This window comes from Pteronotus mesoamericanus, unplaced genomic scaffold (genome assembly GCF_021234165.1).
Source record: "Pteronotus mesoamericanus isolate MK-2021 breed Mesoamerican mustached bat unplaced genomic scaffold, CSHL_Meso_final contig_50, whole genome shotgun sequence".
Classification (NCBI taxonomy): Eukaryota; Metazoa; Chordata; class Mammalia; order Chiroptera; family Mormoopidae; genus Pteronotus; species Pteronotus mesoamericanus.
The window spans coordinates 28,307,771-28,836,180 of NW_026555186.1; the positions used below are offsets into that span (position 1 = coordinate 28,307,771).

At 41.3% G+C, this 528,410-nt stretch overlaps 4 protein-coding genes, 1 long non-coding RNA gene, 1 other non-coding gene and 1 pseudogene across 8 annotated transcripts; 6 read left to right on the plus strand and 1 right to left on the minus strand.

Moving 5' to 3' along the window:
- Positions 1-13,591: 13,591 nt before the first annotated feature.
- SV2C (synaptic vesicle glycoprotein 2C) lies at positions 13,592-151,411 on the plus strand. 2 transcript variants are annotated; one of them, XM_054578260.1, is made up of 12 exons: positions 13,592-14,171; positions 57,003-57,183; positions 70,260-70,411; positions 127,913-128,046; positions 128,535-128,624; positions 131,765-131,875; positions 132,300-132,388; positions 134,818-134,982; positions 137,928-138,061; positions 139,420-139,623; positions 140,097-140,256; positions 151,228-151,411. In XM_054578260.1, the coding sequence occupies exons 1-12, from the start codon at positions 13,592-13,594 to the stop codon at positions 151,409-151,411; spliced, it is 2,184 nt and encodes a 727-aa protein (XP_054434235.1). The 2 variants fall into 2 exon arrangements, with proteins under 2 accessions (XP_054434235.1, XP_054434237.1); XM_054578262.1 differs by lacking the exon at positions 139,420-139,623.
- Positions 17,613-23,413, plus strand: LOC129074704 (WW domain-binding protein 11-like; annotated as a pseudogene).
- Positions 151,412-190,693: 39,282 nt separating the features above from the next.
- Positions 190,694-196,224, plus strand: LOC129074449 (uncharacterized). Of its 2 annotated transcripts, none has more exons than XR_008529538.1 (3): positions 190,694-190,780; positions 192,889-193,016; positions 194,838-196,224. It is a non-coding gene; the product is annotated as an uncharacterized LOC129074449 (long non-coding RNA). The 2 variants fall into 2 exon arrangements; XR_008529537.1 differs by lacking the exon at positions 190,694-190,780 and adding an exon at positions 191,313-191,467.
- Positions 196,225-203,734: 7,510 nt separating this feature from the next.
- Positions 203,735-469,549, plus strand: IQGAP2 (IQ motif containing GTPase activating protein 2). The gene is made up of 36 exons (XM_054578505.1): positions 203,735-203,907; positions 246,291-246,390; positions 337,630-337,786; positions 345,305-345,382; positions 349,542-349,618; positions 361,695-361,762; positions 362,292-362,405; positions 363,277-363,455; positions 365,348-365,435; positions 368,907-369,070; positions 371,772-371,932; positions 378,640-378,764; positions 390,388-390,551; positions 407,160-407,250; positions 412,372-412,539; positions 416,602-416,744; positions 418,639-418,809; positions 421,293-421,376; positions 422,560-422,631; positions 423,299-423,368; positions 426,854-427,062; positions 432,237-432,386; positions 435,487-435,650; positions 437,547-437,771; positions 439,274-439,414; positions 439,767-439,851; positions 440,232-440,464; positions 442,707-442,839; positions 449,504-449,606; positions 450,138-450,279; positions 457,363-457,450; positions 459,279-459,491; positions 461,166-461,326; positions 462,884-463,021; positions 464,316-464,424; positions 468,612-469,549. Exons 1-36 carry the CDS (start codon positions 203,862-203,864, stop codon positions 468,723-468,725), a joined length of 4,728 nt encoding a protein of 1,575 aa, XP_054434480.1. The 5' UTR covers positions 203,735-203,861; the 3' UTR covers positions 468,726-469,549.
- Positions 379,006-379,134, plus strand: LOC129074792 (small nucleolar RNA SNORA11). Its single transcript, XR_008529595.1, has one exon. It is a non-coding gene; the product is annotated as a small nucleolar RNA SNORA11 (small nucleolar RNA).
- F2RL2 (coagulation factor II thrombin receptor like 2) lies at positions 398,846-399,915 on the minus strand. The gene is given in 2 exon segments (XM_054578637.1): positions 398,846-399,369; positions 399,372-399,915. Coding segments are annotated over 2 exon segments (1,068 nt in total).
- Positions 469,550-478,925: 9,376 nt separating the features above from the next.
- Positions 478,926-495,113, plus strand: F2R (coagulation factor II thrombin receptor). The gene is made up of 2 exons (XM_054578506.1): positions 478,926-479,069; positions 492,135-495,113. The coding sequence occupies exons 1-2, from the start codon at positions 478,982-478,984 to the stop codon at positions 493,325-493,327; spliced, it is 1,281 nt and encodes a 426-aa protein (XP_054434481.1). The 5' UTR covers positions 478,926-478,981; the 3' UTR covers positions 493,328-495,113.
- The last annotated feature ends 33,297 nt before the right edge of the window (positions 495,114-528,410 follow it).

Genomic DNA, 528,410 nt, shown 5'->3' on the forward strand with positions numbered 1-528,410 from the left:
CTCAATTTATTTCTTCAGACTAAAAAAAGAATTAAAAGGAAAAAAACCTCAGGGAAGGGGAGACTACTTTCAGAGCTCCATTTATTTATATGTTGTGTGTGAATTAGTTGAGCAGCTCTTTTTCCAATGACAGTAAAGGAGAAGGTTTTGTTGGAAAAGAGACAAAGGGGCGATGAAGGCACCCATTCCCCAGTGGCTACCTTGATCATGCAGAAGTGTCTGGTTCCCAGAGAACCCTGGGCAGAACAGGGGACACAGAGTAAATGAACACTCCAGTTCTCTTGCTTTGTGGGTCATGCTCTGGGGACTTGTACATCACTTGCACCACAAAAACACTGTGGTCTCCAAGCCGCACCCTCATTTAGCCACAGAATGTTGGTGGAGGCCTTAAGGAAGTTTCTGGTACCTCCCTCCCAGAGGCCGTAAACAGTGGGAAGATTGAGCCAGAGCATCCCGTGGGGATCGTGTTCCCGGGATTTCATCCGGAGCTTGGAGTTGCTGAAGTAAACAAAGGAAGCAGATTTGAAGCCATGGCCCTTTGCATAGGAACTTTGCAATGTGAAATATTTACTAAGGAAAACGTGGACAAAGCAGAAAGAAAAAATGTAATTTTCAGACATTAAAGAAAGTACAGTACAAGCCTGGGGGTGGGGTCTCTTCCCTCACCCAAAGGAGTTAGTTAACTGATGTCCAGGAATAAGTGTTTTGCTATTATCAATGTCATATGAGTGAGGCAGACAATAAATCTAGCTCTGCCTGTAATTACATTAAAACTCTGCAAGTATGCTAATCACACTGCCTGACTTGCTCAGAAAAGGCAAGCAGACAAATAGGCATGCTTCTTGGTGTTTTTTCTAACAGCTAAACCTCGGGATGTGTATCTCAGCAACAGCTGGATGAGTCTTTTCTGAAAGAGAGACTGTTGCTTTGTGATTCCCTGGCCTGTGCTCCTGGTTCAACAAGAGCACAGATGACCTATGTTTAACATTCATTGTTCCTTTCATAAAGGGAAATGGCCGGCATTAGCACTGCTGGACGATGAGTTATATTTGTAAGGGATGTTCTTCTAGTCTTTAATTCAAGTCAACTAGCACCTCCTGAGTTAGGTACCAGTTACCAAGCTTTGCCTTTGGATGTTATTTTATTTAATCCTCCCAAGAGCACTTTTAGTTCCCATTTTACAGACAATAAAATTGAGTACTGAAGACCATAAATAACTTGCCTGGTGCCACGAAACTAGTAAGTGGCAAAAGCAGTATGGGAACCTCGGTGGGTATTTGTCTCACTAATAACATTGCTGTTTATGTCTAGTCACTTAGATCATTTTAATATGGTGAGGACACCTGTTTGGTCAAGGGATGTCATGGTGTACCTGTATAAATTTAGAAACAATCATGTCTTTATTTCCCTGACATGGGCTATGGATTACATGACTCAACATTCCTCCATCTTTGGGTCTAAGTAATTGCTGGACACCAGTATTTCGCTGGCGTCGTAACCAACTTTTAAATGCACAAGATATAACTATCTTATTTATAAATTGCCTGGGTCCAGTTCTTTTTCCTCTATTTCCAGTGATGAGCAAGCAGAGAAACTGAAACTAGTCTCCTTTTGAAATAGCTCTGATGAAAGAATGAATAGGAGATGGGTAAATGATCACAGACCTTATTAAGCACCTATGAGGTGCAAATGAGAGTTGCTTGCATTTTTCTCTTGATCACTTGGTCTGTGCTGAGAAACTCTTTTTCCAGCTCCTCCATTTTTGAACCTGTCTTTAAAGACATTTTATAAATGCTGCCTGTATTATCATATTATCAGACGATTGTAGTCAGAATAAAGATTATAACAGATATGAAGGAGCAGGGCTAATGTTCGAGCAAATAGGGGTTTATTAAGCTACATTCTTCTAGATCCCTTACCATAACATCCTCCCACCTAGAGTATAACATCCTCGAAGCCTTTTATGATCTGTTCCCAGCCACTTCCGTTGTCATCCCTCCCTAACACTGCTCAGCCACCTGGTCTCTTTACCATTCTCTACCTGAGGACTTTGTTCATGCTGTCCTGTGTGTCTGCAAAGCTCTGAGTCCCTGGGAAACAGCATGGCTTATGCCCTGGCCTTCATCAGTCTTCTACACAAAGGCTCCTGCTTTGACCAATTCTCTTAGAATAACAATACCTCCTGCCTGCTCTAACTCTGTGCTGTCCAACATGGTAGCTACTAGCCAGGTATGGTTATTGAAATGTAAGTCTTTGTCCTACTTTTATTGGACAGAATAGATTTAGAACACCTCCAAAAGTCCTATGGGACCACGCTGCTCAAAGCTCTTACCCCACTTTATTTTTTATTTGCAGCACTCACCCCTGCGTGAAACCATGTATTTATTTGTTTTGTTATCTGTCTTGTCACTAGGAAAAAAGCTCCCTACAGTCAGGGATTTTGTGTGTTTTGTTCAGTCTCTTATTTTTAGCTCCTTGAAGAGTGTCTGGCACATAATAGGTGCTTATATAAATACACAATGAGTGAATAACTGGATCTTTTGGGGGCTCTTTTGTCATTGCAGGGGAGATAAGGAGAGTTATTGAGGGAAGTCACTCTTCTCCTACTTTTCCTGGCTCTGCAGAGCCTTTGTGTTACCCATGTGCTTCCAGGGAGGAATTCAGTTCCCAACTTTGTTTCTCTTTGAGGTTCTCTCATGTGATTCATTAAGTCCCAGTGAAAGAAGAACCCATCACACGCACCCTGAGTGGTTATTACCATATTCAGAGATGGCCAGCCGCTCTGTAATACCAGGGAAATCATCTGCCAGAATGTCTTTGGTAGTTTCATGGATGGCAATATCTTGCTGTTACTCAAGAGTGGGAATTGTGAATGGCAGTTTGGTTACTGATTATGCTTAACAATGCAGATCGCTTTGGTGCTCCTCAGGCATCTGGTTTCCCAAGAGGGTGGCATGATCCTGGCAGCTACTTCGGGACTGGAATCTAGGAGCACTGCGCTCTTTCTGGGCTCACTGAAGACACCCCCATCTTCTGCCAGTTCTCCTGCAAAGGTGCTTCTTAGCACCTTACTAGACAAGGGCCCAGGTCTACAGAAGGGCCTTGAGAGGAAAACTGAGCTAGGACTGTCAGCATGGTTCAGAGCTTTCCTTTCCTGAGTTCTCCTCAACAAGTTAACACAACACTTGCAGCTCCTCTGATCTAATCCCGATTGAAATTTGGCACCTTTGTTCCCCTTTGAGGAAGATATTTTGTGCGGACAAGGAGTGTACTTCCCAGCCCACCATATCGATCTGACAGAAACTAAAGTTTGTGGCCAAAATATATACATGGTTTTGAGACATCAATAAACAAATATACAAAAAGATAAAAATTTTAAAAAATATATATGTATAAATATTTTTATATATGCATAGTTTATATATGTATATGTAATTTATGTATGTATATACGCATCTTGTCTATTAAATAACAGGCATAATAAGAAGAAAATGTCTACATGAAGTTACATAAAAGAAATAAACATAAAGATATATTTTTGGATGCAATGACTATTTTAAGACTTTTAGTTCCCTTAAAATTAATTTGCAAACAGTCCTAGTACATATAGGAGTTTTGTCTCTCATAAAAGGCATTTTAATATGTGTTTTGAAGATATTCAATTATTCATTTTTTAAAATTCCTTTTTCACCCAATATAACTGAATAAATTCCAGAACTAAACATTAAACAATGAAACTAAAATGAATTAGAACAAATAGAGATGAATATCTCAGAAGTCCACAAGGGCCTTAATAAACAGCTAAGGCAGAAAACAAGAAAGAAGACCCTTTTAATAGATTCTATAAAAATAGTTTAATAGCTTTACATGAGAAAAACACCATAGACAAGGCCATCTGAGAAAAGTATTTACAACATATATCACAAAAGAGTTTAGGTGTTTACTATATAAAGAGCTCTTAAAATTCCGTAAAGACAAGACCTTGTATTAGTTTCCTGTGCTAGCTTAACAAATTGCCACACTGGGTGGCTTCAAGCAGAAACTTTTCTCTCACAGTTCAGTGTGCGACGGGGCTATACTCACTCTGAGGAGGAAGACCCTTCCTGCCTCTCCCAGTCTTTGGTGGCTCCAGATACTCCTTGGCTTGTGACTATATAACTCTAATATCCTTGCCTCCGTCTTCCTGTGGCCTTCCCCTCTGTGCCTGTGGCAACTCTTTCTCTCTTCTGTCCTTTATAAGATCACTTGCCAATGGATTTAGTGTCCACCCAGACAATCCCGGATGATCTCATCTTGAGATTTTCAACTTAATTACATCTTTTTCCAAATAAGGTCATATTCATGGATTCTGTAGGTTAGTATCTTCCTGGGGACTACCAACTAAACCCGCTGTAAACCTCAATACAAAAATGGGCAAAAGATAAAAGACTCTACAAGGAAAGAGATGTTTGATTTCACTAGTGATCAAATGGAATTTAAAATGATAAAACACTATTTTCCTCTAATTTGCCAGAAATTTCAACTACCAATTTCCACTATATGGGAACACAAAGAAAGGGGGGCTGTCTTACATGCTTCTGGAAGCTATAAGTGACTACAGCCTTTCTGAAGGACAATGGGATATTCTATATAAAAATACCTTTTGCAGCAGGAATTTTCAGCACACACAGGGTGTGCATCACCACATCATTAATAATACTAACATAGTGTAAACAACCTAAATGCACAATAATAGGAACCATGTTAAATGAATTATAGTATATCATAAATAAAAGTGGTAGAAGAATATTGAAAAGCATGAGAAATTTTTAATATAAAATATGTGATTAAAGCAGATTATAATAGTGTCAACTGCTGGCTCAAGATGGTGGATTGAGCCTTTGCTAAACCCTATTCCACAGACATGGGTACTGCATCAGAGTATTAGTTAAATAAGAGCTTACTGCAAAAGAAAGAAAAGGAGATCCTCCAGTGCCAGAAATAGCGATGTGTAGGAGCTGACGCTGTGCCTTCCACGTAATGACCAGGACTTGGTCAGCAGCACGCTTGGATCCAGGGACACACTGCCCATTCTCACCTGGAGCAAAGGACAGTCTGCAACTGTTCACGGTAGACAGAGCTGGGAAAATATCACCCATCTGTGATGGAAATCCTGAGCTTATCAGTGGCTTTGAAAAGGTTAAAGTCCAGAGCTGAGCTATAGACAGGAAAACTAGTTCGGACCCTTGTGAAACCTGAGGCTCGAGCAGGGGCAAACTCAATACCCTATAGGAAACAAACAAACAAACTCCAATGGGAGGGGTCTCAACTCCAGATCCAAGCAACAGGATTCCCATAAAACTGCCCTTCTGAATTTTTGGTCTGGCTTTAGGACCCATTTTTCACTCTTAAAAATTATTAAGGACAAAAGAACTTTCATTTTTGTAGGTTATAGCTCGTGATATTTATCATATTAGAAACTAAAGCTGAGAAACTTTTAAAACACATGGAACTGCAAATGCACATTCCATTAACCATCAGAGCAATGATGTCATGCACAGCATGTAACCTCTGGAAAATGCCACTATACATGCATAAAAAATAAGTGAAAAAGTCAAATGACATTTTCTGTTGCTGTGAAAATTATTTTGACCTTACAGATTCCTTGAATGGTCTTGAGGATTTCTGAGAATCCCCAGACCATACCTTGAAAACTTCTGCCTTGGAAAATATGCCCACAGCCAAGCATTACTAAACATGTAATGAAATTCTGTACTATTTGAGATAGTCTACTAAGCCAATGAATGGGGAAATTCACAACGAAGAATTAGAGATAATAGAGCAATCTGAGAAGGGCTTCAAGTGCAAATGTACAGTATGATCTAAATTAATCACATATTCGCATTCCTGCATTGCCTGAGGACTAGAAATATAATAGCTAATTGCTAAGAGTGGGGATCTCTTGGTGGCAGAAATACATACTTTTAAAAAATTTCTTGTGACTTTCTGACTATTTCAGTTATTTCTTAAGCCTGGTTTAGTTTTGTAACCCCAAAAAAGATTGCGGCGCTAAACTGAATTCAGATACTTCTTCAGGAAAATGTTGATCACTTTGACTCACTTGAGTATATTCCTTCTATAAAGAGTCTGAGACCTTCAGAGACATTCATGTGTGTGAATAAGCTTGTTATGTGGGTAAGGCCTTTAGATTTCGCTGATGTGGAATTTGTAGAGATTTAAGACAACTCCTATTCTTCCTAGAGCAAATTAACTGTGTCAAAATTGCATACAAAGTATGTTCGTATAATCAAAATTAAAATGTTCGGGCTCTTGGAATGACTTATTACTTGAAAAGATATGCTAAATACTCTATTTTTGTAGCAAGTCTGTTTTAAAATCCTAAGATTACATTTTGGAAACATATCAGTGTTTAATAGACTCAAAAGAAATACTGTATTTCATTTTAGAAATATTATTTTAATGTAGATTTTCTGCCTTTCATCCTGCTTCCCTTAATTAATTCTAATTAGTGAGTTTTGTGGTATTTTATAATAGAGACATTAGAATTTTAAAGGACTTTGGTGTTTATCTCAATACAGTTTTTCCCATAGTGTATAATGAGGAGCGCTCAGCGGTGTCATGTGGAGGGTGGGGATATTCTATTTTAGGAAAGTTTGGGAAATGGTTGGGTAACACAGCAGTCCCCAACCTTTTCGGCACCCGAGACCGGACTGGTTTCGTGGAAGACAGAGCAGGGGAGCTCAGGCGAGCTTCACCTCTGGCCTGGTTCCTAGCAGACTGTGGACTGGTGCCAGGGCTTGGGACCCCTGCAGTAATGCATTTGAACAGATTCTTTACAACAAACAAGATTTGCATTGTGACACTCCTAGAGGGTGTATGAAGTATAAGACAGAAACATCCCCAATTTATTCGACCACAGAACTTTTTTCTCTCAGAGCACTTTGCAGCACCACAGGTTGCAGGTTGCACTCCGAGGAACTGCTGAGTTGGACGACTTCCTCTTGAAGAAGGGGGGATCTAGGAGTTGGCCCTTTATAGTGCCGATGGTACTTTATTGTGTTTTATTTTGCCAGGTTCCTGTTTTCAGGGAGCTTGTGTGCTAACAGGGAAGACTATCACATTCATGGGCGTGCCGTTAAGAGGCACATATGAGATGGTGGCCACTTAATTTGCAGGTTCAGATTCACACACAATGAAAACCCCAAGTCAGATATGGATAACTAAGCACTTTATTAAGTGAGAGCAGAGCAAAAGCAAGAATCAAGAGCATACATAACCCAGGTGGGAATTCACCAACACCCGAACATAGATGCTGGGGAATCCCGGAGGCAGCATTTGGAGTCTGACTGGGAAAGTTCCAAATGAAGCGTCCTCTTCTCGGGTGGGATTCCAAAGTCTCACTGTGGGGGCTATGCTTCAATATGTCTTAGAACAAAGTGGCTATACGCCAAGGACCCAGCGTGATTTAGCTAACCAACAGGTCCCTCTGGGAGAAGGGCCAGTTCTCCCTGAAGGAACAGTTAAATATTAAAAGTACTGTTCTCCCGGGGAGAAGGACCAGTTCTCAGTGGGAGAGAGCATGTCCATATTTCATTCTTACAATAAAGGTCATGGCTCGGGCATAAACAGGGAGGATTCTCAATGTCCCTTTGACCCGCCAATGGGTAAATCATAAAAGAGACATGCGTGAATGCCAGGATGAAACCAACTATGCTTAACTGGAAGGCATGATTAGGTTAAGCAGTAATCAAAGGAAGTCAGTTCATGAAAAGAGTGGCTTTTGAACTGCATCTAAAAAAAAGGGGAATGTAAGCATAATTGCCCTCAGTTTAAAGGTTTGGAGGACAAGAGAAAGAGGGGGACTTCAATGATAAAAGTGTGATGTCAAAGATTTGGACAGGCTGGGATGAGGGGTCAGTAGCAATTCCTTCCTCTCAAAATGTGCTCTTCTCCCTTCCAAAAGCTTCTCTTCAGGATACTGTCTGGCTGAAGATATTGGGTTCTGTATTTTAACTCTGCTCATCTTCAAATATCCTCACTATTAGACTATGTACAGTAGCAAGGTAGGTGACTTTACAAGGTACTTAGGGCTCCTCCAAGGCCCTGTCTACCTTCTCATCTTCCTGCTCTCTCCAGACCACCAAAGTCCATATGCTGGTCTTTTTTGTGGACAGTTAATACAAGGTCCAGGGGTTTCAAGTCTATGCTGAATAAGCATTTCAGTAAGTGTTCCCTGCAAGAAAAGTGTATTCATAATCTAGATGGTGTATTGCATCAAATCTCATGGTCTATGTTCTTCTAATAGTCACCAGATTATCTACTGAACGTAAACTATACCTCAATGAAATTGATCTTAAGCTTTTTTAAAAGAAAATCACCATTTTTCTCAGCCATGTGTGAAACAGCCGTGAGGTATCTAGTTGTTTACAATAAGCCTTACTTGCAATGTGGGTGGGTAATATTATATTTTGCCTTTCTTTCTGGTATTAATCATAAATAAAAATATATATTAGTTTGGAGTAATGCATTATAGTGTCCCTCAAAGTATTTCTGGACTTACTGCCAATTTTAGATCTTCACTTCCTTGTCTTTTTATTTCAATAAAGCCCTACTTTATGACATCATCATAATGTCATCATATATAAGTAGTCTTGTTATATCTCATCCGAGAAGGGATGGGATGTGGCTTTCATTGGGATGGGTGGTATGCTCTGCTACAGTCTTCGCAAAAATTACACAGCACCAAGCTGAGGTGAAACGTCATTCCCACTTCTCGGGCTTCCACTCGGGAATTCCACAGGAATTCCCACTGCTCCCCAGGAGGGACAGCGGTGGGAAATGCATGTGCAGCTTCCCCCGGAGCCACCCATACGCACCCCCTCAGGAGAGGAGCGGCATCTCTGGTGAAACTGAGGAAATACCTGGGCCTGCTGGAGCTTACTCAGGTCCGCTGCTTGCAGCATGGACGGTTTGCTGGGTGCCTCCCCTGCATTTGGTGATGGGGATTATGAGGGGTAAAGCTGAAGGAAGGCCCGGAGGTCTGGGCTCAGTGTAGGGAAACAGAGAAAAACAGCTGTGCGTGTGTCTGTGTGGGTTGTACATGACGGGAACATATGTAGGATGGTTTTGAAATAGCATTACTGTTAAGGATACATGATGATTGGCATGAATCATTAAAAAAGAAAAAAAACTAAAACTCTGTTTTGTCAGAATCACTCTCATTTATGTGTATAACTTACTATTTGTGCAAAGTGATTGACATGCATGATGGTCATGCAGATCGTTAAGTATAGCAGATAAACTTTGCTATAAATATTATTGGGTTTTAACAGCTACTTCTATAAATTGTTTTTAATGAGCTATGGGTCCTGCCATTCAGTGTGATTTGCAGGGCATCCAAACATTTTTACTGAATGCTTATCGTGGGAGATGCTGTGCACGTTCTGCGCAGATCCTCTGGGGTCCCTTTCGTTTGTGGTTGCTTCGAACTCCCCTCCGCGGGCTTCGGTGTGCCTTTGCGTCCGCCAGCCAGCACCTGGCCGTCTCTGGAGGATTGCCCTCGGGTCCCTGGGGCTGCTCAGTGCAGAGCCGAGGTACCTTTAGTCCATCCTCACCCCTGGGTGGCCCTTGGTCAAGAGTGAACAGTGTGGGAGAACCAAAGCTGGGCACCTCTGCCTTGGGTAAGAAGAGCTCTAAGGTGTAACTAAGCTCTTGAGTTATTCAGGATGACAGGCAGGATCAGGCTGAAGCTCACAGCATGGACTCTGCCTAAAACTGCAGCCCTGCTTCTACTGTCCCCCTCCCTTACTGGCTTCCTCCACGCCCTCCCACGTTTTCTTTAATAAATGATTCCTGCCCGATTCCTTGTCCCAGTGTCTGCTTCTGGGGAACTTGAATGGCATGCATTTAATTTTGGCCAAATTCTGTCCGGAACACGGTGTAAACACCACCTGGCTTAAGCCTCACCGTGCTCTGGGGTAGTTATCATTATCTTTATTTCATGGAGAAGTGCACCAGCTTGACTAGGGAGAAGGGGCCGTATGTACTTCACGGAGGTTGTTAGGGGTTTGTCACTTTGCCTTTTTTCCTGCCCTCTTGTCCCACTGACATCATACGTAATGTGACTGTATTATCTTTTGAAGTATAGCCATCATCTTGGGGTAGTTTAGCTGTGCACACAAGACCGTATTTTGGAATTAGTATTCGCAGAAAGCCCATCACTGATAAAACATATCACAATAATTCTCCTTGTTTCAGAACCTTCCAGACAATTTAGTGAATAGGCTATAAGACCATTTCTGTATGGGAAAAACAAGCTACCAGAATGACTAGGAAGGATGCTATACACTTAGTAAGACCTCAGCCAAAGCACTCTGTGGGGCAGATGGGAATAAGGAATCAGCATTTGGGGTCAGATGCATTTGAGTGTGAGTCCCAGCATCTCTCTGACAAGCTTTGTAACCTGGGGTGAGTCATTTAATCTCATTAAGCTTTAATTTTCTCATCCATAAAATGGAGACTATACTATCCATTCTATAGTATTGAAGTAAGGATTAAATAAAGGAATAAAAGAATATATATGTAGTTCTTAGCACAATGCCTGACATCGAGTAAGCACAAAATCAAACCATTTTTCATTAAAATGGTTCCTGGAGCACGTTACGTGGTATAACTCAGTGAGTCACCCAAAACAGAGGTGTACCATTTGCAGACACTGGTGATACAGTCAGCAGCCCCTCCTGGACGTCCTCGGAGGCCACCCCTGCTGCGCAGGCCACACCTTGAGCTGCTGTTGTCCTGCAGCCATGACCTTCCAACTCAGACCCCAGTCTGCCGCGTTCCTGGTGACCTCTGGAATGAGCCAAGCTTTTTTCATTTTTCTATTTACCAGAGAGAGGAATAGCCATGGAATACAACTCTGCCCCTGAACTGTCTGCCCACAAGCAAAGCAGCCTGCCCATTTTCCAAGATTGCTTAGTAAAGCTGGTACAGGCTTGTTTTCTTGTTTAGCATTCACTTGGGTATCACTGTAGATTCTCATGCGGTGGTAAGAAATAATATGCAGAGATCTCCGTACGCTTCACCCAGTTTTCTCCAATGGCAGCACCGACAAACATCTAATTTTTATACAGAATTTTAAAATAAGTATTCATACCTGCCCTTGTTTATACAAACATAAAGGAAACTCTTCTTTGCTTTAGTCACACTACAAACTACAAGACCCTGTCTATTCTGATCTTAAAATCAGCCAGAGTGTGGGTGTGGGGCGTGAGGAACCTTGAATCAAAAAGAGAACGTATACTCCCATTCCTCGTTTTATGCCACATTAAGACTTAAACGAGAAGTGTTCTTCAAAACTGAAATGTTTATGTAAAAACCTTTTATATTTTTTCATTGCTCACATGGTTAGATTAGTTAGGGAGTTAAAATTAACTACTTTTCTGACATAACTATGGCATTCAAGATTGTGCCTGCTTTCTGTCTAGAGGCGGCTCCCCCACAGGGACCTTTTCAGGGATGAGAGCCCCTGAAAGCGTGTGATAATAACATTTGTGGCTGAGCCAAGTGCAGTGGGTTTATTTACTATTTTTCAGGATAAACTATTGCAGAAGCTTCCCATCAGCAGCAGGCACTGCCGTTCCCAGGGCGGCGCCTGGCGGTTGCCCGCTGCGCTCTCACACTCACTGGTCTAGGGATCTCACTCCAAGGTGTTGATGGTGCTGCTGAGCCCAGGAAGCAGCGGGTGTGCAGTGTCTGACGGGATCATCCCTTTATAAGTAGTAGAGCATTTGGCTTCATTTGTTGTGTGGAATGTTTTAATTTTGCTTTCAATTTTTAAAGCAGGAAATGTCCCTCCTTCTCCAACATTGTTTATCACCGTACTCTCCTCTCCCTTATTTTTTTTTCTTGCCTCCTTCTTGAGTTTCTGTGCACTTCATCCTCACCCTCTTTTCTCACCGCCTTCCCATTTTTTCCTGACTCTCTTCATGGATCCCCTCATCTCTCCCCCCACCGCCCCCTCAGCTCTCCAAAAAGAAAGAAAAGTCCTTTATTAAGACATTGGACAAAAAGCCTTGTAATCACATGTTTATTTTCATTTCATTCTGTCGCCTCCCAAAGCAGGCGTGCACAGAGCCATGCTGCTGAGGCACCTGTAGGCATTCAGCGGCAATGACGCACTGTCCATTCGTAAACACAGCTCTTTGTTGTTGGGTTTGTTTGTGATGCCTCAATGAGCAGTTTAAATGTATGTTTGTAATAGCCACACCAAGGTTTTTATACTCGGTACAAAAGGAAAAAGTAGAAATGACCATTATATAAATCAATGTTTGGAATGTTGCCATTCCAGACAGTGGGTTTGGGGTTTTTGGATGGGGGAGAATGACTCTTTTCACCTTTACATTATCTATGTACAAGGGTGAGCCTGACGCTGGCTCACTTGGACCACCAAAGGAGATAGCTCAGGGGACAAGTGAAAGATCGGTTATCCTGAGGTCAGCCCGTATGTACTGAGCCAAGACCGAGCAGGCTGTCAGGGAGAACGGAAACCTAGTGAGGGCAGGGCTGACAGCTGAATGCTGACTCTGGCCTCCCAGAGCACCGCAGGGCAAAGTGGGGGGTGGCGTGTTGGGGAGGGGGCTTGCCGGCGGGTGAGTGTGCTGGTGAGGGGGTGGGCAGTTTCGAGAGATGGAAAAGGTAGACACAAAGCCTTGAGTGCTTACAAGGCAGGGTTGCGAAGGGGCAGCACATGTCACTTACCTGCCCCTGCGGTCTTGGGGATGGTGTCTGAAAGGGCAGACCCCCCGCCCCGCCACCCCAATAAACAAGCCCACTATTCTAATTAATTGACTATCATTGACATCTGTGAAAGCATTCGATGAACTCTGCCAATTTCTTACACATCAGCTATACTAGGGGGGAAATACTCTGTGTCAGTTTTGGGTGCCACGTGAGCCTCTTATCATTTATAGAAGGAAATACAATGAAAGTAGAGGGAAACATACTTTAGAAATATATGTATATAGGGCTGCCTGCCTCTTTTTTTTTCCCCCAATGTAAGCATTATTCTCATACTCTGGTTTTGCCTTTGTAGCTTGTATCTATGTGTGTGAGCACCCTATGTTATTTTTCTCAATCAGGATGCAGCTATGTAGCACTTTCATAATGTGTTGGATATACTTTTCAACCTGACAATGTCCTATTTCATTTTCAGCAGAATGCATGTGCATCTATGCAAAGTTACACAGGGGTCAGAATTCCTTAAAAACAAAACAATAGTAACAGTAAAGACCCTAAACATTTGAAGTGCTGATCACACTCGAGCAGAGAACCAGCATCCGTTGGGCATGTTTACAGGGCTATCAAAGACAGGAAATGCTAACAATGTGTCCCAGTCTGGAGGTGGGCCATGAAAAGACACCAAGAAATCGATGGTGAAACTGACATAGAAAGGAATAATAAACATCTCCTGCGGTTTTTCTTTTTTGCAGTTCTGCGTTGAACCCGAAGTGGATGACGCTGTCAGGGCTGCACTACTGACCGAAGTCTGTGAAAAATCCCCATCTCCTTGTTGGCCATCCGTGGAGAGAAGATGGAGGACTCTTACAAGGATAGGACTTCACTGGTGAAAGGCGCCAAGGACATTGCCAAAGAGGTGAAGAAACAAACAGTAAAGAAGGTGAATCAAGCAGTGGACCGGGCTCAGGATGAATACACCCAGAGGTCCTACAGTCGGTTCCAGGACGAAGAAGAGGACGATGACTATTACCCACCCGGAGAAACCTATAATGGGGAGGCCAATGACGATGAAGGCTCCAGTGAGGCTACTGAGGGTCACGATGAAGATGATGAAATCTATGAAGGGGAATATCAGGGCATCCCCAGTATGAACCAAGGGAAAGACAGCATCGTGTCGATGGGACAGCCCAAGGGCGATGAGTACAAGGACCGCCAGCAGCTGGAGTCAGAGAGGAAAGCTGATGAGGAAGAACTAGCTCAGCAGTATGAGCTGATAATCCAGGAGTGCGGTCATGGCCGCTTTCAGTGGGCCCTTTTCTTTGTCCTGGGGATGGCCCTCATGGCAGACGGCGTGGAGGTGTTTGTGGTTGGCTTCGTGCTGCCCAGTGCGGAGACTGACTTGTGCGTTCCAAACTCAGGGTCTGGGTGGCTAGGTGAGTGCATCGCGTCCGACACAAATTCTGAAGCTGGTTCATTTGTTGAGCACAGTTAACAAGTAGAATAAATACATTTTGTCTAGAGTGCTGTGTTTTCCCCAACACTTTATTCTGAAAAATTTTAAACATACAAAAGAATCAAAAAAATATTGTCAAATGATGTCTGTATATATCCACTACTTAGATTCGATAGTTAACATTTACTATATTTTCTTTATCATCTGTCTATCCACCCATTAATCCAACTTATATTTTCATGTATTTCAAAGTAAGTTAGAGCCATATATTTTAATTTACAGTATTATAAATGTTACATTGATTTATCTTTTATTAACTTCCAAAGATATGCCCTTGGAAGTTAATAATGCTGTTACATGAAATTTACTTGGCATGTTTCTAAATACAGAGGTTAATTCTATGAAATTCTGACAAATACGATTTTAAATTCCAAATTTTAAGCTTTATGTATAATAATATGGTTTAAATACTCTGGGACCTTGCTAACTTTCACTGTTCCAGTAATCTATGTGTGTTTTCTTGTTAATTTTTTTCAATTTGATTTATAGATTATTCTCTACATGACTTTTTCAAAGTTCCTATCTTTGTGCCTAAACTGGAAAAATTTAACTTTCACATAGGATTTAAAAATCTATTTCAAGTCATTAATAGTTCCATGATGTGTATTAGAAATAATATGACCTCCCTATAAAATATCTAGATAACAGATTTGAATTTTGTTATAAAGTTGCCTTGTACTCAAGTATCACATTGTTACAAGGCTATAAAAATACTGCCACTTATTTGCCTTGTGCAGTGAATATAAGAAGGCAGAGAAACTTGCACACAGTGAATATCCACAACAACTTAGGAGTCTATTTCAAACTTTCAACACATTTTGCTAAGCATACCTCAGAGAACATGTTTATGTGCATATTAAATCTTTACGTGTTTCAGAGTCTGTGAAAGAGAGTAAGAATTCCTTTTATCTCTATTTCCAAGGAACTTTTTTAAACTAAAGCTTGAAAAACAAAAATATACTGCTCTTTTTGTGGAAGCCTTACCACTTTATTAAGTAATGTTGTAATCATGGATGCTGAGAGATTTTCTCTGTGAAAAACAATTGAAGATCATTTCCTAATCTGCTCTATGACAACACAAGAGAGAGAGTCATGAATGAGAAAAGGATTTATATCCTATTCCTTTAACACTTGTCCCTTTGATGTGACCCATTTCCAGCATGTGTTTCTTTCAGAGAGCAGGGTCGTGAGAACAGGCTGTGTAGGGGACCGGGTGAGAGTAGGGGTGCATATTTTGCCTGGTTTTTGCTGGTAGACACATTTGGGTGTTCAACCATCAAAATGCAGAACATGGTTCCGAGGAGGGTCCTTAGTCATTTGTCCAACTGATGTTTCAGCATGTCTGTTTTATATCTATCATGACTGTTTTCCTTTGGTGAGCAAGCATACCCACGGTAAGCCTGGGCATCAAAATTTATTATCAAGGCTTTTTTAAAGGAATATGTCAGCAGAATGTTTTAAGAAGATAGATCCTTAGAAAAACATCTACACAAATATTTTAATAATTGCAGGCCTAAATAGAGAATACATAATCTTTTTATATTATGATCTTACCTTTTATATTGGGTACATTTCAGAAAAATCTAAGCTGAGCTCGTCTTTGTGCCTTTATCTTCTCTGTGCTGAATGGGAGCACAATAAGGCACATGGTTCTTATTTGACTCTCCCATAATTCTATCAACTCTGATGAGGTTACATACTCCCAGGTGGTATTCAGGGATGTAGATAATGCTGTGAAACTATTGGAGCACAGATATTTCATTTCTCCATAAATGTTGCCAACTTTAATGAATTAAAAACATGTCCCAGGAGTGTACAGTTTCACTCAATGTTATGAGTCCACAACAGAAGCATCTTAATGGTTTCCTAAGTGTGCCTTCCAGACTTGCATTTCAATTATTTTGCCATTGTAATTTCACTTATAATTGCATACTAACTGAGTCCTTTTTAGACAAGCATTTAAATTGTTTTGTCATTTTCATTTCATCAAATAATAGCTTTGTAATATGATTACCACACTAAGTCACAGCAATGGGATCAAAATGCAGGCAGGAAAGATGCATGACCCATATTTGGTGGCATTTTGAGGATATGGGTTGGCAAAACTAATTTCTCATTTGTTACTACACATTGTGTCATTTTCTTCAAGGCAGGCCAGGAACAAAAAATAAGAGCCAATTTATGCTTTCATTATTTGGGAGATAGATCTCTTTGTATTTGCTACAGGGTTATCTTAAACGTAGCTAAGGGCATATTGTGTGTGCATGTGTCTGTGTGTATGGCCTGTCTGCATCTACAACATTGTTAACTGGACTGGGAAAAGAGTAAATATTTAATTGTCTAATGAGCTGCTCTTTGGGGGAATAAGTGCAGTCACTTTAGGATAATCCATTGTCTAGTCCTAAAGTCTATTTATTGAGCACTTATTATGTGCACAGCACAGTGTTACCACAGAGGGTAATAGGACAAAAAAAAAAAAAGACTAGGTTTCTGTATCCAAGAAAGTTATGGTCAAATATGAAGAAATCACAAATATCTGAGGATTACTAGTACAAGGAGGCAAGTACCCATAGCTGTAAAAAAAAAAAAAAAAAAAAAAAAGGGCATTGATAAGAAGACTTGAGGCAGGGAGACCAAGGAAGGGAGAGGACTGGCTGAGGCAGTGGAGAAGGCAGGGGTGGCAGAGCTGTTCCAGGGGTACGGTCAACAAGGATTAGGCCATCGAGGAGCCTGGCAAGGGGAGGGAGAGGAAGTTAATGAAAGGAAGGCAATTCATCACTTAGTTCATGCAGAGCAGAAGCTTTAGTATGAGGAAGAAAGATGGAAGGTTTAGTTTGAGACTTCCACTTTGAGATTTCTGGGCATATCTGAAGGGGAATGCCCACTCAGTGGGCTACTTCCCATTTGGGCTGAAGCACCCAGCGGTTGGGAGCCATCTCATTTAAGATGATCCTGCCAATGACCCTAACCAGGAGAGGGTGGTTTCCTGCTGAACACTGTTTAGGGGGCTGGTGATGAAGAAGATCTCGTTAAGGAGGCTGAGAAGGAGAAGCCAGAGAAGGGGGAGCATCCGGGAGAGTGGGGAGTTCTGGGAGTCGCTGGAAGAAGAGAGGGATGTGTAATTCTTAGATGTTGCAGAGTCTTGTAGTAAAGGCTGCAATGGGTCTTTCAGGTTCAGCATTGAAGAAGCCATCAGCTGCTGCAAATGGCTCTTCAGAGGAACACAAGGTTCAAGGCTAGGAAGTTTTTAAAGGGAGGAGTCTGGGCCTTGAGCAAAGTGACCGTGTGCTCTCTGATTCCCGGCCCCCATCACATGGCAGGGTTTTCCCAGGCTTCGGGGGTTCTCCTGACCGCTGCGACCATGCTGCGCTGTGCCTCACCGCGGACGCCGTGTGCACAAGCCCTCTCAGGCCACAGCTCAGCTCCTGTCCACGAGCTGCTGGGCTCGAGTGGGGAGCATGGAGCTCTGAGCAGGAAGGATGCCGTGACAGTTTTAGCCTCAAGCTGTGACCAGGCTCAGTCCCACTCCAGCTCTCGCCCATCAGAGCAGAACAAGCACCTCCCTGGCTATTCTTCCCCTGTGTTCTCCCTTCAGTGGGGCTGGCTTCTCACTCAGTGGCCTGTTTCCTCCGAAGCCGCACCTAGTGAAGCAGGAAGCCAATCATCATTGGTTCAAAGGCTTTCTCGCTCTGGGGTTACAAAGCTTTAGTACAATTTAGAACCTAAAACATTATCACGGCCAGGTGTTGACTAGTGCAAAAGAGATGGGAAACAATATATTTTAAATCAAAATGTACTTGATAACTAAACCCAAGCTAAATAATAACTAAATATCCTTTATGAGTTTCTGTCATCCTTTTCAAGGCAAATATCAGCTGCAACACCAAATTTCCACATGTTGTGGTAGTTTTCAGTACAGGAGTTTTATTTTTTTAGTTTTTTTTATTTTTTAAAATTTATTTATTTAAAAAAAATTTTCAAATGCATTTGTCTCCATTTACCCTCCACCACTTTCCCCTGCCCCCCCACCTCCCCCCTCAATCCTTCCCCACCTTGGCTTCATCCATGCAGCACAGGAGTTTTAGTAACACAGCCGGGGCAAAGCTAGATTACCATAGGGCAAAAGGGAGTGACGTTAAGGTAAGTGGCATTCCATAAGCGTTACTTGAGCACCAACTATAAACCAAATACCTGGCAAGGTGCCGTAGGAGATATTCCGATGAACATGTCATGATCTTTGTCACCCAGGAACTTTTTTATCAGTGAGATGAGTACATGTGTTCTTTCCTATGATAGAGATACTGAACTCAGTGCTCTATTCACAGGAAAAAGACCTACTAGATTTGCCTTTGGGAATTGGCAAACATTTGTCCAGGAAGCGGCATTTAAACAGGGTTTTGAAGGATTAATAAGAATCCCCCAGGCAGATAAGAGGAAGAATGCCAGTCCAGGAAGGTGTTAAAGGTCTCAAAAGACCTGAACTTTGTAAGGAATAATGGGAAGTTCACCGTGGCTGGCGATAGTTGTGACTAGCAGTGGTTTTCATTTTACTCAATACTCTGCCGTCAAACATATCTAGTCAGACTCTGGCATTCCTGTATTTCCCATTGACAACTATAATGTTCATTCAACAAAAATTTATTGAACACCTACTATGTGACAAGCACTGTTTTAGACTCTAAAGAAATAATAGCAAATAAAACAGGGAAAAAATCTGTGGTAGGCCTTACACATGCCTTTTAACCTCTTTTTTGATAGTTTTTATCTGGACAGTGTAACTTTTTGTAACAAGCAGAATTCACTCACTTCTCAAACCCTCCCGCCCCTGCAATTCTCCATTTGCTACTTATAGAGAGGCCAGTGTTCTTGAAGGCGAAGCTGGATGGATATGACCTAAATTATTATACCTAATTTCTCTTTCTCCATCCCCCATGAGCTCCTTTACTCTTTTACGTATTAACAAGAGGAGACCCCTGGCTGGTGTGGCTCAGTGGATTGAGCACCAGCCTGCAAACCAGAGGGTCACCTGTTTGATTCCCAGTCAGGGCACGTGCCTGGATTGCAGACCAGATCCCCAGTCGGGGGTGTGTGAGGGGCAACCACACTGATGTTTCTCTCCCTCTCTTTCTCCTTCCTTTCTCCTCTATCTAAAAAGAAGTAAATAAAACCTTTAAAAAAACAAGAGGAGAAATATTCTGTGGCATTTGTAACTGCTTTACCTCTAACTGTCTGTATTTTTTTAAGAATAGCTTTGAGTTTCTGAGATCCCCTTATTTTAGTCTCATTGACTCTCCTTTGCCACTAGACTGGAGGCTGAGTGCGGTGACTTGTCCACCATGCACAGGACCAGCCTTTTAGCCTTTTCAGGGTGTGTATCACCCCTGCCCAGTGCCGCCAGGTAGACCAACATTCCCAGCTAATAACAAAAAGTGAGGCAAACTTTGTCCTTTTTGAGCTTTTAGTCCAAGATTTTGATCATCTGGCATCCGAGCGTTCTCTCAGTGTCAAGCCCCTGAAGTGCATGCCGCAGGTTTGGGGTCCGCAGCTCTGCAGGCTGCCCAACTCCTTCGTCCTGGACGGCTCGCCTCATGATATAAGGGGGGCTTGCTCTCCATTGCGGGGGTGCCTCTGGCTCGGTTAAGCCTGTCAGATGTCACAGTGACCCTAATTGGAATTAGAAAGTCATTGGCTTCTAGGAAACATCCTGTCCACCAACACTAGCAAAATCTTATTTGGACTCATTATTGCCAAATTGGAGAAGACTCAGTAATTCATCGCCACTGTACTCGTATTCCTGGGTCTTGCTTCCTCCAGTCTTCCACATTCTCCTGAGAGAAGAGAGGCGTCTGACATCAAAATGGAGTTCAGCCAAGTAGCCCAAAGAGAGGTCCCCATCTAAAAAGTCTGTGATCAATTTTCACAGGACAGGAGTAAACAGAACTCCCAGCCACATTCCTGAAACTTGTAAGCAGTGCTCTGTGTAAAAATAAAATAAAATAAAATGTAATAGTAAATACCTTTCTGCCACCAGAAGGTCACTGGGAGATTTCCCACAGTGCAGCTTTGAATGTGAAGGCTGGTTCTTGCCTGCTGAGTCTCTGTACCCCTTTGGGTTGGCAGATCCTGGGTGAGGATTCTGGTCCTCTGGCAGCACTGGCCTTACGTGTCCTATCAGTCTGGGACTGTCCCTGAAGTCTGAGAATTGGGTGATGTGTTGTCGGTTTGGAGAATCTGCTAATTGTGGACTTCAGTTTAAATAAGGCAATCTGAATTGTTAATCGTCTGGTAACTAGATCAAGCCACATACAAATAATGCAAGCTTGTATATTTGAATCTCACACATCAAGGTGCACTTTGATGCTTTGGGGGAAATCATACCTCTCAACATTCTCATCTAACAGGAGCTTTTATAGGAACAGTTCCTGCAGACTGTTTCAGAGAATAGGAAATTGGTTACATTCAGTTTGAGGGAATAGTCTGATAAATTACTAAAGTAAGTATTTCTAAGCCACACATTTGTAAGCTAACATTCTTACCTTAAACTTAAAAATGTCTTATTGGCCTTTAAGATTGTGAGAGGAAAGTAAAAGAGGTCCTTTGGTATAGTTCTTACCTTCAATTTAATTTTAATTAATTTCAAGGGTACAATTAATTGGCTTTACTTACATTCACAATGTTATACAACCACCACCTCCATTTCTTTCCAAATTTTTCATCACTGCAAACGGAAACTTTAAGTATTAAGCAGTAGCTCCCTCTTTCCTCTCTCCACAGCCCCTGGTAATTCTGATCTGCTTTCTGTCACTATGAATTTGCCTATTCTAGATAATTCATATAAGCGGAATCAGGTAATCTTTGTCCTTTTGTATCTGGCTTCTTTCACTCAGCAAGTTTCATTCATTTTGTAGCCTGTATCAAATTTTATGTTATATAAATATTAACATAATACAAAAAGAAAAGAAAGAAGCAATTAGAAAGAAGTCCTTCTGGAGGTGAATGGGTGCTCCTAGCTGCCTTCAGAGATGGATGATGGATGGAGTTCACCTTCTCCTATGTTTGAGGAGATGCTGGAACTGGTGGCGAGTCCTGTGCAGTTAAAAATGTAATAACAAGGAGGGATGTGAGGTTTCAAGACAAGGTTGCTGGATAGCTGACTGGGAGCAGAGGCAAAGGCCCCTACGAAGTAAAAGAGTCTGAGAATCATCCCCTTCCAACCTCCTGCAGTTCCAGAGCCCAACAGAAGTGTTTGGACATTCTTATGTTGATACTTTTTTTTTTTTTTAATGAACAACTAAACCATACAGATTGTCAACACAGGATGGAGATCTACATTATCCATCAAGAGTGGAAAATTTATGAACCTTACAGACCAAGCCCAAAAAGAAGTCAAGAAGAGAGTTAGAGAAGAACAAAAAAAGTGCATGATGGTATGAGCTATGGTTTTGAAGATGAAGGATCCCAGACAGATTATCTGGGGCATGAAGAAATTGGGGAAATGGAGTTTAACCCAGTGCAACAGCCACAGTTAAATTAGAAGGTGCTGAGAAACAAGTGTAAAAAACTGCGTGAACCTTTTGCACATGTTCTACACTCTACAAAAAAGAGAATCCAGGTATTGACAAAGAACTGAGAAAGCTAGAATTAGAAAGTAAATAGAAGAGGGCTCAACTTAGGCAATATTTTGATGTTGTCAAGAATGCTCAGCATGTGAAAGTGGAGAGTTTCCTTTGCCTAATGTGCTGCCTGCTCCACCCAACACCTGGATCCAGGACATTTCACTTCCCGGTGCCCAGCCACCATCCATCGCTAAGAAGACCTCAGCCCGTGGACATCCAACTCAGGCAGTTCCTATTCTTTCTCTTCTTGGACATCATGCTCCACATTTGCCCCCTGGAGAAAACCTCCAGATTCTCCCATGCCCCTGGATTACCTCCTCCTCAAGTTTATGGCCTTGCAAATTTATGGCTGGAAAGTGGGCCTTGCCCTAGATCTTCCCCTCATCAGCAAGACGAAGACATGTTATGTGTCTTGAACTTGCTCAGCAGGGTCATGACGATGATGTTTCCGGCACTAGTGAAGATGATGGGTGTCCTGAGGGACATGGATCAGGAGAGGCACAACGACAGGACTGATGACAGTGACATTGACGGATCAGGTGGGGAAAGTGAAGGGGATGAACCCATGCACTGTGATGATAGTGAAAGAGACAACAGTGAAGAAAACAATCAGGCCTGAGAGTATGATTTGCAGCTGAGTGCAGTGACGTGTCCACCTATGCCCAGGAAATTAAGGAAGAAGAACATTAAGGAGCTGACTCCTCTTCAAGCCATGATGCTTCGAACGGCAGGTCAGGAAATCCCTGAAGAAGGACAGGAAGTTGAGGAATTCTCAGAGGACAATGATGAAGGTGATTCTGACGAATCTGAAACAGAAAAACAATCACAAAAATAGCAGGAAGAGGAATCTCTTTCTGATGGCACAGCTGCTGCTTCACAGCAGCAGCCGCCGCACAGTCCGTTCCCCCTTCTTAGATGGAAGCACCTTGCAGGCCAGTGCCACCTCCTCTGGGACCACTCCTGCTCCGCCTTCACAGCCACCTGGACCGCCTGCAGGCTGTCCTCCTGGACCACCCCCAGGAGCTCCCCAACTTCTGAGACCACCTCCAATGCCAGGTCTCCGAGGGCCTTTACCCTGACTTTTATCTCCAGGCCAACCCCCTGGACCTCCCCGTCGGGGCCCCCACCCAGACGACCTCCTCCTGCACCTCCAGGTATCCCTCCACCTCATCTTGGCATGATGTGCTCACTTATGCTGCTTCCAGTTGGACCTGCCCCACCTGGGCTTTTCCTACCGGCTCCCTGGACAAAGCCAAACGTTTTAAGTGCTCCTGCTGCTTTGCCTCAGCGGCCCAAGATGGAGTCAGCAGCCACCATCAGTGGCCAGCCGCAAGTCACTTGATTCATGCCCAATGCACTGAGGGCCCATGGGGAGAATAAAGGGGCTACTGCTGCTCCCCAAAGAAAGTCAGAAAGAGGCACAGATGATTCTGCTGTGCGTCTTGCCAAAACAGCCCCCAAATCTGGTCCATCTGTTCCCGTCTCAGTACAAACTAAGGATGACATGTGTGCAGCCTTTATGAAGGAGATAGAAGGGCTGCTGTGACAACTTTGATGCCCAAACACACTTCTGTCTCACATCATTGGTTCACAGAGAAAGAGGCTCTTAGGAAACAGGCAAAAGAGCTACTTTCACTGTCTGGGTATTTTCTAATTTCCTTTGAAGGAATACCTTAAAGCTTAGACTTGTTCAGAATTCACTGCAAATAAGGGAGGATATTTCACCCCGAGTCAGAGGGTTACTGAAGCAGTTCTGCTACCACTCATCGCCTTTCGTACCACTTCAGTCCCCTGCCCTCCGCTCTCCGGTTCTTCCCTTACCTCCCCTGATTCTCTTGTGTGCTGCGGGCACAGGAGTAAGAGACTGGGGCGAGGGTGGGGGTGGGGAGCTGTTTCTTTCACTGCATCTTTCCTTCTGTGTTTATTCTTAATATCTTCTTGTAAATATTTTGTAATAGTGTAGTAAAATGGATGACAACGTCACTTCCTAATACGAAGTGAGGTGTGTGGGAAGAAAATGTACAATTCTTTGATTACAACTACTTCCCACTGACCTTAACTTTGAGTGTTTCATGGGATAAATAAATATATCAGGCCCTCCCCATGCCAAATGTAATAACAGATCCACCTTTTCTGCCCTATTTCTTGCAGTTTCACAGGAATTGGGGCCAGTCCTTTGCTGGTAGCAGCTGCTCCTGTAGTCTTTTCCCAGAGCAGTGGCCTTTCACATAGGCCTGTTGTGGACCACGCAGTTCCTATCAAGCTTCCCGGGGAGTATTTGAGGGTAGAGGGGGAGATTTGGGTGTGGACGGATGATGCTACTTAAAAATCAAAGGGGAACAAACATATAACTTAAAGCATGCCGTGGGCAATTTTTAGTTCACTTGGAGGCAGAGAATCATTACATTAAAAAGTATGACTTCATTTATGTGATGTTTAAATGCTTCCTGATGATTCAGGGCATCCATTTGAAATCTATATATACTACTTTGTTTTTTCTTTACCCTTTTCTATCATCTGGTCACTGCTGCCATCTAAACTGCTTCTAACCCATCCCCTGATTTTCCTGTGCTGTGGTTTAAGAAATTAGAGACCTAGCATTCCTAAGAATGGTGTTCAGTAAGAGCAAATAGATGATGAGAAGCAACTGAGAGCTGCTTGACTTTACAACTTGGGCTTTGTACCAGACATCTGGGATGTCCAGGATCCAAGTTCAAGGTTCTGGCAGAGCAGGCATTGGAAGGCCATTGGAAGTTTGGCTTTTGGTGTGTTACTACATATCATTTTTTTTCCAGTTACAAATAACTCTATAAATAAGGCAAGGGCCGTGTGCCAGTTATTGCTTAAAAAAGAAAAGCCAAGTAGCCAACTTAAATGATTTTATGAGTTAGAGGATGGTATAAATAAGTGGCTTAAGAGTTTAGAATTCATACAAAACAACCTGAAGGTTTGGAAACTTTCACTGGCCATGACTATGACCCTCTAGGCTCTCTTCTTAAAGGGTCTTTGGGATGGAGACTCTTGCCCCTGCAGCCTACCTGCCGTTGATTGCCCTTCTGACCATTCCTGGGGGAAAGGGGAAGGGGGTCCAGGTCACATCATGTTCCTGCTCAAAACATTTACTAGTTAATATAGAGATTGTTTTAAACTTCTTACAATGGTATTCAAAGCTCACCACAATCTAGGAAATATCTATTTTTCCAATCTTATCTGCCATCTACTCCTCTCCCCCGGATATTCCAAAATAGGGTAGTTAGAGTTGCCAAGTAAAACACAGGATGCCCAGTTAAACTTGAATTTGAGATAAATAATGAATGAATATTTTAATATACATATATCTTGTAATATTTGGGATATACATATATTAAAATATTCATCTGAAATTCAAATTTAGCTGGGCATCGGGTGTTTTTATTTGCTGACTCTGGCTATCCTGCTGATAGCAGTGATGAGAGCAGGAGGCGCGTTTCTTTACCTTTTGTGTGTCAGGCATCATTGCAATCATATTAATTTCATTATCTCATATAATCAAAATCACATCCAATTCAGAATTTCTGAATCAATGCTAGTGGATGGGCCTGAGAAATGACATATATATTTTATAAGAATCCCAAGTGATTCTTTCTTTTTTTTAAAGAGGTGGCACTTTAAAAAAAATTCTTGCCTAAGGATACATTTATTGATTTTAGAGAGGGAGGGGCAGAGAAACATTGATCAGTTGCCTCCTGCACGCACCCTGACTGGGAACCAAACCTGCAACCTAGGTACATGCCCTGAATGGGAATTGATTGAACCTGTTACATTCTGGTGCACTGGACAATGCGCAAACCAACCGAGCCACATTGGTCAGGGTCCAGGTGATTCTTATTCAAAGGGAAATTTCAGAAAGGCCATGGTCTCCCAGTGCTTCTCAGATACAAATGTGCCAACGAGTCACCTGAAGATGCAGGCTTTGATACAGCAGACTTGGAGTGGCCTGAGAGCCTTCATCTAACAAGCTCCCAGGGGATCTGATGCTGGTGGTTATGAACCCCCACTGAGTAGCACTGTCTTAGGCCCCATCAGCCAAGAAGCAGCAGCATCCCCGACAATTGTGATAGGGAAGGTTATAAACGGTATTCTGATTTTTAAACAATGGGAGGGTTATAATGTAAGTGGGAGTGTTTTCCTTATCACCAATATACAGTAACATACATTACAAGGGAGGTTTTTGTTCCATTTTGAGGAAAGGTTTTCTTTCCAGAAATGCAGATCTCTTAGCAGCAGCTGAGGGATGCACATTTGTTTTTTCTCCGCTGAAATGGGTATTGACTTATTTATGCTGGTCTTTCTCCTACACAGTGGTGGTGGGGTGGGGGCGGGATCAGAGTTCCTGAGCACTTACAGCTCCACCTCCCAGAATGGACCCCAGATGTGCAAGGCACAGTGTGACTCTGCTTTGTTGGGAATAGTTTCTCAGTGCCATTGTTGTGGTGATACAATTATAATTTGACTCCTTTGGGTTTTTTTTTCTTCCTATCTACATGAAATTAAATGGCTTTTCTGAGAGTAGCTTAGTTTTCTCAGCAGAATCTAGTTAAGTCAGAAATATTAAAGTACAGCTGTGTCAAAAGAACTGATTGAAAACTGAAAGAGTGAACCAAACTGCTCACAGGAAGAAAGGCCTGCTGTGGAAATCAATTCAGCTGTAAACATATCCACCCAAATGGAGGCAGATTGTATATATGAGAGATGGTTGGCTTCTTGGTGCCCTCTGTTTATTTAATTATCCATTTTTCCCCTAATTAACAGATTATAGATGTCTTTGTGGAATGCCACCTTTTAAATTTAGCAGTTCTCACACAGAAAGAACACCAGCAGAGACTCAGCCACCCATGCATCCATCAAGTTCTTACTGAGCTGGTGCAGGACTCTGCCCTCTGTTTTGTGACAAATAAAAAGATCATCCAGATAAAAACCTGTGCAACAAAGCCTTGTCATCCAAACAGTATGGGAACCAGAGGATTTAGATTAATTTTGTCTGAGGAAGGTGTGGATTTAAAAAGCCTTCAGATGCTGTGGCTGGGCAGCTTGGTTGGTTGGGGTGTTGTCTCATACACCAGAAGCTTGTGGGTTCGATTCCTGCTCAGGGCACATACCTGAGTTACGGCTTCAACCCCCTGTCAGGGTTGCATGTAGGAGGTGGCCAATAGGTGTCTCTCTCTCTCTCTCTCTCTCTCTCTCCCTCTCCCCCCCCCACCCCTCTCCCCACCCCACTCGGCCCCTTCCTCTCTAAAATCAATTTAAAAAATTTTTAAAGCCCTCAGAAGACTGTGGTATTTGAGCCAGGCTTTGAACCTGGGTAAAATATGGACTTGCCAAGATGGGGGTGGAGAAAGGGTGTTTCTGGGAGAGAGAACAGACAGAGCCAAGGCACAAAGACATGAAAACCTTGGATTGAGCTTTGTGAGTAGATTATGGTTCAGTTCTGTCCAAGTGAAACAGACATGGAGGGGAGCAATTGGAAAGGTGGATGTGGACCGACCTGTTCCTGCAGAGTTTTAAATGAGCTTATTCTGGAGCAGGCGATGAGTGGTTAATGTGTGAGCAGAGAAGTGCTGTAGTGAAAACACTCCTTTGGGAGCCTGCTGTGTTTGGAATGGATTGGAGAGGAGAAAGTGGGCCAGCAGTTAAGATTCATTTGCACCTGAATGGTCCAGCCTTTAGGTGGTGAGAGCTGGACTGAGGCTGACGGCGGAGGGACTGGCAAGGAGAGGAGAGAATTTTGGGCCTTCACAATGGATTAGCCATGGGAGCAGGGAAGAGGAAGATATGTCACTGAGATTTCATGGCCAGTTGTTCTATTGGGTAGCAGTGCCTTACATAAAAAATTGCAGTTCTGGGATCGGTCAGGAGATGGGGAGAGTCAGTGCATAGGAAGGGAGATGAATTTAGTTACATCTGCGAGCACAAGGACTGAGCGTCTAATTCACAGCTTACCTGTAGTACATAGCACAGGGCCTGGGTGATAAGTGGTGCACAATGAATTTTTGTTGCGTTCGAGGTGCCAGGCAGGATGCGCAGAAGAGATGACGCAGGAGGGCATTTGGGAGTGGGTTGTGGGGCTTGATGGGAAGACTTGCCCTGGAGAGATCTTTTAATAGAGATGCAGAGCCCACAGGAGAGGATGGTGTGTTGAAGGGGGAAACACAGGAAAGGAGTGGGGCTAATGCAGATCTTTAGTGACTGCTTTAAGGGGAGAAAGCAGAAAAGTAAAAAAATAAATGATTGGAAAAGTAGAAGTCTCTGCCACCTGGAGGCCAAGACCAGAGAGGATTTCAGGACAGAGGAGGTAGAGGACATTGGCCATGGCAACGGGAAACACGTTTCAGAGAGTAAAAGGACAGATGTTGGATTAACTGCCAAATTGAGTTTTAAGGTATATTTTTAAAGGGAAGGAAATAAATCAGTGTTTAAGAGTTGGTTATAAGGTAGTGTGCTATATTTTTGGGGGATAATGCATCCAATAACATAATTATACCATAGACTGGAGCAGCTGAAAAAAAATTAATCTTCTGCAAGGGGAAAATTGCAGATTTGTAGCTCTTATCTAGTATTTCTGCATCATTATGTGCCAATAACCACATCCGGAGTATATATGGAAATAAATTGGCAAACCAGAAGAAGACAGGGATAGCTGCTGCTATCTCATTTTATTTATTTTTCCAAATTGAAAACGGTGTCTTTTACTGGTACCTCTGGATGTAACAGTAAAGTAAACTTTGTTGAAATGTTCACATTTAAGCATTCAAATGACAATGATAAATCGTACAGAACTGCCCAGGACAGGTGTGTGGAGGGGGAACGTAGCTACAAGAGAGCCACTCCCTGGGGGTGAGCTGACTCAATCTGAGGGACCTCTATGACCACACACCACAATTTTGTCCCCTAGGTTTCTGCTGGATCAGTAAAGAAGGCTCCCATATCCCGCCCCGCTCCCCACACTGGGCACACTAAGTTTGTAAGGTAGGGACCCAGCCACGTGTTGGGGTTCCTGCAGACTCCAGATCTGCCTCTCAGGTCCTGTATTCTCAGAGTGACAATGCAATGCATCGTCTGTATAGACCACATTTTAAAAATCCATTCGTGTGTCTGTGGACATTTAGGTTGTTTCCATGTCTCCGACAGTGTGAATAATACTGCAGTGACTGTGGGAGCACACCTGTCTTTTCAAGGTCTAATTTCAGTTTTGGGGGGTACATACCCAGAAGTGGGATTGCTGTATTATATGGTAGTTCTATTTTTCATTTTTTAAGGAACTTCCTTACAAGGTGAGATATAGAATTCTAAGTCCATAAATAAACATATATCTAAGGTAAACTGATTTCAACGAGGGTGCCAAGACCATTCAAGGTGGAAAGAATAGTCTTTCCAGCAAGTGGTGCAGGGGCAACCAGATAGCTGCAGGCAAGAGAATGAAGCTGGACCCTTTCCCCACACCGTATACAAAGAGTAACTCAAAATGGATCAAAGAGGTAAAACTATAGAACTCTTTGAAGAAGACATAAACTTTATGACCTTTGATTTGAGAAAGGATTCTTAGATATGACACCAAAACACAGGAAACAAAAGAAAAATATAAATTAGACTTTATCAAAATTTAAAATATTCGTGCTTCAAAGCTCACCATCACAAGAGTGAAAAGACAACCCATAGAATTGGAGAAAATATTTTCAAATCATACATCTGATAAGGGACTTGTATTCAGCATATATAAAGAACTCTAAAAACCTAATTTAAAAATGGGCAAAGGGCTTAAATAGACATTTCTCCTAAGAAGATTTCCAAATGGCCAATAAACACATGAAAAGATTTTCAACATTATGTGCCATAAGGAAATGCAAATCAAAACCAGATGAGACATTGTTTCCCACCCATTGGATGGCTAGAATCAAAAAATGAGATAATAATAACTGTTGGCAAGTATTTGGAGAAATCAGAAGCCTGATCCCTCGCTAGTGGGAATATAAAATGGTATGATCACTTTGGGAAAAAGTCCGACCATTCCTTGCATGGTTAAGCATAGACTTATCATATGACCCAGCAATTCTCTTCCTAGGTGTATAACCAAGAGAAATGAAAACCAAAGTCCATACAAAAGCTTATACATGAATGTTTATAGCAACATGATTGATAATAGTAAAAGGTGGCAAGAATCCAAATGTCTATAAATTGATGAATGAATAAATAAAATTTGCTGTATGCATAGAATATAATGTTACTTGGCCATAGAAAGGAATGAAAGCCCAGAACTATGAGTTAATTATTGAAGGAAATGACATTGAACTTCTATCAAGTTTAGCTGCTTTGATTCAGCAAAGCCACAGCAGTTAAAAACAAGGATATCAGGAAAATTTTGGATGGTACCTATGTTTCTAAAAAGGAACAATTTAGTAGGCTGATGAATAAGATCGAAGTCACCCAGCTATAGTAAGAGCAAGATGTTAGATGATTCCTCATACTTATCTGTGATATTTTAAACATGTAATAAAAGCAGTGTATTTTTTTAAAAAAGGAATGAAGCACATGCTACTACCTGGATGAATTATGAAAATATTATGCTAAATGAAATAAGCCAGTCACAAAAGATCACATATCATACCACCTATACATACACACACACACGCACATGCACACACACACACACACACACACAAGATGTCTAGAAAAGGCAAATCTATATAGACAGAAAGTATATTATTTGTTGTTTAGGACTGATGAGGGGTAAATAAAGGATATGGGGTTTCTTTTGAGGTGATGAAATGTTCTAAAATGAGTGTTGAGACAGTTGCAGATATCTGTGAATATACTAAAAATCATTGATTTTTATTCTTTAAAAGGGAGAATTGGATGACATGAGAATTACATCTCAATAAAGCTGTTTTTAGAAAAGAATAGATATGGAAGGTTGCTTGGGAGATTGATTGGCTTGCTTTGTAAAATTAGGCCAAGTCTATTTGTATATATTCCTTGTGTGTAGTGCCTTTGTACTGACTATATGCAATCCAGGACAGAAACAAGAAAGTGGTGGGATCTTATTAACTGGTTCTTCGATTTTAAATTAAAGCTGTTATTCCGTTCTGTTAGCTGTAGCCTGCATTTCTTGTCACTGATCATTTTAGTTGGGCTAATTATAGCCTTTAGAATGATGCGCTTGAATACATTTGGTTTAGAAGAAAAGAAAGAAAGAAGCTGTTTTCAAAGTAATAAGCTCTGTAAGCCATTAGGTTAATAAGATTATAGCAACACTGAAAATACATTTTAAAAATCTCATTGGCATGGTGATGGGAGGAGGTGTTCTCAGACAGTGATATATATCCTTGAAGTCAGGCTAATGCTTTACTTGTTATACCTTTATTTTTTCCCCCTGAAATATCCCGTGAATGCTTCTAAGGAAATGACTGTATATTTTAATATTGCTCTTATTTTTATAGTGTGATGTTGGAAATATTATAATTGACTAACAATTTAGTCATTGTCATTTAGCATCCATAGTAAACTAGATGCTCTATAGGGCACATAACAGACAGGTACTTACTGGAGAGCCTTTGGGATGGAAATCTGAGCCCAGCGTTTCTTCGGGGTCACTGATGAGCTTTGTCCAGGTTCATCTATAGAATAAAAAGACAGTACCAGAAGTTTCCCAATAATCTTATCAGTTCCAGCCCTTCATGATGCTGAGTTTCTATAGAGGATGAATTATCTCTATGTGTTTTAAACAGAAGAAAGTTGGTAAAAAAATAAAAAATAAAAAACAAAATACTGTATGCATATCACATGGCATCCTGTCAGATAATTATATTACAGTGACATTTCTGGAGAGGCAGCCGGCTTACATGGATTGAGGCCTGGATTGTCATGTGACATGAAGTACGGCTTATGTGGCCCCGTCTTTTCACTATGGACGCCTGCGTTCCCTGCTCCTCTTCACCAGCCTGCGGTCCTGAGAGCAGTATTGCTCAAGCTGGTCCTGTGAGGTATTAAAGTCTTTACTGTAGGACTTTCAGAGCCTATACTATGCTAAACTAAGACAACCAATACAATATTTCCAAAGTGATTTGACTGTGAAACCCTTTTTTTCACAGAGCACATATTGACTAAGCAGGTATTAATGCTTTACCGAGCTAGGCATCCAGTTTAGAGGCCCCTGCCTTCGACACCTCTGAACTGGTGTCAAAATTCATGACTCCAGGAGACGTTCTGTCACTGTTCTGTGTATATTCATCCTTGGGTCACCAGTGGCTGGAGCATAGTCATTACTCAAGAAACATTTGTGGAATTAATGATTGAATGAATGAATGAATGTATACATGGTGGACCATATCCAGCTATTATCTCTTTTAATCAATATTGATGCATTAAGCTAGCATAACATAAATGAGCTCTGCTTCTTAATGATTTCCACATGTGTTTCAGGTTTGAAGTCTAAAGGGCTCTGTCACCCCAGCTAGTTTATAACCCTCTTTAACGGGACCATGTGCTTTATTAGAGCTGTTGGCCTGCCCCTGCCCCAAGTCTGTCTCGGCTCTTCATTAGCCCTGCAGTCTGATCTCACAAGCACATCTTCTTCTTCTCTTCAAGTTCTTTCTCTCACACAGATCCAACGCTAAGAGTTTTCATAATAACAACCTAATTAGACCTGTGATCATCATCATCATAAATGGTTCACTTTAGGGCCAGCACCTTCTTTGGACTATTGATCCTCTTGCCTTCTTCCCTGTTGAAGAAGAAGGAATGAACTGTTCTGTATTCATTTTGATTTTCTATGTCTCCGAAGCCTTGAGTTGGGTACAGTAAGGCAGACACTGAGGTTGGAAAGCTCCCCGACTGGCATGGGCCCCTCCTATAGCCTTCACATTCAGTACATGTGCCTCCAGGACCTCTTCTGAGAACTGGGAAGATGTGTTCACCCATAGTCACCTTTTCCTCGGGCTACAGAAATGGGATTGTCTACCCCTTAACTCAGTTGCTAGATCAAAATAAAAACCCAGCCACCTTCTTTCTTAAAGTGAGAACAATTAATTTTTTTAAGATGCAGTGATTTTTGTTTAAATAATCTTACTTAGAAGTATTGAGTTATTTTACTGGTGCTTAATACTTTTCAGGGACTCATGAATTGTTAGAGAATTACCCTGTTCCCTTTCTAGATATTCTCAAGACCCTTTTCCATACAATAGTGATGTACGTGAGGAACTGTTGTTCGTAACAGGAAGAAATTTATAATCTGCACATAGAATAAGAACTGTATGGCAGGAAACAATTGCCAAAGGAAAAGGCATCCAGATTTGACTGTCATCTCTCGGTTATGTGCCTACTATTCGAGTAATGTCGGCTGAAGACATATCATAGATTAGGTTGTGTGACTTATTCAGTATTTTTTTTTAATACCAACTCATTTTCAGCTTAACACTAAATTCCATATATTTTCATTGAGAATGCCATGCAAATGAGTTGTTGTTTTGGCATTCTGCTTACGATTTTTTGTTCTTCCTTAGGATGTGCTGCTTCTGGGGATGGAACTTAGCCTTATTATTGAGGATATATATAATTTAAGACTTGCAAGAAGTTGCAAAAATAGTACAAAGAGTTCTGTTTACTTTTCACCTAGATTCTCCCAATGGTAGTATCTTTCAAACCTCAGTATATTGTCAAACCAGGAAATTGACATTGGTCTAATACTGTTAATTCAAATACAGAACCTTATTTAAATTTCATCAGGTTTTTATTTTACATTCACTCTTTTAGAGCACGGGTGTAGTTCTAAGAAATTTTATCACATACAGATTTGTGTCATCTCACCACAATCATGGGCAGAATCCCCGCTCAGCACCACGAAGAAAATCCCCCGCCTTTCCTCTTTATGGTCACACCATCTCCAGCCTTAACCCCTGGCAACCGCTAGTCTGTTCTCCATCTGCATAATTTTTCCATTTTGAGAATGCTATAGAAATGGAGTCGTAGCCTTTTATGAATGGCTTTTTTTCCCCATTTGGACTAATTCCTTTGACATCCATCAGTGATTGTATGTATTAATCATTTGCTTCTATTTATTGCTGAATAGTAGGAGCAGTATCTATGGAGCTTGGGTTTTTTGTCTGTTTTTTGTTAGGATAAGATCCAAGTCAAAAAGATCAAGCCAGGAGCTGAGTAGATTTAGGAAGTGAGAGCAAATGAGGTGAGGCCAGGGAGAGGGAGGGAGAGAGGCAGAGGGACGGACTGGGTAGAAAGCAGGGACAGAGTCAAGGTCCAGAGTGAGAGACAAAGGGCCGCGCTGCCAGGCCCAGCCCTGGAGAGTGGGAGCCTCAGCAGAGCCCTGTCAGGATCAAATGCGCATCCAGAAGTGGGTGTGGCCAGGAAGGAAGGTTAGTGTGTGTGTGTTGGGGGTGGGAGGAGTTGGGGGGCATAAATACCTGATGTCTCCTCCACCTGTCCCTGACTAACCCCAGGGCCTCAGCCCGCTATTTCCCCTGAGACTCCTGATACCGTTTCTGCTCTGCAGTGTCTTGTATTAATATCATGCCCAGAACAGAAATGAAGATAAGGGGTAAGGGTTCGGTTTTAGGCATTTTTTCAAAGTGAGGGAAATTCCTATCAGTTGATCCATTATGTATCCATAATGACACAGCAGCATTCTACATCCTACGGTGTGGAATCTGAGGTGATTTGGCTCCAATTCCAAAGCCTTGTAAAGCCAGGGGAGAGGGAAGAAGTAGAAACTGGGCTTCTTAATCCCAAGTTTATATTTAGAATCAACAAACCCCTACCTGAGCAATTAAATATCTCTGCTTAGCCCAGATTCCACCTTAAAGTGATAGAAGGAATGAGACCTGCAACAAATTAAAATAAAAAGTACCTTTGTAGAAGTCATAATTTGATACAGCAGTAAATAAATCCTACAAATATCTATGAGCTGGGGTCGAGCCAATAGACAGCTGCACCCACAAATGCTATCTCAGCAACCGCCTTATTGAGTTATTTTCCCCACACCTTCAAGTCTGGGAATGTAGTGGTGTGTGGACCCTCACATATGGTCCTTCCACAAAATGATAGAAATTATTTGGATGATGTTGACTAACAACATAGCTCTTGTTTAGGCTCTTCAACACCACAAACTTTAGTCTCTTCGACACCACAGCCCCAAGCTTTCTATAGCAGAGCTCATTTCCCATTTCAGTAGAATTCAGTGTTCAAGGTCAAGTTCCCAATGTAAAGAGTTATTCTAGAGGAGACGTTTGGACATGGCGTTCCATGACACAGAAGGTCTCCTTTCTACTTGATATACCTCATGCAGAATTAGAACATTGAATGGGAACACTTTGTAAAGTATATGATTATCTAACCGCTATGCTGTACACCTGAAACTAATACAAAATAACATTGAACGCAAACTATAATTGAAATTAAAATTTTAAAAAAGAATATTGAGAGGAAGTCAAGCCATGTCAATTTTATGTGAATGAGTTGTGCATCATGGTTGTGCCCTGCCCTTAGTGTAAGGAGCATACATAATTATATAATGAGCCTCTTCTGCAGAGCTTAAGACATTTTCACATTTGGTCATGCTACTGAAAAGGAAAGCAGATTCGGCTGACATTAAACAATGGTGATACTAACCTGATATTAGTATGTGAACCTATACCTTCAGGCACTGGAAAATCCACGTTATTGAATTCTACTCCTGGTGTGTTGCTGTGTTGCAGCCTCTCTAGGCTGGACAGGTCTGCTCAGGGCTCAGGTAGACGGAAGAAGATGCATGGAGCCTTTGAGGATGCTTGACATACGTTTATTCGGGAAAGTCACACTGCACACAGGCCACAAGCCCGTGTGGAGGGAGTCACACAGGCCACAGGCCCGTGTCCAAGTCGGCGCCCCAACTCCCCGCCCTGTCCAAAGTTCCTATCCCTTTTATACTAGCCCCAAATAAAGCAGGCAATCAGGCCAGAAGGCGAAGTAACTATCATGAGCTGTGCATGCGATCCTACTCAAGGCTACAGGGCAGTTTATCGCACCCGGGGCTCAAGGCCATGAGACCTAGGCGAAAGCCTGTGGGAACACTGCTTTATCAGACTCCTCCAAGGTTGTGAGGAGCTGCTTCCTCCGATTACCCGCACATCTAGGTGAGGGAGCCAGACCGCCTCCACGTACCCTACAGTTGCCAACTCAACTCTAGGAACATCGCACGTTTTAGCTTTAAGTTTTTCATCCATAAAATGAGCAATTTGACTCCATATCTCATGTCCCTTCTAGCTCTACATCCTCTTAGGCTTTGTGTCTTGCTGGCGTTGAATGTGACTGATTATTTTGAGGGGAAAAGCCTCGAGTTGCCGTAACTCTCAGAGTTGAATAAATGTATTCACATTATTTTTGTGAGCTAGGGGAAGAGAGCATTAGCTTGTCTTTACAAATGGGGGAACCCAGGATGGTAATAGTGGCAAAAACTTACACAGGTTTTACTATCTGCCAGAAGCAGTGTGGGCACTTTATGAGATTTAACTTGTTTTATCTTCATAATAACCCTGTGGGGAAGGTATTATTACTATCCCTGTTTTACAAACGATGAAACTGATTCCCAGATAGGTTAATGAGTTTTGTACAAGGTCACATGGCTAACAAGTGTCAGAGTCTGCATAGAAGCCACGCAGTTCTGCCCCACTGAGTAGTGAGTAGTGAAGGCATCAGATCTAGGAGCTGGAATCAGAATCTTTATTGATTGAATTATTTCTAGGCCCTTTTTAAAAAATCCCAATCTAAAGGATGCATTTTACACTACTTTTTGGTCCTCAGGTGTTATAGACAAGAGAGCTCAGTGTGTGGGACAGAGAAAACTGCTTCTCCTGTTGAGGCAGAATTCAGTGTATCCAGACCCATGATCGGTGTATGCCTATTATAGCCTCTAATTGCTTTCTCTTTGCAATGGAAGGCAATTGTTTGTGAGCCCTGGCTAGGACATATTGGTGAAAGGGTCCTGAGTTTTCTGCATGAACATCCTGCACATAAACCATGGAGCTCTGCTAGGTAGGATAAAAACCCATGGGCCCAGAGTCACCTGCTCCCAGTCCTGACTGGCCTTTACCGGAGGATTCCTGCCAGCGCAGCCCTTACTGGTGCCCCTGACCTCCAGGTCGCTGCCTCCCCTGTCCCGATCTGCTGCTCCTGCTTCAGTGGACTCCTTCCCTTGCTTGCCAAACTATGGGAGCTGCCAGACCCCTCCTGCCCACCTGAACGGCTCACCCTGGGTCCCCTCCTTACCTTGATCTGGGTCAGACAATCACAGGTCAAACTCCTGTACCACCTTTGATCACATGGGCCTAAAACAAAAGCGGGCAAGCAAAAAAGCACCATGTATAAGACGATTCTATAAAATTTTAGAAATGTTCCTATGTGGCAGATTCATAAAAAGCCATTAAGTGAAAAAGTATTCAGTGACTTCCTAATCTTCTCTTGGAGATGTTGCTATGAAGGGTAATGGTGCCCTCTGACCCGGTGCCTGTCAGCAGGTCTGTCTTGCGGGGTGGCGGCTCTCTCTGCACTGCCCTTGTTCCACCCCCCACCTCTCACACCACTGTGCTTTCACGATGCCCCCGGGTGAATATATCTTCCCTTTCCTGCCCGCCCTCATCTTGCTCACTTCAATTACATTCTAATAAGTGTGCATCGTAAGGTTTAGAGAACAAAGGTTCTCACCAGATTTTCTCATAAGTTATAAAACAATCTCTCCTTTCTAAAAATATGCAGCATGTGGGAGTTTTAGTTGCTCTTCAGTGATGTTCTGGGGATGCTCCAGTAATGAATTTAACCCCGAAAGGAAGCCCCCTGCCCTGTTCCCTTGTTGCTGTCTAAGCTGCCCTGTAGACACCAGTGCTTAATTAACTCTTCTGGCGTGACCTTAATCTTGAGGAACTAATTTGGTGCCAGTGTAGTTCTGGTAAGTACTTCAGCAAGCCTGCCTCTACTTTTCACCATGAATTAATGAACTGTTATTTAAAATATTGCTGACTTAACTAGGTTCCTGTGTCAGGCATTTCTCCCAACTGGGCATGAAAGAAAAACATAACAAAATAAGAGCATTAAATACAATTGTCCCATCAAACCCTTTAGGGAAGAATTCTGAATGTATGTTAAAAACGAATTAATCCAGGAACATTGGATGGTTAGTATTTGGTGAGATTTGGCTAGTAATCCCATTTAGAAGCAAGATGGTCCCGAGAATCACTGGAACAACATGCTGACTGTCATTCCAATTACTGGTGTTGTCAAGATTAGCTCCGATCTCTGTGACTAGTGCACTGTACTTAGCATCTACACTTGACATAATATTCAGAGGAACTTTCTTAGTTGTAGCTGAAAACTGTGGCAGGGTGGTAAAAAATTAGGAATTGGAGGTGCTACAAAGGCTTATGTAGGAGTATTTTATCTCATGCTTGTCAGTCAGAATTTTGTTTCTGAAGCTGAGAGAACTACTGGATCAGAGAAAATAGAATGAAATTGGTAAAGTCCCTCAGTAGCACTAGGAGAATCCATCAAGTGCATCAAACCATGACCCGATTAGCAAAGGTTTGGGTAAATCCTGTGTCGACTGCAGGTTGGTGATAATAATTAATGTTCTAAATTTGTTCCTTTCTGTGGGACCAATGAACGAAGCTACCAGGCTGCTTTGAAACCAGTTGTAGCAACAATAGCACATGGAATTTGAGAGGCTTTAGAAAGGCGGCGCTCACTGAGTCAGCTTGCTAGGTAGTGAGATAATTTGGCTGGCTACAAAAGCCATGCTGGTAGAAGAGTGGTGTTGATTTGTGGAGAAATACTGTGGTTGGTAGGAAAGAAGTGGTTTCTGAAAAGGTCAGAGTTGTCTTCTGGAGGCCTGCGTGGCAGCTGTTGGAAATCTCACAGTTCTTGAGAGAAACTGGAGGGAGGGAAGCAGGAAGGGAGGGAGGGAGAGAGAGAGAGAGTTGGGAATTAAAGGGGTGTGAGGGCAGGAAATGATACATGAGAACACACTACACGGAAGAGAAATGATCCAAATGAAGAGATCATTTTCTGCCCCAACTACACTGACTTCATTTTAAGTCTGCAGTGTCCATTTTGTTCTTTCCAGATTCAGAGCCCTTCTTCCTTGCAGGGTGAAATGGGGGGAGTCTTTGGCTCCCCCTAGAGGCTAGAGCTTGCCAATGACAACCAATGAACCCGAAACAGTCATTTGTTATCACTCTGTTATAAAGCAAAGGGAAATCTGACCATGATTAAATTGTACTCACATTTCTCATGGATGAGGTATAATTCAATTAAAAAGAGAAATTACGCTTTAAACTAGAAAAATACATTTATATATAAAACCATGTATATGTATGGTTTTAATTAAGAAGAAAAATTGACACAATAGAATTGTGAATGTTTATTCGTTAGTGATGATTACAGTTGTTGAAGTGTAGAAAGCAAATTAGATTTAAGAAGGGTTAAATAATACTAAGTTTTTCCCATATTCCAGACAACTTTGTATGTGAGATTTAATTTGCTGATGGGAACCTCTTAACCCTAATCCTGACTGTGCTTAACTTTAGAAAAATTACCTATAATTGTATTTTAAGTTGCTAAACAATTAAGACATAAGATCTATAAACCTAAGTACAATTTATTCCCAAAAGCTGAAATTAAAACTTTTGAAGTGAAAACTAACCTTATACCCTGGAAGTTTAATGAGTCGGATTCTCTTTGGGGAAGTCAGCCGCTGGGCCCCTGAGAGAGAGAGGGTTGAGATCGGTAATCAAGGCAGGGTGGCTCTGTCAGATCTGCCCCACAGCAGCCCCGCGCCTCTGTCAGCCTCACTCCACTGGGACTGCAAGTGGCAGGTGGGCGGTGGGCGGTGGGCGGGTGGTGGTGTGGTATCACCAAAAGCCCTCTGCTCTCTACTTGTGACATTGCTCGGCTGATCTGCACACCCAGCTGTCAGGCTCCAGCCTGGCCCCCAGGAGCAGTTTGTTATTTTTGACAATCCTGTGTGCATCCTGTTTTCTTCCCCTGTCCCTGCTCCAGCCAACAGTGAGTCAGACTGTAATACATTTAGTCTAATCTGTGCTGTGAGAGTTAAAAGATCACTGTTGTTAACCCATTATGGAGACCCAAGGTGGGGAAAACGGGAAGGTCCTGGAGGATCTCAGCTTGAAGGAGGGCAGATGTGCAGAGAAAACCGTGATGGTGAATCTGCTACCCAGTTATCGAGAAGAGCTGCGGTCCCGTTTCATCTGCTTCCAAGCTTTGCTCCTCAGCCACATTGTGGTTGGCAGGCTCCAGAGCACCCGGAATTTGTTCTCATGCTCTCTCTCCTAGGAGCTAATCAGTACACTGTGTTGGGGAGAAAGTGCTCTCTCTACATATTTCTTCTTGCAGTCATGATCAAGTCTCCCATCTTAGAACTGATCACCCAGTGCCCTCTCCGCCCATAAAACAACCCCGCTTCGGTCCTGGTGCCATTTACTTCATCCCTCTCCTTCCCCTATGTTTAAAGCCCACCCATTAAAGCAAAGCAAAACAAAACCCATGAAACCTTTCCTCCAATTTTCTGGGAAAAGGCTTGACAGCCAGAGGAACAGATTTCTATCTTCATTTCTGGTCCCCAACTCACTGTTCAGTTTATGACTGAAATTAAAGGTAGAGGGTGCCTTAGGGAGTTTGCTTATAATGTCTTTCTTTTGAAATGATATCCAGTCCTGAAAGCAATATTCACAATTAAACCATGTTGATCTTCCTTAAGACTGAAAGTGAAGAAATATATATGATTCTTAATACTGTATTCCTTATAGTCTGTGTATCCCAGTGAATGAAATGTTTTTTAAAAGTGTTTTAAGGAATATGTTTTTCCAGATATGTGTTATTGTGTAACAAACTACTCAAGAATTTAGTGGCCTTAAACAATACTCATTTTATAACTCTCTCATGTTGTGGGGGTTAGAAATTTGGACAGGGCTTGGCTGGGTGATCCTTTATGGTGCCAATCGAGGTCACTCCGTGGAGTCTAGCTGGTAGAGGGACTGTTCTGGAGGGTTGGAGATGACTGTCACTTTGGCAGGGATTGCTGAAAGGCGGGGCTCAGCTGGGAATGTTGAGGACAGAACCTACCCGTGACCCCTCTAGCATGTCAGTCTCAGGATAGTCACGCTCCTCAGTTGGTGGTTCAAGGATCCAAGAGCAAGTGTTCTAGCGAGCAACGTGAAGCTGCATGGCCTTTTATGTCCCAGCCTTGGAAGTCACATAGCATCACTGCTGTCATGCTCTGTTGGTCAAGCAGCAGCTACCCAGAGTCAAGGAAATGAAACGTAGACTCCACCTCTTGATGGGAGGAGTGTCGTGTTGTGTAATCATCATTCATGCACGGAGGAGATATCTCTATTCTCTTACTCATTTTATGAGCCATGGTTTAGGAGATTTATTTCCTTGGCCCTTTTTCAGAATGCAGTATTTCCAGAGATTGTTTCCACCATTTGATATTTTATACTAGTGGCTCCCAGTCTTCTAGATTAAATTTTAAAATCCTTTTTTTAAAAAAAAAAAAAATGAGAAGAATTGACAGGGAAGCCAACTTTTTATTTTACTGAGGAACTTTAATTTAAAAATAACAATGGCTCTGGCTGGTGTGGCTCAGTGCTGGCCTGGGAACTGCAAGGTCGCTGGTTTGATTCCTGGTCAGGGCACATGCCTGGGTTGCAGACCAGGTCCCCAGTTTGGGGCATTTGAGAGGCAACTAATTGATGTATCTTTTGCACTTGATGTTTCTCTCCCTCTCTTTCTCCCTCCCTTCTCTCTAAAAGTAAATTAAAATAAAAAAAATAATGATTCAAACTATATACACTACTCTTTAGGTCACTATCATTTCATAAAATAAAGACATGTTCACATCAAGAAATAGGAAGGACATATCCTTAGAACAGAGGGCCTTCTTCAAATTGAATTGTTTATTTTTATGAAAAAGGATTATTATTTTCCTTGTTTTCTTCATTTCACTCTAGACTGGTGAATATTTTCTTATGAAGCCTATTCTGTAGATATGTCTTCTAGACAAAGGTCTCAAGGATGCCACTTATCAGACTTTCTCAGAATACTCAAAATTTTATGGTTAGTATTTCAGATTTACATTAGTTACATCAATTGCATAGCTGTATATGAGAAGCACTAGGGTTTGAGTTGAACCTAACTATATTAAATTCAAAGTAAATTAGCTAGGTTTTACTGATTATGTAAAATGTATGTATTATTCTATTATATAGAATAATGTAGTCTCATGCAGTTTCAGGGTAAGATATCATAAGACATAGTGCTCACGAGAGGTCAAATTGCAAACTGGTTGTGGAGAAAAGACTGACAAACAATACAAGCCAGAATATGGGTGAGAATATATAGAAGTTACCCATGAAAACTAGAGTAGTCTAGGGTGTTGTCACAAAGAATGTGAAGGTGAAATTCAAGGTTCAGGATTTCGGTGAAGGGCTAGAGAAAGATGCTTCAGGAAAGGTTAACTGGATTAGAGTTCAAAGATTAGAATAACTATAGTGTGTTTAAAGAATATCAAGAGATTTTTGGGTGAGTTTTGTTGGAGAAAACAAAATGGATTCAACATTCGGTTTTGATTGTTTGTTTGTTTGTTTGTTTTGTACTTGAGCCATAGTATAGTAATTGATTAAAATTCCTACTTTTTTCTTATTCTCAAAGTGATCACTTTTCCTTCTTAATCTGAGAAGCAGATGGATAACTGCTCATGCTAGACACAAATCATGTATAATCATAATAAAAATATCAGCCACTAAATAACAGCTTCAGTACTGAAGGTCAACACCTGAGCATTGGGTGACCTCTTAAATACCTAAGTGTACTCTAACAGTTTAGGATTGAGGGGCCTTGTGAAATGTTTCATCTCTAATGACAAAATAAATCTCAAGTGTCAAGAAGTGCTGCCCTGAATTCACCTCAGTTTGATCAGCAATAATGGATTAGGACCAACATACATTATTAGTTCAAGGCCAGTCTCCGTTATTTACTTACTTAGAGCTCTGGGCTGGCAGCTTAGGTATCTGCCTATTTAGAGAGACAGAAATTCATATTGGAGCATCGGAAATGGACTACTGGATTTTCCCTTTAAACATAGACAGGAATCTATTATAATTTAATCTGTTTTTTTTTTGTTGGGTTTTTTTGGGGGGGTATTTGCCACCTAAGCTTAAAAAAAACCAAACCAGCAGCAACAAAAAAAACCTTACATAATCTTTTCTAAGAAAGGGGTTGTAAAAGACTTGTGTGATCATCTTCTAATGACTATCGATCAAGCACAATGTGATCTCTGATCTTCCTGAGGCACAGTCACTCCACAGCGTCTGGCTGTGGCCTGAGGTAAGCGGTAGGAGTCCTTCCCCTCCAGGCCGGTCTGTTGATTAACACATCAAAAGACATAATATGGACATCGTTCAAAGATTATTTTCTTATTCTATTCCTCTCAAATACCAGTCCCTTTTAGATTTTTATGCTTTATTTGTTCACTGTGCCGATATAAAAAAATCCTTTCCTTGCTTGCAGGTGTGCTTAAACTTAAGGTGATTAATAAATTTCTCATAAGCCTGTTTTTCATTATTTTCTGGAAACAAGACACATGATAGCACTGGTCTTCCAAAGTAGCTCGCCGTTTTGGCACTCTATTACAGCTGGCACTCGCCATTTGCTGCACTCTATTATATCTGTGGCTGCGGTTTAGCGCAGTCATGTTCATGTTAATACGCTTGATGTTTTCTTTCTGTTTTCCTTGCTTTCCTGTTTGTTCCAGTGTTTCTTCCTGCCCAGCAACACCGTGTCCCTTTGTGCCTGTGAACTGCAGTTGTACGTAGCTACGGGCCCTGCCTCCATTTCCTCACGCCCCCTCTGCTCTCCTCTCCTGTTCTCTGCTTGTCGTGACTGCTGGGCTGAGACTGCTCCTTCAGTTACCATTGGTGACCTCGGCCAAGGCCCGCCCAAAGGTCTTTTCTGAGTTCTGATGCTCTGGGCCTTGTTCTCCTTTCCTTCTGAAGCATTCTGTTCTCTATCTGGACTTCTTATCTCCTCCCCATACTTTGTTTTCTCTGACTTTTTTTCCCTCTCTAAAGGTGGCTTCCTCAAGGGTTTAACCCTGGGTCCCTGCCCTCCCTTTCATCCGTCCTTGCAGAGAAATCCCATATTTCACAGGGCTCTAAGCTCTCCCGCTATGCAGCCCCTCCCAAGCACTCCAGCCTCAGAGTTCACTTAATATTGCCTCTCAGATGCTCCCACTCTCCTGCTCAGTCCTCACTCACCAGGCCTCCGCACAGCTAGCGGCAAACCATTCCTAAAGCAGGGGTCTGCAGACTCCAGCCTACAGGCCAAATCTGGCCCTCTGCCTGATTTGTTAATAGTTCTATTGGAGCACATCCATGCTATTAGCTTTCTTGTGGTCTGCAGCTGCTTTCTTGCCCCGGAACTGGGGAGGAGTGGGGGACGGGTAGTGACACCAGAGCTCGCATAGCCTGAGGAGCCTAAAACATTTACAGTCAGGCCCTTTACAGAAAAAGTTCATCCATCTTGATCTACAGTGTCCACATCTTCTCACACAAGGGCTTTGATTACATTAATGCCCCACTCATTAATCCATCAGTGGCTCCCTATTGTCTTATTAGGTAATGAATTTTAATTTTTTAGCTTGTTATTTTAGGATTTTCTCTTATCCAACTTAATAATACTTTTCCATGTGCCCAACCCAGGTTCCTGCTCCCCTGTGTTCTTTCCCAGCCTAGACTGTCCCTGGACTGTTGTACTGTCTGTGAGGAAGTAAAGAGTACTATTCTGCCCATCCTCTTCTTTATATTCCCCCAACCCCACTTTTTTTTTTTAAGGCCCAACTCAAGCCCTGCTTCCCTCATGAAGTGTTTCCTGGTGATCAGCTATATTGATTTGCATGTATCATCTGTACTGCCCTATCCTGCCCTGTTTTCATGTAGTAAAAGGAGGGTTACTAATGTGAACATCATCTTTCCTTGTTTAAGACATGGGCCCTGTGAGGCCTGCCCTCCTCTGGTTTTTTCTATTTTATTTCAGCCTGTCCCAAGCCAAAATCCTCAGCACCAGCTTCCACCCTTCCTTGCCTTGTCTCTCAGTTTATAAGGACTATGGGCTCTGACTACAGAAACAACACCTCCAGTCTTGTCCCTCTTCCAAGCCTACTGCCCCTGCCTTAGATCAGGCCCTCAGCAGTTCTTCCCTGGGCTCCTGGGGTTTGGTGTTATTCCTCAACTGGTCTTCTTTCCAGGGCCAGGACAAGGGTGAGGAGAGCGAGGTACCTCAAGCGCAAAATTTAAGGAAGCACTCACAGAGTCTTGCAAGTACAGAGTTGATACCAGAGAGCGAGTTCTTCCTTAAATTTTGTGCTCCTGGCACCTCAGGCCTCAGCTGCCTAACCTTGGTCCAAGCCTTGCTCCAAAGTCCCTCCCCGCAACTGCTCCCTGCTGTTTATCCTCCACGTGGTCGCTGAGTCGATCTTTTCAGATATTAATGATGTCCGGTCTGATTATTAGTTTCCCAAAGGAAAAAGACCAACTCCTTGGGTTGGCTTCTGCTTGTCTTCTAGCCTCATCTCTTGTTACTCTCATTGCCCCTATCGAAGTCTCTACATTCCACTCACCTTGAATGACATGGAGTCCCTTTGGGGTGCTGTGTACCTGACATACCCCCAAACCTTTAAACTTGATCATCTTCCCTCCCTTGGAACTTTCCCCTTTTTTGAGGAGAATTCTTATTCATTATTCAACACTCAGCATGATCCCCTGTTTCTGTCTACAGAAGGCTTTTCAGAATTCTCTGGAACTAATTAAGTCACTCCTTCCTTTTTCCCCCTTAAGCATAATGTACTCACCTTAATTATAGCATGTGTTTCATTTACTGATAATTATTATTTTTTGCATATTTTTGATCTTCCAGGAAATCAAAGACTTAAAGCCCCAGGTTTATATTAAAATCATTTGGAAGTTTTTTGACAGTACTGTGGCTAAGTCCTACCCCAGAACCAAAATATCAAGGTGTGGTCAAGCATTTTTGTTCTTTTTCTTAAAGCTTTCCGGTGATTCAAAGTGAAGCCATTGACTAAAACCACAGCACTAGGCTGCAAGCTGCTGGAGAGTGAGGGACCCTGACATGTCTGTGGGCCTCTCTTCACTGCCCCGTGTTCCCCCTCCTCCCCGCCTTTCCTCATGCCTTGCAAGATGCCTGGCTTACAGCAGGAAGTCCACTAAGAGCTGTGGGATTGACGACCACTCACTTATTCATTGGCTCAGCAATAGGGGGGGGTGAAAAAGGGGTTCAGTCAGTTACCACCTCTCTTCCTCAGCACAGGCCTTGGAGTGGGGGAAGTTTGCAGAGACAGGGGTCCTGCTGGTGTGGAACTTATATGTAATGTCCATGGTGTACCACAGAGTGACTTTCTGTAATGCTCTTGATCCTAAGACTTATTCCTTTATTGCTTTGAACACCAAGTGAGCTGTAATTGCCCTATTTTGGGGAGGAGGGGTTCTGCAGAACCATACATACAAAAAACATTTTAATATCTCTTCCCCTGTCCAGGGGACATGCTGCATGCTAGCCATTTGGTGGAAGATTAGAGAATACGTTGGACTTCCTTATTAGGACTTTCCTTCTGCATTTGACTCACTGGATTCAGTGAAAGTGTCTTTGGCCCTTCACAGGCTGTTAGGTGCCCAGGTGGGCTTAGGTAATAAGAAGTAATATTACTCAATTTGGCATTACCTGCCTGTATAAGCAGCTACATAAGTCTTGGCCTAGACCAACGAACTTAAATGTCAGACTTTCCAAATGTAGCAGTCTGAGATGTGCTGTAGACTGGATCTGATATTTGCAGTTCTTTCCAGCAAAGGTGAGCTGACTTTCGTTGCAAATGTTCTCCATTGCAAATGAGAAAGACCTTTATTTTCTTTCACTTGTACATATGCCTTTGGTATTATTACTTCTCTTTACTTTTATTTGATTTCTGTGAAGGTCCACGGATGGATTTCAACACATGATGGCCCTTACCTGGGACAACTAAAAATAAAAATTGGAACAAACGAGGGCTTGGTTTTAGGAGAAGCCTATTAATTACTTATTTAAATAGTTTCAAGTTGCAAAGAAAACGAAGTCTTTGAGATTTAAAAAATTAGATTACTATTCCAGTGCTGTTTCAGGCGGCATCTTTTCAGAAGTTGAGCTGAGAGAGGCCAAAAGCTGTAATTTCACTTTCGACACCATTCCAGAACTCACCCCCTTTCTTCCTGTTGTCTCTTTTTATCACCATTTGTTTTTTCCTTTTCTCTTTCCTTCACATCAATAGTTATATTAGTATATGTTTTTAATTGTTCAACACCTATGTTTGACAGTGCTAAATGCTTTATCCCATTTAACCCCTCAAAAACCCTGTGAGGTAGATACTATTATTAATCCCATTATACAGAAAACAGGCACAAAGAAATTAAGCAACTTAACCAGGCTTAAACAGCTAGTAAATGGTAGAGGGAGCAAGGATTCAGATCAAGAGTGTGCATTTCAAGAGCCTAGACTCTTACCTATTTGCTGCCTGGCCCCAAAGTTGAGAGTGGTCAGTAGGAGTGGAATGAAGAGGAAGGATGTTGCATTTGGTTAAAAAAACAAAAGCAACAACAACACAATCTCCTTCCCCTACCTCTACCCTCATTGATTTAGTAAGAGGTCCACTTCTCAGTACATTCAGTGAAAGAATCCAATAGAAAATAAAAATTCAAGCACAGAATGGAAGCTAGTAATGACGAGAAATAGCAAGTTGTAGGTAAAGAGGGAGACGCTATGTCTTTCTTTGTAATGGGTGGGTGCAGGGGTATCTGGAGAGAGACAGTGGTCCCCAGAATCTGCTTTTTACAGACTGCAGTGGGGTCTTGCCAAAGGATGGCCACACTCATAGCCAACCATTCTGGAGGTATGAGAGCAGCGACCACAAGGCAACAGCTGCGAAAGCTTCTACATCAGTGGATAGGCAGGTGGGGAGGAGCCATAAGAGACCAGCAAGGGAGGGAGGTTCCCCACCTCACCCTACACCTTGTCCTGCCAGACAGAAGAGAAAACCTGGGCCAGCTTTGCAGGGCTGACCAACACTGTTATCTAGAAACCCCATCTAAGTAAACCTGGACTGGTGATTGGTCAGTTAATGGGAAAAATGGCAAAAGAAAGAAAATATGCAAAATATGTATATGTACTTAAACATACAAACACATTCATTTTACCATCTTTGGATGCAGGAGCAAAGACTTTCCTTAGAGTAGGATCTTCAAACTAATAAAGTACCCTATCGTCTTTCTTGCATCACCAGTCATTGTGTGATTTTGATGTTCAGTTTTAATTTCTTTCAAGTGGAGTGAGGGCTCAGTCTGAGCACATGATCTCCCGTCCACAATTTTTCTCCACCTTTTGGAGTTGCATTGGTCACGTTTATTTAATAGCAGCAATTTTCTTTTGCAACGGGTTTTCCCCAAATCTTTCTTAAGTTAGTTTTCATAGAAGTAGCTCCAATTCCTTTCACACTCCCATTTCATTTTTCACATGATTGATGTTTAATTAAATAAAAACTTAATGTTAGGCAGAACTGACAAAAACAGGCTGCGTGGAACCACAGTAAGCCTACAGTGTTGCTGCTGGAAGCAGATGGAAGATAGGTGAGTTCAAGGAAGAAGTTCAAAGAAATAGTTATCAGTGTGTTTGTGGGTGGATTGGTTAATTCATTCAGTTGGTTAAGTAAAATTGGCTAGGTGGGGGAAAACCCTACCTTTGGGAAGATAAATGCACCTGCCTCTAGTGAAAGGAATAATATCTAAAAAATAATGAACACGACTTAGGCAATACAGCCTAAATAGGATAGACCATATTCTATTCCTGGTTTCAACAACCACTTCCAGAACTGTTGTTTGTTCTTAAAGATTTACTTTTTTTAACTTTGACTTCAAATTTTGTTTTAAACTAAGGAAAATCCCCTCAAAATAGGCAGGTGAGATTATCACCTCATGGAGATTATCTATCACTGAACTCAGAATACCACCACAGCATGTTTTTCATTGAAAGTCAATCTGTAAATAAATGATGGAATAAGTTATAGACTAATACGTTATCCCTGGGTAACCGAAGTACTTAAGATAAGTTTTAAAAAACTTAGTGGCTAAAAATTACAATGAGAAAAAACACTGTAGATCATATCTTAAAATTGTTCTGTTTAGTTTAAATGCAGTTTAAAATGATGCTGGGGGAAAACACGTGGCCCCTGAGGGATTGTCAGAAAGAATCCAGAGCAGCTTGAGCCAAGAGGCAGATATGGAAATGTGATATTTGTCAGGGGAAATGAGGCTATATGATTAGAAAAATGGAATAGGCTCCATGTTAGAAAATACCTTAATGGGAAACCATGCCTGAGGCCTCTTTTGTGCTCCCAAAGACCGCACTGCGGGACTGGCCAAGAATGGCCCGTAGCCCAGCTGGGGTGGGAGAAGAAGAATGAGCATCAGGCCTTGTTTCTCAGACCAGGTGCTGCCTCCGGAAAGCCCGGCTGAATTAAAATTTTCAGTTCCTGAAAAGATCCAGGAACCACTGCCTGGCCTCTCTGCATGCAGGAGGTCTGCCTCTGGTCCCGAGGAAGACAGGTCCTAGGAGGGGCCCGAAGTTTTTGCTCGTCCTTTAGAAATTTTCAGCCTGTGTAGGGAGATCTTGCTTGTTCTGTGTCTTTGGATTTCCAATATTGCATAGCCTGCATCTTCTCCTCTCAAATATGTGTTAGGAAAATACATACTTTAAGAAAAAAAAATGTATTGGAGAAGTTATGTGTTTTACTGGAAAGCATGACAGCCTCAAAGTGCTTTGAAACTCTCTAGTGCAGTCAGATCATGTCGGGTCTTGTTTTAACGCAAATTCTGAATCTGTGGGTCCAGGGTGGAGCCTTACAGTCTGCATTTCTAGCAAGTTCCCCAGGGTGCTGGTGCTGTTGGTCCAGTCCTATACCCTGAGGGCCAAGGATCTACAAGACCTCATTTCAAGTACTGACTTCTCACAGGCTGTTTCCTACCTGTCCAATAAGGCACTTGAAACTAAAGTACCTTTCAATTCTGACCAGCAGCAGCAGCAGCAGCAGCAGCAGCAGCAGCAGCAGCACCATGAGTAGAGAACTGAGAAGGCTGGTCTATGTCAAGAGCACATCTCTGCTCTGAGTTTTCAAGGGCTCCCCATTACAATACCATGAAAGCAAAGTAGAAATAGGAAAACAAACAAGGCAGGAAATACAGTTTCTGTTCTTACCATCCCAGAGTTTCCAATTTTATTCACATTGTGCCTTTGCTAACATTGAAAAGCCTGGCTTTAAAAAGTTAAAAAAAGAAAAAAAGAAAAGAACAATGGCTTTACTTAGGTCACGGGATCAACAAATAAAACTTCTAATTGTGCTGTTTGTCCTAATTAAGATACTAGGTAGGCTTAATTCTCTCTATTGCATGCCCAATGGAACAGTCTAATTACCGGTAATAATCCAATGAAGACACACAAGATTATTGCCTTAAGATCTGAAACATATTTTTAACCAGAGTAGAAGTAGAAGCAAAGCTACAGCTTAATACTACCTTTTTTGGGTTTGTTAAACCTGTCAGTTGTGGAGGAATTTAACACCGCCTTGAAATCTTTCTTATCCTTCAGAGCCCTCTCAGATGTTCCCTCCTCAGTGAAGCTTTCCCAGAGGCCACAGTCAGAATTAGCAGCCACCTCCTGCCCCTCCAGTCCCAGTTTCACCTCATCAGGCCTCACACTTCACAAGGGGGCTCATTTGGTTATGTGCCTGTTGCCTCCCTCACTGCAGTACACTCTTGAAGCCATCTCGGTGGAGTAGAAAGAGAGTTTAGGGACTTGGAGCCCAGGTACCAAGTGGACACTTCAGGACTGTTCTGTCCTGGTCATACGTCTCCAGGCGGCCTTGGAAAGTTCTAGCCTGGCTGCCCCTTTCTGTAGAAGCCATGATCAAAAGGGGTTGTTGGGAGGGTTACACCAAATAATAGTTGTGAAACTGCCTCCCTCCTCTCCTGACTTAGAGTAGGCGCTGGGTGAATATTTGCTATGTTTTAACTTCACTATTAAGGTCAGGGATCATGACTTGTAAGTCCTTACATTCTAGCACTTCAGGAAAAGTCGTACAAAGCTGGTACTTAACAAATTCTTTAAAATTGAATTTAATATCCTCTCTTTTAAGGAGATTGGGCATATTTATTTTAGACATGGCAATAAAACAAGATGGAAGAAAGAACTGGTTTGGTTTTCCCCAAATAGCTGATAGTGAATGCATTTCTGAAGTATATGAAATGTATTTTGAAGTGGTTATTAAAATTCTGGCAGAGATTTATTTCTGGCTCGCTTAGTTTAGGAATCCTAAACACAAGTGGAGAAAAGATAAACACTACACAAGAAAAAAAAAAACAAATGTATTTAACAGGCAATTCCTATAGGATGAGCCTTTTTATATATTTATATGTATAAATTTCTGGAAGAGTTAGAAAAAATTGATAATAGTTATGTTTGGGAAGAAGGTCAAGGGTAGAGAAGAAGGAAAGATTTGTTTTCACTTTATACATGTCTATATGGTTTAAATTTTTAGCCATGTAAGCATATTTGTTTGTTTAAATATATATCAATAAGGATATTGATATATATCCTGGGGGGTAAGCTGGGGGAATTGAAGGATGGGCCATTTTACTTTACTCTTTTATATATTAAAGTCCCTAATACATGTTATTTTTGAGTTTTATTTTCAAATGGCTTAAGTACAAGTTGCTAATGAGAAATGAGGGTTTCCTGTCCCTTGCCAAGTCCCTAATCGCCTCCATCACAGAAGCCAGGGCAAGCCCAGCCTGCTCAGCCATAGCTACCGCTGAGCTTTCTTGAGCTCCTGGGGTAGGGCTGTGTCTTCACACTACTGTTGGGTGGTGGAGACCTAGCATACAGTGTGAGCCCATAAAGTACTGGAATGATCACTTCACAAAGCCATGCTCTGGCTCAGCGAAGATGAGGCTCCTGGTAACTGCCCTAAAGGAGGGGAATGACAGGATATGGAGACCAGCTCAGCAGGGGCATCCTCCCCACACTGCACCAGAAAAGCAAAGGAGTTGCCCTCCTTCCACCATAGTGTAGGAGCCTGTTCTTTTTAGCAAGAGATTAGATTTTCCTTTTTTCTCTGGCACCACTGAGTTGTTTTCAGCAGTAACCCCTTTACCTCCTACCATGGCTGGGAATGTGTCCCTTTGGAATGTCTTTACCCCTTGTTCTATGCTAGGGCAGAATGAAGCGGCATTTTCTCCTAGCACCTGTCTATCATTTTCTATTACCCTCAACTTAACTAATTTTATGAAGGTGGTGTCCAAGGAGAACACACTGCAGGGACATTTGAGGTACTGCTTTCAATTCTAGGTGGTACCACCCTCCACACAGCGGCCTGGACAAAATGCGATGTTTTCACAGGAGGGTAATCAGGATCGATAAAGGACGCATAACCACACTATACAATAAACTGCTGGTGGACTGGAATGCAGTCACCGCTCACTTTTCTTTGGTCAAATCATTAACTTCTCTGTGCCTCAGGTTCTTCACCAATGAACTGGACTTCCATAGTATTAACCTCCAAGGGTTGTCATGAGGATTAAATGACTTAATTCACACAAGCACTTAGAACTGCTAAGGGTTCAGCAAGTGCAAGTGACCATTTTTTGTTTCAGGGGCTGGAGCTCCTGCAAAGACTCCCCAGTGTTCAGATTGCAGCAGCCACAGGCCACTCCTGCTCTATAAAATATAAAAGCTCACTTTCTGATCTGTAGGCATTTTTAAAGACACAGATATTATTATGAACAAACTTAGCTACTGATAATTCCTGTGAGAGACATGAGTAGCAAACCTGAACCTCCTCTGCTATAAAGAAGAGATATGCTGCATATGTATTTCCCTGAGTGAATCTGCCTGCCTTTTGCCTTATGCTGATACATTCTTTACATTGTCTTCTGGACATGCATTGGGCCTCATGATACATGTAATCTCCTTATTGAGGATGATCTGACTCTTCTGGTCAAGATGGTGGCATAGGCAGACATGGCTTGCCTCTTCACACATCAAATTACACACATCAAAATTACAACTAAAATATAGAACAACAATCACTCAGAACCATCAGAAATTGAATTGAATGGAAGTGTGGCATTAAAGACAACACATCCATCCAGAGTGAAGTCAGAGGAACAGGCTGTTCCCACACCCATATGTGGTAGATAAAAATTCAGGAGGGACATCTCAGAAGTGAGGTGTCCCAGCCCCACACCAGGCCCCGCAGCCCAGGAATCCAGTGCCAGGAAGATAAGTCCCTACAACATCTGGCTGTAAACGCCAGCAGAAATTGAGTCAGTAGAAGAAACTTCTAGAGCCCCAAGCACTTAAAGGACCCATACAGAGACTCATCTACTCAGACTCTCGTCCCCTGAGCTTCATTACTGGGGTAGCAGCTTGAAAGGCACCAGTGGAATTCAGGGAGGAACTGAAATATCTGGCATTAAGGTGAACAGATGTCATTGTCCCTTTTCTAAACCCTCCCCATACAGAGCTGGCAAGTTGGTGCCATATCTGAGACTCCATCAACCTGGATAACACTGTTTGACCTGCCTTGGAGATCCCCAGAGACTGCACCCCACTCAACTTATAGGTCTACCCAAGCACATTTTCCATATGAATGGCTGGTCTTGGCTCATGCTTCAAAACTTCCTAAGTCCTCTCAAACAAGCAACAGTTGGCCTCAGTGAGCCCCAGGCTTGGCACTAGCAGCAGCCAGTCTAGATTCACAGCTTGGCTTTACCTGTGAATCTCCAAGTGCAGCACAAGTAGCAGCTATTTCAGATTGCTTTGTAGCTTTGTGGCCCCAGGCAAAACACAGGCGGGGGCTGACCTTCACCTGCACCATCCAGGAAACCCCAGGGCCAGTGCACCCAGTGGACAGCTATAGACCACATCGGAGCTCCACAACCCTGCACCTGCACAGCTGATCCTCCACAGAGGGCAGGGGTTGGTGGCAAATGATCACAGCCAATCCTTGCAGCTAACTGGCCTGGGTAAATCTCTCCCATTGATCTTCCAATAGCAACCAAGGCTCAACTACAAGGATCAAGTACAGGAAATTGTTCTCAGCCCACACAAAGGGTGCACCTTGAGTACCCAGCTTGGGTGATAGGGGAGGCTGTGCCACTGGACCCTACAGGACACCTACTACATTAGGCCACACTACCAAGACACAGAGTCAAAGCAGCTCTACCTAATACAGAGAAACAAACACAAGAAGGCTGCCAAAAGGAGGAGACATAGATACATGGCCCAAATGAAGAACAGGTCAAAACTCTGGAGAAAGAGCTAAATGAAATGTAGATAAGCAATCTATCAGATGCAAAATTCAGAACACATGTTATATGGATGCTCAAGGAACTTAGAGAGGACCTTAACAACATAAAAAAAAGATCCAGCCGGAAACAAAGGATACAATAATTGAAATAAAGAACAATTTACAGAGAAACAGCAGTAGAGTGGATGAAGATGAAAATCAAATCAATGATTTAGAACATAAGGAAAAACAACCAAGCAGAATAAAAAGAAAAAAGAATTAAAAAAAACAAGGATAGTGTAAGCTGTCTCTGGGATGACTTAAAGCATTCCAACATTCACATCATAGGGGTACCAGAAGGAGAAGAGAAAGAGCAAGAAATTGTTAATCTATTTCAAAAAATAATGAAAGAAAACTTCCCTAATTTGGTGAAGGAAATAGACATGCAAGTCCAGGAAACACAGAGAATCCCTATTATGATGGATGCAAAGAGGCTCACTCCAAGACACATCAGAGTTAAAATGGCAAAGGTTAAAGATAAAAAGAGGGTCTTAAAAGCAGCAAGAGAAAAGCAGTTACCTACAGGGGAGTTCCCGTAAGACTGATTTCTCAAAAGAAACATTGCAAGCTAGAAGAGATTGGCAAGAAATATTCAAAGTCATGAAAAGCAGGGACCTACAGCCAATATTAGAATGGAAGGGCAGATAAAGAGCTCCCCAGAGAAGAAAAAGCTAAAGGAGTTCATCATCACTAAGCCCTTATTATATGAAATGTTAAAGGGACTTATTTAAGGAAAAGAAGATCAAAACTATGAACAATAAAATGGCAAATATACACATCTATCAACAGGTGAATCTAAAAAACAAACTAAGCAAACAGGAAGAACAGAGACAAAATCATGGATACAGAGTGTTTTGATGGTTGCCAGATAGGAGGGGATATGGGGGAATGGATGAAGAACTGAGGGGATTAAGAAGTACAAATAGGTAGTTACAGAACAGCCATGGAGTTGTAAAGTACAGCATAGGAAATGGAGTAGCCAAAGAACTTCTGCACATGACACATGGACATGAACAATGGGGGGTGTATTGCCTGAGGGAGTGGGGGGTGCTGGGTGGAGGGGAACAAAAGGGGAAAAATCAGGACAACTGTAATAGCACAATTTTTATAAAATATAATTTTTTTAAAAGGAAGGATGATTTGTATGTTGTCAACCCTGTAGTGCAGAGAAAAATATGCCATCCCTATCCAGGCAAGGTTGACCAGCTACCTCTTTGCAATACCCAATCTAAATAAAAAAAGCTTTTGTTGTTTGTTTTTTTTTTTTTCCCTGCAATTGTTCCAACACTGGCCATTCACTGTAGCTGTCCGTACTTGAGCATCTGCAAAGCAGCACGTGCAGGTCATTGATGTGAGGGTCACCAGACTTTGCCAACTGTTCTCTTTCTGGGTCTCTTATTGACCCATTAATTGTGTGTTAAGCAAACAAATTCAGGGTAAATGTTTGAATAGGCGATTTCCCAAACAAATCTAAAGCAATAAATCAGCCAGTGTTTTTTTATTTTTATTTTTTTACCTTATTACTTAGATGCTGCTGAGTATCTTGAATGTGTTTTTGAAAAGGGGCTGTTCAAATGGTACTTTGGTGAAGCAAGGGAAAAAGCAGAAATAAATGAAAGCTGTAGTAGCAGCTTTTTTAACACCACATTCAAACATAATGAACTTCCATGATTAATTATGCCATTTTTCCTGGACATTGGACACCCTTTTGGAAAGCTCTGAAGTAACACTTGCCACACCTGATGTTATTTGATCCTAAGAAAAAATCTGACAAGGCCCATGGGAACCTGGTTTTTTTAGAAGCAGCAAGTGAATTAGAAATTCTAGTGTGTACTCATAGTGACACAAGAGGAATATTTATCTAGCTTTTCATTTTCCATTTGTTTCCTATGGAAGTGAAGCCAACAATGATGAATTTCATAATTCCCAAACTACTAACAGCTATTTCTCTTCTTCTTATGCCCCTTAAACTCCTTACTCCAAGAAAGAGTGTTCTCTTATGAATAGAATTTGGGAGTATTTTCAGATTAACTGTTATAACCTCTGCACTGACCTTCCCTAGCTTGCTTGCTTTCCCAAAGAAAGGCCAGGGCTTTCAGAAGGGACTAGAGAGAAAACGCATAGAATCCTCTAAAGGGTTCCTAGGGGCCTGACCTTGGCCCAGGTCATGTGCTACAGGCAGAGACTGGAAGCAGGCTGGGGAATCCACTTTGACCTTGGAACCCTTGACCTTAAAGCCCCCCATCTTGGCCTTGTCGTGGTGATAAGTCAGACGTTCAGAACAAAGGTGATGTGACTACGAGTCAAACTCCAGAATTGTTCTGTGTGGCAGCTCCTCGTGTCTGCCCACTCTATACCCATCCCCCCATGAGGCTGGGAAGAGCGTGACTGTTTTGTCTTTTGCCCTTGCCATTGGTCATGGCAGCCAAAGGTAGTCCACAGAGCTTACTTTCCAACTTGGAAGCTGAATTGTGTGTCCTAAAGGATATATTTAAAGGAAACTTTCCCATGCAAAATGCTGGAATGAATCGTGTCCCTTGTTTCTTTGCTGATACATGTATCATGTACTCCTGATATCTGACGTGTTTCTTTGTTTTGTGTGTTACAGGCAGCATAGTCTACCTCGGGATGATGGTGGGGGCCTTCTTCTGGGGAGGACTGGCTGACAAAGTGGGAAGGAAACAGTCTCTTCTGATCTGCATGTCTGTCAACGGATTCTTTGCCTTCCTTTCTTCATTTGTCCAAGGTTATGGCTTCTTCCTCTTCTGTCGCTTACTTTCTGGATTTGGGTAAGGTTTTCTCCTTCATGTTTTATAATAATGTATTTATTCTCCATGATTGTGCATGTTCTCCACTCTGCAGGACCTCATTACCAAGAAATTATCCCTTAACGCAGCTCCTGCCCTGCCTTTGTGTCAGTCTTCAGGGCCATGATTCCATTTCTTAGAAATATAATTATCAGCCTTTAAATCCAGAAGAGAAGGGAACACATGTCTATGTTCTTGTGGCTGATTCTTTTAGTGTTTTACTTCTGGGAAATGGATATTGTTTTAAATGGAAAGCTCTTTCTATGGCAGGGCACATTCATAAATGTATTTTTCTTCTGAAAATTTAATTTAGGCAAGAAATAGCTCTGGTCCTACATTATGAACTAATTAAAGGTTTGGACCATTCAGACATTCTCTTAAATCCAGCATGAGAGTATCTCCAGTAAACGGGATTTTATTGATTTACATAACTGCATTTTTTAACTGGGTAGGAAGCCTGTTTTTGACTTCTGTTGAATTAACAGAAATTGTGCTGTTAGCCAAGTACAATGGCGCAGTATAGCAAATGGTGTAGTCATTTTCTTTAAAGAGCTTGAAGTACTCATTACTACTAAGTCAACTCACAGCTTAGGAAAGCCCAGTAGCTCAATTAGAAGAGTCCAAGAAACTCTGATAAGGAAAAAAAAATAGTAAAAATATAAAATTCCTGATTTGTTCTTGAGAACTTTATTTTCATTAGAGACATTCTTTCTCTGGGGCATTTGACATAAGATGAATCTATAAGAATCATATAAAAATAAATACATGGAGAAAGAAAAGGAGACAGTGCTGGGTTATGAACTTGAGAAGCACATCAGTTGTGGTTGTTGATGGTAGAGGTACCCACACAGCAAAACACAGATTTGCCAAAAGAGAAGGTCAGAGAACTACAACTTGTCTTTTTAAAATTACCTACTGAAGTACCTTAAAATCAGAGCTGAGATTAGTGGGAATATAAAGCATCAGAGAGAGAGAGACTGTGTGGGTGACTTCAAGAGTACGAAGTGCAGACTGATGACCATGAGTGATGATGATGTACTTTTATAATTCATTCAAAATAATGTAAAATGTTTATATCATTGTTTTGTCACAAGATTTGTGTACATATTCAGATTGGTGCACTATCCACAAATTTTTCTGATGTTCTTTTTAAATCTTCTTATACCTGTTCATATGCTACATTCTGTATACAATGGGCAAATATGAGACTAAATAGCACAAACTTCAGGACATTTTCTCAGAGTACATACATTTCAGTAAACCTAGAGGGTTGGAAAGTGTAAAAATATTTTTTCCTTGGAAAAAAATGATCTGAATCAATAATTTGCTTTATAGTGATGGAGGAGGAGGGCTTTTCCTTAGTAGAGGGGACTTTGATGCTCAGAATTCTCTGTGAGATTGGCTTACATACACTGCTGACTTGAGGAGGTAACTTGCCTCATGGATTCAAGGGCAAAAGCATTCCTAAATCTGAGTGAACTGGGATACCTGAGGAAGAGCAGGTGTTATTTGGGGCTATTTGTTAAAGGCCCTTTTCTAGGTCCATAGGATGAGACATTCTTTTTCACCAGGAAAAACCAAGATTTCCTTCTGCTTTCTATTACCTGCATAACACCATTAACCTGCCAGGAGAAGGCTAATGGCCTAAGTTCTGAAGTTTCCAGGCCTTTATATTTGCCATCTTTTCCAGAAAATTTCAACCATATCCACAGCCTCAAAACACCTGACTATGGTCAAATTATTATGGTGATTTTAAGTACCAGTCTGCATTGTGATATGGTCAACCCAGTTGACTGCAGAGAAGAGGGCTGTTTTGGTGGCTGCAAAGCACTCAAAACTAATGGACTGTCCCAAAGCTAATTCAAGGGCAGTATAGAAGTAGAGACTGCTTGGGTATATTCATGACATCATCTTCCCTGTTGCAGACAAATCATTCTTCAGCTAGCCACTCAGGCCTGCTGACCTCTTTAATAACATAATTTACCTGGCAAAGCACAGACTGTGTATTGCTAACTCAGCTAGGCTCTCTAAATTGTAATACTAGAGGCAAACTCACTGTACCTTTGCAAGGCTGGCAAAGGACTGGAAGTCCAGAAATCTAAGTCCATTTACCCCTGCCCTTTACTGTAGGACCTTGGAAAACTCTCTCAGCTTCTCCATTCTGGTTTGTCTTTTGAAAAGAGAGATAATAGTACTTTTCATTCCTACCTTGGAGTGTGAGAATCGAGTGATATAATGCATTAAAAGTACATGGTAGAGGGGGAGATATAGGATAGTGTTTAGGAACACTCCCCCATGGTTTGGCCCTTGCTTTTCTCTTTGTTCTTTATCCCATTCCTTCAGCTAAGCTGCCTGTACTCATTGCCTCAGGGTGACAGCAGAGGGAGAGGGAAAAAGAGGCCTCTTTCTGGCTTTGAAATTTCAAGTCTTACCTGTGAGGGAAAAAGAGAGGATGAACCATAGGCAAGATTTGGGAGAGACGAGAGTGAGTAAAATGGAGCCTCCCTGCTCCCCAGAATAGGTGGCGATTCCCTAGGCTGGTTGCAGGGCTGAGAGGAGCCACGTGAGCTTACTCGCCTGGGCCCAGGTGACAAAACACCCAGAGTTTTGTGAGATCCAGCAGCTGAGGGGACCTGAGAAATGATGTTAAAGAAAATGAAGAAAGTTACTGTTCCTCGGCTGAGTTTATGGGTCATATTTACCTATGTGTAACATGTAGAGTGACACCTCAATGACAAAGGATTTTTTATAAGTTTTTTCTTATTAAAGTATAGTCGGCATACAATATTCTGTTGGTTATAGTGTGCAGTAGTTTCAGGTATGCAATACAGTGATTTTGACATTTTTATATCTTACATTGCGATCACCCCACTAATTCTAAGTAATCACCTGTCGCTGTACAAATCTATCGTAATATTATCGGCTATAATCTCCTTCCTCTTTTCACCCATCACCCCAACTTCTCCCTTCTGGTAATCAACCCTTTGGTCTCTATTTCTATGAATCTGTTTTGTTTTGTTTTTTTTGTCTGTCATTTTTGTTTAGATCTACATATAAGTGAAACCACACAGTATTTGTCTTCCTCTGCCTTATTTATTTCACTTGGCATAATATCCTCTAGATTAGGGGTGTCCAACCTTTTTGTGTCTCTGGGCCACATTGGAAGAAGAAGAGTTGTCTTGGGCCATACATTAAATACATTGTGAAACATAATCACACAAAAAAATCTCATAATGTTTTAAGTAAATTTATGATTTTGTGTTGGGCCACAGTCATAGCCATCATGGGCCGCAGGTTGAACACCCTTGTTCGTCCATCCATATTGTCACAAACGGCAAGCTTTATTCTTTTCTATTGCTGCACAATATTCCATTGCATGTGTGTGTGTATACACACACCCCACATCTTTATACATTCACCTATTGAGGGACACCTAGATTTTTCTCCTCAGCTCTGGAGTTCATCTGCACACCCTGTCTCTGAATTGCTGGGTGGTCTCAGCCAAGTTTCTTCTCCAATTCCTCTTCAGTCCACCTCAGAAAAACACTCTGGCACTTGCTGTAGCCCTGAAACAATGCTGGAACTTTCACAGATATAAATGAGCCCTGGCCCTAAGACGCCTTCCATCTGGTCATAGAAGGAAGACACACTAACAGATCTCTCCGTCTCCACAGTGTCTTTCATCACAGAAATGTACTGGGGGTTCTGTTTTTCCTTCTTGGTAGCATTTATTGACAATACAAATAGTATACTTTTTATGCGCTTACTTCCCTCTTCCACCAGCTTGTGGATTCCAAAAGGGTAGGGATTGAGAAGACAAGTGTCTTCTCTTTACTGCTTAATTGCCCAAGGCGGGCGTGGTTACTGTAAAGCACAGAGTCAAAGCAGCAGCTGAGGAGTCTGACTGCACAGGCCTGTGTGGGTAGTGCTCCTAGAAGGGAAACAGATAGATTTTACTTGATCTGTATAAGCAGAAGAGTTTATACAGATCAAGTGAACAAAAGTTTAACTTGAATCATAAAAACAGAGAGTCATGGTGCCTCCATCAGTTCCCAGGCTTGAGCCAGTGACAGAGGAATGGGAGACTGGGTCTCCTGAGGAAGGATGCTGGCGCACTACTGAAAATTTATACAGTTTATCTTTCTCCCAGCCTTCCCCAAGCGGCCTGCAGCCTTTGTATGAGGGAAGTATGAGGGAAAAGAAAATAATCAGACTTTTCAGGACTTATTTACTAGGCACTAGGTCTGAGCTGACACTAATTCCAGGAGACCTAAAATGTCACTGTGGTCCACCATCAGGGTAGGCATTTATGGAGATCAGATGATCAATAGAGTTTTAGCTCAGGTTCATCTCCAAGTGCATTCAGGGGGCTCCTGATCCATTCCTGTGGTTATTCCCCAGGTCCCATTCTATCGCAACTGTGTGAATCTCCACATTGGCACAGCGCCTGTCCACCTGTTCCACACACTGGAAATCTCAGGGGACAATGAGAATTTCTGGGTCACAGTCCAAACCATTCAGTAATGGAATCAGGAGTAACACGGCTAGGACTTAAGTTGCCGTTAAGTCTTTTGAACTAGCAACTCTGTGAACAAGTAAACTGTGCTTTCTAAATCCAAGGTTAAAATGCCTTCGTACTGATTTTACTGAAAATGCTATAGGTTGCTCTATCTTATTTCATTGTTGAAGCATTATTAGCAGCACTAGGTTAAATTCTTGTTTCTACCTATAAAGGAGACAGGAAGGAGCACTTGTTTTAGCCTGAGGACTCTCTGAGCTTATGATTTCATTACCTCTAAATGTGCTTTCCACTTAATTCACCACACCAAGTCATGAGTATATTTTATTCGTAACATAAATATGTCCAGCTGCCATATTCTCTGTGACTTTAAATATTTATTCAGTGTCAAGAATAATTTTCCTGCCAGGGACAACAGTGTTTTGTGGGAATGAGGCAAAGGGCATCTCCAATTATTCAGCTGTCTCTCATTTTCCTAAGTGAATCTCACTCCAGAGAACAGACACTTTCCTCTCCTCTTTTGTTACAGAAAACTAGAAAGATGGGAAATGGAATTGACACCATTGACTCATTTTCATTTGCCCAGAATTAAATTATTTGCTTCTAGTCACTGTTAATTATGAGAATGATAATGCTTTGGATGCTGGGTAATGTCAGGGTTGGGAGTTGCTCAATGAGGGCCTGGCGCTGCTAAGCATGAAGGTCAGGAGAAAAATATAACAGCAACAGAAATTAAGATGAAATTTCAAAATGTCTGCCTATCATAAGTAAATGGATAGTCGCTTTTCCCTCTGCGTATGGAGCCTCACAAATTTGTGCTTCATAGATCTTTGCAATATCCATCCGTTAACTAGCTATATTAAGTTATATTTAACCAGAGTGTCTTTGTTTTGTAGAAATGATCACCATTCACTGGAATTCTTCAAAGTGTTCTATATGCAGCATCTCCTTTCTTTCCACAACATTTTGATCATGTGACACAAGGTTCAATACATGAGAGGCACCTAAATACACATGTTGAACAGATCAGGAATATTTCTGATTTAGAGGATCAAAATGGAAAGACCTCTACCAATGTGGAAGATGAGGCAACAGACAAAATTAGCTTTAATTAAAAAATAATTGTAAACCCAAATTGTAAACAGGGGCTCAGTGCTTTCTTAGGCCCATATTGTCCAACAGGCTACATGTTAGTGCCAAGCACTTGAAATGCGGCCAAATTAAGGTGTGCTGTAAGTGGAAAATGTATGGCACTAAACTTCAAAAACTTAACACATATAAAAGAATGCAAAATATTTCCTTAATTAATAATTTTTATATTGATCATATGTCAAACTGATAATATTTGGATATATTGGGTTAAATGAATATACGTTAAAATTAACTTCACCTGATTTTTTTGCTGTGTTTTAATATCTTTTCTAGAAAATTAAAACAATATTTGTGGTTCACATGGTATTTCTATTGGAAAGCACTGTCTTAGTGCTTTTTGTGAGAATTTTCAACATAAGGTTGACCTTTTGGACACGTTTATTTCCCAGTATACCCTTTTGCAAAGGTTCTGTTAATCTCAAGAGATAAGCGACAGAGCAAAAGATATTCTAGACAGACTCACAGTGTATAATTGTGAAAAAATAGCCATATGCACTCTTTAGAACTGAATCTGTAAGCTCTTGGAGGGCAGGAACTTGTGGGCTTCATGGCTGTACCTCCAGCAACCGGTGATGTGCCTGGCCCAGAGTTTGGCCGGGTCAGAGGGTGGATGGGGAGATGATAGACAGATGGGTAAATGGCAGGTGGGTAGAGGAATGGATGAACAGATGTGCACAGCCTGGAAATGTCTGCGTATTTTTATCATCATTTCTTACAGTTCATCATAATGATCACCTTATTCATGACACCAATTAGGTGCTACGGGAATGAATGTATTCTTCCAGCTCTTTCAACGACTACCTTCATTTTTTCCCCGGAAGCATTAGACCCCTGATCTTTGACTACCCCCTTTTTCCCAGTGCCACCAGGTCTGTTGCCACAGACACATATACTTTAAGTTTGGCAATCTGATGGCAAACAAGGACTAAGGGTTGGATTGAAGCTACGTTTTCTTAGAAAAACAATTTTACCCAAATTATTTCTTTACATCTCAATATTTTTAAAGTAGTTGTTTTCTACCAATTATTCTTTTTATAGCTTATATAATATTGAAAAAATAGCAAAACCACCCATATCAAAAAATATTATTCTTTAAACTGTGGCTTCAGAGACTGGAGGACTAAAGCTATCCAACTGCAGATCAGTTTAGCACGGCCACTGGGCACGGGAGAGTCCCAGTCTTGACTTGACAGGTGTTTCGGTTACCAGGAAGTGTTCTCCTATTTCTGTCTTGATTCCTTGCAATAAACACGTGCCTTCTAATCAATATAGCAATCCCATTTTCTGTGCAAACCCAGCTCATTCAGAGACCGTTAGATTTGTGTTCTTTCATCTAAGCCTCTGAACAAGCTCCTCAGTGATAGTCTATTAACTTCCATAAAGAGAAAGTTGCTGAAAAGTTCGTCTTTGGGGCTGCTGCTTTTAACTATTTGTTTCTGTGTCCCATTGAAAACATAATTAATTGGTTCTGAATTTCTATGCAATGTCTTCTTTTCTGTTGATTGTGAGTAAGGACTAAAAAAATATTTCTAAAAATTATTTGTAACTGTGATCCCCTGCATAAGCTATACCACTCACTGTTCTTATAAACTCATGATACTTGTCTTAATAAAAGCTGCTAGAGTCAGCTCGTGGTGGACTTTGCCCTTTGTGTACAATCTCTATGAACATATGACTTTACAGCAGTTATTCAAGTTCCTCCTTAATTATGTTCTCCCATGAAGCCCCACTTTCCAATGGAAATGTGCAGTGAAGATCAAGGTATGGACTGTTTGACAATCACATGGTGGAATAAGTTAGAATGAAATTATTCCTTGTTACATGCTCACTGGAGAGTGAAAGTAGAATCCCTCCTCGGGACAAGAAATCATCCGACATTCCATAATTTCATCCCTAAATTGTCACCCGTGAAGTCACTTTGAGTGCGATTACTCTTTTTATCTACAACCCCCTCTTGCACAGCAGAAACCCGAAGCCCTCCCCACCTCAATAGCCAGCATAAACCAGTGTGACGAGCTGCAGGGCAAATGTAATCCGCCAGTGAGTTGCCTTCTGAACTGGAGTAACATGACATGTGGCTGTGAAGTCTGCAGGCTTAGGACAGGCAGACTCCCCAGGTTCTTACTGAGGTGCGTGCACAGTTACATTTGGCATTTTCCTTCACCGTGCGACGATACACTGATTTAATGAATGTGTCTCATTCTCCCAACAGAGGAGAAATTCTGTCTGGAAAGCTGATGCATCCTTTGCCTTACACAATATCCCACTCGTGACTTTGTCTTAAATCACTGAGGAAAATAAATGTCTCATGTTATTCACCAGATACCTAGTATTGAGTCAAATACAGACCTTTTGAAGTACTGCATGTTTCTGTGTGCATGCATGTGTGCAGAATGCAGTGGGGGAAGGCTCCCAACTTATTCTAGGAATGTGTTTTAATACAGTTTTTTTTAAGTTTCCTTATATTCTATAATTAAAATTTACAAACATAAACTTAATATCATTAGGGAATAATTCCAACTCTGAAATTTCAAATATCAATGTTCTATCTCATTTATGTCAATGTATTTATTTTGAATCCACCTATATAGAGTGTGGATTTTAATTATTATTTCCTCTGTGCCTGCTATTACCTAAGGTAATTAAGATTGGACCCCTTTGATAGCTAATAAAACAGACTTAACATCCAATCCTGAGAAAAATTCCTTGTTAGCCACTCTGATATGACTGCTTCATCTATGTAAACATAAATGATATCAATGATGTATAAGCATTCTGATGGGATATGAAATGCAAGTAATACTTAACATTACAACACATTGCAATTTTTTTTTTCTTGCTTAAAAGACATTGCAGTAGGATAAGGAAAAATGTTTTCCCTGAAATAGATGATCAGCCCACAATGAGAAATGTGAATGCTTGGATTGTTTTATCCGTCTCTGAATCTGAAGAACTTTGCAAAGGTTTAAAATGGTCTCCCTCCCTCATTCTTCAGATTCATTTATCTGTCTTACAAACATTGAGAGATATCCATGCAAAAATAACCACCTTAAAAAAGAGGCATTGAATCGAAACCAGCTGGATTGCTTCTATGCCCTTAAAAGCTGGTATTCTCTTTCATGCAACAATGACTTGTTTAAAACTAACAGGCAAGTCTACAGTCTTCCACTTGCCATTTTAGTTGCCCTGGAGTACATTTATCTCAGTTCAGAGTAGCCTGGCCTATCTTGACATGCAATTGTGCCTTCACGAAGTATAAGGTATCGCTCTTACCTATGAAATGTTCAGAATCCTGATGAAATATTAATTAGGATGTGAAAAATCCATAAAAACTGGGATGCTTTTTATGCACTGAGAAGTGAGGCCACAGATTAGGGACCTGGGACTTTATGATGCAGAGAAACGGATGTTTCACAGCAAGTGAAAAAAAAAGAAGCATTAAATGATTTATGGCACAGAGATTTTACTTCTCATTAAAATTGTGTGTTGTCAAGAAAATATTTTAAATCTTTTCAAAATTTTGTTGAGTTTTTAAATTCAACTTGCTGTCCATAGTTTGAGGTCCTCAAGAAGCCAGACAGAGAGCTGTGTGTGCCTGAGGTGGTGTGGTACAGGGCCGGCTCTGACAGCGCCATGTGCCTCTGTTTCTCATTTGGGGGTCTTGTTGATGAACTAGGACCTGGCTGGCTACCCCTGGTGTCATAGCATTAAATTGTGTTGCATCTGAAGTCACGTGGATTCATACATCTAGAAATTTTAGATACAACTGCCACAATCATAGCTCAAGGGAACAGATATGATGCTTTAAGATAGTGATTTAAAAAAAATTTTTTAAGTATATGTTATTGATTATGCTATTACAGTGGTCCCAATTTTTCCTACTTTGCCCCCTCCACCCTGCACCCCCTTACCTCCAGCAATCCTCCCCTTAGTTCATGTTCATGGGTCGTGAATATAAGTTCTTTGGCTTCTCCATTTCCTATACTATTCTTAACCTCCCCCTGTCTATTTTGTACTTACCAATTATGTTTCTTAATCCTTGTATCTTTTCCCTCATATTCCCTCTCCCCCCGCCCCGCTGATCACCCTTCAAATGATCTCCATTTCTATGATTCTGTTCCCGTTCTGGTTGTTTGCTTAGTTTGTTTTTGTTTTTGTTTTTTAGGTTCAGTAGTTGATAGTTGTAAGTTTGTTGTCAGTGTAATGTTCATAGTTTTGACCCTCTTTTTTTTTTTTAAGTCTGTTTAACATTTCATAAATAAGAGCTTGATGATGATGAATTCCTTTAGCTTTACCTTTTCTGGGAAGCACTTTATCTGCCCTTTAATTCTAAATGATAGCTTTGCTGGATATAGTAATCTTGGATGTAAGTCCTTGCTTTTCATGACTTTAAATACTTCTTGCCAATCCCTTCTTGCCTGCAAAGACTCTTTTGAGAAATCAGCTGATGGTCTTATGGGAACTCCTTTGTAGATAACGCTCTCCTTTTCTCTTGCTGCTTTTAAGATTCTCTCTTTGTCTTTAACCTTTGGCATTTTAATTATGATGTGTCTTGGTGTGATCCTCTTTGGGTCCAATTTATTTGGGGCTCTGTGCTTCCTGGACTTATGTGTCTATTTTCTTCACCAAATTAAGGAAGTTTTCTTTCATTATTTCTTCAAACAAGTTTTCAATTTCTTGCTTGTCCTCTTCTCCTTCTGGCATCCCTATAATTCAGACTTTGGCATGTTTGGAGATGTCCCAGAGTCTTATCCTCTCCTCATTTTTTTGAATTCTTATTTCTTCATTCTGTTCTCATTGACTGTTTATTTCTTCCTTATGTTTCAATTTGTTGATTTGAACCCCAGCTTCTTTCCCTTCATTGTTGGTTCTCTGGATTTTTCTTTATTTCACCTAATGTCGCCTTCATTTCTTCCCTTATGCTTTTGCCATGCTCAGTGAGATCTCTAAGCATCCTTATCACCAGTGTTTTAAACTCTGCATCTGATAGTTTGGCTATCTCCATTTCACTTAGTTCTAATACTGGGGCTTTGTTCTCTTCTTTCATTTGGAACATATTTCATTGTCTCCTCAATTTGGCAGCCTCCCTGTGTTTGTTTCTGTGTATTAGGTAGAGCTGCTTTGACTCCCTGTTTTGGTGAACCTGTTAATGATCTATGGGGCAGGACCTTAGGTAATTGCCAGGGCAGGGCAGCCTGCTTTAGCACTTTGTGGCTCTACATGTGGAGGAGGGGTCAGAGAAGAAACGATGCCATTCCCTGATTGCTGGGGGACACTTGCCCTGCTTCCAGTCACTTATGCAACTGGCGCCTCTCTAGCTGTTGCCCTGGTGGTGATTCCCACCCTGGTGGGTGGGTTTAAATATCTTCCACATGCCTGAGGGCCCTTCATCTGGACTCTCCTGAGAGACCCACAGTTTCTTCCACTGCCCCAGCCCCCAGTGGTTTTTACAGCCAGAAGTTATGAGGCTTCATTTCCTGGTGCTGGAACCCTGGGCTGCACAGTCTGCTCTGGGGCTGGGATCACTCGCTCCCCAGGTATTCCTCCTGATTTTTATCTACCGCAGGTGAATGTGGGACTACTCATTCCACTGGCAGCCACTGCGGCTGCCTCACCACCTCTGTCTCACTGCTGCCACACTGTGTCCTCTCTGCCCCAGCTCCCTGTTTCCACCCCTCCTGCTTGTGTGAATGAGTGTAGCTTCTTTAAATCTTTGGTTGTCAGACTTCCATGCAGTTCCATTTTCTGGCAGTTCTGGGTGTTTTTTGTTCTGAGGTTAGTTGTGACCCTCTTATGGTTGTGCAAGGAGGTGAAGCATATCTACCTATACCTCCATCTTGACAGGAAATCTAAGTGAGTGATTTTTAAACTCTTGGAACAGCTGCTCTTGTTTAGAAACACACTGGGACTCATTATATATTTTCATATATATGTATATACATATACAAATGTACATGTAACATAAATATGTTTATAGTGGAAACAAAAGTTTTATGAAGTGATACTTATCTGTATTACTTGAGTGGTACTCAAATATCTTTATCTCTATTTAAATTTTAAAGTGCTGCTTATAGCTACTTAATTAATTTCAATCAATATTTTTCAAATTAATTGAAAACTAATGGCCTAAGTAGTCTGCCCCATCCAGCAGTGCATGACTTTAAGTGGGGCACACCCATAAAAAGGGGATGTATTTTGACCTACAAGTTGAGGCAGAGTGGCATTATGAATCCTGCGGTTCATTTGGTACATACAGCCTCCTGCAGATATGGCCTTTCTCCAAATTGCATTTGCTAAGGTCACTGCCCATACTTCCTTACCATAGCAAGGGCTCTAAAGAAATGGATAAACACATATTTTATTCCTTGACATCAACTTTACATGAAATGTCAGTATCAATTCACTGTACAAAAATTTGTACAGGTTTTTATAACTGTGTCACTAAGTGTGGTCTCTACAATTTTCTTGCATTGTTCACATCTTTAAAAAAAAATATAAGATTTCATATATTGTTTGGAATGATAGAAAGTAATGTTTTCTCATACTTCTTTACTTTCTGAGGCAATGGTTATTAAAATTTGGGGATCGAGACCTATTTGAAATTTTGATGAGGTCTATGGCTCACCTCCTTGGAAAGAACAAAATTTTTATTTAATAGACCCACATTAGAGAACCCTTAATCTGAGAACCCTTAATTTAATTTAACCCTAAAGTGATCAATTATGTCTCCCCTCCAGAACTCAGTCAGCATTCCCATAATTACCCTGACTGGAAAGGAGCATTGGATCTCATTCTGTTGACGTCTAAACCAGTAGCTCCTTATTTGGTTCTATGAGGGCCCCTTGCACATGTACTCATTCAGCAATGAATCTACTGGATTGGGACCAGAGTCATTCTGTCCCAACAACCCTGTCTGTCAACACATCAGCCTGATAGGGAGCAGCTGCTATAGTGTAGCAGTGAGTGAGTATAGTTGGAGACAGCCTCCCGCAAGTGTTTGAAGCTCTTTCCAAAGTCACCTCATCATGGGTGGGACATATCAGACTAAATATTGTAATTTTTGACAAATACATAGACCATTCTACCCCGAGCTGGAAAACCCATCAGAGTCCTAGGCTAAGATCTGTAAACCGTGAGTAGGACACTACTCACTACGACACTTTAGTAAACTAGCTTAGTTGCAGGTTCAAGGTATTAGAGGGATAAAAAGCCTATATTACACATAAAGATTATAATATTCAAGTTATAAAATAATAGAAAATTTACTCTCTTCGATGTGCTGGGATAAAGATAGAGCATGTGTTTAGAGCTAGCTTTGACTCTGCCCTTTGTATCTGACATGACTGCACAGGCCCTGGTTTCATGTCTTCTCTGTACCTCTTGGCAGGATCGGAGGTGCCATTCCCGTCGTGTTCTCCTACTTTGCTGAGGTGCTGGCCCGAGAGAAGCGGGGCGAGCATCTGAGCTGGCTCTGCATGTTCTGGATGATCGGCGGCATCTACGCCTCTGCCATGGCCTGGGCCATCATCCCACACTACGGTAGGAGCGGTCACCATGTTCTAAATTGGCCTCCATTCCCATCCCTTTTCTCTCTTGTTGTATATGCTGGTTTGAGAACAATACTGTCATCGTTGTTTTGCCCTTTTGTAATGTCTAGGATTTCCCCCTCATACAGAGATCTGCACAAGGTAAGAGAGTGCCAATTGTTGTTTAGGTTGCTTAGGAATGCTGTTGCATTTGGCTGTTTTTAGAGACATCACTTTCATTTGTTTCTTATGTGCTATCAACTCTGGGGTCCCCACCCAAGTGGATGTGAGAGGATACAGAATATAATCAGTATATGAGGCAACATGACTTACAGTTATTTGGGGGACTGTCATACATACGCATCAGACACTCAAGAGCCTTTATTGTTCCCCGCTGGCCCAGTCCAAGGCTTAGCCCATGTCAGCCTACCTTGCTGACAGCCCAGAGCTGGGGTGGCAGCAGGAAGAGCACTGTCTTGTCGTGGACCATCCATTTGCAGAACTCAAGAGGTGACTCTACTATCCTTGCTCTGCAGATCCCCTCCTCAGTTCCTCCTATGTACAATACTTACTGCTCCGGCCGCCTCAGAATACTTGGAGGCTTCATGTTTCAAGCAGTACTCTCCCACTCAGAAGTGGCAGGCTCCCAGTTGCTTCACCCACAAACAGTGAAATTCAGGGAGAAGTTAACTGAATCCAGGAGTCGAATTTAATGTATAAGGAAAGGGAAGGGGAAGTGTTCTGGTTATATTTGTGTGTGTATGCAGACAGGCTGAAGTTAGCCAAATATGAATACTGTATAAACTGAAACCGCATGTGACTCAAAAACTCACTTGCTGTTCTGTCTAAAATCTAATCAATTTGAACTTAAACTTCAAAAATCCACTCAGTGCTTATTTTCTATTTTTCTGCCCCCTCTTTTTTTAAGAACAGGGTAATTTTTCATGATAAAGCATAGTTCTGTTAGGGAACAACCCTAAGTGAATTCAACTCCTTGCTAAAATCAAAAATAAGACAGAATTTAGTATTCAGATACAGTGTCATTTGTTTTACCTCAGTGAGTTACAAAATTCATGTCACACTCTTTCTTTTAATATACCCAGAATGTTATATGCAAACCAAAATTGTATTTGTCAACAACAAAAACAACACATAAGGAATTTGTTACTTGGCCTGAAAAGAACTTGTTTTTGCCACATTTTGGAGTCGGGGTGCCAGGCTCAAGTGATAGGCCAGACTCTGTTAGACTTACCACTTCTGGGCCAGAGATGCCCTCATCCAGGCAGTTACCCACGTTCGTCATGAGGCTCGTCTTCCGCCACCACCTGAGGAATTCGGGGAGACCTGAGGGCCTGAGCCAGCTGCAGAACCTTCTGCTGCAGGGCTGCGTCTAACTCCAGTCCCACTCAGCGGGCTGTTGCAAATGGAAAAGCCACTTCACTATCACGTAAGGAATTGCTTCGTAGGAACTGTGAACCAGGAGCCAAAAAGGAGATGCAGAGCCTGGGCAGAGTGCAGCTGTACCCAGCATTGCTCCAGAGCCACTGCTAGTCCACAGGCAGACTTTGTGCAAATTAAAATAAGGTGCGTCACTCAGGTGGACACCGTTGCAGCCCCACTGGCCATCTCTGCCAGGTGCTCGCACAGGGCGTAACCTGGGAGGGGGACTCCTTCGGAGGCCAGCCTCGTTCTGTGCCTCAGCCTGATGACAGCACCGCTCCCTGACTGGCCACACTCATTCTCTGGAGCAACTTGGCCCCTGGGTTTATTGCTGCTGCCTCCCTTGTCCTCCCTTCCCCTCATATCTCAGAGTTTCTCCTTCCGGCCTTCCTAAACTCATAACCCAGATTGGTTTCTGCAGTCTACATATTTCCACCAGGCCTGGGCATGGTTGCGCTTGTTTTCGTTTTTCTTTTCCCCTCACTAGGGCTTGTTCCTCGGGCTCCTGCCTTTTACGCATCTCTGTCCCTGAACTGTGAGGGGCTCTAGAGTTTGTCTCTGCCTTGTCAACTCTCAAATAAAAGTGGCCAACCCCTTTTTTTGGAGCAGGCTGACCAGCATGGCCACAAAAATATGGCATGATCTCCATCTTTATTTTTCTTAAACCCATATAAGGTAGCCTTGCATAGAGCAAAAAGGTCTGCCTAAGTCATACAAGGGGGGACCCAAAAAGGCCTGGAATTATCTTCCTGAGGGCGGGCCCCTTGTAGTACAGGCTTCCCCCGCTAGATGAGTGTTCTAGGAACCCATCTGTATCAGCGTAACAACTGGCGTTGTTGTGAGAGGCTGCGTTCGGCTTCAGCGAATTTTTTTGGAAGACTCTTTCAATGTGTTTGCTCATTTCATGATGGGTGATTTACGAGTGCAACTGCCCACACTGTGCTGAGTGATCTGCAGGTTTTGACCAAAAATGTCCTGACCCCCTCACTCTACCCTCCCTATTTAGCTGATCTTGCCGCCCTCCCCACTGCCACCCCCTGCAACTGTTCTTTGTTTCCCTGATGAAGAAAGGCCTCCAAGGGAAACATTTCGCTGATGTGGAAGAAGTGAAAAAAAAACTGGCAGACACACTAAAAGGCATCAAAATTGACAAGTTCAAAAACTGTTTTGAGCAGTAGAAAAAAAAATTTCAATAGGTGTATTGCATCAAATGGAGAGTACTTTGAAGGTGACTGACGTTTAAAGATGTAGGAATAAATACACTATTTTTTATAAATAAATTCCTTTTCGGGGGGCCCCCCTCACTTATCACTGGAAAGAGGGGAGAGCATGTGGATAATAATGCATGAAAGTTACAAAAACACTCACAATACAACAAAATTAAATGTGTCTGAGGCTGCCATTAATTTCTATATTGAAGGGGCCTTGAGAAACAATGACCTGGATAAGAAATCATTAACAGAATGTTAAAACCTTATGCCCACTCTTTATTGAAGGCTGTCTATGGCCACAAGCGTGGCAAAAACAACAAATTATTGCAATCAATCCTGTATGTATATTAGAACCAACAACGGAGATTTTAAAAATACTCATGATGATTTCATTAACACTCTTGCAACTTGAAGAGTTTTAATTTTTTTTTATAGAAATGAGTTTAATTTTAAAAATCCAGTGCTGAGGCTTCTGGGGGATGATGATGATCTGTAACTTCATGGGGGAGGGCGGTTTAGAGGTATTCTTTTATAAAACTCATTAAGGTGGGTGCTTAAGACTTGTCCACATTACCATATGGATTAATATATAATCTGTTTTTTAGTGATGGAACTAAGATTTTTTTTCTGAATATGTTTTTATTTTTTATTAAAAATTTTTTAATTACAATTGACATTCAATGTTGTATTAGTTTCAGACTTACAGCATAGTAGTTAGACATTTATGTAACTTACAAAGCGATCCCCCGACAAGTCTAGTACCACCTGACACCATACGTAGTTATTACAGTATTACTGACTATATTCTCTATGCTGTTCTTTACATCCCTGAGACTGTTCTGTAACCACCAATCTGTATTTCTTAATCCCTTTACCTTTTCTACCCAGCCCTCTCCTCCCCCCACCATCATACAACCATCAATTTGTTCTATCTATGAGTTTGTTTCTGTGCTTTCATAAACACTTTTTCATAAATGTTTATCACTTCTGCCGTCCCCTGAGAATACCCATCTTACGACACCAGGTTAATTGAATCAGATTCTCTGGGCTGGGGATAGTTTCTGAGGCCCCCAGGTGGTTCTCCCATGCAGCCTGCCTGCCTCTCCCTGCCTCTCCCAGGGGGTGATCTCGGGGGCCCCTGGGTCTTCATCATGTTCACACAGGCAGGGCTGGGAATGAAGCAAAGAGAAGCGCAGTCTGACCGGCAGGGTCAACGTGCTCAGTGTGGGGGTTCCAGTATTGCTGCTTTCATCCAGACTAAAGGGCTTTTATGCTCATCAGGTTTAGAATCATACTTTAAAAGTCATTTGAACACTAGAATCTCTTCTTTTCCACGACACATCTTTTTACTCTATGTAAAATAGACAAGGGGTTAAAAGTCCATCCATTTGCCCTGTAGTTTCTAAAGAAATAAAAAGCTTTCAATTTCCCTTTGAAATTCTGCAGCGTGTAAATGATGCCACACCATAGAAACACGCACAGACAGGTCCTGCCCCTCTGTCCTCTCCGGCTCAGGGGACCTCAGAGTGCAATCACCTGTCCAGTGCACTGTGCTTTCACCCAGCAGGGAAGGAATTCAGCGCATAATAAAACAACAGAGGGTCAGGTCCTGGTCCTTCTCACATGGAGGATAGGATTTGCTCTGGAGGAAAGGAGTCAATAATTGGCATTCACATGGCAAGTACTTCAAATGACAAATGACGCCCGTGGTCATGAGGGAAGAATGTGCTCTTCTGTGTCTCCGGGCGTCGACTTTCTGCATTTGTGGCAGAGCGGTCAGGGCCATGAGACTGGAATTCTGGCTCCCGACGAGCTTCTGATGCAAAGTGGACCTTTAGCCGATCACTGAGAGGTTGGAAGGAAAGGTTCCTCTGAAGTCAGACACAACCCCAGAAAGGGCTGGTGAGTTAAGACGGGCTGTGCCGGAGTTGCTGACGCACGGCGGGATCCCTCTGGCCTGCGGAGGCCGAGTTTCTGTACCAGCCTCAGATAATGACAGGGCTTTACCTTCATGTCACCACTCTTGGGGCTGAAATTTCCCTGGAGACAGACAGCTGCCAACATCTGAAGGTCCCCAACATAAAACTCCTTTGCCTGGTCTGACAAGACATTAGGAGGTAGAGCGCTTGGATGTCATCATGCCACGTCCCTTGTGACCAGTTCCATCCATGCAGAGCTCCCGGGCTCTTTATCACCCTGTGGCAAAGAACAGTCCCCAAAAAGCAAGGGAGGGTGGGAGAACAGCCAACCCAGAAGGAAATGCCCTTGCCTCAAAAATCATTCGCCTGCCACAGCAGAGACCCAGTGTTTAGAATGTGGCTCTTCTTGACCCCATAGTATTCTCAGGCTCATGATGTCTGATCCAAGGTGAGGATCATCAGTGGTTCACAAGAGAGCAAGCACTATATGTGAGAACAGAAAGCTGGATGTAAAGATTGTCTTTCAGCCTTGCCCCCTCCCCCATGACCCTAGTAATCAGGACACCTTAGCATTTACTGGAAGCCCCAGTGACTTAAAGGGAAAATAGGACAGAGCGCTAAATCACAGGCACTTCCCCTCCTTGGCTGAGAGCTTGCTTGCATTCAGGCCCAGGCGATGGCATTGCTGCTGATGGCAGTCTGCCGCTCCATTAAACACTCTGTCGTCATTTTCTCTTTTAAATTAGTGTGTGAATCAGATGAGGTGCTGTCCCCTGCTGGGATGCATGACAGTGTGCAACAAGGACATTCCATTAGCTAAGTGGGAAGGTTCTGGGTTTGGCAGGAAATGTCTCAGCTCTTAAAGCCCACAGCACCCCCCACCCCCAGGGGCAGCGCTGGGCCCTGGAGCAGCCCCAGGGCTGCCACCCGGCCCGCCCTTCACTGCAGACCTCGCAGGGGTACCCACAGAGCCAGCCCTCCTTCCAGCCGCGATGAGATGCCTGGGCTTAAAAAATACACATATTCCCAAGGTTGTCCGATGACCAAAATGTGTTTGCTTCCTTTAGTTACAAGATACATGAAGCTAATACATTTCTTCTCCCTAATGGTGAAACGGGGTTGGGAGGAGGAGGGAGTCAAATAGCTGTCTGGCTAAAGACAGAAGCTAGGAAGGAAGGCACTGTGGCCTAGGGAAAGTCCGGGCACTGAGAGCTGGTTTTGAGTCTCAGTCCCTTTGCTTCTGGGTGTGTGGGTTTTGTCAAGGTTTTCAATCTCCTTCAGCCCCATTTCCTAGTCAGCACCGGGGTGGGGATTAATGATCACGTTAGAATACCCAGTGCATTATTAGTGCTCAAAAATGGTAGCTATCATTGGCATCAGATTCACATCCTACATAGGATGCCTGGGCTCTGTTAGCACAGCCCAAAGTGAGCTTAGAGCTCCAGGAAAGAGGGCATATGAGTTGAAATGTGTAAAATGTGTAAACCTCACTAGAGAGTGAGAAGATTGGAGTCAGAGGAAAGACAAAATAGGATAAAAGTTAAGATAAGGAGAGAGAATCAAGGGCCATGTAATACTGCAAGACCTTGATTATGTGGAACCCAATGAATCAGAATCTGTCGTTCATTTGTTGTATGAATTGATATTCAAAGGGCACGTACTATATAAAAACCCATCTTAAAGGCCATAGTGCCATTCTCCCCAGGTAAAAAGAATAAGAGCCTGAACCTGTCACCTGCTGGCATATATCACCAGCAAAACCTGCAGGCTACAGGGACAGAACCAGACAGAGCTAATCTTTGTCTTAGCAACAAGACGTTATAAATCCTGGACACAGGCAGTCAGCAGAGTAGTTTATGGCATGGGCTTAGATGGAAGTCAGGCTTGGGTTCCAAGCCAGGTCTGCCATTCTCTAGCTTTGTCATTTTTAGGACAGTTACTTGGGCTTTCTGGTCCTCAGTTTTCTCATCTATAAAATGTGTATAATAAAGGGTTGCTGTGTTAAAGGACCACATACAAAAAGTAGTAACTTAGCACAATACTGGACACAAATGTTCAGTCCGTGTAGTCTTTTCTTTCTACAAGTGAAGCTAAAATTGAGGTGAGGGGAAGCAATAGGAGGTGGCATCTTAAAAAGACTGTACTCATGTTTTCCTAACCATGTTCTCTCAACTGTTCGCTTATCATTTGAAGATTGTAGAGATGGATAAAAAGGGAAAGGTACAAGAACAGAACTTGTAAAGCATGCCAAAGTAGTCTGCACCCACTGCAGGGTGACAGAGGAAGCCTAAAATGAGAGGTTGGGTCTCACTTGCCGGCCCAGTTGGGACAGGCAGGTGCCATGTGGCCTTGAGCCCTACTGCCCAGCTCTGCTATATTTTACTGAATGTCACAACCCTGAAGATATTTGTGCTCAAGTGCCTCAATCAGACATTGCATGGGGAGTCAATTAGTACATCAATGGACATCAGTGTGATTTCTCAACTTGTTCATTTTAGGATCAATCCGATCCTAAATTTCAGCAAAATGGCCCTTGGGCTCAGATTTCCTTTACTCTATGATTCAGTGTTCCACATGCAATAATAAGAAATGTCAGCCACAAACAATAATGATAAGGTCTTTAAGGGCTTAGGAAATGGATATGAGGTCAAAAAAGCATTACTGTGGTATAAATATATGGCCATTTCTTTCCGTGATTATGTTGCATTGTTTATGGTACCGAGAAGTGAGTGCTTTGGAAGCCTCTTATTCTTAAACACAGCCACAAGCCAGCTCTCCCACCCCAGCTTTCCTGTCTCACTCCTCACCCTAAGTGCATCACCTGCGGAAAGTGTTTATCAACTAGGGTGCAGATAGCTTCCCCTTCTTCACAGTTCTGGGAAGTGCTTTTCAACATTCTCACTTTAACCTTTGAAGTTGGAACAGTGAACTCAGAGGAGCTGCCTCCTCTATTGTGCGTTAAGCCAGTTGCCATAGGGTTTACATTTTAACTCCTCCAGTCAAGCTTCCCAGAAAAGGAAGGGGTGTTGGTCTTTGTTGAGAGCCTTCTATGTCCCAGACAATGTGCCAGACACATTCCCTTAGGCACATGATCTTAAAATGGAGAAACAGGCTCTAAAAATATGGCAGTTTTCCTGCTCCTGTCCTGATACAAAGGAGCTGTAGGCTCCTATGCTGCTAACACTGCCAGGCAACACTGCAGAGCTGAGGTTTGTGATCCATCACCCTCGGGTAATCAGGTGAAGCCTGCAGACCTCCTTTTAGAGTAATGTTTTTAAATGCAGAAAATGTAATAAATAGGATTATAAATTAAATGAATTGTTTCAAAATATAGTTATCAAAATGTATTAGCATATTAAGTCACAACATCCAGTGACAACAACATCTATGGCAGTCTAGGAGCTACCATAATTTTGAAGAAGATCTGAGAGTAGAGGTGAGAAATTAACTAATACTTTTTTTAAATCCTAGGACTCTAGGATTAAACCACTAGATTCGGTTCTTCCCAAAATCCCACATTCCATTTCTTTACCATCTATATGACTTGATATAAAATAAAAAAAAAAACAAGTTAACAAGCATAAATAAGATAGCAATTTGTTTATATCACATAAAGGAAGCTTGGATGGAGGCAGTCCAGGACTGGAACGATAGCTCCACAGTCATCATCAAAGTCCGCAGTTTCTTTTATCTCACAGTTCCATGATTCTTAGCACATTCTATTCAGTAGGTTCACATTCTAGGCAGCATAAAGCCAGAAAGAAGTTTGAGGGTATGTCTGTGCCCCCATGAAGAATGTTCCTGAAAGTACCACACAAGTCCACCTAAGTTTCATTGGCCAGAACTTCAACATATGACCATACCTAGCTGCAAGGGAATCTTGGAAAGATACAGTAGTCTTCTGTTCCAAGCAGGAAAGAGAATCAAGTCAGGATAGAGTGGATATTGGGAGACAACTAGCCACATCTGCTGCACCATTCCATTTTTACTCTGGAAAAATCTTTAAGGAATATTTATATAGTTTATAATCTAAAGTTTAAATAAGGCCCTTCTGTCTTAGTTTAGGGATACAAATAACAGAAAGCAACCCTGGCAGACCTGATCAGAGCAGAAACTTATTTGAAGGCCATTGAGTAACTCATAGAATGGTCAGGAAGGCTGGAGAACAAGGCTCAGACAATGGCAGGAGCCAAGACAATCATTCCCTAGATGGTTGTCTTGGCCCATAAGCAAACTCAAAATTTCAGTCCTGTCACTTAAAGAAAACAGTCTAAGAGAGATTGGCTCAAATTACACAGCTTCAGTTTCCAGTCCACCAAGGAGCTTTGATATTTACTTGATTATTCTTCAAGGTTTTACAAAGTGTTCTTTTTTTCTGCAAGCTGCAATCCTTAGGACACTACCTGCTGTTAGTAAATAATAATTACCAGTGCATGACTTAGATAAGGTACTTAGCTCAGTGTCTCATTTAGAAAAGGTGCTTAGGCACATATGAGTGTCCATATTAATGTGGGGATAGTTCGGCCTCTTGTGGTCGTTCCATGTCAATTTCAGAAAATGTAGGTATAAGGCTCTAGAAAGCCCTAGCTGCTGTGAATTCTCTGCAGCATTGTAGTTGACCAGACTTCCCAGCTCTCAGTTCTCAGATCACAGTTGACTAGGCCTCTGGGTCCTCCCTAAAGCAGTGTGAATCCCAACCTTACTAGCAGACTAGGTACTCCACGAATCCTGGAGAACTTGATCTCTTGAGGGTATATGTCTATGCCCCCAAGAAGAATGTTCCTGAAAGTCCCACACAAGTCCGCTTAAGTTCCATTGGCCAGAACTTCAACACATGACCATACCTAGCTGACCACACTAGGCCAAACTATATCCATTTTTGTATGGATTCCGATTCTTCTCCCTGACACTCATTAATGTACCTAAGCACCTTTTCTGAATGAGAGCACTGAGATAGATACCTTGTCTAAATCATGCACTGGTAATTATTATTATTTACTAACAGCAAGTAGTGTCCTAAGGGTTGCAGCTTGCAGAAAAAGAGAGAGTAGGCCCTCATATCTACAATAAATAAAAACAGAAACTTGGTTTTTTTTGTTTGTTTTTGTTTTTGTTTTGCTATGGCTATAGGTGCCTACTCCAAGAGCTATGACATTAGGGCTTGCCTTGAAGACAGTTAGTGAATACACCTTATAGTGTAAAAATTGGTTTAAAAAATTAATGGCAATACCAAATGCTAGTGAGGATGCAGAGAAATTAAATGTCTCATGCATTGCTGGTGGAAACACAAAATAGTGTAGCCACTCTGGAAAAGAGCTTGACAGTTTCTTTTAAAAAGCTAAGCACACCTGACATATGACCCACAGTTGCACTCTTGGGCCTTTATCTCAGAGAAATGAAAATTTTTTTCCTTACAAAGATGTGTTTATGATTGTTAATGACACTTTTATTTGTAATATCCCCAAACTAGAAGCAACCGAAATGTCCTACAATACCATGGAATGCTACTCAGAAATAGAAGGCAGTGAACAACTGATACAACAGCTAGTATAGATCTTAAGGGCATTTTGCTGAGTGAACAAGCCACTCTCAGAAGATATACTTATAGTAACATTCTGGAAATGACAGATATCAGAATGAGGAACAAGTTAATGGTTGGCAGAGGTTACGGGCAGCGATGAGAAGGGGAGCAGGTATGACTGTAGAAGGGGAGGCCCCGGAAGGAAGAATAGTTTCTTGGCTGCAGAGCTGGTTACAAAAATCCACAAATGTGATAAAATGGTGTAGAACTATATGCACAAACTGTACAAACCTCAGTTTCCTGCTTTTGACATTGTACTATAGTTATGTAAGATCTAACCATTTCTAACCATTAAGGGAAACTGGGTAAAGGGTACATGGATCTCTCTGTACTATCTTTGAAACTTTCTGTAAATGTAGAATTATTTCAAAATTAGAAGTAGGAAATAATACCTTTTTTGAGGGGTATTATTACATATATCATCTTATTTATTCTAATAATCTTGAGAGCAAAAGCAGCAAGCAGTAAGTGGTATTCCCATTTTTTCAAATGGAGAACCTATTGCATGGAAAGTTTGTCATATCCCAAACTGACACAGAAAATGGAAGATTAGAAATTAGAGCCGGTCTTCTCATCCTCATTTCTTCAAAATGTTCTCCAGACATGACAAAGCTAAGCATGTTCTCAAAGAGCAACACAGAAGGTGTGTGTGTGTGGTCATGTGACAACCACCCATCCGCTCATCTGTCTGTCACAGCCCCTTGCCAAACATTCTAACACCTAAGCCTCCATCACCTGTGATAAGAAAAACCAGCTGCACTCAGTCATTTTAAAAATTATTTTACTGAAAATGATATAAGGGACAAGAGATTTTTGCATCACATGCCTTATATCCCACAACTTCATAAATCTTCATTTGACATTTGTATTTCCTTCAAAGGCTACATTAGGTCTTTCCTGTCCCCTTCCCCACACAGCATTTGACTTCACTGGCACCTCCTCCCTCCAGGAATCTAACTGTGCTGCCCCTCCCACTCTCCTGCATAAGAATGCAGAGAAATTCAGTTCTGCCTAGGTCCTAGCTCCAGACTTACATGACCCACTTGTATTTGTCTGCTTGACATGCCATACCAAAGTACCATCAACTGGATGGCTTAAACGACAGAATTAATTTTCTCATATCTCAAGGCTGGGAAGTCCAGTTGATTTGGTTGTGTTGTCAGTTGATTTGGTTTCTGTATAAGGGCTTTCTTCCCGGCCATCTTCTTGCTGTGTCTTCACATGACAGAGAGAGGAAGAGAGAGACACAGAGTGGGTAGAGGAGGGACTGCTTCCTGTTCTTACATCTGATTCAGCTCCACCCTTATGTCCTAATTTAACCTTAATTACCTCCTAAAGACCCTGTCTTTAGATACAGTGACATTTGGGGTTATGGCTTCAATGTATGGATTTTGGGAAGATACAATTTACATGGCACGCCCACTGCGGTCTTAGCAGACAGAGGGCCCTTCGGTCATCAGAAGCACATCCACCTACCCACCCCACCCTTTGAAGGCATTGAACGTTGTTAATTTTTTTCTGTTTTTCTTGTTAGATATTTACTGCAAAGCTAACTCTGAAACACTGATCTTTTTTTTCTCCTAAATAAGGTCTGACAATATCCTTAGGGTTCCATACGAGCTGGCCATCTCATTGCTCTGAACATTTCTGTGTTCTGAACTAGACAAAATGCATGTCTTCGTGTGTTTATTTGAGAAGAACTATTCTGAAAATACCCTTGCTGGGCTGAATTCATCATTAGCCTAATTAGGTCCTTTATCCAACAGTTACAATTAGCACCATTACCAAGTCTTGATAACTAACTGCTGAGATTCTAAATTAACTTTTGCTTGAAGGAACATACAAATTGTCATCCTCTAAAATGTTCCTCATTTGAGTATATAATCATTCACCAGATTTCCATCAATAATGCCGAACTGGCTTTGAGGGCAAGAGACATTGACAGTTGTGTGAAAGGGTGGGTAGAGAAGGCTTTCCTGGCATCTTAGGCACATGCTACGGTACCTAGATACCATTCTTCTTCCATATGCTTGGTAGGGTCTCCAAAAGTAACACTTTCTCCACTTATCTCAATTGTTAAAGTAAAAGGTTGTAGATCTGTCCATCTGTTTTTAAGTGCAATATTCTTATATTTGTAAGGAGTAAGCCAAACTTTAATTTCTACATAAACTACCAGCAGAGGCATTAGTGCTGAATGACCTAGAAGTTCCTATTCTTTATGGCCTGATTTAGTGATTATGTTTTTTTGCAGTTGTCTCTGTCAAAAATTGAGCTTAGATTTACTCTGTTGCTTCTAGAGCGTCTCAAGGCAATCCAAGTTAAAGACCTAGGGTGTCACATCTTAGCAAATGTGGCCATTCAGCACAACTGGACCACCCTGAGGATGTCTCTGTAACCACTTCCCTAAGATGCACAATTAACCTAGAATAGAGCCTTAGAAGAATAGATTGTTAAAGGGACCATGTAGCAGTTGAAAACATGCTGAGGGAAATCTAAATATGCAACTGAGTAATTCCTAAAGGGATTCTTCACAAGTTTGGAAGGTGCTTTTTCCTTAGAAAGTTCCTGATCTTCTTCATAAAGTAGAAATATGTTTCCACTTGAAAACACATTGAATTGCATTGTCCACTTATTCCTCAGTCTTGTGCTTAACCCCCAGCGATCTCTTCAGCCTGGCTGCCCATCACACTGTGGAACGTACAAGATAAAAGGCATTCATGAGGGCAGGACACTGACAAGAGACTGGAAACAGTGGGGCTGAGAACTCCATGGTAGTGCGATGGCAATGGTCAGGCTCTAAATCTGGCACAATTAAAGGAGGTGAAATATGGAAAAGAAAACAATGTGGGCTACAGCAGGATGGGATGGTTACTGTAGATATTAATCCAATGAACTCACCTTCTAACAAAAATAAATGCTCTTGTTGATTGTTTAATCCAGTAGTAGTAGAGAGAGATAGGCTCTCTGCCATTTGCATATTTCCTTGCCTGATCTTCTCAGCAATTCAAAGTGTATCTTAATGAGATAACAGGCAAGGGTTAGGAAATAGGTTGAGGGTCATGAAATCAATATATATTTTTTTCTATGTAACTCTATCCTACAAAGAAATGGATCTAGGACTTTGCTCCCATTACTGCTAAACAAACTGAGACTGAGCCTTCATTTAAATGACTTGATCAAGTGTAAAACTGCACTTTAAATGTGGTACACAATTTTGAGGGCATCTACTCTTTCTGGCCCCATGTCAGAAGCCAGAGATGCTCCCAGGCTAAGGTGGGAGGATAGAAACATCCTCTCTTGGGTAACAATGAGGAGCCCTGAATCTAGCCTTTGCTTCTCATCTTCCTTGTTTGAGTTCAAAGTGCCCCTTTCTCAAATACCATGATGGATTTGGGAGTTCAACCTTCCCAGGCTACTTGGAACTCCACTGTGTTCTTTAACATAGAAATAGTGTTATATGTTAGAATACATCAACCCTAACATGGGTTAGGTGGAGAGTTCAGGAGGAGTGGAGCAGAAAGGGAAGATGAGTTGTGAAGAGTCAGAAGAGTCTTATTTTCATTTGACTTGACAGTTTAAGACTGAAATGGCCAATTTAAATATCTTAGTGTCTAAGCAGGTGATGTAAATTAGTGAAATTGGCAAGAAAGGGAACTGAAGCAGATGAGTCCATGCCCTCTCTAGTAGGTGCTGACTACTAAGCTGCAGATTTAGCCATGCAGCTACGGAAGCCCAGTGTTGCCAGATCTGATTTTCCAAGAGAAGGCAGAATTCTGGATATTCATAGAAAGACTAATTTTTAATCTAACCATTTTAAAGTTTATTTTTACAAAGATATTGTTTACATATGTGGTAGGCAGAATAATGAGCTCCCCATAGATGTCCACATTCTAACCCCCAAAACCTTTGAGTATATCAGATTACATGCAAGGAAATTAAGGTTGCAGATGGAATTAAAGTTCCTAATCTCCCTTAAAATAAGATTATCCTGGATTGTCCGGTGGGACCTATGTAATCACAAGGGTCTTAAGAAGTGGAAGATGAAGCAAGAAGAGAATACCATAGAATTGTCAGTATGGGCAAGATCTGTCTTGATGTTGCTGGCTATAAAGATGGAGGAAGAGGCCATGAGTCAAGGACCATGGGGCAGCTCCGTGAAGCTGGGCAAGGTCAGGAAACAGAGTCTCCTCTAGTATCTCCATGAGGAACACAGCCCTGCTGACACCTTGCTCATAGTGCAGCGAGATCCCTTTTGGACTTCTGACCTCCAGAATTGTAATATAATAAATATGTGTGGATTTGAAGCCCCTAACTGTGCATTAATTTGTCACAGAGCAATAGGAAATGAATACAACATGCAATAAAATTTGTCAATTTTAAGCGATGAGATTTGACCAATGTATACAATTGTATAACTACCACCTCAGTGAAGATACAGAACAGTTCTATCACTAGGAAGTTCCCTTGTGCCCCTTTGCAGTCCGTTCCTAATACCATCCTGGCCCATGGCAAGCAATGATATGCTTTTTACCTTTTTTACAATTTCATATAAATCACACAGTATGCAGCGTTTGTGTCTGGACCCTGATTTGACATAATGCCTGTGAGATTCATCTGTGTTGTTGGGCACTTCAGTGGTTCATTCCTTTTGGTTGCTGAGCAGTTTTCCTCTGTGTAGATGGACCAGTTTGTTGATCCATTCACCAGCTGATGACCTTTATGGTTGTTTACAGTGAGTGCTATTATGAGTGATATTGCTACGTATGGTTGCATACAAGTCATTGGGCGAATGAAGTTTTCATTTCTCTTGGGTAAATACCTAGGAGGGGGATGGCTGGGGTGTTTGGTATCAGTGTATGTTTATGTTGATGAGAAACTGCTAAACTGTTTTCCTAAGTGACTCTATCGCAATCCCAATTTTTTCCAAAACATCCAAAACTATGTGGACCAGACAGAACACACTTACAGGCCGGGTGCCAAGCTTGGCCCAGGAGCTACTGGATTTAAGATAGAGAGAGCTGAGCCGAACTGGAGGGGAGAGGGGGAGTCATCAGCCTGTGTTGATGGAGAGGTGGTGCCTCTCTGGGAGCCTGAATAGGAGGGAGATTTCACAATTAGGAGAAAAGTAGGTGGGGCTCCTGATCATCAGGCACCTGTGGGACAACTGTGCCCTCAAACCAAAGGGAATGGAGCTGGGGCCCCAGGAGAGGAGTCCTAGTGACCAGAGAGAGCAAGAGCTTAGTTTTGTCACAGGATGTAAGTGAGCAAGGGAGCCTAGAAGGGCAGGGACTGAGCGTGGCCCGCCGAGAAAGGAAAGGACGGACCACCCCGGAGCCTGTGGAGGCCATGGTGGGATGCGAAATGTGTTACTGGCAGTTGCCATCATTTCACATAAGGATCACCCTTGGAGGCTTCTGAAGGTTTTCAGAAGCATCATCTCATGACAGAGATGAAAGTCAAATTACATGACAACCTGTTGTGCACAAGGGCTGGCCAGGCACAGGGGCTGCACTGAGTAAACGAGCAGCGGGGCCGGCTCCTCTCGCAACCGTCTAACCTCTGTGGTGTGTGGTTGGCGCTCAAGGATGCCTGGGGCCAGTGATGCCATTTCCTCCTTGCAGCGGACAGAGGGCGGAGTACCATCAGGGAGAGGAGGAAAAGGAAGGCTGTGGAAGGGGGCATTTCCCCTTTCTGAGCCAAATGTGGTACTAATGGAACTGAATAGGAGGAACCGTTAGCCCAGAGCTTTGCTGAGATGTCCTTTCACGCCCTTCTTGTGTCTAATGCACACCTCTGCCTTATTTGGGGACCAGAGTTTTTAGAATTTTCTCTATAACCTCAGTGAAAAATAAGCTTTAAGCAATTTCTGAACTCTTTGAAGCCAGAAATTGAGTCTTAGTCATCTTCATGACCTCCATGGTGCCAAATACAATGCTTGACCCAGACGAGCCCACAACGAGAGTTTTGTTGAATTCAGTCACAGGGCCGTGTGATAAATGACCTGTCTGGAGATGGTAGACCCCTCCACACACCTGATCCCAGTTCTAATTAGTTTTATCAAAAAGCTGTGCTGTGAGGTTATTTTTTCCTTTGTGAATCAGCATTTTCAGGAATGAGTTTCTATCCTGACAATGGTGTGGCTGATGGAGTTTGGAGGGGAGGAACTTTTGTCTGGTCACATTTCACTTGGCCCAAACCTCTAGAGGAGCTGTTACTTAGAATAGCAGAGTTATAAGTAGCTCTTCCATTGCCCAAGATTTTGCCATTGCTAAACTACTGCTCGATAATTATAAATAAAAGTGGTTCTCAAGCTTCTGAGTTGTTTTTCTTTCTTTCTTTTTTTCTCTTTCCTTTTATTCCCCCTGACTTGGCACTCACATTTCAGTTCTCAAGTATGGTATCAAGTGGCCTTCGCCGGCTGCCGGAGGGAGCCAGGCCGTTGCATTTATTTATAAAGCGTCACACATTCATCAGGCACTGCACCATCAGGGAGACATTCCCCACTATTAAGAATCAGCCCCAGCCAAATCAGACCCACCTGGGTGTTTCTTATAGAAAAGCCTGTCAATGTGGTAATGTGTTGAAGAGCACCAACACCTGATTGAAGAGTGACGGGGTGGGAGCTGGGCTGCGGCGACCTGAGAGTTGGTGGCCCACAGCAGAGGAACCCCAGAGCGGAGAGGCTTCGGGAGATGAGAAGCCTGACAGTCATGCTGAGGGCGGTTATCTCGTACTGCACTCGAGGAGGACTCAGCAGCCATGCAGGAAGGGCAGCAAACTCCAGAACTGAGCAGCTACAAAGTTAAGGCACAGATATTATAAGTTTGCCCTCCAGACGTGTGTGGTTCTATGTCTGAGGTGGAGGTCTCTCTCCCAAGGGGAATGGGGGACACTGAGAGGTGGGAGCAGGGGGGAGACAAACCGCCCAACCCCCACTCACCTATGGCGAAAAAGATTTGCTGTCATTCTCTTTACTAACATTTAATGAGCATGTACTACGTATCATACACTGTTCTGAGAAGTAAACATATGTTAATTCTTTAGTCTAGTAGTGGACACACATGGAGTATCATGAATGAGAGAAAGGAAAGACTGTGGAAGGGGACATTTTCCACTTTCTGAGCCCAAGGTAGTACCAATGGGACTGCGTAGGAGGAACCTGTCCCCTGAAGAGGTACTATTATCTACATTTTATAGGTGAGGACACTGAGACCAGAGAAGTCAAGTGACTTGCCCAAGGCCACCCAGCTAGTAAAGTGGAGGAGCTGGAACTCAGATCCATGCAGCATGCCCCCAGACACCACACTCAGTGGTTCACTATAGTGTTTCCCATTCTACTGCTATGACACCCCAGAAGCCACTTGTACCTATTCTGGCTCATGCCCAGCTTTCCATCAAAGACTCCAAATTCAGGGGCAATGCTTTTCCTCCTCCTCCTCCTCCTTGTCCTGCCCCCTTTTTCTCCTCCTCTTCTTCCAGGAGGACTGTCCAAATAGCCTAGCCAGGGAAGCAGAAAAATTTACAGAACCGACATCTGTGTGAACTGTGGCTGACAATGGAAACTCCATTGTTACCTGCTCTTCCCACCCCCATCCCCTACGTCTACCAGGCTGAGGACCCCCATCCTGGTGAGAGAAGGTAGTTCATCTGTTCAGAGCTCTCCCTACCCCAGCTGACTTTGCAGTGCCATGTGTCGCTTCAGAGCCTGAGGATCTCCTCTGGACAGACAGGGTTCGCTTCCAGCTCTCAAGTTCCTGCCTTCTTTCCTTCCCTCCCGCCCTTCCCCCACCCCTTCGTTCCAGCTGGACAAGTAGAAATGGGTAGAAAGGTGGTGAAATGAACAAAGACCAACTGCTCCTTCCAGGCTGCCAGCTCAGGCTCTTGACCTCTTATTTCCATTTGGACTTGGAATGCAAGTCCTCCAAGAGGGTCAGTTACTAGGAGCCAAGTCAGCTGACCCCCACTCCTTTAATACCTTCTACCACCTTCACACTCACCGGCATACAAATCCCTTCTTTTCCAGTTCTGAGCCTCCAAGTTCCAGGCTAATGCATACTTTACCTTACTCTGTTTAGAGAGGACAAGATGGTGCCCAGCAGAGGAGAGAGGATTGTATCAAATAGTGGTGGATGTGGACATGGCCCATTCCCGTGGGAGTCAACTGGCCAGAGACAAGGCCCTCGCTCCTCTTCAAAGCCGTGTTAAGGCTGGGGACCTTGATGACTAAAAACATAAAGTGAGCGAGAGGACATGGTTTGGGGTGAGGGGAGGGTGGGTTGAATTGGCATTCTTCTAAAGTGTATAGGGGAGTCATTCTGGAGCAAAGCAGATGAAGCTTGTCAAAATGCGTAAATATGTACAGTCTGGCCTGGCAAACTCCATACCTAGTATATACATAGAGAAATTCACATGTTGACTCCTAGGAGTCATATCTGAGATGTTCTCAGCAGTGTTGTCTGTGAAAAGAGATGGTTGGAGCAGTTTGCCTGTCCCTCACTAGGGGAATGGGTATGTAAAAGGTGGTGGAATATTTTGCATCTATTAGAAACAATAATGGTAACACAATAGACTGTAACAACAGTGCTATAGTGAAAAGAGTAAGAAAAGCTAGGACTCTAACATGTTTTCATTATGAAATTAAAATGACACACTACTTATAAGAATTTTATTCAAGTTCAAATCTACAGTCAAAACACGTGGTTGGGGGTGGAAGGAAATGTTGACAAAAGGAGAAAATAAAGGTATACATTGTTTGCATGGTGCTGTGGATAGTGGGGTTGTGGGAGGAAAATTAATTCAGTCTTCTGCATGTACAGTTGAAAAAGAAAAGAAATGTTAAGAGTTTCATTGTAGTTCATTTTAATTATCCATTTACTAAATATTTTATGAGCATGAGATATATGAGGAGCAGAGAAAGTAGCACAAAGAGTCTTGGGCTAACACTCGGAGGCCATCTTACTTACACCCCCGCGCCCTTGGGTTGTCCACATCTCCCAGTCCCTGACACACATGCACTAGAAAATGATACTACCCCCTAATTCCAACCTAACATTCTTCTGTCCTATGGCAAGTACCTTGTAAAGGCTGAGGAATGGACTAGGAGCTCTCTGAATGACGTTTCTGTCCAGTGCGGGGAACTGCGGGGTTAATTAGCACCCGTGAACATAGTACAGTCAGTCAGGGCCAAGGTTCCCAAACATCTGCCTTCAGTTCAGGTTGCTTCTTCTGGTCTTCAAACACGCAGGTGTTACTGTATTGGCACTGCTGCAGCTCAGAGCTGATGGGTTTGTTTGGTTTTTGGGGTTTTTGGGGGGGTTTGTTTTTTTGTCTTTTAGTCTTGGGAAGTTTGTTATTGAAATAGGTTTTTTTTGTCAAAACAGGGAAACTGCATTTATTCACAACATGGAGGGACAAGCTCTATTATGAAGGCTTCTGTATATATAATTATTTTAAACAAATGCTGTTTTATTTCTTTAAAATGGTGTTCATTGTTATAAGACAGGATGTGAATGAGTGTATTAGTTTGATTTGTATGACTGTGACATGCTTTTCAATAAATATTTAAATTTAATGGAGCCAGTAATTTAGAAACACCTAGTATATGTTTCTAGACTGGCCTAATCATAGTAATTTAGTATTTGCCCTTTTGCCTCCCCCAAAATTGTGTGTGTATCAAAAATTCACACTGAGTAATACAGTTTGTATTATATCAATCTATGCATGTTTCTGAAGAAAATTATGGTTCACATTCTAAAGCACAATTCCAAATAACATACCCATTTTTCTTACACTCAGTACAGCATATTCAGGGTTTGTCTTCAATGGCCTTATCTGAAAGGTACCACAAATTTTTAAAGAAAAGTTTTTTTTTGGGGGGGGGGGTTAATCAAAAAGAATCAAATGCTTTGTGTCTGGGGTACTATGATTTCCAAATTGGAGGGATACAAAGAAATGAAGATATATGCTGACATATTGTCCTGCTTCCTCAATAAAGCAGAGGTTTGAGCAGCAAATAACCTGATTCCGGGCTTCAGTTTTCATTGGTTGCCCGCAGCATCACTGCCTGCATCCTAGAAAACGAACATCCCGGCACGCAGGGAGAGCATTATAAATCAAAGTTTCATTTTAGGGAAAGGTTATTGATTTGCTGACTTTTTCTCTTCTCCCTCTGATGCAGACTTTAGTGGGAAATTGAAGCTTCCCTGATGCAGTTTATTATAGCCAATCAGAAAGGTGGCCTGTGCTTACCTGATTTATAATGAAAGGTGATCCGGGTGAGTGGTTTCATGCTGCTTGTCCTGCAGTGACTGTAATCAAGAGATAAGAGCTAGAGCAGCTACACATGCTGGCCAGGCGTCATCAGCATTACTTAGCACATTTCTTAAGACTGGGACGTTTCAGCAGTTTAGATGGAAGAACTAATGCAGGTAAATGACAATGCATTCATGTTTCATTTTGCTCTTAAAGCCAGCTAACATTCAATTTTCCTGTGGTTATTAACTTGGCCTTTCAGGATCAAAGCTCCCAAGTGTGATTTGATTTAAGTGGTATTTTTCCATTTAAAGGTTCAGAAACAAAAGACAAAACAAAGAGATTTATCCATAGAGAACTGGGCAAAAGAAAAAGAAGTAAATAAAATGGTGATGAGGTATTTTATGATGTCTTAAAAGACACAGTCAAGGAATAAATACTTTAGTAAAATGCAGAGATGCCATGATATGTCTTGGTAAGGTAAACCAGACTTTGTCAGACTTTCTTCCTGTTAAGTTACGGAATTTTCTAAGACATGATAAACATTGTTGGTAAAGGGAAACACAGCCACGCTTTCTGTGTCACAGTGCTGAGAGGAAACATTTCTAACTCGGGACAATTGTAATATGATGCTAAATATATTTATGGAGGGAAAGTTGGAAATTACAAAAAAAAATAATAAAAATCCATTTGATATAAAAATTTCAATACAAACAGTACTACAATGTGACTGTGATGTGACATGGCAGAAAACCATGGCACAAAATCTTCTCGTGCATTGTCTTGTGAATGCTTATATTAAACATCTCAGGCTGTCGATTTCACATGGCACTTGCTTAGTGCAAAAGATGAATTACATTAAAAAATATATAAACATAATATAACGTCTTTTGGCCCATTGTCAGATCCAGAAAAAAAATCATGATTTTACAAATCCACATTTGTTTCTTTTCTATTTAGTTCACAGATACATTGTGTATATTTCATTAGTTTCCTACAGATGAGCATGGCTCCTCTTGTATCTAAATTTATTAAAGTGGAGAAGAAATAGTTTGTAATGTGAGCTATCTTCTCACCCCATTCTATATGAAATTAAAGGATTTGTATATTTTAGAAGCCAAAATGATTTTAAGGTAGAAACCACATGCCGCAGAGTTCATGGGTGAGACCTATGTTTTCTTGCAGAGAAATAAATCCCTCATCTGCACCATTCATTCTCTTCCTGGGATGAAATTATATCACTCTTATTTTTTTATGGCAAATGCTCCACTCACTACATCAGCAGCAGGCAAAAGACTTTTAATATGGCTCCTTAATTATCAAACAAAATGAGCTCAGTGGTACAATGGATGGCACACAAAAGTTACTTCTGAGCTTCAGAATACATTTTATCTTTTCCCATTAATTTTTAAAAATCAAAGTCTTATTTCTCTACAGTTCTAAAAATCAAATACCTCTAAGAGATTGTAACAATAACTAGCAGTTCTCTGTCCTGCCCTTCCCCATCTTCCATTTCTTCTCAGGGACACCACTTTCAACTCCCAGAGTTGTTTCCTCTGTATTTGCCTTTTTTCCTAAATTATGTAGATATACTGCTTTCCCATTGGTGTGTCAATGTTACACATTATTTGTTGAGTAGCATGAAATTGAGAATTAGTATTCTTGTACCTCCACCTCACCCCAAAATTCCCCTTCTCCTGCGCTCTCAATACAGTCAACTCATAATGTTTGGTTAAAACATCTACCAGACTTGACATCTTTCTGGTTCCTGCTAAGCCAAGAAGTGTTTTGTGAGTATGATTTCTTTCTTAATGTTTGCTTTTCCTAGAGTTAATAATTATATTGTATTTCCTTTTTTATATATTTATTTTATTGATTTTGCTATGACAGTTATCCCATTTTTTTCCTCCCCTTTATTCCCCTCCACCCCATACCACCCCACCCCCCGGCATTCCCCCCGACCTTAGTTCATGTCCATGTGTTGGTTGTATATATAAGTTTTTTGCCTTCTCCGTTTCCTATACTATTCTTAACCTCCCCCTGCCTATTTTGTACCTACTATTTATACTGCCTATTTCCTGTATCTTTTCCCCCATTCTTCCCCCTCCCCCTCCCTTCTGTTTTACTGTTCATAGTTTTTGATCTTCTTTTTCTTAGATAAGTCCCTTTAACATTTCATATAATAAGGGCTTGGTGATGATGAACTCCTTTAACTTGACCTTATCTGGGAAACACTTTATCTGCCCTTCCCTTCTAAACGATAGCTTTGCTGGATAGAGTAACCTTGGATGTAGGTCCTTGCTTTTCATGACTTTGAAAAGTTCTTGCCAGCCCCTTCTTGCCTGCCAGGTTTCTTTGGATAGATTATCTGAGAGTCTTATGGGAACTCCTTTGTAGGTAACTGTCTCCTTTTCTCTTGCTGCTTTTAAGATTTTCTCCTTATCTTTAATCTTGGGTAATATAATTATGATGTGCTTTGGTGTGTGCTTCCTTGGGTCCAGCTTCTTTGGGACTCTCTGAGCTTCCGGCATCTCCTAGAAGTCTATTTCCTTGGCCAGATTGGGGAAGTTCTCCTTCATTATTTGTTCAAATAAGTTTTCAGTTTCTTGCTTTTCCTCGTCTCCTTCTGGCACCCCTATGATTCGGATGTTGGAACATTTAAAGTTGTCCCATAGGTTCTTAAGTCTCTCCTCATTTTTTTGAATTCTTATTTCTTGACTCTGTTCTGGTTGAATGTTTATCTCTTCCTTCTGCTCCAAATCGTTGATATGAGTCCTGGTTTCCTTCCCTTTACTGTTGGTTCCCTGTATATTTTTCTTTATTTCACTTTGCATAGCCTTCACTTTTTCCTCTGTTTTGTGACCATTCTCAACCAATTCAGTGAGCATCCAGATTACCAGTGTTTTGAACTGTGCATCTGATAGGTTTGGCTATCTGTTCATCACTTAGTTCTAATTTTGGAGTTTTGATCTGTTCTTTCATTTGGGCCATACTTTTTTGTCTCAGCACAACTTGGAAATCATTGGAAGGGGCGGAGCCTTAGCTATTTGCCAGGGCGGGGCAACCCAGGTCACTGAGTTGTGACACTGTGTGTAGGGAAGGGATCCGAGAGGGAACAATGCCACTTGCTTGGCTCTTGGCCGGCTTTCAGTCACTTCCTCAACTACCCACAAGCAAACTGGGCCCTTCTGGTGCTGATTCCAGGTTGGGTGGGTTTGTGTACATTCTAGGACCGTTTGGTTTCTCCAAGAGACTCTCCTGTGAGGTTGGGAGTTTCTCCTGCTGCCACAACACCCACAGGTTTTTACCCCCAGAGGTTTAGAGACTTTCTTTTCCCTCACTGGAACCCTGGATAGCACGGTCTGACTTGCTTCCCAGCTGTTCCTCTGGTTTATCCACATACAAATGTGGGACTGCCCAGTCCTCCAGCCGCCAGCTTGCCACATGTCCTCTCCACCCCGGCTGCCCATCTCTGCGCCTCCTACCAGTCTGTATGAATATTTCTTCTTTAGCTCCTTGGTTGTTGGATTCCCACACAGTTTGATTTTCTGGCAGTTATGGTTACTTTTTGTTTTTAAATTTGTTGTTGTCCTTCTTTTGGTTGTGTGAGGAGACAAAGTGTACTACCTATGTCTCTTTCTTGGCCAGAAGTCCAAATTATATTTTATTTTCATTTGCCTGGTTTCTATATGTTTTACATCTACAGCCTTTTGCTATAGTTTTCAACATAATGAAATATATTAAATAACCTCTCATTTCAAGTACTTTTTACCAAAGACATTCCTGCTAGAGTCTTTGGTCTTTGTATATTTCATAAGCCTGCTGCATATTTGGACTTTCTTTCACTGCTCTTCTGAATGAATTCCCTGTTTCTGGGACCCCTAGACCTTTTGACTTATACCCTCCTTTTTCTGCACTTATTAGACCATCTATTAGTTTGATAGTAAAGCTGGGGATAGAATTCCAGATTGAAAATCATTTTGCCTCAGAATGTATGAAGTTTCTGCTCCATAGTCATCTAGTATCCAGTGTTGTTGATAAATCTGATGCCTTTCTGATTCCCTTTGCTCTACATACCACCTGTGTTTTCTGTGAGCTTGTATCCTCTCTTTAATCATGGTGTCATGATCACAATATGCCTTCAAGTGGCCAACTTCAAGAAACACTGGCTATATGGTTTCAAGTTGGACAAACTTAGTTTTGTTGATGAAGAAACAAAATGCTTTGAGGTCATGCAGATAGGAGGTGCAGAGCTGGAATTTAAACCCAGGTATGATTGTGTTGAAGCCACACTCTGCAAAGACCATCTGCATTACCTTGGGACATTTTGTTCCTTCATCAGGAAAATGGAGATGATGTAATCTACTCAATGGGTCTAGAATTAAATAAGATGACTCATGTAAAGTGCTTGGTGTAGAGTGAGGCACTCTAGCAAGTGCTCAACAAATGGTAGCAATGTCATTGTTTTGGTATAATATGTTTGCACTTTAGAAATGCACTGAATTAAGAAAATGCATGTTTTCTAGAATTATAATTATTCTGTCAGCCACCTGAAAACCTCCAGTGAAGGTTTCCACAAGGGCTCTCTCCAGTCAGTTCTGCAGCCAACAAATACTTACTGAAGGGATTTTGTTACTGGTGTAGCTGAAAGATTTCCCCCTAAGACTTCCTCTGCTGACTCTAAGACAAGGACCAAGAGCAAAGAGGCAGTCCTGCATGAACGCGTTGTGGACTCACTATAACCTTTTTGACTCTGAAGAGTGAGTTTTTAAAAGATGACTTTTTTAAATTTTTATGAAATTTATTGCGATAACATTAGTTAATGAGATTATACAAGTTTCAAGTGCACAGTTTTATAATACATCATCTGTGTATTGTGTTATATGTTCTCCACCCAGAGTCAGGTCTCCTTTCCTCACCATATATTTGACCCCTTTACCCTCTTCCACCTCCCCCCACCCCACTTCCCTCTTCCCCTCTGGAAACCACCATACTGTTGTCTGTGTGTATAAGTTTGCTTGTTTGTTTTGTTTGTTTGTTGCTTTCTGTTTTATATGAGTGAAATCACATGGTTCTTGATGAAAAGATGACTTTTAAATTTGCAGTAAGAAGCATAGCAGGTTTCCACATTTATTCATCCTTATTTCCTTCTGCACATATTCTGTGATGTTCAATGAGTTGCTGTTGATTAGAGCCAACACCTCGCACCTGGTCTCTCTGATTCCCCTCTGTGCCCTCCAGTCTGTTCTCAGTGAGGCAACCAGACTGATCCCAAAAGTATATGTACATCCTGCCATTTCCCTCTATTGGCCTGCAGTCCTCCCATCACACCAGCAAATACAGTCCAAGATCTTGCCTGGTCTCACTGGCCCTACCTGATTGGGTCCCTGGTTTCCTCACATCCTACTGCTCTCTCTTACTCAAGGTGCCCCAGAGCATATTTGGTGTGGTCTGCTGTGTGCATACCAAGCACATTTCCCTCTCAGTGTGTTTGCACATCACTCCCCCTCTTCTGGAATGTTCTTCCTTCAGTAGTCAGATGGGGACTGACTACTCACTGCATTCAGACCTCCCTCACCAAATGATCTAAAGTAGCAAATCCATTCCTAGCTCATGAACTCTGTCCCCTTACACTGATATATAATATACATTAATCACGAAACCTCCAGTTAAATGAAATTCCATGAGGTCAGGAGCTCTGTTCATGCTGCCATGTCCCTCTGGGCCTAGAACAGATTGGCATGGGAGGCTCTCCTAAAGTATTTGTGGAATGAATGTTGCATGGAGTATTTGTAGATAGAGGACTTACCTACATGCAGAATATCTTATGCATTTGACAAATATTTATGCACAAAACATAGTGCCAAAGTGAAAGATAAGTGGGACCTACTCCCTGCTTTCAAAGAGTCAAGATCCAGCACAGCATTGTCCAATAGAAATATTATGTGAGCCACATATGTAATCTTAAATTTACCAACAGCCACATTAAAAAGTCAAAAAACAAAAAACCACCATACAATTAATTTTAATAACATTTATTTAGTCTAATAAATATCCAAAAATGTTATTTCAACTTGTAATTGATAATAAAAAAATGAGATATTTTACATTCTTTTTTTGTACAAAGTCTTCAACTCTGGTATGTAGTTTACATTTACTGAACATCTGAATTGGATGCAAGTTTTCATTGGAAATGCTTGCTTTTGCATTTAGATTTCGTAAAGTTTACAGCTGAAAAAGTAGATTCATACCCAAGTTTTTCCAAACATACATAACAGTTTGCCAATAACTGAATCAAGCATCAGCTTATACTTAAATTTGTTAAAAATAAACGTAATTCAGTTCCTCATTCACACTAGCAACATTTCAAGGGCTCAGTGGCCACATGTGGCTGCCAGCACAGGCCCCGCGGGGTAGGTAAGGCATGTGAATGCAGGAAGTGAACACACTCATGAAAAATTCACATAAAGAAGAGACCCAAGGTCTGAACACTGCCTTTGCACACATTCTTATTCTGACAAGAGTTTGTCTTTTTTTAGGACTAAACCTAAATGTCAGCTTTGCCAGGAAGCCTTCCCTCGTCCCCTCAAATTGGATTAGATCCCTTCAACTGTTAGCTCTCAGAGCTGGCTGTACATCTTCTATCTTCAGTTTGTTGTGCTATGCTCTACTTGTTATTAATCTAATTCTATTTGTATTTCCAACTAGTTTGTAAGTTCCCTGTGGCCAGTAAGCTGTCATTGTTGATTCCCCAGTGCCCAGCCCTCAGTATGTGTTTGTGAAATAAATAAATAAATTATGATTGACCTAATCAAATGGCCAAAACTTGAAAGAAAAAAAAGGACTAACCCTGTTAGAACAGAGAAGCCAGAGTCTGAAAGGGGATCCTGGGTAGTGTGGTGATGGGGGCAGAGATGGCAGTTCAGTTTGTGCCAGAGGCTGAGCCACTGTGTCACGTGCTTCTGGAGAGCCAGAGAGGATGAGAATTAAGAAATGCTGTTAGATTTGGTAGCCAGGAGACCATGTGTATGGGAGTCCACAGAGACAGTCAGACAAACCTGAGCTCAACACTTTTCCTAAATTCACTGACATCCCTGATTTAAGAGTGGTAGCTATTATAAATGTTGTGAGTAGATTGGGTCCTAGGGCCATATCCAAGTCTTAAACGTTTGGTCAGCTGTGATCCTTCCAGTTACTGCAGTCCTCACTAATGACAGTTGTTAAATCTGTATGCTAATTGAAATTGTGAGGGATTCTTAGCTGGCTTGGGGCACTGTGTGATTTATGGGCTTCTGATCGAAAGATACTTAAAGTATAGAATTATTGGAGCCAGGAAGAGAGATGTGATTAATCAAAGAAGACAATGTACTAAATGGCACACTAAAACACTGCAGTAAAAACTGAAAAAAAAAGGACTCTAGTTCCATCCATGAGACAAGGGTGTGTGTGTGTGTGTGTGTGTGTGTGTGTGTGTGTGTGTGTGTGTGTTTAAGATAAAGTGTACACGTAGGATATAACATGATGTTTTTCCAGCATACAAAGATTGTGGTTGGGGATTTCAAGGGCATATATTTATCTTTAAATTTTGTTTACACTGTGACTATCACCATCAGCAAATATCAAGTTTCTAACTCCAAGTCTGCATCACGAGATCTCTTGAATGTTGAGGGGGAATGGTTTTAAAAAAAGCAATTCCTTTTACTTGTATTTAAGGCCTCAGTGTGAATCTGAACCTTTCTATTTCCCTGAATGTTCCTTTATTTTTGTCACACTGTAAGGGCTGTGGTTTCCTTTGCCAAAATTACTGGCATTAAGAAGACAGAAGGCAAGTCAAAAATTTCAAGTATTTATCTAAATAGAAAGATGACAATAACATATAAGTAATTGTCCTGAATAATCACTGATATGTGCCATTAGAGTTAAGAGAATCTTGCATTCCTCCTACCAGTGGGCTGGCCTATTGATTGTTGAATACCTTAGTCTAATAGTCACCTAGACATATTTTTGCAGTTGTTACCAGTTGTCAAAACAACTGGTCAAGTTCAGTATTTTCAGGAGAAAAATCTGACAGGCTTATTGTTTGAGACTATAAAAGGCATCTTCTGGGTGCATGCTCACAAATGCTAAACAGCAAAAGACACACATACACACACACCCCCTTCCTTCTGTACCCTACATGCAACTGGGGCAGTGTGGAAAGAGTTTCAGACTGCAGAAAGGCCTTGATAATCAGGCTAGAAGAGGAGGGAGCAAACGAGTGCTTTGAAGTGCTTTGTGTGGACCCAAATTATGCCCAACTACCAATTAAACAGGACATAGTGGTGCTGCTCCCATATCCCTATAGACACCAAGATTCAGTGTCTTCACCATTGTCACATTTCCCCACCCCAAAATACACATGCGCACACGCGTGCGCACATGAACACACACACGTATTTTTTACCCTGACATCACCTACCTGTGCCACCAAAAGGGTTTTAAAAATTGGATCCTGAGTTAGTGAAACACCCGCAGAGCGAGGACCCATAAATGGATGGTAAAGGTGGAGGCTACAAAAAGAATGAAGTGGTATCCTTTTGTTCCTTTCAAACTACCTAGCTAGGCAATGATTAGAGATGATTTAGATGCTGAGAGGTGTGCCGATGACCTTTTCAGAATGAAAATTGAAGAACAAGACCTTAAAAAAATGAAAAAAATCTTCTAAGAACCAGTGTCCCAATTTCCTTGTTGGTAAGACAGGGGCCGGGGATGTTGACAAAACACCTTGGACAAGGACTCACTAGTAAGCAGAGTGCCGACTGAGCTGTGGAAAAGCTAAAAATGAGAGGAAATAACCAGGGAGGATGACAATTGTGTCTCGGACCTGCTGTGTGCAACAGATGTGACCCTAAAATTTTGCAGGTGGCATCGTTATGAAGTAATATTTTCCCATGGCATGTGCTACAATTACTTGTCGGTTCCTTATCCATTCACCATGCTTACTTCTTATCAACCTGTAATTGTCACTCACTTAAAACCAACTGTCCTTTCCACAACTTGGGATGCAAGTGGATGCTGTGAACTGTGGAAGAGAAATAGAAAAAAATTACTTTTATCAAGTGCAGCTCATTTCCTCCTTTGAGGTGATTATTTATTATCTGTGAGCTCATTTCAGATTATGAGTTATTACTGCTATAAATGCCTGATCCTTCTTCTAGTTGCTGCACACTGGTACACAGAAGCTGACATAAAAAATTGCTGCATACCAAGGGGAGGGCAGTAACAACACCTGGGAACTAGGTCAATTCTAAAAATTTGTTGAGTAGTCGATCTGTACACTTGAATTTTGAATTTCATTTGAAATTTTTTAAAATTGTGGAACTTAAGTAGATCTTTTCTCTTAAAACTGAAAACAGTTAAACCACCCAAAGTCCCCACCATGCCATTATCATTAGCTTCTAAGATTAAGTTTGAAAATCAAAGACTACATGTATGTTGGTACTTTATAAATGAGTAGACGAGAGAGCAAGAATTTCAAGGTCTCAGCCAGTCCCTCTCCACCCAGCAAGGCAGTTGATGGTAGGGATAGTTAAACGGCCAGAAGAAAGAAGCAAGGCTGTACTGAAGGGAGAAAATTAATTTCCCAGAGCCTGGAGAGTTCTTGATTTAGAGCTACCGATGGCAAAACAAAGTTATATTCCTGACCCATTTGCTTTCAAAATGCTGCAGAACCAGTAATATTCCTATTTTATTCTAAGGGAAGAACACATTACTGTGGACTTCGGCTTCTGCACTCATATGTTATCAGATGATCATCTGCAATCATTCAAATGCATAGCATTCATGTATATAAGGCAGTTGTATTTGTTTTCTAGGGCTGTCAAAGCAGCACAGACTGGGTGGCTTAAAAACAGAAATTTATTTTCTCACAGTTCTGGAGGCTAGAAGTCTGAGGCCAAGGTTTTGTCTGGTTAATTTCTTCTAAGGCCTCTCTCCTTGGCTTGTATGTGGCCACCTTCCTTGTGTCCTAAGATGGTCATCTGTGTTGCCTGTGTCTGAATGTGCTTTTTTTCCCCGAAGGACACCAGTTATATTGGACTAGGGCCTATGCTAATGACCCCACTTTACCTTACTTACCTCTTTAAAGGATCCATCTCCAAACACAGTCATACTCTGGGGTACTAGAAGTTAGTGCTTCCAACTTTGAATATTGGGGAGACACAATTCAGCCTATAACCTCAGCCATTTTTCCAGCCCAGTGCCCTGCACATAGTAGGTGTTTGGTAAATAATTGTCAAATGACTGAATGAAGAAGTATTAACCAGAAGTTCTATGCTGAGAGGAAAGAGAAGGTATTAGGACCAAAAGTATGATGCTGTGGCTGCAGCGTGAGTCACTCATAGAAAATAGCAATCTGATTTTCAAAAACAATTATATCACTATTAAACCTGGATAAAAATAAAGTTTTAGATCAGCCATAAAGAGACAAGGATAAAGGACTTGTATAGTCTCTCTTTGAGGGACACAGCTGATAGATTGCTTGCATGATATGTTATAATTCAAAGCTGATGGAGCAATTAGAAAATGTTAGGTTGGAATCTCCTGTAGTAGATTTTGTTTACTCTGGAGTTCATTGTTATTTTTAACACACTCTCACAAACAGGAAATATCTTATGCCAGATGTAAAACATTTATCAATTTTTCATTCTCCTCATAGTCACAAAGTTAAAAAAAAAAACCCATGTGAAATAAATTGAAAAAGGTGCATGATGCGGTCCCACTATTTATTAAATATTCAATATTGGCCTTGAAAAATACTGTAACATTGTAATTTAAAGCCAGTTTGGGTAGCGTTTTAACAGAATCTGAGACTTTTGAATAGTCATGTTGAAGAAATAGTCCTTAGTGAAGGAATGCCAACAGACGCCCAACCTTTGCCTCACTCTCCTCTCTGTTATTTTGGCTGTTTGTTTGTTTCAGCTCCTGCTTTTCTTGAAGTATGATTAAGAAAAGTCCAAACCTAACTAGTTTAAAAATAAAATGCCTACCACACTTTTATTTAACTTGATTTTTGTTTCTTACCTATGTTGTTAACAAAAACCTCTTTACATTTTAAAAACACTATATTAAAGCCAACCTACGAGAGATGCTCTGACTGAAAGGTTGCTTCTCTTGTTGAGCACACTGTGGTGTAGAATTGTTGCACCATTTTATTGTATTTGGCTTCCTTTGTACAACATCCAAACCCCATTAATATCCAGCATTTCTGAGCCATTCCTTTGCCCTTGTTTTCTAAAGCCATTGAATAGATTGTACTGGAATAAAGGAGTATTATGCGTCCACTTGGACAGATAGCTACACTCCTCCAATATGAGCCATGATGGATTGGGGCGCATCCTAGCCCCACTGGAGGCAGCCTGTCCTGTATACACCAAGGTTGTCTGAGAGTGGGCTTGCTGGGTCAGCACTGGGAGCCAGGAGACAGATTAAGGAGGGCCAGACCACCCTGGCAGAGCACTGAAACAGAAAACCGTGTTGTCCAGAGCAAAGCCCAGCTCTTGGTAGCCAGATGGACACAACTAAACCTCCCTTAGAATCTCATGGATGTTTTTTTTCTTTCTGATCCTGTTTCTCTTTATAAAGGGAAAACCAAAAGCACTTTTTGTTCTTGCCCACAAAAGAAGGAGCCATTAGCCTGATTCATAAAAGCTCTTAAGTTATACCCTGAAAGCTGCTGGATAGACCCCAAGCCGTCTTTCTTGGGGTCCTGTTGTTTACCCTGACCAGTTGCAGACTAACAGCAGCATCTATTAATACATCGCCTGTAAAATGAAAGAGCACTTCCAACTTCAGGGAAATTCAGTGGAATCTTGATACAGAACCAATTTACTTTAAATGCTTCCTCCTGTGTTCTTATGCCTCCCACTCTTCTGGGAAATCCAGCAAGGTCCCTACACTTAAAACATCCTGAAACAGCACTGTTCGAAGACTTTGGCATGTAACAGAGGCACCTGGAGGCTTGTTAAAATACAAGGTGCTGGGTCCCACACGGAGAGCTTCTGATCCCCTAGGTCAGGGTGGAACCAGAGAATGTGCATCTTTGACAGGTTCCCAGGTGACACTCATGCTGTGGGCCGGAGACTGCACTTTGAGAACCAGTGCCATCCAGTGTTAGAACCAGTCATTATTTTATCATTAGAGGTTCAGGAGACCAGTGCTCTGAACTTATTAACAGGGTTTCCTTATTCCAGGGACTGGTATCACTGGGCAAAGGACCCTTGGTCTTACTGTTACACTTAGATTATTGCTATCAAAAATAGCAATGAAAACCACAGTACCTAGCATTGTTATAGGATTTTATAGTTTACAAAACATTTTTACAGTCATAACCTCCTTCAAGCCTTCAGACCACCCCAAGGCTTATTATCATCTTTACTGTTACAGAATATTATTATTAGAGAAGTTCAGAAACTGTCAGTGCCTTGTTTAATGGCAGCAAGACAGTAGAATTAGGACTGTTACCAGGCTAACTCCAGAGCCTTTTGTTCTTCAGCCTTGGATACACAAACTCATTGTCCAAGGAGGACACAGGCAATAGCAGTTTTTAAGAGAGCCAGTTTTAAGAAACTCCACTTCCACATGCAATCTTTTCTTAAACTGATCTGCTTGAAAACGTACCCTTCTCCTCTGCAAGAGAAGTGTAATGTTCACTAGGGCCCTCGGCTAGTAACCTCTAGATTCTGAAAAGTCTAGTTTCAAAACTCTAATGAGCAAGTAATAAATCCTTTTGCCTTCATGTGGTTTCAAATTCTTTGCTTTTTACAAAATTGAAGAAGGATCTAATCAAGTAAGCTGATATATGATTACCAATGTTTGATAGGTAACTAAGAGAACTTAGAGTTCATAGAATTGAATGATGGAGCTATAAGTAAACCTCCCTCTATTCATGTTTACTTATTTATGTGAATAGGAATGAATGATAAACTGTGTCTCACTTCAGCAATAAGTAATATTCACTCATGGATAAAAAAATCAATTGGGGGGAAAAACACCCTCCCTGTTATGTTATTAAAAGATATACTTCCAATAAAATTTTATTTTTTAGTTTAAAAATTGTCACAAACTTACAAACTACATAATACATTTTAATATTGATCAATTATGTAATAATTATAATAATAGCTTAATAAATATAATGTTTTTACCACTGAGGAAGCTAAAGGTCATAGGATATTGTTTTACATTTTAAATTTAAAATGTGTTTCGTTGCAGAGAAGTATAACAGATTGATCAATAAAATCACAAACATATGATTTACACATTAAAATACACTTACATTAAATAAGAATTCTGTGGGGAGAATGCAATGGAAATTCAATTTCAAGGACAAAGGGGATCACGTAAATTTTCCTTTTAATCAAGAGCTTGTCCCCGTGGTTATTAAGTCACTGATGGCCTGTTCCAAGTTGCTGTGGTATTTAGAGCACATTGGCTGCATTTTAAAGAGTGACGTCATGGTTTTATTTAAGGTTGCCTTTATTTATAATACGCCAGAACGTTTACCCTTAGCAATGTATATATATCCAGAGCTAAGATTAAAATGTCAATGTCAATTTTGGAAATCTGAGAGGGGAATGACTTCTCAATATTCTTTCAGCTTAGGTGAGCATTAAGTTGGATTCCACATTCACCTCCGATTCCTTGACACAGAATGAGCTGCAGACATCCCCAGGCAGTTGAATATCTCTGTTCTCTTCCTTTCCCAACAATTTCCTTCCATCCCCGACCCTCCCAAAAAGAATCTTACTCATCTAACCATGATAATTTCATCTTTGTGAAATGAATGTTTTAGTTATTTATTATCACTGCGATATTGTAATGTATAATAAATACACACCATTGAGTGAGCTTATAACTTAATAAAAACTAACATAAAAACAAAATGCATTAATGCAGAAATGAAATCAAAAGTCTTTTGTAAGTCTATTTCCAAACCTGTATTTGAAAATGTTTCAGAATATCCTAATTCATTAGCTCTATAAACTTTGAGGACTTGTGACATAGGCATAGTGAGTAAATTATAGAAGGATCTCCCATCTGGGCACTAGTAACCATCTAGGCTGGATCATTCTCTGGGGGTGGAGGAGCCGTCCTGTACATTGTAAGACACTTAGCTTACAATGTATAGCTGGCCTCTGCCCACTAGATGCCAGTAGTAACCTTCCACCCTTAAGCTCATGACAATCTGTCTCCAGACATTGCCAAATGTCTCCTGGGATATGCTTACCAGATTTAGCAAATAAAAACACAGGGTGCCTAATGAAAAGTGAATTTCAGATAAACAACAAATAATGTTTTAGTATACAAGGTCTGTTTGAAAAAAGCCCAGCCATTGTTAATATAACAAGAACAGTTTGCATGACATCAATGTAACCTGGCAACCAAAAGGAGTGGAATGTGCATGCGTGAACAATGATGACTTCACTGTACTAGTCAGTGGGGTGGTAGACATGTTCAGTGAGCAGGTGTACTGTGTGGCCATCACATTCAAAATGACTGCACGAGTAGAGTAACAAATCTGCATCAAATTTTGCATTAAGCTGGAATATTCCTTCACAGAAACTACTTGGATGATTCAGAAGGCTGCAGCTATGGGCACCTGGTGTTTGGCAGCTTCGTCAAGACAACGCATCTGTTCATGCATCACATCTCATGCAGTTTTTTTGAGACACATCAAATCACCCAAGTGACTCAGCCCCCTGCTACAGCCCAGATATGCTGCCCTGCAACTTCTGGCTTTTCCCAAAACTAAAATCACCTTTGAAAGGGAAGAGATTTCAGACCATTGATGAAATTCAGGAAAACATGACCAGGCAGCTGATGGTGATTGGGAGAATGGTGTGAGGTCCGAAGGTGCCTACTTTGAAGGGGACTGAGGCATCGTTGTCTTATGTACAATGTCTCTTATATCTTGTATCTTCTTCAATACATGTCTCCAGTCATACTACATGGCTGGATACCTTCTGGACAGACCTCGTATATATTTGGTGTTCAGTCCCATTCCTGACAGGGTTCCTAAAACCCTTGAAGTTTCCTAAGTGATGTATGATAAAGGTGTCTTCATTTTATTAATGGAATGAATTGGAAACCCCCTAAGGATAGGGGCTGGTCACCAGTGGAGCCAACCTTGTGACTGGAACTTTCAGTCCCACTCCCCCAGCCTCTGGGAAAGGGGCTAGAAATTGAGTTTAATCACTAGAGGCCAGTCATTTAATGAATCATGCCTATGTAATGAAGCCTTTATAAAGGCCTAAAGCATGGGTTTGGAAAGCTTCTAGGTTGGCAAATGTGGAGATTTGGAGAGAGGGGTGCTCCAGGAGAGAGCATGGAAGTTCCAAGCCCTTTCCCCATATCTTGGCTGTTCCTGAGTTATATCCTGGGTTATAATAAACAGGCAACTTAGTAAGTAAAATATTTCTCTGAGTTCTGGCAACCACTCTAGCAAATTATTCAAACCCAATGTGGGAGAGTCATTGGAACCTCTGACCTACTGCCACTCTGTCAGAAGTGCATGGTGGAGATGGGTGGGGGGTGCCTTGTGTGACTAAACCCTTTACGTCCAGAATCGGAGGCCATCTCTGAGTAGTTATTGTCAGAATAGAGTTGAATAGACACCCAGCTGGTGTCTAGAATAACCTAGATGTTTGGGGAAACACCCCTCCCCCCATCGTAACGGGTATCAGAACCCTTAACCACCAAGCTGGAATCTTTAAGCTTTACTTACAAGTATAATTTAATTTAGAAACAAGTATTTCCAGTTATTATCAGAAGAAAAAAGAACTTTCTTCCTCTCTTAAGATGAAAAACTACTGCAGAATATTCCCACTGATTTAAATATCTGAACTGCTTTTCTTGGCAGCTTTGGCAGGAGGTCAACATGTAATGCATCAACAAGTGCAGCCAGCTGTGTGGCGGAATAACAGCAATAGCACTTTGTTTCCCTTAATTTCATGCCCTGAGAGTATTGGTGGAAGCAGGTTTGAGAAGCCCAACTGGGGCGAGACATGAGACAAGCATTACTCCAGTCTCTGTGTTCAGCTTTGTGAGGTGTCTCTCTCTCCCTTTCCCTCTCTCTCTCCTCTCTCCCTCTCTCTCTCCTCTCATCTCTTGATCTCACTCTTTCAGCCCTTATGAACTGCCTGCTATCCACAGACATTTCCAGGTACACAAGGCAATGTCTGATGCAGATATGCCCTAATATTCAATGTGAAATACACAGATTGCACAAGTATTGTGAACCAACAATCACATAGAAAATATTAGTGAATGAAGCTCCTACTTTCCCCATGACTCTCACTAAATTCTCTCATGGCTTAATTAAATACTAATAATTGTACTAAAACCAGGATGATAATTATGTTTATCTCTGGGTGATAAAACTTGGGTGATTTGCTTCCTTTTAAATTATATTCTATGTTGATCGAATTTGCTACATGTACATGTATTGCTTTTATATAACTGGGAAATAACAACAATAACAAAATTGCTATTTGAGGGTAAAAGAAAATGATCAGAAAAATCCTAGGCAGGTAGTGAATCAAGTTTCTCTCTTCTCCAGGTCACACCCTGTACTTATCCCCTAGGTGGACACGTTGGTAGGTTGAGTTGAAAAGCACAGCAGCTGACTTAGAATGTGAGAGAATGAGAACTCTGGGGGACGGGCACTGGGCGGAATTGCTCCAGGCTCCCCCTCAGACGTGCAAATAGAAGTCACCAGGGAAGAAGCTTTTTAAAGTGCCTCATCTTAGTGTATCTTATGGGCCTATGATGCCCCCCAGTGTCAGTTAGGGTTAATCACAGTTCACCATTTATTGGAACACTGTAAAACAGATGCATTTTAGCTTTGTGATTCGTGTCAGACACGATTCTCTGTCAGAAGCTTCCCCAACCTTTGTCACCTTTGGAAATTGAGTCTATGGGAGGGCTCACGAGGTATTTTTTAAAAATCACTTCTGTTTGCCTTTGTGCAAATTGGGTTCTGAAGGAGAACAGTTTCCACGGAAATTCGTTTCCTGGCCAGAATCCTGCCCACTCCCAAATCTTTTTTAAATCTACCTCCTATTTAAAATGTCATTATATTTATCTTTTCAAGACTGGCCAGTTTATATCTTCACTTTGTTCTCAAAAGGCGCAGGCACTTATGAAAACAGACATGACCAACAAGTTTCTCCTGTCATTGGACTTGGAAGTCTCTAAAGTTACACCTCAACTTCTACCTGTCTCCTGCCAAATGAAAGTGGCTTCTTGACTTCTGAAAACCTTTCTTTTGTAAATTTTCTTAATCTAGCTTTGTATCGAAGCACCCCTTTATTTTGTTTATCCAGTTGTCAGACAGAGCTCAAGTGTTCTGTAAGCACCAAGCTTTGAAAGCCACTGAGTTAAAGAAATCTGTTTCCATTACTTATGTATCAATCTTATTCATTAACATACAATGCTATTTATTAATCTTGCCTCTGGAGTTAAATATTATTGCTAGCCCAAATGTGTGTGTGTAAGGAGTTTGGTTGTAAGGGATATGGTGGGAGGGAAAGTACTCATTGAGATCACAAAAGTCGTAACTACCTGTTTTGTGGCTTACACCCTTAAATTGTAACTCGACAGCCAACCATTTTGTGGACTGTGTGGTGGTTAAGCAGGATGCAGCTTGTATTTGATTCACACAGATGACTGCAGAAGACAATTCTAGGCAGCATGGCATGGTCAGAAAGAAGATCAATGGCTTCCTTAGTTCCCTGGGGTTGGGAATGCTCTCTTCAGGAGTTACCTTAGTCCAGGAGAGCCTGGTCACGAGGGTGGAAGGAGCTTCAGTTTGGAACCCGAGCCTGGCCTCTCATCTCTGCTGTGAAGAGCAAAAGGAATGTTGTTTGTTCAGATGCAATCAGTTGAAATAGTGCAAAGCCTAAAGCAATACAATTTGAATACTTCCAAATCAGGCTACTTTATGAGGTATCTTCATCCTATGCTTGGAGCTTTGCTATATTACTGGTAGTGTAAGCTCACTGCTGCTGTCGCCATCAGACCAATCTTTTTAAAACTGAGATTATAATTTACCTAGAAAAAGATGCAAGAATCATAAATGGGTAGTTCAATGGATTTTAACAATCGTATATGTGTGTAACTACTACCCAAATCAAGAAAGCAGAACATTTCCTTCTCCCCAAAAAGCTTCCTCTCACCCATTTTTACTCTCTCTATCCCCGCCCCCCAGAGGCAACCATTGTTTTGATTTCTATTACTAAATATTAGTTCTGTCCATTCTTGAACTTCATAGAAGGCATGGACCCTTCTGGCTTCTTTCAGTCAGTATGTTTTATAAATTCATCCATGTTGTTGCATGTATCAGTAGTTCATTCCTTTTTATTGTAAAATACTATCAGTTTATAGATACACCAAAATGTGTTCTTCCAGTCTCTTGTTGATGGCCATGTGGGTTGCTTCCGTGTGTGTGTGTGTGTGTGTGTGTGTGTGTGTGTGTGTGTGTGTGTGTAGGGAGGATCTGAAGGGGCAGAGAGATTAATTTTAATTTTTTTCAAGGCTGCTTTCTAACCAGCCTTATAAAGTCTTTTGAACAGCCTCCGCTCTGCTTATGTTTTTATTTCTCTTGGATAATACCCAGAAGTAGGATGGAGGATTTCTGGATTCTAGGGCAGATGTATATTTAACTTTATAAGAAACTGCCAGTTCTCTAAAGCCGTACCATTTTACACTCCCACCAGTAGTGCGTGAGAGTCCCAGTTGCCCACCCGCCCATCCCTGCCAACACTGGGTGGGTGTGGAACGGCATCTTGTTGTGGTTTTCATTTGCATTCCTGTGAAGACTAATGACGCTGAACAATGGTAATTCAATATTAGGGCTGATTTTTAAAATATCCGCTATTTAAATCTACAAAATGGCTTTGAGCAGTGGCCCCACGGAGCCTGAGCTGAGTGTATTATCTAAGTGTATCTGAAAGGCTGGTCAGTGTGTGCCCATGAGGACTCCGGCTGCAGTGAGCAGCAGGAGCCACCTGGGGTAGGACGCTGAGGAGAAAGAGAGCCAGAGAGGAAAGCCTGGTCCAGGGGGCCCGTCAGAGAGAAGAGGGACCATTGCAGATAGTGCAGTTTCTGTTACCTCAGATTTAGCGCATCCTTTTTGAGTATGAACACTGGTGAGAGGGAACTGCAAGTGAACTAAGAAACTTGTCCTTCAAGGAGTCACTTGGCCTTAATGGAGTTCAGGATAGAAGGGGAATCTTTTTATTTTTTAATTAATTAATTTATTTTTTCAAATGCATTTGTCTCTGCCTTCCCCCACCACTTTCCCCTGCCCCCTCCCCCTCTTCAATCCTTCTCCACTTTGGCTTTGTCCCTGAGTCCTTGCTATATGTTTCTTGACTTGCCCCTTCCCTTCCTTTTCCCCATCCACCCCACCCTCCTTTCCTCTTGTCTCTGTTGGTTTCTTTTTTCTTTCAGTGTTGCTGGTCTTATTTTCCTTGCATCTTTGTGTTGTTGGTTAGGTTCCGCTTATAAGTGAGATCATATGGTATTTGTCTTTCACCTCTGGCTTATTTTGCTCAGCATAATGCTCTCTAGTTCCATCCATGCTGTTGCAAAGTGTAGTAGTTCTTTTTTTCTTTCTTCTGCATAGTATTCCATTGTGTAAATGTACCATAATTTTTTATCCAATCATCTACTGATGGGCATTTAGGTTGCTTCCAACACTTGGCTATTGTAAATTGTGCTGCTATGAGCATTGGGGTGCATAGGTTCTTTTGAATTGGCGTTTTGGAATTCTTAGGGTAGAGTCCCAGCAGGGCAATCACTGGACCAAAAGGCAGTTCTGTTTTCAGCTTTTTGAGGAAATTCCACACTGCTTTCCACAATGGCTGCACCTGTCTGCATTCCCACCAACAGTGCACTAGGGTTCTGTTTTCTCCACGACCTTGCCAGCACCTGTTGTTTGTGGATCTGTTTATGATGGCCATTTTGACCGGTGTGAGGTTGTATCTCATTGTAGTTTTGATAGGAGAAGGGGAATCTTCATAGCAGTCAAAGGTGCCTTGGATCCAGGCCTGCCAGTAGTCACATCGGCAAGACCAGTGTCTGGCACAGCAGAAGCAACCTCAGCACCGCATGGTGTTGGTTATAATCCTTTCACATTGATCCTTACAGCGGCCCCATTGTACAGACAAGGAAACTGAGTCAAAATGGTTAAGTCGGTAATGGTGGTTCCTCCAAAAATTAACAGTAGTCAAAAGGTGCTCATTGGCAGATAAAAGAATAAATAAGTGCGGTATATAAACACAATGAAGTATTATTTAGCCTTAAAAAGGAACGAAATTCTGACATATAGTATAACATCGATGAACCTCGGGGACATTAAGTGAAATAAGCCAGATATGGAAGGACAAATACTGTATGATTCCACTTAGATGAGGTACTAAGAGTAGTCAAGATCAGACACAGAAAGAATAGTGGTTAGCAGGCGCTGGGCGTGGGGAGAGGAAATGGGCAGTAATCATTTAATGGGCACAGAGTTACAGTTTGGCAAGGTGGAGAGTGTTGGGATGAATGGTGGTGATGGTTGCACAACAATGCAAATGTACTTAATGGCACTAAAGTGTACTTTAAAAATGGTTAAAATCGTAGAGTTTGTGTTGTGCATATTTTGCCACAATGAAAAACCCACTGAAAAATAGCTTGCCCAAAGTCTCACAGCTAGTAACCAGCAGAATGAGGATTTATATTCAGGTGGTCCAATTCAGCGTCTGAACTGCCCACCTGTCCATTGATGCTTCAATGTCCGGAGGTAATACCAGTGAGCAGGGCATCTTAAGGCTTTATTGAATATTGAACGCCTATGGACCTAATAGTAGATTTCCAAAAGAGAGAAACAAAAGGTGCCACAGGATTCCATACACATGATTGGAAGGGCGCATTCATGTGTATGTAGGAGCTGTGTGTGTGTGTGTGTGTGTGTGTGTGTGTGTGTGTGTGTATGAAATCCAAGGGCAATGTGACTATCTTTTTAAATTACTTGGTGCTCTGTACCATGAATACCTTTTTGGCTGTGGAGATTATACCAAAATTTAAAGTACCCTTTTATTTATTCCATTCTACTTAAGATTATTCAACAGACTAAATTTTCAGCCTCTGGAATTCAGCAGAGTGCACATTATAAACAAGTAGGCAGAATGTGTGATAAATGCTGGAAGAGGGGGTGACATATGAATCACTGCAGAAATACCAAAGACAGCCATTGATTCTGGGTAGGTCTTCTGCAGGAAAGGGAAGCTCTAAAGAAGTCACATTTCAAGTGTTGATAGGAATTTTCCAAGTAGACAATAGGGAGAAAGAGAGAAGAGCCTGAGCTGAGGCACAGAGGGTTGTGCAGGCAAGAGGAAGAAATAGGGAGAGGCCGGAAGCTGTGTTTCTTACTGGAATACCTGCATGAGAACCACCTGGATGTTTGTTTGAGATGCAGATTCCTGGGCCCCACCCCAACCCTCCTAAATGGGACATTTCTAGTCACAGAGCCTGGGAACGTGCATTATCAATACTGTCCCCTGTGATTCCATTGCACGCAAAAGTGCAGTGGAGAGCATCCCTGAACTATAAGGGGGAGCACGTGGTTGGAGAGGATGTAGAGAAGCAGTCTGGGGCCAAGGTGCAAAGGGCCTTGTACTCCAGGCAGCCGTATTCAGCAAGCAGACAGAACGGCAATAACTAATGGACAAATTCTGGGAAATGTGAAAAGAGGAAGGAACAAGGAGGCTGCAGTAAAACATCCAGGGGACTGGGTAATTAACGAGGGTTTCCAAGGAGTGACCATGCAGGAGGGAAAAAAGAAGTGAGTTGTTCTGAAAGGTGGGTCTGAGTGCTGAGAGAAGGCAATGCACTTTGGAGATTGTGATATCACGGAGCACAATGACGGATGAAAACAGACAGATGGACTCCAGGAGGTAAGAGCTGAGGTGGAACCGAAGAGAATACATGCTTCCCAGAGTTCTGAATGCTGGTCTCATGGCACCCATGTGGCCCCTCCCACTGAATGGCCACAGCCTTATTGGAGTAACTTCGCAGGGACATGTGCTTGAGGCACGTACTTTTACTAAGAATACTGGTTCCCCATTCCTGAAGATTAGCAGGGAATTTTAAGAGCAAACTTTCCCCACCCTTATAAAATAAGAATGCAAATGCTTTAGGAATATATGGTTATTACCTTTTTTTATAAGCCGCGGGTGTTGTCAGAAAGCATTTGATGGAGAATGCTAATTCTGTCAAAACCCCAGGGGAAGAAACATTTCTTTGTTCTTCTTATGTTGTGTCTACTTTACTTGTTTTTCAAGGTTCATTTAAAAGTATATAATGATAAAAATGACAACGCTGATAGATCAATTTTATAGCAAAAAAAATCAAAAGAGTTTACAACTTAATAAAAGTGAACGAAAACACTATGTCTTCATGCAGAAATCAAATCTAAAGTCTTCTAGAAGTCTGTTTCTAAACCTCTATTTGAAAACAAGCTTCAAAGTATCCTAATTTATTAGCTCTATAAATTTTGAGGACTGTGACATAGGCATAGTGAGTAATTTATAGCAGGATCTCTCATTCTGGGCACCACTGACAATCTGGGCTAGATCATTCTCTGAGGGTGGAGGAGCTGTCCTGTACATTGTATAACATTGAGCTGCATCCCTGGCCTCTCCCCACTAGATGCCAGTGGTAACCCTCCTCCCCTAAGTTCATAACAATCAAAAATGTCTCTAGACATTGCCAAATGTCTCCCAGGGTGTGCTCACCAGATTTAGCAAATAAAAATTCAGGGTGACTAGTTAAATGTGAATTTCAGATTAAATACAAATAATTTTTTTGGTATATGAGGTCTGTCTGGAAAAAGTCCAGCCATTATTGATATAACAAGAATGATTTGCATGACATTGATGTAACCTGGCAACCAAAAAGAGGGGACTGGAATGCACATGCATGAACAATGACGACTTCACTGTACTAGTCAGTGGGGGTGGGAGACGCATTGAGTGAGTACGTGTACCATGTGCCTGGGGCATTCAAAATGACTGAGCAAGTAGAGCAACGAATCTGCATCAGATTTTGCATTAAGATTGAACATTCCTCCGTGGAAACTATTGGGATGATTCAGGAGACTGCAGCTATGGGCAACTGGTGATTGGCAGCTTCATCATGACAACATGCCCCCTCATGCATCATGGCTGGTGCAGAGGTTTTTGGTGAAACATCAAATTACCCAGGTGATTCAGCCCCCCAACAGCCTAGATTTGGCATCCAGTGACTTCTGCCTTTTCTCGAAACTAGTATCACCTTTGAAAGAGAAGAGATTTCAGACTATCAGTAAGATTCAGGAAAATACAATGGGGCAGCTGGTGGTGACTGGGAGAACTATGTGAGGTCCCAAGGTGCCTATTTTGAAGGAGACTTAGGCATCATTGTCCTACCTACAATGTTTCTTGTATCTTGTATTTTCATCAATAAAAGTCTCTATGTTTCATATTACATGGCTGGGTACCTTCTGGACAGACCTCGTACGTATGTCCCGAATATTGCCTGAAACATACACTAATTTTTAAAAAAATCAAATTTAATTGGTGGCCTGTATTTTATGCAGCCACCCTGGGTAAGGGGGTGGGTGTTGGGTTACAGGATTGTTGATGTACTAAGTGAAGTAATGTGTGTGAGGTGCCATGATGGGTGAGCTGTACCTATTCTGCAAATCTACTGCAGACCTTGAGTCTGCTCCATGTTTGTACATCCTGGAGGCTGCCATTAGTACTCAGAGCTTCCTATCCTTTCCAAAACTGTATTCAGAGTGGGCACGCTGTCATGGCAAGAAAGGGGGCCCACATGCGAATCTGTAAGTGCTGGGAACTAGCATTCTGGTCAAAGATGGCTTTGCAGCTGCCTCTGCTGGACTGCAGTCTGCTGGCACCCTAGCGCTTTGTCACTGGCCTCGCTGAGTTACTAGAGCATTTCTCCTGCAGAGCAGTCAGAGAGGGTGATGTGGAATGACAAACGGCTGCATCCATCCAGACCCAGTCACTCTGGGTCTGATTTTTCTGGCGCCGTTACCCTGGAAAACCACTCCCTGGGATGCACCAGGGCCAATCATCTCCGCAGTCGGTAGCAGTGAGGGACCCCTTTCTGGGCCAAGATTAATGACCCAAGCAGTCAGCTTTTCCAGGGAGCAAAGGTGAAATTTAACTCTGGGTAGATGCCTGACATTTTGAAACAAAGGGGGAAGGGGGTGGGCAAGGAGAAATAGCATTTGTATGTCTCCTGCAGGGTCATAAATCAGGGGTGGGCAAAATTGAATTAGGTTTTTGCCAACAATTGAACTGATTTGGGCTCTTATAATTTATCTTCAGAAAACCTGAAATGAAAATGCTTTAAAGATGTTAGAAGTGTCCCTATAGGTTACATACGAGCTTATAAATGCTTGAGTTTTATTTTTTCCAAAAGGAAGTCCAATTTGTGTGGGTGAAGTATTAAGTTTGTTGATGAGAAAATACATTCATTGCTCTAGGGGAAGCCCCCTTTCCTATCTGGTTGTCTGTGAGGTATGACATTAGAAGCTGGGGGAAATGGGAAGATGTAGGTCAAAAAGTCCAAACTTTCTGTTGTAAGATGACTTAAGTTAAAGGCATCTAATGTGACTATAGTTCTATACATGTCATTGTGAATATAATTGATAATTCTGTATTGTAGACTTGAATTTACTAAGAGAATAGACCTTAAGTGTTCCCTCCACACCATTAAAAAAGATGTGAAGGATATATGTGTGAATCAACTTGATTGTGGTAATCCTTTCATGTGGGTATACATGTATCATCATCACATTGTACACCTTAAATAAACACAATTTTTATTGGTCAATCATACATCAATAAAAGCAGAAAAAACAAAAATGGGCCGCACGCTGTGCTGTACAGCAAGTTTCCATGTATTCCAAACAAGTACCAAGCATGTGCTCTTTCCACAAGGAAATTAAGCAAAAAGTCAGTCGCAGAAAAAAACCCCTCCATATTTTTAGAAATTAGGAAATATAATAGGTGTGTTTCCAAAGATATAGAACTTTAGAATGTATTAGGCAAACTCTCTGATTTTTGAAGGAATCCAAGAGTGGGTTATTTACTGATTAATTGGATAAGCATCTGCTGAGCCACTACTCTTTACCACTGTTTTTTCCTAAAGATGAACAAGACATGGCCCCTGCCCCGAAGGCATGGACTGGCAGGTAATCAGTCTCTGATGTGTCTCTCTCCATGTCAGGCCCTGTGCCAAGGGCTGTGGGAATCCACAGGATACAGAGAAGTTACAGGGGATGTCCCTCTGTTCCTGGTTGATAGAAAACTGAATTTAGGAGTTGACAAGGGTGGGGAACGGTAAAAACGCAAAGCTGTTACACACCAGGTAGCAGAGGGTCGAAGGAAGGATGTGGGAGCAGTGAGTCTGGAGAGAGAGGCAAGAGCCCGGTCTTGCAGAACCTTGTGGCCACACTAGAGAATCTGGATTCTATCTTCAAGGGTCCATGGAGAGCCACTGAAAGGTTTCAAGACAATGAGTGATGTGATGTGATTTTTTTATTACACAAAGATCTCTTGAAGGTATGTGGAACATAGGCTAGATAGGCAGATTGGAAGCTGGGTGCTCTATTAAAGAGAGGTGGTATTAAAATTATTTAATAACAGGGCATTAGCTAGTCAGAAGAGAGGAAAGCCAACGTTGGGCCAAGTGCCACCCCTTTCATTGCTGGATGGTAGACAGACCCAAGGCTTGAGGGCCCAGGTCAGTAACCAGGACCTGCCTACCTCAGTGTTCAGCAGTGGGCACGCCCTGCAGATTCATGCCAGGTGCAGATCAACCCCATTTGGGTGACCCCCGTGAAAGATGACAAGGGCCTCGACTAAAGCAGGGATGGAGAGACAGGAATAGGTTTGAGAGAAATACAAAAAATGCAGTTGCATTTCTCAGTGATCCCCTGGCCATAGGGAGGGAGAGGAGAAGCTGACTCTCACCTTCCTGGTCTGGAGGGCTGTGAGGAAGGCTGAGGGTCTCCAGGGAAACATCTGATGACAGTAAACCTCAGGAACTTGAGATGATCTGAAGGCCGTTCTCTTGGTGGGTTAAACTGCACACAAGGGAGCAATATCTGGCTGTGGGGCTAATATAGCAGAGCTCTCCAGGGTTGCATTTTCATCCCCTGCTTGAATGAGGGTGTGATGTCCCTTCCTTGAGGCACAGGGCCTGGAAGTCAGAGCTCCCAGGACACTGTGGTTGCATGCATGTCCCAGCCCATTAGAATGGCATTTCTTTGACATAAATGACAAAACTCTAAGGGTTATTTTGGACCTGAGTAAGCAGCTGTTTCACTTGTCAAGTGTTAAATGATTTGTTCTGGATCAGAGGCCACAAGCCAAAAAAAAAAAAAAGGCTAGGAAAAAAGGAGCCGGTAGAGAGGTCAACAGTTAGCAGAGACACATGAGCATGACCTTTGGCGTCAGCAACAAAGAGCACTTGGGCTGACCTCTGTTGTCATAACACTGGAGATATTACAGCCCCCTCACCCCAGGAAAAACTCTTTCACCTAAGAATGAGTTCGATTAGCATTTTTGTGTTGTGTCATTACAAATCTGGGAATAGGCAGAGCTTTTGTTGATCATGAGCAAGATCTTGCTGAGGCCCTGTGCAAAGAACAGAATGAAATCTTGATCTGCATTAGAAGAGGGCTTGACGTGGTACAGAGCAGTGTTTAAGGGGGGGAAGTGTTTTCAGGACAGCTTCTTTGAAAACAGACTGACTGAGTTGTTAATAGAGAGAATAAGTATCATTATTTTGCTATAAGTCCTCTACCAACCTTTAGGCACTTGTATCAGAACTAACTGCAGTTTACAAGTTTATTTTGTTAAATTTTGAAAGTGTTTCATTTCTTACTCAAGGGAGATTTTCTTGTGGCCTCATCTGCTCCAAGTGCAAGAACTTAGAATTGGAGAGAACCTTAACTCCGGAATGCCCTTTAGAGGCTATTAGTCTAACTTTCCACCTAATGTAAGCAGTCTTGATATTTACTTTTGTTTGTTCTTCAGTTTCCTTAGACTACATCTGTCACAAAATGAACTTAGCTGATTTATTGTTTTCATCTAATGTTAATAAAATCTGCAAGCATATATAGTTCACCTCAAATTATTATTTTTGTTAGTAAAATAGCCAAGGAAAGTTAATGTGTGCCCTTATATGCTATAAGATAATAAATGTGAATATATACTATGTGTATATATAGAGTAATGAGCTGTCTTTACATTTATGATATAAGCTTCAAAATTCGACTATCGTATATGCTCTTGTAAGATATATTTCTATAAAAACCTTTGATAAAATTTTGATTGACCTAGATTATCATAATGTTACTACTATAAAATGGTCTATTTACAAAGAAAATTCCAAAAGACCATTGTTTAAAGCGCGCGCGCGCGCACACACGCACATTTTATGACATCAGCTTTTTTCAAACACTCCGACATGTCATTTTCCTCAGCGGAGTTTGAGAAGCGCCATGCTTGAACGCATTTTACATGCTTCCACAAGGAATTCTTTCTGGAACGGTCCCCTCATTTGCTCTTTTCATTTTCAGAGCACTCACAGGCTATATTCCAGAAAAAAAAAATAACCCTGAAAAAAGAAGCCTATGAATTTCTTGAATTTCAGAAGCCACCAGGAAATTTGAAAGCATGGTTAAGGCCACAAGCCCAAATCAGGAACCAGGAATATATTGTGACGTCCTTCTGCTGTTGACCCCTCACTCTGTGCATTTCAACTGGTAGGGCCGGGGCCTGGACACAGAAATAGAGAAACTAGCAGGAGACATCAGCTTGTTGCTTGGGCTTGTTCCCACAGACAGATGACTGCTGCAGTTAGCTGGGATTTAACCCTTAGGCTTTCTCCCTAGGATGTGTGATTCCTGTTGAATTGGCTCTCGCTTCTTGAGGGCATGATTGTGTGCTGCAGCAGGTCCCTGCCAATTTTTGTTGTTGTTGTTGTTGTTGTTGTTGTGATTGCTGTGTGTATCAATGTTGACAATGGTGCTTACACAATTTTGGCTCAAGATGCAACTGGCCTTTGCTCCAAGAATCCAAAATTAGAATGTGACTGGAGTTACAGGTTTAAAAATTAAAGGTTTGTGAAAATTATCTTTCCCACCCAGAGACAGGGTGGCCTCTGCCACTTTCCCATTGCTATCTCTAAGTGAGCACTGTAGTGACGATGTTTAGATTCATCACATAATTACCAACATTAGTTTAGTTCCGAAAATTGCATGGATGTAAAGAGTGTCACAATTATTATTCCAGTTTCCTTTTCCTCTCCCTTTCCCCATCAGACCTTGTATTTCAGAAAAATCAAAAACTTTGAAAAGTTTTTTTCCCCTTTTTTGAGTAAAAAATAATACAAGGTGACACAAAACTCAAAAATTAAAGAAATAATTCCAGAAGTGAAAACCCTGTTTGCTCCCACTCCCTACCCTGAGTAACCATTTCAAATAGTTTGGCTTGTTTTCCCCTACTTGTTTTCTAGGTATAATGATGTGTTTGATGTGTATATAAAATGCAATCACTACTATTTACACTGTTTTGAAAGGAGCTTTTTTTCACTGAGCACTGCAACTTGGAGAGTTTCCATATCAGTTCAGAAAGATCTACCTCATTCATTGCCAGTAGCTGTGTGGTATTCTATGGCATGGCTGGACCATAGGTTATATAACTATAGTATTTCCCTCACCCACACTTTTTTTCCCTTTTTTAACAAATGAGAAGGGGGTGAAAGTTTCTACTGGTATCAGTCACGGGGACTGTCCAGCTGCACCTGGTTAAGTCTTTTGGAGTCACAGATGATACTAGATGCGTGACAACCTGAGTTTCCTGTCAAGGTTAGTGATAGTATTTATATTTTAAATCAGTGACATGTTAAGGGCATAACTTTTTATTTCTGTGGGAATAAAATCAGAGATTCATCTAATCATGGTTCCCTTCCTAAGCTTGTTGGCCACTTAGGAAAATGGATTTTGAGCTACTTTTCCAAAGAGCATTTTAGTTAGCTATATGCTTTGTGAGTGAAGACCACCAACAAATAGATTACTTACTTCTTAACTATTGAAAACCAATGTCACATATAATATCTATTTTATTAATATTAATTAACAATATATCCATATTTTACAACATTGTATCTGTGTCTTGCACCTAAACTCTGTCCCCTAGCCAAAGACCATCATTGATGATATCACATAATTGGCAACCAAATATATACAGATCAGCAAAGTGGGTGCTAACTCACCAGCGCATCAGGGACAGAGCCCTGAAGGCCAGCACTCTCTCTTCTGTGCATCGCACACTTCTGTCCAGGCACCTGAAAGAGTGCAGACAGGCAACCCCGGAGGCAGCTGGTTTCTGCAGTCTCAGTGCACAGCATGTTGAGGTTGTAAATGGCCCTGATCGTTATGCAAGACACATAACACTCCTATTAGCACCACACGGAGTAGCGCTCTACAGTAACGGCTTTCCAGAACACCCTAATTGAGGTCCTTTTTTTGCATGGAGTTTACATTATATTTAGATAAATCCGTCCGTATGACATTTTAATGGGCATTTGTAACAAAGTCCAAGGACAATTAGAACCACCATTCATGCAAAAAAAAATTTTTTTAAGACAAAAAAGGCATGGTGTTAACATAAAAGACTCATTTAAGAGAATCCATGTTACTCAGTGCAGATGAGTGTCATAAAGCCACAGCCAGCTTTCCCAGTTACAAGCTGCTTGGTTTCACATTCTGGTTCTTCCCTCAGTGTTCATGGTTTAGGGTTTGTACCACTTTCAAAATCAGATTTAAGCCATCTTGAAATGGAGCTGGGGAGGGTCCCATGAATTCACAGGGGCAGTGGTCAGTGTTTCACCCCTTCATTCTTTTATTCAGTTTTAATTCAGGTGATGGTATTTTCATCTTACAAAGCATAGGCTAGGTCATTTCTCAAAACCCTCACTGTGTCTATCCTTTATCCAGGCCAGAGGGTATCATTCATCAGTTTCTGACACACAAATACACACCCTGGGGCACAGCCTAAAAGGGGAGTGGGGCTGGGCTCCCTCTGACATCCCTGGGGCCCCCTCCATCTCCCCAAATCAGAGCTGGGGGTCTGGCATGGCGCAGTCAGTCCTGGCTGGGCTCACCTGCTTCTTAAGTACTGATTTGAATTGGATCTCTAACTTGGATGCTAGAAATTTTGAAAGGATTAAGCAAAAACAAAAAAACAAACAAAAACAAAAAGAAACAACTCAGACACAGTCAACAGTATGGTGATTACCAGAGGGAAAGAGAGGGGGGAGAGGGAGCAGGAGGTATGGGGGTTAAATGGTGACGGAAGGAGACTTGACTTTGGGTGGAGGACACACAGTGTAACATACAGATGATGTATTATAGAATTGTACACTTGAAACCTGTAACATTTCATTAACCAATGTGACCCTAATAAATTCAGTAAAACATTTTTTTTAAATGAGGAATTGCTCTCTTGGTTTGTGGATCCAAATCAGAAGAGAAATTTGTCTAGGGCTCTTGAGAGAGATGCTGCCACCTGTTCTGCACTCCCAGTGCACCTCCCTCATAACCTGGTCTGGCACAGGTGGTACTTTTTGTCATGGCTATTAACAAATATGCCTCTTCCACTGGACTCTAACTCTCAGAGGGCAGAGGTAAGTCTTATTAACCTCCACATCACAACATTATGACTGGCGTACATAGGCACTCAATAAAAGTTTGAATGAATGAATGAACAAAAAGTAAATCAAGATACCAATAGGCATTAGGGAAGTGCAAATTAAAACTGTGCTGTGATACCACTAATCATCTATTAGAATGGCCAGTTTTTAAAAATAAAACTGACAAAAAATAGTGGTGGAAAGGATATGAAGCAGCTGGAACTCTCATACACTACTGGTGGAAATGGATGAGTGTTTGGCAGTTTCTTTTAAAGCAAAACTTATACTTATCATATGACTCAACCCACTCCTAGCTATTTAAGAAACAGGAGAACTTTGGGACACACAAACACCTGTCTGAAATGAGTATAACAGCTTTATTTATACTCAACCTGAAACTGAAAACAACCCATATGTCCTTCAACTGGTGAGAAGGTAAGCAAACTGTGATACATCCACACAATGGAATACTAGTCAAGAGTGGAGAGGAACAATCTATCGACTCGGGCCACCATCTGCATGAGTGCATTATGCTAATGAGCCAGGGAGTATGATTCTACTCACATGACATTCTGGAAAGGGCAAAACTATAGGGACGGAGAGCAGAGCAGTGGGTGCCAGGGCTTAGGAATGGAGGGCAGATTGACTTCAAAGGGGCAGCTGGAAGGACTATTTTGTGGGGACAGAAATGGTCTGTGCCCCAATTATGATGGTGGTATCATGACCCGTTCCTTTATCAAACTCATAACCAACTATATAACTAAGAAGTAATACATTTTCCTGTATATAAGTTACTAATGTAATGTGAAAGTAAATCAAGGTCGTTTTGCTGTTTAGTGTGAATTCAGGAAAAAACAGAGTCAAAAGGAAACCTGAGTACCTACTGCCTTAGTCTGCAATGATTTTGCACATGTTCACGTACACACAGGCACACAGTGAGTGTGTACTGGTGAGTAGCAAAGGCTGAGTTCCCGCTCTCCTGGCAGGGAGAGGGACAGACAGTGAACGCGTAAATAATTCCATGACTATGACAGCTTTAGAGAGCGGTAAGCGCCTGGGAGACCATAACACAGGCCTTGATGATAGAGAATGGAACTGAGTGTTTGGGCCTCTCTGAGGAGATAAACTGAGACCTGAAGGTGTGAAGGAGGCATCCATGTGTGCGAACATTCAGGCGGAGCGGTCCAGGCAGGGAAAGCATGAAACGCAGAGACCGTGAGGGGACTGCAGAGAGGAGGTGATACACTGAAAAACCCTCCCACTTCAAAAATCACAGAAAGGTGGGGTAAAACTCAGCACACATCCTTCAAATGTGTGGCTAGGCTCCCAAAGAGCTATGGCAAAGCCCCTAAGCTGGACTTAAGCTTTGTATGTTTAAAGAGCTGACAGCGGGTCGATGGAACCGGCCCAAGCTGAGGGGACCAGTACGAGACAAGCTCAGATGCATAAGTAGGGGTCAGCTTCTGCCACCCCCAGAGGCCACGATAAGACACTTGGATTGATTCCAGACCTATTAGGAGCTGTTGGAGGCTCTCAAACAGCAGAGCAAAGTGCTCTTGTTGACATTTTAAAAGTGTTCAAGTTGGCTGCTGTTAGGAGAGTAGACTGTGGAGGACTGGGAGGGGCAAGAAATGGAGAGAAAGGCCCTTGCTGAAGGTCAGAGGGAGAGAGCCACCAGCCTTAAGCTCTGCTGTGTCGCGGGAATTGGGAGAAGGGGACGACTTTCGGATATATCTCGGATCTGGAACTTGCTGAGAGAACGGATTGGAGGGTAGTGAGGGGGAAAAGAGGAATCGAGCATGGAGTCTTGGTTTGGGGCATGCATGTCTGGGTGGCTGGCAGCATGTCATTTGCTGAAATAGGGAAGATTGAGGGAGAAACCAGAATTTTCTTTGATAGTGGGGCAAGAAGTCCAAAGTTCCATTTTGGACACAGTAACTGAGATGTCCATCAGGCACCTTTGAAAAGATATAAATCGGATGCTGGAGCTCTGGGGAAGAAACAGGCTGTATTTCAGAGACAGTGGCCTATAGATGCGACTTCAAGTCCTGGAAATACATGAAGTCACCTAGAGAGAACCTGCAGGTAGAGAAGAGGACTGATGACCAAGACTTTGGGTTACCGACTTTTTGGGGCCAGTAGGAGGAAGAGCCAGCTAAGAAAACTCAAGAAAGCCAGTGAGGTGGGGAAAAAACTAGCACATGGAGTGATGAGATGGCAAAGGGGAAAAAGTTGTTCAAAGAGAAGGGCATGGTCAACTCTATGGAATGATTTAGAGAGTTAAGGTAAAATGAGGACAGGCAAATGACCATTAAATTTGGCCAGGTGACCTTGATGAGCACAGTTCCTGTGGAATTATGGGACAGAAGCCTGTTTGTCACGAGAACTTTGGGTGAGAAAGTGGAGACAGTTGCTGTAGACCATTCTTTTGAGAAGTTGTACTGATGGAGTGACCGACCCAGTAAGGTGAGAGACCGTGATGATGGCAGCTGGACAGGAGGGATAATCACAGGCATTCTCTCTTTGAGAGAACGAGATGGCTGGGCTCCAGAGGCCATGTGGACACGTCGTTCTTGAATAGGAGCATGGACAGTTCATCCGTTATAACCAAAGGGAAGGTAGAGGGATACGGACAGGCCCAGCTAGGTGGGAAGATTCAGGAGTGAGAAGAGGAGATGTATGTAGTTCCCTCTGTATTTACTCCGCAAAGGTACTAGTGAGATCAAGTGCAAGGATTGGGGTGGGCTGCTAGAGATTTGAAGAGAGACTGGAAAAGAGTACAATACTTTTGGATACTCAGGGAAAATCACATTGCAAATAAATGGAGAGGAAAATGGGTGGATGATACACCCTTGATATAGAGCGAGACCACCACACTTCATGCCTGTGAACATATTTGTGCCCACTCACAGCCCCCAAGCAGGAGACTAGAAGACAGACTTCGCAGGTAAGAAAGTAGAGAAGTATCTGAACAGCAGCGAACGGGCCGAACTTCAGCTGGTGGACAGAAGACTCTCCACCTGAAGAAATTGCACTCTAAACTGAGGGGAGTTGGACTCTGGACCAGCTAGTTCTCTTCTAGGTTTAGATTCTATTTGTAGTCAGTTTCCTTTGTAGACTGAAAACTTCTAAACTGGTATGACATGGCCATCGGTCTCTCTACCTACTGATGTGACATTTGGGAGCAGTAGGAGCAAAGGGCAATATTTCTAAGACTGTTAAGAAGGAGCCTGAAGTCCTTGGTGAGGCCTCTAGAGAAGTCAAAGCAAAAGCAAAGGGCCTTAGGTTTTATAGAGAAAATAAAATTCTCCAACTTAGTTTATTGGGCTGGCCAAAAAGTCTGTTTCATTTTGATTTCATAAAATAAAAGATACTTTTTAAAAAATTTTCACAAATAAGTTTATTGATTTGGATATTTTGAGTATATTGGCTATCTCCCGTGTGGCAGACCATTGATTGTTCTCAATTAATGTCTCAATTTGATGGCTATCAACATCAACTGGTCTACCCAATCTTGGAGCATCATCCAGCAAGAAATCTCCAGCACCAAACTTCACAAACCACTTTTGACACATTCGACCTGTTACAGCCCCTTCTCTATACACCGCACAATATTTTTTTTCTTTTTGCTTTTCAATTGTATTTTTACCTTCCTTGAAATAATAAAGCATAAAATGCCAAAAATGTTGCATATTTTCTTCCATCTTCAATATTAAAATAACTACACAAAAATTCACCAATTTTGATAAGTCTTTTTTAATGCACATTGATATGACAGCTGTGATGATACACTATAACAAAATTGTTTCAAATGAAGTTAAAGACAACTAAACGCTACTAGAGCCATCTTACAGAAAAAAGCGAACAAACTTTTTGGCCAAGCCAATACATCAATCTCGTTAGTAATAGATCTATATCTACAAGAAGAAGTGTGTTGCTTTCTTACTGCTGTTGTATCAAATCACCACAAACTTGATTGGTTTTAAACATCACAAATTACCTTCAGTTCTGGAGGTCAGAAGTCTAAATGGGTTGACAGACCTTCTGGGGACTTCAAGGGGAGAATACGTGTCCCTGGCTTTTCTAGCTTCTACGAGCCACCTGCATTGCTTGGTTTGTGGCCCCTTCCTCCATCTTCAAAGCTAGTGCTGTAGCATCCTCAAATTTCTCCCGAATCTGACCTCAGCTTCCTTCATTACATCTCCTGCTCTCACTCTGACTATCCTGCCTTTCTCTTTCCCTCCTACGGACCCTTGTACTTACGTTAGGCTCAGCCATATAATATGGGATAATCACTTTATCTCAAGATCCTAAACTTAATCACACCTGCAAAGTCCCTTTGCCATTAGGCTAACCTAGTCTCAGGTTTAAAACATCAGGGTAGGGACATCTTTGGCTGGGAGCGGGGTCGGGGGAGCATTATTCTGTCTACAACAAGGAGTTTCCTGCTCTGTCCACCAGTGGGACTTTCTCCTTAGTTAAATAACTTCATTTATTTAAAAAAAAAAAAAAAAAAAAAGCCCTCCTGTTTTTGTTTATAAAACTGCATCTTCAGAACTAATTTATTTTCTCAGAGGCACCAGAGACCTTTCCCTCTCCTGTCTTTGCTCTTTCCCGCATGTACTGGGCAATAGCCTGAAATTAAAACCTTGCATATGCATATATCAGCCTTCTAAAGCTTTTATTTTTCACCTAACATGTAAAATAATAGGACCTAGAGCTTTTTGCAAAAAAATTCTTTATATGAAGTTCTCAGATCAAATGTGAACAAGGTATATTTTCTCTGTTTCAGCATAGAATTTCTGCATTTTAGGTGAGACTTGAACTTCTGCATAAAACATCGAGAGTAGACATCCCTTCCAAAAGTTCATGATGTAGTTCATTTAGCAATTCACATCATCCCTGTGTATTACATTCCCAGAAAAGGTTGATTCATCTCTAACTGATAGAGCACATTTACACCACTTGTCAACAAATTCTGTGTTTAAGAATGAGTGTGCACAGCCACGAGGCCATGTGTGCTGTAAGTTTCTGCCTCAGATCCTGGTGGGGAAGATTCTGGTATGTAACTTCAGTTTGTGGACTTGAGGAAGTTATGTCACCTCCAGAATCTGACTTGGCTCCTGTGTAAACAGCGACGAATTATACTGCCTCTCTGCAGATGGGGTGTAGACTACCTGACTTTTGTTCACAAAAAAGCCTTATAATCAATACCAAGCATTGCTAGAAATTATAATTTTGTCTCATGTAATTCATCTATGCTCTATAAATTTCCTTTCTGTTTTTAATTAGATTTGATGTGCCCCATTATTTCTCCTTTAGAATCATGTTTGAATTTTGCTTTCAACTATTTTATATTCATTTAAATGTAACACTGATTTTCTTTAGTTCATGAAGAGATTTGCGTTTGTATCCCATTATGCTTGTTCTTATTATAATAAAAAGTGCTATTTATAAATTTAAAATTTTTTTGCTCTGTAGGTTGATGTGTGCATGCGGAGAAATACCACAGCTGCCAATTCTTACTAGCTGTACTGGCCGGGTGCTGGCAGGCAAAGCGATGATGCTCTCAGATGGGCTTTAAAAAGATTACATGGGAAGGGTTAAGAGAAACCAAGGAGTAATAAGGGACCTGAGAGCTGGTAGCAGAAGGGCATTCTATACCCACCTACACCTCAAAGAGCAAGGGGAAGAAGGGGTTGCCAGAACCTGGCACGAGGTGTGGCTATAGAAGATTCCAGTGGACGAGCACACCCAGGGTCAAACCTCCACCCAGCCAGGGAGAAGTGAGAAGGAAAGCAAGAGAAATAAATATGCAGAACCCTTTTCCTGCTCTGTTCTCCTGCCAGTGCTCCAGGTGGGAGCCAGTGGGCACAGGAGCCGGCTGATGCAGGCCACAAAGGTCTGCTTCCTGGCACACGGCACTGGGGGAGGTGGAGAGCGGAGAGTGATCTGCAGGAGCAAACAGAAGACTCAGAGCAGGGTGATCTATAGGGAAAACTATTATCCCAAATTAATTTATCTCAGCCTTCAAAATTTGGTTGTATGTAAACATACGTGCACCACCATACTTAGGCCCTGACCCCTTAGGTTCCAAGCATCTTTCTTCTCAGCACTGCTACTGGTGGTCTTGTTGCTGTTGGCAGTGACGTCAGTGATATTGAGCTGGTCAGCCCAGATCAGTGCATCCTTCTGTGGATGGAAAGAGTTGGCTAATAAGTTCGAGGTGTAGACACCATAGTGGCTGTGGAGTCCCCGCTTTCCCAGCAAGTGGTCTGAGAGGCGCTCTCCCTCACTCCTCCCTCCTTTTCCAGGATGGAGCTTCAGCATGGGGTCAGCCTACCAATTCCACAGCTGGCGTGTGTTCGTGATTGTCTGCGCCCTCCCCTGTGTCTGCTCGGTGGTGGCACTCACATTCATGCCTGAAAGCCCACGGTTCTTGTTGGAGGTAACATTTATTATTACCAATATTCACGGAAGCTACGTACGTTGGAAGGAGTTACTTGTTAATTCTAGAAAAGTCTGTTGGCCTCTTTGGGAGGTATATTTCTCCTTCCCATTGGGGAACTATGGAGGGTTTAGTGTCATGGAGACTTGCTTTCAACAATCAGCATGTGAACAAGCTGCCTTGTGCCCAGAAAGCACTCATATTTCTCCTCAAACAGTAAGTTTTTGCTCAACAAAGAGAATGTGGCTTACTGTTTTGTAAATGAAATTTCACCACCCATAAGTGCTCTTTCTAGCCATAGGCACATCCACTGAATGGCTAAGGTGCTCAAGGATATCCAAGTAGTCTGTATATTCCACTGAGACATACCTAAATGCATTTGCACAGTTACACCCAATTGGCTCTGGCAATTCAGGATGGCTACTGGGAAATCAGAGAGTGTAAGTGTTTCACCTCCCATCACTTTACTGTCTACTCACATGTGTTAGGTTGGAAAACACGATGAAGCCTGGATGATTCTGAAGTTAATTCATGACACCAACATGAGAGCGCGGGGTCAGCCTGAGAAGGTCTTCACGGTGAGTGCTGCTCCTCAGTGAGTCATCTGTGCCGGGGGCGGGACTTTTTCTGAAAAGGCCAGATTGTAAGTTCCTCTCTCTGTACCAGCTACACTTGTCCTTCCATTCCTCACACCTGCCATTTTGTTAAACCTAAGCTGGCCACATTGCTGTTGTATGTGCCACCCCCTCTGCATGGGCGTTCTTTGATTCTCTTATTATAAAGTTTATTTTCAGTGGGAAAACCAGTCTAGATTAATGGAAATTGGGTGCATCGAACTTTTGGAAGGAACGCAGTTTTAAAATCTTTTGATATATGCAGCATATAGTTAGGTGAAAAATGTTTTGTCTAAAATGGGTTTAAGGGGACATACAGTAAAACATAGCGGGACAAAAGTAAGATCTTCAATGTCTTATAAAGAATACCAATTATAGTTCTTAAAATGTGAAATAGTTCCTGATTAAATAGCCCCTGACATCTAATTTATTTATTTTATTTTTATCTAGGAAATATATTTTTCATAATGTGAAGATAGACTTCAGTCTGGCCTCTATCCAAATTATCACTGATTCTTAACTAGCAGAGACTTTATGCAGTGCAACAGAGAAATTAAGATCAGTAATGGAGGCCCTGGAAGCCTCTGCGTAGGCTGTCCTTTTGAGTAGAGGCACTTTAGAGAACGACTATCTTTAAGTTAAAGGGTCATGGGGCTGGAGGAATCTTGAGACACTAGATGCTCAATATCACTTACCCCTTGTCAGCCAGATGAGGGTAAACCCTTTACCAAAGACTTCTGAGAAGGTGTCTCTGTAGGGCTTTATGGCCCTGCTTGCCTGCCTTTCTTTCAGGAGGTTAGAGTTACCAAGTACCCTCATGCTCATCCATGTGAATGTTATTCTATGAGGCGGGAATAAGGTAGGGATGATCCAAAAGAATGGATAATCTCCAAATCATTTATATGTGGCTTCCAAAGTCATTATGTGATTATACCATGACAAATTTGTCTTTTTACTTGTTATATCTACAATACAGAGAATTTGCATGCATTCCTTCAAGGTCTCCTTTTTAAGCCCTTTTGCCTATGCCCCTGTCTTAAATATTGTTCTTCAGGGCTTTACTTTCAGTTAATTTTTTTTTTTTTTTACTCTACAGGCTTTCCTTAGCTGATCTCATCTGCTTTTGCATCTCTATAACCTAATGGACAAATCTCCTGAGCTTCTGACATGCATGTTGAAGGGCTTTGTGGCCACTATTCTATGTACTGTGGGCCCTTTAAATTCTGAATTCCTAAATCTGAACTTACTACCTTAATAGTTTCCAAGCTTCTTCCTTTTCATAAATGCTATTATCAAGTGCCACTGGTACCACCCAAACTGGAGCCCTGAAAACTATCCTATCTCCTTCTTTCCTTTATCTCTACTATATTGAAAAAATATCACTCTGTCCTATTATTCCTCATCCTAAATATCATTGTTCCTTACTTCCTACCCTTACTGCCACTGATTTGGTTCCTCCCTCATTATTCACTGCCCTTTGTCCTTGGACTATTCTTCAGGAATACCAAACTCTTTGTGGTTGCCTAATACACTGTTTTTTCTCACACCTGTACATATGATACTCCTCCCACTTGGAACAGCCTCCACAGAGTTTGCACAAATGGTAAATGATATACTTCTCTACAAACTCCAGCTCAAATTCTGCAGCCTGGGAAGCCCTCCCTTTTCTCCTTTACTGCCAGGTCAACGTGGGCATTTCATGCAATATGCCTCTGCCATCTGATACAGACGTCCATCAGAGCACTTTTCACTCTGTACGGTAATTGCTCAGAGGGTATGCTGTCTGATGTTCGCAAAGCCAAGGGCCGTGGTCAGGCCTGGCACCCCCATGGATGCCAATAAATTAATGAACAAACTGACACTGCTGAGTGGAGAAGCCTCCCAAAAGTAATATATTGAATGATAAGAACACCCCTGTGATAAAAAAAAAATCTGGAGTATCACAAAATAATATCTATTAATACATGGATTATTTTGAGCTGACTCTATTTAGAATCTTGTGTTTAACTCAGACACTATTTTTGTTAAATACAGACAGCTTTGTTTACATGGTCAGGAAGAGACTATTTCCCACCTGGTATATTTTCAAAGATACACAGGGTCCCCAGATCACCTCCATCAAAAGCCAACCTTGATACCTATTCTTACAATGGAAGTGCTGCTTTGGATATTGGCAGAATGTCCTGAAAAAAATCTGTTCAAAAGTTATCCCTGGCAGGGGTAACATGTGTACACACATTACTGTGCCTCTCAGATTTATCAAAAGCAGGTAAATGTTGACTAACAGAATAAAAAGGGACAAATCCAACAAAGGAACAATTCTTCCTTCTCTCTCTCTCTCTTTCTCTCTCTCTCTCTCTCTCTCTCTCTCTCTCCAGGCTTCATTCTTGGCTTTGGAAACATTGCTTCTTCTGACTCTTGGTTCTTTTCCTTTGTGAAAGATGGCTGACTTAAATAATAGATACAGCTTTTCATGCCAAACCTCCATCATTCATTCCCCTTCTATGGCTGAAGAACCCGTGTTGATGCTTGCCATTGAAGCTCACCCAGTTGACCTTGCACCATGGTCACCTCTAGGTATTTGCTGACCAATCACTGTGGGTTAGTTAGGCTGCGGGAGAAGGACGAGAGGATCATAGTGATGCTCCGAGAATGAAAGTGTGATGGGAAAGCATTAAGAACTATGGCTAGGGGCCAAATTAATCAAATATATAGATTCCAAAGAAAAGTATATACAATCACTTTAGTCAAAGCAAAATAATTCTTAATCCAGAAGCTAACCTATCCAGATATTTTATATGCTCAAGTGTGCCTTTGTAGTATTGATTGAGAGAAGGGCATTTTGGTTTCATGCTATTCCATTATCACTTACTCTTCTCCCATATCCCTATGGTATTCCCTCCCATTCCTTCTTTATTTCATTCTTTTAGGTGCCATTTGTTCTCTTTACTTACACTAGCAGTTTCATATATGTATGGAGTGATTATCAAATACCTGCTTTTTTGTTGGAGTCAGCTTTTGCTCCTCTAAAAACAAATGGTAAGCCTAAACTGTGCACCTTCACTGAAGAGTACTCAGCACTTTGCACCTGTTACTCTTTACAGGTAAACAGAATCAAAATCCCAAAACAAATAGATGAGCTGATTGAAATTGAGAGTGACACAGGAACGTGGTACAGGAGGTGTTTCGTTCGGATCCACACAGAACTGTATGGAGTAAGTAACAAGCCTGCCCTGAATTGTTGGCCAACTTGTTGCATTCGAGGTTGGTCAGAAGCAGGGTTAACTAGACCAGTTCCTTCTGCCCAGGACACCTGGCTCCTAGAGTAGGACTAGGTAACTGGATCCCTTTGGGATCACTGGGAGGTAACTAAGACATTTGCCTTTGGGAAGGGAAGGTGTTTGGCAGGGAGTCTTGGCAGTGACACGTACACTGAAGCCTTGAGTTACTTTGCCCATTGGCCTCCGGGAAGCTGATAAATGAGCATTCCAGTATTTGGTTGCCTACAGCCTTTAGCGTTTACATTTTAAGTTCAGATGAATCCAGTGCAAAGAAAACTCAACTTTTTAATAGTTTGTTGAAGGGACTGGGGTAGACTAGATAACTGTGTAAGTAAACTAACTCTTTAATATTTCACAGATTTGGTTGACTTTTATGAGATGTTTCAACTACCCCGTCAGGGAAAATACAATAAAACTGACAATTGTTTGGTTCACCCTGTCCTTTGGGTAAGTGATATTTAAATTCTTGGTGAGTGAAATCTTTAAATTCCCACACTGTAACTCCCAGGCATCCTGCTTTCTTACACTGTTTGATGTTAACTTTTAGAAAAGAATTTTTTCCAGCTTAGATTTGCTAACAATTATGGTTTTATAACCCAATAATTTTACTTATCTTGTCATAAAGCCGAGGTGGCAAAACCAATAGTATTTGGAAAGTCCGATAAGACCGTGAGTGATCTGTCCCCTATGAGTTCTCCACCCTCCTTTCCTCATGTGCTTGGCCCCAGCCACATCCGCCTCTTCACTCTTCCACATGCAAGAATAATATACTCCACTTCCAGGTCAATAGGATCTTTGTGACTGGCGGAGCCTCACATTTATGCTGCAAGTTCCATGCCTTAACATCCCTAAATTAAAACAGGCAATAATCAGATATGACTGATCTTTCCTAGTGCTGCGAATTGTGATCAAGGGAAAAACAAGGAAAATGGTGGTCAGGAGACCTAGTATCTTGCTCTGCATGTGACTTGGGGGCATTTCTGAGCTTTAGTCCCTCATTTCTAAGTTGAGAGGGTTGATTTAGAATGTATAAAGTAACTTCCACCCAAGTTCTAGAAAACCTATTAATCTATGAAGGAAGAGAAGGGTGAAATTAAGTGCCTACTACGTGCTAAACACTAGGCTAAGTATTAAGCAAAACTAACATTCGACTGTCAAGATATGAAGAGTCACATGATAATAATGATTTGTTTTGTTTATTTTGTTTAATAACTTATTATTGCCTACATTTTAAACCTATGATTTCCTCACTAATATCCCCAAAACCTCAATAATGTGTAGGATTTAGTGGATATTCAGTGAATGTTTGTTGCAAACTAAGCTGAAACTCCTCCATGTCATTGGCTGTGGACACTCCAGGGTAGAGTGCTTACTCACAGTTGCTGTTTTTAAAGTTTCTTGTCCTATGTATATGGCTAGAGAGCAAAGCTATAGATGTTGCATCTCTGAGTCATTTCTTATTCAGTGGCCACCACCCATACTGTCACAGTAATTTAATTCATGATCTATGAGGAGAAGGAATTGGAATCTATGGGCTTCTGAGCCAGAGATATTTCCAGAATTCTGATGAAAGTGATGATAAAACTATGCATACTGTCTTTTGAGCACTCTCTATCTGCTAGTTACTTTGCATCCCATTTAATCTGAGCAATCACCCAGGAAAGTAGATACTACATTCAGTCTGGTATTAGAAACGTGGTAAGTGAGACTTAGACAACTGGCTGGAGATCACACAGCTGGTAAGATGTAAGGCCAGGATTCGAATCTACAACAGGATAAACTAGAGCAATGGTTTTCAAACTTGAGTGCACATCAGAATAGTCACCTGGAGGACTCCACCCCCAGAGTTTCTGAATCAGCAGGTCTAGAGGGAGCTTGAGAGTTTGCATTTCTAACAGGTTCTCAGGTAATGCTGATGCTGCTGGTCCAGAAACCCCAGTTTGGGGACCACTGTTTTAAAGCATTGTTGCCCAATAGAAACATAACATGAGGCACATGTATCATTTTAAGTTTTCTGGCAGCTACACCAAAAATGTCAAAGGAAACAGGTGAAATTAATTTTAATAATATATTTTACTTGACTCATTTTGTCTAAAATATTATCATTGCAACATATAGTCAATATAACAATGACTAATGACTTATTTTACATTCTTTTTTGTTAGCCTTTATGATATTTTATTTTTATAGCACATCTCAGTTTGGACTAGGCACAAAGCAACTGCTCAGTTAGCCACATGTGGGGCATGGCCACAGTACTGACGAGCACAGCGGCATGACTCAGCTGTTCCCTGTTAGAATGACACGTTAGAGGTCAGGAGGCAGAGAGTGGAAATAACCTGGATTTTCAGATAATCTCCCAAATGGCCCTTTTCCCAGCCTTGAACTGCTTTGAGAAAAGGGGCTCTACCCCCAACGCTAGCAAAGAGCAGGGCAGGAACCAAGAAAGATTCTCCACTCATAAAAGAGGTCATTCTTTAAGAGCCCTCCTGGCTTTTGGACACTGGGAGTTTGTATCACCAGGCCGGGAGATGGGGCTCCTTGGTGCAGCCTGGGGTGATGAGAAAACATCAGGACCTCGGGGTCACATATGGGTGCAGGGTAGGATTCTTATTCACACCTCCTCCTAAAGTAAGGCTCCGGGAATTATATTCCTGGGGTTCTCCAGGGAACCCCAGGCCACATGTCTAGCTTGATTTTTACAGACTTAATCATGGTGGGGAGAGAGCCATGCAGATTACTGTGTGGTGATTCGTCGTGCTGCAGGGAGCCAGTCTGCATCAGAGAGAATGCTTCACCAGGAACCTCTGCCTCTCTGAACGTGTCAGGGGGGCCTGCTGGCATCTTCACCAACGCACATTTCTTTGTCTTCACAGGTACTATGGATTATCTGTTTGGTTCCCTGATGTCATTAAACATCTGCAGTCAGATGAATATGCATTACGAATTAGAAACGTGCCAAGAGAGAAATATGCGAATTTCAGTATTAACTTTACAATGGAAAATCAGATTCATACTGGAATGGAATACTACAATGGCAGGTCCAGAAATTTTGATTTTAATATGCTACCTGTTCACAGAAACTTATTTCTTACTAGCCTTCACTGCACCGAAACCTGCATAGTTTGGGGTGTTTTGTTTGTTTGTTTTTTTTTTGGTTTGCACATTTAGTCATTTTCTGGCTGTATGTGAACACTTCCAAACGGGTGTTAAAGGAAATGGATCAGTTACTTCATTTAAAACTACTTCTGAAACTGTTATGAAACAAAAATTTAGAAAGACCTTGGTGAGAAACAAAAATAAGTTACAGAAGAAAAGAAGGAAGAGTATGAGAAAATAACATGAGTTATAAGGTTATTTAGTTCAGTGGAAAAATCTGAAGTGTAATTTTTTGCTTGTCCTCTATTCCTACGAAAGAGGACTACTTTTTAGAATTCCTTTTTTTCTCCATGATGCTGATTCAAAAACTGGCACAAGTAGTATCAGGAAGAGTTTCCGTTGGAAAACAGAAATGATTTCCAAAGTTAAGGACTTTGAAAATAAGAAATAAGTTAACAAAGGACATTTTTGAGTATAGAATCTGGAATGCCTCTATGAAGACATTCATGTGATTCATGATTCTGGTTTATTCTTTCAGAAAACAAAGTGATGGACAAGGCCATTACTTACATCTACGATTTGTTGTCTGAACAAATAATCGCTGGTATAAATTCCTGGTCGTTTACAACATTCTTAGGAAATTGTCCCAATTTCAAAAGTGATAAAAGTAAAAATCTAAAATAATCAGTTTCACAGGGCAAAAACCAGTTTGGAAAGATGAAAAAGAATTCTGTGGGATGTTTATAGTTTATAATGAAAAGGAGAATTACCAGCTAGGACATAATTGTTTGAATTGATTCCGTGAAGGGCCTAATCCTGATCTCAGCCACAAAGAATTGCCTGCGCTTTCCCACATGAAATCCTGACTCAGATCGGCACTTGGTTTTCCACAGAATCCTTAGAGTCGAGTGCTCTGTAATTCTAGGTTGAAAATTCACTTCATTTACTTTTTAAAAACATTGTTACTTCATTAGAAATTTCTAACATATGTTTGTATCTGTAACAGTCATATTTTTAGTGATATTTGTTGAAGTTTTAAGATGGATATTCAATTATGACTAAGAAGTATTTTATATTAGCCATGTAGTGATTAATAGTATTAATAGTATTAAAATCCTTATAAAACATATTCATTTTAGAAGGTGGTAGAACTTTTTATAAAAAATAGCTTTGTTGATTCAACATATAAAATGGCAACTCTGCATGTACTGATTGGAATAAGGCCCAAGATAGACTGCCAGAGACAGAGCAAGCTGTAGAGTAGTGTATCTCATTTGCTAGCTCTCTCTGTACAGAAGGCTCGCGGAAGAGCACATGAGAAACTGACAACAGTGGTCCTCTCTGGGCAGAAGAATTGGGTGGCTTGAGGATAGGTCAGAAAAAAACTTAATTTTTCCTTTTCAACATTTTAATTCCATACCATGTGTACTCAGTGTATATATTATCCATTCAGAAATGGTTTTCCACCCTGGCTGGTGTGGCTCAGTGGATTGCGCGCTGGCCTGTGAATCAAAGTGTTGCTGGTTCAATTCCCAGTCAGGGCACATGCCTGGCTTGCAGGCCAGGTCCCTAGTAGGGGGCGCACGAGAGGAAACCACACATTGATGTTTCTCTCACACTCTTTCTCCCTCCTTTACCCTCTCAAAAAATAAGTAAATGAAATCTTTTAAAAAAATGATTTTCCTTTTCTAAATTCAGTTCCATTTCAGAAAAATTAGTAATCTTTAAATGTACCCTTACCCCCCTTCAGTGGGTAAACTTACAGTTTACATGGAATTTCTTTGGACCCCTAGAGCAAAGGGTTGATGTAGGATTATTTTTTAAGCATGTTGGTCTGTTAGGCCACAATGCATAGTCAATCCTCAAGAGTGAGAACAATTTGGAAAGTCCTACTCAATAATTAGTGAACTGCTTTTAAGTCAGTCATCTCCTTTGCCAAAGAGGAATAGTCCCTTTCTGCACCTAATAAGAATGACATTTGATATCAAAACTTCTTCCTCAGTTGAACAAGCATTTTCCTCCCAGTGACTAAGTATACACTTATCATCTCTTAATAAATTACCAAGACACATTGTTGAATATTTATCCTCCCGGGAGTCCTTATCAACACGAACAGATCTGAACCATAGACTCTTCCAAGACGTGAGGCTCATTCTGACTCATCATTTTTACCACCTCGAGTTCCCTCTCGCAGCGTCCAAAGCTGCATGTGGGCAGGATTCCTCCCATTTCCAAAAGTGAGCTGAGCTCCCGTCATTCTTCTTGGTGCAAGGAATACCGGTTAGTTGAAGAAGAGAAGTATTCTTGGAATGAGTGTGACCTATGAGTGTCCTGACCCCTGAGTCAATCATTCCTTATTTAAATGAAGAATTCTCATGGTTTCCCTTCAGGGTAATCCTACACTAGAATGAAGAAATCTTGGGTTTTCAGCTCAGGGAACAGACTTTCATTAAAAGTGTGTATGGGAGCACATCCTAGAGTTAGAGCCATTAACCCCAAATAGAGAATTTTCAAATGAAGGCTTATGGGAAAGAGCAGGAAGATAAGATGAAAAAAAAAGAATTAATGGCCACAAATGGTCTCCAAATTTGCTACCTGCAGTTGCAAACCCCAAAAACCTTTTACCAATGTTGCAAAGAGCTACGTGAAGTTATCTCGAATGCCATCTCTTCTTCTGGTGGAAAACAAGCCTGGCAAGCGATGGATAGCCGAAGGACAGGCTGCATGAGGAAAAGGAGGGAAAGCTAGGAGCTTAGAAAACCTGGAAACCCAGGTCCTTTATAACCGAGAGTCCATAGAGGGGCATCCCATCTCTAAACCTGTTTGACTTAGCTTTGAACCCTGATGGACAGTTGTTGATACGAATTTTTTTGTGTGTGTTGAGCAGATTCCTAGGGGTCAAGTTCAAATCTGTAACATTTAAGGATTCGGTTTTTAAGGCCTGCACCTTTGAGGATGTGACTTCAGTCAACACGTACTTCAAAAACTGCACATTTATTGATACTGTTTTTGACCACACAGGTATGTGTGCTACCTAGCCATGCTGAGGCCTGTTTAGAAGGCCTGGTGCTTTACAGAAATGTGATACCCATGTGATGGTGTGGGCAGGGGCTTATGGGGGAAATGGAGATAAAAGCATAAATTAATGGATTCCCTAAATCGGGTTTGGATCAAAGTTAAGTGTGTATTGTTTGTTTTTGGCTGATACAATGCAAATGGCACTTGCTGAAGTTCAAAGTTGAAAAACAAATGGATTGGTGAATAATTTTTATTTTTCTAATTATATTTTATTGATTATGCTATTAAGTTGTCCTGATTTTTCCCTTTGCCTCCCTGCACCCAGTATTGCCCACTCCCTCAGGCAGTCCCCACATCATTGCTCATGTCCATGGGCCATGCGTATAAATTCTTGGGCTACTTCATTTTCTATACTGTACTTTGGCATCCCTGTGGCTATTCTGTAACTACCTATTTGTACTTCTTTATCCCCTCACCCCTGGTGAGTAATTTTTAAAGCAAAGAATTAACCTGTAGTTTGTTTTTATAATCCTGGTTTCTAAATCTGGTGTTCACTTAAGTCAACATACCTGAACTGCAGTCAGCAGAGATGGTGGACATATGGCTGATTTATGCATATTTTGAAACAAATTGTTTTTGTAATTGTTGTATGGACGCTATTAGTACTATAATGATAGCCCTTACATAACATGATAATTAGAACAAACTGACATCATAAAGGTGTTAACAAGTACTAAAATTAGCAATGGTCAATCAAAAGAAATCAGAAGATAATTAGATTCTTTAACTTAATTTATTCCTTTTTTCAACAAAGCTATTTATTCAGCTATAGTCATACCTCAGTATCAGGGGGATTGGTTCTAGGACCCCCATGGATATCCATGAATGCTCAAGTCCCTTATATAAAATAGCATAGTACTTGCATAACCTGCACAAATCCTCCATATGTTTTAATACTTTAATAATCTCTAGATCACTCATAGTATCTAATACAACATAAATACTATATAAATAGTTGTTATACTATATTGTTAGAGAATAACAACTAAAAGTTGTACATGTTTAGTACGGATTCATCCATCATGGACTTAACTATATAGTACATATCAGCAACAACATAACTTTTTTTTTCAACCCACAGATGTGGAATCCACGCATGCAGAGGGCCAACCATACTTTGTAATGTAGAGTCCTAAACCTTGCACTTTGGCCCAGCAAAGACACTAAAAGTCAAACCAAAACAGGCCTTGAGACTTTCAGAAATTTACAATCTCATGATTCTTTTCCAAAGTCCATAGGCTTTCTTATACTGGTGTACAACTATTAAGAGCTTGATGAATTTTCTTTCTTTATGTTTACAGATTTTGAGCAATATAAATTCATTGACAGTGAATTTCAAAACTGCTCATTTTTTCACAATAAAACGGGATGCCAGATTACCTTTGATGATGACTATAGTGCCTACTGGATTTATTTTGTCAACTTCCTGGGAACATTGGCCGTGTTACCAGGGAACATCGTGTCCGCTCTTCTGATGGACAGAATTGGGCGCCTGACGATGCTAGGTAGGTGCTTCGTTCCATGTACAATAAAAGTGCTGCCCCTGCCACCTAGAGGGAGCCCGTCTCCCACTGTACCTCCGCCCCTTCAGGGATTTGTATCCCACAGAGAAGAGAGAAATCCCTGAAGACCTTTCATTAAGACTAAATTTTAGTGAAAATTATGTCTAATTACATTTCATTTGAGCAGCTTCCATGAGTTCACAGGCTGGAAAACTAATTATGTGCGACTAATGTATATTTTTCCACTTAAGCAGCTGAGTCATTAATGATACGCATTTCAGGCTTGCTGTGTTCAGAAGGCAGTTAGAGAGGCAAACCCTTCATCCAGGGTAGCACACCCATGCCTGAGCTTTGTCAAGCTCAGACTGCAGCTTCCCCTTGGGATTTGTGTTGCTGTGAGACCCTGAAGACCCAAGGGTCTTTGCCCTACCAAGATGACAGGAAATATCCCAGCCTTTTGTCTGCTTCGTTGGCAGGTGGCTCTATGGTGCTTTCAGGGATCAGCTGTTTCTTCCTTTGGTTCGGCACCAGTGAATCCATGATGATAGGTATGCTGTGTCTGTACAATGGATTGACCATTTCGGCCTGGAACTCTCTTGATGTAGTCACTGTGGAACTGTACCCCACAGACCGGAGGTATGTCCAAGGGGGCCTCTGGGAAGAGGCTCTCTGAGCCCAACAGGACCACTGAAAAGTCGTAGAAAATAAACCAAATTGTCATGTTTCCAAGAAAGTAAAAGTCCAAAAATATCTGGCATGGGATATAGGTTTCATCTGTATATTCTAAAAGGAAAATGTTGGGGAATATAGTTGCTAGCAGGATTTAATAGGACAATTATTACCAGTGACGTGGGCTCTCGGTTCTTGCCTTTGTGCAGGAAAGGTTTCACAACACAAGTCCAGGTGATTTTGCAAGTATATTTATTAAAGCTGGAGACAGTGAAACAAAGGAAGGGCTTAACAAAGAAGAGGCAAATCACAGCAACAGGAGTGGGCTGAGGTGGGGCTGCCTTGGCTCTTCGGAAATGTGAGGGAGAGTCGAGCCTCAGACTAAGTGCCTTGGTCCTTGAGAAAGTCACAGAGGCAGAAAATGTGAGCCAGCCAGGCTGTGTGGACTCAGGAACAAGTTAAAGAGGCAAAAGAAGAGCCCATGGAGAAAGAAGGCAAAGATACCTGCCTTAGGAAAGAAGAGGGGGAGGCACAGGTGTGCTCCAGAGACTGAGACCGAGCATGTGTCATGCTGGGTCCTTGTCTTAATGTTTTCCATCTGTTTTCTAAAGGCAGGGATTCTAGGGGAGGTCTCAGAGAAGGATCTCAATACAATATGCATCAGCTTTCCAGGTGTGTCCTTTCAGGGTCATGGTCTCCGCTGATTGTTTGGCACCAGGGCAGGGGGTCATTAGTCAAGGCAGCTGGTCCTGAAGTCAGCCATGGCGTCACTTCATCTGGTTTTGCTGTTTCTCTGAGCTCGGAACTGAAATGCAACTGAGGCCTAGATGTTATCTCTAGTTTGACCAAAACTCTGTCCCTGTGGTGAACAGATCCCAGGCTTTGTTCCTCAAATTGTGTGATGCAGATCAGAACCTCATTGTCCTGAGGGCTTAATGCTTTAATGGAGCAGATGTGCAAGGGAGAAGGAGGCAGGTGAGTCAGGGAGCTGGATGCAGCCAATTTGAGTCAGCTTTCTATCTCAGTTTCCCCATTTTATTTGCCAAGGAATTTTTCTGGCTTCTTACTATCCTGTCTCACAACGAAACCACTGAAGGAATGTAACTGCATCCATGACTTAGTTTGCTGACTAACAAGGCAGTGAGGAGCAGAACCTAATAGCGTGTCTTGGCCCACACTTTGAGCCACTAATCAGTCCTGAGAGGGTCCTTACCTTCCGTTTGCAAAGGGCCTGCATTAGCTCTGCATTAAGCAAGCACAGAGAGGTCTCTGCAACATATTTCTTGACCTTCCTATTCTATTGGAGGAAAAGCCCAACACGTTTCCATTACCAAAAAAGATTGCTATTAGAAGAAAATGATGCATCTTGCCCCACAACAGAGACAAAAGAGACTTCGCACCTTGTGTCAGAGAAAGGGCTAGAAGGGATTTGGGGATAGAGCTTCAGCTACTAAATGATGAAAAGAAGTCCTGTTTTGCCGTTTGCTGTGAGTGAAGACAAACGGCCTGGCTGTCTTTTATTTAGTGTGTGCCTTGTCACCAGGGAGCTTCTCTCTGCTGGAGGGTAGAGTCCGTATTGTCTGGACTTTGAAATGGAGGAGGGCTTTCTCGAGCTGTGCAGAGACATTTGGGATATCAACGCTGTTGTCGGAAAGGTTAACCGTCAACTAAGATAAAAACAGAAATTGCTGTTTATGTTAGTTGAGGTCTTCCAAGAAACTGAGATCAAGATGGGATTAAACAGGCATAGATTTGATTAGGAAAAGTGCCTGTGTGAGAGAAAAGGGGGCGGGGTGAAGCCCGGGACAGTGGCAATGCAAGCCTGCGCCCCAGTGAGGAGTGCGGATGGGTGGCTGGGAGGAGACACCGCAGGCCAGCATCTAGGGAAGGTCTGGCAGGGCCACTGCAGCGGAAGAGAGATGACAATATCTGCTTCAGAGGACGCCTGCTTGTTCCGGAAACCCGCCTGTCAGAGTATTCCTGTCATGTGACTTAGGCAGTGACTTAGAGGTCTGCAAGGAGCATTCTCACACAGCCACGCTGCTACTGGCTGGCACTCTCCAGCACTTAAGTAGATGTTCTCAGATAACAGGCTGGTCCTCACTTCCTTCAATGATTCAGAAATAACTTGTCCTCCAGAGCAGCATTGCAAAGGTCCAGGTGAATTAGCTAGTACCGCCTACTCTGTTTCAGGCTAAAACCTTCTTTTCTATCTCTGCCATGTTGCTCTGGGTCACCTTAGGAGCCCTCCGCTGACTTCTGGCTCTGCTGTTGAGAAAAACTCCAAAGGCTTTGTGTGCAAATTCCCTATAGTCTCTGTGTGGAGACAAAAATACATGTCTTGACAAGAATTCTAGTTAGAGGCTGTAATTGTTCATAATAGAACTTCAGCGCTGCCAACTTCTTGCCCAGTTTCCAGAATCCGTCCTTAATGATCAGAAGAGGACACTCTGATTCCAGGCCCCAAGCCAAAGAGTAGCCTCTTGAGCCATTTAAGAGCCAACGCCTATCAAGATCCCAGTCAGAATTACACTTGGGGAACATAGTTTTAAGATAGAGTCTGAGCGCTACGAAAGTTCTGATGTTTGAAAGCCACATTTGTCAACCAGGTTACAGATTTTACCTTTAATGTTATACCTTTGACTTTTACTAGGGGTCCCTTTTGCGTTTTCTGTGAAAACACCAATGAGGACAGAACATTCACCTTGTCCTTTTTCCAGAGTCCACCCCTCCCCATCCCCCACTCCCTGTTATACAGGGGCTTCTAGGACCCCCTCAGAGAAGATGCTCTGCCTCTTCACTTTATATTGTTAACCTAAAACTAAAAGGCCAAAGTGAGAAGCAAGAAGCATTTATTTGAGATCAAAAAGAATAGCTAGTTGGGAAGCACTGATTGTGGCAGAAACCCAAAGAGTGTTCCAGCAGGAGACAAAGGTAAGGGCTATGTATGAGACAGGGAAAGGGAAGAATTACCTCAACAGAAGGAAGGCATTTCCATAGGTGCCAATAAGCTAACATAGGGAAACTAATTCTAAGTAGTGTTTTTAATTTCAGTCCAGTGGTCATTAGCCTGGTAGTCACAACATCTGCTTCCTTGTTATCTTTGCAAACATTTCTTTGGGACAGTGTTGCTTTAGGCTCAGTGCAAAGGTTATTTTTCCCTGTTTTGCCATTCCAAAGTTTTGAGGCATAAGATCTGCAAGGCAGTTCCTCTGGATGGCAGCAATGACTCCATTTTAAAAGTGGATATATATTTATTTATTTATTTTTACAATATGATAAAGATTGGGTAATTCTTCATATTTCTTTCTCTGTTGTGCAATCAGGAGGTGGAAAGCCTACATCTCTGCTAAATCTACATAGTCCAGACATTTGCTTTGTTTCTCCTCATCCCTATTTTTCCTCTTCTTTTCCCAATTTTATTAATTTTGTATCTTTTATAAGCTACCCTAAATAATTTCAAAAGGAGGAAGGTAAATTTGAAATTAAAGTTATGTTTACTTATTGAGCATCACTTTTCTGTGCCTAAAAAATGAAATAAAACAATGACTGCAAACACAGTCAGCTCTATTTTTTCCCTTTACTCTCAATACTTCGCTTCTAGACACCAACTCGGTGTCTTACAAATTTAACTCAATTCTGACACTATCTACCTCGAGACACCATCAGATCCCACAGATTAAGGGCTCTGTCCCACCAGACTGCCCCCACTGGAGACTCCAATAACATGCCAGATTATTGCCTGTCCTTCTGACCAACTGGCTACAAATTCGAGTTCCTATGACCCCCTCCTCAGGTTCAGTAATTTGCTAGAGTGGCTCACAGAATACAGGGAAATATTTATTTATGTTTACCAATTTATTTTAAAAGACTATAGCTCAGGGACAGCCAGATGGAAGAGAGGCACAGAGCAAGGAATGATAGAAGGGACGTGGAGCTCCCGTGCCCTGCCCAGGTGTGCCACGCTCCCAGCCCCTTCTTGCATGCATCACCCTGGAAGTTCATCAAATCTCGTTGTTCAAGAGTTTTTGTAGAGCTTCATAACCTGACCCCCGGGCCCCGAGATCCGTGGGTGAAAGTCACAGAGGTGGTTGAAAGTTCCAACCTTGGTCTCTCTGGTGACCAGCCCTACCCTAAGGCTCTCCAGGGACCACGCTAAGTCACCTCATTAAGGGTAAACTAAACACGGATGTGCTCCAAAGGGGTTCCTTATGAATAACAAAAGACTCTGCCACTCAGGACATTCTGACGGTTTTTAGGAGCTCTGTGCCAAGAACTGGGAATGAAGACCAAATACACAGTTCTTTGTCAGGGAGCAGTTTCCATAGCGTGGGTGCCCCTGCTGCTCTCCCCTGCGTTACGCAGACCCTGCAATCATTACGGCACCTTTCTGGGGCTTGCTCTCCTCATCTGAGAAATAGAGGGTGAGTCAGGCCTTGTGCTGCATGTTTAGATGATCTCTTTTAACCTAATTTAATCCTTACTCCAACCCTACAAGAGTAGGTGGTTTTGTTCCATTTTCAGGTGAGGAAAACGAGGCACAGAGAGCGGGATAGTAACTTGCCCTGAATCATGTAGCCTCAAGCCCAGATGTGTGACTCCGTGGGGCCACTTCCGATGGAGACAAATCTAACCCCGCCCCACAGGTCTGGGGCGAAGGACTAGGAATCTGTTTCTAGGAAGCCCACCTGGCAATTGGGACATGCAGCCATGTTCCTGAACCTTGGCCTTAGATGAACTTCAGGTTGCCTCCCAAAGCTCCCTTTCATTCCACCCTTACTTACCTTGGCCCAGGCCCTCACTTCCTAGCTAAGCTTACCAGATAAATGATAAGACACAAAGGCTTTCATTATCACCTCTCCATGAATATTTGCATTTCAACGGGAATGAACACTAGGAAGGTCCTGGGAGGGCAGTGTGCTTGGGAGGGAGATGGAGGGCTGCTTCGGGCCCAAGTTTCCTCCCCGCTGACGGGTAAGCCCTTCTCCACTCAGGGGTGAGTGAGGAGAGCCCCGCTTGCTGGGGTGGGGGATGCCACTTTCCCACGCTAAGGAGATCCATGTGGACCTCACACATACCATGCAGCCCCTGCTTACTTGGATGAGACAAACTTCCCCTTTCTTTGGAGATCAGAAAGCAACTCAGCCTTTTCTGACTTAAGAACATGAAATTAGATTTTTTTCCCCCTCTGAAAAAGCAAGATGTTAGTCTGGCAACAATAAACAAATATGGCCCAACTAATGCCCAGTAAAGTGCCTGTTATAAAAATCTACTTCCAACCCATTTTAAAGATACTGAGATATTCTTCAATTCATTTCACAAGTGTCCTAGGTGTCCCTGTGCCAGTCCCAAAAGGCGTTGTGCTGAGTGGCTGTAAAGGCTACAGGGCCCCATCCCAGAGACGTGGCCCAGACCCAACTGAGGTCAACCCCCGCCAGGGGAGTGCCGCCACTGGCATGAGCCAGCCCTCAGGGGAGCAGGGATGGGGCCTCCCCAGCAGGGAAGGTCTCCATGGCTGCCCAGTCCAACCTCCAGTGACTGAACCAGAGCTGGAAGGGAAGGGAAGATTCAGGTTGCAGGAGACACTGAGTGCTTCTGGTGCACATGCGCTGCGACAGCAGGCTACACAAGAGAGGCAGAAGGGGAGGCGCAGAGAGGGAGAAGAGGCTGGGGAGGCCGCAGCACCGCACCGCAGACACTGTGCCTGGCTGTGTCTCCGAGCCTGGCCTTCCCTGATGAACGCAGCCAAACAAAGGAGGCCTTGTGTGTGAAGGCGTTCGCTGTGACATTGTTTGTGTTCCCCCAAATTTGGAAAGCTCCTAATTATCCAACAGCGTGGTTACAGAAATAATGGTTATATGCAAATCACTTCATTTAAACAAACCATCAGTGAAGTGGGACAAACAGTTATACTACTAATTGGGGAAGGCAGAAAGCAAAGTCGTGTGAATTCTGTGATTTGTAAAAATATGGATATGATTGGAAGCACACGTAAGGGGATTCAGAAATAAAAACCATTTGTTGGAGCAGTGGAGTGGGTATTTTGCTTATATAATTCCCTGCAGTATGTAGCAGTAAATCCAAATCAATTCAAAAACGCAGATGTCTCTGGGAGACTGCAGGGTTCTCAGCCCTGGAAACACCTTAAACTCACACTCGCATCCAAGCCTACAGGGCCTGGGCCCCCAGTGGAGCAGGGACATCAGAATTTCTGACGACGTGGCCTTGAGCATTGGTATTGCCACATCCCTGTGTTTCAGAGTTTCCCTGGGTAACGCTGTGCACCCGGGTTTGAGCACCCCTGGGTAAGGCTGTGCGTATACATGTCTGTGCACCCTAGTTCAACCAGATTGCTGTTGTCACCCTAAGTTGAGAACAGCTGCATGAGGAAGTGGGAAACTGGTTTGGGGACTGAAGGGGTGCAGGCCATCTGCCACACTTAAGAAGACATCAGCAGGGGTGTCCAAGGCCAGCCTGAGTGGGGTACCACAGAGATAAGTTAGGGAGATGTGAGGATATTGTGAAAGGCAGAGGTCACCTCTACCAGCAGTCCATCCTTCCCCTGGCGAGCTCTGCCTACTCCTCAAACCAGTTCTCTTTTCACCCGTCCCCTCTGAGAAGCCTTCCCTGACCTGCCCCCACCCCAGCCTGAGATCACTTCCCATCCTCTGTGCCCTGTAATACCCCGTGGGTATCTTCATCGCTGCACTTAGTCGGTTGTGTTATCATGATCTCTTTGCATCTGTCCAGGGCCCATGGGCACTTCATCTTGTTCATTTTGGGGTCCCTGATGCCTACTATGGTGCTCAGCACATAGATGCTTGATGAATGATTGTTGAATGAGTAAATGCATAGAAAATATGTAAATTAGGAATCTATTAAGGGCAAATTTGCTTTTCAGACAAATATTCAAGAGGTTTCTAGTGTTCTTAGTATTGTAGTCCGATAGCTTAGGTGGCTTCAGTATTAAAATAACTTTTTTAGGTTAACCCGAGGGCCCAAGTTATCTCTTGTAATATTGTTTCTGTGAGAGAAATAAAACTTATTCTGTGTTTCAAACAGCCAGCTTCCAGATGACTCTGTAGATGACGATGTATTCCTGATTTAAGGATTGCCTGTACTTTCCAAAATGCCCTGTGTGGGGAAACTTCCTCCAATGATCCTACAGAGTTATCCAGGGAAAGTTCCTTTCCAAAAGTTTAGACTAGAAAAGAGAATGCTCACGTTTAACCCTTTAACAGGTAGATTCCATGAGCTCAGCCAGGATCTTCAGCACTGCAGTCCTTTCCAAATGTAGCATTAATTTTTTTTTTTCCTAACAATTTCATCAGTCAATGGGGCAGGTATTTCAGCCCATGTTTCAAACAATGGCTAACACTCCCAGGGCGCCTACCACGGCCAGGCACTGCCTCAGAGCTGCCATTGGTCAGTGTCCCTTTCTTCTTCTCAGGAGCCTCAAAAAATCCTCAGCTGACCCCTGCCCTGAAGTCAGAAAAACCGAAAAAAAGAGGCTGGGTGGGAGGACAAAACGACCCTATTCTATCCAGAATAGAGCCAACAGCTTCCTTTTCTCAGTCACCAGTTAGGACATAAAATTATATAAATGAACTATAACTTGCTAAATGTGAAGGCCCTGAAGAAGGAGCCGCCGTCCAGCATCAGGGAGGAGATGCTCTGGTGGCCGCGTTGCCCCGCCGCGCTGAGCCTAAGCCAGCTGTCAGCGACAGCCGGGCTCTCAGACAGAGGGGACTGATGGTCCAGGGAGACAGGCCACCAGAATGGAGCAGGGAACAAACAGGGCTGCTGCCATCACAGGGTACTGTTTGTGGGGGAAAATCCATTTAAAAGATTTAAATAAATAGGTTGAGCAATAATTGAAAACAAAGGATGCTGACTGGAGAGATGGGGCAACAAGGGACAGAACTTGTGGAAAGGTATTAGGTCAAGTCATTCTTTCTCCTCAGTGCTGGCTGGGCTGGCTGAGACAGAGCACGGGACATCTTTGGGCAGGTCTGCAATACAGTAGCTTGCCTGGCTGCTAAGGCAGCAAGAGGACTTTAGGAGCCCAAGGTGACTTGTGCTTTGCATGTCTGAAGAAGTTAACGCTCTTCCTTTACATGAGAACAGGGAATAAGGAAACTAAAAGCTTCTTTACTTTAATATAAACAGATAACCCCCAAGGGAGAGCCACTTGGAGAATGATTTTTCTCAGACAGCCGGTGCTTCCAATGCACAGAAAATCAAATCCCTCAGCTACAAATATTTGAAGAAATAATGTACTTATCCAAGGAAAGGAGAGTCACGTCTTCTTGAATGCCAACATTAATTTAAGGAGGCTGGATGCTTTGCACCCACACCAGATTTTTATCTGAAGGACCGCCTCTGCTTGGCAAATGACAAAGGAGATTCTCAGGAAGTAAGGACTTGATCATCATCTTTTTTTAGAAACTTCAGATACCAGATGCTCCTGATGCATCTCTCTCAGTCCCTCACAGAAATCTCAGGAAGTCATCCTTTCCTCCGTTACAGTTGCAGTCATATACAGAGATAGCCGCTTGTATTTTATACCCCATTCTGAGCTATACCAGAGGCAAACAGCTGGGGGAAAATACGGTTATTTTAACACAGATGTAAATTCTTCATGGGTCATTCTGCAATCTCAGTGTTGAGAGGCTTCTTATAGAAGAATGTTTTTCTTTCTTATCAGCAACATACTACCCATTTTTTTTCCAGAACAATACAGCTTATCTTACTACCATAAGATGTTATTTGGTCATTTATGAAATGAAAATGTAGTTTAAAATAAGTGTAAGAAGCCAATCTGAAAAGTCTACATACTGTATGATTCCAATTATATGACATTTTGGAAAAGGCAAAACTATGTAGGCAGTAAAAAGATCAGTGGTTGCCAGAAATGGCGGGGGGTGGGGGGGGTGGGGAGGGGGAGTAGGGAAGTGAAACTATTATTCTGTATGATGCTGTAATGGTGGATGCATGCCATTAACGTTTGTCAAAGCCCATAGGATACGTAACATTAAGAGTGAACTTAAGGTGTATACTATGGACTTTAGTTAATAATAATATATTAATGTTGACTTATCAATTGTAACATGTACCATACTTGAGAAACTGGGGGGGGGGGGGGGGGTGAGGGGATGTATGGGAACCCTCTTTACTTTGTACTCAGGCTCTTTTGTTTATTTTTTTGAAACTTAAAACTGCTCAAAAAAGCCTATTAATTTTTTATTTTTTACAATACTGCCTGGCACAGAGCTCTCTACTGACTACTTTATTACATACATACATACAGTTTTCCCAGTGGGAAGTCAAAAGTCCCAGGTAATGGGAGCACAAAAAGTCTATTAATTTTTTTAAACTTCAGCCTCATGACATCATCTCCATTGAAATGGAGGAGGCGGTGAGTGAGGCCATTCTCCTTGGGTACCCAACATGGAGCCTCAAGCAACTTCACGTGGAAAAAGTTATCAGTATATTAAATCTCCTTATCTTTCTGGTGGTTGTTGCTATTCCTAGTCTCTTTCTTTAAAAACAAGCCACAAAGAAGAAGAAGGAGACAAAATTAGCTTGCCCTCTTCTCAAGAAGTTCCTGTTTCTCTCGATGAGAGATCCTGTCACACCCCTTCCTTATTCTACTTTCTAGGTGTCTTGGCCAAAAAGAAAGTCAGTGCTTGCTGCCCTACCTTTGGTCTGTCTGTCCTAATGAGTGAAGTGCCCTGCACTAACCCACAGGCACAAGAGGAGGGCTGATTTTTTTCCTACAGTGTGGGAAGCGGGGATGGTTGGATACCAACCTCAGTAAATATCTACACATTGGAGAAAACATCACTAGGAACAGAACAAAGAGTGATGCGTCATTGTGATGGCTGGCCACAGGAAAGCCCACCTTTACAAATTTACAAATCAATTAAAAAAAAAAGAAGCTGCGTACTAAATGCTTCATTTTGTAGCACATAAAATACATTTCCCTCTGGAGGGAGAAAAATGTATCCGACAATCACCCTACATTCAATAAGCCTTTCATATATATGGACCCAGTGACAGAAAACTGGACTGGCATAAAGGCAGCACAAATTCAAATTATCTCATGATGTCAGTGATACCGATACGCTCATGAACAAAATTTAGTTTCTTCCCTAGAAGAGTACGGTAAAATCACATTCACCACACATAAAGTAGCAAAGGTTTTCTTTTCCAAAGAATGCCTTAAGAAATGGGATGTGTCTTATTAACAAGCCACCTGCACATCTTAAATGCCAGCACAGTGAGCAAGGTCTCCAGGCCTACCATCTAATTCTCCTCTGCAATATCTTCTTGGCCTGGATGTCCCACCTGGGAGCTCTGGTGAGGATATAAGAGCTGTGTCACTAGCTCATGGATAGACTTCGCAGCTCAGTATTTGGTTTCTGCCTGCCACCGAAACATTTGGGAAGAGAGCATGAGAGTTCGCCTCAGGGTCCTGGGGAGATGAGGGATGCAATCTACTCATCCCTGGTTTTCTCTGAAAATAGGATTTAATTATTTAAAACCTTACACATTAATTAAGCTTAGGAAAAAATAGGAAGTAAAAAAAAAAAAAACCCTAAGAAATACATTGTTATACATTTTCATTTAACTCTGTAAGAGAAACGAATCTTTTCTTAGTCTCTGATGTCTCTGACATTTCCTCTCGATAAATTGGAGCCCATGGGCAGAATAAGAATCAGCGGAGGTAAAGAGAAAGTCAACAGAGGGTTGAAGGAACTGGAGCAACAGCTGGAGTTCCCCATCTCCAGATGTGCTGACAAGGATTTAGTTACTTGCTCTAATAATACGCCAAACTTGGAGATCATTGGAAAGTACCACATGGGACAGTTGCATCTAAAATCAGGGTCTTGGAAGTCACTTTCTCAACCTTGTCCATGTCTCCTTCCTTCGCAGGGCAACGGGCTTTGGCTTCTTGAACGCGCTCTGCAAAGCTGCCGCTGTCCTTGGGAACTTAATATTCGGCTCCCTGGTTGGCATCACCAAAGCGATCCCCATCCTGCTGGCCTCCACTGTGCTTGTGTGCGGAGGACTGGTGGGGTTGCGCCTGCCCGACACACAAACCCAGGTCCTGATGTAACTGGAGACAAGCCATCCACCCTGTGTTTCTTTCTCCTGTGTCAACTCTCCCGACTGAGTCAAGACTTCAGATTGTTCAGATATAGAAAGGTGGTCAATATCAGAACACTAACTCTTGCTGTGACTAAAATTTAGATGCATACCATCTTGTCCCTTCAATGTGATTTTGCAGAGGTTCCCCTCCCCCACCCCATGTATTGTTATCTTTCCTAGCTGTGATGCTACTGCCTCCCAAAAATCAATGGAAGCATTTTTTAAAAGTGTTCTAGTCAGCCGGGCCTCCCTGAGCCTCCGCTCGCTGGAGGTCTGGAAGCTCAGAAGAGGACTGTGCTGCTGTAAGAAATAGATCCTGCTCCTGGTTCAGCGTTCACAGGAAATATAAGTTGGCATATTATTGCATTTGTGCTGAGAAGAGGGATTCTTTTTTTATTTTTCTTTCTTTTTTTTCAAACAGAGTGACATTTCCTGTTTACTTAGAAAAGGACACCCAGCAATTCTAGCTGTAACAGCAGGGCCTTTCAAAGAAAACCATGTGGTACCAAACAGAGTTGGGTGGAGCTCTTTCAGGAATGACAATTAAGGTGACTCTACTGACAGGAAAAATGAAGGTTCTCTAGTTAGCAGCAAAGGTCTGTGTGTGCTGCACAAGCAAGGTTTTTGCCAAAAAGCTCATTGAAACATCTGAAAAATATGAGGAAATAAGGTCCGTGTTTGTGACATGTGGTTCAGAATGTTAGAAAATCAGAGATCAGAGAGAGATCTTTCACCATCCCACCCCCTACACGCCCAGCTGCCACTGATCTTGCCAGAAAGCAAATTCAGGAGAAGAAAGCCACTCTCTAAACACTGCGCCTGCCTACCTGATTCTGCCGTTCATCCAAACCGTCTCTACTGAAGGGATTGTCAGTCATCTAAGTTGTTATAAATTGCAAATTAGGGAGCCCTTCACACCTACAAGCCATTTGGAAATGCAAAATAATACCTTGAGGGGAGTGACCCCAGTGTTTGACATCGGACTTGGTAGCTAGCATCTCTGAGGCAGGTTCCCCGGGGCTGGGGTGTCCTGTGTGAAATCACAGGCTGCTGTCCTCCGGGGGCCCTCTGGCAGCCCTGGCAGCCTCTCCCGGTGGTTTTGGCTGCTCCCTGTATCTGTGCAATCTGCCCGGGCTTGGAAGAGAGAGGGCAGCAGGACATTCCCATGGGCTGTCAGCTCTGCGACCTTCTCACCCCTCAGGGCTGCCCCTCCTCCAAGCTCAGCCCTTTTACTCATCTTTGAAATCTGAAGCCTTCTTGTAGACGCAGCAATGACCAGCAGCCAGGAATAAACCCTGTATTAAAACAATATTCCTTTTTTAACTCTCCGTGTCTTGTGAGAGGGTTACCTCTTGCTTATTACAGGCATTTCCAGCAGACCTCAGCCGTCGGGCCTCACTAAGGAGAGCCTTTGTTTCCTACAGTCATTACATTCAAAGATGTCTTAATCCCGGAGGCCCCCCCGCCCCCCGCCCGCCTCCCTCTCCCCTTCCTAATGATCCTCCTAGAGCTCCAGACTGCAGAGTTCAGACTCTGAAAAGCTTCTTTCATTAATGTAGGCCATTAATCGACTCCCCCTTGAAGTTATTCGGGTCTGTGGGGGGGGGGGCAGCCTGGGGTTGGGGGCTGGCAGGAAGAGGGCGGCTCCCTGGGGACCCAGCTCAGGGCCAAAACATCAGGAAAATTCAACCAAAAACTAAGGTGGCAGGCAGAAGGAAAATCGATAAAGACTAGAAGGGAGCTGTTAGACTGATGTCAACAAAGCAAGGCAAGAAATCTGTTGTAACATTGTTGGAGAAGAAAGACAGCAGTCAAAACCAAGAAGGGACCTGTATGTTCTTCTTCCGTGTAGACTTATTTCTCCACCTCTCTACCCCTTGATTTTTCTTTTTAAAAGAAGACTTATTTGGGGACTAGAGCAGGCATTTTTTTTGGTTGAATGTAGCATGTACAGTCATAACTGCAAAAGTAAGATGTGTATCTCCATTGACCCATTCAGATGAAAAATAGAAGTGTGCGTGGGTGTTGCTCTCGCACCTTCTGTGATAGCTAACTTTACTTACTGGACTATCTTTACTTTAGGAAGGTCTCCAATGACTGCTGTAGCTCTAAATGCATTCTCCATCTCCCAAGCTATGGAGCTTGGTTTATGCAGACTTTTATTTGATCGCTGGGCTGGGTCAGAATAGAATAAACCAGCAGAATCCCACTTCATGAGACTGGCTGCCATACTTCTCCCTCCAAAGGCCTTTTTTGGCCTTCTTGTCACCTAATCCAAGCCTCCCAGGTGGCCCAAGAAGGATCTATTCAAATCTTCTGGACAGTCTGTGGTCACAAACCTTCTGGGTCACCACGTTTTTCACCTTTCCTGCAATTTTCTCTGCCTCCCTCCCATTGTCCCTATCACCTGGATTTTCTATGAGAGCTCAGGTTCTTCCCCAAGTATGTGGTGTGGCCTGTCTGGCTTGTTCGGGGTTAGCTGGATTAAGATAAAGCTACGCAATTCAACAGAAACTCTCAGTTCTACCAACGTAGGAGGCTGCTGGCACAGGGACATGTACCCAGCATCTCATTTCAGCTGCAGTAGAAGGAAAAGGGGAGTGTGTGCAAAAGTGAAAGCCTAGGAAACAGCCCCACCTGCTCCTATATTTCTAACTCATTTTCTATCTAAAATGTCCTCATAGCTGTTTGGAATCAATCCAGCAATCCTGTTATCGCTGGGTCCTCTCAGTAGGAAAGACAGACCAGCTACACCAAACTGCAAATCCTGTACCATGTTATACCCCAAGTCATGGGTCTCACAGCCCCAGCTCCCGTGCAGTCCTGTGCCTCGGAAGCCAACCCAACAGCGGGGGCCATGTCAGACCCAGAGGCTGGCCCTGGGCGGCAGGACAGATGGGTCCTAGCCCGAGCTCCACCATTAACCAACAGTGAGACCTAGATCTTGCTGGGGAGAATGTGACTCATTGAATATCCCTAGTCCTCAGTTTCCCTTTCTATAGAGTAAAGGACTGGGACTAGTTGGCAATTGGGACTAGTTCAGGATTCTAGCGGATCTTCATGAGAGTAGCTTTATCTGATTATCTTTTGATGCTAAACTCATCTTTGCAAGCACCAAATAATTTTGAAACTGAAAAATTAGGATATAAGCACACATGCAAGGGCTCAGGAAATTGTTTCAGAAGTCCCTAAGGGATAGGCCAGAGAACAGAGTTCTCGGGTTGTTTGTGCTTCCAGCTTTGTAGGATCTACAGCATTATTTCTATTCAATGCTGGTTGGAGTTTTCATCGCCTCCCCAGGAAAGGGACCCACCTTGTTGGACAGAAGGCTCTCCGATCACTGTATTAATCATCAAGGCTGTATCCCAGAGACAGCTCTCTTGACTCTTTAATCTTGAAACATGGTCTTAAGTAGATCTAGGCCTTCAGAACTGAGGTTTTAAGTGATTTCACCTAAGTTGGCAAATATACCTTCATCTACAAATCTCACCAAATCAGAGTGCAGGTTTACCCCCAAAACAACTGAGCTGCTTTTCTGGATGTCTTGAGAGATCAAGGGAGAGGGAGGATCAGAAATGTACTGACAGCAGGGAGAGACCAAGATATCAAAGCGAAGGTTCCAGTGAAGGGGTTAGGGTACAACTGAGACTTTCTAAACCCTGGGATCGTTTCAAAAGCATTCCCTGGGAACACCTTCTGATTCCCTCTGCCAACCAAAATAGAATACGATATTCTTCCGTTTTTTTCCATTCAGTATCAAAATGGCCTTTATCTAGTTCTTCAGTGAAACACCTCACGTGTTCATGCATTAAAGGCTCTGAAGCCAGGAATGTCTGAATTTGGCCTTTACCTGGTAGTGTAGAAAGACAACAGGTTGGTTGTTTAGGTGCATGTTGGCTATATATTTGGTTTTCCTTTAACCCCTATATCATGCTGAACTTAGTCCAGTTACCAAACCTACTGTATACAGTAGGGCCCTCTGAAATGGACTATGTATTTCTTACAGTGTGTGTTTCTGCCGAGCAAAGTATGTTTTCAGTAAAGCTTCCCTTGTAATCTGTGTAATGTAGACAAAAGAAAATCGTCAGTATCTCCTGGGTATTTTGTGTGTCCCTTCCTTGGTTCAGATGTGGAGTGAGAGTTCTCCATGTAACGTCCTTTTGCTCTAAATATTGATAGTGTCTCACCCACCAGACAAGCCATTGCTAGGACTGCCTTTGGTCTTTCTCGAACAAGATCTAGATCTAGTCCATACAGCTCATGAGTCTATTCAGGCCCTTGTTTAAGGCTAGCAGGGCTGGGGGGGAGGGGGGGAAGGACTGGGCAGAGCATTTGCTGACCTGTCATCTTATGTGATTATTCAATAAAAATATTTATTGAGCTCCTCCTATGTACTAGGTTGAGGTATTGTGCAATGTGCAGATAGTTCACCCTTTGCAAGACTTAAATGAGGCCAGAGGAAAAAGGGGCAGTAAAGAGAAAACATCTGTAGTGGGGGGGTCTCATACTGACCCTATTACATATTGAAACCCCCTCCCCAAGACCCCTCCCAATTGAATACAAAGTGTTGGGGTTATTTTCCCCAAATTTAGAAGAAATAATTGCCTATGGTGGACAATGCAGGAACTCTTTGAAATTTGAGGATACCTCTGAGAGGAGGAGAAAGCCCCCAATTGCCTGGACTTTATTGAAGGGACTACTAACTAGTACTTGAAAAATAGAGCCACACTTGGGCTATTTCTTTAAATGTCTCAGCAGGAAATTGCACTAAGGTATTATCCAAGGAAAAGAATCAGCAGCAAAGATAGCCCCATCTGTAAAACGATGTTCATTTTTAAAGTCCCCCTGTCTTCCAAGATAGTCTTTTCCTGGCCTGGAACCGAAGGAGCAGGCAGGGAAGCTGTACCCAGAGCAGGCAGTGCAGGAGTTTTCCCTCCAGCAGAGTCAGCAAGTCCCTCAGCTGCTGCCCTCAGCGACCCAGGGTGTTTCCTTTCTGATTTTGAAGACTTGTGACTCAGTCAAGTGTCTCTGCAGATATCCTAGAGCAGTCTTTCCTCCTCTACCCTCAGCAGATAAGCCACCCAGAAAACAAGCTCTAACAGCTAGTGGCAGGAGATTTTCAGATTTCAGTTTAAAAGCCAGTGTCTGATGGTGGCAAACTGTCTTGAAGCTGCAAAGGGCTCATGGAGTTCTGAGGGGAGACAGAGCAGACAGCGGGTGGTTATCAGCGACCCTCCACCCTCCTCTCTGAGGGCTCTGATTTCCTTTCTTCACCCAGTAGCTCTCTCCTCTTTATCAGCCCCAGGCAGTGCACCGTCACTTCCTTTCTTTCCCTTCTACTCTTCTTTCTCCTTTTCTCCTATTGTCACCTCTGGACTCTAGCAGTGTACAAAGCAAGGCCAGGCTTTACTGGGGCGCTGGGACTAAAGAATGTGCCAATCAAGCCATATGTTTGGTGGACACCAAGGAATACAGCACTTGAAAGCAAATGCAGGTGGGGGCGGGGGCGGGGGTGGGGGGGAGCTCTAGACTGTTGACTTTGACCCAGCTCCCTATTCTGGGCTAGATTTCCAACCACTTCTCAACGCCTGTGGACAGTAGATAGGTGGGCACCACTGGTATGAACTCTGAGAGAGGCCCACCTCTCGGAATCCACTGGCCTGTGTCTGCCTACAGAGGGTCTTCCTTCGTGGCGAGGGCTAGGTGCTTTTCATTCAGATTTAAATGCTGAAAGTGCAGAGGTTGCCCCTTCTCTGCCTACCCTACCGCAGTCATGCTCCCCTCAGAGCCAATGGCGCCTAGAACTAGGAGGAGGGAAAGCAGCCGTGGGCCCTCTGTTCTGACTCAAACAGGGTTTAACACAAACTAGCAACCTGCCCTGGGAGCAGGGACGCAGAGTCCTAAGCCCCTTTCAGGTGCCTCGATCGAGAGCGACTGGCTGAGCCATGTGTGGCCTCCCACTGCACAGACTCAGGCCACACAAAATTGAGCCCCATGGGCTTGCAGGTCAGCGCTGCCCGTTAGCCGGAGGGAAGGAAAGGCTCAGCAAGCTCCACCTCCTGTCAGGACACATAGGGTTTCTTCCTGCATTTGTATGAACTCAGAGTCAGACCCACAGTGCAGAGCATCCACCGCTTTCCACGGGTATTGTTCCTTCAGGGAGAACATACCAAAAATTGGCTATTTTTATTACGTGCAAGAAAAAATAAACTTGTTTGAAGTTATAGAGTATCTCCCTCCTCACACCCAAGCAGGCTTCCAAGAAGGGAACTCCTTCCTTGCCTTTGACGTTCACCAGGCCTTCCTAGATAGAACAGGACAGATTAATGGCTTAATCTCATTCCCACCTCTGTTGTTACACAGTTATTGTACTGCATCTGTGTCCTAAATCAAATGGGGGGAAAAATGTTCTTTCTTGATATGTGCTTTCACAGCTTCCAAAAACGTGGCTGTGTATCCCTGTGCTGACCCAGGAACATATTGAATGGATTACATGTCCTTCACAAATGTCTAGATACTGTAAATAAAGTCCTGGGAGAACTTTTCCTTTCAGGTAAACCTCCATTTCCATGGGCTAAACCTACAATCCACTCTCTTTGCAATGAGATCTTGGCAGTGGTCCTGTCCTTGGTTTTGGCATTTGGGTGTTTTGTTTTGTCTTGTCTTGTTTCTTTCCTGTTTTTACTGCTCTGTGAGACCTCCTGCTGTGAATGTTCCAATTACCCCGATTGTACTGTATATATGTGCTGCATGTGTGAACCCCAATAAATTCTGTGTCGGGTTTCTGGAGTCTTCATCTTAAGTACAGCTGGTCCTGTTGTGAGCTCATCTTTCTGGTATGCTCCTCTGTGTCTGACTCCCGATTGCCAAAATGTTTGACCAAGTGTGTTTTGACAAATGTCCCGAGACAGCCACGCATATCCTTGTGGAAGGGCATGTTCCGTGGGGGATGACTCGTGTACAGCATATATTGATCAAATGTGGAAGCATATATACATTTATATGTCAAATACTTAACATTCATGTAGCAGCTGCAAAGATATTTAATGTACATCAAGTTAATAAAAGAGCATTTTTTTGCTCCATTATATTCGAATAAAGATTGCCGTGTGACTGACTTCCCTTCCAAGCATGAATTGACCCCTAAAAAATAAGTACTTTTAAAAATGTCCTTGGACATCATGAAAACCTGTTCCCCTGGATGTAGGTTTATTTGCATTGTTTCTGTGGGCTGGTGTCATGGGTATTGATCTATTGTTGATTTTACAGGAACACTTTCTGATTGTAAGCCAGGATCACCGGGAAGAAAATGTTTGTGGGGGAGTTTGTGGCAAAGCAGATGCTTGTGTTCTTTTGCCCTAGAGCAGGAATAGCAAACAGATTTGTAACTAGCATATGGACTCCAATTGATTGGTGGTGGCTGCTTGGAACAGGAGTTTGAGAAGAATGATGACGAAAAGTGCTATGTTTTTTAGCATTGGCATTGGAGGCAGAAACATGGACTGCCTGCCATGGATTTGCTAATCCCAAAAGAATACTTTTGACTGGGTTCAAAAGAAGACCCAGCCCTGGCCTGTGTGGTTCAGTTAGTTGGAGCACCATCTGGTACACCTAAAGGTCATGAGTTCAATTCTCGGTCAGGGCACATACCTAGGTTACAGGTTTGAGCCCTGGTCCAGAAGCCCACGAGAGGCAACCAATTGATACTTCTCTCTCGTATTGATGTTTCTCTCTCTCCACCTCCCCACCCCTTCCTGTCTCTCTAAAAGCAATATAAAAAAATGTCCTTGGGTAAGGTTTGATGAAAGAAAGAAAGAAAGAAAGAAAGAAAGAAAGAAAGAAAGAAAGAAAGAAAGAAAGAAAGAAAGAAAGAAAGAAAGAAAGAAAGAAAGACCCAACTTCAAATATCTTTACTAATGAAGAGAATTGTTATTTCACATAACAAAGAAGGGAGGACAGTTCCGCCGTTGGCTATGATGTGGCTGGACAACATCGCCGAAGACCCGGGTTCTTTCTGTTTTTCAGGTCAACTATCCTCAGCACACTGGTTTTGTTCCCCCATGGGCATGAGATGATTCCAGCAGCTCTAAGCCTCATATGGTCGCACATAATTCTAAGGGTAAGAAGAGGGGCTATCCCCTCTTAATGACCCCTTTTTAAGATCAACAGGGATGATCTCAGAATCTTCCAGCAGACTCCTCCCCTCCCTGCCCATCTCATTGTCTCACTGGCTGGATTTGCAGCGCTTGCCTACTCCTGAACCAGTAACCAGCAAGGGGAATATGCTTCCCATAGCTGGCATAAACTAATCAAGATCCCCCTCCCCTATGAGAACTTGGAAGGGGCTCACTCTCCCCTGAAGCAAAGGGCTCCGACTGCCTGCACAATATTGGAGTTTAACGTGTGGCGAGCAAGGAGGAAGGAAGGGAGCTATTGAGTGGGCCATGAGCTCCAGAACTGAGCAATCTCATGCTGTAGCCACAGGTAGTAGCTATTTATGTTTAAACTTAAAATAACTAAAATTAAATTCAGTTCCTCTGTCACACTTGGCCACATTTCAGGTGCTCAATTCCCATGTGTTTTGTGGCTACCATAGGACATTTTATCATCCCCAAAAACTGTCAGAAAACACAGCCCTGGAAGCTGTGCATTCGCATGCCCCTCTGCAGGCGGCTCCTGCTCCTGGAGCTGCCCTCCCTGCTCCCAGGCTCTCTCCCCTTGCCTAGCCCTTCTTTTTGCTACAGCGACTTTGTTTCCCCCTTCCTCCTCCAGACGACCGGAAATGCCCAGCTTATCACCCCACACTGGCCTCCCCGCTTTTTCTAGGCCCCGGCTGCCAGATCTGAGATGTACTTAGTATTCCAGAACAGTTACTATTTGCCTCCCTTTTCTGTCTTTCCTGTTGCATGATGAGGCTCTTACATAAAACGGAAAAGAAGTGTCCACAGGCTACAAGCCCCAGGAGTGTCAGGGATGATGGCCAGCCTGGGACCTCACCAGACGCTGGATGTGCTCGGGAAGGGTCTCTGTGAGGTCTGAAGGAGGTGGCCGCGGGCCTGGCCTAGAAAAGGCCTGTAACCCCAACTGTGAAATTCCTGGCAATCAATGTGTTAAAACAAAGGAACATAGGTCCTGGAGGAATATCTTTTTCTCCTTATTGATGTCAGATGCAATGAAGCCACTAATATTACATTAGTTTGCTAGGTTTGCTGCTTTAACAAAGTACCACAGACTGCTGCTACAGGCTTACACAGCAGAAATTAATTTTCTTATAATTCTGGAGGCTAGAAGTCCAAGATCAAGGTATAGGCAGGGCTGGCATCCTCTTTCCTTGGCTTAACATGACCATCATCTCTCTGTGTGGTTGTGTGGTCTTCTCTCAGTGCACGTCTGCGTCCTAATCTTCTCTTCTTATGAAGGCACAAGTTACATTGAATTAAGGCCCACTCTAGTAACCTCTTTTAAATTAATTATTTTTTAAAGACCCTGTTACCAAAAGCAGTTACATTCTGAAGTGCTGGGGCTTAGCACTTCAACATATGAAGTTGGGGGCGGGGGGGAACACATTGCAGCCCATGATATTATCCCAACTTATTTGGGTGTGTATGCTGTGTGTAGAGTGTACTGTGAGTATAGCTACTGTGCACAGAATGGGATCGGATAGGCCTGTGGCCACACGGAAGGGTAACGCAGGCTGTGTTTGGACTGTCAGTGTAAAAATATCCAAACCTGTAGACAGGTTTTTATAAGGATTTATCAGAGGTCATTAGAGCCAAACACAGGACACACCTGGGAGCAAGATTTCAACAGAATGAGAAAAGTGCTTCTGGGAATGACAGTTTACAGTTTTCTTATACGTTGGAATTAAGGAGGGAATGCAAGAAAGATTACAGGAAGGTGGGAGAAAGCAAGGCAGGGAAACCTCTGTGGCTGAATTACAGGACAGTTAACGAGATTATGTGCTCTCTGGAGGGTGGTTACCTTCCAAGGGACCTGAAAAAAAAGGCTTTTCAAAGGTGTTTGAATGTAGGTGCACAAAACAATGGACAGGGCTTGCTAAGGCAAAGGTGACCTTTTAGTAGGGAAGTTACAGGCCTGAGGCGTGACTACCCAGCTAGAAATCTGTGATCGGGTCGCCCGGTGCAGTTACTTTCTGTTAGATGAATTGCAGAGCCCTTTTCTTGACCACAATATATGTTCATTCTTGTGTGTGCTGTTGATTTAGAGAGGGACAGAAAGAAAGAGGAGGAATAACTCTAGGGCCTTGCATTTATAAGCCGGAAACTGGTAACTCTAGGGGACACCCCAGGGCAGGCTGGCCAGGCGATGCGGTCTCTGCAGGGCTCTTCTTAGACCAGTGACCCTTTGACTCCTCCAGCCTCCCTGCTTATTAGAATTCCAAGTGAGACCTTGTTCTCTCCGTACAATAATTTTCTCTAATCCTGGAGTTGGGGTGCATTGTTTCCTACCCTACACCAGGACTTCTGAGCAAAACAGCCCTTCTGTGGATCTGTTCTGGCGAAGCTTCCTCCAGGGCTGTGACCGGCTTGTGCCCTGGTTGGCTGCGAGCAGAACCAAGAGGAGGCACACTCCTGGAGCTTGAGTAGACAGTGTCAGCCTGTTACTACCGCCGTCCCTTTGTTGAGAGGGGAGAACAGATGCGTCGTCATCTCCTGCAATTTGCAGTCCAGACACCAGGGGGAGAAGTGAAAGCGACAAAGAGGACAAGTTCCTGGAGCCAAAGCAGGTTCCAGTCCCGCAGCTGCCTTCGTTCCCTGGGGTCCGAGTGAACGAGGCGGTGTAATCTGGGATCACTGAGGAGACAGTGACTTTAACCCTGAGTCAAGTGCACCACCGGACACCTGCCTTCGGTCCTGTTTCTGGGTCCACTGGCCAAAAGCGCACGGAACAGACCATCGAAGTGCCAAATGCCCTTTGGACTGAGATGTCCAAGGAAGTCTCAGCAAATTCCATTTTGGATGGGCCTATAAGGAAAGCCACTGCATGTCACAGCACAAAAGGCTAAACGACTTGTAAGTTGTCCCTCTCCCCTCTTTTGGGCTTTGAAAACATTGGACATATCCCACCACAGGCCCAGAGCTTTGCTGTGAAGAAGCACCTTCTTCAGCCTCCTGCTTGCTTTGGAGGACACCTGCAGCCTCCCCTCTGCATTAGAGGACACCTATAGCCCTTTCTAAAGTGCAGGATGCTATAGACTTTTCCAGAACTCCCTCCACACTGAGGACCAGTGAACCTTCCAAGGCAGAGGGCAGAATACCACAGTTGCTAAGAGCATGACTTTGGGCAGAGTCAGTTCCAAGTTTGTGGGTGGGGGGTGGAGGGAGCACTTTTTAAGAAAAATGATACAAAAGTGTCTATTTGGAATTAGAAAAGAAACCACTACACTTTATAAACTTTTAAAGACTGACAGATATCACAGACCATAATAAAATCCAGAAAAATAATACACTATTTTTATTAATGAACCACTGACACACCTCTATAATTTTTTTCCTATATATTTTTTGGCTTCATACACTTTGATTGCCTCTTCCTGTGACAGCAGTTTTGTGATATCATTGTCACAGAGAGAATATAAATTTAAAGTTTAGTTTCGATTACCAGCGTTTTTGTTTTTTTTTAACAGTCTCTCGTTTCTTCTCCACTTCCCACAGACTTCCTGTGCTGAAGTCACAGACCGCACTCATATTTGCAATCCAATCTCTAACTCCATACGTGTGAGGCACCAGGCCAGGCGAGCGGGCACAGCGAGCAGCACAAGCCCTCCTGGGAGCCGTCCCTTCAGCGGGGCCGCCAGCCGTAACCTCGCCGTCACAGGAGCGCCTGCGAACCACACCAGCACATCCCACCCGACCCAAACTGAATATATCCGCACCTCGAATTCCTCCTAGCCAGACCTCCAACCAATACCAGGGTAACTTTAAAGGAAAAAAAGACGAAATGGCAAGAACCAAAAGTTTTACCCTACTAAAGAAACAATCTATTAATTGTGCAATTTTTTTTTGTTTGTTGCAAGTTTTTAAAGAACATAGGATCATGGAAATTCATTGCTAAGGCCCTCCCAGTGCGTTGGTAGGGACCCATGCAAATGGGGGGCCCTGGCTCTTAAGCTTCATTGGCTTCGTGGTAAACAAACTCCTCTGAGTTTTGAGTCACACAGATCTGAGTTTGAATCCTGACTCTGACACTTAGCAGCTGTGAGGGCACAGAGGAAGCTAAAATTAGCCTTCCTGAGTGTTCATTTCCACAACTATACATTAGAAGTGATGACAGTTTGTATTTCACCCGGGCTTGTTAGACAATGTAAAGGAAAGGCTTAGCCAAGTACCGTAAGTCCTAAGCAAACAGTAGCCACTGTGATTGGCATGATTGACTCAAAGCTGCTCCTTCACATGAAGATGCTGAGACGCAGTCATCATGGGAACCAGATCCAGTAGGGGTGCGCATGTGGGGTGGAATCCTGGCATTGTCCAACTCTCACAAGACTTCTGACAGGACTATGCAACTTTAGCTTCTATTGTTATCAGCATGCATAGCCAGGGACTTTGGCCTGTGGTGGCCCTGGCAGCAACTCCAAGTGACTCACCCACAACCCCCAAACCCAGCTGCAGTTCCACTTCTCACAGAGGTGGCCTCGCAGTGCCCTGCCTGAGTGCCCAGCTCCAGGGGAGGGCCTCTGGCAGCCAGGAAGAGAAGGAAGAAGGGGTGGCACGCACACGGGGTACTGGGATTTTGCTGACTCCAGCCGCCCACGAGCACACAGTGCAGGGCTTGGCAGACCTGGAACTGCCCATCAAGACCTGCCTCTTCCCCTGTTACATGGGTTTTACCACTAATCCTACTGGATCAGAGATGCTCCACAGAATGGTAGTCCAACTCTTTCCAATGTGCAGCTGTAGTGAATACCCCCAGAGGAGTCTTCTTTCCATGGACTAAGAAAAAAGACCAAAGAGCAACTCTTCCCAGCAGGCCAAGCTTTCAAAACAGTGGTGGAGGAAATGAATACTATCTAGGGAGGAAAAAGGACCATGTTAAGTGATCCCTGAACACGGGAAAACACTATGGGAAGCCAATGGCAGCGCATGTCTAGAGCCCAGCACCATGCCAGGCCCCTGAGGGACACTTTGGGGACAATAAAAGAGATGCAGAACCACCAGGAGTTAGGAACTTGGTCTCTAGATTCAGCCAGACCTTAGTCAAACCCCAGCTTTGGCACAAGTGAGCTGCGTGGTCCAAGGCAAGATCATTATCTTTCTTCTCTGAGCTGCAATCCTCCATCTGTAATACAAGGATCCCTATATCCCACTTTGAAGGGACTGAATGAGATAATGCAAGTGCTTAGTACACACTTTAAATGGTGTCTTTTGATGCACAGAAATTCCTGATTTTAAAGTCTTCTAATTATCAACCTTTCCATTTTAGGTTAAAGTTCTGAGGATCATATGAAAGAAATCATTGTATATCTCAAGGTGATGATGACATTCTCCTCATTCAACTGCTTTATTGTTTTCCATTTCACATTTAGATCTACATCCAGCTGGAATTCTCTTTTCCTTGTCTTCAGTATCTATCGGAAGACACCATTCAAGAAGTAAAAAGGCAAGCCATAGAGTTAGAGAACATATTGGCAATTTAGGCAATGAACAGAGGACTTTTATCCAGAATAGATTAAGAACTTTGACAAATCAATAATAATAATAATAATAAAAAGACAGATAACCCAGTAGAAAAGGAACAGAGACTTAAATGGAAAATTCACAAAAGATGTCCCAAAGACCATGGCCATTAAATATAGGAAAACAATCTTCATGAGTCATCAGGGAAATTCAAATAAAACCATAGTATGGTATTGCCAAGCATTGGCAAGGAGCTCTTACCAGGGAACCTCACTGCTGGTAGGAAGGTAAATTGGTATGACCACTTTGGAAAGTGTTTGGAAACATCTGCTAAAGCTGAAAGTATGCCTATCTTATGGTATAGAATTCCTCTCCTTGGTAAATGCCCAATAGAAGTGTTTGCATATGTGCACCAATGACATGTACAAGAATGTTTGTAGTGACCAGTGCCAAATATGGGACATGGTAGAAAATATTGCCTTCCCCAGGTCACCCTATACTTGCCCATTGATTATCACACCATTGATTATGCTCTCTCCCAGCCCACTTTCTGGTGTTCGTACATCCTTCTGAATTCATGATGTACATTCTGACTTCTCCCTATTTTCCAGCATTTTTATGATTCCTTTTAAAGTAGATTTCATCCAACTTTTCTAAAGAAATATGATTTTAATGGCAAGGTTACTAAAGATAATTCAGAAAAAGCAACTTGCCCTTAATTTGTTACAGAAAAAAATTAATTTTTTAAAAAGATTTTATTTATTTATTTCCAGAGAGACGGGAAAAGAGGGAGAGAAACATTGATGAGTAAGAGAAACATCAATTGGTTGCCTTTTGCCTGCCCTCACCTGGGGACCTAGCCCTCAACCCAGGCATGCGCTCTGGCTGGGAATCAAACTGGCAACGCTTTGGTTCGCAGGCTGGTGCTCAATCTGCCGAGCCACACCAGCCAGGGCAGAAATTAATTTCTATGGGAGAGGGACATTCTCTTTTCTAAGACTTCTTCATAATACAATGGTTACCATTGGTTGAGCCCTATGTGTAGGACCTAATGCTTAATATACACTATTTTTTAATAATTTATTTAAAAATATTTTTAAAATTTTTATATTTCTATTTTAAGTAGCTTGATTTAATTAAAAATAAGTTGCTTGTAACTCATAATTTATTTTATTCATATTTTAAGTAGTTTTTAATAAATTATTTTATAATAATATTTTATAACCTAATAGGTATATCATTATCCTCATTTTTCAGATGAGGAAACTGAGACTTTGGAAGTTTAGTAACTTGGCTAAGGACACACAGCTAGTAAATGACCCACAAAATTCAAACCTAGGTAGGCCTGATTGTATAACCCATAATCTTATAGACTAGGCTATCTACAATTCTTGCATACTTGTGGCTGGCCTAGCATCCATGTTCCCGGCCCAATATTCTCGTTTTTGTTGTTTAGACAGCAGAAAGAAAGGCAAGCTCTGAAAGGAGAAGGGAGTGTGTCAGCATTCTGGCATGTTAGGGTTAATTCATGGAAGGGTAAGCGTGTTTCCCATGTGTCTATGTCCACACTGGGTACCAGACAAACAATGGTGTTTGGGAAGACAGACTGTTCGTGCCCTCACAGAGCTTTACCTAGAAGAGGCTCCAGAGGGAAAATAAGCATTCAGTTCAGACATTCACTTAACAGTATTTCTTGAACAGTTGCCCTGTGCCTGGTACTGTCCTGGTAATGATATTGGTACTGTCCTGTACGGGGTGGACATACAGGACAGACCCAGTTCCCCCTCCCCCGGCCTAGAGTTCAGCGGGGTAAGACAGGCAAGGAAACAGGCGAGGATGAGAGGATGCGAATTATTACGGCAGACATTCGGGCATATGGGAGCTTCTGGGAGGAGGACCAGGCCCCAACAGGAGGGCTTGGAGAAGGCTCACACTCCTGGCCTGGCCTCATGCTTGGAGGAAGGCCTAGAGGCTGCTGAGCTGCTGTGACTTGTCCAGGCTGCCAGGGTGACTTCCAGAGTGCTCTTTCATCTGCCAGCCAACTCAGAGATAATAGCTAAAAATTATAGCATATTTAACGAGTGCCACTCACTGCTTTCGAGCTACACACTTATCTTTTTCACTCCTCACAGCAACCCTATCTGGGAGTGTTTCTGTTTACAGAAGAACCTCAAGCACAGTGAGATTAAGCTACCCAACCCAAAGTCATATAGCTGGTAAAGGGGAGAGCCTGGATTGGCTCCCAGGCAGAAGGCACCGCACCTGCACCCCCGCACCACACTGAACCACCTCTCTATCGAGAAATCCCCAAACACCAGGTGCTTAACCTCACTGCTCAGAACTATAGCCGCCCCAGTGCTCATATTTTTTACACGATAGGCACAGGGATGTAGCCAGAGATGCATTGGTCAATATTTAATATCCATCTCTCCAGATCTGTAACGTTTGCAGATTTCTTGATGTAAATACTCCCACTGTGGTTGATTTCAAGTTACCAGTGTGATGTCTTTGAACGTGCATTTGGGAATAATGGCCCAATCTCATCCTTATATAATATTCCCACCATACAGATACAACAGATGTAAATAACCTTAAAAGCATAGATAATGGAAAATGCAGTAAAATAACTGGGAAGTGATATGTCCTCAGCATTTATGACCTTTGTTTTAAATATAATTTATTTAATTTTATGCTTATGTAATTTAACTTTTAACAATGATATGCATAACAACAGCTTGCCAAATTTGTGAAAATTTAGCAATAAGCTTTTGCAAGCCCATACAACACACTCCAGCATTCCACTGGGTATAGCCACAGGTTCTTTGACTTGATGCTAAACTCTAATTACCTGCCTCTGCCTCATTTGCAGCCTTCGGCCCCCTGCTAAGCTACCATCAGACAGAGAAGGGAGAGATATTAGCAAGTACTAGGCACCTAGTGCCATTGTAGTCACCGAGGCCAGTGCTTCACTGATGTTCCTTATTTCACCCTCCCTTTAACCTCATAGGAGAGAGAGTAGTAAGTATCCTCATTTAGTTTCACTTTTTGCCATTATACCCCTAGTGTCTTAGACCATGCCTTACATATAGTATTTCTTTTTTTTAAACAAAATTTTTATTTCTTTATTTTTAGAGAGGTGGGAAGGGAGAAAGAGAGGGAGAGAAACGATGTGCGCGTTGCCTCTGGCACGTCCCCAGCTAGGGACCTGGCCTGAAACCCAGGCATGTGCCCTGACGGGTAATCAAACCAGCAGCCTTTCAGTCCACAGGCTCAATCCACTGAGCCACATCAGCCAGAGCTGCACATGGTGTTTCTTAAATGAATGAATCTGAGGATGGAATCCAACTCCTGAGCCTCCATGCAAGGCTCTCCACGATGTTGGCCCTGCCTCCCTCTCCAGCCGTCTTTCCCACCACAGCCAAGTACATACATCTCACTGCTGCATGGTGTTCTGGGAGACACCACCAAGATGGCTATGCTGTCCCCTCAACCTAGAAGCCCTTCCGCCTTTCGCGGGCCAGGCTTCCCCAGAAAGATACTCTGGGAGACAGAATCACATGAAGGAAGTGTTGGTGAAGGAGTGAGGAGAGCAGGATGGGCAGGGGAAGTTCAACCGTGACGCAAGTGCTGCAGAGGTCTCAGCAGATTCCAGGGAAGGCTCTGCCTGTGGGGCGGCTTCCAGAATTGTCCCAAACTGAGGCAAGGGGGTGGGTCTTTGTACCTCCATTCTTGGATAAGGGTGGGTATTAACGTTAGGTGAAGCAGCTCCCTTTGACCAGAGGAAGGTCTGGGAAGGATCCAGCTGTGAGCCATCAGCAGACAACATTTGGGCAGCTGGGAAGCGAATGTCTCACTCCTGAAGCAGGATCAGGGCTCTGCATCACAGCATACCCTGCACCTCCTCCCTTCTTACAGGTAAGAAATGACTCAATTGAAGCCTAACCTCTCTAGGAAGCCTAGCCTGGCTTTCTCTACCTGTCCGCTCAGTGGCTGAGCTCCCCTAGCAGCCACGGCTCACTTCATTGTGTTAAAAGTGACTGTGTACCTGTCTCCTCCACTAAACTGTTAAGAGCTGGTGGGAGGAACTAAATTTTATTTACCTATGTCTCCCAACACACTTAACTTGATGCCTAACTCCACCAGAGGAGGATGTACATTAGTAATTTGACTCTGCAGTCATCCACTGCTTAATGACAAAGACAATGCTGAGAAACGTGTTGTTAGGCAATTTCATTGTGATGCGAACATTGTGAAATGTCCTCACGCTCACCTAGATGGCCCAGCCTACTGCACACCTAGGCTATATCATATACCACCATCATACAGGCAGTTCATCATTTACTAAAACATCATTATATGGCACATAACTGTAAAATAAAACTAAATCTACAGGTATCTCTCTTTTTCTAAATATAGACAGTGTAGCAGTACGGTTAAGGGCATGGAGCTGGAGCCAAATTTTCTGGATCCATTTCCCAGCTCTGTCACTTCTAGCTGGGTGACCTCGTACTAGTTGCTTAACTCTTCTGTGCCTCAGTTGTTTCATCAATTTTTTAAAAAAGTAGCAACTACCTTTTAGGGTTATTGAGTTAATGTAAAGCACTTAGAACAGTGCCAGGTGCATAGGATGCTTCCAATAAAGGTGAGGGCAATTATTACCAAAGACATGCATATTTTCAGCAATTCCGTTTAAAGGGTCAGAAAATGACTGAATAGAAAAAAAGATCCTTGACACTCTCAGCTCTCAACAAAAACACATAGGAAAAGATGGATTTGTAGCCTTCATTTCAATCACTGTATTTTTTGATCTTCACACTCTGTGAAGCTTTGTGTCAGACGTTCCAGACCAGTAACTTCAGGTAGTGAGTTGAGATCTTCTTTAGTATGTGCTCCTAAGACAGCATTTCTACACCTGCTCAACAGAAATCAGTTTCTAATAGATAATAGTATCACTTCCCGGTGACATTCAGTGCTTAATTCCAGTTCTGTGGAAAGAAGGAAGGACGTGTGTTATCTTCCTTGTCTTGAGCTGTTTTGTGAGCTGTTGTTTTAAATGATGCAAGAATTAAACAACCGCAAATCTGCATGTCCTGAGCGGTCACTTCCCCGTCCCACCCTCCCTGCGTTCAGTTCTCCTCTCTAAGGGCCCTGGAGCTGCCGGAGAAAAATAAACGGAGAGATTTTCTGCCCGTCCACCAACACTCACCCGACAGCTAGCCTTAGGGAGAAGAAAGAGTAGAGATGTGGAAAGGCAGGGAATTCCCCAAGGAGGGGAAGTGAAACAAGCTCCCTTCCTTTCCCAGGGCAACCCTTTTCCTGGGGCCTGAAATACTCCTGTTGAGATTCTAATGAACCCAGCAGCCAAATTCTTGGGCTTCATTCTCCAATTGAAATGCTTCATTCATATCCTGATGAGCCATGGATGTCCAGAGCCCCTGAATTGCTGACTGTTGCAAGTTTGTTTATTAATTCACTAAAAATAAATAAATACCAAGCAACTACTATGCACCAGAAGTCATTACAGACACAGTAGTTCCCACACTCAAGGAGCCTACACGATAGCTGGGAAAGACAGACAAGTAACAAATTAACAACACCCTGTAGGATGGTCTGAAGGACTAATACAGGACGCAGAGCAGGGTGATGGCCCTCCATCTCTGTAGCAGCTACTTTAGACAGAGACAATGCTGAAGACCTCTCTGAAGAGATGACCATTGACCTGAATGACAAGACTGTCTTGAAGCTCAGTCTGGTTAGGTCGTGTTTTGCTTTGGAATCTATAAGCCAGGGCACCCCCTCTTCCCACAAGGAGACAACAACAAAATTAGACGGGGCTGCATCCGGAAGGGTGTGGGAAGTGTCACATTCTACCACAGTTGAAACCACAGGCAGCTTACAGTTCCAGCTGCTGCCACTTGAGCTGCTCTTAGTTTCGTCGCAGTCAGTAAAGTTGTCTGTAGTGCAGATACTAAAACCATGACAAAGAACATCTTGCTGTTTCATAGCTCCAGCTGGGTGCAAGCCAGGCCATGTCCCTGTGGACCCCACTTGCATGTTTCTCACTATTGCACGGCGAGGTTAGTGCCTGCAGAAGAGCTCTGTCTTATTCAGTGATGTCATAAAGGAGTGGCACTTCATAGGTGGTGAACCTCAGCTTTAAAAAATCTGACATACCAAGAACCATATTATTTCACTCATGAGGAATATAAAACTGAAAGCACCAAATGAACAAGCAAGACAAACAAAGACTGATAGACACAGACAATAGTATGGTGGGTACCAGAGGAGAACAGGGAAGGTATTAAAGGCTAAAGAGGGACGAATATATGGTCATGGAAGGAGATTTGACTTTGGATGACAAACACACGATGCAATATACAAATGGTATATCACAGAATTGTACACTTGAGACCTATATAATTTTATTAACCAATTGCACCCAAATAAGTTTAATAAAAAAAGTTTTAAAAAATCTGACATGTAACCCCAAAACAGATAAAAAATTAAAAATCCATTATGAACATAAGCAACTCCACCCAAAAAGAGAGCTGACTGGGCAAGTGTTTTGTTTTGGTTTGGGTTTATTTGGTATCCCTTAAAATTCTCTTCCAGTCTTTGTTAATGTTCAGCATACCTTTTCTATGATTCTGGTCAGCATAAATGCACAATACAGCATAAATACAGGTCTGGATATTGTTTTATTTTTAATTTTTCATATATTTCCCCTCATTAGTATTGTCCCCATGGGTCATTTTAACAGTGTTTAAGAATATAAGCATATTAAAATTGTTTTTTTACATTATTTTCATTCCAATTTAAGGATTAGGATTGTTTAAAATTTTTCACATGTATTGTACAAAGCTACAAGACCTTGCTAAAAACGTTTTTGCTAATGGTTTTTATTTTTTTCCTCTTTTGCCTTGTAGAAATATTCCACAAAGTGCAGCAACCGCCTCAATGAGTGTGAACAGTTTTATAGCTCTTGTTAAATTTACTAGACGGCTCTCAGGAAAGATGGAGCCGGTTTATGACACTAGTCCAGGGCAGGTGTGAGCCTCTTTCCTCAGACCCGCTTCTAAGCTGGACATATCAATGTAAAAAGATAAAGTCATCTGCAAACAATTTGGAATAATTTTTTGCCTTATAAAAAAAATTCTCAAAGCCTTCCTTTCACCCTACTGGTAGGCGTATAACTTTAACCTTAACCTGCTGCTCCCGCAAACAGACCATTTTATGCACCTGCTCGGGTCTTTGTCTTGGCTTCACCTTCCCCTGAAATGCTCTTTCCAGGTCATTGCATAGCTCTCTTCCTTACTTTAGCTTCTGCACAGGTAAAATTTTAACAGAGGCCTTTTTTCATCCCCCTACCTAAATTTGTCACTCTCCACCCCCCACCCCCACCCGTCACTCTCTCTCCTCCTGGCTCACATTGGCTTGATCACCACCTGACATTAGGTGTACCTTTTTTTCTTTTATAGATAGTTATCTGTGTCCCTCCACCAAAATGTACATTTCATGAAATTTGTCTTCTTTATTTGCTCCTCTATCCCCGGTGCCTCAGATATAATAAATGTTCAATAACTGTTGTTTAATGAATGAGTGTGGGATTTGCCAGGTATCTGATGATGTCACCATTAGGTGGTTGTCACTGAAAAGAAGGTGCTGGAAATCTGTGCTCGGCCAACTGGTGAATCTTAAAAGTCTGCTGGTCACAGGTTCTTAAATCTCATGGAACATGAGTCCTCTTGCCCCAGAAATGCACTCACGAAATTTAGCATGTGATTTCTGAGGTTTTGGACCTGCTGACACTCTTCGTGAGCCCAGAAATCTCAACCTGAGAACCACTGCTCCAGGAACTACAGCGTCATACAGAACTCATAAATGGGTGGCCCTGGACACCAGACTTGTTTCAGTTCAGCTTATACAAAATCAGAACATTTCCCATAAGAAAAACAATCCATATTTCTCAACTCTTTTGAAAATTCAGGAGACCCGGCAGCACTTAGCCCATGTTCGTAACTGAAGATAAGCAACAGCAGCCCCACCTGGAAAGGGCTTGTCCCCCTCAGGTCACCCCAGTCCCCACTTTTCCCTGTGGCTTCTCTGGATTAGAAGTTGAATGTTGGTGACCACTGATTAGTGAGCTCACATTGTTATTTTTCTTAAACCTGAGTTAAGAGTAAAGCAATGGACTTCTTCTTCTGTTTTTCTTAACCTAGGTCTACGTCACCTATTTATGTTACATGCCTGGCTGCTTTAGGAATTTGACTTAAAATCCCTTATCTAACTCCACCATAAATCATACAGTTAAGGAAGCTAGGCCCCAAAAAGGTTAAGAGATTTGCCCAAGGTTACATGGGGCCTGACTTGAACTCATGTCCCCTAACTCAATGTTTTTGCTACCACACTGCCTTCCCAGCTGAATCAAAAGCCAAGAAGCTTAGAGTGTCACCAGAGACCATGGACGCCTGCAAATCTATCAGAACTGAGCAAGCTTTTCAAAGTTATCTCTGTATACCTGCCAAGTGCTCAGAGACCGCCAAGCAATGGTTGACCTAGTGAATGAAAAACAAATGAATGAATCAGATTTTAAATTATAGTTTAATCTGAGGAAATGTAAGATTCCTTTGAAAGCCACTTTTCACTAATAACTGAAGGTACAATTTTATTTCTGACCACTTACCTTTATTTTCAGTGGGATCAATTGCACCCTATTAAAGACACAGCTTTAGTTCACCATGTGAGGCTGGAACACAGCAAAATGAGCAGGGATTAGCCACTCAGTCCTCTGGACGACACAAATATGCTTTGTGACCCTAACATGCTCATTTGATCTTAAATACAGGCTCCTTTAAATTCCTCACAGCTCAAGTTTCAAGTCATCACAGCTCATGATTTGTCCTGATTCCATGAGATAAGAAGCAGGTGACCTGAGCCGCTGGGTGCTGGGAACTACTGCAGAGGTGACGGCGTTTGTCCTGCCTCATTACCGATGCTAACCAGGCTAGACACAGGCCCCAACTCTGCTCTGAAAACCCAGCCTCTCTGTCTACAGCTAAGCATTGCCTCTCCTTGGGAAATTGCTCTCATTCTGACCAGTGGCATTACTGTGCCCTAGAGTTATAAGTGAGGGCCATTTGACCTTTTTAGGAAAGTCATTATCATTATTATAGCACAGTCTTTAAAAGCATTTCCTCCTCTACTTATATCATCTAATCCCTCAGAATAGTAACTGCCATTTTGAGGGGGCTCTGCTTCTGTTTTCTTCTTCTTCTTCTTTAAAGTAATAGACACCCTGTTTTTAGCTAGGTACTTAGCCATAGAATAAATACACTTCCCAACTTCCCTTGTAGATGGAAATAGCCATATGTCTAAGTTCTAGCCAAGGGGATATAAGTAGAAGTGTCATGTATAACTTTCAGAAAGGTCAGGCTGCCTGGAATGTGTACATCTTAGCTGCACCTCGAGCAGTCATTTTAGGCCGTGGGATGGCAGCCAACCTGCGGATGGCAGAACAAGAGGATAGAAGGAGCTTGACTCCCTAGCAATGTTGGAGTTATTGGTACTTTTCAGCTGAGTCCAGTGCTAATTAAAGCCACGAAAAGTTGGTCAAGAAGACTGAAAGCCATTTTTCATAAGTAAGCGGCTAATTATATTTAGCTGGGAAGGTGGAATGTAGCTAAAACTTTCTTACTAGGGAAGAAGAAGAATTGGAGTTAAGGGGAGGATTAGCAAGTTTCCCCACCTTCTAAAGCGTTTCCTGCCTCCTACCGGGCCCATTCCAATGTGCTCTCTGTGTTTTTCTAAAACACAAGTCTCATCATTACACAACTCTGCTTTAAGTTCCTCAATGCTCTTGAAGGCCTTCAGGATACAGCACAAGTCCTTTGCTGAGAGCGCGAGCTCTCCACGCGCGGGCCTCTGCCCGCCTCCCCGCCTTATTTTCTGCTACTTCCTGCCTTAGGGCTGCTAGAGTTAGCAAATAAAAATATGGACACCAGTTAAACTTGCAGATACTTATTCTCAAAAGGTATTTATTGTTTATCTGAAATTCAAATTAACTGGGTGTCCTGTATTTCTACCCAACCCTACGCAACATTCACGGTCACTTCAGTCATAGAGGAAAAAGCGCATTTGCAATTCCCTGACCCGGTTGTTCCCTTGGCCTAAAGAGCCTTTCCTCTGCTCCTTTATCTGCTTCATTTCAAGTAGTCCTTCAAGCTCAGGTCAAGGGTAATCTTTTCTAAGAAATTGTCCTTGGCCACCACCAAGCAGTCCCTGAAATCTGATTTAGCTGTCCCTCCTCCAAGCTCTTTGCATCCTTAGAATAGCACTTGTCACTCAGTTTTATCACCATTAATGCTCTTGTCTGATTCCTCCCCCTCAACTGCAAACCTCATGAGAACAATGCCCACTTTAAAATTGTATACCCCCCACACAGTAGGTATCATACATGTATTTAAACGAATGAACGAGGTGGCAGAGCATAACAAAAATGATCAGGGAAATGAGAGAATGACCTGGGTTTAGATGCTGATTCTGTCTTCTACCAGCTGTAAAATAAGGTCAATCATATTTTCCTCTCAGGGGGGGTTCTAAGGACAACTGATGTTTCGCCTGCGCAGAGTGGGTACTAAGCAGTGTAAGTATCCTTCCTCCCTCCATCTGGCACTGAATGTTATTAGAGGGTACAGAGCTGGCACTCACGTGAAGCAGCAAGGCTCCATTTCCAGATAACCATCGGGCTGACCCTCCTCTCTCAGCTGCAAGGAGAGCTGTTAGGGCACTAAAGCCAGGCCCAGGAGATCCTGCACCTCAACGAGTAAAGGGGTGAACACTCACTAGAATCTTTCAAACACAGCTTTATTTTCTTATTATTGAACACATTATATCTGTTTAGCCACTGAGGGATTTTTTTATGGTTCTATTCAATTTTTTAAAAATTGAAATGTAATTGACATATAACATTATATTAGTCTCAGGTACATGGCATGATTTGATCTATGTGTATATTGTGAAATAATCATTACAATAAATCTAGTTAACACCCTTCACCACACAGGTTCCAATCTTTTTCTTGTGATAAGAACTTTTAATATCTACTCTCTTAGCAACTTTCAACTATGCAATACAGTATGATTAACTATGGTTGCCATGCTGTACATTGCATCTCCATTACGTATTTATTTTATGATCATAATCTCCTTCTCCCATTTTGCCCAACCACCACCCCTGCCTCTGGTAACCATCAATCTGTTCTCTGTACCTGTGAGTTCAGGTTTTGGGGTTTTTTTTTAAGATTCTACATTTAATTGAGATCATAGAGTATCTGACTTTTTGCTCTTAGCACAATGCCCTCAAGATTCATCCATCTTGTTGAAAGTGACAAGATTTCCTCCTTTTTGTGACTGAATAATACTCATGTGTGTGTGCATTTTCTTTATCCATTCATCCATCAAAGGACACTTAGGTTCCAGGTTGTTTACAATATTTTGGCCATTATAAATAATGCTGCAATGAACACAGTAGTGCAGATATATTTTTTGGGGGGAGTAAATGTTTTTGTTTCCTGTGGATAAATACCCAGAGGGGAAATTGCCAGATCATACGGTGGTACTACTTTAACATTTTTGAGGAACGTATGTACTGCTTTCCCTAATGGCCACACCAATTTATATCCCCACTAACAGTGCACAAGGGTTCCCTTTTCTCTACATCCTTACTGACACTTGTTATTTCTTATTTTTTTGATAACAACCATCTGACAGGTGTGAGGTGATACCTCATTGTGGTTTTGATTTGCATTTCCCTGATGATCAGTGGTGTTGAGCACCTGTTCATGTACCTGTTGGCCATCTGTATGTATTCTTTGGGAAAAATGTCTATTCAGATCCTCTGCCCATTTTCTAATCAGATTTTTTTTTTGCTATTAAATTGTTTGAGTTATTTTCCATACTAAAAACATAACTATTTTTTTTTTAACTAGTAGGAAATGAGCAAAGCCAGAAAAAACTGATTCTAAGGCTGCGGCTTAAACAACTGGTGTGAAAGCGAAGAGTCAGCCAGCTGTTTCAGTGCTGCAACGCAGCCTGCTCGGTGGAGTCTGGCTCTCCAACAGTAAGAAGAAGGGTCTAGGCTGCGAGTGGGGTTTGCTGTAGGAGTACATGGAGAGATAAGGGAACAGGGCCCTCGACCCCACAGCCAGGCCTCAGGGAGATGGAGCTGTGCTTTGGGGAATGGAAGACCCTCAGCAGTAGATTTTGGGGCTCCCTGCTTAAGGATTTCACCATCACGCTGTCTGGACGACTCTCTGCCTGTTTCTCCTGTTTCTGCTGCTTTTGACTGACTGATGCTTCATATTCGAATGCCCCAAGAGAGACCTTTTTGATTCACCCATCACCATGTAGCCTAGGCTGCCCCTGTTTCACAAGGCTTTTGTAGCAGGTCCTTTCATAGGTCACTGAACAGCCTGTAGACTGGCTCCTCTGGGGGCAGGTGTCCGCGCTGGACCAGTCAGCTTGGCCAGGGTGACAAGCTGTGTGGCCAGCTTATAAATGGACTATGGATATGAAAGACACTCAGTATGATTGCTTGTCTGTATGCTTATGAACTGGTAAAAACATTTGTCACGCAGAGCTGAGGAAAGAAAAGGTCATTTATCTGTCAAATGACAGATTTTGGAGGGTGTGAAAAGCAAAGTCTATTTTATTTCCCCTCCAAATGTATTTGATATCTCTCAGTGGTCCCATTTCCCTCTCTTCAGTTCAGCCATACTGGACTTTAATATTTTCTTCACACTCCTCGCTCCCACTCACTCCCTGTTCTCTATCACTACCTCTCTTTCTCCCCGGACTGACAAGAGTGTAGTTTCTTCTGTCTGAAACACTTTCCACACCTTCCCAACCAGTGAAAATACCTTACACATTCCATGGAGATGTTTTCTCAGGCTCCCAGACTAGTTTCCCTGGTACAAGCTCCAGTATTACCTTGTACTTCTTCTTTCATAATAATTGATAATCATTTGTTTAGTGTCTGCCTTTCCTGTTGACTCTTAGGGCAGAGATTTTTTCTTGTCACTGCTTTTCCCTCAATATCTAGTCTAGCTCCTGACAGTCAGTGGGACGTAATTATTCAGGGGCTGAATTAGCGTTTGTTATCATGCCCTCCGGACAGAATGGTTTTCGTGTAAGAAAACTGTATGCACCCAGCAATCTCAATGTGGAGCAGAACGAAAATAAAATGGTTTAGAGTTGCAACACTCTAGAAAAATTGATCTACCTGGGCCGGTGGGAAGCTCTCCAGGCCGGGCCTTGGGAAGTGAGTCAAGAGAGTCACGGCTGGCAGGCCGGCTGGGAGAGGCCAGGACCTGCGGGGGCTCCAGTAGCAAGCCAGTCGGGGCCAGGGGTGACAGTCCTCCTCCTGCACGCCAGGCACCTCTGACTTTCCACCTCACCCCAGCCTCCCTCGGAGGAGTGGCTCCAGGGCCACCCTGGAACAGCAAACATGGGATTTTGTTTGCTGAGTTGACTAAGCAACAAGGCCTCCCTCTGACCTTTCCCCCACACAGTAATAAAGGGAAAGGGTGCATTTAAAGTGGAATTGCACCAGCTTCCCGTAAGTATTGCCACACTTTAAAGGGAACACCTTGCCTGAGCATTGCTGCCTGGAAGGGGTGAGGACGTCTACCCCAGCCCCACTCTTAGCATTTTTCCCCCAGCGCAGGCGCCTTCCCCACAGGGGTAAGGGGCTAGGCGGCCACTCAGGCTTGTGTTGTCCAGCACCTTTGCTGAAGGGGCCAGAGAGCCCTCCCGTTGTTGGAGCAGATGGCAAGCTAAGACGTACAAAGAACTAAGGAAGCAGGACTTGGTCACAGAGCAGGGTGTCTTGGGCTCCCGGACATGGTTGGAGAGAGAAGAGCAGCTCTGGTGGCCCCACAGCAGCTCTCGTTTTTCAGCTGCAGTGTCCATCCGTTCTCCGGGACCATCCTCAGGCTGGAGTCTCTCCCCTACGACGATGACTGGGCTTTTCTCTATCTCCATTTCCTTTACTTCTTTTACTGCTGACTCATTCTCTCTGCTGCATTCCTCCCTGCCTCCAGCTTTTGCTGCCTCCTCTCTGTGGCCCCTTTCTTTAATCCATCCTGGTGTCAGCCCCCCTGCCCGTGTCCCACAGCCTCCCCGACAGAGCGAGGTCAGCCTGTGTCCGTGGAAAAGCTCTCATGTCAGACCCACTCGTAGGACATTGCCCAAGCAGTGGGAGGCTGCCACTGGGTCAGGGGCCAATTCCTGGCTTAATCAATTGTAACTGAAGCCACATGCGCAGAGTCACATGGCATTAACCACTCATTCATTGGGCAAATAGGACACCTCCGGTGTGGGGCTCTGTCCTAGCAGGGAGAATGCAACCGTGAAATAAACACAGCACAAGCCTCTGCCTTCATGAACTATGTCTTGTATTGGAGGCTGAGAGGAATGACAGGAAACAAAGCAAAAAGGAAAACATAGGACAGGTGATTAATGTGATAGAGAAAAGCAAAGCCAGGTTGGTGTATAGGGAGTGCCTGGAGCAGGGGTACGTCATTTTCAAACAAGGTGGTCGGGAAGGTCCACAGGAGAGAGTGACATTTATGTCATGAAGGACATAATGAAGGTGAGAAGGCCCAGAAGGAGCCCTGGCAGGGCTCTGGCATGGTAGACATGATAATGCTCCTGGACACATGGCCTTGTTACTTGTACAGCTCCAAGGACAAGGACTATCTTGTCACGGACAAGAGAGAGATGCCTCCCTAAGGAACAGAGTGCTGTGTATGATGCTTGGTGAAGCCAAGAAGGAACAAGAGCTCAAGAGGCATTTCAGGAGGGAGCCCGAGTGCAGGAACCAGAGGGCAGGGTCCCATTCTGTGTCTGCACCTGTCCCTGTTGTCCCAAAGTCATACCCTGGGGGCAAGGGTGCCCTGAACTTCCAATTAGGAATGATCTCATGAAGCGGGCTTTAGGGTGCATCAGAGTCACCCGGGGGGGCTGGTTGAAGTGGCCTGTGGGGCCCGTCCTCAGCAGCTCTGATTCAGTACATCTGGAGTGGGGCCCAGCCATTAACAAACTAGCATCTCTAACTCTTTCCCAGGCGATGCTCGTCCACAAACCACACTGGGAGAAGCTCTTCTGTCACTGACACTCTCACTACCCTCAGCCCCTCCCATTTGGCCCCGGCTCTGCCCTGTCTCTGAGACGCCTGCTCCCTCTGCCATTTTCCACGCAAAATCCAGCGGGGAGCTAGTCCCTCCAGAACCCTGCACTGACCCTCCAAGGCAGAAGTCTTGGTGCCCTCCTGTGAGCATTTCCCCCTTAGGTTCTCATCCCATCTGCTTACTGAACTCAATCTGCCTTTCTGGATTGCCAGCCCTTGAGGACAATTTCTCCATTTCCTGCTGTCTGGTATGTGGTAAACAGAACTGAGGCCCCTCATGTGTTCCCTAACATTTGTGAGAGGAAGGGCCTGCTGGGAAAGAGCTCCACCAGCTCCTCCCCGGGCCTCTCTTGCCATCCAAACCCCGTCGCGGCCCAAGTTCGCTGGATGCCACAAACTCCCTGGTTCCAACAGGTCCAGGCCCACTGTTGTAATGGCATCTAGCCGTCAAGGCAGCTGAAATTCTTTCTCTGACAAAGCAATGTGCAGTTTGATGATTTGAAAGGGCTATTTTACCAAGAGGTTTAAATAAGCTAAATCAAGCCCCGGAATGGCAATGCGTGCCTGGGTCGGCCAGAGGCTCAGGAGCCCCAGCATTTTGGCCCTGCCTCTGCGCTAGCTGAGCGGCCTTGGGGAAGTCACTGGTTCCTTCGTGTGTCAAGGGAGGAAATGGGACTACATGGTTTCTAAGGTCCTTTCCAGCTCTCAGATTCCAAGATTACAGAATCTAAATTGATCTAGGTGCTAAGTGAAAATACTCAGACTTCTAGCATAAGACTGCCAGGTCTGGTAAGAAATTTGCTTTTCCTTTTTCAATTTTTTTCTCTAGGTTTTTTTAAATTAAGTAAATTTGACATGTAACATTGTGTAAGTTTAAGGCGTACAGTGTGTTACTTTGACACACTTATTTGTAATATGATTGCCGATGTAGAAATATTCATCACATAAATACAGTATTGTTGTTTATATTCATTATACTATGTGTTATATCTCCATAGCTTATTTACTACTCATTACCAGTTTGTACCTTTCTAAATACCATCACTCTTATGTCCCATCCCCTGGTAACCACCATTTTATTCTCTGTTTTTTACAGGGTTAACTTTTTTCAGTTCCATAAAAAAGTGATATAATACAAACTGTTTCCTAGTTTTATCTCTGCATCTGGAGTCACGGGCAACTCCTTAAAGATTCCAGGGGAGTCAGCTGACTGAGGTACCTGCAGGAAGAAATGGTGGAATGAAAGTGTAACACAGAGAAAAGCACATAGATAAAGGCTTGAATCTTAGTGTCGCTACTGTGTGACTTTCAGCAAATTATTTCATGTCTCTGAGCCTCATCTGTAAAATGAGGAAATCCTTATAGGATTACCATGTGAAATAACAGAAAACAGTTACCTATAAGGAGCTAGCACAGCACAGATGTTCAGCAAGTGTTAGCTCTCAGGGGCTCCCTCTGGACCATTTCAGTCCATCTCTGCTGCCAACCTGGCCCCTAACAACAAAGACATTTTGAACTCCGAACCCTCAGGTCCTTCTGAGGAGCTTCTCGTTATTCCTATGTCCTTGCTGGTCACTCATTCATTCAGCCCACGTTTACTGAGCTTTTACTGAGTGCCAGAGATGGTTAAAAGAGTAAGTACAGATAATTTAGACACAGTCCCTGTCCTCAAGAGATAGGAGCTCTGCTTCAGTTAGGGATACAGACAAATCAACAACTAAACACAATGGGATAAATGTTGCCTGGGTAAGCACTGGCTCGAAGCACATAGGAGAGGTCGGAGGAGACTTTCTGGGCCAAGCTGATTCTGTAAGGGTGAGGAGGATTGGCCTGGCTGAGTGGTGACGGGGAAGAGAATTCTGGGAAGACAGAACAATGAGTCTGGAGAGGTGGCCAGGATCATATCACCAAAGGTCTATGTCCCGCAATACGGAGTTTAGTCTTTAACTTAGGAGCAATGCAGAGGCACTACAGGGTTTTAAGCAGGATCAGCATTGTATTTATAAAGACCATTCTTGCTGCTGTACAGAGAACTGAGGAATGGAAGGTAGGGGAGGCTTGCGAAATTAGAAGAAGAGAGAGTAATCCAGACAGCATTCAGCTGTCCCCAAAATGATGACCGCTGAAAGTGGTGACAGTGGAGAGAAGTGGTGGAATTTGAGAGACTTGTAGAAGAGACCATCTACAACTCAGCAATGAACTGGATGGCAAAGTGCCAGACGTGGAGGAATCAAGAATGAGGAGATTTCTGGCCTGGTCACCCAAATGGATACTGATCTTTAACTGAGATGGGGAACGCAGGAGAAAACGGACAGACCTGGGGTGGGGCTGAGGGATGCCTTCGGTTTTAGGAGAGACAGGGCATGTAAGGCTCGGGGAAGAACCATTAAAGGTGGGGGGCACCTGACCCTCTTCCCAGGTTACTGAGGAAGAACCAATCAAGGGAGAGGTTAAGGACAGAGAAGAAAAGGGGGTCAATAATCAGTGGCACGAAGGCTCTGAAAGAGACTGAAGGGCATGGGACCCAAAGCACGGTGGGAGGATGACAGCAGGGAGGCCATCGCGGCTCTTGGGATGGAAGGAAGGAGGAAGCCACAGGTGTCTGGATGCTTCAGGTCTTTCTTGTTCCAGGAATCAAGGCCTTCCCACCACCTGTTGGTCTCCGATCCATGCCGTCGATCCTCATTGTGTCCCTCGGCCAGTTGGTAAGTTAGTTCTTGCATTTAGTGAGACCTTGAACACATAGCTGGCCTTGGATGCCTTGGATAGGCGGCTGTCTGTGCTCCAGGTGTCTCAGCTGTGAAATGGAGGCAGACAACCTCAAAGGGTGGTGGTGAGCATTCAGTGAAAACATGTACAAACGTGCTCAGAATAGTGCCCAGCACAGAGGATGCTGTCTACACCGCTAGCTAGTCTCCCTCCAAGGCTGCAGGTGTGTGCTGACAGACACTGCGTTTATCTGGGGTGCTCCAGGGCCCCTTTCTAACCAGAGCAGGCTTCCTGTTCTTTACCCCCTTTCAAAGCTGGAACTCTTTTTCTCAGCTGTCCATTAAATTCCTATTTCCAGTTTTCTGTTCATTTACAAATTCATTTCCACAGTGCATGATACCCCTTGGTAGCCTCTTTGAACTTGAGTCCTGTCATGCTCAAATATGTTCTCATTTTGGTGTTGAACCTTTTTATTGCACTAATCCTGGGTGTGAAGGGTTAAATGCAGTGGCTTCTTATAGATATCGAAGGATTCCGCTCTGCCCCCAGTGAACTCTTAAACTCTTGGGGTGCCTCTATTTCTCCTTCACACACACTTACCTTGTATTTGCTCGCTGCAGCCTGACTTCAATGTCATGACTATTAGTGGAATGGTCGCTGCTTCGTTAAATCAGTTTGACTTGTAGGTTTGTACCACCGAGGCAGAGAGCCCTCTTCATTTATGTTTATTTTTATGTTTTTATATTGTATCAATTTTAGCTCTCAGGTTGTCCTTCAGTGGAAGGTCAGTCACTTCTCTCTTGTGCCTGTGTCACTTACTCCAGGCCAGCAGTCCTGTCGGCCACAGTGGCACCCGGTGCCCGGCCCCAGGCGCATGGAGGGTGGGCAGTCAAGGATGGAGGGAGTCCCGGGAGCCGCAGGCCCTCTGTTCCTTCCTGGGTCTTCAGGAGCCAGCAGGAAGCAGGAAGCAGGAAGCAGAAGCATGTCCCACTGGGGTGGGAAGAGCCATCCTCATTTAATGTTTAGACATTAAACTTAATAATTTTTCAAGTATTTGTTTGCTAAGAGCCCATTTTCAATTCAAGGGCAGAACACTGAAATTGAAAAGGTCTGACCTCTCAGCCCCCCAGGAAGTGAGCAACCAGATAACATCATTCCTGGCTTAAAACTCCCCTATCGCTTCCCATCTCCTGTAGAAGGAAATCCAAAGTTCTGCATCAGCTGTCCTGCCTCTAACATCAGACCGTCCCCGGCCTTGCCGCCTCCGGCCACACCTGCCCGAGGCTGCTGCGTCCTCTAGGGTCGCTGCCTGGGACACTTGCCCTTCTTGGGGAGAGTGTGCATGGAACATAACATCCTCCTTGCTCTGTTTCTCAGAGAACCCCAAAATAATACATTTATCTGCAGGACTTTATAAGATTCATTACTACTAGCCATCGCTGCTGTTTCCTGAGTGCCACCACCTTGCTAAGGGTTTACCACATGTTCTCTCCTTTAATCCTCATCATGACCTTATGAGCTGGTACTTGTGGCAGATACTTAAGACTGACATCACTCACAGAGAGTAAAGGTGGAACCACAATCTGAATGTTATCTGCCACCCTCACTCTCTCTCCACTGAGTGCCTAACTAATGGACACAAGTACAAAATGTTCTGCTCTACCCCCACCCCAAATAACCTGAAGCATGTTCATTCACTCAATTGGGGTATTTGCATTTTTAAGCAGGGTTTTGTTTTGGTCTTTGTTTTTGTTTTTTCCATGCTGCCCAGGAGCTTCCAGAAGAGGGGCGGGGCAGGAGGCTGTGACTGCCTTCCTCAGACCCCCTCAGTGCGACTCCCTCAAGTCTGCCTGCCCAGTGGCCACCCTGCGGCTCCTGCCTCCATCTGCAAGGCCACAGGGCAGCCCTGCCACGCAGCTGGTGAGCTCCCTGCAAATGAAACCCTCTTGGTCCCCTCGAGGGAACACAGTCTCTTTTGTTGCTGCAGAATTTCTAGGTCCCCCAGTTTCGTTGGGGAACAAGCAGACTTGGTAAGGGAGTTCATGGAGGAGAGCGACCTGTGTGTGACCAATTACCCGGACTTTGTACAGTCCCACTGCGAGCCTGGCCACTTAAATCTCCTTTTCCTGATAAGCTCAGTCACTGCAACGAGCCGCCTGCGTGGCCAGCTTCCAGCAGAGCAGAAGGTCGGGGGGAGCTGCAGCTTGCAGGGTGCTGTGGCTTGTGGGACAGATGCCAGAGAAATGCTGTTCGCCATTCACCACACGGTTTAACCCCATCTGCCCTGGCGTCACTGTGCGGTGGGAGGTGGGGGGGCACTTGGCATGCGCAGGGGAGCAAGAGCCCGTCCGCAAGCCGCCACAGCCCCTCTGTAACAGTTCTCCTGGCTCCGCGTGCTAGAGCATGTTTCCCCAGAAAATTCCCTTTATTTATGAACAAACCTTTTTTTTAAGTTAGAAAGAGAAAGACCAAATAGAGTTTTTAAAAATTTAATTAAGAAAGGTGTTTAGGGTAAGTAAATATGTAATTTTCTTCTATGCAAATTAGAATGAGTCATACAAAAGCAGGCTCCGTTGAGCACTGGGCTGAGAGCTTTGCCTCCGTTATCCCTGTGGACATTCTCGCAGCCTGTGAGGCGGGCACTGCTGGACAGGTGATGGCACGATGGCTTGAGAGATGCAGAGATTTGCCCAGGGTCACATGGCTATAAGCAGTGTGACTGCTGCTGTAGCTTTGCCCTGGCAAAGGAGCCTCCCCAAGGTGATGTCTTGGCAAATATGGGGGAGGACTTGTGACTTTGAAAATCAGCTTCTGCTGGGAAGCGTGCCTAAAAGGAATGTTAAAAACACAGAAACCTGTCTGCTTTCTTAACCTGAGGTCATTCATTCACTCACTCCTTCATTCATTCAACAGGCACACGTACGCTATGCCAACAAGTTCTAGATGCTAGAAATTAGATATAGTTCTTGCTGACCAAATAATGGTCTGTCATTGTGTAAAAGGCAAAACGCTATAAATGCCAAATTCAGCAAAACCTTCCCTGATGGATGTTACTTTTTCTTGGTCCTAAAATCTCTTAACATCGGTTTTTGCTTTAAAAATCTCTATTCCTACGGCTTTCTGACTTTGATTGGCAAGTGTTTATTTTGATGTTAACCCTTTCCATGCCTCCTTAGTCCATACGGACCGTGAACTTCCTGAGAGTAGAGGTTCTGCACTTACCAGCCCCTCAATAAATATGCTCTGCAAATCATTTCTGATACCTAATAATTTCTCTTTTTCCCTATTGAATCAAAATGTCCACACTTCAGCAAATCATCAATTTTATTTTTAATCACTGAATTACGTGCTCTCAGTTTTCCTATCACTTTTTTTCCCTCTCGGATCTAAATCCAGACTGTGAGTTTCTGTCTGTAGAGTGACAATACATAAGATAACTTGAAATGAAGCCCTTTAAGTCTCCCGTTCCTGCAAACCTGAGGAAACCAGAAATGTTTTTCAGAGACACGTTAGCTTTAATACCTTATTCCAAACTCCGAGTGCTCTCTCTCTCCACACCCCTGCCCCTTCTTTCTCTTGTAGTCTCTGGGATTGCAGTATGATTTTTCCAAGTTCATACAGTCCCTTCTGGGCTGTGAACAAAAGCTAGGGGGCTGTGAGGGAGACCAGTGCCCTCTGCCTATCGCTCCTTAAGTTCCCCAGGCCCTTACCATGTTCTCGTTTAAACTCAAGAGCTGTTAAGAACTTCCTAAAGCTAGAGGTTTAGAGAAGAAGGAAAAGCTGTAGGAACTAAACCAGCTGCCAGTCCCGTAATCATAGTACAGAACCAATATAGGGTCAGGCATGGGAGTGGGGAAAGGCAGAGGTGAAATGGTAAATAAAAGAGCTCCCTTCCCCCCTGGGCTGTGGGAGCCATGCCCGTCTTGGCCATCCTCCAGCCCCATGTGACCTTGGAGCTGTACCTGTGGGACAAGGGAGCAGCCATGTGTTTCCCTAAGCAGTGCCTGGTCCCCGGCCAGGAGGCCCAGCGCCCCACCAGCATCACAGGTGGCTCTGATGGGCTCCTTGCACAAGTGATTCCTGGTCCAGACTGGCCTGGCCCCAGGAGGAGGCTCTGGGAGCAGTTCCTTAGAGGGAACCTTTTGGGGGGATACAGGGGTGGGGAGGCCTTTGCTCCTTGCCCAGGATGGCTCTCAGGAGAGGTGTACTTGCGCCACACCCTACCACCTAATTACAGTGCTCAAATCCTGGGCCGGCTCCCACTCTTAAGGACAGCACACCCCCAAGGCTGGCACGGGAAGTTCACCTGTACCAAAGTCTCTGTCCGCCTGTGCCGCTACCTGGTGTAGAATGCATACCCCCATACTCTTTCCAGTCCAGGAAACCCCTGTGAGGTGGAACAGCTATGCCTTGAGAGGGTGAGTCCCTTAGAAGACAGCAGGACTCAGCAAGGGTACGACTGATTGCATAGGTGGGTTAGCAGAGCCTGCAGCCCCGGGTGCTCCCTAGACACTGAGGCAGGTAAGAGTAGGGGAGGAAAATTTGTGCGGCAGGAACAGGCAAAGAGCGCGCAGCCTCGGGCAGCAGGGCTTGTGGGATCCGGCTGACTGAGGGCTTGTGTCCCATGTAGAGAGGCAGTCTCTGCCCCCTCCCAGCTGCTTGCTGAAGCATGGAAATGTGGGCCCCACCTGCCAGCTTTTTGTTGTCTTTTTTTGAATTTTTTTTTTTTAGGAGAAGGAAGAAACCAATCATCTTTTTATATGTTGGCAACTAATTTAAGTAAACACTGCGTGGCCCTGCAGAGCACAAGCTAAGTGAAATATCTGTGGACCCCATTTGATTACTAGGGAACAGTGAAGAAAGTGCCTACCCAAGGGTATAGTTGCTTCCCAGAGCAGCTAAAACACCACCTTCCCAGCTCTAACACAGAACGTGAAATTATTTAAACAGCGGGAGGCCCTTCTTAACAAGCAATCAAGCCAAGAGCCAAGTGCGGTATTGTCAGCCTCTTTATACCTAAGATCATATCTTGACCCCCAACACAGTTCTATCCATTCTTTCCTCTTTTCCTCTTTTTCTAGTTCAAAAAGACAAAAACTGCAAAGCTTTCCCAGGAAAATTTTTCTGGACAGGCAGCTCCTAATTGTAGAGGAGACTTTCTCTTCTAGGTCATTAGTCAGGAATGTTCCAGGTGGATCCCCAAGCCAACTATGTTGTGAACTTGGACAAAAGCCCTGAATGACCTTGGGCAACTTACCTTACCTGACTTCCTTCTTTCTCTCACTAAGAGAACCTATTGTAGTGGGGGGAGAGCACAAAACCAAGAGTGTCTGATTGTTCATCATTTAGACCCCTTGTTCCTTAGTTTCCTCCTACCAAAAAAAAAAAAAAAAAAAAAATTAGTGGAACAGGTCTAAGGCCCTTGAGGGCCAAAGGTCTCTTAACAGCCTTCTATTCAGAGCACTCCCCTCAGGGAAGCTCAGGAACACCCACTGGCAAAAGTGTGAAGTGGGTGATGTTTGAATTCTTTGAGCTTTATCCCACCTCCTATTACCTGGTGCCCTAGATGAACCCTCGATGCCCCAGCGACGCTGACTTAAATAAAAAGCCTAGTTATTGTACTAACTGATAAGGCACAGTATATGCACAGATACATATAAAGAGAATATTATTTACATATGAAAATCACTTGTACCAAAAACTAAGTAATGACTTTGTCCTCTTTTTTTTTTTTTTTTTAAAGTTTCAGAATGTACTAACGACTGATGTTAGAGATCACATCCAGCACTTGCCTGCTGAATGCCATTTAGTGTTTAGTGTTTGGAACTATCTGCTCATCCTGACTTGGAAGCAAGTTTATTTATTCAACATAAAAGGAAGTATTTGAACTCACGGAGTGTGATCCTCTGCAACTTTCAAAAGCAGCACAACTGGACAGACAACTTTAAGGACAATGAGACATATTTCTCTGTTCTGAATACCACCTTGCTAGTGAAGGGGACCAAAGTTTTGCCACCCTGAAGCTGCCTTTTGGGATATTGACTTTAAGCTGTTTATCAAGAAACAAAAGACTCAGGAAAAACCTTTGACCCTCTCCCCTTTTCTGCCTAAGAGATTCAAATAGAAAAACCTGCCTCACGGAGGCAGTCTTAGAATGTCCACCACAGCCCACTTTGAATTAAGTATGGAGATAGGAAGACGTCAGGCAACGGCCTGTTAGTTAGATAACCCCTGTGTCCCATGACTTCTGAATTGCCAGAGAATTTGCCTGCTATGTGTGTTCCACTCTTCTCCATCTACCAGCAAATGGCCCGTTCTCACTTCTGAAATCCCCCATTTTCTCTTGTGTCCAAAATGTCATATATCCCATAGTGCCTCCCTGTCTTTAGAATTTTCATGCTTATAAGAATTCCCCATGTGCATGTATTGCAAATTTGATTTTTCTCCTATTAATCTGTCTCTGTTAATTTGATTATTAGCCCAGCTAAAAGAAGTTACAAGGTGGGAGAAAAAGTATTTGGTTTTTTTTTTTAGCTTCCACATTATTTTAACTAAACAGTATTGAGTATATAGGAGATCAACGTTATAAAGGATATGTTTTAGTTAATATAGATAACGTAGTTCAATGATAAAAATGAGCCTTTTCCCCATTCAGTTATTTAGTTTCGAACCACTCTTTAATGGAACTAAACATGTGAACAATGTTTTTGTGAATATCACAATATTGCCAAGGTGAATAGAATAACTTTCCCCATCCCACTCTTATTACTTTGTCTAGGTTATATAGACCCAGCAGGCCTTTTTTAATGACAGATTTACACAAATACAAAAAAATTTAGGGCAAGAACAAAGTGGCGCTATAAGTTACTATAGGGCACAGCACAAGTTTATATATTTTTTCCTACCCCTCCTTGACATTTACGTGGGACCCTCCTAAAGGAGATGTCAGAGAAATTTTTGAATCTGCAGAAGAACTGAACAGAGAGAAGTCCAGCAAATGCTTTAGTGTGTGATGTGTGAGAATTAGAATCGAATGACAGGCAGGCCGAAAGGCTGTCTGCAAACTGAACCCCCAGCTGTTCCCAGACAGTGCAGAGGGCACAGCAAGTCCTTCCTGCCTCTCCCCTTGTTCATTTGTTGTATTGGAACGCCTTTCACAAATATACTCTTTTCAGGGCATAGTTCTACCATAGTTCCCAACTCGTCCCTTCTCTAAGAAGCTGAATGATTAACTTAAAGCCACTCCTGGCTTCTTCTTCTCTCCCAAGCATGTAATCATTGGTCACTTCCCTCTGGATTCTCCCCTAATATAACACTTACAGCCTTGCATTCAGCACTTAGAAGCTGCTCGTGGAGGGAAGACATGGCAAAGGGATTCCACTCCTGCTCTCTCCGAAGCCAGCGATGGGAACCAGCGTCCACTGCCCCAGGCAGTGTTTTGTGGATGCCCAATGCCTCCCGTGACCCCTAGGTTTTTTCTTTTTCTGTTCTTAGGCTTAACCTGTCATTTGTCTACCTTTATTTATGAAGCCTGGGTTTGACCTGTCTGTTTTGCCCTGGTCCCTAGACAGTGGAGCAATGAGAACATGTTGATGTAACTTTTACCCCCTGCTGTTGTTCCTGGAGCTGGAGCCAGTACGACCTGCTGTTGCTACAGGGTTTTTCTCTAGCTGGATGCTTTCTCGTCACGTGGTCCTGTCCACAATGGGCAGCTCCTAGGAAAGACAAAACCATGTCTCGTGAGACTGTTTCTGGAAGTTGAATGGGTTGGCTGGTTGGAGTGAACAACCTTGCATTGAAATCATGTAAGTGGCTTCCCAGAGGCTCCACAGTATTTTTCCTTCTCAGAGATATCACAGTTGCCTCTCACTCTCTCTCTCTGAACTCCATGCTAATGTTACATATATTTAACTCTGCTGTGCTGCTGCTCTCTTCTTTTCTGGGTGGGAGATGCTGCAGTGAAAGTACTTGTTAATTTACCTATAGGTCATCGGCCAAGGTTTACCTCTGCTGCCACCACATGTTGCTTGTACAGTCATTCGCCAAATATGGGATTTTACTGAACTTCTTCACACAGGGCTTATTTGCATCAAAGACCCAGGGAGAGGCAAGAGATTGATTTCAGGACCCCCAGTTTGAAGAAGGCAAGTGACAGAGGATGCACACGTGAAATTGATTTTGGAGAGGATGGAGATGGAAGTTAATCATTGATCAGTATGACAGATATTCCTTGGGTTCCTACTATGAGCAATGCACAGGGTATATAAACAAAGAAGAAAACTGGAGAGTGGTTAAACTAGAACAGCAGGACATTTACTAACAGCTCCAAGTCATGGAGACCTAATACAAAAATTATCTGGAAATAGAAATTTTATATACTCTTCCCTTTTCTTTCTTTCTTCTTTTTTAATGTTTTAAAATAGTATTCTGTCATCAGAAGCATCAGTGGAGCCTGATAGAGGCATCCTAGGAGAAAAGTCAGTGCTGTCCAGGTAAAAGACTTCAGAGGGGAAAGAAAGGGAAAGTGTGACCTCTTCCCTTTGTGCCCTCTGGCTACCGGGTCCTGTTTGTTGTTGTTGTTGTTGTTGTTGTTTTTTAAAGGGTCAAGCAACTGCATAAAGAAAAGTCAACAGGAGTGGAATTCCAAGACCTCACTTTTGAGTTCAAGTACTATAAAACTGACCAGAGTGGATACTCTGATATTCTGTGTTAACTGAATTCTACTAAAATTTGTATTATTATAGAAAAGTACTAACTTAAGTAGAGGAACTAGAACAATTCAATTAATGCTAAGATAGAATGAAGAATGAGCAAGCTGCCTAAGATTTGAAAGTGTTATTTGTAAACTTGTTTACAAACAAATTAGTGTAGAAATCAGAACTAAACTAAAAATGAGCTCAGATCTCCTGGCCCATGGGAGGTTTAGAATTCTAGATATATTCTTGGTAATCTTGAAAAGAAATTACATGTGAATGGGGCCAGATTTTCAAATTTTTGATCAAAAGATTTATGGTTTACTGAAAAGGACTTGCTTCTCTCTAGTGTTTCCAGCTAAATGCTTTCTTTCTTTAATTTTTTTTAAAGTACCACATACAGCTTCAAGGAAGTATTATTTTAAGCCTCCAGTTTATGCCAATTAACAGATTTTCTGAGAAGCTATAAACTAGATATTTAAAAGAGCTTAATTCACCACATTTTAAAGGATACTTAAAGTTAACATGATAGTTTGCAAAAGATAAATTCCTAGTTCTGTCCTCTTTGTTTTATTTTGCCTTGTGGAGTGTCTTCAATTATTTCAAGAAAGTGTAGAGTTCAATCTCAAAGTGAAAACAATTTAAATTCATTTTAAAATAATTTAAATAAACACTATTAGACAACATGTAACACTTGGAAGAAGAGCTGAGGGGCTAGTGAACTCTAACAATAAACACTAAGGGTTCACAATGACAGAACATTAAGCAATGGTTTTCTGGTGACTGTTATGCCTCCCCTCCCCCACTCGACCTGTGGCTGATCAGTGGAAAAGTTCCTGCCTTACACTTCAACAACACCATTCTTACTCTGTGTACAAGGTCTTTGTTCATAGTAAAGTGTCACAAAAATACAGAACAATTAATCTGGTAAAATAACTCTGACACTCCAACATGCTTAGAATACAGAAGTTTAAGGAAAATGAAAAGAAGTTGCTACGGACTGAATGTGTCTCCCCCTCCCCCGACAACTTCAGCTTTCTCTCCCAAATTTATATGTAGAAGTCCAGATTCCCAATGTGATGGTATTTGGAAGAGGGGCTTTTGGAAGGAAATTGGGTTAAATTAGGTCCTGAGGGTGGGGCTGGGGCTCTCAATGATGGGATTAATGCTTTTATAAAAGGAAAGACACCAGATATCTCTCTTTCCCTCCCTGCATGCAGGCTAGCAGCAAAGAAAGGTCTCGTGAGGACCTAACGAGAAGAGGGCCAACTGCAAATCAAGAAGAGAACCCTCATCAGGAACCCAGTCAGCTGGAACCATGATCCTGGACTTCACAGCCTCCAGAATTGTGAGAAAAAAGTGTCTATTGTTTAAGCCGCTCTGTCTGGTCTATGGCATTTTGTTATAGCAGCCAGAGCTGACTGAGAAAGAAGCCTTCACAAACCAGCTGGTTTAACTGACCTGGCTTGGAAATGGTAGAGAGCAAATGATAATCTTTATATGTAATAAGAAGATCCTATTTTTTTTGTTTTTGTTTTTTAATTTTTAAAACCAATTTTATTTATACTTTTAGAGAGAGGGGAAGGGAGGGAGAGAGGGAGAGACACATCAATCAGTTGCTTCTCACATGCCCCCAACCGGGGACCTGGCCCACAACCCATGAATGTGCCCTGAGCAGGAATTGAGCCCATGACCTTTCAGTTCACAGGGCCAGTGCTCAATCTACTGAGCCACACCAGCCAGGGATGGATCCTATTTGTTAATGTCATTACTTGCCCAGACCGAAATAGATCTCTATTATGACTGTCAAATCTTTATTGAGCACCTACTTATTCTGGGCAAAGATCAAATTTAAACTGTATGACAGCTCTCAATTTTCAGTGTCAAAAGTCTCTAGGAAGAAAATCCTAGCTTGGAATTTTACACATGGGAGATCAGCAGGCTTTCACCAGCTGTAAATTCCTAGACTGCTGTGTTGGATCCTCTGGGGTTATTTCTTTTGTTTATTATTTGGAAAATAAAGATGAACTCTGGGTACTCCAAGTGCTAACTCTTTTGTTAAATTAAGAGTACAACATAAACAGCTACTAAATTAGCATCTGCTAAAGTCTCAAAGGCGGGTACCGGTAAAGGTGCTACCCACAAACGTGGTGCTCTTTCAAGGGATTGAGAGAAAAGCATTTCATCGACCCATGCATGGGAGATTTGGTGTGGCAAGGGTTATTCAGGTGGAAGGCTGCCCCTGTGTCCCATCTCTGTCCATCCCATAATAGAAAAAGTCTAACTGTGTTTTCAGTAAGGCCAAAATGAAGACCAGTATCCAGAGTTTCTGTGTGGTATTAAATCCTAGTCCTAGTTCAACTGACATGCCTCTATGGTCAAGCACCTCCCCTTGTGCCATTTTGACTTTTACTGCGCATAGGACTCCTCCTGCTCCCCACAACAATCTGGCACTGGAGGAGGGGAGGTAGGGGCATTAATCTTTGATCCTCTGGAACTTGTGAAGCTGTAGCTCCCTTATGAAGCAAACAGGCTTATGCTCCTTGGTTGATCATGCTCAAGAATGTCCAATTCCCTTTGCTTTCTTCCTTATTAATAATTAGCTAAGTATCTATGGTAACAAAGGTATTTGATACAGAAATTCAGAGGAGGAAATACTCAAGTTAATTTACAAAAAAAAACCCAAAAAAACAGGAGGAGCCATCATAACAACTCAGGTGAGAGCTTGATCCAAAGTAGTAGTGGTGATAAGAGTGTTAATAATGTAAATGGAGCCACTTCAAAATGGAGTCAGAGCTGCCATCTCAGACAAAGTGCCTTGTACATCTCACTTTTTAATTCTTTGGAATGTTAAAACTGGGAAAAATAATCTTTAGATTGGGCCCAAAGCAGTATTGTTTGCAAAGCTATTAGGAAAACAGACATTATGACTATCTACTGAAAATTAAAGGCATTCTTTAGAATTAGCATCTTTATGTTAACTTATCTGCACCTACAAGAATTCCCTCCTTAGTTTAACAGCAATAGAAATTCCTTCTATTCATGTAATTGCCTTCACCTCCTAATCAGACACTACTTGGGTCTCTACATTAATCAGTGCTTCCAAAATTACTATTAAAGAAAACCCTCAAACTATTGTTTTTTTCTCACTTTGGTTTTTTATTTTTAGGTTACCAAGAACAAAGAAGGAGAGACATTAAGAAATGAGAGAGATACTCAGAGAACCACCTATTGTAGCAACTGACTGGATGCTAAGGAATGATCCTAGAGGAATCCGAAAAGATTGAGATTTTGAACCTAAGAGACAGAAATGTATGTATTAACAGGGTATGAAAATCAGAGGAAAGATCCGTTGGTAGACTGGGGGGTGATGTGGAATTGGATAGTTCTGACTTTTTTATCTGTTGAATTTAAGGTGACGGTTGTCTTTACAGTGTGACAAAAGGCAGGCATTGGTGATGCCTGCCTTCCTTGCTGTGGTGTTCCTTGGTTCACTGTGGGCTTTTTACACTTGGGCTGAACAGATCCAGATGTGAAATTAACCTTGACTTAGTAACTGAACTTTAGCAGCTGGTTAGCTACAAAAAGGAAAAAAAAAAAGAGAGGTTTTAAAATAAAGGGGGTCCCCACCAAAATTTTTAAGCGATATTTTGTGAAAGGGTGGCAATTTCTACTTAGAGAACAGACCTGTCCCATAGTCAATCCTCCACCCATTCCTTAGGTGAAGAGCTAGGAGAGACAGGAGTCACTAGAAAATCCCCAAATGGAGAAGCCAATTATCAGGAAGTGGTTCCCAGCAACCACTTAGGGAGCAGCTGAGTTTTGAGGCAGAAGGTGCTTTATCAGATAATAAGCACCTTCCTTGAAAGATATGTATGTTTGCATATCCAAATTGCTACCATCAACATAAGTATTTCAATGAGGCTTTGTTTTGAAATTATATAGATTTGCATTAAAGAAAATGAAAAAAAAAATCTGAACTTTAAAAACTAGAAACCAACAACCTAAGACATTACTTCTATTTTGACTATATTAACAGAATGCATGTTTCTTTTTAAAAAATATTTGAAAAGCATCCCAAACATAGAGAATGTTAGAGAGGATAAACTATCATCTATATTACCTGGAAGCAACAAATGCCATATTTCCTTCACTTTTTAAAAGGAAATTAAACGTTAAAGATGTATTTGAAAGACAGCAAGGGAGAAAGAGGTAGTAACATATAAGAGAGCCCCAGTATGGGTAGCAGCTGACTTCTCAACAGAAACACTACAAGCCAGAAGGGGATGGCAAGAAATACTCTAAGCACTGAAAAGCAAAAGCCTGCAACAAAGACTGCTCTGCCCATCAAGACCCTCAATTAAAATGGAAGGTGAAATAAGGTTTCCCAGACAAAAGAAGGCTAAAAGAACACACCTCCACCAAACCAGCATTGCAAGATATGCTAAAGTGATTGCTTTAAGAGGATGAAGAAAGAGAGTCTATGAATACCCAGTTCTTTTCACAATCACCAGTACTTGATCTTACCAATATTTTTAATACTTATTAATCTGATTGTGACAATGATATGTTATTTTAAGTGTTGCTTTATTATTTGTTGAAACTAAACCTGTTTTTGTATATTCCTTTCCTATTTCTATTATTTTTAAAAAGCTCTAAATGACTTTTTGGTATTCTTTATCCATTTTTTGATTAAATGTTTGTAGAATTTTTTTCCCTAAAAAAGAAAATTAACCCTTTTTTTAGATGTGTTGCAAATACTTTCCTATTCTATTACTTGTCCTTTAACTTTTTTAATATGTATATTACTGTATTGTCTTAAATGTTTAAGATAGTTATATTGTCAATATTTTACTTTATAACTTCTGTGTTTGAATATTTTACTTCAGGGTAAGAAAAATATTATTTTGTATTTTCTCCTAAAACTCCTTAGATTTTACATATTGATTTTTAACTCACCTGGTTATTTTTTGTATAATGTGTGAAATAAGGCTCTATATTTGTTTTATTTCAAGTAATAGTGGTCCATGCACCTTATTTGTTGAATAAGCCTCATTTTCCCCATTGATTTGAAGTATCAATTTAATCATATATTCCATTGTTAGGCAGATATATATGTTTGTTTCTAGAATGCTCATTTTATTTTATTTTTTATTTATACTTTTATTTTTTAATTTATAAATCATGTTTATTCTATTACAGTTGTCTCAATTTTTACCCCTTTACCCCCCTCCACCCATCCCACCCCCACCCCCTGCTCCCACAGTCAATTCCCACTCTGTTGTCCATGTCCATGGGTCAGAATGCTCATTTATTTCATCGATCTACTTGATTATTTCTGTGCTGCTGTCATGTTGTTTTAATTGCTGAGACTTTATAATTGATTTAAATTTTTTAATACTTTATAATGGATTTTGACATTTAAAAAATAAATACATAAAATCAATCTGCATTTTTAAAAAAAAGAAGAAAGGAGGAACTCCTACCTTTTGTGACAACATGGATGAAACTGGAGAATATTATGCTAAGTGAAATAAGCCAGTCGGTGAAAGACAAATACCATATGATCTCACCTACAAATGGAATCTATTCAACAAAATAAACTAATGAACAAAATAAACTGCAGGCATGGAAACACGGAGCAGACGGAGAGTGACCAGAGGGGATGGGGAAGGAGGACAAGGTGGAAAGAAGGAGAAGGGACTAAACAAGGAACATGTATGAATGACCCGTGGACATGGACAACAGAGTGGGAATTGACTATGGGAGAGGGGGGCAGGGTGGAATGGGTGGAGGAGGGCAAAGGGGGAAACACTGAGACAATTGTAATAGAACAAACATGACTTAAAAATAAAAAAAATTTAAAAAACATGTATTTGATGACATTGGTGTTTTCCCTCTGCATGTTTACTACATACATATGTCCCAATATGTGTCATGTAATATTATTCTGTATGCTTGTAGTTGCACATAAATGACATCACATTGTATTTACCATTCTCTATCTTATTTTTACATATCATAATGTGTTTATCCATTCTGCCACTGAAGTACATTTAAGCTTCTTTCTGTTTTTCCCTGGAATGAACATCCTCATGAGATAACTGGCAATTAGGCAGACATGAACAGAGTAGGAACAATAAGCCAGGTACAGAAGTTCACCGGGGTGCCTAGCAATGGACAATTATAAAGTGGAACCTCATCACCAGTGTGACCTTTCCTCTAACACATTGCTGGGTCATGTGCTTTAGACACCTTGACCTTTCCTATCACTGGTCATACAGTTTGGATCCTCCCCTGAACTGTCCTTTCCTGTCATGTCATTCGTCATGTAGTAGCACCCCTTAGAGAAGGAACAAGGGGGCCAGAGAATAGCCTCATATGACTCTCATGCACAACCACCCCCTTAAGTATTAAGCTCTAGAGATAACATCTAGGCCTCAGTTGTGTTTTGGCTCCAAGCCCAGAAAAGAAGCAAAGCCAGGTAGGTGATGCCATGGCTGACATCAGGACCAGCTGTGATGATTAATGACCCACTGCCTTGGCACTAACCAATCAGTAGAGACCACGACCCTGAGGGAACACATCTGGAAAGCTGATAAATATTCTATTGAGATCCTCTCCTGATACCTCCTGACAAAAACCCTCAAGACTAAGGACCCAGCACACTCTCTCTCTGCAGCAAACTGTGTCTTTCCTTCCCCTTTTTTTGCCTCAAGGCGTGTGTCTTTGCTTTCTCTCTCCTAAGCTTCAAGGGCCCTTCTTTTACCTCTGTAACTTGTCTCCTGAGCCCGCATAGCCCAGCTGGATCATTCTTCCATGGGTCACTTCTACCTCTGTGACTTTCTAAATAAACTTTTGCTTGTATTTGAGTCTTGGCTCTGAATTCTGTCTCAGCCAAAACTGAAGGGCCAAGGTCTAACATCTGGTGCCATTTGCCGTTAACATTTGTATATGTTCTGTATGTGGGTGCTTTTCTAGAGGACATTAGTAGATGCGGAATTGCTGGATTTCAGGAAATGTACATATTTACCTTAACTAGAGATAGCAAACTTATTCCCCAAAATGATTGCTCAAAGTAATCACCTCCTGACCCTGTGTAAGAGCTCCTGACTGCCCACACTTGTTAAACATTTATTTTTTGAAAGATTTTACTTATTTATTTTTAGAGAGAGGAGAAGGGAGGGAGAAAGAGAGAGAGAAGAACATCAATGTGTGAAAGAAACATCAATTGGCTGCCTCTCAGGGACCTGGCCTGCAACCCAGGCATGTGCCCAGACTGGGAATAGAACCAGTGACCTTTCAGTTTGTGGGACGATATTCAACCCACTGAGCCGCATCATTCAGGGCTAAACATTTAAGTTTTTGTCCATGTAATGGGTGTTTTAATTTTCATTCCCTGATAAATAATGTAGTTTCTTTCAAAATACCAAAGCTTGCCTGGCTCAAGTTTGCCTTTCATCAACTAAGACAGAGTTTTTCAGAAGGGCAATGGAAGAGTCAGGCAGAGAAAATTAAGCTAGGACTAAGAGCTCCTGCCAAGATAGGTCAATTTGAGATGAAGATAAAGCATACCTGAAGTTAAAGTCAATGGGAAAGAATGAATTATCATAAAAAATTGATTAAGAACAACTTTATAGGTATGTGGTGGAGCTCTTTGTCGAGTACCTTTCAGATCTTATCATATTAATACATATGAAACCAATAAGGAACTGCACGGAATTACCAGTAAAACTGTAATCAGAGGTAGGGCCTGGATACAAACTGGACCTGTCTCTAGAGTTTTGTGATGGCAAATAGATGATGGTAACTTGGGGACATTTGTAGTAGGTCCTTTAGCATTTACCTGGGAAAAGAGAACATGTATTTAAGAGAAGATGAACATGTTAACACTTGTAGTTCATTTTATCAGCTCCCCAAACAGAAGATTGGCTTCTGTGTGTGAGCCAGGGGGAGGGAGATGGCGGTGGGGTGGGTAGGGAGGTGTTTGGACTCAGATAAAACCAGTGCTTGCATTTACTGCTTATGAGACTCTTGAGTCTGTTTCTTCACTGTTAAATAAGGATACTGATATCTTCTTCACAGAGTTGTTACAAGATTGAAAGTAACAACTATTCCTAGTATAATGTCTGGTATGTTTAGTATTTAGCAAATTTATAATTGCAATATAATAATTGAGCAGCTACTATATTCCAGGCATGGCAGCAAGTCCTGGGCACACAGCAGTGAACAATGAGACCAAGTCCCGCTGTCAAGAAGCTCACATGCTAGAAGGAAGTAACAAACAATAAACAAATAATCCATTATAAGGCATGTCAGATGATAAATGCAATTGAGAACAGGCAGAGTAAAGACGGTAAAATGTGCAGGGGCCACCAAGAGTCAATGCTGCTGCGCCCACTCATTTCCAGGTGACCCCGGGGATCAGCTTCTGAGTGACTGGAGTTCTAACTTTCTTAAGCTGTGAAAATGGGAAAAATGATAATAGAATGGTGCATGGTTTTACTTATTTGTGTGCTAAAATGAAAGTTTAAACAGTCTTTCTAAACTTCAATTTGTTTAGAATTCAAAGCTGAGAAAAAGGAAAGATTGCTGGGAGGCTTGCCGATTTAACATTGACAATAGTTGAAAGTTGTCCAAAATTACAGAGTTTACTGAAGTGAAAAAGGACCTTATTGGAAAAATATATCTGTATATATGTAAACAAAAAATATGTATAATAGAAAAAGCAATGAGCAGAGATTCTCAGGAGGCCTGGAAGGTAGTTTAGGCTCCATGCTTCTCTGTTTTCTTGTCCATCAAATTCTGCTAAGAGACCATGAGTTCTAGTTTTTGTCTCCCCAGACACTGCCTCTCCCACTTTTGTTTTTGAGAACTGAAACAATGACTATTGCATACATTTCTGTTCCGATTCGTTTCTTTAAAAAAATGACGTTGGACTGTAACAATTTCCTATTTAGAAATAGAAGTCTCCTTTGCAGTAAAAGTGTAGTTCCTGCTCAGTGTCTCTCTGCTTCTAGGACAGGGAAAGAGAGAATCTTGACAACCCAAGGGCTCCCAGGACATTGAAAAACACCTTGATTCACTTCTTTCCTGTCATTTTTTTTCATGCCTCACTTCTGACAATGTTTTGAAAGCACATTGGTCACCATTCTGGTAAATATGTTAAAATGATCAATAACATGATATTATTGGAAAATCACCAAGTCATTTCAAAGGTAAATGGAATGTTAAAGTTGTGTGCCAAGATTTTTACTCAAGCTTACCTTTTTTTTATCCTGTTTGAACCTCTTGATTCAAATAATCTGTTATTGTTATAAAAACAAAGTAGCTTTTTTTCAAAGACTTCATGTTCATTTCAACTTGTCAAGAGGGGAGGGATGGGCCTTAGAAAACAATCATTTTTTTTAAAACAGTATTTCTTTAAAAACTGTTTACTATAGTAGTTTTCCGATGTCATCTTTCATTTTACATTAAATAAAAAAACTTTTTGCTTTGTTCTAAATTTTTTACTAGATGGCCTCAGTTTTTGTTTTTAATATCCTTGCAAGCACAGTCAGATGGCAAAATAAGCTGGCACATTGCCTCGTATTTATTTGAATTACCCTCCAATGTTAAACCCTCAGAGACAATAGCCCAGAATTCTGCAGACAAGTTTCTTTCTTGAGATTCTGTAGAGAAGTACTGTTACCCAGTGAATGCAGACTGAATTCGAAAGATTAATTTCAGCCCTTGCAAAAAGATCAGGAGTATTTGCTCTTACTTTTGATTTCTTCTTAGTGTTAATTTCTCCATAGAAACATTTGTCATGACAGAGCCTTGAAATCTCCCCAGAGCCTCCAGGGAAGAACTGACCAGCCAGAACATGAATTTAGAATTACTCTCCTGCAGATCACCCATTTATGCCTTAACCTTCACTTTCTACCATGAACAGACATTTACTCTATTTACTGGAATCAGTGATATCAGTGTTGACGCCATCGACTTACTTGTGTTAAAACTCCCTTTCATCACTTTTACTGGGGTTAACTCACTGAAGCTCTCCTTTACTTGTCTTCTACCTCTGCCACAGCCCTTTCATCAGGTGTCCATACCTTCAAGTTGCCCCACTCGAATCCATCCTATAACCTCCTGCAAGACTCACCTTCCCCAACTCCCTTGCATCGTGCAGTATCCAGGCCCCAAACCTCTCAAATGCTCCTCTGATAATGTCCAGTTTCAAACCTTCTACTCTCTCCCACCCTCATGCTCCAACCCATCATCCCTTGTCCTTGCCTGTCTTCCAGGAGTGGACATTCTCCATCCAACTCATCCATTTTTCAAGGTCCATCTCAAGCCACACTTGCAAATTCTATCTTTCCTTGACCATTAGAGTTCACAATGATTTCCCCCACCTCTAAAAAACAGACTGCCTGTTGATTTGGGCCCTAAATCACACACTCACACTGAAAATTGGTTATGTGCTAGTATGGGCTTAATTTTTAGTATTTAATACATGGAATCGAGTTATAGAGATGTAACGAACTGTAGACACTCAAGTCAGTTCAGCCTCTCCTGAAACGCAGGAAATTCTCCACCTCTGGGTGAACACTGGCTGACTGGGTGTTGTGCTTCAAAATGTGGCCTTTACCTTTGATTTACTCCTGAAAGTAGAGACAACTGCTTTTTAAGGAAGAAAAACCCCACTTATTCCATTCCAACCAAGCGACAATCTAATGCTTGGGAGAAGGAAGGAGGCAGTGAGAATCCTCTTGCTCCCCATCTGAATGAGGTTTCCTCAAGTCCAACTGAAATCTCTTGTGCCTGTTTTTAAATAACTGCTCTAAGCTTGATCTGCAGACCTCTGGTGTCAGCATCACTGGACAGCTTGTTAAAGATGTAAATCCATGGTACCCAGACCAACGGAACTGGAAGCTCTGAGGCTGGGGCCCAGGAATCTGAGTTCCAACAAGTTTGAGAAGGACGACATCTCACATATGAAATGAAAAACAGCTGACCACTTTCTGTATCTTTGCATACTTAATAATGGTGTCACTATGTCACCATTTCTTCTACCTCAATTGTTTTATTTTGCCACCCGTCTATTTGGTCACTCACACATTCCACATTTGACAAGCAGCTGAGTGCACAGGTATAGAGGAGTCTGACATTCCTCCAAATCTTATCACTCTGAGGGCACAAAGAGACAAACCTCTCTCTTAAGCCATCCACATGTGGTTTAATTTCCTTAAAAGCTTAGCCGGAAAAGGTTTTTGTGTGTGCTACCCCAGCTGGCCTGAGCGAGAGGGGTTTTTTTTGTTGTTGTTGCTTTTTGTTGGGTTTTTTTTTTTAACCGCGCGGGAAGGAGGGAGGGCGGGCCGAAGGTGAGCGGAGGGCTGCTCGCCCTCGTATTTTGAATGGTTGCTGCAGTATTGTTTATCTCGCCCCTCCAGCAAACGCAGGCACACACTCTCAATTTCTTGTCATGAAAGGGGAACCCTGCATTTTGTAGACAAGGGGGCACAATAGCAATTTTCGAAGGGGAAAAATAAAAGATAAGCGACCAACGCTCAATCTCCCCAGAGGAAAAGGAACCGCGCTGTTTGTCCTTCTGTAACTGAGCAACACCCTGGGCGAGTGGGGCTGCCTGAGTCTTCTGCGGTTTTTCTTGCTCTTGCCCGCGTAGCTTCTCTTCCACCCTTCGAACGCTCCAGAAGTGAGAAACAGCAGGCGGGGCGGCCGCAGTCCCCAGGCCGCCAGCTTTGCGCGGGCCCCAGCTGCAGGGAATCCCGGCCCGAGACTCGCTCAGCCCCTTTCTCCCACCGCCCAGTCTGGTAGGGGCGGGCCCACACGGCCAGGGCGCTGCGCCCCGCACGCGGTAGGGGTCGCTGCGCCGTGGCGCGCTCCTAGCGCGTTGGATAACGGGGCCGGGCTGGAGGAGAAAGGAAACCTGCCCAGGGAGGCGGCGGCGGCGGCGGCGGCAGGGAGGGAGCGAGGGAGGAGAGTTCACTTTGGCTCGGGTGTGCGCGAGCGGCGGCTGCAGCGGGCGCGGACGAGAGAGCACCGAGGGAGCCGGTGACCCATCCCGGGGCGACTAAGGGAGGGCAGCGAGAAGCCGGATACGAGCGCGCCGGCGGGCGCGGAGCCGGCAAGCCTGGCCAGCGAAGGAAGCCGCGGGGGGCGCGCCCGGGGCGGGCCCCCCGAGCCGCGCAGGATGCCCCACGAGGAGCTGCCGACCTTGCAGAGACCCCGCTATGGCTGTAAGTGCACCGGGAGTGCGGGTCTTCCACCGCCGTTGGGGATCCCTCTCCCTAAGAAACGCGTTGGAGAAGCCAAGGGAGCCGGGTGCGTGCCGCGGAGAGAACAGGAGGGCAGCGGCTGTATGGCTGCAAAGTTGGGAGCCGGAGTTGCAAATGGTAGTGAGCGGCGTCCTCCCGCTCTCCCCACAAATTTCTGATCCCCAGCTGACAACCCTTACTCTGTACCTCGCAAACCCCACCGGGGCGCGCCGGCCGCGCTGGATCTGCGAGCTGGGACAGACCAGGTTGGGAGTTTAGGGGTATCAGGTGAGGAGCCTGCAGAGCTCCAGGCCGCTGCCGGCTTGGGCCAGGGGGTGGCGTAAGGGACTGGATTCTTCCTACTCAGAAGGAAAGTTTGTTTGCAGTGTCTACAGGTGGGCGCCCCAACTTGTGTACCCGCGGATTTAGTAGCAAAGTCGGATTTCCTGGAAGGACGGGCATTTCCTCCTACCCCGCTCCCGCGGACTTCACTTGAGCTGAAAGAGCCAGTTTGGGGCCCACAGATGTGGATCCTTTCCCGCTGCTGCCGAAGGGAACACCTCCGGCTCCAAACTGTCCTCCCGGCTTCCCCATAACCCTGCCAGGACAGTGCGGCGCTCGCGGGGGGACTGCCGCGGGGAAAGGAGCCCGTGTGACTGTAACGAGATGGTGTCCATTACCCGAGGGACTGCCCTCGGAAAAAGGTTGCTTTAAAGGCAGGTTGGGGGTAGATGGAGCCAGATTAGCACCAACCACGTGGCTTCGTGTGCAGAGTTTAGAATTTTTACTAAACATGTGCCAGCAAGTGTTTCCCCTAAAACAAACAGAAAGTTGGCGCCCTCTCTCTCTCTTTCCAGGGTTTGCCCTGTTAGTGAGCCATGGCCAAGGACCACAGGTTAATCTTTTGTGGAGGCTGGCCTTTGGTGGCAAAAGTACCAGGTTTTGGTTAAGGTGGTGATACCTGTTGCATGGCTGTGTTTTTGTGGTTCTGGGCTGGGTGGGAGGGCCACCGACTTGCCTAGGATAAAAGGGGGGAGTAGTCAGCTTGTGTAAGTTCACCCTCCCCTTCCTCTCCCGTCAGTCTTGGAATGGAGTGTCAGAGATGGGAAGTTAGTTTTCCAACGTGACCCTGGTGGCGTCAGGCAGTGAGGAGGAGGCCTCAGGAGTCAGCTGAAGCCTCTGAACTGTAGAAAAACGCGTTCAGCAGTTAACCAAGAACCAGCCCTTTGCAGCTGTAGTTTGCACTTTGGTAAACCACACAGACAGCTGAGCTTATTGGGTGCAAGGAAGCATGCTGAGCCCACCCAAGTTGGTGAAAGTACTGTATAGATGTGACAAGCTCCCAGAACATACAGTAATTACTGTGCCAAATTATAAGATGAACACAGAGTTTGGAAACTAGGTGAATATATACAAAACATAGTTTTTGATACCATATTTTAAACCATGATCTGTTCTTTGTGTCACCCCTCATTAGTTTATTGTGCTGTGCAAAATAGCAGTGAGCACAGCGTGTTAATCAGCATTTCCATCCGTGTCTCTGCACGTGCATCTGTGATGCTGCTTCGTTTTCATTAACTGTGCCACTCAGAAGCTGCAGTCGAGGAGGTTCAGGTTCCACATGCACGAAGAGCACTTCCCACAGCCACTGTCTTTGGAAATCACCATCCAGCGTTTCTCTCGATTCAGGTCTAAAATGCCCTCTCATTGGGATCACTCCTGTTTACCTTCCCCCAGGTCATGGAGTGCTGCCCTTCTTTGGTCACTTAACGTAGTAATAAATGGAAAACATTTGCTAGTTTCCGGATTATATCACCACTCTGAAATGTTAAGGCTTTACTACAATAGCCTGTTATGTGCTAAAATGAACCTTTCTATAATTTTGATACCAGGTGCAATGATTTGGTATCATTGCAATTTATTTTTAAAATGATATCTAGTGGCATATAACTTAGTGTTAATAAGTGCTACCTGACACTGACTATCCATTTAAAGGGGGAAGGAATGATATGATGTACTAGAATCTATAATTTCTGGTTGTTGTTGGCTTTCTGGCTTCTGTCAAGATGAGGATAATACAGGATTGTCCTTGCTGTGTTGCATGGCGGCAAGGCTGTGCTTTTTATTTTTTGAGAGTTTGGTAAGTACAGGTTCAATAAAACCTTGAACTATACCAAACAAGCATTATCCCCAACATTTAAAAATAGACAAAATACCAATACACTTCCTATACATTGTTATAATTTCAGTTCCAGTACTGTACATTGTGAGTAAAAGGTACTTGAGATTGGGCTTTAAAAACAGTGTTTTGGTAGTTTGAATTAGGTTATTACACTTGTTTTAGGTCTGGCCTTCTGTTTGCCATCTCTCCTCCCCTTGAAATGTCACTTAATTTCATGATTCCTGTACAGAATAAATGAGCTCAGCTCAGTGCTGTTATAGTATCTTTTCTCTCCAGCAGGCTGAGTGTCTATAAAACACCAGAGTAAGCTGTACTTGAGAGATTTCTCAATGAGTTCTCCATGAAGTCACCCTTCTCAGGTTTCTTTCTTTCTTTTTTCTTTCCTTTTCCTTTTTTTTTTTTTTTTAATGTGAGAGATGCAAAAGTCTTTCTGATTTGCACTTTGGAGCAGTGAATTAAAATTAAATATACCACTTTCTATTCAATCCCTGCTGCTTTCATGTTGGCCACATCTTCCTGCAACCTGTAAAGTTATTTTGTGTCATGTTACTACAGAACAGAATTAAAATATCAGCTTTTGACTCAGTGCAGTTCTTCAGGGAAGAAATGAAAAAAGGAAAAGGGGAAAACTGCTATACTAATTTAGACATAATCAGAATAGTATATCATAGCCAAAATCTACTTCTACACTCAAAACCAAATTTAAATGACACTTATGCTTAGATATGTATGATTCAGAAATAACTTTTGTGCTGTTGTAATGCATTATGATATATTTTTCAAAGTAATTTTGAAAACACGTTGCCACCACGATCTGTCAAAAGTTTTGTAGTGGTTAATTGAGAGTTTAAAAGTCAGTAAGAGTAAAAGAGGGACTTTGTGACTAGACTTATCACCGATAATTCAAGCAACATTGAAGTGCCTACTGTGGGTCTGTGAAGTTCATACAGCAAGAGCTGTGGTAACTTACTATTTGAACTTCTTTCCTCTCATAAGAAACATTGTAAAACTAATAGTGATCAATGTTTCACTATTGGTTTCTTTTAAAAATTGCAACATAAACCCTGCTTGTGTGTTGCAGAGCAAAGTTCTGGCTGATGCTGTGAGCTTTTGAATAATGTTCTTTTCTGAATGGTGGGATATCTGAACCACCTAGGAGCTAGAATATTGGAGGGGACAACATAACTAAACTTCTTATCTCTTTCTCCATTTCGACCTGAGATGAAGAAATTTAAGTTCCGAACTAGTTAAACTTGGGCGTTTAAAACAGGATTGACTACATCTGTGTTCAGTGCAGCGTGGCTCTAGCATGCTCAATGCTTCCGTTTGAACTGCACAAAGTTTGAGATATGTGCAATGTTGCCATTTGATCCTGTCTTGGTAGGCAAAAAGTCAAGTCACTCCTTGATGTGTTAATGTTTTGGCTGAGCATTGCACAAGGAGCTTTAAGGTCAACAGCTAAAGTGTTATTTTAGTATGCTTTTAACTTTAATTATACATGTTGTTAGCCAAAATGACTTGTTTGGGGGAGTTTAAGCTTGTAATATAGAGTTTGTTTTAGAAGTTAGTGTTATTTAGGCTGTTAGCTAACCCCGTTGCTGTTACCCTCACTGTACTACTCCACACACTTTTAACAGCTCATTTTATTTAAAAGGTTAGTACCCACCCAAATCTAATGCACCAAGTCTTCATCGTAACCAAAAGAGAAACAAAGGATGCTTAGCTTCTGATTTGGCAGTGAGGTAAGTTCTACGGGGCAGGCAGGCAGCTCTGGGGTAGGCAGGCAGCTCTGCGTGGGGCGTGAGCTTCCTAAGAACTGGGTGCCTTTCCTGTATAGCTATCAGCCACTCATTATCTTCGAGAGGGCCACTGGCTTCCCTATTTCACAAAGAAGCTGAAATCTGCGATGTTGTCTCAAGACCACCCCACTAGCAGGTGACAGTGGGAACTTGAAAGCCAGTGCCTGAAGCCTTTTCTCACGGGCTCTTGCCAGGTCACCTCCTTGGAATGGATCGTAGGTGTTTCACCCTTCTGTTTCAGGGGTTTGTCATGAATTCATCAAAATGTGGAAAACTGTAGCCACTTGGATAGTGGCTACATGCATGGTATTCTTTTAAATTGATCCCCTTCTGCCAAGGAAAAGCATAGAATACATGGGTTTTTTATTTTTTATTTTAAATAGAATACATTCAGGCTTCATCGAAGGATTATATGTGCCTGTGGAGATGTCCCATCTCACTGAGAGGCACTGAAATCAAAGAAGGGCTTTTCCATAATATAGTGGCATGTGCTAATGATTCCGAATAGGATAATTTGTAAAACATATTTTAAAGTCTGAGGTTGATGAGAAATCAGGCAGAAGCTTATAATGAGCCGACTGACTGATACTTACTCACCTTACTGTTCAATTATATTTTTCTCCCTTGAAAGGTGTAATGGTATTGATGAAATGAGTAGATGAGGGTTTGAATTTGGACCTGGCCACTGACTGCTCTTGTAGCCCTGGGGATTTGTCCTGTACGTTGACAGGTGGCATTTTAGATTCCTGTGATGGGTGGCTGATGTGGTTCGCGGCACAGTGTGAGACCAGTTGTAGTTATTTCAATTAATTGAGCACCTAATATGTACAACATATTGTGCATGAAGGAAAAATGACTAAGATGGTTACAGCTTGTAGGAGAATCTGCGAGGCGAAGACTAGCGCTTATCCTTCTATTAGTGCACTTCCAAGTTCTGTGGCAGCGAAGACGTGAGAGTGATTGATGGATTTGGATGGGGCAATGGGAAGGGGCCACGGAGCCTTGTATGTTTGAACATGACCTTGAAGGAAGGTCAGAGGAAAAACCGAAAGACATTCCAGTGTATTTGCTGTGTGGATGGTTTGTGGGGTTGAAGCTTAGGGTGTATGGATAATGCTGTGGAAGAGAGTTGTAGGTGGAATGGGATTTATCATGGAATCCTTTATTTGCCGGCAACTAAGAGCAAGAAGCGGTCTTGAGGAGAGTAGCTTAATGCAATCTCTCACGGAAGCATATTCTTTTTTTTTCTTTTTAAACTTTTCATGAGACTTCCACTGATGAGCGGCGCCGTGAAGTGGGGAATGGTGGGAAGGCTGGGTGTGGTTGGGGGGCTCGGCGCTGGGAATGGCTGGAGGGCGGCTGAGGTTCGGGGTGTGCGGGCCTTGGCTGGCGTCTCTCCACTGCTCCTGCTCCAAGGCCCCTTCCCCAGCCTTCCAGGTTTTGTGAACGCCCTTGGATGGGCTGGTTTGTCAGCTAGTTTTGCTCAGGATAGACCAGCAGTTACTGACTAGTGACCGTGCTTTTGGAACTGATGGCATTCAACGATGCGCGGAGCGGCGGTGGGGGGGGGGGCGGGGGGCGGGCGCTCGCCGAGCCAGCGGGCTCGAGCTGGGGAGGCAGACAGCTATAAACTGTCCAGCAGGTACATTCTCCGGGAACAGGTAAGGAAAAAAGGTGTAGTTATAGCAGGGCAAGGTTCTTGACGAATAAGTTATCTAGGGGGTAGGGTTTCTCTCTTTTTTCCCTCATTCTCTCCATTACTTGGGGCAATTTTTATGTTTCAGATTTCACTGGAGATTTAGTGCCCTCAAATGACCAACATTCTAGTTTTGTTAAAAAATGGCCGAGGCCATGTTTCCAGTCCATTAGCAAGCCCGTGGATTTGGCTAAACTCTGAGTGCACCGTCCCTTGGTTTTACAGCGGTGGGTTATGCGTGGCCCTTCTCGCCAGTGCGCCTACAAGGTGCTGACGGCAGTTTCTCCAGCGCCTGCAGTGGTTTCTAAGAGCGGGCCCTGCAACCGCAACGGCTGCAGAGCATCACCTGAGAACTCGCTGGGAAGGTGCATTCCCAGGCCCCACCCAGGCCTTCCCCACGGAAACTCCGGGGTGGGGCACCGCTCTGGTGCAGGGGTGAAAAGACAAGACCATCTCTTCGCTGTGCTTGCCGGTTTTTGTAAAGTGAGTGTAAGCCCACAGGCACGTGACTGCATGTTTTATTTACCGTATTCATTGTGGTTTTGAGTGGATGTGTACACATGCACAATGTACAAACCAAGGCCCTGATTTCTATACAGCTTTGTGTTTATTTTGTAGGACTTATTTTGGCATGGCCTTAAGATTGCTATTCTCCCTTCTGGGAAACCAAATGTTATTTGGAAGACGAAGTCCAACATCTCCACTGACTAAAGGATTAAGTGAGGTCAGCTCCGCAAGGATTTCTAGGTGGGGGTGGTGCTCTTAGGAACCGCTGGGAAGCCTGGGTGAGCTGGGGAGGCTTTTTGTGTAAACGGGAGGCCTGAAGCCTGGCAGTTCTGGGTGCCGGAACAGTGAGGGTCGAATCGTGTCCTCTTCTCCTATTTGTTTTCTCCAGGACAACTTAGAGTGTGTTTCATTCACTCACTGCTCACTCCCAGTTTTTAGAACAGTTGAATATGTTAGCAGAAATATTATCTGATAGGTGTAAGTGCCCCTAGGTCATCCCCACATTGCAGGGAAACTACAAATCTGTTTATGTTGCTATTGATTAAAGATAGAAGGATAGTCCTATGATATTTTTACTTAGGATCCCCAAAGAAGATGATTTAATTATTCTTCTTTCTCCATTACTCCTAAATCTCTGAAGGAAGACATTTTTTATACCATTAAAAAAAATTAAGATAGGTTAGTGCCTGATAATTTTGTCTCAGTTTTCATATATTACTGCCAATATGAATTCAATCTTATGTAATGTTAATGCATTTCCTTAGCCTTCTCCATATAAAAAATACTTGATTTGAATGTGATTAAAACAAATATATTTCAAATACTTAAGTAATGTTTATGTTCACTAAGTAGCTTGTAGCCTTGTACTGTGGCACCTAGAGGAGGTTCAAAAAGTATTTCCTGTTATCACAGATTTTCCTAAAAATGTCTATACTGTACTGTTTGTCTAAATGAGGAACTTGTGTCTATTATCTGTCAAATTAAAGATGATCTCAGCACCTTTCAAGTGCCAGGCAAATATTTAATGTTGAGTTTAGGTTTATTTTCACTCTCTGTGGAACGTATGGAAGTTATTTCTCTGTGTCTCAGTTTTGTTTTCTTTGTTTGTTTTTACCTGTAAAATGCATGTGGGAAAGTGCATGCTCAGAGGGTTAAATGATTAAATGCATGAAGACATGAAGATGTGCAAATTGCCTGTTACAGAGAGACAGTCACGGGGATGTGACATTCAGCACAGGGCGGAGCATCACTGTTGGGAACGTGCCTCCCTCGGGTCAGCCCTTAACCGAGGAGGGTGGTGGCGGCAGCAGCACCGCCCTCACCCCCACAGCCCTCGCCCTCTCCCCGCCTCCTCCCCCTCCCTCACTGACAGTGGGAAACTTCTTCATCTATATGGAAATAGAGTCCATCTCAGTTTGAGTAGAGAGCAAATTAACTCTTGTTTATATATACTGGGGGGGGAAAAACCCTAATGTGTCTTTGGCTGACTGTTTCCAAATAAAGTTGGGTGGGGTTTGAGTCTCTGCAATGCTTTTTTTTTTTTTGTCATCTTAGAAATGATCATGGTCGTTGTTACTACCTAAGCGAGGAATTGTCACTCTGCAGTTACTAATAATCCTGTTGCCTCCTTTAGGGTTAGGCTGATCATTGCCACTGCTGCTGATGGGAAAGAGCTACATGAATAGGGGTTCGTCTTTGTGCCTGGTTCAGACTGTAGAGTTTCATTTGGCTACCAGGGTCGTCCAAATTTTTGGTCAACCAGCTGTTGTGGGGATTTAGAAGGGAGATGAGAAAGAAGGGGAGGAGGTACAGAGGTCATCAGACACCTCTCAGGCATTACTGCCTCTAGAAAATGGGCAGTTTTAGGTTCATGGGCCTTATGAAACTCAACTTACCGGAATAACTGGAATGCTAGAACCATTAGAAACAGAATCCGGGCTGCTTTTGACTTGTCCACTTTTAGATTACTCATTTACTTTGCCCCCTCTTCTTTGTATTAGGTTTGTTGTTGCTGTTGTTAATTTTGGCAAGTTTCATATAAATTTTCCCTATCAACCTCTCTGCTCCCCACTTCCCCCAAAAGGGTGTGTTGAGATCAGTCAGACTTGGCTGGCTTTGGCCTGGGTCCTTGGGGACACCTGCCCTCTGGAGCTCTTTGCCTGGGGCCTGAACTGATCAAGCAGGCTCAGAGGGTTGGCTTACGGGGCTGGGCAAGATGCCGATCATATAGTCAGCCTCACAGAGTATGGGTTCTCCCTTCACCCACCCCCTGAACTTTGTTCCCCCCACATACGATCCAGTTGGGTATCTTTCCAGAGCCTTGCTCTTATTGAACTCTTAGGAAGTTTATATCTGAGAAATGGCCAGATACAAACATGTTCTCAGTTTCCCTCTGTATCTACTAATGAGTTTTATTTTCCAAATAAAAAAAAATACTCATTAAAAAAATAGATGACAGATAGATAGACAGATAGATAGATAGATGGATACAGTTCTCTCTGAGAGTCCTTGCCTTGCTCAGGTACTGCTTGTGGTGACGACAGTCTCAGAACTTTCTTTGTCAGTTCTCTAGAACTCTAACATTTGCTGTTGTTGGTTTGAATTAGCTGACAGTTTGGAGGATGGAGCTTATTTGTTCCTCTACAACATAGGCTCTGGCTATAACTTTTCACATTCAGTTAGTGAACTCTGAGAAAGAAATGAAGCTTTTGATGGGGTTCTATGTAGTAGTTTTGAAATCTCTGAAAATCTTTGATCTGTTAAGTAGGACAAACAACATTTAGCAACTGAACGGGAGGTACACTTAACCTGTGTACCCATGAATGTCTCTAGAAGGTTATGCAAACATCTTTTTATAAGTTGCCTTTGGGTGGGGAGACTGAGAGCAAGGGTGGGAATATTTGAAATTCTTTTTCCCATGTGTTGCCTTTCCAAAAAAAAAAAAAAAAAAAAAAAGAAATGTGTTTTTAAAAATATTGTACTATTGGGTTGGCCAAAAAGCCCATTACATTTTTTTAATGTAAAATAAAAGACATGTTTTTTCCATTTTCACCAAGAACTTTATTAATTTGGATATTTTGAGTATGCTCGCTATCTCCCACTATTGGCTTCTAGTGGGTACAGGCCAGGGGTGCTGCTAAACACCTTCCATGTTCCAATGCATAAGGCAGCCCCACAGCAAAGACTTATTTGGCCAAAATGTCAATAGTACCAAGAGTAGGCAAACCACTTTTGACATGTTCGATCCATCACAGCACCTTCTCCATATACCTCACAAATCTTTTTTTGTTTCAGTTGCATTTTTACCTTTCTTGAAATAATAAAGCCTAATATGCTGAAAATGTTATGCATCTTTTTCATTCTTCGATATTAAAATGGCTGTACAAAAATTTACCAATTTTGATAAGTTTTTTTAAAATGCATGTTGATGTGACAGCTGTCACAATACAATCTAACAAAATTGTTTCAAATGAAGTTAAAGACAACTAAGCACTACTAGAAGCATTTAAGGGAAAAAACCTAACAGAAAAACATGGACAAAATAGAATAGCAATAAAATCGCTGAGGGTTACGACTGTGTCTTTTGGTCATTGCTGTATTCCCACTGTTGGGTATGTAAGTCAGTAACATGTCAGCAGTGGTTCTTTCTAGATAATGAGATAATGGGTGAATTAAACACTTTTTTTCTCTTCTCCAAATTTTTTGCTATAAAAATGTTTCTATAGTTAGAAAAGTTACAGCAGTTACCTTTGCTGCTCAAGATACAAAGTTGCCATTAGTTACAAATTGTGCCTTGCGAAATTTAGTGTCTAAAAACAGTCCTGTTATTAGTGGAAGTATAATTTTCCGCGTGCGTGTGCGCGCGCGTGCGTGCGCGCGTGCGGGTGTGGGTGTGTGTATGTGCATGCACGCGCGCACACGCGCACATGTATGGATGGGAGAGAGATTGAGAGGCAGAGGTTGAAAGGCTGGAGTGTGGAGGTGTCCAGGACTCAAACTGCGGCCTAGGTCTGTATAGAGGTGATGGGAGTCTTTGGGTTAAAAAAGTAGGGATCAACATAGTGAAGTTAGAAATGGTGACTTTGCTAGAAGAAAAAGCCCAGGTGGGCAGTAGCTAGTCAAGGTTCTAAAATTTGGGCAGGGAAAGTCTGTAGGAAGCTGATCTGTAAAAGGCAATAAGGAATCGGGAAGTAGTGTCCACACTGAAGTAAAGGTTGCTGACATAAAAAGAGGGGATTATTCTCTGGACTCAAAGGATAGCCTCAAGGACCTGAAAAAACACAGGACAGTCATGGCTGTTCTTTCATACAACAGAGGGTAGGTGCTGCTGTGTGTGTGCATGTGGAATTTACACAGGGTTTGCAGACCAGATGCCTTCCAGGGTCCGGTCTGACCAGAGCCTTATATAAACGAGCTGAAGAGCTTTGGGGCATCATGCTGGAGAGCGCACTTGTTACCTTAGTCATTCAGCTTGGGAGGAAATCATTTGTGAACAGTGCACAGTCAAAACAAGATCAGTCTGTGGGCTTATTGGCTGCTTGGAAGCTTCCATTGTCCCCTGCACTATATTGTAAAATTTAGGTTGCCGTGATGAAGTATTGTCATGCTAGAATGATGGCAGACATGAAGCACTGTGAGGCCAAGGTCAGCATCGAGCATCTGAAGGCTCAGGTTGAGGTGTCACTTTGTGACATTGGGTATGACTTTCCTGAGCTGCTGTCTACATCTGAAAAAGTGATATATTTTTATCTCAAAAGGGGTGTGAGGTATGACGCTTTGGTCTGAAAATTGGTCAGATGTGTCTGTGCGGAGGGGTGGTTCTGGGGTAATTTTGCCACTTATTTGAATAACCGTTTGGTGTAGTCTTATTAGAGTTGAAAAGGGTTTATCACTTAATCAGCTATCTCAAAGGCAGTGCCACTTTAGTTTTTCTGACATATGTTGTTTGAAATGAGGCTGTTTTTTTCCTCCTCCAGCTTGAAAGCAAATTTTTGGCTTTCGGTGGCAATATGTTTGGCATATCAATTTTCTAAATCCTAATGTATAATCTTTGCTAGATCCATTTTTTTCCATTGGAAAATTTTGCTTATTTGTTGTGTGGATACTGAAAACACAAGTGAATGATAGGACCTGCAAAACTGAAGAGACTTTTCAAGAGTAGTGCTTTTGAGACCTGTGCTGTAGGAGAATGTTTCAGAAAAGGAAACAACTTCAAGACATGGGAAATCTGATGAGGTTTTTTTTCTTTTTCTTTTTAAACAACTGGAAAGTGAAGCTTGGGAAGGTATTTCTGTCTTCCGGTCTGTTGATATAACTCATTTCTTTATAAAGCTGAGGTGTTGTGGTTTATTGTTAAATAAAAGGGGGCTGAGGCAGGGCAGCTGGGGAGGCTTTGGGGCTTGAGAGGACTTCCCAGGCTGGCTGGGTGTCAACAGAGGGCTGACCTCCTAGGCTGATTCCTTGGCTTTGACTATTATCCACACCACCGTAATGTCACATCTTGCTTAGGGCTCTTCTAGTTCATAGTTATCAACCTGGCTGCCCACTACAATCTCCAGAGGAGCTTCACAAAGAACCCCCTGGTTCCTGGGGCCCATCCCCCAGGGTTTGGGGGGTAGGGCTCTGGCGTAGGTCTTTACGGTTTTGTGTTTCTATTAAAGTTTTTGAACCCTCAACACCTCAAAGAACAATACAGTGAATACTCATTCCTTTCACTCAGCCTCACCCATGTTGGCTGCTTGTCACACCTTTCCATGTGCAGACGTTGACGGTTCACCCGGAGACACTGGAGCGCCCGTCTCCTGTGCCGACGAGGGCCCTCTCCTCCACAAACTCATCCTCAGTTCCACACGTTCAAGTCCACCATCCAACATTAATTCCACACCAAGGTTTTCCCAGCTGTACTTGACAGCCATTTCTTTTGGATCCAGGGTCCAGTCAAGTTGTCTTTGGCTGTTAATGCCCCTTTGATCTTCCCCAGGCCAGAACAGTGCTCCTGCGTTCCCTCTCCCTTCAGTGACATGGAGCGCCCTGAGGAATCCAGGTGGGCTTCCTGGCATGAGTGCCTGCTGAGTGATGCTCATGCAGCTGATGCATCCGATGCATCACATCAGGGGACCACCGTGCCCATCCTCCCACTATTAGTGATGAGTCAGTACTTTTTAAAAATTTCCTAGGAGAGTCTAATGTACAGCCAAGGCGTGTAAGCCATTGAATTAATAAAAATCCCTCACTCTGTGTATGTGTGTTTATTGTCCTAAAATACACAACATAAAATGTACTATTTTAACTTTTTAAGTTTACAGTTCTGTGGCATCAAGTACCTTTACACCATTGTGCAGCCATCACCACTTTTTCATCTTCTCAACCTGAAATTCATGACTCATTAAACAACTACTCCCCATTGCCCTCCCCCCACCCCTGGCATCCGCCTCTCTGCTTTCTGTTTCTATGATTTTGATTACTGGAGATGTCTTATATAAGTGAAACAATACAGTGTTTTTTTATGACTGCTTTATTTCACTTAGTATAATGTCCTCATAGTTTACCCAAGTTGCAGCATGTGTCACCATTTCCTGCCTTTTCAAGGCTGAATAATAATCTGTTGCATGTATATATCATACTTTGTTTATACACTCATCTGTGAATGGGCACTTGGATTGCTTCTACCTTTTGGCTGTTGTGAATAACACTGGGGCGAACGTTGGTGTACACGTGTGTGTGTGTGTGTGTGTGTGTGTGTGTGTGTGTGTGTGTAAATTTGAGTCCCTTGCTTTTACTTCTTTTGGGTATATACCCAGAAATGGGATTGCTAGATCATATAGTAATTCTGTGTTTAATTGTATGAGGAACTCTCACACCGCCTTTTTAATTTATTTTTTACTAATGAAAATGACAACTCTAATTCATTCTAATATACAGAGCACTCTAGGGCTGGATGGGTAGGAGTGGCCAGAGGCCTGGATGGGTGGTGAGTGGGCCCAGGTATCATGGCACAGGCTGGGTGGGGGCAACAGGCATGGGCACTAGCGCACACACCCCCCTTATTCACTGATTGAGTGAATCGAAGCAGCCTCAGAAGGGTGAAATATCTTTAAGGTCAAGGAAGAACTCGGTTAGAATGCAGGCTTTTGGCTCCTGTAGAGATTGCCTCCCCAGGGGTTTGTGTGGGTCCATTCTTCTTCATAGGGGACAAAGGTCAAGGGTATAAAAATCTAGCTGGTGCAAGATTTACTACTTTGCAACCTCAGGTGGTATGTAGCACAAGGGATAGCTTGTAATATTTCATTTCATTATGTACAACTTTTATTTTTGCATACAACTTTTTAAAGAGTTTAGTTTTGGGTTGGCGTTAATTTAAATAGTGTTAAAACATAGACAATAAGTTGCCTTTGGTCTCTCTAAATCAACCAATCTAAGTTACCTATGCAAAGGGGGGTAACAGGTTGCCTCTCTGGGCTGTATAGGATGTTTAAAAGAGAATATTGTTTTAGTTGTAAACTTGACTCTTCCAAATACTAGCTGTGTGACCTTGGGCAGAATCTTAACTTCCCTGATTCATGTTGTTCAACTGTAAAATGAGGACACTAATAGTAATCAGAATCAAATGAATTTATGTAAAGTTCTTGGCGCCTGGTACAGAGAAGGCACTCATTCAGTGCAAGGCGTTCATATATTTCCCATCAACTTCAAAGATATTATTTAGATCATCCCAATTATCCCCCAAAGCATTGTTTGGAATGCTGGTATTTTTAAGTGAGTTATTACTGTTTTACTGGACTTGGTATCACTATTTGGCTGTCTGTGAACTGGCAGCCTGAGGCTCTAGAATGGCGATACTCAACCAGAGCGGAAGGTGGCAGGAGCCGAGAGCCAGGGCACTAGAACAGCCATGGACTGAAAGTAAGAGGAAACTATTTCCTATAGGTGAGTGTCGGTCATTTTCCGCACTGCTTAGGCTGTGGGGTCCAGGTTAAGAAACTCTGTTTGGAGGCTCCCGGCTTCATTGTGCCCGGCCAAGGTGGACCCTGGACTAGGCAGCTTACTGTTTTGGAAGGCTGGTTGTTTTTCCACCCTGGTTGGAAATGAGCTGAGAACCCTAGCAGGCTATCTCCATGTAACCAAGTTGTTGTTTCTTGATGGTTAGTTTGGAAGTGTGCTAAGTATAGTTTGTGGAGCTTCCAGGATTATTTAGGAAGAGAAAACATTGACTCTGCAGAATAGCTTAGGAAGTATTGGAACTTGGGCAATCCTATGTCAGTGGAAGGTCCCGATCGTGGGCCAGTCTCCAGTTGCTTGCACAGCCCTGGGAGAGACATCCTGTAGTACTTCATGCCTGGGAGGAGGGAACAGGACGATGAGAGGTGGGTGTTGTGGACACAGTTCTAAGAAGAGGGGACTGGCTACATTTTCTGTCAGTTTAACCTCTAAAACTGATAATAACAAATGCATATAGTGCTTCTATATGCCAGCATATGTTCTAAGCACTTGCTATGAATCACCCAATTTAATCCTTGATATTCCTTTAATCCTTAATATTATCCCCATTTTATAGGTGAGAAAACTGAGGTACAGAGAAGTTAAGTAACTTGCCCAAGATTCCACAGCCAGTAAGTGGCAGATGTGGACCCAGGCAGTGTGACTCCAGGCTTTGTGCCTACGATACCTGTCGGGTAAAAGTTAAAAAGTCAGTTTTTGGTACTTGGTACTTTGCCTTCTGGGTAAATCATTTAGCCATTGTTATTAGTTTCCTATTTGTAACAAATTAACACAAACTGTGTGGCTTTACTATAATACAATAGAAGTTTAGTTTTCCTTATTTTAAATGTATTTATTGATGACAGAGAGAGAGAGAGATTGATTTGCAGTTCCATTTATTTATGCATTCATTGGTTGATTCTTGTATGTGCCCTGACTAGGAATCGAATCCACACGTTGGTGTATTGGGATGATGCTCTAACCAACTAAGCAACCTGGCCAGGGCGTCGAAATTTATTCTCTCATAATTCTGGAGGCTAGAGGTCCGAAACCCAGGTGTTGGCTGGGCTGTGCTCTCCCTGAAGGCTCTGCTGGAGGACCCTTCTTCGCCTCTTCCAAGCTGCTGGTTGTTATTAGAAATCCTTAGAGTTCTTTGGCTTTTAGATGATCACACCAATCTCTTCCTGCATGATTACATGACATTCTCCTTAGATGTATGTTTTTTTTTCTTCTTCTTATAAGACACCAGCCATTGGATTAGGGTCCATTTATTACATCTGCAAAGATCCCATTTCCAAATAAGTTCAATTCTGAGGTTCTGGGCACACATGAATTTGGGGAGTTACTCTCCATTAAACTTGGGAAAAGGAAGAATTTTAGACATCCTAATTTTTTAGCCAGTGACTTGGCCTGATTATAAACAGCGATGTGTGTAGCTGTGAGTGAGTGGGCGAGTTAGCAGGGTTGATGGTGCCTGCCGTTAAGTCAAGTGCTGGACCATTGCGGGGGCTGAGACGTCATCACAAAAACAGATGAAAGGAGGGAGAGCAGGGAGAGCACACAGCAGGTCAAAGAAAGGATTTGGAAGCACCAGAAGGCAGATGACACAGGTGGGCTCTGACCTAGGGAGAGAGACAGACAGAAAGAGAAAGAGCCGCCGTGGCCTGGCTGCGCAGGAGCCAGCCCCTGCCCATGATCACTCAGCCCTCGGTGATGGCAGGGCTCCTCGGTGCATTCTGAGGAAGAGAGCTGGGTACTGTGTGCTGCTTTTTTAGAGCAGTTTCTATCAAATTTACTTTGCGGTGCCTGTAGGTTTAGCTAACAGTTAAGCAGAAAATAGGCTCATTTAAAAGTCCTTTGATTAGGCTGGATGGCTGAGACATATATTGTTTCCAACATAATTTCTATGGCAACAGCACTTTTTTTTTTTTTTTTACATAAGTCTATAACTCAAGTTTGTGAATATCCACTTTCTGGTTTTTTGTGTGGTTTTTTTTTTTTGCCTTGGCTGATAGAAAGCACAGAACAAAATTTGAGGCTTATCTATAGAATTTATGAAGGGCTTACACATCATTTGGGTGTATTTATATCCCTTTGGCTTTCATCAGTTCTTGCCTCCTTTTATTTTTCCCTTTATCCCACTCCTTTCTTTATATTTATACATTTTCCCAAATATGTCTATCCTTGTTTACCTGCTCAGAAACTTGTAGAAAGGAAGTGAGAGGTATGTAGAGTGTCCATTCCACAAAGGAGCACTTTGGGGTGATGCCATTGCTCTCTGAGAGCAATGGGCCTTCTGGTAGGGGAGCTGGCACAGTATCGCAAACCCAGCCTCTGTCACTCATGACCCCTCAGCCCTGGCTTCCTCTGCTGTGAAAGGAGGTGAGGGAGTAGAGGTACCTATTTGATGGCATCATTAGAACAAGATGGGATGGCCAACGTAAAGCACTTACTAACATGGCGCCTGGTGTGTAGTGAATGCCCAGTGGGTGGGAAGGAACACATTCCAGAAGAGCTGGTATGAGCTGAGGCCCGGGCTGGAGCATGCACGCATGCACGTGGGGTTGGCTAGAGGAGAGGAGAGGAGAGCAGAGCGCATGGGGGACCTTGACTGCCACAAGGGCAGGGATCCTGAGACCCGAGGAGGCGCTGGCCACGCCTGCCTGCTTTGTCACTTCTTCCCCTGTGTGTATGGGCTTGTTCTACCCAAAGCATTTGCTCGCCCAGGTGAGGCAGGAGCCTGCCTGCCCTCTTCACTGAGTCCAGCAGGATTGAAGGGAAGGTTCAAAACTCATAACGCAGGTGACCAAGACTGTTTTGGGAGATGGGTTCTTCATTAAAATTTTATTGCTTTAGTTTCCCTTTTCTGCCCCATCCTCTTTATTTACTACCTTGTGTTACACATAAACCTTTGAAGTCTAAATAGCAGACAGCTGTTAATGTTGCCATTTGAGAACCACAGACACAACTTAAACCGATTGATTTCTAATGATGTGGAGAAACGCTTACATAATAAAGTGAAAAGACAGGACGCACTGTGGGGAAGGTAGAGCTAAAACCTCTGGGGAGAAAGACTGGAAAGAAATGCATCAAACTGTTAACAGTTGTTTTAGAGAGAACCATGTTTCCTGTTCTGTAGTCTTCATTTTTCCTAAAGAGCCCTGTAATCATATTTAAATGGGGGGAGGGGGAAGACCTTCACTAGTCTTCATATTTTCCCTGCTGGTTGTGAGTTGTCAAGCCTTCCCCCATCTGGACTTGATTGACTTGGGCTAATGTAGTCTCAGGTTGAAATTGTTGGTATGATATTAAAATGAGTTACCAGTGAATCATCTTGCTGGCCTTGCTTTTCTGCTCTCCTTTGCCTGAGCCTCTGAGCTCTGTAAAACCTCCGAGGCCTCATGGGTCAGTCAGTGTGTGTGTGCCACACGGAAATAGGAGTTTTTCACGTGGGCTGGTGTTAGAAGTTGGAGGGTGGACCGAATTTAAATTGGAAATTGTTGTGTGACTTCACGGGTCAGACTGAGAGCAGGTTTTCCCATGGTCTGTGCCAGTAACCTCTTTCGACACCGTCAAGTCACAAGATGAGTGTGCGCGCGCTCAGTTCTGGGTTTCCCTTCATCGGTGTCCAGTCGTTCTCAGTGAGCGGAATTTCTGTCAGCTGGCACATCACCAGCAAGAGCCAAATTAGACATAATTGCACATGGGCTTCACTTTCACGTCTGTGGCTGACTGTGCTCTGCAGAGGCACGCCAGGCCTGGAGCTTTGTTCTCCTTGGGAATAACATGTCCAAGAAGAATGGCTACAGTATAATCCATTGTCTAAACCTAGACACCTTGTAGAGAAAGGGGGATACTATTCCTTATGTCAAGGCAACGGTGTCAGCTGAGCCATTTCTGGACAAATTGGGACGAACACTCCCCTTGCCCATTAGGATGAGTCTTTCTCCATTCTGTGAAATAAGCTTCGCTTTCCCAGACAGCTTTCAGCAACCTTTGGAGAAGAGGGGAAGCCAAAACTGTTAGAGAGGATACTGGGGCATAGCAGAAAAGGGAAAGCAGGGTGCCTTTTCAGGAAAGTTGAGCTAAAAATAGAGCACTGCCATTCAACAGCTGCTTGGGCGCTTCAGACGCTGGGGTTTGTGCTATTGTTCCTTTCTCTGCATTCCTGGTGAGTTGGTCTCCTCTTCCTGTGTTACAATGGAGCGGGTCTGCGTGCTGAGTCGCAGGCCTGTGGCCCGCGTGCAGCCTGTTCAGTACGCCTCTGAGGGAGCTGGCCGAGGGGATCGCTAAGGCCCCTTCCAGCCTGCGATTTTATAATAGGTTACCTAAGGCCTGTGCTGCATGAGTAATGAGGAGGGGACAAACAGGGGCCCTTCCTTCTGAAAGGATGGGGCCCTGGCTCCTCTGTCCCTGGCTGTCACACACTCAATGGCAGGCCCTTTTCAGAGCCAAGAGTGGGAAACCATTGAGCAAGGGGGAGTGCAGGCCTTTTCCTGGAGCGTGGGCTTCTTAGAGTGAGCAGTGGGTAACGTGGAACCCTGAGGGGGACACTAGAGATGATTCTAAAGGTCAAGGTTTCTCAACCTCAGCACCATCACATTTTTAGACTGGACGGTTCTTGGTTGTGTGGGGCTATGCATTGTAGGATGTTTTGTAGCATCCCTGATGCATCAGATGCCAACGGTACGCTTCTCTGTTGTGATGACCCACAGTGTCTCTAGATGTTGCCAAATGTCTCTGGTTGAGAAATATTACCATAGGAAAAGAAACAAAATTGTTTCCTGGATGGTTCTTTTTGTGTTGCTGTGTTTTGTTCTGTCCAAGCTCCCACCTTAAGCTTTTATAATACCATTCAGTGGACCAATTGGTGTTTGTGACGGTGGCGGTGATTTAAAATGAAATAGCCTCACTTTCATGCTCTCAGATTTGGCTTTGAAATAAAGTGAGCTGAGCTCTGTGCCCTCCCCTTCTGAGCGTGCATGAATAATGAGGTTTTTCTGCTAGGAATGCGATTATGCTGTTTCCCACCACTTAAAAACAGTTCTCTCAAAATTTCTACCATGACTAGCGTAATAGGGTTAGTGCTCACAAAAATATTACAGTTTAAATGAAGGTTTTCTAACACAGTGCTTTTCGCACTTCCATGTGCCGGCACCTCATCTGGGGATCTGGGTGAACTGCAGATTCCAGGGCTCTGGGCTGGCCGGAGAGCACACGCCCGACAGGCTCCCAGGGGGTGCCCTTGCCGCGGTCTGTAGACCACACTTTGAGCCGTGAGGCTCTACGAAGGGCCAACTCTAGACAGTTAAAGAAAAATTGGCAAACATGTCCGGGAGGGTGATGGAACACCCTGAGTGGGGGCAGCGTAAAGCTTTTGCCGGTCTGTGTGTGAGGGGCTCCCACGGGCCTTTGTGTAGGCAGGTTGTGAGGCTGGATGGAGCCTTCCCGGCTGCCAGGCAGCGGGAGGACCAATGCGGAGAGCCACTCGCCTGGCGCTGTGAGGAGCAGTTTAACAGGACAGCCTGAGACAGATGGCTGCGCCCCCTGAATGGGCATGGAAGGGGCAAACCCGCTCCAGAAAAGCAGCAGATGGGACCATTTTAGACTCTGAGCTGTTCGTTGGCTACCTGAGTTTGGTTTGAACAGAGTCGCACAGGAGGACCGGCCCCTCAGAAGGGCTTTGGCATAACTTTGTAGTTGCTCAGCTCTGCAGGGATGACAGGCAGCCAGGCACATGCTCGCCCAGCATGGGACACTCTCCCGGGGTGCTGGGCGACGCAGAGAGCAGTTCCGAGGCCTCCCGTTACCCTGAAGCCCTTGAGTCTGCAGCTGCCGGTACTGGGGAAGGCAGTGGGACCGAGAGAGGATGTTGAGCACTGCAGGAAGTGAGCCTGTAAAACATCGGACACTGGTGACACGAAGCAAGGTGCAGAGCCCAGGCCGCCCCCTGCTCTGCGCCAGGGGTCGGGTTCTGTTCTGCAAGGAGAGCAATGTCTTTACATTGATTATTAAATGGACTTGAGAAAAACTTAAAATAATCTTTAATCTCATTCCCTTCATATAACCATTGTGAGCATTTAGATATTTCCTTCTTGTTTTTATTCCCTCCTGTGTCTGTCCTTTTAATTTTTGTCCGTCTCTATTAAAATTAGTTAATATTCATATCATCCCGATGAGGGTATTAAAGTAAATTTGCACTATTCATAACTTTTCAAAATTAGGAGAGTGTCCATCTCTGAAAGTCTTTGTGGGAGAACTGAAATAAATGAAGTTCTTACACTCTCCATCCAGAAGTGCAGAGATCCTGATTCAATCTTAAACCTCAAGTTCACCAGGGATTTGCATTTGAATATCTTTGCTCCAGATGAATGAAAAGGGAACCCCCCACCCCGCCCCCCTGCCACTATTCTGTTTGTAGAGGGTTTTAGCACATTTTCTTACTTCGCTCACAGCATCCCTTTAGAAGAGAAAGTAGATACCTCTAGTTTATGGGGAAAGACAGGAGAGTGTACAATGGTTTAAAGACTAAGTTGAGGTCCTAGTCCAAATCTCAAAGCATTTGGACTTGTCTTTACAGCAAGAAGTAATAGAAGTAATAAGATTTGAGATGAGAGAAATGTCCCTTACTTGAGTTAGGCACGCAGACCCGCGTACCACTGATTCTCTTACATAGTGCTATGTAACAAATCACCCCAAAACTTAGTGAATATAACCACCACCATCTTATTAAGCTTATAGACAGATTCTTTGGGCTGGGAATTCAGGCAGGGCAGAGTGGCTTGTCTTTTCTCCATTTACTGGACCAATTAATGAGCGGGCAAGACTCAGACTTCTGGAAGAGGTGGAATCATCTGGAAACTCCATTCACAAGCCTGGCACCTGGGTTGGGATGACTTGAAGGTTAGACTCGGCTGGGGTTGTTTACCTGAGCACCCTCAGGAAGATTATCCAGGCGGTCCTCACAGCGAGGGGGCTGGCTTCCAAGAGACCCTTCAGAAACCACATGGGCTTTTATAGCCTAACCTCAGAAGTCAGATAAAGTCACCTCGGCCGCCCTCTATTGGTTGATGCCACTGTGTGTTTGCCCCGCTTCATGGGGATGGGGCATAGACGCCACCTCTTAGTAGAAGGAATCAAAGAATTTGTAATCACTTAAAATAAAAAAAGGCATAGCAACTATTTAGTCCATACTATACCATAGCACTGATTCAATAAAAAATTAGTGTGAGAGGTCAGCAAAACTATATAAAAACTCCAAGAATGAGTTCATTATAAATGGAAAAATAAAAGATGAGTTGTGGACATTGTAAAAAATTAATGAAAATAGCTAAGGTGAGTAGAAAAATTGAAGTTAACCTAAGTGCCTAACAATTGGGGAGTGGTTTAAATACATTGAAATACGTGTTAGAAATACTATACAGCCTTTAAAAAGAATGATGTAGCTCTGGATGTACTGACATGGGAATATATCTATGTATTAAGTGACAATATTATTTAGAGAAAAACATATTAAGTGATCCATTAATATTTTACTATAATGTAAACATATATGTAAAAATTTAGGAAACAGTTTAAGGGAATCACATTAACCTATTAATAGGGGTTTCTACTGAGGACAAGAGTAGCACTTGGGTGGGCGTCAGGTATGAAGGAGAATTCACTTGTTACTCTCCATAGTTCTATGCTGTTTAGATTTTTTAAAATGGATTAAGTATTTTTCTATAGCTCTTATGAGGTGCTATGTGAAATTTCAACTTTTAAAATATGTTAAGGCTAATTCAGTAAACATCTAAAAGTTGGGATGGATTACATCTTACCTCCCTTGTATTTTATTATATGAACAATTACAGTAGGTGTACCATTTACAGAAGTAGGCTCTAGTCTGTATAGCATGTACTGTGGTCATCGGAGAGATTTAAGAAAACCAGGCTTTTTGTTAGCGTGTTTAGTTCTGCTTCTCTCCTCCCGCCTTCGCCGAGAAGTCTCCTGGCTGGCAGCCCTGTTCCTGAAACGTGTGGTGATTCCAAGTGACCGTTGTATAATGGTTTTCATAGCCACTAAGAGTAGACATACTCATGTTGGCTTGAACATTTAAGCTTGTGTTATCTCCCAAATGGAATTAACTGTATTCATATAATCAAATTGGGGAAATCCAGCAGCATTAGAAAAGATTTACAGCTTTAATAAGATTTAACCTGCTCTATTTCTGAGCTAATATTCTGCAGTGGGGTTTTCTGAGCATACTCCACCCTCAAGCTAATAGAACAGGGTAGAAACAAGAATGGAAACCCAAATCTATGTTTTAAAGGTATAAGACCTTTGCTTATTTTCTGGGTTGTATAGAAAACCAATAATTTTCAAACAATGGTATTACTTCAAGTTGTATCTTAATGAGAGCTAGCGAGAGTGGCTTACAGCTATGTCAGTCACTGAGCCGTGACCTGGCCGGGCAATGCGTTAGGCGGATACTTCCTGCCTGTAGGGCATTTACCTTAGAGTAGAATAGGCAAAAACATCAAGTAAGTGATTATGAGAAGACCAGCTCTCACCTTTCGCACCTTTGTGAGACACTAGGCTGATGCCCTCTGTGTGCCCTGTCCAGGCAGGCAGGTCGTCATACATATACGGGCTCTCTTGCCTTCTGGCTTTTGGAAGGTAAGTCAGGGTATTTGTTTTCCTTGCTCCTTCTTTGTCCAGGCTGGGGGTTGGAGGTGATGCAGATTCCTCTGCTGAAAGCCACAGCTCCTGTCTGGAGGCCCTCTCCTGCTAAATTCCTGCTGCAGATACTCCCTCCCCTTGTTCCTTTAGACCTGGAGAGGTGATTGGCTCTTGCTGTTGCCGGCTCTGGGGTACCCCACAGTCCTTGCGCTTTTCCCTGAACTTGTTCATGCCTTTGTAAATAGTGCTTTCCTTAAACTCTTTACAGTTACCCTGTTTGAGTACCATTTCATTCCCACCTGCCCCCAAATTAGATAATGTTCCATTTTGAATAAAGAAGTTGAGGTTTAGAGATGAGTGAATATCAGAACTGGGATTAGAATCTAGGCTATTTTATTTCAAAGCCCGATTCTTCAACCTAGTACTTTACCATTTGCCTGTAGTGAGTAGAAGGTTCTCATTGTCATCCTCAAATTGAGGAGAAACTTAGGGGACAGTTTCTTTCCTGGTAGATGTAACTATGAAGTTATGAGGCTAAACAACAAACTAGCTCTTTATACAGTTAAATAAATGGTATCCTTCAAATCAGCTTCTATAGTTCAGAGTTTTGTTAGTTTCTTTTGGAATTGCCATTGGAATCATTTTATCAGGCAAGAAGGAAAAAATAATCCAAAGTAATGAGACTTTCATTTTGCCACCTTATTTTCTAGGCTGGGCTCAACTTGACTACTTATTGTTTGCAAACATATGCTCCATCTTTGAAGGTTCAGGATATTTGGAAGCGATACACAATTGTGTGGAAAGACATTCCAAGAGACATCCAAAAATGTGCTCGGCAATGGCAGCCAAGTTGGAATGAATATAGAGCTTCTCAGATGGCTATTTTGAAGGATAGAATACTTATTTTTTGTGTGTAATCTTTTGACTTACAAATACCAGAACTTAATCATGTTACCTGAGTCTCATCTCTCTGTGTTCGGGCTCTCTATTCATTTTCTTGACCTGAAGAGGAACTCTGGGCTAACCCGGAGGGCAGTGAGGGCGTGCTGCCTGTTATTGCCTTATAAGCAGAGCCGTCTTACAGGCAGCATTGCCTATTGGTGAAGGGCTGGGTCCTTGCGCCAGACCACTTTGATGCCAATCCAGGTTCCACAAATGACCACTCTGTGCCTTGGTTTCCTCATTTGATAAGTGGGGGAAAAAAAAATACCTGCCTCACACAGTTTTTGTGAGGATTAAAATGATTTTGAAAAGGACTTGGAATGACTAGCACCAGTCTCTAAGTGCTCAGTAGTGGTTGGCATGTTGGTTTTTTAATCGGTTTGTCATCATTATTCATCCCCTTAGTCTGAGACTCCCATGGATTCTTCCTCATCCTGTGTAGTCCCATTCCTCCGCAGGTCTTGTGTATCACACTTCAGTGAACTCTTTTTTTCCTGGATAGAATACAGAAACTAACTTTCTAAAGAACCCGCCTTTGAAGAGGCATGTCTAAGTTACAGAATGTGAGAAAAGAGGCAGGGATTTAAGAGGCTGGTGGGCAAGTGAGCTTGTTGGGAAGAAAAGGAACCACTCTGAGTGCTGATTTTTACCAAGTCAGTTGTTGGGATCAGCCACACGTTTGGGCTGGTTTCTGGTTGGCTTCTGTTGTTAGTTTGACAGGTACCTTTTCAGTCACTCCCTTTTGTGCCTCTGTGTCTTCAGCTTGCAAAGTGTTAATCCTGTTACCTCCCTACCTTCTGGGTAACTTGGTGGACCTAACTGTTGCAGGCAAGAATCCCTCTTGCATCAGACTAGTAAAAGATAACAAAATCAAAGAAAGTTTGCTTAATTAAGGAAGTCCCCATGAGCCATCAAAAGGGCACCCAAAACCTGAGTGACAAGGAGGAGCCGCAGCAGGACAGCACACGTGGAATGAAGTTCAGGCCTTGTGAGGAGTGGGAATATGGTACCTGGCTCTCTCTGCCTCAGCTCCAGGGACCATGAAGAGCTGTTCTCCCCGCAATATGGGAGGAGGAAAAAACCTACCCCGTGGCTAGGGAATGGCCATGGGAGGAAAGAAAGGAGCTGGAAAAATAAAAACAAAAACAAAGCTGGGACCCAAGGCCTGTACCACTTGGAAATGAGGTGGTTGACTTCACATCTGCATATGCTCTGAGCCCCTCCAGCTGAGACAAGAATGCAAAGTCATGGACCCAGTGGAGAAGGGTAAGGGAGCTATAAAAATGGATTGAGGTCCAAGGTGCTCATTGATACTATATTTATGTTATTTCTCAAATTTGCTGTAGGGGATGTTATAATTCTCTTCTTCCTACCCTTCCAATTAAAATAAAACTGTATAGCATATGTATCACAAGAAGTCTTTCCTAACTCCCCATAACCTGATCTCCTTTCCTCGACTGAAAATGGTATCACAGTAAACTGGGTTATAATGTGTATAGTCTGTCATTATTAAGGCCTATGGATTGACTTCATCCGCTGAATAGCTCTGGTAATGAATAAGGTGTGCGCATGGTGGTGTGCGTGTGTGTATTGGGAAGGGGGAGTAATGTGAGTCCTTTCTCACAAACTAAGCTGACTGCATGTACACTCGTAGAGTCACAGGGTGGATATGAAAGCACACCTGGCCCCTTGTGCTACCTTCACGTGGGACAGAGAGTTTAACATTGAGTGTGTGCGAACATCTTACCTTGCCTGAGTCACTACTCAGTTATAGCCCCAATTGATCCTCTTTTCTCTTAATCTTTTAATTTTAAGTTGAAAATTGTCTAATAATATAATAATACAAGAATAAGTATAAAAGTTATTCTGCTTGAATCTAAAGAGAGATGAAATAGAACCTTAAATAACCATGTTCTGGGGGAAATGGTTTTTCTGGGAGGAGCTGTTCAGGGGGAGTGCCATAATTTATAGTGAGAAAACATGAACAAGTTAATAATTTCCAGAGTGTTAAATCATCTCACTGTAAAACGTTTTAATGGAATAGTTATCTGACACATAAAATGGATGGAAGCAAAGGTTATGGTAGATGTACAAACTTTAAAGTTCAACTTTGCCCCATTTTATATATACGAGGGGACAGGGCCATACGTGGAAAGCACAGGTTCTGGAACCCACACACGTGAGTCTGGCCTGCCCGGCCCTGCCATCTTGGGCAAGTCCCTAGCTCTCTGAGCTGTGCTCTCCACCTCTGTCAGTCAGGGCTGCCTGTCCAGCAGGGGTGTTGGGAAGGTCAGTGGTCACACTTCTGGCTGCTAGCAGAAAGCCCGGTAAATTAACGAATGGCAGTTGCCATGGGACATGGCATTTTATGTCAGAAATACACATAGGGTTTTTGTCAGAGAGAAGCTTTTCAGCTGTAGACTTCCTGCCTGTAGTTTTAGCACATTTATGGGCGAACTCTAGTTTTGTATACCATTTTAACCCTTTCTTGACATTCTTTTTCTATTCTGAAGTCCCTTGGGTACATTTTTCCTTACATGTCAATTTTTTCAGAGACAGGTGTGGGATTGAATATAAAATCCACAAATTGATATAAATAAACAAATGCAGAGAAAGGAATGTCTTCCAATTATAGAAAGAATAATGGGGTTAGAAAACCCTCAATAAATGCTTACATTAGTGGATGAAAGTTTTATGAGGGAAAGGATATGGATATAGTCTCAAAGTGTCTCCCTGCAAATTATTTATTACAAAGAGAAAAATAATAAATGTAGAGTTGAGAAACCTGGCACACATCACCTTAACCAAGTGATTAAAGTCAACATTATTACATAATGTCACATATTGAGACAAAACAACACCCTTGTGCCTTCTGATTGGATTCTGTGAAAAGCACACAACTTGAGTTTTGGGTTTTGTTAAGTGCCAGAAGTGCATAAACTTCATTGAATCATGAGCAAACATCAGACTAATCTGAACTGGTAGACATTCTATAGAATTAATGGTCTGTAATTTTCAAAAACATAAGCTCAAGGGCTGACAAAGACAGGGGGTGATAACAGTTTGAGATTAAAGGAAGCTAGAAAGACATGGCAACAAAATGCATGGGACAAAAAGAAAGCTATAAAAGATATTACCGGGAGAAGTCTTGAGACTTGAATATGGACTGTGACTTAGATAATAGTGTTGTATCAATATTGAATTTCCTGATTTAGATCATTGTACTGAGGTCATGCAATGGAATGCCCTTGTCCTTAAGAAAAGCTCACAATAAGATAAAATGTATTGGGAAAAAAAGGTAGAGAAATTGCAGCCTTGGGCTAGAGGGGCTCACATTTGTCATTACGTCCTTAGCTATTGGTCTGCCTTACTCCTGTCCCAGCAAGACCATGGAAGAGGAACAGAGAATGCTGACAATAGGGACTGACATTTTCTTTGAGCAGAGGTGAAATACTATGCATCTTGTGAATGTCTCTTCTTACCTTTTGGGTGGGATGAGTAACAATGTATAAAGAACTGATGAGAACCATAGAGCAATGCGATCATTATAGACCTGTCTTGAATATTTTATTCAGAGCTTTATTTTTTAACAACCTCCAGGTTAATGGAATTATGAAGATAGTATTTTAATATTGTGAAAGTATTTTTCTATAATTAAGCTCATCTTAAGTTGTTAATACTGTTAAAGAGGAGGTAGATTTAAAAGTATTCCCATTTAGAAGCCAAAGAACTTATATGTATGACCCATGGATACAAACTAAAAGGGAGGGGAATACTGGTGGGAGGAGGGTGCAGGGTGGAGAGGGATAAAGGGAAGAAAAAAGTGGGACAACTGTAATAGCAAAATCAATAAAATATACTTGAAAAAGAAAAGCATTCCCATTTAGTCGATGAGAAATTAAGACCCAAAGAGGATGAGTGTCTTGCGCCAGGTGGTGCCTCCCAGACCTAGAGCATTCATCCCATGGCCTTCTGGGATTGGGTTCTTTCATAGACCATTATTCTATGTATTTTTTAGAAACTTAAGAAAATATAAGAAAGCAAACATACCTTCTCTAGAATAAATGAGCAGTAGTTCTTATCTTGAAAAGCTAATTAGACCAGAGAGATGCCATTTTATATTTGAAACTCTTTGGTTCCATGAAATTGGTTAACTAGGCTCAGTTTGATTCAAGATCTATGTGACAAGCCCTCTGGATATTCCTTAATTCATTCGTCACTTGTAAAGCAGGAGCGGTCCGGTGTCTTTAGGACCCTCCCAATGGTGTGTGAGCAATAGGATCTGTTGTTCTGTTTCTGTGTGGATTGATTGGCGAGCCCCTCAGGCCTGCTGTCTCACTGCAGAAGGCAGCTGCACAGGGTGATTAAGGACAAGGTGATGGAGCTGGAATGCCAACCTGTGCATCTTGGCTCTCCCACGGGCCAGCTGTGGGCTCTGGGCAAGGACAATAATGAAGGTGACAATAATAATAATAGAACCTGCCTCGTAGGCTTATTGCAAAGATTAAATGAGTTCACATTTACAATGAAGTTAGAACAGTACTTGACATACACAAAATGCTATGTAAGCATTTTAAATTGTGGTAAAAATATACATAATTTTACAATTTTAATTATTTTTAAGTGTACAATTCTTTGGAATTAAGTGCATTCACTTGATGTTGCACCATCACTCCCTCCATCTCCAGAACTTTTCCATCTTCTCAAACTAACCTTTTGTGCCTATTAAACACTAGCTCCCTACTTAGACTTCCACACAGCCTCTGGCAACTACCATTATATTTTATGTTTCTATGAATTTGAAATGCTGTTCCAGTCTGAGTACCTCGTGCCAGTGGAGTCATACAGTATGTGTCCTTTTGTGTCGGGCTCATTTCACTTAGCATAGTGTCCTCAAGGTTCATTCATGTTGTAGCATGTGTCAGGACTTCCTTCCTTTTTAAGGCTGAATAATTTTTCATTGTATGTATTGTCACCTGATGTTCATTGGTGTCAGCAGGATGTAACACATTTTATCTATTTATCTGTTGATGGGCACTTGGGTTACTTCCACCTTTTGGCTGTTTTGAATAATGCTTCTATGAACGTGGGGGTACAAATCCCTGTTCGAGACCCTGCTTTTGGCTGTATTATACCCAGAAGTGGAATCAAATCATATGGTGATCCTGTGTTTAATTTTTTTGAGGAATCATTATATTGTTTCCCACAGCGTTGCTCCATTTTACATTTCTACCAGCAATAAATATGGTTCCAGTTTTCACATCCTCACTGACACTTGTTCTTTTCTTTTTTTTAGTATAAGAATTTTTGTGTATAAAAATATTGGAGTTGATTTAATAACAAATAGTCTAATATTCAATGTCTGTTAAATTGTTGCCTTAGTCTTTTTAAAGAGAGAGAGGCATGAATAAAATATTTTGACTAGAGAAGATTTGGGAAATCTGGTTGATCAGATACTGATTCAAATGTTTACCAGCAAAACTTGTACCAGACCCCTTATTTTGTGTGTGGGCCACTCCCCAGCAACCCCCTGCGGTATTTGCACTGCACTCTACTTTTAAGGAGAAAGGCAATTTATAACAAATAAGCTCATGCCAAGAACTTATGTAAAACCTAAGAGCTTTTTCGGTTTAAGTGCTGGAGTCTGTTGAGAGTAGGTTTACTCATTTTTATCTACCAAATTGGAAGAAACCTACCTTCCAAGAGTTTTGTACAACTTGAATGAAAACAGACCTGGAGCACCTGGTGTAAAACCAGGCCATCTCTGAAAAAAGATGTGGAAAAACAGTTTGGGATGAGAAAGTTCTGGTTCTTCTTTGCCATGCTTCCCTACTGTGTGAACACTATAAGCGGGTGCTGTGGGCACCGCTGTGTTAAGAGGGCCACATCCATGCCGGGCTCCAGAGAGGCCTGTGGATCACAGTGAAGGGGATGGTACGGGGCATAGCCAGACCCTGGAGGGCTGCTGTAATAAGTGCATTGAGTGCCTCCAGTGAGATGCTTCCCAGAACGACACCTCTCAGCCGGTTCTCTAAGCTGCCCGCACGTGTGCAGCCGAGTGCGAGCTGCGCTGGCGGCACCCGTGCTGCTTATGGGGGAAGCCACTTCCACTGCCTGCGACCTCTACACCGCTAAAGAGGGCCCTGGTGGCGTGCAAGGCGTGCAAGCCGTGCAGCCTACAGGGTAACCACGGGCGTCTGCTCGGAATGCCAATGTTACTCGGTTTGGAGGCAGGAACTCCACAGACCACTTGAGGAGTAGAATGCAAAGTGGATGATTTTTTTAAAAGTATGAGACTGAAATTAGACATTTCATGCTTACTGGGCATTGAGCTGTGCCCCTAGATACTTCGCTTCACCCCCCTACCCGCCATTCTTTCTGTGTGTTTGTTCTCGTCTACATTATTTTTCTATGAAAAAGCTCATGGATGCACGGCTTGGGGAGCCTGGAGGTGTGTGGGGGTCAATGGAGGGCTCAGGAGAGCTGGTTGCATCTCCTGAAGGCAGTGCCAGTTAGGAGTCAAATGGCTGCAAGACCAATTTATCTCTCTCTCCCCTTGCCCCCTCTTTCTTCCTACTTATTTATTTGGAGGAGGGAGGGAGAGAGAGCAAGAGAGATTGATTTGCTGTCCTACTTATTTATGCATTCATTGGTTTCATTGAGTGATTGTTATGTGCCCTGACCGGGGATGGAACTTGCAACCTTTGCATATCAGGACAATGTTCTAACCAACTGAACTAACTACCCAGCCAAGGCTAACAAGGCCATGCTTTCTACGCATCCACTGTGATTGTGGGCAAATGATTTAGTTGTCCCAAGTCTCTGTTTCCACATTTCTAAAATGGGAATAACACCAGTTTCAGAGGACTGTTGTGGGTTAAATGTGGTCATACAAGTACTGGGAAACACTGCGTGGTGAAGATACTTGGAGGTTGTAGCTGTGGAAGTGTGGGTGTATTAAGGAGACAAAGCCTCACCAACCCTCCGATGGGCACCTCTCCCAACTTCCTTGATAACAAGCCTTCTACATGTTGTGATTCACAGCCTTCTTTCTTTTCTTTCTGGACCTCTTCTCTCTACTCTTCATCTCTCCCTAGGTATCCCTGCGTCCTCCCAACATGATGTTCAGAGGATAGGAAGGCTGGGTTAGGGGAGGATTTGAAGCAGAGCCAGCTTCTCCATTCCTAAGGAATCCCCTTCAGCGACACGTTTGGTGTGCTGCTCAAGACTCTTGGGCAAGTGGAGGCATCAAAAGGCAGTGGATGGAGTGCTAGGAGAGGGAATGGAGAAGCAAGGATTTTTGAGGAGCAGATCTAGGGCTGCTTGTTTAATCTTCATCCTTGTCAACTCTGAATATTGGTGACCTGGCAAAATGAGCAACTTGGTTTGAGTATTTAAATTAAGTTATTACAGTAATTTATGTTACTGATTTAATGACTGATGCCCAATGAACTCTACATGGTTCTATAGCAATTATGCATGTTATTAGACATTCCGGGTTAACTCTCTGAACAGACTCTTAGCCATAGAAGGAACTCTGCCCAACTTCTTGTTTATGAGTTATCATCTGGTCTGCTAAACAACCTGCAATCCTTTCAACTACACTGTGAGGAACAGCTGTGAAATGTCCTGGGCAGCCTGTCCCTCTCAAGAAGTTTAGAGACCTTTGGAAGGGTGGGGAGGGAAGGAGTGGTGACTCTGAGGGCTGAGGGATGCGACATCCTTGTCTTCCCTTCTCTAGGTGTGTTGCCCAACTTTCTCTCCCTTCCTTCAAGCCCCACTTCAAACTCTTTTGATCTGGAAAGCTGGCTCCGATTGATCCTATCATGGAGATAATGTTTTTCTTCCCCTTGGCTTTTCTGTTCGTCCTATAATGAGTTTGTCTTAAAGGGGCTTTCTGACCTTTCTTCAATGTTAAATGTGGGTTCTGTTAGATTGTAAACTATGAGGGGCACAGAGTCCTTTCTCCCACCCCATCTCACCCCTTCTCTCCCTCCCTGGCCCGGCACGGTAACTATGTAGCCATTAGTTAGAGACTTTGCCACATACCACAAAAAAACACATTCCGTTGTTGTTGTATTTATTGGTTTTAATTCTAAGGCACTTGGAAACCATTTTAGGACTCCGCATCTCCATAGTTCTCTGCCAGCATTTTGCACCTAGTGCACCAATAATAAGAATAAATTTCTTTCTTCATTGGCTTTATAATCATAGACACTATATAATCTGCTGCATAAATGCTAGCAGGGCTTTCATAGCTGGAGTAGAAACAATGACTTTTGAAATTGTATTCAAATCCTCTAAGGAACCTAGTAGCTGATACACAAATTGGCTGTCTTCTCTGCTCTGCAGTAGACATGTCATGCAAGGGGATTTACACAATACCATGGACCAGTCCCCAGCCAAAAAAGAAATGCCTGAAGGACATCAATTACTAATTTAAATCTGTAGCACAAGAAAATGAATTATATTTAAGGTGGTTGCTGTCCTGGCTGTTGCATAAAGTTTGAGCTTTGGACTAGAGTCATCTGAAAATCTTGGTGTCTTTCATTGTGTTTACAAGAATATCCATTTTTCTAAACTTGGGACCATGTACTTTCTAAGAGCAGTGGTACTTTATGTTAGAAGAAAAAGCATGCAATAAACCAAAACCAAAATGTTTTTAGCTTTGTTGCCCAAATGGGGTAAATTCTTTTCCACAAGAGAGTTATTCCCAGGGTGTTTTATTCAGTTTCCAAGCAGTTTACAAAGTCATGGTTTGTGTACATTTTCTTCAGCCTGCAGGCTTGATGTTAGCTTCACCCTCTCTTGCCAACTCAACTCCTTTCCCACATCAGCCATTCCATTTCCTCCTACTGCTCCCTGTATATTTTATTCTTGGCATAAAAGAATAAAAATATGTTTGCTCTAATATAATAGAAGACCTCCAAAAGTTCAGTAAAAAACTAAACACCAAGGTTGGTTTTAAAAACAAACCGGCTCTGTACTCTCGCTCTGGGACCCGGAGCAAAGCACTCACCCTGTTTTAGTCTTATTCAAGCGGTGTTAGTAATACTTGCCCATCTGTATGATGCGGCTGTTACAGTCATATGAGATCATTTACATGGTAGCACTTTATAAATGTATATGACTTTTATGAAACAGGAGAGCCCAGCAGTTTTAGTTCAAGTCCTGCTGCTTGATGTTGGCACTATACGTGGTGTTTTATGATTTCTTACAAGTCCCAGTTCTCGCAAACCCTAAATGTGTGAGCTGATGCCTGACCTACTTAAAACCAGAGAGGCTTTTTTGCTTATGAAAACTAGCCTAAACTGCTTTAGTCCAAAATCAAGTTTAGATGTATGCTTGACCCATGACCGTATTGTCAACATAGCTCCATTTACATAGCATGATCCATTTGAGAGCTGAGTTTTTGGCTTACTTTAAAAATTGACTGCCCTGAGTCATGCGTTAATTCACACTCGCTAACAAACAGCATATGCTTGCATTAATAGCATCCTTCTGTTCTAAATCATAGCCTTCTGATTGAGTCTGTTACATTAGTTCCACTTCTCTTCTAAATATAAGTTTAGTTTTAAGTCAGCTCCCAAGTATATCCCTAGAACAGTGGGATGCTTCCACATTTTTTTCCTCTTTAATTATACTTGTCTTTATGGAAATTGGCATACTGGGGTAACTTTTTGGTGCTGAGCCATGTGCTCAAATCCTCTAAGTGGAGGTTTCCACCTCCACCATCTGAAGTTACAAAATGAGTTGGCTGCAATTTGTTGACTTCCTTTTTCTTCCCCCGTACCATACTCTTCATCATCCTGTTCATTCTGTTGCCAATGTCTGCCCTTGCAAAGCATCACCATGTTTTTCTCTCTTCTCCCTAATTCAGACTTGTAAGGCTTCATGTCATGTAGTCTTGTTGCAGCCTTGTCTTCTCTCTCGAGTTCAGGCTCCTTACAGTCACTCCATTTCACTTCAGTCTTACCCTACCTGTTCTCTCTCATTAGCTTATCATATCCAAGCTATTCAGACCATTAAGGACTTCCAACAGGATATCATGGCATTAATCATCTTCCTCTCTGCTGTCTTTGAACATCCATGATTTTTTTTTATACACTAAATCTGTCTAAATATTCATAGTAAATCTTGAATAATGTGACCCTTTTTTTAGAAGTTCAGCTGGATCAATTAGTGGCATGAGAGGCATTTTTACAAGGAATGTGGCATTAAGGCTTATTCCTCTTTATATATGTTTTAATGTTTAGTTCCGGAAAAAAATTTTTTTATTAACTGATATTAAAAACTTTAACCTTTTGTACTTCTGATATATATATATATGTATGTGTATATATCATGATATACATACAGTATTTGTAAAATGCTTGAGAATCTTTTTTGATTTTTTAAATGTTTTTGTTAAAGGAAAAAGAAAAAACCTCAGAGCCCTCCTTTTGGAAATAAGTGCTTTAGTATTTTGATCTTTTCTTTTAGACTCCCCTTCCCCAAATTATAGTGATGTAATAACACCTTATAGAATTATAATTAAGAATTTATATACACACATATAGTATATTCAGTATGTGTTTATGTGTATGGAATTAAAATTGTGGTGCTTTTTTCAGTTTATTTAACTTCAAATACATTCAGTTTGCAAATTACATGGAAGATAGGTGCTAAAGCCACTAAAATTGAGTATAATCAATTTTAGCTGATTATCTGTTGTTTTTGTTATATATATAAATTTTGTATTTTATAACACCCAATAGATGTCGTAATTGAACCATGAAGTACTTTTAAATACTATATATAATTTTGAAAAATATTCATACAATGGCTTCCTGGAGTAGGTGGCATTATTCACATTTTATAGATGAGGAAACTGAATGTTTAGTTAAATCCATGACTGTGACACTAATTGTAATCGCTGTTTTTTCCTTTCAGCCACTCCCCTTTTTAATCAGGTATTTTTAATCAGTCAGTTTAGACAGAAATTCACCTTTTGGGGGGAAAGATGAGGGTGACTCAGAGAACAAATGTTAAACTTTCTCAAATGTGTTCTCAGCATTTATTGATCATGTGACTTTACTTACTATGTACCATATAAGTAGCATCATCGTTTAGTTATTGTTGTTTTCTGTTTTGGTCTTTTTCACAGTTCTTGAGTTCCTGACACAATCTAACTTGCAATGCTGAATGTTATATTTTTTTCTTTGTCAGACTACATTTGAGATTTCTGCTTCTCTGAGAAACAAGCCTATGATTTTACTTCCTATACTTTCTCAAGATAGTAGCATTAATTTACATGGTTTCCACAGGGAAAGCAAAGTCACATAAATCTGTCTGCTGATTAGCGAGACATCAGTAATACCATTAATAGTGTCCTCAGATGAGCCTAGTGATTGCTGGGCTAGCCATCCAGTATTTACAGGCAGGGAGGCCGGGGCACTTTGGTAGAGGAGAAAGATCAGAACCTTGAAGCCAGAGTTGTTTCCTATCCCAACTCTGCCATTTAAATGTCTTTATGACCTTACAATTACACCTAAATCTAAATTAGCTAACCTCTCTGAGATTGTCTACCACTAGAAAAGCAGAGATTGAAATTCCTATTTTAAAGGGGTTGCCAGGACAAAGAGATAATATATGTAAAATATCTGGCACATAGTAAGTGCTTATTAAGCATAAATCCCCTCTGTCTGCTATTTTGCATACATGTATCATGAAGAGTTTACATTGATTAGAGAAAAACGACACAAGCGCATAAAAAAAAAAAAGCCCTACTCATAACCAAGATGATGTTTTGTTTTCTTGTACTCGCCTTTGAGCTATTTGCAATTTATTGTTTTTTTTTCCCCCCTCTCCTAATAGTCAAGGAAAAGTTAGGCCAAGATGCAACTATTCTATTGTCTTTTGTGGCCTCCAGTTTTGTAGAAATATCTTCTGAAATCCTGGGTTATTTGGGGTAATTTTTCAGAGGATAGGGACAGTGTTCACAGGGACTCATTTCTCCTTGAGAATAGCCTTGGGGACTGTCATTATTTAAAGAGACCTGCTAAGTCTGTTTAACATTTGTAAAATATCAGCCTCATGGGGATGATAATATTTTAGGTAAACATCTGTGTCCTTAAAATATTCATTATCTATGGAGAACAGGGAGAATCGTGAGGACTGGCTCTAACTAACCTGAAGTCTTTTGCCCAGACCATCTTAAGCACAAAAAGTTCATACCCAAGTAGAGATGAGTTGTACTCCTTTCCCTTCTTTTAAAAATAGCAGAAGCTCCTTTAGACTAGGGATTTTACCATTGCCTTCTGTAGTTGGAACTGTTGGGAGTTAAAGCTTTAAAACGGGTTTTGGAAACTTGATACCCCACTCTTCCTTCCCGAGGTCTGTGTGGGGATGCGCAGTGTGTGGGAGCCAGCAGTGAGCACATGGAATTTTCCCATGCCTACTTGGTAGCAAAAAAAAAAAATGAGTTTTATCCCTGAAGTCTTTTCTGCAACTATAATTGTCTAAGAAATCCCAAATCTAGGAATCATTGCCTTTAATTCTCTTCCCAAATGGAGCAAAGTCCGGGATAGAATCCTTCTTCCCATCTCAAGTCTGTAGGCTGGCCCACCTCTGTATAATGGCATTAACATCTTATGGTCTGCTTTGAGTATCTAGATGATATATATATACAATAAAGTTAGACATTCTTGTTCAGATTTGCACAGTAGACCAAATTTAAGTTTACTCTCATATGTGCGATTTCGCAGTGAAATTCCTTCCTGAAAAGGTGTCCCGAGTTTTCTACCAGGCTTGGTAGAAACAGATGGTGTCTTAGGAGCTCACAGATGACCATAAAGGAGATGGCCACAGTCCCTTACAGCCGAGTATAATCTGAACATCCTCTGAAGCTGTGCGTGGATTTATAACTTTGGAGAATCCCTAGAAAAGTGTGATGGGGGAGGAGTTCCAGGAATGGTGTGGCCGGCAGGCTTTAAAAATGTTCACCTTCCGCTCGGGGCAGGTCGGTGCAGCTGGGTTGCTGTCAGTGTTGCCCTTGATTGGTCTGAACCCACGAAAGACACCATCTCTGCCTTTTAAGCACAAAGCTGAGCACACCATTCAGCAGCCTTTGCTGAGCACTTATGATTACCTGGCACTTTTTAAAGATGGAGAGATGGGTCAGATGTGAGCCCCTGTATGGAGTGTCTCATACTTTTGGTGACTTGATAAAGCCTCTCATATTTTTAACGCGTGAAGGAGCAGTCTCTGTCATTTCAGATTCTTTTTAGTGCCTGTGAATATGTATTCGGTTGCTAACCACTTTCAGCTTTGCCCATTTTTCAAAAGAAAGTTCAGTTTAGAGGTTTGATCATGTGGTTCTCTAAAGCTTAAGTAGCTGTGAAAGGCTTCGCGAGGCTAGCGTATCCTGGGGCAAGTTTACTGAGTGTAGCAGCTTACTGGAAAGTTTGGACTTCGGGTTCTCTCATCTGTTCCAATGCTGTCTTCTGCCCCAGTTTTAGGGTCTTGGAACCAATTCTCTTCCTTCTAATACCTTCCTTTGGGGTATACATGGCATCTGCAGGAGCCATTCTTTAAGTTTTGAGAGTGGGGATATTTTCATTTAGATATTTTCTCCCAGGTAAAAGCTGGTCCTAACCCTTAGATGGTTCAGTACACATTTGAATTGAATTACATACCTGAGGATGCTCAGGGTTCCTTACAGAAATTTTCAATCACACAAAATAACAATGTGCATGTAAAATTCTAAATTGTGGTTTGTTTCCATGAATTGGTGATTCATATCATATTCCTAATCTGCTTTTCTTTAGAGGGGCGTGCTTCAAATAATACTGTTTTATGAAACAGAGCTTCCCAGCCTGGCGTTTTTGTGATTCCTGCGACTTTCCCTCCAGTATATCCCCATTTGTCTAAGAATCCTGTAAACATGCTAAACGAAATTTCCATTGTTTATAATAAAAACTTCAGGAGGGAGCTTGTGTGTCATACTTGTCACTTTGTGTCCAGTCCCTAGAACAGATTAGCACAAAGCAGACACACTCAAATATGTGTTGAATGAACAAATGAATTTTAATACAAAAGTTATGGTGGACTTGGTGTCTCTGTGTGTGAAGGGAATGAGTAGAGTAGCTGAAATTAACACGTAACTGTGCCAACTCCTGAATAAATAAGGTAGGTCTGGGCTATTTTTACACTGGGTTTTGTGGACATCCTTTGGGAGACGGACTTCTTAATGTTCCTTCTGTCTCTAACTTACAGTTCTACTTATATACCTTTTTACCAACTCACTTTAATTATGCTCCTTAAACCTTGTATAGTCCCTATATTGTGATTTCCATAGAAACTTATTGCTATAAAATACCGACTTTTAGCCAACATGAGCTAACGTTACAAATGGTATTTTGTGAGTTGCTAATACTTCAGGGACTTGTGTTCTTCACAATGTCCTCATGCTTCTTAGGACTCAAAGCAGCCAAGAAACATGAACTTTCAGAGGAGATTGCAGATAATTAAGTTGCTTTAAAATAAAGCAATTCTGAAGGCACCTAATGACCTGCCCTCAGGTTTGGCCGTGATGAGGGTGTTCCCCAGCTCACTCAGATCTGGTTGTAGCATGGCACTGGGCAAAGAGCTGGGGCTGTGTGCTGAGGGACCTCTCTTCCAGCCCTGGCTCTGCCATTGGCCAGCAAATAACCATAGGCAGTCCCTTTCCCTTGCATGACCCCAGTTTCCTCATTTGTAAGAATGAGATAATGCCTATATCTCAGGGTGATTGTGAGAACTACACAATAACATGAAAACGTGCTTTATAGACATAAAGTCATGCTCAAGTGAGTTCTTTTATCAGCTCCATGATGGCTCTTAAAATGACAGGGTTGTTATTCATGCCCATGGCTCTTATCAGAAGTTGCTCTTTAGTAACTGTTGAGTAATGCAGAAATATTTGCAGGCAACCTCTGTGATACAGAAAGATCTGCTTTTGCTATGGTTAAGGCTTTCTCAAACTCATAACCTTGGCCTCCACTTTGGCAATGGGTCACGAATGAAGGAAAGTGAGGCTGAAGTGTGTGTGGTTGAAAGGGCAGTTGAAGGTGTATGATCCAATGGTCCAGGTCAGAAGGGAAGGAAGAGGTGGGTAAAAGGAAGCCCCATGAGGGCAAACATGTTTGACTTGTTTGGTTCACCGCTCTATCACTCATGCTGTCACTCATGCCTAGCCCATAAACTCTGTGAATTAAACATTAGTTGAGTGAGGTTTGTGTAATGGTACTATATTTGCTCCATCAATATCAATGACCACGCCTTTATCCTTATTTTATTCAGTGTAAATAGGCAAATAAAACTTCCCCACGTAGATATTTTAGAGCCCTGATAGTAATGTTTTTAAATAAGGGATTATTTGGTCATTAAGTATTTTTATGGAGCATGTAGCCTGTGCTGGACACCATGAAACAAATTTGTTTTTTAGGAGTTTACTGTTGAACAAGGCAGTAGAGAAGGTACCTGGAGGGAGGGCATTTTGAGCAGGGACAATCAGGGAAGACTTTGGGAAGGAAGTAGCCCCTGAATTGAACCTTAAAGATAGATAGAATTCTATCAGCTGTGGACAATATGTTGCAATTGCAATTTAAAGCTTTGTGGGTATTTTAATTCAAATGTTAAATCAAGTCTTCTCATGGGGCAGGTTGATGTCATAGTTTGAGAGCCCCTCAGTGCTCTTCTGGGCCAGTAGAATCTTACATAGGTTTCTGGAATCTTGCAGTCCAGGCAGAGGCCTAGGGACCCAGTGCTGCTGGGGCTTGTGCCTCCTCCCAGGAGGGTTGCCTGAGGCTGGAAGCAACAGCAGCTAAGGTGGAAGGTGGCACCGAGTGCCTCCTTTGCTCACACTTATCAGCTGGGGAGAATAGACTGAGTACGTGGACTCCCACTAAAAGTCTGTATTGTTTTCAAACTTTGATGTATCAGAAGGTACTATAAAATGAAACCATCTTGCTAAAAATGGGAGACAGACTTTAGACTGAAGTTGCAATGAGAAACTGAAAGTCACAGGGTGTCCTGGGGATTACCGTTAGGAGCCGTGGAGATGGAGGGTGAGGTGATGAAATGTGGGCATGCCAGGCAGCTTCTGAGAAAACCCAGGGTGAGGAAAGTCATCATTTGCTAAGTACACTCATCCGAGGGTGACAGTTAATTCACCTAGCAAGGCTTCGCTGGAAAGTAGTTTTTCAGCAAATGTTTGAGTGCTGTCTACATACAGGGAACCGTAATAGAGGTGAGGGAGATGAAAAGATGCATCGGACAGAATCCTTTCCTCAAAGGAAGCCCCACGTTGGTGAGGCAGACCTGGTGGAATTACGAGGGTCTTCTGTGATGAGTGATGCAATAAAAATGCAAACCAAAGTGTGAGCAGAGTGGAAGGATTTTGACTTTGAGATCCCCTGAATTTTGCTAGAGAAGATGTCAACATTATCACACGTAGAAGGTGGGACAGTGGCTTTCCATGCAGAGAGAAGGTGGAGAGCAGAAACGCTCAAACCCAAAAGGCTCTGGTGTGGCCCTGAAACATGGCACTGCTCGGAAGGGGTGGCTGAAGTGTAGACTTCATGTAGGGAGGAGAGGGAAAGTATTCTAGAACTTTGTTCTGTAGGAAATAGGGATCCACTGAAGGTTTCAAAGGGATGAAGAATAACATCAGGTGGTCTATGTGTTAGAAAGATGTTTCTGGTGGCTCTGAGGAGAATGGATAGAGGAGGGGTGTGGCTGGAAGGCTACTTGAGGATTGTTGTAAGAGTTCAGGGGAGAGAAGGCTGGAATCTTGCTGGGGCCAGGCAGAGAAGGCTTGTTTGAGAGCTTTCATACTTTTCCTAACCCTGAGAGCTGTCTTCTAAAATTAAATCAGATTCAGTTTATTAAGAAAAAGAAGATGCTATTGACAAATACAAATCTTTGTATTGGTATCCGTGGTCTGGGATGAGGTCTCCCTGTTTAAAGGGATGGAGGCATAATGGGCAATTGGGAGTGTGGGGGGAGGGCTGAGGTTAAGGGTGGTGGTAAGTGTGGAAAGGCTTGCTCTTCGGGGCCTGCTTTTGTTTTGCACCAGGCTGTCCTGATATTCTTCCATCTCTCACCTCTGCCTCCTTCCGATGGTTTCTTTACCTCCTTGCCTGTAAACAGAAGCTCTTCCCAAAGTTCTTCCATAATTTTTTTTGTTTTCTCCATCTCATCCAAATATTTCTAGCCTTGATGTTTCTGCCTTTCACTTGGTCAAATTATCTCTCAGCCTGTTGGCCCAACTGTAAGGTGGGATAAATTACTTGCCTTGTAGAATCATCAGATTTAACTGAGAAGCTGCATAAAACACTCTTCGCCTAAGACCTTGTAACAAAGTAAGTGCTCAACAAATAAGCATCTAGTACACATCTGAGTTCTTTGAGAATTTGGTATTATTTTTAGATCTTAAGTGCTTCGCATTGTACTTGCTCCAGTAAGAGTTCAAATTTGATCTAAGTTTCTTTTGACTGCCAAGGTGATGTTTTGGACTTCTCATCGGTAGGGCATGAGACTGGCCTTTCTTAAGGATGGATGGATGACCTTCACATTCTTATCTCTTCTGCTTGGAACCAGGGGTCCCATTTATGAAAACGAGGGACTGGAGCGAGCAGCTGGAGAACAAGAAAGCAAACGCTGACATTTCTGCCCCGCATGACTGTCCCTGCTATACGCACACTTTGTCTTCATTAGATGAGTAATGTAACAAACAAGAAACCAAATTCATTTCATAGCCATCAGAATTCAAGTTCAGGGTTAAAGAGGGAAAAGGGCCCTTTTTATGAGAAAGGAGTGCTGTCATGTACACGGACAGCTGAGTTGGCTGCTGTGGGTGCCACTGAGATTGTGGGCAAAGGAAGTGCTGTCAGGAAATGGGGAGGCTGGGTTCTCTGCAGAAAAGCAGTGCTGAAGCGTGGAAGTGTATCAACGAGGCTTGTGTTGGAATAACTGGTGTGGGCTTGAAAATTCTGTTCACTTGCTGTATCCATTGCCTTTTCTCTTTTTGGATATCTGTTGACCAGGAAGATTAGTCTCGTAAAGACCAAGAAATAAGTGAGGGAGGAATTTTAGAGACTTTGGCATCTGTAAAAATAGGATTTGGGTTGGATGAGAAACCTTAATTCCCTGTAGGAGCAGAAAAAGGCAAGCCTTTGTAGATTCTTTGTTCAGTCCCAGAAGTTCCAGGATGATACAAGCTGAGCCACTGGACAAGTTCCACAAGCTTATGAAGGGAAGTTATTGCAAGCTGACTGTGCACTAATTGATTTGAGGCTAACTCCTATGGCATCATTTATGGAATCTGATTGCTGTTCTTATTCTATTATTAATCATTTCAAACTGTACTTCAGTATTGCCTTCTTTTTTTCTTTTTTGCTAGAAATAATATAACATTGTAAAATTCAGAGCAAATTTCTTTCTATACTTGGTATTTCAGTGCCTCTGTATCTCAGTGTTCAATGTTGAGCTATGTATGAGTTTTTTCTAGAGATTGTTTCAGGTGTTTAGTTGATGGCCACTGCCCTTACAATAACACGATGTTATCCTCCGTTTGCAGCTATTGTGGATGATGAAAGGCTCTCTGCAGAGGAGATGGATGAGAGGAGGAGGCAGAACATCGCTTATGAATATTTATGCCACCTAGAGGAAGCCAAAAGGTGAGATCCAGACTTCAACTATTTGCATACCTTCTATTGGAGATAAGCTTTGCGATACTACACACGCACTTTTAATAACTCATTTGCACTTTTTTTGGTTGCAGGGTAATGGGAGAAGAACCACATGTGTTTTATAAATAATCAAGCAGAATTGAGAAAATGGTATTACCACAGCCACGGCCAAAGCACTAGGGAGGCTACTGTTCCTTTTCCTTCTTCAGAGTCCCCTAGGAAATGTCTGAGCAAATTGCAGATTATTTCAAATTACTCATCTCACTGGCTTGTATATGGGGGAGTAGCATAGACTTAAATCAATTTCCTTTTCCCCCAAAGCTTCCTCACATCTTTTCCCCACCCCATCCCAATGATTGTAAATGCCCAGCGGGATAATAGCATTTTGGACTGAAGTCCATTGATCACTAAGCTAGAGGGTAGGTTTATGACAGCAATCTGCTTTCTAACTTATGGGTGTGTGATCACTTAGGATATGGCCCTAAACTCATGCTGACTCTTAGACTTTTTAGATCATAGGTAAATGTTGGGTCCTCCAAGGAGAAAGTGAAGATAAAGAAGGTATTTGTACCCAAGCTTCTGTGTCAGAGGAATCAGGAAAACTTTGTCCTTTGAACGCTATAGCGCTCACATGCCATAAGTTAGGTTCCGGTTAACGCTTTGTACTGTGATGGAGTGACAGCGCTCTTCCATGGCCAGGTGGCGTATACCAGCTCTCTTATCATTAGAAGAAATCAATATTTAGTTAGTGGTCACCTGTTAATTACCAAGTAGCTATTTACAGAGCTAGAAGAGTGAGGTTTTTTTAGTCAATGTTGTGTAGAACGTTCAGGGACTTGTGTGCTAGTTGGGCCTCATAATTGCTTCAAAGAGCATTTCCCAGGGTTTTTTTTTATATTTTAAGTGTCCTGTAACTTTCAGCTCTAAAACTAAGTTTTAAAGGTTGTTTAACCTGTTTTTGAAGTCTACAGTTAGGTTGGAGGTCACCGAAGACTCAGTCTATGATTATTAAAAGCATGTTTTTAGTCAAGTTGCTAAAAACTTAGATAAGGAGAGTGATCATAAACATTTAAAATCAACACTCTCTTAATGAAAAAGTTTAAGAAGAGTTAGTGGGAACTTCCTTCTGACCACACTTTGCATTCTAAGTTTTTGCCGACTCTTTGTGAGTGGGAAGCAGTGTCACACAGAGAAGGTATGCGATTGGGAGGCAGCGACTGAATTTCCTTGTCCCAGCTTCAGCACTGATGAGTGGTGTGACCTTGGGCAGGCCATCTACTCTGCGGGAACTGCAGTTTTTTTCTCTTCTGTAGTAGGATGACAAAGCTGTTACCACCACCTGCCCTACTTACTTCATGGATTTCCCCCCCTAAAAATCCACTAACATCAAGAAGGTGTAAGTGTCCTGTAAACTGTAGTGCCAGTCAGGTAGGTGTATGGTGGTAACATAAACCCAGTTTACTCCTGAAAGTATCAAAGTGGTATCAATGTAGCTTGAAAACTTGCCATCTTCTTTAGTACTTTAAAAATTCTATAGCTGAATTTTGTTTTAGAAAAGTCATCATAACAATTAGTCCAGGTTCTTTGAAGAAAGCTTCCTTAGGAATAGTTTCAGTGAAAGAAAAGACTATAAAATATACAGTTTTCCCTTTAACAGGGTTTTCATAAATTTATTTTACAAGAATATTTTTGATATATGTACTTATGAATGTTTTATTAAGGTCTGAAAACTTTTTGTGACTTTCAAGAAAGTTGATTTTTGATCATGGAGTATGTAAACATGTGGCTATTAATAGATACATTAACAAACATGCTGTGATTTCAGAAAGTATAGTATACAGAATTCTGACAATGTTAATGCCTTAGAAATTTTTCATACTGGGTTTATTATAGTGCATGCATGGGTGTGTTCTTGTGAGTATAGTTGGCTTAGAACATTGAATTTTTACTCAGTGATATACTTAGAATGTATAAGTTTAGCCAAGAACTGTTTCTTGTTTCCTATTTCAGTTGAACTGACTTAGGTGCATTTTAACTGGAAATGTGTTGGTTCTGTGTTTGTGTCTCTCTTAGAAGTGAGAACTGGAAGGATTTCTAATTTGTACATATTAAAAATTAAGAATTGTAATAGTTCAATATATCTTTAACTTTGGTTTTAGTGATTTTAATATTCTGGGATAATATCACACCATTTAAAAGTTCTGTCAGCCCTGGTCTGTTTGGCTCAGTTGGTTGGAGTACCATTCCATAAACCAAAAGGTTGCAGGTTTGGTTCCCAGTCAGGACATATGCCTGGGTTGTGGGTTCAGTATCCAGTCAAGGCCTGTGTGAGAGACAGCCAACTGATATTTCTCTTTCACATCGATGTTTCTCTCCTTCCCTCTCTCTCTCCCCTCCTCCCCTCTCTCTAAAATGAATAAGCATGTCCTTGTGTGAAGATAGTGAGAGTAAAAGAAAAGTTCCTTCAGGGGGATATACCTACCAACATTATAGAAATAAAAAGGGCAATGAGGAAATACTATGAATAATTATATGCCAATAAATTACAAAACCTAAGTGAAATGGACAAATTAATAAAAAGACTCAAAGTACCAAAACTGATTCAAGAAGAAATAGAAAACCTAAATAGGCTTATAACAAGTAGAAAGATTGAGTTAGTCATCAAAAAATTTCACAGTCTTACAAAAAATGTAAGAGGAGAGACTTCCTAACTCATTCTATTGAGACAAGATATCAATGTCTTTGTCTAGTTTTGGTATCTCATACTAAAACCAGACAAACAGACCTCAGGAAGACTATAGACCAATATGCCTTATCAGTACAATACAAAAATCCTCAACAAAACACTAGCAAACTGAGTTCAGTGGCATATAAAAAGAACTACACACCACCAAGTGGGATTTATCTCAGGAATGCAAGCTAGTTTAACCCCAAAATCAACCAATAAGGACAATTCAATGGGGAAAAAAGTCTTCTCAACAAATGATGTGGAGACAACTGTAATGTACACAGGCACAGAATTGAATTTGTAGCCTTACTTCATGCCATATACAAAAATTATCTTAAAATCGATTGTTAATCTAAATGTAATAACACTACCATGCAGCTGGACTTGACACCAGAAGCATAAGCACAAGAAAAAATTAGACATTATAAAAAATAAATCTTTTGATTTAAAGGATGCCATCAAAGAAGTGAAAAGACAACCCATGGAATGGGAGAAAATATTTGCAAATCACATATTTGGAAAGAGACTTGAATCTAGAATATAAAAAGAACTCTTACAACTCAACATAACAAATGAATAGCTTAATATTAAAATTGGCAAAAGTTCTGAATAGATGTTTCTCCAAATAAGATATAAAAATGAACAATAAGAATGGGATAGGATGCTTAACATTAGTCATAAGGAAGATGCAAATCAAAACTACAATGAGATACGGCTTCAAACTAGGATAGCTATAATCAAAAAGGCTGACAATAACAAGTGTTTGCAAGGATGGAGAGAAATTGGAACTCTCGTACATTGCTGGTTGGATTGTAAAATGATGCAGCTACTTTGTAAAACAGTCCAGCTATTCCTTAAAAAATTAAATATTGAGTTACTATGTGATCCAGAAGTTCCATCACCAAGTATATACCCAAGAAAATTGAAAATCCATTCTGTGTCCATACAAAAACCTGCACACAAATGCTCAATGAAGCATTATTCATAAGAGCAAAAAGTGGAAACAATTCAAATGTCCAACTGGTGAATGGATAAACAAAATGTGGCATATCCATACAATGAAACATTATTCAGATATAAAAAAATGATATTAGCAAACCAAATCCAGTAATGTGTAGGAACCATGTAAATCACAAATGAGATTTATCCCAAGCATGCAAGGCTGGTTCAACATTCGAAAATCAATTAATGTGATCTATCACATCAACAGACTAAATAAGTAAAATAACATGATTATATCAATAGATGCAGAAAAATCCAACACTTATTTATGATAAAGAAAAATACTTAGTAAACTAGGAATAGAGGAACATCTTCAACTTGAGAAAGACTGTACAAAACACCTACAGCTAACATCCTACTTAATGGTGAGAAGCTCAAAGATTTCCCACTAAGATAAGATACAAGGCAAAGACATCTCCCCTCACCATTCCTTTCCAACATTGTACTGGAAGCTTTAGCTAATGCAATAAAATAAGGAAAGGAAAAGTATACAGATTGGAAAGGAAGATAAAAACCTGTTTTTGTTCACAGATGAAATGATTAACTATGTATACACCTGAAAAAATTTTAAAAACACAAAACTCTTGGAACTAATAATCAATTATAGTAATCTTGCAGACTACAAGGTTAATATACAAAAGTCAGACACTTTCCTATATAGTAGCAATGAACAAGTGGGATTTGAAATTAAAAATACAATGCCATTTACATTAGCCCTCAAACAATGAATTACTTAGGTATAAATTTAATAAATTATGTACAAAATCTATATGAGGAAAACAATAAAACTCTGGTGAACTAAATCAAAGAGGAACTAAATAAAAGATATTCTATGTTCATGGATAGTAGGACTCAATATTGTCCAGATGTCAGTTCTTCCTAACTTGATCTATAGACTCATCCCAATCAAAATACCAGCAAATTATTTTGTGGATATTGAAAACCTGATTCTCAAATTATATGGAGAAGCAAAAGACCCAGAATGACCAACACAATATTGAAGGAGAATAGAGTTGGAGGACTGACACTACTTGACTTTAAATTTATTATAAAACTACAGTAATCAAGAGAGTGTGGCATTGGTGGAATAATAGACAAATATATCAATGGAACAGGATACAGGGCTCAGAAATAGACCCCTGTGCATATAGTAAATTGATCTTTTTTAAAGGAGCAAAACAATTCAATGGATCAAAGACAGTCTTTTCAACAAACGGTGCAGAAAAAACTGGACATCCACATGAGAAAAATGAACCTAGACACTAACCTTATACTCTTCACAAAAAACTCCAATAGATCACACCTATGTATAAAATACAACATTATGAGACTCCTTAGAGGTAACAAAAAAGAAAACCTAAATGAACTTAGTAATGACTATGGTTTTAAGATATAGCACCAATGGCATGATTTCGTGAGAGAAAGAATTGATAAGTTGGGCGTCATTACAATTAGAATTTTCTGTTCTACAAAAGATAGTACAAAGAGAATGGGAAAAAAAAGCCACAGGCTGGGAGAAAATATTTACTAAAAATACACTGATAAAGAACTATTCAAAATACATAAGGACTCTTAAAATGCAACAATAAGAAAACAACCCAACATCCTGGGGACTTCTGGTCAAGATGGAGGCGTAGGTAAACATGCCTTTCCTCTGCGCATCACAATAGCAAAAAAATACAACTAGACTACAAAACAAGTATCACCCAGGTATTCGTCAGAAAATCAAGCTGTGTGGAAGTCTGACAACCAAGGATTTAAAGAAGCCACATTCATCCAAATGGGTAGGAGGGGCAGAGATGTAGAGAGGTGCAGAGAGGCAGAGAGGTGCAGAGGCAGGAACAGGGTGGTCCTATATCCATGTATGGTGGGTTAAAATTAGGAGGCATACTTTGGGAGAGAGGGATCCCATCCCCAGACCAGACCACCGAGCCCAAGGTTCCAGTGCCAGGAAGATAAATCCCCATAACTTCTCACTGTAAAAATCAGTGGGAGCAGGGGGGGCAGAGGAAACTGCAGGATTCTCAAGAGACTCCTCTTAAAGGGCCCACAATGGACTTAGGACTCATACAGACCCACCTCCTTCTCGGATTCAGCACCAGGGCAACAGCTGGAAGGGCACCAGTGGCATATGGTAAGAAAGTGAAGTGACTGGCATCAGGGCAAGTGCCGGGAGGCCACTTTCTCCCTGGCAAAACTCCAGAGGCCAGGCAGAGGTATTGTCCCCTCTCCAAGACGTCCTCGACATAGAGCAACAGAGTGATGACACAGGTTGCCTTGCCCTGGTGAATACCTCAGGCTCCATCCCACATAACTTAACAGGTGTGCTTTTCTACAATAGGCCACACTACTAAGACAGGCAGTCAAAGCAGCTCTACCTACAATACAGAAACAAACACAGGGAGGCTGCTAAATTGAGGAGACAAAGAAATAAAACCCAAATGAAAGAACAGAACAAAACCCCAGAAAAAAAACTAAATGAAATGGAGATAAGCAACCTATCAGATGCACAGTTCAAAACACTGGTTATAAGGGTACTCAAGAAACTCACTGGGTACATTAACAGCACAAAAAAAGAGCCAGGCAGAAATGAAGGTTGTATTAAGTGAAATAAAAATCTACAGGGAACCAACAGTGGAGGGGATGAAGCCGAGAATCAAATCAACGATTTGGAACATAAGAAAGGAAGATCCTTCCATCAGAACAGTGGGAAGAAAAAAGAATTCAAAAAAATGAGGATAGACTTTGGAACCTCTAGAACATCTTTAAACATACCAACATCTGAATCATAGGGATGCCAGCAAGGGAAGAGGAAGAGCAAGAAATTTTAAACTTATTTGAAAATATAATGAAAGAAAACTCCCCTAATTTGGTGAAGGAAATAGACATACAAGTCTAGGAAGCTCAGAGAATCCCAAACAAGATGAACCCATAGAATAGCACACTGAGACACATCATAATTAAAATGCTAAAGGTTAAAGCTAAAAGAGAGAATCTTAAAGACAGCAAGAGAAAATCAGAGAATTACCTACAAAGGAGTTCCCATAAGACTGTCAGCTGATTTCTCAAAAGAAACTTTGCAGGCTAGAAATGACTGGCAAGAAGTATTCAAAGTGATAAAAAGCAAGGACCTGCAACCTAGATTACTCTATCTAGCAAAGCTTTCATTTAGAATTGAAGGACAGATAAAGTGCTTCCCAGACAGGGTAAAAGTAAAGAAGTTCATCATCACCAAGCCATTATTATATGAAATGATAAAGGGGAAATTATATAAGAAAAAGAAGATCAAAACAATGAATATTAAAATGGCAATAAATTCACAACTATCAATAATTGAATCCAAGTAACAAACTAAGCAAACAACTAGAACATGAACAGAATCATAGATATGGATATCATTTGGAGGGTTATCAGTTGGGAGGGGGAAGAGAGAGAATGGGAGGAAAGGTGTAAGGATTAAGAAGCACTGATTGGTGGGTACAAAATAGATAGGGGGATGTTAAGAACAGCATAGATAATGGAATAACCTGGAGGGAATGTGGATACTGAGTGGAGAGGGAAAAAAGGGGACAACTGTAATAGCATAATCAATAAAATATATTTTTTAAGAAAAGCAGATAACCTGATTAAAAAATGGGCCTTAATAGACGCCTTATCAAAGAAGACATACAGAGTGGCAAATAAGCATAGGAAAAACTGCTCCACAGCAATTGTCATTGGGGAGGTGCAAAATAAAACAACAAGAAGATACCATTAAACACCTATAAAAGTAGCCAAAATCTGGAACACCGACACCCAACTACTGGTGAGGATGTAGAGCAACAAGAATTCTCATTCATTGCTTGTGGAAATGCAAAATGGTACAGCCACTTTGGAAGTCAGTGTGACAGTTTCTTACAAAACTAAACATAACTCTTATCATATGATTTGGCAATTGTGCTTCTTCTATTTACCCAACAGGGTGAAGGCTTATGTCCACACACAGAAAAAAAATGTGCATGGATGTTTATAGAAGCTTTTTTCACAATTGCCAAAACTTGGAAGCAACGAAGATATCCTTCAGTAGGTGAATGGATAAATAAACTGTGATACAGCCAGAGAGTGAAATACTATTCAGCACTCAAAAAGAAATGAGTTATTAAGCCATACAAAAAGAAAAGCTAAGGAGAAACCTTAAGTGAAAGAAACCTTGTGATGTGAAAGAATCCCAACTTGAAAAGGCTACATAATATATGATTTCAACTATATGATATTCTTGAAAGAGGTAAAGCTATGGACACAGCAAAAGTATCTGTGGTTGGGAGAAGGAAGCTGAATAGGCAGAACACAGGTTTTTTTAGAGCAGTGAAAATGCTCTGTATGATACCACAATAATAGATAAATGTTATATTTGTCCAAATTCATATAAGGTGTAACACTAAGAATGAACTGTAATGTAAACTGTGGACTTTGGGGGATCATTACATGTTAATGTAGGTTCATCAGTTATAAGAAATGTTTCACTCTGGTGGGGGATGTTGATAATGGGAGAGATTGTACATGTGTGGGCCCAGGGGCTATGGGAAATCCATTGATATGAAATGTCCAGAATAGGCAGATCCGTAGGTACAAAAAGTAGATAGTTGTTGCCTAGGGCTGGGTGATAGGTGGATTGGGGAGTGATTGCTAATGGGTATGAGTTTCTTTTTGCAGAGACAAAAATATTCTAAAATTGTGGTAATGGTTGCATGACTCTCTAAGTGCACTCACTTTAAAAGGGTGAGGTGTATGGTATATAAATTATATTTCATTAAAGCTATTATTAAAGTTTTCCTTTGATCAGACTGACTTAGGGGGTTCCTTAGTAAAGCAGTTAAATAAGGTTAAATGGTATTTAGCAGATAAAAATGCATATAGAAGGTACTCCTAAGATACATTAGGTATCTAAACACTATTCATTTTACAGATTTTTTTTAACCATCCACTGTAAGGTCATCCGGGAAGCAGGAGATCAAGCAACTAATGATGCTGTGCTCAAAAAACCTTGTTTTTTGGTTAAAGCTTACAAATTTTAAATTCTTTCCTTCACCTTTGTGTGCTTTGTTAATCTCTCATCCAGCAATCTAACTCATCATCTTCCTAATTTCTTTCAGATGTTCACTTCTCTATCCAACCACCACCAGCTTACTGAAGGCTTTTAACATCTCTTGCTACAATACTGCAGTGGTTTCCAATTGGTTTCCGCATTCCTCTGGCCCCACTGAGTCTATTACCTGTATCATATTCACGTGAATCTTTTCAAAACCCTGAACTGTTGTGGCCAGTTCCGTTCAAAACTGCCAGTTGTTTTTTCCAATACCCTTAGGATAAAGACCAAGCTCCTTTATAAGGCCTCATCCTCTTGGCATAATCCACTCCTTACAGCCTCTCCAGTTTCATGCTGTGCCCTGTTCCCTATTCTATATTCCAGCCATGTGGACCCCTTTCCATTTCCATGTTCCCTCCTACACAGGACCTTTCCTATTCTTTATCTAGTCAGACTCTACTCAGTGTTTCACTCTTTCAAGGGAGTCCTCCCCCCGACATCCCTGCTTAGGCCAAATAGCCTTATTATACAGGGTCATGACATGGGATCCTTCATATGCTTGAATGAATCCTTTAACGCTCAGCAGGGAATTATCATTTGTTCCTAATGAGGATTTATTGTACTCTATTTCTCAGTTCTGATACTCCGGAGGGTAACAAGTACGATATGAATTAGATGTGAGGTAGACAGGATTCTAGCTGGTTTGACTAGACTGCCAGCCTAGAGGTAAAATTTAATCTTTGTCTCTCTGGAAATTTCTATATTGCAGTTAGATGATACAACTTCTTCCCGCTTTATACGTAAGCCAGTGGGCTGTGAAGCTGAGAATTCTAGATAATTTGATGATACCACAGTGAGTTAGAAGATATCCAGAGAAGGGCACAGAGTATTTTCCAGTGAACGAATGAATGAAGAGAGGAAGCAGTAACCTGTGTATTAATATGACTTGTGGCTGGAATTACTGCTTACAGTTTATAAAATTATGAAGTGTATGCATATAGATTTGTTAATTAAGTATCAAAATACTAATGTGAATGGCAAGGAAGGGGAAATGAAAAAGGCATATTTTTAGGACCAAAAAAGAGAGGGAATTGTTTTATAAAGTTACTATTCACTCTAGGGGTGTGTTTCTCCACAGACTAAAGCGTTTAGATGATGTCATGAAGAGCTAATCATATTTGTGTTGGGAGGCAGAGGATGTCTGCCATATGTATTAGTTATCCTTGACTGTGTAACAAATTACTCTAAAACTTAGGAACGTAAAACAACAAACACTTATCCCATGATTTTTGAGCGTCGGAAATGTGGGCTCAGCTTAACTGGGTCCTCTGGCTCTCAGTCTCCCACGAAGCTGCATCAATACAAGCTTCAAGGCAGATTTGTGCTCACTCATGGTGTTGGCAGGATTCCGTTCCTGATGGACGTTTGGACTGGGGACCTCCATTTCTCGCTGCTGTTGGCCAGAGGCTTCCCTCAGTTCCTTGGCATATGGGTCTCTCTGTAGGGCAGCTCACAGCGTGGCAGCTGGCTCCCATCAGAGCAAGGGAACGAGAGAGCAAAAACGGGCAGGTCAGATGGAGCCAGAGTCTTTTTATAACCTATGCGCAGAAATGGTATTCCATAGTTTGCTGAATTTTATTCATTAGAATCAAATTACTAAATCCAGCCTGTGCTCTAGGGGAGATTACACAAGGGCATGAATTCAAGAAAGCTGGGACCACCAGGGGCCACATTAGAAGCTGCCTTTTATGTGATGTGTATATATCCTTTTGAAATTGATCCCAGAAATGGTACTTGAGAGGGAAATATCTTCTTTGTTACTGTCAGATACCAAATCAGGCATTGAATGATGTCTTGGTCTAAGTGATTACAGTACTAAGGTTATTTATTCTGTGATGTTTTTGAATTGTGAGCTTTTTAAATTAGGCTTTCATTCCCCTACCATTTTAAATAATACTAAATGGACTTCTAAGTTTTCTTTTTTGGTAGGCCCTGAAAGCTAAGTTGATAGTTTCTTTGCTGTGGTAATTTTGCTGAAATAAGGCTGTGTTGACAAGTCTGCTACTCATAAGGTTTTTGAAAGTTTTATCTCTGATGCCAGAAATCCCAGTGTTTAAATTAAGGATTTAATTTTCTAAAACAATTAGTACTGCTGAGTAGATTTCATGTTAATCTCTGCAAAGTATATTTAAATAATGAAAATGAGTCTATTTAATGAACTTCCATTCTTTAGATTTTTAGGACAACTGTAATTTTAAGATAGAGAGTTCTCTTTGGGAAAACTCTGGGTTGAGGAAGGAAGTCCAACTGGAGCGATTATGAAGGTCAGGGAATAGGAGAGGGGATCTTGGCAAGAAATGGAGAGGGAATTTATAAATTACAGTTGAGCGAATAGTTATGAATGAGGCTGCTATTGTGTTTCCCAAGGAAAGTTCTTGAAATATTAGATTCCTTTCTTTAAGGAAAGAAAATGCATACAAATCTTTTGCTGTGCTTACTTTTTCTCTCCTACCTCTGAAAATAAACAAAGCAAAAAAGCCTTCCCTTGGTGATGGGCTTGTTTAGAAATATTATCTTCAAAGGGCTCTTTATGTGAGCCAAGCTGTTCTTTGTATTAGTGAGTCTGGGATAGTTTCGTGTGTGCTCTGGAAAGGAAACAAAACACGGGTGTGATTCCTTTTGTTTCAGTGCTTAAAACTCAGATACCAAAAGGACCCCTCGTTGATTAGATCAGACCTCAAGCTCTGGCCTTACCTCATGCAGTCATGTGCCGCATAACAGCGTTTGGGTCAATGACGATTTTGGTCAGTGATGGACCTTACGTACAATGGTGGTCCCATAAGATTACACATAGTGGAGCTGAAAAATTCCTGTTGCTGAGTGCCAGGTGGCATCGTAGCCTTGGAAATCTCTTCAAGCCACGGATTACTGTTCTGTGCAGGCCTCAGTCTATCAGTAGTAACGCTATGGGCTAAAAATGCCTGGGGGGCACTCACCTGTGCGGTCCCCACGGACAGCTTCCCTTTTTAAACCACTGTTAATACTGGGCCAGTTCTTGTGGTTTTTATGATGATTGAAAGAAGCACTTCAGTGACAACCATTAGGAAGCTCTGAAGAATAAAAGAAGAGTGTACTGCTATCAGGCCCCAAAGCTTACAAGGCACTCCAGAGGGCACAGGTCAAGGTCGAGGGCAAAGAGATAGAGAATGCAGGGGAGGGACCTTAGGTTCTGATTTTATTGGAGTTGGGAGCTGGGATTCAGGGGATTTTATTGGTGAATTTAAAACATGAGAGTGGGAATGTAAAGCCTAGAAAGAGGAAAAAACCTAGCCCAAATGGTCAGTTATCACAATCAACCAACGTCTTTAAAACAAAGGCCCCTCTAAGGGGGGAGGCTGCCTGCTTCTTTATCTAGTCATGTGGCGGGCAGTGTGTTTACTCTAGATAGTCTTCCTTGAAGTAGCTGCCTTGCCAGTCAAGACTTACATCAGGCACTTGCATCACAAAAAGAAAAGCCAGCTCTCAGGGCTGGTGTGAATAGACCTACTGCACTGACACGTTAACAAAAGTACAGCACATGCAATCACAGTAGAAGGCTACACCTTCGAGGCTTGTGTCAGTGTCCTCATGATGCTCCCACAACAATGAAATCACCTACAGCCGCATTTCTCAGAACATATCCCTGTTGATAAGCAGCTGAATTCAAGGGTCAGATTTGAAAGATGTGCTTCAAATGCTTAAGCGAGTGAGACCCATTGAGTGCAGATTTGCTTGACCCTGAATATTTGTGATTACTTTAAGAAAAACAATCTTATGACTGGGGAATTCTGTAGAGGATCCACTGGATTTCCTCTGTGCACTGAGACTTGCCTGTCTTTATTTCTAAGTATGCTGCCCATGGCTGTGCTCATGAGCAATGCTAATAGAAACTTGGAATTTGGAGGAAAATATCTTTCTTAGTAATCAACTCAGTAAGACATTGTCATTGTTCTATACAAAACACTAATGAAATTTTAAGGCATTCTTAACTGCATTTTCAAAGCATAAATAGTTTTGATATTTCCATGGTAATTCTGCATTTCCCCCAGTTCCCTTCCTGGTCCTGACCTCACCTCTGCCATCCTAGGGAATGAGATAAAGTGCGGATTGCTCCACGCAGCAGCTGGAAGGCTGGGGGGGCGGGGGGCAGGGGCACAGCCAAGTTGAGAGCAGGGGTCCTTCTCAGGGTTTGGCTCCTGGGTGAGCTGCCCTGGGAGCCACATGCCAGAGAGGCCTAGGACCGTTTTGGCAGCCCAGGGCCTGTCACACTGCAGGGCACATTTCCCTAGAAGGGAGAGGAGAGTGGGGTCATCATCCAGTGTAGCCTGGGAGAGGGTGAGGTGTGGTCTCAATGGACAGTCTCTGTGGCGCAGAAGGAGACGTGGTACCAGCCAGGCAGGCTGTGGTGCTTGCAGCTGAGGTCCAGCTTGGGGGTGACCAAGAACTGTGCCACGGAGCTGGAGCAGGAGAGACAGACGTTATGGATGTTAAAGGGAGAAGCCGGAGGATTTGACAGGGGACCAGATTTGGAGAACCGAGGACACTGGGGAGGTCAGATGCTTTGGGGCAGACCCAGGCATTGTTTATCTGACACAGTGGGACACATTGTGTGGCTTCTATTGGCTGAGCCTGCGGTTGGGACACAGAGTTGGGAAACTTTTTGTGTTTAGTTTCACATATTTTATATTCTAGCCTGGGGTATGTGTTGGACAGTTACCAACCAGGTGTGATCTGACACAAAAAAGCTTAACTTCTCAGAATGCTGGTATTTCTAAATAATTGATATTCATCATCTCCAAACAGAGTTTATATTTGTTCCTTAGGCTCTTTGAAGTTGGAGAGCTGGGAGAGAGTTGGAATTTTCCATGGTTTCAGATGTACTTTACTACAAGGGTTATCACATGACTATCCACTCACCAGGCATGGTACCCTGAGCATTCAACTTACACAGGGTTATCTCCATTTTATAGATGGAGAAACCAAGTCCTGGAAAAACTTAAGGAATTTATCCAAGGTCATAGCCAACAGGTGACTTAAACAGTATCCAAGGTCATAGATCTGACTTACCCACCAGGTCTGTCTGACTTCAAAGCCTGTGTGCTTGAAAACTGACACACTCTCTCTTCTGAATGTGTTTCAATCATGTCTGTATTGTAAGTTCAAATCTCTGCCTTTGGTGGTGTTGGTATTTAGGTTCTATATGGACTATCTTTGTTAGGGCCCTTGATCAGTTCTCACTACTTGAATTTTGGTGGAATTAGCACAATTTAACCATCTATTGTCTTTTTTTTTCCTTTTCCTTTTTTTCTCCCCTTTTCTGATGCTTGCTTGTTTGTTTTTGTTTTGTTTTAACTGATACTATAACCGGTAGTCTATTCCAGGGAGAATTTACCTTGCGTTCTCCCCTTTCTCCCTTTCTTCTCTCTTTCTCTGATTTTTTTTCTATTAGTGTTTTTAAAATTTTATCAAGAATTTGTCGTATTCAGTGATGTAGACTTCATTCTTTTCCCACCCAAGATACTTTTGGTGAATATCTTGATTAGGTCTGATTTCTACATTCAATTCATTCATTGTCTTTTGTTTCTGCCACTGTTGTGACTGGTTGGGAAGAAGACTTTGCTTTTTTGTTGAAACATCAAAAGGTATGAAGTGCAAACACTGCTGAGGTCTCTTCCTTCCTGTACGAACCTCACCACCAGATGCTGCTTCATGCTGTGATGCTTACAAGTCATAAAACAGTGTCATTATTCAAGGAGTACAGGGACTGGAAGAGGACTGGTGGGGAAAACATTTGTAGAAGTCATTACAGAATAATTTTTTATCTTGCCTTTGTAGAATGTAGAATGGTCTTCCATTTTTTATTTTATTATTTTTTTTTAATTCGAACAGTTGTTTCCCTCTAACAGAGTGCAAATCCCCATTTGGAGGATTGCAGCCCAGAGAAGTTCATCAACTCATAACCCATGGTGGAGTTAGTGGTAAATTTGGGATTAGAAAAAAGTTCTCCTGACTGACAATTGCTCTTTCCTCTAGCGAGTCTAAGTCATGTTGATTAGAAAAAGTATTAGCAAGATCAATGGTGAAAATACACAAAAATAAAAATGAATATTAAACTTAAGTTGTTTTGTAAATGTAGTTTAAGTTTGCTTTTAGTTAAATATTGAATTCATAGCATGGGGGAGTTTGCCATTGTCACATATCTTATAATTTTTTTGCCGAGACACTTTGAATCCCTTTAGGTGCTAGAACAGGAATTCAAGCATGAGCAGTTGTAGTCATTTTCATACTCTCCTCATTCAGTCTTGCTTGACTTAAATGTTTGGGGTTTTGTGCTTCAATAATTTGTGACATACAGCTGTTTCTGCCTCAGGTATTCCACCGGGCAAAGGCTGAGGCAGCTACGTCATCAGAGTGAGAGAGTGACTTTGGATGGTGATTCTCAAATTCATTCACCACCTGCATCAGGGCCACAGGGGTGTTTGCAAATGCAGGCTTCTCCTGTTCTCTCCAAATCCGTCTCTGGGAAGCGGGGCTCTGGGGTCTGCACTCTAACAGATTGCTTGGGTGAACACTGAAGTTCCAGGATGACTCTCAAGAAGGGAGGAACCGCGTCTGCGGCTGATGCTGTCCCAGCAGCTCCAGCTTTCCCACCCCAGGTCGGATGAAAAGAATGGGAGATGAGGAGAGAAAGGGTCCTGAGGGTTGTCTCAGGCTGAAGTGAGGAGGAGCGGGGATGGCGGAAGGAAAACAGCTGCTGTTGCGGCAGTGACAGCGTGTCAGCCAGGCTTGGATAGAAAGCCTGGGCAGTTTTTTTGGGTTTGTTTTCATTTTTCTTTTATTTTTTTAATTTATTCTTTAAGTGTCATTGGTAGACAATCTTATATTGGTTACATTATTTCAGGTGTATAATATAGGGACTCAACATTTTTATACCTGACAGTATGATCACCCCAGCTGTTCTAGTGATCATCTGTCACAGTGTAAATTTACTACAGTGTTGTTGACTATATTCCCCTTCCCCTTTTCATCCCTCTCTCTGCCTCTAAACCTGGGCAACACTGAAGATTTTCCTCATGGAGCTAATCAGCATGCTCCTGTGAATTTTTCCGAAAAGGTGGAACAAAGTGAATGGAGTAACTAGACTCAGCGCTTGACTGTTGACTCTGAGAAAGTCATGGAAATAGGGACCCTGGGGTGTTAATGTGAGCATTACTCACGTGGGGTGGCTTTGAGGCCGCATCTGGATAAGGAAGCTTGTGAAGCCAGAGGGATCAGATGGAGTGGGGCAGTGGGTGGAGAGTCAGGGAACCTCCTGCAATGAGGATGAAGGGCAGGACCTCTCATAATAAGGAAGTAGAGAAGAGGGTAAATAGAAAGCTGCAGGCAGAGATTCGGAAGCCTAGATCTCAAGGGTGGAGTATTCCCTGGTAGCGATAAGGTCCAAGGCGTGGTGGGGCTTGTGTGTGGCTAAAGTGGTGGACCCTTCAGATAGAGGAGGAATTCTTTCAGCTGCACCTTTGGGCGTTTCCAAGGTCACCCACATCCTTGAAGCCTCCAAACAGAGGTGACTATGAAAGGAGCACAGTGATTGTGGCAAGAAACTGAGAGTCCAGAGGTCAGGAAAAGAGTGACAAGGTTGGGGTGAGACAGGAGTGAGGTGCGGGGAGAGGGCTTGGAACAGAGCTGCTAGGACATGGCCTGGAAGAAGGAAAGTTCGGCTAGAATGGTCATGACCCTGCCTTCTTTGGGCTGGGAGTTAAGGAAACTTGGGGAGCAACCACTGACGGTTTAGGAGAGGTGGTGTTGTGAAGTAAAAGCTAAATTTCCATGAAGACAAATAAGTAGGGAAAATGTAAACAAAAAGTTGAGGGTATGGGAGAATTACGTTTTTGCAACAGGGCAAGAGGTGCAGAGGCACGTTGGATGGAACTGGTGGATTTGGAGTACATCAAGAGGAGACCAATGGCTGAATCTAAGAGTGTTTGTGGGCCAGCGCTTCTGTCAGAGTTAAGCAGGAGACTGAAACCACTGCAAAAACGAGTTTAGATTTATTTCACTATGGTAGGGGCCCATTAGAGATCTTCTGTTACTAATTTATTACTAATTCATTAGCTGTGCTGTATACTTGAAGCCCTTGCACCCCAGAGTAAAAGTTTTATATCAAGTTCCCAGCTATCTATCAGGTGATGTGCAGAAGTGTGCATGTGTGTCTAACAACAGAGATTGACAAAGCAACACTTCCCCATTACTCAGTGCAACATCCTGACATTTAAGGTTCTGTTCTAATTTATTTTCTCAGAAAATGCTGGTTGTGAGCCACGGGGTTGATTTCAGGAAGCGTGCAGCATTCCGCCTGCAGCCAGATGAACGTGCCTAACGCTGTCTCGGACCTGCCTTGCTAATATACTGGGTGCTGTTTCCTGGTCATCTCTTGGATGAAGAAGATTAATTTTCTGTGTCTAGGTCATACTTAGGGCTTATTGTCTGGTCAGGCAGCAGCTAGGAGGCCGTGTTTGATCAAGCCTTTGCTGCTTAAAAACTTGCGTGGCCACATGGCCAGCACAATCGGGCGACACCTCCTGAGCCTTGTGTAGCAGCCCACACTTACTCTTTTGAAGTCTTCTATGGTTAATCCTTCCTTTGTTGGTTTTGCCATAGGTCCTTGTCCTGCTTCCATTGCACTTAATCCAGTTTATGGCAACTTTCAGGGCATATTTTCCTTTCCTAGCTGCCCGGGAGCTCCTTGAGGAAGATGTATGACTTTCAGTATCCCCAGGGCCTGGCACAAAGCGGGGCTGGGTCGATTTGCCTGAGTGAATAATGTATTGATCTCAGAAGCCCTGCCTTGGGTTTCTTCTCCAGTGTCGACTGGCCTAGAGGGGCCTTGCGAGGGGCACTGATTCTCTCTACTGAATAGCGCTTACTGATAGTTGATCATTTTCACTTTTGAATCACGTGGGTCCCTTTGGGGAGCACAGACCAACTGACAATGTTGGGGCACTTCGTTGTGGAAATGGTTGTCCCAAAATTGTAGCACTCACATGTCACAGATACTCAGTGGGATACGTGCCACGCCTCTTGCAGTTTTGGGTATCATGGAGCTGTGGGTGCTGCCCGCCTTTCCATTACAGTGGGGTAGTGTGTGGTTTCTCCATGTGCATGACATTGTGAAAGGGCAACTTTAAAGGACCTCTGTGCAAATAGAGTGCACCGCCCCCCCCGCCGCCGCATGATGCATTCTGCACAAATAGGGTCAAATAGGATTTTTGTGGGTCAGAACTGCCTAGAATCGAAAACATATGAACAGGACCAATAAAGATGAATTAGTAAAGTTTCAGCAAACTTCAGGGGTAATTGGGAATGGTCAGAAATCCAGCAACTAAGCCAGACAATGAGATAAATTCATGTAGTGTAACCTATGTGTGTCAGTTTTGAGAAACTGACAGACAAAATAAGGAGCCATCAGTTTCTTGTCCCTGATATGTCTCCCAGGCTGGATATAGACAGAACAAAGGGGAAGCAGTCAGGCTCACTCGGGGGGGGGGGGGCGGGGGGCAGGAGTGATGACATGGTTTCTAGCAGCAACATTAAAAAATACAAGCAGGTGAAAGTAATTTTAATATATTTTATTTAACCCATTAGAGCCAAAAATATCATTTCAGTGTGTAATCAATGCACAGAACTTGAATGAGAAAGGCCACGGTCCTTTCCCCCCAGTGTGTTACACAGGATCTCCGTAGAAGCTGCCGATCAAGCTCTCAGTCGCTACCTGGGACTAGGGGCTACGACACTGGACAGGACAGACCCTCAATCCTTTAGTCCGTGGGACCTGTGAAGGAACTTCTGACTATGCCAAGCAAAGATGAGAAGGTGCAGCGGTAGTAGTGCTTTGTGTATATTAGAGCAAAGTAAAGCTTTAAGAGAGTCAAAATGGAGAATTCATCAATGAGGTGAACTAGACTTTTTTCTCCCATAATTTCCTTCCCATATTCACATTTGGAAGAGAAATGAGCTTGCTAAGATACTTAAGGGAATATTAAGTGGCATGCATTGCACTCTCCTTTTCTTCTTGTTTTAATTTTTTATTCTTTTTTTTCCCCCCCAAGATAGACAGGGAGAGAGAGAATGAGAGAATTTGTTGTTCCCCTTATTTATGCATTCATTGGCTGCTTCTTGTATGTGCCCTGACTGGAGATTGACCCCACCACCTTGGCATATCGGGGACGATGCTCTAACCAACTGAGCTACCCGGCCAGGGCCTCTTCTGTTTTTAGCTGTATATGCACCTGTCTCACCTTTTCTCTGAGTGAGTGGATCATACCAAAGCATCTTTGCAGGGAGAGGTTGCGGAGCAGGAATGGTGATACCAGCCATTTCATCCTCTGCCTCTGGTCTCTTGCTTTGTCCACAAAGTTATCCACAAAGAAGTCCAGAAAGGATGCTGATAAAGTGGTGATCAGAATGTCACCTTTCTGTGAACAGGCCTTTCTGTGGGCAACAAACTCACATTACTTTTGTGCTTTTCTCTTACTTAATAAAGGACTTAATGATGGACCTTGACAAAATTGACTGTCTTATTTTTAGAGTCAATGGACTTAAATTAAGACCTGTCCACAGCGCTTAATTTTGCAAGGGCAGCGCTGAAGGAAGGAGGTGGTGGGTAGTACAAACACAGAGAAGGGGGAAGTGGGCCCAATATCGACATTTTAATACCCGGGACTAGAAACAAAGACTCTACTGTTACAAAGGCCAGGAAGGATGCTCTCTTTCTACCCAAGCAAGCATTTTCTAAATTTTATTCACAGGAAGATTCATTGTGTACAGCTGCAGAAACAATAGAAAATACAGTCTTTTATAAAGCAGCAGCATCTAAATAAAATGGGCAGGCTCGGTGTTTTGATTTGGCCTGGCTGGAAAGTTAGGTGTGGAGGTGACATGCTGATTTTGCTCTCCTCAGTGTATGAGCCCCAGCTGACGTTTCCCCCTCATCCTGGCCATTAGTACCTGAGTGACCTTGAGCAAAGCCCAGTCTCAGTGTCTTGACCTCCTCGTTTGTGAACCGGGTCTGGGAACACCTTTTGCAGCGGCATCATGGCCTGTGGGTGTGAAAAGCAGGCTCAGAGGCAGGCACTACACTGATGTAAATTATAAAATGTTGAAACATGGGACAAAATACATCTGAAACTCCAGTTGTTTATTACAAAAACATTTTCAGTAGTAGGAACAGCTGTGAATGAGGCATCCCAGCTTAATTAGAGTCAAAGAATGTGTGCCTTCAGCAGCTCTTTATTGATGCTGTTTGCACATTTACTTCCTGCCTAGCGTAAATAGAGGTGGAATAGGTTTGCACAGGCAAGAATGAGTGCATGTGAACAACCTGGAGCTGGAGTCTTCTTTCTGTAAACAATATTTTCAATTCCAGAGACAGGCCTCTCTTTTATAGCATAAGGAGAGAAGAAAATTGCTTCTTAAACCTGGGTATAGCCCTGGCCAGTGTGGCTCAGTTGGTTGGGCGTGGTCCCACAAAGCAAATAGATCAGAGGTTCAATCCCTGGTCCGGATACATGCCTGGGTTGAAGGTTTGGTCCCCAGTCAGGGAGTATGAGAGACAACTGATCAATGTTTCTTTCTCTTTTTCTCCCTCCCTTCCACTCTCTCTAAAAATTAATAAATAAAATCTTTTTAAAAAAAAAAAACCTGAATACACATGTTGGTTAGTTGTATCTTTTTGTAGTGAAGCATCCATCGAGGAAATATTTTAACCACTGTTGGCATAGCAAATCCAGGTTTTAAATAATTCTTACTGAAAAGATCATCTCCTTCAAGAAGAAAAATGTGGTTAAAACGTGTTGACCCTTAGACCTGATGCCTTGGGCAGGGATAGAAGTTAGTCACCCGCTGTTAGAGGCGACTTGGGCAGCAGGTAGACTGGACTTTTTGGAGTCAGGGGCATAAAGCTGCAGGTCGTCTCCCGGCCTCCTGGAGCCCTGAAGCAGTACAGCACCTTTACTGAAGTCCAGCTCATTAGGCTCACCTCAGCCTCCCCACTCCCCTGCAGGTTGCGTGTAGGTATACGCCTGCCCTTTCCAAGCTCGTCTTAAAATTGTGTCTCCTTGTGCTGGTCCTGAAGCCTGTTCTCCCTCCACCCCCACATCCATCCCCACCCCATGCCAGTGGAGCAGAATTTGGGGAGGGGGCATTGGGGAGTTGACTCCTAATAACAACATCTTAGCACCCCCACCCAGACACCCTCCAGGAGGAGCTACAGGATGGGCAAAGATTAAGGGAATAATAATAAAAGCTTTTCCATCCTCCTGTGAATTTTTCTAGAATTAGGAGTTGTGCTTGTTTTATTGAATAGGGAGCTACAGTGTGGCTAGAGGGGACAAGCCTGCCTGAGTTTAGGGTGTTGGAGTACAAATTTTTTGAGGGCAGAGACTATCTCATTGATTATAGTGCCTTCTCCTGTTGTTCTAGAGGGCATCTGTTTTCCAGCAGGTTCTGTCAAAGGTGTGGTGGTTTAAATGACTTCCAGCTTGGGCCCAGATGTTCCATTGGATAAATCTTGGCTTTAAAACCTAAATTTAAGTTCAGCACCAAAGAAAGAACAAACTCAAACTTCAAAGAACCCAAAATAGAGGATGTGATTTCATGTGCTCTAAAGGCTGTGGGGGCTGCTTCACCCAGGTGCCAACGTTGTCTTTGGTTTACAGGAATAATTTAATCCAGCTGCTATTACAGATGTGGACAGGGCAGGTTGTGATAGGTAGTGCTGGAAAGGCCCGCAGGCAGGGTGCGATGCCTAGAGCGCTAGCTGGTCTCTCTCTACCTGCTTGATGTTCTCCTTCCCGCTCTGAGCACCACGCACTCATTCCTTTCGGAGGAGTCCTCTTCTGCTCCACTCCATGAAGCACTGGCTTAGGCATCAGGTTTAATTTTTTAAAACTGTTTTCATCTCTTTAGCACTTTAAGGTAGGATGCTGATGGGCAAGGAGACAAGAAAACTTAAGTAATTTTCAGAGCCTGGGCCAGAATCCAGTTCTTCAGATGATAATACTTCCTGTGTAAGTGTCTTTTTGTGGAATATTTTGAGCCCTTTTGTTATGTAAAGGTTTATTACACAGCACACATGCACATAGACATGTACAACAAAACTCTGTAACAGCTTTGAAATGTTTCTATGTTAGTTGCATGTTCTGATTCCTTCTGGTGTAAGGAAAGGCGTTTTCTATTGCTACATTTTAATTGCAACAGTGAGTAAACAAATCTTGGAGTCTTTTTTTTTTTTAAAGTGAAAACTATCTAGTATTAACATTTGCAGTGGTTAGTTCTTAAATCCCTCAGTGAGGGATCCTAGTGATTGTGGTTTTTACAGTCAGGTGTCTGTGTGGTCACAGGAGAAATGGCCAGAGTTGGGGGTCAGAGCAGGTCTGGGCCAACCCCTGAGCACCATCCTGCCGTGGGCAGACGCGCCTCTTCAGTGCCCCCAGAGGTGGCCCAGTGAGGGAACCAGTGTGTGCGTGCCCTCAGCGACTTCCTGTTCTCCGTGGCTTCTGCATTGGGCATGGGCGTGTGATCTTCTGCAATTGTATTTTAGACCTTGAGTCTTAGTTTTGAGTTTCTCATAGCCTAGCAGGAGGATTGTCAATGACTTCCCCAGGACATATACTTTTTCTGGTTTTAATCTTTGGCGGTATAATATTTTAATAAAAACTTGGTCCTTAATGTTTGGATTTACCTTTTTTCCCCCTTAAAAATCCAGCCAAGGCCAAATTTGTGGAAGTTGCTATGGTAACTTTGGAGAACTTGAGAGTAGATACTAATGCAAAGACCAAGGTGCTTGAACAGATTTCACTGAAATGTAGAGGAAGAAGTTGCTTTGGTATAAAAATATTCAGCTCAATCTCCATGGAAAAAGTTGACAAGGATGAAAAATACAAAAGGTTTATAGCTTGAATAGCTTGTCATGGGAATTTTTTAGGCATCTTTTAAGTAAAATAAATCTAATTTGGTATCAATAAGTTCATCCTATACAGGAATAGTATCAGGTTAGATTCTGCCCAGGTCTATAAACCATGGATTTAAAATTCTGCCCAATTTATCATCTGCCCCCAGCATATGATTTTATCCATAGAAGGTTAGTTTACAGTGTGAGATGTATTCCAGGATTATATTAATATACTGCTTTATGTTCAAATAAACTCACATTTTCCCCTGAAACATGACTTTCATCAGTTTTATGCCCTGTGGCACAAATATCAGTGCCTTAGATGCTGCTGTCTTGAGGTATTGCTGAACACCCATCAATTAAGTAGATGGAAGTTTCCTACATGAATAGTTCACCATTATCTGAAATCTTACTGGTCTTGGCAGCAATGTTTCAATTCAGTGATTTTTTTAAAAAAGGCATTCCCTAAATAGTATCATTGTTATTATACCCTCAAAAGCAATGAATACCCATTTAAAAGAAGTTGATGATATATTTGAATATTCTATAAAAGGTGACTGAATTTAAACTTCCTCCAAAGTAATTTACTATTTTGCTACTGTAGGCACCATTATGAACTCAGTGATAAGTGGTAAGTTCTCTTTATTGTTTTCTTTCCCCCTTAAACCTGTTCTAAGCACATTTGCTCACCTATCAGGTTAGTAGTAATCAGTTAACCTGGCAACTATCTGGAATATACGTGTTTCATTTTTATTTAGTCACCAGCATTTATCTTAACTGAGTGCCTGCTCCTTGCCAAACACTGTTCTAGGCACCACGAATACAGTAGTGCTGATTTTACTCACTGTGATGTGTGTGTGTGTGTGTGTGTGTATGTGTGTGTGTTTATTGGTATTTTTTATATTCAGTTTGAAGGTGGGGCAGTTAGTATCACTCTAAGACAAAAGTTTAGCTTTTTAAATGTCATTTATTAATTGATGGTAGTTTTTGTTTACATACCGGCATGTAAACTTGAACTTGAGGATGCTGTAAACTGGCTGGTGCAGGGTGAGCATGGCCACCTCCGCCGTGTGGCGGTTTCCCTCCCCCCTGGCCACGCCCCACCCCCCAGCCCCCGCGTTCTGTGCCACGGGATTGGAGAGTGGGGGGCAGGGTCTTTTCTTTCTGTAGTGTCAGAAATAAGCTCATGTTCATAAGCCCTGTTGTATAGAAAATTGTGGACTAATTGAAGGGAAATTGTGAAAATTCTGATTTTCTCCTCTTCGTGATTTTTGTTGGGGTGCAAGCCAATCGATAAATACCTTTGAAAGAACCTGGTGGTGAGAATATTTTTACCATGATGGGCGCTGTGCAGATATACAGAGTACTATCTTGTGATGGCTAGAAGTTTAGCAGCTGTTTTGCCTAGGAAATGTATTCTTCATACTGAGTGGCATCATGATCATCTGAAAGTTATAGTGCTGTTCCTGAGGAAGGGGACCGATGGATACGGGGGGTGGGTAGCAGCTCCACCTCAGCCCACTCTGCCACCGCCACCAGGTCAGGTGCTGGGGGCTCTGCTGTGGACAGCACATACTGCCCACCTGCGCAGATCCCATGACAACTAGTTACCAGTTACTTGAATGAAGAGAAGGTTGAGGGTGCTAAATTTGCGTAGAAGAGGGAGACCTCAACTAGACTGAAGGCTAACAAGAACAGCAAGCTTTCATAAAAAGTATGTGTTTTTGAAATCTGACTACTAGCTGGTGGTTCAAAATCAGTGGTTGGGATGGATACAAGCCAGTGAGATATGTACTTGTTAACCAACTGACTGGCAAGGTTACAATCCCCCTCACAGCTTGATTTCCTCACAGCGGAAAACAGAGTAAGCCTGGGTCACTTGTATGCAATAACTGCTGGTTGTAGAGGTCTTTATGGTTCCTTTATTCTTCAGAGAACCCCGTGAGTATAATACAAGTGATTCTTCAGTTAGTTTCTGTTTTTAGAAGAAAAGAGAGATCATCTCTCTAGTGTTGATTTATATGCCTGATTTGTTGTCTGTTAAAGTATTACCAGTCCAGCCTTCTCATATTTCAGTGAAATGTGTCAATTGAAATACCTAGTCTTCAGCTGGATATATAGACATAAAAGTTGTCTTTTGCTATCTCTGAGCCTTCAACGTTTACTTTGCCGCTGGTGTGTAAAGTAAACAAAAAATTTGCCTTCATAGAAATGTTGGGAAGATAAAGTGAAGAATTTTGGGAAAATGAGTGTTAGATATGAGAATATGGTTTTAAAACCAGTTATTAATTTGTGCTCTTTATCTTTAGGGAAAAATTTTACTTTTAACTATTAAAAACTATTTTGGCAAGTTCTAAATCATGGATCGGTATGCGTGTGCAGTAGGCTGAATAATAGTTCCCGAAGGTATTGGGTATTACCCCCGGAACCCTATTCAGAAAAAGGATCTTTGCAGATGGGATTAAAATAAGGGTCTTCGACTCAGACACAGAGAATAGATTGATGGATGCCAGAACGGTGGCGGGGTGGGGTGAAATAGGTGAAGTTACAAATTCGTGGTTAGAAAACAGTCACAGGGATGTAAAGTACAGCATAGAGACTATAGTCAGTTGTAATAACCATGTATAGTGCCAGGTGGGCACTGGAAATACCAAGGGGAACACTTGGTAAAGTATATGGTTGTCTAACCACTATGCTGTACATCTGAAACGAATACAAAAAGATATTGAGTGCCAACTATAACTAAAACACTTTTTTAGTTAAAAGTATTTTTAAATTAAGGGTTTTGAGATGGGAGATTTCCCTGGATTATGTGGGTGGGCCCCACCCACAGTCACAGGTATCCTCTAAGAGGAGAAGGCAGCCAGGCACGGAGGAAGGGGCGCGAGGGATGCCACAAGAATCTTCGTTAATCATAGTTCTCTGTCTCTCAGGGATTAAATTTCTTGACTTTCACCTCTCAAGAAGTTCAGGGTGGTTCACTGTGTATGAGGGCTGGGAATGGGAACACCTCGGCTGGGGTTGGGCACACATTTGCTAGACACTGTGTGTGTCTGTTCTCCACTCTCTCCTGGTGAGGAGGCTGCCTGGTGGGCTCCCTTTGAGAACCAAAAACCCAAAGCTAAACTGAGGCAATGATTTAGAAAACACCCTCAAACACTCAGACACACAGAAGGTGTCCAGTGCTTTCAAAATTCAAAATGATGGCACTGTATTGGGAAATCTAAGTGGAGAGGAGGAGGAGGAAGCTGTATCAGGCCCAAGCTGCAAAGGGGGTCCCGGCTTTGGGGAGGTGCAAGGAGGTGGGATCCTGGTCTCACCGCTGGCGGTCACCCTTTTCTAGCTGTGTGACCGTGAATGATTACCAAACCTCTTATCTTTGGTTTCCCAACAGGAGGGTGAATAATGCTTATGTCAAGGGCTGCTGTCAGGGCTGGAAGTAAAAATGGGTATAAAAACTGTTGTAACAGTTTGCACATGGTTTCTTTAGGGAATTGGTGTCTAATGTTTGTCAGTTTCTAGTCCCCATTTAAATTCTTATAAATGTGAGATGAAAGGAAGGAGAAGTTTTTGTTAGTGGTAATCATTTCACTCTTCAACATCAAACTATCCATGGCATTTGTTTCTTGTATCTGTTAATCACGGTTAAGGCCAAACCTTTATTCTTTTATAGACTAAGTGTTTTCATTGTAAGAATTATCAATTGATAACCACAGGGGGAAAAGCAATCTCTAATGAATACCTATCTTTTAAGACTTACCTTGGAAAGTCTCGTGAGGTTGAATATAATGGGAGAGACTGGGATTATAATGGGAGAGACGGGGAAGATGCATTTTTTTCTCATGCATTTTAAGACTGGTTGCATGTACTAGGGTAGGATCTAACTTAATAGTTGCCCTATAAAGTATTCTCTGGGTCTGACTGACAAATAAAATTATTCTGGTCTGCAAACACCACAACTTAGGGAAAGGGAAGAGAAACTGAAATTCAATAACTCATGTTTCCGGAATCTGTCCTGTTTGTGTAAAAATCATTTTGGGGAACAGTGTGAAGTTTTGCTTCAATAAAAGAGGCGCGAAGGTGCAAGATACGTGTTGCCTCAGAGGAAGAGGTTGGAGGCTTGCCCTTTTCTGTAATGCCAGACTACTCCGTCGGCTTTTATTAGTAAGATGAGCCATCTGTTAGCTTCAAAATGAGAGGCAAAAGTCTCTGCTTCCAGATTCTTTTGGTGTGTGGGTTTGGGGAGAACAGACAGGAGCTAATAAATATCACCTACCTCGAAAGGCAAGTGCCAAGCTAGGGTTTATGTGCGTTTGTTCCATCCAGTCCCCCAGCAGCCCTGTGACGTAGGTGTTATTCCTGACTTCAGTTAGGAAACCAATGAAAACAGACTCGGAATCATTCAAGATCACATGCCTGGGACAGGGTGACCCCCAGATGTGAGGCCAGGCTTCCATTTCAGAGCTCTCCTACCATGCTCTTCGCTCTTTTCCAGCTGGGGCTGGAGATACTGCTTCGTTCCTCCTTCCTTCTTTGTCCCTTCGTGGCCAACATGCAGGAAACCCACATTCTAACAGTTTGCCCTATGACTCAGCCGCCCGGGCGATGGGATGCGTGCAGAGAGGGCCCTTGGTTCCTCGCTCCACACACAGTCTGTGCAGGGGAAAGCACCTGCTCCATGCTTCCTGGTTTAAACTGTAGAGCTTCATCTTCCAGCCTCCCTCTTTTCTTCTCTGCCACTTCTCGGGCCAAGAAGTAACTTTTTGTAGGGAAACATCTTTTGCCAGTTAAGATGTCCTTTCACCTTTCTCTCCGACCTCTTCCATATACACTGTTTGAAAATAATACTCAATCTTGATAAGATTCAGTTGAGCCCATTAGAGGTTGAATTAAGCTATCGTTTTCATGAGGATTGTTTCTGTCTTACTTCTCATGTCCCTTTGTCACCCCCACTCCCATTCACACACAGTCACACCCCACATGCACATACGGCACACACGCACCACCCGCCTTCACAATGGCTCACTTTAAAATGAGACTTTGTTAACTGGGCTGCAGGAAATTTCTTAGCTCTTCCCATACCGCGTGAAGAGAGCTCTGTTGGCAGCGCACCCTGGTATTTCAAATGTATGCCTCAAACTCCAGCTCCCTGGTTGGAAATAACAATTCACTCTGAGCAGTAGTTTTCATTGAAATGGAAATCACCTATACCCAGTCTCATTCTTCTGGAATTCCCAGGAAGAAAACAGGCTTACAAGCCTTGAAGAGAGAAAACTTTCTCCTCACAACTCTTTTTTTAAAATACATAACAAGATTGAAAGTGACTCTTTGAGGCAGCTCTGATCCACTCTAGAGATCTGTATATCTAACAATAGAAAATATTCACAGGAATTCTACCATTATGGGATTGTTAATAATTTAAGGGAGAAAAGATGACTTTGTACCTGGATTTAATGCCGCCATCACCCTTGAATGCCAATTTTCTTTTCAGTTCTTTTACCCACCTGTGAACTACATTAAGGCATTTGTCAAATGGTGGTTTAAATCTAAAAATAAAATAAGTGCCGCAGGACTTAATGCCCTGTGTTTGGAGTGCTTTCAGAGAGCATTGGCACTTGTAAGCAGTGAGGTGGGCATGGAGGGACCGAGAAAGATGCAATAATAATGGCATAAGACCTCAAAGTACCACTCAAGTGACCAAACCTGCGGCCTCAGGCATAATAGAGGCTGTTAGAGAAAAGCTATTCTGTTACTCTTCTAATAGCCAGCAGGCACCAGACATATTATAGGTCCTTTTAAAACTTTCCCACTGAATACTGTTTTATTGCTATTCTGACTTTCAAACATGATCATTCTATTTGTAAAATGCTGTTGAATCTGTGAGGCAGAATATATTTAAGATGCACAGATTACATAAAAGGTTCTGGGACAAAAGGGCTGAACAGCCTTGAGCATTTTTCCTTAAATATGTGAGCTTAAACATACATTTGTTAGCATCCCTAGAAGAAAAGCCCAGAATACATAGCATTTGAGGTTTTCATCCCTTATGTTGGTAAGACCCGGGGTTTAGCCGTTGGAAACTTTTAACGGCATTATCACATATTTACGTAGAAGTGAGAGTGGTGTCATTAGTATGTGCTTCGAAATGGCCTCACTGACTCCAGTCCTGCTGAGTTTGCCTTGTCTCTGGTGTGTCACCCTTACTGTGTTTTAGGTTGTGTGTGTATGGATATGGGGAAACAATTCATGTATTGGTACTGTCTCCCTAGTGGTCAGCGCTGACTCTTGATGTGTGTTGTACTTGTTTGCTAAACCTTGGAAAGTCTCGTGAGGTTGAATATAATGGGAGAGACTGGGATTATAATGGGAGAGACGGGGAAGATGCATTTTTTTCTCATACTACCTTTAGGAGAACATTGAAACAATTTAATGTGATAAGTCTGTGAGTTGTGCTAAATTGAGTTGGTAACCGTGTTACAGTTTTATAGGGCTTTTGATCTATTTGTGAAGATATTCAAGATCCTATCTTGTAATGTTGCTGATCTTTCCATAACTTAGTTCTTTGTATCCTAGCTTGTACTTGAGCCTTGGATGGTTCTCAACAAACATCTGTCTCCCACTGGTTTTTCCTTCCCCCTTTCCTGCTCTCCCACATGCTTCCTTCCTTAAGGCAGAGTGAGCTTCTTATGGTTCTCTGCCTACTTTGTATGTCTCTGAACACACTGTCCTCTCTGCTTTGCATGTCCCTCCTCTTCTTGCCTGACTAACTCTGACACTTCCCTTAGGATGTGTGAGTTGGGCCTCGCCTCCAGAAGTTCACCCTGGTTCTCACTTCCTGTCTCCCACACCTCCCCACACACAGCATTTCTTCTTTGCTGCCTCTTAGATTTCTCTAACACTCGATACACCTTTCTTATCCCTTTCTGCACTGGGTGATCGCTGTTGACTTGCTCACCTGCCATCCTTCCCCACTTCCATAGTCCCTTCAAACACCCACACAGCAAAGTCTGCAGCAGCAAGACAGCCCTGCTTGTGAGGTTATTCATTACCTTAAATAACCTCACAAGAGCAGGCCAGTCAATAAATACCACCAACTGCCTGAATCTGTTGAGACTGTAAAAAGGGATTCAGAGACATTTGAGATGCAGTTGACCCCAGTAGTTTTCACTTGGACTGGGGACATAAGGTACATCCTTGAGGAAAGTTGCTGTGCTGGGCAGAGGGACTGAAAGTGAGATAGTGCGTCATACACCTGTGGATGTGTTCACGTTTGCCTGAGTGTGAGCTGTGGGGGTGGTTGATGCCTCATGTCCCCAGTCCCCAGAGGGCAGGATGGGAGCAATCACCTTGTGGCAGAGGCCAGAGAGATGCCGTAGTCCCCTTTTATCCACAGGGGATACCTTTCAGTACCCTCAGTGGACGCCTGGAATTGAGGATAGTGCTAAACCCTATATATACTATGTTTTTTTCCCTATACATACATATCTATGATAAAGTGTAATTTATAAATTAGACGGTTTCATGGGTAGATTTCTTTTTGCTATAGATCTTAGCAACCTCAGCCTGTGATTTTTTTTTTCTTTCCATATTAAGTCAAGGACTTTCACCTTTTCATTTAAAGAAAGCACTTCATAGCTTCTCTTTGGCATATCCGAATTGCCAGCGTCACTACTCTTACACTTTGGAGCTATGATCAAGCCTTATTTTTAAGGGTTACTTAAACTAAAAGTAACCCTTAAAAGGGTTACTTAAACACAGGCACATGATTCCAGGACAGTCCATCCTCTGAGACAGCTGCTAAGTGACTAACAGGCCGGGAGCATGCACAGCGTGAAGACAGCAGACAAGGGATGATTCAAGTACCGGCTAGAATGAAGCCGGATGGTTTGAGATCTCATGACATTGAGAAGCACGTGCAGTTTAAAAAACAATAATTGTTTATTTCTGAAATTTTCCATTTAATATTTTTGGACTGCATTTGACCGTGGAAACTGAAACCATGGGAAGTGAAATGGTGGGTAAGGGGGGACACTACTGTATTGCCTTGGGATGAATCGGATTTCTCTGAGTGGGAGAGGAGGGGGAGGAGCACAAGGAAAAGAGTAGCATTGAGAAGGGGCAAAGTATTTGGGCAAAAGGTTGGAGCAGAGATTACCTGTTCTGGAATTAGTCATGGGAGGGAAGGTGGCAAGATATTTGAGAAGCTGGTTCTACAAAGCCTTGACTGCTGGGCTAAGTTGTTTGGGTGTTGTCTTGAGATGCATAAAAGTGTTCGAAAGTTTCAGGGCAGCAAAGTGATAGAAACAGAGTTTTAGTGATGGGAGGGGAGGGAGACTGTGGGCGGGAACGAGGCTCTTGAATGGTCTAAGCAGGAAGCATCCTGACCCAAGAAAAAATGAGTCCACTATTCACCCAGTCAAAGCTGAGTCCTGTGTTTCAGGCAATAGGGATTCAAAGGTGAGTAAAGTAGGGTCCCTTCACAAGAATGGGCTGTGAAAACAAAACCACCACAGTTATGTCAGAGCTGAGAAAATTGCAACCTAAAGGAAAATGTATGGGTAGGACAGGCTGTTCGTTAACTGATAAGAGCCGTGGCAAGATTGCAGGATGCTAAGATCACAAATTGCAGATTTGGCCTCTGTTCACAACAAAACGAATAATAGCCTCTGTAAACTACCGTAGTAGCTTCTGCCAGGAGTCCTCCTGATGATATCAGCTTCAGTCCCTTTTAACTGGTCTTCCTGCTTCTTCCCTTGTCCCCCACCATACTCTGTTCTCAACACAGCAGCCAGGACAATCCTTTTCAATCACAAGTCAGATAGTGTTACTTCTGTTCCCCATACCCCACAGTGGCTTTACCTCACTCCGGGTAAAAGCCAAGTCCTCCCCGTGGTCCACAGGGCACTCCCCCCATTACCTCTCTGATCTCATCTCCTCCTGCACTACTCACACCACCCTGCACACGCTGGCCTCCTTGCTGGCCCTCAGGTCTGCCTAGGATGCTCGCCCTTGAGGCCTCACCCCTGCATGGCTGTAAGTCTAACCTCTCACCTTCTCAAAGTCTGCGCAAATGTCTCCCACCAATCGATGTAAAATTGCAACTTGTCCCCCAACCCTACCCTTGGCTCTCTCTATCCCTCTGACACCACTCTACTAATTTTGTCCAGGACATCACTTGTCTTCAAACACGTTACATCATCATCATCATCATCATCATCATCATCTCTTGTCAGGCCCCTCCACATGCCACCACCACTTCCTCTTATAGGCAGGCTCTTTAAGGGCAAGAATCCTTGTCTGCTTTGTTAACTGACACATCACAAATACTTAGAACAGTGCTTGCTACAAAATAGAAGCTGAGTAAGTATTCAATTTATGAATTGTGATTTATCTGCTATTATTAATAAGACCTAGTTAACCTTTCCCCCTGTACAATGGGTTTTGGCAAAGAAGAGTTGGTCCTGTCACATCTAAAGCCTCTGTATTTTATCCAGTTGTTGTTTGTTTTCTTCAAATGAACTCTTTTCCCTCTGAGATTTTTAGAGCAAAGTTTTATGAAATATGTGCAATAATTAGGGAAGAAAATTTGAAGGCAGCTTTTCAAATAAAAGAAACTTGGCAAAAGGGCCCAACCACATTATATCATAAAGGATTTACGACCTGCAAGACTGAAATGGACTCTACTATAAAAATCTGGCAATGCTAGAAAATAAGGTCCTCTGCTTCTCTGGCTTTTCTCTGAACGACTTTCAGTTATTCACCCAAGTAGTGATGAATTCTCCACCATAATTGTCTTGGGGAATATTTCAGTTACCCCCACAATTATATATGCTGCTTACCATTTCATTAACCCTTAATTCTGGAACAAAACACACACACACGCACACACACACACACAACTAAATAACAAACACGGAACATAAGATGGAGAAAGAATAATTGAAAAAAAAAGACAAGAGTTTGAAGGTTATTATTATATTTTTTTTGGTCACCTCCCTTGTTTTTCTCCCACACACACAAACATTGACACACTCATACATGATCATCTCTCTTCATCAAAAAAAGTTGTTGAAGAAAATTCAGAAAATCATAAGAGAGAACTTGGAGATTTGCAGCCTGTGGGTAAACTACAATCAGGTAGCCCGTTATCTTATAAAGTCACTTCCTCAGGTGAGTTGTGACCGCTCTGAATTCCCAGCTGGAAAGGTTCCATGGAGACTCTTCTTTTTTTTCCCCCAGAGCTGTTTTTTTTGCATAGCTCATTTTTCAATGAGGATGTTATCTCCCCAAATGGGACAAAAAGTCTTTTTATGTAAAAAGCACAGATACACACACACACACACACACAATATATGTATATTTCTTTATGTATTATCTACACATATATGTATATATACATGTACTCATGGGAAAGCAATTAGGGAAAAAGAAGTCTGAAAAACCCCTAGGGGAGGGGACAATAATAAAAATGTGATTGCACAACCCCGGTTTAACCTGTACACAGAGGCACCAGCCTAGAGCATGAATGGTCTGTTCTGGACTTTTGCGGTTTTGCATGGGGGAAAAGAGTTATACTGATACTTTAGAAGTGAGACACATCCAAGCGTGTGAGTCTGTTAAGAACACAGACTTATCATACTCTCTCGGACTCTTTTTGGTTGGAGGGACAGAATGGCTCAGGCTACCTGGGATCCTGGAGGGCCGCATGAAGGACAAGCAGCAGCAGAGTGCGGCGGTGTGAAGGGTGTTTGAAATATGCAGCATAAGCCATCTCCCCTGGAAGCAGCATTTTTTTTATTCTTTATGCCTTCGCCATTACTGCAGTTCCCTTTGATCTCTTGCGATTCTTCCTACTTTATTTTAGTCCCTTTTTCTAACTCACTGATCCTCTCCCCTTTTGTTACAAAGTCCTAGGAGAGTCCTGCAGTTCCCGTTTGAGCAGAGCTGTGTGCAGTGGCCCCTGCCAGATCTCTGGCCACTGAAGACAGGCCATGCTGGGTCAGCTGCTGTGTTGGCCTCTGCTGGCGTAGGAGGGTGCCACATGGGATTTGCATGTCGCTGCCTGTGCCTGAGGGATTTTATGAGGCCACTTCTCTGAAGTTTGTAGTCTGGATTCCCTATGATCACAGCATTTGTGGGTAAGGTGGGCACCCTGAGGCTTCACCTGCGTGCTAGGAGGCTTAAATTATGGATGTGAGTGTTGGACATATGCGATCACCAGAGGTTTTCCATTGGAATTCCCTTCAGCATCTACTTGGACAAAACACATGAAGTGTTGTTCAAGCTTCTTAAATTAAAGCTTGTCTAATGCCTTAACATGAAGCAGAGAAAAGTTAGCATAGACTTTTGAGTATCTCAGAGATAGCTCTTGCGGCTCAGATGGTCTCTTTCCTGAGATTGTGAGAAGCTGGAGGGTGGAAACTATTATCTTCACCTCGCCTTCTTCAGCACCTAGTATGATATCTGATACATGGAACTATGTCAGCCAGTTTTGTGACCTAATAGTGGTCTTGTGCATGGCAGAGATGATTAGTAGTTTCAAAAATTTAAACACTATCAAAGGACAGTTGGTACATCTCTAGTCAAGCTGTGGAAAGTCCTTATTTTATACTTTAGTTCTGTACTTTAATACTTATTAGGATGCTTTTTAAGAAAATTTTCATTAAAAATTTCTGAGCATCAATTATGAAAAAAGGGTTGGAGGGGGAAAATGTAACATGTAAGACAAAGATGCATCTCCTTAACATATAATGAGCTTCTTTCAAATAAGTAAATGAGGAAATGTTCTGTTGGAGCTTTTTATTTGTGTCTACTTTAATAGATAATTTACATCAAAAAATAAGCATGGGAAACATGTTCAAGCTTCTTAATCAAAGAAAGGTGAATTATAAAAGGATCCCATTTTACTAACCAAGTTGGCAAGGATTAAAACATGATCTCTACTTTTAGGGTTAAGGAAACAGGCATTATACCTGCATGAGGGAGTATAAGTAATATACAATCTTTTGGGAGGATGATTTGGCAACAAATATTTTTATGACACAGCAAATTCTTCCACAAGGGTGTTTATTGTCACGCTATTTACAAAAGTGAGAAATCACAAGCAACTTGCCTGTCTAAGGATAAAATGACTAGTTAATTAAATGTTGTAAATACAGAAGATGGACTGGGGCCATTAAAAATTAAATTTGTGAGGTCTCATGGTATTGTGTAGCTGAAACAGAATCATATAAGATAATATCTAAAGCATATGTTGTATTCATAAAAATGTATAAATTTTCTTGATGTTAATTTTATTTATTGCTGGAACAAACATTATGGTTCTTTCTGATACTTTTCAAAATTTCTTGAATGTTTATAATACACCAATATCACTTCCATAATCAGGAAAAATTACTTAATAAAACAAAGCCCAGTATATAGAAATGAGAGCAAGTCCTAGCCATGTGTGTTACGTGCTGTTGAGTTGGCTCTGATTCCTGGCAACCCTATGAATGAGTGATTGCCACGATGTCTTTTCCTTAATAGTCCTGCTCAGCATCTATAGACTCATGCTTCTTTTATAGAGTCAGTCCATCTCATATTTAATCCTCCTCTTTTCCTCCTGCCTTCTATTTTTCCAAGCATTATTGTCTTTTCCAAAGAACCCTGCCTTCTCATGATGTGCCAGAAGTAAGACATCTTCTTTATGTCATTTTTGTCTCCAGTGATGTTTCAGGATCAATTTGCTCTAGGACCCACTTGTTTTTCCAGAGGTCCATGGTATCCATAGAGCTCTCCTCCACCACCATATTTTAAACCAATTTTTGTATTCCTATCTGCCTTCTTCACTGTCCAACTTTTGCATCTGTGCAGAGTAATTGGAAATACGAGGGTGTAGACAGCCTTGGTCTCTAATGACACATCTTTGCTCTTTGTTTCATAGAATACACATCACTATAATGCTGTAATGATTACTTTTTTTCTAAAGGTCCTTCCTCAGTGATTAAACAAGGAAAAGTAGTTTGATAAAATGCCCTTAATTAACTGTACCACTTTACAGGTTATTAAAAGAGAGAAACAAATACAGGAAGCAAGGAACTGCAGGAGGAGTAAGGACTTCTCAGTTAGGTGGTCCTGGGTTGGGATCATGGCTGCGGCTGTGAGACCTTGGCGTTGGACCTGCAATCTTCCCATCTATGAAATGGTATATTAATTGTCTCTATCTTCACAGGACTCTAGGGGGAATAATGAGATAGCATGTATGAAGCACTTAGCATGGAGTGTGACTCCCTGAACAGGTGGCTCTTAGGATAAACATCTCAATATAGCATTTTTTTTTTTAAAGAAAACCAAACATGAAAACCATGAATTAGGAAGCAATTACTCAGTTTACAGAGAATAACTATTGTAATGGTGTAGTCATTTTCTATTACTTAGACTTAGCAGTTTAAAACAATGCACATTTATCATCTGATGATTTCTGTAGGTCAGAAGTCCAGCCGCGGCCTAACTGGGTCCCCTGCTTAGGGTCTCTGGGGGCTGTCCTCAAAGTAGTGACTGGGGCTGGGTTCTCCTCTGGAGGCTCTACTAGGGTGGCAGCTGCTTCCCTGCTCACATGGTTTTTGGCATCATTCCGTTTCCTGGGGTTGTAGGACTGGTAGCAGTTTGCTTCTTCAAAGGCGGTAAGTGGGCAGAAAGAGGAAGACAAGCACAAATTTGCCAGCAAGATGGAGTCTTCTTTAACACAGCGTAATCATGGGGGTGACAGTCAGTCACGTTTGCCATATTCTGTTCGTTAGCAGCAGATCACAGGTCCTGCTTGCACTCAAGGAGATTAGGCAAAGGCGTGAGCACAAGGACATTGGATCATGTTAAAGGGGCCTGTTCTCTACAAGTGAAATTCACAATCCCATGTTTCAAACACAGTAGAAGCACATGTACTATTTTAGAAAGTGATTTGGTTGAGAAAAATTTGAGCTTATATCTGAGTAACACTGATCGGATAGCAAATGAAGCCATACTGTGCTGGTTTAATATGAACTGTCGAAGGCCAATAGTGCTGCCTTCTACAGTTTGGAGGATGAGAACATAACTCTTTTCCTTGAAAATTGTGGCTATCTGGAATCTTCCAACCCAGGGAGAGTTTGGGAGACTCAAGAATTACTATTTTATTTAGTTTTTTTTTTAGTTTTATTTTTTAAAATATATTTTATTGATTATGCTATTACAGTTATCCTATTTCTTTTCTCCCCTTTATTCCCCTCCGCCCTGCACCTCCCCTCCCACCGGCATTCCCCCACTTAGTTCGTGTCCGCAGGTTGTGCATATAAGTTCTTTGGCTTCTCCATTTCCTATACTATTCTTAACCTCCACACGTCTATTTTGTACCTACCAATTATGCTTCTTATTCCCAGTACCTTTCCCCTCCTCCCCCTCCCTACTGATAACCCTCCATTTGATCTCCATTTCTATGATTCTGTTCCTGTTCTAGTTGTTTGCTTAGTTTGCTTTTGTTTTTTTAGGTTCAATTGTGGATAGTTGTGAATTTGTTGTCATTTTACTGTTCATAGTTTTGATTTTCTTCTTTTCCTTAGATAAGTCCTTTAGCATTTCATATAATAAGGGCTTGGTGATGATGAACTCTTTTAACTTGACCTTATCTAGGAAGCACTTTATCTGCCCTTCCATTCTAAATGATAGCTTTGCTAGATAGAGACATCTTGGATGTAGGTCCTTACTTTTTATGACTTTGAATACTTCTTTCCATCCCCTTCTTGCCTGTAAGGTTCCTTTTGAGAAATCAGCTGCTTGTTTTATGGGAACTCCTTTGTAGGTAACTGTCTCCCTTTTCTCTGGCTGCTTTTAAGATTCTCTTCTTATCTTTAATCTTGGGTAATATAACTAAGATGTGCCTTGGTGTGTGCTTTCTTGGGTCCAACTTCTTCAGGACTCTCTGAGCTTCCTGGATCTCCTGGAAGTCTATCCGCTTTGCCAGGTTGGAGAAGTTCTCCATTATTTTTTCAAATAGGTTTTCAATTTCTTGCTCTTCCTCTTCTCCTTCTGCCACCCCTATGATTTAGATGTTGGAATGTTTAAGGTTGTCCCAGAGGATCCTAAGCCTCTCCTCATTTTTTTGAATTCTTGTTTCTTCATTCTGTTCTGGTTGAATGTTTATTTCTTCCTTCTGCTCCAAATTGTTGATTTGAGTCCTAGTTTTCTTCCCTTCACTGTTGGTTCCTGTAAATTTTCCTTTATTTCACTTTGCATAGCCTTCATTTTTTCCCCTATTTTGCAACCATACTTAACCATTTCTGTGAGCATCCTGATTACCAGTGTTTTGAACTCCCCATCTCATAGTTTGGCTATCTCTTCATTGCCTAGTTTTTTTTTTGGGGGGGGGACGTTGATCTGTTCTCTCATTTGGGCCATATTTCTTTATTTTAGCACTCATGTTATGTTGTAAGCTGGGGAGCCTTAGGTATTTTCCAGGGTGGGGGCAACCCAGGTCGCTGCTTTCTGGTGTTGTCTGTGTGGGAGGGGTCAGAAGGGGAACAATACCACTAGCTCAGCTCTCTGCTGGCTTTCAGCCATTGCCCCCACTACCCACAAGCAAATTGGGCCATTCTGGTGCTGATTCCCAGATGGGTGGGTTTGTGTACATTCTAGGACCCCATGGGTCTCACCAATGGACTCTCCTGTGAGGCTGGGAGTTTCTCCTGCTGCCATAGCCTCCACATATTTTTATAGCCAGAGATTTTGAGTTTTTCTTTTCCCACGCTGGAACCCTGAGTTGTGTGGTCTGTCTCACTCCCCTGTTGTTCTCCCAGTTTATCCATACGCAAATGGGACTACCAACCACTGCCTCGCCCACCCGGTCCTCTAGCCACCACCTTGTCTCGCGTCCTCTCCACCCCAGCTGCCCATGTCTGCCCTCCTATCAGTCTGGATGAATGTTTCTTCTTTAACTCCTTGGTTATTGGACTTCCATAGAGTTTGATTTTCTGTCAGTTCTGGTTGTTTTTTGTTTTTAAATTTGTTGTTGTCCTTCTCTTGGTTGTGCGAGGAGGTAAAGTGTATTTGCCTATGCCTCCATCTTGGCTGGAAGAAGAGTTACTATTTTATAAGTTATGGGTAATTGAAATATCTCTTCAAAGGTGATTTTTCCACCTTTTCTAAAATGTTGGAGTACTTTTATTATTTGTGCAGTCTTTATGATAGGTATTGACTTCAGTGAAAATAAACATTGTTTTGTCTCATCCAGATTCATTGTTAAGACTTGAAACTTTCATTTGTTCTCTAGATGTTTTAAAAATAAGCCATTTGTTTTGTTTATTTTTAACTTCTCGTTCTCAGATAAGGAATATGGCAATTGGTTCTCTCTCCTGGGCTCCCCCTCCTTACACTAGCTCAGAGTTATTACGATTAGTCAACTCACGTCTGTACAGGAAAATGTTGATGGATCATGCTAACAATTTTATGGGCATCATAAAAGCCCAAATGAGATTGCTTTTTGAGAACAGTATACTGAAATGCAAAACAATAATGTTTTAGAAGTACATTTGTAATCCAGAAGATAAAGAAGGGTGATTGATCACATACCCTTAACCCAAAGGTTAAAAGTCCCCAATGAGTACTGGAACTTTTTTCCTGCTGGGAACAGATGTGCTGGCCACCACATTATAGCACTTCTCATGGCTGCAGGTTGGGTCCTGGTAATTCAGCACTGGAACATTTTATCACTTCCATTCATTCAGCAGCTCCTAAGGTCTGGCTGATAGACCAAACTCAGCAAGACGGTGTTAAGTCACCTTACACTGTGGAAGTCCTGTATATGGAAAAACCAACCCTCCCAGCTCTCTGACCAAAGAGCCTATGTAATCCTCACATACGCATTCTGAGCGTGTGTAGTACGCCTCTTAGAATTCAGAATGGAGAGATGCTTTAGCATCCTGGTGGGCCAGTTGTTTGGCAGAACACAAGGTTGGACCAAAAAAATATCAAACATTTCCACTTTTCTTTCTTTTCTGAAAAATCTTTTAAAAAAACTTTTTATTTATTGATATGAGAGAGAGACAGACAGAAACAGGGACAGAGACATTCGTTTGTGGCTCCACTTATTTATGCAGTTATTGTTCGATTCCTATATTTGCCCCGACCAAGGACTGAACCAACAACTGTGGCATATCAAGATGACACTCTAACCAATGGAGCTACCTGGCCAGAGCTTCCATTTTTCTTAATGCCACACATTTGTATAGTGCTTAACTTTCTGAAGAATTTGTATATCTCTTCATGATAGGGTGAATTAATCTAAAGTATGGAGATAAGGCAGATGATATTACATCCATTTGACAGATGAAGAAACTAAGGCTCAGCCACTTGACTTATTCAGGATTGTGTCACGCTCTTGTAGCAGAGACAGAAACAGAGCCAAGACCTCCTCATTGTTTGGAACCTTAGACACCTTTTATCAATAAATTGTGCTGATCTCTACTTCTTTTCCTCACTGAAAAATGAAACATTCTAAGGGGAGAAATTCTTCTACCTTCCTACAAGAGACCTGAGACGTGTTGCTATGGTATTTTAATAACATCGCATGTTATCAAAGCACGACATCATTATACACATGCACACATGCCTACCAGCATTTCATGAAGAGCTACAATTTGAATGTAAGACAAGGTATATAAACAAGGTAGTCTGCTTTCTAACCTAATTCAAATTGTTACTGAGAGAGTGAGCCCACAGTAGAAACTCAAATATTAATTTCCTCTTAAAAAGAATAAAAACAGAAGCACTTGTTTCACTTGCCTCTGTGATGACCCCGTTTCTGGAGTGTGGTTTTTGTAAGTGTGGATCTCCTAATTAATTAAAGGCAAATGCAGATGCTGGTTAGAGCAGTTGCATTTGCTGCCTGGTGGAAGCAGTGGCCTTCCCATAGCAAGAATGTGTCTCTAGCTAAGGGCTTGTCATGTACCATTGTCATAACATAATTCTTTTCCTATTATAGGAAGCTCAGAATTGCATAAAATTACATTTTATTTACAACTTTACCTTAGAGAAATAACAAACATTTTGGTGTTTTTGTCCCCCCTTTCTTTTCTGAACTTCAAATATTTTTTGCATGAGAAATCTTATCATGCCTAGAGAAGTACATAGAACATACCTATGCACAGCTTAAGGAACACTGCGTATATGGATGCCCGTCACCCAGCTGAAGGCCCAGGGCACTGCCAGTGTCTATGAGCCCAAATGTGCCTGACTCTTGCTTTATTTCATTTTCTAAAATCAACCTAAGTTTTATTTATGTAGTTTCATAGTGTTCTTTTTCTTAGTTTATCATAATCATTTTCCCTACATTGTCATCATTTTAAGTTGCTTTCTTATCTTTGGCGCTTAAATTAATCACAGATCATGGACTAGTCTTATCCTAGTGATAATTGCTACTGGTAACCTAATGTATGCCAGATACTCTGCCTTAAATGTTTGTTCTTTAAATTTACAGCGTTCTTTGAGACCGAGTTTCAGAAAGTTTAAATTGCCAAGGTGATATCATAAGCAATAGAACTGAAATTGGAGCCCAAATCAGTCTGTTTCCAAATTCCTTGCCATTTCTACCCCCAACAGGCTGCTTTATGAGCTATGCATTGAAATTGCAACACACATTTATGGAATTGGCCATTGAAAGCAGTATTTATGACAAAGTCTAAAGCAAAAATAATGCACATGACTAGGCACTAGTTTTTACATGGTACTGGTGCCAAAAAATCCAAACAAGAAATGGGGGGGGGATTATTATGATTTCTTGATGATCAGAAGAGCATTGCATGCAAAAAAGCAGAGCTTTCATTTGAAGGGTCTGTCTTGTTGGGTTGTCTGGTCTTCTTCCACCCCCACCTCCACCCCCAAATACTGTGGAGCAAAGCCTAAGCTTTTATGTTCCAAGCAGCTCTCCTGCTGTGTTTTCTACATTTGCGCATCTGTAATTATGGTGCAACCTGGGAGGGAGCTGCTCTTCTCCTTTGCTGTGGAGACATTGCCCTTCGAGGTCTAGAAGAATGAAATGGTTGCTATGGTTGCTGTGGCAGCAACAATGTTAAGCTCTAGGTTGACTCCAAAGTCACGCTGCTTCTTGTGAGGAAAGATCAGGGACTCAATTTGCATAAATACAGCTGCTCATTAAATTCCGCAGGTAGAGTCACAATGGCATCCTTGGTTATATTCCTCAAACTCTACAACGTGCATAAAAATGTGAATAAAGGGCATTTGCTTAGGTTAAAAAACAAAGTATTTCTCTTGGAACAACTTTTAGTTCTTGAGTGGTGCCATGTAGCTCTTATTAAATTTAGAGAGGCTGCTTGGTTCAGCTCATCAGCATGTTTATTTGTAAGCATCACCTTCAGCTTTGGGACAGTTTCTTTTTGAAGTAAGGAAATTCATTGCTTGGGATGGTGAATAGCAAAACACTATTAGGATTTTTTCAAATGGCCACTAAATGCCAACAGCCACCATCACTTTCTGAGGAAAATAAAAGGAGAGGAGGAAGACACTCACCACCTGTACATATGTTTGAATTCTTATACTGTAGGTGTCCAACCTAAGAAATGCTGTAATCAGTTTTAGCTCAGTTAATCAGGCTAGAATTAAAATAGGTGTTTCAAAACTTTGTGGGTATAATGCAACATAAAAATAGTTTGTGTCCTGACATCATGTCTGAAATAGGAAACAGTTTGTTTTATTTTTAAAAGTTGAACTTCAGAACATCTTATGAGAGGTTACTCCTAATTATAAAAAACCTAATATGAAGTTCACATTGACTTTACTTTTTAATTCTATTGTTAAAATTTTCATTTTCTTTATTAAATGTTAAATTCATTTACTGTGGAACAGGTTGACTTTGGATGCTATGCCTTCCTATGTTGGAACAGGGTCTTAGTCAGCAAGGAAGTCTCACCATTGCTTTTCTTTCAAGCTACACTGGTATTTTCATGATGGGCAGGCATTCTGCTGTTGGCCGGTGCTGTTTGGAGATGACTGCCTAAAATCTTGCATCCCGTGCGACTTTATCCAATTGCTGGGTTTTCTTTCTTTCTTTCTTTCTTTCTTTCTTTCTTTCTTTCTTTCTTTCTTTCTTTCTTTCTTTCTTTCTTTCTTTCTTTCTTTCTTTCATTGGTTTTTGGGGGAGGGGGCAAGGAGAGAGAGAAAGAGAGAGATCAACTTACTGCTCTACCCATCTATGCACTCATTGGTTGATTCTTGTATGTGCACTGACCAGGGATCAAACTCGCGAACTTGTTGTATTGGGACGGGACAACACTCTAACCAACTGAGCTACCTGGCCAAGGCCCTGGGTTGTTTCCAAATGCTCTACAACAGCTGCTGAATCTCTGAACGTGAATGATCAGAGCTGGCACTGACTTTGGCAGTGGCCTTGACTTTTAGAGCACCATGTGCTGACAGCGGAGCATGCCTCATCAAAGCAGTATCAGGATAATGTGCAGGCCTGTGAGTGTGTTCCTCCCACCCACTCCTCCCCACCCTTGCGTTTCATCAGCCTTCTGCCACTGACTTCTGTTTGACAACCCCTGTCCTGGTGATGGGGGGCAAGCAAAAATAGTTGTGCACAGCTCAGCTGAGCGCCTCCAAAGTGGGCGAGAGCAAGGGAACTCGTTACTGTGTCTCCCCACGGCTCTGTTACCGGCTGATCAGGCCCTTTTTACCTCTCCAATTCTTGTTATTATGACTATTCTCCAGCCACCCTCCCTTATGTGTGCTAGCTACTCTGTGTAACCAATATTTAAGTGTGGCAGTTCCTCAAGACTCAGTCCCAGGCTTGCTTCTCTCCTCAACCTTTACTTTCTCTTTGTGCTGCAGATGGATGTATTTCCTGGTGGGATTTTCTGGTGACTCCCAAATGTGCACCTCCAGCCCAGGCCACTTCCCTGAGGCCCAGATTTGTGTGCATCATTTCACACTCAACATTCTCCACTTCTGTATCCTGTTTCAGACTTTAAATGTTCACATCTAAACTCATGACTTTGTAACATCCCAACTGTAACCCTTCCCCCAACAACAAAATCATAAACTTGGTCTTCTTCGAGTCCTCTTCATATGAAAAGCACCATCATCCACTTGGTTTCATAGCCTGGGAGTCTACCAGCATCTTTCTCTCACCCTCTGTATTCAAGAGATCCCACTTTTATCAGTTCTGACTCTTCAATCTCTCTTCAGTGTGGCTTTAAAGGTCCAGTGCGGCCCTGGCTGGACAGCTCAGTTGGTTCGAGTGTCGTCCCATCACTGAAAGGATGTAGATTTGATTCCCCATCAGGGCACATAGCTGGGTTGTGGGTTTGATCCTCAGGGCACATTTGGGAGGCAACACATCTCTCTCTTCTTCCCTCTTCCTTTCGCTCTAGAATCAACATATCCTTGGGGGGAGGGTAAAAAAAGGGTTCAGCATGATCTGACCCTGCCTCACTCACCCATCTCCAGCCATTGCCACCTCCTAACCCCCAACCATACGGTCACCCCTCTGTCTCTTAGGTGGACCCTTCCCACATTAAAGCCCTCACCTAAGACCCCAGTTGCTAAAGTGTCTTCTCCCTGGCTACTCCCCACCATCCTTCTGATTTCATGTTAAATCTCGCATCTTTAGAGGAGCCTTCCCATGATGCTCAGATGAGGTCAGTCTCCATGGCACAAGCTCAGAGGGTCTACATGGCTCCCTCAGAAGAGTTCTAGTCCCATGAGACTAGGACCTTGTCTTTGCTTACAGTGTATGCTCAGGGACAGCACAAGGTATGCCCTTGACAGTTGAGACCAGGCACTGTGCCAAGCAATTTACACATATCTCATTTAATCCTCAAAACACTGCTCAAATTGCTTTAGAAGCTTGCCACTCTGGACACCAGGCACAGCGGGGGAGTGACCCAACTTCCAAGCCTAGTACAGTGCCGGGTACATAGGAAGTGTTCAATTAATGTTTAACTAAATAATAAGAGTCTTAACATTTGTGTAGTCAAGACCTCATTCCATAGCTAATGCTGATTCCTGTCGAAAGTGTGGGGGTCGCTGAGCAGAGGTGCAGCGATGGGGAAATGTTGACAAGAGGTAGGAAGAAAGGTGGGTCACAGCAGAGGCTCCTTCTGCTCCCATCACTGTCTTTCTCAGGCAAGAAATGGTTGCTGCCATTAGTGTTATTAATAATAAATTTATGATGATAAAAAGAGAAAGGTGTAGGGCTTCTCATAAAGGAGGTTGATGGAACGTGTGAAGAGACTCATTTCCTAAGGATAATTTCTTCTATTAAAAAAAAAAACCAAAACCCTCTTAAATAATAGGCTTGAGGAACTGTAGGACTGGATCAGCAGATTTTGCTGCCAAATCTCTAAATGACATTCCAAGTCCACCTTCTACTGCTTCCTGAGATGATCTGCCCTCCACAGCCACACAGGTTTATTCTTGGTCTCCGGGCTTGCAGCTTTTCATCAGATTGCTTTCAGTTCCTTTCCTGTCTCCCATTTTAGTTCTTACCATTTTAGGCCCCATTTATTCACTCAAATATTTACTGAGCACCCAGTGTATTCCAAGAAAATTTTCCAATGTAGTGCTGGTGACAGCAATAAAAAAAAAAGTCTTCCTTAAATGAATGTATAGAGATGATTGGCCTAGGTTCCTTTTATAGAAATCCTTTGGGCAAGAACATATTCCATTTCAGATCATGTCTAGGGGGCTTCACAGATGGATTCTTCTCAATCTCATCTTCATTGTCTGTGAGAGAGAGAAGGATAAACTATTTGAAGAGAGGAATTTTAGTAGAATGTGACCATTAGCCAAAACATAAAATTTGCTCTTACAGGAGAGGGTTCTGAATCCTATCCCATGACAGTTGCTGGCTATCCAAACACGAGAGTGTAAGGCCAATCCAAAGCATGCAGGTCGCCCTTTGGGTAAGCCTTCTGCAGCATTAGAGGGAAACTTAAGGTCCCCTAAGCAGCCCTTTGTTCAGGTGCCCCCGGTCCTCCCTCCATGGTGAGCTGACACATGCTGACCTTTCTGTTTTAGTAGCTAATTTTCCAGTCCATGGAATCAAAACCTTGTAATTGCTTTCTTTATTGGTAACCTGTAAGAGATAACTTGGGCTTCTTGGTGTCAGTCTCTAAAGAAAGCAACTCTTAAGATGTGATATCATCTATTGAATTAGGAAAGGAAAAGCTAATTAGAACTACAGTGAGATTGGAGGGTTCTCAAATGTTACTAGCCTTAAGTGAGGATGTGGATATTCAGCTTATTAGATTTTTCAATAATCTATGTCATGATTTTCATTAAATGCTTTTTTCCTGACAATGGCAGTATTTTGCTTCAAACAACTATTTGCTATGTATATTAATTTTACAAAATGTTATCTTTGAACTATCAGAGTCTTGGCTAGTTTTAATGCTTCTTTTTGGTAGAAAACTTAAGAGATCACAAAACACTTAATAGTTACCACTTACCGAGTGCTTCCTCTATGCCAGGCACTGTTAAATAATTTAATCATATTATCTTGGTTAGCCCTAGAACACTCCTTTGAGGAGCATGGTACTGTTCTCAAAACACAATTTTTTAGAAATCCCTACATTTTCGGACATTAACTTACTCTGGGTCAGGGCAGGAAGGGAAAGATCTGGACTTGAACCAATTCAATCTGCCATCAATACTCTGTAAAGGGTGAAATCTTGCATATTAAAACACTTAAATAGGTTTGTGAGTATGTTTAAACTTGCTAGAATTCATTATAGAAACATATTCATGGCACTGAAGTTCACTAGTGCCTCATCTTTCAAATAAGCCACAGAAATATTGATCTGACACAGTGAAAGCCAGTCAAAGCCGTTGAGCCAGCTGGCACCTTAAAAAGCTAAGCCTGAACAGGCTATATATTCCAACTGTATGACATTCTGGAAAAGACAAAACTATGGAGACAGCAAGGAGATCAGTGGTTGCCAGGGACTCAGGGGGAGGGACAGAGGCGTGAATAGGTGGAACACAGGATTTTTAGGGCGGTGAAACTATTCTTTATGATGCTGATAATAGTGGATATAGGTCATTATACATATGCCAAAACAAAATCTATAAAGCATGCAACAGCAAGAGTGAAACCTAATGTAGACTATGGGCTTCAATTAATAATAATGTCTTAATGTCATCAGTTCTAATAAATATTACCACCTTAATCCAAGATGTTAATTAATAATAAGGGAAACTGGAAAGTGGGGATGAGGAGTATATGGCAAATATCTGTACGTTTGCCTTAATTTTTCTGTAAACCTAAATTTGCTCCAAAAAAGTCTTTTTTTTTTTTAAAGCTAATTCTCCAGGTTTTCCTTCCAGTTTCACTATTTCCTTCACTTTTAAAATTCCTGACCCCAGGTCCTAAAACGTCAGTCCCATTTAAAATTTCACTGTCCTTCATCCACACCTGACCTTTTGCTATCTCTGTGGATGACTGTTTCCCTGTCTACGTTTTTTTCCAGCTGCCAGTATGCTAGCTGCTTACGTTTGGCCTGCCCGCTCCCAGCCTGTCCTGCACGCCACCATCCGACTAATCTTCCTGAAATGTAGCCTTGATTCTATTGCTCCCCTGGCCAAAACCCTTTGTCTGTGCCCGTCTCCCTCCCCAATTTCTCTGTCATCTGTATCAGGTGGCCTGTACTCCATGAAATCTTGTTAGAAGCAATTGTTTCGTGAAATCAGAAGTGATCTCTATCAGCACGTGGTTTATCACTTTGTTGACATTTGTTCTAATGGTCTTCTATTAAACACTGTGTTGCACTGTACTTGCCTCTCCCTTCCCCACCTAATCGGACTATGTTATTTGATGGTAAAGACTGTGTTTTCCCTCCACCATTGTGTTCAAGTCACTGGAGTGCCTTGAATACAGTAGTAGGCCCTCCAAGAATGCATTCAGCTGAATTCAATGTATCTATGTTCCCAGTCTCTTTATCTGGGGCTCTGCTGTTAGGTGAAATGAAAGAGAAACCCATGGCCCATGTGACAAGCATTGTGAGACACAGAATAATAGTTGAAATTTTTCTGACATTAGAGTGTTGTAATTTATTGGTGTTTGATTGCTGGTACATTTATCTGAGGTCTGTAACCACTACTTTGGCTGGCCTTAAATTTGGTTTTAAATTAAGAGTTTAGATCAGCATTAACAATTTTTTTTTAACAAGTACATTTTGAGCCAGTCAAACATCTATCCACATGCCTTTCCAAAAGAAATCCTTGTTGCATAATAAATGGGTACCTTTGTTATATTTCCTATTAGAAGATTGAAAACAATATATAAATGATGATTTTGCATTGATAACTTTATATTCTTTGAAGATTGAGGAATCTTGTGACTACTTTGTCAAGGGACTCTTCTTCAAAACAAATTTTTTTTTTACCTTTTGTGGCTTAATTCCTGTAAAAGATATTTCAACTGAATGAAAATGAATTGCATCTCTCTCCTAGGTCTTTTTCTTTATCTCAAATAAAAGGTGGGGTGCGAGAAATATTTAGTAGCTCAGTTATTAATTTCCAACATTTAAGAGTTCAGCTTGAAGAAAAACAGTTAACTGGAAAGATTATAGCTTGAGGGCAGAGGTAAAGAAATATGCATCTATAAAGCCAAATTTGTTTCTTATTTGCTTTCAAAATTATTTAAGCAAAGCACATTTCACCAAGTTGAATTTCAGCTTGAGAGATGTCCAGATGTTAAGTGGCAGGACTCCAAATACTGAATGTGCTGTGCTTTTGGAAAAATAAGTCACTTTTGGTTTTGTTTTGTTTCTTTAAAAATAAAGGTCAAGAGAGGAGATATCAGCGGGAAAGTTAGAACAGAAGTGGATTTATAGATATAAATGTTCTCATTGAGGAACAGAGGGTAATCTTTTAAAAAGGAGTAGTTTAATAATAGTATGTAGGAAGTGGGCTTAAGATTAATTTGACTGTAAACTCAATATAAATCAGTAATACAATTTGGCTGCCAAAGAAGTTACTAAAATATTAGGTTGTTTTAATGCTTTAAGGAAAGATAAACATCCTAGTAGACTTTCAGGGTCTACATACTTTTTAAGGTTTTATATGTGTTTGACTTACAAAAATCATAAAGCTATAACAAAATTTAAGTCAACTCATGATACTTGTTTCTCATGAAATTTGGGGTGTCTCATCAAATCGCAGGATTGTGATTTAATTGAAATTATTTTTAAATTCTAAAGGATGATAGAAATATTATTAAGTGCTCAAAAATCCCCAAAATATAATGAGAATTGTAGAAAAGGTGTTGGGGGATGAGGAGGGAGAAGGCATATGAGATGGAAAATTGTCTGAGGCATTCTTAGCTCTTTAAAATAGAGCATAAGATAGCTATAGAAAATGTGAAGTGACTGTTTGACATCGTTAAGTTAGAGCTTAGAGCATTTTCAAATGAATTTCCTTTGCAAGTAGAAGTGCTCTATAGAAAAGAAAGTTATGTGGTCATTTTTGGTTGTCGGGTTGCTTTCCCAAGAAGAGTGGCTGGCTTACCTTGCAATTTTGTTTCCAGCGCCAATTAAAAAAATGAAAAAACAGAACAAAACAATGACCCACTTTTGGTCTGACTTTGATGCTGATATCTCTCTTCCTCTTTATTTTTACAGAAACAAGATGCTTCCATTTGTAAATTCTTCTTTTTTAAAATATAAATAGAAGGCAAGATAGCGGCCCCCTTCTCTGTGAATGTGGGATTCCTAAGCAGCTGAAGAGAGGGAACAGTTGGGTCTATGCTACCTTTTGAATTCATTTTTGTTTAAATTATAAGGTATTCACTGAGCTTCATTTTTTGTGTATGATTTCCAATAATTCCCAGCACCATTTGTTGAAAAGGCTACCATTTTCCATTGAATTGCATTTGTACTTTTGTCAAATATCAGTTGATTGTATTTGTTCACTTCTATTTCTGGACTATTCAGTTCATTGATCTGTGTGTCTATCCTTTTGCCAATATTGTAGCAAGTCTTAAAATAGCATAGTGTGAGTCCCCTCATTTTCTTTTTTAATCAAAATTGCTTTCACTATTTAAACCACTCTGACTTTTCATATAAAGTTTGTATGACTTGCCTATACTTCAAAAAAATCTGCTGGGATTTTAAAAAATTAATTTATTTTTCAATTACAGTTTAGATTTTCTATTACTTTGCATAGTTTCAGGTGTCAAGCATGGTGGCTAGATAATCCTACTTTACAAACTGTCTCCCCAATATTTCCAATGCCCGCCTGGTACCATACATAGTTATTATAATATTATTTACTACATTCCCTATGTTATACTTTACTCTGGTGAGGGTTTTTAGTTGAGATTGTGTTAAATCTATAGATCAATTTCAGAATTGACTTCTTCTTAACTATAGTAAGTCTTCCAGTTCCTGAATCTTATAGGTCTCTCCATTTATCTACACTATCTTTGGGTTCTTTCATCAGTGTTTTGTAGTTCCTATCTATTTTTCAAGTAGAAGCATTCATTGATTCTGATGTCTTTGGCATTTTTCACCTTTCTTCTTAATAAAAAATGTTTTTAAAAGTCTGATTTCATTTTCCTTTACTGCATTAGGAACACCAGGAAACTCAATCATTTGTCCAGACTTGCATCGTATGCAGTGCCAGACCCAGACTGTTAATGATAGAATGTCCCTGTTGATAGGGCAGTGACCATGTATAACCAAGGCCACTGATCAAGCCAACTTCTCATAAGTCACAACAGAGCAGAGTGTGTCCTTTTGTCACCGTTGCCTATTTCTCTGCTCTTTATTTTAAGTTAAAGTTTCTGTCTTTGGGGAAAAGCAGGCAAAATCTAATTTGTAATGGATAGAACCAGTTGTCCATTAAACAATAGAAAACTGAGTCATAAAATCTGTCTTCATAAAACTCCTCCATACTTTTGGAAAATGACTCATTTTTAGGCAGCGTCTGCCGCAGAGAGTTGCCAGAAAGTGATCTAACTTGGATCAGCTTGGTGATTTGTACAAGTTTCAGGACCCCCATAGAGAAAGCATTAAGAACCAGAGACATTGTACGCATGTCCGTGTGCCAGGGTTATCAGTCCATCAACACAAGCCAATGTAGGATTTGGAATGTTCTAGTTCGGTGTCCCTCAAACCTCAGTTTACTTCAGGATCACCTGGAGAGGTCGTTATAAAACACAGGTTGCTGTGTTTCATCCCCAGTTTCTGATTCAGTGGGTCTCGGATGGGCTTAAGAATGTACACTTCTAACAAGCTCCAGGAGTTGTTAAGGCTGCTGGTTTGGAACCACTCTGAGATCCATTCCTCTTGTTTATCTCTCTTTGTCACTAAAAAGAATCGATAATTTTAAAAAATGCAGCCAACTGAATTTCCCTAAGATCTTACATGTTTACAATGAAATCATTCTCACAAGCGAAGGCATGGGTTTATTCTCAGTAATCTTGAGTTATTGAATGGAAACAGAAGCTCCTGCACTCAGGAACCCTGTTTATTGCAAACGGGGAGTGAGGCAAGAAAAGCTGTGTCATGCCGCTGTCTGCCCTCTCCTTCTGTCAAACCAGGATGGGTGAGATCCTTTGAAATTTAACAGCTTATTATTTTAAGATTAGATCACAGGTGCTCTTGCCTATAGGATCTATAAGATGTTTGAATTTCTTTCATTTAGTCAAAGAATTTCATGCTAAAATTTATAAGTTGAATGCAGACTTAACTTGGATGCAGGCAGAAGAACTTAGTAGTATTCAAAAAGAATTTGCAGGGTGATTCAGCATTGACTGAAAGGTTGGCTCCTATGTGTCTTGACAAAACATAAATAGTAAGGTAGAGTGGACAGATCAATCATTAACCGAGGAAATCTGTGTGCTTCTGTCCCTTCGACAGCAATGCAGTAGCCTTGGGTAAGTCAGTCATTTGAGTCTTGGTTTGGTCAGGAAACAAGAGTTTTTGGAATAACTGATCTTTTAAGTTCCTTTCTGGCCTTGCGATGTCATGCTTTTTATATTTCTGTTTACTTCCCACTAAGTAAATTATACCTTTTTTTCTCTCACCACCATCATTCATCCCCATTATAAATTGAATACCTTTCCAAAAACTGTGTAATACCCTAATATCAGAAGGTGAGAAATTGTAATTAGCAAATGCACAAACTACCTTTCAGTATTAGTTTTCAAAAGAAATGATATTTCAGCCACACTCTATGTCCTGTTCATTAAAGATCTCACCATATCAGATTCTTGCTACGTGTGTTGAAATAGGGAATTTGGTCATCTTCCGAAAAAGTATACACTTAACTTTTGCCTGCAGATGTCAACTAGACATGGCACAGCTGAGTAACAGATGAAAATGTAGCTTGTTACAAGCGTAACATAGCGGGTGGGGGATTCTCATCACTGTGCAATCAGCTTTGCAGTAGTAGCTCAGCTTTCATCATCTAGCATTGAATAGAATGGGAGAGTCATCAGCAGTCTACTCTGGAACCTACTTTTCTAAGGTGCTTTGGGGAGAAAAATTTGTACCCAGTTAGTGAAGAGTTCCTCATTAATAATCACATTTCTTTTAATTGGCTTAAATTGGGATGATTAAGGGAAAACAGGTGGGGTGAAGAGTCAAGATTTTAGAGATGTGTTACACCCTGATTCAGGTGGTTACTCACACCTTGGGCCAAGGACACATGGCTGGGCTTTATTTACCTGCTCTCTGAGGCAGACAAGATTAGATAGATCCCAAGTGCCATTTGCCCAATGATCTCTTACCTACGGATTTAAGAAATCTTATATTCAAGCAGGAACCTGCACACAATGACATTTCTTCCGGAATCTGTAAATCTGAGGCACCTGCTCTGAGATGAGCCTGGTCCTGGTTGGGTCGCTCACTGTGGCGGGGAGGCCCCCTGGAGGCACAGGCCAGCCCACTCTCAGATTCACCTAGAAACCCAACAGAATTCTGGTCTTGATAATGCAGGGGATCAAACAGCCTTTGAAGTTGAATGAAATGCAGTATCTTGACTAAAAACCTGACGCCCAACCTGTATCTGACTTCCTGTGTGCTGTGATTTTATCATCTATGCTACGTGTCCTAAACATTTGACTTTTCAAAACTCATGACAGCTGAACTAATTGATGTGCCTGGTAAAGCTGTTTAATGACAATCTTTTCATAACAAAGCTAGAGACCCTCCGAGGGCCTTTTGTTGCTACTGTTCTCCAAAGGCACCCTGTATTTGAGAATCAGCTGATACTAACTCGGTGACACACAAACTGAACCTCCTTGACTATGAGAAAACAGAACTGAAGGCAGTGTCAACCAGGCAAGCCATGAGTCTGGGCATACATAATGGAGGCCACAATGTCTCACTCTGCTTTAAATATGGAATCACAAAGAATTTCTTTGTTAAGAATCAGAAAACATAGAGTTGAACAAGCCCGAGGAAGAAATGATATCATGGCCCATTTGAATTAACTAAAAGATATTTTTATATTGAAGAAATTCTTTGCCTTATAACCACAGTATTCACATTCTTATGTGTATTGAATGGAAGATTCATTTGAAAAGAAAGTTAATGACATAAATGGCCTCGTTAAAGATTTCAGGAAAATTTTTTAATGTTAGACTCACTATTAAAAATCTGAAGTATTTTTCTCCCTGCTAATCTTCTACATCTCAGTGGCCACATCAGGACAATGACATCCTGCCATTGCACTATTACCTATAGCAAATGTGTGCCTTGTGCCAACATATTCAGCAATGAAGTTCTCTTTTTTTCTGTCCTGTTTTCATTGAGGAAACCCGTGCCTGTCCATTATGCAAGTGCATCTGGTATGTTGTTCAAGTACTCTCCCGTGAGACTGCCCTTAAGTCTGGATAGTGGGGAGAGCTGTGTCTTTGCATTTTTAAGAGAGAGATGTTACCTGATATTCAGGGAATCTTGGCCGCAGTTTAGCAGCCGTCCCCGCATTAGTTTACTGCTGTTTTCTAATACTACCTTTTTGTTTTAACCAGTTGTGCCATTGTTTGCTGATGGGAATTGTTTCATGCTGGCAGGCAATTGATAGGCAGGCAGTTGTAGAATTTCCGGTAAATGGAGTGTCCATGCCATTCTTCACATCAGCAGAATGATAAGTTGGGTTTCTTTAAAAATTCCCCTCCCCTCCCCACTCCTCTTTGGCAACCATCAGCTTGTTCTTTGTATCTATGGGTCTGTTACTGGTTTGTCTATTTGTTAATTTTTTTTTAAGATTCCACATTTAAATTAGATCATACAGTATTTGTCTTTCTCTGTATGACTTATTTTACCTAGGATAACACCTTCTAGGTCCATTCATATTGTCACAAATGGCAAGATTTCTTTTTTACAGCTGTGTAATATTCCATCAGGTGCGCGTGTGCTTCTGCACATGCACACACATCTTACTTATCTATTCGTCTATTGATGGACATCTTAGCTGCTACTAGTATTGCTACAATGAACATAAGGGTACATATATTTTTTTAATTGATGCTTGCTAAATTGGGTTTTTGACCATTACACTTAAAGCTAATTTGAGACTAAAAATGTAGAGCCATACAAATTTATAAATACAAGTACCACTTAATAGCAAATAATGCATTCATTGACTTAATAGTTGAATCTTCAATAAATGCTTTAAAAAAAAAATTCTATGTGAGGCACCATTTTACGATAGTCTGGGAAAGGAAAGAACCAGAGAGGAAAAGAGTGGGAGGCAGGCTGTGTGGGAAAGTGAAGGGATGTGGGCTTTGGGGTCTGAACAGAGGTTTTTATACTTTCTAAATGCCAGAGGCGCCTTTAGCAGACTGAGAAGTCTATGGACCTCCTCCCAGAATTATGTTTTGAATGCACAGAGTAAGATAAATAGGACTATGAAGGAAGCCAACTATATTGAAAAACAGTTATCAAAATATTAGTAAAACAAATTTGTGAGAGAGTAGCATGTGTTCCTGTCCTAATGCATGAGAAATAATCTCTAGTGGTGAGTCTAATGACTACTACAATTTCCAAGTAGTGATGAACATGAACAATATTTTGAAGTTGATAGCAACTATAAAGTGATATGAAAATATATGTATTTTTATTAGTGGCAACATCATAGGTACTATCATACCTACTGTGGTTGGTTGCTTATATTCATAATTGAAGGAAAATGAGAAATTTCAGGTAGAAGTTCATGAAAAGTAAAATGTAATCATTTTCCTGCCCCAGGCCCCAGACCAAGAACCCATGGATCTCAGATTAAGATTCCCCCAGGTTAGGAGAATTTGGCTCACCATTAATTTGGCCATTTACTGGCAGTGTGACCTTAGCCAAGTTAACTTCACATGGTATGTTTTCTCATCTGTAAGGGGTGAATGAACTACTTTGTAGAGTCCTTGGAAGGCTTCAGAATAGCATCTGTAGCTTAACTGTTGTGTAAAGACCGAGTTAGACATGTTAGTTCCCTTACTGGTCTTCTTTTAGCAGAAACATTACAAAATGACACTTGCTATACTTGCTGACAGGCCAGGCAGACTTTCTAAAAGTTGGGAAGCCAAAAACACAGATTATACTGAGAGCAGAAAAATCCTTTTAACTTTGGATTTTCTTAATGATTGTTGACTCTTGGGGTAGGGATAGTGTATAATATGAAGGTGAGAAAGCATTATAAAACATGTGCAGAGGGCTCCATTAGGAAATTTCCTCCTTGCCTTGTTAACCCAAAGCCTTTTTTAACAATTTTTTATTTACAGTTGATATACAATATTATATTAGTTTCATGTGTACAACATAGTGATTAGACAGTGATTACAAAGTGATCACCCTGGTAAGTCTAGTATCCATCTGATACCATACATAGTTAGTGCAATGTTATTGACTATTTTCCCTGTGCTGCACTTGACATCCCTATGACTGTTGTTATATGTGGCAGTTCGCATACCTTAATCCTCTCTCCCTTTTCACTTATCCCTCTAACCCCAATGATGGTATTGGCAACCATCAAAATGTTCTCTGCCTCTTTGAGTTTGTTTCTGTCTTGTTTGTTCATTTATTTTGTTTTTTAGATGCTACAAATAAATGAAAGCATATGGTATTCCTCTTTCTCTGACTGACTTACTTCACTTGGCATAATACCCTCGAGGTCTGTCCATTCATGTTGTCACAAATGGCAAGATTTCACTCTTTTTATGACTGAGTAATATTCCATTGTATATTTGTACCACCTCTCCTTTATCCATTTGTTTATGGATGGACATTTAGGTTGCTTCCATATCTTGGCTATTGTAAATAACTGCAATGAACAAAGGAATGCTATGTCTTTTTGATATAGTGTTTTAGATTTCTTGCTAAGTACCCAGAAGTGGGATTTTTGAATCCTTCTTTGTCTTTTTGGTTATAGAGTCTACTTTGTTTTAAAGTCTATTTTGTCTGATATGAATATTGCGACCCTAGCTAATTTTTTGTCTCAATTTGCATGATATATCTCTTTCCATCCCTTTACTTTCATTCCATGTATAAATTTCAATTTGAACTGTGTCTCTTATAGGCAAGCATATCTATGAATCTTGTTTTCTTATCCATTCAACCACCCTATGTCTTTTGATTAGAACATTTAATCCATTTACATTTAAAGTAATTATTGACTGGTATGTAGTTATTGCCATTTTATTCTTCTTTTTTTTTCTCTTTAATTTTTCTTAAAGAAGACCCTTTAACATTTCTTGTAATACTGGTTTGGTGGTGATAAACTTTAGATTTTTTCTTGCCTGGGAAGTTTTCTCTCCTTCAATTCTAAATGATAGCCTTATTGGGTAGAGCACTCTTGGTTATAGGTTCTTACTTTTCATCACTTTGAATATTTTGTGCCAGTCCCTCTGGCCTGCAAAGTTTCTGTTGAGAAATCAATTAACAGTCTTATGGGAGCTCCCTTGTAGATAACTAACTGCCTTTCTCTTGATGCTGCTAAGGTTCTCTCTTTGTCTTTAACTTTCAGCATTTTAATGATGATGTATCTCAGTGTGGGTCTTTTTGGGTTCATCTTGTTTGAAATCCTCTGCACTTCCTGGACTTAAGTTTTATGTTATTATTTCTTCAAATAGGTTTTTAATTTCTTGCTCTTTCCTTTCTCCTTTTGGTATCTTTATGATGTGAATGTTCATATGATTGATGCCCCAGAGGCCCCTTAAACTATCCTCATTCTTTTGGATTCTTTTTTGTTTTTGCTGTCCTGATTGGATGTTTTTCTCTACTTTGTCTTCCAAATTGCTGATTCGATCCTCTGCTTCATCTAATCTACCGTCTATTCCCTTGAATGTGTTTTTCATTTCAGTTATTGTATTCTTAATTTATGACTGGTCCTTTTTTTATGTTTTTTATCTCCATTTTTATGTTTGTATCTCTTTGTCAAAGTTCTCACTGAGTTCATCTATTCTTTCCCTAAGTTCATTGAACATCCTTATAACCAGTGTTTTGAACTCTGCATCTGGTAGCTTGCTTGTCTCCATTTTGTTTATTTCTTTTTCTGTAGTTGTGTTCTGTTTTTTTTTTTCATTTGGGACTTGTTTCTTTGTCTCTTAATTTTGGCTGTCTCCCTATATTTGTTTCTATGTATTAAGTAAAGCTGTTACATCTCCTGGTCTTGATAGAGTGCCCTTAGGTAGTAAGAATCCTGTGGGACCCAGTGGCACAGACTTTCTGGTCACCTGAGCCAGGTCTCCAGATGTGTCTTTTGTATGGGTTCTGTGTGCCCTCCTATTGTAGTTGAACCTTGACTGCTGTTGGCATGTCAATGAGAGGGATTGACCTTCAGGTCTGGTTGGCTGTGGGGTCTGGCTATGGGGACTGGCTGTGATGACATTGGAAGAGCTGTTACGCAGGGGCTGACCACATGGAGCTGGAATTGCTTTAGCAGGGCTCTGGTGCCTGCCAAGTCGGCCCTTTGGGTAAGTTGTTTGTGCAGGTGGTTGGGTGGTGCACTGGTGTGGTCTGAAGCTGGCCATCCAGTGTGTTGGTTCTGGGGCCTCTTGGGAGAGGCTCTGGTGCAAGCCCAGGTCAGCCACTGCCTATGCCTAGGCCAGGGCCACCCAGTATGAGCTACAGAGTGATCTGCAGATGGCTGCTGCTTGTGCTGGGCTCGGAGGCACTTGGAGAAGCTAAGCTGTGGACCGAGGCCCTCTCTCATGAGTGCCAGGTTTGGGGCCACTTAGCAAGACATATGGAGCATTCTGAGGCCAGATGCTACTTGTTTAGGGTTTGTGAACCTTGGAGACATTTTAATAAAGTCAATAGCCCCAGCCAAGATAGGCCATTTGTATGGAAAAGCTGCTGGAAGTGGCGTGGGTGGGTCTGCAAGTTCAGTGGGCTGCGGTCTCAGGGAATCACCAAGGCAGGACGAATGGTGTGAGCCAGGTTGATGGAGACTCAGACTTGCTGCCTGCCTGCCAGCTCTGTGGGGGGAGGGCTCAGCAAAGGAACAAAATGGGGGAGAACTTCCCTTCCAGCCACTGCCTTTTAGCCAAACAGTTCAATTCCTCCCTGTATGGTTCTGGCACTTTTCGAGCTGCCTCCCCAGCCGGAGTTCAGAGTGAGTGAGTTTGTCAGCAAGTAAATTTATGTGCAAGCCCTTTAAGAGGAACACCTGGGCCTCCAGAAGTCCACCATCTCACTCAGCCACAATCCCCACTAGTTTTCACAGCCAGAAGTTATGGGGACTTCTATTCCTGGCACTGGAACCCTGGGCTTGGGGGCCTGGTGTAGGTCTGGGGCCCTTCACCCCTCAGGGGTGGACTCTCCACAGACAAGGCAGCTCTCCCAATTTCTGACTGCCACACGTCGGGGTGGGGCCTGCCCGTTCCATGTCACCACCTCTCCTATCAGTCTCAAAATGACTTCTATATATCCTTTGTTATAGCACTTTTGTTCAGCAAGTCTTCACGCAGTTCTCAATGATGGTGGTTCTGTAGTTAAACTGTAATTTTGATGTGGTTGTGGGAGGAGGTGAGCACAGCATTTGCCTCCTCTGCCATCATGACGAGAAGATCAAGGCCTTTTCTTGCAAAGAAATAGCCTTTTGCTTGTTATAAAGGTTTTTAACACTAAGTAGGAGTGTCATTGTTAGCGAGCCCATTTGGGCATGACTTTTTCCACTAGTCCAGTAGGCCTCCTGATGATTTACTGGCCTGCAGGGTATGGTTCTTCTAGAAGGGTCAAGACCACTACCTTCTCAGATCACACCTTCTATACCTGCAATCGCACCTTCTATACTGTTGAGTGCCTCAAAATCTGGTTACTCTATTAGTTTCTGGTTTAACATGTGAATTATAGTCTAGCTTTATTACTTGATTTGGAGTGAACTCAGAAGGGTAGATACCCTGATTTTGCATGCAAAGTTTTTTAAAGCAAATGTACCTATAAGGCACAAGGGTGTACCCTTTTTCTGGATGGCCATGAGTAGGTCTGTATACAGTTCTGGACAATCCTTTTTTCTCTGCTGGCTTTTAAAAGCAAGATACTGTAGTGTTTGATCCATCCCTTTGGCGGGGGTGTGAAGTCTGTGAGGCAATGGAGTTTCAGAGTTTCTGTGTCCCCTGGGTAATACTAACACCCCATTTAATGTCTCCTTTTCATCAAAACCAGATTTGTCGTCTCACTTATTTCCCAGTGTCTGGCCAAGATAGTGATCTTTATGAAAACAAACTGGCAGTAACTCAAGCCAGATAACATGGGAGCCTTTCGCCTCGGCAGAAGGAAGCTGTTAAGGGGAACAGATGGAGAGAATGTCTAAATGTTTTGAAAAAGGTGTATGCGTGCTGGTTTCAGAAGTGCTTCCTGTCTCCCAAGGCCTGTTTGAGTCAGGAGAGCTGTAGGGGACCTGAAGGCCTTCCCCATCGTGCCAGGGGCCCTCCGTCAGCCCAGCACTCCTGATCACACTCGATGCCCACAGCATACCTCTCCAGGTCTTCTGGGACACTTCTGAATGTAGACGCAGAAGTGGGATATAAAGAGCAGCTATAGTAAACTCTTACCTGGTGTGATTAGAAAAACAAGTATCGGATTGAAGAACTTCCATTAAGAGTTTGAGCCAAAGTGGATGACAAACGCTGGGAAGCAAGATCTCAAATGTTCTGGAGAATGACAGTTTGGCAGTTTCTTTTATGCATGGAGATGAGAGAAAGCAAGGATTGCATTACAGGATGGTGAGCAAGATTATGTGCTCTCTCTCGAGATGTGTTAACATCGATGCACAAAAAAATTGGATAGGGCTTGCTTAAGGCCAAGGTAAGTCTTTTACTAAAAAGTTACATGCCTGGGGCATGACTACCCACCAGGAGGACCTGCACAGCTAGGAATTTATGATCGAATCGCCCTGTGAGGTTTAATTTCTATAGAGTCCCTTTTTCATCCACATACAGTGTTGCATTTTATAGAGAATTGCCAAATAAACTGTGTATAGATTACTAGTGTTCTAGATATAATAATTTATCAAGTATGAAGGCTGTAATTACCACGTTAATCTCTGAAGGTATAAATGAGACTTTAGGAGATTCCCGTGCAGTGGCCATCGTTGTAATCATTTATTATTACTAACCAGTTTCCTGACAAAGTATGGATGGTAAGCATTCAGGGCAAGGCAAGGGAGGAAACCACTTGGCATTCACCAGAGCTCACATCTTGGATGTTTGCAATTTTTTTCTCTTCTTTTTATTTCATATAAACTTCAGTGTATCTAAGCTCATGGCTTGTCAAGTATTAACTTCTAACTCGCTTGTCTCATGGTTTTCTTTTTTCTTATTCAGCTTGTGCAATCAAAAGGAGGATTGTATTTACTTTCTTGATATCATCCTCTTCAGAGTCCTCCTTTTGCATCCCTACTCAGTCTTAACTCTCTGGCCATCAAGCTCTCAGGTGATATTCTTTCATTGCAGTCAGGAGTCAGTTCTCTTGTCATGAGTATGAGTACGGATGTTGGTTCCTTAAGGTGGCTTGTTTATTGTCAGATACTCCGTGTTTCTTTCTATCTTTCCATTGGTGGGATTTCTTCTCAGCTGAGTTCTATTCATTCTCCCAGACTCAGCTCTGATTGTTTCTAACACGCTGGAGCTGTTCTCTCTCGGCCCACACTGCCCACCAGCATCCTGGCGTCTCTAGCTCACTGTCCCCTTCACACACATTTTGGTCATTTGGTAGCTTTGGTTTGTTCTTTCTTTGAATTTTTATTTTTAATTTAATTTTATTTTTATGGGTTTTTTTTTTTTTTTGCTGGGGGTAGGTTTGGTTTTATATTGGTCTTTTTTTATTTAATATATAACTTGATTATCCAGCAAGTTAAAGCTCCTCAATAGAGTGAACTCAGTTCCATTGAATTTATATACGCGTATATTATAGTTCCTAGCAAATGACCTGCATACAAAGTGTTCAATAAATATTTAGAGGAAGTAGATAAAACATCCCATGAGTTAGGTATTTCACAGGAGGAGAGAGAGCCTTGATGTGGTCACCAGCATCTGTTTTACAAAACCAGAAACTCTGTTTTCCCCTACTTTATTCAGAGGTGATCCAGGCTGAAGGAATTGATCCATAAAAACAAAACTCAAGTTAGTGATTGCCTATTTGTTTACATTGAGAAATCTAACTTTTGTATAACCGGAAGATCTGTGTCAGCCGCTCAGTGCAAACTTTCCTTTTGGCACTGTTTCCAGCAGGGTCCCCTGGAGCCATAGAGGGCTAAGATGACTCATTTGAAGCAGCTCCGAAATCCTAGTGTGTGATCTCTGGACTCCAGGACACATCGCCAAGTTCTTGCTCTTTATTTCATATTTCCTCCTAGATGATTCTGCTTTTAAAAATTAAAGGGCTGATATATGAACTTGAGAGTAAAACCTGTTCAATGATAGTCTAAAGGCCAGATTTGCTTTGCTTGAGAAGCAAAGGGAAAGGGGTTTAGATGGGTGCAAAATCACAATCAAAGGGCTTTGGAACAGAATTGCTCAAGATGTAATTGGGTATAAATGGTATTAGTGAGCTGAGAGATTGGGTGATTCTGAGTACATGCATACCCCATTTTATTGTACTTTGCTTTATTGAGCTGCTAGAAATTGAAGGCAAGATATTCCACCAGCAAAAAGATAAGGACTCAATTTACTGTGGTGGCCTGGAACCAAACCTGCAATACCTCTGAGTTATGCCTGTTCACCTGAACAAGGGAGCGCACAGTTTTGAAGGGGCAGGTAGGAGTGTTGAGTGATGCTGAGGGGAGATCAGAATATTGACAGAGAAGTATGACTGATGTCTGGTTAGTTTTTTTATTTGGTTTTTCCTGAAGCTGATTTGGCTGATAATTTACATATGAACAAGGGATGTTATAAGTAAGTTATCTTCAAACTACATTCCCTTTATAATTTTACACGGAACTTCAGAGTATACAGAATAAGACAGTAGTTCCCTCCAATCTGCAGTTTTGCTTTCTGCAGTTTCAGTTACTTACCAACCATGGTCTAAAAATATTAAATGGGAAATTCTGGAATAATCAATTCATAAGTTTTAAATTTTGCACCATTCTGAGTAAGGTGTTGAAATCTCACACCCGTCTGTTCTGTCCTGGCCGGGATGTAAATCAACCCTTTGTCCACGTATCCACACTGTACGTGTCCCCCACCTGTTGATCACGTAGTAGGCATCTTGGTTATCAGATCAACTGTTGAGGTATCACAGTGCTTGTGTTCAAGCAACCTATATTTTACTTAATAATGGCTCCAAAGTACAAGGATGGTGATGCTGGCGATTTGACTATGCCCAAGAGAAGCCATGAGGTGCTTCCTTTAAGTGAATGAAAAGGTGTGTATGTATAGGAAACAATGTAGTGTACGTGGGGTTTGCTACGATCTGCAGTTTCAGTATCCCTTGCAGATTAGCGAGACTACTGTATATAGGCATAAAAATGGTTATTTTTAAAGTATGGTTTAATGTGAATCATAGTGAAATTTTGTATACTCTAAACTAGTAAAAGCTGTGGAGTTATGGGAGATAATTCCTGGGCTACTTTTTTGTATTGTCCTCTTACCACTAATGAGTATTTTTACAATCTTAGAGCTATATATTTATCAAGACCTTCTTTGTCCTGTGGACAGTGTCAAGGGGTGTTTTTAGTGGCTCGAGCCCAGGAAATCTAGTTGAATAAACACTAACTGATGGGCTGATGTTAGGAGTTTACCATCTCTGAGAGGCTGATATCACTCAAATGTATATAAGGAGCAGAGCAGTAGCTTTTTGCAACTATCAGTAATGATGTTCGTCTAGTGCACATGGAAATAAAGAAGGTTCATTTGGCCTACAACAGGGGTTGGCTCATTTTTTGTCTGTAAAGGTCAGATGGTTTTGAGGGCCATAGGGTTCTCTGTTGCAACCACTCAGCTCTGTCCGTATAGCATGAAAGCAGCCTCAGACAACACAAAAAACAAATTCAAGTGGCAGAGTTCCAATACAACTTGATGTATGGACATGAAATTTTTATGTCACAAAATACTGTGTTTTCTAAGTTTTCCAACCATTTGAAAATACAAAAAATATCCTGCAATGTGCTAATTCCTGGTGATGACATAGCAATAAGATGGGTTTAAGGAGAAATGGTGCAACATGCAGGCTGCTATCCCTCTGCAATAGTGTGAAAGAGAAGGTCACCATTTTCTTAGCAACTGATAGTTTTTACACTGTTCATTTTCAAAACCCAAGATTTTCTTAGTTGTTTTTTTCCCAGCTAATTATTAGCTCTTCTAAGATAGTTGGTCTGTAACCAAAGTACTGTTTTTGTCTCTGGGTTTTACAAGCTGTGGTTGAGTACTGGGTTTCCCCTGTTTTAAAGTGAATTGTGTATGGACATGAATGTGTGCATATGTGTGTATACACACACACACAAGGGCTCGTTACCTTAGCAACTTCCAGTTCCCCTGTTCTCCTTTTTTATTCACTGCTTGGTGGTTCTTTCTTCTCCATGTGTCAGTTTATTTACAGATGTCTTAGTTTTGATAAAGTCCTGTTTCTTCCTCCTCTCTCTGGTAGAGGAAACCACAAAAAGAACTTATTAAAATTAAGAAAACAATGTAACTTCAGCTGTGAATCTTGTCTACTTTGAGAAGAACCAGTCTGAGGTCCATGGTTGACATCCAAGCCCCAGAGGCAGAATTTACTTCAATGGGAACGTGTGGTAGAGAAAGCCAAAAAAATGGCAAAAGCACATGTATACAAAGCAGCCCCAAAGTGGGCTTGTCTTCTTGTGGTTAGAACTTTTTTTGCTGATCTCTGGTTAGTGGATTAAGACTGATAGATGGACTCTGTTCCTGGGAGCAGTGTCTTTTTTTTTTTTCCAATGTATTTAATTCAGGGAATACATGAATGTGTTCTTATCTTTCAAAATAATATGAATGACTTGAATTTCCTGTTTGACACTGGCCCCCCTTACTACTCCCTTTACAGAGGTAGCCATTCTTATCAATTCTTGTGTCTTTCTAAATACTGCTTCTGTGTGTTTTTGTACATAAATGTTCATGAAGTGTTTTCTTTTTCTTAATCTTCACCTGAGGATATGTTTATTGATTTTTTTTTTTTTTTAGAGAGAAAGGAAGGAAGAGACAGAGACAGATATATAGAGAGAGAAACAGCAATGTCAAAGAGAAACATCAATTGGTTACCTCTTGTACATGCCCCCACCAGGGATCGAACCTGCAACCTAGGTACGTGCTCTGACCAGGAATCAAACACACAGTCTTTTGGTGTATGGGACGATGCTCCAACCAACTGAGCCACCTGGCCAGGGTGAAGTGTATTTCATAATATAAATTGAATCATACCAAATGGATTGTAGTGAAAGTTGTCAGGCTTTTTATTATAATACATCTTGGGAAACACAGGTTGGCCCCATTCTCGGCCATGCTTTCCTGAGGTTGGGGTGGGAGGATGGCAGAGGGAACAGGAAAATCTTTGTGACTGACACTGTGGTGAGACAGCCTTTGTTCTCTAGCCTGGTAGACTGTTAAAGCTGACTCTCTCATGGGGTGCTTTTCGGAGACCCCCATCTCTGAGTCCCTCTCAGTGGCTGGAAGCCCAGTGTCCACCTCCACTCCTGCCACCTGAGGTCATGGTGCCTCCTCCGAACAGCACTAGAGGCCTAGACATAAGACAAGACTGGGGCCAGCTCATTCTTGCCTGCGGACCACCCCCAGCCCATGAAGACATCTCATGCTCTTTGCTCCCACAGACTCTAAGAGGCTGAGCTAGTTTCCGTATAGCCACAGCTGTCCCTCATTCCTTGGTTACCAAAGCAGCCAGCCACCTGCTCCTGTTCTGGATTCCCAGGGTCGGAGTCAGACACCTGCCCTCTGGGCTTCCTTAACTGTGCTGAGGACTCCTGTGAAACTCTCCCAGGGTCTCACCCATAACCCTGCTGTCGGGGAAGAAGATGATGTTCCTACCCCTCCCCCAAAGGGGACGGGGGCTGTGTGGGGGTCTCACAGCGGCTCTTTCCAAAGAAATCCTTCCTCAGATCTTTCTCTTGACTCTCGTTATGGGAGAAAGACTCAGGTCTGGTTTTTTTGTAATCTCCTTTTGGCAGGTTTTCCAGAGTGGACTGTTTTATGACTCACTTTGATAATCTGGTATTTCTAGCATTGTAACTAGTGTTGTAGCCAGAACTTCCAGTGTAGTACCCTGAATACATGTGTAAGTCACTAGAGGCAAACAGAATTGTGACACCATAGGGGCTGTGTGACAGAAGACTGTCAAATTATTCACAGCAGGGTCTCTGGTGAACATGCCACACACTTGCAGCACTTTATAAAATTGATCTTTAAATTTGTTGCCAATCTACTAAAGAAAAAGTCTTACTACTTTAACATTTTTTCATTACTAGGCAGTTCTTCATAGGTTTGTTAGGCATTTTTATTCTTTTCTATGAATTGCCTCTTAAGATCTTTTTGCTCATTTTTAAAAAAAATGTCTTTATTGATTTAGTTACTTTTTTTCCCCCCTGAATACTAATCCTTTGTTCTGCGGCAAATATTTTTTCTAGGCCTGGCCTTGTCTTTTAACTTTGGGAAATTGGACTACATCAAAGGCATCATAAATAATTTTCCTCGGTATGACTTTTTTTGTTGTGTCTGACTTAAGAAGGCCTTCCTTCTCCAAGATTATAAACATAGTCCCTTATATATTCTTCTAATGCTTTCATAATGGGCATTTTTAAATGTTTAGAGCCTTAATCCATCTGGAATAGTTTTATGAACAGTAGGACTCTAACTTAATTTTTTTCCCAAATGGAGAGCCAGGTCTCTCAACCCTCTTTTGTGAAAAGCCAGCAGCCAGTCCTGTGGCACTGGCATAAAATTACCCAAAGAGCCAGCTAAAGAGGAGGGGTGGAAAGAAAGCAGATCCTTGTTAAACATCCTAAGGGCCAAGAGGAGGTGACATCTCAGTGCAGAAATCCCACTGTCCTGGGAAAGCTCCTTGCGGCGGAAGCTCACGGCCCCTCGGATGGCGCTGTCAGCGCTCCGGGAGAGGCGGGGCTAAGGACCTAGGGACCTGGGCGGGGCCAGCTCATCAGCCAGCGTGGCAGGTAGTTTGTTCATCATTGTCCATTTCTCTCCCAGGAAGAAACGTTTTTACTTAACCATTTTCTGTATAAATTTTGTATCACCTGTAATAGTTAAATTCAAAGAATGTACGTGGGATATTCTTTTTTTTTTTTTAAAGTGGGCCTTTAATGCATGTCTGTTAGTACCTTTCTTTTTCATTGAGATTTTGTTTGATTTTTTTAGAGCAGTTTAAGATTCATAGCAAAATTGAGCAGAAGACACAGAAATTTCCCATGTATTCCTGCCCCACCCAGGCTCTGCTTCCCCCCCTTAGCAACGTCGCCCACTGGCATGGTACATTTATTCCAATTTGTGAACCTATCTATGTCGACACATTATAATCACCAAAGTCCATTGTTCACATCAAGGTTCAGTCTTGGTACTGTACATTCTCTGGACTTGGACCATCATTATGACATTACACAGAGCAGTTTCACCACTGCCTTGAAAACCCTCTGTGATCCACCTGTTTGTACCTCCTCTCCTGCTTTCCCCCGCTGCCTACTCCCAACCTCTGGCAACCACAGATATTTTCGTTGTCTCCATCATTTTTTGCCTTTTCCAGACTGTCACACAGTTGGAATCATAGTATGCAGCCTTTTGAAATTGGCTTCCTTCACATAATAATATGCATTTAAGCTTCCTCCATGTCTTTTTATGGCTTGAGAGCTCATTTCTTCTTAGCGCTGAATAATATTCCATTATCTGAATGTACCACAGTTTATTTATTCATTCGTCCACTTCAGGACATCGTGGTTGCTTCCCAGTTTTGGCAATTATTGATAAATCTGCTACAGGCATCCCTCAGAAATATTGGAGGTTCCATTCTAGACCATTGCGATGAAATGAGTCATAGTCTTTGTGCTGGTAGAGGGTCTTGCCTTACCACCCAGCTATTTTGATGTGTCATGATTGTTTAAAAAAAAATAAAGACATCTGTGAAATGCAATAAAATGAAGCATAGTAAAACAAGATATGTCTGTATAAACATCCATGTGCAACTTGTTGTGTGGACATGTTTTCAACACCTTTGGTAAAAAACAAAGAGTATGATGGCTGGGTTGTATGGTAAAAGTATGTTTAGTTTTGGGTGAAACTGCCCAACTGTCTCCCAAAATAGCTGTACTATTCTGCACTCATACCAGCTTAGAGAGTCCCTGTTGCTCCCTGACCTCGCTAAAACCTGGCATTGTCCGTGTTCAGGATTCTGGTCATTACAATAGATGTGTAATGGGAGCTCACTGTGGTTTTAATTTGCATTTCCTTGAAGACATAGGATGTGGGGCATCTTTTCACATGTTTCTCATCTGTATATCTTCTTTGGTGAGGTCCCATTAATATTTTTCAGTTTGTTTTCCCAAACACCTTCCAGGTTGTTTGAAAACATTGTGTTTAGGAGGCCAGGGAAGACCATAAAGATGCTTTTAAGGGCCAATATCCTGATCTGAAAAACTTTCAAGGGACCTTTTGTAGCTCTTCCGTTATTGTCCTGAGCTTCATAGTTAGATTGAGGCTCATTGTCATCACCATTGGGAACCTAGCCCAAAGCGGGGTGTTAGCGAAAAACGCAGGTACTAAGAAGTGTAAGCCTTTGTAAGCCCCTCTTGTGTTTCTTTCATGATATTAAAGCCAGTAATATTGTTGGTTTGAATCCAAGGTTTTTGCCTGATTTTATCTAAATCTTTGAACATACAGAGATTGAAATATTTATCCCTAGGGCAGAGAGATCAGCAGGCCCAAAGGCTGCAGAAGGGATGGTGAGTGTCACATTCTAAAAACTGAAGGGAGGTCTATGAGGCAGGGACTCAGGGGACAAGGGATGGGCTGAGGCCGAGCAGCAGCAGGGCCTGGAGCTCAGGGTCCTGTGGCCAGGCAGAGGCTTTGGGCCTGTGGATGGCACTGATGGGTTTTAAGCAGAAGGACAAGATCAGGTTGGTATTAAACAAAGAATGTTGGCTGTAATGAAGACAGGCTGACAGTAACCAAAAGTGGATCCCAAAAAACTACACTTTAGGAACCTTTTGTAGTGATCCAGGGGAAAGAGCTTTAGTATGCTACCTTTATTGGATTTGAAAATATACAAATATTGGCACCTGTGTTTTTTAAAATAGAGTAAAAATCCCTGTAAGTTACAACTCTGGTATAAAATAAAACTTTTTTAAAAACCTCAACGCCATTTTTTAGAAATCAGATCTGCATCTATTGATAAGATTACATGATTTTTATCCTTTGTGTTTTAAAAAAAAAAAAAGATTTTATTTATTTATTTATTTTTAGAGAGCAGGGAAAGGAAGGAGAAAGAGAGGGAGAGGAAACATCAATGTTTCTTTGAATGTTTGGTGTGGTTGCTTCTCACATGACTATCCCTAGTTTTGTTACTGTGATATATTACATTGATTGATTTATGTGTGTTGGACCAGCCTTGTTTCCCTGGAATGAACCCCACTTGATTGCAATGTATAATATTTTTAATGTATTATGAGTATTTTGTTCAGGAGTTTTGCATCTGTATTCATCAGAGATATTGGTCTGTCATTTTCTCTTTTGTGTGTTATCCTTGCCAGGTTTTGGTATCAGGGCGATGCTGGCCTCATGAAATGTGTTAGGCAGTATTGCTCCTTCATCAATTTTTTTGGGAGAGTTTGAGAGGGATAGGTATCAAATCTTTGAATGTTTGGTAGAATTTACTAGTGAAGTCATCTTATTCTGGACTTTTATTTTTTGGGGAAATTTTTGATCGGTGTTACAATTTTCCTCACTGTTTATTGGTTTACTTAGACTTTTCAGTTTTTCATAATTCATTCAGTCTAGGAAGGTTATATATTTCTAGGAACTTACCCATTTCTTATGAGTTATTGAATTTGGTGGCATATTGTCTTTCATAGTATTCTAATATGACCCTTTTTATATCTGTGATGTCTCTGGTAACTTCTCCTCTTTCATTTTTGATGTTGTTTGTATGAATCTTTTCTTTTTTTTTTTCCTTAGTGATTCTAGCCAGGGGTTTGTCAATTTTATTAGTCTTTTCAAAGAACCAGCTCTTTGTTTTATTAATTTTTTATATAGTCTTTTTGTTCTCTATTTCATTTAATTCTGTGCTAATTTTTATTATTTCCTTTCTTCTGCTGACTTTAGGTTGCTTTTGTTCTTCTTTTTCTACTTCTTTAAAATGTAATGGTAGGTCGTTTACCTGGGATTTCTCTTGTTTCTTGAGATAGGCCTGTAGTTATATAAACTTCCCTCTTATTACTGCTTTTGCTGCATCCCAGAAGTTTTGATATGTTGTATTGTCATTCTCATTTGTCTCTCTGTATCTTTTGACTTCAATTTTTATTTTTTCTTTGACCTAGTCATTTTTTAGTAGTATGTTGTTTAATCTCCACATTATTTGTGGGTTTCTTAACTTCCTTTTTGCAATTGATTTCTAATTTCAAAGCATTGTGGTCAGAGAATATGCTTGGTATAATTTTGATCTCCTTGAATTTGTTGAGGCTAGTTTTGTGACCCAACATATGTTCTATCCTTAAGAATGCTCCAGGTGCAGTGGAGAAGAATGTATAGTCTGATGTTCTGGGGTGAAAGGCTCTGTAAATGTCAATTATGTCAATTTGACCTAATATGTCATTTAGGCCAATGTTTCTTTATTGATTTTCTGTTTGGATGATCTATCTAGAGCTGTTAATGGAGTAGTAAAAGGTCCCCAACTATGAGTGTGTTTTTGTCTGTTTCTCCCTTTCGTTCTGTTAGTAGTTGCTTTATATGTTTCAGTGTTCCCTGATTAGGTACAAATATATTAAGAAATATTATATCTTCTTGATGTAGTGTCCCTTTTATCATTATAAAATGTCCATTAAGGAGTAAAGGAGACCAAATATATGGTGAAAGAAGATGATTTGACTTTGGGTGGTGGGCACACAATACAGTGTATAGATCATGTATTATAAGGATGTTTACCTGAAATGTACATGATCCTATTTACCAGTGTCACCCCAATAAATTTAATTTTTTAAAAAAGATGGAAAAAAAAAGAAATCAGATCTGCGCAGGGCCACTCACAAAATTTGCAGGGCCTACTACAAAATGAAAATGTGGGATCCCTTGTTCAAAAATGAAGAATTTCAAGATGGTGACAGCAGAGCATTAAACCAAACATAGGGTCCCTGTGACTGCCATGAAGTTTGCCGTGGGTCCGTGTGATGGAGTAGCTTGAGTCAGTCCCTAAGAAACTTCTCTTTGCCTGTTCCAGAACAAGGCTGCTGACTCCTCTGATGTGAGCAGCAAGGTAAAGATTGAAGCAAGCTCATTCTGTTCTTTAGCTCAAAGCCTTTATTAACCTTACCAGTGGTGATGGATAAGTTACAAAGATCCCCAGAAGTCTGACTGAAAAAAAATATTATGACTAGGTGAGACAAATAAGGATGATGGTGGAAATTAAGAGAGAATCTTTGCTTTATTATTTCTCATTTTTATTGGCAGGGGTTGATGAAAACATAACTAAGAGAAGGGAACACTGTTAACTTTAAATCTATGTTCCTTAGAACTATTCTTTACCAATGTGTACTCATTTAACTACCTTCCTAAGAGTATATTTTTGAGTAGTTTGGGGGGAACATTGGTTTGGGCAAAAAGTTTTCTGTCAAATTCTGTGCTTTTTATTTTTTAAGGAATTGGTGAGACACAGCTTTTCATTTCAATTTTAAATGTTAAGACCCTTATTTATTTAATTTTTTACCTTTAGGAAATGGCTCCAGAAATTTGCTGAGCTTTTCATAGGAGGTGTCAAAAATTTAAAGTCCTTTAATTCTGAAAATTGAAAGCGGGGCGCGTGCGTGCATGCGTACGTGTGTGTGTATGTGTGTTTACCTGCTGATGTCGTAGAGGGAAGAATAGTGGCTGTGGAGTTGTACTGTTTGAGAGATTCTGAAATTGGACGCTGTCATTTTTATTCATTGTAAGTTTCCCCGTTTAGTTCTGTACCGGGGATATCTTGAGGGCAAAGTTTGAGAACGCCCTTAAAGAAAGGGTAGCTTACATTTCTAGGAAAAGATCTTTTGCTTACTAAACTAAATCTCTTTCAACAATTTTCAGTACTCAGAGCCCTGAAATTTGCATGGTGATTCAACCAGCAAGGGACTGGTTGCTGAGATAATTTAGTTAAGATAAGACTTCTGGACAAGGCTTCTGAAAGGTTAATAAAGGCCTTTCCTGAGTAGTGTACTGTGCAGCAGTTCTCAGAAACTTTTGACTATCTAAAAAGTTACCCATAGAGCTGGGTAATAATAGTGGTATTAAAGTATTCTATAAGAGAGAGACCCTCAAGGCCAGTTCTGGACAGTTGACATTAAACACTGCAAAATTCCAAAGTGCAGACAGCTTGGCAAGTCTGAGTTCTGTTCAGAGCTAGTGCATTCTGTTCAGAACTAGGTTTTTTTTTTTTTTTTTTTCAATAGTGCTTTTGTCTTTCTGTTAAAGGTCAGACTGCAGTTGCCCAGTCCTGGTGTCATTCCTTTGTGAGAGTTACTAGAGAAGGGGGTGGGCATATTATTGACTTAGTTTTTATATGTAGAATCGCCTATCGCAACATCCGATTTTATAGATTTGAAAATATAAATAAAATGGTGTGCATTTTTAAATGGCTGGTGAGCAGCTGCCAATTCTAAAATCACTTTGGATGTGTGAGCTCTCCTTTGGGCTTATTTCACAACCCGCACCCCAACCTTTGCTCTTCAGCGTAGTAGGATGGAACCAGCATGGTTTTGGCTCAGATTCAGGCTTAGTTGGAATGTCACCCCTTGCACTGTCGATGTAACACTTAGGTGAAGTTATCTCTGTTACTATGGAGTTTCCACTGCCACCTAGCAGAGCTGTTAGGTAAAGTAACGGTGTGTTGCCTGCTACATAGTGGATGTTACATACATGTTAATTTACCTCATACCACACCTAGGAGAGCGGATGAAGTTCAAGTGCAGACCTCTGCCCCTTCACTTCCCTGTTCTTTGGAGAGTAACAGGAGGGTCCACAGCTGATCCTGGCCTGCCTCAAGCTAGAGTACAATCCTGCTGTACTATTTTTCAGCTGCACACAATTTATTTAGGGGAGGTTTGTAATGTATGTGTACTTAGCCCTACTGTTAGTGTGGCTGATTTCTTGAGGACCTCACTCGATTTGTTGGGGGTAATAGCATGAAATGAATTTAATTTTCTCCAGGCACTGGAGAATTGTGCTCTGTCAAATCCCCTGTTTCAGCCACTGGATACTGGGTATATTCTATAATTCCTTTCCAAAGCTCCTAATCCCACGTCCGGGTCAACCACCGCCCTGTCTCTCTCCTGGGCTGCAGCTCCTCCCAGAGTAACAGGAAAGACGGGAAACAGGAAGCACAGTTCCAGTAGTTACTGAATTTGGCAAGTTATAGTCAGCGGCGAGAAGGTGCGTCCATCTGGTTCATTCCGATGCTGGTGATCTCTGCACAGATAGTGTGTGTGACTCCTCTGGGGCCACATTAGCTTCATCACAGGGGTGCGGTGTCTCCCTTGGGTATTGCTACGTTTTCATGCCCCATTCACACTCCCGACTCCTCCCTGCACTCAAGTGTCCTGCTGCCTGGCTCAGCAGCTGCCTAGCAGTCCTAGGGCTCCTGTCCTGCTAACCTCAACAACCTTTGAAAAGGAACTACACAACCACTGGGTCTGTAATTCTAAGAATAAGAAAAAAAAAATCCACTCTACTGTGTCGTCTTTATAGAAGTAATATTCTTTTTCTTTAAGTCCTTACCTTGCAGTGCCTCGGACGCATCCTTGCCTGCGGAACCAGATGGCAGGACCAGGGGGACGCTTATTGCTACTTGTGTAGGAATTGGACTGTAGGCTTAAAATATATCTCACTCTTAGGAAGGTGCTGTAGGGGTCTCCATGGACAGTGCTGAATGTTTGCGTCCCCTTAAAATTCACGTGTTGAAGTCCTGATGCCCGGCGTGATAGTATTAGGAAATGGATTGGGGAGATGATTGGTTCACGAGGGTGGAGCCCTCATGAATGAGGTTAGTGTTCATAGAACAGAGACCCCAGAGAGATCTCTAGTCCCTTCCACCATCTGAGAACGCAGCGAGAAGGTGCCAGCTATGAACCAGCAAGAGGGCTCTCCCCTGACCAGCCCCAATCTTGGACTTTCCGGCCTCTAGAACTGTGAGATGTCATTTTAATTAACTATAGGGATAGGAAGTTCAAGGTTCTCTAACTTTTCTTAAGTTTCCATCTACTGACTCCTTGCCAGCCACTTGGAAATACAAAGGTGTGTCCTGCTGGAAAGAGTGTTTGAATTGCTGCTGTTTCTTCATACTCACCTAAGAAAGGGACAATTGAAATAAACTGAGAGTCTCACTTTAGGTAGTAGAGTTGGTGATTAGGTATAAGCCTTTTTGTTCATTTTTTTCAACATACAAGAGAGGAAGGGGAAACCACTGAAAGTATGCGAGTGAAAGGGTGAGCCTGATTTGGGGAACATTAGTCTGGCAGCATCCAGGAGGGAGCACTGGAGGAATGGAGCACTGGCTCAGAGGTGAAAGTTCAGACCAGAGGTCAAAGGGCCTCAGTGGGGTATGTGGCAGTGGGATGGACCAGAGGAATGAAGGAGGACGGAAGGAGATTTGATAGAAGCCAGTAACTGATTGGAATGAGAACAGAAGGGGATGTTGCAGTTTCGGTCTGGGGTCAAGGAGGAGGGAAAGTGCCATGAACAGAAGTGGGGAGTTAGAAGGGAGGACAGGTCTGAGGGTAAAAAAGGTAAAGACCATCCTGTAGGCACCAGGCCTGGCCAGCAGAGCACAGGCCAGTCTCCTGGGCATGGATCCTGTGCTGTGTGTCACCTGTACCGCCCTGCGTGGCACCCTGTGGAAGATTTCTACAGGGCAACAGGATTCCTAGAGTCGCAGCCGTTCACCTGGGCCACAGCCAGGCTGTCAGAGCTAAGGGGTAAGAGTCGGGGCAGGAGGTCTGTGTCCTTGAGTCGGCTCCTGAGAAAGCCAGCACGTAATAAAGGCACCTCCTTCGGACCATCTTCTCTATGCGTATGCATATTACTCTTGTCCTTTTTATATTGTGTATACAGAAAATTTACTTTTAGTCATTTTTAAGTGTACAGCTTATTGGCATTAAGTACATTTACCGTGTTGTACAACTATCACCACTACCCATCTCCAGAACTTTGTTTCTTATAAAACTGAAACTCTATACCCATTGAGCACTAATGCCCTCGTTCCGACTCCCCCCAGCCCCTGACAAGTACCATTTTACTTTCTGTCTCTATGAACTTGGCTAGCCTAGAGCCTGCCTCTAAGTGGAAGCATACAGTGTTTGTTCTTTTATGTCTGCTTATTTCCTTTAGCATAATGACTTCAAGGTGCATCCATGTTGTGGCATATATAAGAATTTTATTTTTAAGGCCAAATAATAACCTATTGTATGGATAATGCCACAGTTTGCTTATCTGTTTATCTGTTGGACACTTGCGTTGTTTCTGTCTTTTGGCTAGTACGAGTAACACTGCTATAAACATTGGTATACAAGTCTCTGAGTCCCTGCTTTCAATTCTTCTGGGTATATACCCAAAAGTGAAATTGTTGGATCATATGTAGTTCTATATTTAACTTTTGAGGAACCATCAAACTGTTTTCCACAGGGGCTGCAACATTTTACATTTCTAACAGTGATACATAAGGGTTTCAACTCAGCTATAGCTTCCCCAACGTTTGTTATTTTCTGTGTGTTTTTTAAAAAATAGCTATCTTAATAGGTGTAAAGGTTTTCTTGTTTGCCTTTCCCTAATGTCCCTATTTTATACAGTTTTTTCTAATGTATTTGTTATCATAAATTTAATAATTATGTAAATATAGGTCCTTGCAGGGTTTTTTTTTTAACTCTACTATTTGAGAATGTGCTTGAGAAAGAGCAGCTGCTAACCCTGTAAATTCATGGCCAACATTTACCCATCTGAGAACATATTCATGGGACATATTTTCACTTCCCTTTGAAATGTTATAAAAGTTTAAAATGTGTTTCATTCAACATGCGGAGTGTTTAACCATTTTTAAATTAGTTCTGAGCATTTAAAAATCAGAAGTGCTTGTAAAAAAAAGGAAAGAAAAGCTGGATATCTCACTGGTAAGGAAGTTGTGAAGGCAGGGCCCAGTGGTCCGTGCCCGCGGGAGGCAGCGGTGGGGCGGGCGCCGGGGCAGCCCCCGGCCGGCCCAGCCAGCCTAGCCCTTTGTCAGGTGTGCTTCGCCCCTGCAGGCATCTGTTTGCAAGCCCTGCTACAGTGAATTTTCTGAGGCTAAAGTTAGTCTGGACTTATTCTCATTCATATTAATAATTTAGGTGATTAGAAGTTACTAATACTCTTGCTCTACCCAGCTACTTAATACCTCCACTGACACTATTTCTCCCGATAGCATCTGAAATCTTCTTGTTATCTATCCTTGCATGCCTCTAGCCCCTTTGGGACAGGTCTTGCCAACAGATTGGTCTCGACTGTTAAAAGTGCCTTTAAGTTTGAGTTCTGTCTTAGCCAGAACTACTTAAAATCTAGTTTCTCTAGGTGCAGAGGGCCTACATGCTCTCTTCCAGCTCTGCCGTGGTCTGGCTTAATGGTGCTTCAGCATGTTGCTGCCTAATTCCGAGTCCCTGCTTATTATTCTTATCCACCAGGGATCATATCAATAAACCTGCTTTTCTCAAATGTTCATTTATGTATGTGACTATGTGCCCATCCATTTAATGTTCTGTGTACGTGCTAAAATTATTAAACTATGCGTATATGGTCTGGAAATACAGTTGGCAATGTCTGTGGATATTTCGATTGTGGAGATGGTCATTGGTCAGCTTCAGATCCTGCGTCCGACAGATCATCAGTGCTGGGAGGTGTTAGTTAGGTGAGGCTGCCTCGCAGCCGTGAAATGGACGCTTTGTGAAACCCAAGCCGGCCCAGAACGGCCTCGCAGTATGATTTGTTATTGCACAGAGCTGGCTGTACTGTCGGTCAAGCCACATTTCCTGAAACTTAAGAACACCAGGGTGTAATGGTGTTCTCTTATAACCAGCTCCTGTTCCCCGAAACCTCTGTGTGACTTTCCTTGTGGTTTGCAGCCTGTCTCTCTCTCTGTGTGGTCGTGCATGACTTCACTGAAGGTGAAACTTTTAAGTGACCATGACGGTGGTCGTAGAAGACGCGATGGTGCGTGTGGGTGCGTCAGGCAACTGTCCTCCCCTCTCCGCTGCACTGCCCCTCCGACAGGCTTCATCTCTGGCGCTCCCTTGGTGGTTCGTCCAGGCAGCCGAGCTGGAAACCTTGTTGTCAGTCACTAAGTCCCGATGATTTGTGCTTCCTGTTAGAAGGGGAAACTGTGGGGTGTGTGTCTACGCGGTGGGTTTTTTCTCTGCTTTCCAGCCAGTGTTTCTGTGTGTGTGTGTGTCCATCACTCTTTTCCTGTCTTTTCTTTCCTAACTGGGCACAATGTTCAGCTCTGGAGTTTGAATTCTGATTTTCATATGGCATAGGAGTTTAGTTTCTGGCTCCTCCTTGCCTTCCCCCTGACAACAGCTCCACTTGTCAGTTGCCTTTCCCCCAATGGGGGTGGGACGAGATTGCTTTTTATTCCTGCGGACTTTCCCCGTCTGGAAGGGTTTGTCAGAAAAAAAAAAAAAACAACAGAAAAAATGTTTTCTCTATTTCTGATGTTTATTTCAGTATAGAACAATGATGAAATTGTGAGACAAGTGAAATGGTACTTAATTATCTGTCTGGAAATTCTTACGCATCTCAAAGGCACTCTGAGTGAGAAATTACTGTGGATGGCAATTAGGGTTCCCAGTTCCCAAACATGCTTATGGAGGCAGCTCCCGCAGACACTGCTTTCTAGCCTGTCTGGCAGCCCCCCTCCTCCCTCTTCTTGCTTCAATGCCCACTCCACCCCATGTAGCTGCTGTTCTGACCCAAGAGCTAGCATATAGCTAAGAAACTGACTGCTAAGAAAAAGACCTTAGTTTAAAAAATCTTTTGAATCTGCTTTCTTTGTTAAGGTGTAGGGACTCGGAAACACCCAGGGGCTCCCGCTTTCAGATAGATCACAGGGGTGTCTATGCTTCCCAGAGCCAAGAAACGTTGAGACTCAAGTGTGGGGACATTTGGCAGAGACAGAAGTCCCCAGTTGCCTTTGGTGGTGGGCAGATATTCTGGATGGTGGGGCTCTAATTAATTATTAACCAAAAAAAGAAAAAAGAAAACATTATTAACCTACACAGATATTCATAGAATCAGGGACGTACACGCTAGCACAGCTGCAGATACTGCCCCCTGGTGGGATGCTTCCGGCTGAGCTGGGAGGCATCCCGCTGGGGGAGCTCAGGCGGTACCTTTGAGAGGAAGTCTCCTTGGCTTCCTACTGGTTCTGGTATAATCGGAACATATTACTTTGTAAACTTATTTTGTAATATTATGTGTATAGAGTGGGTGGTTGCTTAATTAAGTGCTTTATAATTTTTATTTGGTCATATATGCACAAGGTATAACATTTTTTTTTTAAGTACGCCATGGAAATTTTCTTCTTTCTATCCAGCCCCTCTCCCCAGAGATAGCCACTTTTGCAAGCTTCTTTTGTGGCTTTCAAAGGATAACTTCTGAATAGTTATATTCCTGTAACTACATATCTAACTGAACATATATACACATATACATATGTGTGTTTGTAACACAGTGGTGTACACAATTGGCAACATGACTAAATATTTTTCAGTAATGACGATTTCCTGCATTCATTTAATCTTGTTTTAAACAGAGGTTAGAACCTGGGACTGAATAGAAGTGGTTCTTGTACAAAGCAGCTACTGTTTGGCAGCATGAGACATGTGATGAAGAGGGAATGTGTAGTTGTCTGAAATTGTAGCAGTCAGTTCCAAAATCTTAAAACCACAAACAGCACTGCTTGGGGGCCTCAGGTGCAGGGGGTGAGCCAATCACACCCCCAGGGTGTGGAACATCGTCTCGCTGGTCACATGGTGGGTGGTTATTGGTTTGAGCTGGGTCCCCTAAAACTTACTTCCTTTTATCCCTAGTTCACTCTCTGTCATAGAGAACCATTCAGGCGTGTATAAAGTATATCATTTGGGTCTGTAATTATTCTTGCAGTATATCTCATTGTGTAGATATTTTCAATTTTCAATTTAAGCAAAGTAAATATAGCAATCTCATCCTGTTCCTTGGTTTTTTCACTAGGCTCTGAATGTTCCATCTTTGCTCATAAATGTGCATCTAGTTTGTTGCCACTTATCCTCGCATGGCAGAACTGAGATTTCAAACACAGTTGAAGCATTGCAGTAATCTTTACCCCAATTTTTCTTTTATTTTAATTTTCATTCATCACAAACAACACTTCAAAACAAATTTAGGGAGCCCTAAAATGCCACCAACCTAAATATTACTTTTCTTAGCATTTTAATAGGCAGGCACACCTGACATAGTTATAACAAAAAGTCATGTATTATTGGATTATTGTTTTATTCACTTTATTACATCAATGTTACTTCATTTTGCTAAGTTGTCTTCATAAATCTCAATGGTTGCAGCTTCACAATCTCTTCTGTGAAACACCTTGGAAGTTGTTCATTTTTTAATATCCCTGTGATTTAATACCCTCATGTGTAGACCTTTTTGTTTTTGTTGTTTATTTTTTTTCTCACATTATTTAGCCAGAATAGATGTTCACTAGCAGATTATGGAGTTAAAGAGAGAAATTATTGTACGGCTTATGATGCAAGTTGACTCTCACTATATTCCCAGAAATGAATGCAAGTGTCATGTTTCATTTAAAACATCTTTCTTTTATTTTTAGAATGTTATACTTAGAGCTGTTACCATAGGAATTGATTTATCGAGTGCTGTGGTGGTCAGCAGAGCAAAAAGGAACTCCAGGTTCCCTGTCTTCAGAATGAGTTGCAAAGTGTACCCTCTGCTACCTGTATTGTGCATCTTTGCTCTTCCGCATCCCGCCTGGCACGAGCGCAGCGCTGGTTTAATCACCCATCCTTCCCCTCTCTGGGGTCTGGATTGTCAGCAGCCAGTTCGTGGGCAGCCCTGCTTCGGCCTGACCCAGGGCATATGAGAAGTGTGAACTGTAAATACAGACACATATAGGGAAAACAGTGGTGCTTGGGCTGCTTCTACTATCTGCCGGGCATCCTTTTCCACTGGAGAGCGATTACAAAGTGGCTTGCTGCTTGTAAAGACTGTGTGCCTGTGAAGAGGAGGAGGAGTAGGACTGGAGAGTGGGAGACGTTTGCAAGAACATATGTTGGATTCTTTTCATTCTGCTCTTAGTGATGATGATTGAAGGCATCTAGCGAGGCCCTGTTTGTCACTTTCTTGGTACAGCTGGCGGTGGGGGTGTGGGAAGTCAATAAGGACTGGGCATAGGACGTAGGTACAGAAGGAAGGGGCTCTTGGTAGGATACTGACAGTGACATTTCTCACAGGTACACTTTTCAACAATGTCTCCTCGTGCTATTACTTCACTACTACCTGCTGAGAGCTACTCTTTTTTGATCTTTCAGACTCCAGAAAAATCAGCCTTTATATCTGTTCCTTATTCTCCCTCTCCAGGAAAGGGTTCCCTGTGAGCACATGATACCTGTAGGTTAAGAGGAGGAAAAGAAGGAAGAAAATACATGCTGGATACAGCTTGTGCCAATTAGGTTTCTTATATTTTGAAATATGGCCTGGCTTCAGTTATGGCCTTCTCTTGGTGTTCTAGGATGTCCATTAGTTAACAATTCCATATTGAATATTGGTTAGGAAGCAGGAAAGGGCTGTAAAAAGAGAGTTAAAGGTAAGAAGGGGTTGTGGCAAATTAGATAAGTTTACAATGGTCTCATTAAACTTGCTGCTTTCATTTTCCTGCCGATGTTGGGGCAAATAGATGTTTAAAAATGCAAGAACAGTGATTATTTTGTGGTTAGATCACATGCACAGTGCAGACAAACCCAGGAAGGAGAACCTGCTTCATCAAGTCTTTAGTTGTTATTTAGGCCAGAATTTATGCAGAAGCCTCAGATGAGGGTTGATTTGCCAGGAAACTGCTGCCAACAACTTTCAATTCATTCTTCTTTACTTTTTTCGTGCACCCGAGCTCCTGGTTATCTTGCAAAACAGAGAGTGCTTTGAACTGCAGTTGAACATTGGTCCTGTCCCACCTGTGGCAAGTTCTAGGAAAGCCAGGTTGACAGAGCCCAATTTTTGAGTTCAGTTCTCCAGGGCAGTTTGGTCTGCCAGTTGTCCTGCAGGGTGTCCTGTGTCTCCACCCAGAGGACTTTGGAGCTTACACATTCCTGTCGGTGCAGCCTTGCTGCTTAGGGGCCTAATGAAGACAAGGAAGATGCTTTGGGGAGACTGTGTGCCGTGTGATAGATCCTTTGGAGTATTGCTCTTTAAACGGATGCTCCCTGGCCCAGTTCCTTTTTGTGAGCAGTTGTTTCTTGAACCCCTATTGCGTGCAGGGGACTTTGTAACCAGGTGACTCCATACATGGTATCTGTTTTCATTCTCATGACATCTCTTGAGGTTGCCGGGGTTGTATCCATTTTTCTGTAGGGGGAAGCTGCGGCCCAAGTTGACAGTTGTATGCCATGGTGGTCACCAGTAAAAAGTCACAGAACTGAGTCTGAAGCCAGGTGTTTGGGAATCCAAAGTCCCGTGCTCAGCTGCACCCCACAGACACCCCCGAAAGGAGAGCAGCCTCTTCAGCCAGTCCCAAAGAGGATGTTCCCCTTCGGCTGGTGTCAACGCGCAGGTGCACCTCGCTTTGGGAAAGCAGAGTCTGTGAAGATCAGAACTGGATGATTCTAGTTTTAGGGAAGGCTTCACTGTGAGTTTCTGCTTAAGAAGTGAGCATTCCTAGGCAGTGAGCACAAGCCCCATTCATCACGTTCAGCTTGAAGAATTTGTCCGAGCAAAGTGGAGTGTGGAGGACATGTGTGCTTTGCAGGTGAGAGCCTGGGCGGGAACCTCAGCTGACTAGCTGTGTAACCTCGAGTGACTTACTTAGCCCTCTGAGCCTCTTTCCTTCTCTAGTAAAGGTAAATAATAGCTGTCTACCTCTTGGGTTTGTGTGAAAACATATTTGTTCATGCAAGTGCCAGGTACCTGCTAAGTGCTGGGCAATGTTCTAACAAGCAAATGTGAGCTGCCTGTGGGTTCTCATGGGCATTGTTGGTATCGTGGGAGCCCCATTATAGTGGAAAACTGGCTCATGAACATATATAAATATTTTTATACCCCCTACTAAATACCAGTTAAGCTTATAACTTGTGTAGGGCAATAGAGTGTATGTGTTGGCAGTGGAGTGGGGGTGGCAGGACTGAGTATGGCTTGCGTTGGATTAGCTAAGGGGACGCTACAGACCGTGGGGAGAGGAAAAGGCACGTTTGACACAATAAAGTGCTGGTTTGGTTGCTGCCTCGTAAAAGTCTGTATGGCAGGGGACAGCTAAACAAGTAGGGTGGAAGGACAGGTGCGAGCAGTGAATTACATTGGTGACTGGGTGAGGAGTGGTTCTGGCACATGGCAGTGAGTGATGAAGGCCGCGACAGCCAGCGCTGGAGGTGCTTGCTCTGTGCCATGCAAGGTGCTTGTCATCTTCTCCCATTAACTCACAACCACCCTCTGAAGCAGTACTGTTTCACCCATTGCCGATTTACAGGTTAGGAAACGGAACACAGACGCGTTACGTCAGTTTCCAAAGGCACACGCCCGGTAAGTGGTGCGGCTTGGGTTCAGCCTCAGAGGTCTGGCTCTAGAGTCTGTGCTTTTAACCGTGTGCTGCAAGCCTCTGAAGGCAGACAGGGTTCTTGCTCATGCAGGGTATACACTCTAGGTAGGTGAGCCAGTCACCCAAATAAATGTGCTATAACCTGCCAGGTAGTAATAAATGCAGTGAAGGGAAATACAATTGGGTAAGGGGTTTTAGAAGATGGTGGGGTTTGTTGTTTGGTTAGGGTATTACTTGCTTGGGCTGCCATAACAAGATACCACAGACCAAGTGGCTTAAACAATTTATTTTCTCACGGTTCTGGAGGCTGGAAGTCCAAGATAAGGGTGTCGGTGGGATTAGTTTCTTCTAGGCCTCTCTCCTTGACGAGCCAGATGGCTGCTTCTCTGGGTGTCCTCAGCGGTTCTCTCTCCAAGCACAGCCCTGGTGTCTCTCTGTCTGCCCTAATCTCCAGCACACCACTCATTGGATTAGGAACTACTCAAAAGACCTCATGTTAACTTAATCGCCTCTTAAAGGCCCTTCAAATACAGTCACACTCTCGGGTACTGGCATGAGGACTTCAACAAACGAATTTGGAAGGGACACAGTTCTGCCCATAACACTCTGCTCTTGGACTCCGAAATGTGTGTCCTTCTTATATACCAAATGCATACATCTAACATCCCAGAAGCCCCAAAGTCTTAAACATTCTAGTGTCAACTCTAAGTCTTACCTAAATATCATCTAAATCGAGTGCTGGTCAGCCTGGAGGTATTATTCATCCTGAGGTGAAAATTCCTCTTCAGCTGTGAGCCTGTGACGTCAGGCAGATTTCAAAATATAATGGTGGTGGGACAGGCATTGATAGACATGGTCATTTTATTTTATTTTTAAAGATTTTATTTATTTCTTTTTAGAGAGGGCAATGGAGGGAGATGGAGTGGGAGAGAAACATCAATGTGTGTTTGACCCTCGTGTGTTCCCTACTAGGGACCTGGCCTGCAACCCAGGCGTATGCCCTAGACTGGGAATCGAACCGGCGACCCTTTGGTTTGCAGGCTGGCACTCAATCCACTGAACCACACCAGCCAGGGGGACATTGTCATTTTAAAAGGGAGAAATTGGAAAGAAGAAAGGGGTCATGGATGTAAGCAAATCCAAAGTGTAGTAGGGCAAATTCTGTTCAATTTTAAGACTGGAGAGTAATTTCTTAGATGCTCTGCCCTTTGAGTGCACCAGGGTGGTAGTCCTGCCTTCCACATGCACTGGGGCTGCATCCTGGCCCAGGGAAACCAAGGAGAGGACAAAATAGGGGCCTGTGGTGGGAAGGGCAGCCCTGTTACGCTCTGAATCGCCTTTGGGGTCATTTTTTCTCCTTATCTTAGTAGATAACACAAGCAGATAGTTCTCTTGTCCCATCCCATAGAATCCCTAAAATCTGAGGCCACTCCTTTGTTTTCACTCTGTGTCTGTCCCCTTTAGTTTACCTATGTTTCTGCTGATATAGCCCCATCTCTGTTCCTGGCTTTTGCTAAGATGGGTGATTAAATAGAAAAGTCACATTCTTTCTTCAGTGATTGTCCAGCTGTACCTTTTATGTTCTCTCCCTTTCTTTCTTTTCTTTTCTTTTCTTTTTTTTTTTTTTTTTTTTGCAATATTGATAAGTTGAGAATTCTCCAAATCTTCAAGTTCTGGTTCTTTTTGCTTAACAATTTTTTCTTCAATTTCTCTTTCCGCTCTTGGCGTTTACTATGAGCAGCAAAGATGATCCAAGTTTTGCTCTTGATTTGTTTCACTTACTTTCTGTGTTCAACAGTGACACTCCTCTGCCTTTACTTTCTAAGCCTTACAAGTCAGGCTGTTGACATGGTTAGAGGTCCCTGAAAAAGCATATGTACTAATGTTGTCCTTAATGGGGAATCCTATTGGTTAGGTGTCTCAACCAACGTACTCAACTAATGAAAATAACATGCTTAAAAAAAACGTTTACAGTGTTTTCTTTTTCTCTTCTTCTTCCATCTGCCATCACAAACTAGATTAAATCACAAACTGTCATTTTTCTCTCCACCACCACACACTCCATTTGGGCTCAAGTGTTAAGTACAATCAGCAAACAAGCTCTTGCTTTTTATACCCTGGAAAGAACCAGGAACTGTAGAATACACGGTATTTCATTATTGAAAATAATACATGCTCATGATAAAAAATTAAGATCCCACCTCAGCTGTGCAAAGCATGTTCCCCTGCATCCCTGTCCCCTGGAGCGAATAAGGCTGATGGGATCCGGTGACAGTTTTGCAGCAGCCTCCAGGGAATGAAAAAGTATTTCTATGAGAACTTAATCTTCTCCTTCTGATGTTTTACCATCTAACAGCCCAAAAGGTGACCAATTACACTGTACGTAGAAAAATATCTGGTCTTTGTTTTTATTCGTTTGTAAAATATTTCATATGCTGATTTTCAAAACATTTAGGGAGAGAAAGTGATGTGTAACATTTGACACTTCATGGAACGGGGCACTGCATTGAAATGGGGTTTTGTGCAGAAAAAACACACTTTCTGGGTTTTGGCCAACAGTTCTACTTTCAGGACATTTATTCCGTACAGTGCTGTATGATAGAGACCGAGATTTATAGTGGTGATTTCCTGAATAACAACTCAGATAGCAAATGCCTCAGTGAAACAACTTTCATATGCTCTCTGCAAGGCACAAAGTAGTGTAATAGAATGGATTGTTTGTCTCAGGATTTTCATGAGTTTGATTTTTTTTATCTCTTGCAAGACAAAATGCATTAATTATTTTTCTTTTTGGCCTAAAGCTAAAATTGGAAAAATTTCGCCTTTATCTTCCCTTCCTCCTTCTCCCAGCCTCACTTGGATCACACCTTGTGCTTTCACACATAGAGCTACTTATGGAAGCTACCTCAACTCAGAAAAAAAAAAAAAAAAAAAAAGAAAGAAAGAATAAGTTGACAGGAGACTGCTTAAGTGGTAAAAAGAAAATTCCTTTTACTTCCATTTTGTTTCTCTGTGCCTGGTAAGTGGTCCAAATTTTCCTGCAGAGAGAAGAGAAAACAAGCAATACTAAGAGGAAAGTAGCCCCTCTACCTGGAAAGAAAGGTGCTTTACAACAGCTTTTAAGAAGCTCATAAGAAATGGCTTTGCCTTTTGCTTTGGGGTGAGACATTCACTTACCGGTGTGGTTCAGTAGGAGTAATCAATAGAAGGAACAGGGAAGAAGCAGTAAATCCAAGGTCAGCAGGAGGACACACAGCCAATTCTGGTTTTCATTTCTGTGGATTTTTAGGTTAAACCTGAAGATAGGTTTTGGATGACATATGAGGTCTTTCTAGCTTGATTTTATGTATTCATACTTTCTGTACTATCATACATAAATCACAGACATATAGATCATTGGAATAGAATTGAGAGTCTAGAAATATCTTTCCACATTTGCAGTGCATTGATTTTCAGCATGGGTGCCAAGACAATTCAATGGGATAAAGTATAGTCTTTTTAACAAATGGTGCTGGGACAACTGGATATTCACATGCAAAAGAATGAATTTGGACTTGTACCTCTCACCATATACAAAAAAAATAACTCAAAATGAAACAAAGACTTAAATATAAAAGTTAACTTTCTAATGATCTTAGAAGAAAACATAGGTAAATATTTGTGACCTTCAGTTATGCAATTGTTTCTTAATAAGACACCAAAAGTAGAAACAACAGAAGAATAGATAAGTGGGACTTTGTCAAAGTAAAACATTTTTGTTCCTCAGAAGCCACCATCAAGAAAGTAATGAGCCAATACACATAATGGAGAAATATTTTCAAATAATATATCTGATAAGAGACTTGTATATTGAATACATATTGACCTTTTATAACTCAATTATAAAAATACAGCCCAACTAAAACGTGAGCAATGGAGTTGAATAGACATTAATCTATAGAAGACATGCAAAAGGGCCATAAAGACATAAAAAGATACTTAGTATTATTAGCCATCGGGGAAACAAAAATAAAAACCCTAATGAGATGCCACTTTGCATCTACTAGGATGGCTATACTAAAAAACACAGCTAATTGTTGGCAAGGAGGTGGGGAACCTCGAATCCTCATACACTACTGGTGGGAATATAAAACATTGTAGCTGCATTGGGAAACAATCTGGAAGTTCCTAAAAAGATTCAACATGCTACTTCTAGGTATATACCCAAGAGAAATGAGAACATGTGTCCATGCAAAAACTTCTATATTAATGTTTAAGCCATATTACTCATACTAGCCAAAAAGTAGGAAAAACCAGGTGTCAATAAACTGATAGAGAAATAAAATGGGATATGTCCACAGAGTGGAATATTATTCGGCAATATAAAGGAATGCAGTGCTAATATATCCTACAACAAAGATGAACCTTGAAAGCATCATGTTAAGTAAAAGAAGTTAGTCACGAAAGGCCACATACTGTATGATTCCATCTATATGAACTATCCGAAATAGGCAATTCATAGGAAGGAAGTAGATTTGGTGGACTGGGAATCCGGGGATCAATGGGACATGACTGTTAATGAGTAGAGTGTTCCTTTTTGGAGTGATGAAAATGTTCTAAATTTGGTAATGGTGATGGCCTCACAACCCTGGGAATATGCTAAAAAAGTATTGCATTTACACCTTAAATGGATGAGTGTATGGTGTGTGGATTATTTCTCAATAAAATTGTTAATAAACAAAACAAAATCATATTACATAATTATGTCATTGAATTCCATGATAATTTTAGACTCATGGACTGAAACAAGTGACCATTTCCAGTACATCCAGCAATCACAGGACAAGACTTCCTGAACATCAGGCCAGTTGTCTCTACATTGTGATTGTTGGAGGAAGTTTGACCCCAGTAGGTCATAAAAATCACAGAGTTTTCATTGGTTTGACCAGATAATGCTAGTTTGTGTAAAAGAGAAGTTACTGAAGTTGAGGTTGCCAGTAGAAGTTTAATTCTTTCTCATGTAACCTTATTGAGAAGACTCTTTGAGATTCTGTCTCAGCTTGCAGGGGCTCTTAAGGAGGTGACCTTGTTTGGATAGGCTCTAAGCTTCCTGTATCTTACTACTGCTTGCAACAGCACTCGCAGAGATAGCCCAGGCCATTTATTCTTATTATTCTTAATTTTTTTGAGAGAGAGAGGAAAGGAGAGAAGGAGAAAAAAGAAACAGCAATTTTTGTTGTTCCACTTACTTATGCATACATTGGTTGCTTCTTGTATGTGCCCTGACTGGAGATTGAACCCACAACCTTGGCATATTGGGACAATGCTCCAGGGGTGTCGAACCCGCAGCCTGTGGACCGCCTGTGGCCCAGGACGGCTATTAATGCAGCACAACACAAAATCATACATTTACTTAAAACCTTATGAGATTTTTTTGTGATTATGTGTCACAATGTATTTAATGTGTGGCCCAAGACTACTCTTCTTCTTCCAGTGTGGCCCAGAGACGCCAAAAGGTTGGGCACCCCTAACTGAGCTACACAGCCAAGGCCAGGGCATTTACTCTCGTAGGGTAGATGACAAAGGAGTGAGAAGGAGAAAGTCTAAAAGAAAAATGGAACCCCAGGGAATTTACTCAACTCTGACAGTGACTGTACTACCCTCTGACCTTCTACTGGAAGAGCGACCGCCTGAGCATCTCCAGGCGACAGAACTCGTCCTGCCACCTGGGAAGGAGCCTCGAGTGTTTCGTTATCACTTTTGTTTCCCACGGGGCTGTTGCACTGGACGGGAGGATTCATTCTTCTGTTTCATGAGTTTTGAAAAGTTAAAAATTGAAATAGGAGGAGCAGAAGCCTCTGGCAATTTTTTGATGTTTTTCAATTACAAGGTGCGTGGCCTTGGGCTTTTCTGAGCCTCAGATTATCATCTGCAAATGGTGATCCTAATAAAATGCCTCTTTCATGTGGGGTGGTCTTAAGGATTAAGGGATAATCCCCATAAAATATTAAATCCAGGTTGTCACACAAACTAGTGCTTAATAAATACTAGTTATCATTGATGAGAGTAGCATCATGTTTTGACTTTCATTGCAGTGGAAAGAATATATCTCCACCGATGCCTAAAGTTGCACAAGTGCTTCATTTACAAGTCTTCGGCCATGTCCTGAAAGATTTTAACCCTGAGGCTTGGAACATTGTTCTTAAGCAGGCAGAATCTTTCATTTAACAACAATTTATTGGGTCCCCACTACATATAAATATGTTGGCAGGCACGAGGGATTGTTAAGAGGAAGGAGAGGTGGCTTTGCCTTTGAACAATTTGTACTGTCATAAGCATAGCAATGACTCTATTTTAAATAGGCTGTAGCTAACCTAAGTTTTTGGTATCGTAGTGTTTTAAGCCAAGTGCACGTATATTCTGATATAGACAAAAATAAATGGGATTATCTTTTTTTAAGAAGCCCAAGTCTAATATATCATACTTCACACTTGGTATTTTAGCTTCCAGACCCTAGTGTCTGGTTGATAACTTATCTCCCCCTGCTCCTGCTACCATTATCCGTTTACCTCTCCCCCAATTACAGGATGGTTGTAAAGCAATTACGTATTGCTGTGTGAAAAACAATTTCCTAAAATTTTTAAAATAATTACTTGAAAATAGATTGTGCTTTAATGTGGAATAGCTTCATTAATGCTATAATTTGTAGTTTAGTTAGACTAGAAACTCAGTCTTGTGCAATGGCTTTTAACTTGGCCAGATTTTTAATAAAAAAGCAACAATATTGATATCTTAATAATTTTTAAATTTATCAAGTCTATGGTACTCACACTTCAGCTTATTTGAAACAATCCTCATAAGAACTAAGCATCCCTTATTTACCTTGTATATGATAACATGAAAGCCAAGTTCATCATCTTTTACCTGTTCCGGTTTTTCCGGTCTCACAGTCCTCTAGAACGTTAGAGCTGGGGTATCATCCCATTGTCCTCACTTTCCCTGCTTTAGCAGAGGAGAAAACTGAGGCCCAGTCAGGTTAGGGAATATGTTTAGGGTCTCACAGTGGCCTGAGATCCTGGTGCAGAGGACTCCCTGTACCCCAGGACCCCATCCCCAGCTGATGATATTTCTCTTTCCTTCTACCTTGCTTTCTAAGCTGTCACTAAGTTCCTATTACTGTTTCCTTGAAGTGTTTCCTGGTTTCCTCCCTTCCCATTTCTTCCTGTCTAATCTCGTCCCTCTATGCCTCACAATGGGAGAAGCATGACGGAGTGCTTTGTCTCTGGGACAGCCATCATACAAGATTAATTTTCTCTAATTACTACTGTCAGCACATCACTCCTCTGTTTTGAAGCTTCAGGAGCTCCCTGCTTCCTGTGGCAGCACATATCAACACTGCTGTTCTTTGCTAGGTCCTCCAGAGCCCGACTCCCCTCTGTGTGCTCAGCTGCATTTCATTTCTCCTCTCGAACCCCAAAGGCCCAGGTCGTCTGTGGGTTTTCTCCATGAGCCGGCCGTGTGTCGTTTATGCCATTAGCCTGTCCTGCTCCCTGGCTTGAGCGCTCCTCTTGCCTTTCCAAACACTCGTTTTTCTAGACCAGATCCAGGTCCCACCACTTTTTCAATGTTTTCCCTATTACTCCAGTGATATCCCTCCCGCCCTATTCCCCAACTTTTTCTTATGCACTAACACATAGCATTGGGCATAATAGCCTCTTGTATATGGTTCTCAGGTTTTTCTTGCAATTGCATTGCTTTCTCAATTATATGTAATGCTCTTTGAAGGCAGGGCTTACGTTTATATTTTTCTCACATACTCCATGCTTTACAGTGCCTAATAAGTGGTCAGTAAATACTCCTTGCGCGTTAGGGGTTCTTTGAGCTTTTAAAGCATGCTGTCCAGAGCTACAAGCAGTTCAGACATTTTACAGTATTCGCTGCTTGGATCAGGATCAGTTGTTAATATTGCAGAACAGAGCTCCAGTGTCTGCCAAATGTTGATAGGATCAGCCGCTGTTGTGTTAACGATCCTCTGGGGGTACTGGCTATATAGGTATTGTGCTCACACTAACAGTTTATGGTTTGTTTGTGGATAGGTTACAGGGAGGGGGGGCTCCCCCACGGAGAGCCTGCACACCTGCCTCTTGGACCTGATAGTAGGGAATAGTTCCTTGAGCATGGATAGGAATGGCCTTATCCTCTTAACTCAGGCAGATTCTCGGCACACCGGAATGAAACGGGAACTGACTTGGTGCCCTTCCTACGGTGTGTCCTTGAGCCAGTAATGACCTTGCTGCTTTCTTTTCTGCAATTCTGGCACCATGTCCTAAGATTTAATCTGATCTTGTTCTGAAATATTTTTTTCAGAACTCGGTAAATCCTGAAAAGGTAAACATGTTGTAATAAGTTCTTGATAAAAGAAAAAGGAACGTGTATTATTTAAAGAAGACTCCTTCTGCTTTCCACATTTTGATGTTCCTTCCCATGCCTTCCTACCTTTCCTGCGAGGCATTTCTGGATTGAGGCAGTTGCGGGTTTTACAGCCCCTTGAATTATGCTCTCCCAAAGGCATAACTCCTGCAAGAATCTCCTCTGCTAAGGGCTCATAAACTGGAATTACTCTTTTCTGTAATGTCAGCAGGACTGATTCTACCCATGCAAAATTGTTTGGCCTTTTTCTTCTTTGATACAAAAGAGAATTGGCAGAGACTTGAAGTTGACAAGCTCTGGCGTAGTAGTGAATTCAGGACCTCTGGGCTTGTACCCCTTGTTCAGCTTGTGTTCTGAATCCTTGTCCCACCCAGAAGGTCCTCTCCTTCCATCTGTGACACTGATCCTGCTCCCTTAGTTACTGTCTCCAGTAACGAAGCGGTGAAGTCATATGTCTCCCCGCAGAGTTTTCAGCTCATTACAGCCTTTCACGAGACTTTAGCGAAACATCACACATAGTGAAATGCTGGATCTCTTCACTTCTAGAAATTCACCTAATTGGAGCCACTGTAATGTTTTTATTTTACTTTATTTTTAATCCCTTTAGGTGGATGGAAGTCTGCTTAGTGGAAGAATTGCCACCGACAACTGAACTGGAAGAAGGGCTCCGGAATGGAGTTTACCTTGCAAAGTTAGCCAAGTTCTTTGCCCCGAAAATGGTATCAGAGAAAAAGATCTATGATGTGGAACAAACACGTTATAAGGTAACTGAGATCTAATTGTTTTTGGCTTCCAGCTAAAAGTGAAAGTTCAGTATTTTATTTCCTTTCCCTTGTTTTAGTGTTTCTATAAGAATTTTGGAGGCGGGGGATGTGTGTCCTTGGTCTTTGGAGCCTGTTAATAACCATTCCTGAGGCAGCAGCAATTTTAAAAGCAAGGCGTTTGTATTTCTGGGCTGAGGCTGAGAGACCTGTGATTTGTGGGGCTCCCCCCATCACTCCTTCATGGAGGTCATTTTTATTAGCGCCAGTAAATGTCAATGTGTGGGCACTCTACCCCCCTTTTCTTCACCGCCGCACAGTTTTATTACTCCCCTTATTCTCATCAAAGAATAAAGTACCCAGCTGGGACTTGAACTTGTAGCCCTAAAGAGTTAGGGCCGATGTGATAAAATGAATAGTAAGGTTCAATAGTCAGGTAGGAATTCCTTTCCATTTGGTGTTTAAAACAAAATAAGATTAACCTTTTGATATGGAACCAGTTTTAAGAATGATTTCACCAGTTAATTTGAGAAGGCATATGGGGGAGAGCACAAAACTAAAATAAACCCCAATCTTATATTAATTTAAAAATTCTGATATTTTAGAGAACATGGCAAAGTATTTACAGATAAAGTAATATATCTAGAATTTGCTTCAAAATAATTGGGAGGCGCTTGGATAGATGATTCACGACTGGCCATGCGTTCATAACTGTTGGATTTAGATAATGGGCACATAGGAGTTCGTTATACTATACTGCCTACGTTCTTATGCCTGAAATTTTTCGTTATACAGTGGGAGAGGAAAAAGTAAATGCCGACTCTTCATTAGATTGAGTCTTCAAAAGGGAATTGTAAAATATGTGATGTTTCTCCTGTAATATGTGATCTCTTGTCCACTTCAGGGTTTCTAAGCCTTCTTTGAAACTTGATTCTTGATTTTCTTATTAAGTTCTTTCTATCAGTATTTTTTACTTACAGATTTTCAAGTATCCTTAAAAGTTGTTTCTCTTACAGTTTCAAGGACAGGATTAAATATAGTTGAAAATTGAATGAGTTCCCATGTATTGCATGATTCACAGTACCCTTCAGTTGTTATTGAGATAAAATTTATTTTAAAAATATGTGTATTGAATTCAGAGCAAATGTTTGAACAATCTTGTAGGCTAACAGCCGACAAGAAGAATTGACAAATCTTTTATGACAAGTCTGTTTTCATGATCTAGTCTAAAAGGTAACTGAGCAAAAGTTTCTGCCTTGAATAATGTTATGAATAAGGGCTTGCACTTGTTAAAGTAAGTTTGAGTTTATGAAGTCATATGTCTCACCATAGAGTCTTCAGCCCATTATAGACTTTCACAAGACTTTAATGAAACAATGACTTAGCCAACCAAAATTAGTTTTTTAATTTTGAAAAATATTTTTTAAAGTTCAGAAAAGCACAGGAAAAAATTATTTGTATATCTACATCACAAAATATGTTCACATTTTAGAGTATGATTTTTCTTTTTTTTCATTGCTTCTGCAATGGTTATTACTAAGATCAAGGCCTGTTAGTACAATACTTATTGTACTAATAGCCATGTAGATTTCATGACAGAGTTAAGCTCCAGTCTACCCTGAAAGGGAATTGTGGGTATTTTGTTTTGACACTATGAATGGTGAGAATCAAGGAAGACAGACAGACCTTCAGTGGAGGTGAGCCCCAGAGCAGAGAGTGGGCTACTTCTTTCCTCTTCCTGGGACATCAATTGCCTTGACTATAGGTGTCTCTTTCCAGTGCAGCTGTGGACACCCTCCCAGCAACTGAAACAGGTACTGTTTCCTGCTGGCCTTAGAGATCCTACTATTTGAACAAAGAGCCACTTGTCTTTGGGATAGAGATGGGAAATATTTCCAATCTTTTGTTACAAAATAAAATACCTGTAGAGCCTAGGCAGGTGAGTCATTCCTAAGGTGAGCGTGGCGAGAGAGGGAAGTGCTGTGTTTTGCCATTCCCCACCCCATCAGGCCCCTGGAAGGCTGCCGTGCGCAGAAGAGGTGCCAGCAGAGGGGTGGAAGGGAAGGAAGTAGCAGAGAGAGGGGGGTTGATGCCAGCTGTGATGTGGGAGAAAACATGGGACAAATGGAAACTACTCCTCTGTTAAATCACTGGAGAAAAGAGGTGTTTCTTTTTTTTACTTTTATTAAATTCCTGAAAGTGCTTAATGAACCTGAATGGGAATGTTTCATGATTTGCCATGTAATCATAAAACTTTTATTTTAAGGCCATTTAATTTCTTTTACAAAAATGAAAGGAAACAAATATTAGTGAACAGGAGACTTAATTAACATCCTGTTCTTGCATTCTTCAGGACTAAAGCCCATCACATGGTCTTTTCCCAAGAACACTAAATCATGGGGCTGCGGCAAAGATGTGGAAACCCAAGGGAACGCTCAGTAACCCGGGCCCACCCTTGATGTGCCATCTGGAAACCATGAGTTCAGGGAGCATGGGCTTTCGCTGCAGGATCTGCCTAGACTGCAGCTGTAAAATATGACCCGCCTGCTAGGCAGTGTGCCCCCGAGCATGAGCTCTGTCCCTGAGCTCTAATGTCCTCAGTTTGGGCACTGGGGCCATTGAGTGAAGCAGATGGGAGCTTCCGTGCTGCCCCATCTTCTTTGTCAGCTTATATGCAACCTTGGCCCCTTTTAATTTAGGGTTAGAAGAATGCCCTCCATCTTTGACTTAAACCTTCTAATGATGAGTATTCTTTTTCTGGCCGCCTGCACTCCCCACTCCAGCTCTGAGTTATGTGACCATGCCAAGTTTTCAGTGACACCAGAAGCTGTCTCTCTCGGATACACCACAGTATACTGTAATGATTGCCTTGTCACGAAGGCAAAAACCCTCTGTATTTCCCCTGCCATATCTTTGGTGAATGGCGCAGGGTCTGGCCATGGTAGTTGCTAGAGAAATAGCTGCTGGGTGAAAAATGAATTACACTAGTTTCAAGTAACCAAAGGACTCCATTTCTTTTCTTGCCTTCTATGCTTTGTTCAATACCTAATCAAGGTACTTCAAGTTTGACACCCTTCAATAAGTGTGGTACTCGCAGCTCATGCAGAACACCTGATGGGTGTGTATAAAAACGTGGACTCCTAATCCCCAACCCAAGCTACTGGTTCAGGCAGAATCTCTTGACCAGATACCCAGGAAATGCATTCTTAATAATCATCCCAGGTGATCCTCTTCCTATGTACAACTAAGGTTTGAGAACCACTGCTCTAATGGTAGATAAACATGAATATAATAAATTTTAATAAAGTTGTAGGAAAAGAAGATATAATTGTGCTATGATAGAAATATATACAGGGTAGAACTCATCTATCCATACAATATGTATCAACACTTGCTATATGCCAGGTACCCCAGAGTGTGAGTAGGGTGGACATGGTGTCTGGTGCTTCCAGCTGGAGAGGCAGCCTGGCAGTGAGTATACATTATGAGCTGTGTGAGTGTGTGAAGGAAGAAATTGACAAGCTAGCAGTGGGCAGGGGATGTTCTCCTCTGAGGAGCCATTCACTCAAGCTGGAAGAGTGAGAAGAAAATCATCCATGGGCACAGTTCGGGGGACGGAGTGGGGAGAACAGTCCAGAGAGAGAGCCCCATTTGTGGAAGGCTCCTCAAGGAAGAATAGAGGTTGGCCAAACTGAGTGTCTGCAAGGCTGCAGTGAGGGACCATGATGAGAAATAGATCAGGAGGGAAGCAGAGACAGATCAGGAAGTCACACATGGAGGATCTATGACTTCATCCTAAGTGTGGGTTTGAGGGGAGGGAGGAAGCCTTTGAAATGTTAAACAGAGGCATCCTGGTGCAGTGTGTGCTTTAGAAAGAGCTGTCTGCTGCTCTGTGTGGTTCGGAATAAATTGGAGGGAGGAGGAGAGTGGAGGCATAGCATAGTAAGAGGGGTTATTAATGCTGGTGACAGTGTCCTGCACAGCCAAGAGGTAAACAGATTCAAGCGGGAAAACAAAGGGTGAATCCTGGAAAGAGATTGGAAGTGGGTGGATGGCAGTAAAGAGAAGACAGCTGGGTGGACAATGGGAGATGGCCTAAGAGAAAGTGATCAGTCCTGAAGGGGTGGGGTCATGAAGAAGCCCCAAATGTTTCTGTGGTAAAGGCTTGAAAGAGGAGAGTGTTCCCAAGCAGACTAGGCTGGCAAGGGAGAGAAAGGAGGAGGAAGGCATTGCTTGGAGAGGGCTCAGCCTGACGAGGCTCAAAGATAAGATTCGGTGTTCCAGTGCTGCACAGAGCCTTATAGACTTACCAGAAGTGTTTGGTGACTATTTTGGTGAGTTGTAGGTAGGGAAAGCATATACATAATGGTTAATAGTATGAGCTGTAAATCAAAATATTTGAGTTGGGCCTCACCACTAAGTTTGCCTCTGTGAGCGTCAGTTTCCTAACCTGTCAAGTGAGAAGGTTGAACCCTAATCATAACAGGGTCAACCTTCATGGAGATTTGGTGAGGAACAAATGTGATCATCTATGCAAAACACATGGCACAGTGCCTGACAGAGGTAAACGCACTCTGAATGTCTGAGGCTCTGTGAGCCGTTAGTTGAACAGTGTATTTGGACTTGGAGTCAGCAGTCTGGCAAGCTAGTCTTGGCCCTGAGTTTAACAAGTTAGATCAACTTGAATATGTCTTAAACACTTGGGCCCTCAGTTTGCTCAACTATAAAATGAGCAAATTCGAATAATGATTGGTTTCTAAGCTAATAGTTCTAAAATGCTTTGATTCTATTATGTAAGAAGTTACCATTCAAAGAAGACTTAACATAATTCTTTATCTACTCAGTTTAAGCAAGAATAACCTTACTTGCTGTGTTGTAACAGCTCAGCTGTGGAAAATCAGCATGTACTTTCTAGTCTAATATCCGAAAAAAGTTAGGTGGCTAGACAACAACCACCCTTGGCAAAGTCTGACTACAGACATACCACCTAGTCTAATGTTAATATGTAGGATTGGTGAAAAAAATGGACAAACTGAAAATGGTTATAATGGATTAAGATTATTCTGAGCCTGTTCGAAAGACCATTTTCATTCTAATTAAAGTAAATTCAGTAGATTAAAGATGTTTCATGCACTTTGTTCACTGAAGCTTATTTCTTAAATGTGCAGCTGCGGATCAAAGGGTTCTGAAGTCAGTGGCCCTCGTGTATGTAAAGTGGATTAAGGAAGATGCCTAATTACTATGCTGTACACCTGAAACTAATATAGTATTGAATGTCAACTGTAATTGAAATTTTTTAAGAAATAAAACTGGGTGAAGGACTTGAAATTTTCACCTGTTTACTGTAGAAATATGACCAAGATGACTGCCCTTTCTCAGTGCCTCTTACATGACCTTACAGATGAATGACAGTTTCAAGCCCAAGCATAATAATTATAATAGCTAACATTTATTGCATTCGTAAGTGTATTTTGCAACAAAGTCCTTCATGAATATTCTCATTTAATATCTGCAACTCAAACAAGTGATCCTACTTTCGTTCTGTGGCTTAGGAACAAAGGTTCAGAGAAATTTGTAACCTCCTGAGTCTACCTAGCTAACAAGACCAGTATATGGGTAGAGTACCTTTGTTACATGGTTTGAAATTCTTGAAGCCCCTAAGCCAAAGAACCCCGGAAATCCACCTGGGGTCAAACAAAATTAGTTTTATTTCACTCACTGCAGCAAGAAAAAAAATGCATACCCATGGAGTCGTGAGGAGGAGAAACGAGGACCTTAGCGTGTGTCTGGGCTTGTGCTGGGTGGTACTAATAAGGGTGTAGGGAAGCAAGGACCCCTGTATCTTTTGGGTGTTGTCAGGAAATGGATCAATTTGGTGTCTTGGTAATTTTTATCTAGGACGTGAGAAGATTGAATAGAGACTATGTAGACATGAGTCAAGAAGCAAGTTGTGTTCATCTTAGTTGGGAGGGAGACATTTAGTTATTTACATTTTTTGTGGTGCCAACGGGCCTTTTCTATGTCTTGACACAACTGTGGATTCTCTCCAAATTGTTCTTCCATGGCCACCAATTGACCGTGTCTGAGAATTGTTTGTACTCTGCCAAAGCTGTCTATGCCGAGTTACAAACCCTCAGACACTGCAGCCTGGCCGTTAACAGTCTGGCTGCTCTCACTCTACTCCTTTCTCATTTTCCTTTCCTCTCACCCTCCTTCTCTCCCTCCCTCTAGTTATTTCATAGTAACTAGCTAATTTCTTCCCTCTGAAGAATAATCCAACCATCATTAGGACCTGTCTTCCCGGAGGGTCATAGCACAGGGAAGGTTTCCAGATCTGGGGAGACCTCATCTTGAATCCTAGATCAGACACTTAACAGCTCTTTGACTTCAGACAAATCACTTCATCTTTTTGGCCTATATTTCTTCATCTCCAAAATATAGGAATGATAATCACCTTGCAGGGTATTCTGAAAATTAAACATAATTTATATTAAGTGTTTGACACACACAGAGCAATCTCAATAAATAGTGACCACTATTAAAAAGGCATAAACATTGATCAAATGTTAATTTGCTTATATTTCTTAATTTCTAAAAGCAACAAGTATACTTTTTGTTATATAAACTCTTAGATTGTAGTTCACAGAAGGTGAAAAGAACCAGACTTTCTGAATATAATTATTATACTGTTATTTTTTTTTTGTTTTCAAATAGGTAACATTGTGCTATTTAGTTAACTAATTAAAAATAAAAGACCACTTTAAGCTCTCAATGGTTCATTACCTGATACAACTTCATGAGACAGAGGCAAGTATGCTGTATTTACAGAATATAAAGAAAAAAAGAACTGGCTGATTAGGAGTGTAAAGAAGAATGAAAGATATAGAAAGACTTTTTATTATGTAAGTAGAAGAGGTCTTGTGAAACATTTCCACTGAAGATTTACTTATTGTAGAAGGCCAAGATTAGGGTTAAATAGAAGGATAGTTACTAAAATTAGCTTAGTGCTGTGGATTTTTTTTTCATCTTTGTATTTTCTACATTTTCCAAGTTTTCTACAGAATATCACATTAACAATCAGAAAAAAAAATGATTTGGCAGAACCAGAAACCACAATAAAAAAAAAGCATTTTATTTAGTCTTCTAAAAACCCTGTCTGTTTTTCCTGAAGTTACTAGGCTTCTTAGCTGTGGCTGCCAGAATCTTGACACTGTGTGTGGATGTGTGTGTATGCACACGCATGCATACATATGTCTCATAAAATATCCTTGGGCATGTGCTACATATTAAATGGTCTTTGAAATTCTACGTCAAATGTGTGAATAATGGAAATTGGAGTGATCTATTACTAATGGTTGTGATGTTGCTAAATAGCATAGCCTCCTTTACTGTGGTCTTTAGTTGTTTTATGTGGGCTCTAATAACTTTATTCTAGGAGAAATACAATTGAAAAGCATCTCACTAATGAAAAAAGTTATTACAAATGACTCACTTTTTATATGATTTCTGCCCCCCTTTTAGAAGTCTGGCCTTCATTTTCGACACACAGATAACACTGTCCAGTGGTTAAGAGCCATGGAGTCTATTGGTCTACCCAAGGTAAGCCTCCAAATACAGGAACCTGAGCTGGGAAGCCAAAAGGGAGAATCTACAAATGCATTGTTATAAAAATGACTTGACAGACTGGGTGTGTTAATACAGGAGATTGCCTTATTGCCTAAGGAATGAAAAAGGCAAAGACTCAACAGAAAGTTAGAAAGGTCTATACAAAGTTATAAATAGCAAGAACTCACAGTGAAGTATGTGTATAGATCAACAGCAGCCATGCGGAAGTGTATATAAATTAAACAAGATCAGAACATACTTTAGCTGGTACATAGTTGATTTAAAATAGCCACTTCCCTTTTTCCATTGGCATTTTTAAACATTTTTATTTACTGATTTCAGAGAGAGAAGAAGGAGGGGAGGGGGGAGAGAGAGAGAGATTTGTTGTTCCACTTATTTATGTACTCATCGGTTTAATCTGTATGTGCCCTGACCAGGGATCAAACCTGCAACCTTAGCATATTGGGACAACACTCTAACCAACTGAGCTACCCAGTCAGGGCTTGTGTTGCTATTGATATTTAAGATTCCTAATCTCATTGTATTACTATGTATTATATCACTATAAACTATTATAAATTTATTTTTATAAATTATTACTATAAATCATTATATCATTTTAACTTTTAAAGGCTAGGGGGTTATAGTTCCCCAATGGGGACGCGCAAGAGGCAACCACACATTGATGTTTCTCTCCCTCTCTTACCCCCTCCCTTCCCCTCTCTCTAAAAATAAATAAAGTCTTTAAAAAAATAAAATAATAGACACACATATTAAGCAATGCAAAGGAGTGAACTATCAGTATATACGAAAGCCTGATGGATCTCAAGGGCATTATGCTTACTGGGAAAAGGAAATCACTACAGATAACCTAATATATGATTCCATTTCTATAAAATTGTCAAAATGAAAAACTATAGAGATGACGAACTGATTAGTGGTGGCCTGGGGACAGGGTCGGGGGGGATGAGGTATAAAGGTTCACTCCTCTGTGGTATCTGTACCTTGATTGTTATGATGGTCACACATACGCCTTTATAGACTTATTGGAACCCGCCCCCCAAACACACACACAAACGAATGCATATAAAATGGTGAAAACTGAATAAAACCTGTAGTCTAGGTAACAGTAGTACATCAGTGTCAATTTATGATGGTACGACAGGAGATGTCACCGGTGGAGAAAGCTGAATGACGAGTACACGTAGATGTGCTCTTTTTGCAACTTCCTGTGATTCTATTATTATTACAAAATAAGACGTTTAAGAAATAGCTCTATAATTTTTATAAAATGAAATTATTTCCTCATTTCTCCTACTCACCCATTGCACAGGCTGAAGGGTACCTGCTCTTTGAATTTAACAAGCTCTGAATGTTTGCTGAATGAGTTTTATTTAGAAGATCTATTTCAGGAGTAGGAGCACCGGCCAGGGCTGTATGTCTATTTTAAAGAAACAAATTAGGAATGGTCCAGCCTGAAGGCAAGGCAGGAGGCTACTGACTAAGACCTGTGTTGTTGTTGTTGTTATCTCAGCTTGCAATTAAAAACAATCCTTATACCCTGGCTGGTGTGGCTCAGTGGATTGAGTGCCAGCCTGTGAACCAGAGGGTCCCTGGTTTGATTCCCATTCAAGGCACCTGCCTGGGTTGTGGGCCAGGTCCCCAGCAGGGGGCACATGAGAGGCAACCACACATTGATGTTTCCCTCTCTCCCTCCCTTCTCTCTCTAAAAATAAATAAAATCTTAAAAACAAAAACCCTCATAACAACAAAAAGTTTTCTTAATGTAAATTATGCTTGCCTACTTTTAATATATATTTTTTGCTGATATCTGTTTTAGCTTAGCTTATTTTATCTCAAAATAGTCAATGTTGATTTATTTTATTCTGCCATTTTTACGCCCTTTCCCCACTCCTAAAGAGCCCAGAACAGTAAATGCTGTTCCCTTCTGGGCACCAGTTATGGGCACCAGTATTCATATTTCTAGATTGTGATTTAGCAAGTACACTAGGGGCTGGGGGGTAAACAGAGTAATAAAGAAATTGCAACATGATTTTTCTACGTGAAGTAACATAATTTAGATTATGTTGATTTCATTATGTTTGATATATCTGATTTAAACCTTTTCCAATTGTATGCAAGACCAGGTTTTCCTTGATTTTAAGTCAAACAAGTGACCCATATAGCAGATTCTATTTTAACACTGATTTTTATTGTGAAGTCATTGGTACATCACATTACAGGATAAGAAACCAACAGTGTACTGAATTGACTGATGTAGTTGCTATTAAATCTTCACTTATCGGCATTAAGTGCTTTCTTTGTTCTCAGCATCTTTCTAGGTGCTGAGGATACGGTGCTGAATAAAACATTCTGGTGAACCGTCAATTGATCCCACCTCCTTGCTAAATGATTTTCCAGGAGAAATATAAATAGAAAAGTTTCCCGTTTAATGAAAAGGGAGGGGCATTTGTTCTCTGCTTACATATAGAACTCTAAACCTGGTCACATTCTTCAGAATTGGGAATACTCTTCTCATTGACACTTTAACAGCAAATGTGTTAAAAGATAATTGGAAAGACCTTTGCAATTTCCAAGACAACAGACGTTTCTTTAACTGCTCAGTGACTATACATTTGTATCCCAAGAAACTTTGCTGTTTTTCCCTTTTCTCATCTTTTTTCCAATGTCCAAGAGAAAATTGTACTTGAGTATCAAATACTACCTTATGGTACATGATTTTGTTTTTACATCAAATTTTATAAAATGTTTACTGAAAGCAAGTAATACCAATATGCTTATCTTTTTTAAAGATTTTATTTATTTATTTATTTTTAGAGAAAAGGGAATGGAGGGAGAAAGAGAGGAAGAGAAACATCAATTGGTTGCCTCTTGCATGTGCCCCAGTCTGGGACTGAACCTACAACCCAGGCATGTGCCCTGACTGGGAATTGAACCAATGGCCTTTCACTTTGCAGAACACCCACCCAACTGAGCCACATCAGTCAGGGCCCGATGCGCTTATCTTACATTATCCTTTTTGTGTGTGTGTGCATGCGTGCTTAGGAACAGGTAAGTTTGGTGTCCCATTCTGAAATGTTTCTTATTAGGCTTTTAATTTAAAGTTTAAAAATAGTGCAAATATGTTTTAAAAGCCTTAATGTTCTGACCTTTCAGTCTAGTAACTTTATATTTAGATGTTTATCTAAAAGAGGTAATCAGGTGTTCAGAAAATGCAGTGATGTTCATTGCAATGATTTATAATGGATCGAAATTGGGGACAAAAAAATGTTCAGACCAGGGGAACCGGTTAAATTATGGTTAAAAAATGTGAAAGATGCATTCATCCATCAGAAATAATGTTCTTGTAGAACAACAAAGAGGTCATGTTCTGTTAAGTGTTTTAAACAGGTTTATGATATGTACAATTTTATTTTTAAACTCACACATGCAAAACAGAAAAAAATATATATATATAAGACATATTCAGAAAAAAAAAAGACTGGAAAAAATCCCAAAACACTAATAGTGACACTAATAGTAATCTGGAGGTGGGCTTATATGTATTTTCCTTTCATACTTTATTTATTTTCCAGATTCGGTTCAGTGAAATGTATTACTTTAGGCAGGAAAAAAAATCCATATGTATGTGTGTGATACATATTCACAGAACTGGGTAGCCAAGTTCTTAACAATGTATTAAAATCCTGAAGAAGGATGTTTCTTTCTCAAGCCAGCAGACCTCTGGGCAGTCACAGGAGTAACTCCACTATGGAAAACAGAGTCTGCACAGGCTCAAGCCTTGTGGAAGGAAACAGCCACCTACCTAACTAATCTGGTGGACACAGCCTTCTTGGAGAGGCAGCTGGGAACCACCCCCACCACGCACCATCCCCAACCACACACACACACTCACACTCACACTCACACACTCACAGGCACGCACTTGAACCACCAGGGGCGAGCTGTCAGGCAGGGGATCAGAGGCAGGGACTGGTCCCGTAGAGCAAGGTGAAGCAATAACTGATAGGTTCCTCTTCCTTTAAATAAATACAGAACAGCAAGGACAATCAAAGTAAGATCATTTGGGAGACTTACAATAATTTTGTCAAGAGCAAAACATAATAGAAATACTGTTCCTTTTGTTTTCCAGATATTTTATCCAGAAACAACAGATGTCTATGACCGGAAAAACATACCAAGAATGATCTATTGCATCCATGCACTGAGGTGAGAAAATACAACTAAAAATCTGTAAAGTAAATTTAATTAAAAAATAGAAAGTAAATTTTAAAAAAAAGTACAATTTTAATTTTAAAAGAGATCTTAAATTACTTTATTAACTCAAGAACTTTTTATTAGGTTATTTTTAATTCGCCAGTACAAAATTAAAATAATTGTCACATAAAGACGATCCTTGAACTTGAAAAGTATTTTTTTGACTTTGTAACCTAAATCAAAATAGAAAACCAAGAAATGAGTGAAAGACCTATAAATACAATACAGAGGAAATTCAAGTTGAAACTTCCGGAGAGTCTCATAGAGTGCTCCAATATTCTTGAATTATGACAAATTTTACAAATATAGCCAAAATATATCAAATAAGTAGCTTTAATGGTCATAATTTTGGTTTGGGTACTCTTAAAAATTATCAGTTTGGTTCAGTTCTTATCACAGATTAATGAAGTTTAGTATAATTTTTGTTTTCTTTGTTCAGTAGAATTCATATCCTAAGGGTAAAGAAGACACCTAGGAATCGCTTTAAGTTAGTCAAAGCAAGATGCATTCATTGTTTAAAAGCAATTGATTGACAGCTAGTGGGCGTGACGAGAGGGTGGAAGGATTGAGCAAAAAGGACTCATGGACGTGGACAGCAGTGTGGTGACTGCTGGGGGAGTGGGATATCAAGGGACTAGATGGTATTGGAAAAAAATACAATAAAGATTTGTTTAAAGATTAAATCTAAAAAATTTAAAAAATAAAAGCAATTGTTTGATAAGTTAATTTTTGAAAATGTTGAAATTCCGCTAGTTCACAGATCACTTATTATCATAACTTCCTAGAAGAAATGTGAGTTTTAGATGGTAGCAAAGGTGTTTTTAAAAATCCAGTCTGTGGCTGTGGTCTTATGTGCACACAGGTAGGTAATGCTGGAAGACTTCATGTCTAATTAAATTTTAAATTTCTTTTAGAACATCTGCATTGTGTTTATATCACTAGAAGTCATTTTCCTGGCAGAATCTTCTGCCTAGAGGTTTATATTAACTTCTTCCTGGCTCTTTTCCTCTCCAAAGGAAAAGGTTTCTATAATAATTCATTGCAATTCTGGCCTGCTAGAGAAGAATTTTGATTATGTCATATAATTTGACTTTTCCCTGATCAGTACTCATGAGATTTCTTTGGAAGATGACAGTTGCTAGAAATAGAGACCAAATGTGGGTGCCTTTTCTGTGATTTCTTTTTCTAATAATTTAGAACTGGAGGGAAAAACACTTCTATGCCTGCCCCCTCATAGGTGCCTAATGTATCATTATGCCAGCAGGTTTCCTTAAAAGCTTTTTGTGCCAAAGTGCTTATTTTGAGGAATATTTTCAAATGTGTTGTCCAACATTTTTTTGTCAAATATTTTTCGGCACTCAGAATGATCACCTAACGCTATGGTTAGTACTGTTTTTGTGACCTGCTAAGCCAGCCACCATTAATTAATGTCATTATCATATCCATGCATCATAATGCTAATGTCCAAATCTGTAACATGCTCATGGGCTGTCTTGTATAAGCTTAGATTGATTTCCTGAAGTGAAGCAGCATATAAAGAAATGATGTGCTAAGTTCCTTTCTGGTGATGTCATTGTGCTAACAAAAATTACATAGAACTGAACTGAGGTTGACAATGTGTTTGCCATAGTTTTAACGATGGCTTGAACAGTTTGGTAAACAAAGAGCAAGTTTTTGTTTAGTGTTGCCAGTGCTATGCCAGTGTTGGTGTGATAGTTTCTAGGACTGGCTTTGTCAGGTTTTCAGTATCTGATCGTGGAGTTGTTACTTATTGTGGGGCAGATTCCTGCTGAGCCTGCCATTCATCAGATCTGACCATAAGTACAATCTTTTAAAGCAGTATTTACTTGATAAACAGCATTCCCTGGGAGAATCTCCTTCACTTTGCTCTAAACTTAATGCATAGCTGCTGCTTGATATGGAACTCAGAAGTCTCAAGTGTATCTAAAGTTTTTATTTCTATCAAAACTTTTTCCTGCGACGGTTGAAAATCACATTTGGAGGCTGGGCAGCAGAGCCCGCTAGTAAGCACAGTGGTTTTGCCCTCACTGTGTAATCAGAAGTGAAGGTGGGAATGAACAATTATGTCTTCAGCCTTTATATTCTGGTTGTGGATGTAGCAACATTGCTGGTATGGAGCAGGACCATTACCTGATAGGGAATTAGGCAGGTCAGTTGTTCTGCTTATGGGTCAGGAGATAGGCAAGAAGATCCCTCAGGTATCCAGGAACTGCCTTCCTCCTGCCCCAGCCTGTCTGCCTGATTTGATCTACGAAGTTAGCTCTTGACCCTGCAAACTTGTCTTCTGCTTCCTGTCTTTTGGATTAGGGTTCAACAGCCCTTTAGCACCCTCTGGGTTCTGGCCCTAGCTTCCTGTTTGTACCTGCCTGCCCCTCACCTTTTCACTGGACTTCGTACAGCAGGCTCCTTACCTGCCACTCTCTCTCCCTCTGTCAGTTCAGCTGGTGTCCTGAGCCCAGGTACCGGTGGATGTTAGCACAGCAGTTCCAGAGGAAACCCTCAGTCTTTGCTTAATATAGAGAAACCTCGATGATGGGTGGCCTCATTCTTTCTTCAAAGAAATGCTTATTATTTTTTTCTTATTTAAAATAAAAAATAAAATATACTCATTGTGGAAAATATGAAGATTTAGAAAGACTATCAAAGGAAAAGCTAAAGCACCCATTGTGTCAACACCAAGGGAAAACCACTATTTGTGAATGGGTGTCTTTGGACTTAAAATGTGGATATGGTATGTTTTCCCTTAGTGGCTTCATTTTGAATGTTTTAAAGTCTGTGCGGTGAAAAGGGACCAGGTTCAACAAGTGAAAACCTTGCTAAGCAGTTACTCCTTACTGATTCTTTAACTGTCTAGAGGCTGTGTACACTTGTAGAAAAACACTTTTGCATGTCCTTTATTAAACAACTGGTAAATATTTAAACATTAGTTATAAAATTGAATGTTTTATAACGATTAAATTTAGTAGACCTGACGTTTTGAACACTTTCCAGAGCTGAAAGCACAGGTGAAATGCCCGGATACATTATTACAGACTTCCCACACTTAAACCTACTCTAAAAGGTCCACTGTACAACTTTCACTCATTTCATTATTTATACGCTAATTTTGACTCCTCCTAGGACTGTAATACTTCAGTACCCACCCAGAGTCGCCATCATCTCATGGGCACCAGAAACAAATCTTGTCCGGGTTACAGGCCTGGTTTCTGACCAGCGAGTTGTGAATCAGAACATGGTACCAGTTTGACTTTTCCCAGGATGAGTCAGACGCTGGCTACCCGGCATCAGGTCGGACTTTACTTGTGAAATCAATCAGGCTTTTTTCCCCCCGCCTTTCAGTATATGGCTTTCAGGTGAGCTCTCATTCCTAGTCTAGTCCCTGCTCCCACCCCATCCCCTATCACCCAGAAACGATTTACTTCCGTGCCTCGAGTGGCCAGTGTTATACAACCCGTTGTCCTGTCATAATGATGCATCAGCCTGATCTGTTAACATTATTAAAAGCTTATGTATGTCTTTTGAATATTTTCTTGGATTTAGCTTGGCTTTCCAGCGGTTTCTCCCTGAGGAGATGAGAAATTGAGTCTACCTAATGCTATTTGGTTCATTTGGCTGATTTATCATCTCAGTCATGTTTCTGGATCTTTTCTCTGCTTGACCGTTGAGTGCGACCATCAGTGCCGGACGCTCTTTCCACCTGGCTATTTTTGTCACCATCTGTGCTCCTCAGTCCTTCCTTATTTTGGGGCGCTTTTGTGGTTTTCTAGGACTATCTGGCTTACTCAGAGTTCCTGATATCTTTTTTTGTAGCATATGTGTAGTGTCTACTACAAGTAGGCACTATGTATGTATCTGTGCTACATACACAGTTCCAGGAAAAAAATACCCTTGTTTTAATAATACTTGCCAGCTTGTTAAAATCAATACAAATAATTACGCATGTCTTATTTTCTCTCGCTAATATGACTTCCTTTTTGTATACTTTATACCATTTTATTTTGATTATTGTTTTTGATCTGGCCTCTCACAGACTTAAAATGCTATCTCCTTTTTTGATGGACCAGACCGATTCAGCTTGGTCAGCTCCTTTGTCTTTGCAGCACTGCCCCTGACATTCCTTAAAATAACCTTGCTTTGTGACCACAATAGGATCTTCCTGTCCTATCCTGATTATTCCTGCTTTATGACATAGAATCAACTGCCCTCCAGGGAATCCTTTTAAAGCCATGTATTTATAATGATTTTTCTAGCATAATAGATTAGGGATCTGGGTTGTGCTCTTCGTACCGTATAAAGTTTATTTGACCATTAAGATTCTACTACACTGACAACAACAACAAGCTAAAGATGAGTGAGCCTTCCCTCTGTGTACAGATTCCTGGTCCTGCTGCAGACTTTGGAGCTGCTGTCCCAGCAGTAGTGTTTTCAAATGCAGCAGTGCAGCCAAAATCACGCCTTTGGAGCTTGCATTTCCCAGTATCTCTGTGGCAGCCCCACTTCTGGTTGGCCGGCTGGTCTAAACACCCTGCTTGCTCTGTGAATAAGGGCTCCTGTGCCCAAGCTCTCACAAGGACAGGTGGCTGCCTTGATTACCGGGTGACCTCTGAACGTTCCTTGGGGATTAATGCATAACTTCCCTTGTCTTTTACTCCCTTCCCTTGAGACCCTTTTCCCATTAAGAAACCCATGGTTGTCTTATACCAAATTGATTGTGTCTCTCAAAGAGAACATATTTGCATTTATAAATAAGCTTCCTAGAGATAGCTCCTTACCCCAAAGGACAGACTGCAATCCTGCGCTCTCAGGAGGAATATCTGGGGATGGCAGAATTGGGGATTAAGGTGAGGACAGCTGTATTTTCCATATCTTTCAAGTCACTCTTTGTTCATCCTTCACTTCACACTTTGAATCATCCTCTGTCCTCTTGCTATTCCAAACTAGTATCATGGCTGGCTGGTTGTCCTACTAAATTCTAAGCTGTGAGGCTGCGAACCGTATTTCTAGTGAGCACAGCACATACACCATTGACTCCAACTTGAAGCCTCCGGCATTTGTATTTTTAATTTTTCAGTTGGTTTAGCTGATTTCCCAATGGCAAGACTGCCTCAGGATTTCTATGTTTTTTGACTGAATATTGGGTATAGAACACTGGACTTTTAACATTGATGTATGGGACTAAGATGGGAAAATAATTTGGTTCAGTAGATAAAATCTTTTCAAAAATGGAGTCCATGAGGGGAAATAGTGAAAGTTTCATAGTGTTGAAAGTGGGCAAACCACTGTGGTAGGTTATTAAGTGTATTTAACAAGGGGTAATAGTAATAATAAAAACAAAGGCTAACACTGAGCTTTTAATTATATGCCTGGCAGTGTTCAAAGTACTATACAGGTGTAATATCACTTAATCTTTCTAACATACCTAATAAGGTACACACTATTATTAGTCACACTTTATAACAAGGCAAATGAAGCACAGGTAGGCTACCGAAGGTCACATGGCTAGTAAATGGCAGAGCTGAGACTGGAAACTAGGCAGTGATACCAGAACCTGCGCTATTACCGATTCTGTCAGTCATTGGCTTCAGAAGGGAGCAAAGTATTTCCCTACAATTAAGAGAATAAAAAGAACAGTGTCATCAAACTTGAACTGCAGCAAAAGCCTCTAAGCTGTTATATTTAGGATATTTTAAAATGAAGAATCACAGAACTGAGAACTGGGAGGACCTCAGGAAGTTATTTTGGTGCAGATCCTTCATTTTGTAAATGAAAGCTTGGGTTTTGTGACTTGCTGAGAGTCACACACCTAGATGTTGCCAGTCTAGGGGCCAGGACTTCTGATCCCAGGCCTGTGCTCTCTCTAGTCAACTACGAGGCTTTCATTTGCAAACATTCATCTCACATATTATAGCATAAAAAAAACTGCACACGATGTGATCCAGAAAAGCTTAATAAATTCAGCTCTTGCCTTTTAAGATTGCATTTCATTACTACAGAACCTTTTAATGTATATATTGAAAGTACCAGGAAAAAAACCTAATAGTAATTTTTTAAAAATCTCATTTCAGGACATGTTCATTAATTTTTAGAGAGAGAGGAAAAGGGAGAGAGGGAGAGGGGGAAAGCATCAATCGGTTGCTGCCGACAAGGAATCAAACCAGAGACCTTCTGGTAAATGGGCAACTCTCCAACCAACTGAGCCACACCAGCCAGGGCCTTAACCTTAATAGTACTTTTGAAAAACTTTCTTGCTTCTTTTAGAAAAAAAGATAAAATCTTTCTTGCTTCTTGGACTTAAATTGATCTTATTTGTACCAATGAGACTTTAGCTATCTCAGCAGCACAAGTGCACTGCATGTACCTTGTCGTGTGATAAGAAAATCGTTATTTCACACCAAGTGTTAAACATAGGAAACAGTGGACTCCACAGCTTTCTTTGGGATGCTCTCAACCTTTTGTGTTGGCTGTTAGGCACTAAAGGTGCTTAATAAATTTAGTGTTGAAGAGCTGCAAGAAATTGGAGTGCGTGTGTGTTTTTCACATTGGATGGGCTTTTATTTTATTTTATTTTTTGAGATTAAGACTGGATTTCCTATATGCTTCAGGTAATGAATGGCTCATTTGAATATAAATGCTTGAGAAGGAGCCAGCTGTTATTGCTGATTCTTTTCAGCAGGGGAATAGTGGATAAGTGTAAGTTTCCTACTAAATTTACGCCCCTTTGAGTAATCTGCTTGGAAGTAAAGTACTTCCCACACAGAGTTGGTATGAAATTCCTGTACTCTGAATAGTTTAACTGCACTCTAATGGTTAAACTAAAGAATAGTTTAAACCTTAGCATTGGAGGACAATATTGAAAACTGAAGCCAAATAAAATATATACATCAACATTAAAAATATTTTTGGTACCATATGATCTCACCTATAAGTGGAACTAACCAACAATACAAAGATGCAAGGAAAATAAGACCAGCAACACTGAAAGGAAAAGAAATCAAAAGAGAAAAGAGGGAAGGGGGGGGCGGGGACAAGGAAGGGAAGGGGAAAGTCGAGGAACATATAGCAAGGACTCATGGACAAAACCAAAGGGGAAGAGTTGAGGGAGGGAAGGAGGGAGAAAGGGGGCAAGGGAAAGTGGAGGGGGGTTGGCAGAGACAAATGTATTTGAATAAATAAATTAAAATAAAATTTAAAAAAATTTTTTTGGTAAAACTATATACATGAAAGTGAGATTCATACTAGCTTAAGAAAATCTGACTTATTTTAAAAGTGAAGATTCTTCCATCTGTAAGTGGTAACTTAGTAGCACCACCTAGTGGTAATTCTTAATTAAACCAGAATATTTGCTGATTATGAGGTTTCTATTAGTATTACAGTGTACAATGGAGAAGGAAAATGTACAATTGGAAATAGTCCTAATACCTTTAGTACCACAGAAGAAAACCAACACTTTTTTTTGGTAAATTGTTTTAGTTCATTTTACCAACAAACCTCTGTTTTGTGGGAGCCTAAATACCTTTATTTTAGGGACAGCATGGTGGAGAAAATATTTTTTATATAGTAGATATTCCATAAATAGTAATTAAATGAATGACTGGATAAACAAAGGAAGTAATATGAAAACATTTTTGTCAAGAACACAGCACAGTTGTCTTTATTCCCTTTCCAAAACTGATATGAAATTACTAAAGTAGATATTTAAAAAATAATCATCATTTGCAATAAGAAAGAGTCCATCCACTGACCAGAAATTTAAACAATGCCCTAGGAAAGCAAACACGCAGGATTGGATTGACTGAGAAACAAGATAGGAGAAGACCACGGTCCCCAAACCACTGAGGGACGCAGCCGAGCTAGAAGCTGTCTCAGGGCTTGTACGAGCAGAAAGAGCAGGAAAAGGAGAGCCAAAAAGCCAACGCAATTGGGCTTAGACCAGCTGAACCCTTCCTAAAGCATCAAGTGTAGATGCTGACAGCAGGGTAGCATACCAGTACCCAAGATAGCTGATCACCCCAGGAACACACAAGGAGCCCCAATCTGAAAAGGCAAGATGCTGAGCACCCGCCTGGCATCAGCTCCACACTCTCCCTAAGGCTGACTTTTGTTGTGAGAACTTGTGGTCAACAGTGACAGATAGCATATCTGAAACTCCAAGGTGAGCCCAAATCAGGAAATGCCAGACATTTGAGGGAAACCAACACTATGAAAGAGGCATTAGATTCAGTGAACAGAACCAATACCCAAGGAACAAACAAAAAGATTAAAATATGTGTCATTAGTGATTTGTTCAATTTATGTATTTGATAAATATTGAGCACTGATATACAACAAAACCAAAGATAAAGGTAAGAAAGAGCAGACTTGGACATAGATGAAAATAGAAAAAAATAATAAAATGTATAGTTATCTAAATTCTTGGCACATAATATGAAAATAAAAGCATGCATCTAAAATCTAGGTTATTTCAACATTACATATAAGTAGGGGAGTAGAAATAGAAATATATTAAGGATAATAGATATTCATTAGCTTAAGGATAATAGATATTCATTAACATAGACTTTGATACAAGAATATAAGTTTAACTTATGTTAAAATGTTAGCAGAATATTAATGTAAGTAATACAGTATATAATGCATTACTTGAAATAACTTGTTAATGACATTTAATGAGTTTCTCCTACTTAAATTTTACTGTCATATTTTCAATATTTCTCCAATTGAATTATTTTTATAATTCTTTGTAGATGTGTTCAGGTGTATTTTTTAATTTAGTTGTAAAAAGGGAAGAGAAAAATGCCAGTCAGGTACTATAAAAGCAGTTGAAGCGACACATAATACATTTTTGATTGTTTATTAATTTATTTTCATTTTTTAAGTATGTATGGCTTGATTCTATTTTCTTAGAATTCTTTTGCAGCTTTACCAAACCTATCTGTTTAATTCTGTTGCATTTTTTTAGTTCCTGTTACTAGAAAGGAACAAATAAGTAGGTTGACATTTTATTTGTTTCACATTATAAGAGCTCCCTTTTAACTGGAATCTTTTTCCCATCTAATAGTGAGTTAACAAGTGGTTCATAAAATATTATGGTTTTGAAATTGTCAGCATACTAGCTTTCATTATAATGACTTGTTTAACATGAACCTTGGGTGCTAAAGGCTTTAGAGGCTGTGTAAATAGTTTTATATGCCTGATAATCTCTAAAGATCTAGAATTTAAACTAAGGAATATATCCTGTCTTTCTAGCTTTGAATTCTGAATACATAATGCCTATTTTACATTGAATAATGTTGAGAGTCTAATATGTTTTTCCTCAATGGATAAGATACAAGCATCATTGTGGAATTTAATAATAAAATTGCCATATTGTTAAAGTGTCATTTGTTCTTTGTCCTTTGGTTGTGGTTTTGAAGGAAAAACTGGACAACCATAAAAAAAATAAATACTCAAAAACAATCTTAAAAATTCAAGAATTCACTAATAGGTATTTCCTGAAGAAATGGAAATGACCAATATGTATATGAAGAAAATATTTACCCTCACAACTAACAAAAGGAAATGGAGGCTTAAAATAATTGTTTTGGCTGTCAGATTGTCAAGATTTTCACTGGTAGTATCCTGTGGTGGTAAGGGGAGAAAGAGAATGGCATTCTCGTTGTGTTGGCAGTAGAGTGAGGCCATGGCCATCAGTGGGTTCGGGTGAACAGTCAGACTCTGCCTGCCATAGCCATGACTGCCACCTGTGGCCCAGAAGGCTGGGAATAGCCAGGAAGCCCAGTCTACTGGCAGGACAGCATCAAGGGTTTGCTCTTCAGTGGGAGCCTTCACGGCTCTCCATGTAGCTGTCCACTCAGCCATCTGGAAGCTGTTCTCTTTAGTGCCCCAGGTGACAACTTGGGTGAGACTCATATTGGTGGATGCAGGACCCTCTCTGGCTTAGAGCCTCGGTCCCCTGGAACCAAGTGCCTAGTGTAACCCTCCACAGCATGGCTTCCTCGCTGCTGCCAAAGGCGTGCCAGTTATCAGTCACTGAACTCAGAAACACCCAAAAATATGGTGCCTATTAGATATTTATAATGCCTTTGAGTCAAGATGCAATTTATTGGCCAGGGGTTATTTTTCTTTTAAGCAATGATTCTTAGTAATAGGGTTGTCAGAACACCTAGGGGAACAGAGCTAGAAAGTTAAGTCAAGGTCAGATTCTCTCACAGAAAGGAGAGGGGTTTGGTTTGCCCTTTACTCACAAGAATTAAAAGAGCATTATCCCATTTTTTTAAAAGAGAAAATATTTTATTTATTTATTTTTGGAGAGAGGGGAAGGGAGGAAGAAAGAGAAGGAGAGAAACATCAACATGCAAGAGAAACATTGATCAGTTGCCTCTCCCAAGCCCTCAACCAGGGACCTAACCACGGCAACCCAGGCCTTGGCTGGGAATTGAACTGGCAAACTTTCAGTCCGGGGGACAATGCCCAACCCACTGAGCCACACCAATCAGGGCCACATCTCTCTTCAAAAGCCAATTTCACTATATTTTGACAGTTTTTATTGTGTTTATACCTTTCAGTCTGGCAGTTTTGTTTTTAGGGATTCATAATAATAAGATATATGCACAAAGATATATCCATGTATAAGTAGGTTCACTGACATGCAAAAGAATTAGTAACCATCTAAATGTTCAGCAATTGGTTAAGTGCAATTAGTTCATGTTATAGAATACTATGTGAGTTTATGAAACAGATATTTCCAGAAACAACATTAAAAGGATTTATATCAAAATTTATGTAGTATTTAACTGTGGGTGGTGATTATCAATGTCATTTTTAAAAAATGATTCATTACTAATTTTTAAATTTGGCCGTGTATTACATTTCTAAATGATTGTTTTTTACAGAAATGATTTTAAAAAGTTAAGTACAATGCATACTATTTAGTTGGTCAGACATTTAAGAGTTCATTTTTAATACCATTAAGAAGGCTTGATCTGGAACTCCTTTAACAAAATTTTATGAATTTCATAAACCACTCAGATCCATCTCACATCTGTATGGGAAGTGAAAATCTTGAAATAGTTTAAGCCATTGAAATCATTCTCAGTTCATTTTCCCATGCATGTTGTTGTATAATTTGTAACTTCGAATTAAAATCTCATAAATTATAACCCTATCAAAATTGATAATAAAGTAAACACAGAATTTTTTATTTGGTCTATAGAATTAATCTTGGGGTCTGGGAAAGTTAGGGTAAATATGAAACAGGAACTATGGGAACTATATGATTAAGTGGGAAAAGCCACATGACCGCATATTTTCACTTTTGGTAGAATTTAGGTGCCTGCACGTAGCTCATTTTGCAGGTTATGGGTAGGTTAGTGGGTGCCATCATTGCTTCCTAAGGGATTTTTAAAGAAAAAAATATATGTATGTATGTGTATACACACACATATGTATGTATATAATTTACTCTCCATCATTCACTTAGTAATACGCTCACATCATGGCTTATCTTTAGCATTCCCTCGTCCGTCAGTAGTCTTGCCACTTTATCTGTTGGTTCAGAAAATGTAAAACAAATATTTCCTCAAGGGGTGTATGGTACTTTGAAGAATTTTGAAAAGGACAATATAATAATTTGAGCTATACTTTCAACAAAATGGGAATCATGTAAGGAAATATCTAAGGAAATGTTTATTTCATTGATTACCTGCTGTTTTTTATTAGGTGTGTTTCTTATTCTCCCTATACATGGCATGATAGAGTTAGTTGACTCTATAGAAGTGCCATGTACCACAGAAGACCAGTCTTCGGGATTTAAACTAGGGTTCTATTCTTGGTCCCACAAGGGACTGTGTGACCTCAGGACTCAATTTCCTTACTTATAAAATGAATGGATTAGATGAGTAATCTCTTAGGTCTTTCCCAACTGAAAAAGCCCTTAAGATTTAAGCAACTTCTGACTCTAAGATTTATAAGAATAAAGTTTCTGACAATTTTATGTTTTCTTTTTCAGTTTATATCTGTTCAAACTAGGAATAGCACCCCAGATCCAGGATTTGTTGGGCAAAGTAGACTTCACAGGTACTACTTTTTATCTTTATAATTTTTTACAATGTAACTACTAAGAAAATGGACCAATACTTCTTTTTTCATTGTGATATTATTGATTTCTTTTTTTCCCCTCTATATTGATCAGAGGAGGAAACATTATTTTATACTCAGCCAGGTTTCCTTTCCCCACATTTGGGGAATGAGAAACTGAGGTTGGTTCTTCCTAAAGTTCTTGTTTAGAAATGGCCCCCACCTTCTTGATAAAAATCACTTCCTTCTTTCCTTCCCTCCTTCCTTCCCTCCATCCTTCCCTCCATCCTTCCCTCCTTCCTTCCTTCTTTTGTTCCTTCCTTCCTCTCTCTCTCTCTCTCTCTCTCTCTCTCTTTTATTTTCTTTCTTCCTTTTAATAATGACATGCACTTTTTATTTTCTTTTATTGGAAAAATAAGTCCCACGTATCTGGGAAGGAGACCCTAGAATGAAAACATTTCTTGATATGAACACTCATTTCTGCCTCCACCTCTCTGCCTCCCTTTAATTTGTTGTTATTCTTTTGCAGAGGAGGAAATCAGTAATATGAGAAAGGAACTTGAGAAATATGGAATACAGATGCCATCTTTCAGCAAAATAGGTGGTATTCTGGCTACTGAACTGTCCGTGGATGAAGCTGCATGTAAGGCTATTTAAAGTCTGAACTTGCCATTGACATCAGATTGACCTCTATTTTACTTGTTGATCTTGGTTATAAGAAGCAGAATATTTACAAGATAATTTAAACCCCTTTGAAAGCTTTTTTTATATATATTAGGCATGGTTAATTTGAGCATTTCTGAATATAACCAAGTAATTGATTTGGGACTTTATTTATTTTATTCTCAAGAGAGAGGTGAAGAGAGAGAGAAACATTGATGTGAGAAACATTGATTGGTTGCCTCCTTCACGCACCCTGACTGGTGATTGAACCTACAACTTAGGCATGTGCCCTGACTGGGAGTCGAACACATCTTTCAGTTATGAGATGATGCTCCAACCAACTGAGCCACAATGGCTGAAGGCTAATTTGGGACTTTAAACATCCCCTTGTACAATGTGAATTAAGATGTTCCAGAGATATCTTTGTTCTTTAAACTATTTCTCTACTCTCTTTGTCCTTAGATTTTAGTGGTAGGGCACATCGCCACATTGTCTTTCAGTGTTCCGACTTTAATTGCAGGAATCTCTTGAAAACAACCCCTTCTTTAAAATTGTCTATGTTACTCTTCGAACCCCCAGCTAGTTGACATAGTGCTTGGTTCATTTTAGCCTTTCAGTGCAGGTTGAATACATGAATAGGGATTATGTAACAGGTGCTGAGACAGGACTCAAGATAGACGGGCAGGTGGAGAGTTTGTCAGAGGGATCCTCTGTGATGTGTCTGAGGCCTCTTTTTTTGGTATGCAGACTGGGAACCAAAGAAGAAAGTAAACCTGCTTAAGTGTATGCAGTGCTGATACACCTGTCCATGGTATCATGTGCTAACAAAAATCTTTTTTTTCTCTTCTCAGTGCATGCTGCTGTTATAGCCATTAATGAAGCTATTGAAAAAGGAATAGCAGAGCAGACCATTATAACACTAAGAAACCCAAATGCCGTTCTAACTTTAGTGGATGAAAACCTTGCACAGGAATACCAGAAGGAACTCTGGGAAGCCAAAAAGGGAAAAGAGGAAAATGCAAGACTGAAGGTATTTGATTAGGTTCTCAGTAATAAATATGGTTAAGAGTAGCTAGTTTGAAAAAAGGAGTATTTTTTAAATCAACTGGCAGTAGTCTCTAAAGCTATAGGCAACTGGTTTGGATGAAATGTAAGGGTAAAAGAAGACCTTGCACTATGTAAGGAAATTAGGTTTCCTTTTATGATGTATATTGTAAGTTACAAGGTTTTTAAAGTCACTCCATAAACTTACTACTTACCTGAAAAGTGTAAAAGTAGCAGGTAAAAATCTTTCCTGGTTAGATGTCACCAGCAGACCTTGTATAGGCTTTAGATTTGTTAGTAGAGGTTAATAATTCCGTGTGGTGAAGTTTAGGGAGGATGTTCTCAAATCCACCCTCCTCATATTTTCCCAGTATTCACCCTTACATTCGAGATGAGGTTTTCCTCCTCAGTGAGGCAGCCCAATCCTGATCGTGACTTCACACTCCCCACGTCCTGCCTGTCATGTGTTATTGAAGACTTTGCCTACACTCCTCTTTCATGTCTCGCCAACTCTCCTCTCCTTAAGCTCTTGCCATGTCAGCTTCAGCTCCATTACCAACAATGACCACTTTATCTTCCAGCCTTTTCTCACCCGGTGGCTTTGGCCAGCCCCCGGGCATGCTTGGCCCACCCTGGCTGCCCGCCTTGATGTGGTCTGCTCCCTACCTGCATGCTGATTTGTCGTGGTGGTTCTCCTCTGCATCAGTGTCTTGGCTTCCTCCTCCCTCTAAGTGTGGGGATTGACTTCGGCATTGAGTCACTCCTGTCTCTGTTCTTCCTCAAGTGAGCTTACCCACTTGTGGAAGCAATCTTCCTCAGCTTCATACCAGAACCCTCTAATGCTCTTCCAGGTAACGTCATCCACAAGCCTTCCGGTCACCACGTCATTGGGGTGTTCATCCCCATTCTGCCCTTCTCACACGTGTGCCTCTTGCTGCCTTCCCCTGGGAACGTCTACCGCATTGTTTCAGAACTCTTTTTATGTCCCCTATGCCCTATCCCTCCCTGTATTCTGTTGCCTTTTTTGCTGGGCTCACATCCATCCACCTACTCTAGTCTCAGCACTCTTGCCTCAGCCCTGCCCCACCCGCCCCAGCCTCAGGGCTCCTGCAGTACCTTCCTCAGGGGTGTCTGTGCCTCCTGTTCTTCTCTAAGCCAACCCTTCTCAGAGCTAGAGATTGCAAAATTTAGCTTTAACTACAGATCTCGTGCCATTTCACCAGAACCCTCCCCTGATTTCCTACTGCCTACTGGGTTAAGTACAGGTCCTTTTCTTGTCCTTAAAAGGCCTCCAGGACACCCAGCTTACCTCCCCATCTTTCAGCCTCCCTCTGGACACACACCCCATGCCGTATGTAGCCAGACACACCAAGCTTTCCCACCTTTGCGACCGAATCCTGCTGTCTGCGTCCTGCTCCCCAGCCCTGCCGTTAACATTACTCTGTTCCTCTAGAATGTCCCCAGTTATCTCTTTAAACATTTTTTTCCCAACTGAATGTGTACTTCTTCTATAGAATTTATTCTGTTGAACTATATATATTGATTATTTATGTTCTTTATTAGACTGAATCAAATGAAATTCCCAATATTTAACTGGTTTTGATCATCAAAATATGGTGATATCAAGGGGTTCAGTGTAATGTTTATGTTAGAAAATTAGGCCTTTTCTGACACTCACAGGGTCTGCTGTTCATCTTTGTAGTCCTTCCTGGACACATCGAACCCGAGTGCCCTGCACAAGCAGACTATCTTAAATGCTTATATTGCTTTCAAATGAATGCAAGTGGATGCTTCTTATCACTCCTTGCATTTTTGCTTTTGAATATTGAGCTTTGGAAACATGTAACCTCAGGAATCAGTAAAGACTTTGCTTTGCAGAATAACTGTATTTCTGAAGAAGAAAGAGATGCATATGAAGAACTGCTGACACAAGCAGAAATCCAAGGCACTATCAATAAAGTCAACAGTAAGTAACGGCTTCTACGAAGGAGATAGATACCTATGTAAGATACGAATTTTCCTTCTCAGAATCTCAGCAAAACTCTCAATTTGTACCCTTGTGAAACTGCCGCATGACAAAAAAAAAAAAAAAAAAAAAAAAAAATCCACAAATTGTCAATGTCGCTGTTAATTATGGCACATCATCTGACAGTTTCCTATGGAGTATGTTTTTGGTGAACTTGCCCCCAGTCCATGCAGAGTAGGCCAAGGTGTCTTGAAATTAGTTTGGCTGTACCTTCCTGTTTCATCATAGGTGCAGTGTATGTCATATTTGGAACCTATCCCTTATTGGGATCATATTGATTGTTATTTAGTAAAATATTATGACTTGAAGACTCTGATTCCTTGCCCATGATTATGTGATGGCATTTGACTGGAATTGTAAAAGGTATTATTGACAGCTCTATTCTTTATTACTTCCTAGTTATTAATATACAGTTTTCTGTATTAGTGACGAATTGTTTTCTTACAGCTTGTATAGCTTTAGTGCAAGTGAATGAGTCTTGACCAGCCAATGGAATTGCACAGTGACAGGTTTAAATCCATGTCCCTGAGATTCTGTGGAGTTGTACAGTTCAATTTTTCAGTTGTATCACTGTAAAGAACAGAAAACAGATAATTAAAATGAGCATATGCAAGTTTAGATATCTTAATCTCTTTATTCGTCTTTTTCCTCTTTCTAATAAAATTTATCTTTACTTGAAGCAATAAGGAATTCTACTTGACTTTTATGTCCCTTAGGTTCAACCTAAACAACCCATATATATCCTCAAAAATGAATACATGAAAGACCACTAGGACATTTAATAAATCATATGAACAGTCTGCCAGATTTAATTTGGTGTATTCACTAATTACATCAATCCTAAACCTAGATAACGATTTAATATCCTCTATGAGCTTTGAATGTTCTTTATCACTCTTAACACCGTCAAAACAATGCAGACCTGTAGGTGTAACCCAGAAGTTTGTTCCTAATTTGCTGGTAGAGACACATCCAAAAGGCTTCACATAGTAATTAAGGAGGCCCACAGAACACTGATGAAAATATCTAGGTGTTAACAACTGAGTGGGTTTGAGATATTTTCTCACACATACATTGCTAAGAGCTCTAGGGTAACTTAAAAAAACACATATTAACATTTTGGGATGCATATTCCTATTCTTTTATTCTTACTAAATTTTGAACATGTTGATGATGATACTGGAGCATAATTTCAAGTTTTCTCTTTCTGTTCGGTTTAAAAGCTGAGAATTTCATTAGGCTTTACAGAAATTAATTACAGGAAGAAATTAATACTGCCAGTAAGACATCTGAGGTCCATAAGTTTATTGAGGAAATAGTTCTATAGCCTTTTGCCATCCTTTATTATGAAATGTTTATAGCCACTAAAATAGATTTCTTTTTCATGTTAAATAAAATGCCTTATGTAAATATTTTAACACTTTACTCCATGACAAATTTAATGCCAAATTAGCTATACTTTTTTCCCCATTTTTAAATAAAAGGCATGAGATGATTTGTACTGATGCATAACCAGCTGAAATTATGAAAGGCATTACAATGCTTGATGGTTTTAACCATCATGATTTCTGAAACATGATTATTCTGAAGTTTTTTATCTCTCTCCATCTGAAAATTTCAGTCAAATAGAATTAAATGTAGTCTTGAAGAAAAAGATCCCTCAACAGCATGTTTGAGTCAGTGACATGACAATGAGACACTTGTATGCTTTAAAATATGTACATATAACTACTTGACTAGCTTTTTCCCAACCATGTAGGTCATTATATTAAAATGTTAAGGTATCTACATTCATAACAGCCACACTTATGTCATAAGTGACAGCTTTGATGGTAATGTTACCGGCTCGGTCATCAGAGCCTTCAGCTTTGTTTGAACTATAATTATTTCACTTTTGGGTTTGGCACGTGAATCCCATTTATTACATGACCTATTCTGTTAAGCTCAGGGCTGGGAATTTTGTTAAATGCACAGTATAAAAGAATAGTTAAGCCTAACTGCTTTAAGTACTTTTGGTCTGGTCACTAAAATTCAGGTCTTTGTAATCTGAACATTGTAGCTGGTAAAGACAACACAGAGCTTATGACTGGATCAGATCATGTCAACCAAAGCCTTTCTGTGATAAGGGCTTTTTTTTTTTTTTTAGGTTAACTGATACTAGCACAGATTTATTCAATCACATGAATTTTAGTTGTAGTATTTTAAAATATACCTGAATTATTTTTTTCTTAAGAGTCACAATTCATAGAACACGGAGTTGAGGGAGAATGCTCCGAGAACTGATACCGTCAAGCTCACGCAGCAGTGTGTCCGAGGGCCTCTTGTGGGTTTTCCATGCTTCTGACTCAGAGCGTGGATATAGCAGTAGGGCAAGGCTTTCCATAGTTCAGTCTCCTTGAGGAGGCAATGCTAACACATAATGAGCATTAAAGAGCAGTGCCTGCTGGAGCTCTGTGGCCCAGCTCCCAATACTGTGTGGATTCCCAAGGTGTGAAATCCTCAAGGACCGGAACCATGTGAAGGCTTCATGGAAGAAAGATAACCAGAGCTGGTCCCCAAAGGGTTTTGTAAGGAGGTCATGCTAGGCAGGAATGATCTCATAGCTCCAGCACCATCAGTGCTGGGTCCTTTTAGAAACTACCTCCAAAGATTGGACTGACTTCCAATTACTTAGCTACCATTTCCAAGGCTTTGCCTGCCTCCAACTGCAACTTTTCACAGTGTACAGACAGTGGCTTCTTAGGTTCTTTTTTATAAATTGTTGTTCTATTACAGCTGTCCCAATTTCCCCCCACCCCCCGCCCTCCCCCATTGCTCTCCCCTGCCCTGCTTACCCTCCCCTCCCCACCTCTGCTCCCATAGTCAATCCCTACCCTGTTCTCCACGTGCATGGGTCATTTATACTTGTTCTCTAACTAGGCCCCTCCCCTTCTTTCCTACCTTATCCCCCTCCCCCCTCCCATCTGGTCCCTGTCAGTCTGTTCCTCGTTTCCATGTCTCTGGTTCTATTTTACTTGTTTGTTTGTTTTGTTCATTAGGTTCCACTTGTAAGTGAGATCATATGATATTTGTCTTTCACCCCTTGGCTTATTTCATTTAGCATAATACTCTCCATTTCCATCCATGCTGTCACAAAGGGTAGGAGTTCCTTCTTTCTTTCTGCTGCATAGTGTTCCATTGTGTAAATGTACCATAGTTTTTTGATCTGCCCATTTACTGATGGACACTTAGGCTGTTTCCAGCACTTGCCTATTGTAAATAATGCTGCTATGAACATTGGGGTGCATAGGTTCTTTTGAATTGGTGTTTCAGGATTCTTAGGGTATAACCCTCCTTGGACGGCTGGGCTGGTTGGGTCAGGCCACCGTGGGAAAAGTGGGCCTTCTGACAGAATGTGTCTCCCCCGCTCAGGAGTGGTTGCAGTGGACCACATCAATGCTGTCATTCGGGAAGGCGACCCTGAGAATACGCTGCTTGCACTGAAGAAACCCGAGGCCCAGCTGCCTGCTGTTTACCCTTTTGCTGCTGCGATGTATCAGAATGAACTTTTCAACCTCCAGAAACAGAACGCCATGGTAAGACAGAGGAGGCTCTGGTTGCGGAGATGTTAATTATGAGTCCGAGCCCGAGGAAGGCTGTTTAGAAGGTGAAGGCGGGTGTAGCATTTTTAACTTGTACCAGTCCCAGTCTTGTTGGCCTCCTTGTACTCATTCCATGGCTGCCCTATTTTTTAATCCCTGCTTTTGATCTACATAAAGAATCTAAGAACGTAGCTTGGAAATGCAGACAGGGCTCTACACGAATACACATTGAAAACAGGTGGTTGTTCCCTGTGACTTTTTTTTAACTTTTTGGGTAATTTTAAACTATACTGAATTTTTTTAAAAATATGTTTTTTGATATAGAAAAATAAGCTCTAAAAGAGCATTTCTAGATTCTGTGACCAAGAACATTAGCACCATGACTTTAATTTTTGTAAATGTATGCTCCTTACTATGTTAATAGTATTAAACAGTAATATTTACATAAGGTTAGAGTAATTAAGGGCATGTGCACTACAAATTAAGCCAAACAGTGGAACAAAATGAAAAGTATTGGAACAGAGCCAAGAATTTAGCATATGAGAGAGCTAGTATTTCAGAAAGGTGGAAAAAGGAATGAAATCCTTAACAAGTATTTTACCATATGAGAAAGAAAACATTACCTCACTACACATATCAAAATAAATTTCCAATATAAATGGTTAAATGTAAAAAAAACATTAAAGTTCTAAGGAAAAATAGAAGGACATTGGATCTTAAAAATCAGAAAGAGTGCTGATTCACCAAAAAATTAGGGTGGGGGAGGCCAAAAGCATAAAAAGGCAATTCCTAAAATACCTAACCTTTGTAATGACAAACACACAAAAAAATGTTCAAACTCAATCAGAAGTAAGTAAAAGTAAATTAAAACAAAATACAATTATTTTTAGAGGTGTAACCCAGCGCAGGCACAGCGGGGGGCAGCAGGCATGCCTGGCACAGCCTCCAGGAGTGCCAGTGGGACGGCCCCTCTGCGGGGTGGGCTGGGCGGTGTGGGTCAAAGGCTCTTCCCTATTTCCCTGACAATTATATCCCTAGGAGAAGAACACAAGTCAAAAAGTTGTAGCCACGAAGATGTTTTCCAGCTTTGTCTCTAATACTGCAAAGCAGGAAACAAATCACATGTTTAGCTAGTAACAGATTGCTCACACTAACATTAAGCAGGAAAAATAAGGTTAAAATATATAGCATTATCTTGGGGTTGTGTTTTTGGGGTTTGTTTGGGGTTTTTTTGTAATTAGACAATAACAAGTCAGTTTAAAAATGCCTCTGTAAATGTCTGAATGAATTAAAACTAAGGAGAAGGGTATATACTAAAGGGCTGGGGTGGTAGAACTTGTTTTCTTGTTCTTGCTCCCCAAGGCTTCCTGCGTTTTCTAAACAGAAAGATGCGATTTTGTAATAAAAGAATAATCTGTTATGTCCTTTCATTGCACTTAGATTCCCTCATTAATATTTCCTCCCCTCCTCTAGCGTTGAAGCCCAAGGCTAGCAGGGCTCTCCCGCAGCCGCTCGTCCCCCGCTGGTCCACGGTCAACTCATGGCTGTCCAGGCCTTTTTCTTCTCTGTTTTTCCTTACCATTTTTGCTGTATGCCACTTTGGATATTTGTGGACAGTTCACTAAAAGGGGTAAAAGAGGTGAATCTCAGATGATTCCATTCTTCTCTTGTAGTTTTATACTTTCCCTATGTGTTACACTTACAGTTAATTTAATATATTTGGATAAAATTTGTTTAGATGTTCCCTATAATAAGCCCTTCTTTCCATTTTCTTTGGAAGGGAAAATGATGCTTTGTTACTCTAAAATCATTTTGCTGCAAGATTTCTGTAGAGATCCAGAAGTCTCTACTGTATTTTAATATAAATATTACATTGTATATATTAAATACATATAATATTCTAGATGTAAAGATATGTATCAGCTTTTTTTGTTAATTCACTTTCATGCTCCCTTTGTGTTCCCTCAATATATGGAAGAAATAATCTTTTGGAAGTTAGACCAAGTCACCATAAAATGGTTAAATGGAAGAGAACATGGAAGGGGGAAGGTGTTCTGAAATCTAAAAAAAATTTTTTAAATAACTCAAATTTATAAATTACATAAATCTAGAGTTCTTACTTGCTTTACCAAAAGATTTACCTCACATTTCTTCAAATATCTAGACCTTATAGTACATTTTAAAATTTCTACCCAATTATAAAAATGTAACTTTTTTGAAACTAGAATCAAAATTCTTGGCTTAAAGATTTTATTTACTCTTCTGGGGCTATAACTTTTAGGTGAAATTCTTTCCTCTTTTCCTTACCCTTAGTTCAAATGGAAAATTATTAGTTCTGCTAAAATCTTACCTCACACTCAGACAGTGACAACATTGTCTAATCCCTGGATTATTTGGTAAAGCCGAAGCCTATGAGCAGCCAGTAGAGCTGGGAGTAGGAATCGGCTATGGGAATGCAGATGTCTGTGGAATCATGGATGTTGGTTGTAATTAACTCAGTCCCCAAAATCATCTAAGAAAATCCCAGAAGCCATTTACCTGTTCTTGAAAGCCAGTGAAGAATAGGTGACTAATGAGCCCTTGTTCTTCTGGGTTCTCAAAGTCTTTAACTTTTCATCGTTCTTTGAAATGTGCATTCTGAACTCCCATCATATCCATGAAGTGTGTGAACTTACTGCCATATGTTTCCCAACAGAACTATTTGGCCCATGAGGAGCTCTTGATTGCAGTGGAAATGCTGTCTGCTGTTGCTTTACTAAACCAGGCCTTGGACAGCAGTGATCTCGTGTCTGTGCAGAATCAACTCAGAAGCCCAACAATAGGCTTCAACAATCTGGATGAGACATATGTGGAACGGTAAGTTTTCCAAAACTCTTCTTAATGCAGAAATGTGTGTTTGGCAGATCTCACAAATAAAGGATCTTTTACCTACTGAAGAAATCCATATATCCGTGCTCATTTTCTTGAAAGCTTAGTCTACTTTGTATTAAGAATCTTTCTAATATTACAGTTCCTTCTTTACAGTATTTCTTTTAGGGAAACACAGAGTCTAAAAACAATCATCCTATGGCAATTGTAGACTGACTTTATCATAAGCAAAGATTATTTGATAGGCTAAAAATGTGTTGAAAATATACCTTTCCCGTATCTTCCTTTGGGCTTCTTTTGGAGACGACAAAAATGTAGAAAAGTTGGAAGCAATTTTAATAGTCATCCAGTCCAGTTCTTTTATGTTCTTGATGAGGAAACTGAATTGGGACTTATGGACCCAAAGTTTGGCAACTGAGCCCCAAACCCCCTTTTCCTGATTGTTAAACCAAAGGAATCCTGAGACACAGTGGATCACGGCAGTGGGTAACAATCTCAGTTTAGTATTTTTCATTTCATGCTCCATAAACATGCTACTAGGTAGTATAACTGATAGTATTATAAAACAGTAGGGCAGATCTAGAGAGAAAATTAAGGGGGTGGAATAAGGAGCCCAATGAGAGATTCAGTAAGAGAGAAGCCTAAGTCCGAAACAGAGTGATTGTCCATCTTTGTGGCCACCAGGGGGAGATATCTGCTTAGATCTTGACAAAAACTGTTCAGATACTGATTCTGGAACTGCTCAAATAAGTAGGTTGAGTAATTCTCCGAAGTCACGTACAGTTGTACAGGGAGGAAAAAATTGTTTAACCTCTTAGAAATTTAAAAAATGATGTTTGACCACTGATCTATGTAGAGAATGGCCAAAAGTGGTAGGACAGTGGGTTTTCCTTATCTTTAGTCTGTTTGGAGAAACTGATGCTCTTGTACTACATAAATTTGGCCACCTGGTTCATGTTATGCTTCAGAGTCTCTCTGCAAGATAGCTTAATTCTCCCACCACTCTTTCTACTAATGGTACCACCCCGTCCTCCAAGCTTAAGAACCACATGTTCAACTTGAGTTTCCCTCCATCCTCTGCCAGGCACCACCTACTGTGAGCAGCCTGCTCACTTCTCTCCCTGTCAGTAGCCAATCCCTGTGCATTATACCTTTGTAAAATGTTTCATGTCCCAGTGACTACCTCATGTAGACTTTTTTACTTTTGCCTCTGTAATAACCTCCAAATTGGTCTTCCTACATCTTTTCTGCCTTCATTCTCACCTAACCAGGCTTTGCTCTGCTCTCAGTGCTGGAGTAGAAGACAGTGCTTCACCCTCTTATGAAGCTAACAGTCTAATGGGGAATCTTGATGAGAGAATTGTCAAGACTGTCCCACAGGTTTAGCATCCCTGGCCACTGCACTCTAAATGACAGTACCTCCTCCCTCCAAATCACCCATTTTGATGATCAGAAATCCTCTCCTTCCACCATCCCAATTTACAAATAACCCATTAAGGAAATGGTCCCACATGTCTTTCGAGAACCAATTTTATACCTGCGGTTTCCAACTGGGGCATGCAGACACAACCTGAGAGTTTTAATATTCTGTATGAGAAACTTAAAATCTGTGCTTTAATAATCTTTTAAAAAAAATGTAATAGGGCTCGGTGCAGCCGTGAGGTGTGGCATCACGTGACGCAGCTCACTCCCCGCCCACACTTGCACATCCCAGAAGGCAGTTGATGGGTTTGCACTTTGGCACGGAGAGCAGGGAGGGGGTCGGGAGTCCTGGACCAGCTAAGACTGTGAAGCTGCAGGGGTCGTGGTGGACCTTGAAGGGAGGGTGGGGCCAGCTCTGGGACTATAGGGACAAAACATCAAGGGAATGCCTAGGCCCACATGAAGGATGCTGTGGTTCCAGGGCACCGTTCTGGCCATCATCACATTGGCTAAGAGGAATACATAGTCTTTGTGGTGTTTGTGGCAGGTGATGAGCAGTCTACACAGATGGCTGCAAATTGGGAAGATGAGAGAGTAGCAGAAGCATCTTCAAACAGTTTTTGTTGTTACTAAAATCGATACCAAAAGTGAAACTTGCCTACAAATTTTCATCAGTCTATCATGTAGTGTGTGTTTCATCCAGTTTCTTTATTGCAGATAGTGAACTTCCTTGAAAATAATAGCAGGAAGTCTTTCTGCAAATGAACTTGTTACCAGAATTCACAAAGTCTGGCAGAAGCACTCATTAAAAGGTGAAACATCAGTGGCAAATGGCAGCCAGTCAGAAAGTTTAGTCTCCACTCCATTTGAACTTCACAGCACTTCTGAAAACTCTCAGTCCAGAAATGCAGAGGTTTGTGAGACACCACTCACTTCTGTTACAAAGTCAGATTCTGCAACAGGAGAAAGATCAGGCCATGCCACTCCATCTCAGGAGCCCAGAGGTTGTGCAAATCAGGGACCTTTGAGGACCTCCCTGTTAGAGCAGAAAGACTAACTGAAACACTTGAAGAAGAGAAAAGGCAGAAGGTGGGGCAGCTCAATAGTATATAAAACAGCAGATTGCATCAGGTCATGCAGAGGGAGCTGATTGTTTTTGCAAAGACCAAGGAAGAAGTAGAAGCTGCTAAAGCTGCTGCCTTGCTGGCTAACCAGGCAGAAATGGAAGTTAAGAGGGATGCTTCTGGAAGAGAAAGAAGTGCAGATGCAAGAATTCAATTCTGTCTTCCTGACAGTTTTTCCTTTACAAATCAGCTCCCTTCTGATGCTCCTGTAGAAGAGGCAAGGCAATCTGCCGCACAGATGTTGGCGACACTTACGGTAATTTTTCACTAGCAACCATGTTTCCCGGGAAAGAATTTATCAAAGAAGATTATAAAAAGAAATTATTGAATTTGGAACTTGCCCCAAGTGCTTCAGTGGTACTGCTGCCGGCAGGAAGATCAACTACATCCTTGGTACATTCTTCCAGTGGAGAATTAGGACTTTGTTGGGGACAGTACTTTACCCATTCCCTGCCATCTGGAGGTTGAGCAGCAACTACTTCCTTAGGAATCCTCCTCCTGCACAGACCTCAGTGAGGGCGGCATCTTTGGAATCCTCAAACCTTGCATCGTCTAGCAATCCAGACAGAAAGGGAACCTGTCAGAAAAAGAGTGCTAGAGACACAGGGAGAGAATTTTAAAAGGAGGAGAAGATATATAGATTGAGGATTCAGTGTGATGGTGGAGATGGAAACAATTGACATGGAAATTCTACTCAATTGTAGTGTGACAAGTACATTATGAGCAATAATCATTGTTTCTCTAATGACTTAATTCAACTAAAATTCTACTGGAGAGGTGGGACTACTTTTTGTTTTCTAACCAGTCTATAAAGTATCTCTTTATTCCTGCTTAGTGGGTTAAAGCTGTTAAACCCAGACAAGTCAAGAAATAAAATAACTCGCTGCTAGGTTCTTACATATGGTAACCAACTGCTAGAAGCTTCAAAGAATCAAAAGGCCTGCCACCGCCTCCCTTTACCAGCTTTCTTATTCGGTATTTCACATTCCCATTAGCCTGTGCTCTCAGATGATGTGTTTTGTTTAGAGCTATTTTGCTCCAGAACACCTAAGTCCATGCAGAGTAACTGGTTTGTCACAGAGTAATTTGAGTCACAGCATTTTAACTATCTAATCAAATGGTAATTTATATTTTTTTTCCTTCTTTCTGCTCATTAGCCGCAAGCAAAAATCTTGCAGTTTTCAATCTTAAACGCTGAATAAAAAATCTTTTTCCCACAAAAAAATTGATTTAAACATTTCTGGGTCACCTGGATGACCCAGTACTGACAACGATTTCAGGGCCCCCTTTGGTTCTTGAGTTGACAGTTGCATTGGCCTCAAGTGATCTGCCATAGCCTCAGCATTTCACTTCCAGTGTCAGCTTTGAACCCAGGTTCTTGGAAGCCCAAGTGGGCAGGTTTTCAAGTTTAAGAAACACGGCTGCATCTGGGCCACTCCCTGTGGTTGTGCAGGTTCATAGCACAAGAGCGTGGGCATGGGCACCCTGGTGAATTCTTACCACATCTCTACCTGTTCATCATGGCTTCCGCTTGGGACTGTGTTTTCCCAGGGGGGTGCTTTTGTCTAATTCTTGCAAAAGTGATGTAGAGTTGACATTGGCTCTAGGTATATGTTGTTTCCAGATTAACTGTTCTAAAATGTAGCTATGTTTATAACACTCTATTTGTCTTCCCAGTTCGCATCCAAAGTAAGAACAGACTCCTCAGTCTAAATGCATTGTTCTGACCTGAGCTGCAGCTGCATCTTACTCTGTATTTTGCCCTGCAGTCAAGCTGGGTCTGAACACATTGTGCACTCTGGCCTGTCTGCCCCTGTGCATACTCCCCTCCCCTCCAAGAACGTAATACCTGTCGCCCATGTCTGCTTTGCCATAGCGCTGGAGGTCCCGAGCCCTGCCCACCGCAGGCTACACTTCATGAAGTATCTCCAACCCCCGACCCCACCACCGCCACTAATGCCATCTCTCCTGAGAAATAGCTTGATGCGATTACAGTGTTGGCGCCAAAAATATAATTTTGATTCTTCTTAGCAGAACGCTTTTCTCTTCACCTGTAAAGCACAAAAGCAGAACAAAAACATCTCTGCATTAGCAGGATAGTTATAAGGACAAAGTGCTTGGTTCAGTGCCTGTCCCAAGCAAGGTGCTCCACCACTAAGATTTCCTTCCATTTCTTCTTCCTTGGCACCCTGTTATTTCTCCCCTTATTGACCATCCACGTTATGGCCTTTCCTGTGCTCTGCTGTTTTACTCTTTTGGGGTTGTTGTCATCTTATCCATTAGACTGAAAGCTCCATGAAGGATAAAGGCTGCATTTTGTTTATTTTAATACCCCTGTGGTGCCCGCCACATGTTTTGTATATAGTAAATGCTTAATAAACGTCTGCTGAACTAAATTGGAATTTTAATCTCAAAACTTCCCCAATCTGTTAGAAATATAATCTTATTAGTCTGAGCATGGCAGATGGTGAAGGGAGCTCTAAGAGATGTGGGAGGAAAAGGACGTGGACCTTCTGGGCCAACTACATAACACTTTCAAAGTTGATGCCTTCAGTCCTCATATGGAAAAGCCTGTGGAGCTCTGCTGTTACCACTAACGTCTGTGCGCTTAGGCATGTTTGTTCATTTCTAAAGAAATGATGGGTGATTGTTGTTCCTTCTGTGTTTATCCTTAAGCTTTCTCATTTTATTTCCATTGGATCATCATTGAGATGTTAATCATGTGGAATTGTCATAAGGATTTTGCACTCTTTCTTAGAATGGTCCCATCTATAAGAGATGCTAACTAGTGTAAGTTGCCACTTATCCATAGTGTTATTATGGTCAGTATTATATATTCTAGTGACGTGGAGTATCTTCTGAGATTTGTAACTCTTGGTAAGGTGAAAATCTCACACATGACAGTGAACCAGTTTCAGGCCTGCATTTGGTGAAGTGTCAGTCAGCCACTTGCTATTTTGAATGATGTTTTTTCCTCTTAAGCTACTCTCTGTGGAAGACAGCTCAGCGTCACCTTGGGACAATACAGAACTTTTAAAAAAAGTTGTCACAACAGGAAAACATTTTTAGAGTTAAGTGATGTTAATTCTTTTAATCTCTGCTAGGAAATCCACAGGTGCTATTCAGATGTACTGCTATTCAGATGCAGTAAATCAATATGCACACAGGGGATTGGTCTTTATTTCCCTGGAGTAATGCAAAAGCAAACTGAACTATGAAGTCTCTTTACTTTGGGCTAGAATGGCTTGTGTTAGCTGATGGTTGTAATGTTAATTCTGTAATGTTTAAATAGGAAAATTGATTATTGAGAAATGAAAGTTTCTTAGTAATATATCAAGATGAATGTGTTTTCTCTAAAAATTTCTCCAGACAAGAAAAATAAGTGGAGTGGTTGACCAAACTCTTTTCCAGAGGGCTGTGCAGAATGAGGAGGGTCAAGGGTCCGGAGTGAGGTGTGAGTGCTGTGGCAGGGTGGGGACACGGGAGAGGTTTTTGAGTAGCTACTCTGAAGCCTAAGGTGACATGGACAAATGAGGAGAAATTTTAAGATATTTTGGTTCAACTCATGCACCACGTCTACAAGAAAACATACACTGAAAATGTGTGTTACTCAGCAAGGATTCTGGAACTGCATTTGCATTTTATTCGACTCCCCAATGGGCATGTTAGATCTCAGGTAACTCGATTATGTTAGGGTTACAGTCGAAGAGTCTCCTACAGCTCAGATGTGGGGAGGAGCAGAAGTAATAAAAAGAACCCTCAATGGAAGGGTTGAGAGCCATGGTCATTCCGAGCCATGACGTGCCAAAGGGAGGAAAATTAGTATTTAGAAAAAAAAGCAACTTCACAGAGTTGAGAATGGCTAAGTTTGTTTTTGTTTTGTTTTCTTTGAATTAGGTATGAAGTAGGATTTTGAGGAACTTTCATTAAACAACAATTGTACATGGAATATTTTTAAGAAAAAGAACACTGTTAGTATAAGTGAGCTTGCTGTCTGTTGACAAAGCTGCAAGTGACAACTTTGTCTTCCTAATCTTTGTCTAACCTCGTAACAACTACTTTTGGCCCTTTGTGTCAAATTTAAGATGCAGAATATGAGCACAGAATGAATGTCTCTGATTAGTGTCATGATGGTTTTCCCTCCTACAGTTACGCAAATGAACTCCTCTCCATGAAACTAGAAGTTTTGTCCCAAGGGCAAGAGAACCTAAGCTGGAACGAAATGCAGAATTGTATTGATGTGGTTAATATCCAGATTCAAGATGAAAATGACCGTAAGTATGGAATACTTTCTTTCTCTAGTCTGGTGGGAAGTAAGGTGTCTGGACAACTTCGCTTTTTAAATTAGGGCTACAAATTTTTGCACATGAGGCCCTGTGAAAGCCCACTCCCCTAATATGTATGTATGTATTTATATATACATTGTGTGCCTGTACTGCTATACCAACATATTATGAACATGGCAAAGCATACCTGAAGAGGCAGGAAAGGACAGAATAAAAATACATATAAATAGGGGTGTGATCAGAGCAGGGTGCCTGAAGATTGGCTCCTCTGTTTACAACACATCCAACAGGAACTTGGGTTTACTCCTGACAGGTGGCAGGATACCATGACCTTCCTGTGACATTGTGCCCTGTACATGGAAAGAAAATAAATAGAGGTCCTAATAATTTTTATTTATTGGTACTGCAGAGATGACTACTCTACATAACTCAGTTTTTTAGGCACTCAACTTTATTTTGACTTTTCATTTGGGCATTTTCCCAAAAGGAAACACTCATAATCCTGCCCTAGGAAGAAATTGGAACATAATCTAACTGTTACTATATAATCAGAAGTCATGGTGAGTTGTTGTGTCTTTAGAAATTATGAACTACCAGCATGAAAGTGGACAAGCTCAAGAAGATATGCCCTGAAACATGCTTTCTTGAGCACCAACTTGCTTCCTTATCATTTGCCTCTTGCATATAAAAACAGTGAAGAATAGGAGCTGTGTAATGTCGGTGATCAGTATATTCACTGATTTTCTATAGTGTGAATTACCAAATTCAAGTTCTAAGCTGTTTTTTCTGTCATAAAAACAAACCAGCACCATCATTTTTGGCTTTCTCTGAGCTCTTTGATTTGTCAACAACTTTGGATTAGGATCGCTAATGCTGTTGACCTCCCTTCTATGCTCTGGCTTTGACTTATTTTTCTAACTCACTTTTTCTAAGTTTGCTGATAGAGTAGGCGCATACCTCTCTCACAAATTTAGGTTGTTTTGTTCTAGTGTGTTTTGGGAAGGTCTTAGTTCTGGTCTTCCCAATGCTCTAACTTTAGGACGGTAAAATTACTCGAGATAAAATGATGACTTTGTTAGTTCATTGCATTTGCATAGTTTTCTTGTCTTTTTACTATTTCCTGCAAGCACTTGTGCCCAACATCAAGGCTGGATTTGTTGGTTTTGGGGGGTTTTTTTGTTGTTGTTAAACATCTTACCCTATTTTTTTGTTGTTGTTGTTAAACATCTTACCTTATTTCTATTGTTTTTGCCCCAAATACAATAGAAAACAGGGTCCAGGTGTCCTGCCTTTACATCATGTATCATGGATGTAGCACTGCTACACTTATCACTGGACATTTTCTTCCATGTGCCCTCAAGCTGTGCACAATTCTAAATTTCCCCTTTTGCAACCACACAGCCTTCTGCTGCCTCTCTGCATTTCCTTTGAGGGAAACCTTTTGGAATCCCTGCAATCGGATGGCTTACACATGGCCCACTTAGCTCTTGTCCAGCACACTGGCTTGGGAGTTGGTGGTTCTTGCCAGATGTTAATCAAGAGGGAAACACTAATTTGAGCAGATGTTCAACATATACTGATGGGGAAAAAATACTAGTGTTTGTGTCCTGTTACAAAGCTTAGTGCCCTAGTCGTCTGTCTCACTGCCTTCCTACTTGACCTCCAGCTCCACACTTGAAGTCTCTTGCACCAGTGATTTCGCTGCTTTGGCTAATGCCACCCAAGGGTGGGACTCTTCTCCTTGGGTAAATGAAGAATCATATCCCATGTTTGTTTTCTAATTTTTCCCAATTCTTTTTTTTTATTAAAAAATTTATTAAATTTTTTGGGATGACATTGGTTAATAAAATTATATACGTTTTAAGTGTACAATTCTATAATACATCATCTGTATATTGTATTGTGTGCTTAGTAAAGTCTCCTTCCATTACCCTTTGTCCCCTCTTTACCCTCTTCTACCTCCCCCTACCCCCTTTCCTTCTAGTATTTGCCACACCATTGTCTGTATCTAAGAGTTTGTGTGTGTGTTTTTATTTTGCTTAATCCCTTCACTTATTTCACTCAGCCACCCAACCTGCCTCCCCTCTGAGAGCCGACAGTCTTCTCTGTATCTACGAGTGTGTCTCTATTTTGTTTATTAGAGTCTACATATCAGCAAAATCATGTGGTATTTATCTTTCTCTGACTGGCTTACTTCACTTAGCATAATACTCTCCAGGGCCCAGATTGGTGTGACTCAGTTAGTTGGGCATCATCCCACAAACAGAAAGGTCAAAGATTTGATTCCCAGTCAAGGCACACACCCAGGTTGCAGGTTCTGTCCCCTGTTGGGGCACGTACAAGAGGCAACTGCTCAATGTGTCTCTCTCACATCTCTTTCTCCCTCCCTTCCTCTCTCTCTCTCTCTTAAAAAAAAAACAAAAAACCTCTCTCCAGGTCCATGCATGTTGTCACAAAAGGTAAGATTTCCTTCTTTTTATGGCCAAGTAGCATTCCATAACTTTTTCCCAATTCATTCTGACAATGCCCGTAGTCCAGGTCTGCTTTGGTGATTTTGGTATGTACTTCTTATGCAGTGAAGGTGCATTAGTTTATTCTCATTCTTGACATTATTGAAAAGGAAAGGGGGTACCATTTTTGTACCAGACTATCTAAGAGAGCCTTTACTTTTACCAGGAGAAGAAAAACAAGTAACATTTATATAACTTAAAAAGAGAGTGGTCTTTTGTAGGCGGGATGGAATTTATCGAGGTAATTGCAGTATTCTCCATGAGATATATCACATGGCCACTATCATATTCCTTTTAAATATCTTGTCATGAAGGTCATACACCATATCCAGAAGAGTTATTTCAGGTATTCCATTTCATATTTCCTTTATATTATTTGGAGAATTTAAATCAGAATATTTAACTTCTGTCTTTTCTTTTTTTTTCTTTTTCATTTTCTCTTGCCTTTATTATGCTTTTGGATTCTGGCTCTGATTGCTAAAATATGTTATATGCTAAGGAGTTTTGATGACTTTTTTTTGAGATTTTTAAAAAAATTTATAAATCATGTATATTCTATTACAGTTGCCTCAACTTTTCCCCCTTTACCTGCCTCCACCCATCCCACCTCCACCCCCACCCTGCTCTCCATAGTCAATTCCCACACTGTTGTCCATGTCCATTGGTCATTCATACATGTTCTTTGTCTAGTCCCTTCCCCTTCTTTCCACCATTGTCCTCTTTCCCCATCCCCTCTGGTCACTTTCAGTCTGCTCCATGTTTCCATGCCTGTGGTTTATTTTGTTTGTTAATTTATTTTGTTGAATAGAGTCCACTTATAGGTGAGATCATATGGTATTTGTCTTTCATCAACTGGCTTATTTCACTAAGCTTAATATTCTCCAGTTCCATCCATGTTGTCGCAAAAGGTAGGAGTTCCATCTCTCTCTCTCTCTTTCTCTCTCTTCCTTTCTCCCTTCCTTCCTTCCTTCCTTCCTCTTTCTTTCTTTCTTCTTTCTTTCTTTCTTTCTTTCTTTCTTTCTTTCTTTCTTTCTTTCATTCATTCTTATATGCAGATTCATTTTATTTATTTTTTTAACATGTCAAAGTCAATTATAAAATATTAAAAAATTTAAAACCATTATAAAGTCTCAGCAATTAAACCAACATGACACCAGCACAGAAATAATCAGGTAGATCAATGAAATATAATGAGCATTCTAGAGACAAACGTATATATCTGTCTAACAATGTACTATATGATTAAGTTGATATTTCAAATCAGCGGGTAAAATAGGCTTATTCAACAAATAAGGTGCATGGACCACTATTACTTGAAATAAAACAAATATAGAACCCTATTTCACACATTATACAAGAAATATTCAGGTGAGTTAAAAATCAATATGTAAAATCTAAGGAGTTTTAGGAGAAAATACAAACTACTATTTTTCTTACCCTGAAGTAAAATATTCAAACCCAGAAGCTATAAAGTAAAATATTGACAATATGACTATATTAAACATTTAAGACTGTACAGTAATATACATATAAAAAAAGTTAAAGGACAAGTAATAGAATAGGAAAATATTTGCCACACATCTAAAAAAGGGTTAATGGTTTGTTTGTTTGCTTTTTTAGGGAACAAATTCTACAAATATTTAATCAAAAAGTGGATAAAGAATACCAAAAAGTCATTTAAAGCTTTTTAAAAATAATATAAATAGGCAAGAAATATACAAAAACGGGTTTAGTTTCAACAAATAATAAAGGAACAATTAAAATAACATCATTGTCAAAATCAGATTAATATGTATTAAAAAATATTGGTAATATCAAGTATTGGCAACTGTGAAAGGAACTGGGTATTCATAGACTCTTTTTCTTCATCTTCTTAAAGCAGTCCCTTTAGCAAATTTTGCAGTGCTGGTTTGGTGGAGGTGTATTCTTTTAGGCTTCTTTTGTCTGGGAAACTCCTTGTTTTGCCTTCCATTTTAATTGAGAGCCTTGCTGGGTAGAACAATCTTGGTTGCAGGCCTTTGCTTTTCATGACTTTTCATGACTGGAATATTTCTTGCCATTCCCTTCTCGCTTGCAAAGTTTCTCTTGAGAAGTCAGCTACTAGCTGTATTGGGGCTCCCTTATATGTTACTACCTCTTTCTCTCTTACTGCCTTTAGGATTCTCTGTTTGTCTTTTTAATAATGATGTGCCTTCGAGTGGGCCTCATTGGGTTCCTCTTGAATGGGACCCTCTGTGCTTCCTGGACTTGTGTGACTGTTTCCTCCAATTAGGGAAGTTTTTCATCATTACTTTTTCAAACAGGTTCTCTATCCCTTCCTCATCCTCTTCTCCTTCTGGTATCCCTATTGTATGGATATTATTACATTTCAGGTTGTCCTGCATTTCCCTCAATGCCTCTCCATTCTTTTGGAGTCTTTTTTCATGTTCTTGCTCTTTCTGGGAGTTGTTTTCTACCTTGTCCTTCAGCTCGCTGATTTGATTCTCAACTTCATCCAGCCTGCTTTTGATTCCTCCTCCTATGTTCTTCAATTCAGAAATTTTATTCTTCATTTCCTGTTATCTCTTATTGATAGTTTCTATGTCCTTTCTCATGCTGATATAGTTTGCAGTAAGTTCCTCGTAGTTTCCCTGTAGTTTTTTGTAATTCTCTGAGCTCACTGAGCTCATTTATCTTCCTTAGAACCATTGTTTGGAACTCAGTATCTGATAGTTTACTTGACTCTATTTCATTTAGTTCTCTTTGTGGGAATTCCTCCTTCCCCTTCAAGTGGGGCGTGTTTCTTTATCTTCCCATTATTTGTGAGACTCTTCTCTTTTGCTTCTGATTCTTAAGTTGATCTGTCTTGATTTCCTGACTTTGTGTTGTGAACCTCTATGGTAGGAAACCACTGTTTTTACTTTCTGGATCTGCCTCTGATGATGTCAGATGTTGACCCTGTCTGACCTTAGGCAGTCGGTTTGAGACTTCCAGGAATCTGCTGTCTGTGGCTGTCTCCTTCAGCTGTTAATCTAGTCACTCTGCACTCAGCAGGCTGCTTTAAACAGCTCAGGGCGAGGCGGAGTCCTTCCTGGGGGCAGGGTTACTGGGTCCTCTCATGCTGCTGCCATGTTGGGAAGGAGTCAGCACTGTGATCCCACTAGCTACTCTCTCCATTCTCTCCCCAAAGCCTCTATCCCCAGTCTCTCCTCAAGTGTCTCCAGACCTCTCTGTGCCCCCTTTACACTCTGCACTCAGAAGGCAGCTTAGACAGCACAGGGTGGGGTAGAATCCCACCTGGGGGACAGAGCTATTGGGTCCTCTGATGGTGTTGCCGCTCAGGGGGAGTGGTCTGCCTGATCAAGATGGCTGCTGCCATGTGGGGGATTAGTCAACACCAAGATACCACCAGCTATTGTCTCAGTTCTCTCCCCAATGCCTCCTTCCTCAGGAGTCTTTAGCCCACACTGGCCCCGCCTTTGCCGGAGACCAGGGTAAGTAGCTTCAAATAAAAATTTTTGCATTGGCCCTTTAAACAGTTCTTTGTGTCTCCAGCTGCCTGTCTCTGGCAGAGAGCAACCCTGCCACTTTTCGCAGCTGGCTGTTTTCTGTGTACTTTTTGGGCTCTGGTGCTAGAGATCCCTGCTTTTGGTTTAGACCCCACTCTTCTCAGGGGGATCCAACTGGCCGTTTCAATATCCTTCTGGTGCTGCTGCCCTTGGGTGCCACGCCCCACCTACCTTCTTGAGTCTCTACCGCACTCCTTACCAGTTAGATTGTGCTAAAGCCAATTCTTCTGTCTTCGAGGTTATAAGGCCCCTCTCTCGCTATTGTTCAGTTGTTTGTTCCAGGTGATTTCTCCACAATTTAGTTATAATTCTGGGTTGGTCCTGGGAGGAGGTCAGTGTGACTTCCACTCATTCCTCTGCCATCTTGATTCTCTGTCTTGTTTTCTTATTCTGTCAAAAAGAGGTATTTTTGTTTAAAGTTCTTCTAGTATTGAGTTAGATATGATATGTTTAGGTGATTGCTTAGAAAGCTAAATTATTAAAATACACCATTGTGAACAGGCATATATTATACAATGTAGTAATTAAATCGTCTGAAAGACCTGAGAATTTTTCATGGACATCTTGAAAGTACATTACTCTCCCCACCACACCCCTGCCATGTGTTCCCAGGTCTAATCCTCTGCATGACTTGTGATATATGTAAGGTATGCAGCTCATGGGAAATGATAAATGTGGAAGGTGAATTTAATAGAGAAGATGCTAAGTGCATTTTCTTAGACTTGGATTCTCTCTTAATTTCTGATTAGAAAGTTCACTTTTCCCAGGAGAGCCATAGATGAGCATTATATTGACCATGCAGCCTAGACAAGGAAGTTTTCTTCCTTTGAATTACTTCAATGTGAATTGTTGCTTTTTACATTTAGTAGGTACCATTCTTTGTAGGTTACCTCCTCTGCTATCTCAAATATACAGCCTCTAAGAGAATGTCCACTCTTTCATTGGACTAGAATGTTACAGTCTCACATGATGACTTAAAGAAGTAGACTGAGGCTCAGCAATCTTTGTTCAAATGGGATTTCCCCTTGACTTATCAACTGGGGAAGTGATGCAGATGCGCCCAGGAGGCTTCTGGGTAGGTCTTTCATCTCCTGTGAGGTCATTTACTATGACCTCAGCAGCTTGTGTACTTAGAAAAACACCAAACAAAACTTAAGCAGGTGATTTCCATCAAGTCAGCTGGCATGCAGTCACTCCCAGGTGAGCAGCCAATGGGAACACAGTTTCTCGTAGTTTTGTTAATATCATTTTTGGATAGGGTGTTTAGAAGTATTTAGAACAATCTACCCAATGAAATGAAGTATTTTGTGCTCTCTAGTTTATTACTACTCCAGGGTAAAATGATAATACCTTGTTTGTGGATAGTACTTAGACTTTCCTGAGTTTTTTCCAATGATTTGAGATAATGTAACTTGCATGTTAGAGAAGTACTTTTACTTCTTCTTCAAACATATTTCAGTACTATAAGCAGGAATAATTTATAGTCATTTTAGATTGCTCTTTCCCTCCTCCAGATAAATTTTTTATTCTTATCAAGGTGGTTTTTCTGGAGTCATCTATTTGGGAGATACTTAGCTAAATATTTTACCTTAATTCAAATATTAAGATGAAGATACCTTTTAAAAATTAAGAGTGCTTATTCTACTTCAGAGCATGTCACATTTGTAAAATGACACGTAATTGTTTTTGATGAAAAACAACTAACAAAATGAGAAGTAATAAGTTTGGCTTTAAGAAAGTAGAGTAATTCAAAGAATAGAATGTATATCCAAACCTCTTTGCATTTCAGGTTTTTTTCCCCGTGTATATCATTACCTTAAATTCCTCCAGCTCTAGTATTCTGTGGTTCCATCATCCACTATCTAAATGAGGGTTGAATTAGAAATTAGCATCCCTGCTGCTACTTGTATACAAAGTCATCCCCCTTTTTATAGAAGCTTCAGTGAGATATTCATATACCATAAAATTTACTTTTTTATTGCTCTTATGGGTTTTTTATGTATATAAAAGTAGTACAACAGTTTATAAGACTTCTGTTCAGCTATCTTCAGATGGTTATTCAGGTTGATTTTTCTGTATTTTAGCTGCAATTCTGATATGGTGCTGGCAGGAAGCAAGTGTGAACTTCCACTTCTTCACTGCCATCTTGCTGTCTCACCCCTGCCTAAACTTAGAACATTTTCATCACCCCCCAAATAAAATTTCATATGCATTAGGAGTCACTCCTCTTCCCCCTGTTCCCATCCCCTGTCAATCACTAATCTACTATGTTTTTGTGGACTTCCCTGTTCTTGATATTTCACACAAATAAAATCATGTAATATGTGGCCTTTTGTGTCTGCTTTTTTCACTTAGCATACTGTTTTCAAGGCTAATCCATATTCAGTATATGGGGTCTGTCCAGAAGGTATCCAGCCATGTAGTATGAAAAATAAGAGGCATTTACTGAAGGAGATATAAGTTACAAGAAACATTGTACATAGGACAATGATGCCTCAGTCCCCTTCAAAGTGGGCACCTTGGGACCTCACACAGTTCTCCTGGTGTCTCTTCCACTGTTCAAAAAATTCTGCAAAGTCCTTTGGTGCAATTGCCATCAGCTGCCCCATCATATTTTCCTGAATTTCATCAACAGTCTGAAATCTCTTCCCTTTCAAAGGTGATTTTAGTTTTGGGAAAAGCCAGAAGTTGCAGGGCACCAAATATGAGCTGTAGGGGGGCTGAGTCACCTGAGTGATTCGGTTTCACCAAAAAATTCTGCACAAGACATGATGCTTGAGCAGGCACGTTTTTGTGGTAAGCTGCCATCACTAGTTGCACATAGCTGTGGCTGTTTTTGTCATATTGCATCTCTCCACTGACAAAGAACATTGAGGTAGTGTACCATGTTAATTGCTTGGCCTTGAGAGGCATACTTGTGATGGACACCTTCCCAAACACAGTTACATGTCTTGATCTTGCTTTGACTTTGCCCCACCTTCTTTGGGCATGGAGAACCAGATGACTTCCATGGGGACAACTGGGCCTTTGTTTCCAGATCATACTCATAGGCCCACAGTTCATCTCCAGTTATGACCTTCTTGGGGAAATCTGGTTCATTGGTAGTGGTTTGAATCAACTCATTAACAACTACAGTGCAATGTCCCTTGTGCTCTGGTAGCAGAAGCTGTGAAACAAATTTTGCCATGATGCATTTCATGCCAAGATCCTGCATCAAAGTCTCGGACTCAGTAGTTTTTGAAATTCCCAGATCAGCTTCTAGTTCTTGCACTATCAGTCACCGACCTTTGTTGATTGCAGCCCATACACATTCAGCATTCTCAGGTGTTCTGCTTGTTGCAGGCCTTCCAGAACGTGAATCACTTTCAACAGACTCTTGATCATCTTTGAAGCATCTGTGCCATACTTTTATTTGCATTGCATTCATTGTATTGTCTTCAAAGGCCTTCTGAATCATCCAAATAGTTCCCATGGAGCAATGTTCAAGTTTAACCAAAATCTGATACCGATTCATTCCTCTACTTCCTCAGTCATTTTGAATGCAACGACCACACAGTACACATGCTTACTCAGCAGCATCTACTGCCTCCACTGACTAGTACATTGACGTTGTTTCTGTTCATGCATGTGCACTCCAGTCTACTCCCCTTGGCTTCCAGTTTACATTGATGTCATGCAAACTATTCTTGTTATATTAACAATGGCTGGCCTTCATCATCATCTCTAGGTCAAATATTTCATCCTATGGATATACATTTCATTTATTCATTCATAAGTTTATGGATATTTGGGGTGTTTCTACTTTTAGCTATTATGAATATTGCTTCTGTAAATATTTGTGTGTAAGCTTTTGCATTACTATATGGAATTACTGGATCATATGGTATTTCTGTGTTTAATATTTTAGGGAACTGACTGTTTATCAAGGTGATTGTACCATTTTCCATCTCCACCAGCCATGTATGTTCCAATTTCACCACATCCTCACACTACTTCTTCTTATTCATCTTTTTTATTATAGTTATCGTAGAGGGTATGAAGTGGTCTCATTGGGATTTGGATTTGCATTTTCCTAATAATGATATTGAGCATCTTTTCATGTACTTATTAGCCATTTAAAGAAATGTCTAAGTGCTTTACCCATTTTACATTGTGTTTTCCTTTTCCTTTTGAATTGTAAGAGTTCCTTATATAGTTGGCATATTTGCATACAAGGTATATAAGACCTCTATCAGATACAGGACTTGCAAGTATTTTCTCCCATTCAGAAAGTTGTCTTTCATTTTCTTTGATGGTGTCCTTTAAAGCACAAAAGGTTTAATTTTTACAACATACTATGTGTTTAATTTTTTCTTTTGTTGTGTTTTTGGTGTCATAACTAAAAAGTAGTGCCTAATCCCAGGCCACAAATATTTACTCCTGTGTTTTTTTCTGAGAGTTTTATAATTCATGCTTTTACTTCTAGGTCTTCATCTATTTTAGTTATTTTTTTGTGCAGTGAGTGATATAGGGAATTCAACTTCATTCTAATGTATATGGATATCCATTTGTTTCTGTGCCACTTGTTAAAAAGACTATTATTTACCTGTTGAATTTTCATGGCAACCTTGTCAAAACTCAATTGACCATACCATGGGTGATGTAGCTCAGTAGACTGAATGCTGGCCTGTGAACCAAAAGGTTGCCAGTTTGATTCCCAGTCAGGGCACTTGCCTGAGTTGTGGGCCAGGTCCCCAGTAGGGGTCAAGTGAGAGGCAACCACACATTGATGTTTCTCTCCCTCTCTGTCTCCTTCCCTTCCCCTGTCTAAAAATAAATAAATAAAATCTTTTAAAAAATCAATTGACCATAACTGTAAGAGTTTATTTTTGAATTTTAAATTCTCTTCCATTGATCTGTATATCTGTCCTTATGCTGGTATTCACTATAGATTTGTAGTAAATTTCAAAATTGCTAAGAGTCCTCCAACTTTGTTCTTTTTTCTATATTGCATTTTGTATTCTTGGTCTCTTGCATTTCCCTATGAGTTTTAGAATCAGCTTGGCAATTTTTATTAAAAAAAAATCTGGGATTTTGTCACATTTGTTACATTTGTTACGTTGAATCCATCTGAGGAGTATTTCCATCTGAACAATACTAAATATTTCAATTCATGAATGGGAGATGATTTTTCCATTTATTTAGGTCATCTTTAATTTTTTAAATTATATTTCATAATTTTCAGTGTATATATCTTAATGCTTCTTTTATTAAATTTATTTCTAACTATTTATTCTTTTTGTGATTATAATGTATTTGTAAATGGACTCTCTGATAAGTGGATTTTTCCCTTAATATCATTTTAGACTGCCCATTGCAAAATTACAGGGATACAGCTGATTCTTGTACATTGATTTTACCTCCTGCAGCCTTAGCTATACTTGTTTATTAGCTCTCATAGTTTTCTTGTGAGCATTTTCCACTCCTGTCTCTCACTCAATCTTTGCAATTGCTGATTCTAGAGAACTTAGAAAGCACTGTGACTTAAAAGGAAAACTTTCTTAATTTTTCTAGGAATTGTGGCGGTAGGACACATCAATGAAGCTATTGATGAAGGAAACCCTTTAAAGACTCTAGAAAGTCTACAGTTACCTACTGCTAAAATTAGAGATGTGGACCCCGCGTGTGCCCAGCACTACCAGGATGTTTTATACCATGCAAAAACACAGAAACTGATGGTAAGCCTTAGTGAGTTTGTTTCTTTCAAATTCATAGACTGGGTGAGGGAAAAGGCAAAAGGGAGGATTTTTTTTTTTATCCATTTATTCTTGAAGCTTGTTAGCTTCTTGTTCCAGCAATTGCCTGTGAATCAGAGTGGAAGCAATTTGGCTGTCATTTTCCTTGTGTCAAACATTAGGGGGAAGCTGGCTCCAGAGCTGATTACTGCTTCTACTCTTTTACTAAAAACTCAGTTGCGAGTGAGTTTTTGTTCAGAGTTTCAATCATTGGATATTTCTGAGCACACACTGTATACATAGAGCAGTATATAGCATCTGGTAGGGGAAAAGAGGATCCAAGGAACACATGACACCATTTGAATGTTCTCTGTCCTTATCCTCAGTGCTTAGAAATTTGTTGAGGCAGTAGGCATTCTCTTAGAGAACAGTTAAATAATAGTAGAGATAGGTACATGGCAAAGCTTCAAAATGAGGAGTGCACAGACTGATTCATAGGTGGTTGGGATTGTTGTGGATTAGAATCCCAAGAGAAATTACAATGGAGATAGAACAGGAGCTGCTCCTGAAAGGTAAGGAGGAGTTGGTCAGATGGGTGGAAAGCAGGATGCTGTAGGCAGGTAATAGGTACCAGAATGGTTTGTTCTGGGCATAGGAGGAGACTGACCTAGCCAGAGTCCCCATAAAGAGCAGAGGATTTTATCTGGCTATGGAGCTTGTACCATTATTATGAGGAATCTGACAGATACTGGCCACTCTTGGAAGGGTACTGGGGCTGAGTGATGAGGCTTGTATGACTTGTCACTTGAGAGTGGAAGTGATGCTACCTGGGACCTAGCCACTCATAGCTTTCATGCTCCAGGCGCTAGCCAAACCCAAAAGCAGTGAGCATCTCCTCTGTACAGGTCTTTAGAACCCAGGAACTGCCTCATATGAAACAAGAAATACATCTTCAGTGAGAGCAAACACTTGTTGATCACCTGCTCTTTGCTGACATGATATTAGGTACTTTGTGCGCATTCTCACATAATCCTCAGACCATCTCTATGAACTATCATTACCATCATCTTACAGATAATGAAGCTAAGACTAAGTTGTCCAATGTTACCCCAACAAGTAATTATTTCTGAAACTACGACCTGGTCTGTGTGACTCAGAAACATATATTATTGTGCATAAAGGCAGATGGAAAAGGATGTTTATTGCAGCATTGTTTGTAATAGCAAAAGACCAAAACCAACTGAAATGTCCATCAAGAGGTGGCTTGTTAAATTGCAATATATCTATATGTGAAATATGTCAAACAGAATGAATGGTTCTATATGGGACAATATTTAATATGTGTGTTAAGTGTATGTATGCTTCCACCTGCATACAAATATGGGATAGACAGCCATATATATGTAGGCTTATATGTGCATAAAATATTTCTGGAAGAAGACACTGTCTGGAGGGTGAGCTATACAGAAGGTATGAGACTTCCTTTTCTCCCTGTGCCATTTGGATTGCTAACTTTTTTACAGAGTGCGTGTATTACTTATTCAGTGTTTCTAAACTTTAAAAAAACAAGGTAAACAGCTCACAAAAGGCCAGTTCCCCCAGTCACTTAATCTAGTTTCTAGAACACAAATTCCAATTCAGGTGCCGCCTTGGGAGTAACTAACTTCATCTCGAATCATTAGAAACATTTTGGGATCATCTAGTCTCCAACAGCATACAGAAGTGGTTGCCTCTGGGGAAGAGCATTGAGTGGCTAGGGAAGAAAAAGAAATGTTTTTTAATCTTTTTAATTTTGTGTCATGTATTACCTATGCAAACAAATTTTAATAATTAAAAATTCACTAAAAATAAAAAAATAAAACCATGTAAATCCTGCTCAGTCCACATAACTAAAGTACATCATTAAAGGTGAAGAAAACTGCTCCCTACGGGATGGGCCTTCTGTGCTTTTAGCCCTCCGGTCAGCATGGCTGCAGCCCGGCTTAGCACCTACACTTTACACATGGCCTCACACAGATCTTCATTTGAGCCCCACAGTGACTGTGGGGGACAGGGGGACAGGTGCTCTCTTACCCGATGCGAGTGAACCTGACGCTTGGGTTGAATGCCAGGCCAGTGAGTGGGAGCATGAGACTCAAATCCAAACCTTGTGGTCACATCCCAGGGGCAGGGGAGGAGAGCCTGTCAACCAGGAAGAGTGGGCCGCCTCCTGCTGTTCCCACTGGCATAGCTGTGGCCCTGGCACATGACACACTTACTGGTGTTTTAAGATAAAAGTTATTTGCTTCGCAAAATAGAGACAGACTCACACATAAAGAGCAGGCAGATAGCGCTGGGGGTGGGATTGTGAGTGGGGGTGGGGTTGGAGGGATTGAGCAAAAAAGGAAAAGAATTTACTGACACAGACAACAGTGTGGTGATTGTGGGGGGCGGGGAGGCAGTGTAGGGGGAGATGGAAGAGGGTATAAGATGGATAAATGGTAATACAAAAAATATAATAAAAAGCATAGATTGAATAATAAAAAATAAAGTAAAAAATGAAGTTACATTTGCTTTGAAAACAGAAGGTGCTATTCAAATCTTGGCTTTGCCACAAATTAGCTAGGGATTTTAGTTAAGTCACCAAACTTCTCTATTTATGTAAAATGAGAATAGTAGTACCTACCTTATAGGATTATACGATGATCCTCTGCCCACAGTCACATAGGGGTTTGTCCTCGAGGTGAGCCAGACCCCACAAACGTTCCCAAGGCAGGCAGTGGGGGTCCCTCCAGCGCATTCCATTGTAAGGTTCTAAATCAAGCCGCAGCACCTCTCCAGGATCCCCACGTGCTCCCCTGAGCGATCATGAGGTGTGCCAGCTCTCTGCTGGGCATCCTTCCTAAGTGGGAAAGCAGTAGCTTTAACAGTGTAATTAGAGCATTAAATGCGAGCCTGGGGAACTGGGTTCTAGTTAAGGCACTAAACCACTTTTGGCCAAAAAAACTAGGGATTTGAACTGTATTGGCAACAGCTAACAGATTTAAAACAATTCCAAGCAGTGAATCTGATTTGGTTAAATTCCTGTTTTTAAACAGTTCTCTTTCTCTGCTCATTAGTTATTTCTTTTTTTTTAATTTAATCTTTATTATATTTTTTTTTCCATTACCATTTAGTCCCCTTCTACCTCCCCTCCCCTCACCTATTAGTTTTAAAACTCTTTTCTCAACCTGATCTTCTCTTTCAGGGGTAGGAGGTGATGGGAAGTGGAATCTGGTTCTGTTCATTTGGAGGGGTCTCTGTGTTTCTCTTTTAACCTCTGCTGTTTTGGTAGCTAGAGGTTTCCAGTTGTATTTTATGGTAGTATTTCTGTGCCTATCCTTCCCAAGGTCCAGCCATGGAAAATAATAGAAGAAAATTATATTACTGGTATTGTCAGTATAAATTAAACTTGTAGCAAACAATCCAGTATTAAAGGTCTCAATGATAACATCTACAAAGAATGGATGCTGTTTTATCAAAGATTGAGGGCAGTGGTGTAAGTTGGTGAGGACTCTTGGCCCTTATTAATAGTATTTCAAGTATAACCTTCGTGTAGCCACCAAATTTCTTTTGTCTCTTTGGGAAAGTCTGGGTCAAGGTCATGTTGTCATACACTTAGCAGAGACCACACCTTGTCTATTCACTGGAGGCAGTGAATTTTGGGCTATTTTTTAAAGTATATTTTATTGATTATGCTATTACAGCTGTTTCAATTTTTTCTCCTTTGCCCCCCTCCATCTGGTACCCCCCTTTCCTCCAGCGATCCCCCCGCTTAGTTCAGGTTCATGGGTTGTTCATAGAAGTTCTTTGGCTTCTCCATTGCCTTTACTGTTCTTAATATCCCCCTATTTTGTACCTACCAGTTATGCTTCTATATCCCTATACCTTTTCCCCCATTCTCTCCCTTCCCCCTCCCAACTGATAACCTTCCAAATGATCTCCATATCTATGATTCCATTCTTGTTCCAGTTGTTTGCTTAGTTTGTTTTTTGTGTCTTAGATTCAGTTGTTGGTAGTTATGAGTCATTTTAATTCATTTTAATTCATAGTTTTGATCTTCATTTTCTTAAATAAGACCCTTTAACATTTAATATAATAAGGGTCTGGTAATGATGAACAGCTTTACTTTGTCTGGAAGCACTTTATCAAGCACTTCAATTCTAAATGATAGCTTTGCTGGATAGAGTAATCTTGGTTGTAGGTCCTTACTTTTCATCACTTTGGATACTTCTTACCAGTCCCTTCTTGCCTGTAAAGTTTCTTTTGAGAAATCAGCTGATGGTCTTATGGGAATGACTTTGTAGGTAACTCTCTTTCTTTTTCTTGCTGCTTTTAAGATTCTCTCGTTATCTTTAAATTTTGGCATTATAAATATGATGTGTCTTGGTGTGGATCTCTTTGGGTCCAACTCATTCAGGACTCTGTGCTTCCTGGACTTGTATGTCTATTTCCTTCACCAAATCTGGGAAGTTCTCTTTCATTATTTTTTCAAATAACTTTTCAATTTCTTGCTCTTCCTCTTTTCCTTCCGGCATCCCTATGATTCGGATGTTGGCCCTTTTGGGGATGTCCCAGAGTCTTCTTAAACTCTCCTCATTTTTTTTGAATTCTTGTTTCTTCATTTTGTTCTGGTTGAATGTTTATTTCTTCCTTATGTTCCAAATCATTAATTTGAATCCCGGCTCCTTCTCTTCACTGATGGTTTCCTGTGGATTTTTCTTTACTTCCCTTAGTATAGCCTTCATTTCTTCCGTTATGCTTTTGCCGTATTCAGTGAGATCTTTGAGCATGCTAACGGTCAGTGTTTTGAACTCTGCCTCTGATAGGTTGGCTATCTCTGCATCACTTAGTTCTTTTTCTGGGTTCTGTTCTATTCCTTTATTTGGGCCATATTTTTTGTCTCCTCATTTTAGCAGCCTCCCTGTGTCTCTGTACTAGGTTTGATTTCCTGTCTTAGCATCCCTGTTAAGTTGTATGCGGTGGGGACTTGGGTATTTACCAGGGCAAAGCAACCTGCTTCGCTGCTTTGTGGCTCAGCATGTCGGGGAGGGGTTGAAGCGGGAACAGTGCTGCTGCTGGCTGACTATTGGAGGCTTGCCTGGTACTTGCCTCTTTTCCAGTCACTTCACCTACTTCCTGGATGCGGCCGGTGCCCCTCCAGCTGCTGTCCTGGTTGTGGTTCCCAGAGTGGGTGGGTTTGCATACATTCCAGGCTGTCCTGAGAAACCAGCAGTTTCTTCCTCTGCCCCAACCCCGACTGGGTTTACAGCTAGAAATTATGAGTCTTTATTTTTCTGGTGCTGGGATTTGGGCTGTGCTCTCTGGGTTGGGACTTGGGTCCCTTGCTCACAATGTGTCCCCTGGTTTTTATCCACCACACGTGAATACGGGACCGTTCATTCCACCAGCCACTGCCGCCACACTGTGTCCTCCTGCCCAGGCTCCCCATCTCCACCCCTCGTACCCGTCTGGATGAACAGAGCTTCTCTAAATCCTTGGCCGTTGGACTACTGTGCAGTTCTGGGTGTTTTTCTAGGTGGTTTTCTGGAAGTTTATTTCTAAGTTAGTTGTGTTCCTTCTTATGGTTGTGCAATGAGGCTAAGTGTGTCTTCCTATGCCTTCATCTTTGAGCTATTTTTAAATTGAAGGCTTTGCTTGAGAACATATGGATTATCCCCCCCCCTCCTCCCTTTTAAAAGTTATGTTTTGCTACAGGTAATGTACTACATAAAAATAAAGTGTGCTTTTAACAAGCAAATATTGTCGCATATTTTCCATAGTTAACTGTAATGCAGTTGATTATTTGCAGCAACCAGTTCTTTCCATTGAAGTTTTTATCGCCTTGAAACTTATTTTAGATTTGTTTTTCTTGCTTGCTTTAGAGTTTACCTGATTTTGATTCTTCACATAAACCACATACATGCTGTAAAGGGTCTTCATGGGCATATTGTTGTTTTTTAACCTGAGTCCATAGGAAACAGGAAATTGCACATTCAAAAATATGGCACTTAAAATTTTTATTGTTTTGATGGTCACTACAGAGTATAATGGTCAATGTACATTTTTACAGACTTGAAAATTCATGTCAGTAATCTTTCATGCGCTTAACTATTAATATTTTATCTCCTGTCTAATCCTTAAACTAAGGGAAAAATAGTCATTACCTACAGGAAAGTACTGGATATTTATAACAAAATATCATTTTTCCATTAAAAAGCATGTTTAAGGAACAAAAATAATAGAGGCATTTTAAACTTTTAAATGACTTTGAATATATTTATAGCTTAGCTTCCCTATTTTTTGTACATGTCCAACCAAAAATGATGTTGTCCGTGGCATACACAGTACCTTGCTTTCTCAGTATGAATTTAATGGACTTTGATGCTGTTAAGATGCTTTGGGATTTTATTCTTTCATTCATTTAGCCACATAATATATATATAGCATGGAGCTGGACCCCTCAGACCCTGAAGAAACTTGGTCCTCGCGTTACCACAGAAAGCACAAAGAAGGGAGGGAAGGAGCTCCTTCTCTATTACACATGGTATTTAAGTGTTTATGGAATCAATATTTGTATATAAATTAATTATATATGTACCATAATAAAAATACAGCCCTGACTCAGTTGGAGTATTGTCCCATGCACTGAAATGTCACGGGTTCGATTCCTGGTCAGGGCACATATCTAAGTTGCGGGTTCTGTCCCCAGTTGGGAGCCTATAAGAGGCAGCCAATCAATGTTTCTCTCTCACATCAGTGTTTCTCTCCTCGCCCTCACTGTCTCCTCTCTTTCCAAAGGCAATGAAAAAGTATCCTTGGATGAGGATAAAAATTAAAAATAAAAGTACAGTGAAATGCTTTGAAAGTTCAGATTAGAAAAGTAAACTTTTTGCTTGAGAATCAGGAAAGAACAGTCCTTTGAGGATTTCAAGAGATGGAAAGAATTAACGCAAACATGATAGAAATAGCTTTCCCGCTAGGAGAAGGGCAAGAAGAGGAGAAATGTCACAGCAAAACAAGAAGCTTGGCTGTATCTATGTCACAGGCAAGGTTTATTGGAAAGTAAAATTAGAAGGTTAGCCCTGAATACCAAACTAAAGATTTATTATTTATTCCAAAGCTGTGGAAAGTCAGTGGAGGTTTTTATGTTGGTTCTTACATATTTTTGTATTGTTTTCAAGTATACAGCTTAATGATTAGGTAATTGTATACTTTATATAGTGTTCCCCTCGATATTTTTCAGTACCCCAACTAGCACCATACAGTTATCACAATATTATTGGCTATATTTCCTATGCTGTCTTTCTATCTCCGTGACTATTCTGTAACTACCAACTTGTGGTTTTTAGTACCTTTGCCTCTTTTACCCATTGCCCCAACTGCCCCTCACCTCTGGCAACTACCAGTCCTCTCTCTGTATCTATGAGTCTGTTTCAATCTTGTTTGTTCATTTATTTTGTTCCTTATCTTCTGCATATAAGTGAAATCATGTTGTATTTATCTTTCTCTGATTTATTTCACGGAGCACAATACCCTGTAGGTCCATCCTGTTGCAAACAGTAAGATTTCATTCTTTATTATGACCAAGGAATATTTTATTGTATATATGCCACAGCTTTTTTATCCACTCATCTCTTGAGCGGCACTTGGGTTGCTTTCATAGCTTGGCTATTATAAATAATGCTGCCATGAGCTGAGGGTTTGAGTGAGGTATTCAAACTGATAGTTGAGGAGGAAAAACGTGGCAGGGGCCCCGTGCAGTGGAGGGTAGGCTGTCTGTGAAGAAAATGGTTGGAAGGCAAAGGTGAGACTAAGACAGGGGGGCCTACTGAGAGCTCTCAAAGATTGAGTCAGCTGATGAGGCAACCACCAGCACGAAAGTTGAAGGAAGCAGAAGAATCAGAAGTGATGCCAGATACAAAAACCTGAGATCTTAGCTTCTCCCCATGCTGCTCCATGGAAGGTCATTTTCCCTCGTCCCATTCTCCATCTACAGTAGAAAGTTTATAGAAGTAGGGAAGATGGAGATATAAAGAGCTTGAAGTACTAGTCAGACAAATGTGTTGGTTGCCATAAAAAGAATGGTGATATCTTTTCTCCTGCACTGATGTTCTTAAAATACTGATAGTATTTTTTTAAGCTAGTGCTTTTGTAATGTCTTATTTTGAAGCACCATCTCTTAGGAGCTCAAAAATAGAGCTAGAGGATAAAGCTCCTTGCACTTATGTGCGTATTATCCCAGAATGTATGTTTTCACAAATAGCTTTGCTTGTTCTCTAAGGTGATCTCACTATTGTAAGATAAGCAGTGGAGTGATCTGTGACTTTTGACATGAGAAAATAAAGGAATGGATCTAAGCAACTATTCAAACTACCCAGGCATAAAGCTATGAGATAGATAAAGTATAAACCATCGGTGTTATAACAGTAGTTGGCGTGGTGAATAATAAGTATAATATTGCTTGGAGCAAAGCAAATGGTAAAAAGCATGAGAATGAGGAGACTCGCCTTCACATACCACAACCACCTATTGTTGTATACATTAAGCATCCGAATGAGGGCTGTGTAGCAATAGATAATGACCACAAATGGAATTAAGAATCCAAAGAATGCCAAGGAGATGAAGTAGTAGAGTTGGAAGGGAGATGAAGATGCGCATATGTTGTGGACATCATGGCAGGTGGTGATATCCCTGTGGACAAGATAATACTCCTGCCTCAGGATGAAAAATGGCAGCATGTATAAGAAAACCATTGCCCGCACCAATCCACACGTTATCAAGGCATAGGTACGCCTCGGCAGCCCCGGTAAGTAAAAGGATGGACAGTGGCTAGGTAGCGGCTGAGGCCGATGCAGGCAAGGATCAGAATGAAGCAGTACATGTTGCCATAAAAGGTAACCGTGGTGGCCCGGCACAAGACCTCTCCAAATACCCAGTTGTGCCCATTGAGATGGTAAGCTATTATAAAGGGCAGTGTGGCACAGAAAAAAAAGTCTGCAATGGCCAGGTTGATATAGAAGATGGTCGCTCAGATGGATCTGGTCCTGAAGAGCACCCACAAGGTCACTGTATTGGCTGGCACACCTACTGTGAACACCAGGATGTAGATAGCAGATATCAGTTTGGTAGTTAAGGAGTTGCTCAGATACCCCATGGTAGCATTATTCACATGGAGATTTTAAACACTTTCTTCAGGGCACTTAGTTTTTACAGTTGTGGTTCCTGTCCAGCCTTCTATGGCAGAAAAGGGTGATCTCTTCAAAAGAATTTGGGGAGCTCCATGGAAGGTCTTAGTAAGTAACGTCGGCTCTGCCAGTTTGTCTGCATCATTTTCCGTACCTGTCATTAAAAAGAAGTATTAACATGTGGTATTTTGCTGAGCCATATCTATGGTTAAGAAGACAATGAAACTAAATGTATTATGCTACACAATTTCTGTAGTTGTAAGATTTAGGGTCATTTTTATTTTTAAAATATCATTGTAGATCAAGCAACCAAAGGCATCTCAGGTACCAGTACCATGCTAGCTAATGCAGGAGCAAAAAGTAGATGATAACTCGTTACATGTAAGGAATTTATAATACTGTTGGAGGGAAACAAAATAGCCCACCAGACCATTATAAGCCAATGTCATATTAACTATACACGGTATAGTCGTTCACACAATAGTTAACAGATTTAGGTGTTTGAGCAAAATATCAATGAAAAGATGAATGTAAGCAGAGATAAGTGAGGTTCATAAAGACATGGGATTTAATAGAAGAATAAGATTCTGATAGATGAGGAATGGGCAAAGGCATAGTGTGATCTCTCATGGGATCTAGGAGTGTCAGATAAGTTAATTCAACAGATGTTTATCGCCTATTTTACTGCATAGGGTTTTTAAATAAACTCCAACCCTGTCTTCGACTCTCAGACAAACAGAAAAGTTACACAAAAAAAATTGTCTTATGCTAATAAACTTCATCTGAGAGATAAAGTTGAAAGATTAGGTTACAGCAAAATCTCTGAAAGGCCCCTAACCTGTCCTAGGAAATCATGTGTCCATTGATAGATGCTGGAATTGTACACAAAAAAATTATGAGCAGACGGATGGCCATGCGGTGGACAGCATAATGATACCAAAGATTCTCTCTGCTAATTCCTGGAGCCTGTGAATGTGTTACCTTACGTGGCACAAAGGACTTTGCAGATGTGATTAAGGATCTGGTGATGGGGAGAGTATCCTGGATTGTCCAGGTAGCCATATAACCATAAGAGTCCTTACAACAGGGAGGAAAGAAAGTCGAAGTCAGAGAGAGAGAGATTTGAAGATGCTATGCTGCTGGCTTTGAGGATGAAAGGAGCCATGAACCAAGGAATGCAAGCAGCTTCTAGAAAAAGGGCAAGAAAACATTCTCCTCAGAAGCCTCCAGAGTGAACCCAGCCCTACTATCACGTTGATTTTAGGACTTGTAACTCCCAGAAATATTATATTAATAAATTATTTAAGCCACTAATTTATGGTGATTTGCTATGGCAGCAATAGGAAACTAATATAGCCATGATTTATTTGACTTGTACTTAAGGTGACTTTGGTGTCAGTGTAGAGAATAGACTGAAAAGATAAGAAATTGGAGGTAAGGGGGGCTGATTTGGAGCCTGTTGTTATCATTTTAACTCAGGATGGTAAGTTATGGACCGAGAGCAATAGCAGTGGAAAGGTGAAGATGAACACAGGAAACTCTGACGGAGGGTTAAAGGGCCTTGGTACCCAGCTGCTATGGAGGCAATGTGGAAGGAGGCAAACCTGACTTGGGTGTATCTACTTTAGATGACTTGGAAAATGAGAATGGTCCAAGGGACAGCAACAGAAAGAAGCTAAGATCTCACTTTTGAGTATTCCTGAGTTTGAGTTGCTGGTGGGATATTAGCGTGTAGGAGGTCCCAAGGTGGGTTAGAAGACTTAGATGTAGAGGCCAAAATTTCAGGAGCCCAAATGAAAGGTGTGGATTTCTTGGTCTGCATAGAGGCTGTAGTTTAGTTTAATAGGGGTGGCTGAACAGCCTAGAGAGAGATGTGAGGGGGAACAAAACATCCAAAGGCAGACTTTAGGGGAAATACTAGATTTTAAGAGGAGGGGAGACAAAGGAAGAAAAGTCAGAGGATGAAACCAATAAATGCTATAATTATTTGGCATTACATGGCATTTTGATATTAATAATTCTTGAAAGAGCAGTTTCAAAAACAAAACAAACATCAATACTTTGATAATGACCTGTTTATCGTTATATAATTTTTTCATAAGTTAACTTTTGATGTGTATAGAAATTAGATTATTCAAATTTCCATTAAGATGACCTTTTATGCTGAATTTAAACACACTTGTCAATTTAAAATGCCACTCCTCTGCCAGTTCCTTTTCCCATGACCTCTGAATTCCTACGTGTTGAATACTTGAGGTTAGTGTTCAGTAATCTGGTTCTTATTCAAAAAGCCAGTTTCTCTTCCTGTTTTCATCTCTACCAGTTCACCCCAGGTGAAATTGAAACCTCCTTCATAGCCCTGAGATTGCAGAAACTGAATTCAGTGTGGCACAACGGGGGAGAGTTTTGCCCGAACAAACAGGGGCAGGGAGGTGCTCAGGTGTTACTTAAGGGAAGCTAGATTAAAGAAAAGGAAAAATCTGGAAAGGGGTGGTGGTTTGTGCCTGTGTTTAGATGTGAACTGTGAGGCGTGTGAAGGCATGTTTGTGTGTCGAGTTCAGCCACACAAAGCCTTTTGCGCACTTTTGTGTTTTGGAAAATTCTTGTACCTGACATTCCCCTAAATAGAAGTGCTTCCAAGATTGGCAGGAAGCTGGAAGATGGTGGCTGAAGACCCTGCTGCGTGGGTTGTGATGAGAGAGCTGTCGAAACCAGGTGTTTGTCAGTTTTCAGAAAATCCCTGATCCCTGTGTTGAGCAAGACATCATGCCAAAAAAACATGCTAAACATTGACTCTGAAAAAGCCTTGATTCCATTTACCATGAGAATCCCAGCTGATTGATTCAGTGTGAGCAAGTCTTTTATCCTCTACATCCTGGCTTTCCATAAGAACAGCACTCACTTCTCACTGTTAAATTTCTTTTTTAATCTATTGGATTCTTTGTACAGGTTTCCATGTAGCATAATGATTCTAAAATGTTTTCCAACCCAACAAAAGGCCTTAAGGAGGCTCAGGTCCAGAGGGAGCGGACTTCAGCCACTTCACATTTCTCCCCCACCCTATGGAAGACTGTAAAGTCACTGCCTCCAAACTCCACCAGCATCTTGAAGGAACTACGTCCACCCACAAGCATTGCTTCTTTTGCTGCTCTGCTGCATTTTGGTTCATCCACTCCAGAAATAGCATTCGCTTCATCCTATTCCTAAATTCCACCTGCTGCTATCCATGGGTTCTCTGAGTGCTCTTTTCTGTGATTCTAGCTGTCAGTTCTACAACACTCCTTTACAGAGGTTTGGGTTTGTTTGTTTGTTTTTTAATTTTGTTTCCTGCCCCCCCCATCATTGTTCTGTCCAGCTCTCCCGCCCTTACCGCGTTGACAGGCGTGTAACCTAACAGTAAGTTATAGATGCAGATCTAGCCCAACTTGGTTAATTTTGGAGCAAGCAGAAAGTTCCAGGCTAACATTGTGTTCAGTACAATAGGAAACACATTATGAATTGAATGATAGTATTTGGGAGATTTCATTTCTAAAATTTAAAAATCATATATGAGGGTAGGGAGAATCAAATCCCTGGCATCACTGAAAGTCAAAAAAGGTATTTCATTAAGAAATGCTAATTCATTAGCATTGCTGACTATTGAAAGCAGACCACTTGGTCTCTCTGAGAATGTCCTTGTTTTCCCCCTTTATGCCTCACCAGAAGGTATAAACATAGGATTTTTAAAATCTTTTTAAAAAGTTCTACCTTTGCTGAATCAGAAGAAATGCTTAGAAAATCAAAAACCTCTCACAAAGAAAATTGACTCCTGAATTAATGGTAGGGGTCTAAAATCTTGACTGTGCCACAAATTTTTACATATAAGTAGAGAACACTTAGTCTTTGACAAGGTTTAAAGAAAGTGAATGAACTATAGCTGTTTACTTCCATGGTGCCACCTTTTAATACCTAAGATCAAACTGCCATTTGGGTGGCAATTTGTGAGAAATGTGAAGAGAATCAGATTCAGTAGCACAAAGCAACACCTCCACCCGTAAGAAAAGAGCTTAGCACTTTGACAAAAAGTCAAAAGCCTTTTCCTGGAAAGGCTGTGACAGCACTCTTGTATCAGTGTGCATGGCTCAGACCGAGCCTCTGAACGCAGGATGTTGCCCCTGGAGAGAGTTGTTTAACTCTTACCCACCCGTAATAGTCCATTCTGAATAGATGCTGTAAATCCCTCCCACACACTTATGTGCATGGAAAGAATGCAGATAGTGTACAGTCCTGTGCAGAAGTTAGCTGCAAATAGATGCTGCCCAGTAGTTAGTTTTGACTCTCTCATATTTTCTCCATTTTAAACATGGGATTCCAGAATGAACTTTCTACATAATAATTAGCTTCTACTTAATAATTAAAATCAGAAATTATCCTTTTCTTTAGCTTCCCACCTATTTGAAATCCAGATTCTTAAACTCATTACATAACTATAAATTAAATCATCAAAGGCAAACATTTGTATGAAGTTAAAATTAATTGCTTGATTATTCTGAAATTTTTCCATCAAAGTCACTTTGGCCTGAATTTGTCATCAGTGCTCGGCCAGAACTTTTGCCATAGCCCATCATATTTTGAGCCATTCAATAGGATCAGATAATAAGGGTAGGGGTTAGAGGGGGGCGGCCATACAACACTATTTGATTAAACTAAAATCATAATACAACGTTGAAATGCAGAGGACTTCCTTAACTCCAGGGGGATTGGTGAGAAAGTCAACAATAAGCTTTTTTTTTTTTTTTAAGAAAATTGTGGCAAAATATACATAACATAAAATTTACCATTTTAACCATTATTAACTGTTAATACATTATTAACACAACTCAGTATTAAGTACATTCACATTGTTGTGTAACATATAAGCTTTTATGAGTAACATTATGGAGGATATGATTTAATATGTAGAAAAAGTACTGCTTGGAACAGATTTTTCTATAACTTACAAAAATTTAAGGTGAAACACTAAGCAAGACAACCCAACAGCCTATTGCTTATAAAATGCAGCAAGGATCAGAAAATACACATTTCACATGGTACTTAAAGGCCGGAGGAATAAGCTAGGAATGAATTGGTCTCTGCAAACTTTTCACATCTTGATTAAATTTCACCACACCAAGTTTTACAAGCAAAAGTCAGTCTTTAATACTTCAACTACATAGCAAATAGTAACACACACTGAGATAAAATGCTATTTTATTGTAGAAATAATAACCAAAAGTACAAAAATATTGAAGAGAGGGTACTTTTTTGTTTACAACTTTCTAGGAGTTTTTAACTTGATTTGCAGATGGCCTGGTTTCTGTTCACTTAATCCATTTGTAACTCATACGTTGAACCTGGCTGCTTAGCTGGAGGCAGAGCCGTGACCACCCTGTAAATATATTTCCAGTCTTCTAGAGAGCAGTTGTAAAGGGGACATTACATTCATAGGATTTGGTTTTTACTCTTGATTTTTTTTTTTTTTTACATTTAACTCTAGCAACTGTTGACTTGAATTCATTTGATTTGCAAAGTCTCTCTTCTGTTTAGTTTTCAAAACTAATCCCATCAACTCTGAAGTGGGATTGCAGCTTCTTTTTCATCTCAGTAAAAGTTTGTATGACGCATCTGTTACAGTGATGAATTATAAAGGAATTTGGCAAATACCCTTCAAAAAACCTGAGACATACATCATTGACCTTGTATAGAGCTTAGGTAGTAGACCGTACCTTGTGGATACGGGCTCTCTCCAGTCTGGGAAACAGAAAAAATAGTTCCTGTTCCCCTGTCTCTTCATTTCTTCTCTAATCTTCAGCTTCTCATTTTAATCTTCCCCATTCACCCTGTTTAGAAATGAAAGCCTTTCTAACCACTGACGGCTCCCGTATGGCAGATCTAGCTAGAGATGATTGGGGAAGCAGGCACCAAGACTTCCTCAGTGGTCTCCATTAGCCCAGAGGTTGTAGGATTGAAATAAAACATTTTTGTCTCACTCTCAGAACTCTTTCCACATACATTATCTCATGTGAGTGTCTGAGGGAAGCAGGGTTGAAGCCTGCAGGGGAGCTGGTGAACGTTACTTGTATCTGCTTCCCACCCTTCTTGGGTCCTAAATGATGAAGGTGTTTCTCCATGGCTCCCATGAGCTACCTTCTCTTCACCACAGTCTTGCTTTAGTATGTGACATTTATTTCTACACATAGGCAAAGTTCCCATTTTTAAAAATGGAATGTCTCATCTTCCCCTTGAATATTTGATTTCTACTGATAAGATAATTTACTTGCAATCTTGGACAAGTTTATATAAAATGCATTTGCTGTCTCTAAGTCCCAGTTAATTATCTTCCAGCACTGCACCTATAGCAAGATCATCAAAATCAACCCAAAAGAAAAAAAAAAAGGAATGATAATTCAATACCTTTCTATTGGTGCTATCACTTCCTTTCTAAAAGTATTTTTACTTAGTCTTTTCTCCCCCTTTGTAACTCAGTACCACTACTTATAAGTTAGTCCCATTTTGGCTATTTCTATGTTGTGTTTCTAGAGCTAATGTCCTAATCATATTGCATTATAATTATTTTTTGATATATCTGTCTCTTCTACTAAACTGCTCGCTCCATGAGGGCAATCACTATGTTTTTGTATGATTTCTTTGTCTGTTTTTGTTTTTGTCTCTGTATCTGATAAATGTTGATGTCTTTGTGTTGCCCTCAAACTTAAAGTACCCCATGGCACTCTGGGCCACCTTAGGAACCACAGTTACTGAGGGACTGCGGAAGCGAGTATCAGGTGAGGGTGGCCAGAGAAGTCTTCTTTTGGAGGAGGTGGCCTTTGAATTAAGGCCCAAAATGATAAGGAATAATCACAGCCAAGTTAGCTGGGGTAGAATGTTGTGATCTGACGGAGGCTGGGGAAAAGGTCTGGAATAGGGAGTAGAGAAGAATGAGGTGAAGCCAGATCGTTAGAGCTCCACAGTCCATGGGAAGGGAGTTTTGTTTGTTCCCAACTTCCAAGGAAAGTCTTTGGAGGAGTTTAAGACAAGGAGTGGTATAATGAGATGTCCATTTTGAAGAAATCACCTGGTTCTCTGTAGACCACTGTGGTAGAGGGCAAACCTAAATGCAGCAAAGGCCAATAGGAGACCAGAGAAGCTGTTCAGGTGAGAGATGCTGGTGGGCAGGACTGAGGGGGTGGCAGGAGGAGAAGGGAGAAGTGGTTGGATTGGGGTCTGTTTCTTCAATAACTCGTACAGTGTATGGTAGAACTTGGGAGGTGCTAAATAAGACCTTTTGGAAATGATCATAAAATGGCTCTTTAAAAGCAGCTATTAATTCTGTTTCATCCTCATGCACTGTTCTTTTTTTTTTTTTATTCTATGACCATCTTCCCAGGACCCTGAGAGTGCTTCTAAGATTCTTTGGCTGGACGAGATACAGCATGCAGTCTCTGAGGCCAACATGGACAAGGACAAAGCAAAGCAGTGTAAGTCCTCGCCTCCTTTGCTGGCACAACTTGCCTTGCTTCTTTCTAGTTATGCTTCTGAATTTTTTATATTAATTCATAATTTTTTAAAAATATGTAATTTTTAATTTCTGAAAAGATTTGCACTCTCCTGCCAATTTGAGTTCTCGAATGCATGCTCATACAACAATAGGATTTGGTGGTTGTACTATTTTTCAATGACAAGGTGCTATCTCCAGCAAAATCTGAGAATGTGGCTGAATAAAACCTAGGAAGCAAAAAATGGTTTCTAAACTCCCAGATTTATAATTTAACCGAGTCCTTTTTTATCTTAATCCTTAGAAAACTAGCCTATTTCTGCTCAATAAATGTCCATCCTCCCTTCCATGTTTTTCACTGTATTAGAGTTTTCCTGAGAAAGAACTACATAAATATTTTTCTCTAAAAAAAAAAACCAGAAGTACAAAGATGATAGATAGACAGATGATAGAGAGATAGCTAGCTAGATAGATCGATCTGTTTTTTCTGGAAAGTGAATACATACAGCTATCTATACACACATACATATATGGAGAGGGAAAGAGGGAGATTATTTTTAGGAGGTGGCTCATGTGGTCGTGGAGAGGCTGGCAAGTCCAAAATCTACAGGGAGGCCGGCAGAGGCCAGTTGGCAGCACTTCAGCACCAAAACACAAGCGGATATAACATTATAATGGACAGGAGAGTCAAAGCAGTCATCAGGACAGGCTGACTCACAGGGATCTCTGGAATTGGCTAATGGAACGTGGTGTTCCTCGACGCGAAGTAGACAGTCTACCAAATACTTGTTTTTAAAGATTTTATTTATTATTTATTTTTAGAAAGAGGGGAAGGGAGGGAGACAGAGAGGGTGGGAAACATTGGTCCGTTGCCACTTGCATGCCCCCAACCTTGGGCCTGGCCTGCAACCCAGGCCTGTGCCCTGACTGGGAATAGAACCAGCAACCGTTTGGTTTGCAGGCCAACGTTTGATCCACTGAGCCACACCAAATTCTTCAAGGGCTAAATTCTTATTTGCATAATTGGAAGAAGAGTTCTAGGTCACGTGACTAGAAGTGTTATTCGAATCATAAAAACAGAAAGTCATAGCCCCTCAATCAATCCCCAGACTTGAGCCAGTTTATAGACCCAGCATCCCTTGGTGAAAGGGAAGGCAGGATTCTCTCGAGAAAGGACTCTGCTACGCCACCAAAATTTTATACTGTTTACCTTTCTCCCTGGCTTCTCCCAGAGAGACCTGTGGCCTCTTATCATGGTGGCTATGGTGGGGAGAAGAACATAATCAGGCTTTTCAGGGATTACTGAACCCTGGCTCTGAACTGACACTAATTCCAAGAAACCTAGAATGGCACTGTGGTCCAAGCAATTGGAGTAGTGGCCAGGTGATCAGTGGAGTTTCAGCTCAAGTCTGTCTCACAGTGGGCCCAGTGGGTCCTCGGACCCTGGGATTTCCCCCCCAGGTCCAGAATGCATAATTGGAAGAGACATACTCAGTGACTGGCAGAATCCCCATGTAGGCTCCACTTAGAACTTTAAAAACAAATTTTATCCACAGCCTCTGTTTTCATAAAGGTATAGTATGAAAATTCATATGGCAATGTAAGATAGCTACAAGATTAATATACTAACACTCTACATATATGAATAACCTACATAAATTAAAATAAGATTCCTAAAAGTCTAGTTCATTAAGTTGTCCATTCATAGCATAAGTAGAATCTATCCTGTTCTATCAGGTCACAGATCGCTATTGAGAGGGCTTACTCTTGCTCCAGACACATGCTTTTAAACTTAGGGAGCATCTGTGAGGAACATCTGGTTTTTATTTCCTTAGCCAGGAAAAATATGTGTATTTCTCCAACCTGAACTTTTATACCCTCAGGATCTTTGAAGTCCTTTTGTTCTAATCCTTAAGAAAAAGAAAATAAAATTGAGATGTGTACATAAGTGATTTGAATTTAAATATAAAATTGAAAGCAATGTAGTTTGAAGAAAAACTTTCAAGAAATTAGATCATTATATAGGCACTCAAGTAGCCTAAGAGAGTTACAATTTTTCTCTTAGAAAGCAAACCAATTCAGATACTATTTTATTCCCTTTATTCTGTATTCTTCTTACATTTGGCCTGCAAATGTTTATTCTGTTTTTTAACATGAGACTCTTGTTTCTATTTATTGACCATGAAAGTAAGAGGTCTGCCCTGGCTGGTGTGGCTCAGTTGACTGAGTGCCGACCTGTGAACCAAAGGGTCGCTTGTTCAATTCCCAGTCAGGGCACAAGCCTGGGTTGCAAGACAGGTCCCCAGTAGGGGGCACATGAGAGGCAACCATGCATTGATGTTTCTCTCCCTCTCTGTCTTTTTCCCTTCCCCTCTGTCTAAAAATAAATAAATAAATATTTTTAAAAAGAGAGAAAGAAAGAGGTCTTCTCTAATGTGTGACATTGTACTCCGAACTTGTACACTTAAAATCCTACCTTCTACCTCTGTCCTGTACCTCAGAAGAGCTAATATAGTTTTTTCTATGCTGTATAACAACAGAAAGGTGCTTTGAAGATAAAACTGATGTGTATTCTGACTCTGAGATGAGAATTTTCCAGTTTAACATGAATTTAATCTTACTTTAAAAAACATTTTTCATCCTTTGTATGAAGACTTGAAACAGATTCTGGTCACGTGTTGTAAGCATCAATTCCACTCCCAGATAATTTGATAAAAGAAAATGTGTTGGCTCACAAATTTTACCACAGGCAAGGATTAAAAGGGCAGAGGAACTCAAGTCTCCTTCATTTTGGCCCAATGTTCATTTTCACTGGAGCATCTTGCTTTCCTAAAGTAGATTTGTCTCTACTTTTGACTCCTTAGAACAGTGTTTCTCAACCTTTTTCCATTACTGCACCCTAAGGAATCTTTCTAAACATTGTTTTCTCTAATTGGTCCTCACCATGAAATTTTAATACCACAGACATACTATACATCTGTTTATATAACATATGTAGATCTGTGCTTTATACATAAAAAGATTTTTTCACCCCCTTCCTTCAAGAACCAATTGCATGCCTTCATGAAAGCCTGCTGGTATATGGCTTAAGATGTAAAGCAAACATGTTTTTGGATTTCTTAGATGATTTATGGGAGGTGTCTTAATTGTTGCTTAGCAGAAATATACCTGACTTAATGGAGATCATTTATCTGACATCCTCGGCTATCTAGAACTTAACCACAACTCACAAATTAAGCCAAAAAGCAATCAACAGATGTCTAGAAGCCTGTGTCCTGGAGTTGATTTACTCTGCTGATTGGGGGCCTCTTGGACAGACACTTGGAGCCTGTTTATTTCTATCTCAGGCATAATGTTATGATGTTTGGTTGTTTTTCTTCCCAACTCAGAGCTCATCAGACGCATGAGTTAATTACCAAGCAGGGAAGTGTTTGGGCTGCCCTCCGCAGGCACAAGGACAGCAGCAAGAAGGGAGAGCGGGCAGGGACAATAAGGGAAAAAACTAAAAAGCATGGGAGCTTAAAACCATTCAGTCCAGAAGCAAAGAGGCCCAAGTATCTCCATAGCCCTTGAAAGTATCACTATATTATAGTACATACAATTTTAATGACTTGAAGGACTCTTCTGGCAGCTCTCAGCAAACATTAAGCACCTTCTATTTACCAGGGACTGCGTGGTCAAATGATGAGCAGGACAGAAACCGTTCCATTAAGGTTTTCTCCTGGGCTTTAGGTTTTCATAGAAAATGGTTCTGTTAAGATGTGAAGCTTCGGTTAACTGGAAAATTGACCTGTGGACCCAGCCCTTGAACATAAATATTCAATAATAAGGCACATTACTATATGAAGAAATGTATGGCTTTAATACCCATCTTTTAAGGAAAATGTATTCTACTGGGTTAGATGAAGCCCTCAGATGTAATTCATATAAAGATTCTTTGCCATTTACTTGTTCCTACTGCATTTGTCTCATCTGACAAAGATTTTCTGGAGGAGAGGCAAGGCGGCAGTTTCCCCACTCCTATTAACTTCAGCACAGGAACTCACTGCTCTACCTTTTCTTGGACAGCAGTTGGAGTTTGTTGCAGTTTTTCTTTATTCTTCATGTGCCCCTTCAGATTTGCATGACCTTCGCTCCAGTCTGCTGAAAGTCACACTCTGTTTTTCTTGCCCCTTCAGGCTTTATAGTTCTATGTACATGTGCACATAATTTGATAACAACAATATGCCATTTAGCATTTGGATGGTAGAGTTTGACGTGTGTGTGTTTTTTAAAAATAAAACATATCCATCTCTCCCTTCTCTTTTCATCAAGATCATTTTTTCACCTATAAAGTATTTTAAACTAGTCCCCCCCCCCAACTTTTTTGTTCTGCATTTCTAATTCAATGCATTTACAGGTTGAGAAAACAATAGTTCCATTTGCTTGAGCCATAATATTCTGACCTGGAACTTAAGTGGACAATAAAGAATTCACCATGTAAACTTTCTTCAGGCAACCAAGAGTTCAGTGAGATTTTATTTATGGGGAGAGGCAGAAATTTGAAATGGGATGAAATGCTTTATAGGTCTAAATGGGTTCCAGAATTAAGTTTCTGGACTCCTTCGCACATATCCACTAGCCGTGCCTATTACCTTTATAGAATATTCATTTTGATTGCTAATGGCCAAATTAGTAATCTTGGAAGTATATTTGCACTGTACAGGAGAATATCAGAATTTCCATAGCTTAAATAACAATTTTCTTGTTCTAAAATAAATATCTTCATAAAGCTAGTTCTCTAATACTGATTAATACCGGTGTGAGGGCTGCATCTCTCTCATTGGTGTGTGTTCACCCCATTTCATAGATTATCACAGTGAGTAACACTAGTGCCTTGCTACTGCACAAGAGCAAAAAGGAAATACTGTGACTTTTAATAAACCATGCTCCTCTGGGATTTTATTCTTATGGTCTAAACTGGTAGGTGAGCTGGTGACTGTCTCTCAGGCATATGTGGTACATACTTCGAAAGAGTAATAAGGTTTGATAAAAGGTTACATGCCTCCAGGGTAAGTAAAAGGTAATCATTAACAGAAATTTTTTTTATATTATTATTACCTAGGGGTTACACTGGTCATTGATGTCAATCAATGTTTGGAGAGTGAAAAGAGAAGTGATATTTTGTCTGTTTTGAAGTCTAACATTTGTAATACAAATGATGTAATCCCCGAATGCGCTGACAAGTACTATAATGCGTTTGCGAAGGCGAAAGAGCAAAAATCCAGAAGTGGTAAGCACTTTTGTCATTTAGCACAAGCTAAATATCATTTTGAATGTGAGTCTATAGTATTGTATTTCCTTAATTTTAAGACAAATATCGGGTTCAAATATCGGGTTTAAGACAAATATCGGGTTAGAAATAACATTTCTAAAGTGATTTTTATCCTCTATGACAAAGGAAATTATTTAGCTATTTCTCTTCTTTCTTTTGCATTTTAGAAAGCTGTGATAAACTTGGTGGCTATGCGTGGGTAGCATCATAGACTTGAGAAAATACAGTATATAAAAAGACTTTGTTTTATGTTGGTCTTGTTTGGCAATCCATTCCTCCAGTGATACAAGCTGATTTTGTAGTCATATTTCTCTCTATCTTTTTTGAAACAAATGATGCTTAATTGTACAATATTTAGTAGGGGTGAAGAATAATTTTGAAAATAGGGAATAAAGTGCAGTGAATTGGTCTCTAAAGGATTGGATCAATAACCCTGGCAAGTATTTACACCTGTTCAGTCCAATGGAAGATCATCAAATGTTAGCTCTGAGAAGTATCTTTGAGATCATGAGTTTAATACTCAGTTTTCAGATTTAGAAACTCATAGTCATGACATTTTGGACAGTAGGAGAAAATGACAAACCCAAGGAGATGAATTTCTGACCCAGCTAATCTATTAGCTCTTTAGAAGATTTTTTGCTGAGTGCCTTCCCTAGCGGCAAGGACCAGGGTGTCTCCTGACTCCAAGGCTGGCATTTGCTTGCAGTGCAGAGCACTTTTCACCTTCAGGAGACTCTTGGGACCGTACATGGCCTTAAAAGTGGAACTGGAGGGAAAATATGTTTTTAATTCAACTGAAAGTCTCTGTTCAGTCGTACCCTGTGTACCTACCTTTTAAAGTTTGATGTATTTCCAACTTGGAGATTATACCCTCCAATTCAAATGTCCTATTAATGAAATACGAGGAGGGCTCTTGACCACTCTCCTGTGGCACGTTGTCACTTTTGAGCCCCTCTCTTCTTTTCAACATTCCTTTATCAGGAGTTACCATCGTGTCCCCTACCTCATCCTTAATAATAATAACTGCATAATAATATTAATTCAGGGATTGAGTTCCTAGAGATGACCCATCGTAATTTCAAATCCATCCAGGCCCAGAAATAGTTTATCTCCTCTCCCTTAAACTTGCCTATTCCTCTGTGTGCTCTGTTTTGTTAAATGGACTCAAAATATCCCCAGGTATCTATCCAGTTCAAAAACCTAGGAGGTAGCTTGGATTAATTTTTTTCCAAAAAAAATTTCTTTTTTGCTAAAGGAGAGCTGGGACTTTGTTAGGGATTGTGTTGAATCTGTAGATCAGTTTGAAGAGTATTACCATCTTAACAATATTAAGACTTCTGATCCATGTACATGTAATGTCTTCCCTTTTAATTAAGTCTCTAATTATTTCAACATTGTTTTCTAGTTCTCAGTGTATACGGCTTGCATTTCTTTTGCTAAATTTATTCCTATATGTTTAATTATTTTTGGTGTTGTTATCAATGTATTTTAATTTCATTTTTGAGTTGCTTCTTGCTAACATATGGAAATACAATTTTTTTTAATTACAATATAATTTCCATACTCTTTTAACGTGTGCAATTCAGAGGTTTTTAATATGCTCACAAACTTGTATAGCCAACACCACTACTTAATTCCAGAATGTTTTTATTACACCAGACAAAATCCCCATATCTATTAGCCATTGTTTCCCACCCTCCACCCTCAGCCCCAGACAACCACTAATCCAAATTTTGTCTCTATGGTTTTGCCTGTTCTGGATGTTTCATATAAATAGAATCATCCTGTCTGGCTACTTTCACTTAGCACAACATTTTCTAAGTTTATCCATGTTGTAACGTACATCAGTTCTTCATTCCTTTTTGTGGCTGATAATATTACGTTATATGGATGTGCCACTTTTGGCTATTTGGAATAATGCTCCTGTGAACATCTGTGTACAAGGTTTTGCATGGACACATTTTTCACAGAGTTGATTTTTCGTATTTTGATCTTGTATCCTGCGACTTCACTGAACTCACTTATTCTAATAGCTTTTTAGCAGATTCCTTGGGCCACCACCTGTTTCTGTAAATCCAGTTTCATCGGAACCAGCCATACTCATTGATTTACATATTGTGTGGGGCTGCCCTCCTGCTGCAGTGGTGGAGTTGAGTGGTTGTATCAGAGACCTAGAAGCCACCAAGCTGAAAATATTTACTCCCCGGCCTGTTATAGAAAAAGTTTGCCAACCCCAGTTCTAAAAGAAAGAAAAGATGCTTTTTAGGCAATTAAACACTAACTTTCAACCACAGATAAAGTTATGAACATTGTTTTGGGGGGAGGGGTGAATAGGATGAGTCTTATCTCTTTCACCTCTGGTTCTAGAATGTCAATTCTTTTCCAAACTGAAATGTACACTCTTGGGTGGATCACTGACCCTTATAGCTCAGTCTAGCTCTTATACATAGGTATAATTTTGTCTACAAGGCATCTAGACAGTATGCCTCCTTTTAGAATGCTTAGCATCTCTTAACTAACTGGGATCCTTCTCTTTTAAGGTTTTCTCAAAGGTCCATAATTAGTCTTTTCTTTAAGTAACAAATCAGCTACATTTCTTAGGAAAAATACTTGGGCCCGGGGCTGGAGACATCCTCCTCAGCCTCTCCTCTGACTGCAAATTCAGCCTCCACTTGGAAGTGATAACAAGTCTCTTTTCCTATTATTCACTGACATCCCAACCCAAATAAAGCCTTCTAATGCCAACTAAGACCTTTTTACTTCTTAATTCTTACAGAGATAAGAGAAGATATCTGTTTTTTACCCCTTCCTTTCATCTTCTTTCCTTCCCAGTGAGAGAGTTACCTTACAAGGGTGTTTGGTCTTCTGAAAGCATTTGTGAATCTGACAACTATTGGTAATTGAAAAAAATGATTACTTGTGATCATCCTAATTTGTGCAATATATTTTCTAGGACACCAGCACTTCTAGACAGATTAACAGCTCTCTGACTACCCATTTGGAAAGAGATACATCTCTCTTCCTGGGCACTGACAAATGCAACAGTTCAGAGCCCCTTAAAACCAAATAAAGAATAAACATATAATAAAGGACCTTAAAAAGTTACCTCTCCTTAATTATTTCAATCCATTTAAATATTATATGTAAAAATTCATGTGAACTTTGATTTACCTATAAAGTCAAATTAGTCTAATGCTCACTTGGCAGCAGTTAGTTTGGTCTAGGTCAGAGCTTTTTTATTTTTATTGTTTTTAGCTCTCTGATCTGGGACAGGAAGCAAGACTGTTCAATAAAATAAGCAGATTTATAAACAGGAAGTGTAGCACATGGATTAGTGAAAAGGAGACATTCTTCTTGACCAATTTAAGCCATGACTGCCATAGATATTTTTCCAGTCCACCCCTACCCCTAACCCTGAATTAGGTCCTTCCAATATGTTTTTCCCCTCATTTTGTGTGATTGCATACAGCAATATGAGTCAGAGGAACTAGAATTTTCCTTCTCCCCACTTTGTGACCTTAGTGTTTGCATATGCCATTTTGTACTTTGGATAAAGTTGTCAGTAAAGATGAATTATTTCTGTTTTGGTTTAATGCACACCATTGGCCCTCCTTAAATAATGGGTTACAGTCCTTGTACATTACTTCTCAGAAAAGTTGTGGGAAGGCTTTCTAAGTGAAGAGGATTCTTGCTCATCTTATCTCTTTACATTCCTTGTTTGTTTGTTTGTCCTTCTTCTTGGCGATTTGTGACTCCTACAATCCCCATAAAAAGCCTGGGATCCAAAGGTAGCATTAGACATCAGTCTTTCCTCCTCCATCTTTGGCTTAGCAGAAAGCTGCCATTGAATATGTAGCATTCATTCTATTTTAGTGAGTCATTTCTAATGATTTTAATTTATACTATCTGAATGCTTGATGAGAAACATCTTCACTGGATTGTTTTACACATTGAAGAAACAACATTAACGTTGAAGGGTTCAGTGTTCCTCTCTAGAATGTAACACACTTTTTTCTTTAGTGTCTACTGAAGGTCCATGGCTCAAACTCACCCTGCAGGAGAAATATGATTACTACTACAATGTCGATTCAAAAGAGAGTTCCTGGGTCAAGCCAGAATCTTTCTTGTGTAAAGAATCATGGCTCATGGGAAAAGAAATTGAGGTAGGAGGTTGGTGTTTGATGAAAAACTGTCTTAGATAAAGATAAGTATGATTGTTTTTCTGTTTTTGAATCATGAAAATGATGGGAGGAACTAATTGATTTATTCGAAGGCTGGATATGGAGCAAAGTCTTCATGAACTGTAGTTGGATGTGGCTGCCTGGCTACTGAGCTTTAGAATTTTTTCCATATTAGCATAGCAACATCAAACAGCAAGGGAGAAAGCTTTTGCAGCTAATAAGAAATCAATCTTCAGGGGTTCCTTGACACAGAAGCTCAATTGATGATAATTCCTCGGTTGTCAGTATTCAGATGTCTTACTTCTTCCCTCCCTCAGCCTACAACACAGATATATAGATCCTTTAAAAAATGACTAATGCTTCCCAGAGGCAAATAATCTTGAAGGAATGTTCACCAAGAGTACTTTGGACTTGAGACCAAAAATTGGACCTAAGGGGATGTGAAAATTGCTATTTGATCCAGGCATTGTAATATATTTAAAGAGAAAATACCAAGAATTATTGAGTTCCATTTTGGGGGAAAGAAAGTGAAACTCACAAATGTAGATCTTACAGAATTGTTCAGTCCCCGGCATCAGAGACACTGCAGTGTGGCAGCACTGTGGACCGGATCGCCAGTGCTGTATTTACCCAAAACTCAGAGGAAAAACTGTGGCCAGGGGCTGACAAGACCACCAGGAATCCTGACTGACAAGAAGATAGTGAAGAACATAGTTTATTAACTCATTTCACAATGTTCACAGTTCCCACAATTTACAGGAAAATGGCACCGTGGCAATGAATTACTAGTGCTACTTTGTTGAAAAATGAAATTATGGGCAATATTTAAAAAACATATGCTATAAGTGATATGATGTATCAAACCATGAAGAAGCAGCATTGAAGGGTTAAAATTCAGAGCCAAAAACTGCACATGTGGCATCCAGAGAAGCCCTGGGTATCACTCTGTAAAAGGGAGCATCAGTCTGTTAAAATTATTAAAAAGCGGAGGGCATACACTGTAAAATAAATGTTATTTTTTTCTAAACAGTCTAAAATAACAGATTTTATGCAGTGACTATACATGTCTTCTCTTAAACACAGTTATGCATCTTCTATGTGATTTCACTTTTAATTTTAAAAAAATTAGCCATCCATTAATTTCAATCACATTAATTAAGAGGTATCAGCCATAGGAGCAAGTCCAGTCTTTGCTTGCATCTCTCAAAGAACATACAAGTAAAGCCAGTTCACAGTCCACATAAAGGTTTCTCACAATTCCCCCTTCTTCTTTTTTTCTCATTCATCTAGGTTTCCCCTATCCAGCCATGATAGGGCTTATCTTTCCTCCCCCACACCCTTTTATTCTGCCCCAAGTCTTTTATTTTCCCCCAAATTTGAGTTTTTCTCAAGGCTTCGCAGGGGTTTGCTTTCTCTGTCCTGGGCAAGCAAAAAAGGCAGCAGAGAAACGTCATGAGCACTGCAGTCTTTGTTGTTGGGGTTTTTTGTTTTGGGGTTTTTTTTTTGGCAGCTCAAGGGAGAGAGGAGATGGTACATATTCCTACTATAATCATCCTTGTCCCTTTTATATTCTTGTGGCGCTCAGGCCCCACACCTGGCAAGGGCCAGCATCATCCATGCATCTCTGCCTCCAAATCTGCGATCATTCAGCCATGTTCTCATTCCAACTCAGCACAACGTTTAGAGGATTCCAAAGTCATGTCACTAGAAAGAAGCTAAGCCAGTTCATCCCTCAGCTCTGATCAAATCTGTTTTTAAACCAAGCCAGAAAGAGCTGTTCATATCATTTTCTGAAACAAAAAATTTCCAGAAGCTATTCTATATGCTGCTTTCACCCAATGTGTTAAGTGTAACCATGAGAAATGTCTCTTGCCAGGACATTGTTCAGGAAATCACAGCAGGTTACATCCGTGAGAAGATGTGGTCTGCTTCTGAAGATTTGCTTCTTCGCTTTCAAGCCACAAGCTCAGGACCCCTCCTTAGGAAAGAGTATGAAGCTAGGAAATCATTTTTGTATGAACAGGAAGAACATGTGGTCAAAATACAGGTATGTGACTCACCTACCACTACTTAAAGCGAGCGGTCATATTCCCTGAGAAATGTTTTATTTGATAATAGGACAGTCAACTACCACATTCTAATAAACAAATCTCACTACAGATATTTTTCTTAATCCACCCCCAAATCTGCTTTATTAAGGCTACGAGATGGGAAGGCTATTGGATGATTTTCCACCTGTGGCCTACTAGAGAGTATTCAGGGCCACTGTGAATCCCACAGGTCCCCTGCCACCAATCTAGTCAGAGCCAGAGAAAACTTCAGATCAGATTTGACATGATGTTTCTCCAGAAAGCTGGATCTCCTCATGTCACCTGCTTCCTGACTCGGATTCTCTATGATTTGGTTTTTTCAGTGGTTAGTGGATGTTGAGTGGCGTCAGAAAGAACAGAAGAGCTAATGAAATAGATTTAGCATCTCCAAGAGTGTCCCTTCTCTTGTATAATCTGTCATTCTTCATTTGGGTCTGCAGAAAAATTCTTAGTCCAACTTTTTTGTCCTGAGTTGTTCTTATGCTTGTATGACTTGTCAGAACTTTCTGGTTGAAGTCGGAACCTCCTGATTGGCCAGAGAGGACCTTGCCAGATTTAGGTGTTTCTCTTCTGTAGACCCCTAGCAACGTCTACCAGCCAGCACGCTGGCTTCCAAAAAGGCTGTGTGTTTGTTTGTTTGTTTGTTTGATTTTGTTGTATCCAAAGTGATATACTGTTATTGACGGGCAGAGTTTGATGAGTTTTTGCTTTAGACAATAACTAGGGAATTTCCTAAATTGAAAGTTTTTACATTAAAGAGCTTTTCTTTTGTGGTCATTGGTATGCTCATTTTCTTCCCCCACCTAACTATAATATCATTCAGGATAGAAAATGAATTTTTAAAACTTTTGTATTCTAGTGTCTTGCATATAGTAGGTGCTGGAATGTGTGAATTTGTCAGAACTTAAGATGTTAGAAGGCAGAAGTGATTACTTTTTTTAAAAGAAATTTCTCCTATTAATCTGATTCTCAAAAGGATTTTTTTTATTTTTCAGTAAGTTTTCCAGTTTGTTCCTTCTTTAAACAAATGGTAGGCAAAACACGCAGGAAGTGAACAAAAGCATAAAAATAGAATCATCGACACTGATGCTAAGGCTCTAATTTTGTACAAAATTCAGAGTGTCAGCTGATATGACACAGTTTGGACCACCCCTAAGCTCTCCAGTGTTGGGGCATAGTGCAGTGTTGCAGTTGGAAGAGATTCTGAAGAGCCCGCCATGTAAAATCCTTCTGATTATTAGGACCCAGGGCTGAAGTCATGAGAAGCTGGGGAAAGGAGAGAAGCAGTCATTTGGAGCCTTTTTCCTGAGCCTCAGCTGAGGCAGTGGGATTGAAGAAGCAGCCATTGAACTATGAAGTCACCTGCCATGCCTTTTTTTTCACGCTTCTGACAGTTTCCTAACAAAGATGGGTCTAGAGGCAAGCTACAGACTGAACATGGATATGTAGCCAAAAGCTGCACAGACCCCAAATAAGATAAACTTTAAAATATGTACACAAAAACGCATCCCAGTCAAACTCCTGAAAACAAAAGACAAAGAAAAAAAACTTTTTTAAGTGATGAGTTAGAAATGACAGCTAATCTATAGGGGAAAACCAGTTCTCATGGCAGATTATAACAACGTATGGGGACCAGGAGGAGGAATCACAACATTTTTCAAGTGCTGAAAGAAAAGAGCTATTAATAGAGAATTCTTTATCCAACAAAAAATATCCTTTAGGAATGAAGGGGAAATCAAGGTATTCTCTGGTGAAGGAAAACTAAGAGAACTTTTCACCAGCATGCTTGATCTATGAGAATGGCTTAGAAAATTCTCTAAACAAAAAAGGAAATAAGTGATAGAATTTTGGAACACCAGGAAGGAAAAAAGTACAACCAAAAGAGTAAAAGTAAAGAAAATCCTTTTCTTCTTGAATTTTTAAAATTATGTTTGACAGTTGAAGAAAAAATTATAGCACTGTTGAATATGATTCTAAATGTATGTGGAGGAAATACTTAAGACGATTGTATTATAAGTGGGGGAAAGTAAAGGTATGTGAAGACAGGTAAGCTTTCCACACTTTGCTGGAAGTCAAAATATAAATAAAAATGAAGTAGCAGTTTTCATCCATCTGTTTGGAGGTAATCAATTTTTTTTTGTTTACCTGTTTAGTGAGACTCCATTTTATTATTACTTCTTATCACCGATAGCCTTGGTAAAATGAAGCTTTTGGACAGGAAACTGGGCTTCCCAAGCTTGGAACGAGCCTCTGCTGTGAGCTGGTGATCTCTGCTCAGTTTAATGCCACCCCCCAGAGGCAGTGTCCAGATGAGATTTGGGGGGAAGGGTCCCTGAGTGCGTTCCAACTCAGTGTCTTGAGATATCCTCTGTTCTTGCGCTTTCTAAAACAAACTGAAAACCGTTGCACGTAATTAACTCTAGCTCACTATTTTCCACAGGCTTTTTGGAAGGGACATAAACAACGGATGTCCTATATCAGCAGGCGGCAAATATTCATTGATCACATTCCCTCTATTGTGAAGGTAAACATCTTTTCCTACTTTATCCAGTCCTTGGCTTAAACTTTTTTCTCTGTTTAGTTTCGCTGCTGGAAGACAGACTATGGAAAGAGTATGTACAAGCCTTGAAGTCAGAAGCAAGTCTTGGGTTTGGGTCCCACCTCCACTACTCACTTAGCTGCTCATCTAAAAGCAGGCCCAACAAACACCATTAAAGCCCATTAAGCCCATTAAAACACTACTGGATCAGGTCCTTTATATGCTAATGAGAATCAAATGTGAAAGCGCTTTGTAACCAGTAAATGCTCCTTCTCTAGAAAGTCCAAATTGATTCAAGTCTGGCAGAAACCCAACGTTATTTCATGTTCCTTGTATCATATTTGCTGGTAATATTTAGAATGCTCAAACTTAACAGTGCAAAACCTTAATTGGAAGTAAATGCAAGAGTCAGATCTGAATTTGAGGGGTGAGCTAGTCCAACCCAGCTTTGCACCCAGGACGACTGCTCTGCCCTTTGGGAAAGAAAAGGCACTGTGATGACCAGTCTCTCAGAGCTGAAAACCAAAGGGCTACACTGACATGAACTGATAGACAACTTGGAAATCCTTATGAGAGTCACAATAGTGGGGCTGGGGAGAGACTGGAATCACATGAGATTAGTTTAAAAGACCTTTTAAACTGTGGAGACACAAAATGACCTTTTCGAGATCCTTTGTGCATTAGCTCCTTAATGTTGTCCTGTGCTCACTACAGAACATATGCCTGTTCTCTCAGAAAACTGTTGTTCACAGTTGGTCCCTCACAAGACCTCTTTAGATGTTTTTCTGTAAATACATAAAGTATATTGACTACATGTAAGAAATGTTGGGGGAAAAAGCCTTGGACTGACTTTGATTCTCTGGCCCACTGCAATGTTCAGCATAATGCCTCGCCCTCCTGGCTTTTACTCATTCAGATTAAAGAAAAATAGCATAAGGCTACATTACCTTCCCCACCATAAAGTGTAAAATGTTTTGAACTCCTTAAGAGAAAAATCAGTGAAAAAAGTAGGAGGTGAAAATTAGGCTCTAGATGTTTATTATTTGACAGGTTGCTAAGTTTTGCTTTTTATCAAATAAAATATCAAAGCTAGGTTTAGAAAGACTGCATAAAAAGGTATTAAAGCTATTTTGTAATTGCCTTGATTCTCTACTTAACTTATTTTTAGATTCAGTCCTGGTTCCGGATGATAAGAGCACGAAGGAATTACCTTTCACGACTACAGTATTTCAGAGATCATGTAAGAGACATGCATGTAGATTTTTATCCTGGCTGAGAATGAACTAAATGAATGCTTTGTTGAATGTTATCATTGAATGATTTTTATTATATGGTTGAGATTAATACTGGAAGAAAAAAAATAGGTCCTATAATGCAATGTGATAACATTTGGAGACTTAACCTTTTTTATTCAGAATTCAAGTGCAGAGTGAGACTTCGCCCAGTCAGGACTGGCTAGGAAAGTGGGTGAGAGCAAACTGATGTGGGCTAGTAATGCTGAAGAGAAAAGTATCCTAAAGGGGTATTTTCCAACGTTACTTGTGTAGTTTTTCTAACTGGTACCTGATTAATTTAAATAGAAGCCCACAGAGGAATTTTTTCAGAATCTTTAAAGAGATATGTGAACATAGGTCAGATCCTCTAAGTTTGGGGGTAAAATTCTTTTCCCTTTTTAGGTCTCTTAAAAATCCCCTTGCAATGTCGTTTATACTTTTAGCTAATTTATCTTACCCTTGGTTCCAAAAAAAAAAATGGAAAAATAAACATTGAATCCACCACATCTAAATGTTGTCATTTCTAAATAGTGTCCATTCTTAAATACTGTCTGTTCTTAAGTAGTTCTAAATTCTAAAATAATGGCATAGGTAGGACTCTGGAAGGTCATGACCAGCTCATTTCTTTTGCAGAAAAATGAAATTGTGAAAATACAGTCACTATTGAGAGCAAGCAAAGCCAGAGATGACTACAAAACATTGGGTAAGTGGGGTTATTCCGAAACAAATATGGATCCCTTGTCAACCAGGCAAGGACAAATTATTTCCAACTTAGTCACTCTAGAGACTGCTCTAAGAACAGAGGGTGCCCACTGTGTCCAGCAGATCTGGATCATGGCCAGCCCAGATTCTGAACTGGTGCCCAGGGGAACATGTGATAACAGGAAAAGGGGTTTCCTAGTACAAGTGGAAGGGGTAAGTGGAGTAGATATAATTTCTTCTTCAAAAGGAATGGGGGTGGCATGAATACTGATTTTTTTTTTTATTAAATTTGAGCTAGAATCCAGAATACAGTGCAGAAGAATTAGCCAGAAGATAAGCTTACACTTCAGGTGTTTATTAGCTGACCTATGATTCCCTCCCCTCGACCCCCACAGTTTAAGAATAAAACATGTTCCTGTCAGGAATCTTAGAAATCAGAACAAGAAGGAAAAAGATACATGCTCTCATCTCCCAGAGTTAACTACAAACGCCTTTCTGCAACTTTGTTCTCGATTTGTCACAGTAACTATGGTTTTTAAAATATGTTTTCTTAGAGTAGTAATAAGGGATTTGTAGAAAGTTTGAAAAAGCAAAATGAAGTAAAAATCACTCAGGAGTGGCAATCACATTTTGTGCTGTGTCTTTACAGTCCCAACTCTACCTGTTTCTTGTTGTTTTTTGCATAGTGAAGATCATTCTTTACATGCTGAATTTTTAACATCCTAATTATTGCAAAACATGTGATTAAGAACATGTCCTAGATCAAATTGAGGAGAGCTTGCTGGTAAATTTATAAGGACTGCCCAAATATTTTAAATATGTGATTTAGGTCATTCAAAAATAATGTTGAGAGGGTAAAAAAAAAATCATTGCTTGAATATCTTAGTAATGAAACTGGCCATTATGCTGTCTGACTTGTTTTTTATTTTTGTTCTTTTGGTCAATGTAAAAAACTATTTAGTGGTTTTCCTAGAACAGTGTCTAGTAAGTAGTTTAGCCAACACCCTTGACTGTCTAAAGTCTATCTGAATTAGGAAGTGAAGTACGTGGCCCAAGAAAGATCTTCCCTTGCACTCATTGAGGAGAAGCCTCGGGACTCTTTAGAGGCCAGGTTCTGCCTCCAGCGTGCAGAATCTACGGGATGACACCTCCTTTGCGGGGTTCCAGAAGTCAGTATGCCAGCGGAGTAGGGGCAGGCCAGCCACCTTTCCAGTGCCGCCCTTCTCCACTTTGAATGAATGAGATTCAGGTCTCAGTTGGTGGCAATCTTTTAAGATTTTTTACAAGAAGTCTGGGTAGATAGTTTGTTTTCTGAGCCTCTCCACATTAAAACCAGCTTGTCATTGCCTTTGCACATGAAAAACAATTTAAGAATAACTTTTCCAAATGAACACAGGCTGATTTTGATTTCATTCTAAGTAGCACGTTTTTGTACATGTTTATAGCAGTGCTTTTCATTTACCTACTTTTTTTTTTATTACAAGGACAAAAGTTACTCCAATTTAAAAAGCTAGGTGATTTTACATTATCATGTAGAAGGTAGGTAGAAACTATGTTAGTGAATAAGTTGGAACTGAGCTTCTCTAGACTTTGGCAATAGGGTGGTTTTATGGTAACTGAAATGTAAATTGTAATTTCTCAATTCAGCATCTTCAAAAAAACTAAGACTTTTTTTTAATCCGAAAAAGGTCATTTCTCTTGGTCATCATCCATTCTCACCCATTACCTCTGGAGAGCCATTGAATGCATTTAAGCTTGGAAGTTGCTAGAACTGTAATGAGGCCACTTGTAAGTGCTGACTATGAAAGTATATGATATTCTAAAATTAAAATACCACAGAGTGGCATGAAGATGCAAAAAAAGCCTACCATTATTATGAGAAATATTAAATTTGAAACATAATAATTAGTAAAGCTAAAACATTAGTTTGTTTCTAACTTGCCTATTAGAACATAAAATGATACACAGTCCATAGCAGCAGGGAGAGAGAACATGAGACAGAATAAGATGGCCTATGCTCTGTCAATTCATCTACAAAAATGAGCTCTGGTGCATTGCTCAGGCTTGTTCTGAAATGGTCCTGTCATTAGCAACATCATTGCTGGAAATGAGAGGAAAATAGATTCCTATATTCTTCAGTTCTCAGGAGACAGAGGGTCTCATGATCCAAGGTAACTTCTCCAAAAAAGGCCATCCAAAGTGGCAAAATAGTAATCCAGACGATTCTAGAATTGGTTGTTCATGCTAGGTTTGTGCTGTTAATTATTGGTGTTAATGGTTAGGTTGAACTCTTTTTATGTTCTTTTTAAATTTTTTTCTTTATTTATTTTTATTTTTAGAGATAGGGGAAGGGAGAGAGAGAGGGAGAGAGAGATATCAATTGATTGCCTCTCCCATGCCGCTACCCGGGGACCTGGCCCACAACCCAGGCCTGTGCCCCCTGACTGGGAACTGAACCAGCGACCTTTTGGTTCACAGGCCAGCACTCAATCCACTGAGCCACACCAGCCAGGGCTCTTTTTATATTTGGAGCATCAAAACACCACAAAACCAAACAGGAAGTAAAGGGAAGATTGACTAGGGCCTTAGATACAAAGGAGAGGATGGTTACTGAGGTCGCCGCAACAGGACGGGGCTCTTCGAGTCACCCTTGTATCACTACAGATAATCATTCATCGTCGAAAGTCAAGAGTTTAATCCTTACAGTTTACCCAGAGTAGATCTCACTCAACACTTTAAAAATATACTTTTTCAAAAGTCAGAGTGCCAGGGAATTAAAGCATAATTCATGTTCAAGGCACGAAGGAAAAGCACCTTTAGAATTTAGAGAGCTGCCTCTCTCGGCAACAGAGTCTGGTCTCCCAGGCTCTGAGCATCCTCCCTTGGTCCTTGCAGAAAGAACAAGGACCAAATTTCAATGATTAAACTCTTGTTATGTCTGCCAAGTAGAACATATATTTCACTTGTCCCTCCATTGGCTCCTCTTTGGTCTTACAGGTAGTTCTCCCTTCATCGATCTTTTCTAATTCACCTGTCACCTCGTTCTTGCTCCTTCCCAAAGGTCTTTTGCGTTGAGAGACACCACTTTCTGCTTCCTGCAGCAGGAACACAGATCTCTTATCTGGCTCAGCCACAGGCTCTACAGAGATGAGGTCAAACACTAGCATTCTTTCCTAGGTTCCTCATCAATAAGGCACTATCTTCTCAGTGCAGGAGTCCTGGAAACAGTTTGAGAGACAGCTGATAAATGAGTTTTAGATAACTAGAAAATAGTGAGGCCAGACATTATCAGCATTTATTTACATGATCGGTTTTCTTGTCCAGATTTTACGTGGAGCGGAATAAGTCATTCCAAAGACCAAGTATTCCCACTGCTATATTTTCCTAGTAGTGCTTTTTTTAAAGACCTGGTTTCTTTCCTATTGATAATAATCCCATGACTAATTCAATGCCTAATTAAATCATGCCTGTTCCTTTCCCTGCAAGTCGGCTCTGAAAACCCACCATTATCAGTAATCCGCAAATTCGTGCACCTATTGGACCAAAGTGACTTGGATTTCCAGGAGGAGCTGGAGGTTGCGCAATTAAGGGGAGAAGTGGTGACCAAGATCAGGGGTACCCAACAGCTGGAGAAAGACTTGAACCTGATGGACATCAAGATTGGGCTCCTGGTGAAGAACAGGATCACACTAGAGGTCAGTGGGGAGAGCGGGACGGCTGGCTCCCAGAAGAGAGAAGATGCGTGTGTATTTGTCCACAACACTTTGGTCCAGCTAAATTCATTCAGAATCCAGAATGAGTGGTCCAAAGTTCACTTACCATTTTCATTACAAAGTTGTGGTTCTCGGACTGCACAAGTCTTCCCCCGCCCCCTTTTAAAACATTTTTATAAGGCTTCTTTACCAGTCTGAAATGAAATTCGTATGAAATAAGACTGATTTACATATGTACCTTCATAACAAGACTAAGGCCTTTATATAAATGTAAGAGGGAAACAAAAAGAAAGTAATCTACAATTAAAACATACATTTCAAAATGAAAATACACAGGCCCAGTGCCGTTAGAAGACGTGATAAAGTTACCAGAAGAAGGGCCTCTTCCCGGAGTGCCCAGGCTGAGAGGGCTAGAGATGGGACTCTCCCAGGAGGTGGTGGAGCTGTCGGGGCTTCCATTTTCCAAAATGGGCCTCCACTCTCCGTAAAGTTCAGAATAAGCAGGGTATAGTCCTCTGAACCCTCTGTTTATGCAGGATTGTGGTCCTGGAAAATAAAGCGTTTATTGAAATAGTAGAGGATATGTATTGTGCTTATACCTAAAACAGATTCTAAGCTCAATTAATTATACAAAGAATTTTTATCCATGTGAATAACTGAACTTTCAAAACTTCAGAGATGCTGGATGTGGGACAATTACTTATACAGGACAGCAGAGCAGCTGCCATCCCTAACCCTCTCCCCCCTAGAAGCCCCTAGTGCTCTCCAGTCGTTCAGAAGTTAAAAAAGTTTTTTTACGCATTCCCAAAATGGCCACTACAGAGTGGAACTGCCCCAGCTGTAGGCTCTAATAATGCCGTTGTTTCAGATCTGTATGAAACCTGACAATGTCAGAGCTCCCTACAACCACGTAAAAAGTTTACATTTAACCCAGAAAAGGACACTGTTAGGGTAAGGCCTGTCTCTGCATTCCTGCTTTTCGTGCTGCATCGGTTTTCAGAAAAATGATAGGTCAAGTGAGGAAGCTGCCCCTGTGTGAGCTCTGAGGAGGCTGCAGGGGTCAGAGGGGAGAGCCCACTGCCAGGGACTGAAAGGTGCAGGGGAGCTGGGAGGTGAGCAGCCCTGGGAGGCTAAGCCTCGCAGAGATAACAGTGAAATCAATAGTTGAAGCGCAAGTAAGGAAATTAGAGCAAGTTGCAGTATAGGAAAGGACCACTTTTTTCCTAAATATTAAGAAATAAAACTACAATTTTAGTGTTCTTCATTTAACTCTATTTTCATCATTTTGTCTAGAAAACCAACAGAACTTACTCTTCTTTTAAAAATGATGTTTGTATTGTTTGACACACGTGAGAATTTTTAGAGTATAATGTAATCCAGAAGGTCTGTGAGAGAATGCCTTTTACAGCTGTTTTACCCAGTTCCCATGAAGTTCTAAACAGGAAATGCCTTGTCTTTCAGAATAAAGGCTTAGTTGCAAAGCAGTAAATAGAAATAATACATAGCTTAGAGAAATTCAATCATGGCAGATTTTCAGATCCTCATGAATGTTTAGGGTTTTTTAAAAAAAGTATTCCTAATTAATGAATAAAATTAATTTTTCAGCTTATATTTTTGAACACTGAGTATTTATCAACACTAATTAAAGTTAAGCCAATGATTATTAAATGTAGCTGTAAGTCCTATAACTGATAATAGCATTTTAGTGTGATGATATGAATAGTGCAGTTAAAGCTTTATTTATAGTGGTGAAAAGTAAGAAAACAACCTAACACAAAGACAATAAACAGAAGACAAATAGAATTAGTTTAACATGTGTGTTGTACAGCCCCTAAAAATTATATTTTTGAAGAACATTTAAGGGCAAAGGAAATGATTCACAATATAATGGGGAAAAATAGTACCTAAAACAGATTTTATTTATCATATTATATAAAAATACATATGAACAAAAGTTAAGTAATTTTTCTTTGGATGGTAGTACTAAACTATTTTACTCTTTTTTTTTTTTTAAACTGAGCATGAGCTTAATGTGAAGTAAAGATTTCAAAGGGAAGTAAATTAGTTCTGATATAGCAACTCTAGCTCTCTCTAGCAACCATGAGCCTTACAATTCTTTTAAAATTTGCAATCCTCCTAGAAATCTGAGTAAGTTAGTGGGTGAGTGAAATGGTTAACATTGGTTTTAGGCACAGAGAATAGTATGGAGCCAGGAGCAAAGCAACCAAAGTAGAAGTTTTTTAGAAGCCATAAGGAGCAAGAAAGGTGTAGACTACAACTCGCTTGCAGGGCAACCTAAATAGAAACCACAAAGCACTGAGAATCAGTGAAGTTCCCCTGTGAGTGCAGACTTGCAGACCAGGGCTACCTGAAACCCTGGAGAGAGATTTATTTAATTGCTTAGTTTTATCACTTCACTGAGCCTCGTTTTCTTTTCTGGAAAATGTGGCAAATACATACACTGTTCTTTATCGTCACAACTCAGTAAGATTGTGGTATTAGTAAGCCCACTTTATAGATTTAGGAAAGTGAGGCCTAGAGGCCGACTAACCTGTGCAGAGTCACAAAGCTAATTATGCTTTGTAGATACCCTTATTTTTATGACACCAAAGCCCACGCCCTTTGTGCTAGCCCATTCCTTCTCCAAAAATGTTTATATTATCTGCATGCAGATATCCTGTTATCAGAGGAAGGGCAAAGATGGTGCCGTTTAGGGCAACACTGCGATGTGGGAATATCATGAACAAGGTAAATGCTGTTGTTCCTTTACACCCATATCCCTCGTTTTCAATATTTGACAAGAATGGAGATGATTAGATTTCTATTAATAAAAAGCACATGCCCCTGTTTATAACCCCTGTTTAGATTGGCCTTTGTCCCTTTCTTCAAGCTTCCCAAAACAAACTTCCATTCACACAAGAGCAGCTGGAACCAAGGCGCAATTTCACAGGGAGGAGGGAAGAAGGGCCTGCGGCCTCCCCTCTGCGCCTGGTCTCCCGCACACAGACTCTGCTCCGTCTGCACAGCCCGGAGCCCTCGCGCCGCCCTCCGCTCCAGGGCTCAGCATTTGTCTCTTGTCTCCCTTCCTCCATGACTCTCTCTGTCCTGTCTTCACCAAATTTATTTCTCACAGAAAGGAATTTAGTCCCGCCCCAGAGCTTGCTACCACCCCGGCCCTCTCTTCTCTTCCATATATATCAAAAAACATCATCCTAAAAGTGAAGTCTGGAACAAAACAAATGAAAAGTCTCTGGTTGCCAAAGCTGCCTTCCTTGAAAGTAGTCTGGAGAGGGTTATAAGTACCAAGCTTTTTTTTTCTGACATACATAATTAAAACCAAGATAATCAATTTATTCCACATATTTGAGGGAATTGAATGATTTATACATCACTAGTTATTTGAAGAAGGCAAACCTAGGTTAAATGGCAACATAAGCCAGTAGTCTAATTAAGTCTTAAGACTTCTGATAAAGATAGACATTGGCAGCTACCTGCTAGACTTCCCCTTAATCTCCATCTGGTGGTAACTGTGCTTCCTTCCTTCATTTTCATGTATTTTATATATTTGTGAAATAAGGGAGGGGGGTAATGTTGCCTTTTGAAAAGTTTTATGGACATGCAAGTCAAATTCCCCTCTTTTCCCATATAAGCAATTAGGGAGCCAGAAGTATATGGCTAAGGTTGTCTCTCTCTAAGCTGAGAATGACAGAATGAAATCATGAACCCAGAAGGCAATGGATGTGTAACCCCATAGAACTATCTTTCCTGAAGCTCAGAAAAAAACTTTTTTTCCTACCGATGTAAGGACACCAGCTATGGGAGAATGGGGAACTAGGAGGTAAGCTGGTTTAGAGCTTGTTCTGGATGCAAAAGCTGACAGCGGTTTTCATCCGCAGAGAACCCCGTCCCAACTGGCAATGGGGCAGGCAGGGCTGTGGTGGTCAGAATGGCTCCAGGGCTCCGCCGGCCCTGGGCGGACGGGCGGGGGTGCTAGAACGCCCGCGGTGCGCGCGCGGCAAGGCTCCACGGTGCCTGAGACGTCCAGAGTGCCCCGCTCCGGAGCAGGGGCCGAGCATCCTGATGCCGGCTGCCCAGTCCTCAGGCCTAGGTCGGCTTAAGAGCTCAGTGAAGCAGATGGAAGAAGTTTTAGGACAAACAACAACTTCCTTGCCACCTACTCTGCGGGGCAGTGAGCCAGCGTTGAATGGCGGAGGAGGCACTCTACAGCAGTGGCTCTCACGTGGGGCATGTGCCATCAGTGGGTCATGAAATAAGTTAGTGTGCCACGCTGGCAGTCTTTAAATAGAGTAAAAGCAAACTGAAAATGTCAAAGCATATCTCAGTAGTAAGGGTAAGTACTGATTAGGGGCGTGTGTGTTTACCAACAAAAGATGTAAGCTGTATTTTTTACTGTGGGTCTCTGTAAAAATGTTTGGTAGACCCTTATCAAAAGGACCTACTCTTCTTCATGACCCTTTAAGCTCCTGAAGGGGACACAATAGCCTGAGGTAGCCACTTAACAATGTTTTCAGCCACACATTTTCCAAGATGGTTAACGGAACATGATTAGGGGAAAAATACTAATTACGTTAAATATTGAAAGGATTCCTTTCCCTTTCCTCTCTAATTAATTTCTACCTTCCATAGTTTTGCAAGTGCTTTTATAGATTGAAAAGATATAATTCACTCTTTTAAAATGGACAATTCAGTGACATGTTTAGTATCACAAAATTGTGCAACGATCACTTCTATCTAATTCTAGAACAGTTTTAACACCCTACAAAGAAACCCCAAAGGAAATGTAGTTATTTGATCATCTTTGAGTTAGTTTTTGCTTGTGGTGTAACGTAGGGGTTTGACTTCTTTTTAACAAGCATCATTTGTTGAAAAAGCAATTTTTCTTTATTGAATTGTCTTGGCCTACATTACAGCTTAAGAACAAATAAGTACAGCTTTGGAGAATAAATATTACAAAAGAAAAATTAACCTACAATCTGAGTTTTCTTAATTTGTGTAACATTCTCTATTCCCTTCTTCATGAGGGAAATGTGGGAAATTAATCTTTTCAAGTACATGGGTCTCTGTGTATGTCACAGGAGCAGGTAAAGAATACCAGAGTAAAAAGTAGTAATTCTGTAAAAAAAAATTTTTTCCAGGATGTAATTTCACACAGAACAAAGCTGAATAAGAAAAAAGGTGGAGAAATGCAAATACTGAATAACACTGACAACCAGGGAATCAAAAGTTTGAGTAAGGAGAGGAGAAAAACACTAGAAACCTATCAGCAGCTGTTTTATCTTTTACAGGTGAGAACAATTTATTTCACAATGCATTTTGAATAAATACTATCTATGTTCCATGTTTGTGGTTTACAATGGATCTTTCCCCATGCTGAAACTATAATAGCTTACATGTTCTGAGCACCTAAGTACCAAGGACTATCCTAGGTTCTTTACATACATCATCTCATTTAATTCTTACTGCAACCCTGGAAGCCATCAGAAAATAGTTACTACTGTTATTCCCATATTGCGTATCAGAAAACCGAGGCACAGCAGTAAATGGTAAAACGAGGGTTTGGGGGGACCCAAGTAGTTTGACCTCAGATCCCATCATCCTAATGACTATATTATACTGCAGTTATCTGCAGAAATGGAATAAATCTAATAATAGCATAGGCAGATTACTGTTAACCATGAAAAAATTAACTGTGTGAAAAATAGACCAGAATCAGCATGACCTTCTTTTGAGGAAAGAGTGAGAGAGTTTGGATGAGGGAAATAGGGTACCTTTTTATTTATTTTCTTGGCATCCCTGAGATCTAAATGAATAGTAATTTTCCTTTGCTTCCAGAGTGCGGGTGAAAACTGATAAGCTGAACTGGTTATGGTTGGGTTCTGGTGGACCAGTTACTGTTTTATTTGACCATTGATTCAGCTTATCTGCACTTCCACAAGGTCCTAAAGGAAATTGAGTAAGTGATAGCGACAGATATAAAGAAAGCCTCCCCTGCAGCAAGAGAACTTTCCCACAAGAGCTGCATCAGCAGTTCTTCCTGGAGAATCAGGTGCCCCTGTTGGAGGGAGGTGGTGGTGGCGGCGGGGGGAGGGGTGGCGGCAGCTGCTGTCAGGGCGATGCCTGAATCTGTGCTTGAGGACGTCACTGACATTAGGTGTACAGAGAGCATGGTAGCCAAACCATAAATGAGGTGTGGCTAGGCCCACTGAGAGAAGTGGTGTTAATTCTGGAAGATTTGAGAACTTCCATTTAGAATAATAGATTGGAAAACAGGTGTAGTGCCACAGAGAGCCACAATGTGGCAGCATAGAAGGGACAATGTTAAAACAGAATTGTCCGTGGAATCCACTGCTTAATGTTAGCAGCCCTTCCAGAAAGAAAGAGGGCTCACACTAGGCAGGGAAGGGTTTGGGGCTGCCTAAATTAGGTTAGTAGTTATCCACCAGTTGGAAATGTAATCTTATAGACATTTATCACTTTTGACATCCACAGACTTCCAAATGTATAAAGCTTCTTTGATAGAATTTATGTCATATGGAAAGTGAAATTACAGTCATTGGCCTTAAACTTGTATTGTGTATTGTTTACCTGGTTACATAAGTGGAGGCTCATTAATGAGAAGGAGAAAAGGCACGGCACCATGTTTAGAATAATTCCACCAAGTTTTATACCCCAAACAATCAAAACTGATAGTCGCAGGACATGGCCAATCAGTTGTACTAAGTGAAGTGTCCCTTCTAATCATGTACTTTCCTTTACCTTTTCTTCTATCTCCCTTGGAGACATTAGCCTAAGATCAATGAAGGAACTATAGAATAGCAACGGTCTGGATTCCTTTGGACTATGCCTTGGCAAGAATTCTTAGCCAAAGTAGCCAATCAACTAGCATAGTTTTTGCTTTGGGCTTGTCTCTGCAGTATGAGCCTAAATTTAAAGATTTAGGACAGCTGAAAGTGATGAGGAGAGGGCTCCTTTAGCTTTAGACCAGGTTTCCTTTCATAATCCCATGTGCTTTGTGTCAGGAAAGAATCACTACGAAGCTATAAAGAAACTTGTCCTGAACTGCTTATTCATAAAATTTCAGCCACTCATCGTAAACTTGAAAGTAAATCTAAGTAGTAAAGTAAACTAGAATTTTGACTTTCTTAAAAACACTAAAACCAAACTGCTTGAATAGAGTTGTCCCTTGGTGTCCACAGTGGTTTGGTTCCAAGACTCCCAAGAATACTGAAATACATAACTGTTCAAGTCCTTTATATAAAATTAGGTAGTATTTGCATATAACCTCTGTACATCCTTCCATATATTCTAAATCTTCTCTAGGTTATTTATAATACCTAATGCAACATAAGTAGTTGTTATGCTATAGTGTTTAGGGAATAATGACAAGAAAAAATTCTGTACCTGTTCAGAATAGATACAGCCATTGTAAACCTAACTATACATTATACATCAGCAATAAAGTAACTTTCTTCCAAATATTTTTGATCTGCGGTTAGTTGAATCCATGGATGAAGAACATACAGATATGGAGGGCCAACTGTATATTAGATGAACACTAACTAGTTTCCATGTATGGCAAATTTTCTTTTCTCATCAGAAGGAAGATAAAAAGTAGTTATCTCATTATAACCTAAATACCATTTTTTTTTTTCTCTGCTCACTCTCACCTGGTTGGTGTAGCTACTAGAGAAAAACCCTATTACTGGTGCTGTATCTCATGGACTCTGTCCTCAGCTGAGCCCTCAGGGCTCCATTTCAATGTTTTTAAAATTCTTGTCTATTTTTAAGTTCTCTTTTTTTTTCTTGTCAGTTTCTTCTGGCATTTACTCCATCATCTGTCCTGGTCTTCACCTCTGTCTTTAGCCTCCCTACTTCACTCCTAAGTTCTCACCCCCTGTAAAACATTATAGCCGTCCCTCTGTCTTCACATGTAAACATATCCTTTTTCTTTTTAGTGTCAGAATATGGGATGTTCCCTTCTTTTCATTCATCACTTCTAGGACAGCTGGGCTCTTGATTCATGCTTTCCAGTCCATTCAGATCCCAGATTCTATTAGCCACCCCCTCTCTCTCCTGTGTGTTGAAAATAAACATTAACATGTGGCTCAAAATGCTTAACAGTGTAAAGTCGATAATATATTATGCTTCAATATATCATACAGTATATGAAATTTAAATTTGATTATAACTGTCTAATATAATTTTCTGTAGCATAATATTAAGATTAACTGATGTCTTTTAAAGTCTTATTTTGTACCAGATACTCTTCTGTTTGCTGTATACATATCAAGTCATTGACAGAGAACTGCGTGCTCATCTCCGATATAATAATATTTTAACATATAGTTTTGGGGGGCTTTTTCCTTCTCTCCTTTTTTCTCTTAGACCAATCCTTTATACCTGGCTAAGCTGATTTTCCAGATGCCACAGAACAAGTCTACTAAATTTATGGATACTGTTATTTTCACACTATACAATTATGCCTCCAATCAGCGAGAAGAATATCTACTCCTCAAACTTTTTAAAACTGCTCTGGAAGAAGAAGTAAAGTATGTATATAAACATATATGTAAAAATACCAATGAACAGATTCTTTTGTTAGTGGTGGCTTTCTCTGATTTACTAAAAGTGATTTAAAATTCCCTTATAAGTTATTTATACCTATTAAAATATATCAATTTTTTGAGAAATTTCTATATCAGTATTGATATACTCAAGTACAACGTTCCCCCAACTATCTTTCCTAATGCTGAACTAACTTTTGACTTTGCAACTGTACAACTGGAAATCAAAAGCTTTTTGAAACTCAGAAAGAACATTTAACTAAAATTCTGTGAGTAATAAAGTCATAAGTGGTTGAGGATAAGGATCACTGCTAAATAGTCTTCCCCTTTTATCGGAACTTAAGCTTGTTTTTGCTAAGTTGTTTTTTGACTCAGTTAATATAAAAAAAGAAAGGTGTAGGTAGCTATAATCAATGCGGGGCGGGGCGGGGGAGAGGGAGAAATGCCCTTAGCCAACTCGATGGGCCTTATCTGCCATTCTCACTTGATACCTGAAGCTAGGCTAGTTCCTATGTGTCCCTGCAGCCTATTAGCCAGGCATCTCTGCCCTCAGTGTGTCTATAAACCAGCATGACAAAGAGAATTCATGAGAAACGGTATGCTATAGAGAGGAATAAGGTAAGAACTAAATGAGTGATGGGCACAGTGTAACAGATCAAAGGAATGGTAAGAAAAGTTCCGATTAGGTCAACTGATAAAGATTTTATGGAAGAGGAGGTAGTTGACCCAAAACCTTGAAGAATATCTAGTTTCATAAAAAGAAATAGAAACAGAAAATAAGGCCCAGTGGTGATAGAAATAGCATGGGCCATGGTTCGAGAAAAAGAAGATTGGTCTAGCCAAGATGTGACTTAATGAGCAACTACTGGGAAGTGAAGCTGGAAAGATAGGTTGAGCCAAATCGTGGAAGACAGTGAGCACAGGCCCAAGTGCTGAGGCTCTTTTTTCCTTCCCAGGAAGCTGAAGGTTTTTGAGAAGGATATATGGACATGGCCACACTGGGTTTTTAGAAGATTGACCTGCTGACCATGTGTGAACAGTATGAATTAGAGATACACACGTCAGAGAAATGAAAGAAAGTGATGACAAAAGATAGTTTGTATTTTTTAACACGCTAAGGAGAACATGTGGGTGAAAATGCCCAGCAGAAAACTGGAAATTCAAGACTAACTCCCAGAAAAGAGATAGAAATTAGATATGGAGATCAAAGGACAGGTTCCAGAGAGATGGTAATCAAAGTTGTGCATGCGAGTAAGATCTGAGGAGACAGCATGTAGAAAGTGAAGGAAAACAATTCAAAGGTGGGAAGAGGAGGCAGCCAAAGCTCAGATAATGGCACTTCCAGTCCCTAAAGGGAAAGCACACAGAAAAGGGAAACAGTAGCCAAGTGGCAGGAAGGTAAGAAACTGCACAGAGATGAAGGGGAGGAGAGAGAGAGCAAAGGGGTTGGCAGCTGCAGTTGAGAAGGGTGCTCCCAGCCCCATGACATAGCCGGAAGCCGCACTGCATGGAATCTGAGTGGGACGTGAAGACATGGAGATAGTGCATTCACTCAAGAAAGTTATTTTTGAAATTTGGTAACTAGATGGGTCACAATACTTACACAGTGTCACCCAGTGTTATTAGCCTTGGCCCATTCACAGTTCAATCTTGCCTCCTCGATTTAAACTAAGGCCGAAAAGCTACTTTTAAATCCTTAAATTTTTCAAATAAGAAACACTCATCTTACAAATGATAGCTTCCTTTTAAGTCACACCATCTTTGATCTTCAGTGGAGAAAAATATAGCCCCACAAAACCCTTGCCTGCCAGAGAGCATATACACTGTTTAAAACTATCCGCAGAGGCAAACCATTTTGTTTTGGCTTGGGCTTCTTTTTAGGTCGAAGGTGGACCAGGTACAGGACATCGTTACTGGGAACCCTACAGTCATCAAGATGGTTGTCAGCTTCAACAGAGGTGCCCGTGGACAGAACACACTGCGCCAGCTCCTGGCCCCAGTGGTGAAAGAGATCATTGATGACAAGTCCCTGGTCATCAACACAAACCCTGTAGAGGTGTACAAGGCTTGGGTGAACCAACTAGAAACACAGACTGGAGAAGCCAGGTAACAAAGCCAGTATAAAGTTGCTTTTCAATCATGGTTTATGATCATTTTTACCTGTGTAACATATATATATATATATATATATAAAACTCTGTCAAACTCTGTTAAAAGAACAAAATTTACTGTGTATTCCATTTCAATCCAAGATGTTACTTCCCTTTAAAACAGGGATGCTCAACCTTTTCACCTCATGGCATATATAAGTTAATTACTAAAATTCTGTGTCATACCAAAAACACATCTTTTGCTGATTTGACAAAAAACATGTTTAATTTTGATTCATTCACACCAGATGGCTATTGCTCTGTTGGCTGTTATCATTTTTTTATTTGACAGTCTAAGGGAAAAGTGGTCAGTGCCCCTGACTAAATAGTCAGGCTTTGCATGTTTTAAATATTCTTGCAGCTGAAAATTCCTGCTTGAACATACCATGCAAGTCACATTCGTGTACTACCGTTCATCTTGATAGTATATGATGCTGTCAAATTTCAGTACCAGTTGATCTCCAAAGCCACAGCTTCTATAATTCTCTCCCTTGGTTATTCTTTGTGTTTCTAATTCTAAACTAGACCTAGAAATGGGACATACTATCTCTTCACTGGATATGCATACTTTTTTATATTTACGAAGTGAGTAACTTTAACTGCAAGCATCAACAAGCCAGGTGGGATTGGCTTGTTTTAGGTAGTGACTTGTATATCGGAGCAATCCTAGCTTTTTATTTCCTGCTGAAGGATGCCTTGTGAAATCATTCCGATATGCACAGAGACCTTCCTGGTTGTCACAACACTGAAACAGCAAAAGTTGGGCACAGTCAAATATTTAGCTCTGGGGGATTTGTTAGATAAATGTTTGTGAAGCACATAATGGAGTAGTAAGTAACTATTTAAAACCTTGATATAGAAATATATGTATTGAAAAATGTTCACAATTTAGTTTCAGTTGCAGTTAGTACTGTAACCCATTTTCTTTAAAAAGAAATGCTTGTGCAAACATGCACACTCACAGGCAGGCCATGTATGGGGTGTGTCTATACATGAACTGCATTATACCCATGAGTGTACGAGGCCCATATACATACATGCCTAGAAGGAGGACCCAGAAAGCTATGGACTAAGATATGAAAAGTGGTTGTCTACAAATTGGCATTTTTTTCTTGTTGGCTTATGTGCAATTTTTACTGTAAAGAGCATAATGCTTTTTATAATTTTTTAAAAGGGGGCAGGGAGAGGAAGGAAGTTAGCTTAGTCTGCATTACCTGGGCCTGCCAGTCACTTTGCCAGAAGAGCTCTGGGGGAGAGCCTGGAGTCCCCTGCTCCATTAGTGGCAGAGGACCGTCTGGGCATGCGAGGCCTCCCCTCACTTAGGAAACTTCTTGTCTCCGGAGTTGACAGGCAAAGTCCAGTTCACTACACAAAAGTTGACTATAGGATCAACATGGCAAGGATAGAAATGCATGTACCTAAGCCCTATAAAATTGAAAGCCCTTGTTGTGTTTTCAGCAATCTGCCCTATGATGTGACTGCAGAACAAGCGCTAACATACCCAGAAGTGAAAAGTAAATTGGAGGCATCCAATGAGAGCCTGCGAAGGGTCACCGACAAAGTCCTGAACTCCATCATCTCCTCCCTTGACCTGCTGCCGTAAGTGCTATACATAGCAACTTCAGCATTCTTTGCTGAAAGTTCTTGAAATAATACGTAAATACCGGTAGTGAAGATAGGAATTTTCTCTCATATTGTGTTTGTTGTACTATTTTAAACATTTGCCTACACTTGCATTTTGAATTCATAACTATTCTCCAAAGAGGGAGACAATACAAACCAGTACCCAGTTACGATCATCCACGGAAGTCCCAAGATTCTGTTACCATCTCATTTTATGTTTAATTTTTAGGAAATTGCTCAGCTTTAGTTGACTAGAACAATTGATGTCTATTCCTTTATTACTTAGCTTTTTTCCATTATTTTCTTTTGTCATCTGTTTTACATGTAGTTATGGATTGAGGTATATAGCCAAAGTACTGAAGAATTCGATCCATGAGAAATTTCCCGATGCAACAGAAGATGAGCTATTAAAGGTAGATTTTCAAGGGTAATCTCACCATAGCTTCCTCTTGGGGATATGATACAAAATGACCGAACACCCCATTTTGTAAGATTTTTTCACCTCCTATGACTATTTATAATAAGCTACAGATCTATTTCTAATAGCTATCAAGATTATTGATTATGCTGAGGTTAATTTGGAGATCTTACACATTATTGAGATTCTTTATATTAGAGCATTTAGCAGGGGGAAATAGCATATTTTTCACCAAAAAATAATTTTGTTGACTATATTAGTAATGTGTGATTGTATTAGTAGTATGTGATTATATTCACTACCTGCAACTACTTTAGGAAAAATCCCAAATCCTCGAGTGTTCTCTCTTAAAAATAGTCTTCTACATCACTCCAGATTGTTGGGAACCTCCTGTACTATCGGTACATGAACCCAGCTATCGTAGCTCCAGATGGCTTTGATATCATCGACATGACAGCTGGCGGTCAGATAAATTCTGACCAGAGGAGAAACTTGGGTACGGTGGCCAAGGTCCTTCAGCATGCAGCCTCCAACAAGCTGTTCGAAGGAGAGAACGAGCATCTTGCATCTACAAACAATTATTTATCAGACACATATCAGAAGTTCAGGTGAGAGGGGTCATTACTTTTGGAGAAACTTGCAAGTTTCTCCAATGTGTGTTCTGCATTCAGAGCTGGAGTTGGGGGACAGGAGCCTTTGATGGCTGCATATGCTTCTTCTATGAGTGAACACTGGGAGCGGGGGTGTGGATGGAGGGACAAGAAGGCTGGGTCATTTCTATCTGGTGCTCCCCATCCCATCCCCGGATTCCCTGTTACATTGAATCATCCCCATATGCGTTATTTCTGCTGTCGACGAAATGAAATATTTACTCTTGGTAGTATGCTGCAGGCTTACAGTACTTAGAATAAAAAATCAAGATAGCTGATTTTTGCTTTTTTGAACTTAAGAAAAGGGTTTCGTTTGTTTTTAAGAATTTGTTCAACAAGGAGAAACTTGCCTGTCTATATCAAACAGTAAGGAGGAAACTGAGTAGTTGCTTTTGAAAGGTTGGGAAGATCTGGCTTTTATATTTGTTGAGGAATATGTGTGTGATATGTTCTGTTCCATTCTTAAACCTTTCCTAATTAATCATGTAAGACTTAAGTCTATTGACTTTCAAAGCAATCACTAATTATTCCACAACAACATGAAAGGAGTGAGTCTAGCAGGAAGGTGTCCTCACCCTGGAGCTCTTCTCTGAGGAAGCACATTCCCCTTGGCCTTCATTTTTTCTCTTGTCTGCCATTCAGTCAGTAGGTCATAGAAGTATAACATAAATGTGGCCTCTTTCACTCCTTACTTGGAAAATGTTAATTTCTCGTTCCTCAGTTGTATTCTAGATTACTGATTTACCTACTGACAAGGAGAGTTTGTGATTATTAATCTCTATTTGTGATTTATGGTCTCTTTTGAAAAACAAAAAATCCCCCAAATCCTCTTACCACAGGAAGTTTTGATTTCCTCAAGCTGCTAATTTTAGGTCTTCTCACTGACTGAAAAACTAATATCCATTTCCCTGCAAACCCTTACTGGCTATTATAGACTCCCTTTACTTCTTTTTTTCTCGGATTATTCCTATCAACCATCTGTGTTCCCAACTCTCCCTCATTTAAAAAGAACCAAAAGCCTCCCCTCACCTCCTCTTAAATCCATCTTTTTTTCTCTCTTCCACTAATATTTGAGCACCTCAGCAACCATGAAAAATTATAGCTGAGAAAGTACAGAAGACCAGTTTTCACATGGAAACATGCTCCTACTCCATTCCCACATGGCTGCCTGCCATTACCTCCCCCAGCCTTGGGGTGGGAAGCTTGCGGTCATTTCTTGTGTATAAGCCTTGGGTACCCTGAGGAGATATACCAGGGATGGTGTGAGGCACATGAAACATTTACAACTTTATAGAACAGAATACCTACTCTAACTGGGCAAAAGGTCATTCTTAAACCATGATCTCAACCCACCTGGCTTTCTCAATCTCTCTGTCTCACCTTGCTATAGCTTGAAATAGCAGCCATTTTAGTCTTGCTTCTGGAGGACTGGGGCATTGTACACACCTGTGTGTCTATGCTTAATAGTACTTCCATCAGGTATAACTGTTGTTTGGATCAACTAAGAGTAGAATAAGCTTAACTCAAATTTTTGTCAGGTTGGTAACAGAAGCTCTGAAGGGTTCTTAGTGTGTTGAATTGTGCCACTTAAAGTAGCAAATTTGATTAATCTTTTTTGGGGGGAGGGGGCATTGTTTTCTCTAGAAAGTCTTGATTCTTAGATCAAGGAATATCAGCCTTGACATTTTTGTTTAAATTTCAGGGGCCATTTAAAAATAATATATTCTTGCCCTGGCTGATATGGATTGAGTGTTGGCCTGTGAAGCAAAGGGTCACTGGTTCGATTCCCAGTCAGGGCACTTGTCTGGGTTGCAGGCCAGGTTCCCAGTAGGGGGGCACCTGAGAGGCAACCACACACATATTTCTCTTTCTCCCTCCCTTCCCCTCTAAAATAAGTAAATAAAATATTTTTTAAAAATAATATATTCTTTAAATGACCTGCCCATCATTTTATTATATTGAGTCACTAACAGGGCTCTTACTGCTGTCTCCATTCCTTTGTGAGGAGCTGGGTTCAACATCCAGAAACATGGACTCAGCTTTCGCAGTCGCCAGCCTGGCAGATGTTGTGACAACTGCTCCTAGGGTTTCAAACAAAGAACAAAGAACTGGCCATCATCATTCCAGATTTCCTCACAATTTATGAAGCTGTTTAACTCATGGAATTTGACTATCTTACAACTTTTTTTGTTGTTGTTAGGAAATATTTCAAAGAAGCGTGTGATGTCCCCGAGCCAGAAGAAAAGTTTAATATGGATAAATACACAGATGTGGTGACAGTCAGCAAACCAGTGATTTATATTTCAATTGAAGAAATCATCAGCACACATTCAGTAAGTGGGGTTAGAAAAGGCTCTTAGCAATGGACCATAGTTCAGACAGATGTCTCGTTCTTAAAATGCTTAGTTTCTCTACAGGGTTTACTTTTAAGCATGTGCCAGTACTCACATAAGTCATTCTAAGAAACCTTGGATTAATTATCCCCTGACTCTTATGCATTAGTAAAACTCTGCTTCCCAGACTAGGAAAGTTTACTCTTTCCATGATCTATTTACAGTCAGACTGTGAACGTGCAGTTTAAGCCTTAGCGGGGACAGGCCCTGGCATTTCCGTACCCACCACGGCCACTCAGCCTGAACTCCCATACACTGTCTCTCTCCCTTTCAGGAATTCTCTCGGCTTTTCCAGTAATTTCCTGGGGAAATAAGAATGTTTACTCTAATATTTGGACAGAAAACAAAACCAAGCAGACTGTTCAAGATTAGGGAAGAGAAGACACCCCCACTCAACAAAAGCCGCCTACAAAGAATCACTTCTGTTGTTCTGAAAACCCTCATTTTCTCAAAACAGCAGTTTCAGTCTGTGCTGTATCATAATAACGTCTCTGGTTCTCGTGCAAACATCACCGCCATCAGCCATTAGTGTGTATGGTGGGGGCAAGGCAGTTTGCTTGGCATTAAAGCCTTAGGTGGCTTTTCAGTCATTTTAAAGTAAAAGAGAGGCTAAACATTGAGAGGGTTTGGTGGGGGTTGGGACTTTGTTTCACTTTATTTTAAGACCAGGTGAATCTTATTTCCTGAACAATCTAGGTTCTTAAAAGGTAACCTTTTTGAGAATAGTTTTGGACCTTACCACTCCAAGCCAAGTCCTGGAGGTATATTTGCAATGTACCCCAGACTTTCAAGTCAGAACCAGCATCCTAATAAGATCCAAGGCAATTCAGATACACACTAAAAGTCAAGAATCCGTGTTTGAGGATGCACATGCAACACACAGCTAGGAGGAAAAATAAACAAATACACACTTCTTGGAAGTCCTACCCTGGCTTCCATTAAACGAGACATACTAACAAGTGGCTACATTGGTGCTCAAATTTTCAGTCTTTATTAGTAAGCTCTTCTAAGAAACTAAAACTTGACTACAGGTTTGAAAGAAAGATTGGACCTACTTTTGATTTTCCCCTCTCAGAGTTAGAACAGGGAACCTCAACATTTCAACAAGCTCCCCGTAAGTACTGTGAGTGACCTTAAACAAAGACAGGTCTGAACACCCCACTGAAGGAGTGTATTGACTGATTAAATGAAGAGGCTACACTTCTTTTCTCTGTATACAAACACCCAAAAGCAAAAAAAAAAAAAAAAAAAAAAAAAAAAAAAATTCCGTGTCCAGCAATGTATCATTTGCAAAAGTAACTTTCTAATGAGCAAGTAGATTCATTCATATTTCAGCAAGGCCCCATTTGTCTATTTCTATGATAGATTATCCATCTCAAAGAAAATGTCCACATGGTGTCTGCACATTCACTGATGGCAATACCCTCATGCAGAAAAAGTGTTAAGAGTTCTCTTTTAGAATCAGAGCTTCTTTCCCAAGGACGGCAGAGAGGAAATGTTATTGTATTAATTTAGACTGTTACTATTGAAGGAGAAACAGTCTGTTCTTTTTGTGACCAAAAATTGAAAGCAGAATCCAATCCTGGGAAAGGGAGCTTGTGACTGGTTTGGAATCCCTTCATGTGTTAGGGTGGAAGCAGATGTAATAGTGTGGGAGTCATGTAATTTCAAAGAAAGACTGTCCTGTTTGCCATCTGTCCCGAGTGAGGAGGTGTCCACAGTGCAGACACAGGCATGCAGCGGCACGACGTGCCAAGCCCTTGGCCACAGGCTTGCCACTTATTCTCGAAGGAACATGTAGAATCTCAAAACAAACTCATTAATGAGACATTTTCAGACAGTTTTTATGTTCTGTAATTATCAGAATAGAGGGGAGAAGCTGGCCCTGCCTTTCCAGAGACAGTAGCCAAATCACCTGTCCTTCCTCGTCAGAGAACAAGAACACAAATTTATCCACCTTGCTTATTTTGTTCTTGTCCCTAACTTACCTTCCCCACAAAATAGCCTATGCGTGACCCTCCCAGCTTTCATGAGGTCTTTATATTACCTCTATTACTTATATCTTTCTTTAAATCAACTCACCTTTTTATTTGTTTTTTAAAAAGTATGTATCTTTCTTTAAAACAAAATACCTCTAACAGTAGGAAAACTAGCATGCCTTGCAATATACAGAAGCTTTAAAAGTAAATAAGTACAGTGAAAACTGAGGGGTTCGATATAGTTGTGTCCTTGAAGCTATGCATCTTGAGACCTCCTCTCCCTTTCTTAAAAACCCAATTAGCAAGTGTCAAGAAGTGTTGAAAGTTCAGCATCAAACAGATACTCTCTCCTTCATTAATCTTAAAGATTAAAAGACAATGGAGGTTGAAGTAATCAAGGTAGTGTGGTACTGACATAAAGTAGACATACCAGTCAGTGGGCTAGAACTGAAGGTTGAGAAATAAACCTTCAAATTTATGGTCAATTCTTTTTTCAACAAGGGACTAAAACAGTCCAGTGGGGGAAATGATAGTATTTTCAACCAGCGGTGCTGGGGAAGCTGGAAAGCTGCATGCCAAGAACAAAGTTGGACCCCTTTCTTTATCCCTACTCAAGATAAACTGAAAATAGATCAGAGACCGAAATGTAAGAACTGAAAGCATAAAACTCTTAGAAAAAAGGATAGTAGATCTTTGTGACCTTAGACTAGGCAATAATTTCTTAGTTATGACACCAAACACACAAGCAGAAACAAAAAAAACATAGGTCAATTGGACCTCATCAAAATTAAACACTTTTATGCCATAAGCAGAGCCATCAAGAAATTGAAAAGACTACCAAGGGAATGAGGGAAAATAATTGCAAGTAATATATCTGTTAAAGGACTTGTATCCAAAATATACAAAGAAAACCTACAACTCAGTAAGATAAAAATCCCATTTTAAAATGGACAAATGTGCATCAAAAGACACAGTCAACAGAGTGAAAAGGCAACTCCACGAAGGGAGAAAATATTTGCAAATCATATATCAGAATATGTTTTACAAAAACTCCTACCATAGTTTTTAATATCGAGAATATTCTTTTTTAAAAAACAATTCCTACCACTTAACAACAACAAAAAAAGCAACCCAATTAAAAAATGAGCTAAGGCAGTGATTTTTCACCCAGTGTGCCACAAGAATTTTTAAAACATGCAACACCTGACTATCCAGTCAGGGCATTGATCTCTTGTTCCCTTAGGTTGTCAAATAAAAAAGTGACAGCCAATACAACAATAGCCATCTGGTATGTATGTGTCAAAATTAGACCTATTTTTTGTCAGATTGGCAAAAACTATATATTTTTTGTTGTGCTGCAAAATTTTAGTAATTAGTTTATCTGCACCATGAGATGAAAAAGGTTGAAAATTGCTGAGCTAAGGGCTTGACTAGACAGTTCTCCAAAGAAAATATACAAATGGCTGACAAGCACAGAAAAGAGGCTCAACATCACCAATGACTAGGGAAATCCCAAAGAAAAGAACAATGATGTTGCCTTACTGTGTTAACAGAGACGGCCAATAAATCTACTCTTTGATTTGAGGGGAAAACCCCTCAGTGAGATACCACCTCATACCCATTATGGTACTATCAGAAAAACAGAAAATTAGTGTTGGCAAAAATGTGGAGAAAATGGAACCTTTTTATGCTATTGGTGGGAATGTAAAATGGTACAGCTGCTATGGGAAACAGTGTGGTAGTGCCTCAAAAAATTAAAAATAGAATCACCATATAATCCAGAAATTCCATTTCTGGGTATATACTCAAAAGAATTGAAAGCAAGGTTAAAGACATGTTTGTACACACACGTTCATAGTAGTCTTATACAGTAGCCAAGAGGTAGAAGCAACCTGTGTCCATCAATGGATGAATGGGTAAACAAAATGTGATATAGACATATAATGGAATATTATTCAGCCTTCAACAGGAAGGAAGTTCTGATACATGCTACAACATGGAAGAACCATTAGGACATTATAGTAAGTAAAATAAGCCAGTCACAAAAAGACAAATGCTATATGATTCCAATTACATGAGGTACCTAGAGTAGTCAAATTCAGTGAGAGAAAAATAGAATGATAGAGCAGGGAGTGTTTAATGTATATAGAGTTTCAGTTTTGTAGATGAAAGTGTTATGGAAATCAGTTACACAGCAATCTGAATGTACTTAACAGTGCTGAACTCTTTATGCTTAAAAATAGTTAAGATGGTAGGTTTTATGTGTATTTTACTATAATTAAAAATAAAAATTTTTAATGGGCAAATGATCCAAATAGAGATTTCTCTAAGGAAGATAGATAGGCATACCTTGTTTTGCTACACCTCACAGATGTCGCATTTTTTTACAAATTGAAGGCAAGACTCCACCAGCGAAAAGATTACAACTCACTTTATTGTAGTACTGCCTTTATTGCAAGTGGTCTGGAACTGAACCAAAATATCTCCGAGGTGTGCCTTAGTTATGACCAATAAGCACATGAAAAGATGCTCAACATCATTAATCACTGGAGAACATGAATCAAAACCACAGTGAGGTATCAACTTCACACCTGGGATGGCTAGAATAAAAAATTGGGTAATAACAAATGTTGGCAAGGATGTGGAATAATTGAAACTCTTATATACTGCTGGTGGAAATGTAAAATGGTACAGCCACTTTGGAAATCAGTTTAACAATTCCCAAACATTAAACATGGAATTACTATATGCAGCAATTCCACTTGTAGGTGTGGACTCAAGAAAAATGAAAACGTATGTTCACACAGAAACTTGTACATGAATGTTCATAACATTATTATTCACATAGCCAAGGAGTAGAAACAAATGGCAGTCAACAGATGAATGAATAAAGAATAATATAGCCATATAAGGGAATACTATTTATTTGGCAAAAAAGAGGAATGATGTACTGATTTATGCTACAAGATGAGTGAATCTTGAAATCATCATGCTCAGTGAAAGAAGCCAGTACAAAAGACCACAAATTGTATTACTCTATTCACACAAAGCACCCAGGATAGCTGTATCTACAGACAGACATTAGGTTAATGGTTCCCGGGAACTAGGAGAAAGAGGTAATGGAGAGTGACCACTAATGGGTACAGTTTCTTCTAGAGTGATGGAAATGTTCTGAAATTTGATAGTTGTGGTGGTTGCACAAGCTTTTAAATATACTAAAAATCATCACATCATACACTTTAAATGAGCAGATCTGATGGCATGTTAATTATCGTATTTTGCCATGTACAGTGTGCATTGTTTTGCCCAAATTTTTGAGGGAAAAATAAGGATGCAAATTTGACATGGGTGGTACTAATTCTGTATCTATATAAATATTTTTAATTCTTTTATTTGTGCTTATGCATTAAAAGCGTAACTCGAGGAAGCAATAAAAATATCTATATGCAAAATAATACCCTAGAATACGATAATTGGTTCTGTTGTACCAAATTTCTTGGACTTTTTTATCTGTTCTTGTGTTTTGTAAGTGTTTGTTACATAAAATTTCTTGTACCATAATATGTTCAAAAATAAACGCTAAAAGTCCTTTATAATACCAAAAGCAAGTATCTAAATATAAATAAATAAATAAATAAATAAATAAATAAATAAATAAAATAATTGAATTTAAAAATTAAAAATGTTTTTTCCTCAAAGTTCAGACCAAAAACATGGTACACATTATGCATGGCAAAATACAATATATCTAAATATAGCTTTTGGAAAAGCAGGTTTAAAAATGGAAAAGATGAATTTTATCATTATTATTCAAGAGTTTTGTAAGATAATGATGCAAAATAACTAAAATTATGTGTACTTCTTATTACCAGGGATATAAATCCCATACTTTGGAAACATGGTTTTAATTTAATTCTAAATGCAAATGAAAACAGATGTATTCTGCACAGATTTCCCCTCCAACGCTGCTGCAGCACCAAAGTTAAGAATGATTCCTCTAAGATCTGGCCAACACTCCAGCAGTGTTACTCATTTTTGATCTTTTGGGGGGATGGTGAAAGGGAAAACAGCTCTAGGTCTCAGCCAAGGAACCACGTGGGCATTTCTGCCACCCATACCCATGAAAGACCAGTGCCATTCAGATGAAAATAGCTAACAGTGGTGATTTTTTTTTAAATAGCCATAGTGTTTGATTACTGCATAATTTCTCTCTGAGGAGATATGGAAATGCCCTTCCAGTTGTCTGTACAGGTTAAGCAGCTTGACCTGTTTTAGCGTCTTCCTCCCAACTTTGACTTTTTCTGTAAAGGTGGAGGGGAGCACTGGGATTAGGTGGAAGGGGGCTGCCATTCGGTGGCTCTTGCAAGATCTTGCTGAAAGTGAGTTTACGAGCACCTTTCACAAAGCTACCATTTCTTGACAAAAAGTAGGCCTTTTCTTCTAAGATAAAATAAAAACTGTGTCTCTCTGTGTTCTCTAATTTTAATAAATGTCAGACTTGTCTTTAAGATTCAAAGAATATCAGAATAAATTTATCATGAAAACCTGGAAAGGGAACTATGTAAATATGGTATCAGTTGAGAATTTACTTTTGTCTTTGTGTGTGTGTTGCTTTCTATATAAAGCTCCTGTTGGAACACCAGGATGCAATTGCACCTGACAAAAATGACTTACTGAATGAACTGTTGGAATTGCTGGGAGAAGTACCTAATGTGGAATCTTTCCTAGGTAAGAGCTTATTCCTTCTACTTACACTCTGGCTTGTATTTAGTAGGTTGGTTGGTTGGTTGGTTGGCTTTCCTATCTTAGATCAAAAATCTTTTGGAATTTAATACCTAAACTTGTGTAAAGCATAAGTATACTATATTAAATATTCTATAATTCTTAGTGTCCTAGATTACAATAACACTTTGATGTTCTTGAAGGTAAGCTCTAGATACATCCAAAAAAGGATTTGTCAACCTATACCATAAAGAAAGAGTAAATTTATTAGAAATTTCTTGCTGTGTTCTCTAAGGAGTTTATTAAGTTCTTCCTTTTAGTAATCTTCATATTTTGAATATCTATGTCCCATGTTATTTTAACTTAAAATCAAAGGTTTTTAAAAGCCACTTTACGGGTATTGGAATGTGTTTTTACGAAAATCATGATCATCTCTCCACCCACTGAGCCTTTCTTTCCCATAGAACCTTTATCTTATATTGTTTATGTACCATCACAGTGAGTGAATTGGGAGAATAACAATGTTTTTTCCTACAGGGGAAGGAGCAGTTGACCCCAATGACCCTAACAAGGCAAACACACTAAATCAGCTCTCAAAGACTGAGATTTCCCTTGTCTTGACAAGCAAGTATGACCTAGAAGATGGTGAAGGTATAGATGGCCAAAGCCTCATGATAAAGTAAGTTTGGGGCTTAAAGTGCCGCCTCCCCCCACTTCACTTCCCTGCACCCCCCCCCCGCCCCCAATTATGCCTCTTAGACCATGCAATTTCAAATAAGGCTAAATCCCCAAATAATTCAGTTTTAAATGCCTGCCTATTGAAATACATTATGTTTACCCATCAAACAACTAACCAAACAAAGGACAATTCAGTCTTAATAATTTAAGAGGGAACTAAATATTATAATAGTGATTGTTATAATGTGATTTCTTTCCTTTAAAAAATAATTAAGTCAGTCTGAGAAAGTCTTTAGATAACCCAAGGGAAATATCTGTTTCAGAGTGGTCAAAAGATTAGTAAGGAAATACTTTGAACTAAATTTAATTTGTAGTATAAAATGCTAATGTAGAATGCACACATAATAAGATGTCATGCTATCATCTGATTTAGTGGCTTTCTTATTAAACTAAGCCTGGATACATTTATCAGCTTTGACTTTATTTATACCTTACTTCCCACCCCCAAAGAGTTCAAATGAAGCATTGACATTTTTAACTAATGGGGCATTTCTTCCATCAAGGACTCATGGATATTCCACACCCCTTCTTTGCACATAGAGAAAGAAAGAATGAAATCCATGATAATAACATAAATTCAGACATCACAAACCAAGAACACTTGCTCACCAACTGTAATTTTTAACAACTTACATAAGCAAAAGGATATGTATTTGCACATTAGAACAGTTGTGTATTGAGATGAAATGGATAATGGAAATAGGAAATAGAGACAAAAGGAGTAAGTGTGTCTTAAATAACACTTCACACATTACTTGCAAGCCTACATGTCCTGAGTTCTGAGGTTCCTTTTCTTTGTGATAACAACTTCTGTTCTGCCATTGACATGATTCAGACAGCATTCTTTTCCTGTTGACTTTTTTTCCAGATATTTAGAACATGGCCAAAAAAAAAAAACCCACAACAAAACAAAAACAGTCTACTATGTTGTAATATGCACTGCTTCCATTAGGCTTGCTTATTTTACCCTTAGATCATCTAAGGCTCTTTGTGCTCACATAGCAAGTATTAGAGCACCTGCTCTGTGTCCACGGCACTGGGCTTGATGCTGGGGATACAGCAGTAAGCGAGCCAGAACCAGTTCCTGCCTCCCAGGATTCCGAGGTCCAGTGTGGAGAGCTCAGCTCAACTGTAGGACAGAGAACAAGATGCAGGACTTGTACATAACCTTGGCCTCATAGAGTGGAGGGCAGTTCCTTTAGACCACCGATTGGTGAGTCCAAGTAAGTCTGCAGAGCGAGAACACAGGGCAGAGCAACAAGGGGAAATTGTGTGGTCTACTCCCTGGGTTGTTCCTCTGCACAAGTGCCAATTATAAAGCTAACTGGAAATACAGATTGTGTGGGAGTCTGACATGCAAATTAAATTAGGTCAAATATCCTATGATTTCATAAGTTTTGTGCTTAGAAGTAATGGGAAGACATTTTTTTCATAATTGGTTTTGTCTGTTATTCAAACATCATTTTCTAAATGTGGTCAACTCAAATGTCTGTGTTAATGAATGGAAATCACAATTTGGGTGGTCTAAAATATTAAATAGTTTAAATATCATATATATTTATGCTTATTTCTGAATGTGAGTTTCCATGGTTCTCCAAATTTTTAGAATTCACGTTAAAAGCAAAACCGGAAAAGTCAGGCACATGTGGCAGTGATGTGTCTTAGCCAAGGAAATGTGGGCATTGTCCTGCTTGCCCCAGCCATAAAGCGGTTTGCTCCCAGCTCCCCACTGTGTGCTGGAAACAAATAGTCTACCCTTGTAATCCCCATACTAAGTAGAGCCAGCCAGTGGTTTTACTTGAAGATTCTTTTGGCTACTTGGGGTTCCTTGCAATTCCATGTGAATTATAGAATCAACTTTTCCATTTATACAAAAAGGCTATTGGGCCAGTGTCTCAATAGCCTTGATAATTCAATGTTCTCATAGATCCCTGGGGTCTTTTTGAAGTATGTCCTTTGGGCATACTTCAAGATCCTGCTTTTGGCAGAGCCCCTCACTAAGTAGCCCAGTGATCAATGTGAATGACAACTTGAAATGAAGGTTGACCAAGTAGCCATCCATGAAAGTGGAATTTGGGTATTGCCCAAAAGAGTCAATCAAGTTAGCTCCAAATGTTAGGCAAGCCGTATTTCCAAATACATTATACTTTAGAATACATTTTAAAAGCTTGCTACTAATAGCTAATAATAAAATGTGTCATTGACAAGGAGCTTGAAGACCATCTAGTCTGAGTCTTTACCTTTGGGGTGAGGAGATTAAAGTTTAAAATTGGAAGATGCAAGTAGCTAGTTACTTACATGCTTTAAATTCTTATCATATAGCATTGATGTCCCATTAATATACACTTTGAAATGCTATTTATGGAGATGCCTTTTTTCCAAGCTAATAACCCAAATCCCTAACTCAAACATACAACATAGTGTTTGAGACTCATCATTAGAGAACCAAATTTAACTAAAACCTGATGATGCCTTTTAGAAATTACAATGAAATAGATAATCATGGAATGCAAAGTAGCTGGAACATGAATACACCTGGCTTTTCTCTATCAAAAAAACGATTCTGCTTCCTCATTAAACAGGTTGTATTTTTAACTTTTAGAAATGCTACCTTATGATTTATTACAAAATCACTAGTTTTCCAGCAATGAATGCCTCTTCTTCTTGGGGGTCTCTACAGTAGCAGAATTCGAGGCATTGTTAATCCATAAGCCTGTAAATCCAGTTCCATGCTAGTTTCACAATTCTTATTAATTAGATGAGGATGAAAATGGCAATGATAGCAAGTACCTATGTAGTACTTGTTATGTGCCAGGGACTGTCCTATAGATATACATAATAGCATATCTAATATAATAACATAATGACATTTATGCCATTTAATACTCTCAACAACTCCAGGAGGTAGATAGAGGTTATTATCTGTATTTTACCTCTGAAGAAACTAGGACCAGAACAGACAAAAACCCTTTTCTAGGTAGTGTGGCTAGTAAGTGGAGCATAGAATGAAACTCAGAAGATCTTGAATCTTCCAGGGCCTAAGCTCTTGATCACAAGGTTTTACAACTTCTGGAAGGCAAGGTCATTGCTCTTTGTACTCTTAGGAGTCTTAGAATAAATAATGAGAATGATAGCAGAGCAGTTATCGCATACCTAATGTTGGGGCATTTTTCCAGGCCAAAGAAAAGGAACGATTGATGGATGTGAGGGACGTAAAGGCACGTAACTGAAGTAGGAAGAAACATTTTATTTCTATGGCCCTTCTGTATGTTTATAGAATAGGGAGCCTCAGTTTGGGTGATTGCCATTTTGTCAGTACTGCCAACCATGGTAATATTAAAAGACTAAGTGGGGGGAAAGCCTTGTTGAGGAATCCTAGGAAAACCTGGGATCACAACCTCAATCTGTCACTTATTAGCCATAGGACTCAGAGCAAGTCGCCTATCAGTTTCCTCATCCATCAGACAGGCAAGAGGGGGTGGGGAAGAAGGGTTAGCAAATGAAGTCATGCATTAACACCTAATAAATTACAAAGCTATACAGTTGTAAATCTCATTATAACTTATGGTTCAACTTAAAATATGTGAACCTTATGGCCTTTATTAAGCCTCTTTTTCTACAAAAGTATGAATGTTTAAGTAGAAGGCAATATTTATGGTTTTTAATCATACTTAGCTGCCTGGGTGCTTAAGCTGTCATCTCTTAAGAATTTTTTCCATCACATGAGTCAGTTTAGGCATCCGTCATCCCAACTGGAAGCTTCCCTTGCTTTTGGTCCAAAGTGGCATGAGAACAAATAGCTAAAGTGATATTTGACGTAGTGTGATTAAAATGTGTAATCATGTTATTAGAATTATAAACAACTGGAAAGTATTCCTTCACTCCCACAAACACAAATTTCTTTTCACCCTTGGGTACACTGTAAGGCGAATGACGGGGGGAAGCTCAGGAATGCTACTGGTCAGAGCCTAATAACCGATGCCGCATGAGTGCAATGGCCAAACCAAAGGGGCCACACCAGTTTGCAAGCGCCATGGAGTCTCCTTTACAGATGGGGGGATTTAGCACAGCTATGACAAGCAAACTCCCTGGTGTATCTCTTTCCCTCTCTTTTCCCCCACTAATTCTTCCTCAGAGTTAGATACCCTCCCTATTCAGACGGGGCAGCAGAGTCCTTGGTTTTATCAGCCTGTCTTACATATTATTTGAAGTCCTGGGGCCAGTACTCTAATCAGTTGATTTATGCTGGTCAGACCATATCTAGAATATTGTGTTTGCTTTGGGGTAGGGAGGGGGAATGTCTTCAGGTCTGAAATGTGAGCAGAACTATGATCTCTCTTTAAATTCAATTATGAAGAGCTTAAGGAACTGGGGGAGGTTCACTTGGAAAAAAGAAAGATGGTGGAAGGGGGGATGGGGACAGAGCTCTGGCACCTCTCTGCAGGTTCCTGAGGGCGAAAGATGTGGAAAGGGAGTTCAGCTTGTTTCCTGTAACTCCAGAAAATAAGTGACCCTTGTTACCATTGAACCCCTTAGGACTTAGTCACCTCATTTGTAAAACCAGGGATTAGAATGTTTCCCAAAGGCGTCCCCTTAATGCTGATGTCCTATGACAAACCAGGTCTTTGAGTGGACATTGCCAGGTCGTAGGCCTCTGAGCACAAGCGTCCATTTAAGAGTGGAACGTTCCAGGGCTGCACTCGCCAAAAGAAATTTAATGTGAGCCATGGAAGTAATTTTAAATTTCCTAGAAGCTACATTTTAGAAAGAATCAGGTGAAACAAGTTCTATTTTACTAAACCCAGTATATCCAAAATGTTATTTCAATATGTAATCAGTGTAAATACACATTAAGATACAGTACATTCTTTTTTCATTTTGAGGCTTCAAAATCCAGTGTGTGTTTCACACTTACAGCACATCTCAATTTGGACCAGCCACGGTTCAAGGGCTCAGCTGCCACCTATGTGGCCAGCGACTGCCCTTTTGGGCAGCACAACCTTACTGATCACGTGAGTGCTTACTGCGTGTCCGACTCTAGCGAAAGGCTTTACATACATCTTTTCGTTCAATCCTTGCACCAATTCTCAGGGAGATTCCCATTATATAATTTTTTTTAAGTATAGGGATTCTGTAGTTTGCACAAGTGCACACAGCTAGAAAGCTACAGGAGCCCAAATGTGACCTCAGATCTGTCTGGTCCCGGTGTTCTCAACCATTAGGCATACTGCAGGGGGAAGCAGCGGTTCCCTGCCATGAAACGGGGCGGTTACTTCTATGTAAGATTTCTGGGGTAGAACTTTCGCAATGGATTCCACAGGCCTGACATCCAGTGAAAGAGACTGTATAGGTAGTTTATCTCCCAGCAACCCCCAAACAAATAAACACTCATTGTGGCTGGCAGGGCAGGCTCGAGTGACCCTAGTCATTTTGGTCATCAGATAGCTCCTCTAAAGAGATGAGCTAGGGGTTTCCTGGAAGCACATATCATTAGGAGTTCCTAGAATATTATTTTAAATAAACAGTCACTGTTTTCAGGCTTTTAAAACTATCCACAGCTTTTATTTTTAACTTGATGTTCCTGTTGAATACATTTATAATGACGATCGGAGGAAGGGGTCATATGGGAAGAAACGCTCGCTAAGCCACAGCAGCCTAGGGAACAGGGCCATCTCCCACATGGCTATAATCGCTGGGTGCCCACCTTTGACTCTTGGCAGAGTGTTTATCTGAGCATTTCCAGACAGCCCATACATTCCCATCAATAAAGGGTCATGGGCCAGGTGAAGTGGTTGTGATCATCTCCTCAAATAGACTGGCAATAAGTAAGAAGTGAGAAAAAATAATGTTTACAGATGGTTTATTGGATTTTATCCTATTTTCAAAAGTAACATTTTTGGGATTAACTCTGAGACTTTCCTCTGCCATTTGCAAGCAGTTGCCCTGATGCTTCAAAACGTTTTATTTTCCAGTTTCCATGCTGTGTGAACATTTCCTGCTATAGATGAGGAAGGAATCCATCATCTAGTGAGATCATGTAATGCCTTTGAAAGAACTGAGGTTAAATACAACAACAGGGCTGCAATACAAGTGAAACTTGAGACAGGGACTAGATCTGATTGTAACTTCAGGCAACTTCTGTTTGTTTCCTTTATTTGGAAGGAAAGCCATATCCAGTAATGTTGTTCCCACTTACGTAAAAGGGAGAAAACTTGACCATTTAGCTATTATGTAAAAATCTTTTTGAATAGTTACGAACCTGACCTTTAATTAGGAAGTGGTGGCTGATTACCATACAGAGCACATATGGAAAAATACATGTTTTTAGCACATTCAGAGGAGTCTTCCCCCTCTTTTTCCTGAGCAACCCTTCCATTCCCTACCACCTGAAGACAAGGACCCAAGCCAACCTGTATGTTCCTCCACCAGATCTGAGGTTCTTAAACGCCCATCTCCTAGCTGCTGTGTCGGCAGGCAGCCAAGGCCCCCGTAGCTGCCACTGGACGTGGGTTCGCACTGGCCTTCAAACTGTTTCAGAACTTTCTCAGAGCAGGAAAGTTACCACTTGGTCTGGCTCCTAAAGTCTTGTAATGTATTAAACAGGCTCAGAAGTTTAAATGTTTTTAAAGTCAGGAAAGGGGGATATTAGATATCATTCCTGCACCCTCTATAGCAGCAGGCCAAAGCAGTAGCTCTTTTTCCTCTGGCTCATTAAAAAGTAGTCTCAGTCTAAGAAGAAGGAAAAGTATTTAGATAAGGAATCTTATGGCCTCTTTGTGCCCATGTTACAGAATAATCCTACTACATCAGTAGTATTAAACCCAGGCTTCAATTATCAAGCATTCACAAACTTTCCGGAGCCTTTGAGCAGACGTCGTGAATTTCTGTGAGACTGTGTTATTTTAAGGGATTATCTTGGCAGCTTCATTTTTGTATGGGTTTGTGCACTCCCTCAGGAGAAGAAGATTTTTATACATTAGGACTGTGGTCTGAAAGTTTGCCTCTTCTTTCTCTGTTTTGTAAGGACCAAAAAACTGATAATCGATGTGATCCGGAACCAACCAGGAAGCACATTGACAGAAATCTTAGAGACACCAGCAACTACACAACAGGTGATTGGTCTTAGAGTATAAAATAATAAGTACTATGGATATGGGTTGCTTATTAGTCTCCATGCCAAATGTTTACTGTTATTGTGGAGCAACTCTACCTGACATGGTTTGGAAGTAAGGATCTTTCTCTATTACTCTGGCCACCTGAGTTCAGCTATGTATAAAATCCATATGGAGTATCACTAGGAATGAAAGAGAAAATGCAGCACTGAATTTAGGCTGAATGTCATTTGTCCTGGACTAGGAAGATAGTTCTAGGTCTTTCAAAGCTTCTGAATGTTCATCATAAATTTTATCAGTCAGCAAATGGGCAGATAAGTCAGTTAAGAGATAGTTCTGGTCAACAAGATGTAGAAAAATACCTTTCATATTTTATATTTGCTATTGAAGAAATGAAGAAGCATCTCACATTAAAACTGTTTTCCAAATGCTTCAGAAGCAAGTTTCTTGAGTCTGTTAGGTCAGAGCACCATTACTTGGTATAAGTAACTAAAGTTTCATAACAATCTTGCATTAAACTCTTTATCAGCATCTTTTAAAATGCATCATTGTTTAGTTTGTTCTGAATTAATTTCAGTGTTATTGCTTTAGTATCAATAATTGCCACTCCCGAAACAAAAGTTAACAAAATTATCTAATTAGTTACTTCTTAATGGATCTACATGTAATTTTCCTCATTCTGAATTAAATTGATTGCCCCAAAATCATTCTGTCACAACTTTTATTTTAAAAATATAAAATATTTTTAAATAAGTTATTTGATGTTTGTTAATGTATGGATATTTTTTTAACCATGTGGATACAATATCCCACTAATTTAATATGAGAATTTTAGTCCTTATAGATATTTCAGACTTCAAGATCAAGTATAACTCTGTACCTCCTAGCTGTGTTACCCTAGGCACTTAGGAATATTTCTGTGCCTCAGTTTCCTCAACTGTAAAATGGGAATAATAATAATAGTACCCAATTCACAGACAGGAATAAATGAGTTAATAAATGAGAGTGAAATAATATCTGGCACATATTAAGTGCTCAATAACATTGGCTGCTACTGACTATCGTTGTTTGCTGGTGACCTGGTAAATTGTTCCTGTGTTCATAACGTTGACCTGTCCATTGTGTTTAACATTTATATCCTCAGACTTCATCTATTGTGTCAATCAATTGTCTAGTACAATGAAATAGGAAGATCACTAGACCTTTTGTTACTGTTTTTTATTAAACAAATTACATTCATTCATTTAGTGATCATTTATTTGGGACCTTACCACATGCTAGAGTATTTTTATCCCTTATGGTTCAAAGAAACTCTGCAGGCTTTTCAGAGATGGTAGTTTGAGAATAATTCTCTTATCAGAGCAAAAGTCTCTGACTGCCTTTTCAGCTTAAGAATCTCCATAAATATGGCTGATGTATGAGAGTTCAGTTGAGTTCAGGGTATTCAGGGTTCTCATAGCCACATTTTAATGGATAATCTAAAGTTTTAATTTTTTCACCTGGACTATCCAGGAACTGAAACCCTTGCATCCAGGGAATTACAAATATCAGTTATGCAGTGTACTATGTCCCTTGCTAAGGTGATCTGTCACCTTAGCTATTAGAATTTGCCCCCAAAAGGCCTGCCGCCACTGCTGTGTTTCTCAAGATGATGAAGTAATTCCTTCCCAAAGACCTACTTCAAAATACATGAAGAACACATTCTGGTCTTTGGACTTTGGTTTGAGGACTTCTTTCATTTTTTACATTAACTTGCTTTGTGCAGGTTCTAAGTCTAATGCTATTAGGGGATCAAAGAAAAAGCAACATCTTGATATTCCTTTTTCAGGAAATGGATCATGCCACAGACATGGTGAGCCGTGCAATTAAAGATTCCAAGACTCCAGAAGAAATGAAGGATAGCCAGTCTATGGTTGAAGATTCACAGCTGCCCCTTGAGCAGAAGAAGAGGAAAATCCAGAGGAATCTTCGGACGTTGGAACAGATGGGACACGTGTCATCCAAAAATAGATACCAAGACATTCTCAATGAGATTGCCAAGGTTTTTGGAGATAATATTCTTTCTTTACTTAGGGGACATTTGCTATTCATTGGTCACATTCTGGGCTATTTGTGAGGTGACACGAGGCATTCATACCTGTATATGCCATGGTCAATATTACGGATTGTTAAAGGTTTCAAAGCAATTGATGACTCTTAATAGAGAATGATCACAATTCCCCCAAGTCATTGTGAGAGCTGACACACACCAGAAATAAATGATAAGGAAATGTAGCACTCAAATTTTGTCTATACCTTTAAGAAATACCTACTGGTTTTCAAAATGGCACTTTCAGACGAGTTCTTTCTTGAGTTGTTAGTTGTCATGTTGCCCAGTTGCTGTTAGGACCTGCCGCTGAGATGGTATCTCTAAGTCACTGATAATTTGCCCCTAAATGCAGTTCTGACTTAAATGTTAGTTTCTGTTTTCTCATCCCATATTTTTACAGTGGAGACACTTTCTGAGAAAAAGCTCTCAAATTAGTGCAAGGAAATATCACAGGAACTGGCTGAGATCTGTTTGCCAAGGATAAGGAAATACTTGGTGCCAAAGGCTATTTGGGTTCAAAGGACATTTCACTCTTTTTATCCAAACACAGCAGTTAAAATGGGTATGGAAGTTAAGGGCAGTTAAGTAATCAGAAAAAAATTAATTCTCATACCCCTTGGAAGGAAATGCACTCAGCTTCATGCTTCCATGTTAAGTCCTGGTCAGTTCTAGGATTAGGCCTATTCCTCTTAGCCTGAATGAATCAAGGGAAGTAGCATTTCTTTCTATAGTTCTGAGGTGGGAAATATCTCTCTCAGGGAGTGTGTAATAGAAAAAGTAATACTTTTGCCTTAAAAAAAAAATAAGAAAACAAGAGAGCTATCACGAAGGCAGGCACCAAAAGATTCTATTTAGTGAAGAATTTTTACATAAGAGTCTGTCTGTCCGTCTGTCTTTGGATTTCTGGGGGAATGTTTTTAATTTGTCCACAACAGAAAAATAACATTAAACAGACACCATTTTCTTAAGTGAAACATTTTCATTATTTATCAACTGGAATAACAAAAAAACTTATAGCTATAAGTTTCAATGTAGCATAGCTTTTGTATGCTATAAGCAGTTTGGACAACTTTATGTTCTAGGAACTCTATTTAAATCCAAGTTAACAGTTAAATAGTTATCAATGTTAAATACTTTCATTCTTGAGTGCCCAGTTGTTTTTGTAAATCTTGAGAATAGCTCCCAAATTTAAAAAAGTATTAATTTTTACTTCTAAAATGAATGCAATGATTAAATGTAAATGTTTTCAGTGTGTTCTTCAAAATGAAATGTTTGAAATATCCTGAAGAAATTGCTTGCCTCCTGCTAAAGTCTTCCTTGTGCCCTTTTTAAAACACTATTTTTTTCCTTAAATTAATTGTATGGTTATTCTAATTTTGCTTCTTTGCTTTTCCCTCAAAAAAATAAATCTTAGCCACCATTTTAAAGTGAAATATGGGCACTAGCCAGTTTTGAAGTAAAAAGGGAAGGGTGTGAGAAATTAAAATAAGGGGACTGAGGTAAACAGCAAGTTAACAGTGACAAATAGTGATTTAATCCTTGATATTCTTCTTGTCTCAGATTGGTAAGATTGTAAAGCACATGTATGCTTAAATCTCATATCATAGCCTTTACTTGTTGTTTTAGGATATTCGAAATCAAAGAATCTATCGTAAGCTTCGGAAAGCTGAGTTGGCCAAACTGCAGCAGACCTTGAAAGCACTTAACAAGAAGGCCGCGTTCTATGAAGAGCAAATTAATTACTATGACACCTACATAAAGACTTGCTTAGACAACTTAAAAATAAAGTAAGTTGAAGTCATATATTCATATGCAATGTCATGGTTTATATGGGATGTCAATTCATGTACAACCCTGGGCCGTTGGTTTGGGTTTGGAAGTCACTTTTTGCTTTATTTTGTAATCAAAAACTAGAATCTCAATGTTATGATTTGCCTCTGCGAACTAAGAAGTCAGGACTGAATTTAGAAATTGTGTAATTCCCCATCAGCATAATTTCATACTTGAAATTAAAGTAGCTTAGCTTTAACACTTGGTGTAGAACTTTCAATATTCCTTTTGTCTATTTTAGTCAAAGGTGTCTTTTCAGCACTATCAGTAAAAAAAAAGGCTACTCTCATTTTTTGGAATGTTTATAGTATTAGATGATGCCAGATATTTGCTAATTGCTTAGTGGTTTTAAAAGAGCATTATTGACAGAAAAGACAAAATTTGGCAGTTCTCTATTATGCGTTAGCATACATATTAGATTTTCCACATGCAATTCAGCCACTTTTAATGAGTGTTATTTGCTTATAATTATTCTTATCACTAGACTCAGGTCAATACTACTCAAATTTTAATTACCCTTTTAAATATATAATACAATATTTTTATGTAATGCTGTTGTCAGCTTGACAGTAGGAAATGGTGCTGTATGGAAAAATCAATTGCATTAACCTTAGAAGATTTGATTAAGGGAAATAACCAAGTTTAAACCACATTTGTGTGCGCCCCACTAGTTCTGAGTTTTAATTCCTGGACCTGTGGCCTGTAAATTACATTTGCTCTGTTCCAGGGAGGAAAAAATTAATTAAGCTAATGTAGTCAGCAGAAATATTAGAGGTTTTAAAAATGTTAGAGGTTTTCTTTACATATTTATTGCAGAATATTTCAGACTTCAGTTTGAATTACAGACTAAATGACTTGCAGGCATTTTCCAGGCTCTGCAGTCAGGTGAGCTGGATTTGGGCTCTGATCCTCTCTCACATTGTGTGATCTTTGAACTTCTCTGGAGCCCCGGTTGTCTCATCCTTCAGGTGAGATGAGGAGTGCTGGCCTCACGGGTCCTGTTAGGAAAGCTGAATGACATAACATATAAGAAAGGAATTTTATTCCAAAGCACTACAGCAATGTTAATTTTGTAAATGCGAGGCAGTATGTATAAAGCCCTTGGAACAGGGCTGGCCGTGCACTATTTGTTACACAAATCCCAGCAGTCCAAGTGATACCTTTACACAGGAGTGCACAGTTGGTGTTATTGCACCAAAGCTGCTTGCAGAATGACTTAATGTGGCTACTTATGTCAATATGCCTGAAAAAGTAGCCTGCAAGTTTAATGAAAAATACTAGTCTGTAGTTCAAACTTCAGTCACTTTGAAAATAGCTTTCCCTTAAGGCGGTTCACAGTGAGGTTTTACTGCCAGGGGAAGACTGTCACCTACTACCACAAAGGAGAAAGTTGCACATTCGGCGCCACAGGGCGCAGGTCTGAACAGTGGCGTACACCCTGCGTGGCTGTTGCACTGCCAGAAACAGCCGAGTTTGCCGTCATGATGACAGATGGTTTGTTCTTATTTTCCTAGAAATTCTCGGAGATCAATTAAAATGGATGGAAAAGGAGAACTGAAGGGGGCGAAGAGAGCAAAGCCCGTGAAGTACACGGCTGCGAAGCTGCATGAGAAGGGAGTGCTGCTGGGCATAGACGATCTGCAGACAAACCAGTGAGTGTGACCGGGAGTCGGCACAGAACACACATCCTCTCTTTGCCCCTATAAAATCTGACTCACGTTTCTTTGGCTTCCTGTGGCCTTTGAAGAGAGCTTCATTTGATAAGGCTTACCCTTGATTACAGATGATGGGGAAAATGTGTGTTGTCATCGCTAGATGTCCCATCAGGCCTTGTGCACCTGGTGCTGTGTGTTGTGTGAAGGGCTGATCAAAAGATTGTTTCCCATGGCCTGTCCAGTGCATCTGGATTTGGCAGCCCCACTGTTCCCTCTGAAAGAACTGAATCACAGCAGTGAGAATAAAGGCTGCCTTTTGATCTTGATAGATGAAATTATTTACAATTGAAAAATAGTACCTTCCTAGTTTCGAAGCTACGGACTGTGCTCCAGGGCCTGGGTCTGAGCCACTAACAGCCATGTGCAGCTAAGGTGGAGGAGAAAAATCCTCTGCAGCCCCACATCAGGTGCCATCAGCAAATGAACACCAGGAAAGCAACAAATGAACAAACAAGACAAACCAAAACTCATAGACACAGACAACAGTATGGTGGTTACTGGAGGGGAAGGCGGGTAAGGGGAGGTAGTAAAGGGTAAAGTGGGTAAAACATACAGTGATGGAAGATTTGACTTCAGGTGGTGGGCACACAATGCAATATATAGATGATGCATCATAGAATTGTACACTTAAAACCTACATAATTGTATTAACCAATGTCACCCCAATAAACTTAATTTAAAAATAAGAAAATACGGGGGCCATGAGCTCATGCCCATCACTCCCTTGTCCCGGGTCCGGGGGAAGCCAGATCCACTACTCCCCTCGAACCCCTCCCACCTTCCTTCAGAGCCTGGCTGCTAGCCCATTTCTCCCATCAAACCATCTGACTACACCGACTCAGAGAAAATGCTTCTTCCTCTTTTCAGTTCCTATAAAGCCTACCATCTGAAATACTTAACCAGCCAGTCGGTGGTATAAGTCAATATTTAATTCTCACATTCTATGAATCTCATGTTTTTCCAACTATATTTTATGCTCTTTAAGAGCAAGGACTATACTCTGCATTTCTTCTGTAATAAAGCACCTACTTCAGTGCTCTATGAGTTCCAGGGCTCAACAAGAGCCATCAAACATCGTTTTAGTGAGCAGGTGAGGGAAAGGATGGGAGGCTTTGGAGACTTTCCTTAGGGTTATACGTTCACTAAGAATGGTAACAAGATTCCATTCACTTGTTTCAGCTTAAAGCATATATTTGTAGTTCCACCTGAGTGAATGTCCCTTTCTTCATAGGTTTAAAAATGTTACATTTGATATCGTATCTACTGAAGATGTAGGCATCTTTGATGTCAAATCCAAATTCCTGGGTGTGGATATGGAAAAGGTGCAGCTCAATATTCAGGTAAGCCGGGCTTTCTGCGAGCGGCGGGGCTGTTACAGTGCGGGCATCCGCGGCTCGGGACGACCATGCGGTTCTCCAGAGGAGGCCAGTGTGAGACTTACTTGCCAATAGTAGCTTTTGATGCATTGATTACTTTTTAAAAGCTATGATTTTTCAAATTATTGTAACTTAAAATGCTTTTAGAAGGTAAACCCATAGCAGTTAGTTTTTCCTAGCCATGTTTCCATTTTGAAGCTTAGAGAAAAGGACAATATGAAAGTATTCACAGCGATTAAGTAGGGGCTGGAAAGTTTCCTTTTACTAGGAAATTGCATTTCTTTCTAAGACTGTATATCCCAGGATGGAAGCTTCCCCCATTACATTTTCCTCCCTTCTCCTTCCTGGAGTTGTTTTTGACATGTTTCTTAAATCTATTTATTAAATGTTTGGGATCATATGAATGGAAGACATTGTGCAAAACAGTGACTGTAAGTAGAAAAATGGTGTTTGCAGTCTGAATTGTTGCTGTTTTCTCATAAGAACTACATTTATTCCAAATGTACTTGAACAGAAACTGAGAAACCTAGTTTATGTGTCCAAAAAAAGAAAGTTAAGGGAGGGTACAACCAAACGTTTAAGTTCATCTACTCCCAACATTAATCCTTAGCACAGGATCAATTTGGAGAAGTAACTAAGTTTTTTCTTTTCTGTATAAGCGTTTTTAAACGGCAATAACCTGGGTCCCAAACTACTTGTAAATGGCTTTTAGGTATTCTGCACGGATCACCTTGGAAAGTCACTTGGCGTGACCTCAGTTCCAGCCTCACTTCCCACTCAGCCCTTCATGAGGGCCCTGAAATTACCCCCCCTCCTGGGAGCAGATACCGGAGCTCTTCTGTTCTCTCTAGCCTTTCTTGTAGCTTAAAATGAACAATGGGAGCTAAATGGGCATGATAAAAAAAAAAAAAAAAAAAAAAAAACATTGACATAGTGGAATAAATTAGAATATAGAGAGAAAAAAGATTTTATGTAATTATGAACAGTATATTTATACGGTATTGTTTTCTAACGTAATTTTAACAGCTCTAACTGCACCCATCTGTCAATGAAACTAAAAGTCTTGAGTTCCTCTGTGTAACGCTTTGACAAATATAGGAAGAGAAAAGAATGTGCTTGTGGTGAGACACCTTGGTTAGTGATTCTTCTCCAGAGGTGGCAGATAAAGCATGTGACTGGTAGGAAGGAAATAACCCAACACCAACCAATATCAACGGGACAGACTGCCAAGTGACCAGGAGACACCTATTTAGAGAAGCCTCAGAAATTCCATGTGACTTCCTCTGAACACTGGTGCAAATACCAAGCTTCACTTGCTCCTTTGTTAAGGATTTGGTATACAGTAGGATTAGCTATTCATACCATTCATTTATGCTCATAATCGATTGTGAAATGCTACCCTTTAAGCTGTCTGTTGATGGCTAATAAGCCCCAGATTTTTACAGTCATTACTATATCATCAAGACCAGCTATAAGATATGCAGGCCTCAATGGAAATAGAAAATGCAGAGCCCCTTATTTAAAATTATCAAGAATTTCAAGATGACAACAGCAGAGTATTAAACTAAATAGAAGGCCCTTCCGATGATGAGGCCCTGCACAGGTTGAAAGCCCAAGGAGCTGGCCCTGCGTATAATCACTGTCAGACATGAAATCAGACTTCTATTTATACACGCGGCTTTCAGACAATTACGTTATCAAGTGAGTTACCAAAGAGAAACGTGATGGCCAGGTCTTTAGTGTGAGTCAAGGACTAGAAACAGGACAGAAGTTTCTAAGAGGTCTAAGGAAGATGCCTTCGAGCATTGTGTCTAGGTTTTCTTCCTTCCACTTTTCCCTTAGTCCCTAAAGATTACACATCCTAATGATAGCCAATAGCTATAGGCCATGTGCATAACGGGGGTGTGACATGCGCAGAGATGTTCTGCTTATCCCAATAACGGCCTGTGCTCATTGGGGGCTGCAGGGCCGGCACTCTCCCCTGCCCAGTTGAAGAACTGGGGTTCAGAGAGCTGGTTATGGAGGAGACAGCTGGAGTCCACACTCTCCACTGCTCTGCTCCACTACCCCTCTCACGGGTTCCAGCGAATCCTGACAAGACAAGGGTGGCTTCCAATGGGTTTGCAGACACCTTGCTCTCATATGCCCACTAATATTCCCATGAGGGTAACAGTGTTATCCTCAATTTACACTCAAGGAAACAGAACTTCAGAGAAGTTAAGTGATACTGCAAAAATTACAAGAGAGCAAATGATGGAGCTAAGACTAAAATCTGGTCTTCCAATCACCAGTGTGACTATATTGGATTGGCCAAAAAGTTTGTTGCATTTTTTCCATACCATGGCTCTAGCAGGGCTGTATTGTGACCGCTGTCATATCAACATGGCATTTTTAAAAAACTTGACAAAAGTGGTGAATCTTTGTGCAGCCATTTTAATATTGAAGATGGGAGAAAATACACAACATTTTCAGTGTATTATACTTTTTTATTTCAAGAAAGGTAAAAACGCAACTGGAATGCAAAAAAAATATTTGTTCAGTATATTCGATCAGCTATAACTGATCGAATGTGTCAGAAGTGGTTTGCCCAGTTTCTTGTACTATTGACATTTGGGCCAAATAATTCTTTGCTGTGGGGCTGTCTTATGCATTGGAAGATGTTTAGCAGCACCCCTGGCCTCTACCCACTAGAAGCCCATAGCGGGAGACAGCCGACATACTCAAATATCCAAATCAATGAAGTTAGTGGTGAAAATAAAACATGTATCTTTTATTTTACAAAAAACAAAAACAAAACTAAACAGACTTTTTGGCCAACTCAGTATTTTATCTGCTCCCCACCCTGGGGTCCCAGCTAATTCCCCTGCATACACCATTCTTTCTCAGCTATATTGGTTTCTTTTCCAAGAGACTTGGATTAACAGACATTGCCTTTCCCAAAGGAATAGTGAATCTCTATTACACTTTCATAGGCAAAAGCATTCTTGATGAAAGAACTTCAATTCCCCATGGAGTGTCTTCTGTCCCAGAAGTGTATCTAAATAATGTAAGGGTTTGGTTGAGTGCAGCTGGAGGTAATTGAGGAAGTAGAGAAAGAAGCTAGCAAGAGCAAAGTTCTCAAAAATGGCTCCAATTTCTGCAGGTAGCCTTGCTTAATATAGACATAAGGCATTATCATTAAGAAAACCAAGGAGTTTCCAGAGCTATAAACAAGAAAATGAGACCTTGGTGTTAGTCTAGGGCAGTTCAGGAATATCGTCTATTTGGGAAAGGTCTCCTGTCCTGTGTTATTGTGAAATGGTACTGCTTAGTCTCATGCATATGGCTGGTGTGACCCAGTTAGTGAATTTTCGCAGTTGAGTTTATCTTCTTTGTTATAGGATGGCAATGAAACCCAGAATGGTAGACTGACTAGGGAATGAAGGCTTGTTCTCAATATAGGAACAGAACTGGTTGCTTTGTACAGTGGTTCTCCCAATTTCAGTCCCACAGCTTCATCAGTAAATAGCATGATCACTTCACCCCAATTGTACATATGTATTTATAAAGTATACATGCTCCTATCACTATACTCAAAATATACTTTATAAAATATAAGCAAAATTTAACTGTTTAAAAAGTGAGGAAAAAATTAAAATAAATAGTTCTAACATATTTTTTACTCCCCATTGAATTGTCTTGTTCACTTCACGCTAGAAAACACTGTTGTTCTAAAGGATATACCCTATCTTGCTGGAACATTTGTTTTGAATTTTTAATTCAAAGTTAAAATTATAATTCTATATCTGAATTAATCATCATGGTTTTCTTTCAGTGGTCTTTATCAACTCTAAAAATCTCTTTGATTCTCAAAGCATGGAACCCAGGTTAACAATATTATCATCATTTAGGCTCTTGTTAAAATGCAAATTTGGGAGCCCAACCCCAGCGCTATAAAACCAGAAATTTCTGGGTATGGAGCCCAGCAATCTTGTTTTAACCAGCCTGTATGTTTAACCAGGTGATTCTGAGGCACATTCAAGTATAGGGACCCCCACCTAGGTCATCAGGTCACACTTGAATCTAATTTTTGTCAACAAATTTTTCTGGAATGTTTTTTAAATGAGCTAAATGTCACATTTGAGATTTAATGATGTTCCTTACACTTTCAGGATTTACTTGAGATGCAGTATGAAGGAATAGCTGTAATGAAAATGTTCGACAAGGTTAAAGTAAATGTAAATCTTCTCATATACCTGCTAAACAAGAAATTCTATGGAAAGTGAAGTGCCTGCAGAAATTTCGTGGATTCTGTAACAACTGGATCGGGGAATGAATCCGTTTCGTATTTTTGTTTTTAAACATGATTGAAATCACTGCTTATAAACGTGTGATTTTTTTTTTTTTTAAAAAAGACCAAAACTGTTCCGAAGAATGTACCCATTGTGCCTTTTTGATAATTTGATATTATAATAGAATGAGACACAAAATGAACTAATGTAAACACTTCCACACTGTACTGTGGAATAGGTACTTTGATTTAAAATTTTGAACATTCTGTGATTTGTTTTAAAGTAGGGAGAAAATGAATTTAGCTGACTAGGGACAAATATGTAAACCTATTTTCCTATGAAAAAATGTTTTAATTGTCCCATTTGCATAATGTAATTCTTCATAGATTTTTTTTTAATCTGTGGAGAAATGAAAACCTAATTATTTGAATTATTTAGACAGACACTTAGTCCTAAGCCCTGTCTTCTGGGGGTTATCAATTTTAAAGAGAACTTTTGTGCAATTTAAAATGAAGTTTTTATAAGTAATTGAAAGTGACAATACAATAACACTTTCTGTATAAAAGTATATATTTTATGTGATTTATTCCTACTAAACGAAGTGCACTAGTGCCTCATGGTAAAGACTCTTGTACCCAGAGCCTTTAAGTGACTACAGAACAACGTGAATAGTGATTTTAGGCCCCCACCTCCACCCCTCTCAATTTATTTGAATTGTGCCTCTCAATTTTTGTAATGCAATAAAATCAGTATCTAGATGGTTTTTAAATGTATTCTTTGAAAATTGTATCATGTAAAATAAATGTTACTGAATTGCATTAATTTGGCTTTTTAGTTGTCTCGTAAATCCAAACCATTTAATAGAGAAGGTTACCAGTGGGGGCTTATCAGGGGAAGAAATAATACACCAGTTGGGTACAGAGGAAGCTGCTGTGACCAAGATATTCGAAGCCCTAGGATCAAAACAGATAGAAGCTTTTCTCAAATTCGGTAGCTCCAAGGCAAGTGAGCAGGCGCACGAGGTTATCCAGGGATCCAGCTCTGTCCTTGTCACTGATTCCTGGCCAGCAGGAGGAGGGAAAGAAGTCCAAGGCAAGAGTTTTAAGTTACACATGTCACTTGTGCTTACATCCCATTGATCAAACAAAACAGTCATGTGGCCACAGCTAGCTTCAAGAGAGCCTGAGAGATACTGTCCCAAACTAGGAAGCTATGTCCCCAGTTAAAGCCTGGGGTAGAGAGGACAGTGGTTCTACTGTTAAAAGGAAGGGAGAGTGATTCCACAGCTTAGCAGTCTCCACCGCAGAAGTCATTCAGGCCCTCAGGCTGGAACCCCGCTGATGCTTCATATTCTGTTCATTTATTCAACAGCCTTTCTCTTCCACTGGCATTATTACCACAGATTGAGAAGGTGAGTTAGCTTTTGCACATTTGGCACAAATGTAAGGCCTATAGAATTTGGAAAATCAAACTTTAAAAAGTAGAATCTGTGGCTTTCGTGATTGTTTTAGGCTATACGTACTTTTGACAAAGAGGTAAAGGGCCTCGAAACAATGCTCATTGTCTCAACAATTTGCGGATGTAGTTGGTGGTTGCTGTTGCTGTTGTTGTTGTTTTTGTTGTGATAACCTTAATACAGACTTCTATAAAAGGAACCAAACCGTTAAGTTTCGCCTTGACAATAAACCTCCCTTTCCCCCACAGCCAGCATTAGGTGAGAATCAGGAGCCAGGGGCAGTAGGAGGTGGGCGAAACTTCCTTCTTCATGCTGCAGGAAAGACTTTGTGTGGACATATATGGGAAGAGCCAAAATTAGGGAAAGAGTTGGAGGCAAAAGCTCACCTTTCATAGCATCTCTAAAAGGGGCTTGTCAACTTATTCCAACAGTGAGTGAAATGCTTGAGTATTACTTGTATGAATAAAGATCTTTGAGTATTGCCAACACTCTCAAGGAAAGCTGTGACTGTTTCCTCTCTATTGGCCCACACAATGAGGTTATTGTTGAAGATATTACCAATGGCTCTTGTTTGAGATTTTTAAGGCACATTAATGAATGGGTGACCCAGAAGAGTAAGCATGTGAAGAAGAAGGGCATCAACCAGAAGCCAGTGGAGGTATGGGTGTAGAGATTGCTGGAGCCAAGACCTCTGCGTCTCCCTGGAGGGCAGAATGACTTCCCAAGCCAGGGGAAAATTGCTCCTTATAACCCTGAGCTGGGTCTCCTGATCATTTTAGAGGAGGAAAAATAATTGTCCCTCTACCCTTCTGAGTTCTAGGCTGAAACCCTCATTAAACAACAACAACAACAATGACAGATTAACAACAGAAAAACAAATAGAAATTTATAACATGTATGCCTCATGTATACATAGGCAATAAGCAGGACAACAGTAAAACTGCCCAATGTGCCACCTTAAGCACTATCATCAACTACCCAGGGTTGGTGGGGGAAAGGGTAGGGGGCAGTTGGCTGGAAGGTAAGAACAGGAAACAAAGTTTGCCTTACTATATTGAGGTCTCTCAGATGAAAAAGTGACTTCTGATAATCTCTCTCTTCCTGGGAGAGGCCCCCTTTCCAAGGTAAATTTCCCTTACAAAAGGGTAACTTCTTTGTTCTCAGATCTTCTATTGTATTTGTGGTTTCTCAGAATAATCAGCTCAAAAAAGGACTTACCTAAGGGGCATATGTGGGGTGGCACCCCTGGCTGTCCACCAGCTTCCTCCCCAGGGCTCATAGCTTGCTTAGGAGGAAGAAGAAAGAACTTTTTTAAAGCACTTAGCAACTAAAACAATAGCTTGAATTTTACATAGCTTTCTCTAGTATTTTGATATATGTTTGACTGTGTTTCTACTGTTAACAAAAATGGTCTTTGGTCTGGAAGGTTGAGAGGGTCCATGCTCCCCTGAACTCCATGTTTTAGCATCTGGAATGTAAAATGGCAAAACAGATTTAAGGAGCATTCTAGCTACTATGAGGGAGGAAAAATAATTTTCCTTTGGGGTTTCCCCAAGAATATGGGACCCCAGGACAAATTGGGCAGTTGACACTTATGTGAGTGTATCATTCTGAACTAAGGAGATGGGGCAGGAGTCTGGGACTCCAAAGAGAAAGTCCCAGACAATTCACAGAGATGAAAAAGAGCAAATATTTGGTAAACAAATTCTTGCCAGGGGCCACCCAGTGGGACACAAAGGGGGAGTCTGTCAAACAATTGCTAATTTCTTCCTGTCTGCACCACTTAGTTCATATCAGGCTAAAGTGTTAGCTCCCAGTCCTTCAAGAAGTTTTTTAAATCCGTATTTCTTTAGGCAGGTAAGGGGGAGGATCAAAGGTTCTTTGAGTCTTTTGTTTCTTAACAAATAACCAGCTTAAAATAATCAGTATCCCCAAAGGCCTACTGTGGAGTGGCAGACGCTGCTTCCCCTTGTTGGCAGCAAAACTGGCACCAGGAGTCAGACCAGGCCTCGGTTTGGCAACCCCTGTACTTGAGCTCTGGCTAAGAAAGAATTCAGAGTCAAGACTCAAACTATAAGAGAAAGTTTATTTAGAAAGTCAGAGGCAGAAGACGTGAGCAGTAGAAGAAAGGTGCTCAGGAAACAAGTCACAGAGGCAAACGAAAAGCCTTTGGGGCTTAGGAGAAAGAGAAAGGCAAGGAAAACATGCCTAGGGGAAGGCGGTGGGGAAAGGCGCTGGTGTGCTCCTTAGATGCACTGGGTCCTCTGCCTCAGTGTTTATCTGCAGGTCTCAGGGGAGGATTTCAATAGACTTCATCAGCTTTCCAGGTGTGTCCTTTCAGGGTCATGGTCTCTAATGATTGGTCAGTGCCAGGGTGGGGTCATCATGAGTCAATGCAGCCTGTCCTGATGTCTGGATGTCAGCCCTGCATCACTTGTCTGGTTGTGCTGCTTATCTGGGCCTGGAGCTGAAACACAACTGAGGCCTGAATGTATTTGATGCAGGTCAGAACCTCATTGTCCTGGGGGCTTAATGCTTAAGGACTATTCTCCGCCCTCCTTGTTGGTTCCCCCTCTAAGGGGATCTAACCCATACAACTAGCAACAGGCTGGGGGGGGGGGGGGGGGGAAGGTCATGGGAGGGTCTGAACCACATGACCTTGAAATGCTAGGGGAGGCAAGGTTACCCTTGGAGCAAGGTCCTTGTTTTCCCAGCTTTGCCTGTTGCTAGGCAGCCCAGGCTTTCTGCCCAGGTGACCTTCTGTACGTGGCCCATCAGCCTCACTCTGCTCACATCAATCTAACTGCCTACCACACTCTCATTACTCACAAAGGATATGCTCTTATAATCTTAAAGAGAGGGGAAAACCAGTGCATACTTGAATTTTCTGGAAGTTTATGGTGAAGAAAGAGACCAACTCAGTGTGATCATTGTCTGACACGACACTTCACCCTTGTGGCATTGAAAGACCAGAACCACGGTGTGTGTGTGGTTGGGTGCTGATTAGAGGTGGTATTCAGAATGTAAGTTTTATGACTTGGACTGTGGTTAAGTAGGGATCTGTGGTACTCCTCAAACATACCAAGAAGCAAACCAAAGCACTCTGAATTATGAAAGTGGTCTATATTTTGGGAGATTCTAGTGAGCATTGGATGGTCTTCCTGCTGCTCAGTGCTTTGAAAAATCTATTGCCTCTGTTACTGATACCAGGGTTTCATAACAGGTTAAGATAAAGCACTCTTCAATTGCCTCTAACCTCCAGAGGACAGAAACTGTTTCAGTCACTGCTGGGGGTCCAGATCCTTGGCAATGCCTTGTCAAGACATGAAGTCCCAGAGGGAAGTTGAGAAGGAGACAGATCCCACCACCCCACTGCCTCTCAGGGGTCCTGGTATTGCTTCAGGTAGGCCCTAATATGAACGAGGCAGTTACTGATTATCTCAGTTTAACAATGCATATGGTCTCATCTCCAAGTAATATAGCTTATATAGGTTTTTTAGGTAGTCTCACTGCTGTTTTCCTTAGAGTACAAAATTTCCTAGCTAAAATCCATTGGAAGCTGTGCTGGTTAATTTTCTGTGTTGACTTCAGCAGGTTAAGGGATGCCCAGGTAGCTGGTAAAACATTATTCCTGGGTGTGTCTGTGAGGGTGTTTAGCAGAATAGATTAGCATTTGAATCTATAGAGAGAGTAGGGAGATTCCCCCTACCAACATGTGCAGGCACCATCCGATCTATTGAGAACCCAAACAGAACGAAAAATGTACAGGAAGGGCCAATTCTCTCTCTTTTTGAGCTGGGACATCATCTTCTCCTGCCTCTGGATATTGGAGCCCTTGGTCCTAAGGCCTTCGGACTCTGCGAGTTACACCATCAGCTCCCCTGGTTGTCAGGGCTGCGAGCTTACACGGAATCACACCACCAGCTTCTCATCCTCCAGCATCAAACAGCACATTGTGGGACTTCTCAGCCTCCACAACCATGTGAGTCAACTCCTATAATAAATCTCCTCATATGTATCTATATATCCTATTGGTTCTGTTTCTCTGGAAAACCATAATACAGAAGGAAAATGAGCAGACATGAGAAGTAAAAGATATCAAGCTTACCTAATATAATTCAAAAGTTTTTGAATTTGACCTTTACTTAGTTCTCCAACCATAGGGATAGTCTACCATTCTATCCATAGTATGTAATTAGTGGGAATACTGTTGTTGGCTCACTATGACATTAACTTTACTTCTAAACCCAAAATACCAATGCAGTTTTATAACAGCAAAAGGCAGAAACCATCCTAGTGGAGTAGCTCATTTGGTTAGAGCATCATCCCAATATACCAAGGCTGTAGGTTCAGTCCCCAGTCAGTGCACATACAAGCAGCAGCCAAGGAAAGCATAAATAATAAGTGGAACAACAAATTGATGTGTCTTTCTCTCTCTCTCTCTCTCCCCCTCCCTTCCCCCACCCCTCCTTCTCTCTCTTTTCCTTTCTCTAAAATCAATAAATAAAAAAATTTTTTTTTTAATTTTAAAAAGAAAGAAATTGTTCTCCTCCTTGGTAGCTTGTAACTTCATTACAGAACTACCATTTCCTTGATACAGATGTGAAAATAGCTGCAGAGAATCTGGAGTATCTCACAGCTGTTTGAATACAACCTGATTTCATTTCATTTCAGCCCTGGTATCACTATCCTCAGCTCCCAAAAGGAAATTCCTAGGCAAGTTCTTGGGATATACTGTTGTGTGTGCAGGGCTTGGAACAGAGGATTGCTAGCCATACTACCTGAAGCAGGTAGGTTATCTAAGGGTTTAAAAGAACCTGCTTTCATATCATCTTGGGATTAAAATTTTCACCATTTTCACATCATCTTTGTTCAGAAACGCTACTAACTACCACAAACACTATGAGAGGGTAGCTAATGACTCATTATTTAGCTCCAGGCAAGTTCAGAGAAAATGAAAACTGGGACCGGATGTCAAGTGGTCCCAATACAAATGGTGCTGCATTGCTGAGATTTTACTTCTGAGGAGTATCAGCATGTGAGGTACCCTCTCTGGTCAGGCAGGCTGTCTGCCCTCGGAAGTTACGCATATTTGCTCTGACACTGATGACAAAGAGGTTTTGGTGTGGGTGACATGGAACAAAATGAAGTCGAGAAATTGATAGCTTTTTCAGGAAGCTCTACAGAGCATACAAATATTGTAAGACCTTTGTCGGGTCTGAGGAAAAAACAGAAAAAAGAACACCAACATCATAACAGAAAATTAGAAATCAATCACAAAAAGCCAGTCAAAACTTACAATAATTTATGGGTTGAAGAATATATAATGAAATTGACAAAATATTTAGACCAGAATTGTGTACATAAATGCATTAAAACTTGCAAATGCAACTGAAGTGGATATTTGAGGGAAAAATAAAAATTAATAAACTAAACTATCAGTTCAAAAGTTTAGGAGGATAAAGCGTAACTCCAAAGGAAGTAGAAAGAAAGAAAAAACAAAAAGCCTGTGTGAAAATAATGATATTGAAAAGAAACAATCAAAGCAACAAAACAAAAAGATGAGTGTTGGAAAATGGTCCTTTTTCAACCTCTACCCAGATTAACCAAGGAAAAAGAGCCAATATATGTTATGTACAAAAATAGGGACTGAACTGCAGATAAAATAGCTTTAGAAGAATAAAATGTGGTATATAATAGTGGGAATACTATAAAGACATTTAAAAGAACTCAATATACACATATCAAATGGGTAAGTCTAGAAAAATTCAAACTGCAGAAACATTCCTAGAGTATGTTACTCTTTGTGTAAATATTTAAAACATACTAAGCTATGTATACATTAAACATAAATGTACTAAAAGTACAAAACATGGAAAGAAACTCTCTCTCCTGGGCAAGAAAAATAATGGAGTCAGAAAGGAATACAAAGAAGCTTAACTGGTATAAGATGTATATATTATATTTATATGCTTGTGTTAATGCTGGGTTGTAGGCCCCTGGGTGAGATACTAGGCTCTGTATTCTTCTACACTTGAAATATCATGTGATTTAAAAAAAGCCACACAGACTGTATGAAATCCTGTTGAGCTCCTTTTACCTCTCATAGCAGTTCTCAAAGCATGTTCCTCTCACACATGACCAACGTACATCAGCTGGGAACAAGTTAAAAATGCAAATTTTCAAACCAACCCTATACCTACTGAATCGGAAACTCTGGCCTTGGGGCTGAGCACTGTGGATTAATTAACAAGTCTTCCAGATAATTCTGATCCCTGCTTAAGTCTGAGAGCAACTGCCTTAGAATAATGTTACTCTCAACTTTATTCAGGCATCAGACATCACCAGCAGATGCGGGGCGGTGGGGCGGCGGTTGGGGGGAGTTGGTGCATGTCAAAAATGTAGACTCCGATTTCATAGGTCCGGGATGGCGTCGTGGAATCTGCACTTGTGTGTGATAAAATTTAAAACCACTGATTTTGAAGGTAGATTTAACTTTTTGTGGCCATTCAATGAGCAGGCCACCACCTTTTAGAAAACTCTAGACTGAAGAAGAAATGCCTCATTCTGTACAACTCTCCCTTCCTGTTCTTTGTATTTCAGCCCCAGTCTAAAGGATACTTTAATCTAGTTAATATGCACAAAGAACTTAAGCTTTTCATTGTTTCAGCAGCCCCCTTTTTGTCACTAGAGGTACATTCGTTTCAAGAACGAAGTGAAAAAAAGTCCTTTTAAACTTTACAGTTTTGCAAAATGGTTAAAAACATTTCTACCAACAAGACATAAAATTTAAAAGTATTGTAGACAGAGCGTTATACCATTCTTATTTTAAGAATATGCATACTTATATTCTTATACCTGTATGTGATTACAATTTCTTGAATGATGGACAGAAACTTTAACACTGGTCATCATGGAGATGTATGTGTGGTTCTTAGAAGGTAAGGTGGAGATACTTTTTTCATTTTATATCCTTGAGCTGTTAAAAATCTTTTGCCACAGGTATTGATTATTTTTACATTTTACACTGTATTTTATTGATTCTAAGATGCCCTGTTCCATGTTTAAACAGTCCTGAAATTGGATTGTTACTTACATTCAATATGTCACAGTTTAATTGGCAGTATTTTTTCTCGCTTATGGTACATAAATGAAAAGAATGTCTTAAAATCAATGGCATCTTTTTCTTTTTTAAATCAAGGCCTCCTAAGATTGATGAAGATAGTATCCATTAATAGGGAGTGGAGAAATGTATCATCTTAATGGTCCAGATCTACTCTTGGATGTATTTTGCTTAGAAAACTCAATAAGGGAAATTTTGAAATAGCGTTATATAATTAGGTTATTCAGTCATTTATTGAGCTACTTCTATATACAACAAGGCACTGTGTTTTGAGGATGATGGGGGAACATAAGAAAGAATGAGACAGTTTCTACGGTATTTTCTCCACTGTTCTGAGTGTCACGGCTTCTGGGGAATGACACTCTCAATGAGAAATTCCCTTTATAAAACGGTTAGAAACCTGATCGGTGACTCTCAGCACGTTTGAAAGAAGGAGCTGCAACGACTTTCCTAGAATCGGCAGGTGGAGGGGGCCCACTTTCCCCTGCGGTTTAAGAGATGCGCCCACCAGCGGAGCACTTGCCCTCCGGGCATCGGTCTAGCTGGCTGCCCCGAGCTCCGCCCGCGCACAGGGGACGTCCCGGAAAAGGCTGCACAGGTGCTTCTGATGAGCGGCTCAGCGAGATCTGCGATTAGGGAACGAAAAGCCACTTCGGCGCGAGCTGGAGGAGAGTCTGCTCTCGCAGTCACGGTGTCCGTGAAGTAAGTACCTCCCGTACGAAACATCTAACTGCTAAATAAAGAGAAATGCTAAGAAATGTCAAGAATTCTGCCCAAACGTAGGCCCTTTCTCATAAGGAGGCAACGTGTCAATACAATATAAACTTTTAAATCCACTATCCATAAATTACAAAAATACGAGTCACTTTAAACCTTTCAGCCAAATCCCGAATTTCCAAACGGGCCGCAGCTCTCGGCCGGAGGTCCGGCGCTCTGCAAGGGGACAGGGAGGTCCCGGCCGGGCCGCGGGGCTGGCGCCCTGGGCGCATTCCTATCACGGAGGTCCCCTGCACACGTCTTTGCTCCCCAGGAGGATAATGAGAGAGGAAGGGGCCAGCCGCCCAGGCCGCGGGGCCGGATTCCAAGGCCCCCGCCACACTGAGTCACTGATATGTCGCGAGTCAAAGGCGCCCAAAGGAAAAAATGTCTCGTTTGGATTCCCTCGCCGGGCGGTACCCGGGAGCCCGGGGCGGCGGGGAGGGCGGGGGGGTGGGCGGCGGGGGGCGGGGTGGAATGACGGGAAGGGCGAGAGAGACCCCGCTCACTGCACAGCCGGGCAGGACGCAGGGGTGGGACGCAGGCGCAACTCAGTTTAGGGTCGCCGAGCCCCAGAACAGCTGAACCGCAGGGGAGAGACCTGCAGAAGTGGGGTCCGACGACCACGTCGAGGCTCACACTCAACGCCGGGGGGCGCTCTTCGCCGTTCGCGCTGCTCTGCGCCCGCGCGCTCCGCCCCTCCGCGCCCTAGTAGTGCCACAAGACACGCGGACCAGCGGGGAAACCGCGAGCCTTGTTCTTCTATCCACCCGCAGCGAGGGATCTGCTGGCCCGTCCGCACCTCCCGACGCAGGACCCGGGGGAGGAGAGAGAGAGTTTAGAGCCGGAGTCTGCCGGGAGGCGGGGACACCCTCTCCGAGCTGCACCGCGCTTTGCGCGCCGAGTTTGGGGACAATGGGACCGCGGCAGCTGCTGCTTGTGGCTGCGGGACTGAGTCTCTGTGGTCCCCTGCTTTCTGCCCGCACCCGAGGCCGCAAACCAGGTGAGAGCTCCCCAGGGTATTTCCTCCCAGCCCATCTCCGGCCCCGCAGCTGGGGTCTCCTTGGGCTTGGGGCAGGCGAGAGGCGGAGGTGCAGGTTGCGCCTTCTCCTAAAGGGGGTTGTCCCCGACCTCATACTCTGCCTCAGTTTCCTTCGGAAGGTAAACAGGCGTTTGGGCTGACGTCCAGATTCTCCCCCAGTCCTATCCAGGCGGGGTGTGCCCATCCACCAACCGTGCTTCGCGGGCTCAGCTGAAGTTCCTTCACACTTGGTTTCGGAGGATTCACCGGCCTGCGAATAGGGTGTTAGATATGGAGGAGGAGGGGGTAGGATTTTCCTGGAGAAGCCTGCGGTGCCTCCATTGCATTTGTTGCCACTGTTACTTCCAGGACCACCCCAAAAGAGTCTCACATTGCTCCGCCAGTAGACGTTCTGGCCTTTTCAATATAAAGCGGAGACGCGCTCCCGCTGAAGTTTTGTTTTGTTGGATTTTTTTTCCCCCTTGCGCATTTTACAGGCAAGGAAGGTGGTGTAGAGAAAAGCTCGGTGCCTTAGCACGTTTAGTAGAAAATAAGTTCCAGCAGCCCCTGGCACAGGCCTTGGGCGCCGGAGGAGCTCGTGGGGTGGGATATTGGGTGGTTACAGGGAAGCCACAGGGCGGTGGTGGTGATTGGGAGGTTGGTTGGTTACCTAGAACCCTGCCTTCCAAGCGAGTTGAGGAAAGAGATCCCTTCCCAAAAGCTGGCTCTATCAGACATCATGGAATTTCAGTATTTCGGTTTCTGATCTGCTGCAAGCTGGAGGTTGCTCACCACGAATAGTGTATTTTTAAGTATCCAGCCTCTTAGCCAAATAAATTTATTTTTCAACCTCTCCCCGCCCCCTCCCCAAAAAAGCAGAGTTGTTTTTAGCTTCTAAAAACTAGATATAAAGTGAGGAAAAAAATGTTTTAGTGTCTTTGTAGCAATAGTACTTTATAAGCTTTAGGCCACTTCATGCAGAAACAAAGTCTAGCTTGTTTAGTTATCTGTGAAAGATTGCGCGCCATTATTTTCACACTGAAAATAGTGTAGGCACATCAAGATTAAGCGGTGACAGCATTTTCTGTGCCTTCTATCTTTGCTCGGGGTAGTTTTGAGGTGATGCTTTTAGGAAAAGTAAGAGTCCCAGACAGGAACATGATCTCTTGGAGTGTTTGGGGAAACAGTGAGATCTGAAAAATTGTGTATGGTGAGATGTGATGTCAGATAGCACTTTGTAATTTTATTTTGGAACAAACTCTTAAAAATACGAAGTTTTTTTAGAGATTTGGATGGTGGGCGGAGAAGAGGTTTATACAAAAGCTGCACCACCTTAGTCACCTTTCCTCCTGGTGAAATATGTTTGGCCAGTTAGGGGGTGCAGTTAAGGCTGCTATTTCTGCCACTCCTCTTCACTTTCTCATCAACCTAGGTGGTGTGTGCTAAGGTGCCCCGTGCTGGTGTAAACAGAAAGGTAACCTAGCAAACATTGGCTAAGTCATCGACACTGGGTTCCGGAACCACTTTGTGAGGAAGAGAAGTGGGTGAGAGAAGAAAAGGAACGCATGTTAAGTGCCATATTCAGTGTCAAACCCTGGGCCATGAGGCATTTTTACTTCAGATGATCTGATTTCACCTTCCCAAAACACGCCGTTAGGTGGGTGTTTATCCGCAGTTGCCACTTCTGTCTCTAAGGCTCAGAGACAGCGGACGGATATTCCAAATGGAGGAGGGAGGGGCCCGGGGTGCAGGCAAGCAGTGGGACGTTGTCTTCAGAGGGTGTGAAATCACTAATAAAACTAATTAAATAATGGGTTTGCTTTCTATTATCACTGTACCCTGGCAATTCTAAACAATGTCTGTCATAACCAGCTCTATGTAGTTATGAGGGTCTGTGAGACCCCAGCCATAGGAGACCCTGCCAGGGCTGGCTCTGCTCAGCAGTTTGAGCCTTGCGTAAGTGCTGGCCTCCTTTTTGTCCCCACTCCTTTTGGCACTTTCTGCACTGTCACTTTGTGGGTAAGTCATCTCCCTGGCTAAGATCATAAACTACCATTCATCCCCATGAAGCCTAGAACAAATGTTAGCTCAGCAGATATTTACTCAGAAATTCTTATGTTCATTAACCAGTTTACATTCCTTTGTCCAAGCAATTTAAGTGAGATGACTTGCCTGCATCTAAGAGGACCAGCGTCTAAGAGATAATGTGTATAAATTTTGTAAGGACCCTGAGGGTGAAAGGGTTCAAGGATTAACGGTGACTGTAGCAGAGGGGATTGGGTGGGAGATTCCACACACTGCCCTCCTGGCCCACGGGGTCAAACCCAACTTCTTAGTCCAGAGCGGGGTCCCTTCCCCTTGCAGGGTGGGTCCCCAGCCTCTGTCTAGCCTCCCCTCTTATAGATCCTCTCCTATTGCATAATCTGTTTCTATTACCTGAACTTCACCCAGCCCCCCTTTCTTGCTCCTCTCCCAGGAGCTAAGCTTTCTCTGGCTCTGTCCCCCTGCTACTCCCTCTGGCCAGAATGCCCTCCCCACACCCCACATGTTCACTTTGAATTAAAAACAGCTACCTTATATCAAGAACCTATTACAGCCAACACTCTGCTTAGGTACATTGCATATCCTACCTTATTTTCTTCTCATAACAACCCTTTGCGTAGGTGTCATCCCCATTCTTCATATAAAGAAATTGAGACCCAGAATGGTTAAATCACAAGTCTAGCGTGGAATTGAGATCAGAGCACAGGCCTGTCTTTCCTCAGTGCAGCCTTTCTCTACCACCCATATCGGGAGGAAGCCTTGCAGACTGGCAGCCCCTCTTGCAGTAGAGAAATCACTGTGCTCCCACGTCCCCTAGAAAAGTCTGTGCCCCATTGACTTGGTAGCCCAGGCCTAGCACAATTACGCAGGATTTATGCATGGGTTGTGGTATCCTACCATTTGCTTTAGAAAACATGATAAAACAGGCTATAAATAGATCTCTATTATGAATATGCTAATTAATTGGCTGTTACTGAGAGATTGTGGCCTTAAACCCAAACAAAAGACAAAACTGGACAGTGATTCAGCTTTAAGTAGACTAGAAACCTCTGAAAGTCAAATTTCTTATGAACCAGCAAGTCGTTTTCTACTCCAATATTTACCTAAATTCTTCCCTTCCTCCCGTTTTTCCTTCCTTCCCCCTCTCATAAATGCATGTATTTGTTCACACCTTAGTGATTTTTTGCTTTATCTTTTTATTTTTTTTAAGGTGTTTTTTTTTTCATTCTCACCCGAGGACATACTCCACTGATGTTGTTGGGGGTGGGGGGAAGAAAGAAATATCAATGTGAAAGAGAAACTTAGATGTGTCGCCTCCCTTATGAACCCGAAGGGGGGGAGGGGGGAGGGCGAGGAGCAGGGGAAGAATTGAACTGCAACCCAAAGATGTGCCCTGACCGGGAATCGAACCCGAAACTCCTTGGTGCAGGGGACGACATTCCAGCCACCTGAGAGGGCCGGGCTTTATTTTTATGGGACATATTAAGATAGTAAGTTCTCTCCTAATTCATCCATTCTTCCTTTATGCGAGGGCATTTTTTGCGGCATTCCCGTCCCTCTGTCGGGGGCATGCTCGTGTCATCTCTGCTGGCCCCTTTTCTCCCCCTCCATCTTTCTCATTCAGCAATTCTCAGTTCTTCATGTCTAACAGGAGCAGTGAGCTGTGAACCCTAACTTGCAGCCTCTCAGCAGCTCTGAATTTGCTCCTTTCCAAAGTGCTCTTAGCCAGTCTCCTTCCCTGCGTCCCTTCTGCCCCTTCCGTCCTCACTCCGTCAGCTCAGCTTTGTCCTTGGCACCTTCAGCAACTGGAACTCCATCCGGCTTTGAGCTGCAGTTCCACCAAGTCAGTGGAGTCCCCTGGACCCTGCGTTTCTAATCTTCCCACTCTCCTCATTTTGGACATACTTCCCTCTCTTCCCTTGAAACTCTACTTTCTCTCCCCTGCCCCCCCCCTTTTAAATTGAGGTAAATTATATATAGTATAAAATTAGCCATTTTGAAGTATATGATTTAGTAGTATTTTGTACATTTACGATGTTGCGCAACTACCACCTCTGTCTGCTTCTGAAACACTTTCATCACCCCGAAAGGACACCCTGTACCCGTCAAGCACTCAGCCCTCGTAGTCCCTGTCCCTAGCAACCACCCATCTGTTTTTCATCTCTCTAGGTTTCCCTCTGCTCCATGTTTCATATAAATGGACTCGTTAGTTCATAGCCTTTTATGCCTGGGGAACTACCCTTTAATGAGTTTTGGCGAGGCCTGGGCGTCCCCTTTGCTCTGGGATGCTCACAAAACACCCTAGATGGTCATTAGGAACCCGGGCCTTGGTTTGTTTTTGACTGTGAGGCTAGTATTGAGCACTTGGCAGTTTCCACATTCAGAATTTTCTGGTTTTCTATTTTGTGGTTTCTTTCATCCTGCCTTTTGCCCTTTGTGCTGAGGCCCAGACTTTCAGAGTCAATAGCTCTCCCTATAGGCTGAGGCTGTTGTTTCTGGATTTGAGCTCCCGCTCTCCCGTGCGTACGCTCTCTCGCACGTTGATCGCGTGATGGTGCTTGGAGAAACCCCCTGACATGCTCCTTTCCCTTCATCCTGAGATGGCCAATGAAGTTTACCATTTATAAGGTCACCACAGGCCTTTATACATTTCTATATTTGCTTTCAAAAGAACCTGCCTTTTGAAATAACAGGAATAGTCTAAAATTTGCACTTGAAAACAAATTTATTTAATGTTAGGAATGGACGCTAAATGTATATAATCTATTTATATCTCAAGTTTGTGATGAATTAGAAGTCAGATATTAAATCATTGTAGAAGAATGTTTTCCAGTATTTTCTTTTTTTGCTAACAAACAGTAAGATCTGTAAGAAATACACTTTCTGGTGAGACACAGTAGCTGTGTGTGTTCAATAAATACACATGGACCTTCACAGTGTACATACAGATATGAAACAAAAGCTCTACCAAAATACACTCCACTTTACCACATGCTATGTATTCTGATATTTTCTACACTATTTTCTTTTTTTTAATGCTTGTTACAACCCTGTAAATTGATTTTGTAACCACTGTGAAGTCTCTACCATCATATAAAACCTAGCACGGTGTGTACAAAGAATTGCCCCCAGTTAGCAGCATTGAATGCCTTGTTTGCTTTGAGAGAAGAGTTCTGTCTTTCAGGAAGTGTTGTTAATGGTTGTTTGTATCATACCTAGGACTGGCGGTGTTTGCATTGAGGTTACAAGCTGCGTAGGACTTGGGTGGGGTTGGAGATGGAAACAGCTTGGTGTCAGGAGGAAGCGGTGCTTGCGACCAGCCTGTACTGTGAATTAGTTTCCATTTGAGCCCGATGTCTTGGAGAGTAGACAGCAGCACTCCCAGGACTCTGAGCTGGCCTGTGACTTTTGGTGGCCACAGGCCCGAAGAGAGGCCAGAGAGTGTCCTGGCCCGTGTGTCAGGCCTTGGCCTTCAGCAGGCTCTAGAAGGCCCCAGGCAAGGGCTTCCCACACTTCCCTTATGTTACCTTTGTGCCTGCTCTGGCCTTGTGCACACTGGCATTTCCATTTTCCATTTGTCTTTTCTGTGCACTTCCCTGTTCCTTCCCCCTCCCAGCTTCCTCCCAGGTTTGCTCCGCACCACCCCCCCCTTTCCAGCTCAGTGGGATGTGGGGCAGGAAGGCTGGCTGCCTCTGGCACTGACAGCCTCTTAACTGCAAGACAGTGTACCCTCTTCGGCCTTTATTCTGGCTTTTTGACAGCAGAGATTTTTGTTCACTTACTACCCTTCTTTCTTTTGTTTGGTTGGTTTTTTTAATTATATTTTATTGATTATGCTATTACAGCTGTCCCAATTTTTCCCCTTTGCTCCCCTCTGTCCAGCATCCCCACTCCCTTGCTTCTGTTCTTTTTTGAACAATACTTAAGAAAAAAATTTTCTGTTTTGTCCTTGAACTTCTCTCCACTATATCTGTTCTATCTGTGAGGCCTGTGATCGGTGGGCAGCCAAGGGTCAGCAGGACTCCTGAATTTCCAAGCTACAGCTATGGGCACCATCAACATCAGTTATACATTCGCATGGCTGTGTACTTTAGCAATAGTTAGAAGGATGGCCAGGCTCATTTGTTCGGTGAAATGCTTTAAAAAAAAAGTACTCCTTTAGGAGGAAGTCCTCAATTCACAAGCTTTTTTTAAAGAGGCAGGGTTTTATGGTGCGGTTCAAAGGATATGAACTTTGGAGCCAGGCAAATGTACGTTAAAGTCCTGGCTCCTCCACTGACTAGCTGAGTGACTTTGGATGAGTTACTTAGCCTCTCGGTGCCTCCATGTTGTCCAAAAAGTGAGGGTTATAATGCTTATTTAAAAATGTTAGAGTGACATGAGACAATGTAAGTGAAGTACCCAGTGCATAGTAGGTGCTCAACAAATGTGAAATGTTTTTTTCATACACCAATTCCTCCATATCCCAGAAAACCTTAGGAGTTGGTATCAAATTTTCTGAATGGAAAACTGTGTTCACACAAACATTCAAGAACTTTTCCCCCTTCAAAACGATGACAAAAGAAAAATGACAGCAAAAACACTTGTCCTTAGATTCCAGGGGCAAGTAAATATGCAAAGAAAGTTGGGGTTTTATTTTTACTTTTTATTATAGAAATCTTCAAACATACCCAAAAATGAACAGTATAATTACCTCCCATATCTTGTTTTATCTATATACTTTCACTTTTCTCCTCCACAAACTGGACAATCTTTAAAACAAATGCCAGGCATCTCATTTCATCTATAATATATTACTATAATATCCTTAGAGATAAGACCTGCTATTTTCACATAACCACAATGCTCTTATAACACCTACAAAACTGAACAATAATTTCTTAACATCATATACTATTCAATCAATGTTCAAATTTCACTGATTGTCTCAATGCATTTTTACAGTTGGTTTATTTGAATCAGAGTCTAACAAGACCCACAAGCGCATTTGGTTGATATGTCTCTTAAATCTCTTTCAATCTGTAACCATTTCCCCTCTCCTCCTTTTATTTTGTTGTTTATTTGTCCAATAACTGGGTCATTTGTCTTATAGGCTTTCCTACATACTGGATCTGGCCAGCTGTATCTTGTAGAGTTGTTCAATAGTTTCATCTGTCCTCTGCATTTTCTGTAATGTGGTAGGTACATTTAGAGACTAATCAAATTCAGCTTCGGTTTAAGCAAGCCCACTCAGCAATGGTGCTCTGTACTTCCTGTCATTGAATACATTGTCTCCAGGGCGTCTCTGTCTTTGAGATCTTAACATTACTCAGTGGATTCAGCTTGATCTGGCCAAAAGTTCCCCAACACCCTATCAGTGTTAGCACGCACTGATGATCGTTCAACTAAATTCATTATTCCCCTAAGAGCTTCAAAATGATGCTTCTCTAAATCTGGTATTGCATCTGTGTTTATGAACTGGAATTATTTCATAAACAACTTTCAGTGATTAATTTGGTTTCCCTGAAATATTGCTTAGATTGAAAAGGCAAGATAAATGCTTGAATCTTGTCTTTATTTACCACTTTTCAGACTGGGTCCTTTAATTTCCTCCAAATGTGACCAAAAAGGTTATTTTACATTGAGTATCATTATGAACTTTGGGATCTCAACACATTTGACATTCTTCAAATGTTTCAGTGCATTTTCATCATTATTCTTTTGATGATAAATTGTCACACCTCGGCCAGTGGAAGCCCAGTCAGATTGACTCTGGAGTCTTTCTAACCTGATCCTAATATTCTTTGAGGGTGTTCAAGGCTCATCTTGTATGCCTCCTACTCCAGATTTGGAACCAACTATTTCTAAGGAGCGCTAGTTCTTTTTCTTTCCCTTGAAGATGGTGTGTGCTTGCATTTGAGGCAATGGGGCATTTCAATAATGCCACTCTTTTCCCCTGAAGGAGAGCATATGTTTCTATTATTTTTTGCATTATCCTCTTTTTTTCGTTTATCATTAGCTTATAGTGTTGATTCACTTGTGGAGAAGCACAGGGTACAACTATCCTGCTGTGTATAAGCGTGTGGGTAAGGTCCTGGAACTTCTGCTTCGTTACCTCCCAAAAAGCCACATGGCAGAGCTCTGAGTCAGAACCAAGCCTGCTGTGTCATGGGAGGCCGGCCTGGTGTAGATCCACGGGGCCCTGAAGAGCCTCTAGTCACCATTCTGCTTCCAGGCCAGATAGCATCCAAGTCAGAAAAGGTGTTGCCTGGTCTACTAATTTTTTTCAAATCTCCAGCATTAGAGAGAGTCCATCTTAACGCTATTTAGCAATAACAAAACTACTTCAATAACAAAACTACTCTTGAGTCATATAGAGAAACCTAAAGTAAGTGAAATTCAGCAAGAAATATGAGATTTGATTTCAGGACCTGAGCTGCCTTTTTGTATTTGAAACCATAACTTAACAAGAACACAGATGTGTTACAAGAGCTTTTGGCTCACCAACAGACACTTCCTTCTTGACCTATAAGCTGTGCTAGGACTGAAGGAAAAGCAAGATATACTTGAATTTCAGCCTACTGGCCTTGAACTAGTTGGATCTATCTAGTCACCTGGAATGGGTTTTGTTCTTTCTTCTTTTTTTTAAATGCTGGTACATACTTAAACAGAAAATTTTGCAGATATTCTTTAATTCCACAAAAGCCTTCAGAATTTCAAACCTATACTGTCAAGAAAAAGTAACATCTTAGACAATACTATTTAATCAATAGATGATGCATTCTGACTGGGCTCCAGCCCAGTAATGTCATGTTTCAGTGGGTATTAATGGTCTTGTTATAAACACCATAGTGCCCAAGATGGCTTAGCCAGGGAAGGAATTTTTGAAAACAAATACTTACTGCTACAGTACTAAATATAGAGTAAAGCCTAATGACAATTTTATTTTCAGACCAAGTGATAGTGTCTAGGAAGCTTAGTTATGAGTATTGAGTAGTTTTCAAATTTACCACTCCTCTAGGTAGATTTCTCTCTTTTTTTTCCTTTTTCACTCAATCCCTCCAACTCCTCCAGTCCCCCCACACCCTGACAGTTGTCATTCTGTTCTCTATCTATGAGTCTGTCTCTTTTTTGTTTGTTAGTTCGTTTTGTTCATTAGGTTTCACATATAAGTAAAATCATGTAGCACATGTCTCTCTCTGACTGGCTTATTTCACTTAGCATAATGCTCTCCGGGTCCATCCATGCCATTGCAAAGGGTAGTATTTCTTCCTTTTTATGGCCAAGTAGTAGTCCATTGTATAAATGTACCACAGTTTTTTATCTTCTCGTCTACTGAATAGACACTTGGGCTGCTTCCAAATCTTGACTATTATAAATAATGCTGCAATAACATAGGAGTGCATATATTCTTCCAAATAAGTGTTTCAGGTTTCTTCAGATAAATTCCCAGAATTGGAATCACTGGGCCCTGGTAGTTACATTTTTAATTTTTGTTAACGTAACTCCATACTGTTTTCTACAGTGGTGGTATCAATCTGCATTCCAGCCAGTGTTGCAGGAGGGTTCCCCTTTCTTCATCCTCACCAACACTTGTTGTTTCTTGATTTATTGATGATGGCCATTCTGACAGGTGTGAAGTGATATCTCATTGTGGTTTTAATTTGCATTTCTCTAATGATTAGTGATATTGAGTAACTTTTCATGTCTATTGGCCTATTTGTATGTTCTCTTTGGAGAAGTATCTCTTCAAGTCCTTTGCCCATTTTTTAATTGCATTGTTTGTTTTATTGGTGTTGAGTTTTATAAGTTCTTTTTAAACTTTGGATATTAACTGCTTACCAGATGTATCATTGATGAATCTATTCTTACATTCAGTGGATTGTCTTTTCATTTTGTTGATGGATTTCTTTGCTGTTTTTAGTTTGATGTTGTAGGTAGTATCTTGAGTCATGTGCTGCATGTGTGTGCACGCATGCTCTTTTTTACCCTCCACACATGGCAAAAGTCCTCAATCTGCCCACGTTCCCAAAACTGCAGGGGAGAATTGTGTTATTTTCAGGTTCCTCTGGGTCCACATTTTTAAGGCCACATACCGTGTGGTACTAGAATGCCAGAACCATTTATTCTTTTATTTTAGCTCCCACACATTTGCTTTGACCTTGAGAGTCCCTCCCGTTCAGTGGGGCTGTCAGTACCAGTGTCAGACCTCCGTGTGACTCGGTCAAGATGCACACAGAGTAAGTTATAAATGTATCACAAAGAGAAGAAAGTACTACTTCTGGAAAAGGCTCTGAATTTGAAATTTGATTTACAGCTCTGAGTTCTGGGACGATACACTTTACAACTTCATGTTCATGTCCCTTATCATACTGAAAAACTAAATATTCCTAAATAGGAGAGGAGAGCAGCCTAGAGTTCATTTTAATTTAAAATAATTGAGAGTGAGCAAATAATTGAGTCTAAAAGCAAGCTATATTGGAGTGGGGAAAGATGGTATCAATTTCTTACATTGATTATTATTATTAATTTTTTTTTGGTAATTTACAAAGTGAATGCATGTCGTATTTCAGATTTGTAGGCCAGATAGGTATTAGAATCATTTTAATTAATGTTTCTGAGACTGAGTTCAGAAGGGTTAAGTGACTCCTGAAAGAGCCAATATGAGAATGCAAATCTGTGATTAAAAGCTAATTTAAGGAACACTTCCTATGTATGGGTGCTGGAGATTCAGAGATTAATAGGACTGGTTTTTTACCCTTGAGGTATCATCTAAACATATGTGTACTCAGAGGCTCATCACGAGAAACATTTGTTCTTTTCCAGTGACAGGTCTCCTGCCAGGCCACCGCTTTACCCTCAGAGTCCCACTAGTGACCTTGCTGGGGTAGTGTGACCTCAACACCGCGCTACCAGGCCCTGTTGTGCTTCTGTCTCTCAGCTGGTATCACTCTAGCTTTGCTCTTCGTTTTGGAAATAGATGCTGATTTATTGTATTTTATTTTCTAGAATTTTCATTGATTGGTTTCTTTCCTGATATTTTCTACTTTTTCATTCATTTCAATGAAATATTTTTTCTTTACTTCATTGAGCATCCTTTAAAATCCTTATCTGCCCATTTCAACATATGGGTCCTCTTGGGATTGGTTTGCATTGATTATCTTTTTTTTCTTAAGATTGGGTCACACTTTCTGATTTTTTTTTTTTAATACCAAATGATTTTAGATTGTGTGCTGGACATTGTCATACTGTAAAGGCTCTGCATTTTGTTTTATTCCTCCAAAGAATGTTGGCATTTTTGCTTTTGCAGACAATTAATTTGGTTGGACTCAAACTGCAGACTCTTCTTCATGGACAAAAAACTCTAAGAGCACCTAAGTTCTCCTATCTTTAGCAGAGCTGCTTTGCATCTTCCCCACACATGCACAGTTCAAGAGTCAGTCACCCAAAGCCTGAGGCGCAAATTACATTGGAATTTAGGGCTGCCCTTCTCTGGGATTCTCTATTCACTGTTCAGTGTCCATGGTTGCCTTGAGCTCTGTCCTTCGGTCCTTCGGGCCGGTGAGACTATCTCACTCAGTCTTAGCCATCCTTTATGTCACTGACTTTGACTTCTCTCACCCTAAAAGCCACTGAAAACAAGAAACTCACCTGGTACCATCCTTTCTTTCAGGATTCATTCCTCCCCTCCCCAACACCACCCTGTGAACCTAAATGCCTTCAGGTGATTGATTTTGGGGAGGAAGGGTTTTGTAATTTTATTCTAAGGGACAGTTGTGTCTGGCAGGACCTTAAAGAGCCATAGTAGAAGCAAAACTCTTTTATAGCATTATGCCTCTCTGTGTAAGTTTCTGTATGCGGGAAGTTTCCACTACTGAGAAATAAAACCAGAAGTTTAAAAATCCACTATATTTATCCCATTTTAAGCCAATATTTAAATTCCCTAACACTATCTCTAAGCGACCTGCATGTCCAGTCTTTGTTGCGAACACTCCCAGAGGTAGAGACCTCACCCTTTTCCTCTGTGGTTTCCCTTCCCACCCCTTAGCTTCCCAAGACCAACAAAGGTTCTTTGTCTGACTCTGCTTAATGGCAGAATTTTAGCAAAGGCCCTTAGAAAGAAAAGTGGTTGAATTCCAATGGTTAAATGTTGGGTTTCTTTGATGAATATTTCACATGGATGATTTTGATGAAAGAAGGTGACAAAAGGCAGAAGAATGGAACTGAGCCTTTATTTTGGCTACTTGAGAAGAAGCCAAAAGAGCCTGGTTGGCCTGGCCTCTGCTGCAGTGCATGTAGCATTCGGAACTGAGCTGAGAAAGGTCTTCAGCCCAGGCCACCTGCTACTCCCCTGACCGGCGAGGAAGGAGATAGGAAGATAACCGGGGTTCCGTGTGGTTAGATTAGAAGATAAGCCAGGGGACTGCAGTTTTGGCCCAAATATGGTGACAGATTTGGGACATCCTACTGTGTAGACAAACTAAAGGTAGTAGAGGGAAATGTCGCGTGGATAATGGTCATGGCAGTTGGCGCTCTTAGTCCTACTCTGAATTTGCCTGTCGCCTTTAATAAGTCTCCTCAACTTTCCGTGCAGTTTTCTCTGAGGAGGGATGAGTTTCAAGGGATGCTACAAACTAAAGGGAGAAAATGTACACATGGAGGCATATAGAGGTAAGAGAAGTCGGTGGCTAGTATAGTATAGAAATCACTGCTTTATTCCTTCCTGTCAGGTACTCAGCCATCCTGAGGTCTGCAGGCCAGATCTCGAAAAGTGCATCATTCAACTTCTGTCCCTCTGAGGAACAGAGTTTTCAAAGTGTTTGCTTGCGTCAAAACATAATGTATTTTGATTGACTAATTCTCTGATAAAGTCTGTAACTAATTTGTATATGACCTGCTCTTTACCACCTACTGTCATAGTAAGGAAACAAAAAGCAAAAGTAAAGTGTACCCTCTCTGTCTTTTTTGCCTCTTCAATCCATTGTCTTTTTAAAATTTCGTATTTAAAAACAATTTTTTTTCCAGAGTTACAAGCAACAAATGATTCTGTGGATCCCCGGTCATTTCTTCTCAGGAATTCCAATGCTGGGTATGAACCTATCCCATTGGACTACTATGAGGCGGAAAATGAAATCGGGTTAACTAGAGGCAGATCAATCTCCGTCAATCACAGCAGCTCTCAAAAACCTCCCTCTGTGTTCATCTCGAAAGATGCCTCCAGATATCTGACCAGCTCCTGGCTGACTCTCTTTATCCCCTCCGTCTACACTGGCGTGTGTGTCATCAGCCTTCCTCTAAACATCATGGCCATCGTTGTGTTCATCTTGAAAATGAAGATCAAGAAGCCTGCCGTGGTGTACATGTTACACCTGGCCACGGCAGACGTGCTCTTCGTGTCTGTGCTCCCATTTAAGATCACCTATTATTTTTCCGGAAGTGACTGGAAATTTGGGTCTGAAATGTGTCGCTTCGTCACTGCAGCGTTTTACTGTAACATGTATGCTTCCATCATGCTCATGACAGCCATCAGCATTGACCGGTTTCTGGCTGTGGTGTATCCCATCCAGTCCCTCTCCTGGCGCACTATAGGGAGGGCGTCCTTCACGTGTCTAGTCATCTGGGCTATGGCCATCGCGGGGGTGGTGCCCCTTCTCCTCAAGGAACAGACCGTCCAGGTGCCAGGCCTCAACATAACCACCTGCCACGATGTGCTCAATGAAACCCTGCTCGAAGGCTATTATGCACATTACTTTTCCGCCTTCTCTGCTCTCTTCTTCTTTGTGCCGTTGATCATTTCCACAGTTTGTTACGTGTCTATCATTCAGTGTCTTAGCTCTTCCACAGTCGCCAACCAGAGCAAGAAGTCCCGGGCTTTGTTCTTGTCTGCTGCAGTTTTCTGCATCTTCATCATTTGCTTTGGACCCACAAACATCCTCCTGATTCTGCATTACACATTCCTTTCTCATAATCTCACCACAGAGGCCGCCTACTTTGCCTACCTCCTCTGTGTCTGTGTCAGCAGCATAAGCTGTTGCATCGACCCCTTGATTTACTATTATGCTTCCTCTGAGTGCCAGAGGTACCTCTACAGTATCTTATGTTGCAAAGAGAGTTCTGATCCCAGCAGTTACAACAGCAGCGGTCAGTTGATGGCAAGTAAGATGGAAACCTGCTCTAGTAACCTAAATAACAGCCTTTACAAAAAGCTGTTAACTTAAGAAAGGGACTGCTGGAGGGTTACAAACAAAAGATTGAAAACAGCAAAGAACCTGAGGATTCCATTAGTCCCTGCCAAAAAAGTATTTACTTTACCATCTTAAACTACAAATGTGTGATTTGCATGCCTCCTTCTTAGGAGAGCCATTAAGGGTATATATTTGTTAGTTACAGGAAAAGATAACATGAATAGAAAACTATGTTATTCCAAGTATTGCCTATGCTACAATAATAACTGCCACTTTTCGATGTATTTAGGTTACTTAGCATGTGTATGTATATATGTACATATACACACATTTGTATCAGTTGCAATGCAGCATTGAACGGGCACTTTGAAGCTTTCTTCTTTCCCCAAGAGACTGTGAAAATAAACTCTGATTCTCTGGTTTAATATGCAAAGTTTGGGTCAATAGAGTTTAGCCCTGAACATCTGAAGATGTCCATCAATAGTGAGGGTTTCTGTAGTTTGGACTTACACAGCTTTTACAAATAAGTTTATTTTGAACTTGTTCAACAGCTTTAAGTTATTGAGAGATAAGAATACTATCTGTGTGTAGAAAAAGTTCTACTGTTTTTCATTTTAAACATATCAAAGTTTGAATTTGTTAATAATGGAAACATAGGTAGAATTTTTGATGTTTTACATGCTGTGTATGTAAACCAACAATGAGCAGAGGTGGCATTAGTGCCTGGATGTTGGCCTTCAAAGTGACCGCCCTGATGGAGGACTCTGCTCTGTGCACACAGGGCAGGGGCGAAGGGCAGCCCAGACCCCCCGGCTGAGCCTCCCAGAGCGTGCCGGGATCGGAACCACCACGCCTGGGCTCTCTCCTGGGGTTCCCTCAGTGGTTGGCTGTGAATGGTAGGTGTTTATTAGAAATTGGCAGAGTAGGGTGTGCTATCCCAGGAGATAATGGGTATGAAACACTTCTCTGCCCGTTCATTTTAAGAACAGAGAAAGAAGGCATGTCCACTTCCTGCAGTTACCTTGCGAGGTCCGTTGTCCGATGGAAATACCCTTGGAGCAAACATGAACACCCAGTAGGTGCCCCAGGCACTCTGATGGGTGCTGGGCAACAGAGTTGGATAAGACTGGCACCTGCCCTCTAGAAGAAAAAAGTACACCCGTAATGGATTGTGATATGTGTATAATACGTAGGTCATTATATAAAGAAGTTTTTTTAACCACATGTCACCAAACAGGTTTCACACGGCCTATCTGTTGAAAAACTTTGAACATTTGGGTTATTGCTTCCTGTAGTTATAACTTGACATGAAAACACAATACAATACAGGAAGTGTAGTTTTACAGATAAGTCCCTCCAACCACATTATTGGGCACTGTGTATTTACAAACGTTTTCAATAAATTACCCAAACCAGGTTTTTAAAAAAGAATTAATTATGTAAGTCTGATTAGAAATAACAATAAAATTAAATTGAATTCTAGCAAAATTATTCCAGATCTTACATTCACTTTTCTTAATAGCTAATGAGATGATTTTAAAAGCCTTTTTTTAACCCCAGAATGAGTATCAAGCGCAGAAAGTCCTCATGGATTTGACAAAGCAGTTTGGAAATTAGGTTGCAATGCATCTTTTTTCCATATTAAAAAAAAGCATCATAAACAACAACAAAGGAAAGTTCCAAGGCAGGTGCTTGCCTATTTAAAAGAGGAAACTATTTCCAAATGCCCGAAAATATTGACATTAAAGTGTGTTTTATAAGTGGACACTAACATTGATTTTTACTAATTGCTATATTCATTTTATCCAGCTCAGAGGAGATTTATGTCATCGTTTATTCAATCTGTGTGTGTGTGTGTGTGTGTGTGTGTATATATATATATATGTTAAAATACCTCTGACTTAATATGACCATTATTCCTGTATTGTCAGTCTGTACTTATAAAATATTATGTCACTTTTTATATTATCTCTTTTTTTTAAATGTGTGTAACCTATAGTAATAAACATGAAAGTTTGCTTGGTACCTGTTTGGAACAAATTTTTTGTGTATCTTTCAGGGCCCTGGCAGGAAGGCCTGTCTAAAGGTTTAGTTGAAGAGCGTTTAATGAAGAGGTGATTTGCAGAGGTGTGGACAGGGTTAAGATAACCAATAGTGGGTAGTAAAGCACCTCAGGGACTAGCAATTAGAGAAGCTGTTACCACCCCAGGACCAAAGGGGTAGAAGAGGGAATATGCTGCCCCCCATTCTGAGTTGTCACCGGTGCCTCCCATTCCTCCTGATCGTAACCCAAACCCAGAGGTCCAGAGGACCTGGTGTCTGTTGGGAGCATGGAGGAGGGATGGGGGTGCGTGATTAGCTCTCCAAATCTTTTTACTGTATACCCTTCTTAGGAAAATTCAAGGTTATATCATTGAGAATGTGGTCAGATTTTTAGGTTGCAGGCACAGAGGAAAGAATGCAATTCCTTCCTCGAGAGCAACACATTAAATGTCAGAGCCAAGACAATACAGTGAAACCCAAGGAAGAGCTACCCTTGAGTGATAGTCCTTTGCCATCTGACACTGTCTGTGGTAGAGGGGAGAAGGGGAAATGTAAAGCAAAATGATAGATAAAAAACAGTAAAAAGTTCTGGTAACGTATTTCTAGATTCATAGTCAACAGGGAAATGGTTTCAACTAAATAAGAATTCTGTTAACATAGAATTTTTAAGTTAACACACAAGTGTAGGTTTCTGTGGCCTGGACTCAACTCCTGCTTCAAGGGATACAGTGAATGAAGTCAGCCCAGCCTCCTTGGAAATAGGACCCCCACTCTAACCAAAAAGTCGACTTTCAACTCTTCTATTATTTTTCAAAATATGTTTGAATTCAGAAAGTACGCTTGGGTTTTCTTAACACAAAAATGTTTTTCCCACCAAGTCAGAAGTAGGATTTTTAAGGAAATGGAATACTTGGTGGTTAAATATACAAGTGGAAAATTTTAGGTTATGCTTCTGAATTTAAGAAATTAAGAAAAACATTGGCATGTCTTTCAGGAAGGCTGAGTTTCTAGAGCAACTGGAAAAAAATTAAGGTTGTAACTAAGCTTTTTAATTTTCTGAGGCCTGGTCCCTCCACTAGCAGCTTCCCTTTGCCTGGATATGAGAGTCAAAATTAAGGGGGGAAACAGTTGCCAAGAGTAAGTTCCTGGCAGAATTTGCAGAGCTGTGTAGCTATTCCTTTCAAACTTTCTAGACCTAGGCATAAACCAAATTGTGTTTTATGAGTAAGGTGCAACTAAGTAAGGAACAATCTGAGCAAAGAGAAACATTCCAATGCAGTGATTGTCAAAGTCCTTGAGACCCTTTCAGGACGTGTATAAGATCAAAACTATCTTAAAATAGGATGGTATTATTTGCCCCTTTTTGACCTGATTCTCACACAAGTGTACTGTTGAGTTTTCCAGAGGCAACATGATATGTGATAGTATAACAGATTGAATAATGAAGCAGATATGAAAATCTGTCCAGCCAGCCATAAAGAGATTTGCAAAAATATAAAACAGTGCAACTCTCCTCATTAAACCATTGTTTTGGGAAAACAATACTTTTGCAGAAAATATGTTTATATTAACATATAAAGCGTTTATTGTTTTTAAGTAAAAAGTATTTTCAAAAGTACTTTAATGTTTAATATGGTAACTATTGGTAGATACAATCAATGGTTTGCTATTAAACTGCATCTCCAGAAAAAGAAAAAACTCCTAATTTGTAGCATTTGCCAATTTCCATGGTGTATATACTCCCCCGATTGCCAATTTCAAGCTTCCAATGGTTTAAAGTTGGCTTGAAAATGTCCTTAATTGTTGTGAGCTGGTACAACTGACTCCAGCACACCACTGGATATAACCTACACACCTGAAAACTTTCGGGGGTTTTAGATAATTTTTTAAGTGTATTAGGTGTCCTGAGCTAAAAATCTTTGAGAAGCCTGCTCTTCTGTGAGATTTCCCAACTTTATCACCTTCAAGAAGACACAGAAACTGTTCATAATTTATAAAGAAAAAAGGGCCCTGGCCAGGTATCTCAGTTGGTTGAAGCCTCATCCAATACACCAAACGGTTGTGAGTTCAATTCCCAGTCAGGGTATGTACCTAGCTTGTGGGTTCGATCCCCAGCTGGGGTGCCTATGGGAAGCAACTGATTGATGTTTCTTACGTCGATATTGCACATGTGCACGCACTCGCGTGCGCTCACGTGCACTCTCTCTTGTGGACGCTCTCCCTCCCACGCACTCTCTCTCACAAATCAATAAACATATCTTTGGGTGAGAATTAAAAGAACAAAAAATAAAAATATAAAACACAAAAGGGGTCAACAGTTAACTCACAGCTGTAGGCACCACCTTGGGTTTCTCTCAGCCCCACAGTTGAGGAGGGTCAGGCACTTGGAGCAATAGAAACTGATTCCAGGGAGCCAGTCTGGTGTGGCCTCGAGGTCAGAAAGCTTTGGGTCAGGCCAGGTTCCATCCAGCTGCCGTCAACCACCCATGGTGCCATCAAATAAAGTGAACGTCAAGCTCCACGCTTCTTGTCATGGGGACTGCTGTGACTGCGAGCTGCTTTTCTGGAAACAGAAAAACCAGAGGTCAGATTCAGCAACATCTTGGAATTCAGATAACACAGTACATTACAACCCACTGTCTGTGTGTCCTTCACGTTAGGAAATGACTCAGAAAGCCCAAGGAGATAAGCTTAGAACTCTATATTTATAGTAGCTTAAAGGCACAGGGTGGTGGCGGGGCCAGTCTGGCTGTTTTGGCCTTCATATAACCACAGAATTGGGCCATTGTAGCGTGCTGCTGCATAACCCATTCAGGGGAACGAGAATGTGAGCAAAGGTGGGATTGCCAATATTAAGATGCATTTAAGGGCAGGTCCTCATTGCTTTTTGTGTGTTCTAGTTGTTGTGTCTCTTACCCTGAGATATCTAGTTGTTCTTGAAACTGGCCAACATCATGTCCAAAAAAAAATTTTTTTTTAATGTATCCCTGTCCTCCAGGAGCTAACTGGTTTTTTAATTTAATAATGATATATAATAGTTAAAAGCATGGAATTTTCCCTGGCTGGTGTGGCTCATTGGTTTGAGTGCCGGCCTACAAGCCAAAAGGTCAGCAGTTCGATTCCCAGTCAGGGCGCAGGCCTGGTTTGCGGGCCTGGTCCCCAGTTGGGGGCATGCAAGAGGCAATTGATCAATGTATCTCTTGCACATCGATATTTCTGTCCCTCTCTTATTCCCTACTTTCCCCTCTCTCTAAAAATAAATAAATAAAAGATTTCTTTACAAAAAGCATGGAATTTGAAGAGCTAAAATTTTAGACCTTTACCAACTGTCTTGTTACAAGGAAGTATTAGAAACTTTGTAAGTCACTTGTCATCTTTGGCTGCACACAGAATCACTGGAGAGCTTCTAAACGATTCCAGAGCCCAGTTTCCCTTCTGAACAACAGGAACCAGAGTCTTTGGGGGCGGGGCCTGGGCATATTGTGTCCAAGCTCCTCAGGAGATGTGTAAGCCAGAGTTGATACCTACCAATGCTTTAAGAGAGTCCTTCTCAAATTTAACATGCCTTCATATTATCTGGGGATCTTGTTCAACTGCAGACTGATGTCATAGATCTGGGATGAGGTCTCCATGTCTAACAAATCCCCAGACAATGTTGACCTTGTGGTTCCATGGGTCACACTCTGGGCCCTAAGATATGCCCCTGAAGCAAAACTTGGCTGGGTTGGAAGTCCAAGTACTGAGAATTCAACTCTCATATCCTTAAAGTAACTTTCTGGGACAATTTTAAAAATTATGGTAAAATTGGGGCAATTTTAATGTAGCAGCAGTATAGGTGCTTAATCAAAATTTGTTTTAGGTGATACATATTTTGCTGTGTATTTTCTCCCCTCTTGGGTCCTTTTCTAGGAGGAAAGATAGCTTAAAAGGTTCTAATCTCATACATAAAAACATTTCAAAAGAGGTTGGGGGTTTAGAGTGGCGACTCGACTCCAGTTTGTGTAGATAGTGCCTGGCAGATAGCAGCAGTGCCTGATTACCAGAGAACAGATGTGGATATGTTTCTTGTCTCTGGGTTTAGCTGAAAAATGGTGACCTCAGGGACATGTGGGGGATGGCAGTCAGCGTCCGGAGCTTCAGTCTGGCTGGTGCTGGAATGAGTGGCTTTGGGAAGCCAATAGCTTTGGAAAATGAGTCAGCCCAGAGGTCATTCTGAGGGGTCCATGACTCCACTGTGCCGAGGGGAGAAGATTTAGGAAGTTCCCCCTAGAAGCACGTAGTAGCAGCACGTACAATAATCCTGAGGTAAATTCTTCATTATAGAGCCCTCTTATAAGTTGATGAAAAAAACTACTAAATGGTGAAAGAGGAACTAAAATGTATGGAAGAAATGTTGCATCTCAGCAATAATTAAATAGGTGCCCTTTTTTAATTTATTGTATTTTTCCATTACCATTTACCCCCCTTTTCCCCCCTCCCTCCACTATAGTCACCACACTGTTGCCCATGTCTGTGAGTCCTTTTTCCTTTTTGCTCAAACCCTTCACCCCCTAACCACCCCATAGCTGTCATCCTGCTCTCTATCTATGAGTCTGTCTCTATTTTAATAGCTGCAATTTAAAACAAGCTAGCACTGGCTAGGAAGGAAGGAAGGAAAGAAGGAAGGAAAATATGCCTACCAGCAAGGGGAAGAGAATGCTGGTGGCCACGCTTTAGGAAAGCAAATTGACAAAATGTCATCGCCCTTAAAGTGTTTATAACCTTGGGCCCCCTTGTATGACTTCTGGGAATCTATCCTCAAGAAATAATTATAAATAACAAAAAAAGCAATGGGCTTCTAGTTTTTAATAGCATCCTTATTTGTATATTAGCATAAGGCTGGAAACCCTCTCGATAAATGTTCAAGCCTAGAGGACTGCTTCTCCAAAGACTACTACACCCACTTCATACGATGTGATTTAAGCGTAAATAATGGCACTGAGAAGTGCGTGTAATGTTTAATTTTTAAAAATGCAATGATGGAAGAAACAATATTGGAGAAAAAGATTGGATCCATGTGGTATCTATTAGCAAAGGCTAATGGGAAATATACCAAAACACTTAAATTTGTGTTTGGAGAGTAGGGCTGTTTTTTCCCTTTTACATATTTCCTGTCTCTTTTCTGAGGATGTACTACTTCTCTAATGAAAAAGCAATCCACACTAAAACAAAACAAAAGTCAAATTAACAGAAAAGAAAATGAAAAAAAAAACTAATCTCACCTTCTTTGTTCTCTTCCCAAAGTATAAGGGTACACAGTGTTACCTTTGCTATAATTTTTGAACAGATGCTCTTGAGCATCTTTTGGACACAATTAGCATTTCATACTTCAATGTGTTATTCAAGCAGGGGATAAAAGTCTTAGAAAATCCTGATTCTACACCTACATTTGACATCTTCAAGATTCTTCCTGAATTATCTTGCAGAACCCTGGAGTCTTCCAAAATTTGAAAACATAAAAATGTTGTTAGACTCTGAAGCTGGAAATGTCTTTTTTTGTCCCCAACAGCTACCTGAACATTTGGCACAGCGTTTTTTCTTTTTAAAAAGTTTTATTTATTTATTTATTTATTTATTTATTTATTTATTTTTAGACAGAAGGGAAGGGAGGGAGTAAGGGAGAGAAACATCCACGTGTGGTTGCCTCCTGCGTGCCCCCTGCTGGGAACCTGGCCTGCAACCCAGGCAGGTGCCATGTCTGGGAATCTAGCCAGCGACCCCTTGGTTCACAGGCCAGTGCTCAGTCCACTGAGGCACACACCAGCCAGGGCAGCACCGCGTTTTTTTTAACATGCAGAACCAGAGTTGGACTTTTTCCTCTAATAGACTTTATACTTACACTAAAAGGGCTGCTCTGTTATTTTCTTCTGGAATTCATACTTTTTCATCAAGTAGCAAATATTATTGGTTAAAACCAAAAACTTTATCATGACCAATTTCATTCCATAATTACGTTAGTCCTCTTATTCTTAAAATTAATTTATATATGTAACCCACATATTACTTATTATTTAGTACTTAAACAATCTGATTCTTTAATAAGCTCTTTTTAAAAATATTAGAGTTTCATTTCTTTAATTTCTGCCCTCTTTGACCCATATGGTTAGGCCCTTAATTTAACTTACTCCTTTTTTTAAAATCATAATCAAATTAAATGATCTACTTGGTGAGAATGAGTCGAGTGCTCATGGCCCATTATTTCTGTTCAATGAAAGTACATGAGTACTTGATAGAACCACCAAGTAGTGACTACATGGAGGATTTCTTAAAATGAAATCCATGAGAATTATTTGAGCTGCTTATTATAATGCAGATTTCTGGGCTCCATCCCACACCTACAATCAGAATCCCTGTGATGGCACCTGGACCGTCTACATTTTAAACAAGAGGCAAGGGTGACTCTTATAGACACCAATCTTGGAGAACCACAGAACGAGTGTTTAAAAGGATCTCTGACCTAGCATATTTAGTGGTCAGCAAGCAGGAAACCACATTTTATCAAAGATGCTAAAGTTTTAGAATTATCCTATAGGTTATCATGTCTCTCTGCAAAGTTATTAGATGTTCCCCCTAGATTTTGGCCCTAAATATCAGACTGCATCCATTGAAAGATTTAGCTTTACAGATAATTGTCTCTTACTTACTTTGCCTTGTATGTATAGAAATGGATACATTCTTTTCTAGAGATACAATTCAATGCTGTATACTCAGGTAGGATTTTTAATGTATTTTAATAGGTTACACTCATATGGTTCAAGTTTCAAAACAACAAAAGGATGTACAATGAAAATTTCCCCTCATACCCCCGCCGTCTCCTCAGAGGCAACCACAGTTAACAGTTTTTTTTATGATGTTGGATGTACTTTAAAAATAACCTGAAAACTCATTAGCATTTATAGGAAGCAAAAAGAGAATATAGAATAGGCCCTGTTGTTTTTACATTGTACCTTTGACTGTTAAAAATTCCAGTGGACATTGAGATATCAGTCAGGTATTGCTACACAACAAACCACAAAAAACCCCAGAGACATATAAAATAAGTATGTACTGCTCACTCTCGAGGGTTCTGCTGACCTACCTGGGAATCTATTCACTGATTTAGGAAGGCCTTGACGGGGATGACTGGGGTGACTTAGCGGCACTCCATAGGTCTCTCATCTTCAAGCATGCTAACCTGGCACAGTCTCACGGCAATGGTGGAGGAGTCAGAGAGCTAAAAAACATGCAGGATGTCCTGAGGCCTAGGGTTGGAAGTGGATTGTCCTTGTTACAGTCACACCCTATTGGCCAAAGCAAGACCCAAGGCCATCCCAGATTCAAGGGGACAGAGAAATAGAAACTGCCTCTTTAGTGAAAGGAATTTCAAACTCACTTGGCAAAGGCACGGCTCCAGGGAGTGAAACAGAAGTGAGGCCATCGTTGAAATCTACTGAACATAACGTCTGAAAACATTATCATAATGATCCTTCAAGGAATGGCTTAGCATTAAACATTGCAGTTGTAGAACACATGGCCATGATTTCTAAAGATCTTTTTAGCTGTTTAGATAGTTTTTAATGTCAACAGAAAGATTATAAAAACCTCTCAAGGCCTGGGTCCCAGACTCAGCTCGGGCAGCACCGACCTTACCACTGTCCTGTGTGAAAGGAGGGAAAGGTGAGAACGCGCCCCGGGGCACTACTGAGAACACAGGAAACACGAAGCTTCAAACCCTACCAAAGAAGAGTGGCGTTTTAATTAAAGATTTGCTCTTAAATTTTATCTGACTTCCCCTGACAAGGGTGCTGACGCACTAACAAGCCACTTGGGGAAAAGCAGTGTGATCAAGTCTGGCTTTCACCTTCTGCGCCAATATTTTCTTTTTTTTCCTTTTTTTTTTTTAGATTTCGTGTTTCAAATCTGTGGATTTTTAAGAGAAAAATAATCATGCTCACCAAGTGACCTTTAAGAAAAGCTTATAAAACAAATGTCAGGGGTGGTACTGGTTTCTGCTTCCTATTTAACTTAATTTGAATTGCTCTTTTAACAGATAAACTTTGTTTCTTGAGGTAACACTGCCTCAGATGCTATCAGTAGCCTCATCCAGATTTTTTTTAGGTAACCTTTTTAACTAGAACTTTCAAATACTTTCATATGCCTATGAAGTTATTTAGACATTTAATGTTTCTTGACCCAACCACATGCAGTGCTGTGGATTGGTGTGAAGTAACAAGAATAACTAAGAAGTCTCTGAAGGAAGTGAGAGGTAGAAATTTGACACCAAGTAACCAGGTCAGAGTACAATCAGTCTAGATATAAACTTAACAGGTTGAAAACTGTTTTACAGGTTTGGAGATGAGATTTGGATCTACACTAGCACTTGATGGGACAGATATTTCCTTTGTATTGTAAATTGTTGTCCCTGACATCAGATTGGGGCAACCAACACTCTCCACATTCTTAGATACATACAAACTTTATGTAGCATTATCTGTGTAAGATCATGCAGTGTAATATTTTTCTTCTCCACTTTGTCCTTCCCCGTGAAACCTGCCCATGGTGCCCATGGGCATAGTTTAGGACCCATCACTGGTGGCCCTCTGAGCTCAGCCAGAGGAAGTCAGAGAGATTTCCAGGACGAAGGGGACCTGACAAGGACATGAAGCCGCTGAAACTCTCCTGCATTGCTGGTGACACATGCATAAAACGGCACAGCTTCTTTGGGGAAAACTTTCCAGTTTATTCTTATAAAGTTAAACATACACTTACCTTATGCCCCTGCAATTCTACTTTTAGGTATTTACTCAAGAAAAATAAAAATGTATTTCACACAAAGACTTACTAAAGAATGTTTATAATAGCTTGTATTCCTACCAGCCTTAAAAATGGACACAACCCAGATGTCTATCAATAGATGAATGGATAAACAGGCTTCCAGTCAAGATGGAGGCAAAGGTAAACACAGCTCACCTCCTCACACAACAACCACAGCAAAAATTACATCTAAACTACAGAACAACTATCACCCAGAACTGTCAGAAAATCAAGCTGTATGGAAGGTCAACAACCAAGGAATTAGAGAAGACACATCCAGCCCTGGCTGGTGTGGCTCAGTGGATTGAGTACCAGCCTGCAAACCAAAGGGTTGTTGGTTCAATGCTCAGTCCAGAGCACAAGCCTGGGTTGCGGGCCAGGTCCCCAGTAGAGGGTACACAAGAGGCAAGCACACATTGATGTTTCTCTCCCTCTCTTTCTCTCCCCCTTCCCCTCTCTAAAAATATATAAATACAATCATTTAAAAAAAAGTCACTCTCATTGAGACAGGTAGGAAGGGCAGAAACACAGACATGCAAAGAAGCAGAGATGTGGAAATGCAAACCGGCAGCCCCACACACACATATGTGGTGGATAAAAATTGGGAGCGATATCTCAGGAGTGAGGATCCCAGCCTCACATCAGGTCTGCCAGCCCAGGGTTCCAGTGACAGGAAAATAAGTCCCCTTAACTCCTGGCCGTAAAAACCTGTGGCGGTTGGGTCAGTGGAAGAAACTACGGGATCGGCCATCTCGTCTTAAAGGGCCCAGAATGGACTTAGGACTTACACAGACTCACTCCCTCCAGGCTCCAGCACTGGGGCAGCAGCTGGAAGGGCAGCAGTGGCGTATGGGGAGAAACAGAAGTGTCTGGCATCAAGGGTGCGTGCCAGGGGACAGCTCCCTCACAGACAAAACTCCAGAGGCCGGATAGTGACCATTGTCCCTTTTCTGAGTCCTCCCCCACACAGAGTCACAGAGTGGTGACACCATATCTGAGACTTCATTGCCCTGGTTCAAGTGGCTGCCCTGCCCAGATGATTACCTAAGGCTCTGCCCCATACAACTTACATGTTCGCTTTTCTACATTAGGCCACACTATTAAGAGAGCGAGTCAAAGCAGCTCTACCTATTACACAGAAACAAACACAGGGAGGCTGCTAAAATGAGGAGGCAAAGAAACATAGCCCAAATGAAAGAACAGAACAAAACTCCAGAAAAGGTACTAAACAAAATGGAGATAAGCAACCTATCAAATGCAGAGTTTAAAATACTGGTTATTAGGATGCTCAAGAAATTCATTGGGTACTTAAACAACATAAAAAAAGACCCAGACAGGAATGAAGGTTATACTAAGTGAAAGAAAGAAAAATTTACCGGGAACCAACAGTGAAGTGGATGAAGTTGAGAATCAAATCAACGACTTGGATCCCAAGGAAGAAAACAATTTAATTAAAACAGCAAGAAGAAAAAAAATTTTTAATGAAGATAGGATAAGGAGCCTCTGGGACAACTTCAAACATACCAACATTCAAACAACAGGGGTGCCAGAAGAAGAGAAAGAGCAAGAAATCTGAGAACTTATTTGAAAAAAATAATGAAAGAAAACTTCCCTCATTTGGTTGAAGGAAATAGACATGCAAGTCCAGGAAACATAGAGAGCCCCAAACAAGATGGACACAAAGAGGATCACACCAAGACATATCATAACTAAAATGCCGAAGGTTAAAGATAAAGAGAGAATCCTAAAAGCAGCAAGAGAAAAGCAGAGACTTACCTACAAAGGAGTTCCCATAAGACTGTCAGCTGATTTCTCAAAAGAAACTTTGCAGGTTAGAAGGGGCTGGGAAGAAATATTCAAAGTGATAGAAAGCAAGGACCTACAACCTAGACTACTCAATCCAGCAAAGCTTTATTTAGAATTGAAAGGCAGATAAAGTGTTTCCCAAACAAGATAAAGCTAAAGGAGTTCATCATCACCAAGATTTTATTATATGAAATGTTAAAGGGACTTATTTAAGAAAAAGATCAAAACTATAAACATTAAAATGACAATAAATTCACAACTATCAACAATTGAATCTAAGAAACAAACAGGAAACAACTAGAACAGAAACAAAATCATAGGTATGAAGATCATTTAGATGGTTACCAGTTGGGAGTGGGAAGAGGGAGAACGGGGAAAAAGGTGCAGAGACTAAGAAGCACAAATTGGCAGGTACAGAATAGGCAAGGGGATGTTAAGAATAGTATAGGAAATGAAGCAGCCAAAGAATTTATGTGCATGACTCATGGACATGAACTAAGGTGGGGAGATTGCTGGAGGGAATGGGGGTACTGGGGTGAAGGAGGCAAAAGGGGAAAAACTGGGACAACTGTAATAGCATAATAAATAAATATATTTTAAAAAATAGGTGACTGGATAAACAAATTACAATGTATCCATACAATGGAATACTCCTTGGCAAAAAAAGGAACAAACGAATTAAAAGGAACAACATGGATGAATCTCAGATATAGTATAGTGAGTGAAATACAAAAGAGTATATATTGTGTGACTATATTTATATGGAATTTCCAAAAATGCAAATTAATCTGTATTGCTAGAAAGCAGGCCGGAGGTTGCCTAGAATGGAGGGGAGAATTAACTGTTTTAAAGGGTCAAGAGAGGGTTGATACAAATATGTACTTGGATTGTGGTACGTGTTACATAGATATGTACATTTGTTAAAAATGCATCCAACTGTACACTTAACATGGGTGCATTCTATTGTACATAAATTATTTCTCAATTAAGTGGATGCTCTCAAGAAACAAAAATTTGATATTACTAACCATTAGGAAAAGTCAAACCAAAATTACAGTGAGATATTACTCCACACCCATTAGAATACCTGTTATCAAAAAAGGAGAAAAAATTGCCCTGGCTGGTGTGGCTCAGTGGATTGAGCACTGGCCTGCAAACTGAAAACTGAAAAAAGGAGAAAATAACAAACATCATATAAAGTAAAATGAAAATGCAAGGATGTGGAGAAATGGAAGCCCCTGTGCATCATTGGTGGGAATGTACAGCAACTATGGAAAATAGTATGTGGTTTCTCAGAAACATAAACCAAGAATTACCATATGATTAGCCATTCCACTCATAGGTGAAATTTAAATACCCCTAAAAATTGAAAGCGGGGACTCAAACAGATATTTGTAATTCAGGTTCATAGCAGCATTATTCATAATAACCAGAAGGTAAACATAACCAAATGTCCATCAATAGATAAACACAATGTGGCATATACATACAATTGAATGTTATTCAGCCTAAAAAAGGAATGAAATTCTGATACATGCTATAACATGGATGAACCTCGAAAATGTTATGCTAAGTGAAGTAAGCCAGGCGCACGCGCACGCGCGCGCACACACACACACACACAACACAAATACTGCATGATTCCACTTACATGAGGTACCTAGAGTAGTCAAATCTGTAGAGATAGAAAGTAGAACAGTGGTTGTCAGGGGCTGAAGGGAGAAGGAATGGGGAGCTGTGGTTTAATGGGTACTGAACTTCAGTTTTGCCAGATAACAAAGTTCTATGGATGGATGCTGGAAATAAATTTATTTATTTATTATGCTATTACAGTTGTCCCAGTTTTTCCCCTTTTGCCTCCTTCACCCCAGTACCCCCATTCCCTCCAGCAATCTCCCCACCCTAGTTCATGTCCATGGGTCATGCACATAAGTTCTTTGGCTGCTCCATTTCCTATACTATTCTTAACATCCCCTTGCCTATTCTGTACCTACCAATTTGTGCTTCTGTGGAAAAAGTTCTGTGGTGCTGTTTGCACAACAACGTGAATGTATGTAATACCACTGAATTATGCATTTAAAGTGGTAAAATTTATGTTTTGTATATTTTACCATAAAGGGGAAGAGAGAGAGAGAGAGAGAGGGAGAGAGGAAGGGAGAGAGGGGGAGGAAGAAAAAGATGCCGAGAGGAACAGTGTCTGTCCCAGGGCCGATGCAGACCTGACTCTCAGACCCCACTGCCCCTCCCCAAGACCACACACAGATTTCTCATTCAACAAGCATGTCTCGTTTTGCAAGCAATGCATTCTGCCAGGCAGATGAGGGGGGCTTATTGGAAAGGCATCTGAAGGATGAGCTGCACCTCTCCAGAGACAGAAATAGAAGAAAGGCAGAGCATGAGCAAAGAGGTTCAGAGAAGGGATTGTAACTACGGTGTTCAGAGAAATATTGCAAGAACAAAGTGCATGTAGGGAGCAAAGTCAGGAGATAAAGTTGAGGATAAAGGAGATAAAGTCAGGAGATGAGGTGGGGCCTCATCCCGTGAAGCAAAGGTTGCCGGTTCATTCTGGGTCAGGGCACATGCCTGGGATGTGGGTTCCGTCCCCCATCGGGGCACCTGATGTTTCTCTCCCTGCGTCTCCCTGCCCTCCCCTCTCTCTAAAATAAAAAAATTAATTAATTGATTACTTTTTTTAGAAAAAAGAAAGTGAGGGTGGGGACAGATGGAGAGGGAGCTTGAGGATCATACATAGAGTTTGACTTCATCTCACGGGCAGCAGCGAACCTGTCAGTGACTGCAGGCGGGTGTTAGTTCGGAGGGCTCTGAGCTGCAGAACGGTGGCCGAGGGCAGGGGCGGGCTGCAGCTGGAGAACGAGGCAGGGCCCAGGGAGGGTGAGCCTCAGGAAGTCCCTGCTCCTCCAGAGATGCGCGCAGCCAATCTGACCAGCAGTCCTTGGTTTATTCCACTCAACCCACAAGCATCCTGCACTGACACGCCATTTCGAGAAACACTAAAACCTTACACCCTTTTAATACTTCAGAAATTTCAAAATAAACTAGCTTCAACTAAAAACAAATCAAAGCGTTCCTAACGAATATTTTTTCCAAACACCCCCCACCCTTTTAGGTCTCTGATATGGCTGTCTCTCCCTTCCTCCTCTCTCTTGCTCCCTAATCAGTTGGGATCATCGTTCTGTAGCAAACATAAGAAGTGCCACATATAAAGCCAGCCTAGGCCATGAGGGACACTTTTAATGCCTTACATGGACTAGAGTTTCCTTGGGTTCTCAGACCTGCCACAGGCCCTGGCAGGCTCTCTTGCTAGGAATGACTTCCCTGCTATTCCTCCTGGATGTGACAGGTGTCCGCATGAGGAAACATAACTGACCAGCTGAGTTCTGTCTGCTTTGAAGATGCTACCGCCTCTGTCCTCATTGCATTGTTTCCCTGGTGTGCTAGCTCATGAGCATCACCTGGGGGCTTGTGAAACCCAGATCCCCAGGCCTTTCCCTGGAGATGCTTATTCAGGAATTCTGGAGCTGCCGTCTGTGTGCTTAGCGAGTACACCAGGTGACTCTTATACCAGGCCGGCCCAAGAAACCCCGTGAAGATTCTGCCTGCTCTGCTGGTAGCTGTCGCTGCCACCCTAAGAGGGAGAGGGCCTCCCAGCGCAGCAGATGTCGAGCCTCCATCAGGGATATTGGTTACCGTATTCACTCGGTTGCTCGTCCCAAGACAGGACAAGTGGGCCCATAGAGGCTGCTGCAGTACCGAGGGGAGTGAACCCAAACAGTTCTCAGCCACGGCAGCCTCCTTTTGCCCAAGTTCCCCAAGGGGCCTGGGCAGCCGGCAGCGCAGCAACCAGAGCCACAGGAACTCTGATCTTCACCCAGGATCCAGCAGACCCCTGAACACCAAGATCCAAACAGCCAAGAGAAGGAAAGTATGCCCGGTAAGGTTTGCTCAGCCTTTCTTGTAAAGGGAGCTAGAGGCCATTTTGCTAAAACCTTAGGAGACACCTGAATACAGTGGACCTGGCTGTTCTTTAAGACTGTTCAATTCAGAGGCCTGGGAGAATTTAAAGCAAAATACCTGGTTGTTCCTAAGTAATCAATGAGCCTGAATTGCTGGACGACAGAGGGAGGGGGGCCAGGGGAAATTTATACATGTTGTAACAAACTCAATAGCTGTATACCGCGTGCCAGGGAATGTGTTGATTTGCTCCAACAACAAAACATACCTGGAAAAGCAGCTGCAATTGGAGTCACCATCTGATTACAGAAATGTACTATCATTTCCTGAATTCCATCTGCTTTCTGCACAGCCAAAATAGGTAAATTCAATGGGAATGTTATGGAAATTATTGTCATTCAACAAGTACACGCAGGAAAAAAGTGCCTGGTAGGAAAAAGCTTTTTTTTTACGAATACTTTATTTTTGTGCAACGTTGGAGAAAAAGTCTTGTTTCAAATACATAAATGTTTACCTAATTGGAGCTTCCTCTGCTACATTAGTGTAGGTTTTTCCAGAGGCAGATCCTGAGACAGGATATGAGTACAAATAGTTTATCTGGGAAGTCCAGGGAAATGATACAGGCTGGGATGGCAGCCACCAAATAACCGAGCTGTTGAGTTACAGCAGAGGGTGACTGGAAGGTAAATCAGCAGGGTTGGGGTTGGGGGAACTCGGGGAGACTGTGTAAATTGTCCCCCTGCAGGGACAAGGGAGCTGATGTACTTCTGCAGAACCATCTGAAGGTTATTGGTGGAGTGTGGCTCCCAGGGTAGCGGGGGGTCTTACTTCCCTGGCACTTTTGGACCTCTGAGCAGGACCACATTCAGGAAAGTGTCCTCTGGTTTCAGAAAAGACCTCAGTGCTGATACAGACAGTTAGGTGTCAGCCAGAGGAGAGTGAATCAGCGAGGTCCAAGGAAATGTGAACAGGGCACCGGCAGTGTCCGCTGCATTTTATTAATCCCAAAACAAACTTTAGTCTTCTTGAAATTTTTCAGCACAGTTCACGGAACATAATTTAATCTTTGCTTCAAGGCTAAGCAACATCACAAAGAGCATTAGTTATTTTAACCTTCTCTCTTATAACTCTACTGAGGTGGCAGAATGATTTGCTTTCAACAACAGGGTTGTCAGCCTCTTGAGACTTTTGAACTCTTGGGTCCGCTTTTTTGAGTTCTTCTGCCTCTTCCTGTATTACCTGTGTTTGTGAGCAGTGTGCCCGCCTCCAACACCTACATTCCTTCTCTCCAGTGGACTCTAGTCTTCCAGGGGCAGGTGAGCAAATAGATAATCAAGCTCGTTGGACTTGTGGACAACAAAGAACAAAAGACGGCAGTACCACCAAGAGCTCTCCTGTGGACATTCTGAAAAGGTTTTTTTGTCATCTGGCTCTTCAGAAGCCACTTCTGCCTCTTTGAAACTTGGCCGTTCAATGTGTAGAAGAGGTGACAAGTATAGGATCTGAACAGGTTTGGGAGAAGAAAAAGAATGAAGACCCGGGAAGGGAGGGAGCATTGAAAGAGGGAGAAAATCAGGAGGAAAGGGAGGCACTGAGGAAAGTCCAGGATGTGCTGAGGAGGAGCCTGTCTGCCTGTGCTTGGCTCTTGCCCTGCAGGAAACCTGCCCGCACAAGCCCGGGCCCTGGGATTCCCCACTCTGCTCCCAAAGCTTCCCTGGGCCCTCACCACCTGCACTCTCTCACTCTCGGCCACTCTGGTTTTACGATCCCTCCTAGGGCCCCATTTTGGCTCAGACCACAGCTTTCACCAGCAGCTCAGCCACAAGTGTTACTGCCCTAATGCAGGTGTTGCTCTCGTGGTTTTCATCTTTGTCACTTCTCCTGGGGATTCCCCCCTCGCTACACCTTGGAATGTTTGTCACCTTCCTAAGTGGGCATTACCTCATCAACATGGTCTCAGGCCCCTCCTCAGTCAAGCCCAGCCTCTGCCTGGTTAGACTTGGGGGCAGGGGGCATTGGCTCAGTGTTGAATTCATCCCTGAGGGACCCAGTTGTCATCTATCTGCTGGGAGGGACAGCTGCAAGAGCGGGGCTGGTGGAGAGCCCCAAGAACCAAGCTGGGGCTGCAAACAGTAATTATGACTTTCCTCCCAATGCATTAAGCAACTCCAGTGCGAGAATTCGGGGTGGATGGGTTCCTGGGTGGGAATTAGCAAGGCCAGACCCTAGGGGGACGAGTGTGAGGAAATGGAGGGGTCAACAAGAACACAAGTCCGAGCAAGACAGAGAAGGCAAAGAAGCAGGAGAGGGTGGGCAGGTTAGGATGATGGGCAGGAGACAAGGGACAAAGGGTCAAAAAGGAGTTTTGATGGGGAAGCAGGAAAGGAAAAGCAAAATACCTGAAGCTGTGAACAAAGGAGGCAAAAGTAAGAGTCCCAAGTTTCAGAGGTGGAGCTTTTTGAGGATATGGCAAGGTGGCATTGTGGGCACAGGAGTGAGTCATTGAAGGAGAGCTGAAGGAAAGAACCGACAATCTATGAGGCTCAGTAGGTGCTGGGTACTCGGAGGCAGCTGTATGGGTAGTGGCTAAATGTTCTTCTTTTCTTTCTTTCTTTTTTTTTTTTTTTAAGATACTTACTTTTTAGATTTAGAGAGAGGGACAGGGAGGGAGAAAACGAGGGAGAGGAACATTGATCGGTTGCCTCTTGCACACCCCCAACTGGGGACCTGGCCCACAACCCAGGCCTGTGCCCTGACTGGGAATCAGACCTTTCAGGTAACAGTCTGGCGCTCAACCCACTGAGCCACAGCAGCCAGGGTGTGGTTAAACACTTTTCACACCCACAAGGACCATACTTTCAATTAATTTTCACCTTGGCTAGTCTTGTGTCTTTAGGCAAGTCACCAAGTCCGTTGAGCCTTGGATTTCGAATTATAAAGTGGAGTTCATAATACCTGCAATCGGCATACTGTTTTAAGGATTTAAATGGAAAGATGTACATGAAACATAGCACCTGGCAGACAATAAGATACAGCAAGTATTGTTATTGGGACTGTTAGTGCCCAATAGAAAAAGAAACACCAGGTAAAATGTTCTGAAGGGATAGCTAAGAAAATTATGATACATGCTTTGGGTCACCAGCCTGACACCCATTCTTCTTTTTTCTTTTCTTAACAGTTTTATGAGTTTTATCAAGATTGTATCTCTTTTATGAAGTTATTACTATCCTACAGAGCCTGTGTGTTTCAAGGAAGGCTGGCTCTCCCCCCAGAGCCAGGAGGGGCCTGACAACTGTAAAAGCCACCCAGTACCCTGGATCCAGTGGTGATTTAGGAACGGGTATGAGCCCTGATTCAGGCCAATGATCTACAAGGGAAGGGATCCTAGAAACTTCTGGGAAAGAAGTTTTCTGGATTTTAAAAGAAAGAGATGCATTTCTCTTTCTCTAGATATTGCATTATGTGGAAATAAAGTTTCTCTTTTCACCTTTTAAAGACTGAATCTAGCTTCAGGCCTCATAGCTCCATATAAGCACAAAGAGGCCAAGGTTGTCTATATCTTGGCGCCCCATAAACCCAAGGGTTGACACAGGAGCTATGTTGAATGAATGCAGAGGCAAGTGTTTTCATTAGTTTCAAGCATAGAGAGAGGGTGAAAGTTGTAAGCTAATGTGTTTGGATTCAGCTTCATGGGTGTCTAGAAGTGAGCACCATCATCACGCCCTCATCTTCCCTGGTCTGCCGTCGCCAGCTGTCACCCAGAACAGCAGTGGTATTAAGGAACCTTCACCAGAAGACCAATGCTCAGCTCCTCCCAGAACCTGCCCCATACACTTACAAGACAGAGAGAGGAGTGAGCTCAGCCACTGTCTCAGGGAGAGTCCTTTTTTACGGGGAGGTCTGATACTCAAGGCTACCTATGACAGCAGTGGCAGGCGTGCTGGCTCTTGGTCTAGTGTTATTCACTCTCTCCCACACTTGTCCTATAAACAAATCTGGGCCTGTTCTCAAAGCAGGGAACCCACCTTCCCACTCTCAGTAGAAGCTCTCCCAGAATTGCTTTTCGAAAGCCATTTTTTAAAAATGATATCTTAAAACTATACTTTCAATTTAAAAAAAAATGAAAAGTAAAATTTGAGCAAATACAACACTCCTGGGTTTACATACTTTTATTTTTTCAAAGTGCTTCTGAATGATTTGCTTTGATTTTATGTTTGCCACATTAATAAGAGGACTATCCCTCTGCCTATAGAACCAGAGACCACACAGCGCATACATATGTGCTTGTGAGTGCATGCTAAAGTACAGTGCTATCTGCTTGGGGATCTCTGTGAAGGCCCATGACTAAGTTGAGGTGACTGGTGTCAGAATGACCTAGAGGTCAGGGGCATGTCACTCCAGTTCGGATGCAGCGTTCAGAGCCACATCAAGAACCGCCCACTGAAGAATGTAGTTAATTGAATCTTCCTTCCTGCTTCCACTAAGACTTAGTAAAACCACTTGGAAGGAAGGGAGGGAAGAAGAAAGGAAAGAAGGGAGGAAGAAAGGAAGAAGGGGGATGGATAGCAACTTTTGATGGGTGAGACTGGAAACTCCTAACAGCTTAAGGCCTGGGTCTGTGGGTTCAGTTTCACATAATGCTTCACAGGCTTCAAGGCTGCAAAACAAATGACAAACCATTCAAAGAACCTAAGTTCAGAACTACTTTGTGACATCTCAAAGACCTACATCCAACTGCTATTTATCTATTACTGAAACTGGTCGCCTGGGTTCTTAGTCACTCTCCACTGATTTGTGATAAGATAAGAGCAGTGTTTCAAACTGCGCGTCTGACACAGGCCAAGGGAAGACAGTGCAAAGAGAAAGCTCTGCCAAGATTTGTTTTTAAAGCAAAGGGTTCCTGTCCTACCCACTGCATGTTATCCAAAAGATCATCCATTCAAGTTGCTTCACTTGGCTTTCTCTAAGCCACTTTGCAGATGACTAAACTTAGGAAAGAATGTCATGTCTGGGGTCAATTTTTTTTAGTGTACATTTGCTTAACATTTGGATGAGCTGGCTTCCCTTGGAGGGCCAGTGGTTTGACCTTGGCCCCCGGTCTGGCATGGACTCTTGGATTGTTGCCGGTGTCGGTCTAACTTTTGCAGCCTTCTGTCAGTTCTCAGATGGAGAGGACAGAGCCCCGGGTCCCCGTCTCCCTGCGCATTCTGGCAGTTGACAGCCACTGGGGGTGCGGGCAGCGTGCAAGCACACATTGCACCCCCACCAGCAGTCAAAATCACAGGAAACAAAATTCATGGTAAAAGATTCTGGACTGTGGAATTCGCAACCATTGGCAACTAGCCAGAACCTCCGTTTATTCATTCTTTGTGTCTAGGGTAAGGGAGAGATTTATGTTCACTTACTTCGTTTTCATTATGTTCACTTACTACACAGCACCTTTCCAGGGTTGGCCTGGAGCCATGCTGGGTGTGGTAGAGGGGTGATTCTTGTTTGAGGACTGCTGCAGGGAACTTGGGCTTTAAAAATTGCCACTTGTTCCACTATTAAGACAGTATCCCAAACACCACACCAATGACCACAATAAAACAGTGACTGACTATCCAAGGAACAACTTTCCTGTTCCACAGAACGGAGCAGAATTCTGCAAATGGAGACAGACACAAGCATCCCAGAGGCATCACAACCTGACATCCGGCAGGTCGCCCTCAGGCTGTCAGCCTTCCAGTCTGAGAGAGCCCAACCGCGTTTCCCAAAGCTGGTAGCTGTCTTCCTTAATGAGCGTCCGACAGGGCTCCAACCTTCCACTGATAAAGAGGAGTTTTCCCCACCAGATAATCCAAAGAATTTCCTCATTATGTAACCCTGTTTTTCTTCCTCTCTAGACACTGCATTGTTCACATTCCTAAAGAAGTGACATGCTTTTCCACTCCCACCGTCAACTCCCTGTGGGTGCTAGTCCCAATTTCTTCTTAATTTATGGGTGAGATGACTACAGGTTAGAAGGGCCTGACCAACAAGAACAACAGAGGGTGGGATTCCTTCATGGTTCCTGTGCCGGGTCAGGGCAGGGCTGAGTCTGCGCTGCCACCTCTGAACTCCGGACCAGCACTGTCTCCATTCCCAGGTGGCCCGCACCTTGGGCAGGGGGCCCTGCGGCTGCTGCGGTCACCCAGGTAAGACTCCCAGATGACTTCACTTCCTTTCTCCAACTCAGTTCTCTCAGGGGGAGAAGAAATCAACAGAAAATTTACTGGTTGCATAATTTACATCCTACTTTATTTGCTTAATATTTAGATTACTATGACTTGGTGATCCCACCCGACTTGGAGTGAGAAAATCTCTTTCTTCCCCAGATCTCTTTCCTAGATAGGCCCAGAAATCCTAGGGGTACCCATTCAGTCTTACGGGGTCAGCCCCTGTCACTGTCAGTGCAAAGTCTGGTTTTCTTCCAAGGGCCCCATCCTCCACGGCTCTCGCTGTCCCCGCTGTGTGCAGCCAGGGACAGAACTGGAGGAGCCCAGGGGTCAGCGACCTGCCATGCCCAGAGCCAGCCCTCCGCTTGGGTTCCCCCAAGCAAGTTCACGGGCCCATCCGAGAACATCCCTACAATGGCTAATTATTTGCTAAAACATTTTTAAAGGAGAAGAGTAACAGTCTCTTCTACAAAACACATGTTATAGATGAAGACCAGAGTTCCCAGAAAATCTTGAGAAAGGCATGAACCTAAAACACTGACTGGAACTACTGTTTTATAAGGGCCCTCTCACAAAAGGATAAGTACCATATGCTTGTCCAGATATAAAAACAAATGCAGAAATTAAATACAAACAAAACTAAATTAAACAGACAAATTAACTTAACAATATTGATGTACCTCATCAAATGATGTTGAACTGAAACTATTCTCCAATTCGAGCAGTTAATAATAACTAACATTTTTTGAGCAAGTACTATGTTCCTGGCCAAAGTATTTTAAATGATCTTATTTATTCAGCCCCCACAGCTACAGAAGTATGATTGTTATTTCCTTATTACTGAAGGGAAAAATGGGCCCAGAGAGCTGAAATAATTTCCTAAAGAGACATATCCAAGAGGTGGCAGAGCCAGGTTTTGATCCCAGGAGTCTGAGCCAGGGCTTCTGCTCTTGACAAACAGTTGTGTTCTAGATACTGACTGCCAAGGTGCAGGTTCTTGTTTGAGTTCAGAGTAACTGAACCCCAATGGGCCATGTGATGACTGTGTTGCTCACCCTTTTTTCTCTGTTGGAACCACATCTAAGCCTTTCTTCATGCAACTTGCACTGGCATCAGTGGGCATAAGCTCATCATTTATTTTTTTAAGTATATTTTATTGCTGATGCTATTACAGTTGTCCCAATTTTTCCCCATTTCACCCCTCTGCCCAGTACCCCCCTTCCCTGCAGCAGTCCCTGCCTTAGTTCACATCCAAGGATGGTACATGTAAGTTCTTTGGCTTCTCCATTTTCTATAATATTCTTAACATCCTCCTGTCTATTTTGTACCTGCCAATTATACTTCTTAATCCCTGTCCCTTATCCCCCGTATTTCCTCTTCCCTCTCCCAGATGATAACCCTCCAAGTGATCTCTGCATCTATGATTCTGTTTCTGTTCTAGTTGTTTGCTTAGTTTGTTTTTGTTTTTGTTTTTTAAATTAAGTTGTTAATAATTGTGATTTTGTTTTCATTTTAATGCTCTGTTTTGATCTTCTTTTTCTTAGATAAGTCCCTTTAACATTTCATGTCATGATGGCTTGGTGATGATGATCTCCTTTAGCTTTACCTTGTTGGGGAAGCAATTTATCTGCCCTTCAATTCTAAATCATAGCTGTTCTGCATAGAGTAATCTAGGTTTTAGGTCCTCGCTTTTTATCACCTTGAATACTTCCTGCCAGTCCCTTCTTGCCCGCAAAGTTTCTTTTGAGGTATCAGCTGACAGTCTTGTGGGAACTCCTTTGTAGGTAAGTCTCTGCTTTTCTCTTGTTGCTTTTAAGAGTCTCTCTTTATCTTTGACTTTCAGCATTTTAATTATGATGTATTTTGGTGTGGCCCTCTTTGGGTCCATCTTGTTTGGGACCCTCTGTGCTTCCTGAATTTGTATGTCTACTTGCTTTGCCAAATGAGGGAAGTTTTCTTTCATTGTTTGTTCAAATAAGTTTTTGGTTTCTCTCTCTTTCTCTTCTCCCTCTGGCATCCCTATGATTTGGATGTTGGTTCTTTTGGAGATGTCCCAGAGTCTTCTTAAACTCTCCTCATTCTTTTGAATTCATGATCCTTCATTCTGTTCTGGTTGAATGTTTATTTCTGCCTTCCGTTCCAAGTCATTGATTTGAAGCCCAGCTTCCTTCCCTTCACTGTTGGTTCCCTGTGGATTTTTCTTTATTTCATTTAGTGTAGCCTTCATTTCTTCTCTTATGCTTTTGCCGTACTCAGTGAGTTCTCCGAGCATCCTTATCACCAGTGTTTTGAACTCTGCATCTGAAAGATTGGCTATCTCTATTTCATTTAGTTCTTTTTCTGTGGTTTTGTTTTGTTGTGTTCTTTCATTTGGGCCATATTTCTTTGTTTCCTCAATTTGGCTGCCTCCCTGTGTTTGTTTCTGTGTATTAGGCAGAGCTGCTTTGGCTCCCTGTCTTAGCGTACCTGTTTAGTTGTATGGGGTAGAGCCTTCGGTATTTGCCAGGGTGGGGCAACCTGCTCCACTACTTTGTGGCTCTATATTTGGGGGAGAAGTTGGAGAGGGCACAGTGCCACTGCCTGGCTGCTGGAGGCTTGCTTGGCACTGGCTTGGTTTCCAATTACTTCACCTATTTCCCACCTGCAGCTGGCGCCCTCCTAGCTGTTGCCTTGGTGATGGTTCCCAGAGTGGGTGGGTTTGAGTTCGGTCTAGGACCATGCAGGCCCTTTAAACAGACTTTCCTGAGAGACTGGCAGTTTCTTCCACCACCCCAGCCTCCACTGATTTTCACAGCTAGAAGTTATGAGGTTTTATTTCCTGGTGCTAGAACCCGGGATGAGTGGTGTGGCCTGGGGCTGGGATCACTCACTCCCTGGGTATCCCTCCCGATTCTTATTCACCACACATGAGTGTGGGACCACCCATTCTGCCAGCTGCTGCCACTGCTTCGCTGCTCCCACACTGCATCCTCTCCACCCTGGCTCCCTGTCCCCATCCCTCCTACCATCTGGATGAATATGGTTTCTTTAAATCCTTGGTTGTCAAACTTCTACACAGTTTGATTTTCTGGCAGTTCTAAGTTTTGAAGTTAGTTGTGATCCTTTTTATGGTTATGCAAGAAGTCAAAGCATGTTTACCCACACCTCCATTTTGACTGGAAGTTGAAGCTCATCATTTATATATTCAGTTCCTCTTGGTTCTTCTCTCATTCACTCCAAGTACAGCTTGGAGCCCAGGGAATCAAAACACAGAAGGAAAGGTGGGCCCAGCAGGCTCTGGGCAGAACCCAATTAAAATGTGGTCATTCCAACCATTCACATTATGCATATATTGGGTTGGCCAAAGAGTCTGTATGTTTTTTTTCCATAAACTAGAAGACATATTTTTCATTTTCACCAATAACTTTATTGATTTGGATAGTTTGAGTATGTCAGCTATCTCCTGCATAGTATAACATTGATTGTTTTCAATTGATGTCTTCTTTCAATCACTATCAACTTCAACTGCTCTACCCAACTGTGGAGCATCATCCAGCAAGAAATCTCCAGCATGAAACTTCGCAAACTACTTTTGACATGTTCAACCAGTCAAAACACCTTCTCCATACGCTGTACAAATCTTTTTTTACATTTTAGTTATATTTTTACCTTTCTTGAAATAATAAAGCTGAATATGCTGAGAATGTAGCATATTTCCTTCCATCTTCAATATTACAATGGCTACACAAAAATTCACCAATTTCAATAAGTGTTTTTTTAAACATGTATGCATGTTTATGTATGTATGTATGCTTATTTATGTATGCTGATATAACACCTGTCACAATACAATCTAACAAAATTGTTTCAAATGAAGTTAAAGACAACTAAGTGCTACTAGATCCATTTTATGGTGGGGGGAGAAACTCTTTTGGCCAACCCAGTATTATTTTTAGAGATTATTATCAACATGAAAACACAACATTCATCTTGAATATTCTTATGGAAAGTTATCAAACCCCTGCCAATTTCTCTGTAGACCACTACTACAATTAAAGAGATCAAAGTACAGTAGGTCCTTGAACAACATTGTTTTGTGCAATGTCATTTTGTTATAAGATCAGTGAGAAGAAAAACAATTTCACCAGGGTCATTGTCTGTGTGGTGTTTGCAGGTTCTCCTCATGGCTGTGTGTTTTCTCTGGGAGCTCTGATTTCCTTCTCTGTCCCAAAGCTGTGCTTGTGGGGTGTCCAGGCATGTCTACATTGTCCCAGTCCGAGTGAGTGTGGGTGTGAGTGGCACTGTGATGGAAGGGTGTCCCGCCCAGGGTGAGTCCTACCTTGATTCTGCACTGTTGGGAGAGGCTCTAGTCACCCATGACCCTGAACTAGAATAAGCATGTTGGAAAATCATCTTGTTTTTGTTAAAATTTCTTAAATGTATAGAGAGTTCACATTTATTTCAATGTTTAATAGTAGAAGGGTCTTTATTTAGAAATTTGGCAATGGTTTTGTGACCAAAAATATGCTGTACGAACTTTACTCTTGTTTATATCAATTAGCCTAGGATAAAATTGGTTGTATTATATGTCCTTTCCCTTAAAGTAGTAGTTTCCAATGAACCTGTTGACAACATTAAGTGGAGACTTACTGTACTATTATTCTATAGCTCTTATAATAATTCCAGTTCTTACAATATTATTTGCTGTTATATGAAGATCAATTATCTTCAATTATCATTGATTTCGAGTTAGATTCTGAGCATAAATAATATGAAAATTCTGACTGATCCTTAGTCTTTGCAAGAAAGGTAAGCTCCATAAAATGTACATATACTGTCTGACAGACTAATCATTGCAGTTCTCCGATAGTACCATGGTTACCTTATTTAGACAGACTTTGCTCAAGCAGACAAATTATTAGAAAGGCAAATGAAACACTCCTGTGAATCAAAAATGACTTTTAATTGGAATTACTTATTCTCAGTAGATTTTCCCTGAGTGGAAATAGTTGGTGGTATAAATGCTGTAACAGTTTTGCTCTTGGAAATTATAAACTTATTAGAAATGAAACAATGGCTTTTCTATACAGAGTGCAGTTCTAAGAAAGTTATGAATTAATAAATCCTTGTTCTGAGAAATAATCAGGGCTATATCCTCTAACTTGTGGGAGGCATTCACTCCTTGTGTACTTCTTCTTAGCCTTAGTCATAAATATACCATGCAAAGAATGACTAGGTCCTTCCTAAACATACAAAGGACCTAGTCAACTTTTAAAAACTGCTATGTAAACATGGTGGCAACAGTTTCTGTATATTTAACAACATAGAGTTAAACATAGCCCCAGTATTATAAAAAACAAACAAATTAACAAAAAGGCAAGGAAAAAAAACTGATTTATAAGAAACAGCTCTGACTCAGGAAGGTGAGATCACAGCATGTAAGCTTGTCACTCTTCTTTCCCAAGAGCCTATTGAAGTGATTTAGAATTTAGGTGTATAATCCCACAATCACAAAGATGATGAGGAATGGGGTGATCATTGGCATTTGAGCAATTTGAGCAAATTTCTGGGAGATGGAAGAAGACATGGCTATATAGACAGAGGGAGCATAGTACAGGGCTACATGCTGAAGGGCTCCAGGCAAGTGGACAGGTGCCCAGGGAGTGTTTGGACTGGAGTCTGCATGTAAGAAAGGAAGAACTGAGAAAGAGGCTGAGAACAGAATGCTAAAAGAGAAGATTTTCAAAATGCTGTGAGGAAGTTATTTAGGACCTAGAACTCTGTATCAGCCCAAAATTATGTTAAAAATCAAGGCAGGCAAAGTCAACTTGCTACATACCTTTTCTAAGAGGTTACTTGAGGATGTACTCTGAAAACAAGATATGAGATATTAACAATGGAAAAACCAAGCCACGATGAAAGCTATGCAAATTATCAGAGAAAGTCTGTGGGCTACATGAATACCACCAAGAACGGACTGAATTTCAGGAAATATATAAAATAGGTAAGACACTGGGGGGAAGGGGAGAGAACTGGTAACAAAGGCATATTCTATATCAAACTAAAAAGTCTCTGCACAGCAAAGGACACCATCAAGATAATGAAAAGACAACCTACCAAATGGGAGAACATATTTGCCAATGGTATGTCCAATAAGAGGTTAATATTCAAACTGTACAAAGAACTCATACAACTCATCACCAAAAACACGAACAATCCAGTTAAAAAATGAGCAGAGGACCTGAAGAGATACTTCTCCAAAGAGGACATACAGATGGCCAATAGATGTATAAAAATATGTTCCATGTGACTAATCATCAGAGAAATGCAAATTAAAACCACAATGAGATATCACCTCACACCTGCCAGGATGGCTATCATCAATAAATCAACGAACAAGTGTTAGAGAGGAAGTGGAGAAAAGGGAGCCCTAGTGCACTGTTGGTAGCAATGCAGACTGGTGCAGCCACTGTGGGAAGCAGTATGGAGATACCTCAAAAAATTAAAAAAGAAACTTCCTATATGACCCAGCAATTCCACTTCTAGGTATATATCTGAAGAAATTCAGAACAATATATGCACCCCTATGTTCATTGCAGTGTTATTTACAATAGCCAAGAAATGGAAGCAACCCAAGTGCCCATCAAGAGACGAGTGAATAAAAAAAAAAACTGTGGTAGATAAATAAAGTGGAATATTTCTTGGCCATAAAAAATGAAATCTTACCACTTGTGACAATATGGATGGACCTAGAGGGTATTATGCTAAGTGAAATAAGTCAGTCAGAGAAAAACAAATACCATATGGTTTCATTTATATGTGGAATTTAAAGAACAAAATAAACAAACAAAATTGATACTGAAAACAGACTGAGGATTGACAGAGAGGAGGAGGTTTGGGAGGCTGGGTGAAAAAGGCGAAGAGATTAAGAAGTACTAATTGGTAGTTGAAAAATAGTTCCGGGGATATAAATTCAGCATAGGGAATATGGACAATAATGTTATAGTACCTATGTATGGCGCTGGGTAGGTTCTGAAATTATCAGAGGGAATGCTTTGTAATGTAGCTGATCGTCTAACCACTATACTGTATACCTAATTTAAAATAATATTGACTGTAAACTGTAATTGAAAAATAAAGTTAAAAAAAGAAAAGTAGTTAGATGTGCTCACTTCAACAGCACATATACTAAAGAAATGCAGTTAGACACTCCAAGGGAAAAATATCTGTGCAAGAAATTCATAATCCTAACATGAAGCAAACTAAACCGTAGCATGATTTTTGAGCAATTGATGAAGTATGAGAAAAGAGAATCTTTATGCCTTAATGCTAGACATATTCTTTCATAGTGTCATAGAAGTATGGCATTGTGTCTAAGGCGATGAAAACACAATCATTGCCCAACGCAAGGAAATTTGGCTTTTCTGTGAACAATATTTACCTTGTCATACTGAGACACTCACGCTTTACTGATTCTCGGCTTGTAGGTTCTATCTAACAGAGAGAGCAAGATGATTACAGAACAGAAGGAGAACTGTCAGCTCTCCTGGCAGATGTTGGGAGATAGAAGAAGAGAGAGGAAAGACGGAGTTGCTAATATTCTCATTCTGCATTGTGGGGAGTCTCGAGATTGTGTCTAAAGTGGATGGAATACGAAATGGACATTGAAGCATATTATTTGGAATTTTGAAAATAGCCAGTTAAAAAATTTAAAACTATCAACAAAATGTGAGGCAAGGGAGAGGATAGGTGAATTTTGGTGCTAGTGAATAAAATTCTAATCTCATTGGTAGAAGTCAATAGATACTTTCTAAAGTTAGGATTCAAGAAATAGAAATAGAAACTTTATGCTGGGAACATGCAGAAGAACTAAGACCAGATATTGTTAAAAAGCGATTGTGTCCGACACGTAGGAAGAAATGGAAAAGAGAAAACAATTGTTTTTTCTTAGAAGTCTAACTAGTTGCGTTATTTTTTTTCTTTTAACCATGTCCCTGTGTACTTTGATATTTTAAAAATATGTATGTAATGTTTGAATCATGGAGGCCTACTGGCAATTTGGCTGGTAATATTTCTAAAATTGTCATGATCCTTACCTTTAAGTAGTTAGCTCTCTGAATTATAGCTTTGTGCTTTGGTTTCACAGCACAATTTGGAAAATTAACCAGAAAAAATGATGCATAACTTGAGCTGGCTTTTTAACGAAATAAAATTAAATTTTGCTTTGAAGTCTTTATAACTTGACATAAGGGAACGGTTGACATTGTGGGGCCCTGAGTGCACCCTGAAATCATAGAAGCACATGTAACACAGTGGGAATTGCCCCTACACCTGGGCACCCATTTCAAAGCTATGGAACTCACCATCTCTGGGGAATAGCTGAATGGGCTTGTGGGGACCTCTACTGTCCCGCTGGGAAACTACATCTTCCTGGGCAGCATTCCAGGATTCCAGGGTGAATTTTTTTTTAAAAGGGTGGAGAAATCCTTTGAGCTTGGAGAGATTTTATGAAGGTAATATCAGGAAAAATAGGATTTGACTTGGACTACCATGTGCATTTATTTACATAGTTTATTAAATACTACTTCCAAAATTATTTACATAAACAATTTAGAAAATTTGAACAAGGACTTGATATGTGGGTTATCATTAATGTTTTCATGATACAGTGGTTATATAGTGTCCTTATTTTAGGAGATGCATGCTGAAGTATTTATGCATGAAATGCAGTGTCTGCAGCTGACTCTCCATGACTTCTCTTGTTCGGAGTTAAAACCAAAGCCCTTCAATGCCATGTTCCCATCAAAACCCATTCTCACCTTCCATGATAATTGATTTGTAGTTGGGAAGAAGTTGCTCAGCCCAGGACTACATTTCCCAGCGTCCTTGCAGTTAAATGGCACAAAGAAACCTACTTGTCAATAGCATTATTTCCTAAAGAATTGATCACGCAAAACTCTAAGGACACGAAAACAGGAATGTTTCCCCATCATTCCTGGTGGTAGTGAGGGTCAGAAGTAATCTAGGTGAACCCTGGCTGGTGTGGCTCAGTAGACCGAATGTCAGCCTGTGAACTGAAAGGCCGCTGGTTCAATTCCCAGTCAGGGCACATGACTGGCTTGCAGGCCAGGTCCAGGTTGGGGACCTTGGGAGAGGCAACCGATATCTCCCACACACTGATGTTTCTCTCCCTCTCTTTCTCCCTCCCTTTCCCTCTCTCTAAAAGTAAACAAATAAAATATTCATTCTTAAAAAAAGTAACCTAGGTGACCATCACTATAGGAACAGAAAGTAAAATGTGAGGCACACACTATAAAATACTATGCAGGTCTTAGAAGCCTCAAATTATTTGTACATAGAACTATATGGAGAAAACTTAAAAACTTGGTGACGAGTGGGTGCCTATACAGGGGGGAAAACAGAAGACCTGAGGGGGAGGTGCACCTGATTCCTCCTCCCACAGCAAACCCCATCAGGCCCGCCTCTGGGGCTCTCTCTAGAGACTCCCTCCCACAAGTCTGAGCGGGGTGTGTCGTCCCATCCCCCACCCTCTCCCACCCCGACTTCTCACAACATCCTTTACATAAATCCATCCTAGTGTTTAGTCTTTGCGACTCTGTTTACATGCCTGTGTCCTTTTAGGATGGTGAGCCCCTTGAGTGCACTTCATTTCAGACTTTATGTCTGACCTAGTGGTTGGCAAATAGTAGATTCTTAATGTTATGATGAAAAAGGAATAAAACTTTCTCAGGTACCTTCCTTACAACCAGGATACTTACTGGGCTTCAGAAAATTCTGGCTTCATGTTTGGAATAATTTTGTCACCATCCTGCTACCTGCGTGGTCAAAACTACCGAAAGACCGAGCAGCAGCATTGCAAATGCTAAGCAATACTTGTCACAAATGTAACCTGAAAATTGGATGAGATATGTACCATTCAGTGTGCTCCCTAGTGCTTAGTCATAATACGATGGGAGACACCAGGACCAAACTCCACCCACTTCATAGTTTTTAATAAATGTGTTTGTTTGTTTTGTCACCTAACCTCTAATATTGTATCCCAGAGTCACTCTAAGTTAAGGTCAGGCTGTCAGGCTCTGACTTAGAGAGTGCCATTTTTAAGTATTATTTTCTTTTTGTTACCTTTGTACTTTTTTTTTCTAACTATAAAACAGTAGAGAATTCTAAAAAAAGAAAATCAAAATTACCCATACCCCCATAAACCTGATATAAACATTTATATCCTTCCAGACTTTCCTTTGAATATATCCATAGAAATATTTATTACAAAAATACTGCATGCAATGTAGTTTTGTATTTTGCCTTTAATATATTATGAGCACATATACCTATTCATAATTATGTGTCTTTAAAAAGTACTTATTCTTTGTTTCACTATTGAAAACTCTGGGCTCCTAAGGGACACCAACATGTGGATTCCCCTCTCCATTAATAATAATTAATGCCATATTAATGTCATTGATTGCACACTGGTGGGAACAATTGGAAACAAACCAAACCAAAATGACCAAGGCACAGAAGAGCAGAGTAACACTTTAACCAGAAAGAAACTATCCCAAATACAAGGAATCACAAAAGTAAAGCAACCAGCCTCCTCCTGTAAAATAACTATGAAGAAGTAATGTAATAGCACCATGTGGCCTGGTAAAGCAAACAAACAAAAAACCCTGAAGCCGAAGATGAGGTTCTAGATCATCCTCCAGCTCAACCCATGACTCTAGGTGTGGTCTCGAGTGCTTCAGCTGTCTGTTCTCAGCTTCCTCAACTGTACACAGAGGAATTGGGCTAGATGTACTCTTAGGTGCCTCCAGTTCAACCTTCCCCTGATTCTATGGAAGTGGATCTTTTCTGATCCATGAAGTAAAGGTCAGGACACAGGATAGCACTTGGTAGGGCTGTAACTGGACTGGCTGACCACTCACCACCCCCTTAGTCTGTTGGCCAACTAACAATGAATCCATCACAGTGCCCCTTAAATGGGACAATTTGGATGCCCAGCAGATGTTTTGAAAAGCTACTGATTTTGGTAAAGTAGCAGGATGGGCAAGGAGTTAGCCCGGAGAAGCACATAGTGGTGGCAGGCAGGCCTGTGAATCTACTGCCCTGGACTCCCTCTCTTTTTCCCTCCTTCTGACCAGGGCTTCCAACCCAGGAGCCATATTCAGGGCAAGCAGAGGAATATGTAGAGTGTTTATTGGTTTCTATTATTTGCCACAGCAATCTCTCTTTTTCTTTTTAACTTGACTATATAACACTCCCTCTCAAAACCAAGACTCAGTATAAAAACTGTTTCACACTAATCACAACAGCCCAAAACTAGAAACTCTAATGTCCATTAAAAATTGGATGGGCAAATAACTGGTGACATAGTCATGTAATGGAATGATATTCAGCAATGAAAACAAAGGAACTACATACAACTGCCAGCAACCACAGAGATGAGTCTTCACAGACAGAAAGGGGAGCAGAGCAGCCAGAGAATATGATTCTGCTTTTATAAAATTCAAATTAAAAAAAAAAGACAAACCTCATGTACTCTTCCAGAAGTTAGGGTAGTCATTACCCTCGTGGGGGCTAATGACTGGAAGAGAGTATGAGGGGTCTTCTAGTGCGCTCGTAGTATTCTGCTTCTTAATTTGGATGCTGGCTTACTTTGTAGAAATTACAAAGATGCTGCACACTTGTGTCCACTTTTTGTAGGTATGTAATATACCAAGAACAATTTTCATACATTTAAAAAATTAACTAACTCTGTGTATTTTAAAGCCAGGATTCACAGAGCAGGAGGGGGAGGAGGAGGAGGTTGTTGAATCACATAGAACTTCCACGTTCAGAAATACACACACACACACACACACACACACACACACACACACGTGCGCGGTGGGGGTGGGAGTGAGAGGGAGATCTTGGTAATAAAATAGAAAAAAAGGCTCCCATTTATGCAGTATGATTCTTGGAACAACAACAACAACAAAACATCCTAAGGAGATAGGAAGGAAGGAAGTTTAAGGAAGAAGAGGAATTTTGAAGCAATAAAGTGTGACTCACCCAAGAGGACTGATCATTCAGCACTGTCCTTTGTCATTTGGACTCTGAACAAAAGTTTACTACAAGTAAACTTGAGATTACTACAAGGTGGAGGTGAATGGGCTTGGAGGGGTGTGCCCTGGGACACTATTTACTCAGACTGGTTTCTGCTCTGTGCTATAACAATACTTCTATCCCACAGATACTCCTCCCTGCCCCGTTGGAAATGGCCCATG

Bases quoted from the DNA above. Each gene is read 5' to 3' on its own strand.
- F2R (XM_054578506.1), top strand. From the start codon at position 478,982: ATGGGACCGCGGCAGCTGCTGCTTGTGGCTGCGGGACTGAGTCTCTGT. The intron at 479,070-492,134 runs GTGAGAGCTCCC...TTTTTTTTCCAG, and splicing joins CACCCGAGGCCGCAAACCAG to AGTTACAAGCAACAAATGAT.
- IQGAP2 (XM_054578505.1), top strand. From the start codon at position 203,862: ATGCCCCACGAGGAGCTGCCGACCTTGCAGAGACCCCGCTATGGCT. The intron at 418,810-421,292 runs GTATGTGACTCA...TATTTTCCACAG, and splicing joins AACATGTGGTCAAAATACAG to GCTTTTTGGAAGGGACATAA. The intron at 427,063-432,236 runs GTCAGTGGGGAG...AATTTTTTCCAG, and splicing joins AGAACAGGATCACACTAGAG to GATGTAATTTCACACAGAAC.
- SV2C (XM_054578260.1), top strand. From the start codon at position 13,592: ATGGAGGACTCTTACAAGGATAGGACTTCACTGGTGAAAGGCGCCAAG. The intron at 134,983-137,927 runs GTCCAGAAATTT...TGTGTTGAGCAG, and splicing joins ATGGAATACTACAATGGCAG to ATTCCTAGGGGTCAAGTTCA. The intron at 138,062-139,419 runs GTATGTGTGCTA...TTATGTTTACAG, and splicing joins TACTGTTTTTGACCACACAG to ATTTTGAGCAATATAAATTC.